Source organism: Eretmochelys imbricata, chromosome 11 (genome assembly GCF_965152235.1).
Source record: "Eretmochelys imbricata isolate rEreImb1 chromosome 11, rEreImb1.hap1, whole genome shotgun sequence".
NCBI lineage: Eukaryota > Metazoa > Chordata > Testudines > Cheloniidae > Eretmochelys > Eretmochelys imbricata.
In genome coordinates this window covers 33950497-34486921 of record NC_135582.1, presented here as the reverse complement: position 1 = coordinate 34486921, position 536425 = coordinate 33950497, and the positions used below count along the sequence as shown (strand labels likewise).

Here is a 536425-nt window from a genome sequence, read left to right as displayed (position 1 = left end):
AACAGAGATATGAGACTGTGAGGAAGGCAGGGGGAGGGGGTTGGAGCAAACAGTCATTCCGCACAATTAAAACAGTTGGAAGTTCTCTGAATGTCCAGAGAGCCAGCTTTGGCTGCTTCTCTCCTCCTGTCTGGAATATCTGATTGGTTCCTTTCTGTGGTTGTCCCCGAAGGCCACTACCACCTGGGTCCTAGTGCTCTCAGAGTGGGGAAAATTTCCCTTTCACAGTTCTGAGTCCTAGGGGGTGTCAATGGGAGGAGTGACCCCAGTCGGGCTCCATTTTATTGCTATAAAAGTTGATGAGCTGCTGGCAGGGCATTCTCTGAGTAGACCATCTACTCCAGAATGTCCTTTTCCTACTTTTCCAATATATCTGGGATCAGTTAAGCTTCAGGACTTGTCACAAAGCCCATAACTTCTCTAGGGCATTTGAGGAGGAGGTGGTGGGAGTAGTTTAGAAGGATTATGAGGAGATGCTTTATGTTGGAGGCACTGGAGGATGGGGGTGATTGTAGTATTTATTGGTTGTCAGTTATCTGGGTGATTTATTAATTTGAGTTCTGTGAGGGTACCCAGCACATACAAAGTAAGGGCACTTACTGGTGTGGTATTACAAATAAAATATTGTCTTCATTTTTAAATACATTAGTAAGCAATCAGGTAGTACTGGACTAACTGGCCCAAAAGGTCGCTAACCCCTCTAGATCGTGTAACAGCATAAGAGAAATGTTGTGTATAATCTACTATAGGTGTGACAGATGTGGGGTCACTTCCTGGGTGTTAAATGTACAGTTTCTCCAGCAGTCTTTGGCACTAGTTTAGATCTGTGAGGTAAGCTTCCTTGCCAAAAGGGGGAGACAGAGACAAAGTTGAGAATGTGGGTTGCTTGTTTGGCTGAGTATGGAGACAAAGCAGAGGAAAACGCACAGCCCCTCTCAAGTATGGCCTTCATTTGAAAAGCAGATACCAGCTAAAATAATTGATCAACTGAAGGAGGTAAGGAAGAAAGAGACTTTCTTAGCTGACTCATGTCAACACAGTATGGGGAAGAAGTGGCAGCTAATAGGTTTAGACCCTATTTAGGGTGACCACATGTCCCAGTGTTCTGGGGATCTTCTGGTTTTGGGGGGCTGTCTTGGGCTTTCAGATGGGTTTGCTAAAACTGAGTCAATTCCTAGTTCTCATGTGGTCATAGAGCTTCTGCTGTTGCTGCACTGGGCTGAGCCATAGGTTATGCTGCTCTGAAACAGCTCAGCTGTGCTTCACTAGCCCCTGCTTCTCTGCAGACCACAGATTTTGACCCCACTCTCTGCATGCTCTGGACTGGCTCCTCCATAGGCCACTGTCCAAGAGGGTTCCGGGAGTCTTGCAGACATATTTGAACAGCCTGGTCCAGTCCCATGCTAAAGTAATTAGGTGAAAATGTCATTACTGATTCTTTGCAGAGATGTCAGAAGAGGTCATCTTTTCAGTTCTGAACTTTCCTTATAAAGTATTTCTGTGCAGTGAGGGGAAATGGAAACCTGCAGCTGGAAAGACAAAGAAAGATCAATGTTACAAAAAAAAAAACCCACACACAAAAAACACCCTGTATATTTGCTAAACCCACTGGCTGGCTGGTAGAGAAATCTGTCAGTACAGGCAATGCGTCACACTACTGTAAAATGCCCTATAGGGCCCCTTGCAAGCACCAGAATATGGCACATGCTGAGGCTGGGGCAAGAGATAAGAGGGGCTGTGCTGAGGTGGGGCCATAGTGCAGCACTCTGTGGGAGACTGTGGGCAGCTCTGGGTTGTGGAGCTATCCAAAGGCAGCCCAGGGAGGACTGCCATTACTTGAAGCAGCTGCCTGGGCTGCCTAGATTAAATGGAGGATTGTTTCTATGGTGTTCAGTGATCAGTGCTTAAGGTGCTTGTAAGACATCTATATTCTGTGTCCAGTTCCAACTGACTGTTCATAACAATAGCTAGAACTTTACTGCACTCACCTAGACTCCCTTGTCTGACAAACTTAGCCCTTAAAGGCACAGCCCTCAATATCACAGTTTCAGTATGACATTATCTGGAAGGGCTGTATCTACATGTAGGACTTTCTCTAATCTCCCACCAATGTTATTGCACTGGTGCAGCTCTGAGCATAGTTAAATGACACAAAGGTAAAAATACCTACGGCCAGTCTACGCAAGTGCTGTCACCTTTTTCTATCACCAGTGGAGCTGTACCAAAGCTAAAGCAATAATCAGAAAATGTGAGAAATGGCTGTCTGACTATATTTACAGTGTGCTCTGATTACAACAGTGTGATTTTACTTCTCTTCATTAACTTCAGTGAACTTTGGATCAGCCCCTGTATGCCTATGGGGACAAAAGGACATGCACTTCCATGGTTAGAGCACTCATACAGCCAGTTGTGCGTATTGTTTGGCTCACTAAAATGAGGTGAATTAGGGGGGCGGGGGGAAGTGTTGTTTTTCCTTGACATTGAAATATCAAGCTTTTTTTAAAAAAAAATCCTTAGCAGAGCCAGACAAGGAAAATCCAAAGCCCATGGAAGTCAGTGAAAAGACTTCCATTGACTTCAGTGGACTTTGGATCAGGCCCATAGATGTTTCCCATTCAAATCTATAATGTAAAGTCTACTACACAATTATCATTTTCTCAGAAGTACATATAATAATTGTCTTCACATGCTAAAGAGATATTGATTTAAAGAAATTTTAAAAATGTATGTACAGTATTTCTATTCCGCTCTCTGCATTTCTTATACAGTCTTCATTTCTTTTTTCTTCCAAAAACTAAACATATAGGCATAATATATACAAATAAAAATAAGTGCTTTACTTTTCCTTAATTTGTAACTTCATTGAGAATAGAAATAAGGTCATCGTCAATAGGCTCTAAAACCCTGAGGTTTGCCAAAATACACTATACTTTTTAGAGGCAAACAGCATATATCAACCTTACTGTTGAGTCATAAAACCCATAAGTTTCTGTAAGCAGATGTTGGTTACAGTTTACACGAAGAGGGAGAATATAATTACCACTCCCACAGCAACCCATGGGTCACTTCCGGGCCAAGAACGCTCCCAAAAATCTGTTTCTAATTTTCCAGAAAACCTTTGAAATTTGGCACAGTTTTCAAAAGTACATGGAAAAAAAAGTTTTCCTGAGGTTTGGCCTCTGAATGTGAAAGCAGAGCCTGCTGTTTAGACTCCTCTCACAGATCCACTGACCAACACCCAGCAGAAAGAATTTTCATTCTTTTAGAATACATCTGGAAAAATGAAGGTCAGTACGTGAACCAAATTCAATCTTTAAAAACTGCTGGATCTGTTGTTGTAACCTTTCTATTGTTGCACAAGGCCAGGCTCTAATCTGTAAGTATTTGCTTCACCGGAGAGAGGAAGAAAAGCAGTTCTAAATGTAGTACAGGAAGATTTATGCTTGTTGACTTGGATGGATGTCAGCAATAAACTAGAATACTCTTTCTTTTTGTGGTGGGGGTATTTAGTTTCAAACAAAGCCATAATATATCTACTGCAGAGGATACTGTAAACATAATTATTTGTTTTTATCCTACAGACCCAGCTAAAAATCATATTTGGAGTGATCGTATGCCTTTTGCTTTCCTCACTTATTATGTGCATTATACTACTTCCAGGAAGAGGTAAGACAATTTATAGTGTAATGCATTGAAAAACACATCTTGGAGGTTGTTTTAAAATAAGTTTATACAAATTATTTAATTTTGTTTTAGCATTGTCCTGCCAGTGTTGCTATGGCTTTCTCAGCTTATAGGAATGTTTTACTGACAGTTTAAAGTTCCTAAAGAAATGAAGATGCCAGCATATGTTGATACAAGGAGCTCTTTCAAGTGAAAGGCACCTGCATTAACTTTACCATGCTTGACAAATAATGTGCTTTGACAGGGCTGCAAACATAGTTTTCATCATACTCCTATTATCTGTTAGCATTTGTTTTTGGGGCAGTGACACTCTCATGATCTATCTGCTTTGGATTTGGGGAACTTGCATTAGGTTTCAGATGGTTGAATAACAATTGTAGACGATATTTTTATAATAAATTATTAGCTCAATGCACTGCTTTTATGAGGGGGGAGGAGGCTTGATTAGTTTGTGACTATTTACAAATGACTTAACATGTTTTGAATGAAATATTAGCCAGCAATGTGTGTCATTATTTGGCTAGCTCTGTGAGGTTTGCAGATGTCTTATGGACCTGTTCCTCCCTGAGCTAATTACTGTAGCTCCATATTAAAATAATGGTTTTTGGTATGAAGATTCGGACTTAAATTCAGGACCTGAGTGGCAGTGGCCTATTAGCATAGGCAGGTTTTCCAGGTGAGGGTGTCTTATATGAGCTATCTAATGTATCTAAGTACTCGCATAGCCCCCACAGTAACTTAGGGCATGGCTACACTTGCAGATGTAGAGTGCTGTGAGTTAAACCAGTCCTCAGAGAGCGCAGTAGGGAAAGCGCTGCAGTGTGTTCACACTGGAAGCTGACAGCGCACTGGCGTGGCCATATTTACGGCACTTGTAGCGGCATTAGGAGCGGTGCATTGTGGGCAGCTATCCCACAGAGAATCTCTTCCTATTCTGGCGCTGTGGCCCCACAGGATGGGAAACACCACTGCATGGTGGTGTCAAACCCAGGAGCAAGACCTGACCTCCTCTCCCTCCCCATGTCACACTCCCCAGGGGCAGAACCCAAACCTTCCCCTACCATGTCACATCCCCCTTGCCCGCCAAAAGGTTTTAGTGGAGTTTATGGCATTCTACTACAATAAAGTTGCCCATCCATGATATAGAGGTTGAATAATGATGATGATAAAGTCTCTCAGTGAGTTTAACAGATGAGCTACAGTTAGTTATTTGGGGTCTTGAGATGACACCAAAGACCAGTTTTGGACCTGCAGCCCCATCTACAAGTGCCACGGGTGAAGACTATTGTAGATGGATGTGCACTGCTTTTAGCTTTACGCCTTGCACGTCTCTCCTTGACTGCAACAAGCTGCTGTGTCTTGAAATCTTTCAGTCCAAGGTGGCAGAGCTGTTGCCATTGGATCTTGTCGCAGGCTTTTGGGTTCTCACAACAAATGTTTTGGTGGCCTCAGAGTGCGGCACCCAACTCTTGCTGGTGGTCACTCTGACAATTTTTCCTAAAATACTTAATTAACCTTAGGAAAAACAAATAAATATGCACATATACATGTCCAAATCATTGTGATTTATTTATGTAGGAGTTTTTTTGAAGACTTAATGATAAAAATAATCTACAGTTGTCTGTTCTTTACTGGACCTAAATACAATGTAAACACAAATAAGGTGCTTTGCACGTTCTTGTTTATTTTGTTATTGTTATTTTCTTTTGCTCTTCCGGTTGTTGTTTTTTTTTTTTAGACTTGTTAGCTAGTAAGTCTACTGCTGTGAAAAGTGACACTTATATGTTAATATCACTTTTCACAGCCTCCCAGCTAGTTACTAAATCTGCTGTGAAAAGTGATATTAATAAACATACAAATATCACTTTTCACAGCAGACTTGCGCAGCCCCAGCAAGCCAGAGAACAAATTAAGCCCTGGATGGGGAGGCAGTGGGACCATGGGTGATAAGGGAATGGATGGGGGGCTGAGGGAGGCAGCAAAGGCTAAGGGCGATGGAGGGTGGTGAGCCTGGGGCTAGAGGCCTCTGCTACGTGGCCCGAGTCCAGAGCCTGCTGCTGCACAGCCTGGGGACAGAGTGCGAAGCCCTGCACCCAGGGGCCTGGGACAGGGCCCAGTGAAGCACCCCAGGGGCCGGAGATGGAGCCTGAAGCCCCATGGCTGGAGCCTGCTGCCCGCCACCCCAGGGCTAAAACCCAATCTCACCAACCCCGGGAAGGTAGGGAACTCACTGGCTGTCTGCTTCTCTAATTTTTGTGGCTCCAGAGGGGGGAAGGCCTGACCCCTGCTGGTGGCCCTGGGAGAGGGGCTGCTGCTTTGCCCCCTCTCGCAATCACTACCCAGGAGGATGTGGCTGTGAGAAAAGACCCTGGTGTCCGCATTTGAGAAATACTTGTGGATGTTGAGGTCGACATTGCGAGATTGGAGGATGGCCTTGACAGTGTCTTTGAATGTTTTCTTGGTCTGCTCCCGAAGAGTTCCAGTCTGCAATTTTCTGTAAAAGATGGCCTTGGGTATTCTACTGTCAGACGTACTGATCACATGACAGAATCATCTCAGCTGCACTCTCGCTATAAAAGCTTCAATGCCTGTGATGTTACAGCACTGAAGGACCTTGGTGTTTGGAATCAAATCTTGCTATTTAATTCCTTTTATCCGCTGTAGATGTCGTAGGTGGAATTGATCCAAGCTGTTTATGTGGTGTTGCTAAGTAGTCCACATATCGCAGCCACAGAGGAGTGTGGTGATGATGATGGCACAATAAACATTAGTTTTTGTTTGCAGTCTCACCCAGCGTTCATTCCAGAGATGATGCTGAAGTCTTCCGAAGGCATTGGTGGCTGCACCAAAGCACTTTGTAATGTCATCATCAATCTCATGAAACGACACTGCCTATGTAGCAAAATTTGTCAACGAGCTTGTGTGGAGCATCGTTGATGGACACAAATGGCATAGTTGCAGTACTTCTCAGTTGAGGCTGGACCATGACTTTTGGCTTCTTTAGGCTGATTCTTAAGCCAAAAAGTTTTGCTGCATGCACAAAGCAGTTGAATAATAATAGGATTGAACCTTGTGAGGCTCTACAGGTGAGGGCTTTGGAGATGGAGGAAAAGTTGCCATAGCAATCTACTGGGTTCAGTCAGATTGGAAGGATATGAGAAATTTCACAAAGTTCCCCTTCATCTCATCAGATTCTTGGAGGTGAGAGGAATATTTGGTAAGGAGTATGAGATATCACAAAGAGGTCCAGCTTAATGGATCTGGATGTATTTACCTTGTCCATGGACAAGTGCTGGCTTGGCATCAGGCTTTGCCCAAAGCCTCACTGAGAGGAAATGGGAAATGCTAATACCAGATCAAACAAGTGATTAGTTCCAATATCCATCAACTACAGTGTCCTGTACATCAGTCTTCAGTACCAGATGCTTCAGAGGAAGATTCAAGAAATTCTGTTTAAGAACAATTATGGGTTAACTCATCCATATGTAAGTATTTCCTTAACCCCAAGCAGTTAGCCTTTGGTATTGGCCCATCAGCATAAGGGTTTATATCCTTATGCTTTTTTACCCTAGCTAATGGGACTGTGGATGTTATCTCTATTGAAATAAAGATCCAGTTTGTCTTTGAATCCTACTGAACTGTAGCTCAGTTTCCAGAGACAGAAGTGTGAGTTTTTTGTGGCTGAAAATCTTGCAAGTCAGACAAGAACAGGAAATATATGGTGAGTCAGAATTTTATGTTTCGCAACACTGCTTAACTGTGAGAAGTTCTTGAAAGAGGATTAACTCCATTGGAGGCTTACGTAGGAAGAAAGCTAAATTCCCTCTTCCAAAATAAACAAAAAGGTGTAATCTGTAAATACTAGATATATTGTAAGAAGAATTTAATAACAACACTGTAGGGGAAAATGGCCATCAAGTTTGCTAATGTAGAACTAAGAAATTCACAATTTTTCTTTTGGAGAATTTAACATAAATATGTAGTTGCAGTTTATGTGATTTCCCTGTATTTCTAATTTTGATTACATGGCTATTCTAATACTTAAAACTTGTGAAAATATGAAATATTACATATTTATAATGAGAGCTATCTTTCCTGTTTTCTTTAGGAAACTAATATGTTGTGGCTTGAAAACTGCCAATTTTCACTCAGAAATGCTCACCCTCTTTCTAAAACTTTATGTTTTGCTTAGAAAATGGGCCTACTATGACTCCAGACCTCATCTTATCTCCTGATCTCTGGCCTTGACTCTTGCCTCCTGACTCTAGCCTGGTACTACCTCTGATCTCTAGTCTCTGACTCCAGCCTAACTCTAATCCTGATTCCTGCCTCCTGATTCCAGCCTGGTACTACCTCTGATCTCTGGTCTCTGACCCTGTCCTGACTTTGACCCCAAAACATGCTTACTGAACCCGGATCTAGTAATTCCTCCGACCCCTGCTTACTGACTACCATCCCTGATGTGTGGACTCCAGCCCAGCTGTGGCTGATAGGTCAGACCGCCTACGCCCCAGTCCCTTACATTATGTCTGCACACCCACCCCCAAAAGTACAAGTGAATATGTAAACCGGAAAGGATACTATTCAATCATTATGCAGGCCTGATTGCCAATAGAGGAAAGTTCACAAACAGCAACTTAGGATACACTAGTAGGGTGCATGATGCCCTGGAGATCTGGAGATTCTGGAGATCTGGCGTTTTCAAATTTGGATAATCTGGGACTTTATTCCCTACCAATAATATGAATATTAAAGGGGTGTCTAGTGACCACCATTATTTTGGGAGATCCAGTCTATCTATAACGTACTGCCCTGGCTCATGAAACCCTCCCTTGGTATGGGAGCACCTGGCAGAAGAAAGTTAAATTACACACACAGCAGTTGATGGATGGTGGTAGAATATACATTTGTTCAACTGAAGGCAAGATGATGCTGCCTACAAAGCCGTTTGGATCCCAGCGTGTATAATGCCATTAATGTTCTCCTGCAAAACATATGTGAGGATGGGGGGAGAGCTTTTGCCAGGAATGGGTTGATGTCTGTGCTGGTGTAAAGGCCTGTGTATGCAGCCAGAAAGTGCACCTCTGAAAACTGATGCTGGAGCCAGGAGAACAAAGGAACTAAGGGTTGGTTTGTGCCCACATCCTTGATTGGGAGTGGGAAATGTGATTATGATAATAGAACATGTGCGCACAAAACTAGTGCACTGTGTCAATTTACCTGTGAGAGAATCAAATTTATGTATTGTTAATCTGAAACTTTATTAAAAGCTTGGCTTTGAAGTTCCTGTCTCTGTAGCACTCATACATCAAGGGATTGGACAGCAAAATAGAAGTAAAACACACAACTTACAGTTTGGAATACAAAAGAAATATGCAATGTAATGGTCATATATTGTCACAGTTAGATGTGTGCACAGAGCAACGATTAAATGTGGTAATGTTCAGTTATTACGAGGATGGAAAATGTAGGGCAGGTGTCAAGATTATGTTGTAAGACAGAATGGCCAGCACAGCATACTATGTAGTACACCGTTCTGCATAACGTGACGTCACTAGGAGTGTTGTCTGTGCAAGGAATGCACGTTGACACCTTCTTTATAAAGGCGAAGGAACTACAGAGAACTAAAATCAAGACAGTGTGTTTTAGAAGAGAAAGATTGTTTGAGGGTCAAGGACCTTTGATTTCTACTGCCAGGTCTGCTACCGATTTCCTATTTGTCTTTGGACAGTTTGCCTCATCTCTTTACCCTATTTCTTTGTCTATACAATGAGAATGAAAATAGCTACTTACCTAATTTGGAGGGGCGTTATAAGGGTTAGTCAATGTTTGTACAGTACTTTGAACATATAAAGCACTCTAAATGCTAGTATATATTTTGCATGCCTATGAAACTAAAATAGTGATTAGATCAAAGTGAATTTATTTTAGGAAATTATGGGCCAGATCAGAGTTGTCCCAGCAACATAATTCAAAATGAGGATTCATAGGTGCTGGAACTAGGTGTGCAAGGGGTGTGGTTGCATCCCCTGGTTTGAAATGGTGTCCATCATATACAGGGTTCACAGTTTGGTTCAATGGCTCTCAGAACTCCCACTATACAAATTGTTCCTGCACCCCAGAAAGGATTAAAAACTCTCACAAAAGTTATGGAAGGCTTTGAAAGATGAGGAAGAAATGAAGACACGTTCTTTCTTTGTGGAACATGATTTCAAGGACTAATTATTGGAATGATCTTTAGTTATACAAAGGAGTCAGAAAACTGCAAATAATTAAAGCTACTGCCTTAATTAGAGCATTTCAATGTCTCTTCAGTTGCTTATGAACAAGCATTCAAAATGATAAGTAGTCAGCAAACTGGAAGTAAGAAACACTGGCATTCAATTTTCTTAAAGTGGGATGCTGGAAATTTAAGAAGAAATGGATACGTTTAGCAGTTGTGCTAAGTTAGCAGTTGTACCAAGCTATGGGAGAATATACTGCGTGTGAGAGTGATGTGGTTAAAAGAGTATTTAAAGAGTCTAGTCAGTTGATGTGAGAATTAAGACAAATGGAGGTCACCAGCTTGATCAGTGGTGCTGTCTGTATCCTTTGTAAGAATTCTATTCTAGATTCTGTAACGACCTTTAAATAAATACAAAGATTAAGAATTTTGCCTGATAAAGGTATCAAATAGGACTGCAGGTTTTGGCCCTAAGAGTGCACAGTTATAGAAATAAATCTTATTATTGGGTTTCTAATAGCTTTAAAACCATAATTCACGTACAGAATTTAATCTGGAAAGTACATGGTAAGTCAAGACATTTTAAGTATCCATTCATTTGGTGTTGAGAGGTGGTGGTGAAGAAGCTGATTCTTGACAATTATTTAACATCATTTTAGTAAGAGTTTGTAATTTTCCCTTCTTTTTACTGAAAGCCTTAATCTATTAAAATATTATCCTGCTACTCACAAGGAGAATTAACTTCTTCATGAACGTATATGGATATTTTCTGAGTTTACTGCTAGCTCAGTGGGGTTTTGTTTTGTTTTGTTTTAGTTTTTGTATTTATATGTTTTTGCCTGTGGATTGTCATTTACTTTTATTTAGCTTCACAGCTTCCTTCTGCATTAGTGCAGGCAAAAACAGTGTCAACAGTTAATCTGACATATGTGTTCTACAGTAAGTAAGTTACTTAGCAGAAGAACCACACATTGTCATTATAAAGTATACCATAAAAGTCAATGCAAAGCAACATTTCACAGGGAGTCAAAATGTGGCCTTAACAGAGAGAGGAAATAGAGGCAAAATTGAAACTGCAGTGCAGTAAATCATCAGGACTGAATGGCATTCACCGCAGAAAAAAGAACAGGAGTACTTGTGGCACCTTAGAGAATAACAAATTTATTAGAGCATAAGCTTTCGTGGGCTACAGCCCACTTCATCGGATGCATAGAATGGAACATATGGTAAGATATATATATATATACACATACAGATAAGTAATTAGCCTCTAACAGTTTGTATGGTAACTTCCAACTTATCTGTATGTGTGTGTGTGTATATATATATATATATATATATGTATCTCTTACCATATGTTCTAGTCTATGCATCTATGAAGTGAGCTGTAGCTCACGAAAGCTTATGCTCTAATAAATTGGTTAGTCTCTAAGGTGCCACAAGTACTCCTTTTCTTTTTGAGGATACAGACTAACATGGCTGCTACTCTGAAATCATTCACCTCAGAGTTCAGAAAGAAAGAACAGGATGAAGCAGCAGAGATACTCTCTAATAGCCCAATGCTGACCCCATTGAAGATAATGGCAAAAATCCCATCGATTTCAGTGGGAGTAGGATTAAGTCCAAGGAGCACCCAAAGAGTGGAAAGCTGCTTATACAGTGGTAACCTTCAAAATCAGAGCAGAAGGAGTACCTAGGATTTACACACAGATAAGCCCTGACCAGAAGATGACTGCCTTTATCAGACAGCATTTCTCGTGTCCTGCACATTGCAAGTGTTTTGTGTAATATTGCTGGAAGGAAACCCATAGATTTTTTTTTTTTTGCTTCTCATGAATGAACCTTAATATCTCATATTCCTTAACTTTGCACTTATGTGACCCAAGGCTTTCAGTATTGCTCTCTGCTGATTCACACTGATACGTTTTTTGTTTTACCCCAAAAGCCCCAAACGGTGGTTTAATGCGTGTTAGCTTTTTAAAAAAAAATTTTTTTTTAAAAAACCAACCACATCTTTTGTGCTTGGTTTTTAAACAAGTGTTTAAATAGTCAGTTCATACATCAATAACTAGTTTGCGAATTAAACTGTGTGGCCCTAGCAGAAGCAGCCAAGTTTGCAATTGCAACAGGCTGTAATGAAGTATTAGAGAGGCTGACTCCCTTCCAAAATCATTACAAATTGTGATTTTCAGCAGCAAATAAACAAATTGTTGTTCATTTTACTACATCTGCTCTGGCTTGGCTGGCAATTCAAACTCAAATCTCTTGCCTTTCTTTTAAAAATATCTGTCGTAGAACTACCGGATCAGATGAAAAGCCCAGCAGCAGTCTGTCCCCTCAGCACTGATGACCTCCTCTGCACTCCCCACTCAATACAGACACACGTTCCAGCTCCTCTCCTATGAAATTATGCAGAGGATGTTAACTAGGTCCATTCCCCTATTATCTGTTTGGCAGCTTGTTTCTATTGCTCTTTCAGCCTCATCTTCTCCTCTGTCTCTGAGGTGACTTGGTTTTGTTTGCTCCCCTCCCATTATGCCTCTGAAGCTATCCTCCTCTCTGACTGGGAGCTCAATGGTTCTGTGACTGACGTCACTCAGCCCATCCCTGTTCTCCCTAGTCACCCTTGTCTGGCGGACAAGAAAGTTAACAGATAACCTAGGACTTCTGTTCAGTAGGATTTTCCCAGGCACCTGTCCGGGCACTGTGAAGGGGAGGGTGGAGAACACACGTTTGAGCACTATTCAGAAGCCCATTTATGTAGTGTCGTATGCCTGGCCCACTGGGAGAATGGTGATTTCTAAAATTCAGTTTACTAGATTTATGAAATCATTCTCCAGTTTTATTTCTAGTTCTGTATATGTGTGTGTTGCTTTCTTCTGGCTACATGAAGAAATAAGCATAGGTGATGATAATCTTTCAAGTCTTATATCCATCTTCTAACACTTGGTAAGAACATTGAAAAGCTTGTAAAGAGTGGAACTGCCTGGTTCAGGGGACTGGTCATGGGATACGGAACCTTTCACCTCTCAGTTGTTGGTTGAAATCTAGCTGTGCTGAGCAACGATTTAAAGTGGCTATTTGACTCTTTGGTGGCCCAGGTACAGGGGCTTATTTGAAATCATATGGGGGTTCCTGTAACCATTGAAACAGGCATCTTCATACCCTGCACAAGTTCAGGAAACCCATGCCCTCTTTAAAAACTGTTGACTGCCCCTGGTAATGGTGTGGGGAGGGGTTCTCCTGCCTTCATAGTGTCTGCAGCTACATAGGTCCATCTCTGTTTATGTGAAATGAATTCTCCTCGGTCTAGTTCCTAGCTTCTTATCCCTTGAGGCAGTTCCTCCAGAAGAAGGTTGAAGGATGCTGTCAGGGCAATGATGGAAAGCTTTCCCTGGTGCTGCCTCTGGTTTGCCTGATCTGGGAATTACTGGAACACTACATTCTTCAGGGCTTCTCACTACACTAAGTTTCTGGAATAGAGGAAAAGCTCAGCTAGCAACAATTTCTATTTTGTTTCTCAATCTACACAGATGTTATTTAATAACTCTTTCCTCTCTCTACTTTATTTCTAAAGTTCCCAACCCAGATGACAATCCTAGGGCTCTTACATTGGAGGATTATTTGAATGGAAAATTTCAGTACAAAACATTTTTTCCATACTGGATTTCAAGTAAGTGAAGATATCTTTTGTGGCTACGTATAATTTTTAATACGTATCTTCTGGCTGGTTTACATAGACTGAGCCTGTCTACACTAGAAAATTAGATTGGTTTAACTATGTCAGTGAGGGGTGTGAAAAATCCATACCCCTGTGTGGTGTAGTTAAGATGACCTAAGTGTCCATGTAGGCAACTCTAGGTTGATGTAACAATTCTTCTGTCAGCCTAGCTACCACCTGTCAGGGAGGTGGATTACCTATGCCAAAAGGAGAAGTGCAACAGCATCGCAGCAGTGCCATTATAGCATTTTATATATAGACAAGCCTTCAGAAACATATTTTTTATTGTACTTGCTTCCATTAGATGCACTGAACATACACTGAACATTCATCTCTTAAAGAGTCTGTTTTATTTTATCTTTGGTTTCACTGAGCTTTTATACTTTCAGTAGATAATGACTGATAATCTTTACCTACGGGCCCTTAGTCACGTTGAGCACTCTTGTCTGCTCTCTTATGGTAGAAAATTGTATGCCCTTGACACCTGCAGAGTCCCTTTGAATGAGGCCTGTTTGTTCAGGTTTTGCATAGGAGTTAAGGATTTGGCTCTAAGTGAGTTCTTTAATATACAAAATAAATATATGAAGTTAAGTATTAAGCACCTGAGTTCAGTAGCACATGTATAATTAAGCCAGAATTTGGCCCAGATGATCCTTCTTCATATTGTGCAGTGCTAGTGTTATCTACAAAATCTGTATACAGCGGAGAATGGTCAGGTGAAATGCAAAGCCAGGATTTTGAATCTTCTTCCATTAGTGAGTTTAAATTAGACATCCTATGTTATGGACCCTAAAATGGATCAAATCCTGGCAAGTTTGGGCAGTCATAATTCAGAGCGGAAATTGGCTGTGAAGTAACTGCCATATCACTGGTTGTGCAGTGTAATTTCAGCACATATCTGAGTGTCCAAAGACTAGATCGTTGCATAATTGGGTGCTGTTATGGAATTAAAAAATAAGGCAAAACTTATTTTTATACTGATTTCAAAAGACATTTGTTCTTGAACTGCTCATCTGCCAAAGAGTGACTATACTCTGATAAACACTTTTATTTCACAATATCTTCTGTGTAAAGATATTGTGAAATAAATATTCCCTTCTCCTCTCTCCCCCCAACAGGTCATGAATATCTTCATCAGTCAGTGGAAGATAATGTTATTCTCTATGATGTTGAAACTGAGGACTCAACTACCATCTTGACTAATGACACGCTTGTATGTATCATTTCCATTTAAAAAATAAATAGAATGTTGTTGTTTTAAAAACTTCCATGTAAATACAAATAGATTCAAATATTCAGATATTTAGTGTATGTGTACTAGAATCTAATCAACTTTTCAATCTTTCAGAGAAAAGTTAACGCCTCAAACTATGCATTATCATCTGATAAACAATTTATAGTTCTGGAAAGCGATTACACAAAGGTAATTCCTTTTTTTGATTACTTGGCTGAAACTTCTGCCTTTTAACATCTGATATTTTATAGGTTGTGGTAACATATTACTCAACATGAGATCAAGAACCATTAATAGGTTAGAGAGATGAATTAAATTAAACTACCATATAGCATGGGGTGGTGTGTAGGCCCAAGGGGAGCTCTGAGAGGCATTATACCTCAGAGTTGATCATATTTTTTTCTGGCTTACTCATTTTTTGCAGCTTTGGAGATATTCTTATACAGCATCATACCACATTTATGATCTTCAATACAGGTAAAGCCTGATACCTGTTTCTCACATAACTATAGCCAAATACTCTAGATATGTGCTTGCTAGCATTTCCATTAGAAAGCTCTCTTCTGATATTAGTATTGCACTGCACTGTTGTTGCTTCAGTCTCTCAAGTTGCCAGCTGTTTGCTTGATTAGCTAGTGCAAAATTCAGAAATTACCCTGAAAAAAATGTACTTTGGGAAAATCCCCCTATCTTTTCACCACTAGGCATCTTGGGTCTGTCTGATCTGTGATTGCCTGAATCTCTGACTACTCAGAATTTTCTAGTCCCTCCTTCTGTCCTTTATCCATCTTCTTTATTTGATTTTTCCTTCCATTCTGACTGCTCTTTTACATCCCTGGGAAGGTGCTGGCAGGGGGTTGAAGGCAAGAGGCTGCTGCAGCTTGGGTGCTGAGGAAAGCCATTGTACATGGTACTGCAGCTGTTCTCCTGAAGTACACAGGCACTGCTGATGCTTTGCTGGCTTCTCATAGGTGATGCCACATAATAAGTCCATGGAACTTCCATGTGATCACATGATTCACAAGTCACTAGAGCTGATTCTAATAGTAATGCAGACTGTACAGTATAGCAGGTGACTTAGTTTCCTGTGCCATACTTGGACACAGGTTAAGACTGGCATTTCAGGCTGTTGGACTAAGGGCTGCCTGACCTGTGCACACACAAAATTTGCTAGCATATGCAAGCCCTCATGCATGAGTCACATTATTTTATGCCTAACTGCTTGGTTTGCACAGCAAATGCAAGTTTTCTGACACCAATTTTACATTGTTCACAAAACAAAAGCTGTTAAAATATTGTACTTTTGTGCTTTTTCTTTAATCTGCCTTTTATATGTATGTACATTATTACAATCTGTTTGCAGTGCAGGCAATAGCCATTTCAACTTCTTTCCTTTTTTTTTTTTTTTTTAGTAATTTTGTAACAGAACATCCGCTTCCACATAAAATTCAGTATATATCCTGGTCACCCGTTGGACACAAATTGGTCAGTAAAAATAATTAAGTGCTGAAATAATGTAACTTTTTCATGGAATAGAATAGATTTATTTGGTTATGTGGGTTTGCTTAAGCCCTATTTTCACAGGCCTTTAAATTGTGTTTATCAACCATACTTAGTAAAGATAACAGTTTAGCTAGTCAATATGGAAGGGGGAACACCGTTATAGAACAACCTGTTCTAGCCTAAAACTTATGTTTTAACTGCTCATAAACAGTAAATAATACCTAACTTGCTATTGTCCCGTAATTTATTTTATCAAGAACTTTGAGCACAGTTCATAGTTAAGACATTTTCTTAGTAAAACACTGAAGAGCAGTTGCACTCTCACTGACCTCCAAATCTGACAATGGAAGAAGAGAGGTCAAACAGGCTACATGCTCCACCTGAGAATTTTGAGTGCTGGTCATTTAAAATGCAGTGCAATTGACATTTTACTTTTATGTTATTAAATCAAATATTTGTAGTATCAAGAGACACAATTTTCTAAGAAATTCCTCTCATTTTGGTTTGATGCAGCCGTCCTGGCACACCCTAAACTCCCATTGAGTTTACTAAGAGTTTGAGATGAACAAGGGCTATGGGATCAGGCTCCTTTTTTTGTAACAGAAATGGACAAATGGGTTCAGCTAAAATAAGAACCTTTGTTCAAATCTCAAACTGAATATGAACTGAGCCTGTTCTGAATTTCCAGTAAAGTTTGATCCCCTTTTAAAATTTATATTATAGACTCATGTTTTGTGCTGTACTTGCTGATCCCAGCTAGGATCAGAAATAGAAATGTCTGAAATCTCACAAGAAAGCCTGTTCACCTGAGATTTCTAGCTCAGTTGAAAGATACAAGAGTTTCAGAAAGTTTGAATGAGTTTCAAAGAGGACTGCAAGCTTTTCCAAACCTAACTGTATCTTGGAATCCTTTGAAGCTCATTTATGACGAATATTTCAGGAGTTTTTTTTCATTCAATGTACTTTCCAGTACAGCTAATGGGAGTTAGATACCTGCATCAACAGTTTAAATATAGCAGTTTTTTCATATTGAGAAAAATTCAGTGGAGTTACTGTGGATTTACACTGCTGTAACTGAGAGCAGAATTTGGCCTTCAAATTGTAATTTACTTCCATTAGATCAAATCCAAACCTAGTCCCATGGGAGGTACTAGGTTCTTGGGAAAATTTGCAAAGGCTTCAATTGTAATTTTACTTGACTAAGGATATCCGGATTTGGCCTATCTATTTTACTTTATTATCATTTCTAATGTATACACAATAGCATTGACTGTACAAAATTTGGTCAGACCTTTTTCTATAATTGTACATATTCCTAACAAATAAATTCTCATCTTTAGGCATATGTGTATCAGAATAATATCTATTTGAAACAATATCCTGAAGATCCAGCTATTAAAATAACTAGTAATGGAAAAGAGAATGTAATATTTAATGGAATTCCTGACTGGGTCTATGAAGGTAAGTTAATATTGAAAACTGCATTAAACAAGGCAGGGTTTGGTCAGAACTTAGATGGGAGAACGCCAAGCAACATCTAAGTGCAGCAAGAAACGGTGTTGGTGATTTAGTATTTTGCAATCTTCTCTCTAAGTCACTAGTGAGCCTGTTTACGCATATGATGTTCCAATCACCTTAGTAATTATGCACTGTCCATGAGCCACCCAGTGAGGGTCCCAGTTTCCAATGAGATGAGAAATCAAGGGCCTGTGATCATCCAAGATACCATGTCACATTTCATAATGTGATTTCATAAGAGTAGAGATGTTAGCCGCAGTGGCCTGACAAAATTTCAGCTCAGGAAACTACAGTCTCTGCCGTTAAATTTTGCCTATAGCTTCAGTTAGATACGTAACTTCTCACTTCCCCCCCCTAAAATCTCTGGTGTTGTGCAAGTTGGTGCTGCATTTAGAGCCCAGAGTTTGCTACATTTCAGTTGGGAGTTTCTGCCAGATTAAGACATCTGTAATTTTCACTGCGGATCCACAGCAGACTTTCTTCCTTAGATGCCTTCCAGCAGGAGCTGTGCCAGCAGAAGCCACCTGAGACCATGGGCTGAATTTAGCCCTTTGTAAATATTCATTTCATCCACTGTTGTCTGACGTGATCCCGTAGTGCCCTTTTGGGGTGGCAATGTTCAGTTGGGTGCAACTATCCAGTCCTTATTAGTGCAAGGAAGCTGGGGCCTTATTTTTGTGGCTCCATGCCAAGCCTTTTATTCCTCATTTTCACAATTCCTCCTCCTCCTCACACAAAAAATTATCCCTACTAGATAGGCTCATCTTCCCTTCCTTAGAACCATCCTTCCTTAGAACCCGATGCCCTTTGGAGCACTGGTTCCTGTTTGAACCGACCAGGAGGCTAGTACAGCAGAGTATGTGCAAAAGTTTTCCATTGAAAAACAACACCACTACTTCATGTCTTGTGGTGACTTCAAACCAAGATCAAGATTCAGACTCAGTCCAGCAAGAAGTAGCTTGATTTGCTACCACAAAGCCATTGGGTTGGCCTATTAATAAATATATTTGCCTGCGCTAATCTTTTGTAAACCAGTACCTCTCTTGAGCCTGGAGCACTTACATGGACCCAAAGATCGGTGGACTTGTTTTGAGATTATCTTTCAGCTTCTTGTTTCACGACATGCCAGCAATGTTCTGATGTCTCACCATATCAGCACAACCTGCCCTGTGTTGTTCCTTATATGCAAACAAGTACAAGCGAAAGATGTGTTTCACTTCTTGTAACTAGAGAAGTGCAAAAGTAAGGTTGAACAGAAGAGCGCACTGTTATTGAAAAATCCTATCAATATATAGGAGGGAGTTTTAGAAGGCTGGGAAGGTGCATTGTTTTTTGGGTCCCAGCAGTTTGTAAGAGATCCTACATTTTGGGAAATGATAACTAATAATTGCCTACTTTTTATTCTGTTGCAATAGAGCAAGGGGGCACCTAAAATTAAAGAGTAGTACATTTAGAATCCATGAAAGGGCATGTATTTTTACACATCATATAATCAATCTATGGAGTTCACTGCTCCAGTAGGTCATGGAAATGCATACTATAGCTTTATTTTGTAAAGGAGTGGGGAAAACGTTATGGCATTTAATATCTGTAGTTGTACAAGTGGTGATAATGATACTAGTAACCAGACGTATTACTTCAGGACATAAATCATTTACCTGTCCAGATCAAGAAGGAATATCCTATCTTCCTCCCCCCTCAACCTCATGCATTGCATTGCACAAAAGTCCAGGCTCATTATTAGTTTCTGCCTTCTTCTGGCTAATCCCAGTACCTGACCAGATAAACCAGTGGTCTGGTGCAGAATGAAAATCCTTTTTTGGTGTTTAGGAACAGAATGAATCCACTTTTAAAAATCAACGATACACCAATTTGTTAAGGTATTTTTCTGACAGGAAACATGAGCTTTTAATGTACTGCGCATAATTTATTTTTCCACAGAGCAGTGTTTTGAATAAAGGGAGGATATTTTCCAATCAGTTTCCACCTGATTCCCATGCTCACTACCCCTTCCTTCTCTCCTGATCATACCCAGAATTCTTTGCTCCTTCAGAAATGGTGACTGCCTTTATGCTGCTTCCAACGGTTGGGACAGCCTCATAATTACTATTCACTAGGTCCCATCCTTCATTTTCTTCAAAGTCCACTTCTAAAAGAAGTTCATGAAGCATTCCAGCTATAATGAACATTATTGTGCACTGGATGATGTTAACCCTTCTTTATGTAGATACAGATCTGAACCATAGCACTGGATCCGAATACCCTGACTATTGGGAGTTTAAACGTTGTGGCTTGGGCACATTTTTATAATGTATAAACAAAATTCTGGATCAAAACTCACTTAAATTTGGGGGGAAATTGGATCTGGATCTGAACTTTGCAGATGAGACTCATGTCTCTTTTATACTTATTTAATGGCAATGAAACTCAGGGAGAGTTTTGACTTCAATGTGAGCAGGATTAGGCTTCAATCCAGCAAGACACTTAACCATATACATAACTTTAATCATATGAATATCTGACTTAAATGGGTCTCTTTGCATTGTAACCTTTTGTAACTTTTATGTTGAAATGTTCCCAATGAATATTAAGTTGTTAAAGATAAGGGTGCAATAAAACATAATTTAGTTTTCAGGTTCGCACCTCCAGGTTGGTTACAAAAAATGTATTTAGTAGACAACCACTAAATAACAGTTTAAATGATAAAAACGAAATGTTATTAAAAATGATTAGTTACGCAAACTGGCATGCAAATTATCACTTGAACACTACTACAATTATACTTATATGCAATAGTGTATTAATGAGTGATCATCAGTCCAGTGAAAACAGAGTGGAGTACAGCCTTGTCATCCTGGAACCTAGCGGTACCGTTTGATGTTAATTGGAGCTCTGCCAGTAGTAACAAAACTACTCTTATAATACTAATTAACATTAAACCTACCCATTACCCCCTTCACATTTCTGCCAGCTTCTTATTGGTTCTTTACATTACACATGATTTAAATTAACATCTGCACCAATGTCTTTCCCCTACTATCAATATAGATAGCATTTTAATAAAACATTCACAATTCTTAAAAACACTCAGTAAAGTCTGTGCTAAAACCAGTTATATCTGAAACATAGCCACTATATAGCCTTGGGTCATTTCCTTTCTAACTTCAATTTTCCCATTTTATTATCTCCAACTTACCTCTACCTTTTCTCACTCTAGTCATCTCAATTTTCCCTACTCCTCTATGCTTAGGCTAACTTAAACCAAAATCAAATTTCTACTTAACATAGACTACAGCATGAATAAAGTTATTAATCATAGAATATCAGGGTTCTCAGGAGGTCATCTAGTCCAACCCCCTGCTCAAAGCAGGACCAATCCCCAATTTTTGCCCCAAATCCCTAAATGGCCCCCTCAAGGATTTAATGTTCTTAAATGCTTTGCAGAGTCAAGATCTTTCTTATGTAGCACAGTTCTCTTGTTAAGGAGTGATGAGTACACTGATGACAAGATATAAGTTTAGGTTATATTGCTTTGTTAGGTCATAAATGATGAGCTGTAAGTAACATGTACATTTTTTTTAGAGGAAATGCTTGCTGTGAAATATGCTCTGTGGTGGTCTCCAAATGGAAAGTTTATAGCATATGTAGAATTTAATGATACTGACATACCAGTTATTGAATATTCATATTATGGTGAGGACCAATATCCTAGCAAAATAACTATTCCATATCCAAAGGTATGTTGCTTATTTTAAACGGGTGCTATTTCATTCCCCTTGGTTTGTAAATGAGTTGTGATGGCTTTTAAATAGAGACACCAAAAATGTGCATGAAAAATGTTTGTAGTGCTGTGGAGCAGGGTTTAATCTTGCTCTATTTTAGAATTAACTGAAGAAAGTAAACTTGAGCCCCAACCCTGCAAAGACATAAACATGTGTAGAACTTTACACACATGGGAGTAGTCCCAATGAAATAAATGGAACTACTCATGGAAGTACAGTTAAGCATGTGCATAAAGGTTAGGAGGATCTGGGCCTTACTTTGCTTTCCTACCTGATGTACCTATTGTGTTGCTTAACAATATCTTTATCATAACATATTGTATTTTTAAAAAAAGCGTACATTACACTGAGAAATAAGAGGGTGTGAGATCATAGAATATCAGGGTTGGAAGGGACCTCAGGAGGTCATCTTGTCCAAGCCCCTGCTCAAAGCAGGACCAATCCCCAATTTTTGCCCTATATCGCTAAAAGGCCCCCTCAAGGATTGAACTCACAACCCTGGGTTTAGCAGGCCAAAGCTCAAACCACTGAGCTATCCCTCCCCCCCAAGATCTCAAATTTATTTAAATCCTTTAGGGACTGATCCAAAGCCCACTGACTTCAGGTCAGTCAGGTCCTCACTGACTTAAATGGGCTTTGATTCAGGTCTTATAGCTGTAGTTCAAAAAAAAGGGCCAAGTTATTTGTTCTGTACTGGAGATCTCCTATGACCCTAATTGGAGTCTTCTCCCCAAAACTGGGGCAGTATATATTCCAGAGATCTACACTGTACACAGGAGAGAAGAACTTCCACCTAATTTCATGTTTTCTTCCCCCAAGCTATCTGGCTGGACATTGAATTAGATATTTTTTTTCTTCTTGATGCATGAACTAATGCTAAGTGGAATAACAAACTGCCACAGTGAGTTACTCCAGATTTACACTAGTGTATGTAAGATCAAAATTTTCCCCATTATGTTCAATAATATCAATATTTCAAAATACTTTAAATTCTTTAAAAAACTTATTGCTTTGTTGCAAGAAAAAATGTTAATTTTTTTAAATGGTAGCTAATCCTCCAGAGCTTGATTTGAATAACCTGGTAATACATTTCCTTTGAAGGCTGGGGCTAAAAATCCTACCGTTAGAGTGTTTATTGTAGACACTACTAACCCTGAAGGTTTAGGTCCTAAGGAAGTACCTGTTCCTGCAGTGATAGCATCAAGGTAGTGTGCTCTCAAATTCATCTTCTTTTCCTTTTCTTTCTGTTTATTGTTAAATGATGGAACCTCTTATTTTCTTTTCTGGAGGTTCTGTTATGTATGCTACAGCTTCATATTTATGGATTTGGAGCTAATCTGAAGTTTTAGATACTGCCTTTACTGGTTCATTCTTTATGCAGTTCACAATCCTTGCTCACATAAGGCTCACATAAGGCCAGCACATTGACGTCAATGGGAGTTTTTCCATTGTCTTTAATAGAGCAAGACTGGGGCCATAATGGATGCAATAGCAATAGCCCATTTATATACTGTAATAACCAGCTTTCATTCTTGTTTTTAGTGATCACTATTTCACTTGGCTCACTTGGGTAACAGATAATCGAATCGGCGTGCAATGGCTAAAGCGAATCCAGAATTTTTCTGTCTTAGCTGTATGTGACTTCCAAGAAAACTCCAATTCCTGGTACTGTCCAGAGGTACTGCACATTGAAATATATGCTTAACATTGCTGTGAAACCAAATTTACAGTTGAAGTTACCGAACTTTGAATATAGATTCATCGATTTCTGAGGCCATAAGGATCCATTAGATCATCTAGCCCAGTGCTCTCAACCTTTCCAGACTATTGTACCCCTTTCAGGAGTCTGATTTGTCTTGCATATCCCCAAATTTCACCTCACTTAAAAACTAATAGCTTACAAAATCAGACATAAAGATACAAAAGTGTGTCAGCACACTATTACTGAAAAAATTGCTTACTTTCTCATTTTTACCATAAAATTATAAAATAAATCGATTGGAATATCAATATTGTACTAACATTTCAGTGTATAGTGTATATAGAGGAGTATAAACAAGTCGCTGTCTGTATGAAATTTTAGTTTGTACTGACTTTGCTAGTGCTTTTTATGTAGCTTGTTGTAAGGCAAATATCTAGATGAGTTGATGTACCCCCTGGAAGATCTCTGCGTAACCCCAGGGGTATACGTACCCTAGTTGAGAACCACTGCGTACCTCCAGGGGTATCTGTACCCCTGGTCAAGAACCACTGATCTAACCTGACCTCCTGTATAACACGGGCCATAGAGCTTCCCCCAGTTACCCCTGTATTGAGCCCTATAATGTGTGATTGACTAAAGCAATCCGGAAAGGTATTCATCATGTTCTGAAAACATCAAGAGATGAAGAATCCTCCACTTTCCTTGCATGGTGATAGCCGTGTTGGTCTGTATCAGCAAAAAAAATAAGGAGGACTTGTGGCACCTTAGAGACTAACAAATTTATTTGAGCATAAGCTTTCATGGGCTAAAACCCGATGAAGTGGGTTTTATCCCACAAAAGCTTATGCCCAAATAAATTTGTTAGTCTCTAAGGTGCCACAAGTACTCCTCATTTTTTTTCACTTTCCTTGGTTGTTTGTTCCATTAGTTCAGTGGTTTTCAACCTGTGGTCTGCAGATCCCTGGGGGTCCACAGACTATGTCTAAGATTTCCAAAGGGGATCACACCTTCATTTGAAATTTTTTAGGGTTTCACAAATGAAAAAAGGTTGAAAACCACTACGTTAGTTAATCATCCTCACTGTTAAACTAAATACAGTAACTCCTCACTTAAAGTCGTCCCGGTTAACATTATTTCATTGTTACGTCACTGATCAAATAGAGAACATGCTCGTTTAAAGTTGCGCAATGCTCCCTTATAACGTTGTTTGGCAGCCATCTGCTTTGTCCACTGCTTGCAGGAAGAGCAGCCCGGTGGAGCTAGCTGGTGGGGGCTTGGAACCAGGGTGGACTGGCAGCCCCGCTATCAGCTCCCTTAAGTCCTAAGTTCCCTGTGCGACAGCTGCCCAGCAGGCTACCAATTGCAGGCAGTTCACTGTCCCTCCCTCCACTGCCATGTGCTGCTCCTGCCCTCTGCCTTGGAGCTGTTCCCGGGAGCCTCTGCTTGCTGTGCGGGGGGGGTGGGAAGAGGGGTGCTAATGTCCGGGTGTCCCCCTCCCTGCTCCTGCCCCTCCCCGCTCCTTTACCCCATCTCCACAGAGCGGGGGGGGGGACACAACACGGCTCAGGAGGGAGGGAACTTGCTGGCAGCAGGTGCTGTCTCAACTTGCTGATCTACTTAAAAAGGCAGTGTACTTAGAGTGGGGTCAGCGTACTTTAAAGGGGTAATGCGAGTCTCTCTCTCACACACACACACGGTGTGTGTGAGTGTCTCTCTCTCTCACATGCATGCACACACACACATACACACACAGTGTGTGTCTCTGTCTCTCTCTGCCATGCTGTCTCCCCTCCCTCCATTCGTGCTGCCTTGTAGAGTGTGAGGCTACATGTGTTAACCCTTGAGTGCTCAGCCAAGTGCTAGTTCATCATTTAGCAGTAAGACATTCCCTGGGAAATATCCCACCCTCTTCCACCCTCTGACTCCACCACCTCAACCAAGCTTCACAATCATCATTGCTGTGTACAGTATTACATTGTTTGTTTAAAACTTTTTTTTCTTTTTTTCTCTCTCTCTCTCTCAACTCTAAATAAAAAATATAGTCTTTTGTCTGGCGAAAAACATTTCCCTGGAACCTACCCCCCCCCCATGTATATTAATTCTTATGGGGAAATTGGATTCGCTTAACATTGTTTCGCTTAAAGTAGCATTTTTCAGGAATATAACTACCATGTTAAGCGAGGAGTTACTGTAAGTAATAACCTAGAACTAATGGTGAATTATTTCATGATACCGTGACTCCTCTGCAAAGTAAATACATAAATAAAATCTAGTTACAAAAGCAAAAATCCAAATTGTCAGTACTTTTTTTCAATGAGTTTAAATAAAAACACAAAACAGATGTCCACTGACTTCAAAACTATTGAGTTTAATTCTCCTCTATTTCTGAGCCAGGAGATCTCCTCACAGGGAGGAGCCTAATTGTGAAAAAATGCATCCAATTTATGTGCTTTGGAAGTTTACATTAAGGCTGTGTTGGAATAGTTCAAAACTCTGTACATTAAGAGTGAGAGGAAGATGTTGACCACAGCTGTCTCATCTCTGCACATTTCACTGATAAATTTCATACAGATGCCCCAAAAAATGGTTAATACAAGTACAGTAATTTCAGTGTGGCAGTCTCATTCATGCTCCTGTAGTCAAAAGTCTCTCATAATGGGCATAAACCTTGCTTCTAGAGGTTATGTTAAACCATCCATAAATATTCACTTCAGGCTGAAGCTTAGGGTACATAGAATCAAGCAACCAATTTTATAAAGATAGAAGTTTGTCTGTTTTGTAAAATTATTTTTGTTATTTTATATACTGCAAATATAAAGGACATGACATTTCAATTTACTCAAATGAACTTTACAAATTATATGTACAGCAGATATTGTTGAGACTTTAAAGGAAGTTAAGTTTCAATCCTGCAAAAGCTTATGCATGCAAGTAACTTTTCACACATGAACAGTTGCACTGGGGCAATTCAGACACAGTAATGTAAAGTTACTCAAATGCAATTTGCAGATCAGGGTCCTATAAGTCAGTGGTACTTGACCAGGGGTACCTGAACCCCTGGGGGTATGTAGAGGTTTTCCAGGGGGTACATCAACTCATCTAGATATTTGCCTAGTTTTACAATAGCCTACATAAAAAGAATTAGTGAAGTCAGTATAAACTAAAATTTCATACAGACAATGACTTGTTTATACTGCTCTATACACTAAAATGTAAGTACAATAGTTATATTCCAATTGATTTATTTTATAATTGTATGGTAAAAATGAGATAGTAAGCAATTTTTCAGTAATTGTGTGCTGTGACATTTTTGTATTTTTATGTCTCCTTTTATAAGATTTTAACTGAGGTGTAACTTGGGCGTATGCAAGACAAATCAGACTCTAGAAAGGGGTACAGTAGTCTGGAAAGGTTGAGAGCCACTGCTATAAGCAATTTTACATTTCGAAAAAAGGCCATTTTCATTATATAACAGATTCAATTCAGATTTTCCTTAAAATTGAATCTGTGTCCCATCAGTAAGATATATGTGTTTTGAGGATTAAAGATTATATAGACAATCAAAAGGTTTTATAAACATCAAGGGATTAAAGGGTCTAACAGCAAGATGCTGATCATTCTGGCCTTGATCCAGTAAAGCACATAAGCACATGTGCTTAACTTTAAGCATGTAAATGACTTCAATAGGACTAATTCCATGTTAAAATTAAGCATGTGCTTAAGTGCTTTGCTGGATTGGGGCCAAAGTGATCAGCATCTTGCAGGATTGTGTTCATAATCCTTGTTTAATTGCGTTGATGCTTCCCTAATACTTTGTTTATACAGTGACACAGTGCTTTTATCATATTAAAGTTTGCACAAATGGCCATTTGAAGGCGTGCGAACAGATGGGAGTGCTGCATTAGCTCTATTTGTCCTGAAGAAGTGCATCTCTGTGCATTTCCACTGGCAAAAACAGTTCCATCTTTGCTTTGTTTTCAGATTAAACCAAGAAGATAAAGTACAATAAATGTGCTGTGCTTTATGCATTCGAAAATAATATATTTTACAAGTAATTGCTAAAGCCCTGATCCAGCAAACACTCAAGCACGTGTTTATCTTTTATTTATGTGAATAGTCCCATAGAAGCCAATTTGATTTGAATGGAACTACTTGTGTAAAGAGAAAAGGAGTACTTGTGCTAGAAAACTAGTACCTTAGAGACTAACAAATTTAAAGTTGTGTGTGTAAGCGTTTGCAGGATTGAGGCCTATGAAAACATGGTGATGTGAGTGGGAGGATTGCAAATACTTAAGTATTTGAGTAACTTTACACATAAGAGTCGTCCCATAGAAATCCACGGGATTACTTGTGGGAGAAAAGTCACACACATGCTTAAGTATTTGTGGGATCAAGGTCTTAATTAAAACAGAGGCAAATAAATCAGGAATGCAGAGGTAGAGCTTTACTTGCATCCTTAAGTCTTTGGAGGTTTGTCCCTTAAAAAAGGCTGCTTATTTCATAAATGAAATTGTTTTGGACATTTTCTATTTGGCATTGAATTAAAGTTGTTCTTCAAAATGCATAGATGTAAATATGCCTGAACTTTTTAGCACAAGCACTTGAGTAACTTTACTCACATGAGTAGTCCCATGGAAATTACTCATATGCTTAAGCAGTTGCTGATCAGGCCCTAAGTTGTGAACTGACTGTAAGATGCTAGTGGGCAGAATTGCGCAAAGTTAAAATTTAATGTTATTTTACTTGTAAACTTATTAACTTGAAAAATCTTACCCTTTCTGTTTGCATTTTTCTATTAATAAGAAACAAAGCCAAGCAGCTGAGTTAATTATTCAACAGAATGCTGTTCAAGGATTCCATCTTGCAAGGTGTTGAGTGCTGAGGTGCTGAATGCGCTCAACTTCCACTAAAGTCAGTGGGAGTTAAGGGTGCATAGCATCTTGCAGGATTGACAAGAGGAGGAAAAGGCACAATTCTGAATGTTAATGAGACGCTACATTAAGAATAAGAAATGCAAAATGTTTTCTTCTGAGAGCTAATTTTGGTGTGCACATTTCACAGGGCTCCAGACTGTGAAGAAATGTTCCATTAAATGAACAGTTTAAATAAAAACCTAATTTATAAAATTTAAAAACTTATAAATCTATTGCATGCAGAATTGTTAGCATTAACCAGTAAATAATTTAGTTTCATCTAACAATCAGGATATTACAGTCTGCAATGAGAAAGTCATTTGAAACTATTGGAAATGCATTAGAAACTTTCTAAGTCAAACACAAATCAAAGCCTTAAAATGTAAAAGGATCATTAGAGCTGGTAAAAGAACTGATTTGAATACATTCTAAGTCTGTACAAGCCATTTTTTAAAGGTCAACAATAAAAATATTATAAGGGCCTAAATCCTGAAAATCCTTAGCGGTATGAGGAGTTCCAGATGCCCAGATTAAAGTGACCGGTGATTTTCAGTGTCTAAATTCTACATGTTAATCCTTAATTCTACTTCTTGTGTACCCAATTGAAACACCTTAGAGCGGTATGATTTTTAGAGAGGTTGAGCACCTGTTCTGTCAAAATCCAGTCACATTATGGTATCTCAGTCCCAAACATTGAGGTGCCCCAAATCACTACTCACTTTTGAAAAATTCAGCCGTTGATTCTATAAATATGAATTATGTTAAAAGAGGAGTATATTTTAATTGACTTTAGTGGGACTATTCACACGAGTTAGAGTCCCCAGAATCTCTCTGCAGAGTACTGAAGAGTTTTCTTTCCAGACTGCTGAGAGTTCGAATGCCATGGAGAAAGTGGATCAGATTCTGATCTCAGTTATGTTGCTGTGAAGCTAGAGTTACTCCACTGAATTAAATGGAATAACTCTGGATTTACAAAGGTGTAAATAAACGAATCCAGAATATGATCCTATGCGTTTAGCCTCTGCCAGAGGAGAAAAGGAGAAAGAATTCCCCATTGCTCATCAGTGCCCCATTGTGTTTGGGTATAAAAGGCTCTTACAACTGTGTGATCTGTGCTACAGTATATAAAGTCTATGGGACAAGTTCAGGTGTAAATTTGAAAATGAACTTAAAATACAGGCTCCATTCCTCAGCTGATGTAAATCAGCATCACTCCATTGAAGTCAGTGGAACTATGCCGAATTACCATAGTTGGGATATAACCCACATTTTTAACATTAATAGTCCTGAAAGGATTGATTTTTTAATGAAAAATTAACTGCGATAAAACAGCCATTAATTCTAGTTTTTATTGATATGTTATGGAAGATTGTTAATATAGTCCTGATACCTTTGTCAGATATCCTTCTAGGTTTCCTGGAACTTATTTCAGGAGTGATTTGAATTTAGCCCTAAAATCCTTCTACAGTGTCATTTTGCAGTTGCATATTTATTTGAAGAACTTTCCTCTCTGTGAATAAATTGTGCTCTTCTCTTTCCTACACATCCTAAAGGTTTTGCCCTTCATTTTGTTTTTCAGAATCGGCAGCATATAGAAGAGAGTCAGACAGGATGGGCTGGTGGAGTAGGGTTTTTGTTGTTTTTTACTGTGATTTAATGAAAAGCTACAGTCATTTACTTATCTTCACAATAATGTTGGAAATATGAATAAGCTGGTATCATACTGTGTCATGCAATATATATACAGTACTACACCTGATGCATTTTAAGGCTGGGATTTTCAATGTGCCTAAGGGAGGTAGGTGCCCACCTCCCATTGACTTTGCAAATCTCAGTCTTAATGACTATGGGCTATACTGAAGTTATAGAAATCACATCCACATAAGTGAGAAGGAATTAAGTGCACAGTACCAGGAGTGGCTGCGAGAGCATTCTGCTGGCAGAGGACGTAGATAAAGAAAGTTCCTCTGGCATCACTGGGCAGCTCCTATTCCTCCAGACATGTCTATAATAAATACATTTCTGAAATGTAAACAGTGTTTTCAGAGCACAGTTTTAATGCGAAGTGCTGCTCTTCTTCACCGAGGGAGAAGCCTTTGAAGCCAGAGACCAGTAACCTGTGGGTAGCTGATACTTGCTTTCAACTGCCAATATAAATATGTATGTCCAATAGCTCTCACAACATTCAGATATCTATCTATCTCCTACATATATGTCTATTACTCCTCAAGCATGACAAGATCAATTACCAAGATTCAATCAAGCAGTGTCTGGGTCTTCTTACAGTGGTCTTAATTGAAAACTTCAATTTTCAGTGTACACAGTCCTATTATTTGAAATAAATACTATGCATCTACAGGGATAAAACACTTTATTTGATCCCCTTTTCCTTATTTTCACTTTTGGATTAATGATGATGGATTGCTATAAAAACTAATAGAAACTGCACAAAATAATTTTGCTTTATTCTCTATGGGGGATTTCATGGTTTGGATGATTAATAATGGAATACAGAACAATTTAGCTCTGGGTCACAAGTTCAAATACAGCTCAGGTCTGCAGTGTTGGAAAGTCATAAGACCTAATGAGTGTCTGATGGCATATGTGAAATGGGTTGATGGCTTCAGACCATCTTCTGTGGGACCATTTTCTCTTATTTAAAAAATAAAAATCACAGTTGGCACTAACTGGCTCCCTTGTTGACTGTCTCAACAAAGACCAACGTTTGAGCAGGAATAGAGATTGAACTATCTTTATTCCCCAACAGGACTGAAGCATATTGGTGGGGCAGAGTGGAGAAGCTTGGACAGCCTCAGCCCTGTGCTGTACCTGCTTTGTGTACAAACAGAAAACTTTAGTCACCAGGATTTTTAGTCCCTGCACCTTTCACAAATACAAATTTTATTCAAAAACTTTTATTTTTAAAAATCACCAACTCTGACTATAATTAAAAAAATAAATTAAAAAATTGATCAAACCAAACACACACACACACATACACAAAATAATCCCACCTGCATGAAACAGAAAGCGTGTGTACATGTTGGCAGGCATTGTGACCAGTTACCAGTTAAGAAGTTTGACAGAATGTACACTGTGACAAAAGGGAAGACCAGTTAAAGCACTCTCTAGTTGCTTTAATGTACATATTGTAAACTGTGTATATTATAAACTGCTCAAAAAGCCTGGTTGTTTTTGTTTATGTTCCTTTGTTTCAGTTCTTCGTTTCAACACCATATTTTACTTCAGACACCACTTCATACTACAAAATTTTTAGTGACAAGGCTGGTTATAAACATATTCATTACATCAATGGCTCAGTGGTATGTCAAACAAAGAATTATCCTCAGTAAATTCCTATATTGTAGGTTCCTGAAATAACCTTGCTATATATGTTGTTTTATAGGAAAATGCAATACCAATTACAAATGGACAATGGGAGGCGATATACATTTTCAAAGTAACGGATGATGCAATGTAAGTATTCTACAGAGCAGAGCCTGTTGTTTATGTGCTATTTGCTGTCCATAAGAATGTACTACAAATTATACTGATTTTTGCAGGGTTCCATTAGTCTCATTGGACCATGATATTCAAAGGGGCAGGTGCCTGGGACCTGTGTGCAGTTTTACTAGAATTACCACAGCTGTGTACACAAATCAGGTATTTGGGCATGCGCATGGCTATAGTTAGCTATGGTGGAAATACCCAGTCTGTGGCCACTGCTGTAGTACATTTTGTGTACAAATATGCACATTTTTGCACACATGGGCTTCTGAAAGACCTTTTGAAAATCAAAATCCACCATCTTTTTCTAATAATTTTTAGGCCTCTATTTAGCAAAGAACTAAAGCATCTTCTTAACTTGAAGCATGTGAGTAAACTCATCACCATTCAGCAGGACTTCAGTTCTTAGGGCTGAGCAAATGCTCTGCTGAATCTGAGTCAGACTCAACAGTTGTGCTTAGTCCTCTGTTGTACAGATGGGTCTATACATTACTGCTAGTTGATCAGCTAACACCTGGGAAGTAGGATGAAGCATCGTTCACTTGCCATCTTCTCAGGATTTGAACAAAGGTTTCGAGGGATGAGAAGCTAGGGTACTTCACCCACTGATCCATCTTGATACCCCGCCCCAAAAAAAATCAAAATCCAAATTCAAGTTTAGTTAATATAACTTTTCAAGCAGGCTTCTGATTTAGGATGCCCAATCCTAATTCACAGCTTATGATTTCATGGACTACTTAATAACAAGCAAATTAATTTATAGATTCTATTCGAGCAATGAATTTGAAGGCTATCCAGGGAGAAGGAATATATACAAGTAAGTTCATATCAAATGTTTATTAATATTGATTAAATTAATATCAGATGGATCTAGGTTTATATCATATAAAAGAGAATTCTACACGGTCAGAAACAGTTTCAAAATTTTAAGAGTAAATATCAAGAAGTTCTTACCTAAAATTTGAATTGGGCTGTTGCACTGCATATGCAGGTATCTTGTAATGAATAGACAATATGTATTACCATATTTAAAGTGATCATGCATTTTGGAGGGGCACACAACATTGGGATACATTTTCAAAATGTGACTCCCATTTGTGTATATATCACTTCCAGGTACATTTTGATACTATCATGTGTATATGTATGCGTAAATCACCTGAACACATATGTGATACTGCTAAAAATGCATATGCAAGTGTTTTTAAATGCAATTTGTACACACAAACAAATGGAAGAGGAAGCAGGGTCTAGTGGATAGGCACTGGACTTGGACTCAGGAGACCAGCTTCAATTCCTTGCTTAGCCACAGACTTCCTGTCTGACCTTGGGAAAGTCTATCCCACCTATCCCAGTGGTGGGAAACCTGTGGCCCACAGGCCGCACATGGCCCGTCAGGGTAATCAGCTGGCAGACCGCGAGACAGTTTGTTTGCACTGAGCATCCGCAGGCGCGGCTGCCCGCAGCTCCCAGTGGCCGCGGTTCGCCGTTCCCGGCCAATGGGAGCTGCGACCACTGACCTATCCTGTGTTTCCCATCTGTAAAAGGAAGATAGTACTTCCCTACCTCTGAGATGCTGTGAAAGTTAAATCCATTAATAATAAACATGAGGCACTCAGATTCTATGGTGATGAGGGCCATATAAGTACCTGAATATCTAAATAGACAGGCCACATTGAAGACTTCGAAAATACAATCCCAGAAATACTAAGCATACATCTGAAAATTGGCACTGGGGAGGGGGGAGAGGAATATTGTCTGAATCATACAACTATTGTTTAAAAATATTGAAAAACTGTAAACCATTGATTAGAAAGTGAAATTTAAATGTGACTTGACTTTACAATATAGATGTTTTGGAGCAGGTGGGGCAGCATTATGTGGAAAATGTACTTCAAAGCAATATTATATTGTATTATTTTGTTTTCATTTCCTCCTAGAATTAGCATTGGAAGCAATCCTCTAAGGAAACAATGCATTACTTGTAATCTAAGGAAAGAAAGGTGCCAGTATTATACAGCGAGATTCAGTGAAAATGCTAAGTATTATGCCCTAGTCTGTTATGGTATGTATAGTAGGTGACCAAACAAATTCTAAATTGTATTTTCAAGGGAATATGAGATAGATAATGATATTTATTCCAGGCAATATTCATTCAGTTGACAGAAGAAGTTTTAAACTGAAAAATGTTCGTTGCCAAAAACTGCAAGAAAAATGTTCTCAGTTGCTGAAAACCAAAATATTTTTGATTTTGGCGATTTCAGTTTTTTGACAAAAACCTAAAAAAAATTGACTAAAACAAATCTGTGAAAATATTTCACAGGAAAAAAAACATTTCCTGACCAACTTCAGCCAAAATCACACTCTACCCAGTGACTAGTAAGGCAGGATCCAGGAACCCCTTTCTGTTTCATTATTTGAGTTCCAGCTAATCTGTACCTTGATTCTAACATAGAAGGCCAAATCCAGCTGTGACATAAGCAGATGCAACTCCCACTGAAGTCAGTAGGACTTGAGCCTGCTTAAACTAGAGCTGAATTTGACCCCAAAAGTGCTGACAGTTTTCTAAGCGATGTAGTTTTTTACATATAAATATACAAATATAAACTTTCTGAAAATAAATGCAGCAAGACACAGAGATAAATATGAAACCTTTGAAATTGCTCTCAAGGCAGAAGTGGGTCAAATCTTGGTCCTATTGAAATCAATAGAGATTTTGCCATGACCTCAGTGGGCCAGGTTTTCACCCATTATCAGGGCACTGTAAATAATGGACAGTATATAATATAAAAATTCAAAGGCAAAAAACTATACATTTCATCCTCCACAATCCTGTATGTAGTGTAGCATCTTTTGTTACCATCTTTCAGAATTTGAACTGAATGTTCAGCTGTACAAATAATAAAAACCCCAGCTACCAGAGCAAATGTAACAGAATGATAACACCTCTCAATCATCCTTGCCAAGAATATTTGATATTGTCATCACCACATGAAATCCACTCACCTTAGCAAATGTAATGTGACGTGTTCTCAGAAGCCCATTTCACATTGTTAATTTTGAGTTCACCTTATGTAACGGCACCTTAGCTATTAGCTGGATGGGACTTAGTCTACAGGAAAGAAATGCTCTTTGCGGGGTTTAAAAGTTACCTTCCTCCCTCGAGCTTTGTTGTTTGGTAATGGCCAAGAACCCATTTCCTAAGCAGTGCTTTTGACATAATGTGTGTGGCAGTGACTCCTGTGTTACGCAGTAGGAACCCCAGAATTATGCAACATTGCCTTCCCCCTCATGTCTGTATTCCTCACAGCTCCCAGCCCAGTACAGTACAATTAATAGAGAAACCTTTGTAGTTTTATATTTTGCTGCTAAATTGAATTTAAATTTCCCACAATTTTTCATTGTGCCACAGATTTTTCTATTAAAAATACCTCACAGCATTGTAGATGATATCAAGATATGCTGGAGATGTAGACAGATTGGTGGGGGACATTGGGGCTTATGGTACCAAGACTGGGCGGGAAGCTAGTCTGATTAACAATCAGTCATTAATTCATTATGTTGCTCATGGAGCATAGAGTGCACGCTTCAGATCACCCATTTCCACAGAACCCAGTCTTCTGTCATTGTTGCGGCCTGCTCTATATTAAGACCGAGGCAGGTGAGGTTGGAAGCCATGACATCCCTCCAGCATGTATGAGGCTGCCCATGAGGTCTTCTCCATCCAACTTTTGTTGGATCAAATGCATAAAACTGGTGGGCTGCTATGGACTGTGGCATACAGAGCTGATGCCCAAGCCACCTGAGCTGGCATTGAGTCACTTGGGAAGACACTGGAGGCTGGTTGGTACGAAGCTTGACATCCTCGTTTGTATCACGAGTATCTTGGCTCCATTGTTAGGGAAAGAAGCTTGAATCCACAAAGCTACGGGTGTTATGCTCTTTGAAAGCTTCTGTGGTATCATTGCCATGCATCAACTTGGACTACGATGCATATCTATCAAGCAGTAGTGGCTTCTGTCTTTTTGCACGGATCTGAAACCTGGGTCGCTACTGAGATGCAAATGCGCCAGCTGGACACTTTTGACATGAAACAGCAACGACATATTGGGCATATGGTGACTTCCTCACATTTGGTTAACAATTATGACAATTTAATTGACATTCTTAGGCTTCTGAGTTGACATATTATTGAGATGGCTTGGGATAGTTCACACCTTTTCTTAGAGCATTGTTTCAGACTGTCTGCAGACTCAGGCAGAGAGCACTATATGGAAGTTCAGTTCATTTTTTGAAAATATTCTGTGCAACCATAAGATGTATTTATTTTTAAATGAAAGTTCGGATTCTGAAGCATAATTATGCAGCAATTTTCAAAAAGAGGGCAACTATACAGTCATTTGATGTGACTGTATAATTACACTATGCCTGGGCCTTGGTAACAGCTATTATTACACTTGTTAGTAAGACATTTTCAAAGAGAGTGTTTACTGTTTTGTGGTGTAGGTGCAGGGGGATGGACTAGAAGACCTCTTGAGGTCCCTTCCAGCCCTACATTTCTATGATTCTATAAAAAGGAAGTTATACGCAAACATCCAGTCAAGAAAATTCAAGTGATCTGACAGATCTTATCATTGATATTTTAATAGTAACTCTACTCTTCAAACCAAGTTATGTTTCAAAGAATATGAATCTTTTTTTCTCTTTTAATTCTCATTACAGGTCCGGGCATTCCTATTTCCATTCTTTTTGACAGCAGCAATGATAGAGGTACTGCAAATATTCTGCATATTTCTGTGCGTAGATTTATCCTGAATAGTTACTAAATAAATCCCATAAGTCACTATTTAGACTTGCACTAAAGATGCTTTTAAGTGTCTTTGAGGGACAGATTCAATACCCAGATTCTTTATTACATTGTGAAATTTGGATGTACTGTATTTTTGTTGTTGAATCCAGCCCTGAATTTTACATTGCTACAAACAGTGGGTATGCTGAGCATTAGTAACTCCCCATGAGCCAAATCCTGAGATCAATACACAGTTTCTACTCAACCCTTACTGATGCACACTGCCATTGACCTTAGGGTGACCAGATGTCCCAATTTTATAGGAACAGTCCTGATTTTTGGGTCTTTTTCTTATATAGGCTCCTATTACGCCCCTGCCCCCAGCCCGTCCCAATTTTTCACATTTGCTGTCTGGTCACCCTAATTGACATTTTTCCTGAGCAAGGGTTGACTAGAAATTTTGCGAGGAATCCAAAAGAAATGTTTGGAGCTGGAAAAGGTTCCATTCCCATCATGTGTGCTTTTGTTCTCTAGCTATATTCTTCCAACTCCTCCTTCTGCAAAATCTATGCATGAATTGCCACTTTTATCTGCACATTAAGGGTCCATTCTAATTTCCCCAGCAACGAGCACAGTCTGTATGAAACGGTGCCCAAAGTGTTGAATTATCAGTATGGCACTCTGGCATCTCCTTGTGCCTAGGAAACAAATGTTTAATTTAACGGACTTTTACCTTTGCCTTCACTGTGCCTTGCTCAGCCATGCTGCTTCACTGCAGAAAGAACCCATTCAAGCTGCCTTCTTTTGTCTTTGTAAGGGTAATTATGTAGCCTCTTGTTTTAGTCATCTTTGTGCCACTGGCTAATTGCTTTCTTGTTAGGTGACCGTGACAGTGTTTGTCTTGGACTAGGCTGCAATTGCATAAGAGGGGCAGCGAGTCCATTTTCACTGTGGTTGGCAGGTATTAATTCAAATGGGAGTTGTGCAGCTAAATTCACATACACCAGACTGGAAGGTTACCTTGGACTGTCTAAAGCAACGGGAAAACTTCAAAAGATTTGGAGCTCCAGTTTGGTTTGGTTCCAACATCAGGATGGTTTTTCAGCCTTTATCCAAGCTATCCAAAATTCCTGGATCTGCAAAACTGGCCTGGACATTTCACAATAACTGACTTTCTTGAAAGAAGTCTGGTATTTCCTGTTCCTGGTCAGCCTGTATTCTTCTGGTATTACTGCAGTCACAGAACCAGGAAGTGTTTTTCAAAAATGTAAAATTAAGACAAAAAGTTTAACAGAAGTTGTTTAAAAAATCACGTAAGGTTCTGTTTCAGTTTGAGGGTGAAGATTCAGGTCACAGACCCTCATTAGGTACAACATTCTATGCCCATCCCTAGTCATAGGAAAGAATTTTGATACACAAAGTAGCTTTCAGTGGACTCCTAATGTGTCAATACTACAATCTGTGCTGGATATTAATTATATAGAAAATATAACTTTTTAAATTTACATGTCAATGTTCGGTGCTTGATCATCTTGTAAAGTTTTTCAGTAAATAAACATGGTTATACTGAGATTTGATTAGAAATTAGTCTGCAAGTTACAATTCAATGAAGTTACAGCAGAGGACAAGATTAAAGAATTAATTCAGACGCAGAGAAGCACATTGTATCTTGCTAATATGAGGCAGGTTAGATAGGAGTGTGCAGTAATCCATTATTCAGAACAATGGATGTAACTAGAGTCAACATTTGGAGAAGCATTTTGCAGACTGGAGTATATTCTCCAGTTCTCCTATTCCTAAAAGGTAGGAAGTCTGAGGTGTGAGTGGACAAGAAGAGAAGAAATAATAGTCACACAAGATCAATTACTTTGTATCCCATACAGAATATGTCAATGTTTCAGTTTATATGTAAATACAACTTCAAGTGTTTGATTTTCCAATGTATGACCTCATTACCGTATTTGTAAGAATTTTCCATAGATTTCTTTTCCAGTTGAGCCACAAACAAAACAAGGGAGTCTCAATTAACAGAGAGGAGTTGAAAAGCAAATTGATTGCTAATATGGAAACTTCTTTTACCTAGAGATTAAAGTCTTGGAAGACAATTTGGAATTAGAGTCTGCGATGGAAAACATCAAAATGCCTAAGATAGACATTAATAAACTTGAAGTGGATGGAATTAGTAAGAATTACTATTACACTATTTACTTTTTCTATAATTTTTACACTTATTCTATTGTAGGAAGCATGCTCCAGCAGTTATTAGAACAAGGGATTTGGAATTAGGCTTCCTGGATTGTATTTCTGGTTCTGCCATGGATTCACTATTTGACTTTGAGAAACTCAATATCACTATGCCTCAGTTTGCCTGTCAGTGAAACATATACTATACATCCCTACCACACAGAGATGATGCTGTTATGAGACTTCATTCATTAATATATGTAAATTAATTAATTTACAAATATTTAATTGTAAATTAATTTTTCTCTCACATGAGAAATTGGTATAGAATGTTTCCTATACTCATATAGCTCACTAGTGAGATAGTATTTGTCATTTTTTCCTAGATACCTGCAGAAATTAGGCCCTAATATTATTGTATGACGCTTAATTAAAAAAACAAAACAAACCCAAAAAGCCCCAACACTTTATTTCTTCAAGATTGTTTTTAAACAGTTAAATAGGAAAAATGACTTAAATCAATTTGTGACTCACAATTCATGAATCCTGTGTCTCATTGCTTACTCATTTCCATATGCTACTCCAATAAATAATGGTTCATACATAGAAGAATCATCTCAAACATTGATATATTTGTAATATATCTTTTTTTAGCTTTGTGGTACAAGATGCTTCTACCTCCGCAGTTTGATAGATCCAAGAAGTATCCTCTGCTTATTCAGGTGTATGTAAGATTTTCTTTTCTTTTTCCACATAATCCGCTTTATCAGAAGGGGTATTAGTTCTGACATGTCACGTTTAGTGCAGGATAAGTGCATTAGTGTATATAACAAGCAAAGCACACCAGTTCTTTGATTTTAGGCTACATTTCTGAAATAGAATCCTGATCCTATTGAAATCAATAAGAGTTTTGTTGTTGATTTCAGTGAGACTAAGATTAGTCCTTCAGAAGGAGAATAGGAATTTGCAGAATATCGTTCAGAGTCAATTCCATTGCTACTTCCATGTACCATGAGACTGCCTAAGATAGCACATTATAGGTTCCACTGTTGTTAACACTGGAAAGTATGATATGAGTCTATCGGAAGTGGCTAAGAAAAAGACTGTAAACATTGTGGGCTAAATTACCCCCAGCTTTTATTCAAGTGTATAAGGACTAAAGCCCTTTCTGTTGTCTTGCTCAGCTTAGTAAGGTGTGCTCAGACTATGATGCCAGGTATCAGGGAGAAAGAAGGGACTGCTCACTTGATATTCACCTTAGAAAGCAAGTTGGCACAAAGGGGAAAGGAGACCTTGCCTCTTCCCCACTCACTGCTGGTCAGATTATCAGTCCAGATGCAGAGGGGTGTGGGATCAACTATATCCCAACAAGGGGTGAGGTAATTCACTCTGCCAAAACAAGGCAGAGAGGGGAGGAAGTGTGACTTTGAAGCATAATATCTTCTCAGAGTTCCTCTTGGGACAGTGCAACCCTTGGCCATTCTGGGCCAAATCGAATGGACCAACCTAATCCTACAAAAACTGAAATGGATTACAGCTGGCAAAGTCCCACACCTATATCAGTAAAGGTCTGACTGTTTCTGCCTACTGAATACCATGAGCCTGTTCTGCCTTATAGGAGAAGATATGAAGGGAAAATATGAGACATATGTATAACTACAGTCACTTCCAGAAATTTCCCCTCTCCAGAATTAAGATTCTGTTAGGCTGCCCACCAGGGGCTATGCACTCAAGAAGTTTCTTTTATATTAAATAAAATCTGGGGTCTGAGCTTTAATTATTCCATTATTCATGTCCTGTATTTAATAAATGCGTTGTTTAAAATCATCCACCAAATCTAAATCTGAGATTCTGCGAATATTTTCTTTAGGTATGGAGGACCTTGCAGTCAGAATGTAAAGCACACATTTGGGATTAGCTGGATAACCTATCTTGCAAGCAGAGAGGAAATTATTGTTGCTCTCGTGGATGGCAGAGGGACAGCTTTTCAAGGTGACAAGATGCTACATGCAGTATATCGAAAACTCGGAGTATATGAAATTGAGGACCAAATCTCAGCAGCGAAGTGAGTATTACAGTAGGATTCAATAGAATCCCTTCCACGTGTTAAGCAACACTGAAGCAGTAGTCCAAGAGACAGATTAGTAGATGCATTTCAAGTCCTTTTGAGCACCACTTGGCTGGTAACTGCTAAGAATGAAAATCTATATTGGGGCCCCTCACTGCCTCCACTAGGCAAGACAAGAGATGGGACTCATGGAGAGCAAAATTTAGAGGTACATGGTACCCATGTGGTGTCCCCTGAACCCATCACTTGATATACATGATCACTGTAAAGGGTGCACTTAATCCTGCTACATCAATTCTTTAAGAGCAATAATGTGCATGTCCATAATGCCTTCAATCCTAGGATCTGAAAGAACTTGCCCATGGTCAGACGTGAAGTCTGTGGTACAGCTGTACCCACATTTCTAGACTATCAGAGAGCATATTCAGTCACAAGACCCATCTTCCTTGCCATTCCAAGGTAGCAAGAAATGACAAGAGTGTCTGGGGCCAACAGGTGCCGACAGCAATCTCTTGCAATTTCTCCCACCCATGCTGCTCTGCATCAAAGTTATCCAGACTGCAAGTGCTCCAAACAGATATATCCCTCCTGAATGGAGCCTCTGGACAGAAAGAGGGACTGAAGTTCTCATGAAAGAAGCCTCAGCTTGGGATTTCAGAGTCACAAGATGCAACAGCACCACCAAAGCAGGTGTTTAGAACGGGAGGAGGGTTAGTGTGCAGCCCCAGGGGAGCTGTGTTGTAGGGGAGAGGGATTAATTTTGTCTTGGGGAAAGTGCCCCAAAGGGGCTGATTGGCATCTAAGTAGACTTTTTTGGTGCCATGGAGGCTGGTCGGGGGAATGGGTGCCCCTCCCAAATGATGGACCTGGCCGTGAATAGCAGAGCCAGGAATAGAATCCAGGAGCCCTGACACCCATGCCCCTGCTCTATGTGCTTGAGAGCACTGCCTCTCTCTAAGTACCCTTATCTCTTCCTTCCTGTTTCTGCTTAGTGATCTCTACATTTCCTTCTTAGCTATTATTGCATTAAGTATCGTGTTGTTATTATCCTTTTCATTGAAGACTGAAGCAGACTACCTGTTTTATCATTTCAGGCTTCTAAGTGTCATCTGTTATTTGCTTTTCTTTCCTGAAACATTGCAGCAACACAATCACTCACTTTATGAGATCATCAAAGTTATAAATTACTTGTTATTGCTCTAAAGTGACACTCCGACATGAAAGGGGTCAAAATCGACCTGTCAGAGACACAGTGAGGCTAAGGTGCTTCTGCAGCTGCAGTCTGGTCTGACAGCCTGTAAAGGAATGGCTGAAATTACCACAGACTTTCCATGCAAACTTTTCCCAATTCACTGCCAGTCTCTACACCCATTTTACATTGTGTGTGTAGGATGGCTTCTGCTTCATTTTGCTAGTCTGTCCCAAGATTATGGGGCAGATTTACCAGCAAGAGCCATGCACCCAGGTGGGGGACTCCCCCTAGGGAGGGAGGTGCTTTAAGAGTAGGAGCCCAGCTGGCGAAGGCTGCAACAGAACTGTGCTGAATTAGTGCACCCTCTGGAAGCTCACATCCCATGTCCCTCCCAGTCAATACCTCCTAACCTGGGGGTGGTTCTGGCCACTTGTGTGGGCTTCCTTGCAAAGGAAAGTTTGCAGCTGCTGGTAGAGACCCTGGGGTGAATCTGGCCCTATTTGGTGCATTTGTCACTATGCTTCCTCTAAATTTGGATGTGAAGATGGCTGAGAGAAAGAAAAGTGAGATTATACTGCTGAAAGGGACAGGGGAGTTGCCCTTGGCCTACTAGTTTTAATCTTTCTTGCGTCTTTTCCCTTCTCCTGCCTCTTCTTCCCTGTTTTACCCTATTGTATGCTGTGCTCTGCACTGATAATTCACCCACATTTACACAACTTTTTTTCTAAGTGCCTTCTTTGGGAAGATGTCCCTGTGCACAAACCCTCCTTCTCTCTCTAGTATGTTTCTTTCAGCAGACTGCATCATTGCAATGGGATGCAGAGACAGGAAACCCAATGCCAGTGATCTGGTTTTCCCTTCAAGCTGCTTGATGATCAAACTCAGGAGAAAGGCATAGCCCTTTCCTCTTCTCTGAGCTTTTTCACATGCATCTGCAGGGAGCCTTGGGAAAAGTTTTCCTTGTTGTTTTTTATTACAGTGCCGTGAGCATGCATGACACTTTACAGACAAATAAAAGGGCAGGGTAGTTTAAAATCTCAGGGCTTGATCCTGTAAGGCACCTCCGGAGAGGTACAGAGCACCACTGGAAGTTGAGTATGTTGAGCACCTTGCCAGATCAGGCCCTGATGTTAGAGACAACACAGCAAAGGCTGGCGTTAAAAAAAGAGTGAATGGAATAATGGGAGAAGGGGAGTAAGAATAATGAAAGATCAGGAGATATATTTTACTGGTGTGTATGCATCTTATTAGCTCCTTTTAAATATATATAGAGAAAGATTTAAATTGGGGACACAGTCAGGAATGAAGGCCAAAGGGGGTATCAATGATTTCTGACAAGTATCAGGGGGTAGCTGTGTTAGTCTGTATCCACAAAAACAACAAGGAGTCTGGTGGCATCTTAAAGACTAACAGATTTATTTGAGCATAAGTTTTCATGGGTAAAAACCCCACTTCTTCAGATGCATGGAGTGAAAAGTACAGATGCAGACATAAATATACTGACACATGAAGAGAAGGGAGTTGCCTCACTAGTGGAGAACCAGTGTTGACAGGGTTCCTGTGGGTCACCAGCAACTACATACCACATCACAGAAACACTAACCCAGGAACCAATCCCTGCAGCAAACCTCGTTGCCTACTCTATCCCCATATCTACTCTAGCAACACCATCAGAGGACCCAGCCACATCAGCCACACCATCAGAGGCTCATTCACCTGCACGTCTACTAATGTTATTTATGCCATCATGTGCCAGCAATGCCCCTCTGCCATGTACATTGGCCAAACCAGACAGTCCCGACGTAAAAGAATAAATGGACATAAATCGGACATCAGGAATGGAAACATACAAAAGCCAGTCGGAGAACACTTCAATCTTCCTGGACATTCTATAACAGATTTGAAAGTAGCTATACTTGAACAAAAAAACTTCAGAAACAGACTTCAAAGAGAAACAGCAGAACTAAAATTCATTTGCAAATTTAACACCATTAATATGGGCCTGAATAGGGACTGGGAGTGGCTGGCTCATTACAAAAGCAGCTTTGCCTCTCCTGGAATTGACACCTCCTCATCTATTATTGGGAGTGGACTACATCCACCCTGACCGAATTGGCCCGGTCAGCACTGGCTCCCCACTTGTGAGGCAACTCCCTTCTCTTCATGTGTCAGTATATTCATGTCTGCATCTATAATTTTCACTCCATGCATCTGAAGAAGTGGGGTTTTTACCCGCTAAAGTTTATGCTCAAATACACTCAGAAATCATTAACAGGTTTATCTTCTTTAGTTACTCTTCCATGCCGTGATCAGTACTCCCAATGGGCTCCTTAAGCATTGCTTTCAGCTATGCCGTGGTCTCTCTACATAGATGAAAATAAATGTGTGTTTAAATATTAAGAGTAAAAAGTAAACTAAAGGGTGTTTAATTGATTCAGGAGGTCAGGCAGATGACCATAATGGTCCTGGTGGGCCTTAAAATCCATGAGGCTGTTACTTGGTCCTATATAGAAATCAGATATGTTATCTGTTCTGAGTGGCCTGACATGTCTGGTAAGCATGAAAGAAGCATGAAAGAAGCTTGAACTCTTTTTTTTATTAACTAAATGTAATGTAAATAATCCTATTGGGTGGTAAGAATGGCTTTATAATTGTGATTTTTCTTTTAAACAGAAAATTTATAGAAATGGGTTTTGTTGATGAAAAAAGAATAGCAATATGGGGCTGGGTAAGTAGTTGCTGCTGGTTTTGGTATTTCCTTATTTACCTTTCTTACTCTTACTGCATTCAGTGTTTTCTAAAATTCCTCCTTGTTTTCCACAAAGTCACTCTAAAGCTTCTCCTCTAGACTTTTGTCATAGTAAAAAAAAAATTAAAAATCAGATTCAGTGAAGGTTTTCAAACCCTTTGGGAAGCCTACACTGATTTTCAGGAAGGCATGGGCTGAATTTTGAGTAGATCTCAGCTGCAGATTTGGTTTTAGGTTGAAACAAGGCAACGCTCAGAAGTTTCAGTTGGCTTCACTGTTAATAATAGTGTTTGTTTGAACATGATACTCACATCAGAATTAAAGAAATGTGAACTTATGTGATCTGAAATTTTAAAAAAACAACAGAATTCCATTAATCCCTCTGATCTGAAACCACTGATTTTGGCATCCCTGTGACTTCCCATACTTCCTGATTTTTGTCTGGCCTTGAAATAGTGCATGGAGTTGAACTTCAGAGAAAACTAAGTGCACCAAACCTCTTTCCCAAACTAGAATTTCTTCTTGTACTGAAGAAGTGAAAGGCTGAGGGCTACACAGTCTGAGGCCTGGGGGACTCCAAGTAGAGATGGGCAAACCACATTGGATGAGATAAGAATCAGGCCAAACCATCAGCTAGAACTTGAATCAAATCTAAACCTTTCGAGGTTTGGAAAAGATTATTTGCCTTCATTTGACTTTTCCTATGCCTTCGCTCTTCCTGATTGGGTTTGGGACCAGTGAAATACACAAGGAAAGTCATTCTCACAGCATTTCTAGGCCAGTCAAAAGCAGGAGGTACTGGGGATCTTACATAGCTTGTTATTGTTATGTTATGCTTCATTGTTAAAGGGACGTAATTGTAAACTAACCTCCTATTGGCCAGCATTGCTTTCAACTAAGGTCATCCCTACTTACACTGAGTAGTATCTTAGAGTGCCTGAGGGTCAGATTTCTAGAGCAGAATCTGGCTTTAACAGAAGAGAAAGAAACAATTATAATTATTGTCTTTCCCTTTGTTACCATTCAATCTTCAAGATAAGATCCTGGTATTGCAAGTAGTGTTTAAGAGGAAAGGAGGAGCAGTGGCCCAACAGTAACAGACCACAGTAGCTAGAACAGCTTACAGACTAAACTGGGATGTTTCTTTCCAATGTTTTGCTATTTATAAATGTTCATTTGTCTCTGATTATCTTTCAGAAAGAGTTACAGTTTCATTCTCTTTAGACAGACTGTCTTTTCGCCAGAATTCTTTAATTTTTCTTTTGTTTTTCTTTGGCCCAGTTGCCCCATGAGCAACTTACCTAGAACTGCGTTACAGAACAGAACTTGCAGATTCAGTTGAACAGTAGCAAACAAAAGTGGCTGACATTAGATGACATGTGAACAGGGCTGCTAACAGCTTTGTATGAAGTTTATATTAACTAATATTTTAGGAACTGTGATCATACACCTAGACACATACGTAGACATATAGAAAATACCTAGACACAATTCAACGCAGTAAAATGTAATTAAATGATACATCTATTTATGAGTAGGTAATGCTGATATAACACTTAATATTTTGGGGCCAAATCCTTAAGTTCCTGAACTGAAAAAAATTGTTTTTTTTTTTAATCAAGATGCATTTTATTTAAATAAATAAAATGACAAGTTTCTCATATAAAAGATGGAGACAAAGTGTGGGAGGTAATACCTTTTATTGGACCAGCTTCTGTGGGTGAAAAGAGACAAGCTTTTGAGTTTTCACAGAGCTCTTATTCAGGTGTATAAACTCAAAAGCTTGTCTCTTTCATCAATAGAATTTGGTCCAATAAAAGGTATCACCTCCTCCACCTTTTTTCTCTAATATTCTTGGACCAACACAGCTACAACAACACTGCGACTATACAAATGATGACATTTGACAGGTCTGAACTATCATGGTCCAACATTAGATGCATTCTTAAAATAATGGCACTATTGTACAAGCTGTCAGTCTTTATATTTTAAGGAGGAAGCTGTCATTTTCCCACTGAGTCCGCCCAAAAGGCTCTAGAGGTCTAATATATTTCAGTAGAGTTGGAAATGCATTCCTCTTTTGTACCTAAATGTCCCTGTGCATAGTCTGTATGTGCTGGCAGGTATGCACTTTTTCAGACTCACCAATCTCTCCTGGACAGCAAAAGCTTGTAAAAGACTGTTAAAGCAATTCAGGCTTCAAACTCCACCTCTTAACCTGCTATAGCACAATAATCCTTCTACTGCTAGTTCCTTATTTTCTGGCCTTGCTATGCTGATTTCTGATTTGGATAAATTCCCCTCAAGTTAGCAGAAAAATAATTGCATAAATTCTTTGCTATATCCTTATTTGTTGCTTATAGTTATCCCTCACTCTCATTTCAAGTTGGATGCTATTTAGAAGGGGGTGGGGAGTTGCTTTATTTTTGACACGCAATATGATTAAATCCAATACATTCCTTAATTTCTAAACTTCCCTTTATATTTTGAACACAGAGGATGAGAATGCTCATCTGCAGGATTCTGAACAAGCCCCTTTGGCCCCTACTCCGCTCTCCTGGCTTCTGTCACTACCCCTCCTCCAGAAAGAATGGAAATCCTTTATCTTCTCTAGCCATTCATCCAAGCGTTCACGCTCCCTTAGTCACACATTCTGCCCCCCCTACCCCCATCAAGCAGACCAAATGCCTACATACCCAGTATCAACTGTTCTCAGATGCCAGCCCCACCTCTTTGCACAGAACCTTTCTGAACTCCAGGCTGATTCTTCTCCTTTCCTCCTCTCCAAATATGAACTAATTCTCCCCTGCTGGTTCACAGCCTGAGGGTCAGGCCGGGAACCAGCAGCAGGAGGGAGGTGGAGGAATTGCTTGCCCCACAGAGTTTTGATAGCTAGCAGCTGATTCTTTAAGAAGCATGGGTGGGTTTCAGGAACTGGAAATTATGCAACCATGTGGACTGGCCATCCTATGTTCAGTTATGTGTTGGAGTTTAATGAGCAAAGGTAGTCAATACTAAGGCATCAGGCTCTAAGCTTCTTTATTTGGATAGGATGCCAAGCAGAACTCAGCTTCCCCACTCTTTTTTGGTCTTTAAAATCCAGAGACTGGAGTCATTCTGTTTTCTGGAGGTCTTAGAAATGAAACTTGATGCTGAATGAAATAGAGTACGAATGACATGGGGTCAGATCGTGGCATCAATGAAGGTCCTTTCTCTCCAGTCTTGAGTGGAGTAATAAATAATACTCAAAGGTTACTTAATACTTCCCATCCCCAACATTCCTGTAACAGCATCTGAATCTGAGAGATGCTTAGTTCATGAGTCACCACCTTTTCTAAAAGATTAAATAATATTTTTGGTCTGTCTTAAAATTAACTTTCCTTTCCCACTTCTAAAATGTAACTTGTGATCAGACCGCCAGTGTGTTAGAAACAATGCAAAAAAAAAAAAAAAAGTCAGTAACATCTTGATAAATAAAAGCTTCCTATCTCTCTCTCTCTTCCTCTGACTGTAAAATTATTTTGTTTACCTCAGCAGTTAGCTTATTAAGATAGAGGGCAAACTTCAATCAGTTGTTCTTTTTAATGAGTTGCAAGAATATTTTCCTCAACCTTGCAGAAAAGAATCCAAAAATCTTGAAGAAAACATATCAGAATCATATATAGGGATAGACAAAGGTATTTTCCCTTCACTGCTGAGAAAACACAAATTTCAGTCCAGTCAGGTTTTCTAGTTAGTACTATTAGTTGAAATTTTTCTGTCTCAACTGTTTTTCGATGGAAAATTGGGTTTTTGACTGTGACATTTTTGGCGAAAAGGTTATTTTTCCCCCATGAAAAAGTTCCACTTTTTGTTGGAAACACAAACACTTAAAACCAGGGGGGAAAAATCTAGTTTCAAAAATGTTGCTGAAATGCTTCATAGGAATGACAGTTTGGATGCCTCATTACCCCAGTTCTCTTCTGTGGGTCAGGTTCCTTAGCTGGACTACATCTGCTATAATGTGCCACTATCAGGGATTTCCAGAATGCATCATAGTGACTCAGCAAGAAGGGAGACTCGGTGCATTATGGGAGATGTAGTCTGGCTAGGGAGCCTGGCCCATGTTGGATCATAGGGCCATGAGGTCCACGGTTCCCATGAGGCACTGCAGCAGCATTTCCAAATCAAAGTGTTTGGTTTTCAGCTGAAATTTTTTGCTTTTCAGATGGAAATTTTGGGTTTGGGATTTTTTGCTGAGAAGTCTAACTTTACCATGGAAAATTTTGACTAAAATGATTTTTTTCCCATTTCTATCAAAATTTTCTGTTAGGAAAAAAAAGTTCCAACCCGCTCTACTGGGCAGCTCTGCAGCACATGGACATTGTTAAGGCATATAACAAAAGCCTGACCTTTCATTGGGGTATTGTAGTCTGCTTTAAAGCCAACATCCATAGCCTTCCACAACTTGTTGTCCATGGCTGCACACATCGGGCTGATTCAATATAACAATTTTTTGGCAGAAAATTCCATTTTTGGCTAGATAATTCAGTAGGTGAGGAACTGAACCAGGGTCCCCAATGAAGCAGTAACGTAGATGGTAGGAAGAGATGAAGTGATTAGATAGAATTGTCTTTTCCTTTTGTTCCTCACAAGGAGTCAGCCAGACTCAGTTCATACTGGTGAAGGTAAAAGTCTAGTTGCTTTGCCCCCATGCTATTAAACCAAATGTTTCTTTTGAATGTAATGTTTTATTACTTGGATTCTCAGAGAACAAAGAGATAGCTAACTGCATAGTATTAACCTGCCTGTGATTTCTCTCCAGTCCTATGGTGGATATGTAACTTCTCTGGCACTTGGATCTGGCAGTGGAGTATTTAAATGTGGAATTGCAGTGGCTCCTGTCTCCAGCTGGGAATATTACGGTATAAAAACATTTAATAAACACTGACTCAGAAAGCATGACGTTATTGCAAGAGCTTGACAACTGGAAACATAAAAAAAAGAACTTGTCATCACCAAAATAAAATTCCTCAAAGCTTGTATTTAATCCTTTCTCTGCTGGCAATAGCTGCACCCAGCCTTTTGGAACAAATACTGTGATATGGCAGAGGGTTTGCTAATCTCATTTGTGCACCTGTAAAGCCCCCTTGGCAACCCATATGCATTCAGTGATGTGCTGGATGGGTCTTCCTGGAGCTACTTGTTAAGTGTGCCACCACATTGAGGGGACAATTTTGAGGTGATTTCTCTGCCTTTGAGGGAGTCACCCCTTTCTGGTTACATTATCCCTTCCAGAAATCACTTATCCTTGCAGCTCATAAAAATATTTCTGAAGGATAATTTTTGGCCTTTGAGATGGAATTGTTTGTACCAGATCTCCAGTATTTTTAAACATTTTTCCTAGCAGGACTTCCCATGAAGAATCTCAACCCCTGCCCCCATTTCCTGCCACACAAGTTGAACACCACGTTGCATTAGATATACCCTCTGTCCGTTGGGTTCTCATTTACTTGAAGCATCCTTGACATCACGCTGACCATGTACCAGGATCTTACAGTGGTGTAAATTACATGTAACGGCACTCACTGTGACTGTAATGCCTCTTGTTGGGAGGATAAGGTGTCAGCCACCATTATGCAAGCAGTGAGAACACTCTTGCTCAAAAAATTGCCCGTGACATCACAGCTTGATCCGTTATTGCCCAGTATGCTCCACCTCCCCTTTCTGGGGAAAGTTATTGAAAAAGTGCTGTTGCAGCAACTTCAGTTGTATTGTGATTCCACAGATTTCCACAAGCCCCCCAAGATGAGCTGCAAATGTGCATGTGGCACACAGATGGCACTGCCCCAGGACATTGACTATTTATTTCTCCCTGGGCACAGTTAGATGTGTGTACTGATTTTGTTAGATCTGTCAACAGTCTCTGATAACACTGACCATAAGCTATCATTGACTATCCTGTGGGTCTTTGCAGAGGCAGATGGAATGGCTGCATAATAATTTCTAGCCTTTCTTCCCAAAAGGGTAGTCATTGAGTAATTGCTCTTCCCTCCTTCCTGGATTAAGCTTCAGCAACTTTTATTTAATGATGGTTCTGCCACTGGGAAACATGGGACCCTGCCCCAGTGAGAGAAATGAGGCTGTAAAATGTATCCTTTCTCCAAATCCATGTGCCATTCACAGCTACTCAGTTAATGACTTAATCCTACCATCTTCCAGCTCACGGATCCCCATTCTTCTGAACTGTGAGGTACACATTGCAGTAGGAACTCCATAACAAAAGAATCACCCACATTTCACTAAACAGCCTGACAGCCATAGAAGATCACCTGTAAAGGTGTCCTGAGTGGGCCCTTAAGCAGTAAGGTGCCCCAGCTGAAAGTCTCAGATGCAGAGATGTTTGCTCTCACCTATGTCCCTACCTCAGTCAAAGACTAAGAAAGCAAAGAAACAGCATCTGGTGTCAGTGAAAAATGGACAAAGACCTGAATATCCTGTGCATAGGGTTTTATACCACAGCCTACGTCTCCCATTCTCTCACCGTGTATGTGCATACCCATTGAACAGGAAGGGTCACCAGCATGAAATCCTAAGGGACTCTTCCCTGCTTCTGAGTATAAAGTAATGTGTTGGTTACAATAAAGCTCTTGATAGTCTCTCTTGTGTGTCCCCTTGTGGCAGTAGATATGTGCTGGGTTATGCTAGCTATTGGTTCCTGGAATTTATCCTACTAGCTAAAGCGATCTTAGCCTCTGTTTATGGGACTTGGTGTTCCAGGTTGACTTACCTGTTTGCTCAGCCCTTTTCTTAGGTCACTCCGGGTTGGGTATTTCTGCAGGGGCAGATAAAGTGGGAGTATGTTTATCAATTCATCTTCATAAATGATCTTTGTATGTAGCTGGTTTTAGTGTAGTGTGAGGAAGCCAGGAGCTACAGTGATGGATGCCACAGAAATAGTCTAAAATAAATAATACATTTAGGGTGTATTAATGGAACTGCGTGCAGTTTAAACACATACTCATAGTATTCAACCATTAGATGTGTATATATTTTGTCTATAGCTCTTTTTTTTTTATACGATAGCATCTATCTACACAGAGCGATTTATGGGTCTTCCGACTGAGTCAGATAATCTCGAACACTACAAAGTAAGAATTCTCTTCATTGCATTTGTTTTCCTCAAACTTAGAATCACATTATCAGGGAGGAAGGGAGAAGTGGGGAAGAGAAATCATCTTCCAGCCCTAGTAGTATCAGCCCTATGGCAGTGAGAGCTACTAGCATGGAATTCACCTGCCTATAGTTTACTCTCTTTTCCTATATTTAATAGTCTTAAATATTCTATGTTTAAAGGTCCTTGTTGTCCCATTGGAACAGACAGGGTCAGTTCAAATAATGCTGCTTACCTTCAGCATCGGGGGGGGGACCCCCCAGTGATGGGTTTAAATGATGATGATTACTGGTCATTGTTGGGACCACTTGGTGTGGAATGCAAGCTGCTTTGTGCAGACTGAACTCTGTGGTGAAATGACATGAGCCCCCTAGGTAATCAGATTATCGTCCCTAAATGGGGGCACATTGCTGGTTCCTAATGGTTTAACAGGAAATTTCCATCCTCTGTTCATGCCCCTGATTCCCTCCACAAACATACATACCAGTTGTGAACACATTTAGGGCCTGATCCAAATTCCACTTAAGTCAGTGGAAAGGCTCTTACTGACTTCATTAGGCTTTGGGTTAGGCCCTTAATACTCATTTCCAAACCCCATCCAAACGGCAGAAACTCCTCATCCCAAACTCCTCTGGCAGAGCATTTTGGTGTAAGAGGAATGGCATTGCAGCCAGTGGGAGGGATAGGGTGGAGGCCTGAGATTTGTGTCAACTAGCCCTGGGAAAAGCCTAGAGAATATATCTGGCTTCCATTCCAAGCCCAGAGAGTAATAAATAATCACTGTTGTCGTTAGAGTGCCAGTTTATATGATGATTCAGTTAGTTTTATACTATGCAGTGAAAGCCTTTTACCTACGTGACTAAGTGGTCTAAATTGCAGCTGCTGAAGTGTTCATTTTTCCCCTGAACAGAATTCAACTGTGATGGCAAGAGCGGAGAATTTCCGAAACGTGAAATATCTTCTCATCCACGGAACAGCAGATGGTGAGGTTTACGAAAGGCAGTTCAAATACTAAGCCACAACCTCTTTGTTTGAGAAACGTTAAGCATCTTTCTTTGACTTCGATTAGGGTCAGTACTTAGATGTTTGGTCCATTTCCATGGGGCATATAAAGTGTTACTTACTCATTGTTAGTAATGTCAACTGTATGACTCGATAATTGATGGACTGAACTTAATGCATTATATCTTTAAACTATCTGGTATTTACCAGATTTTAATAACCCACTCTTCTCCTTTTTGTTCTGTTCCTTTTTCCAGATAATGTACATTTCCAGAACTCAGCACAGATCTCTAAAGCTTTGGTTAATGCACAGGTGGATTTCCAGGCAATGGTAGATAACAAACTATTTTTCTTTTTAAGCATTGGCTTATAATTCCTCTTACATCTGGGGACATTTTTAAGAAGCTCAGTTTAACCTAGTGAGTCCCACAGTGTAGCTGGTAGTCTGGGGAACACTTGCTGGTAGCCCCAGAAAACTGGCTAGCCAAATGAGACTGGCTGTGCTCCTTGTTTCCAGCTGCTTCAACAGAGGAGGAGGTTCTTCTTTGCAAATAATAGCTTGGAGGCCTGTAAAAGCACCTGGAAACAAGAATGAGCAGTCAGGTGTTAGGTGGCTCTTCTTGAAGCTGTTGCTACCTAATAAAAGAGGAGGAGGGATTAGGAGCTGCCTTCAGGGACCTGCCAGCCACAAACAAAGATGAATGCTCGCAGTGAAGGGAATAAGGCATCTGGATAGTAGGTCCAGAGGGAGAAGAGAACAAGTTGTCAGGGAAGCCTATGCAGGGCAGCAGGGGCAGAGAGAACAGAACAGACAGGAGGGTGGAAGTGATGAATGGCAAGCAAAAGGAGGCCAAATGGACAAAACATTTATTGCATTCATGCCAAGCTTGCTTATTCTATACCCTTCACTCCTGGGCTAATGACAGATACATGAGCCCTGTCCCTGTCCTACCTCTGTCTATGAGCTCCCACACACGAGTACATTGGCAACCCCCATGGGACTTGGATTTGCGGCACTCCATAAATGTGTGGATCATTGTGTGGACTTCAGATATCCTGCATTCCCCACCAATACAGCAAAAAATGCTGGTTCTGCTGCATTTGTAGAGAAGAGAAGGACCTGGCCTAAAAAAATAATAATTTGGATTTTGGAGTGTCTTTATGACACCTGGATGGAAATAACTGAAGGCAAATTGTCCAGTTTAAAAATAAGTGAAAATAATTGCTGCTGTTCCAAGGTATAACATAATCCATCTAGAAAAGGAGGACTTGTGGCACCTTAGAGACTAACAAATTTATCTGAGCATAAGCTTTTGTGAGCTACAGCTCACTTCATCGGATGCATGCAGTGGAAAATACAGGAGGGAGATTTTATATACACAGAGAACATGAAACAATGGGTGTTACCATACACCCTGTAACAAGAGTGATCGGGTTAGGTGAGCTATTCCCAGCAGGAGAGAAAAAAAACCTTTTGTAGTGATAATCAAGTTGGGCCATTTCCAGCAGCTGACAAAAACGTGTGAGGAACAATAGGGGGGAAAATAAATATGGGGGAATAGTTTTACTTTGTGTAATGACCCATCCATTCCCAGTCTTTGTTCAAGCCTAATTTAATGGTGTCCAGTTTGCAAATTAATTCCAATTCAGCAGTCTCTCGTTGGAGTCTGTTTTTGAAGTGTTTTTGTTGTAATATTGCGACTTTTAGGTTTGTAATTGAGTGACCAGAGAGATTGAAGTGTTCTCCAACTGGTTTTTGAATGTTATAATTCTTGACGTCTGATTTGTGTCCATTTATTCTTTTACGTAGAGACTGTCCAGTTTGGCTAATGTACATGGCAGAGGGGCATTGCTGGCATATGATGGCATATATCACATTGGTAGATGTGCAGGTGAACGAGCCTCTGATAGTGTGACTGATGTGATTAGGCCTTATGATGGTGTCCCCTGAATAGATATGTGGACACAATTGGCAACGGGCTTTGTTGCAAGGGTAGGTTCCTGGGTTAGTATTTTTGTTGTGTGGTTTGTGGTTGCTGGTGAGTATTTGCTTCAGGTTGGGGGGGCTGTCTGTAAGCAAGGACTGGCCTGTCTCCCAAGATCTGTGAGAGTGATGGGTCATCCTTCAGGATAAGTTGTAGATCCTTGATGATGCGTTGGAGAGGTTTTAGTTGGGGACTGAAGGTGATGGCTAGTGGCGTTCTGTTATTTTCTTTGTTGGGCCTGTCCTGTAGTAGGTAACTTCTGGGTACTCTTCTGGCTCTGTCAATCTGTTTCTTCACTTCAGCAGGTGGCTATTGTAGTTGTAAGAATGCTTGATAGAGATCTTGTAGGTGTTTGTCTCTGTCTGAGGGGTTGGAGCAAATGTGGTTGTATCGTAGAGCTTGGCTGTAGACAATGGATCGTGTGTTGTGGTCTGGATGAAAGCTGGAGGCATGTAGGTAAGTATAGCAATCAGTAGGTTTCCGGTGTAGGGTGGTGTTTATGTGACCATTGCTTATTAGCACTGTAGTGTCCAGGAAGTGGATCTCTTGTGTGGACTGGTCCAGGCTGAGGTTGATGGTGGGATGGAAATTGTTGAAATCATGGTGGAATTCCTCAAGGGCTTCTTTTCCATGGGTCCAGATGATGAAGATGTCATCAATGTAGCGCAAATAGAGTCGGGGCATTAGGGGACGAGAGCTGAGGAAGCGTTGTTCTAAGTCAGCCATAAAAATGTTGGCATACTGTGGGGCCATGTGGGTACCCATAGCAGTGCTACTGGTTTGAAGGTATACATTGTTCACATTTGCGGATGTTCTCTCCTGCTGGTAATAGCTCACCTTACCTGATCTCTCTCCTTACAGTGTGTATGGTAACGTCCATTGTTTCATGTTCTCTGTGTATATAAAAACTTACCACTGTATTTTCCACTGCATGCATCGGATGAAGTGAGCTGTAACTCACGAAAGCTTATGCTCAAATAAATTTGTTAGTCTCTAAGGTGCCACAAGTACTCCTTTTCTTTTTGCGGATACAGAGTAATACGGCTGCTACTCTGAAACCTGTCATAATCCATCTAAGTCACTGTTCTCAGGATGCTGTACATAATGACTAGTATAATGCTGAATGATTTGGACAGATCTCCACAATTTTTAGGCGAGGGCTGTTTGGTGAGAATAAAACATTGCTAGCTAAGTCAGTCCGTTTTAATAATCCTACTACTAAGGACATGCAGCACATGCCAGGGACTCTTGTCCCTGAGGGCATCTTGGAGTGTTTTTGCTCTGGCTTGATGCAACTAACTCACCAGGCAGCCACTCTGACTCCCAAATCACAGATTATTTAGAAACTTTGTTCAATGAGAATATGAATATAAAGAAAACTGATCAAAAATAATTAACACAAAAAACCAAAGATCTACCAAGTCACTGCCCATTTGCCTTTGTGAGGCACCTCGCAACCTTTATGGGGCTGTAATAATAATTAGTAAAGATCAAGCTTCTGGATTGTTTACTTACTGTAGGATAGAGAAATCAAGTGTGCTTTGTTGGGTTTTTTTCTTCTTTTTCAGTGGTACACTGATCAGGACCATGGAATTCCAGGCCTTTCGAGTAAACATCTTTATACCCATATGACCCACTTCCTCAAACAATGTTTTTCCCTGTCAGAGTAACAAAGGTATTCTCAGCACGATTAAGCATCTTATACATCACCGGGAGCTAGACGTGCCTTGACGTAATGCAGTTGTAACTGTGCATAGATTAAGTACATTCTGCAGGTGGATTAATAGTTAAAGATTAGGGTATTTTTAATTTGGAGTTTACATCTGTTATTGGTGTTGTATATTAGCAGACACTATACCCCTACAGGTTTTGGCACATTTAACACCGGCCTGTTAAAAAAAAAATAAAACCAGAATTTAAAATGCTATGTATGGTTATTGTTATCTTGCATAAAACTCATGGTCTTGGTTCTGGTTCATGTTCCAGAGATAGATGCTCATTTGGGAAGAAGACATAAAGCCAAATGAATATGTTTGCTTAGTTATATTAATAACAGTTGACAGCGCAATGTGATTTGCTAATTAATGTCCCAACCACAGTAACCATGGACAAAACCTAGTGCTGGGTGAACCACACAAGGTTTAAAATTGCAGTTTGTATAATCATGCTGAAGCTTAGATGCTTGTCCAAAGTTTCGTCAGTGCTGGTAGGTTTGAAATCCTGAGTTCCAAAGAACAGTCTTTTCCTGAGATTTCCACTGCTTCCTAGCATGAGCGAGGTCTGTAGCTTGGTGTTTCTGGTCTTCGTCTGGGCTGATATGAAAACATTCATAGATGCTTGAATTTTTTTTTTTTTAATTTACCAAACCTTTTGAAACTCAAACCAAGTTTCAGTTTGGGTTCATTTTAAGGGGTAGAAAAAGTACGTTCAGCACAGTTATTTTATTCCAACAGTTGTTTCCATTCTTATCCAGAACTTGCTAGCCACATTGTGTGTATCCAGTAACCAAATCTGTGGCAGAGGCATCATTTTCATGAAGTTTCAATGGGCAGTTTTATCCTGGCAATGCCCATCTCCTCGCTGGGACCCCCATTTTACAGACAGGAACTGAGGCACAGAGTTCCCAAGATCACACAGGAAGTCCATGGTGGAGTAAGGAATTGAATCTGGGTGTCCTATGCCCCAGGCCGGTGCCCCAACCACTGGGCCATTCTTCCTCTCTGCTAGCCAGTTAGCCTCCCTCAAATTGCTAAATATAATAGCAACACTGAACTGAATCTCAAATACCATTCAGTCAAAAATGAGAGGAATCATTCAGTCTTTTCTTGCTTTGTTTTCAATTAATGTTAATCCACTTAAAACAGATTTTTTAAAAAGATAGCCCAATGGTACTTGGGCCTTGATTCACCACTGTGTGACTCCAGTTTAACACTGGTGCAACTCCACTGAAATCAGTGTAACTGAAGTTGCACTGTGGTGACCCTAAAAGTTTTGGGCCCTGATTCGCTCTTAATGTTTGCGGGGGGGATGCTGCTTGGGAAGAGTCCTTTTACAGGGTGCAGACGTGGGAAGTGTCACCTCACCATTTCAAAATAGACCTAGTCAAGTTCTAGAGGATGTTCAGAAATCAATTAAATAAAAATATGAAAAATAGAATCTGTGAGGAAAAGTGAAGTGAACTTGGCAAAGAGAAGCTAGAAGGATAACATAACTATCTACAGATACACAAAATGATCTTTATCATTATAAAGATGATAGTCATTGCTAGTCCATGAGAACAGAATCTGGAATGGACAGAAGACAAAGAAGGAAAACTTTATGGTAAATATTTAGAAAATGCCCTAAATTCATGCTTCCTGACATGGGCAAGGTCAGTACAATGCTACACATTTAGCAGGTCTTTTTGTTATGAGTTTGTACACAGCCTAGCCCAGTGGTTTATTGTCTATCTTTGGGGTCCCTCAGCGCTTCCACAATGCCAATAAACAAACAACAACAAGAACAATAAAAGGGAACTGGAAAAGAGATACCAAAAGTGGCTTTGAAATCACTACCAGTGGACATTCGAGCCCTAGACTAAGCGTTCACCAATCAGGGATGATTTGAGAATTAAATCAATCCTGCCATGATGCAGGGAAATAGACCAGATGTTCTACAAACCAAATGATTCTATGATCATACTTGCATAGGAGTTACCATACTGTATCAGACCCAGGGTCCATTTTATCCAGCTTCTTGTCTTTGACAGTAGCCAGTGCACCATGCTTTAGAGGAAGGTGCAAGAAACCTTGAAGTGGGCAGTTATGGAATAACCCATAGGAAAAGCTTTTTTCTAACCCTGTCCACTGTTGCCTTAGATTTCTTTGTGTGAAAGCAAAGGCCTTAATTTGACCAAAATGACAAAAATACAGGATTTGTCCAATGAAGTTAAAAGGTGGAAGCAAACTGCTGTATAACAACTCCCTTTGTTTTGTGGATGGTGATAACAAATCTGATTTTCCTCATATAAAAACATTCTTCAGAGACAGATAAATCTTTATGTAAATGTTGTTGCCAAGCTGTTTGTAATGGTTAAATTATACTTTGATGGGAACTCTTCAGAAAATATTCAGTTCAGTTAAGGTTTTTTTGGAAACACTCCAATTAAGTGATGTTAATGAGCTTTTTGTTGATAATGTAATTAAAATTCAGCTGTTCTAATTGTAAAAAGGAAAAAATTATAGCTCTGAGAAAGTTAACAGTAAAATAAACAAATATAACATGAAGCGGGGCTAATTAAATGGTGATTATATGGGCCTCTGTGAGTGTTCTACCGACAACAGTACTTTCAATAATGGGTGATTTCACAAATGAGGAATACAAGTCAGTTGAATTTATTAGGGCCTAATTCTCAACTCTCTTACAGTGGTGTAACTCCAGAGAAGCCACTGTAAAATGGGTATGACTGAGCAGAGAAACACTATTTAGGTTCAAAGGATACAGATAGGCACCTACTGCGATTTTCAAAAGCACCTAACTGCCATTGATTGAAATGGGAATTAGGCACCTAGGCACTTTTAAGATTTTACATACCACCTATCTGTATCTTTAGGCATTTAAATACCTTTAAAAATCATCCCCTACTGTCTAATATTGGAAGTATAACCAATGAAATGATTCTGACCTAATGAGTCATTCATAAGCTGTGTAAGCTATGAAGCTAGAAGCGCCTGGAGGAATGGGCATACTTGGAGAGTTTAAAAGGTGTGTGTGTGTGTCTGTGTGCGTAGATAGAAAGATAGATGAAATAATGTTTAGAAATGGATTAAGTTGCCTGGACATCATTGTTAATCTGCTCTAGTGCCTAGTTATTATCTGGGAAAATAGAGCAGGCATTGTCAGACTTGGCTTCTGGGGTTGGGGGAGAAAGTAGGGGGATAGACAGAGGTAGGGCTGGGGGCCCAGGGGGGAAGCACACCATTCTGTTAATTCTGCTTAATGTTTTTCTATATCAGCCACTATGCACTCTCTTCACCGTTTGTAAGGAAAAGCAGGACTACGTCTCCAGAATAGTGTGACAACTACACAGCACTGCTGGAATAACTTCTACCCTGCAATCAGGAAGACAGGGCCAGTGAGTTAAGTAGTTAAGGATGGGAGGCGATATCTTCAGCTAATGCCAGTATTTAAATCTCCTTGTAATCACATATGCTCCGTCCACATAGGCAGTCTGTGCTAACAGCAGACAATAGGGCTGATGTGCAATGCAGAAACTCCTATGTGTTCATTCATTAGCAACTGACACAGTGCCCATCAGAATCCCTGCAGCACTCTCCACTCTGTATTGCCATCCACCAAGTCTGGCAGAGTCTCAGCATGTCTACTGATTGGGACAGTTAGAAAGAGCTAGCACACTCCTCCCCTCCCACAGGGGTTCAGGCAGGCTACAGCTCCTCGTAGCCCCTGCCTCCAGTCAGGCTTTCAGCTCACCCCTGGGGTGGACAGCCTGCCTGCTCTGCTTCTCAGTGGACTTTCAGGCTGCTTCCAAGAGATGGAACACTCCACCTCCTCTCCTCTGGGTCTCCTCCCAAGCTGGGCTCACCTAGCTCTATGGAAACAAATTGTGCTCTTCCTCACCTGAGCTTTATTTCTAATTAGGTCTGGCCCCATTCCCCAGGTGCAAGCAGGCAGTTTAACTGATCTCTCAGGTCTGTATTACCCCTTTACCAGCATGTGTGAGGTGAACACCCTATTCATACCTGGACTTTAGTCTCAAACTCGATATTTTAGCTCTCTCTGACCCAATTTACCACAGTGGACAGCTAAACTTTGGTTTTAAATAACTCAAAGGGTATGTCTACACTTGGAGTTGGGAGTGTGAGTCCCAATCAAGGAGACATGCCTGTGCTAGCTCCAATCAAGCTATCACGCTAAAAACACAGTGTAGCTGTGGCAGCGGGAGTGACCAGCCACCCTGAATATGGTCCCATTGAACATGCTAGGTACCTAGTCAGGGTGGCTAGCCCCTCCTGCTGGTTGCAACACCTCAGCTTCACTCTGTAGCATGGTGGTTCAGTCAGAGCTAGCCTGGGAAATCCCACCCCCCAGCTCGAAGTGTAGTTATTTAAACAAGTCTGCTAAGTCACTGGAGATGGAGCTTTAGAGAGGAAGTGTGTAGACACTACTATTTTATTTGTATTGAGCAGAGAAGTCCTTGTACAGGGAAATAATCAAACACCGATTAGATTGTTTACAGTTCCAGTTCCCCTGTGGATGCTTTGCTAGCACAAAATAACATGGTGGCAAAGCAGGGGCTGCTTCAGTTCAGTGGCTTAAATATTTCTCGTACAGCATCTACACATGCACAGCAGTAGATCCTCTGGCCCCACTCCAACCCCATGCTCTCTCCTGCTCCCTGCCCACCCCCATTCCATGCTGTACAGGGTGCACACACCCCATGAGTATCTCTCCCACATCCAGCCCCTCTTTCCCATCCAAAGTGGAACCACACCAGTTCTGCTGCACTGGACCTTCTGTGGCTGCAGAATAGGCATGGAGAAAAACAGGAGTGAAAAGGCCAGGTGCACCTCCAGCCAGGCCTTCAGGCCATGGTTCAAGCTCATAACAAATTGGATCAGAGATAAAGTCAACTTCACATCACATTTAGTATCTTCCAGTTTATCAGTCAGCTCCCAATTACAGGGCACAGCTGTTTAATACATTTTGTAGAGCCATTTAAATGCTTTGTATTTAATCTGAATAATTTATCATATTTGCTAACGGTATTGGTATTACTTTCAATTATATTCATTGTCTTCACAAAATGTAGCATAACTGGTACACAGTGGACCAACTCCTCTGCCTGCGTAAATTGCTGCAGCTCCATTGATTTCACATGGAGCCGTGCCAATATGTAGCATCAGACACTGTGGCCTATTCCATCGGCTTGATACCTCTCTACTCAATGAGGGCCAAACCCTCAGCCTTGGTGCATCCATGGTGGCATGGAGCCTCACTGGAGCTGTACAGTTTAGCCAGGTTCTGGGGCACTAGAGTCTTTCATGTAGTCTGAGAGGGAAAAATCCTCCTTCACTGAAAGCCATCACTGCTCTGTGAGGTGTAGTCAAGCCTGGGAAATGATGTCAGGCAGGTTATGAGCATGTGCTGTGCTTCTCTGAAACCCACAGTGGGAGTTCAGATCCCGTCTGACTGTCAGGCAGTGGTGGGGACCCTTAATGGGTCACATAGCCCGAACAGTATAGTCCTGGCTGACAAGTCACTGGACAGATGAACACCTCCAGGGTAATTGTCATGAAGAGAGGGGAACATGTTTACCACCCATTCCCCCAAGACACAACCACCACCAATGTGCATGTGTTGTGTATTTAATAACAAAAATGGTAGAAAAACAGTAACAAAAAAAGGTCACTGGAATGTGCTGACTTGGTTGAAAAAACAAAATTTAGAAAAAAAAAGTTTGTTTTTCATAAAAAATCAAATTGTGATGAGAAACTTCCTTAAAAGTACAAAATTCAAAAAATTTCAGCCCCTCTAATAAATACACTGGACACGTACTTGATCCATTTCTGTAATTTTGTTTGGCATACAGCTCACCCATTGCATACAGTTGCACTCACAAATATACAGCAATAACGAAAAGCACAGATGGGTTTTGCTTCTTTCCTGTAAAGTTTTTATATTGTGTATCATTCAAGACATATTTGTAATCTGATGATCACTTAGATTGTGCTGAACTAAATAATCTATATAGCAAGTTGTCTACCCAGGTGCATTCAGCTGCTCTGTTTCATACTTCATACTCATTTGAAATGACTATACTGTAAATAGAAAACTTTATTTTTACAAAAAGAAAAGAAGTACTTGTGGCACCTTAGAGACTAACAAATTTATTTGAGCATAAGCTTTCGTGAGCTACAGCTCACTTCATCGGATGCAACTCATGAAAGCTTATGCTCAGATAAATTTGTTAGTCTCTAAGGTGCCACAAGTACTCCTTTTCTTTTTGTGAATACAGACTAACACTGCTGCTACTTTGAAACTTGTCTTTATTTTTACACTAGAGAATAAATAGGACTAAACAAACAAGAAGTAAAGAACTGACAGGATTCTGGGGAAGGTGATATTGTATTATCTTTTGCAGAGCTGATTTAGGAAGGCTGTGTATCTTTCAACTAATAATAAATAAAACTCAACATGCAGTAAAGTAAGGTTAGTAGCAATCCATTGCAACAGGACTATCTGTGTACCATACTGGGCAAGAAACTGATAAAAGGCCAACTGAACGCCATCTGCTGTCCTGCCTGGGAACTGCAGAACTGCTCTCTGGTGTGTTCTCATAGATGAGTAGGAAAGTTCACCAACATGATGGAGAGACACAGCACCTTGTGATATTTAAGGATTCGACTCACTTTCCTATTTAAAGTCTGATTTTGCCCCCCATACCTAACAATCTTAAAATCTTAGTCCAGAGTAAATTTTTTAAAAATTTGGGGCAAGGTAGGCAAGGCACTTTAGTGGTATTGGGGTTCTCTAAAATGAATGGATTTGGGTTTTGCAAGTTGTGTGAATGCTTAATTTGGCTCCCAAACATCTTGGCGTAGAGGCTGCAGACCTGTTTCATTCTGTCTGTGCCGGGGAGGATTGGTGCCTTGGATTAGTTTGGGGTGAGTTTGTGTGTGTGTGCAGTGAGGTTGTGTTGGATGAGGAATTATACAGATATTAACACACCTTTCAGACAAAAGTTTGAAAAGCCAAAGTATGTGCGATATACCTGCAGTATTTGGATCCATGTGTTAATATATGTAAGCACATAATCCCAATCCATACATTGTATCGGGGATTTGAAAACATTTTGGATTGGGGGGAGTGAGAATAAAGATAAGGGAGAGAGAAAAGAGAGAGAGAAGGGAGGTATAAAAAGGAGATTGATGGGAGAAGAAATGAATGAGGAGGGAGAATGAGTTGATGTAGGAAGGGGGAAGAGTGAATGAAAAGTGGAGGAATATAGGGAATAGCAGTGGAAGAGGCTGTGCACTTAAGTTTTAAACTTCAGCACAAGCAGTCATTTGTCCTTCACATATAGAAAACTTACAGGGAACATTGGCTTCAGTACATGGACCCTGTGAGTGGAGCAATGTAATAACTTCACAATGTTAGAAATTAAAATATACCATGTGGCCAGTGTAAGGTGGCATGACGTGATGAGATTTGCTGTTCCCTAGGTATATACAATAATACGGTACAGTTACATGGGTATCTATGGGGGCGTTGGTGAGCATACATTACAATTTGTATTTGCTGTTATATTACATATAGGATCTAGGCTTATCAGGCTAGAGGCTAGATTCTGGTTTATATTCTGACTCCTTTTGTGCTGCTCAGGCAGTATGTGTGGCTGGAATCTGGCCACAGTCGGCCAGCAAAGAATTCTTCTAATGAAGGAGAACTCTGCTGGTGTGAGGGGTTAGGTGGGGAAAGAGAGGATGTATCTTTAGGGACCATACTCCAGTATCATAACTTAGCCCCTACGATGCTCTAGTTCATGCTGGGGCCACCGCTGGTGCACAGGTTCAGTGAGCTGTAAGTGGCTTCCTAGTGATCCCACACCCCTCCCTCTACCAAGCAGAACTTTAGGCTCAGGGGAGCATTTAGCCCTTAATTTCTAACATCTAATTTGGACCATCTGATCACTTACAAATATAATAAGCGCTGTCAGTTGTGGATACATTGTTACAATTTGTACTTACAGGTTTAGCAGGTAGTTCCAGATCCGGATCCCAACCCATGAAAAAAAACACAGGAGGAAGTCTCTATTGGGATCTCCTCTTGGAGACCCCAGACTGTTGTTTCATAAAAGAGGATGAAGGACCCACCCCACAACACTGGCAGATCCTCAGGAATCTGTTCAGATCCCAGGGCCATGTGCACAGAAGTTTTGTGCCTCTATGCCAGCTCCGGCCATTGGTGCCCTTCCCTCCTGCCTCCTTGGCAATGCTGCTTCATCAGAGCTGGGCTTCTGATCCTGTCACTGATGCCCCAAGGACTCACTCTGAAGGGCAACTCTACATGATATAATACAGCCTCGGCCTCTATTATCCTTTTAAACTCATTTCCAGGGCACCAGGCTATATGAGCAGATCTAAGGGGCATGATGTAGATCTCAGTTATGTAACAAGTATTTGGCATACAGATCACACATGTACCATATATTCTCATACGTAGGAATTTACAAAATTGATACATTGCACCTGGACATAATTTGAATTGAAACCAAATGTTTCTATTACATTCAATCTGTCTGGTTTAGGGTTTTGTACTGGTGCCCATCACAGTAGTATCTCAGCTTTTCTTGAGTTAATTATATCGGCACAGCAAGGTCTCTGGTGGACTTTATGGAGTCTTCCCTTTCTCTGGTTGTGGGAGACTTTGTGTGAGGTACATGTTTCTTCTTATTATTATTACTATTTTATTATGTTAAACTTATAAAATTGATGGGTGAAGTCCTTGCCCCACTGAAATCAATGGGAGTTTTGCCATTGACTTCAGTGGAGCTAGGACTTCACCCGTCAATTTTAAATTAAATGTCAGATAGGCAAACCTGAATTTGAAGGACATGTTGCATTGATTCCTAGCACCTTTACTTAATTGTGTATAGCCCTAATGTCCTCCTGATTGATATTTACTTCTTTTGACATTGACATCTCATTCCTTTTGCGTCTCCATTAAGGACCCATCTCCACAATGATGTCATACAGTAAGCAGAGTCAATATGTGAAATTGCTTGTAAAAATTGTCAAATGTAAAGTAAAGAATAGCAAATATGATTTTTTTTAAGTTGAATAAGGAAACTGTCAGCAATGATGCACTCTCATAATGCTTACTAGAGCTGAACAGTATATATAAGGCTGAGCCACAGAGGCAGCTAGGCAGATCTCCGGATCCTGAAGGTTTCCCAAAGTTCCAGAAGAGTAGCTGCTCTTTCTCCAATCGCTGTGCATCACTTCAAAGTATAAGAAGGTAAGATTCATGCTAGCTACCAATAAGATTTGTTCAATGGGTTGAGTGCAATTGTTCTGTCCAAGGTTTGTAAAGCAAATACAGGATCTCTCAAAATGGTGCTTTTTAAGCTTTTCTTTTATTATTATTATTTATTATTATGTATCATCTTTTTATATTTGGCATGAATAAGTAGTGTATATAGTTAAACTTTAATCAGTTTTAGTTTATTCAATAGAAGGCAATTAATTTAAGAGAGAATGATCCAAAGATCAAAATCAACTTCTAAGACTGACAGAAATGATAGAAAGGAGGATGATTAAACATGGACTCATGGAAGAAATGCATTATAGTAAGAATTTAAATGTTAAACACTTATGCATAAATATTGATTTTTGTTGTTTGTCTTACACTCACATTTTCAAATACCATTTACTAGACATGTGTCCTTCACAGATACTGAACCATTTTTACTTTAAACATCGTCATTCCTTGTAGAAACATCCTAAAAGTCCGATAGAAATTAATAGGGATGAAAGTAGTAGGGGACTAGATATATTAAATAGGTTTCTATAAAAATTACTTGAAAATATCTCAAGGTAGATTTGCCACTCCATTACAACAGTTTTACACTGGTCTAACTCCATTGAAAATGTGGTTTTCATTCATTTTATATATATTACACCATAAAATGCCATATGGGAAAGTTATAGATGTTATGTATATCATTTAATAGAAAATTTTAACCTTCCTGTTGGTTATTTTGAACCAGCCTACAGAATTGAACCTACAGAATTTAATACAGAATTATATCCCAGTTGTGGAATACTGTAGGATGGTGCAAAAAACTTCTAGAAAGGTATCGATTACATTCTACGTAACTTTTCCATAAATGCATTTTACAGTGTAGTGTGTATAAATTAGTAGTAAATTACATGTACATTAAAGAGATAGTAGATTCATAATTAATAACCTGTACTATCTGCAACAGTCTCATATCTCCAGAAATCTATTCTTATTCACATTTTAATTTTCAAATAAAAATATTTCTCCTTATTCAGCCATTATGTAACTCGACTGATTGTTGGAATTAATTGGGCTTTTAGCAGGATTCTTTGTGCAAACTTTGTTGCAATATATCCAAGTACAGCTTCCACACAGTACACTAAAGAAATCTGTAGTAAAATATGTTCAGAAGACTAGTGAAAGTCCAGGTTATCAAGAAAAAATATTCCTCTGTAATTCCAAATGCAAAGTAAATGCTATATGAGTCAATAACTTTTTTCAGCCTTAAACATTTTGATCAAGATTTGATAAATACATATTATTGACAGTCTCTCTGGTGGCTAGGATCCTGGTTAAGAACATCTATTCAGCTGATTTGTTAATTTTTATGTGTCTCACTGTAACAACTTCAGTTTAGCTAATACATTTTGAAACTGAAGGAAAGGAAGGATTTGAAATGTACTTTCTAATTTCTAATTGGAGAGGAATTAGAAATGAATTCATTAGCCAACTTAAAAAAACAGATAATTTTCTACTTAAAATTTATTTCAGTGTGACTGGAACTTTGACACTTGAGACCACAAGCTTTTGTAGCTGTTTCTACAAAAAATCTAAACCTCTCAAACAGATTCAAGAGCCAGGTTCCACTTGCTATGGAAATAATCTTATCTGGCTTTCAAGAAATAATTATAGGTAATAAATCTGTACAAATATTCTTTTGTTAACAATTCCTCTTTCTCTATAGGGCACACTTTTGTGTTTTCTAGAATGAAGCAGTAATAGTATAAGAACACATTTCTAGTTACTACGTTTGTCTTTGACTTATATAAAATAAATAACTATTACTGACCGTGATTACCAATGCTAAATATTGAAGAATAAATGTACAAAAATGCATCTCAAATTTTAAGATAAAACGTTTGACAAATATGTAATGAAAGTGCAGCAGTTTTCAAAATAGCTGGCTGGCTAAAAGGCAGGTTCCTCTAACTTAAAGGTTTCAGAGTAGCAGCCGTGTTAGTCTGTATTCGCAAAAAGAAAAGGAGGACTTGTGGCACCTTAGAGACTAACCAATTTATTTGAGCTCACGAAAGCTTATGCTCAAATAAATTGGTTAGTCTTTAAGGTGCCACAAGTCCTCCTTTTCTTCTAACTTAAAGATTTTCAAATCTTGCAAATACTTTGTAATCTTTGCTATTTTACTAATCTCACCAAATGCTACTTGCTGATACAATCTAAGGTCTTGATTCTAAGAAACATACTTATTTAGAAAGAACTCAAGCACATACTTAAATTTAAATATATGCCAAAATCAGATCAAAGTAAATGGGAGCACTCTCATATATAACATGAAGCACTTTGCGTAAGTCTTACAGGATTGGAGGTTAAGGATCTGTCCCCAAAACCCAATGAAATCAATGGGAGTCTTTCCACAGATTTCAGTAGACTTTGAATCACGCTCTTTATATTTCTAAATTATTTACTGAAGATCAACTTTTTCATATTGATGATATTCAACATAAACAGCATTTAATCACCAAACTATTTCATGCCAAATCCAGCCAGTTCTAGAAACTTTTGACTGAGGAATAAGTGTGAATAGACGCCAGGATTTCTCCTGTAGTCTTTAAACACGTGAAATGTGAAACTGATGTATTCTTTAGGATCAACATTGGATGTCAGTGTTGTACCACTGAAGTACAACTCCAAGTGGACAGAGAGTTAAATATTGTGGCTGGATTTTAATAGTTTTAGGACCAATATGACACTTCTAGATACAATATGCATGGTATGTTGAAATGGAGTAATTAAACCTTATGCTTTGGGGCATAAACTAATCACTAAGGAGGTCAAAAAGGAATTCCTCTCTATGTTTACCGTTGCTTGATCAGCCAGCTGCAACTGTGAAGGCACTTACTTGCCTTTGGCGTATTTGGTATTGACCACTGCTAGAGATAGGATAATGGATTTCATGGCTTAAAGATCTGATCCAATATGGGAAACCTTATATTCTTCAATTCATTTTTCTAGCTCTGACTAAAATGCCACTTAACTATATTGCCTTATATTGCAACCCAGCAGTATTGTATTGCTATTGGCCAGCAACATGCCATTGAAAATAGGGCCTTACCTAAGGGTGTACTCTATCTGAGCAGAGCTGGAATGTCTGGCAGCAGTTAATACCAGGGGACAGATCCTCAGATGGTGTAAATTGTCATAGCTCCCTGAAAGTCAATTGAGTTGTGACAATTTGCACCAGCCGCGGATCTGCGCCTAGATATTTAGAAATCCAGTTTCATGATTGTTTGGTTCCTATATCCTGCACTGAGTGTTCTGTACATACTTCTGAATGCAGATCTTCTATGTACTTCCTCTCTGGCATCATTGCTCTGCACCTAAGTTATATGTATTTAGCTCTGGGGAAGAAAACCTCAATATAATGGTCTGAATACTAATTTACAATAAACAATGAACCTTAGTCAGTGCTTTCTGGTAAGTGCTTGCTATCCATCAATCGTCTAGTACTTGGCTTATTATATTTTCCACTCAGATTTTTGCCAGATTATTGGGTATTTGGTGTCCATTGAGTCTTCTACTCTGTTATGTTTCATGTCCAGTTGTGTGTGTGATCTTATAATTCATGGAAGATACAAGTTGTCATGCTCAATTATGTCTGAAAACCTGCTCTGAAATGTGTCATAGCATAAACCTGAAACAACAAGGCTTCTGATCCGTTCTTACCTCAGCCCATGGTCCCAAAGTAATGCAGTATAGAATGGATCCATTTCTGCTCTGACTGACACTCTGTCTGGCTCACTGAATTCAAATAAACAGGGGATTTTATGGGGGGTATAAATCAGTGCAGAATTTAGCTTTAGATGCGTACAAGGATCCCTTATTCTGACACCTGAACCAATGAGGAAGACTACAAGTGAGGTGGAAGGTTAAATTTAGGTTTTTTTATTGGCCTCCAGGGATTTAGTTAGCCACTTACATTTTATTTCAACTGGCTCAATTTTCCTATCTCCCTTTGTTTTTCAGACTGTAGTATAAACTTCTCTGGAACATTTTCATGGATGGGAGAGTGGCTCTTTCAGGCATACAACAGAGTATCAGTTCAAATGCATGATGAAACATTTCCAGTGACATTCAATTTCTGTGAACTTATTACAATTTCAGTTGCTTTACAGTAAATTAACATTGTCATCCATGCTTATTTTAAAGTATGAATTGATGAAGATTAGCTACTTTTTGAGCTAAATATCTTGGCTTGTTTAATTTATTTTTAATAGCCAAAAGCATGAGTCCAAAATGTATATTAATTAATTTTATTAAACAATCATTTCATAAAGTTAAGAACTGACCCAAAGCAAGTACTTTAAAATCTACTTGCTGCTTTATAATTTTGCTTCAATTTCATAGATGCTTTCATTACAAATCACTTTAGTCTATGAGCCAGTGCAGGCAAATATCTACTGCTGCTCGCTGATGTGCTAACTTGTGTAAGTGGTCTGATTGAATTCAACAGGGCTATTTGCAGTAATAGGGGCTATGCTCAGCAGTAAGTATTTGCAGTATTGGGTAGAGTTGGTCAAAATTATTTTGGTCAAATATTTTGATCTATTAAAAATGCAGTATCAAGGCAGTCAAAACTGTGAATTTGAGTAGAATTTGGAGAATAGTTTTAGACGAATAAAAAATGAAAAAGAAATTTAGAAAAAGTCAAAATGTTTGACAGTTTCAAAATGAAATATTTTGACTTTTCATTCCAAAATGACATTTCATTCTAAATTTAGCGAGGTTTGTTTAAAATAATTAAGGTTAAAAAACACCCAAAAATGTAACAAAATAAAATGAAAAACTGAACAAAATGGCAAAAAAGAAAAGGAGGACTTGTGGCACCTTAGAGACTAACCAATTTATTTGAGCATAAGCTTTCGTGAGCTACAGCCCACTTCATCGGATGCAGCTCCTTTTCTTTTTGTGGCTACAAACTAACACGGCTGCTACTCTGAAACCTGAACAAAATGAACATTCAACCTTAATAATGTTTTTCCAGTTCTGCCAGCAAACCAAAAAAATCAATTATTTGTTCATCTCCAATATTGGGTCCATAAGCTAAATCAAACTAATAGTAGTACATTCAATAATGATAATGTTTAGCATTTACATACTAAGGAACAGATGGTAATCACCTTACTCATGCTGGTGATTGCTCACTGAAATATATAATTAAGACAATGAAGCTACGTGTATGAGAAAGTGTTCATCAGTCTGAATAAGGGATTCACAATGTAGTGCTGAACCACCAAAACATATATATATGTACTGTATGCCACACTGTGATACTCTTACTCACAGTGAATAATCTTACTCATGAGACCACACAGGGAGTAGGATAGAGATCCCAATCTAGTCCTTTATTATTAATTTTATACAGTCAATGGAACTACCCACAGCAATATGCATTACACCTAGCAGCGTATCAGGATCAGCCCTTTATGGTTGTAGCAAGGTGTAAATCTAATGATGGACTAAAATGGAAAACCTAAGACTGTACTAGGTATAGCATTGTATCAAAAGCACCATAAACACAACAGAATTTCATATACCTTCTGTATCACAAATTTCTAACCATAAATATATTTATTTTTTGTAAAAGTCACACTCTTGATTGAAATTTGCCTATTTTACCCAAGGAGCCCAATCCTACAGGTGTTCATTGCTTTAAATGATAAAAACAAAAGCATACAAAACACAAGAATTTAGAAGTGAGGGGATGAAGAAAAAATGCTCAGTTAGAGCAAGAAGAGTGGCTGGATGTGACACTGCACTCTGTGATGGGATTCTGCTTTTATTTCTTTAGTCAATAAATTCAGAAAATTAAAAACCACCTGGTGTTATAGTATGAAAATTGCAACACATTGAAACTATGTAGGATTATCATTCTCCTCTCATATACATGGAGTTTCATTCCATTCTATATTAGTGGGTTTCCCTGTCTATATATTGACTCCAAAGTATGTAAAGAGGACTATATTTATTCCCCCCCCTCATCTGTGTTCTGACAGGCAATGAAAATGAAAAACATTTATTTCGTGGCTGGATTGCTTTTAATGATCATTCAAGGCAGCTGGCAAAATCCTCTTCAAGACACAGAAGAGAAATCCAGGTAAATACTAAAAATCAAACATCTCAGAATAATCCAAATATACTCCCCTGTACTTTTCCCGCAACTCGACGCAAAATCTTTGATTTGAGGAAAAGTTTCTTATAATATTACAGTGTATTTAATTCATCTGTGGATCGGAGAAGGATATCTATATTGCAAAATGCAGCACACCAGTTTGGTGTTTCTAACAGTGCCTTTTTATTGTTGTCCTAATAGACTCTTAGTTATGCAGTTACCAGGCTGCTGTACTGATTGACTCTGTCAGCCAGCTAACAATCATATCTGTAGCAAGTAATTTTTGTTTCTTTTTTTTCTTTTTTGTTCTTATTCTGTTGGAATATAGAATTTTTTTAAAAAAAGAAGTCAGTGCAGGTATAGCACCCTTAGAAAGTGCTATCATCAATGCTGATTAATCTATTACATACTATTCATAGATCATTCAAAGCTTCCCAGACTGAACCATTAGATGAATCTAGACAGCTGAATGAAGTAAAACGTCATTCACAAGGCACATTCACCAGTGATTACAGCAAGTACTTGGACACTAGACGAGCTCAGGATTTTGTGCAATGGTTAATGAGCACTAAAAGAAGCGGGTAAGCATATTGGAAAAATCATTATAAATCTCCATGCACAAATAGAGCCATAATTTAGTGCCTGTCAGGAATCAGTTCACTGTTCAGCTTCCCCTCACAGAACATGATCTATTTTCCTTTTTAATGGATAGCATATAAATCAGAGAAGAAGACCTTAAGGATAATTGAAACATAGCATTGATATATTGTTAGCAAAAAAATGAGCCAACCGTGGAAGATCATTGTTATATACTAGTTCAATCTTTTTTGAAATAGCAGAAGTGATTGGTTGAAAATAGTCATCAGTCTTTTGGCTGGTATCAGTGTGGTATCTGATTTGTCATCTGTAAGGAAACTCTTGCAGGATGATGGACTCAGTGACCTAATAGATCTTTTCCATATTTCGCTACTCTGATCCTATGGTCTCCTTATAGAACACTTATCAAGGATTAAGCTTTGTCGGCCACTAGATACCTCAATTGTGCCACAGAAATACTGGCAATGCATGCCTTTTTGGAAGATATGTTTTGGTCAAATACAAGTTTCTGGGCTCAGCCTAGAAGTAACTGGATGAAATTCTATGGCCGATGATATACAAGGGGGATCAGATGTTCCCTTCTGGCTTTAGTTAGTGCTGCTAACATTTTAACTTCCTCTGCTAAGGTGGTCCTTAAAAACAGAAGTACAAATGCTCCCCGGGTTACGCAATCATTCCGTTCTGGAATGCCTTGCGTAACTCGAATTTTCCGTAAGTCGGAAACGTATTCCCCCCCACCCCACCACCCCGCGACCATTACGCAAAAAAACAAAACAAAACAAAAAACCTCCTATTTTTAGCTTACAGAATTTTTTCCATAAGTGTGAATTTGCGTAAATCGGGTCTTGCGTAACCCGGGAAGCGTTTGTATGGAACTAACAGTTTCAAGAGCCTGTATTCAATTACATTCACAGCCCCCCAAAGCACTCACCTGGGTAGTTTAGCATTCACAGATTTTTACAGTGACATTCAAATAATATTCAATAGCATTTTATGAGCTAATGCATATTATGCATACAATACAATGTACTAATATGATATCAGTGATATAATGACTCTGGGCCTTTGCTACAGACAACCGGCACTGGAGGAGAGAGAGAATGAAAAATTCCTGGACCAGCTGTCAAGGTACTTTAAAATGCTGGATATGTTACGCGGAAGGAATTGATACAACTGAGATTTCTGTTGGGCAGGAAACACAGCCAACAATATAGAGAATTCCTTACACCTTCATGATTATAATGCAGGAATTAGATACTCCAGCCATAGAAGAAGGCATTCTGGGTCTAATTTTTACAGTTAGGGAGGAAATGATTGAGACTTTCATTATGATAGGGAAGCTTGGAACCAGTGGCTGTGAGCTAGGTGAATTCAGGAATGGCTTCGAGAATGTAGCAGTATGAGAGTATTAGATTTCAGGAAAGGAAATTTTAGGGAATAAAGAAATCTAATGATTAAGTTACAGAGGAAAAAAGTACTAAAATCCCACAAGTGTGAGTGAAGGCAGGGGAATCCTAAGAAATATGGAGTTGGGGGATCAATACTGGACACAAGACCAATAAAAGAGGAATGATATATGATGAGGCAGCCAGAGATTTTAACGGAGTAGCACAGGGATCAGTGTTAGGTCCATTTTTATGTAACTTGTTCATTGTAGAAGGGGGAATAGATGGCATGTAATTGAAAAATGCAGATGGTACTAATTGGGAGGAATGTCAAACTGCCAAGCAGATGGAAAAATAATGCAAAGGGCCCTAGAGAAATTTGAAACATAGGCAGAAAATAACAAATGCTAAAAATAAATGCAAACTAATACATCTGGAAAAAAATGCTCCAAAACTTGTCTACTCTGCCAGAAGGCAGGGAATGGATGATCCAAGCAGTTATAGTGAGCAAGAAATTAGATGTAATTTTGCAATGCAATCTGGCTTCAGAAAAGATCAGTATGATCAATTTTGGTCTGAATATGCAAAGGCAGTGTGTCAAGGGATAGGGAGGAAACAGTCCATTTCTACACACCCTAGATATGAGCACACCTGAAAGAGTTCTGGAAACCACATGACGAAATGGATGTTGAAAAAGTGGAGGTTCTTCAGAGAAGAGTAGCCAAAAATGCTCAGTGGCTGGAGGAAATAAAGGCAAAAGGAGTTAAATCTGTACAGTTTGGCTAAGAGACAAAAGGGGGATATGATGGAATTATTTAGGGTGATACCAGGGGGTGTAACTAAGACCTAGGGTGAAAATATGAAGGCTAATTTGGGGAGAAACTTCCTGCTAATGAGAAATGTTGGTCTGGCAGGAACTAGAAGCCAACAGAAGCAAGCAAAGGACACAAATAGATAAAGTGATAACATAGTCCTGATCATAAGAGAACTGCCTTTCTTTCAGCAATGGACTCTCGAGGCGTCATGCTGAATTTGAGAGGCATGCTGAGGGCACCTATACCAGTGACATCACCTCTTATTTGGAAGGTCAAGCTGCCAAAGAGTTCATTGCTTGGTTAGTGAATGGACGAGGAAGAAGAGAGTAAGAATCCCTCCGTTCCTATCATGAAATGTTGTTTGGCTTTTCTGGTTAGAAATCAAGCCTAATGGAACCATAATGTATTTTTGTTTTATTCTTGCTGTATTTCATATTTTTCTTTGTATCTTAAGATACATTGTGGGTGTGAGATGATCATTTTAAATGATTCAGTCCTACTACAGATTAAAATTAAGATGTTGACGAGTTTAATGTGCTGTTACACTGTAAAAGGTCAAGTTAGATTCAAGGTCAACATGTCTAAATCTGAACCAGTCTTTCCTCCAGAATTCCCCCCTCCCGTGCCCCCCCCCCCCCGTTTCCCTTTCTAAGATCTCTTTCCTGCAGTAAGTTCAAGATTCATCTCCCTGTCCTCAAAGTGCCCTTCCATAGCTCTGCCCCACCTACATTTCTGACCTCTTTGCTTTGACATCTTCTCTTGTTCCATATACCTATCCCAAGCTGCACTCTTTCCTGCTTATGCACTCCTCTCATTCCTGACTTTATACCTTCTTTCATTATAATCTTACACTTAGAACAGCCTCCCATTTAATCATTTCCAAGCATCCTCTGTCTCTTCCTATTTCAAATCCCCACCTGCTCTTCATGGCTTAGCAACTACAATGTTCTCCTCTGTTATCCGTTCTGTACTTATTTGGGCCTTTAGACTGTAAGCTCTTCAGGGCAGGGATTTCATTTCACCCTCTGTTCTTTGAAAAAATACATTTTACCACTGTAAAGCACCATGTATGTCTCTGGCACTATATACAAAATAATAATAATATTAATAATAATAAAATATCTCTAAGACAAGATTGTGTGTTGGAGTCTAGGAAGAGCCAACAGATAAAGTAATTCTGAAAGGACTGACTATCCCTGAAAGGATAGAGTTAAAGAGTGAGATCAGCTATTGAAAAGAGAATGGTGGCAAGTTATGCTACTGACATTCTGATTTCCAGTAGTCTTGTTGTCATGGGTAATGAATGGCATTCATGGCAGCAGAAAGGTATCCGTGTATCTGTAGATAATGGAGGTAAAAATTAGGGGCCAAATTCCCAGATCTGGTCAAGCTGTGTTCAGCCCAGATTCCTAGGTGGGAAAGTGGGGTAAGTGTAAATCACCTTTCCAAGAACTTGATCCTTGGCCTTATTCCAGATCAAACTAGCCTCTGGGGTCCCATAGAACAACCTAATGGCCCTCCTAAATTATGCAAGTTAGAGGGCTCCCCTAGGGGACTATTCTGCCTGCCAGCAATCACCAGAGCACAGTGTGTTCCAGCTCCAACCCACTTGACCCCTGTCAATTAAAGAACCCCCTTTGCCTGGTGAAAGGGAGCAAATGGGGTAAAGGTGTTTGTCAGGGAAATCTCTGGCTGTCCTGTTAGAATAGATCTCCGGGGCACAAAGAGGAGCCAGGATCTGGCCTCATACATAAGTGCTGGAATTAGGGGTGCCGGGGGTGCTGCCTCATCCCCTAGCTTGAAGTAGTTTCCATTATGTACAGGGTTTAAACAGTTAAATCCCACTATAAAAATTGTACAGTTAAATGGCTCTCAGCATCCCACTATAAAAATTGTTCCAGCACCACTGGCCCCATATGTCTGTATACAGCACACAAACACACAGAATTTAGGAAAATACTATAATTGGCAGCTGTTAATTCACAAAGCTATCACTCCCAATTGATTTTGCTAAAAGGGTAAATATTCATGCACTAAACACCTTAGGAATTATAAATTTAGGACTTCATAAATCCAATAAAACTATTAATCAGCTGCCTGAAACAGTTGGCTACAATGTAATAAAACTTCATTCTTAAACAGTGAAGCTTATTATGTTTACAGTGAATTTGATTATGTTTTAATCTCAGCTGTGAGTAACATTGGTTTAGGAAATTGCAGTTTGATGTATTAGGTCTGGTGTTTCTGGCATTTTATTTTTTTTTTATTATAATTGAGGAATTAAGACTCACTTAAAAAATCTTTGAGAAAAGTGCCCTAAATGGGAAAGGACGACATCCAAACCATCTTCTCTCACTGAGAAGTACTCCAATTGTTCATTTAACATAGAACATTCTCATACTGAGCTAGCCTTGCGTCCCTTGAAATCAGTGGGAGCTTTGAGTGTGTAAAGACTGCAGAATGAGGCCCTTGAAGAGGTTTGTTTATTGTGGTCTGCACAGCTGTTATTTGACCGTTTCTCCCCTTTAAAGTTTCTCAGAAGAAGCTAATGCAGCTGAAGAACTGGACAGAAGACATGCAGATGGCACTTTTACCAGTGATATCAACAAAATCCTCGATGACATGGCTGCCAAAGAGTTCTTAAAATGGCTGCTTAACACAAAAGTTACCCAGAGGTGACTGAATTTTGATCATCTTAAATCTTAGTATATTTAGATTTTTAATATACTTGCAGCACACTGAGGAAAGACAGATCATTTCCCCCTTAACTGTCACTATTTATTTATACCCGTACATATATTAAAAATGTTGGACTACAACCGTGCCATATACTGTAAGCAAAACCATTCCAAGTATAGTCTATGTTTTGTATCAAGAGTCAAGTCCTGTTCCTATTTAAGTTAATGGGAGTTTTGCCACGGATCTGACTTTGACAAGCATTTGGCCCAAAATAAATTATTGATAAAAGAAACTGACATGTACAGAGCAATTATAACCACCGAAATACTATTAAAACGTATCGGAGATTTTTTTTAAAAAAATAATACAGTCTAAAAGAGTGGTCTGAGCACAGAATGTGGGAGCCAGGAACTTCTGAGCTCTAATCCCTCCTATGACACGAAAAACCTCTGTGGCTAAGGTGGGTAATTTAAGCCCCTTGCCTCAGTTTTCCTATTCGTAAAATGGAAAAATAGAATTTTCTAACCCAGTTCTTGGGGCGTTTTATGAATTATGTGTTGATGTTTGTAAAGACAGAACTGCTCAAATTGAGACATGTGTAAGGTGTTTGATTTCCAAAGATGCTGAGTGCCTTCCCTACGAAAATTAGGCCTCTTTCATGCATCTCACACAAAAATGGAAACATCCAAAATCACTAGTCACTTTTGAGAATGTAGGCTAACAAATACTAATTCTTATTATTAAAGCTTGAAAATAATTATTAAAATATAAATTTTATTGGCATTTTCTTTTTTTCCCCTTTTTTTTTTGCATTTAGCAAATTTAGCATCTAGTACAACATGAAAAAAGTTGTTTAACAACATCCACTAAAAATCTTTTTAAGAGCTTTACTTATAGAAATAATTGTGATTTCAATCTATAATTAGAGGGAGTTGTTAAAGGGTTTGTGGAACTAATATCAGTTAAATCTAAACCAGGAAAAATGTCTTCCACACACGTTTGATTTTCTGAATACTGTAACTGGTCCTAATTATGTCCTTTTGTTTTTCCAGGGACCTTTTGGGGAAATACCAGTAAAAGTACAAAATAAATATGGGACAAGTCAAGATCTTCTTCACTACATCAGCTGCTGGTCACCAGGGAATTCTGAAATTTGTGTTCTATAAATTATATTTATAAGCCATATTGCTTTGCATGCCAAGAAATGAATTTTACTATAGTGTAGTGTTGCCAAAAGATTATATAGGAAAAAGATGTTATCAAAAGGACACACAAAGTAACAGCTTTAAGAATACAAAAATGCCTCGTCTTCATATTTTCCATTTATTTAGGGCCAAAATATCTCTACTTACAGTTAGCAATGAAATTATTTTTCTATGAAGTCGACTTGTACATAGGATTGATTCCAAACACCAAATATCTGCATTATTAGAATGGGGCTGGCAGTCACAGATGTCTGAGAAGTGAACTTCCCTCTTGAAACCTTTGTTATAAAAAGGCTAAGCTTTCAGGATATTAAATGATAGCCTTAAATAAATTTTTTTCAAGCTTCTTTTTTGTTGTCTTTTTTTTTTGTGTGTGTGTGTGTGTGTGTGTGTCCCCCTTGCGTCTTTGAAGAAACACAAGCTTGTTTATATCTAAGGAATTAAAGTGTCACAGAGCTTCAAAGTGATTCATTTGTAATGCTGTGCATAAATTTAGCATTTGTTTCCTGACATTTGCATGGTACAGTATTTCCTCTTGTGAATGGCTTTCATGAAATGGTTTTGATGATTTCTAAAACTGAGGATGTGTGAATTTCGAGTAGACTTTTGCTGAAAAAAGGAATTATGAAAGCAAAAGCTGAGTTTAAAGGGTATAGGGTGGAGTTGTTTTAAAATGTTCTTTATCACAAATTGTTGTATTTTAACAAAATGTGCAAGCGCAGCCATCTTTTCAAATTTTGGAGTGCTATGTGTTGCTTATACCAGGCACTGTTGTGTAATACCATGAACGCAAAGTGCTGGGTCAGCTAGTTCGAATATGGTCAGTCAATCTTCTATGCCCACCACCATCTTGCTCAAAGACCATTTTGTGGCACTCTGACTTCTTGAAGCAAATGTGCAACTGAGAAGCAGAGCTGGGCACCCCTAGAGTGAAAATGCCTGAGTCTTGTGGCAGTATTGAGAAAAACATGAACAGGAAAATAAAAGGGGAAAAAACACAATAGTTGCATCTATGTACTCATATACATGTCATCAGTGGTTTGTGCACTGGTCCTCATACCAATAGTGGTGTAAACTGTCTTACACTCAGTCAAGATAAGTTGTTAGGCAGCCTTCCTTGATGTAACTCTGGAATAGCCTTTGTGGTGATGCTGTCCTGGAACTGCCATTGCCATCAGCTCCCAAAACCTCTCTCTCCACTTATTAGAACTGCAATAATTCAGGTGTTTGCATTTTAGCTTCTGTGGCTTACGAGAAAGTACTTGGAGGTGAGGGATGGGCTGGCGGGGTGGGAGAGGGATTGTCTAATGGTACTTACTGCCTCGTATAAAATACAGAGTTGACTGGGTCAAGAATTTGACTACACTCTGGGCCCTTTGCTACAGGCAATTGAAATTATTCTGCTCTTCTTATTTGTTGTTTTACAGACACACCCAGGGACCCCAGTCAGGAATAAGGCCCCATTGTGCTAGGTGTTGAACACACACAGAGTGGGACAGGCCTTGCCTCAAGGATCTTAAAGTTTAATTTAAAAAAAAAGAAGCAATAAGTGGTGTAACAAAATAATCTATGGGATGGGGCAGGGGAGAATGAGAGGAACAGTTATAGGAATATATCTTAAATAGCTTGTGTATGTGTACAATTAGCAAGTTTCAAGTCAATTTTTAAAGACATAAATAAACAATGAATATTAATGTTATCCATAATTTGTGCTGTCCACTTGCCTAGCCATAACCAACAAGCAATTTATTATAGGCATCATACCAGATGTGGGTCTTCAGTATGGATTTGAAAGAGGACAGTGCGGTGGCTTTGTGGGTTACCTCAGGGAGGGCATTCTATGAGTAAGGGGCAATATGGAAGAAGGAGTAAAGGCACTTGTTGGAGAGGTGGACAACTGAGCAATGGAAGCTGTCATAGTTGATGGACTGGAGGAAATATTAGAGAAACAAGGTGGGTGAGGTAATATCTTTTATAGGACCAACTGCTGTTGGTGAGAGAGAAAAACTTTTAAGCCAGACAGAGCTCTTATAAAAGATATTACCTTACCCATCTTGTCTCTTTAATGGCAAGACATGGCTACAATTACACTGCATACAACAATAAAAGAGATACTGTAAGACAAAAGAGCAGATAAGTAGGAAGTGACTAATTTGTGAAGGGCCTTAATAATACGGACAAGAAGCTTGTATTTGATGCTTTAGATAAGTGTGGTAGGGAGTGCGAGAGAGACTCAGAATGTGTGTGCGCAGGGGGAGGGATTGACTATATGGGGCTTAGGGGAGGTCTGAGGGCTCAGCTACAAGCTGCAAAAAGTACACTACAACATTCTCTTCACTTCCAAATTTGTGGGCTGGTGGGAGGTAAGTGGTAAGCACATTCCTCACATATTTGATCAAATCTTTGTCATAATCTAAACACTTTCCAAACAAAACTATTTGGGGGATTCTTGGTTGCACCATATTTTGCACAAAATCAATAGTAATCATAAAGGCAGGCAACATGGGACTTCTTTATTTGGAATTCCTGAAATTCTGAAGCATTAGCACTTCTACAGTGCTCATAACGCTTCCTTTGGGCTGACTACTTCCCCAACCCAAGTTCTGCAGAAACCAATAAATTGCAAATTCAGATAAGGATTGGCCATTTCTAACTTGACAGCTGGAACAGCTTTTGACAGAAACACGGCTTTTCTCATATTCTAACTTCTTTTTAAAAGCAGGAACACTCAGAATAGATTTTCTTCTTAAAAACACGGCCATGTCTTCTATGATGTCATTGTTAGAGAAGATGAATGCATATGTTATTTGTTTAACCTCACGTGTGCAGAATGTCTTGTTTCTAAGAGATTCTAGAACTGAAAAAGTTAATTTTCAGCCATCCAAGTCTGAAACCATGTGGTAATTATCGAATAAGTGTTGTTCCACTTATAAATAAGTGTTTATAGCACCAGGTAGTCTTGCTTTTTTATTACCTCACATTTTTATATTTAGGCTCAAAAGAAAAATATATGGTACACATACAAGTTGTTTGCCAGGTGGTCTATACAAGACCCTTTAAACCTACTCAGTTGTACAGGATGGAGTAAAGTAGATCCATTTTGGTTTTGGCCAGGATGAAGTAAGGCAAATAATCAATACTTCTTTTTGCATGGATTGGTAGGGCAATAGTGGGAGCCAGCTGGCTTCACAGGTGTCTGTACTTTGTAGTTTTCTGAATGTTAACAGTTTCACGGCCAATATTCCTTAATGTGCATCACATGTACTTTATTAAAACCCTTTTCTATGGTGCTCATCAGAGAAACATTGTCACTCCCATTTTACAGATGATGTGTACTGAGGAACAGCATGATGTATAAGTGGCTTGCTCAGAGTCACACAGCTAGTCTATGAAGGAGCTGAAAACTCAGACCAGATTTCCTGAGTCCCAGTCTGGAGCTTTAACTAACAGAGCATCCTGCTTCTTCGATGAAGGGGCAGGTGGAAGTGGGAGTCAGTGTCTAGAAGTTCTGTATTTTTTGCCCAGTATTAATAGGAAGAATATACATTTTATAATCCTAACTCTTCCCTATAGTTAGGCCAAGAATACATAATTTGGGGAAAAGTTAGAGCAAGGAGGGGGGAAATGAATATTTATTCTATCATTTCACATGCTTCTTCCCAAATTTTTGAAATCACAGGACTAGTCATTTGGGGTGAAAGCAGCTGCTGAGTGTTTCTTGTACATGGCAAGTGTAATTTTGTGAATGATATCCTATGTTTGAGGAAAAATAATGCTTCCTGTCAGGGTGGTTAAGCACGGGAATAAATTGCCTAGGGAGGTTGTGGAATCTGTATCACTGGAGATTTTTAAGAGTATTTTAGACAAACACCTGTCAGGCATGGTCTAGATAGTACTTAGTCCTGCCATGAATGCAGGGGACTGAACTAGATGACTTCTCCAGGTCCCTTTTAGTCCTATGATTCTCTGGTTGTGACCCTAAACACTACTGCAATAATATTTGTAACAAATATCCCTTGGGAGGCATCATATGAAAGCTAATAACATTCTGGTTATTATCATTGTAAAATACATATGTTAACATCATATGTGAAGTTATGAATTTCCTCTGTATGATGTTACTAGAACATGTTTAAGTCCAGACAGCCTAGCCCAGGTAAAGGTGATAAACAGGTCTGTCCTAGACAAAGGAATATGGGTTTACCTCAAATTACATGTTAGCAGTAAGCAAAGCTGCCAGTTTTGAAGGGAAGGGATATTTAAATTAATAAACTGTGATGTACTGACTCTTTAACAGAGTAGCAAACTTATCTTCTGTGAATGCACAGTGGTAATGACTGTGCATTGCAGAGAAACTTCTGGGTGTCCCCTGTAGTCTGCTATACTGGTTTATAAGGAATAGTATTTGTAACAGGTTATGGCTAATTGTATGTGTGGGCTGAGCAGTTCTGAGGGAGGATTTATAACAGCTTGGGGAGACAGTGTGAAATGATCTTTACGTTTTCTCATGGTTTGTTTGTTAATAGAGTTTGCTCTTTACATACTGTGAGGACTGTATTTGTAGAGAAGGTTGGAAGCTAAGCCGGCTTTCATACGCCTTTTAAATAATAGGTTTTCTCTGCCAACCATATGGGGAGGGGACTCTCAGCAGCTGTCAGTTATTTACTTAGATGGGGCTCTCTGCAGTCCAGGTGCTCATTTGGGGGTGAAGTGAAATGGGGGTCTGCTTGAGCTTTGCGAGCACAAAGAAGGGGGAAATGTTAGTGCCCAAAGAGAGCATAGGTTGGTAGAACAGGGCCTGGTCCTACACCTCTTGCTACCTGGCAGATGGGGTAGTGCTGGGATACGTGCATGCTGCTTTTTGTAGCAATTACCACTCCCTCACTCTCTCGGAGACATTCTACATGCCTCTGTCTTCCGCAGACAGAGGGCCTATGGGAACTCTCACTGAGTGTTGTCCCACCGCTGCAGGTTTTACAGCTACAGTAGTGTCACTCCATACGTTTGTCTTGTATGGAATAGAACGGATTCCTACCCTCTGCCTGTGCTGTTTGGGGGCACTGAAAAATAGTAATGCCATTCATAATGAAATTGGATTTATTCCTTTTTGTGTTCTGACACCATAACGTGGATTATTAATTCCTACCTGAAAACTGAGGTTTTCCTCATCTTTAAGTCTCATAAAGAAGTTCTATACTGCATCCCCTCCTAATTGTATTTGAGATACAGAGCCTCCCCTCTATGTGTGCTGAGCCTTTTGGCTTTTTGTTTATTCAGAGTAAATATGAGATTAGCCTCAGCTGCTTTTTAGTGCAAGACTTGAGGTTTCCTTCTTTTTACTGTTATTTACAAAAAAAAAAAAAACTGTTTGTAATTCATCTCTTATTTCACATCTCATTTTATTATAACATTGAACTTCCTGTAAATAGGCCTGACCCTTTTTCCTCTGCCCATAATAATAAACAAATACATCTGAGTGAAGATTCCAGACCTTCCTAGATACCACCCAGGCAGGAACACCAGCATGTTGTTCACTATTGCCCATTTGGGTACCACTATCCCATTTTATAAGGAAGGAAACCAAAGATGCTGTAACAGTTGGGCACCATGGGTGTGTTGTTAGTACTGAGATAAAATGCCTTCTGCCACATGTAATAAATGAAATTTCCAAAATGAGATGGGCACATTGAAAGAACTAACTGGCAGTGGCTACTACCCATATTACAACTGTTAACCCAGTAAGAAGAACCAGTTGTAAGTTAGAGAGGACTGGAGATCATCTTAGGAGAGATATTTTACATCTGACTTTTTAATTATGTTTGTTTTACATAATTTACATTGGCATAGTATCTATTTGGAAGGACATCCGGGATATCAGGGAGAGAATAGATATATGCAACAGGGTAGTTGGCCTCTTTAAGGGGGTCAGAGCCAAGTCTACCTGCAACCGCTTTCTTTAAGGAGAACAAGCCCATCTCAGCCCATCTGTAAGTAGTTTTAATTGCCTATGTGGATGGTTGGCAGCTTATTGGCTAAAAAACACTTGGACCTGGTAAAAGGCTAGCAGAGGTCAATGAAGGAAGTTTCTGGAGAGGCGATGAGGTTCCAGGAAAAGTTGCTTATTGAGGGACTTCTTGGATTGCTGCAGGAGGCCCAGCCTGCAAGGAGCTGTGTGTTACCAGGAGATGAATTACATTTGGGAGGAAAGCCTGAAATCCACCCTAGCTCCAGAAATCAAGGTCAAGTGTGTGTATATGCTGGGGGTAAAAAGCCTGGACATGGGACTGATAGCTCCAGGGAGTCTGCCTCTCTGTAAGAAGGCTAGGTGAAGCTCTTTCTTGTGTTTCTATTGAACTTTCCGTTAATAAATCAGACCTGTGAAGGCAGCCACTTTGCGATGTAAAGGTGTTGGTGAACTTATTGACAACACAACTGGTGAAATTAAGGCAAGCTGCACCTGCAGTGTTGTGCCTAACTGCACCAGGTTGCATGGGGGTGGCACACACCTTTTAAAATAGGACAGGAGGATGAGACTAAGGATAGTTTAAAAGATTGTCTGCCTTGTCAATATGACTTAGCTTTGGCCTAGAGGAAGTCACATCTAGGGGAAGGGGAAACTTGACCTCCACAGCCATTCTCTTCTTGGTCTGCTAAGTGCCAAGAAGGTTACTGACTGTGGGGTGAACACATGTTCATTAGGAACTGGAAATAAGACCTCCAGCGCACTTCCCATGGGTCATCACAACAGCTAACAAGTTAATTGCTTTAATTCATGGCCAGTCTGAGTAAAAGTGGAACCAGTGACCAGATGTGAAAGGTTCAGTAGCCCACTCCACGAATTCACTGGCACATAGCCCCACTTCCATCATGTTTTAATTACTCTGGCTTGGATAGGTGTTTTGGAGAGCTAACTACTCCGTTCTTAACCCCAGGTTTCCTGATCACGCTGAGCTAGGAAGGAGGAAGATATCAAATAATTGGTTTAAATGCCCCACTTAATAGAACGTAATCAAGTATGAGCCCTTTCTTCCACGAGTAAGGGATGCCAGGTCAGGGTTAGGATACAAAGCTTCACAGAAAAATAATGCCTGAAAAATGGGATATGAATTCTCTGATTTTTCTTCCTAACTTGCAGTTAAACACTTTCTTCTGCCTAAAACATTCCCAAACAGACACTAGTGTAACTAAGCATAGAACCTGGCCCTAGGCCTTTTTAGCCTCAAAATTAAAAACAAAGTATGCAGGGAAAAAATTTCAAAGTAATTATGTTTTTTCCTGACTCAGACCCTTCCTACGGAGACATTAACACTTTCATTCCCAGTAATATAAATGATCAAATTTGAAAAAGATACTATTAAAAACAATGTAAAGACCTACCTTTGTTTGTCCTTTATCTTAAACCCTACTCAAGAATAACAAAACATGAGCTATTTTCATGTAACAGGTTTTTAAAGTAACATTAAGTAAAGAAGAAGGAAATTAGCGCTCTCATAGTTATATTAAAAATACAACAACAATACATGCTGGGATATCAATGACAGATTAAACTCTGAGAATCAAATTGAGACTAACTGACCCTATGCTATAATAGTTAATGTGAGAAGATGAGCTTGCTCCCACTCCTCTGTAATAATGCAGAAAGCTGGCCAGTGAGCCATAATGAAACAGGACCAATGCCTATTTTTTCATACGTTCTTCTGTATTTCTCACATTTCTGACAACTATATTTTTTGCCCCTTGTTTGCTATTACTCAGGGTCTTTGTTCTTTTGTCTCATACATAAACATGGCATTTTGGGATATATTTTTCTGTGGTGGCATTACTCAAGTACTATAAGCACTTTGTCTTCAGTCTTGCAATACAACTGAGGCATGCCATTATACCAGTATAATGCACGCTTTGTCACAGTGTTTCTCACATAGCCATACACTCTTGAACACATTGTATTTATAATGTAGATCATATATATATATTCTCAAATAATAGTTTCTAGTTCTGCATATCAATACCTCCATAATGTGGCTTTTTCCCCATTTGATTTATCCATGTATTTCTAGTAGAACTAACCAGTTAAATATAGAGTAATGTGTTCTCTAGCTTTGCTGAGGCTAGAAAAGTATAAAGGAGACAACACATTTGGTAATTGCATTAAGTATATGTGGAAGCATTCCCCAAAGAGCAATTTGAGAATTTGGTTTTACTTTCTGCTTGCAAATAACCTCTCTTTCTGTGCATACATCTATCCAAGTGAAGCAACACATCTACACAAGATATGAAAGAAAGGGGATCAAAAAGTCCCTTATGGGTGTAACTTTTGGACACAAGATAGGAGTACAATTTAAAGAATGTAATCTTTTGTGTTCAATACAATCTACGGGCTCCTGATAGGCTGGGCCTTTCTCTGGGGCAACACTCAGATAGTTTCAGTGTCTCTCTTTCCCTTCCAAAGTCCTTTCCCCACTTGGGAACCTTACTTTAGTCTTTCTGGATTCTCAGGCATAGGGATCTTTCACTTAAGGAGAAGTTCAATCTGAGTTTCCTGTAAAGGTCCAATTTGTCTATGGCAATTTGGCACATCTGGACCCCGGGTTGGGGTTTATCTTCAACACCCTTCCTGCAGTGATCAGCTTGTCCTGTTAAGTTCATATGGGCAGCACAGACCTGTCAGCTCGGGGGAAGGGCACAAGTTGGGCACCACCACTTCCCTTCTGATTACCACCCCTGTCTGTATCAAGCTCTCCTTTCTAAGCTTGCTTTCTTCAGCTTTCACAGGCTCTGCAGGTGTGCCTATTTAGTACTGATTGAGCCCAGAGGCGATCATTAGTCATCTCCTGATTGGAATGGGGGTGTGCCCCATCACAGGGCTGTTAAAAAAAATAAAACAATTTATACTTGGGATTTATTGCAGGAAATCTGATTCTGCCTTAGTGTATAGGAGACCCAATTTGTCTTCTCAAGTCTAGATTTCTGACTAAAAGAAAATGTTATAGTTTTAAAGAAAAAATGGATATCAAAGTTTTCAGTCAACTACTGTCAAAAATCCTTACAGTCTAAGAGGGCAAGTCCATATTGTAAGAAAGAAAGATGAGTCAGCTGCTAGAAGCGATGGGTCAAGGTTCTCGAACTTTGGTATGATTTTATTTACAAGGCAATCTCTGTCAAGCATTGGGTGCCTGATAAATTCCATGTTGCCCTTTACCAAACCCAGCTATAAGGGGAAAATCTTGTGTGACGCCACTTCCAAGGGTCAGGCTTCATTTCTGCATAAACAGAATGGAGAAGTGATGGGGGTGGAGAGATGAATGGCCGAAGATGGAAATGTTCAAAGATAACAAGGATGGAGGAGATGGGGTCAAAGATGAAACTAGGCCTAGATACTGTAGCAATTGACACCCTAGAAATGCTTAGATGCATAGATTTAAGGGAAGGGTATTTGAAGGGGGAATGAGGTGTGGAAGTAGTCAAAGTAGCACCTAAAGCTGAACATGGCATGGGAAGATAGGGAAGTGGCCCTAACCACTTGGTCCTTCGCATCTGTATTTTTTTCCCTTCCAGATTTACCCTGGCTATGTACTAATGCAGGTGTTCACACAACAAAATTTTTGGTGGCCTCAGAGTGCAGCCGCCAACTCTCACTGGTGGCCGCACTGACACTTTTTCCTAAAATACTTAATTAACTTTAGGAAAAACAATTAAATATGCACAGAGACACAGCCAAAACATTGTAATTTATATTTGTAGGGTTTTTTTGGCAGACTCAATAATAAAAATAATGCTGCCTCCCCCTTTGCCCTTCCACTCCCCATCCAGGGCTTAATGGGTCCCGGGGCTTCCTTTGAAAAGTGACAGTTGTATATTTGTTAATATTACAGTACACTTAGTAGCTACCTGGGAGGCTATGAAAAGTGATATTAACAAACATACAAGTATCACTTTTCACAGATACCTAGTAAGTCTGCTGTGAAAAGTGATACTTGCATATTTGTTAATATCACTTTTCTCAGGAAGCCCCAGATACGGGGGCCAAAGTGGGAGGCAGCAGGGACCAGAGGTGATGGTGGGATGGATGCGGGGCTGGGTGAGGCAGTGGGGACCGGGGGCAATGGGGAATGGATGTGAGGCCAGGAAGGCACTGGGGTCCAGGAGTGAAGGATACAGGGCCATGGGAGGCAGCGGGGGGGCCAGGATGGATGGGAGTGGGTGATGAGCCCCATTGTCATGTGGCCAGAGCCAGGGCCTGGAGTCTGCTGCCATGCGTCAAGGGCCGGGGCTCAGTGCCATCAGCCAGAGCCTGAAGCTGGGAACAGGAACTGCGTGGCCAGAGCCAGGGATCAGAGCCCGCTGCCGCACAGACAGAGCTGTGGGTCAGCACCTGGGGCCACTGCCTGCTGCCGCATGGTCAGAGCCCAGGGATGCGTGGCTGGAGTCAGGAGTCAGCGCCCGCTGCTACGTGGCTGGAGCCAGTGCTTGCTGTTGCACGGCCCAGGTCAGGGGTCAGCACCCAGGGCCAGCTCCCAACACTGCATGGCCAGAGCCTGGGAACAGTACTGTGAGTTGGCGCCTGCTGCTGTGCAGCTGGGACAGGGGATCAGCACCAGGGGCTGGGGCCACACGGCCAGATCTGTCAGTCAGCACCTGCTGCTGTGTAGCTGGGGCAGGGGATCAACATGAGAGGCTCGGGCCGTGCGGCTGGAGCCCAGGGCCAGCGCCCGCCACTGCACAGCTGGAACTGCGGGCCACGGGCCAACTGAAGGTCCAGAGCTGGGGGTCAGTACCTGCTGCCCCATGGCCACAGCCGGAGGTTGTCACCCAAAGCCCTATGGTTGCAGCCCACGGCCAGGCGGGTGGGGCTGGGCTGGCTCCTGGCGCCAGCACCTGCCATTGCATGTCTGGAGCCCAGGACTGGAGCCAGGAGCCAGCGCCTGCTGCCACACAAGGATGGAGACTGAAGCCCTGCAGCTAGAGGTCAGGGCCACGTGGCCAGAGCCAGGGAGGTCAGGACCTGCTGCCCCATGGTTGGCACCTGGGCCCACATACCCAGGTTCCTGAAGTTCAGCTGCTGGAGCCTGACGCCCAAACCCTCTCCCCCCAACAGGGGTAAAGAACTCACCTTGCTCCTGCAGCGTTGTGTCCACCTCTCCCCAGAGGCGGTGCAGGGCAGCACATCCAGGAGTAACAAGGAGGCAGGGGGAGGGGGCCATGCTTTGACAACCCCTCTCCCCACCCATCACTGCCCAGGAGGCGGTCGCAGCCACAAGAAAAGCCCCTGGTGGCCGCATGCGGCCAGTGGCTGCATTTAAGAAAGTTGTGCTAATGTGTATCTAATGCCTATTGTACTTCAGTCTGTATCTCTTCACTATGTTCCAGTACGAACCAGTATGTGTCACAATATCTAGCGAAAGACGAATAAGCTCATTCCCTCAGTCCAAAACATGGACAAGTTACAGGTCACTGTCGTGGGTCATAATCCTGCTGAGAAGAAGTTAATTGCTGCCAAAAGAACTTCACTTAAAAGATATCATGCCATAAATATCTCTGCTATAGGGTAAGCAAAACAAAAATATGGGGTAGAGATTAAAAACAACTAGACCTGGCTGAAAGAACTTTGCAAGCTTCATATTATGATGAGCGACTAATTCAAAAGGTATAAAATTACCAGACATTACCAATGAACTCTAGATCTGGGTATTGGTCAGGCATGCAGAATTTCAAGTATTTCTGAGCTATACACAATGGTTGTTTTGTTATCATGAGGAGTAACTGTAGGTCATGTGCTGTTCTCTTGAACTCCATGGATTATTTTGGTGTAATAGATCAGAATCTGGACCCATAAACCCAACTGGACAAGCGTCTGATCCACTGTATGGTTTGAGGGAGTATGCGCCATGTTCGGTTAGACACTTACTTCCCTCATGCAAATTATTCACCATTTGGCACTGGAAAATCACTCAGTATCACCAAAATAGGAATGGGTTATAAGCTTAGTAACATTCCTGTGGGTGGTGTCACAAGACTGACAGGAGTTTGAGCTATCGGTTGCAATTGTGGTTGATTTTGACCACAAGCAGGAAAATGCTCCTCATAGGCTTCTTTTAGTGTAGCTGCCAAGATGAGTCAGACCAAAGGCCATACTAGCACAGTATGTTAGAGATGTTTTTAGCATGCAAGTAGCTGAGAATGGCAGAAGTTGATGATATGTAATAGCTCATCTGACGCTTGAGGCAGTGTTGTGTAATGATTTGAAGAGTGGCTTGGGAGTCAGCAGAGGAAAACACTTCCCTTTGCATTACTCATCTGTGAAGTGTGTATAAACACCACCTTCCTTTTCTGGGCACTGGGAGACATAATGTGTGTAAAACTCTTTGGGGTGATGTATCAAGGATACATTTCCAGCCCCAAATACAGAAGCTGGCATTTTGTGTTGGTGTAGAGGGAGAAGTAGGTTGGAACATCCACTACAAGCCGCATAACTTTAAAGTTCTGTCTAGTGTTTTGAAAACAGGACTAAATACCAGAAACTCCTGCTCTCTCCCAAGGCTCTGGCAATGACTCCTCTATTACTTTAGCAAGTCACATACTTTCTTTATTCTGTGTTCCTATCTGTATAATGGGGATACAACAGTTTGTCTCCATCCCTGGATTGTTGTGATGATTCATTAGTATTTATTAAGTGTTTTGAGCAAGGAAAACTAAGCAGAGATGGGCCTAAATAGAAACAGAAATTCACACCCTCTAATCTGGCAGATATTTGGATTTGGATCTAATCCGGATTCAAACTCTGTGGCTAGAATCTGCCGGTAATACCAAGTACTGTTATGAAAAACCCTAGATTTCTAACAAGTTGCTGATACTTATCTTTTAGACCACGATACGATATTTCATTTTGAATTACAGGTTATTCATTTTATCTTTCATTAATCCCTGGTATATTAATTTTATCAGTCACTGGTAGCAAGGAATGTTTTTCTTCAAGTTTGTCTACATGAGAAATTGAGCCAAATTAAATAAAGATGTGAATTTAAAGTGTCTTAATTAAAGTGCATGGAATCGTTGTATGAATGCTCTTTGAGAAGCAGAGTGCAGTAGAATGTAGTTCAATTTAGCTTAATGGCAGTTTTGCCATCAACTTTACTGGGAGCAGCAGGTCACCCCGTGTAGGTATAACATGCAGTCTATATCATCCGGACAAATAATATAATATATATGTAATTTATTTAAATATATATGTCTCACTATTCTGAATTTTGGACTTGACACAGACAAAATTTGATTTGCTTTCCCTGGGAATCCAGCTACTGAATGAAAACAGTAAATATGACCAAAAGGACTAAAGCAGCGGTTCTCAAACTCTAGGTTGGGACCCCAAAGTGGGTTGTGATGCTGTTTTAATGAGAAAGCCAGGATTGGCATTAGACTTGCTGAAGATGAAGCCAAAGCTTAAGACCCATGGCTCAGGGCCAAAGCTTGAGCCCCACAGCCCAAGCTTCAGCATGAGGTGATGGGGCTCAGGTTACAGGCCCCACACCTGGGACTGAAGCCCTTGGGCTTTGGTCCCCCTTCCTGGGGTCAAGTATTATTTTTTGTTGCCAGAAGGGGCTCGCAATGCAATGAAGTTTGAGAGTCCCTGGACTATAGAAAACACTTGATCCTGCAGACAGAATGCTCCGGTGCATCTGGTCTTGCCAGCAGCAGCAGCACCGGCCGGTCCCCGCCCCTGGGCAGATCGTCAGGGGCCCTGGACTCCGCGCTAGAAAGTTGCTGCAATTGTGTCTCTTCCCCAGTGTCTGGTTAGTGATGGTTCCATACCAGTGAAGGAAACTTTAGCAGCCTGCGTACCATCCCCGCTCCTCTACACCCCGACTGGGAGCAATCGCAACCCCGCCGCTCGCAGCGCACTCTCACCGCCCCACGGCACCGCCCCACTGGGCACCACCCTCCCGAGTCCCGCCCCCCACAGACACGTCTTTACCCCAAGCGCAGCCCCCACCATGCCCCCACCCGCTAGGCGCACTCAGCCTGCCCTGCTTTCCCTAGCTCTGTAGCGCCGCTGGGAACCGCGCCGGGGCACGCTCCCCGCCCGGCTGTCCCTACGCGCCGGTGCCCCACCTCTTCACTCCGCTGGAGCCCGCGCCCCACCGCAGGGCCGCTGCTCGGCTTCTCCCCGCCACACCCAGCCCTGCCCCCTGGCCCGCGCGGCCACGCCCACCCGCGGCTCCCCTTTCACCGCCCAAGTAGCGAGCTGGGGGTGCCGCGCGGGGCGGCCCCGGACTGAGCCCTCGCCGCGCTAATGTTTAACTAGGTGCTGGGGAGGCGGGAGTCCGCCGCGTGTGCCAGAGAGGAAGACGCTTCGCTGCTTCTGCCGCTCGCACCCGCTGGGGCAGGGTCCGCTTCCCGCAGCTCCCAGTCATGAAGGTCAGTAAGTAACTGTGTCGCCCCACGCGGGCGGCTGCTTCACCCCCCGCCCCAGCTAGAGCCAGAGGTAACTGGAAGGGCCCTTGCCTGGGGCTCGGGGCAGGAGCGTAGTTCCAGGGACGGGCTGTGCAGCGCTTAACGTGAATGCAGCGTTCTTTGTACGTGAGCAAATTCACCCGGGGCTTGGGCTGCGCGTTTCTGTTCCAGGCACGGGGGATGCGAAGGAGTATTTGTTATGCGAGGAAGAGATTGTGGTGCTTAACCACAAAGATACGGCGGTACTCCCCTACACAGCACACGCCCAAACTCACACTGTGCAATAAACTGCCCCTGGAACCAGTCCAAGTGCACAACCATACACGCTGGTACGCACACCGGCCCAGCTCTGAAACAGTCACTTGCCTTATACACGCTGGTACATTAACTCACGTCGTGCACGTCTAACTTTGTATTCTCTTTTCGTGTTTTCCAGACAGTAGTGAAGTATCTGTTGGGCTTGCTTGCGATTGCAGTGATTGTTATTGCCATAGCTGTTCCTGTAGTTTTACTGACAAAAAGTAAGTTTTAAAATAGTCATCTTTGAAGAGACCCTGATAATGTGAGTGAGAAAACTAGACTGATCTCTGAAGAAAACTCAAGAATTCCAATGAGTTATTTGTCCAGAGTTGCTAGACTTTATTTTCTGCAGAGTATAGTGAATCCACAGCTGGAAAGTAGAGTGTGCTATTTCCCACTGAGTTCTGGAAAGTGTTCCCAGCAAAGGTCTTGCTGAATTGCTAGGTTGGAGACAGTGAGACTAATGTGCATTCAGGCAGGAACTGGAGGCCAGCTCATTTTTGAAGTTGTCTCTGGATTCCAGTGGTGAGAAGCCCCTCTGAAAATTAAAATAATCAACCATCTCAATTCCCAGGTAAACACCAAAAAGTATAATCAAAATGTGTCACTTTGCAGCATCTTGTTTTCCAGTCACTAGAGAGTGAAAATTGTAGCTCGAACAGTAAAATTCAAGTCTGTTGATCTTGTGTGGCAGGTTGAAGGAGATAAGAAAATACATCCCCATTAAAAGAGCATTATCAAAACCAAACCAACTTTACATAAATGTATGATATCATATATATAGCACTGTCACAGAGATCAAGGAACAGAGAGATATCAAAGACAGACTTTTGGACTCTGGTCAGTTTGTGTTTTCCAGTGTGACGCTAGTCCTGGACGTTAATCTAAAACAATATTAAATCAATGTTTAGTCAGTGAAGAACTGCCAGTTGATAGGATGCAATTACATATCAACTTATTTTTTTTATTTTTACAGGTTATACTAGTTATAACAGTATAGAATTCAACATTACAGACTTGTAACAAACCAGAGAGAAATAGTGTTCCCACTGTAAAGTAGACATTGTGCAAGTCTCTTTTTTAATGTAAATATTAAGAAAGGGTTACAGATATACTGGCTTGACAGAAAATAGTTTGTGTATTCTTAAAGTAACTAGTCTGTCCAGCACTTAGATATACTAAGAAGGTTTGGGTTTTCCACAGTTTAAATTAAAGATACAGCAATGAATTGGAGCAAAAATTGAGATTAACATAGTATATAATTGAAATATAGTGTTACAATTTATATAAATTATTTTTAAAGTAATACTAGATATTAATAGAAATTAGGGGTCTTATTGTACAACTCTTGAAGGTATTCTGTTGATAGGATTTGCTCCAGTAGGATGCTTGTTTTTTGTTGGTGGTTGGTTATCTGTTTTTTTTCCTGCCTGATTGTCTATCAAAAATAAGATTTTCAAAGTGAAAATTGGGACAACTCTATCAGGCAGTTATGGGGGGAGGGGTAAGCAGCACAGGAAATGATTTTGTGGGTTGGCAGGAAAGTACATGGGAACATTTTGGCAGATGGGTTGATGTGGTACTTATGTTTAGGTAAGCAGTAGGAAGCATTGTGGGGAGATGAAAGGGAAGATGACGTTATGTGATAAACCTGGTTTGGGATAGTCCCTGAGGTGCATGTGATTTTGCCAGCATGTTGTCAGAGTACCTGGGACAGCTTGCCAGCAGTTCCTTCATGTGTCCAGTATTTGTAGAGGCTAATAAAAAAGTGGGACAAAGTATTTTCTTTTTCAGACTGAGAAGGATGCTGGAATATTGTCAATGAGAACTGGGATTAATCAATAGTAACAACATTACATCATAGCCAGTTCTTTTCATCAGTTCAAAAATGGTGTCAAGAATCAGGTTTCAGAGTAACAGCTGTGTTAGTCTGTATTCGCAAAAAGAAAAGGAGTACTTGTGGCACCTTAGAGACTAACCAATTTATTTGAGCATGAGCTTTCGTGAGCTACAGCTCACTTCATCGGATGCATTCCGTGGACAGTTTCCACGGAATGCATCCGATGAAGTGAGCTGTAGCTCACGAAAGCTCATGCTCAAATAAATTGGTTAGTCTCTAAGGTGCCACAAGTACTCCTTTTCTTGGTGTCAAGAATGTGCATTAAAATAAGCTAGTAAAATTAAATATTTAGTCTTCACTTATTCAAATTGTAATCAGATGTGTACAAATGTTTATATGCACTCAAATCCAATTTTTAATTGAAAACACTGTAGACTTCAGTAGCGGTCTGTAAAATAGCTTCCGTGTGTAATCCTTCCTATTTAGACACTGCAGATTTTTTTCTGTTTTATGTAAGGAATTAAATCTATTGTCCTGGCCATATACTAACTCTTTAATTCAATTCTATGTACCTAAAATTTCACCGTAAATTCACCGAGATACAGTATTCTCCTATTTCTAATCTAAATTGTTGTGTAGAGTTGCTATGTGGTGTTAAACTGCTGTCACTTTTTAACTGAGAAGTGACTGTCATTTATAAGCATGTGAAATAATCCCTATCTGCAGAACTTAATTTGTACCAGGGTTTGCCAGGCCTGAGCCCTGTCATGTCTAGGTTTGACAGTTCAAAGTAAGTTCAAAGCTCTGGCACCTCTGGATTTGCCATGTCAGTTATGAAAGTAAAAAAATTTCTTGAGCCCTGGCACCTCTTTCATTATGAATTGAGCACTGCTTATTTGCAATAGTAATATGGCTGTATCATGGCTTTTGAAGGCCAGACCCATGTTACAGTAGATGCAGAGCACCACAATACCGTTAGCCTTGGATGGAGCCGTTTTACCTGTGGAGGAAGAGTAGGGGAGTGTAGCATTCCCTTCACCGCTGACTCAAAATCGGTGGCTAGTATGGAAGGGGACAATGCCTCAGCCAATTTGGGGGCCGCAGGAGTGCCGGAACCTGTGTAGAAGGGGGGGATGGCCACAAGCGCTGGAACTGTGGCCCTTTGCTCTCCTCTTTCCCCTAAGGCCCCCCCCCCGCTCCTCTTCTTTGTGAGGCAGGGGCTGATGTGTGTGGGGGTGTCCCCCTCCTCCACCCTCAGGATTGGTTGGTTCCAGCTGCTGTCTGAACTTAGCATGCCGACACACTCATTCTCCCCCAACACACACATTCCCCAAACACACACTCTGTCTCACCGTCCCCAACACTCCCTGTCACATGCTCTCTCCCCTCCTCTTCCTGACACCTCAGTGGAAAAGCCGCTGGCAATCTAGTGGAATGATGGGATTGAGAAAACCACATCATGTGCTACTGTACCTGCCCCATGAGGCATTGCAGACCCTTCCCAAAGCATCCTGCGGCCAGTTGCACGCTAGGATAGCTACCAACAGTGCACTTCGCTGCTCTCTGTGTCGATGCAAGAGCTGCTAGTGTGGATGCACTTTGCCGACACAAGGAGCATAGTGTGTACATGTAACAGTGGTTTAATTAAATAGTTGCTCTATGTTGGCATAACTTTTGTTGACAAAACTCTGCAGTGTAGACAAGGCCTTAGTAAAATAATTTTCAAAGATATTATTTTGTTAATTGGGAATCATTTAATGTGAGGAAATCATGATCTGCTTGCAGACTGTCCATAAATAGAGAGAGACTAGGGCTGGGATTTTCCCAAAGAACTGAACTTCGGTGGAAGTTGAACACTTAATTCATAAATTCCAAGGGCAAAGGGGCCGTTGTGATCATCTAGTCTTCCCTCCTGTATAACACGTTTCTCTTTGGCGTCATTGAAAATCCCAGGCTAAGTTCATTGAGTAAATTATTTCTTGCAATCTATTAATTTGGCTTTGCGTATAATAATGCATATGCTTATTGTTTGAAGTAGATTAAACTTGAAATGCTTACAGAATCATTAAATATCTTACACTCATCTTCCATATTCCACTTCCACGCTTGTATTAAAAATGACCTACACAGTTTTTTTTATTAAAAGGGTTTGTGCTCTTTTTTTTGTTTCTTTATTTTGTATAACAAAGGGCCAAAGAGGTTCTTGTCCCCTTTAAAATATCTGAAATGGCAAATCTAGCCTTCTCTGCCTTTGCTGGAGGAGGAGGCGGTCTCAGAGTCAATGTTGGGGTGGAAGGGTTAACCTTTAGTTAAAAGGATTTTGAGTCTTTTATCAAAGTCTTTTTCTCCCATGTGTTTTCAGGTTTTTTATTTAAACTGATATTAACAATAAGTTTTAAACAATTGGAATGAAAAAATCACTTCCCTTTCTCAGTTGATGAGGTTTCAACCCTTCTCGGTCTCCAGTCATCCATCAAGCCTTTCAGGAAAAACAGGAGAGATAGACCTGACTTCCAAAGTTTTAGTCCTCCTTTATAAAGCATAAAGAAGCAAGGAAAGGCACAAACCAACTATTGTTTTTCCTTTGTAAGTTACCTTTAAGAGTTTGCAAAAATTAGTTACTAGTTGGTGCTGTGAAACCTATAGAAAATATTGAAAGAAAGGTACTTTACACAAAGGGTGAAATCCTTGCCCAACTGAAGTCCATGGCAAACTTGCTGTTTTCTAAGAATTTACTCTGCTATTCAGTTTTAATATTGCAGCCTGTTTCTGCAATGATTGCCACTGTTAGGGCACTTGGATACTGTGGTGTGAGCACTGTATAAGCTATGTAAATATATCCTGTATTGAAGAGGGTAAATATTAATCAAATTTTCCACTATAAATTGATCAGTAAGAGTTTTATGACTTAATTACTTTTTTTCAAAAGTAGAAATTCTGCATTGGTTGTTTTATTGCTCCTATGTGTTTCATTTGAGCCATTTATTAGAGTTGGGTTTGTTAACCATTTGACAGAAAGTAAATTATACACTCTACAAGGATATATGAACTTTAATAGCATTTGCTATTATAATGTGTGGTTTCATATTGAATACAGAAGCAACTTTACATTAAAGTAATTATCCAGGTTGGACAACTCTGCATCTACTCATGAAGGCTGAGTGGTGAGGTGGTGGTCTAGATCCCATGATCCTAGTCCCACTAAAGCTAATGGAAAAACTCCCATTTACTTCATTGTTGGGGAGACCAGAACAGAATAGTTGGGTCTTAATTCATTAACTTTATCTGTTGTGGTATATACTGTATTTCAAATGCTAAGCTATACAGGAGCTGAAGTACCTCTGGGAACAGCTCAGTGACTGTGAGTCAGAGTTGTTCACTACTAAGCAAGAGGACTGGGGCAGCTCCCCCGCCCCGCCCAGTTTGGCCTACAGGGGTGTGAATGCACTGTGTACTAGCCTGCTGCACTGTAACTCCCCTATGTGGACTCTGCAGGTGTGAATTAAAAGGTACCTTCTTCATGTTACCTTTTAATTCATGCTTGCAGCATCCACACAGGGAAGTTACAATGCAGTATGCTAGTGTATGCTGCAGTTCACACCTACATAGTCTGGACTGCAGGGCCATGTAGACATAGCCTCAGTTCTTGAGGCAGTGGGGACAGGAAGTGCCGTAAACACTAGTGAATGAAAAGGCTGACGTTCATATCATATTTGGGAATATTTTGACTTGGAAAAATTCATAGGCTGGGAAATCCTTGCATGATGTGAAGTAGGAAACACAAGGTGAGTGGATGCTGCACAAAGATACAAATAAGGTTAAGCACTAGTTGTAGTCCTCTGCACTGAGGGTATGTCTCACTGGTGCTGGAGGTATAATTTCATCCAGTTAGGATGCTAAAAATAGCAGTGTAACTAAAAATAGTGGTGTGAGAAGTGGGAGGGTCTAACATCTCCAAACATGATCCTGTCTGAAACCCTAGGTATGTACTTGATATGTATATCCTATCACTTGCACCACTGTGGCTACACTTCTATTTTTCATGTGCTAGCTGTATCAGAGCTACTGTGGGTATGTTTGTTTGAGCCAGAAGTTATACCCCTACCTCCAATGTAGACATACCCTAAGTGGTAACAGCCTCAAGCCTTGTGTGCCTGCTTCATTACCCTCAAGAATATAGGGAATAAAAATAGAGGGCTGAGTGTGGGTGTCTCTCAAGAGACATGGATTTAAGTGGGATCCTTAGCATACAAATGGGGTGCTGAGTTATGTGCTACTATTTTGGCCCTAACTCTTTCTACTCAGCAGGAATACAATGGTAGCTGTATAAACCACATGTTCATAGACTCATAGATATTAAGGTCAGAAGGGACCATTATGATCATGTAGTCTGAGCTCCTGCACAATGCAGGCCACAGAATCTCACCACCCACTTCTGCAATAAACCTCTCACCTATGTCTGAGCTATTGAAATCCTCAAATCATGGTTTAAAGACTTCAAGGTGCAGAGAATCCTCCAGCAAGTGACCTGTGCCCCATGCTACAGAGGAAGGCGAAAAACCCCCAGGGTCTCTTCCAATCTGCCCTGGAGGAAAATTCCTTCCCGACCCCAAATATGGCGATCAGCTGAACCCTGAGCATGTGATCAAGATTCACCAGTCAATACCCAGGAAAGAATTCTCTGTAGTAACTCGGATCCCACCCCATCTAACATCCCATCACAGGCCATTGGGCCTATTTACTATGAATAGTTAAAGATCAATTAATTGCCAAAATCATGTTATCCCATTATACCATCTCCTCCATAAATTTATCAAGTTTAATCTTGAAGCCAGATAGGTTTTTTGCCCCCACTGCTTCCCTTGGAAGGCTGTTCCAGAACTTCACTCCTCTGATGGTTAGAAACCTTTGTCTAATTTCAAGTCTAAACTTCCTGATGGCCAGTTTATATCCATTTGTTCTTGTGTCCACATTGGTACTGAACTTAAATTATTTCTCTCCCTCTTTGGTATTTATCCCTCTGATATATTTATAGAGAGCAATCAAATCTCCCCTCAACCTTCTTTTAGTTAGGCTAAACAAGCCAAGCTCCTTGAGTCTCCTTTCATAAGAGGCTCGTTCACCTGCACATCCACCAATGTGATATATGCCATCATGTGCCAGCAATGCCCCTCTTCCATGTACATTGGTCAAACTGGACAGTCTCTATGTAAAAGAATAAATGGACACAAATCAGATGTCAAGAATTATAACATTCATAAACCAGTCGTAGAACACTTCAATCTCTGGTCACGCAATTACAGACATGAAAGTTGCGATATTACAACAAAAAAAACTTCAAAACCAGACTCCAGCGAGAGACTATTGAATTGGAATTCATTTGCAAATTGGATACAATTAATTTAGGCTTGAATAGAGACTGGGAGTGGCTAAGTCATTATGCAAGGTAACCTATTTCCCCTTGTTTTTTCCTACCCCCCCCCAGACGTTCTTGTTAAACCGTGGATTTGTGCTGGAAATGGCCCATCTTGATTATCATACACATTGTAAGGAGAGTGATCACTTTAGATAAGCTATTACCAGCAGGAGAGTGGGGTGGATGGAGAGAAAACCTTTTGTAGTGGTAAACACCCATTTTTTCATGCTTTGTGTGTATAAAAAGATCTTCTATACTTTCCACAGTATGCATCCGATGAAGCGAGCTGTAGCTCACGAAAGCTTATGCTCAAATTAATCGGTTAGTCTCTAAGGTGCCACAAGTACTCCTTTTCTTTTTGCGAATACAGACTAACACAGCTGTTACTCTGACACCTTTCATAAGACAGGTTTTCCATTCCTCGGATCATCCTTCTCTGTACCTGTTCCAGTTTGAATTCATCCTTCTTAAACGTGGGAGACCAGAACTGCACACAGTATTCCAGATGAGGTCTCACCAATGCCTTGTATAAGGGTACTAACACCTCCTTATCTCTACTGGAAATACCTCGCTTGATGCATCCGAAGACCGCATTAGCTTTTTTCATGGCCATATCACATTGGCGGCTCATAGTCATCCTGTGATCAACCAATACTCAAAGGTCCTCCTCCTCCTCCTCCGTTACTTCTAATTGGTGCTTCCCCTGCTTAGAACTATAATTCTAGTTATTAATCCCTAAATGTATGACTGTACACTTCTCACTATTAAATTTCATCCTATTACTATTACTCCAGTTTACAAGATCATCCAGATCCTCCTGTACGATATCCCGAACCTTCTCTAAATTGGCAATACCTCCCAGCTTTGTATCATCCGCAAACTTTATTAGCACACTCCCACTTTTGGTGCCGAGGTCAGTAATAAAAAGATTAAATAAGATTGGTCCCAAAACTGATCCCTGAGGAACTCCACCGGTAACCTCCCTCCAGTCTGACAGTTCACCTTTCAGTATGACCTGCTGTAGTCTCCCTTTTAACCAATTCCTTATCCACCTTTCAATGTTCATATTGATCCCCATCTTTTTCCAATTTAACTAATAATTTCCCATATGGCACCATATCAAACGCCTTACTGAAATCTAGCTAAATTAGATCCACTGTGTTTCCTTTGTCTAAAAAATCTGTTACTTTCTCAAACAAGGAGATCAGGTTCGTTTGGCATGATCTAACTTTTGTAAAACCATGTTGTATTTTGTCCCATTTACCATTGACTTCAATGTCCTTAACTACTTTCTCCTTCAAAATTTTTTCCAAGACCTTGCATATTACAGATGTCAAACTAACAGGCCTGTGGTTACCCGGATCACTTTTTTTCCCTTTCTTCAAAATAGGAACTATGTCAGCAATTTTCCAGTCATACGGTACAACCCCTGAGTTTACAGATTCATTAAAAATTCTTGCTAATGGGCTTGCAATTTCATGTGCCAAATCCTTTAATATTCTTGGATGAAGATTATCTGGGCCCCCCCAATTTAGTCCCATTAAGCTGTTTGAGTTTCGCTTCTACCTCAGATATGGTAATGCCTCCATATCCTCATTCCCATTTGTCATGCTACCATTATCCCTAAGATCCTCTTTAGCCTTATTTAAGACTGAGGCAAAGTATTTGTTTAAATATTGGACCATGCCCAGATTATCCTTAACCTCCACTCCATCTTCAGAGTTCAGCGGTCCCACTTCTTCTTTCTTTGTTTTCTTCTTATTTATATGGCTATAGAAGCTTTTACTATTGCTTTTAATTCCCTTTGCAAGGTCCAACTCTACTTGACTTTTAGCCTTTCTCACTGTATCCCTGCATGTTCTGACCTCAATAAGGTAGCTTTCCTTGCTGATCCCTCCCATCTTCCACTCCCTGTATGCTTTCTGCTTTTTCTTAATCACCTCTCTGAGATGCTTGCTCATTCAGCTTGGCCTATGACTCCTGTCTATGAATTTTTCCCCCTTTCTTGGGATGAAGGCTTCCGATAGCTTGTGCAGCTTTGACTTGAAGTAATCCCAGGCCTCCTCTGCCTTTAGATCCATAAGTTCTTCAGTCCAATCCACTTCCCTAACTAATTTCCTTAATTTTTGAAAGTCAGCTCTTTTGAAATCAAAAACCCTAGTCGCAGATTTATTTTTGTTTATCCTTCTGTTTAGTTTGAACTGAATTAGCTCATGATCACTTGAGCCAAGGTTGTCACCTACAACCATTTCTTCTATGAGGTCCTCACTACTCACCGAAACCAAATCTAAAATGGCATCCCCTCTAGTCAGTTCAGCAACTGCTTGATGAAGGAATCCATCAGCTATTGCATCTAGCAAAATCTGAGCTCTATTATTATTACTAGCACTTGTCCTCCAGTCTATATCTGGGAAGTTAAAGTCTCCCATGATCACGCAGTTTCCATTAGTATTTACTTCATTTAAAAACATTAAAGAGGGCTCTATCCTTATCCAGAATCCCATTAATCTTGCTTCCTGATCTGTCCATCGTTTTTTACCTTGTGCTTGTGCATCTGTGCTGTGCAGGATCAAGCCCATAAGAGGTGTCTAAAGCAAACAGGTAATATTCGAAGTAAAGAAGACAGCAGTGAATCCCAAGAGTAGGCACAGAGGGGAGGGAAACTAAGGTTGGTTATTTCTCTTTTTAATAAGTATCTTCACCTTTTATAAGATAGGCAGGGCAGAGAAATTAAGGCTATGTCTTCTCTGCCACAGAGGTGGGTGCTTTTACAGGGAGATGACTGTTGTGCATTGTTATCTCACTGTAAAATCCTTGTGGAGACAAGGCACCTGGGGCTTTTACCACAAGGTGGCTTGGCAAGGGCAGCACTCTGGCCCCTGTTGTTGGTTTACTTTACAGTAAAACTACAGTGCCTTGTCTCCACTAGGATTTTACACAAGGATGGTTAATATGTTATTATACCTGTAGCAAAGACCCACCTATTTCTAGCTTTGGCTGGGTAGGTCACAGCAGTATCCACATCTTCCTTTTCTTTCTTCCAGCTGAAGATATCACGTCTGACCCACGTAGACCGTTTACCTTACAGGATTATTTAAATGGTGACATTAGATACAAAACATATAATTTACAATGGATTTCAGGTAACTGGTCTGTGTTGATTGAATGTTATCTCTGCCTACCTCTGATATTTGATGTTTATGTTAAGGGCAGGCTGTACTTACCTAACTGCTCAGAGGTAGCTGCTATGTAGGGGAAAAGTCTGAATGTTTTTTAGGTTGCTTTAGTAGAATGATGCCAATAATACTGAAAGCAGAATGAAAATAATTGAAAACATAGGGCTTGATTGCACCCTTCAGGCATGTCTCTGTGTTGCTGATGATGTGGAGGTACATCTACCCCTGGATGCCAGAAGAGCACATCATCTGCTTCACCCTTCTATGGGGAATAACACACGCCTCCCTGTGCATCCATCCTACTCCGTGGGTCAGTGTGGGGAACCGGAGGAGACAGATCAAGGTTCCTTTTCCCTTTTGGTGTCATGGTTTCCCCAGGGGAGTAAGGTGGGAGCAGACCCTGTGCTCCTCCGAACATAGGGACTGCACTTCTTACTGGCTTTTGTGGCTTGTGCCCCTTCCCACTACATAAAGGCCCAGAGTTTTGAATGAGTTCTGTTTTATATAGTCAGCTTTATAATATTAGATGGAAAATCATAAATGTTAAGAAACATTTTCATTTATTGTTGCCTAATGACATTTCTCTTGTTCCTTTAGGAAATCAATACCTGCACAAAACCGCTGACAACGACATCGTGCTTGTAAATGCTGAGGATCAAACACTCGCAGAAATTCTGAAAAATAGCACATTAGTATGTTTGCTCACCTACTGTACATCTCAGACTTTGGAGAAAGTACTGCTGCATGTTTCTCTATGTAATCAATGTGTGATGTTTTTTCTCTTCCCTTTTGTTGATAGGCCACATATGGAGCGACCACAGCTATTTTATCTCCTGACCAAAAATTTGCTCTTCTTCAATACAACTATGTGAAGGTACTAGCATGCTTTTTCTTTTTTCATGCCTATTGTATTTTATAGAAGCACTAAGAGAAAAAGAGAGAAGGGAAAGGAAAATTTGAATTCATTTTAAACTTTTGGTTGCTGCAGACAGATACGATAGGCAGGGCTGGTAGCACCACCTATTAAAGTTGTCCAACACTTGCCACTGTAAGACCCAGTTTTCAGTTGCTTATAACTTCGCCAAACTTTACAGTTTTAGCTGAAGATTTCCATGCCAAGTGTCTGCTTCAGGCTCAGTTCTGAAAAATTTCAGCCAAAATGGTTCTCCCATTTCTGAGAATAAGATCAGGGAGAAGTCTGTTTTGCCAATGTTAAAAGAAATTCTGATGACCTTTTCTTTCAGAAATGCTAGCACCCCTGTGCTTTGGAGCAAAGATTTGAAATTTGGCATGGGGGTGGCCTTTGTGTCAGGAATGTGCCTTTTTCTGTTGCTGTGAAATTGCACCCAAATTTGGCCAAGTTATAAGCCTTTGAAAAATTGCAGGTTGCACATGCTTAAGAGACCGCTTAGGTTTTAGCGGCTAAAATCTCTGAAGAGTCCATTCTTTCACTCAGAATGTGCGAGCCTCTCGGAGTTCTTCGTGTTGATTAGACTGCACATGCGCCATCCCCACAGAGTGACTGAACATGTCACCTCCAGCCCAAGACATCAGGGGTGAAGCTGGACTTTTCCTGTAATGGCTGCTCTAGGTTGGGCTGGGGCTAGACAGTAGAAATCCGATGACGGAGCCTATCTTGCCATGCTTTCAGTGAACCCCCTTGCTGATATGTCCCTCCATGCTTCAACCACCATTCCAGGGGAGATGTGTCCATGCTGATGACTGGTTCTGCTCAATAACAATCCAAAGCAGTGTGGCCTGACGCATGTTCATTTTCATTATCTGAGTCAGATGCCACCAGCAGAAGGTTGATTTTCTTTTTTGGTGGTTCGGGTTCTGTTGTTTCCTCATTGGAGTGTTGCTCTTTTAAGACTTCTGAAAACATGCTCCACACCTTGTCCCACTCAGGTTTTGGAAGGCACTTCAGATTCTTAAACCTGTGTTGAGTGCTGTTGCTATCTTTAGAAATCTCACATTGGTACCTTCTTTGTGTTTTGTCAAATCTGCAGTGAAAGTGGTCTTAAAATAAACAATATGTGCGGGGTCATCATCCAAGACTGCTATAACAGGAAATATATGGCAGCATGTGGGTAAAACAGAGCAGGGGACATACAATTCTCCCCCAAGGAGTTCAGTCACAAATTTAATTAACACATTATTTTTTTAATGAGCATCATCAGCATAGAAGCATGTCCTCTGGAAGAGTGGCTGAAGCACGAAGGGGCCTATGGATGTTTAGCATATCTGGCAAGTAAATACCTTGCAATGCTGGCTACAAAAGTGCCATGCAAATGCCTGTTCTCACTTTCTGGTGACATCGTGAATAAGAAGCAGGCACCGTTATCTCCTGTAAATGTAAACAAACTTGTTTGTCTTAGTGATTGCCTGAACAAGAAGTAGGACTGAGTGGACATATAGGTTCTGAAGTTTTACATTGTTTTGTTTTTGAGGACAGTTATGCAATAACAAAAAATCTAAATTTGTAAGTTGTGCTTTCACGACAGAGATTGCACTACAGTACTTGTATGAGGTCAATTGAAAAATACAATTTCTTTTACCATTTTTACAGTGCAAATATTTGTAATAAAAAAATAATATACACTTTGATTTTAATTACAACTCAGACTACAATATGTTCGAAAATGTAGAAAAACATCCAAAATATTTAATACATTTCTATTGGTATTCTACTCTTTAACAGTGCGATTAAACCTGTGATTAATTTTTTTAATCATGATTAATTTTTTTGAGTTAATCGCGTGAGTTAACTGTGGTTAATCGACAGCTCTATTATGAAGCACTCAGACACTATAGTGATGATCACCATAGAAAATAACATGAAGAAATTAATACTTCTGAAATGACATGAAGAAATTAATACTTCAGAAGATAACTTGAAGAAATTAATACTTCAGAATAGGGTTTGAAGAGAGTGCCAAAAATAAGGCATGTAGTCACACATTGAACAATGAAGAGAAAACAAAATATCGAATAGCTGCTCATTAAGTGAGCACTGTCCTTACTTTGCACAGAATGTGGAAAAAATAGTGTGTGAACATGCAATTCAAGACTGTATTGTAATGCACACACAAAGGGACAAAATTAAAGTTCTTCTTCGAGAGATGTCCATGTGAGTACTCCACTCCAGATGATGGTGTATCCCTGTGCCTTTGCTCAGAGAGTTTTGCAGCAGTAGGGGTCGTGGTACCTGCCTTGTGCACCGTTGGCGCTTCATTGAGTGCATGTGCAACACGGACTCTGCGGTTCCTTCTCAACCATCCCCGGCCTGAGATGGAGCTCAGCAGTCCTGTTGAAAACCTTCGTGTCTACTAGATAAGTTTAGATAAATTAGTGAGTTTGGATAGTTTAGATACATTAAGTTTCAATTATTAGAGTTACGTCCCCTACCAGGAAAAAAAAATATTTCCCCATCCCTTAGTACAGTTAGTATTAGGTTAGAAAAATGCCTGGTTCACCAGGATTTAAAAGATGCACAACTTGCAGAGAGGCGATGCCTGTGTCAGATGGACACATTGTAACAAACAGAAAGCCAGGGCATGCAGGGATAGAGATTTGAGACTGAAACTCATCTTAATGGAGAACTTAAGTCATTAAGACCAGCCTCCAACCCAGGGATGTATCTCTTTCCGGCATAGGTCACCAGTTTATTCACTGCCGACATTCCCAAAGACCAAAAAATCTGGAAAAAAAACCTAGCCATCCTCTTTGCCTCATAGAGAGCAGACCCATATTGCTCTCATCGGTGCTGGCTGTACCACGGCTCAGCACCTATCACACTCTGGGGACCTCCAGCACTGTCCGCTCGGCGGTTGCTGCTGGAATCCAGCGCTCCAGTGCAGAAACGAAGGGCTCTAAGCTGCTCGTCTCCACCACGACTCCGTCAACAGCGTTAAAGGAGATGACACCAACAACCACCCCTATTTCCAGGCCGCAGCCTCATGCTGCTAGCGCAATGGCTCTGGCATTGACTGCTCTGGCACCGGCTTAGCACACCGCACTCCAGACGCAATTGGCACCTCAGTCTTCGGCACCAAGGCTCTTGGTGCCATGCTACTTTCTTCACCAGAAGGATCTGTTGGTCTCCTCCACCCCAGAGTCCCCTCTCTTAGGCACTGATGGCTCACCGGGGTAAGTGGTACCACAGCAACAGTTATCTCCGATAGCATCACGGTTATCGAGTGATGACGATGAGGAGGTTGAAGGGATATTCTCCCCTCACCATTCCTCCCCAATCAGGACACCTATGGCTACTGGATCACTACGATCACGGTCCACATATGTGTACGACATGCCACCATGGTGCACCCATGGATGGGACTACCCATGCCCTTCCCTGGTCACTGGCCATACTTGAATCCCTTGGGGTCTTCAAGAAGGCACTACAGCTGGGTAGATACCCAGCCCACATAGGGAAGGTACCAGATTCCCCACCTCTACCCTCAGAGACCGTAGTGACCAAGACAAGAGATGAACCTATCGCAGAGTAGGAAGAGGACACGGCTCCTGACATCTCTCCAGCCAACAACAATTCATCCACCTCACTGGACAAGGCTATTGTGCCTGCACCCCCAATCACCGCAGATGACTTTACCCACTTCTGAGATTTATTCAGAAGAGTGGCCAATAAGCTCAAAATTGCTCTGGAGGAAGTGCTGGAAACTGAGCATCAGCTAACGGATATTTTGCAGACATCTTCCTCCTCAAAGATAGCATTGCCAATCAACGGGGCTATCATGGAGCCCACCAAGACGATACGGCAAACTCCAGCCACCATATCTCCAATGTGCAAAAGGGCGGACAGAAAATATTATGTTCCTTCGAAGGGATCAGAATTTTAATTCACACACCTGGCCCCCAACTTGCTGGTAGTGGAAGCGGCCAACCAGAGGAGCAAACAGCACTTTTGGTCTATGCCCTTGATAAAGAAAGTAAGAGGTTGGACCTATTCGGCTGCAAAGTACATTCTTCCTCCAAGCTTCAATTCAAAATGGCAAATTACGTGGCACTACTTGCCAAATATGACGACAGAAACTATGGAAAGTTTATGAACTTTATTAATGAGATTACAGAGGAAGAGAGACAACAATTTAAATTACTGGTCTCCAAAGGACAAAGGATTGCACACATGGCTCTACAGGCCTCACTAGACGTTGCTGACATGGTCGCCAGGTCCACCACTGTAGCTGTGGTCATGTGACGAGCCTTGTGGTTTAACTCCTCAGCATTCCCATGGGAAATACAGAATACAGTCAAAGATCTCCCCTTCTTTTCTCCCAGAGAAAAACTGTTTGCAGCCGAAACCAATGAGGTACTGCACACTATGAAGGACTCGCAGGCAACTCTCCAGTCCCTTGGCATTCATACACCTGCCACAAAAAGGAGACAATATGGTATCAACCATATCAGAGGAATACTCAGCATACACACAGCAACACCAGAGGCCGTATGAACAACTACATAAACAATGACAAATACAGAGACCACAATGATGCTTACCTCCAGAACCAGCGGCGTCTCAACCTCCTTCCTCTAAGCAACACGTTTGAAGGCTTGGTCGAGGGTCTGGAAAACCACTCCCACATTCCAGCGCTTATACAATCCATCCATCTATTTGGACACCGTTTGCTCCCATTCCACCTGGAATGGGCTGCCATTACCATGGACAAATGGGCCGTGAAAGACATACATACAGGCTACACGATTCCTTTCCTGCCTGTACCCCCACCCCAGCCACCACCACTCTCTGTCCCTCATCAGGGACCACTCTCATGAACATTTGCTATGCCAAGAGTTAGATCATCATCTCCAATTAGGGGCAGTGGAAACTGTTCCCATGCAACATAAGGGGAAGGGGCTTTATTCCCACTACTTTTTAACACAAAAGAAAAATGGGGCATGGTGACCTATCCTTGACCTCAGGCAACTGAACAAGTTCATGAGAAAGCAACTGTTCAAGATGGTCACCTTAACAACAATAATACCAGCGCTGGAGCAGGGATACTGGTTTTCAGCCCTAGACCTGCAGGATGTTTATTTTCGTGTTATGATACACCCCACCCACAGGTGTTTTCTGAGATTTACTTTGGACACAGAACACTATCAATGCAAGCTTTTACCTTTCGGCGTCTCAACAGCACCTCATGTTTTCTCAAAGAGCCTCTTGGTAGTAGCGGCGCACCTGAGAAAACAAGAAATAATAATATTCCCTTACCTGGACAACTCTCTCTTGAAGTCACATACCCGATCAGATGCCATTCGCTCTACCCAAACCCCAATAGATTGCTTCCAGAGTCTCAGTTTACAAATTAATGAAAATAACCCAACAATAGAACCAGCTCAACAGTTAGAATTCATCAGTGCTTATCTCGACTCGGTGGCAGCGAAAGTGTCACTTCTACGAGACAGATTCGACACGATAAAGACATTCATATCCACAGTGCGGAACAGCCAACTGGTCACAGCCCACATATGCCTACAACTTTTCGGTCAAATGGCAATGTGCACGTTTGTGGTCAAACATGCTCGCCTGCACATGCGTTGCCTGCAAGGATGGCTAGCAATTGTCTACAGACCAAACAAGCACAGGTTAAACATACGATTAACAATGTCCCCCAAGGTTAAGGACTCACTGACGTGATGGACCTAACCACACAACCAGTGCTTGGGAATCCCATTTACACAAGATTCTCCATCACAGATGATCACAGTGGATACCTCCCTCATAGGGTGGGGAGCACACATGCAACATCGCACAATTCAGGGATTATGGTCCACAGCTGAGACAAGGCTACACATAAACCTGCTAGAACGTCATGCCGTCTGCAATGCCTGTGTCCACTTCCTACCATTCATAAAGAACCAGAACATAAGAGTAATGACCAACAACATTACTTGCATGTTCTGTATAAACAAGCCAAGAGGGAGCCCGATCATACTCACTGTGTACTGAGGCTATGAGACTCTGGAATTCGTGAATCCAAAACAATATCCACATCACAGTTTTCTACCTACCTGGATGCCAGAACACCATGGCAGATGAACTCAACAGACATTTTCCCCAGACCACGAATGGGAGTTAAATGACATGATACTGGAATGTGTATTCTGAAAATGGGGCCACCTGCAAATAGATCTATTTGTGAATGCCTGCAACACCAAGTGTCCGAGATTCTGCTCCAGAGCAGGTCTGGGAAGGCGATCAATGGGGGACGCATTTCTGACCACGTGGAACACAGACCTCTTCTATGCATTCCCGTCAATACCTTTACTTCTACCCAGAGTAATACGGTAGAAGGACAGACAAAGCCAGAGTCATCCTAATAGACCACACATGGCCAAGACAATGTATTTGAAGCTATGATGCACACCATAGGCGTTAGACGAGCACTAGCCTTCTACTCGTACAGAACCAAGTCATTTAGAGTTTCACCAGAACTATTCATATCCATGGCAGAATGGTCTAAGGGTACCGCCATATCCACTCAGAGGCTCTCTGTTATCAATTAAAAGGCACTCAACCTCCAGTGGGGACCAGGATGCACTCTACTAGATCCATATTTGCATCAGTAGCATTTCTAAACAATGTTTCCCTTATAGACATATGCAAAGAACACACCTTGGCCAAACATTATGCAGTCACACAAGGCAGATATTTGGCTGGGCCGAGCTGTATTATCATCACTTATCCTATCAACTCCGAAGCCCCTATCGTGCTAGGAGGGCACTGCTATACAGTCACCCGGAGTGGAGCACCCACAGCGACATCTCTCAAACAAGAAGAAAAGGTTATTCACCTTGCACAGTAACTGAGGCTCTTTGAGATGTGTCCCCCTGTGGGTGCTTCACTACCCACCCTCCTCCCCTCTACTTCGAGTTTAAAACAGACTCTGCGGTAGAGAAGGAACGGAGGAGTCTGGGTCGTGCGTGTGCTAGATGAAGCACCAACGGCGCGTGAGGCAGGCACTGCACTACCCATACGGGCAGTGCTGCAAATCTCTCCGAGCAAAGGGGCATCACCTGGAGTGGAGCACCCACGGGGACACACATCTCGAAGAACCTCAGTTACTGCACCAGGTAAGTAACCTTCTCTTGCACAGGCAGCCCGAGTTCTGACATTTCCTAAATTTTGAGTGCTTAGTTTTGCAACACTAATGATATTTCTTTAATGTAAGGTAGGGTGTGTGTGTGTGTGTGTGTGTGTGTGTGTGTGTGTGTGTAAAATAATGTAAAGGGACAGAGACAGATTTTCAGCAGAAGCTGGACTCAGAAGGTGAGGGAGCCATTCTTTGCCCCCTACCCTGGCGTGGATTAGAACAGCCATTTTGCACCCTCTGATTATGGTTCCTGAAGGAATATATGTCAGTTTGTGATAGATGGAATGCATTTCTCTCCAGTCAGCCTCCTTGCCAACCCCTTCCGCATCACCTAACATGTCCCTACACTAGCTCTATGCCTCTGAGGACTCCCCCACACTGTGGGCTTCCTCTGCAGGAAGCTTATGGGAAGGTTTCACCTGAGCAGCACCAAGGGAACATATTGGGGTGGAGAATCTGTCCCATAATGTGTGTGCTGGCTGACAAAAAAAAAAAAAAAAATGTAAAGACATGCCTGTATTCTGAAGGACTCAGTGAATGGTAAATTACACAGTATGCAAATAGTAGATGATTTTCTCACAGAGCTCTTTCTACGTGGTCTGAATTTCTGAACAATGAATGTCCTTTATAGAGTACAAACTGCAAATCTCTGCAAACAATCATCTGTTCTTACACTTTTATGACTATGACTCAATACTTAATAAACTTTCATGTGGGGAAAAATACTTTAACCAGACATGAACTATCTTGCTAGGGATTTTACTTCTCTGGTATTCTTAAACACATGAAAATCCAGACAATTATTCAATGCAGTTTTCTTTTTACCAGAATCCTGTATTTCTATGCTTCCTTTCCAGTTGTACATTAAAATTTAACTTTTCACTATTTTTTTTCTGCAGTATTAATCGTCATAACATGCCTCATTGCTTAGTAATCACATTAGAAGTACCATGTATTCATGATTTATTGATGTGTGCTGTTTTTGTTTTCTGTTGTCATAAAAGTTAACTTCTGTATACCAGAAGCTAGTCTTTAAATTCTTGTACGATAGGGCCATTGAAAGGTATGCATCATATTAACCCTTACAATGCTGGCATTTCCCAGAGTGGCGATAAAATGAATGTTTAGCTCATATTAGAGTTAGGTCTGAAGCACAAAAACAGGATGCAGTTTTCAAACCACCTTTTCCGCCCAAATTTCAGTGGTCTTTGGTTACATGGTTTTTCTTCGGGACCTATCTCTACTTAGTACTGTATATGTTTTAATAATATCTGCTCAGCATTCGTTTGATTATAGCTCTGTTAGTTTAGTCTGGTAATCTCTGATTCATCCATTGATCTAATCAGCATTTTTATGGTACCTATCACTGTAGAATTTAATCACTTCAAATGAATCACAGAGATACAGTGAAATCAGTCCTGAAGAGATTAGAAAATGCCAGAATTGTAAGGGTTGACATGATGCAAAACTCTCAGTGGTCAGATTGTTAAAGGATTAAAAGATGAGCTTCTGGAATAGAGAAATTAGAGGTTTTTTGGTTATAAAAGTTAACATAAATCAATAAATCATGAGGACATGAACATCTATTATATAATAGCCATGTGGCCAGTAAGCATCAAGACACGCGAGTAGGTAAAGTTAGAAAAAAACTTTTGACTGAATGAGAACTCATAAGGAGTAAATGATTGAATAGTCTGCTGCTATAGAACAATTATTAAACATTATAGAGTGTATTGTAGCATATTGATTTTGTAAATAACTACAGTTTTCTTTTGTTTTACTGGAAAAACAACATAACCATAAAAGTAAAGGAGTACTTGTGGCACCTTAGAGACTAACCAATTTATCTGAGCATAAGCTTTCGTGAGCTACAGCTCACTTCATCGGAAGCTTATGCTCAAATAAATTGGTTAGTCTCTAAGGTGCCACAAGTACTCCTTTTCTTTTTGCGAATACAGACTAACATGGCTGTTACTCTATAACCATAAATGTATTATTTAATAGCAGTGTTGGATGGAGCATAAGAACTGTCATGCTGGATCAGATCTATTGGCCACCTACTTTGATATCCTGCCAGACAGGATCCCTGTGTAGGGTGAGGGAATAAGATGGTACATGGGGATCCCAGATAGGATCCCTTGAGCCCCATATACCATCCTGTTCCCTCACCCTATTCAGACACCCCCACGGGAACTAAATGAAGCTAGATCTCTGCAGACTGCAACTGGCAGAAGTGAGGGATGGGATGGATTTCTATGAAAATCTAGGTGGGAAATATAACAACTTGGAACTGTTACCTCTTCCTCGTTGAACTGCTACACAAGTCATTCCTGGGAGGCAGATGGACCATGAAACAGCTGAATGCTTAGTGAAGTAGCATGGCATTGAAGGACGAGTGCCAGAGAAACAGCAGAGGTACCAGTCAGATAGTGGGAGGGGACTCAGGGAAGCTGCAGGGCTGCTCCAGTCTCTGCATTGAAGACTTGCTTCAGTTTTGCTACAGACCTCTAGTGTTGGAAGCAATCATGCCTTGCCTAAACTGCAGTTCCCTAGATCTCTCTATCTCTGATCTTAATCAATGGTCATCACTTTGGTATCTGGGCAGCTCCCACCAGAGAGGATGGTTTAAGGAAAGCTCAAGATGAAGCTTGCAGAGTTTTCTTTCCACAGCCTCTCCTGCCTTTTCCGTGAGTGAGGACAGTCTGGCCCATTGGTAGTCACCAATGCCTGTTGGTTGTGTTCACCCCTCCCAAATGGGAGTCTGAGGAGGTGTCAGATATTATTGCCAGTAACTCATAACACATTTACAGGACTCCTAAAGTCAGTCATGGTGATCTAGTTACTCAATATAAAAATTATTCTCTTGCAGCTCTGGAGGCATTCTTACACGGCTTCATACCACATCTATGATTTAAATACAAGGTCAGTAGCTATTACAGAAAATTCATATAGTATGAAGCCACTTTGCAATGAAATGACATTCCACTGATTTGTCTTTCTTATACTCTTTTTGTTATGTTTTCCCCTAGTTCCTTAGTAACTGAGAATCTACTGCCTAATAATACCCAGTACATATCCTGGTCACCTGTTGGTCACAAACTGGTTAGTAAATATAAGTGTAATAAAATTTCTGCTGTGCATTTCCAATACCACTGTCACACTATCTGAAGTGGCTCATGACCATGAGAGCCTATCCCAGGGCAGACTGTCAAAAGCAGGGCAGATACTCCAAACTTGTGGTATGTTCTATAATTAGATTTCACCAAGCCAGCAACAAATGTGAACTCCTGAAGTATTACAGGAGTCTGATAATGGAGTCACAGACAGTCCCCGTAGACACGCCAGTCTGTTTTGTCACCCAGGCAAGCTGGACAATGTGATAGATTGTCACACCAAAAATGAAAACATATTCAGGTTACACCCAGTCCTCATACCCCAGTCACTCACCCATGTCAATTTGCATCCTAGATCTCGCACCAAAGACAACACTGGTAGCCAATTCTATTGTACACTAACTAACTAGGAAAAAGAAATGAGAGTGATAGAGAGGATAAGCCAGTTATATATACAGATGAGTTGCAGTCGGGGTGAAAGTAACTTAAAGGACTTACCGGTACTCTGGAGCCCTTAGAAGGGGGCGGGGCCTCAACCGGAAGAGGCGGGGCCTCTACCAGAAGAGGTGGTACCTTTACATCCCCGAGCCCTTTAAACCTTGATTTAAAGGGCCCCGGGCTGGGACTGTGGTAGCAGCAGCTGGGAGCCCTGGGCCTTTTAAATCACCCCAGAGCTACCAGCTGCAGAGGCAGCTGGGAGCCCTGGGGCTCAGGGGTGATTTAAAGGGCCTGGGGCTCCAATTGCCGCTACCGCAGCGGAACCCCAGGCCCTTTAAATAACCATCGGAGCCCCGGGGGCTTCCGGCTGCCACTGCTAACCCTGGGCTCTGGCGGAGCTTTAAAGGGCACGGGGCTCCGCTGTGGTAGCGGCAGCTGGGAGCCCCTGGCCCTTTAAATTACTGCCGGAGTCCCGCTGCCGCTACCCCAGGGCTCCAGCAGCGGGGCTCGGGTGACGACTTAAAGGGCTCCAGAGGGTAGCGGGAGCCCAGGGCCCTTTAAATCGCCACCCGAGCCCCGCTGCTGGAGCCCTGGGGTAGCAGTGGCAGCCGGGGGCTCCGGCGGCAATTTAAAGGGCCAGGGGCTCCCAGGCACTGCTACCGCAGTGGAGCCCCGGGCCCTTTAGATTGCCGCCGCGACTCCTGGGGCTCCAGGAGCAGGGCTCGGGCGGCAATTTAAAGGGTCTGGGGCTCTGGTTGCCGCCACCACCCCAGGTCCATTAAATCTTCCCCAGAGCCTGCGGAGCCCTGGGGTAGTGGCGGCGGGGCTTTGGTGGCTATTTAAAAGGCCAGGGTTGGTAGCTGCGGCAGGAGCCCTGGGCCCTTTAAATCGCCGCACGAGCCCCGCCACTGCTTCCACTGCTTTGCCTGGGGTGCTGCTGGGAGCCCCAGGCCCTTTAAATTGCCACCTGGGGAAGCCGATCCGCCCCAGTACGGCACACAGGCTCTTGCCGGTACACCGAACTGGGGCGTACCGGCTTACTTTCACCTCTGTTTGCAGTCTATAATTTGAAATGGTAGGAGAGATATAGTAATCTACCGGTTTCCCCAAAGTCTCTCAGGGCTATCTATAGTAACTATGGAGATCTCTGTCTTCTCGTTCAGTTATTCTGCCCTGTTGGAATCCAAACAGTTCAGAGGTGAAGAATTTTCCCCTGTGTCCATACTTCTAGCTTCTTCTCACAGAAAGCTAGCTGACAGGGTCACTACCTGTGTGGGTTTTTTCTTTGATGATGGAGAGTGAGGAATTCATTTAGTCTTTGATCTCCAATCATCACACACAAAGACCACTTGCTTTGAAATTAGTATTTTTCTGTTAAAGTTCTTCATTTGCATTCCACAAGGCTTCTTTCTCATTTGAGGGGTTATTTAGTTACAGGGGTATACGCAATGTAAATGTTTGCTATTACATTATAAGAAGATACAGATAAGAGAAAACAAAGCATGCAGCATCCCATTCATTTTTCTGAAGTTTAAACACTAACTACGTTCTAATACATTTAACAATCACTTTGATCTACATAAATACACAAGTGAATTGGCCTGGCTTCCAGTTCCGCTTTTGTAAGTTTTCAGGGAGGCCTGGGGCTTTGGCATGAGTTGGCATCTAGTCTTCTAGCATCACAACCACAGTATGGATATCATCATAGAGGGGTGATGCCCACATTTTAGCACGGATTTGTGATGATGGTGTTTTTCCACTGCTGGAGAAAAAGGTCAAATAGTTCCTTTAAAATTCTTGTTGCTGTTGAAAGCATTGCAATGCCCTCATGATTTTTCTGAGCAATATTTCTGTAAATAGTGGAGGCTTTGGGCCCATCTATACAGTCACATAGAAGACCTTGCTACAAAACAGCAGAAAATAATATCCCACTCCAGCAATATTGCTTGCCAATGAACTGTGTGCTTTCTCAGGGTCAAATTCTCATCCTCTGAGTAAAGCCTGAGTAAATGATCTTTAATTGGAGGTGGGGGCTATACAAGTGTTAGGGGGACAGAATCCTCCCTGACCCCAAATCAAAACACAGAATGTAAAGCCATTGTCCAAAGACTGCAGCTACTGTCCCTGGCCTCTAAGCTGTCATAGCAGCTGTGGTCTATAATGAATTCCTTCCACGGTGTGTTGGTCTGTGGATTCCCTACCCTGTACTGGAGATACTTGCTCCCATGACAAGCTAACCAGCTAAGTAGCCTTTGTGCATTCTTGTTCGCTGTGTCATGGGCCTTCCCATGCGAAGGGAATAGGAAGGAACTCTGTGACTTGTTCTAGCATTGCATTCGAACAGTAACTATTGTAATAACTAAGTTTTTGAGGTTTTATTTACAGGCATATGTTTGGAATAATAACATTTACATAAAAGAATCACCAGGTGTGTCGAGTGTGCAGATCACCACAAATGGAGAAGAAAATAAAATTTTTAATGGAATAGCTGACTGGGTATATGAAGGTAATTACCTACATATTTTACCTTACAAGAAAATGTAGAAACTTATTTGTTAGTCTGTTTAAAATATGTAACAATAAATACATGGAGGAAAGAGAGCATCTTAAATGGTATCACCACCTAGCTTATACTGTATAGAACTTGTCAGCCACAGAAATCAAAATGCTTTAAAAAGGAAAGTGGGTATCATGATATCCGTTTTGCAAATGGGGAAACAGAGGCACAAAGATGTGAAATGACTTGATTAATGTCACATGGCAGGTCAGTGGTATATCTAGGCATAGAACCCTGGTCTTGTGCTTTTGAGGCCAGTGCATTATCCTTTGGACCAGGCTAACATGGAGGCAGTGTTGCCTAGTGGATAGAGCACTGAACTGGGAATAGGGCCTTATGAGTTCTATTCCCAGATCTGCCATTGGACTGCTGGGTGACCTTGGTCAAGTCACTTCCCTACTCTGTGCTTCAGTTTCTCCATCTGCAAAATGGAAGCAAAGCACTTTGACAACTATGGATGAAAAGTTCTATAAAAAAAGCTTGGTATTCTTGTAAATGAAAAACCTACTTGTTAAAATATAGTAATTTAATTAATGCAGTGTTTTCCAAAATATTTTGCTTGCTCTGCCTCTACCCCAGGGGTGGTATAGGGATAGAGCTAGACCTGTGAATTGTTCCCATAGTCTCAGCTTTCATTTAAAAAAAAATCAGTCTCTATCCATTATCCTTATGAAGAGAATCTTCAAAACATGAATGTAATCAATGCAGAGACAACTGCCTGAATTTGTAGAAAGCCTGAAATAATAGCTGTGAAGTGTGAACTTCCCCTTCACTTCAGTGAGTAGTGACTTGTATGCATGCCAAGAATACTTAAAATGTCAACATTGTTAACTGTTTTGCTGTAAATCAAAGAGTCTTGGAAAGGAGAGGAATTCTGTTATGAAGATTTACTCCAGTGTTTTGCAAGATATAGGTGGAGTAGGTTTGAAGGATAAACTGGGAGATCATGGAAGATTTATAAATTAAGGTGTGTAGGCCTTTCACACCACATGAGGTTACAAGGGGGCACAGCTGGTTTCATTTTCCTTAAGTGGAGCTCGGCTTTCAAAAGTTTGGGAAATACTGTATTAATAGTTTAGCATTTAGTGAGGCCACATGTGCTTGGTTTTAGTTATGGCCATTCCATTCACTGGCTGTCTGGATATACTGGGCCAAATTCTACCCTGTGCAATTCCATTAAAGTCAAACCAGTGAGGTCCATGATGGTAAATCTCTGCAGAATTCATATTTGTTTTCTGTGTGCATAGGTTAAAACAGGAATGTATGCCAAATTTTTAAATGTCTGGCTTTACCTTCCACTCTTAGATTTGGCAATAGATCTGCTTTACTTCCAGATAAGTTGGTTATAAGATTCAAACCTAATTTGGGAATTTTATACATCATAAAGTGATAAAGGTTTTATGTTATTTTAAAATTCATTTATTTTGTAAGGGGAGTATGTGATAGATGTCAGGTCTAGCACCCAGTACAGATTTTTTTTTATTATTGCAGCCAGATTCAGGAAGTATAACTATAAAAGGCTATGTGTTGTAAGCATTCACTTACTATGTCATTCTAGAACCCAGGCAAAAGGCAAATAGTCTGTACTTCAGTAGCTGAACTTCAGCATAAATCTGTGCAAAGTAAATTAGAACAATAATTCAGATGCAGAAGCCAATTTAGCAGCTATTACTTCAAAAGAACGCCTTTGCATCTCTTTCAGAGGAAATGTTTGGCACCCATTCTGCTCTGTGGTGGTCTCCAAATGCCAGTTTTTTAGCATATGCAGAGTTTAATGATACAGAAGTTCCTGTTATGGAGTATTCCTTTTATGCAGAAGACACGCTGCAGTATCCAAAGACCATTAGACTTCCATATCCCAAGGTCTGTGTTATTTATTAAACATGGTTGTTCAGCAGTTTGGGACTATTCTCTTAATCATTTAATCACTTCCTGCTAATGAAAATATTGTCTGTCTCTCCTCAACAGCTTGCTGTGATTACTCTTACTGAAGTCAACAGCATCTGGCAATGTTAATGTATTTTTATTATCTTCAGGGGGAAAAAGTCTGATTTAAGGTTTTGTTATTTCTCCAGAACCACTGAAGGGATGACAAGCAGTCTTGCAGATAGTGAGGCATGCTGTTATCTGGCACTATGCATAAGGGTGTTGCATGGGCTTTAATTTCACAGAATTCTCTCCTGCAGGCCACAGAACCTTTCCAGCGCTACAGCCCCAGCCCCTAGGGTGATGTGTGCCTTCCATAGAGGAAGGAGGGGTAATATTGGCCAGCGTGTTTCATAGTCACAGATTCACTGTCCACACCTATGCCCTTCTATCCTTGATACCGTGGGTGGAGCTCTCAGAGCGCAGTGCTTCCTTCCACCAGTTCCACTGCCAGATGGCCACCGTATGCCCACAACGTAAGGAGAATTTGTCCCTTAGGTAGCAGAGTGAATGGAGGAAACTGAATGAAGGATAGCAAGGTGTAATGAATCAGAGAAGCACATACACAGAAGAAAAGCTGGTCGAACTTCATTTGGTGATGTTGACAGTGGTCCAGCTGGTAACAGCAGGATAGTTGACTAATAGCATCAGGGATCCCAACTTGAATATGGCCGTTAATAAGCTAAACTCAGCAGCTGTGGAATAAGGTTTGCATTTACATAGCACTTTCTGTCCACAAATCTCAAAGCAAATGTTTCTGACTGGGAGGCCGGGAGAGGAAGAGGGGTGTGTGAGAATCAGGAACATTTCAGTGGTACCATAAAAAGCACCATCTCCAGGGAAATCATCGTGTCATGTTTAGGGATGTTTCAGTCAATGGCTCCCAGGAGATTGACTGATTGTTTTAATTTCTCATTTGTTGTGGGCTTTGTGACCAAATAAGGAGATACTGGCAATGTTTTTGCTGGATAAAGGTCTCACCAAGGGACACCAGGTAGTGGATTTGTTTGTTTCTTCACTGAACTCCTCAGAAGTATGTGTCCCTCTTAGCATGGAAAATTGCTGGTCTTAAGAAGGATCAGCTGTGAGTTTTTAACTCCAATTACTGGCATTTCTGGGTGATTGTCATTTGTAGAGGAATCAATGACCTGAAAGGGATGGTACTGACTTCTCTTAAAGGAGAGGGCATCTGCTCAGGAAATATATTACTGTTAGATGTCAGACTTCCTGAATCCGTGGCAAAGGGTGGTAGTGGGATTGAATATAATCCATTGCTGGAGAGCAGAAGTTATGGTATATTAGCAAATATAGTAAATGAAGACAAAATATATCAAACACAATTATGGATGTTTATTTTTATAAATGACGAGGTATGTTTTTATTAGAACTATGTGGCTAATCTCTTAATGAAAAAGATAAGTGTATGTGCCCATCTGAACAGAATTGTGTTTCTTCACACAGTCTAACATACATGGTACTGTTGTTGCACTTTACAGCTTCTTTGCTGTCTTCCCTAATTTCAAGAGTTGTTTTCACTTAGAAAGTATTTATTGTCTTCAAAAGTACTGTGAAACGTTTTATTCTTTTTTAGGCAGGAGCTGCAAATCCTACTGTAAAATTATTTGTTGTGAATACTGAATTTCCTCCCCCTGTGAATTCCCGTGAAATTATTGCACCAGCTAGCATAATATCAGGGTAAGTAGTTTTGATAGTATGTGTGTTTTCTCTGTGAATGCCCTAGATTACTACTATATATCACTGGGTTACATTATCACACTGCTCAGAGAGGAACAGATTTACTGTGTAAAGCCCATGCAGATATTATTCTTTCAAAAAATTATTTAAAGGTGATGGCATATTCCAGATTTCTTGTGCTCAGAATATGACATGTTATTAGCTCATCATAGATAGTGGATCCTTCTTATAATGAAGTCATTTCACAGAACAGCTTTACTATCAGCAGAAATTGAATATACGTGGAATTGCAATTTGTACATTACACTGCACTGAGAAAAACTTTAGAATTGTCACTCTATTACACTGTAAATGAAGATTCGCTGTGTCTGGTTTCACTGGGAGAAGATTCTATTGTGTTTTCATTGGCTCATTTTAAAGCAACACTGTGTATATTGTGAGGTAACTAGCAAAGTTTCTCTGATTAAACTTAGAATGTGTAAACCAGCAATTCTGAAAGTAAATGAAAAGTCTTATTTCTCAAAATGCCACTGACATTGTACTACTTGACATAAATTTGAGTATTCTGAAAAGAGCAACCAAAAGGATTTAACACATACATGCACAATTCTGTATCCAAAGTCTCCTGTTTCCACAATACTGTAGACTTACTGAGTGTAGGTGTCTAATGTTTGCAGTAAGGATTTAGAGACAGTGAGATAGCGTGTACTGTATCACACAGAAAGATGTGATAATTTTTAGAGAAAGCAAACAGGCCTGTTAGTCAGGAAATAAAACAGCATCCTCTGCTGTGTTATCAAATAACTACAGCCAGAAAACAGAGAATGTTCCATTCCAATCCTCACCACAGTAAAATCAACATTCTTTGCATTAACTGAATCAGCGATTGAAGCATATATCCAACCTCATGTGTTTGTTTGCATTAATATATTGTTCATATATTCTTTTATAGCCCTACAATAATTCCACAAAATATTGATGATGCTAACTAGCTCTTAAAGTTTTCTAGATAGAAGTATAGAATAAATATCTGGTTTCAGTTTAGTTTTTAATTGGTTTCTTTGTTCTTTAGAAAAATCTCCTTATATTTCACTAGCACCCAGTGAAAGCAGAACAATACCATTCTTAGCTCAAAACAATAACATGCACGCACCATCCCAGCCTAATACAGGGCCTGATTTTCTGCTGGAATTACTCTAGTTTTATATCAGTGTAACACCATAGAAATCTGGGCTAACACAATGGTGAATCAGGCCCAGAATTTTGAAGAATACAGATGTCTAAGTCTGCTTAGGATCAAATATGTTACATGTAATACTTAAATTAAACCTTGATGTAGGAAACACCTGATGCTGTTACAAACATCCCTCCGCATGCACAACTCCCACCTCTCTTAATGAATTACATGATAGTGAAGTTTAATAAATAAAAGATGGTCTGCGGTTGATGTAGTGTAATGTAAAGCAATGTAAGTATTCATGGTGGGGACTGCATAGAAAACATTCTCACTGATGAGGGAAAAGTAACCCCAAAATAGTGTGGGTTGTCTCAAGTTTTCCCTGTTGTGAAAAGATAGATTTGTCCCCACTGTAAATAGACTGCCAGCTGCGGATAGAGAAGGGGATACAGGCAAGTTTTTTGGCATTTTCATTATGAGAGATGTAACCTTTCACCCTTGTATGGCTAAATTCTGGCATTAAGTACAGTCCTTCATGGCAGTGGGGGGAGTGTGCATGGCCTCACTACCCCAGGGGGAGCTCCAGGAGACATTATGCCTGCACACACTTGCCTATGCCGTGGTGCTGAGCACTCCCAAGGAGCATAGCCACTTCACCAGGCTTAAAGCTGGTGCTGCGTGCACCTCTGGCCACTGATATCTAGTTCTGTTGGCTGGGCCAGGAGCGCTGACAGGACACCTGTGTCCTTCTGCACAAGCTAGTGCATTAGCCCTGATATTATGGGGTCCTTGCCCTCTCTGAGCATGAGGATGTCTATTGTGCCTAAAGAAAACGATGTGGAGAGAGGCTCCTTTCACTGTCTGTGTTTCTTGAGTGGGTCTGGCCCTCAGGATTTAGGAATTTCTCATAAATGGTAGCGTTTAGCCAGAGGGGCACTTTGACCATTTCTCTGAGATAGCTGCCAAAATGCTTGAAATGGCAACATTTTGCTATTTAACATTCGGTGAAATTTGTGCATTTGCAGAAGGCCAGCACAAAACACACATATCATTCAGATCTCACTTAGGTCCCCGTGGTGCTGAGTGTTCATGTAGGATGGTTAAGTGAAACATAAGTAATGCCCAGACCTGTGCACAGGGATGGATTTCACCCTGTGAGACTATCCGTTTGTACCAGTGTTGGAATGAGAAGTTTGCACAGTGGGAGAACACACTGTGGTAGCGAAATGCAGGAGTACACTTTCCAGGGAGAAAAAAAGGAAGGGAAATGCAATACTTTTGCACTGCCTGACATCCCTGTAATTTGAATTAATCATATCACAATTTACTCCTCAAATATAAAAATCCCTGAAAACCAGAGGTACCTATTAGTTGTAAAATATGGTCATTTTTTAAAAAAAGCTGCAAAAAGTCTTTGAACAAAATGATAGTTGTCTGTCTTTTTTTTTTAATTGTCTTGTTTGACATTTAACTCTTCCTGCAGAATTGTCGGCTTTCTCAATTTAAAGAAACAAAACCAACTTTTTAAACACTTTTCATTACTAAATTTGGATTTCTTTTCTAACTACCCCAGGAAACAACTGTTGAAGGCATGGGTGGGAGGAGGGGATAGAAATGTGTCAAAGGCTCCTTCTTCTAGCCATTTCCTTGTTGCAATTTCCTTTTTTTCTGTGGCTAGCCCTGTATTGCTCCAAAACAGTAAAAACAGTAACATTAAAATTAAACATTAAATTTGAAACTGTTCACGAAACATAAAACCTGAAGTACAAGTGTCCTATCAGAGCATTACAATCCACAGCCAAGCGTCATGGGCTGCCTAGCACAGAAATAGAGATGTATACACTTTATATATGTATGAAAAGAACCCCTACATTGTAGTCAGAAATTCCCCCAAAATAATGAGACCAGGAAGCCAGATGGCATGTCTGACAAAGTACAGTTGTTGTGGTTGAAGTAAATAATAAGTGCAGGTTTTTTTTTGCAGAGGGGGCATGTTTATGGTCTCAAAAACAGTTAACTAATTACACCACAAAACTTCCCACCCACTCTTTGTCAGCTGATTGTTAAGGGAAGGAGAGAGAAGAAACATGAACTTTGACAAGCATCACAGGGGTAGCTGACTTTGACAAACATGTCAGCTGTAGAGCTAAGAGCAAAGTCCTGTGAAGACATTTTCATTAGATCAGTTCACAAAGCCTGTTGTAATGATGTTATGTCATAATGGGAGGGCATAACCTTATCTTCTCTTTTTACACACAAGAGTAAGGGATCATAGTTGGGAATGAGAACCACTGCATTCTGCGGGTACTGCCCTTTGTTATAATAGCGTGAGGCGCTCATGCAAATAGAGTGCAAAATTATAAAAGTGAAAGCTTGTCTCTTTGCTTCTAAGTCCTTCCTATAAAGTAAAGTTCTCAGCTGGATGATGTTCTGGAGATGGAACTAAGATACTTGAGTAGCAAAATGTGGTGTTACTATGCTTAAGTCCTTCATAGTAAGCACAGGACTCACAGCGATATCAGACTGAGTCAGTGGGATAATAGGTCCCACTTAGGAAGTGCATAGGACCAGCTACAAAAATCTCCATTTTATATGGACTCCCTGGTTAACCAAGGATTTCTGATTGTCACTTCTCTACACTCCATGACCTCTTAGAACTTCATTGAGACTGTGTGGCATAAAACTGCAAAATCTCAGACCAATACCATTTGGGATAAAGTAGAATCCCCTCTAACTGTCCATAGTACAGGGCTTTTGACATTGTGTTGTGCAGTTCAGAGTGCATCCATCAATGTCTCTGTCATCATTTAACTGTAATTCTTGTGGGATACTGACACACAAAAACTCTAGCTAGTGCAGGGGTGGGCAAACTTTTTGGCCCGTGAGCCACATCGGGGAATATAAATTGTATGGCAGACCATGAATGCTCACAAAATTGGGGTTAGGGTGTGGGAGGGGGTGCAGCCTCTGGAGTGGGGCTGGAGATGAGGAGTTTGGGGTATAAGAGGGTGCTCTGGGCTCAGACCGAGAGGTTCAGAGGGCAGCAGGGGTGCAGGTTCTGGCTGGGGGTGCGGGCTCTGGGGTGGGGATGAGAGTTTGGGGGTGCAGGAGGCTGCTCCGGGCTGGGATTGAGGGGTTTGGAGAACGGGATGGGGATCAGGGCTGGGATAGGGGGTTGGGGCGTGGGGAGAGGCCCAGGGGTGCAGGCTCCAAGTGACGCTTTCCTCAAGTGGCTCCCAGAAGCAGTGGCATGTCCCTTCTCCGGCTCCTACGTGGAGGGGCGGCCAGTCAGCTCTGCGTGCTGCCGCATCTGCAGGCACCGCCCCTGTAGCTCCCATTGGAGTGCATAGGAGCCAGAGCGGGGCCATGCCGCAGGTTTCGGGATCTACGTGGTGTGGCCCTGACCTTGCACCCTGGCCGGAGTGCTGGAGCAGGGCCAAGCCGCGTGGGGCGGCTTGCAGGCCGGCTTAAAACAGCTCATGGGCTGGATCTGGCCCACAGGCTGTAGTTTGCCCACCCTTGAGCTAGTGCCTTACTGTACGAATGAAAGTAAGCCGAGGCATTACCTGATGGCTAAACAATAGACATCAAGCATTGCAATGGGTCACTGAGATCTGTAGCATTGAATGCAACTGAAAAGTTCACTGCAACTAAAAGTGAAAGACTGGAATATGTAAAGTTCAATGAAATACTGGACACCACTATATAGAAAAAAGGGAAGGAGTACTTGTGGCGCCTTAGAGACTAGTCTCTAAGGCGCCACAAGGACTCCCTTTCTTTTTGCGGATACAGACTAACACGGCTGCTACTCTGAAGCCTGACTATATAGAAGAGTAGTGTATGGAAGATGCTAAAGCATCTAATAGCCTTTGTTATTTCCAGGGATCACTATTTGAGTGTTGTAACATGGGTAACAGATGAAAGGATCTGTCTGCAGTGGCTCAGAAGGATTCAGAATATTTCAGTCCTTGCGGTCTGTGACTTTACAAGAGAGAATGGAATGTGGCAATGCCCAGAGGTATGAAAAATGGAGCTAAATAGTCAAATGACTTAATAAGAGTCAAGAGTGGGGTTGAGGGAAGAAAAATATATTCAGACATATTTGTGTGTGACATAGACTATGTGAAATATATACCATAATGCCGGTTGGGGGGGTTGTTTTTTTTTTTTCCTTCCCTTCAGGGCAAACAACATACAGAAGAAAGTAAAACTGGCTGGATCGGCAGAGTGAGTATTCAGTTTCTAGATTACAACATGTTACATAACACATTGATAATTAAATGTAAGGAACACATTTATTATGAACTTCTTACCTTTCTAATGGTGTGTTACCCAGACCTGGTCCATAACTTACCTTGGACAACTGCTAACTGCGCACATGTGGCAAAAGGAATAGATCTCAGCTGGAGCTGTGTAAAACCCACTCATTTAAATTTCATGGGTTTTGTAACTCTAAACTTTGTGAGTTTGGCTCGTAACCCTGGCTCCACATAGGTTAGATCGATCTAGGAGCTGCCAGTTGCAACAGTCCTCTGGGACTGCACACCAGCTAAAGATAGCTGGCTTTGCCTCTGAGTCACTGCCTACCCTGGTGGTAGGGTGAGGTTATGCAGGAGACAGGTATTCTCTGTGCCAGCTGACAAGTCCTCAACACCAGTGGAATTCTCAGTTAGCGAGACTTGGCCACTCTCCAGCCCGTTGTTGCACTGTTAGTGTGGCATGAAGGAGCCAGAATGTACTAAAAGAATCTGGCCCATAGCCTCTCCACTGATTTGGAAAGTGGGTCTTCAGCATAGCAAAATACAATATCACTTCATTCAAATGTCTCCCTTTTTTCTCTTGAAACAAAATAAAATTCCCCAAACAACAACAACAAAATCTTGCTCGCTTTTTTGCATACATTTTAACCAACCAGATGAAATTTTTCACACAGCTCTGCTGAGTAGAACCCCATCTAAATGCCATTTTCCACATTGCATAGGGACAGAATGCCATGTGGTAGAAAGTAGGCACCTGTTGAAGTACTTAGACGATCTGGAGGAAGTGAAGAATAGACCCAAAAGATCAGACTAGAGGGAGAAATGTGTTTCAGAATTTCTGATGAGAACACAGAATATGCTCTCTACGCCCGCACTCTCCACACATTGACTCTGTTTTAGTCACAAATTCACTTTTAAGTCAAAAAGCAAAAATTTAAAGAAATGCAGTGAGGGAGGAAACAGCAGGGATGAAATCATCCCCAGCACAACGATGAGAGATCATCCCACCTGCTGTCAAATTTGATTTGGAAAGGAAGGCTTTAATGCTGACACATTTTACTTCTGTACAGCAAAGGCTCCACAATTAGGCAATTGGTGTAAGCTGTTGGGCAAGATGGGGAGTCTTTGTGCCATTCAACTAGCAGGATTAAAAAAAAAAATCTTCACTGTATGAAAAGGATCAAAGCCAAGGTGAGGTTTATTAACACAGAGATAGCAAACGTGTGTGAGACAGCAGGGTGGGTGACAGTCTACAGCACACTAGCCTGCGGTGTACTAACTGGCCAAGTGCGTCCTGCTACTGTGCACTAAAATTTCCATTTCAATCAGCAGTCAGTCAAAGCACATTATGGAACTTTCAGTGTGCGGTAGCTGAGTCCACACAGCCACTTAGTAAGTGACACGCTAGTGCACAGTAGACTCACGTCCTGGCTTGCCATGCACAAAATGTCCATATAGGCAAGCCCTTACATATTCTGTCCCTTTAATCTCATCTAACCCAGGATAACATGACACTGGTTGATCGGTGACCTCTTTTTATAAAGTGCTTTGAGATCTACTGATGAAAAGCACTGTGTAAGAGCTGGGCAGTATTATTATTTTTACCAACCAGAGAAAATGTAGTGAATTCAAGATCACTCAGGACTTCATGGTCCCTATATTGCTCATGGCCTAGGAACCAACAGTGTGTTACCTCAGAAATTTAAGCCCTTGCCAATTAAGTTAAAGGAGAATCACATTTAGCTGAAGTGAGATTGCAGTTTTAAATAGGGCTTTGAGAAACTAGTGAAATGCATTCCATGAAATTTTGTACAAAAATATTACCAAGGAGGCAGTGTTGTCCAGAGAAATGAACACAGGTATTGGAAAGGCTTGATTTCTAATCCCAGTTTATGCTACTCACTCATTGAATGGCCTTAGGCAAGTCACTTTATCTATCTCAGTTTCCCCATATGTAAAACAGGAATAAACAATAACATGTCCTGGGGGACTCTGAGGATTGGTTAATTTTTTTGAGTGTGTAACACACTATAGAAATACTATGTTATTTCACTTGAAGCAATTTCATGCCTTTCCATTTTTTTTCTACATAAGCAGTCAGATCCAAAGCCCTCTGGAGTCAATAGAAAGACTCCCATTAATTTAAATGTGCTTTGGATCAGGTCTGTTTTGCTGAATGGCTATTTCTGCAATGAAAACATAGAAATATAAGTGCCAGCTTTAAGCTGTTTTGAATTGTGAAGCCACCGTCCACTCAAAATTGGGCCCTTTGCCTTTGAAAAGTAGCTTGTTTTATTGGAAAAAGAAGCCATTTTTCAATTGAAAAGTTTGCAGAACATAGAAGACATGTCAATGAACTGTGCTCAAATTCATAAACATCATGCAGGCCCCCTCAAATTTCACATATAGTGTTTGTAGTAACGCGTACACCATGATATTATAAAGTGACAGGAAAATAGTAAACTTGAAAGTCTTTAATTCGAAAGGGAGGTGGGAGCTCGTGGGTGGCAGGTTGCTAATGTACCGGAAATTGTGCAAACAAAGACAGCATGTTGGCTGTGTTTACTTCTAAAGATGGTTGCTATAGGTTCCATGCACCTAATCAAAATAAATTTCCAGCCCTGAACTGAAACAGTATTCTGTGGTATGTTTACCGAGATGCATGACATGAATGTTAAGAGCCTATGAATTCAGGTGCTGAGGGATTCCCAAAAACTAAAGGTCAGCATTTTGTTCTTGGGTTTCTGTTATCTGCTCTAATAGTTTTGTGTTGTTTTTCCAGTTTCAGCCTTCTGACCCTTACTTCGCATCTGATAATGTTAGCTACTACAAAATTTTAAGCAATACAGAGGGCTACAAACATATCCACTATATCAACAGCACAGGGGTGAGTAATAACTCTTAGGATAGTCACCGCTGAGTTACATTTCTTCAGGCCAGCATGGAATTTACCTTTCTGCTTTTTGCCTCCCCATGTTTTTAGAGCAGAATACCTATTACACATGGAAAATGGGAAGTAATCAGCATAGAAGCTGTAACCAATGACTTTATGTGAGTATTGTAAGAAAAGCAATTTAACTGCAAGTCTTTACAACATAATACAGATTAGTCACTGTTGGAGATCCCGCTAGGCGTGTATCTGTATCTTTATTTGCTTAAGTACCTTTGAAATAAGCTGGAAGAAAGACCCACCCCACTTGTCTTTGTTGGGGGGGAGGGTCCATAAAAGTTTAGTGGAACATAAAGGATTCACTCAGATGTGCACACGTACACACACTCATGCGGTTCGCAACTCAAAACTCTACAAGCAAATGGCTCTACATTTTGGGAGATATTTTCTAGATACAGTTCTGAACTTTGCAATATGGTCCTATCTTTAAGATACATGTACACACATGCACACTGCTGTATGTATTTGACTGTATAATTTTCCTACAACATATTATTAAAAGATACGACAGTCTCTGTGAAACGCTCTGGCCTTTCTTCACATACAGACCAGAAATTGTAGGGGAAGAATGCAGAGGTTGCGCTATTTTTTCCGCTTGATTTGACTGTCGAGGGAATATTTAAGGCTTAAGCCTACTGGTTCTAAGAGAAGCTGTGCCAGGTGCACTTTCCTTATTTTGTTTTAGAAAAAAATATTATTTTGTTTCAATCTGTTGCCCACATAAACCAGAAATGCCTCTTTTTAGAGGGCCCAGCTCATTTTGGATATGTCCTTCTGTTAAAAAAAAAATGTTTAGCTTTTAGTTCAGAGGGCAAAAGTCACCTTAAGTAATTATTAAAATTCTAGTGAAAAATGATGCATTCTTCACCACTTAGTGCATAACCAGTCTCTGTCAAAGCAGCCCATGTGAACAAAAAAAAAACTGAGCTCAAATTATTCTGTTCCAGTTCATGACTAGCAAGAACTCTGAATGTCCACAGGAATAGTAGGTGCATTGTGTACCATGTATAAAATGTGATGAGCCTGGTCCTCCTCTCACACTGGTGTAAATCAGGCGCAATTCCATCTTAGTCAATGGAGATAAACGGGTGTGGTGAGAGGAGAATTGGACATATACTGTATAAAGTGTGTCCATGTGTTTGTCAATCACAATAAATAAGGCATCTGTTGCAACAAATATATTTAGTTAGCAATCTATAAGAGAGTAACATTACATCATCTAAAGTCCTGTTCAATCATTTACTCTGTGTAATGTTCACGGAAAGACAAAGAACTTTAAAGCTTCTCCAGTAGATCTTACTTGTAATGAGCCCAACTAACAAACCTCCAGATGATGTACAGGGCCATCTAACCCACAGGTTCCTGGATATGTTTTGACACTAGTCTATTTACTTTTTTTAAAAATCAGTGTAGGACTGGTGACGGCCTTGAGCTTGCAACACAAGGTGAAGTCCAGCTCATGCTATGGCTGGCAGCATATGAGCTAGCTTGACTGTGGGTGATTGTTTACCATAGCCTCTAGCTCACTGTTGTGCATCATGGCTGGTGCCATCTGGCTTCTCTCAGAGAATTTGACACTTCTTGAACTTTGATTTCTTGCAGCTAATGCCTGTTTTTAAGTTCAGGTGCAATAACAACTCCTCTAATATGCATATCTGGGTGGGCTGGCTTACTGGTGATCATCATCATAGAATCATAAAATATCACGGTTGGAAGGGACCTCAGAAGGTCATCTAGTCCAACCCCCTGCTCAAAGCAGGACCAATCCCCAACTAAATCATCCCAGCCAGGGCTTTGTCAAGCCTGACCTTAAAAACCTCAAAGGAAGGAGATTCCACCACCTCCCTAGGTAATGCATTCCAGTGCTTCACCACCCTCCTAGTGAAAAAGTTTTTCCTAATATCCAACCTAAACCTCCCCCACTGCAACTTGAGACCATTACTCCTTGTTCTGTCATCTGGTACCACTGAGAACAGTTTAGATCCATCCTCTTTGGAACCCCCTTTCAGGTAATTGAAACCAGCTATCAAATCCCCCTCATTCTTCTCTTATGCAGACTAAACAATTCCAGTTCCCTCAGTCTCTCCTCATAAGTCATGTGTTCCAGTTCCCTAATCATTTTTGTTGCCCTCTGGTGGACGCTTTCCAATTTTTTCCACACCCTTCTTGTAGTGTGGGGCCCAGAACTGGACACAGTACTCAAGATGAGGCCTCACCTATGTTGAATAGAGGGGAACGATCACGTCTCTCGATCTGCTGGCAATGCCCTTACTTATACAGCCCAAAATGCCGTTAATCTTCTTGGCAACAAGGGCACACTGTTGACTCTCATCCAGGTTCTCGTCCACTGTAACCCCTCGGTCCTTTTCTGCAGAACTGCTGCCTAGCCATTCGGTCTCTAGTCTGTAGCAGTGCATGGGATTCTTCCATCCTAAGTGCAGGACTCCGCACTTGTCTTTGTTGAACCTCATTGGATTTCTTTTGGCTCAGTCCTCTAATTTGTCTAGGTCCCTCTCAGTCCTAACCCTACTCTCCAGCGTATTTACCATTCCTCCCAGTTAAGTGTCATCTGCAAACTTGCTGAGAGTGTAGTCCACACCATCCTCCAGATCATTAATGAAGATATTGAACAAAACCGGCCCCAGGACCAACCCTTGGGATGCTCTGCTTGATACCAGCTGCCAACTAGACATGGAGCCATTGATCACTACCCGTTGAGCCTGACGATCTAGCCAGCTTTCTATCCACCTTATAGTCCATTCAACTAGCCCATACTACTTTAACTTGCTGGCAAGAATACTGTGGGAGACTGTATCAAAAGCTTTGCTAAAGTCAAGGTATATCACATCCACTGCTTTCCCCATATCCACAGAGCCAGTTATCTCATCGTAGAAGGCAATCAGGTTGGTCAGATATGACTTGCCCTTGGTGAATCCATGTTGACTGTTCCTGATCACCATCATCACCTCCAAGTGCTTCAAAATGGTTTCCTTGAGGACCTGCTCCATGATTTTTCCAGGGATTTTTCCAGGGACTGAGGTAAGGCTGTAGTTCCCCAGATTCTCCTTCTTCCCTTTTTTAAAAATAGGGACTATATTTGCCTTTTTCCAATCGTCCGACACCTCCCTCAGTTGCCATGAGTTTTCAAAGATAATGGCCAATGGCTCTGCAATCACATCAGCCAACTCCCTCGGCATCCTTGGATGCACTGCATCCGGCCCCATTGACTTATGCATGTCCAGCTTTCCTAAATGGTCCTTAATCTGTTCTTTCACAACTGAGGGCTGCTTACCTCCTCCCCATACAGTGCTTCCCAGTGCAGCAGTCTGGGAGCTGACTTTGTCCGTGAAGACCAAGGCAAAAAAAGCATTGAGTACTTCATCTTTTTCCACATCATCTGTCACTAGGATGCATCCCCTATTCAGTAGGAGTCCCACACTTTCCCTGACCTTCTTCTTGTTGCTAACATACCTGTAGAAACCCTTCTTTTTACCCTTCACATCCCTTGCTAGCTGCTATTCCAGTTGTTCTTTGGTCTTCCTGATTGCACCCCTGCATGCTCAGGCAATATCTTTATACTCCTCCGTAGTCATCTGTCCAAGTTTCCACTTCTTGTAAGCTTCCCTTTTGTGTTTAAGTTCACCAAAGATTTCTCTGTTAAGCAAAGCTGGTCGCCTGCCATATTTTTGCTATTCATTCTGCGCATCGGGATGGTTTGTTCCTGCACCCTTAATAAGGCTTTTTTAGAATACAGCCAGTTCTCCTGGACCCCTTTCCCCCTCATATTAGCCTCCCAGGAGATCCTACGCATCAATTCCATGCAGGAGTCAAAGTCAGCATGAGCAAAGCCCTCCCCGAACCCACCGTGGGAAAGGCAAAAAAAATCCCAACTCCACCTTTGCCAATCTGGTGGTAAGGGAAAAATTCCTTTCCAGCATGATGGCCTTTCCAGTGTGATGGGTTGGATCATAGAAACCCCCTTGGGGCTGCCAACTCATGTGCCAAGACTACTTCTGCCCCTGCTTTCCTGCCCTGGCAGCTTGGGACTCCAGAGCCCTGCCTGGTTTGAGCCAGACCTGCTAGCCTGCTGCAAACCCAAACCCAGGTCTGAACCACGTCCCCTAACAGCTGTAGGCTTAATTGAAAGCAGCTTAAGAAGTGTTCCTGTCTTTAACACTCAGATGCCCAACTCCCAATGGGGTCCAAACCCCAAATAAATCCGTTTTATCCTGTATAAAGCTTCTACAGGGTAAACTCATAAATTGTTCGCCCTCTATAACACTGATAGAGAGGTATGCACAGCTGTCCCCTCCGCCCCCCCCGGTATTAATACACACTCTGGGTTAATTAGTAAGTAAAAAGTAATTTTATTAAATACAGAAAGTAGGATTTAAGTGGTTCCAAGTAATAGCAGACAGAACAAAGTGAATCACCAAGCAAAATAAAACAAAATATGCAAGTCTATGCCTAATACAGTAAGAAAACGGAATACAGATAAAATCTCACCCTCAGAGGTTCCAGTAAGCTTCCTTGTACAGACTAGTCTCCTTCTAGTCTGGGTCCAGCAATCACTCACACTCCCTGTAGTTACTGTCCTTTGTTCCAGTTTCTTTCAGATATCCTTGGGGGTGGAGAGCCTATCTCGTGAGCCAGCTGAAGACCAAATGGGGGTCTCCCACGGGCTTAAATACATCCCCCTCTTGTGGGTGGAGACCCCCTCCTCTCTCCTATGCAAAGTCCAGCTCCAAGATGGAGTTTTGGAGTCACATGGGCAAGTCACATGTCCATGCATGACTCAGTTTTTACAGGCAGCGGCCATTGCCCACATGCTATCTTGACTGTCTCCAGGAATTCTTTTGAAATGGATTGGAGCCTTCCAAGATCCATTGTTCATTAAGTGTTTCTTGATTGGGCACTTAATTTGCACATTTCTTTCACAAGAAGCTGACAAATCAAGCAAGTACACAGCCAATATTCATAACTTCGAATACAAAAATGATACATGCATACAAATAGGATGAATAGATTTAGTCGATCATAACCTTTACAGGTATGCAAAAAAGAAAAGGAGTACTTGTGGCACATTAGAGACTAACAAATTTATTTGAGCATAAGCTTTCGTGAGCTACAGCTCACTTCATCAGATGCATTCAGTGGAAAATACAGTGGGGAGATTTATATACACAGAGAACATGAAATAATGAGTGTTACCATACACACTATAACGAGAGTGATCAGGTAAGGTGAGCTATTACCAGCAGGAGAGCCGAGGGGGGGGAAACATTTTGTAGTGATAATCAAGGTGGGCCATTTCCAGCAGTTTGACAAGAACGTCTGAGGAACAGCGGGGTGGGTGGGTGGCGCAGGAATAAACATGGGGAAATAGTTTTACTTTGTGTAATGACTCATCCACTCCCAGTCTTTCTTCAGGCCTAAGTTAATTGTATCCAGTTTGCAAATGAATTCCAATTCAGGAGTCTCTCATTGGAGTCTGTTTTTGAAGTGTTTTTGTTGAAGAATTGCCACTTTTAGGTCTGTAAGCGAGTGACCAAAGAGATTGAAGTGTTCTCTGACTGGTTTTTGAATGTTATAATTCTTGACGTCTGATTTGTGTCCATTTATTCTTTTACATAGAGACTGTCCAGTTTGGCCAATGTATATGGCAGAGGGGCATTGCTGGCACATGATGGCATATATCACATTGGTAGATGTGCAGGTGAACGAGCCTCTGATAGTGTGGCTGACGTGATTAGAACCTATGATGGTGTCCCCTGAATAGATGTGTGGACACAGTTGGCAACAGGCTTTGTTGCAAGGATAGGTTCCTGGGTTAGTGGTTCTGTTGGGTGGTGTGTGGTTGGGTGGTGTGTGGTTTGCTTCAGGTTGGGGGGTTTTCTGTAAGCAAGGACTGGCCTGTCCCCCAAGATCTGTAAGAGTGATGGGTCATCCTTCAGGATAGGTTGTAGATCCTTGATGGTGCGTTGGAGAGGTTTTAGTTGGGGGCTGAAGGTGATGGCTAGTGGCGTTCTGTTATTTTCTTTGTTGGGCCTGTCCTGTAGTAGGTAACTTCTGGGTACTCTTCTGGCTCTGTCAGTCTGTTTCTTCACTTCAGCAGGTGGGTATTGTAGTTGTAAGAACACTTGGATAGAGATCTTGTAGGTGTTTGTCTCTGTCTGAGGAGCTCACCTTACCTGATCGCTCTCGTTACAGTGTGTATGGTAACACCCATTGTTTCATGTTCTCTGTGTATATAAATCTCCCCACTGTATTTTCCACTGAATGCATCCGATGAAGTGAGCTGTAGCTCACAAAAGCTTATGCTCAAATAAATTTTAGACTCTAAGGTGCCACAAGTACTCCTTTTCTTTTTGCGGATACAGACTAACATGGCTGCTACTCTGAAACCTGTCGTTTTACAGATATGTTACATGGCATATGTAGCGTAAAACATATTTCAGTTATGTCATATATATACACACACACACACACACACACATTCATAAGCATATTTCCATAAAGCCTTACGGGGTGCACCGTCACACCCAGCCCCTCTAATAAAGGGTCTTACCCAAACCCGGTATTTCACCATCTAAAGGGGAGGGAGGGTGGGTGCTGTCTCAGGCTGCTCCAGGTAAAAGGGAGCTTCACGCATAGGGCTGTCCCTTTTCGATCCTTTTGTCTATCCGGTTCCCAGTGGATGATACACTGTCACCACACAGGCCCCTTGTCCCCTTTTTTCAGCAGTTCGCCCCACTCCCCCGCCACAGCGATAAAGCACTGTTCCCTTTGTGGCCAGACAGACAAATTCCCACCCGCCTAAAGATATGGTGCTGTCATTCAGGGTGTATAGCACTCCTTGCAACTACTGTGTCCAAACACAAGGTGTTCTCTCTAGTTGAGGGTCTGCCTTCTCTCTCTGCTTCCCCTGAATTTGCATTAATCTCTGCGAATGCTATGGCAGGCAGAAATACCACAATATGTGAAGCAAGTTACTTGAGTTTGGCAACTTTGAATATGTAAAAATAATACAGTGACAGTTTGTTTGGATAGATATACATATGAGCAGCACAGGATATTTCATATACTTACCTACATTAGGCAGAGTTACATTAACTTCTCTAAATAAAAATTTGATGCATAAAGATGTAATTAAGCAATATCTAAATGATCATTTTATGTCTTGTGTAAATACACCATAAATAACTTACTTCAACGTTGTTTTATAGATACTACCTCAGTAATGAATTTGGTGGAATGCCAGGAGGAAGAAACCTTTATAAGTATGATGCTTATTATATTTCCAAATTTAGAAATGAAAAGAATGTAATGAAAGTTATAGACAAGTTTAGTGATTAAGATATTCAATATCCATTGATCCCAAATAAAGTGTACAGTGCTGTGTGGGATATTTAATTAAAATATTTTAGGAAAACAAGCTGTTGTGTTCCAGAGAATAAAACAATTTTTTTAGAAGATGAAAAATGCTCATTATAATATTAGTATTTTAGAGTTTTGATTATGATGTAAATTGCAGTATTGCCTGAACTCTGGAGTGCTAGTTTCTGGTTTTGCTGCCATTACAATCAACTGGAGTTTTGCTGTTGACTTTAGTGGGAACAGGACTGGACCTTAATACCCTATATAATGGCATGTTTGTAAGAAAAGCACATCATAATGCGAAATGCATTGTTACTAGGGAGCTCTGTTCTACATACATGCTTATGCATGGTTTGTACAGAGATATATCTCTGATGCAAAATAGACAAATTCCATCTGGCATTGTTTAGTCACCTGACAACTGTGGTGACTGAATGGACATTTTCAGAAATGTCATTTACCTTTTAAATGAAACTTTCCATCACTTTGCAGAGTGTCAGCTGGAAATGGTCCAACCACACCTAAGTGCGTGAGCTGTGATTTGGACAAAGAGAGATGTCAGTATTATTCTGCATCCTTCAGCAGTGATGCACAATATTATCTGCTGAATTGTTATGGTGAGTATAACCCAAACTAGTAGATGCAGATGTGACTCAGTATTTAATTAGGAGGGGTTCAACCACGATGTCTGTGGTACGTGCTAAAGAACAATGCTATGTGTTCATTGTTGTTTCTTTGGATTTATGCAGTAATTAACAACTGCTTGTCCTAAGCTTGAAGCACCTGTCACTCAAATTATAAGAATAAAAATAAAATGGAATGATAGCTTACCTCAACAGTCAGCAGAACTCAACCCCCCAAGAAAACATACAATTCCCCTCTCCCATGCAGATCTAACCCCCAGCAAGACCTATCTCTGAAGCTGCCTGTGCAAACAGATGCATCTTGCAGCATGCTCAGAAGGACAACAGATTAGGGTCAGTGGCATGTGCCAGTGCTGACGGCTTATCCCGAAGAATGAGCTACTACAGCCCCCTCTCTTCAATTCTGAACACTTTAATGCCCTAAAGTATCATAGAAGTGACACTCTCACTCCAGAAGTGGAGTGAGGAAAATAGATTCTTGCCTTCTTTGATGACTGGTGGTTCAAGGAGAATCAGTGGCAGAATTCCATAGGGAGACTTGTAAGGGAAGATGCTGCTGTAGAGAGCTGTATATTGTGGAAGGACTTGGATGTTCCTTTGGGAGCAAGGCCAGCGATTTACATTTTAGGGAAGAGAAATCCTCAGTGAGTGCGATTAATATAAGGGGAGAGATAGTGAGCCTGTTTAAAAAAAAAGTCCAAGAAATATTTAGTGTCCAATATTTAGGGTCCAAGAAATACCTGAGCTCTCCTCCTGAGTCACTGACCTACTGGCACACATACTGGAAAGTGATAGGGACGAATTAGCTAGTTCAGGGAAAAAAGCATTTGAATCACCCCTGAGTTCTGAACTGCACATTGTTTTAAGGTGCTGAAATCTTAAGCCAATGCTTTCGCACTTTGGGTCTCTCTCAAACATGGAAGGGAGGGGGGAACCTGGGGCTTCTGTGGAAAGTAGGTGGAGGGCCTTTGGGGAGACTTTTGGGGTCTCAGTGATGGTTCTTAAAAAATTCAGATACTTTCCCAAGCTGAACATTCTGGGAATCACACTCTCCTAGTTAGTGTTACAGGATCACGTTTAAAAAGGCATTCAACTAAAACACAGATGTTCTTTTCTTGTGTCAACAGGTCCCGGCCTGCCCACTTCTGTGCTGTCCAGAAGTAGTGATGATCATGGTATTTGATCTTCTCTATTTTCAATTGCAATGTGCGTCTGCGTGTGTAGTAGATATGGGGTATCCTTAGTCTTAGGGTATTTTAATTTTTGACAAAAAGAAAAGGAGTACTTGTGTCACCTAGTCTCTAAGGTGCCACAAGTCCTCCTTTTCTTTTTGCGGATACAGACTAACACGGCTGCTACTCTGAAACCTAATTTTGACAGTCAATTGTGTCCTGGCTAACTCTAAGCTTTTCCCAGTAGAACGAGATAAAATGCACTGGAATTCAGTAATCAGACTTGCCATTTATTTCTGTTGTTGTTTTAACAAGGTGTATTGATTTTTCAGCATTGATTTAAATCAGCAAGCAAGAAAACTTGATTTAAATAATAAATTTTACTCTTGCTTTTTACTTTTTAGTTATTTTCCTAAAGCAAGGTTCATTCTCATTGGTTGGTATAACCATTAAATGATTTTGATTTGCAACTAACTGTAGCCATCACAATAAATTTGATACTACTTTTTGCTAACAAGGAGGATATACTATATATAAGTAATTATATAGCTCAACATTTTGTTCATATTCTTAATTTTCACATTTTTATTATGTTAGAAAATAGTGAGTGATGCATTTCTTGTTCACTAGGTAAAATTTTACTCATGATTTCTGCCTAGGTGCATTTGGATGGAAACTGGAATTCAGTTAAAAGTGTACAAAACCAACCCTAATAAGTTGTTTTTCTACAAATAAAGTTACCTTACATGTGTTGGATACATAAGGAACAAAAGCAGGTTTATACCATGTTTTGCATTTCAAACTGATTTATTAAACAAAGGACATATTAACTGCAGTTAGGGAATTTATGGGTTGTTTCTGGTCACCATAAGCCAGATTTTCAAAAGTAGTTGGGTGCCTAAAGGTGCAGATAGGTACCTAAAGGGGCTGGGTGTGAATCTGTTCAGGTGCTTTTGAAAATCCCAGTATGCTTTATTACTTTTGGTGTCAGTTTAACTAGCAGGTGCACAGACAATATAATCTTCATTTGGACTAGTTCATTCAAAGTTGAGAAACTGATCGGGTGTTGGGAAAAAAAAGCAGGAAAGTTTGTTTTCCTTTTCCAATCCATTAATAAAAAGCAGGTGAGAGAAGATGAGATCTACTAATGCTATAAAACCTTGAAGCACAAGGGGCCAGATTTTCAAAGGTAATTAGGCACCTAAAGATGCAGATGGATGTATAGGGCTAGATTCACAAGTAGGACTTAGGTGCGTGTCACTTTAGACATCTAAATCCACAATTTAGATCCACAAAGCCCCTGCTTAATTGCCACCTAACTGTGGAGGCAGCTACATTTCCACTGGTTAAGTCCCCTATGCACCTAAATTTCTGCCACTGGGCATGTCCATAGCTGCATCAGTCCTGAAACCACTGAACTGTTTGGTGCCTAACTCACACCTAAGCCTTGGTTGAAGTCACAAGCTAGGCACTCCCCCACCTATCTCACCTGAAGGTGCGGATCTGATGGATGTGCTCAGAATCCACCTTAAAGCATATCTACCGAATTGGGCCGTGTACATAATACAGCCAGACACTAAACACTAGCCCAATGGTCAGAGCACTCATGCAGGATATGGGAGACCTGAGTTTGAATCTCCATTCTGCCTGATGCAGCTATGGCAGAACTACTGGCTTATGCAGTATTCTGGGGCAGATCTCAAACTCTGCTGTTGAAGGCACAGGTGCCAGCTTCCTGAGCACCCCAGAAGTGCTCAAACCCCAGGCCTGACTTAGACACCTAACTCCATGAGAGGGCTCTCAGCTTTGAATCCCAAACAAAAAGAAGGACATCCATCTGGCTGAGATTTAGCCATCTAGTTCCCTCTGAGGGCAGGGATTGGGCCTCACCCCTCTCTTCGGCATTTCCTATTGGTTAGCTCGGGCAGTTCTCCACTCAGCTTGCTGGCTTCTGTGAATCTCATTCTTAGGCACCTAACTCTCCCCATGCATTGTACAGCGAGCTTGGCCACCTAACTCAGAGCTGTGAATTCCACCTGGTGGCAGGGCGCCTACATGTTAGGCACTGCGATGTTCAGCCTAAATCTCCTTTATGAATCTAACCCCTAGTGAGATTTTCAAAAGCACCTAAGCACAACACACAACTCCCATTGAAATCAATGGAAGCTGGGTGTGAATCTGTACAGGTGCTTTTGAAAATCCCAGTATGCAAAAGTTCTTCTGAACAACAGAAACTGAAAGTGCTTAAATGTAGAAAAATATAAATACCAGCATTTGCTCTATTAAAAAGGCTGAAAATAATATGAATATTTAATTTACAGGAAATTGAGTTGACCTCAAAAGTTGAAGCATCTTCCCCCAATTGTGTATATAACTTTTTTAAAAAATAGCAACCTGTAACTCATTAGAATTTGAAGAGGGCTCAATGATTCAGCATATTTTTATTTATTTAAATTATTTGAATAGATTATAGTAAATTTCGGTCCTAATGTAGCTTGTCAATTTCAAATTGAATTTTAAACAGGTTTATTTTTAAAAAGGAAAAATGAATGATTTTTTAAATTTAAATTAAATACATTTTTATCCACCTTGTTATTTAGTCATCAGAATTTTGGAAAACAACACAGATTTGGACAGTATGTTGAAGGATATTCAAATGCCTTCCAAAAGAGTTGACAACATTAGTCTGAATGGATACTGTAAGTTAAAAATATGTCTTAATTCTTTACCATTTTTAGGAAAGATGCAGTACATTTTAAAAATCCCGGGCTAGAAACTTTCTTAAATATATTCTAATTGAAGACTAAAGCTGTATTTATTTTGGTTCTTAAAACTTTTAGTTTTGAGAGAGAGAAAGAGAGAGAGTGTGTGTGTGTGTAAATAGTGAAATGACAGCACCATTGAAATTACACAGAATAAAACCAGCTGCTACCCTTGACAAATTTCTTTTGTAGAGTGTGTATCATTGTGCTTTCTTCTTGATGATGTTGTGGATGACTGCTCTTTAGTTGCTAATATATGTGGTGGGGTGAAGAGTCAAAATTAAAGGATAAAAGTGCTGCTACGCCAGAAAGCTCATAGTAGAATTCTAATTGGTTTAAAGAGATTACTCATTTATGTTAATTTAAAGGCACATTTAATGTGGGTGGCTTGTGTTTGAAGACAGAGATCATGCTGGAGTGGTACTATGATTATTCAAAAATAGATGCAGGATCTAAATTTCTAGAAAACTTTTTTGGGTTATTAAGGCCCCCAATTCAGCAAAGCACGTAAGCATGTGTGTAACTTCAATATGTGATTAGTCCAATTGAAGTCAGTGGAATGACTCACATGCTTAAAAGTATGTGTATGCCTGAATATTCTACTGACTCCGGGTTTTCTGAATAACAATATAACAATGTGTTAGTGCTTAAAGAATTTGTTTTAAGTGGTTATTATAGATGTTAGATATGGGGCTAAATTGCCCAGTAGGTGAATTCGCCACTAATGCTTTATGAATCTTGCTGGTTTGGATTTGCATGGTGTCAAGGAACCCGAACCAGTTGGTTTGGCTCATGGCCTCTTAAGTTTCCTTGGAGTCTTGCCTTGAATTGATACTTGGTTGAGGAACATTGATAGGCTATGAGAAGTATGCACAGTGCCTTCCCGGACTATTCTTGATTCCAACTTCTAGTGTCAGCCTGTTTTTTGTGACAAACATTCACTCTGTTCAACAAAATGATCATTCTTACAGGAATCAAGTTTTACAAACTTTGTTGCACTTTTTAGATACCTCCCTCCTCCCACTGTTATCTCATTAATATTATAGCTCTCCTTTATCTTTGTGTTTCTGTCTTTTATTTCTAGTGACACTTTTAGTAGGGTTAAAGATGGAAACTACCAGGGAAGATGGAGGTTTAAAGATGATCTTCATGCTATCAGTTGTGTGTTCATCTTTTTATTCCTTCTTCCTCTTACTACTTCATCTCTTCTGGGTAGAAGCTGTTGGGTAAGGGGAATTTCCTCTTCTTTCTTTGTTTAGTACTGGACAGAAAAAAAAATCCCACTAATTTAAACTTCAGATCCAAATATCCTCTTCAATCCATGTGTCTTGTACATCTCAATGAAGATGCGTATACCTATATCTACAGAGCACAGAGGAAAAACACTTTCAACAGCATATGACCCAGAGTCTTAATTTTTGAATGTCTCACTTAGCACCTTTATATTTTAACATCATGTGTAGTCTGAACTCTACAAACTCCTGAAACACTTGGACTCTAACCATTAGAACACAACACATTCCTATAACACTCATTACACTCTATGTGCAACATCCATTCCAGTAAAATCCGTCAGTGAACAAGCAAACCACTAAGTCTGCAGAACTCCCTATATCCTTCACAGTCTGCACTTAATATGTTTGGTTAACTCATATCAGCCCAGCTCTTCCATCACAGTTGTGAGAGGAAAAGCATGGAATTATATTCCTATTCCCCATGATGTAAATATAATAAAACACATTTCTTAGATTTTGTTCATAGACCATTGAACGGAGTTCGTTGTTCCACACTTACCTGGGAAGTTCATAATTTCCACTCAATTTTCTCTCTCATTTGGGACATGGGAGCTAGAAAGTTGACTAGAAAAGCATTTTCTGAGCTGATATCAGACTGGCAGCATGCCACTTTGTGAAGATTTCCACATTAAATGTAGACTCTTAACTACAGAAAACATACTGATAATTTTTTTAAAAAAATTGTAACTACCAGCTTCAGAATTTCCAGTGACTTACTTTTAAACCATGAAGACATTATGAGTCAAGATTTCTAATTAACCTAGTAAATCTAAATCTAGACTAATTTGTTTTAGGGCATTTTTCAATAAAATAAAGTTTTTTGTACAATTTTTAAAAAATTAATGGATGACTCAAACATACTTTACTGATTATGTGAACAGTGCTGCTGTATGTTAGTTATTCCATAGCACGACTAATACAAATCAAACTTATTTTTTTTACTTTTAGCATTGTGGTATCAGATGATCTTACCTCCCCATTTTGCTTCATCGAAGAAGTACCCTCTGCTCCTTGATGTGTAAGTCTTCAAGTACATTAGCAACGTAATCACTTTCATTTCCTTCAAAGACTTCTAATAACTTCAGAAAACACATAACTGGCCTCTAATTACCTTTAAAAGTGGGTTTAAGAGACAGAGAAGCCATTGTGAATACCAGTTTTCTGTAGATTGTCATGTGGTTTGTTCTACAGTGGACCTCCTAAGCATGTGGACTGTCAGATGCTGCAAGGTTTAACAAGGGTATCTATTGCTTATGGCCCTGGATACTCTTCAGGCATAATCCTCTAAGATTCTGTGCCCTTTCCATGAGGTGCTGAGCATCCTCAGCTCCCACTGAAGTCAATAGGAGTTCAGGGCACACAAGAGTTCCCCTTTATCTTTGAGGACCAGGCCCTGTTTCCAGATTGTTCTGAAAACAGCTGACCATAGTCCTTTTGCAGCCTGACCCAAAACCCATTGAAGTCAATGGATAGAATCCAATTGACTTCAGCAGGCTTTCAGTTGGACCAATAATACATATTAGAGGCAACTGACTAGAAAACCGTGGCTAAGTGACAAATTTGTCTAACTTTTCCTGGTTCCAAAACCCAGAAAAGAAATTTGCTCTTCAGGTAGGTTAGGTTTATGTAAGAGAACTGTACTGTATTGTACAGGTATGTGATAATCTTCATATTAACAGAGAAATCAGGCCAAGGAATTCATAAGCACAAAAAAGAAGACACATTCACTGGATCTTGAATATATTTTCTTTGTTCCTTTTCTTCCTCACTCTCTTCTGCTCATACTAATGTATTTTCATTAATTATTTTTTCTTTAATGAGAATGACTGAAATTGGCTATGCATAGAAATGGCTAACTAATTTCCATATTTACTGAAAACTGGCTCCACAAGGAGAATAGCATAATTCAGGAGTTGCATTGTTTTCCTCTCAACACAGAACTCAGTGACCTCTTTTTCTTTATTTAATAGCATTGGATAGAATTATTCATTATTTGCCTACTTATAGTTGTAATGAACAGTAAACCCCCTTCACTTGTTAAAAGGGCCTCTTGATGTTCTGACATATGTATGGATCAGTTTTGAAAGTGACGTGCATAGACATAGGAGGTAGATAACGAGTCCTTTTATTGTTCAGATTTTTTTCTGTTAATGCCTATTTTCCCTTTTAAAAAGGCTCCTCCTTTTTCCCCAAAAGGGAAATAGAGTTGGTTATTTTGGGGCCCAGTCTTGCAGGTCCTACTCATGTAAGGTCTCCCATTAAGAATAAACAAGACAGCACACAATGAATTCTTCGGAAACAGAATGCTAGATTAGTAAAGATGATACTTGCTGATCTAGCTAATCTAACCGTATCTGTTTGAGTACTTATGCAGCCCCATGTCCATAATATCTGAGTGCCTCCAAAGTAGTTAAAAAACAAAGTACAATAACAATCACTTCTCATTTCTTCCTTCCAAGCTTCCATGAGAAATAGTTTGATTAGTCTGTAGGGTGGTTTTTTTGTTTTTAAATTTCACTGATGAGTCACTGAAAGTGTGATGAAATAACATGGGGTTTTTGTTTTGTATTTTCACAAGTGAAGGCTGTTTACTGTTGATTTAACATTTTAATGAGACAAATAATGAATAATAATTAAACAGAGCACCAGAAATAGATTCATTCGGTTAAACAATAGCATCAATTTGAAACAAAGAGACAAAACAAAGAGAGAGGGACTTTGCTTAGGATTCTTGATCCCCTATTGAAATCATCTCATGGTTGTTACTACAGTGCAAAGCAATTGAATTCCTCCTAAAGAAGGGCCAGGTTCTGCAGTGCTTATTCATGTGAATAATTCCACTAAGATTGCTGCTCTTACCCAGTAAAAGCAGGGGTTTGGGGTAAGCAGTGGATGGGTTTCACACATTTCTGATGCTCAGTTTAGTTTTTAAGTTTGCCTGTTTGATTTTCAGCAATAACTGTATCACATATTCTTTATGAGAGAATAAATGAACAGCAGATGTTTTACTCCTTTGGGATTCTTTCACAGCTATGCAGGGCCCTGCAGTCAGAAAGTAGATTATGCTTTCCGTATCAATTGGGCTACATACCTTGCAAGCACAGAACAGATCATTGTGGCTAGCTTTGATGGCAGAGGAAGTGGCTACCAAGGAGATGAAATTATGCATGCAGTAAATCGAAGATTGGGAACATATGAAGTAGAGGATCAAATCTCAGCAGCTAGGTAAGCACACAGAACTGTTTCATTAACTATTATAACGCTTGATGTCTCAACTGTTGAAGTTTTAAGAGTGATAAACCAAGGCACTCTTCTTTCTATTCAATAAACAACTCATAAAAATCAGGGGGGAGGGAGGCAGAAATAGATTTATCAAATAGTTACACTGAAATTTGTACCAAAAAACTGGCTAAATACTGTTTAATTCTATATGCTGAGCCGTAGTCATGTTTAAGTAGTACATGTTTAATTAGTATATAAATAAAACAAGGAACATCATGACGTACAGTGAGGGGAGGCTCTGCTTCATCAGCAAAAACTTTATTCTAGTGGTAATATTATAAAAGAGAGAGAGGATAATCTTGTCACTGTAGCATATGACTTGGAGTCAAGAGACCCAAGTTCTACTTTGGACTTGTCCACAAACTTTCTTTTGTGACTCTGTGCTAGTAGTCACTTAACGGTGCAATTTTCAAAATGTGTATGTTTATTATATACCATCTCCTAATCATTACCTTACTAATATTTAACTGTTGACTGATGACCAAGGACTTTTTGATAGGGAGCACAAAAAGCAGACTATATTTTAAAACAAATTATTGTGTTCAGTTCATCAAGACTGACTTCTGTTTGTATCTGCTGAGCTAATCAGCATTTTCACCTGTAGTCCTATTCACCATTCAGCTTATACTGGTGGACCTAGTTGAAGTAAATGAAGTCAGTGAGATTGCACCAGTATCACTGAGAGGTAAACTTCAGTGTTGAAAAGGAATTTACCTGACTTGAGTTTCAGGGATTGTTTTTCAGCCCTCATCTCTCCTGTAAGGATCAGATGTAATCCCTGGCTCTTACCATTTCATATCTTTGGGGCTGCCAATATCATACCAAAAAATCATCTAGGCTAAATCTGAGATGAGCATTTTTTTTTTTTACAAAGCTGCCAGGTTTTGTTTTCTGTCAGTTACACACACAAAAACCTTCAAAATCCCCAGATTTTATGAAGTTCAGAAAAAGGTGAAACATTACATTTTGTCTCAAGCAATCACTGGCCCAAATAGTCCAGCCCTAGCTGTGTGAGTTAAAATGTCAGCATGTCAGAAAACAGGGAATTCCATGTGATTACTACTACTCTAAAATCTCTGCAATCTAGTGAGTGTTTGATTTTTGTTTGCATTTAGAAAATTTTCTGAAATGAGCTTTGTCGATAAGAACAGAATAGCTATTTGGGGCTGGGTGAGTATTCAGATTACTTTGGCTGATGAATCTCTATTAGGTAATTATAAAGACTTAGCTGTTATCTTTTACTCTACACAATAGCTACATAATGTGACGAAGTCTGCACTGATGCTGCTTCTGAACATGTCCTATGGACGAAAGGGATACCTCAATTTACAGAGCTATCAAATTGGCAGCTCTTCACTAAGGCCTTGCCTCAGGAAATTTTTAAAGCACATGCCTAAATTGTAATTCTTTGAGTGATGGTCCCTCTGGCGCGCAAAAGACCTGCACAGTCAAGTGGGTGCTGAACGTAATCCAATCTGGCTATATGATAGAGTTTGCATACCTACCTCCTCCAAAATTCTCCTCCCCACACATCCTTGGAGGCCACTCATGAGGGTATTCTTGAGCAACCCCTTATTGCAGTGAGGAGCAGTAGAACACATCCATCCTCAATACCAGGTTTTACCAGGTTTGAGATTTTACTCAACTTATCTCCTGGTATTGCAAAAGAAGGACAGTTGACGATCACTCCTCTACTTCCGCCATCTCAAGTACTTCATTCGCAAATCAAATTTCGCATGGTCACCTTGGCATCTATAATCCCATCCTTAGAAAAGGACATTTGGTTTATGACTCTCAGCGTGAAGGATGCCTGTTTTTTCATTTAGACATTCATCCCATTGACAGACGGTTCCTTATATTCATGATGGAATCTGACCATTTTCAGTACAGAATGCTCCCTTTTGGAATAGTGACTGCCCCCAGAGTCCTTACCAAGATATTCTTGGTTGTAGCAGCTCATGTCAGACATGGTGATCTCGTTATCTTCCTGTAACGAGGTCGCACTCACCTCTTGCGAGTGCTACCTGGTTGAGTGCGTGTGCCTGCACTCTCTCGCTGTTTGTGGTGGGTCTTCAGTGACTCAGCCCTCTGGCCAAGTCATGCACAGTCTGTGAGATAAAAGCAACGCAAGCCCCTTTCGGGGTACAAGTCCAACAGGGGCCTCTCTCAGAGCCCTCTGTAATGTCTCTCTGTTTGTCCCTGCTCCGGAATAGAGCATTGCCCCATGGCTCCTTCCCTGGAGGCAGTATCTTTGTCCTCTCAGGGCCTTTCTGGCCCCCCAGCTCTTCAGCTGGGCCACTACAGTTCAGTTCCCCTTCTGGGGTGCCTCAAAGTCCAGGCTACTTTCCCAGTGGCTGGCGGGGGCAAGGACCCAGGTCCGCCCTCTACTGTGGGTCCCAGCCCAGGGACCCTATAGATAGCAGCCGTTCACAATGTCCCTTTAAATAAACTGTGTTACTGCTATAATTCCCTGGGCCACTTCCTTATGGCTCTTGCACATTCTTCACCCTTATCTCATGGCCTTTTCCTCATGGAGTCCCAGCAGCCAGTCTGGAGCACCATCCACTCCCCTCCAACTCTAGCAAAGAACTGAACTTGCTCTGGCCCTGCAGGTCTTCTTGTAATGACCGGCTGGGCCCTGATTGGCTGCTCCTCACACAGCCACTCTAGGCAGGTTGGCCACTCTACTGCCCTGTTCTGGGGTGGGGTGTGGCAGGGCCACAAGGCCTCCAGCCGGGGGTTTCAGGGCCTAGTCCACCCCTTAGCACTTCCTCTGTCTCGACGCCTGGCTACTTGTCACCAAGTCCCTCCAGGAAACATATGAGTCAGCTTCTGTAATGCTGCATCTCCTCTCCTCACTGGGAGTCAGTGTAAATCCTGAAAAATCTAGTCCCACCCCCATGCAATCTCTGGACTTCTTCGGGGTCACCTTGAATTCTATCACCGTAAAAGCATATTTGCCCAGGGACAGTGACTGTGAACAATATTGTAGTGCAGATCGAAGGCAACCCTAGAGTATCGGTCAAGACCTTTCTGTCTCTCTTGGCCTCATGGACCTACATCACCCTATTCACAAGACTCCACTTTCGTTGCTTTCAAATGTGGCTGCAGTTGATGTATTCTCCAAACTGCTATCCCATAAACCTTATGGTAACATTTCCTGCCAGGGTAGTGTCTTCCCTATTATGATGGACAAATCCTCATTGGGTATGCGTGGGCGTCTTCTTTCTTCCTTCCTCTCTGATAGGATCATTATTACAGATGTATCGCTGTTCGGTTGGGGAGTCCACTTGAACAGCTGCACAGAACAAGATACCCGGATATCTCAAGATTCCAAGATGCACCTCAGTGTCCTGGAGTTGCAAGTAGTCCAGAAGCTATGCAAGTCCTTACTTCCATTCATCCACACTCACCATGTCCTTATAATGCCAGACAAGGTTACGACTGTCTTCTACATCAACACGCAGGGAAGAGTGAGATTCATCTCCCTGTGTGCAGAAGAAGTCAGCATGTGGAATCAACTGTGTCAGCAGTTGAATCACCCTATCAGCAGCTTACCTGTGGGGAAGCAGAATGTGCTTGTAGACTCTCTCAGCAAACATTTTACAGTTGACATGAGTAGGAGCACAATGATTTGATATTATGCAGGGTTCTGTTCACCTCTCAAAGGAACAGGAGATGTATCACTTATTGCTACACAGGAGCCCTAGGTCACCACTCCCAGGCCAATGTTCTGCTTCTTCCTTGGACAGACCAGTTCAGCCATACCTTCCCTCCACTACCCCTCCTGTCAGGAGTTCTATGCAAAATCCAGCTGGACGGGGCATGAGTCATCCGGATCACCCCTTATTGACGCAGACAGTTTTGGCTTCCCAACTCCTATGCATGTCATTCTGGCTACTGATCATACTCCCAGTGAGCTCCTGACTCAGGGGAACGGCAAGATCAAGCACCCCGGTCTGCATCTGCTCCTCCTCCAGGCTTGGTATTTAGATGAGCATCATCCTTAGAATGCTCATGCTCCACGACCATGCGAGACATCCTCTGCTGGAAGATGTTATCTCGCTAAATGTAGACGCTTTTCTTTTTGAGTACATCAAAGGATCATTCTTTTAGAAACTGCAGATAGTCTTCTCATCTTGGACTACATCCTCTCTCTGAAGACATCAGGCCTGTCCATCAGCTCCTTGTGAGTCCATTTGGGGACAGTCAGTGCATACCATCCACCTTCTATTCCATCTTCCCACATCCCCTGACCACTAGATTCTGGGAAGGCCTAATCAGAATCTTCCGACCTATTCAGAAGCCTCCTCCCCAGAGGGACCTGAACCTTGTTCTCAGTAATCACAAGGCCCCCCTCTGAACCTTTAGCTTCTTGCTCCATGTCTCTCCTTTCCTCAAAGCCATCACCTCAGCTAGAAGGGTTGGTAAGCTTGCAGCGATGATGGCAGATCCTCCTTACAGTATATTCCATAAGGATAAGGTTACTTTGCATATACACCCCAAATTCACCCCCATTGTAGTTTCAGAATTTCACCTTAACCAATCAATTCACTTACCTTTGTTCCTCCCAAAACCACATGATTCCTTAGGAGAATGAAGACTCCGCTCCTTCTGTGTTTGCAGGCCTTGGCCTTTTACCTGTAAAGAACAAAATCAATCAGGAAATCCTTGAGACTTTTCATCGCTATCGCAGAAAGAGTCAGGGGGCATGCCATTTCTACCCAGGTAATCTCCAAATGGCTCTCTGGCTGCATTCTACTCTATCACCCCTCCCCCCATGGAGTGAGAGTTTATTCTACTGGAGCACAAGCAACAACTATGGCATCACTTCAGGAGATGCCCTTCGGTGGACATGTGGGGCTCCATTCACACATTCGCAAGACATTCTGTCCTGGTGCAGGACTTCTCTGCTGATGCCTCCTTTGGGATGGTGGTCCTCCACTCATCCTACTTAGGTACTGCTTCTCAGTCACCCTCAGTGGACTACAGTAGGGACCATCATTTGAAGAAGAAGGGGACGTTACTGACCTGTAACTGTGGTCCCTGTCTGTATTCCACTACTTGTCCTCCTTCTCCTCTGCTTTGGATCTTCTCTGATTTACAGTAGAGAAGGAACTGCCCTGCTGTTTATCCCCTCGGACAGAGGTATGAGATGAACCAGGGTGCATGCATGGACTAATGGACACTACTTTCAACTCTCCAGCTGTGGGCACATGGTGGAATGCAGATAGGGACCACGCTTCTCGCAGAACTTCCAGTTACTGGTCAGTCACTATCCCACGCATTGATAGCCCCATTGATTTCAGTGGGACTGCTTGTGTGCTTGAACTTAAACATGTATAAGTGCTTTGCCATACTGGGACTGATGGGCCCAATCCTGCAGTGGCTTCCATGAGTGCTGATCCCTAAGCGTATGAATGTCATTGAAGTCACTAGACTCTGCAGCTGCTTGAGGGTTAGTCCATCGTTATCCCATTGCAAGGTAAGGATAAGTTCCTAAAATTACTTCTCTTTAAATGTTAAGAGGAAATTTTCAAAACTGGCCTCTAAACTGTTGAGTGCAATTGCTTATGGCAGCAAGTAACACCTTTTTGATATTATGCTGCCTGCTTGCTTCTGCATATCAGGTACTTAAACATCTGTGTAGTGGGCTAGTTTGTGAATTTCACATCTGCCCATAGTAAAGGGTAATGTGTTGTTGCCTTGCTCTGGAGCAGACTGAAATGGAGATTGTCACTCCCCAAGTCATAAACTTGATTCTTGATCTTCCTGCTCCAGAGGGAGTACCAAAATCGTGATGGAGGTCTTAATATAAAAAACAGGTGTCAAAAGTAGTGGAGCAGATGGACCCCTTAAAATAACTGTATTGTTTTCTTCTCAGTCTTATGGGGGGTACGTGACCTCCATGGTGCTTGGATCTGGAAGTAAAGTGTTCAAGTGTGGAATAGCTGTAGCCCCTGTGTCACGCTGGCAATATTATGGTATGTGATGTCTTCTCAGTTACAAATATTCTCATATGATTTGCAGCATAGAGGCTGCGGAGAATTGATTCTTTGATTGTATAATACTTTGATTGTATATTAACTGGATGATCTCTCATAAATGCCATTTGGTCTGTTTTGGTGAGCTGTTGTTCAGTATTACACAATCTCTCCAAATTCTGTTTTTCATTTAAAAAGTCAGATCCTAAATTTAAGATAATCTGTTTAACCTTTATAAAGCACAGAATTACTGTAATATTTGCAATATTACTATAATGTAAATGTCTGCATTTGAATTCATAAACTGCCATGTGTTCTAAAGTGTTGAGAGATCATTACTGAGTGTTATAAAATTAATTATTATTGGTACTTGTTTCTTTAAATTACTACTTTGGTTACAAGATTGAACTATAGGAAGAATAATAACATTTGTGTTTGTAAATTTATCTCTTAAAGGGACATTGATTATTTTTAAGCCACAGATGTGAATTGCATCAAAATTATTTCATTAAGTTTAAAATTCAGATTTTATAATTCTAGTTAATTCTCTGAAGAAAATCCATCAAGAGACTGGATGTCTGGAAAATAAAATCTCTGTACACATATAACTCATTGTAGGGCCAAACAAAAAACAGTTTCTGTGTTTACATGGTAGTAAAAGGTTTCAGAGTAGCAACCGTGTTAGTCTGTATCCGCAAAAAGAACAGGAGTACTTGTGGCACCTCAGAGACTAACAGATTTATTAGAGCATAAGCTTTCATGTGGTGCCACAAGTACTCCTGTTCTTTTTATGGTAGTAAAGGGAACACTCCCATCTTAGTCTCACTTAGTACATTGATTTGTTCGTGATTGGTCCTTTAATGCTGTCACATGAAAAATGTGGCAGGATTGAAAACAGATTATTGCAGGGTTCTATTTATTCTTACAAAAGACTTATTTATAAATTTTTTATATGTATAATGTAAAACAAAAGATTATAATTGCCTGTAGGAGCTTGTTTGTTAGAAGGAGCAATGTCAAGATTGTAGCCTTGAGCTAAGATGGGGAGTCTTACACTGAGTTGGATCTGGTCCTATAAGTTTCCTAGCTAATACGCAAGGGAGCTATTTAAATATCTTTCTCTATGTTTAACTTGGGATAGGATAGGGTGGGTTATTCATTTTTTATGAAACAAGACTAGACCAGCACAGTAGTCACTTAAAATGCTTTACTTTAATAATTAGAATGTTCAGCTTGTGGTTACTACGGTATGCACGCTTCATTACTGAGAACCTTTGACACTAAACTTTTAAAGCTACTGCATGTTTGTCAAACAACGTAAGCGGAAAGTTGCATAAACTAAGGTCAAATAGCCAAGAAATATTAGGCTCTGTGCTGTTGAATTCTTTGGGATTAAATACCCCTTTTGGTGACATTGGTTTAGAAAAATGTTGGCTTTCAGTACCTTCAGAAAAGATGTTTAATGTTAGTGATTTGCAAAAGCCCATATCGGAGTCCACTATATGTAAATGATGAACTTGTGTGGTGAGTAATTGCAGAGTAATTGTAGCCATTAGAATGTGCAGCATAATGAGACACACATCAGATTATTCCCCTCATTTGTTATGTAATGGTCATTTAAAAATACATCCTCTAGTTCAGAAAGTTTTATTTATTATTATTATTTATTTTATTTTGCAGCTTTCAGTTACCTGTAGTTGCTGTACTCAAATTGTCATGACCTTTTAGGGCAGATAATCCAATGTAGCAGGAATCTTATGCAAAGATTTTATTTTCGGTGACAATCAGCAAAACACTAAAATTCCAGACTGTAATTTACTAGATCAGTGAAAAAGACACAGTGGAATTAAAAAGGCAAATCAAATGTAGGTGGTTCTCTATGACACTTGTAGTAACCAATAGTTAAACAGAGATTGAAATGTGTTTATTGTACCTCAGTTTGTGGATTTTAGTATAGAAAAAGGCAGCAAATCTGACAATTAAAAAAAATCAAACAACATACTTAAAAATCTCTGAGAAGACCTGAGATACTGAATATAAATGTAAAGATAAAGCAAATAAGGTCCAGTACAGTCATCAGGGAATAATCCAGTTTTGGCAGTTTCCTTTCTTAATATCATTAAATTCTAAATACCTGAGACCATTTATCTGGATGATTTTCAGAAACCAGTCAGTAGATGCTAGAGTCTCCGCAGTTTCTTTAAGATGACTGAAAGAGTAACAATAATGTAACATTGACACAAGGTGATATATTAATATTCAGCATTCAGGTGTCCATGGCAACAGCAGCATTAAATATTCCTAATGATTATGGATACCCTGTGAAGCTCATTAGGGAAAATGGTGACTCTTTCCAAAATGGTAATGCATACCTTATGTCTGTGAGTAACACAACATGTGGACTCTCAGGTAGACAAAAGCACTTATGAAAGTAGAAGGCTTCTACTATATTGTATTCACACTTTTAATATTACAGATTCAATATATACAGAGCGTTACATGGGTCTTCCTGTAGCAAGTGATAATCTGAAAAACTATGAGGTAAGATAGTATTTAATTCCTTTTTTACATAGTTTAAATATACTTTCTCACTGGAGCACATGATATAAGAAATTATTAATACATTCCAATTTTTTCCAGAATAACTTCTTAAGTTACGTGTTAAATATTCAAGTTGTGTTACATTGTGCTTCTAGAAGTCCTAGTGTTACTACTTTCTGGATTTAGAATTAAGTTGTTACACTATTTTCCTGGGGTTGGAGGTATGTTGAATAGATCAGTTTGATCTGGATATTTTACAAACAGTAATCACAAGCTGTAAATCATGGTTTTATTTCAGATACCAAGAAACTGATTCAATTAAAAATGTGAGGTTTCAGAGTAACAGCCGTGTTAGTCTGTATTCGCAAAAAGAAAAGGAGTACTTGTGGCACCTTAGAGACTAACGAATTTATTTGAGCATGAGCTTTCGTGAGCTACAGCTCACTTCATCAGATGCATACCGTGGAAACTGCAGCAGACTCTATATATACACAGAGAATATGGAACAATACCTCCTCCCACCCCACTGTCCTGCTGGTAATAGCTTATCTAAAAGCCATTTCCAGCACAAATCCAGGTTTTCTCACCCTCCACCCCCCCACACAAATTCACTCTCCTGCTGGTGATAGCCCATCCAAAGTGACAACTCTTTACACAATGTGCATGATAATGAAGTTAGGCCATTTCCTGCACAAATCCAGGTTCTCTCACTCCCTCACCCCCCCTCCAAAAACCCACCCCCATACACACACAAACTCACTCTCCTGCTGGTAATAGCTCATCCAAACTGGCCACTCTCCAAGTTTAAATCCAAGTTAAACCAGAACATCGGGGGGGGGGGGTAGGAAAAAACAAGAGGAAATAGGCTACCTTGCATAATGACTTAGCCACTCCCAGTCTCTATTTAAGCCTAAATTAATAGTATCCAATTTGCAAATGAATTCCAATTCAGCAGTTTCTCGCTGGAGTCTGGATTTGAAGTTTTTTTGTTTTAAGATAGCGACCTTCATGTCTGTGATTGCGTGACCAGAGAGATTGAAGTGTTCTCCGACTGGTTTATGAATGTTATAATTCTTGACATCTGATTTGTGTCCATTTATTCTTTTACGTAGAGACTGTCCAGTTTGACCAATGTACATGGCAGAGGGGCATTGCTGGCACATGATGGCATAAATCACATTGGTGGATGTGCAGGTGAACGAGCCTCTGATAGTGTGGCTGATGTTATTAGGCCCTGTGATGGTGTCCCCTGAATAGATATGTGGGCACAATTGGCAACGGGCTTTGTTGCAAGGATAAGTTCCTGGGTTAGTGGTTCTGTTGTGTGGTATGTGGTTGTTGGTGAGTATTTGCTTCAGGTTGCGGGGCTGTCTGTAGGCAAGGACTGGCCTGTCTCCCAAGATTTGTGAGAGTGTTGGGTCATCCTTTAGGATAGGTTGTAGATCCTTAATAATGCGTTGGAGGGGTTTTAGTTGGGGGCTGAAGGTGACGGCTAGTGGCGTTCTGTTATTTTCTTTGTTAGGCCTGTCCTGTAGTAGGTAACTTCTGGGAACTCTTCTGGCTCTATCAATCTGTTTCTTTACTTCCGCAGGTGGGTATTGTAGTTGTAAGAAAGCTTGACAGAGATCTTGTAGGTGTTTGTCTCTGTCTGAGGGGTTGGAGCAAATGCGGTTGTATCGCAGAGCTTGGCTGTAGACGATGGATCGTGTGGTGTGGTCAGGGTGAAAGCTGGAGGCATGCAGGTAGGAATAGCGGTCAGTAGGTTTCCGGTATAGGGTGGTGTTTATGTGACCATTGTTTATTAGCACTGTAGTGTCCAGGAAGTGTATCTCTTGTGTGGACTGGACCAGGCTGAGGTTGGTGGTGGGAAATGTGATATGCTATTGGGCAAACTATGCTGTGTCTTTAAACAAACTCACTCAACCAAAATGAAGTCACTGTGGTTCCTCTAAGGTTTTGAAATGTGCATTTTTTAGATTATTTGGATACCATGTTGTTAAATTTAGAGAGATCTATCTTTGTTTCATGCCACAAAAAATGTCATGGGCCTGCAGGAAATTAAAAATCCGGAGCCTCCTTTACCCAATTCAGTCAGATTAACTCAAATACTGTGTGTTTCTTTGTAAAATGACAAATAAAACACAGTGCATAAAAAATGAAGAGGAACGCTCTTGCAGTATTGCAGACCTGTAGCTTTCAAAAATCATGACTCAGGTCCCCAAAAAGCATGAGATTATTTTAAAAATAATTAGATTAAAATATATATATATATATATTCTTAATATGCTTTCTGGTTTTGGAGCCTGTAGATTGCACTTCATATTTTCACATTTTCCTCCATACTTATGAGAGTTAGAAACAGTTCTGTGTTGTTTTTTGTTTGTTTTTGGTTTTGATTTTTTTCCAAGACTTGCAGTAAATTTGCAAGAGAGCAACACTGCTCCTGTTCAGAATCTGAGGATTCAATCCAAACTGAAGTGGGGAAATCAAATTAAGGGAACTTGGACCCTACTCCGTCAATAAAGTTGTTATACTTCTGGTCTAACCAGATAACTGGAGATTCCCATAGCACAATGGAATACTCACTGAGCCAGCCTAGAAGCTGTAGCTCACCTCCCCCAGCCCATGGTGTAGTGGATTTCTTGAAGGAAAAGAAGCAGGACCATGTTGACCTGTAGACCAGCTGCCTGAATAACCCCTTGGAGCTGTAAGCAGCTGTGGGTAAAGCAGAGCAGCTCTGAGACGTCACTAAATTACACTAGGGATGGGACCAGCTACTAACAAGAATTAGGGGAGCATAAAACAGCCATTTTAAATGCTTCCAGGGACTTACACCAGTGTAGTGGGATTCTCTGGTAGGAGTAGAGTCAGCATGACTTGTAGGAATGGAGGCGTGGCTGGGATGTTTCTGTGCCCTGGCTGCCAAAATGGTTTATATGAGCATTTGGCAGCCAGGCACAAATTAGGGCTTCCTGTAGGCACCAGGGACCAAACCAGCACCTAACAAGCCCCAGATTATGAGAGATGCACCTGTTCAGCCCTCATAATCTCATCTGAAGTTCAGCTGTTAATTTGGTTCCAAGAGTCTGTTTGCTGGGGGGAGCTGAGAAAGGAGTGTCAAAGAGTCCATTGTGAGAGGGGGAAATACACGGGGAAGAGTGTGTGTCTGGAGGAGACAGGGAATGGAGGGTTGGTAATTTTGGTGAGTTCAGCACACAATTAGTCTTAAACCACCCGTGGGTTACAAGCAAAGAACGGTAAATTGTGTTCATTGGGAGATGCAGTGAATGTTCTAGGAAATATTTAGATAGACTGAAATATCTGCTTTAAGAACCCGTCACATTTACATAGACAATACAAGCTATCCTGTGGCAATGACCTGGCTCACTTGAAAGCTGCTGAAAGTGGTGATGATTGCTGGAAGAGTCCTTGAACAATATCTGACTTTTCATGGCTTCATTGTTACAGGGGACAGATCATGATCCATCATAGCCTCCTTGCCTGACCAGATCTGCTTTTTCCCAGCTGTTAGCTCTATCAACCTTCCTTTTGGCCTTCCCCCACGCCCCAAGTATCCTCCTTTTAAGGCAGTGAGAACAGTAGCAGATCAGCTAGGTAATAATGTAAATATAAGTCACATTCTTGCTACAGAATGGAACATTAACATACTGGGTGCACAAAGTCATTCTCCAGCTTCACGGCACAGATGGCATCAGAGGACTGTTTGATCCTTTCATGCCAGGAGTTGAATTTTCTTGGCACAGCATCCATTGCTGGCAATGTCCACCTTGAAACTGCCAGTACCAAGAGCTAAAGGTTTTATATGTGTTACTCAGAAGACTAATTGGGGAGGATGGTGGCTAGATGGAGAAGGGGGTGATGATATAGATCATGTTGTCACACTAAACACCTTCCTCTAGAGGTAGAAAAGTTTGACTACAGGCTTTGCTCGTTGTGTGCTGCAAGAGTCAAAAGAAGCTCTATTCCTTTGCCTGTTCAGTACCCCCAGTGATTCATTTTGGGGAATTTGTTTGCTCCTGAGAACCTTGTTTCTTGGAACCTTGCTGACCCCAATCAGAAATTAGCCCCTTTCTTCAAGGCTCTGTAACAATGACCTTCCGTCTCATCAAGGAGAGCTGGTACAGCCTCTGTCTATCAAAACTGCCCTTACCTCAACCAGAAAGGTATCAGCAAGGCAATGTTCCTTTCCCCTCTAAATACTGAAGGCTCTACCACTTTAGTGCTGACAGCCACTGCTCACATGTGAATCAGCGACTAGACCCAGAAGCCGAGTCCTGGTCTTCTGTGTGACACTGTGATGCACTAATCAGAGTGCTAGGGCCCTCACGTTGTTGCCTTTCATGCACGTTGTCACAATATCAGTTCCATCCATACATTTGGAATTAAATTTTTTGAGGTTCAGGTTCCTTTTTGATGTTGGGAAGAAAGTTTGAGAGATGATTTAAACTCACATCCTGCTAGCAAGCTAATTAGGTGGGATGGCTATTTTTAGGCTAGCCTTGAAGTATGAAAATAAGAGAGTTGGCAAAGGAAGGGGTGCAAGCATGGCTAGAACTGGTAGTAGTGTGTGGCAACGGTAGCAGGGCAGAGATACAGCGCAGAGAAAGAAGGGAGACCAGTTTTGTTCCATTCCCCTCAGTGGAGGTTGTAGAATGGGGTTGCACCAATGTAAATGAGAATAAAATTTGGCCCAATTTGTCCTGTAGGCTAACTAGGGAGTCTTGTGTAATGGAGGAGGTTTGTAAAGGTGGCAGATCCCTGAAGTTAATGGAAGTTATAACACACCAGAGGTAGGGGCTAACACAAAGAGTGCAAGCCCTAGGCTGATGTGTAGGGGAGTGGGTCACCAGCCTATGGAGAGTCCTGGGGCTTAGTTGGAGAGATCATGACAGGGGCCTAGAGCTTACAAAAGGGACTGTTCAACTTGTGAAAGAGATTATTTTGCAGTTCACTCTGAATTTGATATGCTTTTGGCAAGTGTTCGAAACAGTCATAGATTTGGCAATCCTTCGCTAGCAGATTTGAAATGTTCAGTCCTTAAGAACTGCTGCATCATTAGGTTATGCAAAACAGGGTACAATTTTGTAAATATGCCATCTTGTACTGATTTGACATTTGTTCTATTAGCTGAGACTATGCCAAAGGGAGAGAGAGACCTTCAGATTTCAGCCAAACCTTAACTTGTTTGTTGAGCGCTGATAAAATGGTGACTGCTGTGTGATCTTTAGCGACGCCAGTTATGCTCAGTGTGGCCCAGAGCTGAACACTTGCACTGACATGAGCTTTGAGAGCAGTGGTTTGTACAATGTAAGTCATGAAAGCAAGTAATCATGCTGATGTATTGGATTTATTTACCCTTAAATGTGTCCTGGGGTCTGATTAAAGTATCAGTTCTCTCTCTGAGGTGTAACTGTGGCCATCTGACCTGAGATTGCTCCTGACTCAGAAACCTCCAGTGTTAGAAGTAAGCAGGTCATATTCTCCTCCCTGGGTTTGGTTGGATGCATGTAAAAGCAGAATAGGACCACGACTGACCATAAATACCCAGGTTTAAGCGATAATCTGTTGGGAAAACAGTTGCCTTTGCGTATTTTGTGTTCTCCGAATTCTTGGGAAGTATTTACAAATGAACTTGTCTAATGTTAACACTCGGAGGAAAGAGGCAAAGAAAAGCTGGTCTCAGACTGACGAAGTTGGTCAAGTATAAGGCCTGAAAGTCATAGAGTAGAGGCAAAAGGAAATGACTGACTGACCATGTCATGCATCTCTTCTCCTTCACCACAATGTTCTCTCTTCTCACCCCTTCATAAATAATAAAGGTTGATTTGCTGGCATGACTAAACAATCAGTTGTAGGTGCTGCTTCTCTGTGCATGTGGACAATGTTCCACCCACTGAATGCTGCTTAATTGGTTTTGCCACTGGACCATTACTTCCTATTTCTCATTCTCTCTGAATGCTGCTGTACTCATGTTTCTCCAGGCAGTTGCCTTGCCATAGCTTTAGACTTTCCAACTTTGATATTTTCTAGGTTGTTGTTTTTTTTTCATCACACCTCCACCGTACCAACTCTTGTTTCAGTAACCACTGTATTCAGCTTTTAGTATGTCACTGGTTTCCAGTCAGTTAATCTGTCCTTACTGAGCCATCCTCTTCGGTTACTCTGATTCTGATAGTGAAAGTTGAAGTGGCTTGTGGTTTTTTTCATTTAGTTTGCAATTTACAGCAGACCTAATCTTATTGAACTGTATAACATTAAGTTCAGTTTTTGCCGTTAGAGTAAAGTGTGAATAAGTAATATTTACAACCACTTTAAGGGTACTTTATTAGAACAGTGTAAACAGGCATAAGTATAAATGCACTATGTATTATTGTTTCTTGGTAGCATGCTACATTAGATTTTTAGATCTAAAACCATGAGGATTCTATATCTAGACCTAATTTTTAGTAATATTACATTTGATCTATTATCTATGAAAGAGACAAACACAGATTCCCATTTACACTTGTCTTCCTTATACGAGATCTTTTATATATGTAATACAAAAAAGTTTATATAAGGGTTCAAGCAAGACTAGCAAAAGAGCAGTGTAACATCGTTAATGGATGAAAATTTGCATTTCACACACTTTAAAAAAACATTATACCAATATATATGTTGTATTTCTCACCAGGCCTACTTTATTGTGGTCTCAATGTGCATATCAGAACATTGTCCTGTACCCTTCCTTGTTCAAATAAATGATCTCTTCAGCCTGCATTTCCTCTTTTTCTTTCTGCAATTCTCAGGTTATAATTGCAAGTCCAGCAGTTATCATATTGCTGGTTAGCGTACTGTTGTCAGTGTTTTAAATTTGTCATGATTAATCTTTAGTCACTGCTTTTCTCACGTCAAGATTTTTCTACTTCCCAAGGTGTGACCTAGCTTCAGGTTATGCCTTTGGTTCAGTGTTATTTTCAACTTGTATTTCATATTCTCTCAATTTTTTAAACATCTATTACTCCCTCAGTAAGTTTAAATATCTAATCTTTTTGCTTAGAAATAAAAGGGTCTGGTTATATTGATATCATACATATATTGTAGTGTATGTTTTGTTGAGGAAAGTGCTTGTTCAGTCTCTCAGAAATAGCCAGTATATGCTACAGTAGGATGCAATGTTGTCATGGTAATACATTTTTAAATTGTTTGCTGAATCGCACTGGAAACCCACGGCAAGTACAGGGCTGCAGGCCAATAACAGCATGTCAGCAATGCATTGCGTGGGGGCCTCTCTGATAACTCTGTCCCTCTGGAGTTGTAATGCAAGTTACTTTGCAGACACACTGCACACATACATCCCAAACAGAGAAGCACATTGTGAATGTTCCCATATAAAGTACAACACTCTTGTGCACACTTGAACGTGATTTTGTTTATTTTTATCCAGAGGCCTCCTGGTTACGTTAACTGAAAGGAAAGTCGTTTGGTGGCAAACTATTTCTTGAATAATAGCACCTTTTTTTTTTTTTTTTTTTTTTTTTTTAAATTTTCAGAGTTCAACAGTCATGGCTAAAGCTGAAAATTTCAAAGAAGTTGAGTATCTCCTGATTCACGGAACAGCAGATGGTGAGTTGCAACTAATTAGACATTTTAGTGTTACAGACAGGTTTGCAGTTTTACTACTGACAAAACAAAATCAGGAAGGGGCAAGGCTGTTACATTTACGTCAATAAAATAATCTAGCTTTCCACAACTAATTTGTCTTCTGGTAAGCAGTGCAGGAGAGGCTTGTGTCTTACTCCTGTTTGGGTGTTCTGTTCATTGTTCTGTTTTTCCCCACAATGGCGCAGAAGCCATTTCTGCTTTACCTTTTCCTTCTCTTTCTTATTCCCAGATAACGTTCACTTTCAGCAAGCAGCACAGATCTCCAAAGCTCTCGTTGATGCCCAGGTGGATTTCCAAGCAATGGTATGACTCGATGCTGATAAGGAATGTTGTCAGGGCTACAGTCTCCCTTCATATCTACCTGGCAGATCTGAGAAGAGAATGTAGCTCTTACTTTTATTATCTCAAAAAATATGCACGTATTATGGGGAGGCATACATAGCAATTGCCTTTTTGAGGTTGTGTTGAGATTTGTACCTAAACCAGGATGACAATCTCTGTTTCAGCTTCAGTGTCTGAATTAGGCACCAGATTTGGCAAAATAACTCCAGAGGACAAAGTGATTTCCTGTATAATTTTTTAGTAAATTATTTGTTAACTTTCACACAGGGAACAGGGGAAAATTTGCCTTTTTAAAATTTTATCCTATTTATCCTCATATTTCGTAGGGTTCCTTTAGCCACCTAAGCACAGTCCATCAAACTCCACAGTCACACACTGGTATTTAATTCTGCTCATTTCAGGTGTGGCCTACACCCAAGATGTTATCAAAGTCCTTTTCCTTGGTGTATTTCAGCTAGGTTAACCAACAAACCTGTTCACAGACATCGGCTACTTGCCTTTTCTGATGCTACGTGTGGCAGCTGCCTCCGATGGAGCTGTAAACTGTCAGCCTGAAAACTTGTGCTGCACCTTATCCTTTCTCCCTCTGACCTCATCCCTGGCAGGGGACCAGAAGGAGGGAGAACTGAAGCCTAAGCTGTCACAGACTTGCAGCTGTGCTACAGAAGCAGTTGCTCCTTCAGACAAACAAGAGTGGTAGCATAGCAGGGTGAACAGAGCTTTGATGAAAGAGTACAGCTCCGAAGGTTACCAGGAAAGGAAAAGGGATATTCTACGGGGCTGGGCTCTGTAGGGGGTTACACAAAGGATAATGTATATCAGCATTGATGGCAAGCCCTGTGCTTAACTGTCAACAATGACACATATTTACTAAAAAGTCCACATAAATTCCCACATAAAATCCTGTTAGAGCAAAGTTAAGGCCGATAGACAGCATGTCCCACCACCACAAGCAAATAAAGCAAGGAAATAAGCAGCTAGGTCACTCAGCACCTCATCTACATTCCCTTCTCAGTGGCCTTCAACTACCTCCGCGCTCATTCCAAACAACCGCCTGGAACTCTGATTGAGTACATGTGTCCTGTTTAATATTAAGAATTCTACAGCATGTATTATGTTGTGCATAGTTCTGTATGTAGCCAGATATAATATTGTTCGTTTCTTTTCCCTAGTGGTATACGGACAAAGACCATAGCATTGGAGGAGAGGCACACAGCCATATTTACACCCATATGAGCCATTTCATAAAGCAATGTTTCTTGTTGCCCTAGTACCAACGCGGCATTTCATACCATACTGGGATTTTTTTTATCAAGTTGTTAATAATGGCACTTTTCCAGTAGAGTCTCTCATCTAAACTTGCACTGAGCCAATATAACTATTTTTGAGAACATCTGAAAAAAAATTTAAAATCCTTAATGACCGTGTAGACATCATGTCAATTTTTATAACAACCTCTGTTGCCAAGCAACTATCGCATTTTTATTTAAATTTGTTTTAAATCAGGTTTTATCAGAACAAGAATGTTTACATGTCATTTGCCAAATTTCCTTTTTTAAAGTGTGGTGTTTCAATCAATACCTTTCTGTACTTACTACTTTCACTCTAAAATGGAAATGTACGTATATGGTCTACTTCTTGGTGATATTGATTGATAAATTACTCATATGTTCACAAACAGAGTTGCTAGCTGAATAGAGGCAGAAGATTGGGGGCTGGAATAGAAAGGACGTGTGCCCTAGAACATTATATTTGGCAGAATTTGATTTTTATCATTTATCTATTTAACCATTTTTCTATTTTTATCCATTTAAATTTTAATTTGTGCAAAATTATGGATTTTAAGCATACTTTTTGATGTTATCTATGTCATTCACAGTTGCAGGAAATTATTAGGGAGCATCAGACAATTATTTAATGACAAATGTTGAGATAAAGCTTTATAACCATTAAAAAACAAATTGACATCACAACTCAAAATATAAAAAGTAAATATCCTTAAATCAAACCAAATTCTCAACCGGCATTTTTTGTACTTTATTTCAATAGAAAAATATTTTTGTCAGTTTGTATGCATACAGGGAAATTGATGTTTAACAGGTTATAATTAGGCTTGGAAGTATTTGATTTGTCTTGGTAAAGAAAGTTCAGATGATTAAGAGAGATCTTTTTGAAATTTACTGAAATCTGAATATTTTTAGTGACAATCAGGATGAAATTTTCAACAAAAACTTCTACAAAATTATGGCTTATGTTTTTACCTGCTATACTAAAAAGAGACTTATGTTAGTATTCCATTTCTTGCAGAAAATTCTATTTTTTCAATACAATCCATTTCATGCGATGACATGACAAGTCTGCCTTGTAGCACACTCTAAAAAAAACCAAACTGTGATTATAGAAAAGCTTTCTGCAAAGCCCTTGAGTAATACCTATGAAAACAGTGGAGTTGAATTCCACAAGTGCCTAAAGGGCAACAGCGTTGTGGCGCTTACTCACTCCTTAATCAGACAGACGGGTATGGACTTTGATGGGAATTTGCTTGAGTACAACCTGAGCAAGGATCTTTGGCCCATTGTTACTTATGTAATCTTTGTGAGGCAGGGATTGTATTACCTTCAGTGCCATATACAACACTGGGCATGTTGCCAGTGCTTAAGATATAAATAATCAGTGAAAAATTAAAATGCAACCTGAGTATCTAACGATCATTAGGAGCAAGGACTGGATGATGTCTTTGTATAGAAATGTGCTACAGTGTTTGAGTTTTCCACAACCTACTTGTAAATTTCTCTCAGATTTATCATCAGGCTCCACTTAAGTCTCCCCACTGGGAAAATCAGGAATAATATGAGCCTTTTAGAATTAAAAATAAAGTGACCATGTAGCCCTATGGCTTTTAGCAGAGTGCTCTGTACTCATGTATGGTAAGAGCTAAACCGTTTATCTTAAAAGCAGAACAGCAAAATTTGTAATAGAATAAAGGCATAGTTGTGGTACCAAAGACTTTTCTGAACAATATCTGTAGTCCTTTTATCTAGTAGAAAACTTGACTAAGAACTCCAACAACAAATACGTTTTTGTAATGAAGGAAACTTAGGCCTTGGCTTCACTACTGGGGTAAGTCAACCAAAGTTACGCTATTCCCATCTTAGGTCGACTTACCCTGTGCTGCGTCAATGGGAGACACTCTCCTGTCAACTTCCCTTATTCTTCTTGGAGAGCTGGAGTACCCGGGTCGCCTGGAGAGCGCTCTGCCGTCAATTTAGCAGGTCTTCACTAGACCCACTGAATAGACCCCTGCTGCATCAATTGCAGCAGCATCGATCTCCCTGTAGTGAAGACCAGCCCTAAGTCCAGTGCAGTATTTCCACCTTTTTTATAATTGTGTTTAGTCCTTGGTAGTATCATGTAACAAAGCATGATATGACTATATTACATTTAGCACATTGGTTTCTAACATATACCTGTCACATAGTTATTACATGTGCATAACGGGTTAGTAGGGTTAGGTGTGAATCTAGAAGTAGACAGATAAAATCCGGGGAAGGAGAGGGAACAAAGTCAAAGTAGCTTTAGCATTCCATCTCCATGAGGAGACAGGCATGATTCTAGTGGAAATAAGGCTGCAGTTTTCATAAACATGTACCTTGAAAATTGTTCAAACACCTCAGCCTTGCCTCATTTACTCAAACAAAACCCAACACCTGCTGTGAATGAGTGATCACCTGCATTACAGTGGTGTTTTAGGTGCAATTTATTAATATTTCTAACATACTTTATCCCTATAGCACCTTTTACTTAAAAAGTTCTCAAAGTATTCTATTTCCTCTAAGCGGGAATAACAGCCAGCTCACTGATGCCAGAATGAACGAATGAACAAAAGATCCTATTCACTCAAGGGAGAAGAAACATTACCTAGAATAGGATCACAACAAGCTATAGAAGTGACAAGTAAATCAAGGAACTTTTCTTCCCTGATGGATGCCATAGGTTCACATAATAGCTACATTCTTAGACGTGAGAAGAACCGTGAAAAAATGTCAACCAGGATAAAATAATCTCTCATGTAGAAACCAGGTTTTTTTATGGGCCACAGGACTACACACAACAAATATGAGCGCTTCATAAAGGATAGCACAGAATTTCTTCATTAGTGCTCACAGGGAAATCTGCTACAGGAAACTTGTCCATGGTGGTTTACACATAAGCAATACATGCTGTCCTCCAGCTAACAATGATGCTAGAGTCTGACAGGCAAAGTCCTCTGGATTCTAGACATGTCATTCTGTTTTATTTTATCTATGAGGCGGAACAATGTATCTCAAAGTATTATGCTGAGTAATTTAAGACACTTAGGTGATAAGTAACTAAGAGGACATAGTTGAAAACTGATTTTAAGCATGAAGCTGTAATATTACTGGGGTATGAATGATACCACATTTATAGCAGTGCTGCATGGTTGGATGCCAGGCTAACATTCAGGAAGAATACAATGGCCTGTTTCTGATCCCTCATACACCCACATTGCCCCCCAACTCCATCTAATTACACCAGAGTAAGACAGAGCAGAATGGGAGACCCCCCAGGCTAGAATCACAAGGTGGATTTAGGCACCAGTGTCCACCAGTTAGGCATAAGTGATATGTCCCACCTGAGGTGCTGGAGAAACCACCTTGATTCAAGTAGCAATGAAGTTGTCACCACATAATTTAGGCAGCATGAAATGCCATGTGGTACAAACAATAAATCGCCCAGCATTTCACCTCTCCCTGCTGCAATGGATTCCAACACGTCACAGATTCACTGCAGTTGTAGGCCAGGCACTACTGCCTAAGCCAGCTCTGGTGATGTTATATAAGGGATCAATTTAATCCAGTGAGCAGAGGAAAACACACAGATCTGCAATCCAGTTATAAGTCAGATTTTATCTGCACTCTCTGTACAATGGGCCAGTGCCAGCTGAGACTGGAGCACTGCAAAAGCAGTGTTGATTATAACTATGGCTAGTGACTACACTACAAATACACGGGGGGTAGGGAGTGTACATAACTGCAATCTGTACAGACTGAGTTCTACATCCTCAAGCGCCAGTTTATTACAAACTTCATGAAAGGCTGAGAGAGCAGCCTCGCTGGGCCTGCAACTCGCCCTCCTGTGCCTGTAGGCAGGACAGGGGGTGGGGGAAAGGCTGAGCCTCGACTCAGTACCCTCTTGGACCTGCCAGAACAGGTGAGTCAGTGCACCGGGGGAAATAACTTGTGTAAGGTATATGGCTGGTGTGCATAAGCTCCGCCACAGCAAGGAGAGGAATCAGAAGCTGTCTTGGGACTAAATCATGGTCTGCACCTGGGGCAATGCAACTATGTGCCACCTCTGTTCAGTGGTTGTGGCAAAGCCACAATTTAACATTTAGTTAAACTCATCCAATCGCAGAACAGAAACCATGTGACTTGTGATCAATCACAATTAGCTAATACAGATTGTATATTGAATACCTACATAGGGCACTGCCTAGACACAGAGATCCACCTGCACAGAGCAGCTTGCAGGATTGGGACATACAGTTGTCAATTAAATTACTTACTCCAAATTGTTCACCGAGCTGTGAGCTCCACCCACATAACTTCCTTAGTGTACAAGTGAAACATTTCAAAATGTCTACCTGATGTAGCATTTCAGATGTTTAAAACAAGAAACACACGTCACGCTGCATAAATGCCCCACAGACTAGATCATTGTGTCTTGCAATATAAAAATGAAAATCTGTTAGGATAAATATTTATTTCCACATAACATTTCTTAGTCGTGAAAAACACAATATTCTATTCACATGTACACATTACTTAAACTTTTGTAATAAATTACATCAAAGAAATTCAGTAATTTTGACCAGGAATATGAAATTAGAAGTAAATACATAACACTACATTTGCATTATATTTGATGTGATTTCAAAATGTTAAGATTAACATTGGAATAGCATTAAAATTCACAAGAATAGAGTGACTGTAAAAAAAATACTCAAATACTGAACGGAAATACAGAATGCCACTGAATACACTGATTTTTTAGTATTCTAAGAGTTGGTTATGTGAAACTTCCTATTCACTTTGATCATCGGTAACAGAAAGTCAGCAACATATCAAAACACCAGCAGGCTGCTTCCAGGGATGAACCAGTATTGTATTTCTATACTAAGCTTAAAACAATTGGAATGTTACAATGTATCATCAGGTACACAAAAACAAAGCATTCTAACCTTGATGTGTCTGCATTTTCCCTAAATTTATAAATACAAACCATTCTTTCTTAAATGTAAATCCTTCTTTGCACCCATTAAATATAATTTCCTTAAAAATGACCTTAAAGGGCTTTGATAATACTAAGTAGAGTTTAGAACAGTGATCCTACTTATTTGCAACAGAATGCACTGGCTAGATTAGTCAAAACAGCTTTAGAAGCAGTGCTTTTCATGTGTTGGACACTAGGTGTGAAAAGTCACTCCTTTTAGATCTGTGGAGCGATTATTAGCGTATTGGAAGAGCTAGGAAGCCTTAAAGCCCTATAAATTGATCATTGTAATGATTACAAGACTGAAGCCACTAACACAATGATAAGAGTTAGCCTTCTTTAGTTTTTTAATTTGTTAAAAAATAACAAATCGTGACATTTCCACATAATGCTCTAAAACTTTTGTTATTGTTCAAATGCTTTAGTGCCTGATCTTACAGTCCTTATTTCTGTAAAATTTAGCTTGGTTAAAGACTGAAGGATCATGCCGTAGTAAAATCAGTTTGTATGTAGTAGAACAACTTCTTTGTAATGGTTTTAAGTACGGCTGTCAAACAATTTTAAAAAATCACAATCACAAGATAAAATAAAAGTCATGATTAATCATAGTTTTAATCACACTGTTAAATAATAATAGAATGCCAATTTAAATTTTTTATGAATATTTTTTGGATTTTTCCTACATTTTCAAATATATTTAGTTCAGTTACAACACAGAATATAAAGTGCAGAGTGCTTACTTTATATTATTATTTTATTACAAATATTTGCCCTTTAAAAAAGAAACAAAAGAAATAGTATTTTTCAGTTCAACTCATATAAGTACCCTAGTGCAATCTCTTTATCATGAAAATGCAACTTACAAATGTGAAATTTTTTTTTTGGCTTGGAAATCGATGCATGAAAGAGCATTATGAATGTTTTGTATATCTGGCATGTAAATACCTTGCAACAACGGCTACAACAGTGCCATGTGAACACCTGTTCTCACTTTCAGATGACATTTTATTGTACAAATGTAAATTTGTGTGTCTTAGTGACTGGCTGAACAAGAAGTAGGACTGACTGGACTTGTATGAGGTGAACTGAAAAATACTATTTCTTTTCTTTTTATCTTTTTAACAGTGCAAATATTTGTAATAAAAATAATATAAAGTGAGCACTGTGCACTTTGTATTCTGTGTTATAACTGAAATCAATATATTTGAAATTGTAGAAAAACATCCAAACATATTTATAATAAATTTAAATTGGTATTATTGAATAGTGCGATTAAAACTGCAATGAATCATGCCTATTTTTTAAACTAGTTAATTTGTTTTGTGTTAATAGCATACATTAACTGTGATTAATTGATAGTCCTAGTTTTAAGCCATGTCTTAATTTGCAATTTTGAGTTTTGTTTTTAATCAATGTGCATTTAATGGAATAATGAAAAGAGCGTGTAACAAAAACAACAGTTGACCAGCTCTAAGTCTCTTGTGTATGATTCATATCTGGATGACAGCAGGGCATGACTGTAAGCAGAGGGGTAACAATATAGGTGTGCAACATAATGTATGATTTTATTTTTGGCGTTTAAAGGTTTTAGGCAATTAAACAGAAAACCGATCATCACTAGGAGGGCAACATAACTGCATATGTCTGGTAAAGATTTGTATCTACAAAATTCCCACTAATATTATAAAATACTGGGTTCATTAACAACATAATGCAGCTGTTTGACCGACCACTGCAACATTCAGTACAGTAAAAGACACTGTAATCACAGCTTGCATTTTTAGCAAATACCATAAGAAATATCCAATGATGTGAAATATTCATTTTTAACAAGGTAAGAGAATGTTTTATATATTAGATATGTGATTTTATGTTCCAGTTACATACAAATGTGAATATTAAATATTCTCTATTAATTCAAGGAAAACTGCATAAATATTAGGTCTGATAACAGTGCTCTTAGTGCAAGAGTAACCCTCGAGTTCAATGGGAAAGTTCACATGGGTAAGGATTATTCTAGCGAGATAGGATCAGGTCAGTCATTATTTAAAAAAAAACCCACAAAAATCTTTAAAACTAACTTTTACTCATTAATTTGGGTCTCTTGAAATAATTGACTAGAGCTAAAAAAGAAATGGGGCTATGTTTCAAGTTTGTCTTGAATGAAGTTATTAGGGATTTTCACACAGGCGAAGTAGAAAAATCCAGTACAAAGCTACTAAGTTAAATTTGAAAGAAACTATGCTTACTAAATTGATTAGATGAATTCAGTATTAACAAATGGCTAACACATAGCAAGGAAAGTGAAGATTCTTGCATTGGGTACAGTAGATTTTTGCACAGATATCTGACAGTGTAGACATTTAGAAGAAAATGAAATAAATATTGCACTACTTACATTACCTGTGCTAGTTTGGGATGAAAGACAAAGTTTACAATATATGATCAAATCAGTTATGTTAATGATTGTGGCACTCCTTTCATTTGTTTGTAAAAATAAGTTGAAGAACAAGTCATAGACAAGTCTCCCGGTCAACACCTTTCCCTGAGTCAGCTTTCTTCTCTCTTCTGCTTTCAGCACTGTGGGGGGAGGAGGGGAAATAAAAAAGAATATATATTACAGCAGAGCTTATCATAGTTGCTAGAGCATTGAACCTGGGGGAAAAAACCACATGACTGCATTAACTTTTCATGCTGCATGGCACAAACTGCGAAGCAAGTGTGAAAAACTGCAGTGTTCCATAGTACAGACGACACTGGCCAGCATTTTAGTAAGGAGGTAAGTCAACAATAAACTGAAAGTTTACATATGTGCAAATCTGCGAGCATGCAAGAAAAAATAGTTGCTTTTTTTTAAAAAAAGATACTGTACTACTGTTAATGATTTTTTAAAACAATGATAATGGTACAATTTTGAAACAATACCAGCATTTTTTGAAATGGCACAAACAAGAGCTTCCAGTATTTCTTTGCTGTAAATGTGTGTATTCTCATCACTCATGTATGAGAAATATTTTGGACCAATTTATCTAAAGAGACAGTGAGCAGTGCTAGCAAATTTACATGGAAGCCTCAGGGTCCTTCCTTTCTTCAGAAAAAAAAATCGAACTATTTTAATTTTAAATCCTTGATTTAGTTCACATTTATGCTGTGTGATGCCAGGCACAATTTTTTAAAAAGGGGTATCCCAGCCATGCACAAGGCAGTTGTCAGCAGCATATTAACAAGAATATTTTCTAGTCTTGATTCAAATTCTAACACAATTTTAATGGAAAAATGCTGATGATTTGCCTACAGAAAGCAATATACAATATGTGCAAGGGTGATTATTTTCTCTGTCCTGAATCCTATTTTATGACAACCTGCACAACAAACAGGTTGCATTGATATGTGAAAGGAGCGTCACTGCGAGCTCCTTAGAGCAAGATTCATCCAGTCACATTAATAAAATTTAAAGACACTTCCAAAGTGCAGGTAAATCAACCCTTTGACAAAGAATGGCAATATGTATTTCTGAAATACAAACCTGGAGCATACATATAACCTCCTGATAGGAATGATTCCCTAGCAGGAGTGAATGAGAACCAGTCCAAATCCAAACATGATTTAAATAAGGAGTCTCCAAAATTGCTCCTGTAAAATTTCCTCACACAAGTAGTTTTTAAGGGTACAGATATTATTTTCATTTTGTTAAATCAAGCCCAAAATTTATCTCCCTGGCTGTGGGGGCTTCCGCCTATTTCTAGGGGTGCTTCTGGAAACAACAGAGGAATACTGATTTCAGCTGGATGCAACTGCCCAGTCCTGTCACCTCTGGAAAAAAGTCTCTACCCTGCCAGGTTGTCTCCTGGGGATGACATAGGAGATGCATATCCCCTGATAGTCTGACATCAGGAGTGGATTTTTCCTTCTCACTGAATCAGCCAGAGAAATCTAAATGGGCTGTGCTGGCTAAAGAGGATGTCTCCCTTGCTGAGCTTCTCTGCAGAGCCTTTGGGCTAAGGGGCTATGGAGCACCAGTAAGCCAGGAGTAGGGACAGAAGAGTCCACGATAGGGTAACTGCATTGGAGTGGCTGAGAAGTCATTTACCTAACCTCTCCTCCGCTAAAGCAGCTCTGCAGCTCCTAAAGCGCTGATCTGTTTCTTTGTTTATTATATTAGCACCAAAGGTCAAAGCGTTCCAAGATTCAAGCACTCAGAAGGCTTGGTATATTTTTGACTGGACAAAGACTCTACTGGTGATAAATGCTTATATGAAATCTTATTACAGGATCTTCATTTGTTTCTATTCGCCTCATTTAGTCATATTATTTTGGTGTTTGGCAGATAACACATGAACAAGGACAGGACTATAGACAAATGCTATATTAAATGCTTGTTTAGTGGTTTAGTCCCAAAAAGCACAAGTGCAATTGCCTTCAGCACAAGACCATGCATGTTTTTCTCTCTATGGCAGAACACACGTTCCTGCAGGAAACAGAATATGGTCATCCCATTCCCTTGGTTACCTGAAAAGCCCCTTGAACTTTTCAGTGTGGTCACTCTTATAACTATTACCATTGCATCCATTTATTTTCAATACTTTTCTATCCATTTGAGATCAAACTGTATCCTCAAATGTCAGCATAAAATTTTCACTGAACTCAATGGAAGCCACACACATGCACCTGAGAACAGAATTTGGCCCTTATTTAGTTTTGTTTCTGCTGTGTCATAACTAAGCATGATATGAACCTGCTTTTGTTTAAAAAGAACAAAAATGAAAAGACTGTGTCCCTTGTTTGTTGGATTCCACCTCTCTCCCCGTGTTCCACGCAGGCAACTGAGACACACTAGGCCACTAGACACAGCAGACTTTAGATTTCTATAGCTACGGGTTGGGCATTTACAGGAAGGAGGATTTTATGGTTAAAAGCCTGAAAATGAAAAACGAACAGCCTGATCCTCCAGTTCTTACTCACATGAGTATGAACTTCGTCCCCAGACCCTAAATCTTAGGTTGAGTAAAAGAAGTGCCAATACTCATCCGGAAACAATGAATAGTCATAAAGGTCAAATTATCTCCTGAGACCCACCCCATACAACCTCACCAATATCTTCTGAGCCAAATTCTTTGCCAACGTAAATTTTGTGCTGTTCTGTTAAAGTCACTGGAGGTGCACCAGCATATTCCAACAGAAAATTTGGCTCATATAACTAATCTCTCTCTCACGTGTGTATACATACAAACACACACAATTATTATTGTATGTTTTTGGTTTTTTTTTAAAGACAGTACCATAGATATGCATGGCACTTGGTAGATAAATGAGATACTGCCCCTGCTCTGAGAAGCTTACAATCTCCATTTAAATGCAGAAGAATACAAATCTGTAATGCTTGTCACTCATAGATGAGGCCCTATATGTTTTAGGTTCAAGATCAGCTTCTAGTGGAAACTCCTGTAGGGCCCCTCAGCCATTGAGGGGTTGCACTGGTGCTTCTCCCATTGAAAATAGGATTCTTTACCTTAGTTTCCACAGAGATACTCTGAGCAATACTAGTTTCCACAGAGATACTCAGAGATAATCTGAGCTCATGCACTCAAGTTACATACAGGGATTCAAAATTGGGTTCATAATGAAATAATCTAGGTCAGAGGCTTATTCAAATGAGTAGCAGTGTGCTTAGAACTTTATTACTGAGGAAACTATTTCTGTGTTTGTGTTTTAGCTATCACTGAAATTGCAGTTATTGCATTTCCAATATAGGATTTTTGACCAGTAGATCCACATAGTTGTTAAGAGACAGTGCTTAAATGCAGAGGGTTAAAGAGTTCCCCAGCACAGCCTCACTATACACTTCCCCCATGCACAAATCTACTGTGATTATGTCCTTTGGAACTATATAGAGGGTGGGAGACAAAAATCAGAGCCATATTTTTATTTTGATTGATAGTAAATTGGTGCTAAAATGGAGCGCATGAGCAAGCTGGTCTACAGAGATTTGAAATGAAGATTCTCGGTCACCAACTGTTAATCTTGTTTATGCTGTTTATGGAAAGAGACACATTGAAAAAGCAGCATGCCATTTTGGGGTAACAAAATTCAGGACCACAGCTTTTCTATTTCATTTCACTCCGTTTAGTGACGCTCACTGAAATTTTTTCTACTACGTCATCTCTTCCCAAAGCAATTAAAAAGTCAACTTTCCAGGGATATCTCTTGGATTTAGAAATCTAGGGTACAAATTCTGGATTAAAATAATAAAAATTACTACTGGACAAATAAAAATGTACATATTGTGAGTAAATTCAATTTGTCATTTAAATAGACAATGTATATATTGAGTCTTCAAAAACATGAAAAACATTTCTAGACCTTATAGAACAGTACCTATTTCAAGTATCACAAAATGACACTCAGGATTCTGACAGAATTATTTAAACATGGATCATGAGTTTTCCATTCATTTTGTCTCCCCAAAAATTACATATAGTAAGTCATCTGGGTTTCCAGAAGACACTATTTAAAATTGGAAAATGCAATCAAGGAGGAGGTTGAGGAACAGGGTCTTACCTTTGGGGAATCAGCTTCTAGAGTGATTAGGAAGGGGAGCTTATGACAGAAATGTGATATGAAACAATTAAGTAGAAAATCATGTTAATTTAAAAGTTATGGAAATAGCGGAAGATACTTCTTACAATAAATACTATACATTTAACATATCTACTCATTCATATTCATACTCTATGGCATGGACAAAAATGCTCTCTTCATTTTACAATATACCTGGATTATACTTTAAACTTTATGCCAACAGGAAATTACATTTCTTTGGCTGTTCTAAATAGGAGTTGCAAATATTCTGAAATATATATAATGAAAGAGACTTTTTTTTGCAATTTCAAGCATTCTACTCTGCCCTAAATGTATATGTATAACACTCATTAACACTAATGGGTGCTGTATGTGAGCATTTCAGTTACAGTGATGACCATGTTGTCTTTATTTTTAAAAATAAATAACTCTTCAAGAAATAAACTTAGTGGTAGCTAAAGACCTTTTATAGTCCCTCCTTTTTCAATTTAAAAAATCAGCTGTTTTGCTTGGCCCCAATACATGAGGTTTAATATATTAATAACTTAAAAGTTAAAACCTTTTAGAAGGAAAGCTTGACTCCTTATCCTTTGCATTCTCTGAGGATATCAGCAGTGTCTTCCATACGGCAGTTTTTGCCATTTCATCAGAAATATTTATCACAGATGGATCATCTCTAGATGAAAATGAACACACAATATCACAAGCGATCAGTCTTTGTTCTCTATATTACTATACAGCAGGACTTGGTCATTGATTATTAGGATAATAAATATTTAAATATGTTAAACAATTATATTAGAACTTAGTAAATATTATTAGCAACTTCACACATACTCCATTAATGTCACTTATTTAGTGCTTGACTCTTGCAGAATGTTGTACAAACATGAATTAATTGATCCTAACATCATCTGTAAGGTAAGTAGGTATCACCACCAATTTATAGATGGGGAAAATGAGATACAGAGAGGTTATGTGAGTTTCCGAAGGCCACTGAACATATCAATGAACTAAAATGGAAGAACTTCTGGTTCCTAGCACTCTGATCAATTCACTAAACCAGTGTTTCTCAATGCCTGGTCTGTGGACCGGTGACGGTCCCGGAGATCTCCCTGACACAGTTGAGGAAGGCAGCCAGCCAGTCCCTAGTATCAAAAAGATTGAGAAACACTGTTTTAGACTATACTAACCAACTCCAAATGCAAGCTACAGTGTTTTAAAACCATTGCAAAGCTGGAGTAGTTTAAAGATTTTTTTAATGATTTCAAAACGAATGTCCTTTCTATTAAAATAAAAGAGGTATTAAAAATTCAGTAACAGTAGACTCCTGAACCCTTGACTTATGTCCCTAACTTTATTAGGACTGCTTCTGAGTAAGAACTGTAGGACTGTGGACTTAACCTTTCATATATTTATTTTTAAAGCTTTAAAGACCTCCATCTGTGATAGCACAACACTAAATATTGTACATCATTTATGACTTTATTTGTATACAGATCAAGGCTTGGTATGCAAAAAAAAGTGGCTCCAAAATTTTTGATGAACTGCACCAGTTTACAAGACTAGGGTCTTGATTGTGTCTGTGGCCTCTTAGGGTATGTCTACAGTGCAATTAGACACCTGCAGCTGGCCCATGCCAGCTGACACTGGCTAATGGAGTTTGGCTGCAGGGCTGCAGCCTGAGCTCTGGAGCCCTCCCACCCTGCTCCCCACTCTAGTCTTGCAGTGGGTGCACCAAGAGCCAGCCCAGCTATTCACCATTGGTGGCCTGATCCTGCAGTCTTTTTGCAGGCAAAACTTCCACTGATGTACTTTTTTCACGCTGAATAAAGACTTCAGGATCAGGTCCCAAGGCAAGGGAGGTGGAACCTAGGACACAAAGCCTTAAACACGAGTTTGGGATGCATATTTGTGCTTTGCTAACACACATGCATATTTCCTGTTGATAGGACAGATTTCACTCTGTGCCAAGATTAACTAATTATACTGTGTCAGAGTATAGTGGCATGACAGGGTTTTATACAATTGTTTAGTCCTTGTCTCATGTTTGCTTACATCAGCCCCAAGTTAATCAAAATTATATTTTACCTGTAATGACCTTCAAGTGGTAACTGAACAGTGCCCTCCTCTTCCATAGCTAACATACTTTGTTCTTCCTAGGAGGAAGAAATTTAGATGCAAGAGACAAAATGATATTCTGAACATAGATCTTTTTATATCTGTTATAACCTTTCTTTTCTGTAGTATTAAATATTTACTAAAGTTCTTTAAAACAGAGGATACAGTTCCAATTGCTTTTTATGTTTGAAACATCTGATGCTAAGAATAATGTATTTGAAGGACAATTTTCCACTTAATGGTATTTTTCAATGCTAAACATAAAAGTTTCCTTTGTAACAAAAAGAGAGCGAAGTTACTAATAACTGTTCAGCAAAGAACGTATATACCAGATTTCAAATACTATGTAAGAGCAGACATTTAGGCAGCACTGTTGAGCAAGCAAGAATCAGGTAATCCCAGATTTCTGACTGCATGCACAATTTTACTATACAGTGAATGAGCCAGGGCTTCAAAATTAATTTTCAGTGGAACACAAAAAGGTACCTGGGAATACCAGGGGCTAAGGAGAATGGGGCTGTGCGTTCAAATCCGTTGGTCAAATATTGCAAGTTCGTGAAACCTTTAACTCCAGAAAAACATAACTCCTAAAAACCACATGTCCTGTCAACAATGAGAGGGCAAGAGCTACAGGCCTTATTTCTTTTCTGAGTTCAAATCCAGAGCATCCCTCAAATATACCCCAGGCTTAATATATACCCTCAAGTATACCCCACTTAAACTTAATGTTCTACAGAGCCCACATTATTCCAAGGCCTCAGGCAGTCCAGGACACATCCAAGGGTCCACTTAAGGGCCACAGCCCCATGCAACCTGTTACATGAGGAAACTTCAACGTCTTCTGCAAGAGTGCCAGGTTCTCTGCAAATCTAAAACTCTCTGCACTACAGGTGGGTAGATACCTAATTTATAGGAAAATGTGGGTGCAGGAGAGTCTATATGCGCCCCATTAATTCTATCCCCAGTGCGGGGACCCTAACCCATGCTCCCATGGCCAACCCTTTAACATTGCAATCCAACAAACCAAACAACTCAGGTGAACCATGGAAATAATAGTGTCTGCACAACATGAACCCAGGCAAATGCTTCAAAGTTAGGTGTGCCTACACTGACCAATCGATGTGATTATAGCAGCCTGCGCTAACCCAGCACAGCACACACAACCCCATAAAGACTGAATCACAAGAAATGAATGCCAAATGTAACCAATAACCCAAAGGAAAGGGGTGGGAATGTTATTTCAATACTGGGGAGTAGGAGGCGGCAGAGTAGAAAGAGGCTGGCAGGCACTGTGACCAGGAGCAGCAGGTTTGTACAAATGTTGGTGGTGCCCAAAACACCCAGAGCCTGCCCCACCCCCAACACCTGCCTAAGGCTCTGGGAGGGAGTTTGGGTGGGGAGAGGAGGTCTGGGGTACAGGCCCTGGGCTGGGGCAGGGGATTGGGGTGCAGGCTCTGGGAGGGAGTGTGGGTGCAGAAGGGGTGAGAGGTTGGGTTCTGGGAGGGAGTTTGGGTGTGGGGGGGTCTGGGTGTAGGCTCTGGGTTGGAGTTTGGGTGCTGGGTGCAGGCTCTGGGAGGGAGTGCGGAGGGCAGGAGAGGGTGTGTGGGAAGGGGGGTGCGGGCTCTGGGAGGGAGTGCGAAGGGCAGGAGAGGGTGTGTGGGAAGGGGGGGTGCAGGCTCTGGGAGGGAGCTTGGGGTTGGGATGCAGGCTCTGGAATGGAGTTTGGGTGTAGGCTCTGGGCTGTGGCAAGGGTTGGGACTATAGGAGGGGGTGAGCGGTGCAGGTTCTGGGACGGAGTTTGGGGGCAGGAGGGAGGGTGTGGGAAGGGGTTGGGGGTGCAGGCTCTGGGAGGTGGTTGGGGATGCGGCACTTTCCTGGGGCTCCTAGGCAGGGAGGACTGGGGGGGGCTCCATGTGCTGCTACCCCCAGGCACTGCCCCCGCAGCTTCCTATTGGCTGTAGGGGCGGTTGGGGCAGGACACAGACCCACCCCGCACAGGGGCTGCAGGATGGGGTCAGCAGCCATGTGGAGCGAGAAGCAGGAAGCTGCTCAGCTCCACTGCACTGCCAGTGGTGGGTGGAGGCCCAGGGCTGTTTTAAATCACCCGGGGGATGTGCAGCGGGGAGTGCCCAGGGGGTGGAAGGTGGGGCTGAGGGAGAGATCCGGCCTCAAACATTGCTGGAGCTGGAGCCCAGGCCAGGAATATTCCTGGTCCCCAGGCACCACGGTCCCACAGAATTTGACTGTGACAGCACCCTGGTTATATGGCCCATATTCCGAGCCCACACTCTTAATTTGGCACTAGCTATAAATGCTGGTATCCTTTCCCACAGTGAGGGAATTTAAGCCTTGCCAAAACCGAGTTTTTCTCCCTACCCATTTTACTACTAGACCTGTTAAGAAAAGTCACCATGTTAATTTTTATAATGAGAAAAGTGTATTTTGTCCGTTCGGGTCTTACTCAAAATGGCTTGCGTGGTTAACTCTGAAATGGCCTCCGAAGTGTGTATTGGAAGAGATGAATATTATACAAAAGAAAACTGCAAAGCAGGGGGAAAAGGCCCTAGAAATGTAAAGCAATGTAAATTATGAAATTTTGATCCAGTCAAACAAGTTTTTAGATCTTGTCAACTTTATTTATACTCTTGTGGATAGAATATTTCTATTTTTAAAATCTGTGTGATAGCAACTCTCCAATTAATTCTTTAGACTACATGTCAGAAGTTTTATTACTAGTTAATTTTGTCATTTCCAGGCTTCACAGCTTCGTAAGTTTTTGACAGTTAAACAGTTTTAATGATAGCTCCAAATATTTAGAAATGCCAAAACATGTAAAAATAACCTCTCGAAATAGACAGTGACTGAAATAAAGCAGCAGCAGCAGCAAAAAAAAAAAAAAAAAAAAAAAAAGATTTTCCCAGTTTTGTTGTCTGATGCCGTGCTATCTGGAATGTGAAAGAAAGCGACACATAAGCAAAACATAGGCATGATATGGAAAGGGTTCCTTTCCAACAACTCAAAATGTGAAAAAGGTACCTTGATTACTTATAATTAGTTTGAATAAAAAAGACAACAGATGTGGACTCAAATCTCTTGTTTGCATTGGTATATCAGTTACAGTGTGAAGTAGAAAGAGCAGTGTATTTTAAATTTCATTCTGATAGCTTTGGACATATATTACAAATAGTAAATATTAATAATTAATATATTTATCACTTATATAGCATCTTTGGTTTTCAAATTATTTCATAAACATTAATTTTCACTATGTACCAGTGAGGCAGGACAGTAAATTTTATCCCCATGCTACAGATGGTTAACCTGAGGTAGAGAGGCTAAGGCCCAGATTTGTCAAATATTTAGAAGTTGCTGTGTTCAGCATTGCAATGCCTTACTGAGTTAGGAGTCTACATACCACTGTAAAAGGGATTTAGGTACTTAACCCAAACTCCAATTTGGGGCCAAAGGGATTTAGGCTCCTGAGTCCCTAAACCACTTTTAAAAATTAGATTTAGCTTTCTAAATCAGTCAGTGTTACAATGCTTAGCACAGCAATGTCTAAATAACCTTTACAAATCCAGACCTAAGTGAATTGTCCAAGGCCACTGAAGAAAACTCATTTCCAGGATTAGAATTCTGGGGTTTCTGACTTCTAGGCCTGTGTTCAAATCACTAGACCATAGCCCTCTCTAAGGGACCCACTTCATAATTAGATGTACCACTAGGATTCCTTCTTCCCACACAGAATCTCTTTGACCTCAGTATGACATTATGTTAGCATACAGGTCTGCAGCAGTGCATCTATTTGCAGGACTGGGCTTAGATTTGTAACTTTAAAATGTGATATAATCAAGGTCAAAGGACTGACACAGTTAAGTCTACATGTCACATGGAAGATGACTCAGCTCTAAGATTTATTCAATGGAAATACTGATAAAGAAAAATTAGGAAGTGAAAAATGAAACCACGACCTACCTCTTTTTCTGCATCTTCCAGTTTCTTTTTCTTGCTTTCGGGCATCAAATCATCCAACCAGCTTAGCTCCCGTTTGGTAAAAAATAAATCCATGAGTTTTCTGACAAACACCAAAGCTAAAACCTGGTCGAGACATTTATTTCAATGGTCAGGGTATTGTAGGCAAATACAAATGGTAAATATGCTTTTAAAGGGACACTTTCAAAAATGATTGTGTTTAAATTTGTAGTCAAGAGGCATGGCACAAGCATACATATGAATGTTATACGGTCTACTTTGCTTTGCTTGCATACATTTGGTTGGTGGACCATTCAAGAGGGAAGCTGGAATTTAATTCTTTATTTTGGAAGGGCTAATGCATTTTTCAGGGCTTGGAAAAAAATTTTTAGGGTGCAGTATGTTCTGGGCCAGTTAATCTTTACTGTCAACCTCTAAAGCAGCATGAAATACTAATCTTTTTTTAAGTCAATGATATAACTAAGGAGAATTGATTTCAGTAACAGAATCAATTGAGTTATTTATTTCAACAAGACATAAAACTCTTAACAAAAAAGTCTCTCCAGGCATTAAACACCCTTATTGAATGGATGTTCTTTATGTAAAACAATCAAGTAGAAATTTTTTTTAAAGTGTCAAAGAGTATCATAAAGGACCAAATCCTACTCACCTTTCTCATGAGAATAGACAGTAGGGCTACTCACATGTATAAAGTGAACGAGATTTGATCCAAACTGCAAGGTTTATATAGAATTTCACTTAGATCATGCAATGTGAAACTATCCTTACCTATATTTTGAATATACCTGTACCCAATTCATGTTTTCTAGCAATTATTATAATTTAGGAGAAATAACTTATCTTTTTGAGAAAATAAAAGAACATTTTCATACCATCATTGGAAAGACAATGGCAGCTCTTGAAACCTTTATAATCCACAGGAGTACAAGACAGCTCAGCTGAATTATGGTGAAGAGATGGACTTTTCGAAGAGGAACATGCCTCAGATAAATAAAATCTGGTTGATGCTTTGCGGGCATCCAAAATAACTTTATTCTATCAAAAAGCTAAAAGAAATATAAAGCATAGATTTTAGCTGCTGAATTCTAAGAAATTTATAAGCAACTGAAAAACAGGAACTTATAATGTGAAGTATCAGGCAACCTTAATAAAAGATGACCAGCCCCACCGATAATAAACAAAATTTAAAATAAATGGGACACTGTCAACTTGCAATCATATTTCCACATTTTGTGACAAGTAAATATCTAAAATATCTCGAATTGAAGGAGATTAGAGAAAAATGTTTGCTTCTCTCTCTTTTAGTTTGTTTTCTTTGTGCACTTGACAGCACTTTTGGGCACAGCCTACTTCACTGTTTTGTTGATGGTGTGTGCCCCTCCCCCAGGCCCTGCAAGGGTGCATCCATCTCAGCACTTTTCACACACTGGTGCCGCTCTGCCGGCACTAGCCAATATGGGGGAGTTCATGTAGGCTGGGCATACGTGTTTTTACTACGTCATTTCACTTTGCAACAGTACATGAGAAACAGTCCTAGTGCCAGATCCTGAGCTGCAGCTGTGGAGTGGTTGGCACAGCTCAAAAGAGTGGGATGTTAAGGAGCTGTTGGTACTCCCACAATCCTTGGCCAGCTCTGTGCTGGCCTAGACCCAATGTGTAGATTGTTGCCAATGGTGTTGCAGCTGCCAACTACCTCCAGGGCCATTCCAGCAGTGAGAAATCACTAGAGCATTCCCTTTCCCCTAAGTCATGTCCACTGTAGGAATTGCTACAGTTGCTCTTCCCTATCTGAGGTATCTCTTACATGTGGGAGGGGAATCCTCAAGAGTCTGGTTAAACCAGCTTTAGAGCAGCTAAACAAAGGATTGGTCTACTTGTGTAGACGAAACTCAAGCGGATGTTTACCATTAATAGTAGTAGCAATGCTGAAATGGAAGAGACAGTAGGCAGGCATGGGTACAGAGGGAAGAGGAAGGAGCATATGCAACAGTGTGTTGCTCTTAGGCCCACGCAAAAGTCCCTTTAAATAATCAACAGAGGAGCAGAAGAATCATTAAAGGTTTTTACTTTTTTTCTTTTAATTTCCATGTGTACTATTTAAAGAGAAAAATCCATTTTATTTTTCAAATTAGTCACTTCCAGGAAATGAAACTTGACAGTGTCCCTTTAAGTTTCTATATGAAAGTAAATAGAGAGTAAAAGAAAAAATGACTATCCATTTTAAAAGTAAACACAATCACTAACAGAGAAACGTGTGCTTTTCTTATACTCCATTTTACCTGAATTCCCTTTAGAGATGAAGCACCCATGTAAAGAAATACCCCATAGAGTACTGGCATAGGAATAAACTGCACAGGTGAGGAGGGCGAAAAAAGGAAGAAGAACATAATGAATATCAGTTCATGTATAAAGATATTTTAATTCAAAGACCCATATTCCTGAATTAATCAAACCAGAATAAATTCAGAATAACTCCCTTAAAATTAGTAGAGTTACTCTGGGTTTACAACTATGTAAATAAAGAGCAGAATTTGGCTCCGAAGATGCATTTTACTTTAACAGTTAGTTACCATAATGTACTTTACTCACTGTTCTCAAAAATTAATACAAATGCCCAGGAAATAAAAGTGTAAGAGTACATACATAAAATAATCAGATAACTTTCATGTAAAATATTGTTCAGAGTGTGACCTGAACATTACAACCAACATTCTCAGAAAAAGCATCTAAGATCACACTTTTTTCATACTGTAAATAAAACAAAATAAATAATACTGCTAAGGGAAATTTTCTATGTTGTTTGCACAGTGTTGTAAGTACAGTGCACAACTGTTTCGCAATGATTTTGTGAGTCTGAATATCTAGCTAAAATGTGCAGACTCTTTCTGGTATAAAGTATGTGGGCAGGGAAATCTTTCCATATTTAAGAACCTATTTTAAATGCAATGCACACAACACACTTTTTTTGTGAAACATGCTTAACGTTATATTTAAATCAGAATTATCCAAAAATATGAGCATTAAACAATCTATTCCCTTCATGTTGACCACACATAAGGCCAAATCCTGATCTCTATGAAACCTATGGGAAAATTCTCATCAATTTCATTAGGACAAGGATTTTGCCTACAAGCCTTACTGATATTATTAAGAATCATGTACACATATGGTGAGAATAGACCCCTAGTTATTTGCCTTGACTTGGAACCTGCTGAGAATGTGAGAAAGCTTAGCTGGTTATTTCAAAGACATCAACTGCAGAATGCTTAATGGAAACCCCCTTTTTTAACCCACAGATCTATCACACAATGTTCTTAAGTTATCCAAATACTGAACAAATTCGGTTGCTGATGTAATTTAACCAGACTTTGGTTTTTAGATGAAAATTTGTCATTAATCCAAGGCTAGTCTAACTGTGAAACCCTGGGCCCACTGAAGTCAGTAACAGAACTCCAGCTGACTTCAGTGAAGCCAGGATTTCACCCTAAGCCCTTTTGGTTAAAAATATGAAATGTCCCTACCTATTTTATTATGTGAGTGTTAGACTACATTGATCATTGTCAGACACAGAGCTATTATTGCAATATATGGCAGTGTATCTAATCGATAAAAAGCATAATTAGAATTGAAATTCTATGTACAGTACTATTCACTTTTTCTTTATTTTTCAAAATGTATTACCTTAAGAACACTTGTCAAAAAGACAGATGAGCCCATTAAGACAAAGATCATGAGCCCTGTAACTCTTTGTTCCCGTATTCCAAGAAATTTGGGCTGCTCTCCTGGAGCAGAGCACTCCGATTCCAGTTTTAAGCTATTCACATGGGAAATAGAAAGGACAGTGGCAGCAACAAACCATGGTAATCCCATAATAGAGCACACTCCCAGCATGAGTGCCACCATCAACAAGTCGAGATGGTATCCACACCCTTTCTGTTAAAAGAAACAGCAACAATAACAAGATGTAAAATGACATCTGAATTAAGGAAAGCTCTAGCAGCAGGCATACCTAATTAACTATTAGAAACAATTTCAAAAACTCAAATGCCTAACAGAAAATAGCAGTCTTCCATGTTTTATCTAGCTGAGGTCAGCATGAGCGAGAGGTGGTTATTATGGTGATAGTTTGGTAAATTATGTGAAATGAATTGGTGGTCTTAGTCTAGTTCCTAGCAGACAAGTGTCCATATCACAAATCTTCTACCAAAACTGGTATCATTTGGCTTCTTTGCTGGTGGTGTCATGAGAGATACCAAGAGAAGCCATCTCTAGAGGTGGTCCTTCTGTAGCCAGTTTCAGATATGTTGGTGAGCAAATATGGGAAAAGTTGTGTCGCTCCTGATTTACCTGGACCTGATCTGTTGAGAACGGTGGATGCCAGTTACCAGTGCTGTCAATATGGTATCATTCACATGCAATGAATTCACTTTAAAAAAAAAAACTTAATAGAGGACACCAAACAGACATGGTCATACAGGTTGAAACACAAAACTTGATTCTTCCCTCCACAACATATCACTGATATTGTTAAAGTAGCAGCTACAAAAACTAATTTAAATCATCAGTGTCTATAAATGTACATGCACCTTTTTGTATGTTTTAAAATCCTTTATATTAATGCCACATCAAATGAGTAAGTTCTCAGTAGTATCATTATCATGCTGAACTGAGGTTTGCGTGTGATTTTTTTCTGGAGATTTCAATCTGTTTCTGCTTTTGTCCATTGTAAAAATAGTCTTCTATAAATTAAGAAGGTTGGTTAAAAAAATTAATCAGGTATTGTGCTTTTTCAGTTTTCCCCCATTACTTTCTTAAGAAATACCATCCCATTGGTAGGAACAGTCAGTATGAAAGAAATGCCATCTTTAAAGGTTGACTGTGTTAGACAATCAGATAAGTCAAGTTATAACATTTCTGTGCTACTGAGCAGAGGTATGTAAAACACTTGATTCAAACCTCAAATGCATTCAAAATCAACCTTGGTTTGTTTTCAACTTGTATGTGAAAATGAACATTGCTTTGCATAAAGTTATTGCGTATAAACGAACTTTTTGTCAAAGCTGGACTTTTTTCCTCCCTCTTTTTGGAAACCCAGGAGCACTGTGGGTATATTCAGACTACAGCTGGAGGCATAAATCCCAACTGGCGCAGATGTATACATACTAGATATGACTGACATAGTGTTATAAGAATACCAGTGTAGCCAAAGTGGCATGGGTTAGCTCCCTGAATATATATCTAGGGTCTAAGACAGGACTGTACTTGGCTGGCTACCCCAGGCTGCTGCCCACACCACCACAGCAACACTGCTATGTTTAGTGTGCTATCTCAATCAAAAGAAAATATCTACCATGGTGGAAATTACACCTCTAGCTGCTGTGTAGACATACTCTCTGAGGCTGTGGTTCACCAGTGCACTTAAAGTTCAAACTGTTACTGAGCAAAGTCACATGGGGTAAATCACATATTTTCCAATGTGGCAATAAGTCCAACTTCCTGTTCTGATGAAGCAGTAAAACCCACGTAAATAACATGAATGTGTTGAACCAGAATCTTACCTGTAAACTCATGCAGATGGCTTATGACATAAAAAAAGGAACTAAATCATTTTCAAACAAACTTGGAAGGATTTGCTACAGAGACTAAAAAAAGAAAATCTAAGGCATACTCTATTCAGAATTTGCTATGGGAAATATAAAAAAAAGAGAAAAAAATGATTTGGAAGCAGACAGTTTCTTTCTGAAGATGAATTTTAGTTCTAAAATAACAAGTGTTTGGGTTTCTGAAATGTAAGTCACATACCAAACATGAAAATGCCATTTTAATTAATTTATTTTGTTTACCATGGGAGACATCTTCATATAAGGTAAATCAAAGAAAAAACTCCCTTCACTATCTCACTAGTCTTACATCTAAGACATGTCTAGCTAAACACAGAGACGTGTTAACAAAGATTAGTTATATGCACACATGCACTCAAAGGAGTTTAAATCTAAATCCTAACTGAGACACCTTTTTTACCTTCTGACACATTTTGGAGGAATGTATGCACTGATACACACAGAATCAGGGAGTTTTTCCCCGAATCCAAGGAAACTGACATATGGGAGGACAAGAAAGCATAGCAACAGGTGATGCTATACCAGACCCCAGCAAAACTAATATGCAGCAAGACAAGAGGGCAGCCAGGAGAGCCATCTGACTCCCAGATGCCAGTGCTGAAAAAACACATTCCAAAGCTTGGCAGCAATTTCCTGCATCTGTCAAGTTAACCACATGCAATGCTATGGATTGACATGAAGAGTCAGGCTGACAAAAAGGGCAAAAAAAGAACATATCAAATGTCACAATCATCGAAGAAGAGGCAGTACAAAGTGAAGGACGCCAATACATTTGCTAAAGTGATCTGGGATTGGATTGCTGTTTATTATAAGTATGTCAAAAGAGGCCTAAATTTGCTGAATATACGAGTACAGAAGCCTGCTGTTGGATTTTGCCCAGCAGCTTTTCAGAGAGGTGATGCCCCTTTCTCCCATCTCCATCTGTAGACATCCAGAAGGAAGTTGTTCTATGTTGTTTTAAGATCCCATTTTGCCTCTAAAGTTCAGTTTTTACACTTCTCCCTCCTCCAAGAAGGAAGGGAAGGGAAGAGAAGAAAACTCTTATGGGGAAATTCAAAAGATCTAGAGAGGCAGAGAGGGAACAGAGTGATAAGAAAATCCCATGTCCTCTTTATAGAGTATCAAAATTAAGCCCACCAGCAGATGATATCTGGATTTCAAGAGATATTAGACATGACTGTTTAGATTAAGTAAAGCACTTTGGCAAGTGCTTAACTTAAAGCATGTGTTTAAGTTCTTTGAAGTCAATGGGTCTTAAGCAGATGCTTAAAGTTAAATGACACCTGCTTAAGTGCTTCACTGATTTGTGGCGTATGCTCTCAGAACACTTTTAAAGACGTGTGTCAAAAGAGAATTGCTGACAAATAATACAAATTACATACACAAAATTAACATACTTGCTCAATTTTTTTAAATTTATTGAAAAATACTGCTAAATAATGCACAGTTAATTTAACTTATTGAGCAGTGTTGAAAGTACATTACATAAAGCAAAGCAGGAAGGTAAAGTAAAACATATGACCTTTTGACTGAATACCTTTAGTTTGTGTTCTTTTCTGTTGATAATAACAGCTGTAATCTGCTGATCCATAAAGATAAGGATAGTACAAAGCAGAGCTGGAATTATGGCAGCTAAAATGGTCCACCAAGGATTAGGCCCCAGAGGAGAGACAAACCAGCCACGATCATCTCTGGTGGGCTACAAAAACATAAGGTCATGTATGGCCAGTTGAGAATTCTAGTGATTATTAAATGCTCTGACTTTGCAGCTACACAGACGAGCACTACTTAGGAAATTATATGTTTCATTTAGAGATGCTTCTATGAAAAATTAATATCTCTCTGTATAATATCACAGAATATATTAAACATCATACTGTAAAATAGGACCAGAAAGAGAAGGTAAACACAGCATTTCTTTAAGTCTTTAACAGTTATATGTTAACTGGGATATCACAGACTTTATTGCATTCAGTACAATGATAATGATCCAAGGTCTCAGGGGGATGCCCCAAACCATATAATAATCTAGGATTTGGATGATCTGAGGAACATGTGACTGCAAACTTCACAGTCTGCTGGCTGGGTCCCCCAATCTAAAGGAGCACAGGGAGCCTGACAAGAGACATGGGCAGGAGTGAGAAGGAAAATAGGGTGGAGTGAATTGGCTAAAGCTCTTTAATTAGACCAACCTCCCTTCAGCACTTTAGCAAAATAATTCACCTTTGCTCCTAAGGATCAAATAGCCAAACTTCACTTTTGTGAAACAGGACATTCCCCAGACAACAGGGAATTTCAGATCAATGAGGTTTGGAAAATAAAAGTTGCACTAAAAAGAGTTTATTATTATTTATATGTATTATGGTAGAGCCAAGGGTCACAAGCTGGATCAAGGCCCTATTGTTTTAGGAACTGTAGACACATACAACCACACCCACCCACATGCACAGTACAGCTTATTAATGAATTACCTTGAATGCGTTTGGAACCTGAAGCTTTGGAGACGGAATCCCAAGGGCATAGTCAATTAAAACCATGGACATAATAGTGAGAAAGACAGCGAAGTCACTGACTATAGATCGCACCTAGAAATATTGAGCCAAATGTCATTTCCAGCAGGGAAATACCAAAAATATTCATGTGGGATTTGAGAAAGCAAATACAAGAGCTGCAACTTAATTCCTCTTATAGTTTAAGACAGTGGCTCTCAACCTTTCCAGGCTACTGTACCCCTTCCAGGAGTCTGATTTGTCTTGCATACCCCCAAGTTTCACCTCACTTAAAAACCACTTGCTAACAAAAATCAGACATAAAAATACAGAAGTGTCACAGCACACTCTTACTGAAAAATTGCTTACTTTCTCATTTTCACCATATAATTATAAAATAAATCAATTGGAATATAACTATTGTACTTACATTTCAGTGTATAGTATATAGAGCAGTATAAACAAGTCATTGTCTGTATGAAATTTTAGTTTATACTGAGTTCGCTAATGCTTTTTTTGTAGCCTGTTGTAAAACTAGGCAAATATCTAGATGAGTTGATGTACCACCTGGAAGACATCTGCGTATCCCCAGGGGTACACATACCCCTGGTTGAGAACCACTGGCTTAAGGGAACATTCGCCTTATGGGAAAGATTGTTCTCACCCTGTGCTATTTCAATTTCACAACATGGAGAAAGGGCACAAAGAGCACAAGGACCCATTCTTGTTCATCCACGTTGTGGTCAGGCACACTGGCAGTCCTTACACTCCCATGAGTTTGCATGAGGACAGTGCCACCGCTGGAGTGGGGGATGGTAACAGCTCCATCCTTCCTCCTCACCAACCAGAGGAGCTGGTTTAAAGGGGAGCATGCACTGAACTTTTGCAAGGAGTATTGCAGCAGCATCAGGAGACAATGCAACTCTCCCTAGGAATCTAGATTGGTGGGAGATGACTTGCTTTGGAAGAGTATAACATGCACAGGGTGGGAAATATATAAGGAATATGAACAGGATTGCAGAAGGACACATCACTTGTAAACAGAGCACCATGCTAAAGGAAGAACAATATGCAGTGGGAGTAATATTGTCTTTAGAACATCAAGCTTTTTTTTATCATTATTCCTTTTTCTGAAGAGAGCTGAGCTTTTAACCTTTAGCACCAAACCCCTTCTGAGTGACTCTTCAGTGTTAAAGGCTGATTTAAGCTGTTTCTCTTTGTTACATTTTGCTGTGAAGTACTTTCTGTTTTAAACATCAAGATGGAAACAGAGAAAAAATAACAAAAAACAGATAATTAAACAATTTATCTACAAAACTCCAACAACTTACAGCACTTCACCAGCAAGAAATCATAGAGTGCAGCAAGAAACTGGGTCTGCAACAGTGGAGATTTATACTTCCACAAGATTCACACAAACTTTTGCGTTAAAAAGGTATATTCCAGGTACCTTTGTTGGAAAATATCGGCTAGTCTTGAACTGCTTCAGTGTGGATGATAGTGTTACTGTAGAAAAGAACAGGATGACTGACCAGAAGAGAACATCTGGGACATAAGGGCCATGATGTCCACAGGCTCGTCCAACGTACTCCCCATGAAACGTCCCACATTCCTAACAGGAAGAACAAAGCAGGATTGTTTTGAAAAATGCCCTTGTAAATGCTGTTATATATATATTTTTTCTGTGATTAGTTACTCCCTTAAATGAATGACAGATTAGATCATATAATATATTGTCAATAGTAAACTAATTTTTAAGATCTTTAACCTTCTTTCATTTAAAACCCCAAATCTTATATCTAGATTGTATGGACAAACTGTACTTTTCAGCTGTAATGCTATGAAGAAAAATGGAAAGCTAGAAAATGAGAATTGTGCATCTCAGAATGAATAACATCTCATATACTCAGACATTGTGCCATATAGCACTAAAGAAACTTAGCAATGATTGACAGTTTTTCCTAGAAATATTTAATGACATAATCACTATGTGATATCAATTAAGGATGGGCAAATTGGTTTGGATAAATAAATCTTCACCCATGCTTTGAAACAAGCCTGTATTTGTTTTTAAACAGCTTAGTTATGTTTTTTTCAATGTTTATTTTTCACATGGCTGCTGAGAGAGGAAACAAAATACTATGATAAATGCTACTCTTGTTGCATTTCCAAGCTTTAGTTGTTTGTTTTAACTTTATAATTTGAAGGAAAACTATTCAGACCTACATATTATCCCAGAATGGAACAAATAAATGTATTTACCAGAAGGGGCAGCACAATCCACAAAATTTTCTTTGCTTAGGAAAAGCTGAGATTGTTTCTAAAAAAGATCTGATAAAATTCAGGGAATACACCAAACAAAACATTAATATTTATTTCAGGCAACAGCTTCACTTCAAAGTCTTATGTGTCACAATTTGTCAAAATTTTATTCAATTTATTTTAAAAAGATAGCATACAAGTCTGCTGCAACCTAAATCTCACATGTAAACCTTAAAAGTTTCAGATACACCTCTAGCAGAAATCTAAACAAATGATTGACAGATAGCCATAAAGACAGATGTGTTCAGCTTCCTAAACAATGAGCACAGAAATGTGGAACATCTATGAAGATGTGAACTATAGAACATGGAATCCCACTGTTCACTCACTAAGTAAAGGAATATAAGAAACAGAATAACCAGAATTGAGCGGTCCACTCTCCAATACCCTGACTATGGGAGAAGACTTATACGGTGAATAAGTAACTGACCATATTGTCAAAATAACAAACTGGGGCACTTTTGTGACAACATTTATTAGAGTCATAGAATACTCAGGTACTCTACATTTTGGCACTCTTCTTTGACCTGCTCGATTTATGTCAGAAAAGCTCCCCCTGGAGCAGATCAAAGAAGGGCAAAGCTCTGCCCCATCCCCATGGACTCTGTCCCACACTTTCCTCCTCTTTATGGTTCTGCTCACCACAGAAAGAAGGAGAAGTGAGGCTATAACAACTACCAAATACCTTATTCCTTCCCATTATATGCTGCCAGAGCAGAATTTTTTCATTAATTACACTGAGTCACTGACTCATCAAATTCATATTGCAGTACCATGGCTGGACAATTGATGACAAGCTTTGGTTTTGAAGAATGATTGGCATGAAATACACCCTAGTATGGGATGAGAGTGAGACAAGGGAGTGCAAAACATATATATCAGTATAGCAATACATCTGGGACAAATAGTCAGTAGGTATCAAAAACCAGAAAACTTTGATGAAATGAAAAAACAGGACATTTCAGGCATCCCAAAAGAAGTTCTCAGGACTTAGGGACACCAGATGAAAAAGTACAACAGCCCTGGTTAAACCAAGGCACATGGTCTCTTTATGATGGCCTATGCACAAAGGGTGAATTTTATCCTGTAAGAATAGAAATCAATTTACTAACTGACTATACTAATGCCTGTATGAAGACTCTAAGCAGGCCCAGAGCAAACTAGCGATTTGCAGAAATCTGAGCAGACTCAGCCAAGTGTTTGTGCAGTTAATAAAATGTAATTTCTTTGCTCTTCTGATAAACTTGACCCCTGTGTCCTTGCTAAGCATTACACCTATGAGGCCGACCACCAGGAACACTAACAAGAGTTAATATGTGGAAATACAGTGCTGTCTGTGTGTGACCAGAACAAATCACTGTAGTCTATTACTGGCATATTTTGGCACCAGGGAGGGGTTGCGAATGACATCAAGGAATTTCAAATCATGAATAAATATATAATTGTCAGGAAATCAGGATATTTATTTGACAAGCATGGGGGATATTGGAAAATCTGTTCAATCTGTTCAATCATACGGGTCTCAATTTAAACTAGATTATTGTATCTTTGAGGGGAAGCTGAGTTATATATTCCTGAATCCTTCATTGTGTTCAGTTTTTCAGCTGCTTAATATAACACATTAGGGCTTAGTAACATTTATTGTTAAAACAGAATTAGTTATTTCATATCTAAACTACAAATATACTCTGAGAAACACTGTGATAGCGATACCTTCTCTTGTTATTCTGAGAGCTCAGGCTGTTAGGTCTTTGCTGAAAACTTTAGAATATTCCCCCTAAAACACTGGGATCCCTGAGAATGTGGTTCTTAACATTTTCCATACTGTGACCCCATGTTACAACACAAAAAAGTTTCAGGGACAACCCCTACACACTCTCCCATCAATCCATAAAGAAAGAGAAGTGGTTATGACCCTCTTTAGATCTTTGTGTCACTCCCTTGGATTGGGGGGCAACTCCCGGGTTGAAAATCTATACTGTAGAAAGAATACAATATCAACTGAATTAACATTTATAGACTTTAGTGGACTAAACCAAGACAAATCTGAGTTCTGCTTTTGAAAGGTTTCTAATTTTCTGAAAAGAAATTCATGAAAATGAAAGACTACATGTCTATGATGACGACTCTGCCTATTGAAGAAATCAAACAAGCCTGGTCTTGAGAGTCTCATGAGCCTGCCCCAGTTTTCTCTCTTTCTAGACTGAATTGTCATTGGCTTTGTAATGAAATGACCATTTACAAAGAAGAAAATATTGCAAGAAAAGAAAAAGAGCCTTCAAAAAGAGTGTTCAAATATGCCATTTACAATCAAGCTTCAAAAGCAGCTGAGGGAAAGGAAAATAGTAAGTGTAAGGTTCCCTGGCTCCAATCCTATCCAGAAAAATATATAGTTCAGGAACAAATATTTTGTGTGTGAAACAAGCCTTTCAAGAATTATACATTTTGCACTAGGTGCTGTAGAATGGTGGCTTGATTTCTTTTATTTCAAGGAAATGTTTATACAACTCCAATAGTAACACAGTACATAGCTGACATTAAAGGAATGGGTAAAATAGACAGTTAGCAACTAACTAGGATGTTAACAAATGCTCTCTTTCCCCCGTCAGTGTAGCCTGAACAGCTGGAAGTTTTTTTTAGTGGAAATAGAAGCTTATAGATTCTTTTTAGACAAGGCAGCTTTGGTTTTGCCATCTGGTAGAATTTAGGTCAAATCCATTGTTGTCATTTGATGTGTTTAGACTTAATCTCAGTCATACTTCTCTGTTAGTATGTAAACACACTTTTTAAAGCAGTGCACAATGATGCACATTGTTGCTTTAATATGTACTGTGGCAAATGGCCGACACTATTGTGCTGGGTCCCACTTTTTCCCTTGGTGTGATGTGTCAGGGCGCTGTCCCTTGCCCCTATTCTTGAGTGTTGACAGCTCCGTTATTGCCCTGGTGTGGGAGAGAAAGGGAGCAGGGAAGGGATCCTGGTCCGCCCCCTACTCTGGGTCCCAGCTCCTTCAGCTTCATGGGCTTCTTATCCTCTTTCCCCTTGGGCAGAGTTTCTCTCGGTCCTCTGTGCCTGGGGAGTCCCCCTGCTCTGCTTGGGCAGCGTTTTGCTTACCCTGGTACTCTGATCCTCTGGTCAATAACAGTATCCTTGCAAACTACGGTCATCTCTCCTTCCCTCCTCCTTGGGGAGGAGAGGCCGGCCCAGCCCTGCCGGTAGCCCCTGCTACGCGAGAGCAGCCCCTCTCCCTGCCAGAGGGGGAAAGGCAGCGGGGTCGTGGTGGGGCTCAGGTGAGACCCCACCTCCAAGGCACAGCAGCGCCTTGCCAGGTGACCTCTCCAGCCAGCTCCCTCCCAGGGCCTTAATTGGCTCCAGGTGCTCTAATTATCCTGTAGTAACCTCTCCTCAGTCCACCGAGAATAAGGCCTTAATCATCCTGGAGCTTATATACCTATTTATCATTCTCCTGCTGCCCTCTGGCCCTGCTGTATCACAATAGTAATAAAGATTATATAATTATCGAGCAAAAAGTTTCTAAAAATATTAATGATACAAAATCTACATTAACCTTTGTTCAGCAAAGTACTGTATGAGCCTTATTTAAACAATACAATCATAACTGGAGCAATGTAATTTATTAATATGACTATAGCAGAAAAGATAACATTCATGTTCATGGATTTATTAGGTTTCAGTACTTCACTTACTGACACTGTTAGGTTTCCCCAAGTTATGTCCGATGCAGAGATATTGTGGTCATTCCAATATTGCAAGGTCTTATTGCTAGGATTATCTGGCTCCACACAACTACATCTGAAAAGATAAAGAAATATTTTTTGTATTTACTTACAAAATCTAAACTCTTTATTATGCTTATGGCATTAGTATATTAAAATGGTGCTCTACTTTTTAATATGATTTTAGTTCAGTTTAATTCAGTGAATTCTGAATATAGATCAGTAGTTATCAGTACTGCAGGAGCGTACTTCACAGTGAAGTACATGTGCATATATAGTACATAACATTGTGGTGACACATGAAACTGATTATACATAATAACACAATTTTCTTTTTATTCTATTAATGTACTCCAGATTTCATTAAGAGCACTGACTTGGTATTGAGTATGTGCCAGTGCTATTAAGCCCATATCTCTGAAGTTTCCTGCATGGAGATGATCTATTATTCATGGCTCTGGGCTCTAGAGCAGGGGTGGGCAAACTACAGCACGGGGGCCACATCTGGCCCTTCAGACGTTGCAATCTGGCCCTCGAGCTCCCGCTGGGGAGTGGGGTCCAGGGCTTGCCCCGCTCTGGCGCTCCAGCTGGGGAGCAGTGTCAAGGGCTTGCCCCACTCTGTGCAGCTCCCCGAAGCAGCCACATGTCCCCTCTCCGGCTCCTACGTGTAGAGGCAGCCAGGGGGCTCTGCACACTGCCGCTGCCCTAAGTGCCGCCCCTGCAGCTCCCATTGGCCAGGAACCATGGTCAATGGGAGCTGCAAGGGCTGTGCCTGCAGATGGGGCAGCGCACAGAGCCGCCTGGCCATGCCTCCGTGTAGGAGCTGGAGAGGGGTCATGCCGCTGCTTCCAGGAGCTGCTTGAGGTAAGCACCGCCCGAAGCCTGCACCCTGACCACCCGTGTGCCCCAACCCCCTGCTCCAGCCCTGATCCCTCTCCAGCCCTCCAAACCCCTTGGTCCCAGCCGGGAGCACCCTCGTGCATCCCCAATTCCTCAGTCCCAGCCCCAACCCAGAGCCCTCAGCCCCTCCCGCACCCCAACCCCAATTTCATGAGCATTCATGACCAGCCATACAATTTCCATACCCAGATGTGGCCCTCGGGCCCAAAAGTTTGCCCACCCCGGCTCTAGAGTCATGCATTCCTCATAATCTAACCGTGCTGTGTTTCCCCTGTCAGGATTTTGCATTAGCCCTAGGACATGCAGCACTGCATCTGCCATTTTCCCCCCTCCTCCACAGCTGCTCTTAAAGTTTCATTTTCATTTTAAAGTTTGTATTTGAACACAGGAAATGTGGCAGAGGCAGCGTGGGAGGACAATGCTCCAAACAGGCAATTTAAAATCAAAATTAAGTCTTAAGCATCTGAAGCAGCTGTGGGAGGCTTGCTCCTCAGCAGAGTTTAAAGAGTATGTATGGTGTTTTGCAGATTCTGAAAGGAAAAACATCTTGCCTTGCAGCATTCTTCAGTCAAGCACACTTAAAACCTACAGTACAAAACTAGCAATAACAGCTGCAAAAAATGCTATACCGCGCTTAGTGTTAAACATTTCCTGGACAGCTGTGGCCTGGTAGACTAAGCGAAGGGTGGGAGTCTCTAGATCTGTATTCAAATCCTGACTCCATCACTGAACCACAGTATGCACTTAGACAAGTCATTAACCTTCTCTTTGCCTGTTTCCCTATCCATAAAATAGGGACAGGAATTCTTACCCAGGTTTATAAAGTACTTTATGTTTTGCAGATGAAAACTGCAGCTCTCTATCCTGCAAAACACAAAGTAGTACTATTACATGTCCACTGAAGTACTATACATGTGAACACACACCTGTTATTTAACATTTATAGACATATTTTCTTTGTAGACCTTCTTGGTTTTACTTTAAATGAAATCATATTATTAAAAATGAAAGAAATAATGAAAAAAATAACAACCCATGAACATAAAATAAAGCAACACCATACAAAGAAACTTAGAAATGGATGCCCCAATTCAGTCACCTGAATTTTTCAACAGGCTTCAATGAGCTTTGGATCACGCCCTGCGTGCAGAGTGAATGTGTTCAAAACTTAGTTCAAAATATTACTGAATGAAATAAATAGATTAATACTGGATAAAAGTAGCATAATAAAGTTGATGTGTGACAATGTATCAGCTACATTATTGCAAGTGTTTGTGTAATAATGCACATGTGGCTATTTCCAGTTACTATTTCCTGTGAACACAATGGGCCAGAGGCTTCCTGCCTCCTGAAGTCCAGTGCTGATCACAGACTGGATAGACAGTACGATATGACCCATTGGCTTTGTGATTACAGTAGCCAGGGTGACACAGGGTGCCTCTTTCTCAATAGAAAGGAAGACTGTGCATGTCACCATACTAAACTGTATATCTGAATGAGTTATAAATTATAAAGTTACATTTAAAAGTTAGATACACTATGCAAAACGTTTCTAATGCCTTACAGTCAGAAGTGTGATAACTGGTGAGAGGATTTAATAAATATTCTGAATAATTTACCTTTTGGAATTTCATAATTCTAACAATAAAAATCAAACACCTGAAAATATTGGGTGTATTTTGTGGTTTGGTCAGTCACATTGTATACCACTATATAAATAGATCACTTCTCACGAGCATTATCACTGAGTTCTTCCCAGGGAGACATGAACTATCATTTACTAAATTCCATAGACATTTGTTAGTGGTTGACCATTTCTCTTCGGGATATTTGTGTAAGCACAGTTCACACGGACCAAGTCTTGAGCCTGCACCATTAAAATCAATGTGAGTCTTGCCATTGATTTAAGTGGGAGCAGAATTAGATCCTTGGTGAGTGGATCAAACTCTTTTGTTTCCTACCAGATACACGGAATTAAAGCCAAAGTAGATGTTCACTCTGTTAAAAACAGTTTGTTGTGATTATCACTGAACAAGTGCTGCTACAGGGAATACAGAAATTATAGTTTAAGGGAATGCCTCAGAAAATTCTGGCTTAATATTGAAGTGGCCCTAGGTGGTAAAAGATGAGATTTCCACTATGTCTCTTCAAATAATCTTATGTCTCTGGAGAAAATATACGCTCTTGGGAGCAATGCAGCCAGCAGATGGATGTTTGTAGTGACACAGGAGAGCCTTTTCCAAACTATAATTCAGCAGGAATTTATTAGTCAAATTTATTAGTCAGCAGGAATATTGTGTTCAGGGACATTTTACTAACAGTGTGAGGTTTTATATTTTAAAATCTTAAGTTAAAATAAGTAAAGGGGAATACAGCAGCAATAACATGAAATGAAAGTCCCTTTCATTACTACTTTGTTTCCTGTAATAGTGAGCTAAGCCCTCAGGACTAAAGTAAAATACATTGCAGTGTGCACCAACCGTGTTTTTTTATCTTCCTCAGAATATTGTCTGTGGTGTGATAAAATGGTGCACACAAAGCTGGAATAAGTAATAACTCACTGTCTCTATTGCAGGTTCAAAGATTCCTAGTAGAATGCTATAAAGTTAAAGGTTTATGGTTGGCACCTACTCAGCATCTAAGACACACTGTCTGACCTGTTGAAGAGTTCATGCCTTGTTCAAATCAAACAGCAATGTGCTATGGACACTTCTACAAATATGTTTTTAAAGTAAGGTAGTATAGTTTTAAACACCACATTTGCCAAATAATATTCTTTACTACCCTTTGTGGAAAGAGTAATAAGTCAGCACCTTAGCAATCATTTTGGTTATGCTAATAGATACATAATGATTTGCTAGGAAGAAATTGCTGTTTTCACAGATAAAAATACAAAAGGGAAGGACTGCCAGTATTAAAGGTAGTGAACCCTTAGGTGTCATTATGGACAAAAATAAGATGGCGAAACTATAGCACCTCTGTTGGCAGAACCAATCTAGTGACAAAATGCTACTTTTTGCATCCGTGGCCTTTGGTTAATGTTTTACCTAAATGCAAAGGGTTCTCACATTTCTCTTTTATTGAACAAACTTCAGATATTACCTTGCATCACCCACCTTGTCTCTCTAATGACATGGCTACGGCTACACTACATATATGACAAGACACGTTTAAAATATCAGAGTAAGGAAATGGCAAGGGATCTGGTTTCTTGGAATTGTGGAAGGAAGGATAAATGCTGAGCTACCAAGAAGTCAGTCAGGAAAGCAGAAATCTACAAATACAAAAACAATTCCTCATTTTGTTATCATTTCCTAACATTCAAAAAAAATAAACCTTTGTTAACTGAGACTCTGGCTTTTCTAGAATGGAGTCCATGTACTGTCAGCCGCTCCATGGTCTGCAGCCATGGCCGATAAGGGTTAATGTTCATAAAAGAAGTTCTACTATGTGGGAGGCATTTTCACATTGACACTTCATCTAAAAGCTTTCACGAAGAAATGGTTCTGAGATGAGAGCTCAACCCCCTTCCAAGACGAGAAACATCTCTCTGTGAAAACAGATTTGATCTAATGGGAGTTTAGAAGTATGGTACTACATGTTCTGTATGGAGGATGTCACTGTTTGTTAAATTCTGATTATTAGAATGTACTGTATCCATGGTTTAAGAGAAAAGTCAATATACATAGCAAAACTAGCCAAAGTCTTTGTAAAATCTTCATAATCCTTAGAAATTACGTGGCTTAGCCTGCATAACACCTGAAAACTGGGTGATTGAGGGGTAAGAGTGAGCCATGTGGGAGCCTCTCTAGGGTTTCCAGAGTAGAGGAGGTGATAGTGAGGAGGGTGTCAACAATTGGAAAGTGAGAAGGGCAGATGCCATACAGGCAAAAGAGAGACAGAAGAAGCAGCATGGGGGGAAGGGGAGGGTAACACCTGGGAAATTAGTTGGACGGTAGGTAGGATAGAGTTCTGGCTGATGGGAGGCATAGGTGGAGGGAAAGGGGAAACAGTTGTTGTGTCGAAGCTGGAGGAACTGGATGATGAGGTTAGTATAATTTTTGGAAAAAGAGGGAAATCACTGGAGGATTAGGCAACTAGGAGGGGTTTAGTCACTCTGTAGTAGGAAGGATCAGAAGGCGTTACAAGGGACAGCAAATGAACATTTAAATTAAAAATAAATTTAAAATAATTAATTAATTTAATTCAAACTCAGTTTTATATCCGTGGTGCTAATGAGGAACACTCTAAGCCAGGGGCCAAATTCTGTTCTGACTTACATTCGCTGCAGTTCTACTGATTTCAATTGCCACGGGACTTTGCAAGATAAAAATTAGGAGAATTTGCCTCTAAGAAAACTGTGCCTTTAATGTACAGACCGTGAAACGTTTAACGCTGGCACGTGTGCAGCACTGTATGTGGCAAAACTCGTCTTCATGATACGCTGCACAGGCACTGATTGCTATACTCCTTATAAGACATGCCAGATTGACATGAACTTGGCTTCTTAAGTAAATCAAAGAGTGGGATTTTCTACTCCTAATTCTTAAGTACATGTCAATACCAAGACAGATTGTAATATGCATACTACTATGCCAAGAAATCACTCTGAAATTATTCAATGTAATCTGTTAATAATTGAGTAACTTCTGGTGAAGAATTATTTGGTTAAGAAACAACATGAACTCATCATTTTGGAAAAAAAACCCCAACCAATAAAGAAAGACAAAGTGTCTACAGTTATGTCTACAAAGCACAAAAGCCTGGGCTCTGACTCAGGCCCTCCTTCCATTCACACACAAATCAGTCTGACTCAGGCCCATGGATCCTACTGGGGGGTGGGTCAGAGCCTGAGTCCTGTTGTGATGTGGGTCAAAGCCTTGGCACTTTACAGTGTGGATGCAACTCAAATCCAGGTCACCAGCCTTTGGTCTGGAGAGTCCGCTAACATTATCCCTGTGCTTCTCTGCCTGTCCATCCCATAATTTCTCACACTCGCTTCCCAGGAAACAGAAGCAACCTTGTGGTTCAAATACAGCTGCTCAGCATTTTACCCTTCATTTCCATGCTCAACTGGAAACAGTCAACCCTCACACATATTAATACGGCCAGCACAAAGAAGACCTGCACCAGGCGTGCTGCTAGGTGGCCTGAGGAACAAAGCTGGATTCTGGTTAACCTTGGGCATGAGTTGAGCAAGACATTTAACTTTAGCAAGAACACAAAAAACAGTTATGTCTACAAAGCTATATCCGAGTGGCTGTTACCAGTGGGGATTGACTGGAGAGCAGAACAATACACAGAGCAGATTGAGCTTCTCAAGACAGAGTACCGCTAAGTCAAAGATTCTAACAACACCTCTGGGAATTCACCATTTTCCTCCCTTTTTACGAGGAATTTGACTGGGAACTATAGGGAGCACTGAGCCCACAGTGTTGCAGCACAATCGGCTGAGCAGGGTTGGCACCCTTATAACTCCCCAGTCACAAGCACAGCTGGAGGAGAGCCTGCTGTTGGATGAGGGGCAAGAGGTGACCCTGGTGCTGAGGCGGGTAACTGAAGAGGTTATACTGCCACTCTGCAGCACGTCCTATAGCCATACTCAGAGGAGCTGTATGGGGATGGCCCTGGGGAGCAGCCGACTGCACAAGTGGTATCAGAGCAAGTGCCGGAGGCGGAGCCTAGTAAGTTTCTGCTGTTTGTTTGTTTGTTGTTATTAATATATGAATGGAAGGGATTTTTGGTTAGTGGCCCTATTAAGTTCTTCAAACAAGCAGGGGTTTTGGTGTGCTTCTGTTCGGGAAAGAACCCACGCCATTCCCCTAGCACCCCCACCCCCCTTCCTCCAGACATCCCATGGAATTCAAAAAAAAAAAAAAGAAAAAACAGTAAACAAGCAGTTATGAGATTTTTACTGGTCACTCATGGATTGTTATAAGTATGGGTTGGGGCTCCACAATTAACAGCCTCATGTACCCCTCCCATGTAATATAGAGCATCTTATAAATCAGCCATGCCCACACTGTCCTGGACCACCTGTAAACTGAGTCCCAGAAAAACAGGCTGTTAGAATCCAAACAAAACCAAGTGTGTATTTAGTCCACTGCTGGATTTAATATATGAATTCAAATTATAGCAGAGGGTGGCTGTCTATCTGGCTTAGGGGTCCCCACGGCAGACAGGTCTGTGCGTGGATTCAGGGTGCTCATTAGGAGGATGTACTACATGTCCATGCTAACTCAGCAACTTGCTCTTTTTACTAAGAACTGTCCCCCATCATTGGCTGGTGATGAAAGTGAAGACTCACAAAGTAGGACTCTGGATGATCTGCTATGTTCCAGAGCAGGGCATACTTATTAGTGCCACCTCTGTAATTCAATAGCCCCCTCCACAGCAACACACACTGGTCATTCTTTCGATGCCTAAATATCTTCTTAGAACAGATGGATGGCTGTCCTCCACTGGCCTGGAAGAGAAGTGCACGCTTCCACATGGGGACCTACAGAATATCAATGTTCTCCAGTTCTTGCCCTGCCTGAAAGGTTTGAAAAACCATAGCCAGTGTTTAGACAACTCATAAGCTCCCTTACTCTTCCCCACTCTGGAAAATAATCAAGGAGATATAGAAATCATTTCAATTGAATTTTTACATGCATCTTGCCAGGATATGTGATGCCTTTCAGTGCTGCTCCAAAGAATGTTGGAAGTGGTGGGTATTTTTTGTATGAATAAAATAAAGCCCACTGATAAAAAGTGTCATCTTTTGGCCTTTAATTAAAGCAACATCTTTGATTGAGGCACCAGAAGCCTGGGGAAGCAGACCCACCCTACTGCAGGCAAGGAGAAAGTCCAAGATGAGCGGATGGAAGAGATTCTACTAGATAAAACAAATCAGCAGACAGAGTCCCAGAAGGACCAAATGGAGTATCAGAAGGCAAAGGATGCAAGGTGGGTGGAAAAAGAGACAGAGGCTGCACGGTGCAAGAAGAGAGTGGTGGACAGACTGCAGGTTGAGGGATGAAGACAGAGCACAGCAGGAGGAGCTGTTTGAGCAGTTACTTGTACTCATGGCTACCAGCCTGCAGGCTCCACTGCCACCTTCACCTCCTGCAGACCTTGAGTCCTCTCCATGCTATTGTATCCTGCAGGTGAGGCAGTCTTTGGACAATTCAGAGGCTGGCTGGACCATGTCACAGGCAATGAACAAGAGCACCCAGAACAGACAAATGTACCCTCTGCATTCATCCACTCCAGTCCACGTGCAGCCTGCACATGCAAAATGCACCAGAAAGGCCAAAAACAGGAGGACAGAGGATACCCAGGAATAGCTGAACATGTCATTTGGGAACATGCACCATTCACTGTTTTGGCACTGAGTTTGTTTACTGTGTTGTAAGTTTTGATGGCAGCTGGTCTGCTTTTCTAGTTCTAACTTTGGTATATAAATACCTGCATAAAATTAAGTATTGAATTTGCACAAAAGGTTACAATAGCAAGTTTTACTGTATGTAACGTTAAAAGTGGCATTAAATTTAAAAAAATGTCACCACATGCCCATTTGCAATAAATTTCATAATAAAAATTTACAATAAATGTCATCACAGTAATCCACAAACTGAGAGTTGAAGCACATGGCCGGTATTGATAAAATGCATAACACATTTCCATACATTTTATGAAAGTGTTTCCAAAATTCATAATACAGAATACCAATACATTTAAAACAAATACCCACACCTATAGACACCCTCAAATTCCATTTAATTCCCTTTCATACATGGGACCATGCAAACCCATTATATGGGTGGTCAAAGCGTTCTTGATGGCACATGTGGATCCAGCACCAGTCAGGACAGGTATGCTGTCTGGACATGTGTGCCTGTTCAGAAACCCAGTGATGTCTTGAGTCCACTACTGGCAAAAAGGTTATTCCTTGTCCTTGCAGACATTGAGCAGAACATAGCAGAACACAATAATGCAGACTGCATTGATGACACTGGAATCCAATGGTTCTGAAGGCAGAGCCAATGGGATTTCAAATTCATATTCCACCACCATCTTACAGCTACTGAGTGTGTAGTTGAACCTTGTTTTGCCGGGTCTTCTGAAATCAGGGTATGGTTTCATAAGCCATGGCAACATGGTTTAAGCGGGATACCCTAGAATAACAGTAGGGACAGTAACTTCATTTATAACAGTGTCCTAGCATCTCCATGAAGGCGAACTCCCACTCTCTGGAACACCCTAGCATCATGTATTCCACGTTAGTATCCATGTATCGGCCCTTGTGGTTGACCAGGGCCTGCATCATGGTGGAGTAATACCCTTTGCGGTTTATGTACTGATGTGCTCCTTGCAGAGGGCAAACTATACACACATGAGTCTCATAGACAGCTCCAGTGCAGTCTGGGAAATGCATTCTCTCAAAGCCAGCAATTATTTGAGGAATATTTGGAATCACACCCACCTTTGGGTACATCACAGTCCTGATTGCTTCACAAACCTCTGCCAAAACACCACCCACAGTTGATTTGCCAACTCCAAACTGGTTAGCCACAGACCTGTAGCAGTGTGGGGTAGTCAGCTTCCAGGTAGCTACAGCGACCCACTTCTAGACCCTTATGTGGTTGTTGTGGCACTGGAGGGCCGAGGCAAGCTAATCACAAACCTCCAGGAACGTTTGCTTCTTCATGCAAAAATTCTGGGCCCAATTGTCAACCCATGTCCGCTTTATGAAGGGATCCCACCAATCTATGCTTGCAGCCCTACTCTGGAAATGATGGTCTACACAGGGGGGAGCTGCAGCTAAGGCCACAGGCACAAGCAGCATCAGCTGGACTGCAGCTGGCAAGGCATTATCTGCCTCTGAGAGGTAATTTCAGCAGCTCAAAAACTGCCACCAAAATGTCCACCAGTGTCCCACAGATGTGCCACCTGATTCCCAAAATAATCTGACAGCAGGAGGTGGAGAAGTTCTTCCACTGCATTGGGATCCATGTTGATGGTTCCGGCTGCTGGGAGCATTCAGCACAGAATAGCTTGGCTGGATGTGCTGGTGAACAATAACCAGTCACTTCTAGTGGGACGGATGCACAAGTTCCCTGACAAACCACTATGAATGAAGTCATAAGGCAGCTATACTGTCGAGGGCACTAGGATCTCTGGGATATGATGGTATAAACCATAGTAGTTGAAATTGTGACTCTAGTCTGTGTGGTACGGTATGGACACACCAGGATGGTTGTTAGGCCTGGGTTTCCAATGCAGTGTGGACACTCAAGCGCAGGCTTGGAGACATCAAGTCTGCAGGTGAGGATCACACAGGCTTACTATGCTGTGTAGATATATCATAAGGTCCCAAGAACCCAGAAATATCAACCAAAGAAGTGATTTATGTCCCATATTTGAAGAAAAGATAAGCAGCATCTTAAGATACTTACAAATACTGGATCATTGTTTTTAAAGCAGTACTCCTTTCACCTAAGATGCCTATTTTGTTCTGCTCTTCACCTCCCGTTAGCATTTTTAACTCACACGATTGGGGGAGAAGTAGGACAAGCATGACATTTTTGTCAAAGAAACCTATCCTGACATTCAGTGTCCACATTTAAAACCTTGTTTTCCCATCACGAGAAGAAACATTTGATAAATGCAAGGAAAACAGGAGAAAGCAGCAGGAGGAGGAGTGGGGAGAAATGAGAAGGGATTGCCATGCCAATTTACAAACACCAAGGACAATAAAAGTACGAAAAGGTCACAGTAATAAGAAACAGGCCAAAAAGTATGTGCACACCACATAAACAGATTACATGTTTATGTGACCTACAGAGTTGCCATTTTAATTTCTTCAAGGCAATACTCCTGAAAAAAAATATTCACACTGCAGCACAGTAGCACACTGAAAAACACTTTAAAGATAGAATTTACATTTGTCCTTCGAGTGAACTGTTGTGACTATTAATATTTTTCATTATTTCTGAATCCCTGCTCTAAAGATGTTACAACCTAAGGCCCCAATCCTGCATCCACATATGTCCCCACTGAAGTCACTGGGCTGGCTTTGAGTGCATTGATCCTCCTGCATGTAGCTCATTGCGGATCAGGACCAAGATCCAGGCATGATGCAAAAAAGTGAGGATAGTAAAAAAAAAAAAGCATGGGAAGAGAAACAGGACAAGAGGTACATTAATTAGACCACGTGGTTACTCAGTAAAAGATTATTCAGTTATTTGAGGCCGTTGTCTTTTGTTAAATTTTAATTCACTTCTTGCAGGTAAACTGGCAGAAGTGAAATTTTAGGAATAATTTTAGAATGACTTACAATTTTGTTACATCCAAATACTTATGTCTACCTGTTAGAAACTGATTGTCCTAATTACTCCTATTACTGACCTCTGCAGTTTATTACAGGAGAGGCTGGTAGCAACTCCTATATTTAGGTTGTCTAACACTTTCCATTAGAAAGGATTCTTGCAAAGTTTTTTTTGAGATTCTGCCAAATCTCCATTGTCTGCAGCAGAACTTTGATACTTGGAATCCCTTCTGGCTACAGGAATGCATTTTCTTTGTCCTGGGAAATTCCACCAGATTTGGCTGAGATAAAGTATTCAAATCATCATTTCCTTTCTCTCACTTGTGTTCCTCAGAAAAATGTTGGCAGCTTGCCAAAAATCAGTGACCATTCTGAGGTCAAGTTCATGCCACCATCAAAGAAACAGCAAAAGAAACATGCACCCAGTCCACTAGAAACATGTGGCAGGGCCCTGAAGCAGTTGTGAGAGGGAGGGAAGGAGAAAAAAAAACTGAGCCAGGCTCCCCCACCCCCAAACCAGAAGCTTCCAGACTGAGCACATGGACACAGTGCCCACCCTTCTCATAGACACAGACTTTAAAGCCAGAAGGGACCATCATGATCATCTAGTCTGACCTCCTGCATGTTCCAGGATACAGAACCTCACCCACCCACTCCTGTAATAGACCCATAACCTCTGGCTGAGTTACTGAAGTCCCCAAATCATGATTTAAAGGCTTCAAGTTACAGAGAATCTATCATTTACACTAATTTAAACTTGCAAGTGACCCTTGTTCCATGCTGCAGAAGGCAGCAAAAAAACCCTAGGATCTCTGCCAATCTGACCCAATGGAAAACTTCTTCCCGACTCCAAATATGGTGATGAGTTGGACCCTGAGCTTTTAGGCAAGACCCAACAGCCAGACACCTGGAAAAGAATCTCTGTAGTAACTCAGAGCCCTTCCCATCTAGTGTCCCATCACTGGCCACTGGGGATATTTGCTACTAGCAGTCGCAGATCAGTTACATGCCATTGTAGGCAGCTTCAACATACCATCCCCTGCATAACTTATCAAACTCCGTCTTGAAGCCAGCTAGGTTTTTTTGCCCCAACTGTTCTCCTTGGAAGGCTGTCCAGAACTTCTCCATCCCAGAGGCAGGGAATGCTGGAAATTTAACAATAAAACTTGAGTTTTCCAGCTTAGCTTTAAAGATTCAGTTAGAGTCTTCACTGGAGCTGGAGGTATAATTTCCACCTTGGGTAGACATACCTGCACTAGCTATGATGGAGCTAGCATACTAAAAATAGCAGTGTAGCTGCAGCCACAGAGATGCCAGGATGGATCAGCTGCCCTGAGTATATATTTATGATTTCAGACAGGATTGTACTTGGGGAAACTAGCCCATCCCACCGCCCATGCAGTTGAAGCTACACTGATGTTTTTAGTTTACTAGCTCAATCAGAGCTAGCATGGGGATATCTACCCAAGACAGAAATTACACTTCCAGCTCCCGAGTTGACATGCCCCAGATAAGCTTTGGATAAGCTTCCAAATAGAAATTAATCTCTCAACCTTTTGAAGTTCGGCCACTGCTAATTACAGAAGCCAAAGCTTTGCTAACAGTTAAAAACTTATTTGGAAAATCCCCCAAAAGGAAAAAGTAAACAGAATATAGAGCTAATTAAAGCAGCTAACAAAATTGGAGACAATAATTCCTTTCTGTAAGAGGGTCCGTATAGGACAGGCCCAGGTCCTGGTATGGATTTTAGCCAAGAATGGAGGAACATGGTCAGATGCTGGTGAAAAGCTCCCTTTTCCTTCTAAAAGCTTTTTTTTTTTTTTGGTGGGGTACTACTGGCGATTTATTCCCATTTCGCCACCAGAGCAAGTCCCTTGACAGACCTGACAAAAGCCCAGGGTCCAGACAAGGTGAAGTGGACAGATGCCACAAAGAAAGCATTCATGGATCTACGGACAGTCCTCTGCAGTATCTCCATGCTTACAGCCCTGGACTTCAACAAAGAATTAATTTTACAGACAGATGCATCTGAAGTAGGATTGGGAGCTGTCCTATCACAGATGGTCAGAGATGAAGAACACCCGATCTTCTACCTTGACTGAGGAGGAGTTTTTGCAGGACCCTGGAAAAATCATGGAGCAGGTCCTCAAAGAATCAATCCTGAAGCGCTTGCATGAGAGGAAAGTGATCAGGAACAGCCAGCATGGATTCACCAAGGGAAGGTCATGCCTGACTAATCTAATCGCCTTTTATGATGAGATTACTGGTTCTGTGGATGAAGGGAAAGCAGTGGATGTATTGTTTCTTGACTTTAGCAAAGCTTTTGACACGGTCTCCCACAGTATTCTTGTCAGCAAGTTAAGGAAGTATGGGCTGGATGAATGCACTATAAGGTGGGTAGAAAGCTGGCTAGATTGTCGGGCTCAACGGGTAGTGATCAAAGGCTCCATGTCTAGTTGGCAGCCGGTGTCAAGTGGAGTGCCCCAGGGGTCGGTCCTGGGGCCGGTTTTGTTCAATATCTTCATAAATGATCTGGAGGATGGTGTAGATTGCACTCTCAGCAAATTTGCAGATGATACTAAACTGGGAGGAGTGGTAGATACGCTGGAGGGGAGGGATAGGATACAGAAGGACCTAGACAAATTGGCGGATTGGGCCAAAAGAAATCTGATGAGGTTCAATAAGGATAAGTGCAGGGTCCTGCACTTAGGACAGAAGAATCCAATGCACCGCTACAGACTAGGGGCTGAATGGCTAGGCAGCAGTTCTGTGGAAAAGGACCTAGGGGTGACAGTGGATGAGAAGCTGGATATGAGTCAGCAGTGTGCCCTTGTTGCCAAGAAGGCCAATGGCATTTTGGGATGTATAAGTAGGGGCATAGCGAGCAAATCAAGGGACGTGATCGTTCCCCTCTATTCGACATTGGTGAGGCCTCATCTGGAGTACTGTGTCCAGTTTTGGGCCCCACACTACAAGAAGGATGTGGATTAATTGGAGAGAGTCTAGCAAAGGGCAACAAAAATGATTAGGGGTTTAGAACACATGACTTATGAGGAGAGGCTGAGGGAGCTGGGATTGTTTAGTCTGCAGAAGAGAAGAATGAGGGGGGATTTGATAGCTGCTTTCAACTACCTGAAAGGGGGTTCCAAAGAGGATGGCTCTAGACTGTTCTCAATGGTAGCAGATGACAGAACGAGGAGTAATGGTCTCAAGTTGCAGTGGGGGAGGTTTAGATTGGATATTAGGAAAAACTTTTTCACTATGAGGGTGGTGAAACACTGGAATGCGTTACCTAGGGAGGTGGTAGAATCTCCTTCCTTAGAGGTTTTTAAGGTCAGACTTGACAAAGCCCTGGCTGGGATGATTTAACTGGGAATTGGTCCTGCTTCGAGCAGGGGGTTGGACTAGATGACCTTCTGGGGTCCCTTCCAACCCTGATATTCTATGATTCTATGACCCTACCCTGGTGGGGAGGGAGCGCCAAGGGGCACGGTTCAGAGAGGCTGTGGCCTCAGACCCAGCCAATGAGAGGGAACCGGTCCCCATCCCTTCCCCAGCCGCTGAGTTCCAGGCCGAGTTGCAGAAAGATCCCAGCTGGGAGGCTTCCCCAGGAAAAGGGAAATAGGCAGTGCTGCACCTGACTCAAGAGAAGCAAGTCTCAAACACACCTCTCCTCAAATACTGTGATGTTTCTGTGGCTCATTTCCTCATTTCTCTGCCAGAGTGAGTGACAAAGTGCATTTATCAAAAAATTCCTTCTCAGCTAATATTTCTTTTGCTTATAATTTCAGTCCAAATAAGCTGAATGTTTAAAAAAACCATTTAACCCACTCTGAAGTTATACAAGCATAAAAAGTTGTACATGCAATTTTGCTTAAAAAGACACCTTTTCTTGTGCACTTAAGTAACTTAATTACAAGTTCTTAAACCATATCTGCTATAGATGTACCAGTAAACCTCACCATGTGTCTTTGAGATGTCTGAAGAAAATTGAAAATTTCTTTGATTGAAAATGACATACCTGACATGCAGAGCTGTCATTTTCAGGTAATTACAACTTTTTTCACTTGCAAACCAAATTTTTGCGTAATGTTAAACGCAGAGAAACAAATTCCTCATGGTGTTTGGTGGAGAAAGAGTAGAGCAGTCGGAGTTATGCAGAGTCAATAGTCAGAAGAAAGTGTTGTGTGTCACAGAGATGGTTAAAATTACTGGGTCTTTGCACACCCAACGAAAGGAATGGTAGGTGAGATGAAGTATGATCATAAGTAGGGCTCCATGTCTGTCACGGAGGTTGCGGAAGTCACGGATTCTGTGACTTTCTGCAACCCCTGTGTCTTCTGCAGCAACCAGTGTGGCTGACCCCAAGGCCACCCAAGCAGCTAGGCCCAAGGACAGCCACACTGGCCACTGCTGGAGCAGCTCCACAGCCAGCCGCTTGGGCAGCCCTGCAGCCGGCCGCACTGGGGACTCCCCCAAGCAGCGGCCCCGGGGGCAGCAAGAGCTGCCACAGCTTGGCAGCACTTGGCAGCGGTCCTGGGGGCGGCTGGAGCAGTGGCGGGTGGTCCAGCAGAGGAGCCCCTGCTCGGCGGCTCCCAGCAGCTGGTGCCGCTGGCCCCATGGCTCCCCCAGAGCAGTGGGCCCCCTGGACACCCCCAGAACAGCAGCTTCCCCCAGGGGAACCCCCCCAAGCAGCTCCCCCAGGGCCCCCTAGAGCAGCATACTCCCCAGCTGAGATTTAGTCAGGGGTATTTATAGTACAAGTCATGGACAGGTCACGGGCCATGAATTTTTGTTTATTGTCCATGACTTTTATTAAAAATACACATGACTAAATCATAGCCTTAATCATACGTATCTGTATTAATTGCATATCTGATCTATATCCCAAAATGTGATTTATGTGCTTGACTTCTAAAATGGGTGTTAAACTAAGGGTACGTCTTCACTGCAGAGTTAATCTGGGTGATTGGCACCTGGGCCTGAGGTTAGCCAAGCCTGGGTGAGTGCAAAGCCCTACCAAAGTTACTGTGTTCTTACTGGTACTGCAGTCACCTGTGTGTGTCACTAGGACTTCTGGGGGTACATTCCATGGTTCTTTGTGTTGCAGTAAACTAATTCACTTTACAATTCTTTGTAAACTTGTCTGACCTTCTGGGCACACAGGGGGAATAGTGATCAGGCACTGGAGAACTATCAGCGTCAAGTGATTTAGCCTGTGTCCCCACTACAAAGTGGGGGGGGTTACCAGTAAAAGCAGCACTCAATACCCAGGTTGAAAGCATCACTAAACTTGGGTGTGAGGTTTTTGTATGTGGACAGGAGGGGGATTAGGGGCAACACTTGGGTAAGATCCCAGGCTAACTGTGCAGTAAAGACATACCCTTAGAAGGGAAATCAGACAATTCCAACAACCCTCATCTAAAAAGGAGGCAGAGACATTGGAACCAGTGATTACAACTCATTGACACTAAATGGATCTCCTCCAAAATGGAGCAGCCACCAAGGGGCATTCTCCTAGATAGGTCAAGGTGCATGTTCTGGCTGACTGGGGAAAAAATTCAGGCTTGGTTTACACTGCAATGTTATACTGGCATAGCTATGAGGGACAGTAGATAAACCGGATTTTCCTAGTGCTGTGGTAAATAGTGTGCTTTAAAGCGTACTCTTGCCCCGCCAGACCTGTGAGAATGTCAGTTTACGGAAATGATTTGTATATGAGAATAAGTGAACTGTGTATGAGATCTGTGGAATGAAACTGCATCAAAAGTCAGAAGGAGGATTTAGCTACAGGTCTTGGTATGTGGATCAGGAAGTAGTAGAAACATCTGATGAAGACTAGAGACAGAAAAGTAATGAATGTAGCTGTTTTAGAGAACAATAAATAAATGAGGGATTACTAAAAGCAAAGTCGTAGTCGATGAAGTAATGATAGAGTTATAGACAGAAAAAGAAGAGTGAAATTATTTGTTCAAGGGTATAATCCTTGGCACAGGCAAGCACACTCCTCAATCTCAGAGCATGTCCTGAAGCAGTGGCAGTATGATGCACATTCTCAATATGGATATTGACATCTCCAGTAACAGTGAGGATAAAGGAAAAAGGACAGATGTGGAGCCAAAGCCTGAAAATAGAATAGTTCAACCTAAGTAAGCTATAAACTTCCAACTATGCCAGGCTGGAAGGTAGGAGGTCGAGGAGAGGTCTGTTTTCAAGAGAAGATCTGAAGATCTGAAGGTCAGATAATTTGAATGAGATTTTCAGAGTACAGCAGTTAAACTGTCTGTGAAGTGCCACTGAGAGCTCTCCCATTGCCTGGCAGAGAGCAGTATCCAGTGGTTCTACTAATATGGTATCGGCATTAAGTCAGTCAGTAGGTTTGGCATTAATGGGGCTAGCTGGCATAAATAATCCTAGGGCATGCATACAGGTGGAAGATATGGGTATAAATACCAGTTAGGCCTACACAAAGTGAGACACAATGTAAAAGTGCAAATAAATGTACATTTTCATAACTGAAGGAAATTTGATAGATAGTTATGTAATGTCAGTACAGTATCATCTGAAAGAATGAAGTAATGTTCAGATATTTGGAAAACATCTGAAAGGCACATGCTTTTTGGGGCATTGTGCTTAGAAATTCTGACACTGTTTGGCTGATGTTATAGGACAGGAAGTCCCAAAGCTAGAGTTTGAGGGGATGATGACAATTTGGCTGGCACTCTTCTTCCCTGCTGTTAGTGCCCTGCAAGTTCTATATGCATTGAAAAGCAGCAAAAAGAAAAGATAGGGTAGATATTTGTCAAGCGTGCATAGGGAGTAAACATTTCCCCCTCAGAAATACATCAGGTGTTCTAATGACTGTATGTAATTATAATTTAACACGAATTTTTATTTTTAAATGCCACCATTATCAATTGAGTATAATGATGTTATCCCTTAAAATATGGAGATATATACTACTGCAGCTCTATTGTACATAGGAAGGCTGTTAATTCTATTTCCACAATAACTTGAATAATATTGTGTGATTAAGGTAAACCCAGAGCCGGCTCCAGTGTTTTTGCCGCCCTAGCAGCAAAAAAAACAAAACGAAAAACCTTGCCGCCGAACGTGGAGGCGGAGTGATGGTGCGGCCACCGAATTGCTGCCAGCGACCGAAGAAGAGTCACATCCCCACCGAATTGCTGCCAAGCCTGATGTCTTGCCGCCCCTTTACATTTGCCACCCCAGGCACCTGCTTGGTTCGCTGGTGCCTGGAACTGGCCTGGGTAAACCCATGAGATATTTTTAATGTCTGCTTGCTCTCTGAGGCCTTCATGTAATATTTCAACTTTTCATGAACAGAAATATTATGAGAACAACCTTTTGACCCCCTAAATGCCCAGAGGTATTGAGGCTTGTGAAAACACTCCCTGCCCTGCCCACACATATACTAAAAAAAAACCCCCACAAATTACATCCTATAAAGATCCTTAAGGTGAAATCCTTACTCCATTGAAGTCAGTGGCAAAACTTCTATGGACTTCAGTGGAGTCAGGATTTCATACCTGATGCATATACATAGTCTGCTTTGCCTGAATGTGAATTAGGAGAAAAGCCAATAAACACATGTCTATTCTTTAGGTTAAAATATCACAGAGGAAGAGTACTTGCATAATATGATGAGAAAGTATATATACATCAAACCATAACTTATTAGTAAGCCTATGAGTCGGTCACGGAGATCACGGATTCTGTGATTTTACGTGACCTCTGCAACTTCAGCCCGGGGCAGTGGGGCTCCAGCTGTCAGCCCCAGGTAGCGGGGATCACACTTAGTCCCAGGCCACAGGGTTGTGTGCACGTATATGTGTGCTCAGCTCCAGACTCTCTATCTATATTTTCAGAGAAAACAACATATAACAATGTGTTCCAATGCTTCTTGGTCTTGTGGTTTTATTTTTTTCTTTCTTTCCAGCTCAAAATGCAAATGACAGGTTTGGCTGAGTCACTGTTATTCTCTCTTGGAACAGAAGGTGGTGGCCTTGGCCTAGTGTTGCTGTTTCTTTCCCTACGCAGAGAGTTCATCTGAGTTCAACAAAATCATTAAAAACACATACTTCTGGAGCGGGTCTCCTGCCTGAGAATGCTTTTTGACATGTTTCACTGGCTGAGGAGACTGGCCATCCTCAGCCCCAGGGTGCAACTAGATTCTGTCCTTTTTCATTAGACTATTTTTGTTCTCATATAACATAAGTGAATCCATAAGCTCTTACTTCTTAATAACTGTCCTTGTTATCTTACTTCACTTCTTTATTCTCTGAATCTCTTCTTCCACATGCACCTTTCAGAATGCAACAATAAAGTAAAGATTCTTAAGCTGAAAGAGCCATCTCAAAAAGCTCATTAAACATCACAAGGAAGAATCAGTAACCAAGACCTGATACTGAGAGGTCCTGAACACCTGCACTCACTGATTTCGCTTCTCAGGTTCAGGCCCTTAATGCCATAGTCTGAGATCTTATTCTGCCCTCCCTTACATGGAAACTATACCCCTGTACGGAAAGAAAAAATTAGATATGTAAAAATGACAACAGAGAAATACTATATACCTGTTGTTTTAAATTTTATTTTAATAAACAATAAAGTAAAGTGCTTGCAAAGAAAATTATAGAGCACTAATACTACACTACTGTAATGAACCATTCAGCAATATATTAAGTAAAAATCTGAAAAGTAAAGCTGTGCAAAACCAGGGCATAGTGCCTTTCATCTCAAAGCACTTGGTATAATTGCACATAGGAATCATTTTACTCACTACTGAAATACAACCGTTTTTTGCTGTGGAATGCATCAGCACAACAGTTCAGGACTGGGATGTGAAGAAGATGACTGTGTCCATTTACAATGACAAGGAGAATGTAGGATGTAGAGCAGGGAGACCTGTCTATGTTAGGAGCAGAACTGTACTACATTCATGTTAAAACTAATATTTTGCAAGTTCTATAGCATTTCACATCCACATATCTTAAATTACTTTACCAAAATAGTAATTAATTTATTAACACTAATTAAGCCTCACAATATCTGTTTTACAGCTTTTATCGATAGATAAGCTGAGGCACACAAGAGATTAAATGATTTGCTTAAGGAAACAAAAGTCTGTGATGGAACTAGGAATAGAACCCAGGAGTCCCAGCTCCCATTCCTTTACTTTAACCACACTGCACTAGACAACTCCAATCCTTTCAATCCATACTGTTATTAAGTCCATGAGAAGGTACATGGAGCTACTCTGGCAAGAAACTTAAATATATTTAAAATGAAAACAAACTTCACTGAATGAGAGTCAGGAGGACCATTGGGGAACAACTTCTGTTGGTGAAAGAGACAAGCAATAAAAGTTGGTCCAGTAAAATATATTACCTCACCCACCTTGTCTCTCTAGTATTCTGGAACCAACACAGCTACAACATTGCAAACAGCTTCACTGACTGTAATTTCCCAGAAAAATCACATAGTTTAAATTGCAATAACATTTTATTTGAAATATTTGTACAAACTAAATTATGTCCTATAAAATGTTGCACTTCATAGTTGACTGTAACTAATAACAGTCTCATTATTAATGCTAGAGCTGATTGGAAATTTTCTGATGGAACATTTTTCTGTTGGAAAACATTGATTTGCCAAAGTCCAATCATTCTGCTGAACCGTGTCAATTTCAATGAAATTCTGACAGAAACCAGGCAGGTTTCTGATGGAACCTTGACTGCCAGTTTAGGATTTCCCTATTCCCACACCGTCCCATCATCAGCCTGGCGGTTTTCCTCTCCTATTACAACTGGGCCTACAAATGTGCCCTAATTGTGAGCTCAGCTATGAGAAGTGAGTGAAAGTTCATGGAATATTGCAATAGCCTACAACAATAAATGTTGATAAAAAAAGGAGCAAAAGTGAGACAAAGACTGAACTGGTCCAAAAAAAGGGGTGGGGCCTCTACTGATATAACGCAAGGACTGTGTGAAGGTCATACTTGATAAGAAAGAAAAGTGTGGAACCAGAAATCAGTGAACCAAAATTGGTCTCTCAGAAATTAGGCTCATTTGGTGGACGAAATAATGAGGGGATGGGCTATTTTGCCCGTCACTCCCTTTTGGGGTTCTTGAAAAAGAGACTTTGGGGGAAAAACGACACTGGCTGGCTGAAAGACGGGGAAGGAGCGAGCTTCACTATCATGGCTGCCACACCCACCATTTCCTGGGACCCCGGACCTTCTTCATCTTAATCCTGAGAGATGTGCTGACCAGACTGGGCTAGAGAGGGACCAAGATGACTTTGCCACTTCCAATTTTACCATCTCCAGCTGACTCCGAAATACCATCTGGGATGTGAGGCTTTGTCATTCACCCCCAGTGCATCCTTTTCCTTCCACCTTATTTCTTCTCTCTCCTATTCCTCTCTTTTCTCTTTCTGTCAAATAAGAGTCTGTCTTAGCCAGCCAAGACGCTATATTTTACAACACTGCTGTAAGCCTGTGACCAGAAAGGCAGCTAAATGCAATGACCTAAACAGCTCAGTGTTGGTACAGGTTTGCCAGGTCTTGGGGTGGCTGATAAGACCACATGCTGTGCCTGTGTTTCTCCAGCAGCAAGGTTGAGAATGAGAGTCAACACCAGAGACAGAAGCTACATTTTCTATCTTAGCTGTTCTTTCTCTCCCAATCTGTGTGTGTTTGTCTTGTTTTGTCTTCTTAGGAAACGGGACGAGAATACCTCAGTGTACTAAGGGCAGAATCCTACCCCAGGTAAATCAATATCCCTTTTAAAAAAAAGATCCTTACAATGATGAGAGCAGGAAGAAAATAGAATTCAAGAAAACAATCATTATAAGCCAAAATGTCTGATAAAAGAAGGGTCCCACCCCATCCAGTTCTGATGAAGGCAAAAATTTCACTGAAATGAACCGTAGTTCTGCCTGTATCATAGTAATAGTGCAGTCAAGGGTAAACTGAGTTTACCCACTTCTCATTTAGGGAATGGGAGTTTAGTTTAGGTAAGTTTATCACACTGTTTTGTTTTGTTTTTTTTACCACTACAGCCTCCACACAGCAGAATCAGGCACTAACAGGTGTTATTTTCCCCCCAAGTACATGCACACAGCTCCCATTATGATCACATGAACCAAAAGGAGGAATGACCCCTACAGGACATGCAGCAATTATAGTTTTGAAAAACATTGGATTGACTTTATCACATCTATAGGTTGCTGTATGTCAAGCAATGTGTCTCAAGCATGAAAGTGCTTTTCCTGCTGTGAACCATTCATATTCTTCACAGGGAAAATATAATTTATGAAAAAGAAGACGCCATGGTTAATAAAAGAAATCTTACTTACGAGTATTGAGTCAGCAGTTCCAAATCATTATGCATGTTGATTGGATACGTCTCACCGAGATGAAATAGCTTCTCTAAGGCCTCATAAATGAAAATGATGCAGATAAGAGAAGCAAATGCTTCTTCAGTAAACCGGGTAATGTAGCAGACTAGGGAACTTGCATCGGTTGCAACAAGGATGATGCATAGAGTTGCAGTCCATAGTCCAATGCTAGCTCTCAAAGAAAGGTATGATAACCCATAATCTCTAATAAAAAAAAGAAAAATTAACACAGTCAAAACATTAATTCGTAGACACAGAAGAGGAAATACCACAAAAATCCACTCTGTGCAGCTATGTGCATTTTTTATATCCTCTCTTGACCTGCCAAACACAAAAGTCATCTCTAGAAAGACTGAATCCAAGGAGGCTGTCCATCTGCAAGAAGCAAACAACACAGCTAGCCCTAATGCCCAACTGAAGACTAAAGTACACTGTAGCACTCTATCTGGGAACAGAGATGTGAGCAGAACCTGCTACTTTATGACTACTATGGTGTATTAATGTCCATCTTGAAGCCACCATTGGCCCTGGACATAATACTGTCCTGACAGTCAAGTACTATGTTGGTTAGCTCACCAAGGAGGAAACCTGCATAGTTGCTCATGTAATGCAGTTTCCACCTCTATAAAAAAAAAACCTAGAGATAATCCACACAGATATAGTCATATTATTCATTTACTCCCTTTTTAATAGTATTGAACACCACAAGTTATAAAATAGGCCATGGATTTCAATTGTACTTTGCAGTGGCCAGATCCCTTTTTAATGAAAAGCTCGATCAAAATGTAATTAATGCTCCCAGTTAATTCAGGAATTTTTTATTATTATTATTATTTTTTTTTGCTGTCTCACTGTTTAATTGTAAAACAAACTAGAAGAATTACAGATTTCCCAATTACATTTTTTCAATAAAAAAAAAGAAAGTAGTGAAGAAATGTGAAGGCCCTTTTAATTCAGAATTGCTTTCCTTTCATGAAATGAAGTCAGATGTCTTCAAGCCAGATTCTCATTTGGCCTACTAAAGGGGACAATGAGAAGCAGTTGTGTATGAGAGTATACCCTCAAAGGCGATCTTTGGATGACTCTAATCCTGAGTGGGCAGCAAAAGTGGTAGATCCCTACATCGGCCTGTTTTCTTCAACTTCAAAAGTGCAAGACAATAAGTGGTTATGATCAGCAAGATATAATAGTCTCAAAGTCTTGCCTCATTCACACAGACCCTCACCCTCCACTCTCTGTCCACAACCTAGAGCAAAACCCTCTGTGCTGGCTATACATAATCATACACGGGGCATTCTAGGACCACATATATTTTGGTCCCAGCTAACCTGCACGAAGAGCTGGGAAGTCTTTTCCTATCATGGAGATGAGAGGGAATGACCTTCGGGAACTGACAGGGCCCCCCACTCTGCACTGTTCATCAGGAGGTTTTACCCTGCTATCAAGCCTTTCTGCCTCAGAAGTCCCAGTTGTAAAAATGAGGCAGACCAAGTAGATGGGACCCATGGGAAGAAGTGTGTAGGATGGGTAGCCATCTGCCCACATCAGGCCCTGGATCTCAGGAACCCACCATGACTGGCTGACAGTGTAAGCACAATTTTCATTCATATTGTCTCAGAAGGAACTTACTTACAGTGTATTAGCATATAAGTGCAGGTTTTGCTTACATTTTATTTAGTTCTTTTTCAAGAGACAGGAGACAGGAAGAAAGGTTATAATCACATTTATTCCATGGATTAGGAGATGCTGCTCAACGCCAGCGGTCAACACTGCTGACTATGTTGTTAATGAATGATAAAATGCTGAAAAGCCATGAAGTATGTCTTATTTTATAGGGTGGTTTCCATTCATGAGATTTAAATTTAATCATTTTGGAATGGAAAGCAACCTCATACCAATCTGGGTTTGTATTCCTTTCAGAACAGTTTTAAAGTAAAAAATTAAAAAACACAGTTTATCATTAACAGTCCCCTTTGTTTTGGTCACCACGTATCTTCCAGCGTTCCTCTAAAAGTCTGAGCAATGTTTCCCAAAATCCTGAATTCTCATTTTATGCCGAGAGGTATCAACGCCTCCTATGGACTAACGTGGGACTGTGCCTTTGTTATATTTCTAATTTTGTCATCAGTTAAAATGTAGTTCATGAAGTCACACATGAAAAGGATAACCAAATCTAAATTACAGATAGGCAAATTTTCAGCATGCTGCCAGGGGATTTATAATGATGTTTTAGTCACAAACACACCCATACATCAAAAATACCCTCTGAAAGTTTATTTAAATAATATTACTTCACTTACTTGCAAAATTTGAATAATATCTTTTCAAACACCAGCACTGGCCCCGTGCTGCCTAGTATAGTAAGAGGCTGCCCACCAAAGAGAGAGTAGGCTATTCCAGTCATGGATGCTCCAAACAAAGATTCTATTGCACTCTGCATGTGAAAAAAAAAAAAGATTGAACTTTCAGAAATTTTGTATCAAGTGTCCAAATACTGTGGGTGACAATGCAGTTTCAGACTACAACATTTTAAAGGCGACACATGCAATATTAAGAAAATTCTAACCACAAACCTAAACAAGTAATTGTGTTTTAAAAGTTCAGATTAAAGTAAAACACATACTATACGACCTTCAGTTGCTTCTCCCAGCAGACCGCCAAACGTGATGACAGGAGACATACAAGCACAGTAGAGAAATAAAAATGATGCTAGACACTGCAGACTGAAAGCATCCCTGAAGTCACTCCAGAAGAAGGGAGCTTTTCTTTTGATATCTAAAATCAATCCCCCAAAAAACCTAAGAAAAGGGGAAAAAATAAAGACAGAAAGAAAGAGTTCTGTTTTCTTTCACCACTGGGATGAATTATGAGACCTGTACATGTGAAATCTAAGGTAATTGTGTTTCCTGCCCCCAATCTCAGTGCCTCACAATCTTGACAGTATTTATCCTCCTAAAACTGATGTGAAGTGGGGCACTGCTATTATCTTCACTTCACAGAGAGGGACAAGAGACACCAAGTGACTTGCCCAGGGTCACAAAGGAAGCAGGAACTTGAGCCCAGGTCTCCCAAGTCCCAGAGCTAGTGCCTTAAACCAATGAACTATCCTTCCTCTTTTTCATCTGACACCTGCTACTGCCCTAGAATACTTCTCTCGCATCTTTACTCATGTTGAGTACTACTTTGATCCATGAGTAGTCCACTGAGATGGACTGATGGAACTACTCACAGAGATATGTAATACTTAGCCTTCGCTGGCTATTCACAATTTAAAATCTGTTCTCAAAAGAAGCTTTCTAGTGAGGTCTTTCCCTCTGTAAGGAGTCCTGACAGTACTAGGAAGCAGCAGGCTACATTTCCATAAATGGTGCAAGAGTCACACAGTCTCTGGGCCAAACAGTGTCATTCAGTACCCTGCCTGAGTTTCTGTGGTGGTGAAGAGGCATCTGCACACACATTCTTCAAGACAATCCAAAAAGTAGCCCCGAGGAAGACGGGACACAGAGCAAACAACAAAAGAAAGTTCTCAAATAGCATTGACTCATATGTAAACCCAGTTCCTGATCTCATGTCATTGTGTTCTTTAAATCAAATGATAGTTCCTCACATGGGGGAAACCTGCATAATTCCATTAACTTTAATACAGCTATACTGATTTACACCAGCTGATGCTCTGGTCTAAAGTCTTTTCCTTTCCAGAAAGGGACTTTTTATATAAATAATGCCAGTAAAAATGTTATATGGCAGGTCCTATTTCACACAGAACAGACTGAGCTAACTGTACCACTTCAAGTATCACCCATTCTGCAAGAGTTGTCTATTCCGTCATAACACTTCCACATATCTCTCTCCTTGATTACACCTATCAAGCTATCAAACTTTCAGAATTTCTTTGGATGAGTGCCGCTTGCAGTCTTCTCTTTTCCCACTCTTTACTGTTGGTCCCAAAGGATTTTGTTCTCAGTCCCCTCTATTTCTTCCTCTACTCTCTCTCCCCCTGGGCTAATTCAAATGGTCCCCTGGCTTTAATTATTATCTCTTGGTCAATGTCTTCTAAATCAGCTTCCAATCCTTCCACTCCTATTCAAGTCTTGCATCTTCAAATGCCTCTCAGATATTTGTGTCTGTCTGTGCTACTGCCACCTCAGACTCAACATGGCTGTAGCTCACAAAAGCTTATGCTCAGATAAATTGGTTAGTCTCTAAGGTGCCACAAGTACTCCTTTTCTTTTTGCGAATACAGACTAACACGGCTGCTACTCTGAAACATGGCAAACACTGCCATTTTTCCTTCCTAACCTTCATATCCCCTCCCTTCTCCAGCACAGATAAGAACAGCACTGTCATTCCACATGATCCAGTTTCTTACTAGAGACTGTTATTTCTTCCTCTAAGTTTCCAAAATATAGTCTCCTACATTCCTACTGTAAACACACTTTCCCATGCCTTGATCATCTCTCACTTTGGTCACTGCAACCTCATCCTTTTTGCGCCTGATTCTTTGTCTGAGGTGTATGCACAGCAACCCACTAAGGGACAGATGTGTACATTTAAAACAAACTCATCTCCACACTTTTTTGACAGCGATCAAAGTCACAAAGGCCCAGATTTTTTAAAAAGTTACTAGAGTGTTATGCACAAAATACTTTATTATCTGCGTAAGAACATAAGAACGGCCCTACTGGGTCAGACCAAAGGTCCATCTAGCCCAGTATCCTGTCTTCTGACAGTAGCCAATGCCAGGTGCCCCAGAGGAAATGAGCAGAACAGGTAAATCATCAAATGATCCACCCCCCGTTGCCCATTCCCAGCTTCTGGCAAACAGAGGCTAGGGACACAATCGCTACCACGCATGCATTGCACTTGTGCATAGAATTACCATAAGAGCATACACAAATGGATATCATAATGTACAGTTGCTTGCACAAATGCCCTGTTTCCCGGCACAAAATATACATGATCTTGATCTTTGTCATTTAAAAATTTGGCCTCAAGTGTATTATTTATTGGAATTGAATGTAGGATATAATCTTCTCAGGATAAGGACTGTGTTTTCCTTTGTGGTTTGTACTGCACCAAGTACATCAATAAATAAATATATTAAACTTCTGAGCTAGATCCTTCTGTACAATCCATCTGCTTTGCTCCATTCTGGCAGTACAAAAATGCTAAAGCTGGTTTAACAACAAACCTGTGGATCTTCCTTGCACAGAAGGAATTTCTGAGTGGTATCATTGGCATGGTGGTGCCTCTATGATGCCCTTTTCCCTTGGCTCCTGATGAACTGGGTGGAGCTGTGTTAAAGGGACATGGCAGATGTGTCACTACACTCTGACAATCCCTACCTATCATAATGGACCCCTGAGGCTGTAAGCAGTCAGGTATAATTTAAAGCAGTCCTGAGACTGTTCTAAGTTTGATTGAAGGGGATGGACTATCTTCTGGCCAATCCTAAGATTGGGGTGGTGGCACAAGTATGTCTTAAAAGAATGCAGAGAAAAGAATATATGGTGCATGACATATAGGACAAAACAATATACAGTAGAACTTCAGAGTTATGAACACCTTGGGAATGGAGGTTGTTCGTAGCTCTGAAATGTTCAGAACTCTGAACAAATATTATGGTTCTTTCAAAAGTTTACAACTGAACAGTGACTTAATACAGCTTTGAAACTTTATTATGCAGAAGAAAAATGCTGCTTTCCGGTTTTTTTTTTTTAGTACTTTACGTTTAACACAGGACAATACTGTATTTGCGTGTGTGTGTGTGTGTGTGTGTGTGTGTGTGTGATCTCTGTTGCTGCCTGAATGCATTTCCAAATGAGATGTATGATTGACTGGTCAGTTCATAACTCTGGTGTTCATAACTCTGAGGTTCTACTGTATGACAATATGGCACCCGGTGAGCCCAATAAAAGTCCATGTGTTTAAAAATATTATATTAGAAAAGAACTCCCCTAAAGTGTATACTTTAGGTCCTCAGACACGTGCACACACAACAATAATTTATGTCAATGGGAGCTGAATATTTTGGCCTAGTGTGTTTAAAGAAAAGCCAGGGCTGCACGACTCTGCCTCTAAACATGCTCAACTAGAAAATAGTCTAAGTTTTCATCACAAATGAGAGCAGACTTCTTCCACCATTCCTTTCACTCTAGACAGAACAAGCAGCATTAATCATGATTACCAGTGGCTTGACCATCATATATTATTGAAAAAGGAGCTTACATTAAATAAAGAGAGTAGAAACATATTCCATAGATAACTAATGGTGCAAATTAGCAACTAAGCCTGTTTCTCCACTCATTTAGAGATACTTACATTAGGAATAACTCCATTACAGTGAACTCAGTGACATGCTATATCAGTATAGTTGAGAGAGAATCAGGCCATTAGACTTCCTTTTGGAAGTATATTGCTTAAAAAAATAATAATATCACATTTAATCAAGTTTTCCACTAACTTTCCAGTCCGTTGCAATTCTGGTCCACTGTGTCCTCCTAGGGGTACCGGGTCCCCGTGAGCTGCTGTTCCATTTGGCACTCCTGGGATCTTGCGCTTCTCCTAGAAGAAAGAAAAGCCATTTTCTATTGAGTTTCACCCCAAAATGCAGTTTTAGCAAAGGACACAAGTAGGCACGTGGCACAGTCAGGTATTTTTTCTGTAGAGTATCCTTTTCAGTTTCTATGCAGAAGTGAAAGGGATGTGCATTTACAGAATTGTGTGCGTGTCCATTCTGTGGGGTGTTGTCATCTGAATGAAGCTGTGCTGCCTCCAAATAGGTCAGGGTGCTCTGACCCAGGAGAAGCAACTTGCAAACGGTAGGGTGTAGCAGCACTGCCGCTCAGTTAGTAGCACCGCTTCTAAGCTTCCAAAGCAACCCTCTCTCCGCAGGAGTAGAGATGGCAGTAGAGCCAGAAGTGAGATGGTTTCAGTCAATAGGAGCTCTCTGTGGTGGCCATGGTACCAGCACTCTCCAATGGTAAGCTGCTTCTCTTCAGGAGGAAAGCACAGCAAAGTCCAGGTGTGGGCATGGGCTAGAAGCTGGACCCATGTCCCAGCAAGGGTGTTACTGACACCAGGAAGACACGCAGGCTACTGAATAGGCTAGTTTACCCTGGCTCCATCTTGACCACCATCTGCGGCAATTAACAAGTCACTTGGGATATCACCTCCGTCCCACAGCAGGGAGGGATCAAAGGGATTGCTGCTATTAACAAGAGAGTGACAAAAGGATCAGTCAGGGCTGGAGGACAATCCCTTGCTCCACAGCTATGCAGGCTCCCTGTGACTATTCCACCATTTTTAATGTAAACAAATAGGGACCCCCTTGTATATATTCCTGACTCCCTCTCTTCCCTGTTGGCTAAGGTCTGCAGTAACTCCCAGCACAGGTACAGAAGAGATTGGCTTACTTGGGTGTAGAATGGGATGAGGACTTCTCTTATGTACTTTATGTCTCTATCTCCCAGCTAGCAGAGAAGCACCCACCTCCTTTGCAGCAAGTATGACTCATCTCAGCCCCTTTCCTGTTTCAGAATTGCTTAATTCAGTGCGCAGTGGATCTACCTATCCTTAAGGCTCTGTCCCGTAGACTTAGCCCATTGTGGCTAGAAGTTGAACCCTTAAGTGCTGCAATAATTGTAAATCAATCTCAAAGGTTTCCCAAACATGGTGTTGCACCCATAAGGTGTGGAAGAATCTTATATATGAAAATATCATAAGGGGTTCCTTTGTTGTAAAAAAAATAAATACAAAATTGGGTCCAAGGAAATTGTGCCAAAAAAACCCCCAAAACCCATTTTAAATCAACAACAGACCAGGATGTTTTATATCTATTCTCTTTTTCTAGGTCATTATATTTCCACTTAAAACTAGCAACTCAGCAAAAACAGACCCATCTTTTGAATATAACAATAAACAAAATAATATTTATGTGACAAGCATTCCCTTGCCAAGAGGCTTGAGGTGCCAAACAATTTAAAATGCAGTACAATTATAATCGAACAGTAGAAAAATAGATTGTATTTTAAAAGCCATTTAACCATTTGTTGAACATGTACTAACAATTAATTAACAGTTTAGGAATGCAATCTAGTTTGAACAAAAATATTTCTTTATTCCTGGACTTGCTTACACCTATCCTGATGAGAATGGTGTGTACCTAGGGAGGCCAAGGTCACAGTTTAAAAATAAAACAAAATACATTTCAAATATCTATGTTTCTGCAGAGTAACAATGGCTTCACAACATTCTCATTTATTAATCATTTCTATGGATGATAGAGATCTTGTACCAATTTCTCTCCTTTGCTTCAATCTTAAAGTGAGTTTACTTAACTTACTGATTTCTTATTTGAAGTGCAACAAGGACCATAGAAAGAGTAAAACTGTATCATTGCTTTTACAGTCCTGCCCTTTGAAAACTAGGCAACCAATGTCCTTTGAAGTAAAGTAATAAAGTGATTGTTTTATCCAAAACCATGATTTACACCGACTATTCTAGTCTATACTACTGTATATAGGTTCTTGTATAGCGCTCTTCACCATAGTATCTGTGTGCCTTCCAGTAGTGCATTAAGCAACGTGACTAACATCTGTCACATGTTTTTTTTCATCCTCTCCCCAGGGGGAAGAGCGTGTACAGCATTTTGTTTTGTGTTACTGATATCCTATTATTGATATTAGGGCTCTTATGGCTGCTCTTCTATAGAATAAGCAGCACACAGATAAGAGCATAATTTGCCCAGAGAGGATTACATGAACAAAAGGCCTTTAGATTATTTTAAAAAATCACTAGATCAGCTTAGAAATGAACAAAAGACATTTTACACCCACAAAATAATTAAATGAGTATGTGGTCTATTGGAGAGCAGTTTCTCTCTCAGATACTTCTAACGCACCTGTCATTCTAGTATCTAAGTAACACAAAGTCAAAATCAATGCACTTGTTTTGTTCTATTTCATACAACTATTTGTCTCTGCTCAGAAGAGGCCGAGAACTGAACTAAGTATGAACATCAGTCTCAGCACCACAGGGGATTGTTCTTGCCAATCAAGGGTCAGTGTGAGTAAGTTAAACAGCAAAGTAATGCATGGAAGTTCATACTTCAGCTTCCTACATGTATTGTCATAGTAGATTAATAAAAGACTTTATCTTACAACATTTCTAGTCCACTAAACTATTAGAAACTCTAATTTGCACTGTGCATACCTGAGAGGGAACATTTTTGGGTGGCTCTATTCGAATTGTTGGGTCCCATTCTCCAGGAGGGAGAACTGTAACCTGATCAAGAAACTCATCTATTCCAGAAACCAAGTCATTACGATCTTTAGCTTTATAAGCAACATCATGGAATACCTGTTAAAGAAAACAAAAGAAGTGAAATACAAGAGATTCTCATTTTACATGTAAACAAGAGTGTAAAATCCTTCATGATATCCACTTCTCCAACATGGTATGTAACTTATTTATTTCCTCAGTTTTAAACTGAATCACAGTTTTGAACTAGCTGTAGTTTCTAGTAAGATAGCCAGTGTGGAAAGCACCCTTCAAGATTGCTGAATTTTCCAAGGATCTTACAGTTTAAAAAGTGTGGTTGGTTCCACTGAAAAGTGACTCTGTAAAAATGGCATTTTCCTATTCAACAGATCTGATCCGTGAGTGTGAATTTTGTATCTGCTTACTTCAATGACAAAAGTTTCTTCCTCTAACCATCACAGCTATGGGATCATAAACTGGATTCTAGTTCTGTTTGCACATCGTAAGAACGGTTAAACTATGTTCCAATTGGAGGCTCAAATCCTATCTTTGCTTACATCCATGCAACTTTATTGAAAAAAGCCAGATAGATTAGAAAAGCATGTCTGTGTATTTGGCTGCAGCAGCAGGAATATAATCATGGTGTTGAACCTTATACTACAAAATAAAAATGCTGAAATACAAGGGTTCAGAGCCAAAAGTAAGTGCCTGAGATAAGTGATCCTCAGCTATCTAGTCACCTAGAAGTGTTAGTAAGCTTGCAGGTAGGTCAGTTATAGACAATATTTTCATTAAAATGTTACAGCAACTCTGCAAATGACTTCACAGACCTATACATTTATTAGCTATGGGCTAACATCAGGATGTAGTTGCCAACTGTTCAAAGAGAGTTTCTCAAAGACGGACTTAAAATGATGGGGATTCCCACTAATTAGGCAGGTTGGCAAAGTATTTCAGGAGTACAGATGGGCACTGAGCCTGGTGAACTTTTTGGTTTGGGGTCATCCTCAGTTTGAAATAACTGTACAAACAAACAACAAGGAGTACTTGTGGCACCTTAGAGACGAACAAATTTATTTGAGCATAAGCTTTCGTGAGCTACAGCTCACTTCATCGGATGCATGCAGTGGAAAATATAGTGGAGAGATTTTATATACACAGAGAACATGAAACAATGGGTGTTACCATACACACTGTAACGAGAGTGATCAGGTAAGGTGAGCTATTACCAGCAGGAGAGAAAAAAACAAAACCCAAAACCCTTGTGTAGTGATAGTCAAGGTGGGCCATTTCCAGCAGTTGACAAGAACGTGTGAGGAACCTGACAGTTGACAAGAACGTGTGAGGGGAGAGAGGGGGGAAATAAACATAGGGAAATAGTTTTACTTTGTGTAATGACACATCTACTCCCCATCTTTATTCAAGCCTAAGTTAATGGTGTCCAGTTTGCAAATTAATTCAGCAGTCTCTCGTTGGAGTCCGTTTTTGAAGTGTTTTTGTTAAGAATTGCCACTTTTAAGTCTGTAATTGAGTGACAGAGAGATTGAAGTGTTCTCCGACTGGTTTTTGAATGTTGTAGTTCTTGACATCTGATTTGTATCCATTTATTCTTTTACATAGAGACTGTCCAGTTTGGCCAATGTACATGGCAGAGGGGCATTGCTGGCACATGCTGGCATATATCACATTGGTAGATGTGCAGGTGAATGAGACTCTGATAGTGTGGCTGATGTGATTAGGCCCTATGATGGTGTCCCCTGAATAGATATGTGGACACAGCTGGAAACGGGCTTTGGATGCAGAAGCCCTCTACACCAACATTCCACACAAAGATGGACTACAAGCCATCAGGAATAGTATCCTCCATAATGTCACAGCAAACCTGGTGGCTGAATTTTGTGACTTTGTCCTCACCCATAACTATTTCACCATGTATACCTTCAAATCAGCGGCACTTCCATGGGTACCCGCATGGCCCCACAGTATACCAACATTTTTATGGCTGATTTAGAACAACGCTTCCTCAGCTCTCGTCCCCTAATGCCTCTACTCTACTTGCGCTACACTGATGACATCTTCATCATCTGGACCCACAGAAAAGAATTCCACCATGAGTTCAACAATTTCCATCCCACCATCAACCTCAGCCTGGACCAGTCCACACAAGAGATCCACTTCCTGGACACTACGGTGCTAATAAGCAATGGTCACATAAACACCACCCTATACCGGAAACCTACTGACTGCTATACTTACCTACATGCCTCCAGCTTTCATCCAGACCACACCACACGATCCATTGTCTACAGCCAAGCTCTATGGTACAACTGCATTTGCTCCAACCCCTCAGACAGAGACAGACACCTACAAGATCTCTAACAAGCATTCTCACAACTACAGTGCCCACCTGCTGAAGTGAAGAAACAGATTGACAGAGCCAGAAGAGTACCCAGAAGTTACCTACCACGGGACAGGCCCAACAAAGAAAATAACAGAACACCACTAGCCATCACCTTCAGCTCCCAACTAAAACCTCTGCAACGCATCATCAAGGATCTACAATCTATCCTGAAGGACGACCCATCACTCTCACAGATCTTGGGAGACAGGCCAGTCCTTGCTTACAGACAGCCCTCCAACCTGAAGCAAATACTCACCAGCAACCACACACCACCCAACAGAACCACTAACCCAGGAACCTATCCTTGCAACAAAGCCCGTTGCCAACTGTGTCCACATATCTATTCAAGGGACACCATCATAGGGCCTAATCATATCAGCCACACTATCAGAGGCTTGTTCACCTGCGCATCTACCAATGTGATATATGCCATCATGTGCCAGCAATGCCCCTCTGCCATGTACATTGGCCAAACTGGACAGTCTCTATGTAAAAGAATAAATGGACACAAATCTGACATCAAGAATTACAGCAATCAAAAATGAGTAGGAGAACACTTCAATCTCTCTGGTCACTCGATTTTAGATCTAAAAGTTGCAATTCTTCAACAAAAACACTTCAAAACCAGACTCCAACGAGAGACTGCTGAATTGGAATTAATTTGCAAACTGGACACCATTAACTTAGGCTTGAATAAAGACTGGGAGTGGATGTGTCATTACACAAAGTAAAACTATTTCCCTATGTTTATTTCCCCCCTCTCTCCCCTACTGTTCCTCACACGCTCTTGTCAACTGCTGGAAATGGCCCACCTTGATTATCACTACAAAAGGGGTTTCTTTTTGTTTTTGGTTTTTTTTTCATTTTTTTTCTCTCCTGCTGGTAATATCTCACCTTACCTGATCACTCTCGTTACAGTGTGTATGGTAACACCCATTGTTTCATGTTCTCTGTGTATATAAAATTTCCCCACTGTATTTTCCACCGCATGCATCCGATGAAGTGAGCTGCAGCTCACGAAAGCTTATGCTCAAATAAATTTGTTCGTCTCTAAGGTGCCACAAGTACTCCTTTTCTTTTTGCGGATACAGACTAACACGGCTGCTACTCTGAAACCTGTACAAACAAACTACAGTTAATCGATAAATACCTCATCTGTCATTAGTGTTGCAATTGATCTTCCAATCTCATGGTACTGTTGGCCCTTCCCTAGTGGTCCCAGAAGAATAAACAAAAATCTGCAAATAAAAAGCCAAAAACCAGATATTTCAAGAATGGAAAACTTAAATTAACATCATGTAACACAGAAAAGTTCATAAAATTGATTAGAGGAAGTAAAGGGGGGGAAATAACCTCTCTCTAAATATCCTTACATGGTAATTTAAAATTGGAGACACAATTACAAAATATTACATAAATGTGTATTATGCAAGGAGCATTCAGAGATGGTCTGAATAGCTGTAAATACCCAAACTCACTTAGGTTCCACAAACATGCAATTAAATTGTGGGTATCCTAAAGATTAGGCAAAAGTACTTTTGACAGAAGCATATATTATCAGTATGTAGCATTTTTGCAAAATTATGGTAGATATCCTATCCCCAGACAGACAGACACACAAAGTGTGGGAAATAAGTATTGTTGTCTTCTCACTATGTCTTTTATTTAAGAGGATTCTAGTCCTCCTCTATGCCATTCCCTATACATCTATTTTCAAGTATCGGAACTATGGAATGTTCTGCCAAGAGCTCATGGGGTTGCCAAATAGAGCAACTGTCAAAAAATTTTCATTGTAAACTTTTTTCTCAAAAAAATGATGATTTTAAAAAAATAAAATTGTTCATAGAAAGTTTTTCTTTAATTTACCCAACCAATTAAAAAAAATACCCCAACTTTTTTTTTACTAGCGGCAAAATGAAAGCAGGGGAAAACTGGAAAACTCAAAACCCAAAACATTTTCAGTTTCAGAAACAAAAATGTTTCTGAATTTTCATCAAAAATGTTGAGAAGCTTTTTCCCCTGTTTTTTGCAGATCATACTCGCCATATTTTGACCAGCTCTTGAGCCAGGTTGTATAAAGAAGATGCAGGACGTAGAGTTTTCATCCCCGTATAGTTGTATAGGTGCACGCGCACACACAGACACATATATATTTGCCAGTTAGCCAACCATCAGCCAGATTTGTTTTCCAAGTTCATGTTTACTAAAGTGACAAACCCAGTTAGAGCTGATCTAACTATCCATTAAGAATTTAGCCTTTTTTTTCTCCATGCAAATCACTCAGAAACTGAATTCAGTGAATATACTTGTTATTCATAAGTATTCACCAACTATTTATATGAACACTTTTTACTGTGGGGTGGTCAAGCTACTCACACCATGAATAATGAATAGTCAGAGTATGTCAGTCACCACCCAAGTCACATGGTTTTGTTTCTACTCTGTTTAAAATCAGCAAATGGCAAAGAATGAATGATGAACAGAGCACTTCTAGCATGAGTTAGTTCTTGGACAAATAATTATCCAGAACACACTCATGATTTTGCCATCAGCTCAGAGTAATGGGCACTGCACTGCTGCATCACCAAGAGTTATGATCTCCTTGCTGGTTCCCTCACTGCTTGGATAAGGGAGTAGACTGCTTCTGTTCTGTTCCCAGTCCATTGGTCCAGTTATGCTATCTGGCACATTAGTGGGGTGAGGTTAAGGCTCTGTCCACTCCACACCCCATTTTGTGCCTACCTGTGCAAGAAGGGGATGTGGCGGCTGTGAAAAACCTTCTTCCCCGGCCATTCTGCTACCCACGATGACTCTGCACCACCACATTAGCTGGGCCACAATTAGTCCCTTATATTAAAATTAACTAAATATTAATATTTAATTAAATATTAATTATTAATATTTCCACCGACATTTGTACTAATCCCCAATTAGTTTTAACTTTTCACAGACAACTACATTTTGTATCAGCATATCATTGTTTATATTGTGGTAGCATCCTCAATGTTTAGCTTTCCTGGGAAATTTCTCCCCTCTTTTACTTCATTTTAAAATTATTTAGACAATAAAATAAAAAGTTAGAATTCATTTCTTCCCCTCTCCAGGTTCTCCTGAAAGGGAGAATACAAGCCAAATCCAAGGATGCAAAGGGAAGGGGTCTAATCATGGAGAACAAACTATGGGAGGAGCAGTGGTGAAATTTGTGGGTACTGGAATCCAATCACCCCTTTCAGTTCTCTCTTTTTCAGCTGTTTACCCCAGATGCCTACTGCTCTTGAACAATACTATGTTAATAAAGAATTGGAATGGGCTCTATTCTTTATACCAATGTATTTATTTCCTTTGTCATTTCTCCCTTCAGGAAAAGTTATGCAGGATTATGCAAACAATTATAACTCCCAGGTAACCTGATCAACCTCTTTGCTGTTTACTCCTTCAGTTTCTTAGCAATTCGTCTGTAATGTTTGTAATTCAAATATGCTAATCCGTTCATCATAGTTTCAGAAACAGTGCACTTCTGCTTCTACTTCTGAGAAGGGCACACAGGCCTCAGGTCCAATAATTAACTTAAGTATGCACTATTTAAAGGAAGGAAAGGAAAGGTAAGGTGTGTGCCCCTCTTATGAGGTAACAATTCATTTAGTAACTGGATAAAAAACAGGGCTGAAGGATGATTCCCATCCACATCCACAAATGCAATTTAGAAAAATGTGAAATGGAATGAACTACCATCTATATTTTTAGCACAATCTACACTTACCTTGTTGGAATTGGAACTTCAGCTAGTCCTGAAAGCAATACTGCAGGGGACAATCTGACAAAAGCAACTACGGCACGATCCAAAAACTCTAGTTCACCAACTAAAATGTTTGACGCTTCAGCTCCAGGAGGTATCTTTTTCATAAAGTGTAGGTCAACCTAATAATTAAAAGAATAACAGCAGCAAAGTTCAAAAGAAAAGGTTTGGTATATTATCTGAAAAACTAAGGTACACAACAATCTCTCTCTATTTCAATGACACAGAGTATCTTCACTTGGTCACCACCTAATGTACGACCAGCTGCCTGAGTTTTTTTAACCAGTCTACTTGCAGTGTTTTCTTTTCTTGAATAATTTTAAAAAGAGAAATAAATGAATGGTTCTCTGTAATATGAATAACTATCAGTCTTTAGCATTTGCCCAAGTGTGCAAACGGAATATAGATAATCCCACTGCACAACTTTTAATGTATCCTAAATACTTTACCTACAGGGCCAAAGCAAATATTAATGGGAAATACACCATTTTTTGTTTTCTTCTATCTTCTTTATTATGCTAATTAAAGTAGTTATGAGAGGGCAAAGCCTTGGCTTTGTCAGCAGGTGCTGCGTAAAGGAAACTTGAATTCAGTGGATGAGGTTGCCATGCTAGAGTCCCAACAAGACGGGAGATTGACACCTTCCTTCCATGACTGTTTCTTATCAACCAAAAATCACAAAGCACTATTGGTGTCAGGCTTGGAGGAAAATGTTTTCCAACCTCCTGACCATGAGAAAATAAGCTATGAACATAAGTGACGTGGGGTAATAAGTTTGAAGCTACAGAACAGTGGTACTCAATGTTGAAGAGATGGAGAAGCCATGTCACTACTGAATGGCATCACAGGTTGATTATCCCTTATATAAAGTTCCTTAAGGCCTGACTGGAACAAGCTTTTGGCAAGAGTCAGACCCGTCTTAAAGACATACAAACATTCAACTTTTTAATTTTGTTTTATTTTAGATTTGAAATGTGCTGGGTGTATATCAAACATTAAAACTCATTTAGATTGTTAAAGCTGGATCTTGATTGCACCATTATTTCTATATAGTCTATAGTTATTTGCCTGATATTCAGACTCATTCATATATTTATGTATTACTTCCACAGTACCATTCTAAATGTCATTATGTAATAACGATAGTAATACAACATGTATAATTGACTTCATAATGCACTAGTCTTGCCTAAGAACTTCAGACTATATGGTTTTGTCATTTGCTTTCTTTTTACTAATTTAAACACAACAACAGTGACCAAATCCAATATAAACTGTTAAAGTGGACCATTTTAATGTCTATCTTACAGCCATCTGTCAGTACTAGTGTAAATAGTCTTCGGTAATATTTAGAAAACTGTTTTGTTTGCAAATGGCTCTGGCACTTACTCAGAATTTAGACATAACAGAGTTGCCTGTGTTATGAAATATATTTTTAAAATTTTATTATTTCCGTAAACCCAAAAAGCCATGTTTCTAACGTTACCACAATCTAGCATAAGCCTTCTTTATGATAACATGAATGGTACTTCAGAGTGTTAGACAACTGACAAACCAACATGAAGGACTGAGGACTAGTAGACTGAAAGGTCTGAGTATATTTTCAGAGGACTAAGCTATCAGAGTCTCAGCAGATGCTTGAGAAAAGATCTCTTTCTCTTTTTGATTATTTTTTTAAAAATACATTGCCTATCATGGTCTCCAGGGGCTTCTGCCATGAATTAAAATTACAATCACAAAAAATTGAAACAGCAGCTGCTCCTCACCCCCAAAACCAGAAAATACCTAACTAGAGATGAAATCAAAATCCCAAACAATAACCTGTTATTGTACCCCAAAATCTGAGTAGGTAGACAAGCCCTGCAGTGTGCCATATTTAGGCTATTTCAGACCAAAAGATCTAAGACTGGGGCCCTTCATGGTAAACAGTTTATACTGAGGCGATTCCAGCTGGAGCTTTTCTACTGCCTGCAGTTTGGTAATATTATATGAAGAGAGAGGCACTCGCTCACGTAGGCAGATCCCAAGTCACTCAAGGGCTTTATAGGTTAAAATCAACACCTTAAGCTTAATCAAGAGACAACTAGGCAGCTGGGATAGATCATGGAGCATTGTGTCATGTGCTCAGGGTAAGAAACTCCACAGAGCAGGTGGACTGCTGCTTTCCGCATTAACTTTGGTTTGTGACTGGATCTTAGGTGTTGTCCCACATTAGCACGCATCTGAGGTGAGAAAGGCATCGTTGATAGTGGCAAGTTTCACATGGGAAAGAAAACAATCATACTCTCCTGGCCAAATGAAAATGAAAAAAGGACTTCCAGTAAACTGCTGCTATATTATCATTTAAGAGCTGGGGTTCCAAGAATACCTCTAGACTGTGAAGTCTCACAGCCAGCACACACCCCCCACTTCGGGGAGAGAGGATCTTCGCTATACCTTCCAGTTGCTTCCTCCAACCTACCAGTTTCACCTCACTTTTGTTGAGAAAGAGCTTCAGCCAGCTAGCCTTCATTCATGCCCCAATCTCAATGAGACACTGGCAAATTTATTTGATAGGACTGGCTGGATTAGGTTAGAAATAAAACTGGGATTCATCAGTATATGAAGGTACCACAACCCATTCCTCCTCACTAACTCTCTTAACAGCTCCATACGCACTGGACAGGATGGGAGAGAAGGTGAACTCAATAGGACACCACATGAGACTGCCCTTGGAGATGAAGAGCAACTATTCAACATCACCTTCTGGGAAGGCTCAGCAATGAAGGAATACCGGAACTGAATCCCACCCAATCCTGTTATAGTTCAAAGCTGAATCAATCATATCTCATGATCAATGGCATCACATGTATTTTGAAAGATCTTACAGTATCAGCATGGAATTCGGCTTTGATTAAAAAATGCTCTGTTTCTGTGCTGACCACATATATGTTGTAAGTGAGGGGGGCAAAGGTGCAGTCTCTTTAACACTTCCCTGCGGAATAGCCCAGCCTGCAGTGTAAATCAGAAGCAGAGAACAATGATAGCGCAGTAAGCTTCAGTCATTCCCAGCCCACTCTGACACCAGGGGCTAGGATGGGGGCCAGGATAGACCCCTTAACCCGGGGGTGGCCAACCTGTGGTTCCGGAGCCACGTGCGGCTCTTCAGAAGTGAATATGCGGCTCCCTCTATAGGCACCAACTCCGGGGATGGAGCTACAGGCGCCAACTTTCCCATGTGCCGGGGGGCGCTCACTGCTCAACCCCTGGCTCTGCCACAGGCCCTGCCCCCCTCCACCCCTTCCCGCCCCCTCCCCTGAGCCTGCTATGCCCACGCTCCTCCCTCTCCTCTCCCCCATCCCCCGAGTCTCCTGCACACCACGAAACAGCAGATCAGGAGGTGAGGCAAGAGAGGGGAGGCGCTGATCGGTGGGGCTGCCAGTGGGTGGGAGGCGCTGGTAATGGGGAGGGGAAGCTGATGCGGGGCTGCTGACGGATTACTGTACATTGGCAATGTACATTGGTTATTTCTGGTTCCTTCTCAGGTTCAGATTGGCCACCCCTGCCTTAAACTGTCTCTAAGCCATCCACAGAGGTCTGATGCGTTCAAGTAGCAATCAAAGGGCAGATTGCAGTGTTGAATCTGGCTCCTATCCATCAACAGGAAGATGTACTCTACCAATACCACCAATGCAGCCTTTGTGCTGTATCTGGATTGATATCCAGATTGAGGAGGCAAGTTGCTCAGAAGTTTGGAATGTTAGAAGGAGCCCTTGGGGAGCTGGATTAGTGGGCAGAGTGTAAGCGAGGCATCAAAGGCGCTTTTTGTAGAAGATAAAATGAAATTAACATGTTGAACAAAATTAGAGTAAGAAATTACAATACTCAGGAGAAGTACTTTAAAAGTATTGTCCACATGGCACCAGCAAAGTGCTCTAGAAGGGTGTGATTTGCTGAGCATTCTAATGCATCACGCACTCTTTCCCATATAGACCTTGTTGGCGCACTCTAAAAGTACCTTCATTTGCATTAACATAGTCCTCTTTGAAATGAGACTATATTATTGTGAAGTAGGAACCTTTTAGAGGGCAGTTTGCATGCAGCATGCTAGTGCACTTTAGAAATCACACCCCTCTAGTGCACTTTGCCACACCATGCAGACAAGCCCATTGTGTGCTCTGCATAACATTACTTTCCCCTCAATCTAAGCACGTTATCCAATTACTGCTGTCAGAAGTTACTATACTGGCACTTATCAAGGGAGATTGTATCCCTAAATATACAGGCTTAAGAGGATAAACTAAACTATATAAAATACAGCTAGGAAAAAGTCTTCTAGTTAAAATTCCATGAGGCAATTTTATCCACGTAAACAAAAGCTGTCTCTTTCCTACTTCATGAAACCACTACTGGTGTTTAACTTACTGAGGGTTCTTAAGATTAGCTAGAAAGGTGGGACCTTATTACCCTATCACACCCAGGAGTACATGAACAATTTTTATAGTAGGGCTGCTGATGGTGGAAACCACGGTGTTTGTTATTACTATTTCAAGCCAGCGGGCATTGCAGCACCCCCAGCACCTCTTTGTCCAGCACCACTGCTCACACCAGTGAGAATCCGGAATAGTTCTGGTGAAGTCAATGATATCATATCAGTGTAAAACTGGTGAATGAAAGTTCAAAATCTGCTGTCTCCATTTTCCTTCAGCATGAAAAGCATACCTTGAAAACAGAGTCTGGTTTTGAAAGCTGTGGAGTCAAAGACCCACAACTATGAGTTCAGTGGGTTCTGACATTCAACTTTCAAAGTGATTGTGGAGAACTGAGAAAAGCATTAAATGAAGTGGTGTAGTGTTCTCCAGGTTGCTGTTGATCTCATCGCTGCACTTTTAAAATTTAAATTAGACAAATCTATTTTTATTGTTACCCTTTACAATAGATGTTACATTTCAATACACAGAACATTCACCAAAAAATATTAATATTACTGTGCACCAATTAACACTTTTAAAAACAACATTGAATAAAAATGTTATACTCTAAAAAGGAATACGTTTGTTTACTGATACCTATATTTATGTATTTACAGAATTAGTACTGGCCTCCAATTTGAATTACATGTCTCTGTTATAGTGAAATTTCCTTATAACCAGTGTAGAAAGACAGCCAGAGCGCTGCCTCATCTCTCTCTCTCTCTCTCACTCTCTTAGTGATGCAAAGATCCTTTTCATGTCTTTGTTTCATCCCATGTAGACAACTGTACTGCCCTTTTTAGGGCTGATTCCTAGCCCCTGCACAAAAAACTGACAGACTTCAGCTGGTACAAACTGCTGCTGCTAGAATTCTATCTGGCACCAGATGGAGTGAGCACATAACTCTATTGCTGGCTCAATTATACTGGCTGGCAATCAGATTCCACAACAGATTCAGATTTCTATTCTTCACTAACTGTATACATCCCTTTAGAATGTTAGTTCTAATAACCTTTCCTGACTTGCTCAAATCTTACCCACCCAAGCACCAGTTGAAGTCATCTGTTGCTGGCATGCCTATCTCATGCCTGTACCTAATGTGAAAGTTTGTTTTAGGCACGCAGCACCTTCACCAAAGATGAGGGACATTTTTTATACCAAAACTGAAGACTAGCTTGTGTTTCCTTGCTTTCTATTATTAGTTTGTCATTAAAAACCATACTACTGAACTACTATACAACTTTGTAAAGTGCATTGAAATATCTTGGCGTGACACAATGCTATGAAGTTATAGACATTTAACAAAAGCAAATTATTCTTCAGACACACAGAATCCACAAAAGCAGGTTACAAAAAGGGCATTTTACATTTATGCATTATTCCCACAAGATAACATATGCTAAGTCCAAATGATAAGCAATCTGAATTACTTTCCTACTTAGTCAGCCCTTTACTCATTTCTGAGACCTCTCCCTACAATCTGTTGCCTCCTTACAGTGTTATGCAATGAAAAGTGTGTCTAATCTCCTGGAATGTGATTTCCTGTTAGCAATATTTTAACAATGTTTTATTCGAAACATTTAAAAACCTTCTTTATTGTAGGTGCAACATATGTATTTTGTAGCATTGACATGTGACAATTTATAATATTGAAGTGAAACATTTTTAGAGCTTTCTCTGATTAACACAAACCACTCTTTTTATTTAAAATTTCTTCTTGCCAGTCAGAAGGCTCTTTTCACAGTCAATAAACGCTTACCTTGCTAAAGTCAACAGTGCTGTTTTCTCTGCTCACGTCATTTTTATTTTCAATGCAGGCAGGAGCAGACTGTGGAGAAACAATCTGACCTGCTAAAAAAATATATTGTTATTACAGAATACTAACAATTATTTACATTTCTACAGAAGCATTCTATGAAACAAGTGTTAGAATTAAATTAGAGTATCACATATGTTTCATACTGCATGTGTATGAGAATGTAAGCATGGAAGTGAAATTAAAGACTTATTTAGAACAACAGACAAATTCTCAACAGACATAACATTCATTAGCTGAAGCTAGAGATGGGAGAATCCATTTTAGAAAAATTTAAACCTACTGTTGAATATTGTGAGGACAGATTTTTGTGCCATGCACAGCGTATAAGTTCTGTTAAGAGTTGTTACTCCATTAAAAAATCCTTATTTAAAAAACAGTCCCACATCTACCAAGGAAATTTCCTAAGCAATGTGAGGAGCTGCCAACTTTAGGCCTCAGTCCTAAAAACTTACCCATGTGAGTAGTGAATCAAAGGGGACTCCCCATGTGCATAAGTTTCCTCATGTGCATAAATGGGCATTGACTAGCATGACAACCAAAGCTAGAATAAAGTATCTTGTCATGAAAAATAAATGTATTGAAATTTAGGCTGTTCAAAAAATTATAAATTGTTAAATAAATATTGAAATGGAAAAAAAACTTTTAAGTGAAGAAATTCCCAGTAAAATCCAGGCAGGAAGAAACACAAAATATTTATAAAAATTAGAAGTGCTCAGGACAGGAGGAAGTGTTCAAACATAAGCCATAATGATGCAAACAAACACATGCATGAGTTTATTCACTTTAGTGGTGCTAGTGAAGCTAATGGGATTACTCATGAATGAAGTTATACATGGGGGTAGTATGTGTTTGCAGGATTAAGGCCTTAGACTAGTGTCCTTATAGCACAATGGTCATGTGGAAATATGGCTCTTCCAGTCTTACGTAGACCAGCACAATGAGTAATGATGTGTGGTTCTCAGCCTGGTGTGACTCGCAACATTTTCCATCTTCTCATTTGAATATCATCCTTTGTTTTTCTAGTTACAGTCAGTTATCTATTAATCTCAACTGAGTCGAGTATTTTTAGCCATTTAAGAAGAGGGACAAACATTATTACTTAAAAGTTGTTTTACAGGTCTCCGAAACAAACAAGCAATAAGGCTATAGGAAACTAATATTCTTGTAGGGGAAGCCTGACTAACTGTGAATAATAACATTGCGGTAAAATAGTCAGGTTTTGCCACTGAAGGTGCAAAAAGAGGATTAGTAGCAGAAGAAGGGCATGTATGGGAGAAAAATATCCATTCATATATTTAAAATATATTAATTAATGTGGCCACTCATCTCCCTCTGGAAGACAAGGGAGGGAATGGCAAGGGAAAGAACAGTTCATTTAATTCCTTTGGTTTGATTGTGAGAATTAGAGTAAATCCTATCTCAAAAAAAACCTGTAAAATTTAAAGGACTTGGAGGGGAGGGAGACACACACATAAATACCTTGGGTGAAAAAAATGTTGAACTGATTGGGTGGGAAGTGGCAGGTCAGAAGGGGAGAAAGTTGGGGAACCTAGCCACAGACAGAAAACTCCAGGCATCTAAGGGGGGTGTAAAAGAAGGCCTGACAACTGAAAGCCTAGCAGCAAGTAAGATGTCTAGTAAGGGTGAGTGACACTGTAATAAAAATCAGGAGCAACTCAAGAAATAAAGGGCCCAAGCCTGCAAGGTACTAAGGAGCAGATTTCCAAAGGTATTTAGGTGCCTAAAGATGCAGATAGTTAGGTACTCCAGAGCTAAGCAGCTAACCTTTTTTAGGCACTTTTGAAAATCCCCACTGCACCTTTAGGTACCTAAATCTGCCCCTAAATACACTCAGCTGCCATCAGGAAAAGCTAAGCAACTTGCAGGATCACGTCCTGCGAGGAGCTATAGAAGTACCTTAACCCTGGACAAAGAATAGATGTCCAGCTTTCTGCCACACAATCAATGAGCATTCCAGTGAAGAACTGACAGGGATTTTCTGATTTCCACAAATCAGAAAATGTGATTTCCACAAAATCAAAGTTTTTCATAGGAAAATGTCTATGTTGTCAAAACAAAGGTTGAAAATATTGAAATTTATGATGAGATGAAAATTCTGATATTTGATCAATTCTGTTCCAGACAGAGAAGGAGAAAAAGAGCGAGTACTCTAGCAAATGCATCTAAACAAGCAGGTTACAATTCTGAGATATTTAATTTTACTTTCATATGATAAAGATTAATAGATTATTGTAATCTGAAAAATTTCCCATAAAACAAGGATTTTAAGAGAATGTTAATCTATACAAATGTTTCAGGGGAACAGCTACAATTTTTCCAAACGGTTCTCCCACTACTAGTTGTACATATTCGGTTATGAATGGGCAAACTGTTAATTAGCAGCCATTCAATTTGCCAGTCTCAAAATTATAACTTTAACTTTTAAAAAAATCAACTTCATACCCTTCATACCATATATTACTGCATATTACTATGTTTTCATGCTTTAAAAATTGGATTTTGATATGTAGCAATATACTAGAATCATATTGGACCATAACCCTCCCAGACAATAGTGTTCAACTTCTTTTGATTATAGAACCACAGTATGTGAATACAACTTCTGCACCATTCTGGTGATTTCAATAATGTAATGTAAAACTCTCTGGTGACTCTGTACTGCATTTTTATTATTATTATTATTATTATTTTTTGCATTCTATTAAAGTGAAATGCACCCCTGTGGAGAGGCCCAGGAGAAAGCTTTTGCACCACTTACGTCACACTTAAGCTCTTTGCTAAGTGCTAAAGGTACCCTTAAATAGAGTTGGGCTTTGTATGCACATGAGTTAATTTCACCCTAATAGACTGCATGAAGAATAAATGCAATACAAAAATCTCCAGTGGTTTACATTACTCAGGGAAGAATTTCACAACTAGTAAGCATATGTAAACCAGAAGAGAGAGGTGTTCCAAAATGTCTGGGCCAGATTCAGCACTCAGTTACACCCACAGAACCCTAATGATTTGGTTGGGATCATAAGGGTGTAAGAGAATGTAAAATTTAGATTTGTAACTTAAGATCTATTTATTTATTTTTCTAGGCAAACAGGAAACATGTATAATTACAGATATTAGCATATACATTTTGTATGCTAGAGAGAGAGAGAGAGAGAGAGAAAGAGAAGTTAAACTTTTTTTCATAACTTAGTATTTACATCTGTATTATTATTCCATAAAGTGAAAGCTGAAATGCAATTCTTTAATTAAATTCTGGCCCTTGTACAAAGATGGAGTAAATGGGAGCAGAGATGTTTGGCAGGAGAAATAAAATCATCTCCTACGACTCCGAGCAAGACCATGGACATACTGCGCAGACTGTTATAACTGCTACAGTGCAGACTCAAACTTCACATAAGCATATACCTACCCATTGAGCTGGGGGTGTGATTCCCAGCTCAAGGAGAAATACTGGCTATAGCTTTTGCAGAGCTACCATGCTAAAAATAAAATGTTGCTGCAGCAGCGCAAGCTGATGGTGTGACTACCTGCCCCAAGTTTGTACCCATCCAAGACCCTAGGCATGTACTCAGGACAGCTAGTCCATCCTACCACTTGTGCTGCCACAGCTACCCCTTGTGTTTAGCTCTTTCTCCATGAGAAGGGCAATCATCATATCTAATTTTAAAAAGGGGAACAAAGAGGGCTAAGGGAATTATAGACTAGTCTACCTAACTTTGATAGCTGGAAAGATACTGGAACAAATTATTAAACAATCAATTTGTAAGCACTTGGAGGATAATAGGGTGATAAGGAATAGCCCTGTCAAACAAGGAAATTTGGTTGGTTACTGGCCTGGTAGATAGGGCGAAGCAGTAGATGCGTTATATCTTGATTTTAGTGAGGCATTTGACACTGTCCCACATGACATTCTCATAAGCAAACTAGAGAAATGTCTAGATTAAATTACTAAAAGGTGGGTCCACAACTGGTGAAAGACTGTATTCAAAGACTAGTTATTCAATGGTTCCCTGTCAAACTGGGAGGGCGCATCTAGTGGTATTCCACAGGGACCAGTCCTGGGTCCAGTACTATTTGATATTTTCATTAATGATTTGGCTAACAAAGTGGAGAGTATGCTTATAAAATTTGCAGATGACACCAAACTGGGTGGGGTTGAAAGCATTTAGGAAGACAGCATTAGAATTCAAAATGACCTTGACAAATTGGAGAATTGGTGTGAATTCAACAAGATGAAATTCAATAAAAACAAGCGTAAAATACTTCACTTAGGAAGGAAAAATCCAGTGCACACGTACAAAATAGGGAATAACTGGCTAGGTAGAAGTACTGCTGAAAAGGATCTGGGCGGTTTTGTGGATGACAAATTGAATGAGGGTCAACAATGTGATGCAGCTGCAGAAAAGGCGAATTTCATTCTGCTGTGTATTAATAGGAGTATCACATGTAAAACATGGGAGGTATTGTCTCGCTGTACTTGGCACTGGTAAGGCCTCAGCTGAAGTACTGTGTCCAATTCTGGGCACGACACTTTAGGAAGGATGTGGGCAAACTGGAGTGTCCAGAGGGAAGCAACAAAAATTATAAAAGATTTAGAAAACCTTACCTATAAGGAAAGATTAGAAAAACTGGGCATATTTAGTATTGAGAAAAAACACTGATGGGGGACCTAATAGTCTCAAATAAGTTAAGAGCTGTTATAAAGAGGGGGGTGGTCAGTTGTTCTCCATATCTACTGAAAGTAGGACAAGAAGTAATAGGCTTAATCTGCAGCCATGGAGATTTACGTTAGATATTAGGAAAAACTTTACCTATAAGTGTAGTTATGCTACGGAATAGGCTTCCAAGGGACATTGTGAAATCCCCAATATTGGAGGTTTTTAAAAACAGTCTGGACAAACACCTGTCTAGGACAGTCTATGTTTACTTGGCCCTGCCACAGCACAGGGAGTTGGATTTGATGACTTCTTGAGGTCCCTTCCAGCCCTCCATTTCTAAGATTGTATGAGACCTACAGTGAGTATGAATTCTCGAGATGGGAATCACACCCTCAACTCAAAGTGTAGACAGCCTGGGAACCTCTAACCACCTAACATGACGTCAATTTTTAATGGTCTAAACACTTGCTTTCACAGTTGTGTCTAGTAACTCCCTATGGTAACAGAAATGTACACAACAGGAAACACAACAGGCCCCAGTCAGTATGTGGAGTTTATGAATGGCTTTTGTTCTTTTTGCATGCACAAGACTTTATTTTTTATTTTCCATGTATGGTACAGCCATCTGGAACCAAATGATTTCATGAGACTCTTGGCCTTCATTAAAGTAAAATAGTAAGTTGCTAGCCCTCGTAGCTGAGGAGAAAATCTGAAAATGCAAACCAAGTGGATCCTACAGGCTGAAAATCCAGACAGCAAATAAAGAGAATGCAATGTGCTTAATTTTGGGAGATCTGACTCATTATTTTTGAATGCCCAAGGTTGGCAATATTGTGACTAGATCAATGGGAATAGTGGGGACCTAGTCAGTAGGATCAAGGACAAGCCACAACTACAGCCCATTAGCCACAGCAATAGCCACATTCATGCAGCTCTTCTATGTCCTGTCTTCAGGTTGAAGAAGATGATTCTACTGCTCCCCTCCAGGAACACCTGTGTATCTCTGTCAAGCCAAACACTTTTATTTGTACTTTGGGTTTCTGTGTGGATGACCAGAATTTCATTCTTTAAGTATAGACAGAACACTTAAAAATCTAATGATATCAACGCTTGGATTTATTCTACTGTCAGTATGTATCAAGCATTCCAATAGCTTTATTCTTCTATTTGAGAAGTCAAAGAGAATTGCAGATTTTCTAAAGCATATACCTGCCAATCAACTGTAACATGCTATCTACTGAAATACTCAGCATGCACACGTGCACACACACACACACAGAGGAACTTAAACGTTTCAACAGACACACTCATGTTTAAATAGGTTTTAGGGGTTATCTATTTAACTAAAATGCCAACACCAAAACAATGAAATATACTTCATGATTTTATGTAGAAAATGATTTGTTTTTAAGATAAAAGAAAATTCCCAAGACTTTAAAACTATGGACAGTAGATAGGCATGCTCAGTTTTTGGAAAAAACAATCATTCAGAAGAAATAGACTCTTTCATGCAAAACCAAACCATTTATATATAAAAGGAATTAAAATGGGGTCCATTTTTATATTGCATCAATAGATGCCTATATTAAAAGATGCCTGAAAATTCAGTGTTTTGAGAAAACCTATTAATTACATCAAGTAAAAATCAGAGTTCCAGAAAGAGAATTTAAGCTACAATATACTATGGCCTTCCAAAATTTCAACCCAAAAGTTATTGCATTCAGAATACCTTCAGTACTCAATATTTATCAAGAAACCTTGTTTTTATCCAAAGAAAGACAAAAACAACCACAGTAAGCACAGTAATCACAATAAACACAAAAGAACAAGGTACTACTAACAGAAATCAAGGCAAATCAAACATGGAGCTTCATAAACCCTAAATATTTACAAAATATTTATAAAAAAGCTACAGTACTCCTTTCCATTCAGTAATGGTTCAGTGTTTTGGGAGCGCAGTATTGGGCCTTGTGGACTTTTAACTGTGACTTTTTAGTAGTCACCAACTTTCAAATATTAAATGAGCTCACATCTAAGGAGACTAGGAAGCAAAGGTATACATAGTAACAATGTATTAAGTAGATTAGGGTCAGATTTTGGTCAGAGTATTGTAAAATTCAAATATAATACAAAAGTCAGCTTTTAGCTGCAGTATTTGTAAGGAACAAATATTCTTAACTACCATGAATAAACTGCCATTCTCATTGTACCTACACAACTGAGAGTAGAATTTGGTGCTGTTTGAAAATACTTCTTATGAGAAGAAGCAGAGAAAGCCAGATTATGATTTTTTGTATACTAGACCTGAACCTCAAACAATTCCATGCATACCCATGCAACTCTAACCAAAATGTTGTGGTTTGCCACTTTCTCAACTGATATAAGAAAATGTATTTATAAAGAAATGATTTCTAGTCTCAAATATTCCATCTTTGTTCCAAATAATGACCATCATCATGTAGGATTCTCGTATAAAATTATCACAGCTTCTGCCAAAGGCCTTAAATATTGATTATTAGCCTATAGCAAAAAGCTGCATGCTGGAAGGAAACTGAGTTGAAGACATGGATGTACATGTTAATTGACCTGAAACCCAAGCAGGATACATTTTTATACTACCTCTCAAACCTTCAAGGAGCTTACAGAACCCAAAGGGTAGGAGATGAGGGAGGTACAGAGATGAGATGAGCCTGTTAGAGACAGACACAACAAAGACAGAGCAAAATAAAGAAATATAAAGATGAATGACAATTCCATACATGTAGATTATACATTTAATCATGGGTACAAGGAAAATATGAAGAAAGAAAGAACAAATATCAGGTGACAATGTTTAAGAATTACGTGAGCCTTAGTTCAATAATATCATGAGAAAGCTGTGGATAATAAGTCTTGACTAAAATTAGTTAGCTTGAAAAGAATGCGTGTCAAATACGAAATACAATATTAGATCATTTAATTTAGAATTACTATGGTTGGGTCCAGCTGTATTGCTTATACAGAGAAAAGGAAACCTACGAAGAATTTGATCCCATATTACATATGCACCCAAAACCTCTCATTTAAGTCACTGGGTGTCTTCAACAGGCAAGGAATATAGGATCAGGCCCTTAGAGCCAAATTCACCACTGGTGTAAACAGAGGACTCTCTATTGACCTCAGAGTAGTTTCATCTGCTTTATATTAGCACTGAATTTCGACATTAATGCTTAACTGCAGATACAAGATTATGAAACTGGGATGAAAATAATGTAAACACACAACCCAATGGAACAGTAATTTATAATCTATGGGCCAAACTCAAAGGTGATGCACAAATCAGACGCCCTGACATGAATGTAGCTCCATTATATTCACTTAAATCCATTATAGCAAGTGTAAGGAAGTCTGAATTGGGGCAATTTGCAAGCCAAGGAGCTAGAAGAAGGTGTGAGAAGGCATATGACAAAGTAAGAGGGGGGCTACTTTGACTCACACTTTTCTTATGTAACCCACTGGTGCGTGTGTTACAGGTCCTCCACTATGCTGATCTGCAAGGGATATGAATAGTCACAGCCCCAAGCTCTACAGTATCATATCTGTGTCAAATTTAGAGGTGATTTAAACTGTATGTTGATAAGTGGGCATGACGGACTCTAAAGCAATCTCAGTTGGTGTAAACAACACACAGAGGGAAAGAAGAAGGTGCAAGATGCATATTAATATGGATGGAAAGGGCAATTGTAACTTACACCTTCTTGCACCTAACTATTAATCACTTGTCCTGCTACCTTCCTTTCCTCAGCCTGTTGGTGTTTAAGTTACATCAGGAATGGGTTTGTCTATACTTGGAGATGGGGGGTGTGATTCTCATCTCAAGGAGACAGAAATCACACACACTTATTAGCTCTGATCAACAGAACACTAAAACTAGAACGTAGCTGCATCAGTGCAAGCGGCGGGAGAGGCTAGCTGTCCCGAGTACGATCCCATCCTGCGACTTGTGCCGCCACCGCTACCTTCTATTTTTAGCACACTACTGCAAATCTTTGCTCAATCCGAGCTAGAACAGGTATATCTCCAAGTGTAGTAGTTAAAGGTGTACAGCTAGTCAGAAACGGGGAGAGGGAGATTGCTGTTTACTGTCAGAATTTTGTTACCATCTGATTTTTCTGACCAACTATACTATCATGAAACTCACACGACTTGTTCTCTCTGCATGAGCCTGATTCAACAAAAATGTATGGGTAAATTCTGCATTGCAGAAACCTGTTCAAACGTGCTGAAAAATATTTGTTACCATTGCTATAATAATACAGAAGTGGTTTATCTAGTTTTTAGGGATTTTCCATCATGTTGATACATACATTTACATATATAATTCTTCATCATCAGGATGAGGATTCTATTAATCTCACTAAAAATGTGTTACATAGCATTCCAAACTTGATCTGCAAAGATGACTTGGTAATGGCAAAAGATTATATATTTTAAAATTCCACTGGCTTTAATAGCATTTACTCTGAAATTCTTTTCCACCCTCCATTCTGGGCGTTCAGTGTCAAACTAAGCTTTTTTTAAAAACCATTTTTGCTGTTGTTATGCCAAATTTGAGTGTCATTTTTTACTGGAACATCAAAAGCAGGCTTTTAATTCTCACAGTTTTGATGCTTAATGAAAAGTGAAAGTTAAACACAGCATGGCAGCATTAAAAATGCATGGTAAATCCATAGCAGCCTGACACTTTAGCCCCGAAGAGGATGTGAAGAAAAGCCATTGTAAACAAAAGATAATACTATTAAATACAAAGAAAATTAATTAGAAGGTCTGAGAGATTCACACACAAAGAAAAGCAGAGGAAGAACATAAGCACAAATATTTTCCAGTAATGTCATCAGGGCACAACAGACACTGGAGAGAGAAGGGGCTGAATGCCTAACTGCAGCAAGTACTAGGGTGGAGGGAAATGGTGGATCTAAACCATCTTTCCATGCCTCAACCCTGGGGACACCAAAGGCATAGTGGTTTTACAAGTTACAGTAGTTGCAGCAGTCACACAGCACTATGCCATCTTCAAACCGCTTGAGGATTCTCAGTGTAACCAACTTGGGGTTTAGAAAGCATGGCCCCTTTAAAACCTTATCCTGAGGCATAGGAAGTGCTTGTTTTTCTAGGAGGAGGGGAGTCAAGATAGGGAGAGCGTTGGGGTGTAGGTGTCGGTAGCGCCAGACAAAGGGCTTACAATGAGCAGGCTCTCCCACAGCAAAGCAGCTGAGAACCAGCCCAAAGCCTGGAAGGACAGAGCAGCTGACCAGGGATGTCCCAGGATGGGAGCCAGGATGCGCACCACACCAAGAATCACCTGAGAAGCACAAACCAGACCCAGACCCAGTATCACTGTCACCCAGAGCGGTATGGGGCTTTGAGGAGTGGGACATGTGACTTTGCATTGGGAATAAGGAGAGAGGTTGTAGTTAGTTAAGTGGAGGGGGTTGTTGCTCTGTGTGGGTTTGTAGAGAGCGGAAGAAGAGTGCACCAGAGGGTTTTTGGGGGGGAAGTTTACTGGTGCCAAAGACAACCAGGAGCACCCAATGACTCACTGTCAGACTGGAACTCTGACCAGGATTCCTGAGCTCCGAGTCTAGATGCTCGGCATCTGTCCTTTTATATTGTGGTATCACAGAGCCTGTGGGGCCTCCATTCATCCCTCTGTTAATAAATACTTCCTTTTCCCATATTTCTTGTACTATTCGGGGAGCAGGGTGCATGTTTACTCTGCGGGGGGAGGAGGGGTTGGAACAGATGCCCCTGGGATGGAAGGAAGTTTCCCTACTGCATTCCTGTCCATGCCTTTTTTTGGCTGGAGCAGCCTGCAGAGCAGACTCCATCTTGGCCAAAAATGCGCTATAATTACACCAAGAAAAATCTTCAGTTGCTCTCTTAGGGCAGATTCTGGTAGCTATCCACTGCGTCAGTAGAACAGGGGACAAGGTTCTGGGACAAGATGTCTGGCATTGCTCTATTTATTACTCTCTGATCATCTCTGGATCAGCATTGATGGGCTCTGAAAAGGGCTGTGTCCATTTCTTCTTGGCTTGGAGACATTCAGCCTTTGAGGACTGGAAGAGTAAAAGGAGAAAAATGGAGGGGATCAGCAAGACTTTAGGGATACCTCAGAAGATCTGCTTGTTCTCCTCAAAAGATTTGACAAGCCTTTTGTATAATTAAGCCTTTGCTCCAAAAGGTAGAAATAATTGTAAAATAAATTGAACAGCTATGTTAATACAATTTTGAGATTGTGGGAGAGGAGGACACTTTCATACCTTGCAATTGGTTGGAACCTTTTTTACATCCATATATAGTATACGCTTCACATACAGCACAGAGGCATGGGAATAAGCAGAATAAAGTGGAACCACATGCAGGTTTTGCAAGGCTGTCCTCAGAAGCAAAGACATTTCTCACCGCACATGCCTGACATTGCTTTGAGGTGTTTTTGTCTTAGTGTTAGCTTTTTTTACAAATTTAGTTTACTAAACTTTAGTTTTCATAGTTCAGAAGTTATATCTGAGCCATCATTCTAATGATAAGAGCAGCTTACACAATTGCTCTAAGTTTTAAAACCGACATCTAAAGAGAAATTTTCAGCTATAGCCAGCAGGAAGAGGCATACATCATTCACAGACTGCAACAGTTAGATTGAGCCCTCATCTTACATACATATGCAGGAGAGTAGGAGAACATAAGGTTCTAGGGGAAAAGGCAAGTCTCCCAAGCAGGTGCTATAGTTTCAAAGAAAGGGATGTGTGTGGGCGAATAGCTAGAGAAAGGCAAGTAATGAATGCTCGCACTTTACAAAGAAGGACCTCCTGTCCATGGGCAAGGCCCAAAAGGCAGCGGAACTACCAAAGGTGGGTGAAAGGCATACATGTGATGCGGTGTACATTATTAACAGTGCTTTATGGAAGATCTACCCATGACGGTGTGAAGAATGGTGGGGAACATTCTACAAGACGAATGTACAGGAGCCTATGGGCCTGAGACCATGCCGATCCACTAAACAATCTCTCTCCTCTCCACTCCCCCTTTCTTTTAAATGGAGCACAGCAGATACCACTACAGCATGCAGACTGTTATACTGGATATGGCACAGCTGCCCTGGGGCTCCACAGCCTTGAGGAGAAAATAATAAACAAACAAACAAATAGATTTGAGACCACTCTGTAAGCAGATCTAAAGTAATTTTGTCCTTTTCTTTCTGAGATGTGCTAAAGCTAACCAATCACATTAGTCCAAGACACAAAGCAAATATCCAGTAATCTGAACATAAGAATGTCAATTTTAATGACATTTAGAATAAGAAATAAACATTTCAATAAAGCTCAACTTTAACACAGGACCTTTTTTCTACTTTGAAAAGGCCAATATAGGAGAGTGACAAGTTAATGGACAATGTTTCAAGATAAATAAGAGACATCTCTAACTGCATTGGACTGTTACAAAGCATGCTTGACAGTATCACTATTAGTTGGACACACAGTTGATTTACCTTCATTTAAATATTTTTACTAATTTAAAATGAATTAAATACAATATAAATAATATAATGAAAATGGTCTGTGTTTCTCACACAAGATCAGGAAGTTCCAATTGCCAGATTGCAGGATGCCCGGTGCACTCTACGGGCCTAATTTACAAAGCACTTTAGCATGTGCATTTCTATTCAAAGAAGCACTTAAGCACACTGATTTCAATCACATTTAAGCACAGGTTTAATGGCAATCATATGTTTAAAAGCTGTCCTGAACAGAGATGTTTTCTGGAACTGGGAACTAAGTAAACCTCATATGGAATCTGGACATCGCACAGAAATGATCTTCCTATTTAATGTCCTCTTCAGATTAAATTACATTCAGCCTTCTAAGCCTGAGATTCCCACCCTAGGGAAGGAGCTAGGCTTGGAAGTGTGTGTAAAATCAACATTACAGGGCTACCACCAAAGGGTAGTCCTGCTTTGGAACAAAGAGTAGCCTCTACTGCATTGTGGATCAAAAGACTCATGGAGTTTGTGGAGGTCAGAAGCCAGGGTAAAAATTTTAGGCTCACTAACATCCTTGGAATATCTTCTGCATAAATTACCACCATGCTGCTTTCATTGGTCTCTTACCCAAATATATGAACATACACTGGTTAGTACCCAGCCGTTGAGTATCTAGGGGTATGTTTACACTTTAAGCTGGAAGGTGTAAATGACACCACAGCCATACTAGCTGTCATTGAGTTAGCATGCTAGAAATACAGTGTAGCCTATTCTTACCTCTTTCAAAAGTTTATCTTAACCAAACTTTTTCCATAAAAGTATTGCACAGCCTTTCCCCCTTTTCTTACTTGTAATGCAATTTCCTGAAAAGTGACTCTATAAAAACAACAATACTGGGTTCCATGTTTATTTTGTCTCAATGGCTTTCCATTTATAAATGAAAAAATGGGGACTTTTTCCAACTGCCAGCACTGTAAACTCAGTCTAGAATCTAAAAGACAAGTTGAGTTCCTTTTACTTCATGAACCATCATCTAGCTCATTCTATCAGAGTGACATTGGTTCTCTATAGTTAATAGATGTAAAAAGTAGTAAACACATAGATCTGTAAGTAAATGAAAACAGCTACATCTCTGAATATTTACAAGGGGCAGCTCTGTGAAATAAAAGCAGCCATTTTTACTCAGTCCCCTTTCAAATCAGAACCACACCTGGACGGCTGTGAATACAGCAGCAGACAGGCTCAGGGGGAGAAAATACATGCTATAAAAAGCTTCTGAAACATAAAATAATGCAACACGTTACCATTTTTGTCCATGGAATGAGGCTCAGACTGTTTTTTGCCAATATCAGCAAAGGATCTGACAATTGGAATCCTGTTGCTTAACTTCTTCTGATTCTGATGGTGGTGCTGCTTCAGTAAAGCTTCATGTACTCTGTGACGAACATCTTCGCTGAGCTGCCCTGAGCCCACTTGTTGATCAAGAATCATATCTGAAAAATAAATACATAAATATAATATAATGAACAGAGAGAGGGAATTATGTTATTAATAATTATAATGCCAAATAATAAAATATGAATTACAAGTGAAGGGCCCAGTCTTATATTCCTTACTCAAGAAAAAAACATTAAATCAGGCACCTTCACGCTCCCTGGACTGAGCAGCAGTGACACAGAGCAGAAAAGAGACAGGTTTCATTTGCAGGACCTGGACCTTGCAGCAGCTAAGAACTGAAATTGCAAGGAAGTCCTGCTTAGCCCCAGACCAGAAAATGCCCAGTGTTAATGGAATCTTCAAGAAATTTAGCTAGAAAGCTCTAGCATGTCCCTAGTGAGCATGGATGGGCTATAGGGTTTTTGACTGAAAAGTCTGGTCGAAAAGGGGACCTGACAGTGTCCAGTCAGTACTAATGACTGGACATCCAAAGTTCAGGTACTGCAGGCAGTGGAGGAACTGGGTCACCAACCGCACCAGCCCCTACTCAGCTGGGGCCACCTCTTACTTTCATCGGGTGGCTGCAGCTCTCAGCCAGGGTGATGGGGTCTTGGGGGGAAGAGGCGGGGTGGGAGGTTCCAGCACTCCTGTTGGAGCATCCGGTTTTTAAATATTACAAAGTTGGCAACCCTAGTGCTTATAACTTGGACAAATCTGGGCACATATTCATGGGAGTGGCAAAAGACAAGTTTCTGACACAGTGGCCACCTCTATATCAAATTTCAAATCCCTGGTTCAAAGCATGGAGACACTAGAGGTTTACAAAGCAAACATCACCAGAATGTTTTAATATTGGCAAAACAATGTATTTTTCCCAGCCTTGTTTTTGGAAACAACTGATACACTGTGTCTTAATATTTTTCTAAAACAAAACAAAACTCTGAAGAATATACCTGGCATGGAAAATGCCAGCCCAAACCATTAAAGTTTGGCAAAGTCATAAATAAATATAATTTTGATGCTTCCACAACAAAAACATTTCAGATATCTGTTTTGGAGAATTTTGAAATTTTGGGTTTTCTATTCCAAATCAGAACACACAACCTTACTCTGCCTAGCTCCATTCTCTAGAACTAGCTGCTTTAGAAGAAGGTGCAAGTAAACACTGCAGTAGTCAGCTGAGAGAGATCCTGTCCCCAGAGAAAATTCCTCCCAATCCCAAGTTACCGGTTGGCTTATACCCAGAAATACATATATATATATGTGTGTGTGTGTTTGTATATATACCACTATGAGTCTGGATGGATGAGTCTGGATGGCCAGTTGTCCATATAAATGTCGAATGTTTTTTTAATCCTGCTAAGTTGTGGCATCACTTATATCTTGTGTAATTAGTTCCACACGTTAATTATACATTTGTGTGAAAATGTACTTTTAGCAGTTTCAAATTTGCAATTTTCCATTTCATTGAATGTCTTTTTGTTCTTTAATTTTGAGAAACAGTAAATACAAGTTCCTGACCTACCTACTCTGTATCATTCATTATATTGTAGAAGTTTGTCATGTTTCTCTTATTTGTCTCCTGTCTAAGATAAATGGTACACCTGCAATCGAGAGGCCTACCAGGAGCCAGCTGAACACTGTAAACAACTTAGGGTAGAGTGCAGACCGCAGTAGCTTGTAATGATCCCCCAAGGAACCATGTTTCCCCCAGTGAGAAAAAAAGCACACCATGTTCCACCAACTTCTGTTTCCATCACAACACTTGTAAAGGACTTTATGGCCCCCTTACACTGCTGGTGCACTGCCTTGCAAAAGGGCTAGGGTATGAGCCAAGAATCTGACTCTAAATGTCTATTTTACAAATTAATCTATGATTAAGTAGATGAAAATACACATTTATATGTCATTTGTCATGGTCCAAATCTTGTGGGAAGGTTTTTGTTCCCTCCCCTTTTCCCATGCGCCCACACAAGATCACAATCTGGCTCTATATTACTAAGCGATTCACTGATAATGCTTTCAATTAAACAGCAGAAAGAAATTTCAAATAAGAATATACAGCAAAACAAACACCACTTTATTCAGAAACATTGAATAAATAAGGACCCAATCCTGCAAGTGCAATGCTGACAGACCCCGGTTATTGGGATTGAACCGGGGACCTCTGGAGCTTAGTGCATGAGCCTCTACAGCAGGGGTGGCCAACCTGTGGCTCCAGAACCACATACGGGTCTTCAGAAGTTAATATGTGACTCCTTGTATAGGCACCGACTCCGGGGATGGAGCTACAAGCACCAACTTTCCAATGTGCCGGGGGGTGCTCATTGCTCAACCCCTGGCTCTGCCGCAGGCCCTGCCTCCTCTCCACCCCTTACTTACCCCTCCCCTGAGACTGCCACGCCCTCGCTCCTCCCCTCCCTTCCCCCAGAACGTCCTGCATGCCATGAAACAGCTGATTGGGAGGTGCTGGGAGGGAGGGTGAGGCACTGATCAGCGGGGCTGATGGCCGGTGAGAGGTGCTGGTGGTGGGGGAAGCTGATGGGGGGCTACTGACGTATTACTGTGGCTCTTTGGCAATGTACACTGGTAAATTCTGGCTCCTTCTCAGGCTCAGGTTGGCCACCCCTGCTCTACAGCGTGAGCTATAAGCCAACTGGCTGTTAGCTAAGGCTGTAGAGCAGACTCATTTAACTCTCTCTCTCTCTCTCTCTCTCTCCCTGTAAGTGGTGTCGTTGGCACTAGATGGGACAGAACACCACACCCAGAAGATGTGTGGTTACACAAGCAGATCTATGTGCTCATGCTGAGCCCCATTGTATGGAGGCATGGATGGGATTTGGCCTAAATAATGTAAATGAAAAGATTCAGCACAAAATCCACTAACAGAAAATATCAAGAAGCATTGTTCACTTTTAATGGAAAAGAAGCTGTTGAGTTAATATATTTAATTTGGGGAAAAATCTTGTTGGCAACAGTAGTAATGCTTAAAAGAAAAGAAAAGAAAAGAAAAAGAGAGAGAGAGAAAGAGAGAGAGATACTAGAGCAAGTAAATCAGCAACATGTTAGCACAAAATATCCTTGCGTATCCATTAGGAGAAATCGTACTACACAGAAATGGTGATATAATGAGCTGAGTCAGAAACTTGCTGTACTGAAAATTCCGACAACTCTTGAGTCTGTTCCCAAGACAGGCTCATATCAACCAGTAAATTCAGTGGTGAAGCAAGCAAAGCAGAAAAATAAATAAATAAAAGACAGATATGTTATAAGCAAAGACAGATTTTGTCAAGTCTTTGATAGCGACCAAAAGCTAAAGAACAAAAAAAGATTAAATAAGTACTCAGGTAAAATGCACAGTGAAATTGCAAAATTCAGCAATGCACTGAATGTACATAAATTGTTGTGATTGTAAAGTTCAGAGTGAGCATATAATAAACTAATGTGTCACATAAAGATGCAGATGCAGTAAGAGTTGTGAAGCTGGAGTACATAGAAAGTATCATCTACAGAGAATTGGTTTGCTTGTAAAAACAAAAACAAAAAACAATTTAGGACAAAATGAAAGGTGCAAGGGGTAGACAGCCTGCATACATATTACATGGGCTAAGGGCAGACATATCTCTGTCCCTCCCCTCCATCCATGTAAAACAAAACATGCAGAGGCAGTGGCTTAAGAATTGGATGGAAGAAGAGGCACAGTATAACAAGTATGTTGGTCTTCGTGTTCAGCATCAAATCTTTTGAAAATCAATGATTTTCTCAGTCTTCTCAATGCAGTTCATTTTATTGCGCTATATATCAAGCTTAAACTCCTATAAGAAAATGCACAGCTGCATAGATCTGAGGAGTTTGACCTAATTTCTGCATCTTGTTTTGTTGTTTGGTGTAGTCTGGAGTAAAACAATTTGGTTTTACATGGGTGGATCGGGTTTATTGGCGAGGAAGTTGGTCACTGAAACAGTAGCATAAGCCATAGCCTGGAATGGTTAGTGAGCTATCCTTTGAGAATAAAGTTATTCTGAGTTGCATTTTTAAATTTTGTTTCCTCCTTTATTGTTAGCAAAAATGACCAGATTGATTAATGTCGCTATTGGCAGAAGAAGAATGGGATAGCATCAAACAAAGATATCTTGACTCATCTGCTGACACCTTATATTACTTTAAAAGTTCACAACCTACAAGGTTGTTACACTAAAATAATTATCTCAGAACACAATGAGCTTTTGATGCTATTACAACAAAACACCATGATATGCTGCAATTTTTTAACCTATTGATGAACTGAAATTTAAATGTTTTAATTTTCAGAAACTGTATGATTTAATGCACTGTTATTCTATATTGGCAAAGCTTCTGTTACCTTTGGCAAACTTACCCCACGTGTTTGGAACAAGTTGCTAACCCTGAACACAAAGGTGTCTATTTATCAGGCTTGTGTCCTTAGTACTGTCCTTTACGATTATGAAAGTTGGGTTATATAATCCAAGCAGAACAGTTTTCACCTCTGCCCTCTTAGAAAAATCCTTGGAGTTACTTGGGTACCAATGGGCCACCAATAATGAGATCCTTGAGAGAACCGGCCTACAGTCTGTGCAGACTATGCTGGACATTCACAAACTTCGCTGGTTGGGACTTGTGGAGTGCATGTCTTAAGATCATCTGCCGAAGGCTGTGCTCTTAGGCCAATTTAAGAACTGCCTGAGATGCAGAGGAAGGCCAAAGCTCCAATATAGCAATAAGGATCCTGTTCAGGATCCTGACACAAGGAAGAAAGGAGAGCAGCAGAATATGGACCCTGGACTTCAGAAAAGCAGACTTTGACTCCCTCAGGGAATTGATGGGCAGGATCCCCTGGGAGAATAACATGAGGGGGAAAGGAATCCAGGAGAGCTGGCTGTATTTTAAATAATCCTTATTGAGGTTACAGGAACAAACCATCCCGATGTGTAGAAAGAATAGTAAATATGGCAGGCAACCAGCTCGGCTTAACAGTGAAATCCTTGCTGATCTTAAACACAAAAAAGAAGCTCACCAGAAGTGGAAGATTGGACAAATGACCAGGGAAGAGTATAAAAACATTGCTCAGGCATGCAGGAGTGAAATCATGAAGGCCAAATCACACTTGGAGTTGCAGCTAGCAAGAGATGTTAAGAGTAACAAGAAGGGTTTCTTCAGGTATGTTAACAACAAGAAGAAAGTCAAGGAAAGTGTGGGCCCCTTACTGAATGAGGGAGGCAACTTAGTGACTGAGAATGTGGAAAAAGCTAATGTACTCAATGCTTTTTTTGCCTCTGTCTTCACAAACAAGGTCAGCTCCCAGACTACTGCACGGGGCAGCACAGCATGGGGAGGAGGTGACCAGCCCCCTGTAGAGAAAGAAGTGGTTGGGGACTATTTAGAAAAGCTGGACAAGCACAAGTCCATGGGGCCGGATGCAGTGCATCCGAAAGTGCTAAAGGAGTTTGCGGATGTGATTGCAGAGCCATTGGCCATTATCTTTGAAAACTCATGGTGATTGGGGGAAGTCCCGGACGACTGGAAAAAGGCTAATGTAGTGCCCATCTTTAAAAAAGGGAAGGAGGAGGATCCTGGGAACTACAGGCCAGTCAGCCTCACTTCAGTCCCTGGAAAAATTATGGAGGAGAGGAAAAGTGATCAGGAACAGTCAGCATGGATTCACCAAGGGCAAGTCATGCCTGACTAATCTAATTGCCTTCTATGATGAGATAACTGGCTTTGTGGATTAGGGGAAAGCAGTGGACGTGTTATTCTTTGACTTTAGCAAATCTTTTGATATGGTCTCCCACAGTATTCTTGCCAGCAAGTTAAAGAAGTATGGGCTGCAAGGTGAATAGAAAGCTGGCTAGATCATCGGGCTCAACAGGTAGTGATCAATGGCTCCATGTCTAGTGGTAGATACGCTGGAAGGTAGGGATAGGATACAGAGGGAGCTAGACAAATTAGAGGATTGGGCCAAAAGAAATCTGATGAGGTTCAACAACGACAAGTGCAGAGTCCTACACTTAAAAGCCCATGCACTGCTACAGACTAGGGACCGAATGGCTAGGCAGCAGTTCTGCAGAAAAGGACCTAGGGGTTACAGTGGACGAGAACCTGGATATGAATCAACAGTGTGCCCCTGTTGTCAAGAAGGCTAATGGCATTTTGAGCTGTATAAGTAGGGGTATTGCCAGCAGATCGAAGGACGTGATCGTTCCCCTTTATTCGACATTGGTGAGGCCTCATCTCGAGTACTGTGTCTAGTTTTGGGCCCTACACTACAATGGCTAGGCAGCAGTTCTGCAGAAAAGGACCTGGGGTTACAGTGGACGAGAACCTGGATATGAATCAACAGTGTGCCCCTGTTGTCAAGAAGGCTAATGGCATTTTGAGCTGTATAAGTAGGGGTATTGCCAGCAGATCGAGGGACGTGATCGTTCCCCTCTATTCGACATTGGTGAGGCTTCATCTCGAGTACTGTGTCTAGTTTTGGGCCCCACACTACAAGAAGGATGTGGAAAAATTGGAAAACATCCAGCGGAGAGCAACAAAAATAAACAGGGGACTGGAACACATGACTTATGAGGAGAGGCTGAGGGAACTGGGATTGTTTAATCTGCAGAAAAGAAGAATGAAGGGGGATTTGATAGCTGCTTTCAACTCCCTGAAAGGGGGTTCCAGAGAGGATGGCTCTAGACTGTTCTCAGTGCTAGCAGATGACAGAACAAGGAGTAATGGTCTCAAGTTGCAGAGGGGGCGGTTTAGGTTGGATATTAGGAAAAACTTTTTCACTAGGAGGGTGGTGAAGCACTGGAATGGGTTATCTAGGGAGGAGATGAAATCTCCTTTTTGATGTTTTTAAGGTCAGGCTTGACAAAGCCCTGGCTGGGATGATTTAGTTGGGGATTGGTCCTGCTTTGAGCAGGGGGTTGGACTAGATGACCTCCTGAGGTTCCTTCCAACCCTGATATTCTATGATTCTATGGGTCATCTAAGGATCCACAGTTCTATACACCTATATATAGACTGAAAGCCTAGGATAGATACAGAGATAATATAGATGCAGAGATACACACACCTACTTCTATCTCTGAATAGCTGCAGAAACAGAGTGAGAGGGAAAATATTCTTGAAGTTATAATTATTATTATTTTTATTATTATTATTTTCATAGTCGTCTCCCATCAACGTCGCATAGTGTGGTCCCCATGGTAAGTAGACCTAAGCTATGTCGACTTGCAAATTGCATAACTTAGATCGGCTTTCTGCTGTAGTGTAGACATGGCCTCAGAAACCAAAAGGCAAATAGAGGGAACTGTTTAAACAAGCAAATCTGATTATTTCTGAAGTCTGATTCATGATTTTGGAATGTGTGGGTTGGCAATCTTGCATTACTACCACCCTTTGAGCTGTACCAGTGGAAGTACAAGGGTGAAGATTTCCCGAAATGTCTACTGTAGAGAAAGCCTGTGCAACTACTTCCCTTGCACGTGATCAATACAGTTTCCCTGACTTCCATCCCACAAAACAGAGAAAATGATTTAGGCCTATATCTTTATGGCATCATCTCTCTACCTCTAGCAATGGCAAATCTCTGGGGCACACGCGTACCTATTGCTATGCCTACACTATGAACTAGGGGTACTATTCGCAGTTCACATAAACATACTTGTGCTAGATCCTATTCACCTACTGCAAGTTTATAACCCAATTCTGTGATTAAGAAACACTTAACAAAATAGAGTAAAACATGCAACATTAGACCACTTTATGTTACTCCATGATCTAATATTGATCTAACAATCATATAATTTGGAAGCTGAAAGAACAAACAGGCCCAATCCTTCCCCCACTGAAGTCAAATACAGTATTCAAATCAATTTCAGTCGGAACAGGATCAAGTAAAAAGCATGAATATGAACCATTAATGTGAGGGAAGTCAATGGGAGTCTTCACTGGGAACCAAATTGGGCCTTTAATTATTATTAATTACTATTACTGGGACCTTAATTATTGAGATTTTCAGAGTCATCTAAGGGACTTGGGCACCCACTTTTCATTAAGAGAAATAATACATCCAAATTCCTTAGCCAGCTTTGAAAATTTAAGCCTACTGAGTCCAAACCTGCCCGAGTTCCCCACCAGTATTTTGAGGTTCTGAGCCCCTGCCAGTTTCAGGCTCTACATTTGCTATTGAAGACTGCACAAGACATTTGTATAATTCATATCTTTCTGTAAACAGCAATACAAACCAACAGTTCTTTGTACTGAAAAAGCTATAAGTTTCTACACACCTTAAATTCTCACTTTCCCTATATACGAAATTAGCAGCTCCCATGTCAGGGAGAAAAACAGGGATAATAAAAGTCTTCATTTTGTTCTCAGAGAATATCACAAAAGAGACAAATTTTGCTCTGGAGCAACTCTACTGTTTACACTGGAGATACACGAGATTTACATTGGAGTAACTGTGACCAGTACTTTACCAATAATCTAATTTTTAACCACTCCAAAATAGCAGCTAAAATCTAAAAGACACCTAGAGCCTGTCCCCTGTACCAGTGAGCAAGGAAAGGTGAAGACCTGAAGAGCCTTTCCCCACTCCTTTTTTCTCCGCTGAGCAGCAGCTGGCCACAGTGAAAGGCCTCAAGATCAGAGGACCAAATTCTTTTGGTGTAAATTGGCCCAGCCCCATTTACTTCAAAGGTGCTGTGTCAGTTTACATTGGCAGAGAATTTGGTCCAAGGAATACAAGGATGCCACAGGGCTAGTGAAGCTGGCTCAACCTTTAAACCTGCCATTGTGTGATACATTCAATAAAAATGTGTGACAGATGACCAGAATGTGGAATCCTTAGGTTTTCTTGTCTGTCATGCCATAATCAACAGATTGTAAGGGTTTGTTAACCTCGTAACTTATTTTTATGCATATTTTCTCTGTGTGAATTCAGTAAACCAGTTTTGTTTTTTTTTTAATTGAAAAACAAATTCTATCATGGACAACCATAAAGGTTTCCTGCATGGATTGTCAGCAGGATTTGAACCTATGACCTAAATCCCCATCCCAGACCTCTACCACTTGAGCTGTTACTCTCTAGTTTGATCAGCCACTGGAGGGGGTTGAGACATACACTTTCCCAGTGAGTTACACAACTATTTACTAGACAGCAGCAGAATGTTGGAGATGAGGATTACTGAGTTCTGTCTCTGGCTCAAGGAGGGGAGTGTGTCTAGTAGTTACAATAATGGTTATAAGCAGGTTAGCTAAAAACATATATTTGATATAAAAAAAAGGAGTACTTGTGGCACCTTAGAGACTAACCAATTTATTTGAGCATAAGCTTTCGTGAGCTACAGCTCACTTCATTGGATGTGTGAGCTGTAGCTCACGAAAGCTTATGCTCAAATAAATTGGTTAGTCTCTAAGGTGCCACAAGTACTCCTGTTCTTTTTGCGAATACAGACTAACACGGCTGTTACTCTGAAACCTGTCATATATTTGGTATGTTCATTCTGAGAAGCAGTGTGGCTAAGTAGATTAAAAAGCTGGGTTCTACTCCCAAATTTCCCTCAAATGGACTTTGTTCAACATCTCTGCTACTGATGTGTAAAATGGGGGAATGACACTTGCTGCCTTCTAGGGTAGGAGAGAGACAAGGTGGATGAAGTAATATCTTTTATTGGACCAACTTCTGTTTGTAAGAAAGTGCAGGAGTAGGAATACTGTAGAACTAGGGTAGGAGTCTGTTGCTTTGCTCAATGATAAGTGCAGTGAAGTCCACAGAAAGTAAAAGTGAGACAAACTCCTGGCTCACAGCTTGGTGACAACATCAGAGCTGTTCCTATGGTGCCAGGAAATTCAGGGCTGTGTCAATGCGACACCATGCATCCCATATTGTATGGAGACGATACTTTGTTTCCATTAGAGCATTAAAAAAGTATTTGCAACCCCCCAAAAATTAAAGCTTGTGAATACTGTTTGTTTTGGTTGCATGCACAAGGTGGAAAATTAGACCACTGAATGGAACTAAACTGAAGTTTCAACATCAATCAGGTAATTTTGGAAATATGTTACTGAAAGGTTGCTAAGAAACACTGAGTTAACCCCCTAGACAAAGCAGCATAACTTTGCCAACCTGATGAAGGCTTGCATCTGGAGGTGATCAAATGTGAGCAAAAATCAAAAGCAGGTTGGCAAAAAGGGTGCATGCTGAATAAAAGAATTAAAGACAAAGGCAGTGCCAAACCTGTGCAAAGTAGCTTGTTCACAGACAATGTCATGCTTGTGGTAATGTGTATCATAAACGCTGTATTAAAAAACCTCTTTACAAACATGTGATGTTAGGGGGAAAAACCTAGATTTGTAAAATGAATCCACCACAGACGGAGAAACAGTTTTTCAGTAAGAAAGTTGCATGTGAAAGGGGAGTCCAAAATGCACCAAAAAGTAAATGAAAATTGGTGCATAGAATCAAGCAAACGTACTTGCAGAACAAGATTTGCACAGATTGAAAGCCTAACAGGATATTACCAAAAACAGTGAAACTGCACACTCAGCCATGAGAGGTTGAGGGCCTGCAAAGCCCAATGACCTCACTAACAGGATTGAGCCATTACACAGAGAGAAAATTTCAGCGTGAGAAACATGTGAACTCCCTAAAGAATATAACGGTATAGTGCATAAGCTGACTTTTGTAAGAGTAGAAAAGGGCTAACAATCAATACTGGATTTGAAATTATGGAAAAGTTGAAACATAACGTGTGCAGGTCACTGAAAAGCTAATAGACAACACAGAAGTCATGCTGAATAAATTTATTTATTTGAAGGGGTCTGTTGTTTCCCTAAACCACACTGACTACAACCAAAATAAATGGCAAGACCAGAGATTTATGCAACAAAGAAAGTACTATCACTAATGGTTGACCAAAAAGTCTTTGAGCCAAACAACAGAAAATGGAATCATATGCTGAGTGCTAGAACCTTCTGGGTTCATTCAGTGGTTTGTCAACAAACCAGATGGTAATCTGAGAATTTGCATGGATCCAAAGGAACTAAATAAAAATATCAAAAGAGAACAGTTTTATCTGCCAATTTGAACTGAAATAATGGGAAGAACAACATAGTAAAGTGGTTCTCTAAATCAGATGTTGCAACTATCTTCTGGCAAATACCTCTTGAAAAGACAAGTTCCAAAATTCACTATTTGGATGACAGATTCTTGAGACTTCATTTGACCATATGGTCTGCATTAGAAGTGACCGATAGACTACTACAGTTCAAAGGAATTCTTGTATAGAGTGTGTAATGACTATATATTAATCTGGGAGCTACACCAGCAATACATGACAAAAGACTATGTATTATACTCAAATATAGGAAAAGGTGGTTTAAAATTGAAGTAAAAGAAATGTGTCTGCAAGTCTGGGTGAAGTACTTTTCAATGAGGGAATAATAATAGATGATCATAATGGTCCCTTCTGACCTAAATATCTATGAATCTATGAATAAAATCTGACAAAGAAAAATGAATAGCAAATTGAGTAATGGCAAGAACATGCAATCTAAAAGACCTACAATGCCTGATGTGAAAATTCATCTCAGGAAACCCAGCTAGAACAACAATATATTATTTCCGTATACAGCATTGCAGATATGTATAGCACTTAATCATCAGATACAAATAGACAGGTCCCTGCCCCAACAAGCTCACAGTCTTACAGATATTTTTTTAAATAGGGACACATTTTGAATACAAAACAAAGCATAATGAAGAATGGGATCATTTGAAAACTCCCATCACGAGTGGTACATTATTTTAATGCAGAATTAACAATTTCTAGGGATGTACCACAAAATGTTTTGAAAGCCATCTTCGTGCAATAACATTAAAGTAATTGTTCACCTGTCGATTTTATCTCAAGCATGTTAAGAAGATCTTTTAAAAATGTATACTCAAATAGAGAAAGAGTCTAGGGCAGGGGTGGCCAACCTGTGGCTCTGCAGCCACATGCGGCTCTTCTGAAGTGAATATGCGGCTCCTTGTAAAGGCACCAACTCCAGGGATGGAGCTACAGGCGCCAACTTTCCAATGTGCCGGGGGGCGCTCACTGCTCAACCCCTGGCTCTGCCACAGGCCCTGCCCCCCTCCACCCCTTCCTGCCCCCTCCCCTGAGCCTGCCGTGCCCTCGCTGCTCCCCCTCCAAGCCTCCTGCAAGCCATGAAACAGCTGATTGGGAAGTCCAGGGAGGGAGGGGGCGGTGCTGATCGGCGGGGCTGCCGGTGGGCTGGGAGCAGGGCGGGGGGAAGCTTATGTGGGGTTGCTGACGTACTACTGTGGCTCTTTGGCAATGTACACTGGTAAATTCTGGCTCCTTTTCAGGCTCAGGTTGGCCACCCCTGGTCTAGGGCTATGTTCTGGATGTTTAACGCTTCAATGAATAAATAAGGTGTTTATATGGATTAAAAGTCTTGGTTGAAGCAGACAAACCCCTTCATCACAATCTAGCAATGCAGGTTAAGCGAAACTCCTTCAAGGACAGAAAGACTGTTGTTGCATTTATAAAAGTGTAATTTGAAGCAGGAATTTTCAGCAAGTTTCTGATGGCAGATATACTGTCACATATACTGTCACGAGCATTTTTGCATAATACAGTCTCCAGGCAAATAAACTGAAAATATATGCATATAACAATTTTACTTGTTAAATCAGAGTGACATGTCTTACATAGAATAATGTGGAAAATTATCCATAGTGAGACTATTAAAATCCTATGCAAAGTTATTAAAAAGGTAGAAATAGCAGGAAAAAAAACACAGAAACCAATTATGCACGACAAAGATAAGGACTTAAGTTAACTGAGGAGTGTTACTAAAAGTCAAAGTGCATAGTACCCTCTACCTTAAGAAAACAAGTTTTGCAACACAGGAAGTATCTGGTAGCATTGAGAAAACTAAATGATGAGTGTGAAGGTCATTGTCTGGCCAAGCATAATCATGTGTAGAAGGCAATAATGCAACTATTGAACAATTTTCTGAAGAAAATGATGCCAACAGACAACAGAACCTGTGACAGCAGGGAAAGGTTGGGACTGACCTCTGTATTTAGGGATGCTCTGTGATACCCAGGAACTGTTTCTTTACTTTAATAAGTGTTAATATTATCCAATACAAGCAGAACTCCTGTCATTTCTAGGATCAAACCAATGTTTCTAAGATGTGGTGTACCATAAGTGGAACTATAACAACTAATAATGGGCAATTATTTAGTAAAATAGACTTTAAAGACTTTGCTGATAAGTACAAATTTCATCATTATACTTCAAGTCTGGGACTTATTTTATTTATATAGGAAAAAAACCCTTTCCTATTAATTGGAAATATCAGAGTTGTGTGCATACACAGCAAGCCTATGTAACTATCTGACCTTATTACTGCTGAACCTCCTTCTTCCTCCTCAAGCCTTTCTGTTTGCCACATTCATTTGTTGCATCTTTTTGCAACCTCTTAAGAGCCAGGACCCTATCTTCCTGTGTGTTTGTAACATGCCTAGCACAATGAAGCTTGATCCTGATTGGGGCTTTCCAGTACTACTGCAATTCAAACAACAATAATAGAAGGACATCCCTAATCAAATGGGCTACGAGCTTTATTTATAATAGCGAAAAATCTCTTCAGAAAACCCCAAGACAGCACGGAAGACACAAATCTATCTGAGTTACAGAACAATACCCTCAGAGTGAGGTAAAACATGTTCAAAGCAGTTAAGAAAGACAGTCAGGAGGATGCCTGTTAAAATTTCAGATTCTAAAAGCAGCAATCAATCAAACCTTGTAATATAACAATCTACTATTTGTATCAGAAAAGATACCAAATGAGGGAGAACTACATCAATAATGATAGCTGCCACTCCTAGGTTATATATAGGTTTTGGGAAAGTTCTGAGAACAAACAAAAAACTTTTTCTAAGCAAAAAGAAAAGTGGAACTTGTGGCACCTTAGAGACTAACAAATTTATCTGAGCTTAAGCTTTCGTGAGCTACAGCTCACTTCATCGGATGCATGCAGTGGAAAATACAGTGGGGAGATTTATATACACAGAGAACATGAAACAGTGGGTGTTACCATACACACTGTAACGAGAGTGATCAGGTAAGGTGAGCTATTACCAGCAGGAGAGCGGGGCGGGGGGGACGGGGAACTTTTGTAGTGATAATCAAGGTGGGCCATTTCCAGCAGTTGAAAAGAATGTCTGAGGAACAGCGGGGGGTGGGGGTTGCGGGGGAGGAAATAAACATGGGGAAATAGTTTTACTTTGTGTAATGACCCATCCACTCCCAGTCTTTAGGGGATGAGAGCTGAAGAAGCATTGTTCTAAGTCAGCCATAAAAATGTTGGCATACTGTGGGGCCAAGCGGGTACCCATGGCAGTGCCGCTGATTTCGAGACACCACTGAGTTCCTGAGGAAACTACAATCCATTGGTGATCTTCCTGAAAACACCATCCTGGCCACTATGGATGTAGAAGCCCTCTACACCAACATTCCACACAAAGATGGACTACAAGCCGTCAGGAATAGTATCCCCGATAATGTCACGGCAAACCTGGTGGCTGAACTTTGTGACTTTGTCCTCACCCATAGCTATTTCACATTTGGGGAGAATGTATACCTGCAAATCAGCGGCACTCCCATGGGTACCCGCATGGCCCCACAGTATGCCAACATTTTTATGGCTGATTTAGAACAACGCTTCCTCAGCTCTCGTCCTCTAGCGCCCCTACTCTACTTGCGCTACATTGTTGACATCTTCATCATCTGGACCCATGGAAAAGAAGCCCTTGAGGAATTCCACCATGAGTTCAACAATTTCCTTCCCACCATCAACCTCAGCCTGGACCAGTCCACACAAGAGATCCACTTCCTGGACACTACGGTGCTAATAAGCGATGGTCACATAAACACCACCCTATACCAGAAACCTACTGACCGTTATGCCTACCTACATGCTTCCAGCTTTCATCCAGACCACACCACATGATCCATTGTCTACAGCCAAGCTCTGTGGTACAACTGCATTTGCTCCAACCCCTCAGACAGAGACAAACACCTACAAGATCTCTATCAAGCGTTCTTACAACTACAATACCCACCTGCTGAAGTGAAGAAACAGATTGACAGAGCCAGAAGACAGGTTTCAGAGTAGCAGCCGTGTTAGTCTGTATTCGCAAAAAGAAAAGGAGTACTTGTGGCACCTTAGAGACTAACAAATTTATTTGAGCATAAGCTTTCGTGAGCTACAGCTCACTTCATCGGATGCATTCAGTGGAAAATACAGTGGTGAGATTTATATACACAGAGAACATGAAATAATGGGTATTACCAAACACACTGTAAGGAGAGTGATCACTTAAGATGAGCTAATACCAGAAGAGTACCCAGAAGTTACCTACTACAGGACAGGCCCAACAAAGAAAATAATAGAACGCCACTAGCCATCACCTTCAGTCCCCAACTAAAACCTCTCCAATGCATCATCAAGGATCTACAACCTATCCTGAAGGACGACCCATCACTCTCACAGATCTTGTGACCACACAACAGAACCACTAACCCAGGAACCTATCCTTGCAACAAAGCCCGTTGCCAACTGTGTTCACATATCTATTCAGGGGACACCATCATAGGGTTTAATCACATCAGCCACACTATCAGAGGTTCGTTCACCTGCACATCTACCAATGTGATATATGCCATCATGTGCCAGCAATGCCCCTCTGCCATGTACATTGGTCAAACTGGATAGTCTCTACATAAAAGAATAAACGGACACAAATCAGACGTCAAGAATTATAACATTCAAAAACCAGTCAGAGAACACTTCAATCTCTTTGGTCACTCGATTACAGACCAAAAGGGGTTGTTGTTGTTTTTTTTCTCTCCTGCTGGCAATAGCTCACCTTTCCTGATCACTCTCATTATAGTGTGTATGGTTACACCCATTGTTTCATGTTCTCTGTGTATATAAATCTCCCCACTGTATTTTCCACTGAATGTATCTGATGAAGTGAGCTGTAGCTCACAAAAGCTTATGCTCAAATAAATGTGTTAGTCTCTAAGGTGCCACAAGTCCTCCTTTTCTTTTTGCGGATACAGACTAACATGGCTGCTACTCTGAAACTTTTTCTAAGCAGTGAGTCAAAAGATTTTGGAAATGCAAAAAATTACATTACAACCCTTAATCAAAATCCTGTACCAAAAGACAAGTTAATGGACCAATTACCTGAGAAAATGGTCTCAGAACAAACTAATGTTGTGACTTCTAAAGTTTCAAGAATACAACAAAGAAAAGGAGAACTGACAGCAACTAGTGCTCCAGAGACTACAAACACAAATGCATTGTGGTCTTGCTATCAGACATCGTCAGAAAGCTGGCAAAAAAATTCCGTAATGCTCAATGTTACTTCATCAAAGTTCATGAAGAAATTTATTTTGGAGTGGAACACTTACTTCATTAGAGAGATGGATTGACTGACTGACTGACTGACACTTCTAGTTCATCAATAAGAAACCATTCCTAAGACTGGGCATTGCCGTAATTGAGGCTGACCACCGGGTTTTTCCAGCCTGAGTGAGATAGTGCTAGCAATCAGAACAGTAAAACTGGGTGGTAGGCAAGTGATCCTCTTGATAAAAAATTAATAAGTTTTGTTATACATAGTAATAAAACACCACATTGGCTTACCCCTTTGTCCAAGCAAACTGCCAGTCTCACTTCAATCCCTCACATCCATCTTTTATCATTATTAAGCCAAATCCTGACATTCTTATTCAGCCCCTGGAAGAATGGGATCCTTACCACAGAAGGGGTAAGATACTGTAGACTGGGTTTACAATATCTCGCACCACTTTGACACACAAGTTTGAGAAGGGTGCCTGCTGTGGGGAGCAGCCACACCTATCCCAACCAACTTTAATGTCTCTGTAAGAGCTGACCCTATGTGCAACATCTCCCCTGTTGCCTCATTCAGATTACTATGATGAAGCTTATCTGACCTTAAATACGTTACTCGCTGTATGTAAATCCAATTCCTTTAAACTCTCTTCTGGTGTGTGAGGCAAAGTTTCCTCACTATTACTTTTCTACCTTTATATCAAACAAAAGGTATGTAACCCTTCCCCCAGGTGGAGTCAGCAGCAACCAGGGCCGGGTTCAATATCTAGAGGTTCCTTTCCATCGATCAACACAGAACCAGCTTGAGCCCCCACCCAGTAACCTGGAAAAATTACACACCACCCCTGTGAGCCTCAGAGGCAATACTTCCCCACTTGCAAGCACAGAGTCCAAGCATAGAAAAGAAACTTTTAATAAAAGGAGGGAAGTAACTCTGAGCTAATTTGGGAAAACAGTATAAACAGGGTTCATAAACATAAACCATGAGTAAAAGATCCACGTCCAGGTAGGTTGGGCAGTGCCCTTTTCCCCTCAGGTGCTTAAGTCCAGCAACCCAAAAATCCCTTTCATATGCCCGACCCTTCTCTGCACCCCACTCACTGTTGCTGTCCTTGGTCAGTGCAGACCTACAGTTCAGAGGTGCATCTGCAGAGATCACCTCCTATCCTGGGTTGGGGGTAAAGAGGCATCTTACTCGCTCAGCTGACTGCTCACTGGCCACCTGCTCACTGCTCTCGCCACGCACGCCTCTCCGCCGCCAGCCTGCTGGCCGTTCATTGCGCCTCTCTGCTGCTTCCCTGCTGGTCACTCATTCGCCAGCTGACTGTCAGTCACATTCTGCTGTGACCACTGCACATCAGTCTCTCAGTCATTTTCAGCTCTTTTGCAGGCTGGGCAGAAACACTGCCCCATCTCAAGTGATTTTGGCTCTTTGCAGGCAGGGTTGAAACACAGTCCTACCACAACTGGTTTCAACTCTGACTGAGCAATTAAAATAACAAAAGAGGCTCCTAATGAAGCCTATTTAGCTCTATTCTTTGAATAGGGAGGAAGAACAGGTTAAGCCAGTCTAAAGAGGACACCTGGGGGGTGGGAGAGGGGAGTTGTGCAGCCTCCTGGCCAGAACACCAGGACTTCTGTCTTTCCCTCCACCCCTTTACTTTCACAGAACTCTGACATTCAAGCCCCTGCTTAATGAGGTTCTTTCAACTGAGGGTGCCTCCCCTCATATGGGACAGGTTAAGCACTGTCCTACTTTCCTGTATTCCTACAATAATTACAATATTGGTAACCATATTTCACTACCCCTGCATTCAGTACTAAGGTCATTTGTACCCAACACCAGCCAAAGTTGATCCTTTGACACAGCTGTAAATGATGAATATGTAAACAGCAGGAGTAAACTGTATTTAAATAAACACACTCATAGTCTCTTCCCTCCCAGCTAGCTGTCAGGGAAGCATTCATTCAGACCCTGCTTACAGGTACCATCTCCCATTTTGAACTCTCAAGTAAATTAATGTAAGTTTTAAGCTCTCATAATTTTTTACACTATTCTTTTGCTGTAAATGTTCTCATAATGGGTGTTTTGTGTCTCTAATTTTTCTCTTTTGAGGGCCTGAAACCCTCCATTCCTTCTCCCTGTGCCTGACTCTCACCTCTGAAGTAGGATGAAATGCATAGTCTTTGAGGGAAATGGAGGTGGGAGATGGTTGTGTAATACAGAGACTCCTTGGCAATGGGCCCCCTGTTCTTTGCAAGCAGCTCTCACCTCAGATATGACAAACTCACTACACCAAACACATGTCTAACTGGATATTTATACATAAAGAGTAACATGTAAAGTATCTACAGAAATCTCTTCACTTGTCAAGACTCTCAATGCCACGTGAGGGGATGCTTTCATGAACATTTGGGTCCTGATTCTTGAGAAACCAGCCAGCTCTGCAACAAACTGAGCTTTGGAGGTTTGGGGGGGGAATCTACTTTACTGGATAGGAAATATTGATAAGTGTAGACCCAGGTTTGATTTTATGATTTTGTTCTTTATTGCAACTAATTGTTTCCATCACTCTCTTGTTTCTAATTAAATCTTTATTCTTTCTTAAATAAACCTTCTTTTGCTTTACTATAAGTGCTCACAAATGCTGTGTGGGTTACAGGAGCAGTGGTTTAAGGTACAACAGGTGAACTGGAGCATACTGCACCTTTGGCTCTGGAAATTCTGTGAGGAGCCAATGTCAGGGGCTGGATATCACAGGGAAATGATTCAAAAAAATTTGGGGTTTGGGGTTTGTTAACTTGCCTGGTGAAGGAAGGTCTGGCATTAGCCCAAAGAAGAATGCTGGCAGTGCCAGAAGGCAACAAGGAGACCCACAGTCCTGACTCCTGGGTAACCCAAGAACTGTCACAGGTACACATTTCTGGCTGATAACTGCTGAATATTTTAGCAGTTATTTAATTTTTCAGTGGCAGGATGATGGACTTCTGGATCTGTATAATTTCAATGATTCTATCTTGCAGATTCCTCTGCTCCAAGCATCAGCCAGATGGAATCACACAAACATGACAAGAAGTGCTCCAAAAGGTGATCGTGCTTTCTCCATGATGTTCCAACCTCTGCCAGCCCAAGCATCAAAGGATTGAGTTAGGGGGGAAACTCCGAATCTCAACATATTTCATGGCCATTCTTGGGTCCTTCTGTTCTAAACCTATTGTCCCTAGCCTTTTATTGTCTACTCACAAACATCTGACATTTTTTGAATATTTTAGTTTTCCACTGTGATCCCCTGCTATTACATAATTACCCCCCGAGTAAATTCAATCTAGGATTGCCCTGACTTGTAGAAAATGTGGTCTTTCAAACTCAAAAAACTTCAATTTTCTCCTCTTTCCTCCCAAGTGAAACTTATGTGAATTGTACAATTTCTGCGTTTCTTCCCAGTCCATTCCCTCCTTACCCAGTTCAGCATGCTCATGTACTAGGTATGTAGTTATGAAGTTACAGAGGGCTGAATTTTCCTAGCAGTATAGAAGGGAATCGTAAATGAAACTCCCTAAAGCTGTTATGAGAGTTGTGACTGTATCTCCCCATGAAGAGCATCAACACAGCGAGAATTGGGTTAAAGGCCTATAATCTGAAATGTTTCCTGTGAGGCTGCACATAAACATTATACCATTGAGCAGGTGCCAGGACACTTTGCATCCTACAGATGTTTCCTATACAATGATGGGAGCAACATTCATATAATTAAAAAAGCCACTTTCATTCTAAGGTATCTACAACTTCCTAGAAAATATACACTACCAGCTGAAATGTCTCTATCTTGTTCTCAAACCAAAGATGCATATTTGTAAATTTGGGAAAGAGCCCATTCAGCTGGTTGTGTGTTATTTCAGCATGGTGGAAAACTGTTGATGCTTTAAGGAATGTTTAAGATGATTTGTCTGTTTGTGATCAGCCATCTCAAAAATGGCTTTAATTTGTGGAACTTAGTACATATATCATTTTGAATGTGTGGTGGCAGAAGTGGAGTAGAGAACACATCCACTCTGATAAAACACCTACAACTTATGCAAAGTTAGCTATAAAATATCTTACTACAATACTGCTCAACTCCAATTTTAGATATTTTTATACATGTAAAATATTTATAGAAAATGTTTCTACATACAGCTGATTTTTATGCAAAAGCTCTCTGATAAGTGATACATACTTTAGTTTCCAACATTAATATTTATCATGATAGGTTATTGGTATAAAACATCAGTATACCTGCAATTTCTTCTAAAGAATTAGCTCTCATGTCCAGTAGAACTGTACCATTCAGGATACAACTTCTCAACTCAAACAAGCTATGAAGTGACAGAGTGGCAACGTATGGTTTGCTCCATCGCTCTCCACCATCCTCTACATCTTCTTCAAACTTCAACCATCTATGCAAACAAACAGCTTAGTAAGCCTTTATATATAGGAAATGAAAAGTGAATTATTTTCATGCATATTCAATGGACACTACCAAATATTTTGTTTGGTTTTATTTTACTCTCTGTTGTTTGCAGGAAACATGAGAACATTCCCTCCCCCCCCAGCAATTTTGTCCCATACCATTTGTTGAACATTTATTTCATCCTGAGAGTTGAAGGGGAAAGCAGATAAAAAATAACATAACATGTTTTGTTTTGTGCAACTTTGGATAATGACCTATCATGGCTAAAACTGCTTTGTGTGTCAGAATCATTGATAAACTCTGGGAATGTGTAGTGGTAAAGAATTGCTACAGAATCAATATAAATCCTTGAAAAAAGTAAACTGAAAAAAAACCCCAGAAATTCCATCATGCAGAGCGATACTAACACTCAACAGAACAGATCTCCGCTACTTGAGCTAATGAAGTAACTGGTAGCAATAGTAGGCTGTTATACTCTACATAGCCCAGGCACAAGAGAGGGATGAGACATATGCTTTGTCAGTGGATTCACGACTATTTGCTGGCAGCAGAAGAATGTAGGGACTCAGGACTTCTGGGTTCATTTTCAAGTTTTGGAACAGTTCATGCTCTAGTGGTTATATACTCTTCTGCCCATGTCCCCCTGCCAAACCTGCCTCTGCCCCCCATTCCTGTCTGTCCTGCCCCAGCCCCACTTTGTTCCTATACATCATCCCATCCCCCTACACACACACAGACAGCTCCTGCTCCCTCTCCCCCTGTTCCTATCTACTACCCACTTTGCTCCTATCCAACCCCATCCCAGGCTCCTACCTTCCACCCTCTTCTCCTATCCAACTCTCCCAGGTCCTGCCCTCCACCACCTCTGGTTCTATCCATCACCCAATGCCTTGGCTCCTGCCCCCTCTCTTTCTTCTGCTGTCCAACTCCCCCAACTCATGCCTCAGTCCCTCTCTGGTCCTTCACATCTCCATTCCCTGGCTCCTGCTCTAGTCTCCCTCTGCACCTATATGCCCCTCCAACCTCCTCCTCTCCCTCTGCTCCTATCCAACTCCTGTCCCACTCCCCACCTCCACTGACCACCGCATCCCAGATCTTGTAATCCATTCGTCTCCTCCCTCCATGCCCTCCCCACACCTCACTCCTCATGCTTCCCCAGCTACATTCCAGTCAAGTCACTCCCTCTTTCTCCTCTATGCTGCCTGGTCACCAGCAAAGCACAGGAAACAGTCTCCCTGCATACAGTTACAGTATATTTTGTCACAGTGGCTCACATCAGCCAATAGCAGCATTTGCAGAGAAAGTCCTGCTCAGCCCGCTGCACCTTCAGGCTGGACCATGCCAAGTATAGAGGAAATAGTCACAGAACTTAACTTCTAAACTTTAACGAGTCTCTACTGAGCATATGCAAAGTGGGATTTTCCAAAGGCTTAAAACTTGGCCAAATTTGAGTGGATTTCCACATGGACAGCAAAACTTACATCTCTGACACAAAAAGTGTCCCCCAGCCAAATTTAAACTACTTTGCTCAAAAGAACAGAGGTACCAGACCTTCTCAATGAAATGACTAAGAATTTTTTAACATGGGCAAAAATGTTCCCTCTAATTTCATTCTTGAGAGCACCTGAACTATTATAGCTGAAACTTTTCAAACAAAATTCAGCCTGAGGCAGACACCTAGTATGGGAAATTTCAGCCAGAATGGTTAGAGTTTGGGAAAGTTATAAGAAACTGAAAATATGGAAAGTATTAGCCAACACTATCAGCTCTGCCTATAAGAAGAAAGTCTGGACAAGAGACAAGAAACTAGTAAACACTTTAGGGGAAAAAAAGTCCTAGACTGCTACACTATCTCTCCCCAAAACACTCTGTTAGCCATCTAATGAAAATTTGAATTGCACATCCGCATTTTTTTAATATATATAAACAGCCAAATTCTCTGCTGGTTTCACTGTAATTACTTCAGTGGAGTGACACCAGAAGAAAATATGACCCAAACTCTCTCCGTACTATATGACATTCTATTTTGTCATTAGTCTTATAAATAAGAGTCCTATTTCCCCACTACCTTACACCTTGTATATAGACATAACAGAGTTCAAACTGAGGAGTGGGGAAGGAGGAGAGTGCGAGAGGCAGATCCTTGCTGCACCTCTTCCAAAAGAAGACCGCTCTTTGCAATATAAATTCTTTGTGAGGACCAACCACCCTAAAATGTTTTAAGAGTTTCCTGTGCCATGAAAAAGTTATTATGCAAAGCCTTCCTTTAACCAAACAAAACTAGTTTTTGGTGTCAGGATTCCCTGTGCTATCACTTGACTCCTGACTGAGGTGAGATTAACAAAGCATGCAGTTCTCAAGTGTTTGCATTAGTATATTCCACCGCAACACTATGAAGGGAGATTGGTTCTGAAGTTTAATGGAATAAAACCTGAAAAAGGAAACAGGCTATTTAATTTCATTTTCAAAATACCTTCTGTGCGTGAAATTCATCCTTATGTCGATGGGGCTAATCCAGGGCCTATGTCTTATTTAATTCCCACTTAAACCTGTAATCACTTGAATGTTTCATGAGTCTTGGGCTGATGCTCTGTAGATGGCTGAATTTCACACACAGAAGTTATTCAGAAAATGAAACTGCCTGTTTTGTGTTTCAGGTCTCATCAGTTAAGCTTCTGACACAATCTTGGGGGAACCTGAAGTTAATTAGCTACTCCTGCTAGCTAGTGCTTCATTTGTAGAAACACTATTTGAAGCCAAGATACTATGTTTTGGAGTAAGTGTACCTGAGTGTTTCCTTCAACACTCAGTTAAATTGGGGGGATACTTTTAAAATTAAATGTCTAATGAGGATAGAGGAAAGGGGCTGAAAAGATCTATTTCTGTTCAAGAGGCCATAAAAATGATAACATTTGCAATTATAGTTGCAGAGGTAGTGGTTTAATCATAACGTGGAAATTAAATGCAAACTATTCTGCTTCATTGCCTATCTTTGATCACCCAACACTTTCTCGTGAGTGCCCTAGGCAATGTTAATCTTCATATGATACCAGCCATGAGGTGGTGGTTTTCTACTGATTTTTTCTGAACCTAAGGATCAATATACTATTTTCTGAGACACAACCCACAGGCATCTATAGTATTCCAGGCTTTTGGTCTTCTGAGACACCTTTTCAAAATTAAATGCCAAACTCCCTTAAGGCCTGCATAGGACATGAAACAAAAACAGCATACACACAGAACATGATGTAAATTGAGTACACTCTTTGGCACATTTCTCCTAAGTATGCCCTGGGCTGTTCAGCTTTCTATGTTTTCTGATTAAGGAATGGGTAGATGGGTAGTATTTGGTGTTCTCTATAATGAACATTGACTTGATAAAACAGGCTTGGTGACTTAGAACCAAACAACCCAAACACTAAAATGCCAATATTAACTATTGTTTGTCATTATAAATTTGATGGATTCTATGATTTTACAGTTAGCGATTGGTCGCACATGATTATATCAAGGTACAGTTGACATTCTGTTTCACAACAGAATATTGTGTTAAGATTTCATTTTCAACTTGCAATTATTGCTTTTCTAGATGAGTCCAAAGCAATGGTTTTCAAACAAGTGTACTTTTCCCACACAAAATTACACCAATTGAATCAAACACTGTCAGAAAAAATCATATGATGTGGTAAAACTTTATGTGAAAACTGTAATATTCCATATTCCCTGGGATTGGCGAAACTCTTCATAACATATTTGAGATCTGATTTAGCATTCTATACCGCATGTTCAATCACATTCTGCCTGGTGTCTTTTGCTTTCAGAGTATCTCATGAGAACTAGTTTGCCCTTTGTCTCTTTTATAACTAGTCTGCAGTTTAGGAAGATCTGCATTTTGCATTGGTCCTTCTCATTATATAATGGCATCAAAAATATTTCTTATATCTCCTATCTCTTAGAATCTTCTTTTGTAAATCAGTATCTCTCTGTAATGATGTATCCAGAAATAAACTCAATAGCCTAGGCACAGTCACACCAGAACTATATCAGAAGAGACTTTTACCTCTACTCAATGAAGTGGTGCCTCTGCATTTGCTGCCCTGTTACATCAGATACTCATTCTAATCTGTTGTCCAAGACACTTTTAACATTACTGCTTTCCAGGATTCTTCTTCCTGGATATTTGCATTTTGGGTGGTTTATTTAAGAACATAAGAACAGCCCTACTGGGTCAGACCAAAGGTCCATCTTGCCCAGTATCCTGTCTTCCGACAGTGGCCAGTGCCAGGTGCCCAGAGGGAATGAACAGAACAGGTAATCATCAAGTGACCCATCCCCTGTCGCTCATTCCCAGCTTCTGGCAAACAGAGGCTAGGGACACCATCCCTGCCCATCCTGGCTAATAGCCATTGATGGACTCATCCTCCATTAATTTATCTAGTTCTTTTTTTAACCCTGTTATGGTCTTGGCCTTCACAACATCCTCTGGCAAGAAGTTCCACAGGTTGACTGTGTGTTGTGTGAAGAAATACTTCCTTTTATTTGTTTCAAACCTGCTGCCTATTAATTTCATTTGGTGAACCCCTAGTCCTTGTGTTATGAGAATTAGTAAATAACACTTCTTTATCTACTTTCTCTACACCAGTCATGATTTTATAGGCCTCAATCATATCTCCCCTTAGCTATCTCTTTTCCAAGCTGAAAAGCCCCAGTCTTATTAATCTCTCCTCAGACGGAAGCTATTCCATACCCCTAATAATTTTTGTTGCCCTTTTCTGAACCTTTTCCCATTCCAATATATCATTTTTGAGATGGGCTGGCCACATCTGCACACACTACTCAAGATGTGGGCGTACCATGGATTTATATAGAGGCAACATGGTATTTTCTGTCCTATTATCTACTCCTTTCTTAATTATTCCCAGCATTCTGTTTGGTTTTTTGACTGCCACTGCACATTGAGTGGATGTTTTCAGAGAACTCTCCACAATGACTCCAAGAGCTCTTTCTTGGGTGGGAACAGCTAATTTAGATCCCATCATTTTATATGTATAGTTGGGATTATGCTTTCCAATGTGCATTACTTTGCATTTATCAACATTAAATTTCATCCGCCATTTTGTTGCCCAGTCACCCACTTTTGAGAGATCCTTTTGTAGCTCTTCTCAGTCTGCATGTGTCTTAACTATCTTTAATAATGTTGTATCATCTCCAAATTTTGCCATCTCACTGTTCACCCCTGTGAGATTTACCTTTGTGTCATTATCCTATGTGTCTGGTCTTTCAGCAGTTTTCCATATATGTCAGTGATCGTATCCAAGTCAATCTGTTTTTAGTACTAAAAATATTTGTATGAAAACATGATCTTTATTTCTTACGATTTCATCTTGCTCTACTAGTTAATGGTTTTGATGCATGCTACAGTAGCACAACACTGCTGATGCCATTCTCTGAGTGGAGTGTCCCATCTCTTCTAAGAAATGCTTCCTGAGTTGATTTTCTTCTCTATATTTTGAGTTGGATACACTACCTCATGTGATACTTGTTAACCATGTCGGGAGATTATTACTTAAAACAAGGAATAAGCATCAGTAACAGAAACTCTAAAAGGAAGAAAGACCTAATCTTTATGCAAATGTATCTGGTGGGTTTTTTTTTTTTAAAAAAAAAGGAAAAGGGTGGATAATAATCCAGAGTTGGGTCTTTATCAAGCCCCTGACTTTATCGCCAAACTTCAGGAACATAAAAGGTTTAGAAATCCTAACCCAGGCCTGGATCCAAGTTTTCCCATTCTTTTATAGCGGGCTAAATAAAAACAGAAATACAGATTTTGGCGTGTTCAAAATCCACGCTCAGTGTTTGCAGCTTGACACTTTCTTTAGCTGTGGGAGGTGGGTGGGGGAAGAAATGTATGACCTCTCTTACAGGTCATTGACTGATAAAATAAAATACTTCAAGAGTTTCTCCAATGGTGACATTCTGTTATAGAACCAAAGGGTTAAACAGGACTGTCCAATTTTTTTAAAAAAAACTATCACTGTTTTTTAAATGTATCGGGTATTTTGTACATAGTATACATGAAATAGAGCATATGAACACTTTGTAGTATTCTTTGCCATAACTTTTTAGTGCAAAATATCAGGCTTATGGGGTCCAGTAATATCTGTTTCAGAGCTTGCTGTGTCTCCCCAAGCATTCATTCACTTGCAACCTGCCTGACTAGCACAGGCATCATAATCCTACATATTATACCTGTTTCAGCATGAACTTTTGCCAATGTTAATTTGAAAATGAACCAAAGTAAATAAACTGCTTAGAGACAAACCAGAAGTGACAAAGGGAGACAAGTTGTGTGACCTCATGTCTTTGAAAGGAAGTGTAGACCATTTGCAGAAAGTGGGTTTTTATTTTGCCCTACCAGCGATTATCGCTTGGCATTCGTGTCATAACCAATGCACCTGTTAGCTACCCATCTCTCAAAACTATGGATGGGAAAATGGATTTGAATATAACAGAGATCATAATTTTCATCAAAAATTAAGCTAAATCTCTTCTGAAGATCTAAAAAGTTTGGTTAACTTCTTACCACACTGGTTTACCATATTCTGGTCAGTTCCAGAAGCAGAAGTGCTTTCATGGGAAAGGACATTCTCCTGAGATTTCAACTACAAATAGGCAGACTAAAGAGATCTGAATAAGGCTCAGATAATCACCCAAATTTGGGGTGACCTTCTGAGGTTCAACCATGGGAAATCTAAACCACTGTCCCACTCAGCAATGCAAAAGACTGGTTCAATAGACTTGAACTTCGATAGCATTTATCAACATGCTGTTGCACTACTGTGTATATATTATAAGTCTAACTACCATCTCCAGGTTTGTTTCTTTACAAAGTGTGTGTAACACTGGCAGACCCCGGTCGTCAGCAAGCAAGATTGAACCTGGGACCTCTGAAACTTAGTGCATGAGCCAAAAGCCACATGGCCCTTAGCTAAGGCTGTAGCAGACTCATTAATGTCTAAGTGGTCATTGGTGCCATTAAAAGGGATAAAATACCACATCCGGGAGGTGTGTGGGTTACATACTTCCCCTAGCTGAAGAAGCGCATCCCGACCTTCAGAGACTTCCCAGTTGATATCCTGGACGAACCCCCACTTGTAACACCGACAGACCCCAGTGGGTGGGATCAAACCTGGGACCTCTGGAGCTAAATGCATGAGCCGCTACTGCATGAGCTAAAAGCCATATGACTATTAGCTAAAGCTATAGCAGACTCATTAATCTTTAAGTGGTTTCGATGCTACTAGATAGGACACCACATCCAGGAGGTCTGTGGGTCACAGGTGCACTAAGTACTTTTATAGGACAGCAACTATAAATCAAGCATTCTGTACACAATAGTACAGCCAGGTCATCTGTGCAAATTATTCTATTAGTAACATTGAATGTCATTTACCAAAAGGATACATTTCTGCTTCTTTATCATCATCAAAGGGGCAACATGGATCACTTTAGGGCTGACACAAGAGATTCCTGCTTTCACCAAATGTTCACAAATGTTCTGATTACTTTATGATGTTTTAATCCCTGTATATGTTTGATTTCTAAATAATAGCACATAATTATTGTTGCAATGTGGCCTGTTACAAAAAAGAAATAATCCAATTATTTATGTTTAATAATATAGTTAAATGGTTAGTATACCAAACCATTATTAACCATAAAAAACGTTGTGTATGAATAATATTGTATTGATGGGCTCATTAGGATTGGAATCTGCCTTTGAGACAACACAACTGAGCCTTTGCCACTTTAAATCCTCCACAGCAGCTTGCTAACTCCTTTCCCTCTGTTTAGATAAATCTGTTCTGTTCTTCCCAGAGATATTGAGCTTCAGCCAAATCTTATCCACACTCCTCTTCAATAGCTGCTACCATTTTGGCTAACTGAGCAGCAAATGTCTCAATGAATCTTACACCACTTGCACACAACATTTATAAAAGGTTCCAGAATAATGACTGTGCATGCAGGCTCCATCAAATGGAATTGCAGAAGAGTCCAGACATATTGCACCAGAGATTCACCACACCTCCTCCTGGTAAAATGCATATGTAACTATTTGATGCCTTGTTCTGTGCTCATTAAGGTCAACAGCGAAACTGCCGTGGAATTTGATGGGAGCTGGACTGGGCTCTTGGTATTCCTTTTCTGGCTATTGATTACACAATAACTCTGTTAGCTGCTCTGTAAAGTACCTAGCACACTGATGGTAACATGCAAACAATAAATACACAGTAACTCATGTTTATAAAAGAAGATATTCTAAAACAATTACATTAACACCAGAGTCACAAAATCCATCAGAAACACTGGCATTCTTATGCCATTCCTTTGTGGCAATATTACGAAGGGAAATCTTGACCACCACCTAACGCCCCATCTCTACAGCCACAGAAGTCCCTAATCACAGTGAAACTAATGGAATTTTGCTTTTGCAAGGGTGAGGAACCAGCACCTCCCTGGGGCTTCTCACATCATTCGTACCATATGCCCTTTGCATGCCATGGAGCTGTGTTCTTTGGAGCTTAGCTATGCCCAGTATTCAGGGGGTTGAGGGTGAGCTGAGGAGACAATAGAGGGACTGGAGAATTTGCCACTATGCAAATCCACTAGTCCTTACCTTTGAGCAGGGAGAGAGCAGGAGCTTCAACAGCTACCACAAGCACTGCAGATACAGCAACCGCTGAGAGGCATTCCCTGATTTGAAGGGAAGGATTCCTCCCCTTCCTGACTCCTACAAGGCAATAAGTCCTAGTGGACAGAGGACTGGACTGGGACTTGGCAGACCTGGATTCTATTCCTGGCTCTGCCACTGACCTGTTGGGTGACTGTAGGCAAGTCACTTCCTCTCTCTGTGACTGATTCCCCATCTGTAAAATGGGGGTGACAATACTGACTTCCTTTGCAAAGCACTTTGAGATCAGCTGGTGAAAAGTGCTCTATATATTAATTTTACTACTACAACTACAGTTGTCTCCAGAACAGAGCTTACTTACTGGAACTGAATGCTGGATCAAGGATTTACTCTAAAAGCCTATTGTTCCAGGATTAGTGATGTATTCAGTAATATGTAATACCTACTCCACTTCATTACACTTATTAGTTTACTAGTGTGTATTGTGACAAAGCCCTGTCCTTGCCTCCATGGGTCCCATGTTTCCTGGCGGATTTCTCTAGCCTCAGAGGCTCACTGTGACCCTCCATGTAACCCTTCTTTCTCTAGAGATAAGGGTCACAGTCTACTGAGCCATTTTCATCATAAGCCAGCAAGGGAGGGGAGGAGAAGTTATCCTTCCTTGCACAGTCTCTGTTGTCTCCCAGTCTTAGTGATTAATCAGGGGGCAAAGGTAGGGGGGGAGCCCGGGCCCACCCTCTACTCTGGGCTCCAGCCTAGGGACCCTGATAGTATCAGCTATGGTAGCTGACCTTCTAGGAACATGACGTGTACAATTCCCTGGGCTACTTCCCCCACAGCAGCCCTCACTTTCTCAAGCTCCACTTCACCCTTATCTCAGGGCCTCCTTCCTTCTGCCTGATATGGTGCGTACTACTCAGCCTCTCCAACAGCATAACTTCCTTCCACAGCTCCTGACATGCACACCCACCTGACTGGCTGGGAGGCTTTTAACTAGTTTCAGCCAGCCCCTGATTGGCTTCAGGTGTCCTAATCAACCTAGCATTCTCCCTGCCTTCTGGAAAGTTTTTAATTGGCCCCAGGTGTCTTAATTGACCTGGAGCAGCTTCCATTTCACTTAACCTGGTACCAGGGATTTGTTTAGCCTGGAGCTAATATATCTATCTCCCACTACTTTTCTATAGCCATCCGGCCTTGCCCCGTCACAGTATGTACAATACAAAACGTGCTTTCTTATCTACTGTGAAGAGGAAGGAGGACAATTAAAATAGACATATGATAGATCAAATTAAATGGATGTTTCTTTTATTTCAGCTATTTATTTGGAACTCTGTCTTGATTATAAGATGTTAAATTAAAATCAGAATAATTTCTAAGAAACATACTTCTGTAATGCTTCCCAGAAGACATTCCTATTCCACTTCCCTGCTGAAAAATTCTGTAACTATAAACAGAATTGATTTTTTTTTCTTCAAGATATAAACCATCTTTAATTAGCATGAGTAAAATGAAGACCTTTTGAAAAAAAAGATAAATTATATTTTCTTTCTTTGACTGTGAATATGAATATTTTAGGACCCACAGAACATCAATTTTGTGGTGTAATCTACTGTAGTCCATGGAAAAAAGCATATGAACTGATTGAGGATGCTCCCTGCATGTGGACACAAAAATGGAGGAGAAGGGAACAAGGAACCTGCCCTTCTGTGCCCCTCCAAGCTTACACAATTGCAGCGAGGTCACAGGGATGAGTGACTGCTCTTGGCCCTTCAGAACCCCACCACCTGGGTATTCCTCCAATAGATAGATTCCTCAGTTGATCAATTCAGCCAAATCTACAGCCTATTTCATCCACCAAGGCCATATTGAAGTCACAGATCTGGCCCGATATCTCTGGGCACTCTGGCACCTTCCATGAACACTAAACAAATTAGTGGCAGTTATCTAAAGAAAGAGAGTGTAGAGATTCCAAGGAGAAAAATGGTAAGCCCCAAAATCCAGATTTGTTGGAAATGTAATGCCCCATTGAAACCAGGTATATAGTAAGTGACTCCCACACTTAGGAGCCCGAGGAAGAAAAACAAGCAGCTATGTAATTGATATTCAGTTAATGTCTTTCAGCAGAGAAAAAATCTGGGCAGACATTCTTTCCACATTTTAATTCTGCAGAAGTGAAATGATCTAACACTGAACATTCAAAGTCTCCAGAGCATCTGCTCATTAAAGGTTGGACTCTGTGAATATTTGAGTTTATCTTAAGTTTAATTTGGCTATGGTAATGTTATTCCCTCTCTCCTGTGATCTTTTAATAAAGAGGCCAACTCATGGATTTCTCAAGGATATGTTCCTGGTTGTGTATGTTTAAAAATACTTTAAATATAAAAATGATGGGCTAAAATATGAATAAAAGGGTCTACTTAATTACTATAAGTAATAGATTTTTTTTGTTTATGTCAGTTCTTTCATTCAATTTTCATTCTGACCTATATATGTTAAATCCAGATGAAAACATCTGGGTCTTAAGGAATGACAGATACTGTGGCAATACTAGTTATACAAGGATTTAAATGATTTTTTTGTTTGTTTAAGCTTTGTATCCAAAATCCATTCCTGGGCCTCCTACAGCTTTGAAACGTCTCACCACACTTTCAGTGACCATCAGTTACTGACAAAAACACCTCCTGAAAATACTTACCTTGCTGTCTCTCTCCATTCAGCATCCTCTCCTTCACGCCAGCAAATCTCATCAAGTTCAGTAAAGAGGTCATGAGGAATGTGTTCCTCATCATCATCCTCTGTTCCAAGAATAAACTGTACTCTTTGTGATGGGGTGTCTGGGGGGGAAACACAAATATCATCAAAAAAACATAGACAGCAGGGACTGTGATTGGACCGAATTACTAACGTGCATTTTTTCAGCAAGGATTAAATGCAAAATGATTTTACATTAGTGAGAACAGTCATTTGTATGCCTTCAGTAAGCAAATGACTGGAATTTCATGAGATTATTCAGCTGTCTCTTATCCAGATAATTAACCTTCACAAACAAGTATTGTAATACATAAAATAATCACACATCTTGTCAGTTCAGTCATGCTTTAACTCATGCTCTATGAACTGTAGAGCACACAGCACTTTACTATTAAGATCTGTTTATTCCATCTAAATTACCTGTATTCTAATTAAATAAATATATCCAAAACAGACAAACACATTTTTTTCACAATGTGAAGTATACAGATACTTACAAATGTGATTTAATGATGTCTCACCCAGCCTAACAGGGTAAAATAAACCACAGGTACTGCTAAGTGTCAGACAAGCTAACTACTGTGGACTGATTTTTAATGTACAAATTTAACTCAGTTCACAAAGTCGGGGTACTACATCTGCATTCATTTTTTCCATTAAACTTCTATTGATAGGTCCCAAAAGAAAATACCCTCCATGAATTTCAAATCTCTCACTATTCACTGATATAAATTGTCCTGTTGGACCTGCCTAAATAGTTAGAAACAACATATAGAGAGAGACAGACAGACAGAAGGCGGGCTAGAATAGTAAGAATAATTGCTGCCATTCCAACAGTTCTTTTTCCTATCTATTCTTGACTTCCCCATTTCTTATCCTCTCTTCCTGCTCTCCTCCCTTCACACCACCTTTTCCCTTCTTTCTTTTCCCCTATGATCTTCTCCTCACTGCCCAATCAGCTGCTACATTGTCTCAGAGACAGACTGCTCTTCCCTTATGACTGGTGCTTTGAAATATGAGAGAAAACTCAGGCAGTCATAGTGCACTTGACTTAAGTCATGGTGCACATGTTTGCATACTACAGTTTTATTGGTTCAAATGCTGTAACAGTCTTAAAATCTATTTTTAATAAAATCCAAATCTCAAATCATACAACTGTGGATGGCATCCAATATCTCCAGAAATGTATAGTTACGGTTTCTGCCAATGTACTTCACAGCTGAAAGAACAACCAAGAATCCTTTGTGAGTGACTGCAGGAGCCATGCTGCTAGTCAACTGAGAAATGGAGTAGCAGACACGCTGCTGCATTGGTGCTGGAACTAGGGGTACTGGGAGTGCTGCACACCCCCTGGCTTGAAGTGGTTTCCATTATATGCAGGGTTTGCAGAAGGGTTCAATGGCTCTCAGCACCCCCACTATATAAATTGTTCCAGCCCCCCTGCCTTGCTGTACCTGGGGTGCAGTCTGACTGAAACATTACTTTACCACTTCATTCTGGGGTTAAGCAACACTAGCTCTCCCATCCTGTGAAAGTTTAGTCTTTCTGATAAGGTGGCACTCAACCAAAAAGCACAGAGAACAAAGTGCTGATCAGAGGTGCCGAAGGAGTCCAGTGGTGTGGTAGGCTGAATTCAGCTATAGAGATACCCACTTTTGCGGCACCAATGCCATAGCTACCAAACAGAGCAGCAACACTTGTGACATATTTCACAAGTGAGAACGTGTTGTCATTTCCTAAGGGTATAAATTCCCCAAACGTAGTGTGAGCAGGTGTGAGGGGGAGGCAGGAGCTTAGTTTTCAGAAGCTGGTGGAAGTTGTTGAGGGAGCAAGGGGCAGTTCAGGAAAGTCAGGGTGAAAGATAGGGAGAGTCTGCGAGAGCCAGGGCCAGGGAGACCGAGGGGGGATGGGAAAACTGAAAGGTGCAGAATTGGTTTTTGTGGGGTCTTTGAAGATCTGGAGCTACCTCCTCCATTCTGCCCCTGCTCCTCATTATCTTTTTCTCTTTCTTCTTTCAGCCCCTGCCTTCCTATTCTGCATCTCAGCCCATCCTCTGACCCTACCCTGCATGTCCCCAATTGTGTGCCCATCCTTCCAGTCCCAGTCTCTGCCCCCATCTTACACTCCCATTCTCCATCACACCTTTTGAGCCTCCTCATCTCCCTTGCTGGTAGGCCACTGGAGCAGCCTCCTCTGCCTCCTCTTAGTTGTTCCATGTGGGCTGTCCTCAGGAGGGAGGGAGAGAGTGGAAGAAGAGAGGCAGATTAGCTGCCTCCAATTCTTCTGCCTAACAATCCGCAGGAGCCAGGAAGGTAAACTGTGGGGGATCCTTGCAACCCTGCTGAATGCGAGTCATAGGACAGCTGACAACCCTAAGTCTCTCCCTTCCTCTCTTTGAGAAAGGCTCTCTACAGAATTAGGAACTCCGTGGGTCCTATTGGGAGGAGAGGGCATGACCACTGTTATGCTCTGATGCATCCCAGAACAGCAATCCCAAATCATAAGGAAATCAAAGCAAGACATGCTAGTTGGTGGTCAATCAAAACATGTAATTACCACAAATCTATTAAGTCTGAACAAAAATCATAACAGTCCAAATGGCAGATATGTAATAGCAGGCCCTGGGTAACTGCACACACCCAGTGCTACGTGTGTGCACACAAGGCATGCAAACTAGAACACTGAGTTTAGGAAGCAGGAAACCAACAGGAAGAGGGAACAGGAAGCAGTAAGCAGGAAGGCAACACGCAAGTCATCACAACCCCACTGAGGGTGGGTGGATGGGAAACTGGGCCAGGGGAAGGCGGCAATCCACTAATACATCATTTTCCTACCAGCCCCAAAGAGACTCCCAAGAGAAGAGAATATAGTCCAGTGGTTCTCAAACTTATTTGATCGTGCCCACCTTCTTTGCGTCTGCAGTAGCTTACGCCTCCTCCCCTCCCCGCTTTGGGCACCCAGTCAGCAGCTGCTGCTTTTCTGCCAGCCAGCTCTGAAGGCAGAGTGGAGAACGGCGGCTGCTGGTCGGGCACCCAGCTCTGAAGGCAGAGTGGAGAACGGCGGCTGCTGGTCGGGCGCCCAGCTCTGAAGGCAGAGTGGAGAACGGCGGCTGCTGGTCAGGCGCCCAGCTCTGAAGGCAGAGTGGAGAACGGCGGCTGCTGGTCGGGCGCCCAGCTCTGAAGGCAGAGTGGAGAACGGCGGCTGCTGGTCGGGCGCCCAGCTCTGAAGGCAGAGTGGAGAACGGCGGCTGCTGGTCGGGCGCCCAGCTCTGAAGGCAGAGTGGAGAACGGCGGCTGCTGGTTGGGCGCCCAGCTCTGAAGGTAGCACCACCAGCAGCAGCAGTGCAGAAGTAAGGGTGGCAATACTTTGCCACCCTTAGTTTCTCCACTGCTGCTGCTGTCTTCAGAGCTGGGCGCCCGACCAGCAGCCGCTAATCTACGGCCACCCAGCTCTGAATGTGCACAGCACCTTTTTTCCCCCTAAAGCTTCTCACCCCTCCCCCCCGCCACACACAGAATACATTTCACACCCCCTGCACCCCAGTTTGAGAAGCTCTGATACAGTCCCAACCTTTAAGCCAATAGAGCTGCACTGACAGGGAGCATAGGAGTGGGGGGAAATGTGCATGATGAGCCTGACCTATTTCCAATCCCTGGGAATCCAAGGGCTTTGTGGGCTGGGTCTGAATGCTGTCTGGGGAAGGGGAGATGATGTGTGGGGAACTCTGTGAAGTACTCCTTGGAGTTTTCCTCGCTTCTAACCGCTACCACTTGGCTAGGTCTTTTCCTTTGCATGTGGAAAACTGTTGTTGCATGTGGTAAGCTCCCTTCACTACTGTAACCATGAATATAAAGTGGGCAGAATTTATTTTCTGTAAATTGTCATATATTGCACTGCACAATTGTGTTGTATAGTGTACTGTCCCAAACAGCAAATGAAATGAAGCACTAAAAATAGCTCATTTCTGTGAAATCCATATAGACAAAGTGTGATTAAAATCCTCCAGAGGACGTATGTTTAGCACATGGCAGAATCCAAAAATTGCTGCTAAATGTACTTCTGAGTTATTTGCAGCTCTGTGTTTTGGTTAGCAGAAATTGTCAGCTGCATTATTCAGCAAATGCATTGTGTTATACCTGTATTTATTTGTGACCATTTTCTCTTTCACTAAACAGAGCTTTAGAGAGTCAGGAAAGTCCAGCAGGGGCACTCAAAGTTTGTGCCAGTGGGTTTGCTACTGACATCTTGCCAGGACCCAGTGGGCAATGCCTACTTTGCAGGTAAATATTATATTCTTAAATTAATTCACAGAACTGTAACGGTACTTGCCTCTTCCTTGACACAGGAACACAAAATTTGGTTTTGGTTTGTTTATGTTTGAGTTCACTAGTTATAAAAATTTACAATTCACCAGCTTTGCCCTTCCCTGGCATTTACAAGTATTGGGATGCCATGGACCATAGTTTAGAAAGTGACAAGTCCACTTTTATCCCATCAGCTCAAGCAAAAAAGTGAGTTCAATAACTAACACATACTACTGGAGAATAAAAGTAAATATAACAGGGAGGCTTAATCTTCCAGTGCAAGTATTTGTTTGAGACAAAAGATAAATGTGTGTTTTTATGTAACTAGAGTGAAAGAACATGGAAAGCAAGCTGCTTTTCAAGAGAGATTGTCTGTGGGAGAATCCCAGAACATCCAGTGCCAAGAACATCCAGTTCTCTTGATGAAACCAGCAGTAGAACTGACTTACACAACGGTTATGTTAAGTGATAATGAACAGTATTGTACCATAGAGCTCCGGATTTCTGATAGTATTATATACATAGAAATACATGTATTCAACATGGGAAGGAAATCAGAGATCAGAACAATACCTTACAGCAGGGGTGGGCAAACTTTTTGGCCCAAGGGACACATCTGAGTATGGAAATTGTATGGCGGGCCATGAATGCTCACAAAATTGGGAGTCGGGGTGCGGGAGGGGGTGAGGACTCCGGCTAAGGGTGCGGGCTCTGGGGTGGGGTCAGAAAAGAGGAGTTCAGGGTGCAGGAGGGTGCTCCAGGCTGGGACCGAGGGGTTCGGAGGGCGGGAGGGGGATCCAGGCTGGGGCAGAGGGTTGGGGCGCAGGAGGAGGTCAGGAGTGCAGGCTCCAAGGCGGCGCTTACCTCAAGCAGCGGAGGCACCGCCAGGCAGCCCTGTGCACTGCCCTGTCCACAGGCATCACCCCTGCAGCTCCCATTGGCCGCGGTTCCTGGCCAATGGGAGCTGCGGGGACAGCACTTGGGGCGGAGGCAGCATGCGGAGACCCCTGGCTGCCCCTATGCGTAGGAGCTGGAAGGGGGATGTGCCGCTGCTGCCGGGAGCCGCATGGAGTGGGGAAAGCCCTGGACCCCGCTGCCTGGCTGGAGTGCCGGAGGGAGGCAAGCCCCGGACCCCGCTCCCCAACGGGAGCTTAAGGGCCGGATAAAAACATCTGGAGGGCTGGATGCGGACCCCGGGCCGTAGTTTGCCCACCCTTGTCTTACAGTGTGGTTATTAGAAAAGTGGCTGTGAAAATGGTACCTTACTGCTGTATTTGATTTGCTGCTACTGTGTCTTCTGAGTCACGCATGACTATTTTACGGACAGCAGCGAAGAACCTATAGAGATGAGGCAGAACAAACTGTGTTTTGTCTTTCTCACTAATACATCAGCAAAACTACTTGCTATGTTCTGACTCTTCATACTTTATTGTTGGTGATGATTTATGATAACGTCCCAAGCATGAAGAGCATAATTTGATTTTCAGACACAAAGCTGAGCTGGAAGTTGGAAAATTCATGTGGTTTGACCTGATGTGATTTTATGTAGAAGACAAAAATGAAACAGATATTTTTACCCAAACATCTTCAAACAGGAAAAGAATTAAGGGAGAGAAAATGAGAGATAACTAGAGACCATAACAGTATAAAAGAGCAAAACAACAAATGAAACCTGTCAGCCTTACTCACACAATTGACTTAACGTTACTAACATGAGTAAGAATTTGACTCTCATTAAAAGCAGCAACAATCTACAAATGCCAATGTATTTATGACATTTAAGGGGAAAAACAAATAATACATGATTCAAAAACTGCATGAAAAGAAATTTCATTTCCATGTGGTCAAATTTGTGGTAACACAATCCTTAGTGCAAAATGTGACTCCTGTGAGACAGGAAACTGTAAATTTCTTCTAGGCTGGGATAACAGAGATTTAATTTTAAATTTGATCAGTTTCACCTCCCATTTAAGTAAGCCACAGTCAGCATTTTACTGTGAAAAGTAAATTAAATTGAAAAGTACATTAAAAAAACACGAGTTAGAGAAATGAGCAAGAATAATGGGGCCAATTTTTAAAATTATTATTTCTATCACTGCCATAAATGTGCATTACGCTTAATACCCAAACATGAAAAGACATGGAGTGTCCAGCTAGAACCAGGGAGGGGGACTCCGGGGTGGGAAGGCCATATAATATGAACCAGAGTGCAATGAACAGTATTAGTCCCTGCTAATGGACCACTCCAGTCAGCATAAGTTAAAGCAGCCATGTAGCTACTCTAATGCATGCTGGCCCCCAGCTGCTCCCAGGATCTATGAGAGGAACAAAGGCTTAGAACCAACTTTGCCTCCCACCTCTTCAGCTGTGCTGAGCATGAGCCCAAGAATGCTTTATCCAGAAGAGTCTAACTGCACAGTGAAGGTGCAAAAAAGGGTGTAAATTAAGTCCACATGTGTAAGTAACTTTCAAAGATGTAAATCCAAGCTGGGACTCAGTGGTGCAGAATTGAAAACTGCAGAATGGAAATGCAGACACTTCTACGGACCTAGCATTCACTACTATGAATGGCCCCATTATGAAATTGCAACTGGGCCCTAAAACAGAAACCAGTTGCAGACACCAGGACTGGATAAGTCAAAAGGATATGACTGATAGTCCTGGAGCGCTGCATAACCCAGCTTGCAGAGGCCAACAGGGCCTTGAAATGGCACATAGGGAAATGGAGTCACATAAGGGGCTTCCTCCTGCATACACCACAGGAGAGCCACTCACAGTAACAGTTCCTTTGAATAAAAACGGCTCCATCCTCACTCCAGTGAGCAAATTGCTTGAACGGATGTGGGAGGAGGCAGGATCATGACCCTCCATCCTTCACATTAGCTCATAGAGCAGGGTTGATGCACTAGTGGAAGCAATCTGAAAGCCCACAGTTTCTCCCAGGGTCCCTCGTGAGGCAGCGTGACTGCCCTGCCTGCTATCATAGAATCACAGAATCATAGAATTTCAGGGTTGGAAGGGATCTCAGGAGGTCATCTAGTCCAACCCCCTGCTCAAAGCAAGACCAATCCCCAACTAAATCATCCCAGCCAGGGCTTTGTCAAGCCTGACCGTAAAAACCTCTAAGGAAGGAGATTCCACCACCTCCCTAGGTAACCCATTCCAGTGCTTCACCACCCTCCAAGTGATAAGGTTTTTCCTAATATCCAACCTAAACCGCCCCCTCTGCAACTTGAGACCATTACTCCTTGTTCTGTCATCTGATACCACTGAGAACAGTCTAGATCTGTCCTCTTTGGAACCCCCTTTCAGGAAGTTGAAAGCAGCTATCAAATCCCCCCTCATTCTCCTCTTCTGCAGACTAAACAATCCCAGTTCCCTCAGTCTCGCCTCATAAGTCATGTGTTCCAGTCCCCTATTCATTTTTGTTGCCCTCCACTGGACGCTTTCCAATTTTTTCCACACCCTTCTTGTAGTGTGGGGCCCAAAACTGGACACAGTACTCCAGATGAGGCCTCACCAATGTCAAATAGAGGGGAACGATCACGTCCCTTGATCTGCTGGCAATGCCCTTACTTATACAGCCCAAAATGCCATTAGCCTTCTTCGCAACAAGGGCACACTGTTGACTCCTATCCAACTTCTTGTCCACTGTAACCCCTAAGTCCTTTTCTGCAGAACTGCTGCCTAGCCATTCGGTCCCTAGTCTGTAGCAGTGCATGGGATTCTTCCATCTGAAGTGCAGGACTCTGCACTTGTCTTTGTTGAACCTCATCGGATTTCTTTTGGCCCAATCCTCTAATTTGTCTAGGGCCCTCTGAATCTTATCCCTACCTTCCAGCGTATCTACCACTCTTCCCAGTTTAGTGTCATCTCCAAACTTGCTGAGGGTGCAATCCACACCATCTTCCAGATCATTAATGAAGATATTGAACAAAACCGGCCCCAAGACAGACCCTTGGGGCACTTCGCTTGATACCAGTTGCCAACTAGACATGGAGCCATTGATCACTACCCATTGAGCCTGACGATCTAGCCAGCTTTCTATCCACCTTATAGTCCATTCATGCAGCCCATACTTCTTTAACTTGCTGGCAAGAATATGTGGGACACCGTGTCAAAAGCTTTGCTAAAGTCAAGGAATAACAGGTCCACTGCTTTCCCCTCATCCACAGAGCCAGTTATCTCGTCATAGAAGGCAATCAGATTGGTCAGGCATGACTTGCCCTTGGTGAATCCATGCTGACTGTTCCTGATTACTTTCCTCTCCTCTAAGTGCTTCAGAATTGATTCCTTGAGGACCTGCTCCGTGATTTTTCCAGGGACTGAAGTGAGGCTGACTGGCCTGTAGCTCCCCGGATCCTCCTTTTTCCCTTTTTTAAAGATGGGCACTACGTTAGCCTTTTACCAGTCATCCGGGATCTCCCCCGATCGCCATGAGTTTTCAAAGAAAATGGCCAATGGCTCTGCAATCACATCCGCCAACTCCTTTAGCACTCTCGGATGCACTGCATCCGGCCCCATGGACTTGTGCTTGTCCAGCTTTTCTAAATAGTCCCCAACCACTTCTTTCTCTACAGGGGGCTGGTCACCTCCTCCCTATGCTGTGCTGACCAGTGCAGTAGTCTGGGAGCTGACCTTGTTTTGTGAAGACAGAGGCAAAAAAAGCATTGAGTACATTAGCTTTTTCCACATTCTCTGTCACTAGGTTGCCTCCCTCATTCAGTAAGGGGCCCACACTTTCCTTGACTTTCTTCTTGTTGCTAACATACCTGAAGAAACCCTTCTTGTTACTCTTAACATCTCTTGCTAGCTGCAACTCCAGGTGTGATTTGGCCTTCCTGATTTCACTCCTGCATGCCTGAGCAATATTTTTATATTCTTCCCTGGTCATTTGTCCAATCTTCCACTTCTTGTGAGCTTCTTTTTTGTGTTTGAAATCCTTGCTGATCTTACTGTTAAGCCAAGCTGGTTGCCTGCCATATTTACTACCCTTTCTACATATCGGGATAGTTTGTTCCTGTAACCTCAATAAGGATTCTTTAAAATACAGCCATCTCTCCTGGACTCCTTTCCCCCTTATGTTATTCTCCCAGGGGATCCTGCCCATCAGTTCCCTGAGGGAGTCAAAGACTGCTTTTCTGAAGTCCAGGGTCTGTATTCTGCTGCTCTCCTTTTTCCTTGTGTCAGGATCCTGAACTTGACCACCTCATTGTCACTGCCTCCCAGGTTCCCATCCACTTTTGCTTCCCCTACTAATTCTTCCCAGTTTGTGAGCAGCAGGTCAAGAAGAGCTCTGCCTCTAGTTGGTTCCCCCAGCACTTGCACCAGGAAATTGTCCCCTACACTTTCCAAAAACTTCTTGAATTGTCTGTGCACTGCTATATTGCTCTCCCAGCAGATATCAGGGTGATTGAAATCTCCTATGAGAACCAGGCCCTGCGATCTAGTAAGTTCGTTAGTTGCCTAAAGAAAGTCTTGTCTGCCTCATCCCCCTGGTCTGGTGGTCTATAGCAGACTCCCACCATGATATCACCCTTGTTGCTCACACTTCTAAACTTTTGTTAACTGCAATGTTGACTGCACAACCCAGCCCAGAAATCAAGGCAGAAAGCAGGGGAATGTACAGTGGACCCTCCTAGCCTTGGAATCTATATCTTTCCTGCTAATATTTCTCATTGGGGATCAGCTACTGAAGATATTCAGCTGTGCCCCTTGGTCACTCTCACTTCTATCCCTTGTTGTCTTTCCCCTATATTAACAGAGGGAAATTTCTTTTTGCAAAATCACTTTTCTGTTTGCATTACCTTCTGGAAGCTTTCCTGAAAGAGTCTGCAGAAGCTCATATGATAGGTTCATCTTGGAGAGGTTAGATCATTGCAATTCAGCCTCTCCTGCCTGGCTCACCAAACATTACACACCCAGACTGGGGTCTCTTAAAACTGGAGAGGTTTATTAAACTTAGACTAAGCCAAACCAAACCAAACCAAGCTTGCACAAGGCCCACTGCTTTAACGCCTTTCGGGGCACATCACACTCTACCGGGACCTCCTCCTGCTCATGTCAGATGTGTCCCCTATGATCTCTTCAGCAGAGCACCAATCCTTAAAGGGAGAGGGCACAGAAAAATAACGCTGGTGTTCCACCCAGTTCTGAAATAAAAAATTCATATTCAAATCCTTTCACAAATATATTTTAACTTGTGAACACTACATGTAAGAGATCCACTGTATTGGCTGCAGATGAAGAGGGACATTGAACATTATGGGTTAGTCTTCACGGCAGTGTTAGCTGAAGGTACAACCTGAGAGTTGCTCCTAACCCAACTCCCATTCTCACACACAGAAATCTCTAGCTCAAGGTAAATGGTGCTTTAAACTTGATCTAGTTGGCCTGTTGGGTGGTCTGGATTGAAGCTCAAGTGCTGCTGATGCTCGAGCTAGTAATGCAGTGGGGACTAGTCCAGGCTGGTCATACAATCACTCTGTTCAGCTTGAGTGTTGTTTTGCAGTGTGATCACTCTCAATCAATCAAAACTAATTAAAGAGCAGGGTTGACAGTAGAGGGGTAAGGGGGAAAAATGGTATCAGGGTCCCCCAAAATGTCTGTGCAAATAAAGTACTGATATCTCCATTAAAAAAAATGACTACAAGCAAAGAGATGATGATTTGTGTAGTGTGAAATCTTGCACCTAGTCACAAACTTTTCCTAACCGGGTGGAACTGACAAATACACCCCACACATTATTCCCTTTTTACCACAGATTATTTCACAGATATGTTTTTGTGAAGCTTCTCTCTTAGAAGCCTGTTATTGAACCCTGCTGCAGTGAAGATCTGCATATACTGTGGATGAAATAGGAGGGGGTGGGGTCCTAGCAAACGATGTACTGGGGCCCCAAATTTCTCTCCACAGGCCTACTCAAGAGAAGTTAAATCTAGTGGAGACAACTCAAGCTAACACTGCAGTGAAGACAAGCCCTAAGAGACTAGAGTCAGTACATGTAACAAGCAAAAGAAACATCACCAACCTACCAGAACTCCATTTAGTTAGAGCAAAACCGTTTGAGCTATATCAATAGATTTCTTGCACCTAAAAAGGATGCAAAGAAGGATATGAATACATTTTATTCATAGTGGATCACTTCACTAGATTTGTCCAAGCCTACTCTACCAGTAACAAGTCAGGCAAGACTTTAGCAAACAAGGTCTTCAATTATTTTGGTTTTAAATTTGGTTTCCCAAAGAAACCAAAATGAGGGGTTAGAAAATAATTTATTCCAGTTACAACACTAGTGCAAAACTGAAACATCTCACACAATCCCATACCACTCACAAGGAAATGGGCGAGTAGAAAAGCTGAACTGAATTCTGCTGGCTATGTTGAGATCCTTGCCAGAAGACCAAAAGTCAAACTGGAAAGACTTTCTTAATAATCTATGCCTATATCGGTACACAAAGTGAGGCTACTGGATTCTCACCCTTCTACTTCTTATATGGAACTATCACCATGTTTGCCCATTGACATTGTATTTACTTTAGGTACAAACTCTGAGTCTGCACCCAGAAACCATAAAGATTATGTTGAAAAAAGCAAATATCATATGTAAGAAGCTTATGAAGTGGCATCAAAATCATCTCAAAAATCTGCTCATCATAGAAAGAATCACTGTAATTGGAAAGTGAATGGTGCTGTCCTCTGACCAGGAGATAAAGTACTTGTTAGGAATCTTTCTAAGAGAGCGTGACCTGGCAAATTAAGATAAAATCCTTGTAGTACTTGAAAGGATAGTGCAGTCTATGAAGTAAAAGCAGAAGAGAGAAAAAGGATGTCTTAAGAATTCTTCACTGCAGACTTTTACTCCCCAGTGACTTTTTACCTTTGGATAGAACACTATTCTTTAAAGCACCACAGAGGAAAACAGAGAAACTGAGAAACTGCTAATTAAACTGCTATAATATTTGTACCAGCTGTTAAAATACACAAATGCCAAAATGGAATAATTGAACTGGAAAACAGTAGAGTACAAGTGGACCAAATCACCAAACAATCCAGACATTTGAAGTCATCTTACTAGAGAGAAAAGAGCCCAAAAGACAGTAACATATGAATGTTTAGACACACTTATTATCAGTGTCTAAATCCCACTGCTGAGCTAAGTGAATGCACCACCTAGGGGGATGTCACCATGTTTGTTACAAGCTATACCAAGTACCTATTTCTTATCCTGTATTGTATCCAGGATTGAGGTAACATTGGCAAATGAAGTGATACTGATTTATTATAAAAAGAAAAGGAGTACTTGTGGCACCTTAGAGACTAACCAATTTATTTGAGCATGAGCTTTCGTGAGCTACAGCTCACGAAAGCTCATGCTCAAATAAATTGGTTAGTCTCTAAGGTGCCACAAGTACTCCTTTTCTTTTTGCGAATACAGACCAACACGGCTGTTACTCTGAAACCTGATTTATTATATGGCTATTGTTCTCAATCAAGTGTTTTATAGTTTGGGATAAGTTAATATGTTTTATTTAGTAGATTTTTGTTTTCTAAATAGCTTGCCATAGGCTCAGTGACTCTGAATTACATGGTATAGCATTGATCTCATACAGGAACTGTTATTTCATATCATAGTCACGGGAACTAGGGGTATGGGATGTGCTGCAGCACCCCCGGGTTCCCAGCTGCCAGCCCTGCAAGCCCAGGGTCCCGGCCTCAGCCCTGGGGGTGGGAGTGGGGTGGACAGGGATAAGGGGGCTGGCTTTCAGCACCCCCACTATTAAAAATGTTCCAGCGCCACTGCATAACATATAAACTTTTTTTGGAACGTTAACTGTTCAGGACTGGCTAGTCTGTCAGATAGTGGAACAATAATTGCCATAGAAAATTACTGCTTGATTGATGAAATAAACTGAAGAAAGATTTCGGAGTTCCCACCATTGGTACCAGTACTTATAGAAAAAGAAAAGAGACAAAGACACACTTGAGAATGACTGCTGTGAGTTTGTGGAACTCATGAACTACTAACAATAAGTCAGATGGATGAACTGAATTATATATTTTGTTAACAGAAATATCAGGATGACATTACATTTGTGAAGCACTCATAAGTTAAAATATGTTTGTAAGACTATTTTAACGTGAAATTTGTGTTTAAGAACTGGGTGAAATGCCAGGCTATATTTGCCTGCATCAGGTCCCTTTAAGGATTGGAGCTGTGCTGAAGAGGTCAAAGAGAACACAGCTGCGGTGAACAAGTGTGGTCTCAGTACAGTGTGATGTTTCTCCTGAAAGTCTCTCCAACAGTGGGGCTCGCGCAAGTTGTGTTTATGGGTTGTTGGGATTTTTTTGGATCCTAAGTTTAATACAACTCTCCAGTTTTAAAAGAGTCCATGGTCTGGGAGTATAATACATGCCAACTCCAAACTTTCATAAATTATGAGATTCATTTAGAAATAATGAGATTTAAAAACTAATAAATCATATTTTTGGTGCATCTTCCTCTTTTTCAGGAAATCTCTGCCCTTGATTAATCCCACCTTAGTCCGCTCATATCATTCAAAATACTGCTGCATAGATCTTTTCCCTAGCTCATCACTTTGACTGTTTTCTGCCTCTCAGCATCCCTCCACTGGTTCCCTTTTCTCCACTGCATCAAAAAAGCTATTTATTTTCACATTTATGGCCTTTTGTGGCCTATCGCCTCCCTACTTACCATCTCTTAATCACTATCACATTGTCAGTTCCTACCTCTTACCAGCCACGGATGCCAGCCTTCATCGCTCTCTTGATAGTTTCTCCCATGTTGTCCCACACATGGGAGGTGCTCTCTGGATACACAGAATCATAAAAAGTAGGTCTGGAAGGGACTTTGAAAGTTCAAGTCCATTCCCCTGCACTTAGAACCAAGTAAAACTAGACCTTCCCTGACAGGTGTTTGTCCAACCTGTTCTTAAAACCTCCAGTGATAGGGATTCCACAACCTCTCTCGGAAAACTGTTCCAGAGCTTAACTATCCTTACAGTCACAAAGTTTTTCCTAATATATAACCTAAATTTCTTTTACTGCAGATTAAATCCATTATTTCTTGTCCTACTTACAGTGGACATTGAGAACAACTGATCACCTTCTTTTTAATGGCTGTTCACATATTTGAAGACTGTTACAAGGTTCCCGCTCAGTCTTCTTTTCTTAAGACTAAACATGCCCACTGGACTCTCTCCAGTTTGTTCACATCTTCTCTTAAGTGTGGTGCCCATATTTGGACACAGTACTCCAGCTAGGGCCTCACCAATGCTGAGGAGAGCAGGACAATTACATCTTGCATCTTGAATATGACATTCCTACTAATACACCCCAGAATAATATTAACATTTTTTGCAACTGCATCACATTGTTGACTCACATTCAATTTATGATACAGTGTAATGCCCAGATCCTTTTTAGCAGTACTACCATGTAATCAGCTTTTCCTTATTTTGTAAGTGTGCATTGGATTTTTCCTTCCTACGTGAAGTACTTTGCACTTGCTTTATTGAATTTCATCTTGTTGAATTCAAACCAATTATATAATTTGTCGAGGTCATTTTGAATTCTAATCCTGTCCCCCAAAGTGCTTGCAACCTCAACCAGTTTGGTGTCATCTGCTAATTTTATAAGCATGCTCTCTATTCCGTTAGCTAAATCATAAATGAAAATATTGGCTAGTACCAGACCCAGGACAGACTCCCTGCGGAATCCCACTACATACATCCACCCAGGTTGAACTGACAGGAAACTATGGATAATTACTCTTTGAGTACAGTCTTTCAACCAGTTTTTGCACCACCTACCTTATAGTAATTTCATCTAGACCACATTGTCCTGGTTTGTTTTTGAAAATGTCATGTAGGACCATGTCAAAAACATCACTATACATCAAGATATCACATCTGCCCCCACCCACCTACTAGGCCAGTAATCCTAACAAAGAATTCATTTGTGCAAAATTCAACAGTTTATTTAGACAGTGGTTACAAGAAAGGAAGTTTGGTGGTTGTTCACAGTTTACATGAGGCATAAATGGACTTTGTATGACTGGTAATGTACAAACAACGCCGCTCCCTGCTGAGGTACAAATGCCCTCTAACACCCATTCTAGCTGACAATCATTGCAGCCCCCTATCTATTTTTCTCTGCACTTTCTCCATGTTTTCAGGGGAGATAAAACAGAACTTAAGACTAAAACATTGATCAGTTTTGTTTTGCACCTTATAGGGAATAGGTGAGCGCCCATTCTCCCCTCCAGTATTGCTTGCAAGCCCCTCCCACTCCTGCAACACTTGGGGGAGGGGGGAATAACTTCACAGCGTATGTCACTGGTCTGCCCTTTGCCTTTTTGAATAAAACTATTTTCTGCCTTCTAGTCACCCTCCTAAGTGCAACATCATCAAGAGTCAGCACAGCCTAAATGGATGTAGAGGGGCTCTCTATCCAGCTCATCCTTGAAGCCCCCTTGCTTAACCCCTCTGACAACACAGTAGCACCTGCAATGCACAAACAAAACTGCAAATGCAAACCAGGAATATAATTCTAACCCCACCCCACCTCCAAACAGCGTAATAGCATATAGCACAAACAGGAATCCCATTTCCAGCATCCTCTTCGCACAAGACCACTTACTATCTTTGAGATTCCCCCAAGCCTGCAAAGAGCCTCAGGGAGAGGCCTATCTGGAATATAAACAATAAATGACTGGGGGTTTTACCCCATATTCCTACCACCACAGCATCTGCAACAGCCAGATCATCATGGGCTGGGCCTCTCTATCTACTGCTGTGAGGCTAGCCAATCTGAGGGGATGAAAAAGGAAGACTTGAAACAAGTTGTTTTCAGAGTGCATGTTAGAGTCCCAGAGAAAAATAAGATTGGTGTAAAGGTGGAGGTTGTACGTGAGGAGCCAGAAGGAGAAAGAAATGCAGTTCTTCCATTCATCAAAATGTTTTGTATTAAAACCTGGATGGAGACACACTGGTCTGACCCAGTATGGTCATTCTTATGTTCTTAATAAAGTGAAGAATTTCTGGGTAGGTGGTCACGATAGTTCTCAGTTTAAAGACATTGAGTCTGTTGTCCTTCTGCTCATGCAGCAGTGCTCTGTACAGGAGCACTTTTAACTTTTCCCCCAATACAGGGAGTAGAGAGCTTGTTCACTTCTGGCCATAGAGCTTACACAAAAGACAAATATTTTGTATGTATGCTAAGATGAATATATGTGTTAATAAAATTTCTTTAGGGTGAGTAATCAGCTTCACAGCTGAAAAAAAACCCACATAAATTATACTTGCATATTCAGATTAGAATAATGCCACCTGTCTTGTGTTTGGTTAGTTGTTGAACAGATTGAAGTGTTCTGCTTGTCTCTGAGTAGTTCAGACCTTCATTTATTCCAATGTCTCTATTGTTCACCTTTTGCATCTTAGACTTTAATAATTCCTTCTTTCATACCAGATTGCTTCAAAACATTTGCTAATTTGTTCTCATCACAAAAGTCCTCATTTATTTTTCTGACATACTTCAGAGCACTGTGCTTTATCATTCAGTCTCATAAAACCTATTTTTCTATATCTTTCTTCTTGCACCTGCTAGTTGAACACTCCCTATCCTTCCTGTTGTGTATTTGGTTGTCATAGTAATAGAATCTTGTTGTTGCTATGGCAACTGAGTTAGATTATTAGGGGATAGCCCATCCAGTTTTGGCTGGTTGTTGGTTAGTTCAGTGTGTGGCAATAAATGGCTGCTTTTCAAGGTCTACAGCTCTCTGCGTCTCAAGTGATTTCTTCCTAAAACTGCTCCCACAAAGATACAACTCTTTCATTCCAGAGAATACAGCCCCACCTTCTGTTAAGAAGGAATGCTTTTAAAGAAAATGGGTGCGGTTGAGGGTGCTGATCATCTCTCGATGCTTATTCAATTCAGAATGAGTCAGAAGTTAGGAGAGCATATGTGAAATTGCCCCCTAAGTGGCCGGTTTGCTCTTATGAGCCAGAATGTGCCCAGTGACTGAACAGACATGCAGAGGAGGGACAGGGCATTGGAGTGTCCTCCTCCCCGTGCACCCCAATTGGGCACCATTGTGACATTGTGATCATGGAGCCCAAGGGCTCTGCAGCACTAATCATATTCATTAGAGTGGCTCAACCATAGTCCCATTTCTCTCCACACCAACAAGCAGAGCATCCCTAGTTGCTCTGGGAGACTCTGTGCCTCCTGAACTTCTTGCTGTGGCAGCATGACTGCACCATCCCCAGTACAGGGGGATTACCTGCCACAGTGAAGTTCCAATGTGATCTTTGCCGACTCTAACTTTATGAAATCCTTCTTAATATTCTTGGTGCTGCCAGATGGTATTGTTGTGCCAGCACTCACTCATTCTTATGCATGAAGAGTTGCTGATGACTTTTGGATCTGGGGAACACTTTATGCAACTCAGCTGTGTTTTTATTTTAATTTTTGGAAATATTAGCACATACATGTACCTAGGGAACATACAATGGTGTGAGGTAGCTTTATCAGCATGAGTTTATAATGGTCACATTACTCATGAGTGAGTTATGCGGATCATCCCAAATTAACACCAAAAAGACTCTTATGGTACATTTCGAAAATCTCTGGTACGTTTCACCAGAATTTTCTATATGACAGATGTGTTACAGAGAAAATGTATTAGTAATGTTTTCAAGATACAAAAATATGCACTGGGACTATTTCTTATATCTCTCCCTGTATAGTCCCAGGTGCTTTAAAGTACCCAAGGCCAGATTTTCAAAGCTGCCTAAAGAGATGGATAGGAGCCAAGTGGGGGGCAGGGGATTGAAAGTGCATTAGTAGGTTAGGCACTGAGAGGCTTTTGAAAATCCACTAGGTGCCTGCCTGCATCATTAGGCACCTAAAAACCATTGACAATCCAACCCAAAGGTCCAGTTCTAACAGGTTCAGATGAAAGGCAAAAATTAAAAATAAACACTTAAAAACTACTTAAAATGCTTTTCTAGAGTTAAAAAACAGGACCACTTTAAAGTCAGATATCTCAGCATCTTCCAGGGCTAGAAGAGAGTGTTAGGACCCATTGTTAGCCTAGGAAACTAATCCGAATGGTACAAAAGGTCCTGGCTTTTTAGCCCTTCAGGGAAATGAAATATTGGACTTTAAAGTTATGGCATTTTTACATATGGGAAAGCTATCTCTGACCCAGGCATGAATCTTGTGTGGCCTTGGCTTTGGGAAGGGTAATTTGTGGGGAAGATTCCACATTTAGTTGCAGAAGGAAGAAATGTTTTTGTGTCAGATTGAGTTTTTTAAAATCCAGCTGCTAAAGAAAACTGCTCAAAAGACTTAAAAGTGCATAGGTTCCCAAACTGTGGGTTGCGACCCCATTTCAACAGATGGGGTCATGGGTCCAACAGACAATATTCACCAGGGGGGATGATGCCATCTGCCCCTGAACGTGTTTGGGCTGCTCCACAAACTCCACACCAGGAGACCACCATTTTGATCTACAAAATGGCAGCCTCCTCACAGCACGACCTTGCACCATGGACTCATTTTTACACAAAGTATCATCTTTAACCTCCAGCAGTGAGTCTAGTGATGTAGTTATGAATGAAAAACAAGACTCTAAGAAACATGCTACAAATATGACAAGGCTCTCTTTGGTTATGGCTTTACCAGTGTTTTGGTCAAGAATGAAGAAAGGCCACAACGCCTGCTATGTCACACAGCAGCAGATCTGGAAAACACTAGTGGAGCATCTGAAAAACACAGATGCTTTTGCTCTTCAAGTTGATGTGAGCACTGAGGTTTGTGATGCACCTTTCTTGACTTTTGTTAAATTCACATGGGAAGGTGCAATTCTCGAAGACATTCTGTTCTGTCTCCCTCTTCCTGGACACAATATGGCACAAGAAATGTTCAATGCACTACATGCAAGACAAAAATCTACCAGGTGACTGCATGCTGGGCTTTTGCACGATGGCACTCCATCTGTGGCAGGCCACAAAGAAGGCCTGGATACCTTGATAAAGAAAGTTGCTCCATCTGCTGTGTGGACTCACTGCATGAATCATAGAGAACAACCGGCATCTAAAGCACTGGGTCTAAAGCCAGAAGAATTTTTGCAACAGGTCTCTTCTATTGTGAACTACATTGAGATTCAGCCTCTTTGCCCAAGTCTGTTTGCAAAACTGTGTGAAGAAAAGGGATGAGATCATGAAGTACTGTTCTTCAACACTGAAGCTCATTGGCTCTCAAGAGGGAAAATACTGGGACTATTATTTTAACTGAGAGCTGAGCTGCATGCCTATGCAATGGACTGCAAAAAGAGTGAATCTGCGGGTTTTCTATGTGATCAAAAGGAGGATGTGCCTTCTTGCCTCAGGCATAGATGTATTTGGGAAACGGAATGAATTGAATTCAGGTCTGCAAGGAAAGTACATCCATATCCTTAACCTGAGTGATCAAAACATAGAATTCATGAAGAAAATTTGTTCTCTGGAAGAATAATCTATTGAGGACAAACTATGAACGTGTAGTATGCAGGAGTTCAGACTAGATGATCACGACGGTCCCTTTGACCTTAAAGTCTATGAATCCTTCCCATAGCTTTGCAAGTTCCTAGCTGAAAATGAAATTATCCAGCCTCCCACACAGGTGATGGCTGAGCATCTCAGCTGGCTGGAGGAACGGTTTACATCCTTTTTCCCCAACTTGGAGGTGACAAAGTAGGGTGGGGTGCAAAACTCCTTTCAGTGCAAGCCTGATGCTATGGATTTGCCAACAGCTGACATCGAACAGCTCACCAAAATTTCCTGAAATTGATTCTTGAGAGGAACATATGCCCAACTTTCTCTCCCAGGTTCTGGTTCATTGTCAAGAATGAATATCCTGCACTCTCAACACATGCCTTGAAACTCAGGGTTCCATTTGTATTTGTGTGAAGCTGGATTCAGCGCACTTACATCCATCAAGTCTTGGTATCCATCTACTGTTGATGTCACATCAGAGATTAGGTGTGCAATTTCTACCACACCGCTAGATTTTGAGAAGCTGTGTCACAATGCGGAAGCACAAGTCACAATAGAGAGTATTTAGTAACATACTTAATGTGTACATTCCTTGGATTCCTTGGTCACTGTGTTGCTTTGTTGGGGTCACAGTAGGTCTCAAAATGCGGACACACAGGGTAAAAATTTTGGAACTCCTGGATGAGTAGGATAGATTTTTGGCAGGTGATATGGATGTAGGTACATGATCAATTGCATAGGCACATGATGAATGTATTTAGCGTATGTCTATTAATTTCTCACATAGAAATCTTCACTACATGTATGGTATTACTTTTTGTCAAAACTTAATAAAAGTTAGGAAATTAATGAAAAAATATATAAATATAGACAAAGTTTCAAACTTTGGAATCTGAAGCTTCCCCTTCTTCCCCACTCATGCTATGTATATGATGTACACTGTAACCAATAGTACATCATTTTCTTGCAATTTCATATATAGGTTTTAATTGTCTGTGAAGCACCATGATAATTTTTTAAGAAAGAGGCTGTATGAAAATATTTTCTTTTGTGTTGTACTTCATTGCAGACTGAAAATTATCCTCTTCCATGCTTTGATTCATTTGTCCTATCATCACTTTTTGCTCTGGTTTTATCTCCATCCTCCATAATTGCACAGTACTAAGTAGGCCTCCCTACTTTTTCTCACCAGGAAGAAATATGAAAAGTTCTTCTTTACTAATAAAAAAAGAGCTTGTGGAAGGTAGAAAATTAGAACAGCTATTACTGGAATAGGTGATAAAACGGTCACAAAATTGCTTAGAATGAAGGAGAGCTGGCGCAGCTAGCATTCCTGCTGGGGCCTCCCAGGGAGCGCATGTTGCAGTTATATACCACAGTATACAGCACATTGTGACAGAAATGAGCCCCTCTTTTACTGAGCCCTGGTCTACACTACGAGTTTAGGTTGAATTTAGCAGCATTAGATCGATTTAACCCTGCACCCGTCCACACGACGAAGCCATTTTTTTCAACTTAAAGGGCTTTTAAAATCGATTTCTGTACTCCTCCCCCAAAGAGGTACTTAACACTGAAATCAACCTTGCCAGGTCGAATTTGGGGTAGTGTGGTCACAACTTGGCAGTATTGGCCCCCCGGGAGCTATCCCAGAGTGCTCCATTGTGACCACTCTGGACAGCACTCTCGACTCAGATGCACTGGCCAGGTAGACAGGAAAAGGCCTGCAAACTTTTGAATCCCATTTCCTGTTTGGCCAGCATGGCAAGCTGCAGGTGAGTGCAGATCTCAACAGCAGAGGTGACCATGATTGAGTCCCAGAATTGCAAAAGAGCTCCAGCATGCACCGAACGGGAGTTACAGGATCTGATCGCTGTATGGGGAGACAAATCCTTACTATCAGAACTCCGTTCCAAAAGACGAAATGCCCAAACATTTGAAAAAATCTCCAAGGGCATGAAGGACAGAAGCTATAACAGGGACCTGCAGCAGTGCCATATGAAACTTAAGGAGCTTAGGCAAGCCTACCAAAAAAACAGAGAGGCAAACGGCCGCTCGGGGTCAGAGCCCCAGACATGCCACTTCTATGGTGAGCTGCATGCCATTCTAGGGGGTGCAGCCACCACTACCCCACCTCTGTGCTTTGACTCCATCAATGGATTATCACGCAACAGGGATGCGCATTTTGGGGAAGAAGAAGATGAGGAGGAGGAGGAGGAGGAGGTGGTTGAAGATAGTGCACAGCAAGCAAGCGGAGAAACCATTTTCCCCGAGAGCCAGGAACTGTTTCTCACCCTGGACCTGGAGCCAGTACCCCCCGAACCCACCCAAGGCGGGCTCCCAGACCCGCCAGGCGGAGAAGGAACCTCTGGTGAGTATACCTTTGTAAATATAATACATGGTTTAAAAGCAAGCGTGTTTAATGATTAATTTGCTCTGAAGACTTGGCGTGCATTCGCAGCCAGTACAGCTACTGGAAAAGTTGTTAACGTGTCTGGAGATATAGAGCAGAAATCCTCCAGGGACATCTCCATAAAGCTCTCCTGGATGGTCACTCCTCATGGTCACCTGGCTGAAGTAGGGTAATTTTATTAAGGGGACATTCAAAGGTGGCCGTTCCTTCTGGGCTGTGTGCCTGTGGCTGAAAAGAAATATTCCCTGCTGTTATCCATGCTGTGGGGGAGGGGTGAAGCGATCACCCAATTCTCTGGGATGTGGGGGCGAGGGCGGCCATTCCTGCTGGGCTGCGTGCCTGTGGCTGAACAGAAATCTTCCCCGCTGTTAGTCACGTGGTGGCGGGAGGGGTGAAGTGATCATCCCAGAGAATTGGTGTGTGTGTGTGTGTGGGGGGGGGAGGTTAGTTGGGTTTGTGCTGCATGTTAACCCAAAAACCTCAGCCCCTCCTTTTAAATTGCCAACACATTTTAAATGGCCAACCCAATGGCTGCTTGGTAAGGGAAATGAGGGTGCTGCTGTTTGAAACCATTCCCACATGTTATGAAGCCAAAAGACCGTGACTTACCATGGCTGTCTGCAAGCCGAATTCTGTTACCCGGCCCTGCATGTGTGATCTTTCACACCAAACCGGCAGACCCTCAATATAAGAGGCAAAATGTGACCTTGTACCGAAAGCACATGTGCTATGTAATGTTAACAGCAAGGTTCACCGTGAAAGAGTCTACACATTGTTCTCCAAAATGTGTCTTTTTAACTACTACTTTCCCTTTTTTTCCCTTCCACAGCTGCAAATGTTTCAACACTCACACTATCATCTCCGGCCCAGAGGCTAGCAAAGATTAGAAAGCAAAAAAAAGCACTCACGATGAAATGTTCTCTGAGCTCATGCAGTCCTTCCACACCGAAAGATCCCAGCAGAATGTGTGGAGGCAAGCAATGTCAGAGTCCAGGAAAGCACAATATGAGCGTGAGGACAGGTGGCGGGTTGAAGATGACAGGTGGCATCAGCTTGCTGACAGAAGGCAGGAGGCAATGCTGAGGCTACTGGAGGATCAAGCTGATATGCTCCGGCGTATGGTTGAGCTGCAGGAAAGGCAGGCACACAGACCACCACTACAGCCCCTGTGTAACCAACCGTCCTCCTCCCCAAGTTCCATAGCCTCCTCACCCAGTCGCCCAAGAACAAGGTGGGGGGGCCTTTGGGCACCCAAGCACTCCACCCCCAGAGGACTGCCCAAGCAACAGAAAGCTCGCATTCAGTACGTTTTAAAGTGCAGTGTGGTCTTGTCCTTCCCTCCTCTCCCACCCCTCCCAGGATACCTTGGCAGTTATCCCCCTATTTGTGTGATGAATTAACAAAGAATGCATGAATTTGAAACAACAATGACTTTATTGCCTCTGCAAGCGGTGATTAAAGTGGGGGGGGAGGGTGGTTGGCTTACATGGAAGTAGAGTGAACCAAGGGGGCGGGTTTTCATCAAGGAGAAACAAACAGAACTTTCACACCGTAGCCTGGCCAGTCATGAAACTGGTTTTCAAAGCTTCTCTGATGCACACTGCGCCCTCCTGTACTCTTCTAACCGCCCTGGTGTCTGGCTGCACGTAATCAGCGGCCAGGCGATTTGCCTCAACCTCCCACCCCACCATAAATGTCTCCCCCTTACTCTCACAGATATTGTGGAGTGCACAGCAAGCAGTAATAACAATGGGAATATTGTTTTCACTGAGGTCTAACTGAGTCAGTAAACTGCGCTAGCGCACTTTTAAACGTCCAAATGCACATTCTACCACCATTCTGCACTTGCTCAGCCTGTAGTTGAACAGCTCCTGACTACTGTCCAGGCTGCCTGTGTGTGGCTTCATAAGCCATGGGAACAAGGGGTAGGTTGGGTCCCCAAGGATAACTATAGGCATTTCAACATCCCCAACAGTTATTTTCTGGTCTGGGAAGAAAGTCCCTTGCTGCAGCTGTTGAAACAGACCAGAGTTCCTGAAGATGCGAGCGTCATGTACCTTTCCCGGCCATCCCACGTTGATGTCGCTGAAACGTCCCTTGTGATCCACCAGTGTTTGCAGCACTATTGAAAAGTACCCCTTGCGGTTTATGTACTCACTGCCTTGGTGGTCCGGTGCCAAGATAGGGATATGGGTTCCGTCTATCACCCCACCACAGTTAGGGAATCCCATTGCAGCTAATCCATCCACTATGTCCTGCACCTTTCCCAGAGTCACTATCCTTAATAGCAGCAGCTCAGTGATTGTGTCGGCTACTTGGATCACAGCAGCCCCCACAGTGGATTTGCCCACTCCAAATTGATTCCCGACTGACCGGTAGCTGTCTGGCATTGCAAGCTTCCAGACAGCTGTTGCCACTCGCTTGTGAACTGTGAGGGCTGCTCTCATCTTGATATTCTTGCGCTTCAGGGCAGGGGAAAGTAAGTCACAAAGTTCCATGAAAGTGCCCTTACACATGCGAAAGTTTCGCAGCCACTGGGAATCGTCCCAGACCTGCAACACTATGTAGTCCCACCAGTCTGTGCTTGTTTCCCAGGCCCAGAATCAGCGTTCCACATCATGAACCTGCCCCATTACCACCATGATGTCCAAATTGCCAGAGCCTGTACTTTGAGAGAAGTCTGTGTCCATGTCCTCATCACTCTCGTCACCGCGCTGCCATCACTTCCTCACCTGCTTTTGTAGGTTCTGGTTCTGCATATACTGCTGGATAACGCGCGTGGTATTTACAATGCTCAAAACTGCCGAAGTGATCTGAGCGGGCTCCATTCTTGCCGTGGTATGGCGTCTGCAGGAGAGCAGGAGAGCAGCGGAGTGGCAGCGGAAGCGGCGGGTGGATGACAATGCTGACAGCAATATGGTGCCCGCATGGAAAAAGAAGGGAAACTATTGTCGGCTGTTGCTTTCACAGAGGGAGAGAGGGGAGAGCAAGGGGTAGCCTGGCAACAGATGGGGCAGTATGACTGCTAGCCGTCATCATCTCCTGGGTGCTCGCCACCAGACAGTGCAGTACAACTGTAGCCTTCATTGTTTCCAGGCAGACTGAATCTCCATGAGACGAAACTTAAGAAGAGAATGACCTGGAGTCACTCCCGTTTATGTCCAGGCACCCCTGACAGACCTCACTGAGGTCTGCCAGGAGCACCCATGTCTTCCCAGGCGCCCCGACCGACCTCACTGAGGTCAGCCAAGAGCACCCAGGAGATGACGATGACTACCAGTTGTACTGCACTGTCTGCTGCCACAAGGCAATGAGCTGTTGCTCTGTAGCAGTGCAGTACCATGTCTGCCAGCACCCAGGACACGTACGATGACGGTGAGCTGAGTGGGTTCCATGCTTGCTGTGGTATGGCATCTGCACGGTAACCCAGGAAAAAAGGCCAAAACGATTGTCTGCTGTTGCTTTCATGGGGGTGGGGCCTGACGACATGTACCCAGAACCACGCGCGACAATGTTTTTGCCCCTTCAGGCATTGGGATCTCAACCCAGAATTCCAGTAGGCAGCGGAGACTGCGGGAACTGTGGGATAGCTACCCACAGTGCAACACTCCGGAAGTCGATGCTAGCCTCAGTACTGTGGATGCACTCCACCGACTTAATGGACTTAATGGTCTTAAGTGGGGACACACACAATCGACTGTATAAAATCAATTTCTAAAAAATTGACTTCCATAAATTCGACCTAATTTCGTAGTGTAGACATACCCTGAGTAATCTAGGCAACACCACTTATAATTAGGAGAATGACTTTAGCATAAGAGGATTTCCCCTAAAATCAGAGGTTTGACACAGATTCCTTAGGCATCAGGAGAAAGGTAGCCACATGTAATATGCCTAATCTGGATTGCTATTCCACTCTTTTGCCTCTGCAGAACAGAGACTCACTGTCACTTATGCTGAATTGTGCCAAAGAGTGGCATTTTGTGATGTGCACATCAAAGGGTGTAAGGATAAAACTAAAACTCTATTTTTTTACTTGTGATATAGGAAAGGACACAAAGCTAGATGTCTTGGGGTGGAAGGGGCTGGGCAAACTTTTCAGCAAATCTAGCTCCCATTTATGCACCTAAATGAAATTAGGAAACTGAGTGGGAGCTGTTGGGTCCTGACCACTTTTGAAAATGTGGCCTCTTAGTTAACATAAGCTTTCAGTGTTTATCTATTAAAAATATACAACATTATGTATGCAGAAGTTCTTTCTTTAAAACATTTTAAACAACTTTGAACTCTATTTTTTAAAGAAAGGTTGTTTGAAAAAATATTTCTCTTACTATGCCTTAAAATATTAATCATGGTAAAAAACAAATACATTTGTATTAATAATGCATGTTTTTCATAGATTTGAAATATACAAATCCATACAAATCCATTTTAAGTGTATCTACATATACACTATATGCTCTTGTGGTAACAAATACATTCCAAACCAAGTCAGCTCATCCATTTTTCTTCATCAATATTAATTCTTCAATTCTTAATCCTCTATTTTCCTACTGAATTTAAGAAACACACTCTTATCTTTCTGCTTTTTCATCCCTGGTATATATGACTGTGAAAGATTTGAGTAAATCAACTTCTTTTATACAGACTTATAGCTTCACCACTTGTAATACACTGCTTCAAAGCTTTCCGCACAGATAATTTAAAATTCAGTCTAAAATAAAGGATCTCGTAATGATTAGTTTGCAACCTAAAATTACACTGGCACTTACATTTCCCCAATGAACTAAAAATATTCTTTTGTGCTACACTATGATATGGTTTCCATTTAGTATGAGCGGTTTGTTTCGCTAGCTTTTTCCTCTCTCCCAAGTCCCCAGTTAGTTGTCATCCAGATGTATGCATGAGGGCATATGTCAAAACAAACATATGGGAGTACCCACTTTTCTTCCCCTTTTCAATACATTTGGTGTGGGAGGGTGGCTGAGATCCTTTCATACTAGAAATATTTGATAAATATCACATTTCCCCACATAAATGCCTGTATTCCCCCTTGCATTCATTCTTGTTCCAGCCCCTCTCACAACAAAAAAACAGGGCATGATCCTTAGCTAGACACCGAGGCTGATCTCACAATATGACCTATGTCACAATACATTTACACTTTACAATGTCATGTAAGGACAGAGGCAAGATATAGACTCTGGATCAGATCTTAGGCTGGCGTAAATTCGCAATAGTTCAGGAGCAGGCCCTCTATTTCAATATTAGCACTACATTATGCGGTCTTGCTACATTTTACAGTAGCCAATTCCCCAGCACCAATAGTTTCCATCCATCTATATAAAGTGCCTATCTCCAAATAAATGCTCTAGAATGCTACAACACTACTAAAAGTAAGTATTTTCATATATTCATCCCCTAAACTTAAACACAATCGGAGGAAACTTCAAAAGATTTTTAGAACAGACCTGAAAGGCTTTGGCTTGCAATCCCAAAGCCCTATTGTTAATACTGACTAAAATATAAGAGGAGGAGAAGTATACATTGTCGTATTGATGTTTATTGTTCAAAGTTCCAGCAAGAAGAAATAAACCTTACCAAAAGGAGGAGACTCTCTCCCATCCTCTAATCCTGAATCTCGTTCCCTGTCTCTCTTTCTGTGTTTGTGTCCACGGTGTCTATGACGTCGGTGACTTTTTCTTCCACCTAGTGGCACATGAACTCCAATGAACAATGTTCGGTGACCTACAAAGAAAGTTACTGTTAAAAAAGTGCAGATGGCAAGATACAATGTCCTATTATAATACTGAAGTGTCACCGATACACAATTTATTGATACAGGAGAAAATCCCAGTACTGAATCTCTGATGCTACAATGACGAATCCCCTAGAGATTTATATAGAGAGAAAGATAAATTTGGGGTGTATTGTAAATTAACAGTAGAAAGATAGATGTATCTTCTTGAATTACATGCTTAATGAAATTACTCTGATTTGTTTGTGCTGGAGTTTTATGCAAGTTGAAACCATGTATGCACCAAATCCTGCCAACCATCCATATGCAGAACTCTCTGTGAAGTCAATGGAAATTTTGCCAAAAGGTTCATGATGACAGGACACAGAATGTATACAACAAAATCCCTGCACTTCCATAACATACTTTGTGTGCCCTATTTACAAATAATTAATGGGTAGCTTAGACTGGTTTTATTTCTACTGATATTTCATTAAAAAAAAATTAACAACGTCTATCTGACCACTACACCTATAGTCCTTGGCTGCTGAGCCTAAGAAATCCAGTTTTGCTGATCAAGCCCCACAGATTCACATATCTCAATTATATGACACAATAGAATAATAGCACGGTAAATCATTTCAAAGATAGATAATGTAGCATTCTGACGGGTTTCAGAGTAGCAGCCGTGTTAGTCTGTATTCGCAAAAAGAAAAGGAATACTTGTGGCCCCTAACCAATTTATTTGAGCATAAGCTTTCGTGAGCTACAGCTCACTTCATCGGATGCATTGTATCACCTGTCAGGGATGGTCTAGATCAGTGTTTTCCAAACTTGGGAGGCCGCTTGTTCAGGGAAAGCCCCTGGAGGGCCCAGCCGGTTTGTTTACCTGCCACGTGCGCAGGTTCGGCCGATCGCGGCTCCCACTGACCGCGGTTCGCTGTGCCTGGCCAATGGAGGCTGCGGGAAGGGCGGCCAGTACGTTCCTCGGCCAGTGGGAGCCGCGATCGGCCGAACCTGTGGACACGGCAGGTAAACAAACCGGCTGGGCCTGCCAGTTTGGGAAACACTGGTCTAGATAATACTAGACAAGCGCCATCCTAAGTTTGGGAAACACTGGTCTAGAGAAGACTTAGTCCTGCCTTAAGCGAAGGGGACCGGACTAGATGACCTCTCAAGGTCCCTTCCAGTTCTATGATTCTATGAATCACGAAAGGGAACAAACATGGGAAAAAAATCTGTCAACTCTTATTACACACTCTAGCCTCCTGAATTCACTTAATAGGAAATATTCTGGTAAGTGAATTTAGGAGGCTAAAGCATGTAGTAAGTCATGACAGATTCTTTTCTGATGTTTGTCCCATTTCATGATACAAGTGATACACTGCCATCTTTGAAATGATTTATTGTGCTATTATTCGGTTATGTCACATGACTGGGATATTTAGGAAGCTGTGTTTTCTTCTGAGATATATAAATATATACTTCTCAGATTGTTAACACCAAATGTGTTTTCTTTTCCCCTGGAAATGAACATAACATAGCTACTGGATAATTCTGCTCTGCTGCAATCATTTAGCTGTGTCAATCATATGAAAAGGTCAAGTACATTAAGCTGCTGTAGGCACGTGATCTGTAATCCCATGGAGACTAGCGGCAGAAAACACAGCAAGGCATCATTTGTCACAGTAAATGAAAGAAATTCAAGGCTGACAGGAATTCTCTGCAGAAGCAGAAACAAGCTGGAGAAAAACCTCCAGACACAATATTAAAATGTGGGTTTACTTCCTCAATTTAGTCTTTTATATAAAAACATTTAGTGGACAATTTGGAAGGCATTGTCACTGATTTAGGAAAAATGTCCTTGCATATTCATGAGATTTTCTGAAGAACAGCCATGACCTGAAGATGAGTATTTATTTTAGATTTTTCTTTGCCTCTTGTTTAATATTATGTTTTACTCCCAGAAAATGATTTACAGAGAACTGGTGCTTTTACATTATCTCAAACCCAATGCAATCAATAATGCATGAAATAAATAAAAATGTTATCATGAAGAGAATTTACTATAAAGAGCAACAGCAATAATGTATTTCTGAATATCTCCTTGGTAGGTATGATACAGAACGACATGTGAAAGAAAAGGCTGCCTTCTCAAAGATTTTAATCACTTCCAAAGGCTCAAAAAAATTACTTATTTTGATTTAGTAATTTAATCAGTTCCTGCTGCTTTGTAAAAGCGGGGGGGGGGGAGTTTATTCTAGTTTTGTGACAGTTAACTATTAAGAGAGGAGCTTGATCTGTGAAGTTCAAGGATCCAAATGCAGCTTCACACTTCACTTTATTCTGAAGATTTGGTTTCTGAGGTTTGAATCCAGGGTCATCTCTACTAAATAGGTTGGCAAATCAACAGCAAAACTCCAAATGGCTGAACTGCCCAGGTATCCTCTTTATACAGAGAATAATCCATTTGCATGTAAAAAGGAATTAGGAAACTGAAAAACTGACGGGAATAACAAGAACACACAACAATGGATCAAATTCACATTTGATTTAAGGTTGCGATGTTCCACAGTGGTACTCAGGGCTGTGAGGCACTATACCACCACCACCACCTGCCCTTATCATGAAGCAGTCTTGTCTGATGCTTGCTGTAGCTCAACCAACAGCTTCTAGCCACAGACAATACTGACTTCCAGGTCTCCACAGACCTCGCTATCTCCTGTGCAGGCTAGTGACAGATATACCAATCCCCAAGTCCTTCTGCCAGCATCCCCTTCTGTAGTATCCAGTGCCTGTCACTAGCCAGTCACAGAAAATGGCCAGGTAGGCTGCCTCCAAAGAAACTTCTTAGAGACTAAACTTAACTAACAAGCTAAAATCCTTTTCTAAAGTAATTTCTCACCTAAAGAAACCTCCCAGCATCACTAACCCACATGGCCAATACCCAACTTTCATAAATGCAAAAAGCACTGTCCTTTTTCTTATCCTTCATTGGGGAAGCAAAGAGGTCCTTTTGCCCTTTCTCTTATAGTCCAGTAAACTTTTGAAATGCCCTTTTTGAAGTCTCCCTCACTGTTCGTTCTCTGGTATGCTCCCCTCTGTTGGTTTCACATCCTCCTCCTCCCCTCCCCGCCCCCCATCAATCTGTTTTTCTTCAAAGTCCCCTCTGTTGACTTCACGTGTAAATGGGGCTCCATTGTGCTGGCTTTATAATGCTTAATTTACATGAGAGAAACAGGGATTGGTAAATAGACATGCTTTTGTCTGGCAGAAAACCTTTCTGTGCTCTCTGCCTTGTTGCAGACTTTAAAACATAATTTCAACATAAAATCATAGAATTGTAGGACTGGAGGGAACCTTGAGATGTCATCTAGTCCAGTCCCCGGCACTCATGGCAGGACTAAGTATTATCTCCACCATCCTTGACAGGTGTTTGTCTAACTTGCTCTTAAAAATCTCCAGTGATGGAGATTCCACAACCTCCATAGGCAATATATTCCAGTGCTTAACCACCCTGACAGTTAGGAAGTTTTTCCTAATTTCCAACCTAAACTGCCTTTGCTGTAATTTAAGACCATTGCTTCTTGTCCTATCCTCAGAGGTTAAAGAGAACAATCTTACTTCCTCCTCCTCGTAACAACCTTTTATGTACTTGAAAACCGTTATGTCCCTTCTCAGTCTTCTCTTCTCCAGACTAAACAAACCCAATTTTTTCAATCTTCTCTCATAGGTCATGTTTCTAGACCTTTAATCATTTTTGTTGCTCCTTTCTGGACTTTCTCCAATTTGTCCACATCTTTTCTGAAATGTGGCACCCAGAACTGCACACAATACTCTAATTGAGGCCTAATCAGTGCAGAGTAGAGCGGAAGAATTAGTTCTTGTGTCTTGCTTACAACACTCCTGCTAATGCATCCCAGAATGATGTTTGCTTCTTTTTTTTTTTTTTTTTTTTGCAACAGTGTTACACTGTTGACTCATATTTATCTTGTGATCCACTATGACCCCAGAGCCCTTTCTGTAGTTCTCCTTCCTAGACAGTCATTTCCCATTTTGTATGTGTGCAACTGATTGTTCCTTCCCAAGTGGAGTACATAGGAAATTCAATAAGGACAAATGCAATTTACTTCAGACCATTTCTCCAGTTTGTCCAGATCATTCTGAATTTTAACCCTATCCTCCAAAGCACTTGCAACCCCTCCCAGCTTGGTAGCACCTGCAAATTTTATAAGTGTACTCCACTGTATGCCATTATCTAAGTCATTGATGAAGATATTGAACAGAACCGGACCCAGAACTGGTCCCTGTGGGACCCCACTCACTATGTTCTTCCAGCTTGACTGTGAACCACTGATAACTACTCTCTGGGAATGTTTTTCCATCCAGTTATGCACCCACCTTATAGTAGCTCCATCTAGGTTGTATTTCCCTAGTTTGTTTATGAGACAGTCATGCGAGACTGTATCAAAGCCTTACTAAAGTCAAGATATTCCACAATTCCTTATACAGTGTCAGTACATATTATTCACAACAATGTTGATGATCAGTGTGTCACGGGCTTTCATTTCATACCTAACAGAAGATTTTTTGGGATAAGTACTGTGAAAGCAGCATGTTGGGTATGGTGAGTTTGTCAAGCCTGATAGGAGGGGCTGACACAGAGTATTGAAATGTTTGCCAGCTGGCACCAATGACTTTGTGTCACAAAGGGCAATGGAGTTACACCATGGATGAATTTCAGTAAGTGTAGAAGGGAATCAATGGGAGATTCCAGTAGTGGAATCCTAAACACATATGGGGAATCAGGAAGTCCACAGGGGAAGTTTTACAGGTGAAGTTTGCAGAGACAAGAAGAAATAACACTTTGCTACAGAAGACTGAAGGAATGGAAAAAAATAAGTGAAACATTCGTGAAGGAAAAATTAAGGAGGCCTGAAGGAGTATAATTACAGGCCAGAAAGAGATAATTTGGGAGGAAAATGAAAATGAGAGTATTCTAAAAGGTGATGAGCAGACACTGAAAGACAGATGGAGTAACAGAAAGACAGAAGGGAGAATGAACAGGACAAGTGAAGCAACCATTACTGCAAATCATCTCTCAATGAAAGAGATCTTGCAAGCTACTGTCAAGGGTCTAAGCTCCTTCTCTGTAAGCTAATAGAGAAGCTAGTAAAAAAACCATGTCTCTAATGACACCTGTCAACTGCCGGTATCCTGGATCCCTCTCAGTCAGGCTCCAATCCAGAGCATGGGAAAAAAATTGGCACATGTTGCTCTGGTAGATAATCTCTTGCTGTCCATAGGCAAGGGAACTACACCCATCCTGCTGGGCCACTCTGGAAGATTTTTTTCCATATGACAGAATTTTTACAGGAGCTGAACTCTAGACCCTAGAATTTATATCCACAAAAGTCAAAAATGACCATCAACCTCACCACTATCAGAATTAAAGGTAAATTAATTTCTTCAGCCTGGTTTTCTCTTGAGTTCTCTGAACTCACCCAGTCACAGAACACAAACACATAAATAAACAAACCAAAAAATTCAAATCCCCTATTGATCAATAGTTCTACTTGCAAAGTGGAGTACTCATTATGCAGTGTAAGATAGTGGTAGAATCAAGCCCTTTGAGGTTAATGGAGCTAAGAGCAGTAAGCAGCCTGGGCTCATAAAGAGAGAATCTTGACCAACAAACTTGATTGTTTTTCAATATAGAATTAGAGTGGATATGGTAAAATTCCAGTGGATGTAACATATGTGGATTTTAATAAAGAATTTGATAAACTGACTCATGAAATCTTAATTGAAAGTTCATTTAAATCTGTTAGGATAAAACCACTGTCATGTGAATTGAAAACTATATAAAAAGCACTGTAAACAAATTTAAATGATAAATGCCAGTGTTCTGAGTTTTGGGGAGGTGTCTAGTGGGGTACCGCAGGGACTTGTGTTAGAGCCAGTCTTATTTAACATCTTCATTAATGATGAGGAAGAGGGAACAAACAACACATTCATGTCATTTGCAAATTGAGAACACAAACACAAATGAAAACAAAAGGACCTATAGAGACTTCAGATCAGGACAGAAAATAATAAATGGCATTTAGCTTAGAAAAAAGTACAAGTTAGCACATCATGAGAAAAATAATCTGAATCACATACTCAAAGGAAGGAAGAATCCCAGAAACCAGTAATGATGAAAGAGGAAGTTGGATCCACTCATACAATTTGATGAAGGTTTCAAAAACTTAAATTATCCCTGTCGATAATAAACATGTACAATTCCTGGTCATGCAACTGCATGACCTCCTATTGATGTTATAACTGTATCTTGTTGCACCACTAAATTGCTGCCAGTGTTTCTTTTATTATTATTTCAAAGACCTACTTCCAGAGAGGCTCAATGAAGGAATAAGGCCTAAGGCCCAATCTTCCATACATGTAGTGTGGACTCCCACATTGTTGTCAAGTCCCAAGGGTCAACAAGCCCCCAAGCCAGTTTAAGGGTCCACACAAAAGCAACTATTTGAAGAATCACAGCCTAATATGATACAAAGTATAGACTACGGGTGAAATCCTGGCCCCACTGAAGTCAATGACAAAACTCTCATTGATGTCAACAAGTGCAGGATTTCACCAGGCAAGTTCAAGACTGTAAAATTTCATATTTTTTAGCCAAAGGTGACAATAACTACATTTATTAGAAGCAACATAAAACATATGGCTGAAACTGGCAAAAATTTAAAGAAAAAGGATCATATGGTCTAATCCTAGGTTTATTGAAGTCAATGACAAATTGAAGACAATTGAACAAAACCTTATAGTCCATTCACCCAGTGGGGCCAGGATTTGACACTTAAGGAATAATCATAGAACCATAGAATATCAGGGTTGGAAGGGACTTCAGGAGGTCATCTAGTCCAACCTTCTGCTCAAAGCAGGACCAATCCCCAACTAAATCATCCCAGACAGGGCTTTGTCAAGCCTGACCTTAAAAACTTCTAAGGAAGGCGATTCCACCACCTCCCTAGGTAATGCATTCCACTGTTTCACTACCCTCCTAGTGAAAAAGTTTTTCCTAATATCCAACCTAAACCTCCTCCACTGCAACTTGAGACCATTACTCCTTGTTCTGTCATCTGCTACCACTGAGAACAGTCTAGATCCATCCTATTTGGAACCCCCTTTCAGGGAGTTGAAAGCAGCTATCAAATCCCCCCTCATTCTTCTCTTCTGCAGACTAAACAATCCCAGTTCCCTCAGCCTCTCCTCATAAGTCTTGTGTTCCAGTCCCCTATTCATTTTTGTTGCCCTCCACTGGACGCTTTCCAAATGTTTCCACACCCTTCTTGTAGTGTGGGGCCCAAAACTGGACACAGTACTCCAGATGAGGCCTCACCAATGTCGAATAGAGGGGAACGATCACATCCCTCGATCTGCTGGCAATACCCCTACTTATACAGTCCAAAATGCCGTTAGCCTTCTTGGCAACAACGGCACACTGTTGACTCCTACCCAGCTTCTCGTCCACTGTAACCCCTAGTCCTTTTCTGCAGAACTGCTGCCTAGCCATTCGGTCCCTAGTCTGTAGTGGTGCATGGGAGTCTTCCGTCCAAAGTGCAGGACTCTGCACTTGTCCTTGTTGAACCTCATCAGATTACTTTTGGCCCAATCCTCTAATTTGTCTAGGGCCCTCTGTATCCTATCCCTACCCTCCAGTGTATCTACCTCTCCTCCCGGTTTAGTGTCATCTGCAAACTTGCTGAGGGTGCAATCCACATCATCCTCCAGATCATTAATGAAGATATTGAACAAAACCGGCCCGAGGACCGACCCTTGGGGCATTAAACTTGATACCAGCTGCCAACTAGACATGGAGCCATTGATCACTACCCGTTGAGCCCGACAATCTAGCCAGCTTTCTATCCACCTTATAGTCCATTCATCCAACCCATACTTCTTTAACTTGCTGGCAAGAATACTGTGGGAAACCGTATCAAAAGCTTTGCTAAAGTCAAGGAACAACACGTCCACTGCTTTCCCCTAATCCACAGAGCCAGTTATCTCGTCATAGAAGGCAATTAGATTAGTCAGGCATGACTTGCCCATGCTGACTGTTCCTGATCACTTTCCTCTCCTCTAAGTGCTTCAGAATTGATTCCTTGAGGACCTGCTCCATGATTTTTCCAGGGACTGAGGTGGGACTGACTGGCCTGTAGTTCCCAGGATCCTCCTTCTTCCGTTTTTTAAAGATGGGCACTACATTAGCTTTTTTCCAGTCATCTAGGACCTCCCCCGATCACCATGAGTTTTCAAAGATAATGGCCAATGGCTCTGCAATCACATCCGCCAACTCCTTTAGCACTCTCGGATACAGCGCATCTGGCCCCATGGACTTGCGCTCGTCCAGCTTTTCTAAATAGTCCCCAACCACTTCTTTCTCTACAGGGGGCTGGTCACCTCCTCCCCATGCTGTGCTGACCAGTGCAGCAGTTCGGGAACTGACCTTGTTTGTGAAGACAGAGGCAAAAAAAGCATTGAGTACATTAGCTTATTCCACATCCTCTGTCACTAGGTTGCCTCCCTCATTCAGTAAGGGGCCCACATTTTCCTTGACTTTCTTCTTGTTGCTAACATACCTGAAGAAACCCTTCTTGTTACTCTTAACATCCCTTGCTAGCTGCAACTCCAGGTGTGATTTGGCCTTCCTGATTTCACTCCTGCATGCCTGAGCAATATTTTTATACTCTTCCCTGGTCATTTGTTCAATCTTCCACTTCTTGTAAGCTTCCTTTTTGTGTTTAAGATCAGCAAGGATTTCACTGTTAAGCCAAGCTGGTCGCCTGCCATATTTACTGTTCTTTCTACACATCGGGATGGTTTGTCCCTGAAACCTCAATAAGGATTCTTTAAAATACAGCCATCTCTCCTGGACTCCTTTCCCCCTCATGTTATTCTCCCAGGGGATCCTCTCCATCAGTTCCCTGAGGGAGTCAAAGTCTGATTTTCTGAAGTCCAGGGTCCGTATTCTGCTGCTCTCCTTTCTTATCTGTGTCAGGATCCTGAACTCAACCATCTCTTGATCACTGCCTCCCAGGTTCCCATCCACTTTTGCTTTCCCTACTAATTCTTCCTGGTTTGTGAGCAGCAGGTCAAGAAGAGCTCTGCCCCTACTTGGTTCCTCCAGCACTTGCACCAGGAAATTGTCCCCTACACTTTCCAAAAACTTCCTGGATTGTCTGTGCTCCGCTGTATTGCTCTCCCAGCAGATATCAGGGTGAGTGAAATCTCCCATAAGAACCGGGGCCTGCGATCTAGTTACCTCTGTTAGTTGCCAGAAGAAAGCCTAATAATCAATTGTTCAGGACCTATTTCAATTTTCTTTAAGAGCTAAATCCAGCCCTCATTGTGTGTTTTGCCATTGACTTCATTAGCATTACGATGCCACGAAAACATTCCCCAACTGTACCCCATTGTGTTGGGACATGGGGTCCCAGGGCTAAATTCTGCTCTCAATTGTGTGTGTATAGCACCTTGCACAATGTGCCCACAATTGCTAATCAGGGCCTGTGTGTACTATGGTAATATACAAGATTACTACAAATAACCAGTTTACACTGTTGTAATCCCAAATTTGGCCCATTATCTTTAATTGTGAATTTCTTGTGTTATGTAGGTTTAAGCTACAACATAAATGCCACTCAGGTTTATTTACCTTGATTTCTTTGCTTGGACTTTGCAGTCAATTTTTCAAAGTCATATCAAGTTAAGGATGCTGTTATGAACAGTTCACAGAGTTTATACATTATTCTTACATTCTTGTATAAACTGCAAATCTAACAGCAGACAAGTGATTACAACACATTAGTTATACAAAGCACACAAATATGTATACTTACAACATTTTTCTCACCAAAAATATAGAATTAAAAGTCTGAAGTAACCTAAGTAATTACAGCACCAGCCAATCCAATTAATTCAGTGACAATGTATGAAACTACAAGTGACACCAGTCCATGTGCAAGTAGATAATATTGCCCCTATATCCTGACATCCATTTTTATTTGGAAACTCTATTAAATTAAATGAGAGTTCTACATGTCAAATGATTGCAGGCCACAGTCCCATATGACCTACGACTTTTTGGAGCAAAGTCTTCACTAGTATGCTGGGCAATGCTATCTAGATTATTAGGGTTTGCACTATGTAGTACCATCTGCCATGGACTGAACAAAGATTGCCTACATCATTGGTTAAGTCCCATGAAGGGTTTTCCCTTTTAAGTCACCACCATAAAAAATATACATTGCTCAAGGTATACACTACATATTAAAAGGAGGCTCTTCTTTTTTTAAAATGACCCACACATTTAAAAATGATATTGTAAATGACCAATCATGGCTTGTTACATTTTTTATTAATTATTATATTATATTACTTGGTTTGGCCCCCAAGGAACCCTCCTGCCTTTCCGAAGGAGAAACTCTACTTCATGCTAGAACTTATTATTTTTCTTATGTCACCAGCCTATCTTGAGGCCAGGTACATGTCGGGACAGTAAGGGAAGAAACACAGACTGCTCTCACTGAAGAAGGTGTTCAGGAAGACGACAAGAGCACCTATGCTTCTCCCTCCACCTGGGAGTGGTGGTGAAGATTACTGGTGCCCATCCACTCTACTAAGTGGGGCACTGGGAAGGGCCACATGTTCTCTTTTAAAAAAAAAAATCTTCTAACCCAAAGAACAAAGAGCATCAGTTTCCTCCTGAACCCCCAGATAAAAATTTGCCAATTGAGGATTGGGTTTGGGGATCAAAGGTAAATTCTAAGACACTCTTGTGCATGCATGCCCACATACATACTGACTCGCATTGTGCATAGTTTGGCCAGATCCCCAGCTATGACCAAAAGGGCACAGCTGGCACCATGGTTTTACAGGCTCAACAGCACATATATTAGCTGAAAAGGGATTTCCCTCACTAATGGTTTACTTTTTTAAAGTTACAGTGACTATTAGTGACTATATTACAGCTTGAAAATTAGAATGAATTTAGCAGAGCAAATTACACAATTTGCCTAATCCTGCATGTTTTACCCAGACAAAACTCCCATTGAAATCAATAGGAGTTTTTCCTAAAACTGCAATCCTGCAAAGACTCACACACATGCTAAAACTTAAGCATGCAAGTAGATCCATAGACTTCAGTAGATCTACTCATGCTAAATTTAAGCACATGCGTAAGTCTTTACAATATTGGAACCTAAGATCAGGCCAAATACATTTTAAGATAGGATCTCTCTGGGAAACTAAATTAGTATACACGGGATGTAGACAGGATAACAATTTAATCAAGAAATACTGTAGGATACGTTGATCCGCTCTGAAATGTCACTTTCACACAATGCTACAAATACACTGTTAGACTATATAATTAAAAATGAACATTCTTAATCAAGTTCTAGATGGCTGGGAAACAAAAAACATGAAGTATACTGTTAAACCTATGCACTGAAAACATAAGAGGCTTTGGCCACTTGTGGTTTATCTTCAAAATATTAAGCAGTTTCTTATACAAAATAATTTTAGGAATTAAAGAAATAATTTTCATTGTTATAAAATACTATTTTTTAATTTTTACAGGATTATATAAAATAAAATGAATGGGAGCCCATTCTATATTATAACTCAGATTTAATAACTTTCAGGAAGGAGGGAAAATGTATAGTCAAGGCTTTCCCAAACTTTTTAGGAAAGGGCGAGAAGGGAAATGGGAGCAAACTGTCAGAAGGTTTTGAAATGTGGCTCGAAACAGAATACATGATTTTTTCATATAAATTTTAAGGCCAAGAAGGGAACCATTATAATCATCTAATCTGACATCCTGTGTAACACAGGCCAAAGAATTTCCCTACATTAATTCCTGCTTCAAATCCAGTAGCTGTGGTTGAGGTAGAGCACATCTTTTAGAAAAACATCCAATCTTGATTATAAAATTTCCAGTGATGGAGAATCTACCATAACCGTTGGTAAAAAAAACAAGGAGTACTCATGGCACCTTAGAGACTAACAAATTTATTTGGGCAAATAAATTTGCTAGTCTCTAAGGTGCCATGAGTACTCCTTGGTTTTTTTGCTGATACAGACTAACATGGATACCACTCTGAAATCCTCACTGTTAAAAAGTTGTGCCTTATTTCTAGTCTGAATTTGTCTACGTTCAACTTCCAGGTATATTGTTATACCTTTTCTGCTAGATTGAAGAACACTTTATTTATCACATTTATGTTCCTCTTATAGGTACTCAGACTGTGATCAAGTCACTCCTTAAACTTCTTTTTGATAAGCTCAATATTGAGCTCCTTGAGTCACTCTCTCGAAGGCATATTTTCCAATACTTTAATCATTCTCCTATCTCTTCTCTGGACCCTCTTTAAATTTTCAGCATCCTTCATGGCATTTAGAAAATAGGTTGCAAATATCTAAGACTGCAGTAGGGGAAAAATAATGAAGTCTTCACTTAAAGAAATTTATGGAAGCCCTTTAATAACAAACACAGAAGGACTAGGATATTTTTGCTTCACAACACACACTTAGTAATATAGAAAGTATAGACAAGGTTTGGCAAAAAGAACGTGCATGTATAACACATTCCTCTCTGAGGAAATGGCTCAGCACATGACAGCCTGGCTCTTTCGCTCAAGCTATAGAGATGGACTTTTCTAGCTCTAGAGATCCCTAGTTGAATCCCTGGCAGGCAAGGTATGGGTCTCAGACAGGGAGCGCTTACTCTGACGAGACAAAGCATATAGCCCAGTGGTCAGTATATATGATGTGTCCCCCTCTGCATAAGCCACAGACAATGTGAGTCTCTTACAGTCCCCAACTAATGGGCATAGCTGTTTAGCTTGATTTGTAGAGACCCATGCTTTCAGGACTGGAGGTCACTGGTGTAGGTCAGGATAGTGACCGTTACATAGAGGACCTGTAGAAAACAGAGGGCTTTTGCAGCATCTCCAAAATATTAACAGATGTAGGCTCTGGTGGTCTGTGTATGGAAGAAACACACTCCAGAATCAAGATGCCAGTTTATAGCAAAGAGGCGCAGTTCAAGTGACCCTGGTGACCTCAGATGAAATAGCACTGCATGATTAGATAACAGGGCTCAGATTTTCCTGATGTGATACCTGATGGATTCCTTCACCAAGTAGTTGCTGAACCAACAAGAGGGGATGCCATTTTAGATTTGGTTTTGGTGAGTAGTGAGAACCTTACAGAAGAAATGGTTGTAGGGGACAACCTTGGTTCAAGCGATCATGAGCTAATTCAGTTCAAACTAAATTAAAAGATAAACAAAAATAGATCTGTGACTAGGGTTTTTGATTTCAAAAGGGCTAACTTTAAAAAATTAAGGAAATTAGTTAGGGAAGTGGATTGGACTGAAGAACTTGTGGATCTAAAGGCGGAGGAGGCCTGAAATTACTTCAAGTCAAGGTTGCAGAAACTATCAGAAGCCTGTATCCCAAGAAAGGGGAAAAATCTCATAGGCAGGAGTTGTAGACCAAGCTGGATGAGCAAGCATCTCAGAGAGGTGATTAAGAAAAAGCAGAAAGCCTACAAGGAATGGAAGATGGGAGGGATCAGCAATGAATGCTACCTTATTGAGGTCAGAACATGTAGGGATAAAGTGAGAAAGGCCAAAAGCCATGTAGAGTTGGACCTTGCAAAGGGAATTAAAACCAATAATAAAAGGTTCTATAGCCATATAAATAAGAAGAAAACAAAGAAAGAAGAAGTGGGACCCCTAAACACTGAGGATGGAGTGGAGGTTAAGGATAATTTAGGCATAGCCCCATATCTAAACAAATACTTTGCCTCAGTCTTTAATGAGGAACTTAGGGATAATGGTAGGACGACAAATGGGAATGACGATATGGAGGTAGATATTACCACATCCGAGGTAGAAGCCAAACTCGAACAGCTTAATGGACTAAATCAGGGGGCCCAGATAATCTTCATCCAAGAATGTTAAAGGAATTGGCACATGAAATTGCAAGCTCATTAGCAAGAATTTTTAATGAATCTGTAAACTCAGGGATTGTACCGTATGACTGGAGAATTGCTAACATAGTTCCTATTTTGAAGAAAGGGAAAAAAAGTGATCCGGGTAATACAGGCTTGTTAGTTTGACATCTGTAGTATGCAAGGTCTTGGAAAAAATTTTGAAGGAGAAAGTAGTTAAGGACATTGAGGTCAATGGTAATTGGGACAAAATAGAAAATGGTTTTACAGAAGGTAGAACGTACCAAACCAACCTGATCTCCTTCTTTGAGAAGGTAACAGATTTTTTAAACAAAGGAAACACAGTGGATCTAATTTACCTCGATTTCAGTAAGGCATTTGACACGGTTCTACATGGTGAATTATTAGCTAAATTGGAAAAGGTGAGGATCAATATGAAAACTGAAAGGTGGATAAGGAACTGGTTAAAGGGGAGACTACAATGGGTCACACTGAAAGGTGAACGGTCAGGCTGAAAGGAGGTTACTAGTGGAGTTGCTCAGGGATTGGTTTTGGGACCAATCTTATTTAATCTTTTCATTACTGACATTGGCACAAAAAGCGGGAATGTGCTAATAAGGTTTGCGGATGACACGAAGCTGGGAGGTATTGCCAATACAGAGAGGAACCGGGATATCATACAGGAGGATCTGGATGATCTTGTAAACTGGCGTAATAGTAATAGGATGAAATTTAATAGTGAAAAGTGCAAGGTCATGCATTAAGGGATTAACAACAAGAATTTTTGTTATAAACTGGGGACGCTTCACTTGGAAGTAACAGAGGAGGAGAAGGACCTTGGAGTATTGGTTGATCACAGGATGACTATGAGCCGCCAATGTGATATGGCTGTGAAAAAAGCTAATGCGGTCTTGGGATGCAACAGGCAAGGTATTTCCAGTAGAGATAAGGAGGTTTTAGTACCATTATACAAGGCACTGGTAAGACTTCATCTGGAATATTGTGTGCAGTTCTGGTCTCCCATGTTTAAGAAGGATGAATTCAAACTGGAACAGATACAGAGAAGCGTTACTAGGATGATCCGAGGAATGGAAAACCTGTCTTATGAAAGGAGACTCAAAGAGCTTGGCTTGTTTAGCCTAACCAAAAGAAGGCTGAGGGGAGATATGATTGCTCTCTATAAGCATATCAGAGGGATAAATACCAGGGAGGGAGAGAAATTATTTTAGTTCAGTACCAGTGTGGACACAAGAACAAATGGATATAAACTGGCCATCAGGAAGTTTAGACTTGAAATTAGAGGAAGGTTTCTAACCATCAGAGGAGTGAAGTTCTGGAATAGCTTCCAAGGGAAGCAATGGAGGCAAAAGACATATCTGGCTTCAAGACTAAGCTTGATAAATTTATGGAGGGGATGGTATGATGGGATAGCCTAATTTTGGCAATTAATTGATCTTTGACTATTAGCTGTAAATATACCCAATGGCCTGTGATGGGACGCTAGATAGGGTGGGATCTGAGTTACTACAGAGAATTATTTCCTGGTTGTCTGGCTGTTGAGTCTTGCCCACATGCTCAGGGTTTAGCTGATCGCAATATTTGCGGATGGAAAGGAATTTTCCTCCAGGGCAGATTGGCAAAGCCCCTGGGGGGTTTTCACCTTCCTCTGCAGTGTCGGGCATTGGTCACTTGCTGGGTCCTCTGAACCTTGAAGTCTTTAAACCACGATTTGAGGACTTCAATAGCTCAGACATAGGTCGGGGTTTGTTACAGGAATGGGTCGGTGAGATTCTGTGGCCTACATTGTGCAGGAGGTCAGACTAGACGATCATAATCGTCCCTTCTGACCTTAAAGTCTATGATTAGAGAGAGAGAGTCTCTCAGGTAACTCGTTCTTAAACCATTTAGGGAATTATAGATAGGAACTCCCCCCAAAGGCAATAGGCTTTAGCAGTTAGAACTGGTTCAATGTGATTTTGTAGTCTTCCTGAAAATTAACAGTAGATACAAAATTCTTTGAAAATTAACTGAAAATGAATAGTTAAGAATAACATTTTTGTTTTTCTTATGGGAGAAAGAGCAATTATGTTGGAATTTGTAGGAATTCAGAGTGCATGATTCATTTTCACTATTGTAGTGCAGCTGGGAAGTGAAGTTAAAGAGAGGAGTAAGGACAAAGGCACAACTTGCTAAAGCAACAATTTATGAAGCTGCTCCCAGAACAAACTAAATTTACACAAACATTTGCAACAGTGTTGCCATGCTGTAATTTGTGAAGAACTGACAAACAAACTCACAAAATTCTCAGTGCAGACGAATATTCAACACGCTACCCTCTTAAAAGTAAGGATGGGAGAAATGGCTTAGAAAAATTAAGAATCATGGCCCTGATCCATAAATGCATTTAAGCACATGCTGAACATTAAGCACAGGAATAGTCCCACTGAAGCCATTAAAGTTAAGTACATACTTAAGTGCATTGCTGGAGCATGGTCCATCCCACCAAACGTATTCCTTGAATTATTCATACATTTTCTCAGGTTCTGGCTGGGTGAGAAATCCTCTCTCCTATTCCAAATACACTTCTTTCCTGCTTCCTTATATCCCTCCAAATTAATCACTGTGCATGCTGCCATGCTAACAGATCAGCTCTAATAACCTGCTAGATTAGAAACAGAAAATGATAAACAAAACAAAGTCATTCTAATAACTAATTAATAACAGAATACGAAAATGTTACCAAGCTAATGAAAATTCTACAAAGAGCCACCAAGTCTGCCAGCATGCCCCAGGATAACATATAAATCAGGCTTAAAATTAGAACTGGGAAAATTATTCTTAGCAAATAATGTATTCACCAAATTTAGCCCCATTTTCTGTTCACATATTATCCAGGAACAGACTTAGATTTTTGTTCATGTTTTGACTGCTTTATGTAAATTTAGTTCAGGAGAAATCTATAGTCTGACATATTTGCAATTATTGCTTTTGTTATTTCTATTCATAAATTGGAATTCACTTTGTGTACCTAAAAGTGTCTCTGCTCCATGATTTTTCATCAAGGCAAATTGCAAAAGAATGTAGCCTCCTTGCGGATCAAGCACCACCCAGATCAATCTCTAGCTAGGTCTTAAAGATGATCTGGTTGGTATATCTGTCACCGGCAATCTTATTGCATCACCAAAGCTTTTGGCACCTGCGTGATTGCCAACTGTGCAGCAGTCCATGACTGGAGGACTTCTAATCCCATGAACACCTTTCAAGATGACAGTGAAAAAGCTTCCACTGTGAATAGATATTCATGCAATTCTTCAAAACAATTTATCTTCCCACAAACATGCTAGCCAACAAAATTATTTTGTGTAAAATTTCATGGCAAGTGAAAAGTAATCATAAATACTATCAAAATGAATCTGCAGCTTTCATACTGAAGGCATATTTGCAATTTTTTTGCTGTATTTTCCCAACTCTAGAGGCAATTTAAAAAGAACAGTAATACATTATTTTTCTACTACTTCTACTACTAACACTCCCAATAGCAATTCTATCTGAGCTGGCCCCAAGCCAAAAGTGGAAATCCACATATTCCTATACTTTAAGAGGTTGGAAGAAATTTTAACCCAGATCTGAAATTTGCAGGTGGCAAATACCACTAAGCTTTGGGAAAATCGATGTCCAGATCTGAATTGTGTGGCTCTATTATGACTGCTTCACTTTTGACACAATATAGAGAAACATTCATGCTAGCAATACCTATTACTAATAAGAAAGGGCACCCAATTTTTTGCTCATATTCTGAAACTTCATCATTGCATTTCGATTTTTATCATCTGACCCTATTGCCTCCCCTCTTACTGATTAGTGACATTTACACATCTAACAAAGCACTTTAAATTTGCAAATGTAAACTAGAAAAACTTAGGTAACATGTTGGTTTTGAACTTGACTTTCATTTTAAAACAGGGATTCAGAGTCAAACCGGTGTTAGATCCCAAGAAAAACAAGTGAGATCTAATCCACAGGGAACATTATTTGCATCAAAAAGCTGTGCTATGACATGCGCTGATTGGTAATATGTATTTAGAAGTGAGCCAGGACTAGAATAATGTAGTTGCTGCAAGTCCTAAGTGAGGGAACTGGATAGAAGATTTTGCTGACAGAATGAGCATATGGCTACTATGTACCTTGCTTCATCCGGTGTTTAACAATCCCTCATCAGACCGCCAAAAATCAACTTAAAATGGTAAAAGAAACCACCGATTAATCTAATTTATGAAAAAAACCTTGAGTTACAATGGCACAATAGGATAAAAAGAGAGAGAGAGATTAGATATAGATATTTAAATGATAATTGGTATCATTCACTGTATAGGTATCATTCAATTCTGCAGTAAAGTAAAAGGAATCCCAATAACATGAATTATTGGAGTCATAATTCAAGTCTCATTAGTTAGTTCTTATTTCTCATTTCTTAGCTAAATGTAAACTAACACATTTATCCCATCTTTCAAATGCCTCTTTATTCTGCTATCCTCTGTTCTTCTATCAGCTTTCAATAATTCAGATATTATAACTCACATTAATTATAATTTCTTATTTTCCATAGTCTAAAACAAGACAGCCGTAATTATATCGAATAAGAGGACAGATATCATTTGACAGCATGTGAATAATTTAGAATTCAAGAGTATCTACAGCGTTCTATCCATTTTATTTTAAATCTTTGTCTAGTTTAACAATTGTTTGACATTCAGATAAGAACTTTTAGAAACATAACATTAAATTATACTTTAATCTTTTAAAATTAATGTTTTTTTCTTTTTCCCTCTTTTTAAAAAGTAAAATTTTTTGGTGTTCCGGAAAGATATCAGTTTGACAGAATTGGAAAATTAATTCTGTTTATCCACAGAATGCAAACAGCCTTGGCCATCAACAAGGCAAGCCTCCACCGTCTGCATTGTCAACACTGACCTGACTGGTCACCTCTAGGAATGACAGGCTAGTTCATTTTCTATGTGCCCACTGTTGCATTTCTTAGTGAAGTCAATGAGAGTTTTGCCTGCATACAGAATACACGACTGTATTCTACATCTGTTCAGTCTTCTACAAAGGCTGCCAAAAAGGAGTGTCAGCTATTGACTACAATGGGGTATTGTTTTATAGAGACTAGACACTGGACTGAGATTACCAATATGAAGGTTATGGAACAGGTATCAGATGGTGGTAGCTTTCAGAGAATCTGAAAGAGACAAAGAAACTTGAGGCTTCTACTGACCGGAACCACCTTCAAACTGTTGACTTAACTGTAAAAAGCTTGTATATGGCACTTTTTCATCTGTAGATCTCAAAACACTTTAGGAAACGGAGCCACAGTCAGGTGAAGTGACTTCCCTAAGGTCACCCGGTAGGATGGCAGCAGAGCCAGGAATTGAACTCAGGTCTTGCAAGGCTCAAGCCTGGGTTCTGTCCACTAGACATACTGCCTCCTGGTGAAAGACCAGAACAAAATTCAGTGGAAGTTAATTTAGTTAGCATCTTCTTCACACAATCTCATCAAAGAAGAATGAAAAAAAAAATATTGTCAGTACTGAAATTGGTAGCAAACGATCAGGAATATTCTAGAACACCACATTCTACAGCCCTTGCTAATAGGATAAGAACTCTATCTGTCTTCCTTTATGTCTTATGCATAGATATGTACCTTATCTGCATCCTTTGATTTTTGTTTATCCAGGTGCCAAATTCTTCTCGTGTGGGATTCAGGTCCCTCAAGTGTCACATGCTTTAGTGAGAGTTGAGAGTACTCAACAACTTTTAGCCGTAGCTGAGCTCCTTACACTGTCAGTTATCATAACTACCATAAATGATGAATAAATTATCTTAAGATTAAATTAAACAAGCCTGCTGTAAGAAGAGCACAGACAATTCCATTAGCTATATCAATTTCCAACCCGGCTATTATTATTATTCTTTGTATTATGGTGTTATCCTGAATTTTGACCTGGTTCTGTTATTTAATGGTCTAATTATTCCTGTAAACGGACCTTTTTTTACCATCTCAAGAACAGCATCAGAACTTCTTTAGACATAGATCTATGTTGTCTTTCACAATATGCAGAAAGGACCTTGTATGCATTAGTAACAATTATATTGAATGGCAGCAACTCTTGGCTTTCTGAGACTACTAAGGGGGCTTCTTGGCATAGGCAAGCCAGCAAATGTCTGCCCAATACCAGCTGTAAGCATCCAGTTACTGAACATTTTGCTGTCTTTAATATGTTGTTACTCTGAGCAATCATCTGTTCTGCCTGGATGGTAGATCTGGACTTGCTACTGGTTGTATCTGCCAAGTGGCAATCACATAACAGCACCAAATAAAATACCTTACAGGCTTTGGTCTATGTAAAATGTTATTATTCTTATATGCACTGAACTTTTTGCAACCTAATTATTTGCTATGAAGTCTTTAGACAGGTTGGGCCTCGTTTGCAGAAGTGACCTCAACTCTAACTGTAACCAGTGGAGGCTGAGAGTGCTTAGCTCCTCCAAATTATAGGCACAAGGTATCTCAAAAGTTGGTCATCCAAAAACGATGGCAACTAAACCAGAGGCCATTTTGGAAAGCACTAGGCTTAGCTCCACCAGGAGTGGATGAAACAAGAAGGCAGAATAATATACTTATTTACAGAGAATTCAGTGAGCAATCTTGAGCTCCTGAAATAGAACATACGTTTGTTTTGCACAAAATTATAGTTTAAATTGTATTGCAGATTCATATCAGACAATACGAGCTGAAGGCTGTTTAAGCTAGAGTGAAAGTCTCCTGAAGCTCCGTAAGAGTTGGTTGGGAACACAGACATTTTTTCCTGCTGTATATTTCAACAAAAATGAAATAAACTTATTTGGGTCTAAATTTTGCACATATGAATTTGGCTTTTGGAAAAAAATTGAAAACCAAAATATTTTGGATTCGAAAATCTTGCTGCATTGTCTCATGGGAGTTGTAGTTCAGCTGCTTCATGCTCCCATTCTCCTCTGCAAGCCGGGCTCTCTGATTGGACTACATCTCTCATGATGCACCACTGTCTCCCTTCATGGGGATCGGAGATGGCTACATCATGGAAGTCCCTGGCGATGGTGTACAAGGGAGATTTGACCAGCTGGGAAACCTGGTCCATAGAGCAGAATGGGGTCATGAGGAAACCAAACTACCTTCCCTTGAGGCACAGTGGCAGGATATCAGAACTGAAATATTTTCGTTTTCAGCCACTTGGTTTTCAATGAAAAAAATCAAAAGCTATCCTCAGAAAGCAGACATTTTGTGGAAAATAGTTTAGTTGAAAACCCAATTTTCTGTCAAAAACAGTTTAACAAAAAAATTTTCAACCAGCTCTATTCCACAGGCATATTACCAATCCTAGAAACTTGAGGTTTTCAGGCTGTGGCCTACCCACAACTTGGTGATTCAGAGAAAGCTAGTAAGTTATAGGTGGGCAAATGAAAGCTATCCGTAAGAAACCTGCGAAACATTATTTGGAATTTATAGTACGTACAGGAGTACCACCCACTGCTAGACTGCAGAGCAAGAAAAGCCATGACTTTGTTGCAGCACAACACCCGAATATCCTCAACATGAGAGGAGAGAGAACAGTCACCGGAAGCCCTGTCCAGCATTCTAGCAGAATATCAGGACATATTTCAAGGCAAGCTGAAGTTAAAAACAGACCCCTACATGCAGCCCATGAGACTACAGAAATACAGAGTTCTATTAGCTCTGGTAGAGTCACTGAAAGACAGAACTAGCAAGCCAGCATCATCATAGCCATTGAAACTAGCACAGAGTGGATCAGCAACTTATTTAGTGGTGAGAAAATCTGCAGGTTAATTGAGCATCTGCACTGATCCAAAATCAAAACCACTTAACGGCACTGAAAAGAAGTAACTACACACGAACAATGATTGACGACGTACAACCCAGTTTATCCAGGTTAGTTTGTGATGTCAGGAATCCTATTGAGCTAGATGAGACATCCAGTCACCTAACAACTCTGCCACGTGTTTTGGCAAATATTGTTGAGTACGAATGCCAATTGATATTAGAGGTGTTCCAATGCAAATGAGGATTCCAAGACATTGAGATTGTACCTGATGACATTCTTATTGTAGGGGAAGGAGATGTCAAGGGAAAGGCAATATAGGATCATGATACCACTTCTGAAACGGTGCCAGGAGTACAATATTAGGCTGAATGAAGAAAAGCTGAAGCTGAGGAGAACAGAGGTTCCCACAGCAGATATCTGTTGACTTCTGAGGCACTCTAACTAGACCCTGAGAAATTTAGAGCCATTAAGGAAATGCAAAGGATGTGAAGGGAATCCAGTGATTGATAGAGATGGCCAATTCTCTTTTCAGCCTACACCTATCAGAAATCTGTGAGCCCTTGAGACAGTTAACACTCACAGATGCAGTGAGGGAATGGTCAGAGACCCAAGAAGAGGTATTTGAATAAAATGGGGTATTACAGGCAGTAAAATAATTTATACTTCTGGGTTAGCCAGATTGCAAGAAGCAAATGCCACAGGTGATTACCTCCTACTACCAGGTGAGGGATGAGTTGTGTGTGCAAGATGGGATATTGTTAAAGGGGACTGAGCAGTAATCCCAACAGTTTTAAGAGCTGACGTGATGAGACAGGTGCATGCTTCATACCTAGGGATAGAGGCCAGAGAGTAAATCGTCTGGCCTGGCCCAATTGAGACTGGAACAGTGCAAGGTGTGTAAAGAGTATAGTGATTGACAAAAGAAGATTCTACAGCCCCATGAAATCCCAACCTAACCCTGCAGAAAAGTCAGAACAGAGCTTTTAACTTTTAATGATAGGAACTACGTGGTCACAGTAGATTACTACTCCAATTTCTGGGAGGTGGACTATCTGGAGGAAACTCAAGCAAGAACCATGATCCAGAAACTGAAGGGGCATTTTGCAAGGTCTAGCTTGTCTGACACTCTGTGCTCAAACAATGGCCACAGTACTCTTCAGCTAAATGAAAATGACTCAGTGGCAAATGGGAATATGAACACCAATAGCTTCCCCAGGATACCTACAAAGTGACAGGAAGTAGAGCCACAGTAAAGACAGCCAAGAGACTGATGGCAAAGGCAAAACAGACAGGAAGGGATCCCTACCTGGAAATGTCGGAACATCACAATGCACACTTCGAAAAACTAGATAGTAGCCCAGCACAGGGACTGATGAGTTGGAGAACCAAGACATTGCTTCCTGTGAAGAGTAATCGGTTTCAGCCCAGTGGAGGAATGACATACAGTACCCAGAAGCAATTAAGAGAACACCAAGCTAGGCAGAAGTCTGTTACAACAAAGAAGCCAATAACCTGAGGCCATTATGCAGAGGTGAGCAGTTTGGGGTTCAGCCATCAAATAACCTCACATAATAATGGCAAAAGGCAATAATCCAAGCTGCAGTGGGACACAGGTTATAGTAGCTACAGACACAGTAGCTACAGACATAAGACAGTAGTAGAGATGAAACTGAAGACAATTGTGGAGTAGCAGCAGACAGCTAACAAACACGGATGGACAGGGCCAAGGTTAGGACCAGGTGGACATAGAAAGAACCTCAGCTGCCAACTGGTCTGACACTGTTGGTCCTCTATATTGCTTATATAGAGGCAGCAACAGACTAGAAGGCAGTCCCCTTCCAACAGCGATAACACAGAGAAGAAGTCAGGACTGGTTTGAAGACCAACATGCTTGAAGGAATATGAGGCCTAACAGGCTGCAATGGGCTGATAACATAGCTCATCCATCTTCCTAGGATGAGCTATGTACTAGTAATCTCTGGCCCCAGCAAGTCAGCAAACACTTGCCCAAAAGGTACAACACAAATAATTGTAAAAGGAAAGATGTAGCAACCTGCATAGAACTTGGAGGGAGGAGCACAGATTGAGCATAGGTTGCAGGAGAGAAAAATTTGGAGGAGGCGCCAAGGAGTCAGTCTTTGTACACATGGCTAGAATGCTAGTTGCAGTTGCAACGTTGCTATAAATAGTTCGCTTTATTAAGAGCCAGTTTAGGTTACAAGTGTTTCCTTTCATGTTATTACCCAGCACATGGTACACGAAACACTTTTGTTCCTCTCCCAGTTCTCAGATGTTTCTTTCTTTATCACCTTTTCCCCTCCTCAGTCTCTTCTGCTTTCCACTTGCTCTCATGCCTCTCCCCAATGCTCCTTGCAACTCCCACTCACTCTTCTCTCATGAGTTCCACTTGTGTCAATTACTCACCCCACTCTGGTCCCTCATTCTGGCTCCCTTGCCTCTTTCCACCTGCTCTTTCACATAACTTTTCCCTCAGTCCTTCCCCCTGCTACAGGAATCCTTCTCTCCCAGCAGCCACTCTTCTTCCCAGCTGCTACTGATTTTCTCAACCTCTTCATAGTAAAAGTACATATTAATGTTGCTGTGTGTCATGGGCTGTACTTTTAGAGCGCTATTGCAAGGGGAGAGCAGGCACAGATGTCCTTCTATGGTGATAGGCATCACCATAAAGCCAGTTGCAGAGTGTGGTCCTCCAACTATAAGTCTTTGCATAGAATCATATAAGATGAGGGTTGGAAGAGACCTCAGGAGGTCATCTAGTCCAACCCCCTGCTCAAAGCAGGACCAACCCCAGCTAAATCATCCCAGCCAGGGCTCTGTCAAGCCTGACCTTAAAAACCTCTAAGGATGGAGATTTCACCACCTCCCTATGTAACCCATTCCAGTGTTTCATCACCCTCCTAGTGAAATAGAATCCTAAGAATCCAAAGAACCTGGACTGAGTGCTCTGGGTTCTAAACCAAAAGGAACACAAAGTAAAGAAGATCCCTCTATGTCTCCAGTGGATCCAGTTGGCAGTCTCTTTAGCCATTCTGCTACTAAGCAGCCCCTGCTTTGTGGGGCAAGGGAGCTCTGTTTACCTCTCTGTGTTGGCCTGCACTGGGCTTGGATCCTCCCTTTAAGGAGTTGCACCCCTCTCTTTGACCAGACTCACAAATGCACCAAGCGGGGGTTGATTGTGTCCAGGGGAGCTCTCTAACTTCTTCCTGACTGGAGTGGGAATGGACCACAAAATGGAATAGTAATATTTGGAGGAAAATTATTAACACTTCATTGGTGTCCACAGTGAACTTTATCCTAGTGATGAGAGATCTTAATACCCCTTTTTAAAAAAAATGAATCACTTTTCTTTAATTTTCCATTGTATGGATCTTTTCCCTCCCTCTACTGTCACATAATGTCCCCGGGGCATCTGCAGCAATTGCTTTTATGAAAAAGTAAAATTAAGAAGTTATTTAAAGTATTTAAAGTATTTGTAGTTATTTTGTAATGTGATTTAAGAATAAGGAGGTGGAGCAAATGCGGTTGTATCGTAGCGCTTGGCTGTAGACAATGGATCTTGTGGTGTGATCTGGGTGAAAGCTGGAGGCATGTAGGTAGACATAGCGGTCAGTAGGTTTCTGGTATAGAGTGGTGTTTATGTGACCATCGCTTATTAGCACCGTAGTGTCCAGGAAATGGATCTCTTGTGTGGACTGGTCCAGGCTGAGGTTGATGGTGGGATGGAAATTGTTGAAATCATGGTGGAATTCCTCAAGGGCTTCTTTTCCATGGGTCCAGATGATGATGTCGTCAATGTAGCGCAAGTAGAGTAGGGGCATTAGGGGATGAGAGCTGAGGAAGCGTTGTTCTAAGTCAGCCATAAAAATGTTGGCATACTGTGGGGCCATGCGGGTACTCATAGCAGTGCCGCTGATTTGAAGGTATACATTGTCCCCAAATGTGAAATAGTTATGGGTGAGGACAAAGTCACAAAGTTCAGCCACCGGGTTTGCCATGACTTTATCAGGGATACCATTCCTGACGGCTTGTAGTCCATCTTTGTGTGGAATGTTGGTGTAGAGGGCTTCTATATCCATAGTGGCCAGGATGGTGTTTTCAGGAAGATCACCGATAGATTGTAGTTTCCTCAGGAAGTCAGTGGTGTCTCGAAGATAGCTGGGAGTGCTGGTAGAGTAGGGCCTGAGGAGGGAGTCTACATAGCCAGACAATCCTGCTGTCAGGGTGCCAATGCCTGAGATGATGGGGCGTCCATTTGCATTTGCTCCAACCCCTCAGACAGAGACAAACACCTACAAGATCTCTATCAAGCATTCTTACAACTACAATACCCACCTGCTGAAATGAAGAAACAGATTGACAGAGCCAGAAGAGTACCCAGAAGTTACCTACTACAGGACAGGCCCAGCAAAGAAAATAACAGAACGTCACTAGCCATCACCTTCAGCCCACAACTAAAACCTCTCCAACGCATCCTCAAGGATCTATCCTGAAGGATGACCCATCACTCTCACAGATCTTGGGAGACAGGCCAGTCCTTGCTTACAGACAGCCCCCCAACCTGAAGCAAATACTCACCAGCAACCACATACCACCCAACAGAACCACTAACCCAGGAACAAAGCCCGTTGCCAACTGTGTCCACATATCTATTCAGGGGACACCATCATAGGGCCTAATCACATCAGCCACACTATCAGAGGCTCGTTCACCTGCACATCTACCAATGTGATATATGCCATCGTGTGCCAGCAATACCCCTCTGCCATGTACATTGGTCAAACTGGACAGTCTCTACATAAAAGAATAAATGGACACAAATCAGATGTCAAGAATTATAACATTCATAAACCAGTCAGAGAATACGTCAATCTCTCTGGTCACTCGATTACAGCCCTAAAAGTCGCAATATTACAACGAAAAGACTTCAAAAACACACTCCAATGAGAGACTGCTGAATTGGAATTAATTTGCAAACTGGATACAATTAACTTAGGCTTGAATAGAGACTGGGAGTGGATGGGTCATTACACAAAGTAAAACTATTTCCCCATGTTTATTTCCTCCTCCCCCACACTGTTCCTCAGACGTTCTTGTCAACTGCTGGAAATGTCCCACCTTGATTATCACTATAAAAGGTTTCTTCCCCCTTCCCCCCCCCCGGGTCTCCTGCTGGTATTAGCTCACCTTTCCTGATCACTCTCCTTACTGTGTGTATGATAACACCCATTGTTTCATGTTCTCTGTGTATATAAATCTCCCCACTGTATTTTCCACTGAATGCATCCAATGAAGTGAGCTGTCACTCACGAAAACTTATGCTCAAATAAATTTGTTAGTCTCTAAGGTGCCACAAGTACTCCTTTTCTTTTTAGGTAAGAGAACAGTATCTCTCTATAGTCTCATTTTGTCAAGGGTCACAATACTCAGACTCTTATCAACTGTTCCAATATTTCGGTCATTATTCCTGGCAACAGTATTCACTTATTGCCCCTTTTCTGCAATGAGACAGTAAAAAAAAAGTTTTATCTTCATTTTCTCATCTTTATCCCTCATGGTCAGCTCTCTAAACAGACTCAGTTGTTGCTTCCACTGCTTCCATGATTGTGCAAAGCTTTTTGTCAGGAAATCCAGCATTACTGGGTGTCTGAGTCTCTTTATGCTGGCTGTTTGTTTGGTTTCTAGGTGCTGCTTTTTTTGCCCTGTAATCACTCTCTCTTCCTTGGTGTGGGTGACACTAGACTTTCCACTGGCACCATGTTTCATGTAATGTGTGTGGACAGTACCAGGAAAGGACTCCAGGTTTCTAAAACTAAACTGTCTCACAAAGAAAACTATTTACAGTGAGGCTGCAACTGCAGCTAGCGTTCAAGCCTTGTGTAAACACATTGACTTCCAATTTGTGCTTCTCCCTACAAATTCCTTACAGGCTGCAACACTGAGTAGTATAAGGTGTTGGATCTATGCAGAGGCTCTGCCCTTAAGAGCAGTCATGGGCATATCTAGATACTATTAATCATTGAGCCAAACTAGCAGTGCATGGAGCAGTTATTTAGTCAGAACGAACACCGCTGGAGCACTGGTAGACAGAGAGCAAAGGCAGCCAGCAGCAAACTGTCTGTATCCAGAATAGCATAGCTGTTTGTTGATGTGCATGTCTGTTCCATGCACATCTGCTCCCAATTTAGGTTAGTGCAGGAACTGGTCCTTTACATAATGAAAACATTTCAGTACCCAGTCCTGTAATTCTTACCTCAGGTCTCTCTCAGTGTATGCGCAGTGTGCCCAGCAATTTGATAGCATCAGCAGCAGCCAGGTGAAGAGCTGGTAGCCCACCATTGAAGTGAGTCAAAGGGCATTCATCAAGGATATGCAACATAGTCTGATGTTGACTGTATCTACATCATGGGTAGAGAAACCCCATTTGAAGAGACTGGCCACACGATTGCCCTGTCCTGTTTGAAACCGATTCAGAGATAACCACAGGTACCTTGGCAGGTCAAAACCTGGTGGGCAGACGGTTGGGTCAGTGATGAGAAAGTGATTAATGACTGTCGCTGTTGATCATTCACTACACCAAGCAGATTTCAACATCATGTCCTGTGGTGGCATAAGTAACTATAAAGGGTGTTTAGAAGACAGGAGAACTGATGGGTGGTTGAAGAGTTCTGAGTACAGAGGCAAGTGCTGTTCTCACGGATCTTAGTCAGAAGCATGATGGAGGGCCCCTCATGGCAATTATGGGGAGGTGCTATGTTACTAAGTATTGGCAGCCATGGCAACAGAGTTGCATGTAAAGTCCCGGTAACAATGCACATAGTTTGTTAAGCTCTACATCAACCTCAGGTGAACTCCCATTGATCTAAATGTGAATGCAAAAATATTTCAACAGGAATTTTGCCTGCATGAGGACTGTAGGATTACATATACAATGTGTGACTATATCGAAGTGCTAGACTTGTTGCTTAGTTTTTAAAGATTAATTTCTCTCTTCATTCAAGTAAGTCAGCCAAAGGATATATTAGTTTCAGAGTAGCAGCCGTGTTAGTCTGTATTCGCAAAAAGAAAAAGACGCATCCGATGAAGTGAGCTGTAGCTCACAAAAGCTTATGCTCAAATAAATTTGTTAGTCTCTAAGGTGCCACAAGTACGCCTTTTCTTTTTGCTCTATATTAGTGACTGACCATAATCTTGTGAACTCTATGAAAATTAACTGGAAGAAAGAGAGTCACTTGTGCTGAGAACATGAATGCCAAAGCTTTGCACAGAATCTATTTCTGAATTGCTGTAGTGTTTGAGGGGAAAAAAAGGACCAACTGCAAGCTCCTGAACTTACACTGTGTAGACAGATACCTGAAGTGAATAAGCCCATTTACATGCACACCAGGCTAGTGGGCTTTTAACTAGACATGTGCACTCTCAAAAGCACAGTTGGAGTGTGTACTCTATGTTCTTACACACATAATTTAGGCATGCACAAATGTCTACCTATAAAATATTTGCTGATGAAAATCTGGCCCAGGATGTTTTAAATGGAAATATCAGAAATATAAACTAACCTTTTTGACAAAACAACACCAACAGCTGAAAACTCCAAAATGTCCAGTTATTTAAAATGTTGGGAAAGAAATCTTTCGTGGCCTAAGAAAATTCATTTCAAGTTTCAGTCTAAAGTAACATTCAGTTCTTGAACCCAGGTTATAAATCCCTGAAATACAGAATAAGGCACAGACAGACCCTTAACAGTGCCAACACTAGTGCCCTGCTATAATACTGAGCAATTATTTATTTACATTTTTAAAACACAGTAAATGTAATTAAATAAATGTGTTGAAGAATTAATGTACCTAATTGTCTAATTATACAAAGTGAACTAAGCTACATAATTAAGTACTTAATTATGTAATTACATATAATATAACTGAAGCATGTTATATAATTAGGGAAAATGTAAACTTTTACCAGAGAATCCATCATAAGTTACATTGGATGGGAATAAGACAGGCACACTTCTGAGTAATGTCCACTCTCTATTACAAGAGCCACTGATTTATCTAATTAGGTGGTAGAGTGCCTGGACTTGTCTGTGGGACAAGCAAGGATTCTATTAACAGCAATGGGATCATTCAAATTTACAGCATATTCAACCTTTTTTATGCCACTTGGCATTTCTGGAAGTGGCAGTTATGTATTTAAAAAGATATCAAGTTGATTCTAAGCAATCTCTCTCAAAAGCTGCTACATCAGAGTATCCTATATCAAGTAATCAATTTTTATAACATAGTTAATAACATTGTGCCATTATTTTAAAAAAGTAGTAGATTCCCAAGGCAAACCGCAGGATTTTTTAGTTTTCCAAATTACTAAAATTGAGTGAAAGTTTCTTCAATCAAAATTTGTCCAGTTTCTGAAATGTTCTTGGAAGCAAAATAATTCTTCAAATTTTCAGTGAGATTTCACATTAGTGTCTTTTTGCTATTAGAGCAGGAGGAAATGCATTTCTGGAGCACCAAAACTATTTGTGAATTGTGTTGAATTCGGCAAATTGTTTGAGCAAAAGAAAAAAAGAAAGTCTGGAAATTTTGAACCATTTTGATTTGATGTGTGATTTTGAATCAACATTAGAAATATTTCATTCAATCCAAATGAATTTTTTTTGTTTCATCGAGAAAAATAAAATAAATCTGTATTGGTTAGAAACAAACCAAATTTGAGGCTATTTTTCAGTTTGGTCACCTTTTCCTTTCCTTTTCAAGATGGACTCAACTGTCAACTCAAAAGAATATTCACTCCAAGTGATGGCAGGTGGCATTTTGATTATAGTGGCCAGCTTTGGGTCACCCAAAGGGATTGTTGGTATCTTACACTGGCACAAGCTTTTTCCATCATGGAGCCTTGGGTGAAACAAGCCCCATATCTATATTCCTATATTCTTCAGAATTGGATTTGACTCTTCTATCATGATTAGCTGTTGAATTTTGTATATCTATTATTTACATAGCCCCCAAAAACATGCTGGGCATTTTGCCAATAAATAAAAAGGCAGATCCCTGCCAGAAAGAGTTTGCAATATATACATTATAAACTGAAGCATAGGCCACTTCTAGAGGAAGAATACCAGATAAAGTGGATTATTAGTCCAATGTGATATGGTGAACTCCATATCTCTAAATTACCTGCTAATCCTTGACATTAAAGGGTAGTGTAAAGTGCCCTTTCAAGTGAGTGACAGTGCACAACTCTAAAATGCAACCTCTATTTTGTTTAATGGGAGACCTGAATGTGCAATGATAGCAGGACTGGGCTCTTTATGAAATAACCATGTATTTTAGGACATGCATTGAAGTCGATCAGTTTACTGGAGCCCAAATGCTGCAAACGTTTATGCATGGGCAGGGCCGGATTAACTCTCCTATGGGCCTGGGGCTATTAGATTTTGGGGGACCCCTGAATACAAGTCTTTTTCCTAATTTAAAACAAAATGATCTCAATTATGGCATTGAAGCTATTAACGTTATACTAAACTTGCCTTTTAATTAACGTAAAGCCATCCTGTGGTTACACTTCAGTCTTAAAACATGTAGAATATAGTTAAGTTATTTCAAAATAGCCTACTCCTTACCTTAGAACAGCTGTTTTATTAGTTTCTTTCTGAGAGGGAGTTTGGGTCGGGTGGGGACTCCAGGGGGGCTGGGGCAGAGTGTTCGGATACAGGAGAGGTTGTGGGGTGCGGACTCTGGGAGGGAGTTTGGTGCAGGAGGGGATTCTGACCTGGGGCAGGGGGTTGGGGTGCAGGCGGGGGTGTGAGATGTAGGCTCTGGCTGGGAGGTGCTTACCACAGGCTGCTCCTGGCCAGTGGCACAGTAGGGCTCAGGCAGGCTGACTGCCTGCATGCCGTGGCCCCATGCCACTCCCGGAAGCAGCCAGCTGCTGGCACATCTCTGCATGCTCCTTGGGGTGGGGGACAGTGTGTCTCTGTGCGTTGTCTGCGCCCACAAGCGCCACCCTCACAGCTCCCACTGGCTGGTTCCTGGCCAATGGGAGCTGCGGGGACAGAGCTGGGGCGGGGGCAGCATGCAGAGCTGCCTCCCCTCCCCCACCCCAGGGGCTGCAGAGATGCAGAGACAGCAGCCGGCCACTTCTGGGAGCGGCATGGGGCCACGGCATACAGGCAGCCTGCGTGAGCCCTGCTGAGCCGCTGGGCTTTTAGCAACCCGGAGATTGCGATAGACTGTTAGAGGCTCCAGGATCAATCAGTCGATCGCAATCAACGGGTTGGTGATCACTGAATTGTATATAATTATGGATTTATTTTTGCGGGGCCCCCCTTATTCCAAGGCCCTGGGCTGCAGCCTCTAAAGCCCTTGCGTTAATCCGGCCCTGTGCATGGGCATAGCTTTCCACACAGGTACTCTCACTGGAAAGAATTACTCATTTGTATAAAGTTACATAGGTGTATATTTGCAGGATCTGGGCTTAAAACATTCTCAGGAAATCTTATCCCCTATCACCCAAGTTTTAATGTTGCTAGAGGAATACGCAATATTCCTCCTTTAAAAATAGAGGTCTAGATTTTGCCTTCATGTACACCCTGGTATACACATTGAAATCAATGAGCATGTGTAATGCCAATAGATGCCAGTTGTCAGGATCAAACTGTGGAAGCTCAGTGCATGAGCCTCTACCGCATGAGCTAAAAGCCAACTGGCTGTTAGCTAAGGATGTAGAGCAGACTCATTTTATCTCTCTCTTTAAGTGGGCTCGGTGCCACTAGGTGGGACAGAACACCACACCCAGAGGGGTGTGTGGGTTACACATACACAGGTTTATATGAGAGTGGAACTGTGTCCAACACTTTGAAAAGAAATAGACAATGAAATGCACAGGAAAATAATCTCTCACCTTCCAAGTCTTCCTTTTCAAAATGCGTTTTGAGAATGGAACGAGTGCCACCTCTGTCCACGACAGCTTCTTCATCATTTCTCTGCAAAACAGAAATATATGTATGTAGGAGTCTTTTCTTTTTGTAACCTGGTGGCAAGATTGGAGTGTAAGTATAAATAATTTTAATTTTCACTTATATGATTTTTCCCTCAGACATAAAGTTTAAAGAATCTCTTTTCTCATATTAAAATCTATTCTTCATATGGCAGCTTTTATTCTGCAGTGTTTAAAACTGGCTTTGATGTGAAGAAATTAGATCTGTTGTGGCACCATGTGAGATGATGTGTAAACGCTGGTTTCTGGGAAGCAAGAAAATCATGAGCCAGTAAAATTATGCACATGATGAAGGAAGAGGTGACCAATTGAGGCAGTTACACTATTGTACTTTTAGAGAAACAGCTGTATGCATGCATTTTTGGCTCTGGAAAAAGAACTTCTGTAAACCGGGTGACATTATGAACTATGCGCAAAACAGAAAAATCATAAACATTAGCAGTGTTGATACAATGGTTAAATTGGAGAACATTAATCTCAGTAAAAATGTTGATGTGAAAAAAATTCTAATCCCATGAAAGCAATTAGTCTCAATTATGAGATGAACAGTAATGCTTTCACTTGTCTAGTTTCAGCTTTACAAATGGTTTATAGTTACACTGTACACAGTGTACTCTAATTCTATATACTGCATGCAAACTCCCTTCTATTTTTTTTTTTTTTTTTGGTATACTGAATGCTCTGATTTTATGTTGTATTTATATCATACATTTTAATAATGTAAGCAGTCAACTCTACATTTTGACTATACTTATACTATGATAGTAAATGCTTTATGCTCTGATATTATACTGTAAGTGTATTGTATGCTGGAACGGACTACTTTGGTATTGTGTCCTTCTGTGAAAGCTAATGTTAAAGCTAAAAAGCATGACATGCTGCTAGTTTCAGTTATTTGGGATACAATCTGTAATGAATTAAATATACCCAGTATTCCCTAAAGATATTAGCCCTTTGGAAAGTCAGCCATGATGCACAGGTAGTAAACTGAATGCTGGTTTCCCAAGGAGCTGCATATTTGTGCTTACAAAAACAGTTATCTTCATTTTACAAAGGAAGAGACTGATAGTAATTATCAGTGAATGGCTACTGGATGAGATGAAGAGAAAAAATTAAACAAACAAAAGCATTAATTAACATATAATGAATATGTATTACATGACATCAGTAGCAAGTGGAAGAGGCTTAGAAAGTGATATTAGAATTTAGAACTTCCTGATTTTTATATTTGAAAAGCACGCCCTAGTAAAAGCCTGGTGAGACGAGTTGCTTAAAATACCAGTGTTTAAAGCTAAAAATGGAGAAAAGAGTAAAAGGAACATGAAGAGAAATTGCACCACATGGGCCCTTCTCCTTTAAGGAGAAACAGCAAGGGATGGATCTAGAGCCGAACATTATGCGTTTTGGGATCCAAGATTTTGCTTCAGGTTCATCTAGGGTTGCCAGCCCTCCAAGATTGTCCTGCAGTCTCCAGGAATCATAAGATTATGTTAAGTAATGAAATCTCCAGGAATTCATCCAACCAAAGTTGGCAACTCTAGATTCATCTCTCCTTTACAAATGGCTGTTATTATGCTGTAGCTATTTTATATAAGAGAGTCTTGGAACTGCATCAGCACAAAGCTGTTAAAAAGAGAGGGTAACAGTGCCTTTATTAGATCCCTCTATCAGAAAAGGGTAGATAACAAAAATTTGACAAAGAGAGAGGAGCCTTCTATTGAAATCATTTTGCCTCCAAATAAATTAGAGTTAGTTAATAATCTATTGAATGCACTAGGACAATGGTTTTTTTTGTTTTTTTTTTTACAAGTCATTCGATCATATTAACATTATAGATAAAATGAATTCATTATTGTGAGCAGTAAGACACATCAGGGTGTGTGTCACATTGAAATACTGTCATGCTCCGGGGTGAATTGTTAGGCATGAAGCCAAAAAGGCCAAGTCTTACAGCCATGTAAGAAGTAATGCTCTTCTTGTGCAAGTCATACCCAATAGCTTCTCACTGTGGTTAGGAAAAGACCCCATGGAAGCAGCATTATGGAAAAATCCTAATACATATTACATTGTTTTTATAATTAATTTATTTATAGACAAGTTAAAATAAAGTAAAAAGTAACAAGATCATTAATTAATATTGATTAAAAATTATAAATTTATTATTTATAAACTTGTTGCAGATATTATTCTACCTTTGTCTTTTTTATTCCCACCTCCACCTCCTGCACATGTTTGCCTTTCATCTTCAGGCAGTCTTTGTCCAACTTATCTCCTTCTCTTTTAAGAGGCCATATTCCTTTAACATTAGATGGAAAAATAGCTAAATTGAGAGTTGTATGTTGCTCCTGTTTCAGTGGTCAAACCTGAGCAAGCCCAGTTAAACAGGCATTGTGGCTTTTTGACTTCCCATGCAGCACCGTGTAAAACCGTTCTGTACTCAGTACCATGGTAATATCCACGGGTCCTGTATTCCCTCTCCTCCCAAGAGTCGGCTACTAAATCTGCACAATGGGGTCCTGATCGCTATTGGGATCCCTGGCACAACTACAGTGAATAATGATAATGGCAGAAATGCTGACCACACCCTCACCCTGCCATCGTGACTAAAGATTAGGAAATTAATTTCAATTTTTAATATCTTTATTAGTGTTTCAGAAAAACTCTATATAGTGTCATTATTTTTAAATATTCTCATAAATGAGAGGCTCGAAAAGGAAGTATAGGCCAAAACCACCATATGAAAGTCATGGAAGGTGGAATGCATATTTTAGATTACTTAGTGATATTTAATACATGCAAAATAATTGTATTTATTAAGCACCCCTCTCGCCCTCAAGTGAAGTATTCAAGGAGCGAGACAAACAATTAAAATACAGTAATAATTAAGAACTCAGCCATGACTCTATGGAAGTCAATAGAACTCTTTCCAATGACTTCAGTGGGAGCAGAACCAGGCTCTAAGGCTACTGATATATCAAAGCCTTGAGTTTTAGAACATATCATTGTAGCTTTTCTTACTTTTAGCCCGTTTTGAAGAGGCTGCACACTCAGCAATTTATATGACACAGAAATTTGCCAGGACTATGCTGCTCAAATTATCTTGTTATACTGGAGTAGTTTGCAAGTAAATTTATGGACACACTGACCATGTAAGAGTCCTTGGAATTGTCCATTATTGCATTGAGATGCTTGTTGACTTCAGTGAACAATGTGGTCTACTGCTTAAAGCCTGGGACTGGGCTCCAGAAAGTTCTGAGTTCTAATCCTGGCTCTGTCACTGCCTTGCTGTGTGGCTTTGGGAAAGTCACTTAGTCTCTGTGTCTCAGCTTCCCCATCTGTAAAATAGGGATAATAATACTTCCTCATAGTGGTATTCTGAGGCATAATTAATCAATACTTTTACAGCACTTTGAAGCTGGAGAATGCCTAGTATTTTAATTCTACAGTGTGCTCATTTTCCATGTGTAAAAATGTCTTGATAGATAGCAGTAGAACAATAAAACCGTAACATTAAGGGATATATAAAATGCATTCTCAAAAAAAGACAGATTCTCATATGCCCTGGAATGGATCGCTGCTGCACAACTACAGACAATATTTTTGTCAAGGTTTTACATTTGGGCCTGATTCTCATCTCATTTACATAGGTGAAAATTAGGAGTAATTCTATTGAAGTCAATGGAGTTACACTACTGTGAAACTGATATTAGACCAGAATCAGGCCTTTTTTGTATAAAAAAATTGTAATTATTTCTATCTTTTTTACCATTTATGCCCTTTATACAATGATCAGACTGTGATTTTTCCTTAAAAAAAATTATGACAAAATTATTTCCTTAGAAATCAAATAATTTAAACACACAGTACAATAATCAAACAAAACATCCAGGGTAAAACAATAAGAGCAGGATGAATCCTTTAGGGCTTTGGGTGAAAAACCTGAGCTACTTAGGGTGAAACCCTGATCCTTGACTCCACTGGGTACAGGATTTCACCCCTTTACATCATCACAAATGAATACCAGTAAGTCCTTTATTCCACACCACTTCACATTTTCTACATGCCAGATATTTTATCAAAAAGCTATTTTTATGTATCAGAGGTGTAGCCGCCTTAGTCTGTATCCACAAAAACAACGGGGAGTCTGGTGGCACCTTAAAGACTAACAGATTTATTTGGGTATAACCTTTCTTGGGTAAAAAACTCACTTCTTCAGATGCATGGAGTGAAAATTACAGATACAGGCATAAATATACATTGGCACATGAAGAGAAGGGAGTTACCTTACAAGTAGAGAACGAATGTTGAAGGCCAATTTAGTCAAGGCTAGTGGATGTGGTCCACTCCCAATAATTGATGAGGAGGTATCAATACCAAGAGAGGGAAAATTGCTTTTGTAGTGAGCCAGACACTCCCAGTCCCTATTCAAGCCCAAATTGATGGTGTTAAGTTTGCAAATGAATTGTAACTCTGCAGTTTCTGTTTTTGAAGTATTTTTATTGAAGAATGGTTACTTTTAAATCTGTTATTGAGAGTCCAGGGAGATTGAAGTGTTCTCCTACTAGCTTTTGTATGTTACCAGGTGCCACCAGATTCCTTGTTATTTTTAAATGTTTTTAAGTGTTTTAAAAATTGCATTGGTACTAATTTTTGTCTCCTGCTATCTGCAAGTACTCAATTGCATGATGATGAGCACAGTACAGGAACCTAAGTGTATGTCTACACTTCAAGCTGGAAGGGTAATTTCCAGCTCAATGAAACATACCCACATGAGATCTGATTGAACTAGCGTGCTGGAAGTATCTAACATAGCTCTTCCATACACAATTATGTCATAATTGTAAGGCCTAACATCCCAGGACATTCTAATGCTAGAACTCTGGAAAGCTGGGAATCAACTCTTTTCAATTGTGTAAAGCCCTAATTTCTAATCATATATATGTTGCAGAGATCAATATCCTTAAACCTGTCATTCTTTCAGAACAGAATATTGCCCATTCCACACTGCAGACATAATAAAACCACCTCAACGAGTGGTGGTAGCTCTGTCACCAACATAGCACTGAGCACACTACCTCTTATGACAGCAAAATTTATGTCTGTCGGGGAGTTTTTTTCATACCCCTGAGCAACTTAAGTTTTTCCAACATAAGCGGTAGTGTACACTATGACAAAGGTTTGTGTTTTAATAATAGCTGTTGTAATCTGCTCAGAAGTTTGCAATCTTAGTAGTAGTCCCAGTTAAAGATGGACTAGCAGGCAGAGTCCAGATGAGATGTTCAAAGTTGCATAATGAATGCAACTTATCACATTGCTTCCACCAAAGTATCATATGCACGCATGCACACACACACTCTTCAGATTTTTTCTGGGTGATGGAACTATAGATGTATATATATATATATCTCATCATCTTCACAACAGACTAATGACAACATTTCAGAATTTAAAACCTATGTGATAAATATGTATGTTATTTATAAATTCACAAAAAGCAAAATAAAGACATGATTTTTTTAAAAATAAATGTATAAACATATGTCAGAAAAACTACCTAAATACTGCATTCAAGTGCCCAGACTTACTCAGATTGCTGCAGTATCCAAAACATAGAATCATAGAAATATAGGGCTAAACAGGACCTCAAGACTCATCCTGCACTGAGGCAGTACCAAGTAAACCTAGATCATCCCTGACAGGTGTTTGTCCAATGTGTTCGTAAAAACTTCCAATATTGGGGATTCCACACCTTCCCTTGGAAGACTATTCCAGTGCTAACTACCCTTACACAGGGTAAAGTTTTTCCTAATATCTACCTTAAATCTCCCTTGCTGCCAATTAAGCTGATTACTTCTTGCCCTACCTTCATTGGTCATGGAGAACAATCAATCACTACCCTCTTTATTACAGCCTTAACATATTCAAAGACTTATTGGTTACCCCTTCAGTCTTCTTTTCTCAAGACTAAACAGGACAAGTTTCTTGAATCTTTCCTCATAGGTCAGGTTTGCTAAACCTTTTATAATTTTTGCTGCTCTCCTCTGGACTCTCTCCAATTTGTCCTTATCTTTCTGAAAGTGTGGAACCCAGAACTGGACACAGTACTCCAGCTGAGGCCTCACCAGTGCTGAGTACAGGGGGACAATTACCTCCCATGTCTCACATATTACACTCTGGTTAATACACCCTGAAATGGTATTTCACAACTGCATCACATTGTTGACTCATGTTCAATTTGTGATCCACTGTAACACCCAGATCCTGTCTAGGAATACCACCACCCCGCCAGTTATTCCCCTTTTGTACTGTGCATTCAATTTTTTCATTCTAAGTGTAGTACTGCACACTTGTCCATACTAAAGGGCATACTGAATTTCATTTTGTTGATTTCAGATCAATTATCCACTTTGTCAAGGCCATTTTGAATTCTAATCCTGTCTTCCAAAGTGCTTGCATCCTGTCCCCAGTACGATATCATCTGCAAATTTTATAAACATGCTCTCCTCTTCATTATCCAAGTCATTAACGAAAATATCGACTAGTACCAGAATCAGGACATACCTCTACAGGACCCCACTTGATACATCATCTTACTTTGAGTGAGAACTGTTGATAAGTACTCTTTGAGTAGAGGCTTTCAACCAATTGTGCACCCACCTTATAGTATTTTCATCTAGATCTCATTTCCCCAGTTTGCTTATGAGAATGTCAGATAATGCTAAGTCAAAAGCCTTCTTAAAAATCAAGATCTATCATGTCTACAGCTGCCCTCCTATGCACTAGGCCAGTAACCCTGTCAAAGAAGGAAACCATGTTTTAACAATTGGTATAAATACACAATATTTGTAAGAAGGTTTAAAGGTTGCATTGAAAGGCATTTTCCACTCCATTGAAAGGTTCAGTTACACTGGTACGTTGTATTTTGGTGTGAATATTTTATGAACAAAAATAAAATATAAACTGAATACACAGCTAAAATATGCATTTTATTTGAGAAACTGGAAATGATCCCTTTCCCTGCACTACCTCTACCTCTTACCCACCCAATTTTAGCCTCCTCTCTATTTCACATATCCTTTATGCATATTTCTTTCCCTTCTCCATTCCTTGGATACTTTGCTTTCTCTAAAGCTGGAATTTTTTGTGTGAAAAGACTAACCCAGAATTGTTTGGGAAAATAGCAAATGTTATAGAAATCTACTGAGGTCTGCAGATGTTCAGGTCATATGTATTCCTGTTAATTACACCCTTACACATTCTGGATACAGACCATGTTAAGGTTAAAAGTGTACTATTTCAACATCCTTTCTTAATGTAAAATATATTTTAATGCAGAAACCTTCATTCCCTTAAACCTGGTTCTCGTCTGTATAGAATTTCATTAGAAATTATGCACACAACACAACTGCTGACACAAAACTAAAATAATTACAGAATTAATAAGACTTCACTGAATAAGCCATTTATTGATTATTAGATGTCCTACTTAAGTCGTAAATGCCATCTGGCGCTCAGGAAAACCTGTCATTGCAGAACATTAAATGCTGTTTTTCTACAAAACACAACCATAGAAATGGTAAGATTAAATCTTTTTAGGTATGATTATAAGTACTTAACATATGTCTGTGAATAACGACACATTTTAGTGTACATGTTATTTCATGAAACCATGAAATTAGATACATAGACCATAAATCCTATGCTGTACCTTCTCATATTTTTATAAGATTCTAAACTTTGTATCCAAAAAGCCATGCTTAAAATTATCATATTAATTGTTTACCCTAAACTTGACTGCTTTCACAGTTTGAAGGTATCCTACTATTATATTATCTAGATATGCTCTGGTTGTGTGCTATTTATCTGGCTGTATTTGGTTTCATGGCATTTCTGTTTCAAAATCACTTCTGTTAACTTCAGCTTGACATTTACAAAAAGGAGCACAATTAAAGAAACAGAAAAGTGTGCTATTTGAACTCAAGATCTGCTAGGAGCATATGTGAAACATATCCTTTACAAAATTGTATTAAGTAGCTAAAAAAAAGTTCATTGTAGCTGCACGTTACAGTGTTGCGGTAAAGAAATCACTGGTGGCTGCCATGCTCAGCTCTGTCCTTTGAAGTGTCCTTGAGCTGACACAGTCACACCAAATTAATTTGATGCACCCAGTGTGTGTCTACACTTTAGATGCTACAATTCTTTTCTCTTTCCTGAGACAAGAAAAGAACGTAATCCTGTGTATTATCATTGTTTTGACTTGCTTATAGTATATATCATTATAGATCTGCAGCTGTGGAAAGTGCTGTGAATTTTATCTTTCAGATGCAAAAGAACTGCTTTTCCATTCCATTAGCTGCATCAAATATTCTATATTCTTTTCTTATTCACCTATCAACAAAGAGCAATCAAAACACATTTAAAATACAATTAAATCCATATTTCTCCAAAGTATTATTTTAACCATCCTTTTCATTTTATTGTTTCTGCGGTAGTTTTCTGCAGTAATCACTAATGGCTAACGTATAGCATGTATTCCTGTTGGCCAGCCCTATACTGCATACTACAGGATGTGCAGCACAGTAGAAAGCAATTAGTTTTCATTCCAGATTTATATCTTCCCCAGGGCTGCATGTCCTATGCATGAGGACAGCTTTGCCCTCTCTCTCTCTCTTTGCAGCAAAAGCTAAGATAATTCTCAGTATGTATCAGTAAAGATATACCATCTTCTACAATGATGTTAAAATCTGCACTAATCAACATTAGCTCTGGAGGACTGATGTGCCAGTGAACTTAGATTGAGCACATGCTTAATATAGTAAGCATACAATCTCATTTCACATGTTAAAAATGGATAATCACTGTGGTAATTAAATCTAAGCACAAACTGTTTTTATAAATTTGATGAGACTAAATGGAATCAAACCAAGAAAATGCAGACTAGATTGGTGCAAAGCAGTCTTGGAGGCAAATAAATACTGATTTATAAAGTATTATTCCTGTGCTTAGTTATACTGTAAAGTTCAGAGCTGCTTGCATCCAAATATGTATGATAGATACTGTCTGAGTTGAGGCATAATAAATGTATGATCATTGAACTAGCCATCTAAGAGATCAATTTTATCTCATGATAGTATATAAATGCATTAAATCTAACAGTGCTGTTCTTGCCTAAAGTATTCATTTTAGGAAATTAATTTTGTAAACAATCATTCATTTAATTATGCAAAGCAAATGTGTTATTTTAACATACAAGTTCTTCATATCCCTTTGTGCAACAGAAAATAGGATAATTTAAAGAAAATGAAACAGAAAAGATAAGAACATGAGATGTAATAATTAAATAAATAACAACAACAATTTCATTTATAATGTGACAGTCCTTAGGAGCTCCAGTCATGGACTAGAAGCCCATTGTGCTTGAGGCTGTACAAGCACAAAACAAGAGAACATTTCCTGCCCAAAAGAGTTTACAATGTTGTTGCGCTAATGGATTAGGGTATGATATAAAGAACATACAGCTTAAGGTTGTTTCCAATATTTGTTTTTAGTATTAGTGTTTAATTTTAATTGTGCTTCCACTTTTATCAGGTTTTAAATGCCTCAGACCACTTTTAGGCTGAAATTAAAAAAAAGACTTGGGTTATAATATTCAAAAGCACTTAGGAGCCTAAGTTTCATTTAAAAAGTGACTTGGGCACTTTTCAATGTCCCATTGAAAGTTTTGTTACAGAGCCGTTAAGTTCCTCACAATGATTCCCTTTCCCCACCAGAGTATCACATCAGCCTTTTCTGGATTCATGTTTTGCAAACTGCTCTTCATTCAATTTCTGGTTCCAGTTAGGCCCTTGAACAGCTGGTAGATGGTGCTGCTTGTCTCTATTGTGAAGATAATGTGAAACTGGGTCATCAGCGTAATACTGACATTTTACCCCACACTGTTTTACATTTTTCTCTCCTGGATTCTCACAGTTGTTGACAATGGTGGAAATGAGAACACATCCGTATGGGACACCACAGGTCAGCATTCCCCAGATGGACATACCTATTATAACTCTCTGGTTGCAGTCAGAGAGGAACAACTGAAATCATCTCAATGTGATCTCATTAGCACTAGCCACATCTCTGAGGTGGGACCACAGGATTCCATGATCAGCCATGTCAACTGCTGCAGAAAAGGCCAACAGTATGAATGTGGATGTAATAATTTTATCCAGGGCCAACAGGAGATTCCATATCAGTAGCAGCACTAGTGTCCTGTCTGTCTCATGTCTTGGCCCGCAGTCTCACTGGGAGAGGTCCAAAATATTGTCAGTATCTAGGCTGAGTTGGAGACTACCCTTGGTGAGTCTCTCAATTAGTTTGCTCAGGAATGGAAAGATAGTTACTGGACAGCGGGTGGAAAAGTAAATTGTGTTGATTGATAGTTTCTTAATTACTGGCCAGATTACGTGGTGCTTTAGGTAGGGTAGATTTCCTGCCCTCTAAGGAGGTGTTCACAATCTCAGTTGGTAAAAGTTGCAGATGGTCTCAACTCTCTTTCAATAGTCAAAAGGGGTGGGAGGCAAAATGACAGAAGATAGCTCAGTCTTCATGTAGTACTTGCTATCATGAGAAGGGCAACTGTAAAAAGGCAAGATGTGATGTTATCAGACCTGTGTCTGACAGGAGGTCCCTGCTGTCCTGAGAAGCAGTAAAAGATATAGGCAATTTTCTCTGTAGGCTTATAGCTCTGCACAGCAGAAAGTTCCGGGCTCTTCATTTGTGTTGAGGCTTGCTGAGTTAGCAAGGTGAGTCATGGTCCATAATAATTCAATAGGCCCTAATTTAATAGCTACAATGATGATGAAGACGTAGAATGTCTTTGTTCTTCTTTGTCCAGGTCATAGGCTCACAAATATTCTTTATGTTGGAACTTGCCTGAATCTACTCATATTTCTACCACCAAAGCTCAAATTTTCTCTCTTACTTCTTTTGTCCTATATTGCTAGAGAACCAAGAGGAAGAAGCAAGTGCTTCATTGTTAGTGGCAATGCTATAGCTATTGACTGGCAAGAAGTCCCACCACCTTTTATGGTAGCAGGCTGTTCACACCTCCAATGGTTGCAACTTCAGGGCTATCACCCAGGAGAAAGGCAGTTATTCAGATAGCCAGCTTCCAGTTTAACAGTTTATACAGCAGAACCAATACCTTGAACTCCACTCAAAGTGATCAGATTATAGACCATCAGCACAACCTGCTGCCTATGTAAAACACCACTCGATAAACAGGCAATGTATAGTGTATTAACAAGCTTTTAGTGTGCTCTGAAAGTGATATGATCTTGAGGCGAAAAGACATTGATAACCATAGCAAGCCCTACATGCAGAATAAAAGGTTACACACTTTTCACCAGACACACATGGAAAAGTGTTCTTGGCCAGAGTTACTGTCTGAGCATTCAGGAACTATGTAGAATTTAGTTGCAAACATGCAAAACAAATGATGGATTCCCTCAGTTGAGGTGCTGATATAATCTTCACTGATTCTTGTGTATTTTTCCCCAGTCTACCAATACTTCAATTCTGTCAGGTTTTGATGTCAGCAAACAAGCCTTCATCAAAGCCCCAGTCTCATTCAGGCAGTGAGTGAGTTATTCCAAGATAGAGACAAAGTTGAGTTTCATCATCATGCCTAAGAAATCTTAGCCAGTTTTTCCTCGTTATCCTACTAGGGGTTGAACCCTCCTATTAAGAATTGTAGATGTGTCAACAATACTTCCTGATCTTTGATCTAAAAAATATGTCAGCATGGACATTTTATGTTCCTCCATTGCCAGGAGAAATCATTGACTAGTGACACCAGTGCATTTCTGTACCATGCCCAAGGATAAAACCAGATTGCCGATGGTCAATGAAATCAGAAATTCAGATGTGCCAGAGTTGCCTATGACAACAGCCTCTAGCATCATTCCCAAGGAATAAAGGTTGAACAGCACGCAATAATTAACAAAGACCAGAACAGAAGCCTCACATTAACTTTCTTGAGGAGGAGTTGGCACCATGTCCTTCCAAGGAAGGCACTGACAAAGTTGACCAAAAAGTAGCCCAGAGTTTTCTTGCTGGACTTGTTCGCTGGCAGGAAAGAGATGGGTTTAACTGCAGGTATGTAGCTTCGAATGCCCCAGCACCACTACCATTTCAGTGAATGCTAAGTCATCTGTTAGAGTTTCAACTGATATATGTGTCTCTAAAAGACATTTGGACATGTTGGTCCATATATCACTCACAAAGTAACAGCAAGAAACTCTCAAATCTAACTGAGCAAAAGCAGCAGGAAAAACCAGGCTATCCACTGCCCAGAATGGTTCTTTGCAGTTGCTTCAATGGAGATGAAGACGCCTTTTTTTGCCTCTTACAGAGTCACAGCATAAAAACTCTGTGTCACAATCAGGCGGACTTATCATGAGACTTTTGCCACTGGCATGCTAACCATCTCTCCTCTGACTTCTTCTGTCTCAAATCATCTATAAACTATGGTGTGACCTAAGAGGGCAAAGGCAGAGAAGAAGACATTTAGGAGGCACTCCACTGACAGAAGAGGACAATATAAAGTTCTTGTAAGCGGTTGCTATTGTGATCTATTTTCTGAACACTGTCTGCAAGCTCAGCAATTCTATTAACTTATAAGGGGTCACCATTAAAACAGGACCCCAAGAAGAAAGGTACACCCTGAAACCAAATATTTTTTTCTGCCAGATAAAATGGTTACTTACCTCTTTGTTTCCAATAGCTCAAAATACTGAATTAAATCTTAGAGCTGTCATACTAAATATTTTTATCTACATGCTGAAGATGGCATTGCTGATACTAGTAGAGAAAGGTTAAATAAACTTTAATGTAATTTAGCATTTGCACCAGTGAACAAGAAGAACAGCAGGATTTTGTAGAGAGGATTTACAATAACCAGCACAAAGGTATGAAGAGGTATCAAAATTAACAAAAGAAAGAGCAGAAAAGAAATAAATGAAATAGTGAACTAGATAACACAGTGCTTTGTGAAATAACAAGGCAAATACCAATGAATTCCAGTTACCAATCTCAAAATTAATTTGAAGTTGCTTCTATATCTTCTCTTAAATGCACAATTTCCACCAAAGAAAGCAAGGAAACCTGACATACTGAAAAAGAATTTTTACATCAAAGGCTTAACCAAAACATATTGGCAAAGTGATCAAAATAGAGACTAAATAGTGAGGGATTTAAACAGTTTAGAGAGATTAGAGAGCACAAGTCTATGATACACTGTTTCAGGATTTTGAATAGGATTACCACGGAATAAAGGGTAAACATGAATCCACTGAGAACAGGATGTGTGCTACAAATGTTAGGCTGGTCAGGCTTCCCAGCTCTAAGAGAACTGTTATTTTGGAAGGATTGTTTATCTAATGGAACCCAGAGAGTTTAAAAGCCATCACTTTCCTGAGCCTACCAGTCTAAGCATGATCTTTGCCAACGAGAACAAACTGAGGGTCAGAAAACATAGTGATGAGAAGTTAATAACGTTCTAATTTGAAATTACAGAACAGAATCTTTCAAAGAGCAAGAGCAGCAAATAAAACCATGTGAAATAAGGGAAAAAATTCTGCTCTCTTATTTTCAGGTTATATACATGATTTCTGAGTGCTTTTGAATAAAAGTAATTCTATTTGGGGAAAAGAGGTTATTTCCATTGAGATTCTCTGATAATGTCATTAAATTGATGCACAAGTAGCTAGCAGACATCCAGGGAAAGATGGAAGAATCTCCATCCAAACCTTGGAAGACATGATCCAACCTTTTATAGTTTCTTGTTCCTATTATGTCTCTCTATTTACCTAGGGGTTTGATACTACTGCCCATCATCTGGCATCTTCTACATAAAATCAATAGCAATAGCATTTTGGAGGGTTAATTTTGTTAATTTAGTTTTATTATTGTTGTTGGGAGGGGCTGCTAGATTGACTTGTTTCAGAAGTTTTGGGGATGTTTGTTTTGGTTGGTTAAGGTTTTGGGTCTAAGGGTTTGTCAATGTTTATGAGTGTTGTTCTTATGGTGTAAAGGCCTTTCGGAAGAGGAAAGTTATGCAGCATTTTTTATATCCTGGTTGTTATTTTACTGATTGTTTATTAGAAGTGGACTAAACTGCAAAGTTCAAATCCAGATCTCAGATGTTAGTGGCCCATTGTGAAGACAGTGGGCTAGTCCCACTGCACTACATTATTACTTTCAATAGCGAAACATTTACGTATACAAATGTTAAAGTTTAGAAAGAACACACTGTCAGTATGAGATAGTTACCCTTCCCCTACAATTCACTTTCCTTAAAAAAGCATTTTTCCATTAAACTAACCCTTATGATTTAAAAAACAGAAAAAAAAGAATTAGATTTTTAGCAATTTATTCATTCATTTATTTTAGCTTTATACAGTGCCTAGTACAATGGGTCCCTGACCTCCTCCTCAGTACTATCACAAAGTAAATAAAATAATAATAATAATAATAATCACCTCTAGTATGTCTGGTCTTCCATGTGCCTGTCTTTAAGACTATAAATTCTGCTGGCCAGGGACTGGTTTTTCGTGTTTTGGTTTTTTTTGCAGAGGGTGGGGGTATTATTACTATTAAAATTTACACTGCAGTATCACCAGCAGGTCACTGTGCTCGGTACCATACAAACATCTAATAAATGATAGTCACTACCCTGATGAGCGTACAGTCTAAAAGACAAGCTATAACAGGTGGATGATACAAATAGGAGGGCTGGGCTGGTACAGAGTGGAGAAGACACAGTGGAAAAAGAATCTGTAAATAATAATAGGATGTGCAGTTTCTTAGCCAGCCAGCATGAATAATCACAGCTCTCCATCTGCCTAGCCATTATCAGGTTGTAAGTTACTTTATGTATTACAGAAGAGTTGAGTTTTGAGGATGAAATTGAAAGAAGAGAAGGGGGTAGCTTCAAAGATTTTGTCTAGGACCTTTTCCCACTTGTCTGGGGCAGCATGGGAGAAAGCATACAAGAGCTTGTTGGATAAACAGAGAATCAGGCAGTCAAGGCTGGCATTATTGGTGGATTGTGGTAAGATAGTTTGAATAGGGCTAAATTGTGGAGGACTTTGAAAGTAAGAACAAGAAGTTTGCATCGGATGCTATGGAAGTAGAGCCAGTGGAAGGACTAAAGGAAGTGGGTAATGTAGTCAGTGTGACAAGCTACGAAGATGAACTTAACCAGCAGCATTTTTAATGGATTTCAGGCATTAAGGCCAGACAGTAGGAGAAGATCAAGACTTGGATGAGCATTTTGGTAGAGTGGGGAGAGAGGAAAGGTCAGATCTTGAAGATGTTGTGCAGGAAGCAGCTGCAAACTTTTGACCCACGGATCCAGGCCATGTTTAAAGTGGCTTCATCTTTGATTCAGCCCAAGATTAAGGACATGAGTGACAGACAGGACTGTTTGGGTTTCAACCTATTAGAGAAAGGGGATGGGTAGTCAGAGACAGAAATAATCAGGAGCTCAGCTTTGGCCATGTTAAGTTTCAGCTCATGGCTACACATCCAGGATGTCAGAGGGACGGGCTGACATTTTAGTTTGGATGAAGGAAGACTGTTCCAGAGTAAAGAGGTAGATTTGTGATTCATCAGCATAAAGATGATAGTCAAATCCATATTTGTGGATGAGTTACCTGGACGGAGTATAGAGGAAAGAGAGAAGGGGAGTGAGGATGTAGCCCTATGAGACATCCCACTGAAAAAGAGAGTGAGAGGGATGTGCACTACCCACCCAATGAGACCCTGAATAAGTAATCTGGAAGGTAGGAAGAGAACCTGCAGAGAACAATGTCAAAAAAAGACCAGGGATGACAGGATTATGAGAAGAAGAATATGGCTGATAGCATCAAATGCAGCCAATAGGTCAAGGAGCATGAGGATGGAGAATTGGCCTAGACATTTGGCTAGGAAGAGGTCATTTGGAATCTTGATGAGAGCAGTTTCAAGGGAGAATGCAGAAGCCAGAGATGGGGAGGGGCAGATGCCTGTGTACCTGGGTTCAGGGCAGCAGAATTCGAACTGCTGACCAGAGCAGTCAGGATGGACATTGTGGAACACCTCCTGGAGGACATTTACAGTGACATAACCAAGCACAGTGTCTACAGTGACACTTTGTCAATATAACTTTGCCACAAAAAGCTCTATGCCTCTCTTCGAGGTGGTTTTATTTTGTCGGCAAAGCAGGAGACTTTTGTTGGCAGAAGGAGCATTGCAGTGTGCAGGGGTGCTAGAACAATTTGTATGGTAGGGGGTGCTGAGAGCCATTGAAGCATACTGTAAACATTGCATATAATGGAAACTACTTCAAGCCAGGTGTTGTTTCTTTCCATGGCACACAGCGGGTCAGGCAACTCTGATTCCTGTTCAGATTGGGAGTTCATGATATACTGCATGACCATCCATGATGTGTTCATAACAGTGACCACAACAGTAGAGAGCGGTGCAGAATCACACAGTAAACAGGGGGCCATTGAAAAATGCCACAAAATGCAGTTGGAAGCCCATGGATTGATGGGACGGAAAAAATTGCATCATGGGATGTTGAACCCACACCCACGATGTACTGCGATCCACTCCGCCTTCCCACAACTCCCAGCTGCAGGTGGTGGCAAGTAGCACGGTGGGATAACTACCCACAGTGCACTGCTCTGACTGTCAATGCTAGAGCTCTCACTGTGGACACGCTCTGCTGACAGAAGGAGTGTTGTGTGAATATGCACAAGCAATGCAATTTATACCAGTTTTTGATTGTCAGCGTAACTTACATCAACAAAACTGTGCAGTGTAGACAAGGCCTAAGTGAGGAATCTAGGATCTAAAGTTGGGCCAGGTCTACGCGAGAAACTTTTGTGATATAGTAGGTTAGGGGTGTGGTTTTTGTGACTTTTCTATATCAGAAAAAATCCTAGTCTAGATGCAGTTATATCCGCATAAAAGCATTTTTTTCCCTGTGTAGTTTATTCCATTCTGATATAAGCTATACCAGCAAAAGCACTTTCTGCTGGCATAAGTTGCAAGCCCTTCCAGTGTAGATGCTGGTATTGCTATACTGGCATAGCTGTGCTGGCAAACCTTTCCTGTATAGACCTGGCCTTAGAATAGAAAAATTGTGTTCCATTCTGCAAGGTACTCATCACAAGTCTGCACTGTGTTTACAGTTATTCTGGCCTTCAAAGAGCATTATGTACCAATTGCTTCATTTTTCTGCTACTGTGTGGTATGCAAGCGAGACTGGCATATTCCTCTTTAAGTGTTTTGCAGTGTCTTCGGGTTTGGGGAAGAGTGTGTTTAACTAGCTTGTTTTGTTATTTTAAGCCCACTAATTCTCTTGGCCTTGCAAACCTTACTTGCTATGCTGCTTCTGTATAACAGTTTAAACTCTCTTTTTTGGCTTGTTTTAAAGCACAAAATTGAAAACAATAGCTCTAACTATAGTTTTGGGATAGGTCAGCTGATGGATTTTGAACCACAGCTCTATGGGGCAGCATGACAGAGCTTTTGGTTCCCAACTGAGGCTATATTATAGTGTTCCACATGGGGGTCAAAGATTTTCTCTACCAAAATGAAAGCTTTAGGATTTAACTTCACTTCCGAGAAAAGATGCCAGCTGAGTACATCCATTCTCTGTCACATTGATAATCAGAGATGTTATTAGAGTCACTGACGTGCACACATAGGAGTCAGAGGCACAGACATTTAGCAGTGCCATAGTGCAGCAGATAAATTTAAGAGGCCAGACATGACTCTTATGGAGAACAAATCAGTCCACAATGTGCACGTACCTGGGGGAGGGGGTGTTGGGTTTTTTTAATTTTGGTGCACACTTGTTTCTAGGGTTGAACAGGGTAGCATTCCAATACAGATTAGATAGGTCTTGGGTTCATGGCTAAATCAAGGTAGCTATTCGCATCTGGATTCAAGGGTGCTGAGTTCTCACAGGTATTCTTGCAAGAGTTTGGCTCTGAATGGTGGTAGTCTCAAGAAATCAGATAATATCATGAGACGTTTGCCATCTTAAGTGGCAAATCAGAAAATAGGCCAGTCTGGTTTGGATCCAAACCAGGATCAGAATGCTAGGGGCAGGTTGAGATGCAGCCCTATGGTTCTCAGGTTATGTCTACTCTACCACTTATGTCGGTATGACTTATGCCGCTCAGGGGTGTGAATAAGCAACATAAGTTACACCAACCTAATACTGGTGTGAACAGCACAATGTCAGTGGGAGAGCTTCTCCCACCAACACAGCTACCACTGCTCACGGGAGGTGGGTTGATTAAAATCAACAGGAGAGCTCTCTCCCATCAGCTTACAGCGGCTACACTAGAGAGCTTACAGCAGCCCCGCTGTAAGCTCTCCAGTGTAGCCTAGCCATAGCCTCAGTGTCACCTGAAAAGATTGAGTTGAGGTTCTTGTTTAACCTCCTCCCTTTTAGCTTCACATAACCCAAAACTAGCCCTGCAACTACAGCATGTGTGCATATTGCCTATGCCTCAGGTTTCCCCTGAGTTGAATTCCTAATGTAACTTTAGCACCCATGTGGTGAAGATAGAGTCTGCTCTGCAAGCAACTCTACCCAAAAAAAGGTGTGCACAGGAATGCAGCAGGGAAACTCCCTTCCACCCCAGAGGTACCTGTTCCAACCCCCATGGCATAAACACACACACCTGAACAGTACAATCAATATAGGAAAGGGATATATTTATTTCCAGAGGAATGGATGGAGAAAAACAACAGCAGAGAAGAGGGGGGAGTAGTAAAACAGGGAGACATCTAACACATGGACCCACAGGCCCAGTGGTACCACAATATGAAAAGGTAAACACCGAGAATGCCTCTAGATTCAGAGCTCAGGAATCCTGAGCAGAGTTCAAGTCCAGCAGGGAGTCTTGGGTTCTCCGGGTCATCTTCAGCACCAGGAACCAGTAAACTCACTGCAACAAACCCATCTGGTGCCCTCTTCTGCCACTCCCTGCAAACCCACACAGAGCAACAACCTCCCCATTTAGCTGGCTACAACCACCCTCTTGATTCCCAATGCTAGGTCACTCTGGGCAACAGTGATACTGGGTCTGGCTCTGGTTTGTCCTTCTAAGGTGATTCCTCCTTGGCACACTGCTCCTCCTGGGTCCTGTCCTGGGGCATCCCCAGCAGACAGCTCTGTCCCTCCCAGGCTTTGGGCAGGTTCTCAGCTGCTTCACTATGTCAAGGCCGGCTTGCTGCAGCCCTTCTGTCTGAAGCTACAGACACGCACACCCTGTTGCTCCCCCTCTCGTCACACCCCGGACTACTACTTTATGGAAACATCAGCATTTCCTCTGCCTCAGGATAAGGCTTTAAAGGAGCCATGCTCTCTACACCTTGTGGGAGTTACACTAATAAAGCAGAATGACAAATGGAGGCCTTCCACGTTAAGAATTCTAAAAACAACCCTACTATTCAGGTGAAATACACACAAGTAAGACAAGGCACAACGAAAATCACTTGGCAAGATCAGTAGGGAAATAAGCAAGAACTGCTGGTCTTGGGGAAAATAAACATATATATATTTTCACACACACACACACACCCCACTAAGAGTTCCCAAAAAGAAGAGATCAAATTTGCCCTGTCTTACACCCCGTGCAACATCACTGAAGCCAATGAAGTTCCAAAGGGTGGAAGCAGCCAAGGATTTGGCACTACATATGCTTTAAAGTTGCTGCTGACCAAAAGGTGGGGGGAAAACCCAAAGTTAAAAGTTGCATATAATAAGTCTCTACAGGGAACACAAGAATGGGCACAACTCAAACCTGAGCAAACTCAGAAAATAAGTAGAAGCAGGAACAGGAAACCAGTTCAATGAAAATAAAAAAAACAGTTTGAACCTTTGCCCATCCTTCAAACAGAAGTCACCCCAACCCTTTCTTAAGGTTTGAAAAAGTGTGTCTAGAGACTCTCTCAGAACCGTCTCTTCCAACATGACCCCTAAAACCCTGCCCTCTCCAATACTCCAGCACAATCACACTTCCTAATTGAAGTGGCACAGTTTTCTTAGGGGACGGAAGAGGAGAGAAATAAAATGAAGGTGCATCCCCTCTCCTCCTTTCAGCAATTGGTCTCACTTTCATAAGGCAAGCAGGTGGCTTGCCCCTTCACCTTCACCCAGGATTCACCCTAAATAGGCAGCGAAACAGCCAACTACCCCACCAGAATCCATTCAGCTTTCACCCACTAGGCTAGAAGCAAGTAGCAAGTGCTATACTTCTATGAAAACTAAGAACTCTTCTTTTTTTCAATAGTATAAGATCCCATTTCTAGCCCTGTCCACAGTTACCCCACCAGATACTGTTATTCATTTGGCAGCTTTACAGTTCATGATTACTCTCAACTTTATTCATTTCTCATCCATTATTTTTAATTGAGCTGGGACAGCAAATTCACTACAGAAGAATTCAAAAGCTGTAGAGCTTTGAATGAAGTGATCTGACCTCCTCTCCAAATCTGTGCTAGATGTTGTTACATTTTCAGCTTGATTACAGAAGAGACCCATAAACGTGTATAATATAGTAAGTCAAAAACAGAAAAATGAAAGGAAGATTAAACTAGTGATTAGTGACTGGAGATTTTTGTGAACATAAAAAAGATCAGTGAGCGAAACAATAAAGCCTCTAAGAGATTACAGGGTTAATTATTTTCAGTAGATGATGTAAACATGGCTAAAAAGGCAAATTAATTCTCTGTTAAAGCTTTTGCAGAGGAGCTTAATGGGTCAACTGCCACAGAGATGCATTTCTGGTGAGGTGGAAGACAGACTGGAAGAAATCAGAGCCACAAAAGAAAAGATTAATAAAAAGTCTCAATAACCATAGTCTAGATTCTTCTCAGAGTCCTTATTAAGGCTAAAGATGTGGGGAATAGTTAGGCAACCTCGATGAACAATTCAGTTTTCCCTACTGTGTATTTTTTGCAGATTTTCTATACCTTTCAAAACTGTATGCAATATTCCAGAGGCAACCATATGAAAGTTTATAATCTCCCCAACACACTTTTTTTTACCTCTCAGGGTAACATTTTCTAATGATTGCATTGCATTGCGAGTGAACTGCCAATTTCATTTGCTGTCTACAATCATTCCTATTCTTTTCTGACTTGTTCCTCCCAGATAGGAAACCCTTTTTAAACAGAAGTTTACTTTAGAAGATCTCAATTACGCAAAGCACTTGGCCAGAAAACAGTTCCAAGGTTTCAGAATTTGTTTTCATTCCACTGGGGAATGAAACTAAGATCTTTAGAATTATTTTTGCAAAAAAAAAAATGAGAACAGCAATCACCCACCCATGAATAGCTAATAGTCTGGTGATTAGGTCACTCACATGAGAATCCCACATCCCAGGTAAGTGTTCTACCATTGGGCTATTGAGTCGGTCTCTCCTGTTGGAGCTGTTCCACTTTGTATAAATGTTTAAATATTCATGGGACCAGAGAGAGAGACAGGCTGACTCGATAGCCCAGTGTTCCCTGCTTCAAATCAGGCAGTGCGGGGACTTGAATATGTCAATCTTGGGTACTTATATGGCTCCATTACCACTCAAATTTGGTATTTGAGCACCTCACAATCTTCAATGTATTAACAACACCTTGAAGAGGGAAGTGCTATTATCCCCATTTTAAGATGAGGAACTGAGACACAAAGAAGCTAAATGATTTACCAAAAGTCACACAGGAAGTCTGTGACAGAGCAAGAAATTTAGCCTAAGTTTCGGAATAGTGCCCTAACCACTGGAAATATCCTTCCTCTGAATATCAAGGCCTAGAAAAGTACAGCTCCTATTATAAGACACAAAAGGTAGGTGAGATAATATTTTTATTACACCAACTTCTGCTGGTGGAAGGTACAACGTTTTGAGATACAGAGTTCTTCTTCAGCTCTGGGGCAGGAAGAAGAGTGTTCTGAAGAAGAGATCTGTGAAGCTCAAAAACTTGTACCTTCCACCAATAGGACGTGGCCCAGTAAAAATAAATATCTCACCTACCTTGTCTCTCTCATCTCCTGGGATCAACATTGTAACAACAACACTTCAAACAGTTCATATTATTGGCTAACTCATATGTGGAGCTTAGAGTCTGGCCAACTAAGTATATTAAATCTGAAAAAGGTAATGATTCTTGCATTTTTGTTAATGAAAATAAATGTAAGGTTTAAAACATTTCTCTGTGAAGAAAATTCAGATCAGAAAATTAAGTATGGAAAGCATGTTATAGTAACCACTGAAAATGAGGGTTCCTAAATGCACAGAAAAATTATAAACAGTAGTATTGCCTAGTAAATTTCTGTAGTAGAAAAGTTATGAAAAAAGCTTGTGTGAGGTTTAGTAGCTGTTTTTGAAATTAAATCATCCATTATTTCAAAGCATTTTTTACAGAATATAAATTCCAAGGACCCCAGTCTACATAAAGGACGAATGACTCAAACTTTCATTTTTAAAGCTAAGCCAATTTAGTAGGAAGGATTGAACAAAACGTGTAGAAAATTCGTGAAAATTATGAAAATTCACACCTTATGATTCCAATATACACAGCATAAATTATCTATTTACTGCTAGAGAAATGTCAGCAAATCCCATGGAGTATCATGAAAGGTCCCAAATGACACAGCAAATGCAGCAGATCCAACAACATTCAGCCGACTGCACTGACTGAAAATGTAAAGTAGGCTTGGGTACAGCTAGTGAGATTTGGAGGCTTGTAAAACTTTAGACATTTTTTGAAAAACTCTTCCCCATTGATCTCCTCACCGTATAGATTAATGTGTACATAAAAAAAGACTTCTCTGCTACAAAACTGAGCCACAGTTTCTCACATTCTTTCTCTTCATCCCTCTCTCTCCTGACAGCCCAATGCTAATGAGTTTATTAATTTATATTCAGTTTATTGAAGATTTTTATGCAGACATACAAAAACCCATTAACAACACACACAAGCTAAAGGAATGGATTGGAATCAATACTTTTCAGAATATATGTTAATGCAATTAAGCCATTCCTACCAATGAAACTCCAGCCTTAGGACCCAGTCTTGCAAGTGGAACCCTCACAAGAGGAACCCTACCCTTGTATGGAGCCCTAGTGATGGTATTCGTGCTGCCCAGGCCGGTGCAGGGGTTTGCTTGTTATGTTGTAACTTGCCTTACACTTTACCTGGTGTCAGTTGATTAGGTGAAGAGTTTAACTGTAGCTTAGAGGCTCATATACAAAAGATAGGCTTACAGGATAAGTATTTTCAGTCTTCATCCATATATAATTCAAAATGGGTCTCATTTCACATCGTCCTGGAGGGAAAATTAGACAGGGAACTCCCTACAACTGGCTGAAATGTGTGGGGGGGAGGGGAATTTTCACTGTTTTTCTTCCATTTTTCAATCAGCTCTAGTTCCTCTCTTGGAAAGAATTTGAATGCTACTAGTCATGAGTGAATCTCTCATGGCTGCTAGGCTCTTGTGATGACTCACTGGACTATCCTACTGCCTATGCTGTCTCCCCTCCTCCTCTTCTCCCACATGATAGCCCATATTTTAGAACACAGTAATAGTGCTGACGGTCCTCAGCACAGTAGTTTAGCACAAAGATGCAGCCCGCACATTCAAAGTGAGGTTCCAGTGCCAGGGAAAGAGATAATCTGTTCTGTCAGAGGCAGATACAGACTGAATGTGCTGACTTATACCCAGATCATGCACAATAGCAGCAGCCTCAGCAGGGATCTAGGACATATTCAGTATCCTGTTTTGCCTGCTACAACAGTTAAGACATGCAGGGCTGAAGAATATGCACTGCAGAAATTATTCAGATCAGTGATGCTGCAGTGTCACTGAGATTGTGTGTGCTGCAGTCAAAAGAGGCCTACCACTCTCAGTAGTGCTTCCATCAAGAGCCAAACACAGTGGCATAATAACACAATCAAGTGTCTATGTCCTGCAATATGAACCTTGCTAATTTCAGCATGTGTATACCACATATGGGTACTCATAGTACAGTGATATATCAATACAGTATTTTCCTTTAGCATCTTCCATCCCTCTCAGCAACTCAAAGTGCTTTAACAAATTTAAGGTTAGCCTCCGAACAGGTCATACAGGAAATCTGTGGCACAACTGAAACGTGAAGAACCCAAGTCCTCCTGCTCTTCTGCCTTAACTACAAGGGTATCTTTCTTCCATTCATATGACGTAGAGCCTGCTTTTGTTCAAGTAACTGATGAGGCATACCTGTCCGTGGAATTTAGAGGTATTCAACAGATGCTCCATACTACACTGGATTTGGGCCTGCAGTGAGGACTTCACAGCCTGCTATAGTGTTTGTTGTGGTATGCCTGTTACGCTGAGCTAAACATAACCAGCTGCTTGCACAGGAAACATTCACAGGTGCTGTATTCTGTTGCAATAGTGTCTGATGACCTTTCTGAGTGGTGCTGGTGACCATAAGATGAAAGGGTGGATACTGCCATGGTACTAATTCTCCCCGGGGCACCATCCATGGAACTGACAAAACTCAGAGGAGTGGAACATCCCACCCACAGCAGGAGAGCTGAGTGAATTCTGCATTGATGACTCCCCACACAGGACTACCTCTCACATGGATGGTGTGAAGATACTGATACCTACATTTGCTAGAGTTGAGAGGATTCAGGAGTTAGTAGGAGAGTGTTTCACCTCCTGAAGGACAGAACAGGAATCTGTGCAGTAGGTAAAGGTGCTGATAGAGTCCATTATGAAGACAGGTAAAATTGCTGGTCCAGCTCAGTACAGTTTATGGTAGGCTCATTTGGACAAGGGGACGGGACAAGCATCTCCTGGGGGGAGTGGTGAAGACAGGTGTCCTTCAGGAGAGAGGAAGCTGATCAAGCGAGAGACTGAGACTCCCTAGTCAGCAAGTTTGCAAGGGGAAGAATACAGAGCTGAACAGTGGAAGTCAGGGGCCAAGCAGTTGCTCTGATGATTGAGGAGAAGGTGAACACCCCATTCAACAGGATGAGAGCCCAGTGGGGTGGGTCAGGCCCAGGAGGGGCTTGAGTGCCTCCAATTCAGTCCTAAAGGAGCTTATGCCTTCTAGTTTCAAGTTTTGCGGTTTGCAGAACTCAGCCAGGAGTTCCCTTTCACCCTAGTGATGTCCCACCATTACCAAAAATCTGTACTAAGGAGCATGGCTCTCAGAGGGTAAGAAACTGCTGCAATGAAGTGAAAAATGGCAGCCGAGAGAGAGAGAGAGAGAGTGTAAGTAAATGGTGAGCTGTAATAATACTGTGCTATTCTCATACAATCTGCCCATTCCACATGATAGCTATTCCTATGAGCATTTGCCCCATGTGTCAATTAAGTGTTTGACCATATTGGCTCCTTTGTCAGTGACAAAGAAGCCAACCTTAAAATGCCCATCTTCAAGTTATGTAAACAGATATGGGTGAAAACTATGCAGTACGTGTTTAAGGATGTGTGCTCTTTCTTGCTGAGAAAGGGAGGAGGAAGGCAATCCTCAGCAAACCTCCAGTTAGGGAACCCCTTCCAGTAGCCACAGCAGACTGGAATAGATAGTACAACACACTGCCTTTACTTCCAGGTAAGAGTTGGGAACTGGTTGTCTCTGCACCAGAATGCCCACTCTTATAGATCTTGCAGGGGCTGAAAGGGGAAGCAAGCAGATTCAACATAGCAAGTTGTGGAGGGATGAGAAGTTAGTAGATAAAGGAAGAGACCGCTCTCTCCCTCAAACCGTTCTGCAAACATTCTACCCTTCTATGGCCATCGAGCATTTCCAAGCATTCATTTATCTTCTGGGACTTGTTCAGTCCAAAAAGCCAAGATAATTTCTACAAGATGATTCCCTTAAAAAAAAAGGCGGGGGGAGGGGAACCGGGGGATCTATAGAACTCAGAATTGTAAACCCTCTGGAGCAGGGACTGTCTTTTTGCTCTGTGTTTGTACAGAGCACAATGGGGTCTTGGTCCATGACTAGCACTCCTATGAGTTTTAGTGTTATAAACAAAATATTAATAGACAGAAAAATCATAATGATTAATAAAATGCATGCATGGCTTGCAGTTGCAGCAGTGTGCCTAATGGAAGTCATATTGACAAGTGCTCTTTTCTCCTTAGGATAGCATTCTTTAGTTATTGATGTTTGGAACAAGTTCATTGTTTAAAAAAAGTATGGCCATTATAAACGATGGCCCAAATTCTGCTCTTGGTTACATCAATGTAACTCCATTAACTTCAACTAAGCCAAAGTTACACTGGTATATCTGACAGCAGATTTTCACCCTTTATCTTTTCAAGCAAATGTGGCTCCTCTGTGTTTAACTATTCAAATCACATTGTAGAGATCCCAAATCTCAAGCCTACATATACACATCTTACTGCTGTATGTTGTCCCAAAAATGAACTGCTCTTCCTAAATGTACTTCTATGGCTTGTTGCCTTCTGATCCTCCAAGAAAGCACCTTCTTAGCACCTAAACTGCCGGATTGTCTTTGAATGAGAGCTAAAACCACAATCTTGAGCACCTATGATCATTAATAATTCCATGGCACTTTTTAAAAGAGGTAGCATGTCAATCCTAGTGTCCTACACAAATTCTAGCTCAAGTAATTACAATCTGCCACTTTATTACCCCTTGCAGATTCAGTTGGATGCAGTATACCCCTTAAATTCATGTCTTACATTTTTTAATATTTTATTATTACTTTTACAACCACAGTACCTAGAGCTCCAGCCAAGAGTAGGCCCCATTGTGCTAGGTGCTGTACAAACACATAGTAAGGAGACAGTCTCTGCCCCGAAGAACTAATAGAAATGTTTTCTTTTTCTGATGAAATAGGATCCAGTTCTATGAAAGGGCATGACCCTGCAGTTCTTACTCAGGCAAAACTCCCATCAAAGTGAAAGAGTTTTACCTGAGCAAGGAGGATCATAGGAGCAGGTCCAAAATTATAGGCATATCAACATTTTAAGTTACAGTTGTATAAAAGAACAAAGAAGCTTGGGTGATTTGGTCCCTTTGAGAAGGTCTTGAAAACACTGAAAAGCACCAAAATACCATGAAACCAATACTTTCAGGAATTTCACAGCAATGCCAAGAAACAGAATGTACTCATTGTGACTAATACATTAAAATACTGAAAATAAATTCTAACAGATTAAACAAGTCTTGTAGCAACTGAAGGTATAGTTAAATCATTCCAAAACTACTCAAGCTTAAGAGGATGGCAATCTTCCCTATTATTAATAAGAACATAAGCTGGATAAGTAGACTGGGAAACCTATAAATTATAGTCAGTATCAGTAAGTAGAATATTGTTTAAAAATATGTTTTTAATTAAAAATGATGTGACAGCCACTTTAACTGAATCAATTCCCTGCACGTGCTGGAGTTTTAGACCTCTTCTGTGTTCTGCAGCACACATTTCCAATTGACTGTCATTAAACTATGGGAAATTGGAATATGCTTTTAATTGCAAAATCCAGACCAAAAGAATAATGAAAATGCCTTGTGCATTTTACATATTTACATTTTTGAAACATAAAACAACATTTTAAATCCTTGATCATTTAATCCTGTGCTTTGAGGTCAGGAAATACCTACTATTTCTGCCAAATTGGGCTCCAATTATATGTGAAAACTGTCATGGGCCGAGGGTAAAGCAGGTAACAGGAAGCATTTCACATTACCTTCAACTTTGAGTGTAGCTTTTAAAACATATAACCAAATATGTTTCCATGGAAATCTTCTGGGGGGAAAAAGCTAGAATCTGCTAAAATGGGGCTAAATATAATTTGTAAAAATAAACATCTCATAATTTCAAATATAATCTCCTTAAACTGTATACAGGATGCCCAAAATTGAACTCCGTTCCACAACTCTTATCCACCATTTGTAAGGAACACAGCTAAGCTGATTACAGTATTTTCAATTTCATTTTGTGTCCAGCACATAAAAATAGGCTATTATTGCTGCATTAAAAACCTTACATAACGTACCATCCCAGTTGCTTTCATTTACATAGTTAGGCTTTATTATCTGGCTCCACAGTATATTAATAAGCCCAATATTAACACCCTTTCAATAAGGTTGATAATGATTAAAAAATAAAATGCTATAGCATATTAAAGTACATTTTAATTACATTTTGGGAAAATTCTAAATATTTAAATTATTGATCACCTCTGTTTTTCAGGCCATTAGTATAATTATTACTCACCAACGCTAATAATTAGAAGTGAGAGGTAGTTTGCCAACTTTTGCTTTCATTTTCAATGAGCTTCTATTCTTAAAACTGACCAGAAATAGAGCAAAAACCTGTTAGTGCAACATAAAGCGAAGATCTCTTCTTGCAGAATAACTCAGACCCATTACACAATGTGATAAACTATTTTAAATAACCTGCCATGGTGAGTAAAACAACTGATTTACAATGTGCTTTCGTAAGAGTGATGTACAGTATTAGTTAACAATTCGGTGTAAAGGTGCCATGGAAAGATAATGCAACATAAAATGCAGTACCATCCTCTTGTTCTATATTTTATGTTATATCAAAAGCTATAACCTCTTTTACCAAGTTTGAACTGGAAAAAATTATATACGTACTAAAATTCATATTTAAAATATAATCAGTACTCTTATGCTAGTCCACTGGCAATTAACTGCATGTTAAATTCCAAAAAATATTTGGTTTGCTTATGTATTAGGTAAATAGTCTATCCTCTAAATCCTGTAGCAAATCCAACAATAAACAGTAACACAAACTAATATAGCCTACCACTGAAAAACAAACACTATGCTAGAAATTAGTACTGTATAAATCATGAGGTCATACCTGATGACTTAGAGACTGGAATGGCTCACCGGTTCCAAGCTGCATGACCTTTCTATTTCCAGAAACCCCCAAAGATTGCATTTCCTATCTTATAAAAGAACATCACATAGCCATCTCTCTCTCAGCATCTTGTAGGCTAGTGAAGAAAGCATCAACAGCTGATCTGTCCATCAATAGCTGCTGAAGTCATTGCCATCAAGAAATCAGATCTTAAATATAGTTTCCCCTGTGAGATCAAAGGCATCCAGTATTCAAGGAGACTGATACAGCTATATCACTGATGCTGCTAATGCTATCTGAAAACAGTAAGCTTACTGCTTAAAGCAATCCTGCATCATCCAAACAGAGCAAGCCACATCCTTCACCTCTTCACTTGCGTTACTACAAAAACCAGAGTGCCATTATGGATTTTATTTTTATATCTGGTCAGCTAAAGGAGACAGATATTACGCAACCCAGTTCACATTAGCGAACAGCAAATGTGACATATCCAGGTTATGAAATTTTATTTGCATGACCACTTCTCAACAAGCAATATTGCTATCCAGAAGAAGCATCAAAATGTGATCCAAGGGAAAATTACCAGAAAGATCATAAACAGCAAAGCATTAAATACCTCTGTGGCACTTAAATAGCTTTTTTATATAAAATTTACAAATTGCAGGCTGCATTAAATTAAAAATATTTCTTGCTTAAATAGTTTTTGTGTTTCTTTTCAAGAATTTGCATGCTCACTGCATTGTTCCATGTTAACAGCCCAGAAAACAGCATGCCTTGAAAACATGCCAGTATTATGACAGTAAAAATGTGTTTTGATACCAAACAAAACAATCATTTATCTGGATTTGTTTAGTTCCTATAGACCTTTCAAGACAGCAAGACTTACAATGCCCTTTCAGTAATTTTAAAAAATTCATTGACAATACACCGTAGTATTCTAACTATATATTATAATACACATATTTTAGTTATTTTATAGCAGTGCACAGCAGGACAGTTATGAAACAATTACTGATAGATTAACATTAAGACGGATACTGAGTTAGGAACAACGACAAGGACAAAATGTCATTTCTCAGAATTAGGGCTGTCAATTAATCACAGTTAACTCATGCCATTAACTCAAAAAAATTAACTGCAATTAAAAAAATTAATCGTGATTAATAGCACTGTTAAACAATAGAATACCAATTGAAATTTTTAAAATATTTTGGATGTTTTTCTACATTTTCAAATATATTGATTTCTATTACAACACAGAATACAAAGTGTACACTGCTCTCTTTATATTATTTTTATTTCAAATATTTGCACTGTAAAAATAATAAACAAAAGAAATAGTATTTTTAAATTCACCTCATACAAGTACTGTAGTGCAATCTCTTTATCATGAAAGAATAACTTACAAATGTAGATTTTTTTTTTGTTACATAACTACACTCAAAAACAAAACAATGTAAAACTTTACAGCCTACAAGTCCACTCAGTCCTACTTCTCATTCAGCCAATTGGTAAGACAAACAAGTTTGTCTACATTTATGGGTGATATTGCTGACTGCTTCTTATTTACAATGTCACCTGAAAGTGAGAACAGGCATTTGCAGGACACTTTTATAGCTGGCATTGCAAGGCATTTACGTGCCAGATGCACTAAAGATTCATATGTCCCTTCATGCTTCAGTCACCATTCCAGAGGACATGCTGCCATGCTGATGATGCTCGTTAAAAAAAATGCGTTAATTAAATTTGTGACTGAACTCCTTGGGGGAGAATTGTATGTCTCCTGTTCTGTATTACACACATCCTGCCATGTATTTCATGTTATAGCAGTCTCGGATGATGACCCAGCACATGTTCGTTTTAAGAACACTTTCACAGCAGATTTTTCAACACTCAAAGAAGGTACCAATATGAGATTTCTAAGGATAGATATAGCACTCAACCCAAGGTTTAAGAATCTGAAGTGCCTTCCAAAATACGAGATGGACAAGGTGTAGAAAATGTTTTCAGATGTCTTAAAAGAGCAACACTCCGATGCAGAAACTACTGAACCTGAACCACCATAAAAGAAAATCAATCTTCTGTTGGTGGCATCTGATTCAGATGATGAAAATGAATATGCATTGGTCCGCTCTGCTTTGGATCATTATCAAGCAGAACCCGTCATCAGCATGGACACATGACTTCTGGAATGGTGGTTGAAGCGTGAAGGGACATATGAATCATTAGGGCATCTGGCACATAAATATCTTGCAATGCCGGCTACAACAGTGCCATGCAAAAGCCTGTTCTCACTTTCAGGTGACATTGTAAACAAGACATGGGCAACGTTATCTCCTGCAAATTGTAACCAAACTTGTTTGTCTGAGTGATTGGCTGAAGTAGGACTGAGTGGACTTCTAGGTTATAAAGTTTTACATTGTTTTATTTTTGAATGCAGTTTTTTTTGTACATAATTCTACGTTTGTAACTTCAACTTTTATTATAAAGAGATTGCACTACACTACTTGTATTAGGTTGTAATAAAAAATAAATATAAAATGAGCACTGTACACTTTGTATTATGTGTTCTAATTGAAATCAATATATTTGAAAATGTAGAAAACATCCAACAATATTTAAATACATGGTATTCTATTATTAACAGTGCAATTAATCACGACTAATTTTTTTAATCATGCAATTAATAGCAATTAATTTTTAATTGCTTGACAGCCCTACTCAGAATTAAAGAGAACATATAACACAGCTGACAAACTGTGAAGTTATCATTTCCTAGCTAAATCCTGAATTCTAAAGCCACAGAATAATTTAAGTTATTCATGGCATTTGGAAACTACTATTAGTTCATGCAGTTCTTCTGCCTGAAAATACAGGAATATTCCCTCAGAATGTTTTCTAAACATACTGCAATTGGCTACATATTACCAAGTTTTAAATAAATACAACTTGGCTAAATTCATCCCTGATGTAATTCCATTGACTCAAATGGCTTGCATGCCATTGGGCGGAATTTAGCTTCCCATCTTTACCACTAAATAGTAAGAAACTTCAGCCAGAAGTAAATGGTTTCTAAATTAAGTCACCCAAATCCATTCTACTCCATTACTTTAACTGTTTTACTTTTCAGTTACAGTAATTGCTCTTAGCAACTTCCAGTTAATCAGCTTTGGCATGAAGTATTCATATTATGATGGACAACAGCAAAATGGTATCTTCCATGAATACTGCAAGTTTACCTTTAAGGAAGGAATTTTTTTTGTTCTAAACGTTAACTGTTTTATAGCACGCAATGGGCCAGACCCTGGTCCGCATTAAGGCAGCTCCGTACCACTCCCCCAGAATAAAGTAGTACTAAAGGTAGCATCACTGGCCACAAAAGGACCATTTGGGATCCTTATGAGACTTACTATTGCAGGTCCTATGCTTTGTGAAGATGGGGCAGGGGGCATGGCTATCGAAGGGGCTTATCTGATATGGCCCTATGTCTTGAGATCCCTGGCTGCTATAACAGCCACTGACAACTGGTGCAACTTAGGGGAGCCTCGAGGCTGCTCTAAACTGCACTAGTAAACCAGATCAGGCCAAGACTGGTGAAGCGCAAAGTGGCTTAAAACAATACCACCTCTTCCTCAACCACCACTGGGTATGTCTGCACTGCAATTAAAAACCCATGGCTGGCCCATGCCAGCTGACTTAGGTTTCTAGGGCTCAGGCTAAAAGGCCACTTAATTGAGATGTAGACATTTGGACTTCGGGTGGAGTTTGGGCTCTAGGAACCTGCGAGGAAGGAGAGTCCCAGAGCCCAGCCTGGAGCCCAAGCCGAAATGTCTACACTGCAGTTAAACAGACCCTTAGCCCAAGTCCCAGGTGCCCAAGTCAGCTCACACAGGCCAGCCGTGGGTGTCTACTTGCAGTGTAGACATATCCATTGAGCCTTGCCAAGCGTTCCTTGGCTACAGCTCAGTTTCTGATCCTATGTATGTATATTATGAATATAGTGTTAAAAACACTATTTGGATTCTCAGTAATGTTATGTTTGAGCTTTGAAGGACCCAATGTTATTTAATTATATTAAAAAAATATAAAAGCCTTTAAGCATATACATATAAGACATCCTCTGGGATGCGCCAAAGGATTTTCTCCATTAAGAAAGGCAATTGTTTTTTCACACTTTTTTCACACTTCTTTTATTCTTCAGGAAAATTTAGAGACCTAAAAAAAATGACATTATAACATGATAATCATGGAAATCAGGATTTCATTTTAAGTATAACTAAGATTACGGAAACAGGACATTTGTAAAGTTCTTACAAAATAATATAGAATTCACTTTCAACCAAACCAGTCCACTAGAACTGTGGCAAATGGGATATATTCAAGTATTCAAAGAGATGAAGAGGATCATTTTGGCAGGATGACTTGCAACACAATGTGAACAGAACAACAACTCTTCTTTACTTGATATAAAATGTGAACACATTCTCAGCACAGAATCGTTTGAGTCAAGGGAAAACATCTCACCCTTTTTATAACACAATGCAGCATTACGAGATCATACAATCAGCTGCTGCCATTTACAAATTTACTGCTGCACAAATATCATATTGAGACCGATGGCTGCATAGGCACATGTAAGAGAATATAACTGATCTTTTCATGTACATAATCCACTGACATGACCCTCTAAAATTCAGCAAGCTTCTTTCCGATAATATAGTTGTGAAAAAGATGAAAGACAAAAGAAATGGAAAATGACTGGATGAACAATATATGTTGCTAAGATGTCGTGATCAATGCTCATCCCATTTTATGTGATGAGATTTAGCCTACCAACAGAGTGTGACAGGGCAAGGCCAGATGGCTATAGAAAAGTAATGGGAGATAGATATATTAGCTCCAGGCTAAACAAATCCCTGGTACCAGGATAAGTGAAATGGCAGCTGCTCCAGGTTAATTAGGACACCTGGGGCCAGTTCAGAACTTTCCAGAAGGCAGGGAGAATGCTAGGTTGATTGGGACACCTGAAGCCAATCAGGGACTGGCTGAAACTAGTTAAAAGCCTCCCAGTTAGTCAGGTGGGTGTGCATGTCAGGAGCTGTGGAAGGAAGTTATGCTGTTGGAGAGGCTGAATAGTACACACCATATCAGGCATAAGGAAGGAGGCCCTGAGGTAAGGGTGAAGTGGAGCTTGAGGAAGTGAGGGCTGCTGTGGGGGAAGTAGCCCAGGGAATTTTACATGTCATGTTTCTGAAAGGTCAGTTACCATAGTTGATACTATTAGGGTCCCTGGGCTGGAGCCCGGAATAGAGGGTGGGCCGGGCTCCCCGCCCTTTGCCCCCTGATTAATCACTGAGACTGGGAGACAACAGAGACTGTGCAAGGAAGGATAACTTCTCCTCACCTCCCTCGCTGGCTTATGATGAAAATGGCTCAGTAGACTGTGACCCTTGTCTCTAGAGAGAGAAGGGTTATGTGGAGGGTCACAGTGAGCCTCTGAGGCTAGCAAAATCTGCCAGGAAACATGGGACACACGGAGGCAAGGACAGAGCTTTGTCACAACTGGTGTGAGAAGTGGGATTTCATTCACAGCGTGACAGAAGAAAGAGGTTTAAAAAAAAAGTGCACTGGGGTTTTGGGTTTTGTTTTTTTGTTTATTTGTTTGCTTTGTACCACAATGGAGGAGGTGGTAAGAGCTCTGGTACAAGCCACGGCAGCCCATCAGGAGGCCACCCGGGTTCAGGCAATGGCACAACAGGAGTCTATGTGGCTACACCAGGAAACCAATCAATTATTGGTGAGCCAGGCAACCCAAGATCGTGCCCTCTTGAGAGAGGTGATGGACCAGCTGAAGATCCTCACCACCCAGGCCCGGGGGTCCGACAGGACGCGAACCCTGAGGGCCACTGGTTGTCTGCCAAAGATGATGTTGGGAGATGACATAGAGGCTTATCTCCTCTCATTCGAAAGGACTGCTCAGCGTAAGGTGTGGCCCCAGGAGCAGTGGGCCAGCATTCTCGCCCCTTTTTTGTGTGGAGAGGCCCAGAAGGCCTACTTTGACTTGCCTGCCATGGATGCCACTGACTATACCCGTCTGAAGGCAGAGATCCTAGCACGATCAGGGGTAACGGCAGCGGTAAGGGCCCAGAGGTTCCATGAGTGGAAATACCAGGAGAACAAACCCCTGAGGTCCCAGCTATTCAACCTCATACACCTCGCGTGGAAGTGGTTACAGCCCGAGGTGTGCAGCCCGGAGGAGATTTTGGAGACCCTGGTCATAGACCATTACGTGCGGGGACTGCCACCAGATCTCCGCAAATGGGTAGGCCAGAACAATCCGTCCACGTACGATGAGATGATCACACTGGTAGAAAGACGGATGACAGCCAGGGAACTGACCCGACTACCCAAGGAAGGCCCCTTTCAAAGCAAGCACCCGACCCCAACCCTGGAAGGTTGGGCAGCCAAACCCCCGGGGAGTCCTAGGTGCAAGAACGCGGGGGGCCAAAAACCAGCGGGGACCCCCAGAAGAAAGGGATTGGCCTGAGTGGGGGAAACCCCGGGACTAAACCCCCTAACCCCCTGGATAGGGGAGTGATTAAAAGCAATTATAGATGTTATACATGTGGAGAGTGGGGACACATAGCAGCACAGTGTTCCAGCACCGAGGAGCCTATGCAATTTAACCTGGGGGATTGGGAGGTCCCATGCTCCCTTATCCACCTTGTGGGGGTCGCATTAGCCCCGCATAATTACACCAGGCCAGTAAGGATAAATAGAGCAGAGACTACAGTGCTTGTGGACTCTGGGCGTGCTATCACCCTCATATCAGGTAAGCTGGTAAAAAGTAGTCATCTGCTACAAGCCAAACGCGTAGAAGTGACGTGCATGCATGGGGCCGTGAGCCATTACCCCACCATCCCAGTGGAGATAGAGGTTCAGGGAAACCCCACTGAGGTGACCGTGGGCGTAGTTCCTAAACTCCCATATCCTGTAGTCATTGGGAGGGACTATCCAGGGTTCGATAATTTACTCTCCCCCGGAGAGGCTGGAGGGAGGTGGGGATCCTGAGGATGTCAACCCCCGATGTTTGCTAAGATTTCTCAGGATCTGTTCTCAGCCTCCCAAAAGACCCAGAAGACAAAAGAAAGGGAGGAAGGCCGCAAAGGCCTTGGGAACCCGGATCCTGACCCAGGGCCAGAAGACCTCCCTAGGAGGCAGATGGACACGAGCAGCCAACAGAGAATTTCCACCACAGAATGTGAGCCAGAGGCTGCCCCCAGCCATGATGGCAGCAAGCCGTTGGAAAATGCAGAAGCCAGCCCCTGGGAGCTTGGGCAGGTTAGTTCTGGGAGAGAGATTTTTGGGTGGGACCAGGTAGAGGGCCCCAGATATGATAATGCCAGGAAAGAGGTGGCCGAGATCGATGGGATACCCGTGGATGGGAAGGTCCGGGGTCCCAGACCTTATTTTATAGTGAAGAAAGATCTCCTGTACCGTGTGGTGCAAATGCAGGAGCAAGAGATACAACTCCTGGTGCCACGAAAACATCAAAAAGCCATATTGAGTCTCGCCCACAGTCCCCTGTTTGGAGGACACCTAGGGGTAGAGAAAACCCAGGCACGGATCCTGCGGAGGATCTTCTGCGAAGGAGTACATGAAGATGTCCGGCGATACTGCACCTCTTGTCCGGAGTGTCAGTTACATAGCCCTCGCCCGCACTTGCGGGCTCCTTTGATACCTCTTCCAATAATAGAGGTTCCTTTCGAATGAATAGCCATGTATCTGGTAGGGCCCCTAGGGAAGACAGCTCGGGGCCACCAGCCTGTGCTTGTTGTACTGGGACTATGCAACCCGGTACCCGGCAGCTGTTCCCCTGCGCAACACAGCTTCCAAGGAAATAGCTAAGGAGCTAGTACAGATCTTTGCCTGGATTGGGCTACCCAAGGAGATATTGACTGATCAAGGGACACCTTTCATGTCCAAGTTGTTGAAAGACCTCTGTTCACTGTTCCATGTACAAGCCCTACGGACCTCTGTATACCACCCGCAAACAGATGGCCTTGTGGAAAGGTTCAATAGGACCCTCAAGGCCATGATCAGGAAAGTGGTGAGCTGGGATGGGAAAGATTGGGATACCCTATTGCCTTACCTCATGTTCGCCATCCGGGAGGTTCCGCAAGCCTCCACGGGTTTCCCTCCATTCAAACTACTATATGGGCGCCACCCTCGGGGCATATTGGAATTAGCCAGAGAAGCCTAGGAAGAGGAGCCAAATCCCAGAAGGAACATAGTCGAGCATGTACTGCAGATGAGAGATCGGATAGCCCGAGTTACGCCCATTGTACGGAAACACTTGGAAAGAGTACAGGAGACCCAACGAACCCATTATAACCACCAAGCGAAGTTTCAACGGTTCCAACCAGGGGATCGAGTGATGGTACTGGTGCCCACAGCAGAAAGTAAACTGTTGGCCCAGTGGCAGGGACCCTACGAAATAATCGAAGCCATGGGAGAGGTGAACTATAAGTTGCGGCAGCCAGGCCGCCGGAAATCGGAGGAAATTTACCACATCAATCTTCTAAAACCTTGGCACGATCGAGAGGCATGCTTAGTCATGCAGGAGACCCTTCCCCAGGAGGATAACTTACACGAGCAAGTGAGGATATCATCCGACTTGACGCCGATCCAAAAGATCAAGGCAGCTGACATGATTAATCGCACCCGAGATGTGTTCTCTACAAAACCAGGGCGGACGACTGAAACCTATCACCATATCCTCACGATCCCTGGAGCCAAGGTAACATTGAGACCCTACCGAATCCCAGCAGCCAAAAGAGAAGAAATCAAGGCTGAAGTAAAGAAAATGTTAGAATTAGGGGTTATTGAAGAATCTTACAGTCAGTGGTCCAGTCCAATTGTTCTAGTGCCTAAACCTGACGGTACCATGAGATTCTGTAATGACTTTCGCCGACTGAATGAAATATCCCAGTTTGATGCATACCCCATACCACGCATCGACGAACTGATTGACCAACTGGGTAGTGCCCGATTCTTGACTACACTGGATCTGACAAAAGGGTACTGGCAGATTCCTCTGACCAAAGAAGCTAAAGAAAAGACCGCATTCTCCACCCCGGATAGGCTATTCCAGTACACCGTCCTCCCTTTTGGGCTACATGGGGCCCCAGCCACATTCCAGCGCCTCATGGATAAGCTGCTGCACCCCCCATACTAGTTATGCAGCTGCATACCTAGATGATGTCATCATCCATACGCCAGACTGGGGAACCCACTTGGAGAAAGTTGAGGCAGTACTGCGCACCTTAAGGCGGGCTGGCCTCACTGCTGATCCCGCTAAATGCGCCACAGGGCTAGCAGAGGCTAGGTACCTGGGATATATTGTGGGAAGGGGCATAGTGAAGCCCCAAACAAATAAGCTAGAGGCAATTCAAAACTGGCCCCGGCTGACCCGAAAGAAGCAGGTCCGTGCATTCCTAGGCGTGGTAGGCTACTACCGACGTTTTATTCCCCACTTCGCCACTAGGGCAAGTCCCCTAACAGACCTGGTGAAGGCCCGAGGTCCAGAAATGGTAAAGTGGACCGACGCAGCAGAGGGGGCATTTACAGACGTTTGGATGGCCCTCTGTAATGACCTCATACTTTAACAGGGAATTTATTTTACAAACAGACGCTTCCGAGGTGGGCTTGGGGGCAGTTCTGTCGCAAATGGTGGGAGAAGAGGAACACCCGATCCTTTACCTAAGCAGAAAGCTTCTCCCAAGAGAACAGAAATACGCAGTAGTCGAGAGAGAATGCCTTGCTGTCAAATGGGCTATGGAGACATTGCGTTATTACCTCTTAGGCCTGCGATTTACTCTTGTGATGGACCATGCACCCCTCCAGTGGATGTAGCGGAATAAGGAAAAGAATGCAAGGGTCACCAGGTGGTTCTTATCCCTCCAACCATTCCAGTTCCACATACGGCACAGGGCTGGATGCCACCATGGCAATGCTGATGGTCTGTCACGAGCATATTGCCTGGTGTCCCAAGTTGCCCAACTCTATGGTGTTGAGCAGAGGAAGGGGATATGTGACGGGGCAAGGCCAGATGGCTATAGAAAAGTAGTGCGAGATAGATATATTAGCTCCAGGCTAAACAAATCCCTGGTACCAGGATAAGTGAAATGGCAGCTGCTCCAGGTCAATTAAGACACCTGGGGCCATTCAGAACTTTCCAGAAGGCAGGGAGAATGCTAGGTTGATTGGGACACCTGAAGCCAATCAGGGGCTGGCTGAAACTAGTTAAAAGCCTTCCAGTCAGTCAGGTGGGTGTGCATGTCAGGAGCTGTGGAAGGAAGTTATGCTGTTGGAGAGGCTGAGTAGTACACACCATATCAGGCATAAGGAAGGAAGCCCTGAGGTAAGGGTGAAGTGGAGCTTGAGGAAGTGAGGGCTGCTGTGGGGGAATTAGCCCAGGGAATTGTACATGTCATGTTCCTAAAAGGTCAGCTACCATAGCTGATACTATTAGGGTCCCTGGGCTGGAGCCTGGAGTAGAAGGTTGGTCTGGACTCCCTGCCCTTTGCCCCCTGATTAATCACTGAGACTGGGAGACGACAGAGACTGTGCAAGGAAGGATAACTTCTCCTCACCTCCCTCGCTGGCTTATGATGAAAATGGCTCAGTAGGCTGTGACCCTTGTCTCAAGAGAAAGAAAGGTTACGTGGAGGGTAACAGTGAGCCTCTGAGGCTAGTGAAATCTGCCAGGAAACGCGGGACACATGGAGACAAGGACAGAGCTTTGTCACAAGAGCTATATCATTATTTTGAAGGATGAAAATACAAAGTTTAGCATGATAAGCACTAATGCAAGAACTGTTGTTTACAGTGTCTGTCCACAAGGAGTAAATAACCTCTCCCCTTTCCTTGCCAACTGGCCACTAGAAGGAGCAAAAACCTAACTGGGGACAAGCAGAGAGATTCTTTCCTGAATTGTTTGCCAACATCAGTCTCTGCACAAATTGTAAAAACAGTCAAAAGTATATATTTCATTTTGAATAATATCCAGTTACTGACACCTTTACCCATAAGATGCTCAGTTTTCTTCTCTATGACAATATAATTACTATTTTGTAAATCTAGTAGCAAATAATTTTAGCTGTTTCATTTTATAATGTTACAATGTACTGCATAGTATATGCAGTGTGTATAATATCATCTTATACAGTGGAGATCATTTTGCATTAAAAGACCTTGAAGTCAATGGAGCTACATCATCTTACACCAGCTAAGGATGGTCCACAGGATAGTTTGTGTGTCTACCATTTTCCTTCTACACACAAAAATTGCAAATCCAGATTTTCCTGTGGCTTTTATCATTTGTCAGTATTCAGTGAGGCCTAGAGGCCTTGGCATGAGCTGGTACCTGATCTGTCAGAGTCACAATGGGTTTCACAGAAACTTGCTAGAACAATTATAATCAATGGGACATGGTAATACCAGGGTACAAAATATACAGGAATGACAAAGTAGGTCACACTGGTGCTGGGGACAGTAAATGTGAAAGAAAGAATAGAGTCAAATATAGTAAAAACTTTAAATGAATCAAACAGTACCATAGAATATTTCTGGATAGAAATTCCACGCTTGAATAATAAATGTATTGTAGTAGGATCCTACTGACCACCTGAGTAGGATGGTGACAGTGATTGTGAAATGCTCCAGTAGGCTAGAGAGGCTACAAAAACAGAAAACCCAATAACTATGAAGAAGAAAAAGGTGAAGATGGGCTCCCAGAGTTTTTATTGGGCTTGTTCCTGCATAGTGCTGTGCATTTAAATGAGAAGCACCAGAATGGTCTAAGAGACTCTCTTGTTAGGAATGAGGAGTTGTAATCCTGATCCAATAAAGATATAAGCTGCACTGCACTGGTCCAGCACAAGACTGATACTGGGGAAAACCAACTCATTAAACAGCCACCTCACCATTGCCCAACAACAAAGAGGGAACAAGGCCTTACAGAGCATTGAGGAAATGCATAGGGAGGCATAATTGGGCCTTCAACCAGTCCTGGGGCCTCAGCCAAAGAAAGAAAGGTGGCAGCACCATATTCTGTGTGGACTATAGAAAATTAAATGAAGTCACTTGCAATTCTTATCCATTACCACAAATAAATGATACTCTGGATGATGCAGTAGGTTCACTCTAGTTTTCCCGCACAGAATCTGTTGGGACAATTGGGCCTACAAATTTACCCTAACTGCAAATGCAACTGAAAAAAGTGAAAGTTAATAACCTACAATAACAAATGGTGATGGGAAAAGGGGCAACAGTGAGACAGAAAAAGATTGAACTGGTCCAAACAAAAAGGCCTACTGAGATAACACAAGGACTCTGTTAAAATCATGCCTGTTAAACAACAAAAAAGGGTGGGACTGGAAGTTAATTAATCAAAATTGGTGTGTTGGAAATTAGGCCTAATTAGGACAAAATAACAAGGGGGTGGGCTATTCCACCCACCGCTTCCCTTTTGGGGTTGTCAAACATAGACTTTGGGCGGGGGAAAGGCCGACTGAAAGATGAGAGAAGGGAAAAGAGTGAGCTTCACCATCATGGCTGCCAACCACTCTGTCTCCTGGGACCCCGGACCTTCGTCACCCTAATCCTGAGGGATGCCCACACCAGACTGGGCCAGAGAGAGAGGGAGCCAGATGACATCACCACCTCCACCAGCTTTAGTTAAATCCCAAATACCACCTGAGATGTGAGACTGTCACACATCCCAGGGTGTCCTGTTCCTTCCCCACCTGATTTCTTCTCTTTCCTATGCCTCTCCTGTTGCCTTGTATGTAATAAGTGTCTGCCTTAGCTGGCCAAAACGGTATATTCTGCAACACGGCGGTAAGCCTGTGACCAGGAAAAGGCAGTAAAAAGCAATTCTCTAAGCAGCCCAACACTGATATGAGTTTGCCAGTCTCAGAGTGACTGATAAGACCATGTTTTGTGCCTGGTTCTGCCCCCCCAGCAGATGAGTCTCATTTTTAACTTAACACCAGAAACAGAAGCTGCATTTTCCATGTTGCCTGTTCTTTTCTCTCTCCTTTTGTGGGTTTTTTTCATTCTGTCTTTCAGAAAACAGAACTTCAACAACAGCAGCAATACCAACAAGCTCCAGCCCACCTCAGCTAACAACTCTTTTTCCTCCCACGAGAGGGCAGTTAATACCATCTAAGGAACTGTCAGATTCCCCTTCTAAAGATTCTCTTCAGCTAAAAGGAAAGGGAACAAGGGATGTTAAAATGAAAAACCTTAAGAACATAAGAACCGCCATACTGGGTCAGACCAAAGGTCCGTCAAGCCCAGTATTCTGTCCTCTGACAGTGGCCAATGGCAGTGTCCCAAAGGGAATGAACCAACAGGTTAATCAAGTGATCCATGCCCTGTCACCCAATCCCAGTTTCTGGCAAACAGAGGCTAGGGACACCATCCCTGCCCATCCTGGCTAATAGCCATTGATGGACCTATCCTCCATGAATCTATCTAGCTCCCTTTTGAACCCTGTTATAGTATTTGCCTTCACAACATCCTTTGGCAAGGAGTTCCAGTGCATTGTGTGAAAAAATACTTTGTGTTCGTTTTAAACCTGCTACCTATTAATTTCATTTGGTGGCCACTGGCTCTTGCATTATGAGGAGTAAATAACACTCCCTTATTTACTTTTTCTCTGCTACTCATGATTTTATAGACCTCTATCATATTCCCCTTAGTCGCCTCTTTTTCAAGCTGAAAAGTCCGTGTCTTATTAATCTCTCCTCATATGGAAGCCGTTCCATACCCCTAATCATTTTTGTTGCTTTTTTCTGAACCTTTTCCAATTCCAATATATCGTTTTTGAGATGGGACGACCACATCTGCACACAGTATTCAAGGTGTGGGTGTACCATGGATTTATGTAGAGGCAATATGATATTTTCAGTCTTCTTATCTGTCCCTTTCTTGATGATTCCCAACATTCTGTTCCCTTTGCTGACTGCCACTGCACATTGAGTGGATGATTTCAGAGAACTATTCACAATGACTCTAAGATCTCTTTCTTGAGTGGTAACAGCTAATTTAGACCCCATCATTGTATATGTATAGTTAGGATTATGTTTTCCAATGTGCATTACTTTTCATTTATCAACATTAAATTTCATCTGCCATTTTGTTGCCCACTCACCCAGTTTTGTGAGATCCTTCTGTAGCTCTTCACAGTCTGCCTGGGACTTAACTATCTTGAGTAGTTTTGTATCATCTGCAAATTTTGCCACCTCACTGTTTACGCCTTTTTCCAGATTGTTTATAAATATGTTAAATAGGACTGGGCCCAGTACAGATCCCTGGGGGACACCACTATTTACCTCTCTCCATTCTGAAAACTGACCATTTATTCCTACCCCTCATTTCCTATATTTTAACCAGTTACCAATCCATGAGAGAACCTTCCCTCTTATCCCATGACTGCTTATTTTGCTTAAGAGCCTTTGGTGAGGGACCTTTTCAAAGGCTTTCTGAAAATCTAAGTACACTATATCCACTGGATCTCCTTTGTCCGCACGCTTGTTGACCCCCTCAAAGAATTCTAGTAGATTGGTGAGGCATGATTTCCCTTTACAAAACCCATGTTGACTATTTCCCAACAAATTATGTTCATCTATGTGTCTGACAATTTTGTTCTTTATGATAGTTTCAACCAATTTGCCCAGTACTGAAGTGAGGCTTACTGGCCTGTAGTTGCCAGGGTCACATCTGGAGCCCTTTTTAAAATTGGCATCACATTAGCTATCCTCCAGTCATTTGGTACAGAAGCTGATTTAAATGATAGGTTACAGATGACAATTAGTAGTCCTGCAATTTCACATTTGAGTTCCTTCAGAACTCTTGGGTGAATACCATCAGGTCCTGGAGACTTATTACTGTTTAGTTTATCAATTTGTCCCAAAACCTCCTCTAATGACACCTCAATTTGTGACAGTTCCTCAGATTGGTCACCCAAAAAGAATGGCTCAAGTTTGGGAATCTCTCTCACAACCTCAACAGTGAAGACCGATGCAAAGAATTCATTTAGTTTCTCTGCAATGGCCTTATAGTCTTTGAGTGCTCCTTTAGCATCTCGATGGTCCAGTGGCTTCTGATGTATTAAAAAAAAATTGCTATTACTTTTGGAGTCTTTGGCTAGCTGTTCTTCACATTCTTTTTTGGTCTTTCTCATTATATTTTACATTTAATTTGCCAGAGTTTATGCTCTTTTCTATTTTCCTCATTAGGATTTATGTTCCACTTTTTAAGGGATGCCCTTTTGCCTCTCACTGCTTCTTTTACTTTGTTGTTTAACCACGGTGGCTCTTTTTTGGTTCTCTTACTATGTTTTTTAAATTGGGGTATACATTTAAGTTGAGCCTCTATTATGGTGTCTTTAAAAATTTTCCATACAGCTCGCAGGGATTTTACTTTTGGTACTGTACCTTTTAATTTCTGTTTCACTAACCTCATCATTTTTGTGTAGTTCCCCTTTCTGAAATTAAATGCTACAGTGTTGGGCCGCTGTGGAGTTTTCCCCACTACAGGGATGTTAAATTTAATTATATTATGGTCACTATTACCAAGCGGTCCAGCTATATTCACCTCTTGGACCTTACCCTGTGCTCCACTTAGATCTTTAAATCAAGAATTGCCTCTCCTCTTGTGGGTTCCAGGACTAGCTGCTCCAAGAAGCAGTCATTTAAAGTGTCAAGAAACTTTCTCTCAGCATCCCTTCCTGAAGTGATATGTACGCAGTCAATATGGCGATAGTTGAAATTCCCCATTATTATTATTGAGTTTTTTATTTTAATAGCCTCTCTAATCTCCCTGAGCATTTTGGAGTCCCTAAGTGAGCTGTAGCTCACGAAAGCTTATGCTCAAATAAATTTGTTAGTCTCTAAGGCGCCACAAGTACTCCTGTTCTTTTTGCTGATACAGACTAACACAGCTGCGACTCTAACACCTTACTGTACATTTTAAATGCTTCAATGGTTTTTCCCTTCTCTTCTGTATCTGTAATAAGGGTTAAAAAATTAATAGTGTATTTGTCACAGTACTATACAGACTAAGGTCTCTGTAGATCAAAGCCTGAACCTTGTTTAAATCTAATGTTGAACAGTTACAAGGTCATGTTAAAACTTCTGACTCTTTTTGCCCATTTATTCCATCTAAATTGCTACAATAAATCTTAAAAGTGGGTATTGGCAAGTGGAAGTGGATCCAAAGGACAGGTAAAGGGCAAGGCCAGTGGCAATTTAAAGAGACAGATTTCAGCTTGCGCAATCACTAGCCACATTTGAGAGGCTAATGGAGAGGGGGAAGACAATGAGATCTCTGGCATGTCTATCAGCCTGTTTGTCATACAGTAGAACTCCAGAGTTATGAACTGACCCATCAACTACACACCTCATTTGGAATTGGGCAGCAGCAGAGGCCAAAAAACATAAAAACAAAAAAAAGCAAATACAGTACAGTTAAGCGTAAATCTCTAAAATATAAAGGGAAAGCAGCATTAAGTCAATGTTCAGTTGTAAACTTTTGAAAGAAGAACCATAATGTTTTGTTCAGACTTACAAACATTTCAGAGTTATGAATAACCTCCGAAGTGTTTATAACTCTGAGGTTCTACTGTACCTAGACAAAATTCCAGTGCATGCTAACATCTCTGAACAATAACTGAAGTGTTTACAAATTGTCTGTGATAAACTCCAGGCTGCCAATCTGAAGTTAAACCCCAAAAATGTGAGTTGCTTAAAAAAAAAAAGGAGGTGAAATTTACTTTGTGCAATTCCCATTGACCAAAAGAAAACTGAAGCTGCACAGAACTGGCCAACTCCCCAGACACTCAGCAGTGAAGAATTTTGTATGATGTTGCTCCTGTTACAGAAGGGTTATTTATGGATTTGCCAAAACATTGCATAGGTTGAATGAGGAATGGAATCCATTTCAGTCATTAGCAGAGTGTGATTCAGCATTTTTAGAGCAGATAGAGCCTCTTGTGGATACCCCTGTCTTGGCCCACCCATGTTTCAAAACCTCTTTCATATTGGTTATAGATGCTAGTGCTTATAGATTGGGGGGGGTCATACTGCCACAAGAACACAAGGAACTTGAGAGGGAGGCGTCTTATTACAGCAGAGTCTAAATTCTCCTGAGATAAATTATTACATAGCCCAAGAGGAACTCCTGCCAGTGCTTAGATCTATACACCATTTTCACCACTATTTGTATTGAAGGAAGTTTATGGCCAGAACAGGAACATACTTCACTGTAATGGCTCTTCAGATTCAGGAATCCTGAAGGACAACTTGCAGGTGGATGGAAAAACTGCAGCATTAGGATTTCACAGTCACATACATGCCTGGACACAAACGTGGCAATGCCAGTGCCTTGTCCAGATGGCCTGTTGGGAAGCTAATTGTAAACACTGCCCTAAGCAGCGGATCAAGGAATTGGTTGCAGCTACTCAAAAGGGAGGGTCCTGATATCAGAATAATCACAGAATCATAGAAATGTAGGGCTGGAAGAGACCTAGAGAAATGCAACTGGAAAGTCATTTGACAAACACAGCTATTTTGCAAGGTAGAAACTCTCCCAGAATACTACAATAAAAGCTTTCTGGTCACAGAGAGAAAGCTTGGAGTTTAAAGAGGAAACATTGTACAGGAGATGATAAACGAGCAGGTGATGAATACATGTATCATCTCATTGTAACAGACACATTGAAACAGGATGTTCTTACATTATGATATGACTTTAAAATGGAGTGCACCACTGTTGATGTGCTTGAGCTTCTGCGTGAAAAGAAACAACAAACATTCCTCACGTGCTCATTGAAAAAAGCCTTTTCCAGATGGTTGAAAGGAAATTGGGCAGGGAAGGAAAACTCCAAGGAGATTTGGATGGGAATAAAATCGTTTTGGATTGGTGATGTGAAACTATTCGGTCAGAAAGACACTATGTAAATGGTTAAGATTGTATGATTTGTAATATATTAAATCATTTATTTTCTTTTCTGTCTGGGATGGGTTTAGAGTATCATGATTTTAGACTCCATCAGAAGATGGGCCAATCTAGAACAGGGATGTCTTATGGGTTGGGTTAAACCTCACTGAAACTAGTTAGTAACCGCCCCCTTTCATTCAGGATAAGAAGAGCAATTGAGCATCTTTATGGAATATATATTCCATAAAGATGCTCAAAATAGATATGAAATAGGGACTTCCACCCTAAACAAGCCACATTAAGGCTGAAGTAAGATCTTGCCATGCAGCCCAAAGGGTGTTCCTCTGTGATATGATAAACCCGGGGTGGGAAGGATTGATTGGATATTTCTATCTGGATTTCTCTGCGCAAAAGTGGAAGTGTTTAGGTGAATATTTAAATTTAATACATCTTGGTAAGAGGTTATAATATTTCTGAACTTACATGTTTATGTTCTATCAAAAAGATAGATCTTCAAAGATTCTCATTCAGTCATTAATTCAATGGCTTTAAGCCAGGAGGTCTATTCACCAGGGCTCCAGATAGAAATAATTGTTAGAGAAGGAAACTTGAAGTCAGTTTTTTTTAAAGAAACAGAAATAGTTATACATAGAAATGGACCAGAACTAAAACTATGGATCCAAACCCTACAAGCTTGTAGGCTCCTTCAAAGCCTGAATCCAGATTTGGATTCAAATTTTGCAAATCACATACGTTAGCTTTACAATGGGTTGTTCCAAAACCACCAGTTCCAAACACCCACAACCTTGAATTCCATCTCTGGATCTGAATTTTGTGTCATATGCCATGCTCTAATAATCATGAACATCATCCAGAACATTTCTTTACATGTTATTCACATTTTTACAAAGCAGTGAAAAGATTAGTACAGAAGGGACTAAAATCATGTTCTTTCTAGTACTTTATCTTCAAAAACAGCTTCAAGATCATCCCTAAATGGTTTGGCATATGAGGGATGACCTCCGTCTCTGTGACATGTTGCCATTGTTGGGAGATGTTCAGACTGGACCTCCACCTCAATATAAATGAGAAGGAACTGATGGCCAGGCATTCTTTTTTGAGGTGCTTCCTTGATCTGACAGAATCTAGCTTTATTAACCTTCAGAGCATATTGCAAAGCCTGTCTTTTCCCCCTGCTTTTCTCAGACTGTTGTTGAGGAGGGCATGGGCTGAGGTGGAGATAGTTGTTGGCAGTCCTTTGTTTATGCTGTGATTTTTAATTTATGGATGGCCTTCTACAGCTGTATTTTAAGAACATGAATAGATAATAAAAATAATTATGAAATCCCTTCCTCACAATAAGTAGTTTCCCCAAGTATCTACTCAATTATAATCTTTAGAAAGGGTCTTGTATTGAAATTATATGTTCTCCATAATCACTTATAACATACACATTCAAAAATAATTATATTATGTTTAAATATTCTATCCTTATATGTTCAGGCTTTGAAGATAGCAAAGTTTGGCTTTCTGGTTGGCTTAGCAATCACTTTTTTTAAGCATCTCAACAGTTTTCTGCCTGTGCCCCTTGCCAGTAAAAGAATTTGCTTCAAATAATTAACAACTTTCCAAGGACATAGCCAAAATTGTTGGCTAGTGACTATATTTGAAGCCATTGTCCCAGAAGAGTCAGTATAAGACACATCAGTGGTAAGAGACATGGCAAAGTTGAGTTTTGACAATATGAATTTGAAAGCATTTGTCTTTAAATGGCACTGTTTTATTAAGTGCATTGCACCACTTTCTGAAAGTCGCAACATGAGATGAGATCTGCAGCATCACACAAAAATGTCTGCAATGATGCCATGAAGTTTCTCCTACAAACCCCATCAATTTTCAGTCTCTTGAGCTTTGAGGAAAAAAATAATTTCTTTCTGCATGAATAAACATAACCATGCCAAACAATATAACAACAGCATCAGACTCGGAAATAAAAGCAATTCATGCCATGTCTCTTCATTGCAGGTCCCCCAATTCTGAGTAGATTATTTCTTTGAAGAAATAATAGAGGTGTCATAAATATAAAGGGAAGGGTAATCACCTTTAAATTGGCCAGAGGAAAAATCCTTTCACCTGTAAAGGGTTAAGAAGCTAAAGGTAAGTTCACTGGCACCTGACCAAAATGACCAATGAGGAGACAAGATACTTTCAAAAGCTGGGAGGAGGGAGAAAAACAAAGGGTCTGTGTCTGTCTGTGTGATGCTTTTGCCGGGGACAGAACAGGAATGGAGTCCTAGAACTTAGTAAGTAACCTAGCTAGGTATGTGTTAGATCATGATTTCTTTAAATGGCTGAGAAAATAGCTGTGCTGAATAGAATGAATATTCCTGTCTGTGTGTCTTTTTTGTAACTTAAGGTTTTGCCTAGAGGGATTCTCTACGTTTTGAATCTAATTACCCTGTAAGGTATTTACCATCCTGATTTTACAGAGGTGATTCTTTTTTACTTCTATTAAAAGTCTTCTTGTAAGAAAACTGAATGCTTTTTCATTGTTCTAAGATCCAAGGGTTTGGGTCTGTGGTCACCTATGCAAATTGGTGAGGAATTTTTACCAAACCTTCCCCAGGAAGTGGGGTGCAAGGTTTGGGAGGATTTGGGGGGGAAAGACGTTTCCAAACAATGTTTTCTCAGGAACCCAGATAAAGTTTGGTGGTGGCAGTGGAAGCCCAAGGGCAAAGGGTAAAATAGTTTGTACCTTGGGGAAGTTTTAATCTAAGCTGGTAAAAGTAAGCCTAGGGTCCCCACATCTGCACCCTAGAGTTCAGAGTGGGGAAGGAACCTTGACAAGAGGAATAGCAATTTCAGTTTTCCTGTGGAGTGGAAGGTATTTCTTAGCTATTTTAGCTGCCTCTTGACCTTCTTGAACCCCTAAGGTGTTGTCTACTCTCTTGGACCACTGTGGCAAAACATTCTGCAGGGAATAAGCTATATTGAATTTACAAACTGAAATCAGAAAACTCCTTTTCTTCTGTGGAAGGGACATCCGCAAAACAAGTAGATCTAGATAACTGGTAGGTTTTCCCCTCTTTTTTTGGTAAATATTTTTTTCTCAAAAAGATAAGAAATCCACAATAACTGTTGTTCCCTCACTCCCCAGAGGTGGTGGTGGGGGTTGTCTGAGCCCGGGGGAGGGGGGGGAACTTGTCCCCTTTAAGGATTGCAATCACTAGCCTCCTTGTGCCACTCAGCCTCCTTGTGAGATTGAGGTGGACAGCTCTGTGGCTAATTGGTTGGACAAAAAGGTGTCTCTTGGCTCCTGCACACCCCAAGGGGAAAGTTTATAAACCCTACCCCTGCCTGAGGGTGCCATTCTACACTGGGGAGAAAAGTCAACCACCCCGCTTGAGATTCAAGTAGGATTAACCAGGTTTTTGGACCTTATGATAGAAAGAATTTTTTCCTTACAGCCAGACTGGCCTGGGCAGTTGTGACATACAGGAGTACAATTCAGACCAGTGCGGGGGCTGTGTCACTCTTCTCCTGCAATTGGGTACCTTACAATGCCTCCCTGAGTGTTTGTGTGTAACTGTGGCCGGTCAGTTACACTCTGGCTCTCACCAGCCACGGTGATACTGCAGGGTGACTCCAACACATCCCCAGTCCCAGATTACTTCCCCCCTAGAAATGTATGTCCTGTACTGCCCAGCCCTCCCCTGGACAGTACAAACATATTAAGTCTGTTATTTCTTAAAAGAAATAATATGCCAGCTTATTACCTTAAATGGAGTTACCCAGACACTTAACTGAAACACACTGGATTAGATGAAACAACAAAACAAGTTTATTAACTACAAAGAGATAGATCTTATGTGATTACAAATAAAAAGGCATAGAAGTCAGAAATGGTTATAAGAAAAATAAAGATAAAATGCTTACTAGTGCCTATATTCGATTCCAGCCAAATTTCTCACCACATGCTTCCAGCAAGGTTACTGACCAAACTCTTGAGGTCAGGATCCCTACCCCCAAAAGCCAACAGCTGTTTTCCTTTGTCTTCTTCTGTGTGATACTAGAAACAGATAGTGAAAGAGAGAGGGTGCCTAAGGGTGTTTGCCCCTTCTTTTTATAATTTCAATCCCTCCTTGAAAAAATATTTCTAGCTGGGAAGTAGGAGACAAAAAGTCTATGTAGAAGGATGTTCTCTGCTGGCTTTTTTCACCAGTTTTGTTTGTTTTCCCTTTCTTCCTGATGACTCTGTTTACAGCTTAAATGCAAATTAAGGCAAGCACACTTTCCTTTGTTTAGGACAGCCATGTCTGCCAACTTCTGCTTGGACAGAGCTGAGTGATTTGGAACGTGTTAATAAATTTACATACAATGTTGCTACACATTTTATCAGGAGAATATTTACCAGCAAATTATGAGTTTTGAAATGATACCTTACATAACATGCCTTATACAAAGATTATTACAATAGTATGTAGGGTGTGAATTCAGGGGTGTATTCTGTCACAGTAGGATGTGGTTTTTTGCCTTCCACTCAGCAGCCCAGCAACCCAGTTGGCAAAGTAGGTTGTAAAATTCTTGTTGATGCACTGGGTATCTGCCATATTGTAAGTAATCATTCAACAGGGATCTGGTTCCCTGAAAAACCAGAACTGGAAGCAGCTGAGGAGACGGTTTCTCCTAAAGAAGGTGGGAATGCAATTGAGGTGCCTAATATCTGGTACAGCAAGGAAACAACCCTCACTTCCCCACCCCTTCATCCCTAATAAGAGGGGAGGGAAATAGGATCCCAGCAGTGGTGCTGGGACCAGGTTAGTAGAGGGGGGAAGGGTGGCTGGCAGCAGCTCTTCACCAAGTGGAATAGATTATAAAGGAAGAAAGATGACCTTCATTGAATGAGTTATTGCCAGATAGTTCCCAGATGTGTTATTAAATAAAGTTGTGGCCTAGTTAAATTCCTGATGTCTTGTCTTTCTTCCTGAGAAGTCAGTGACAATGGAGAGAGACAGAAATGGGTAGGAAGAAAACCTTTTCCCCCCTCTAAGCAGATTTCTCATTTAATTTATCCTGGCTTCTTGCCCTGCTCGGAATAGATCTGCGTTTCCTAAATATTAGAGAGAGTTTCTGTCTTAAAGATCCACAGGAATGTTACCTTTTAATTATATATAATTATTATCCTCTCTACTAGTGGAAACTAATGGCAAAATGCCAGCTTCCTTTCCTAGTAGATAAAACCCATTTTAAAACTTCTGTGCATCCCCTTAAAGGAAACAGAAGACGAAGACCAGGTAAAATAAAAATCTACCCTGCCAGCTGATTTTATGTGAGAAGTAAGATTAGTATTCTCATACTGAAAATCATTTCCTTCTGAGCCCAAGGGAAAGTAGAGGTCATGTGTTACGATGGCTACTTTGAAGCGTCACAGACTTGGTAAGGAAAATAGCCTCTCCTAGATGCTTATCTCACTCAAACTCTCAAGGCACGTGGACAGATTCTCAGGTGATCTAATCCCATATAGCTCCAAGCTGTTACACCAGTTTACACTATGGCGCAGAGAGTTTTAGACTTAGAACAGACAAGGTGTCCATACATAGTTCAAACATCTCTTCAACTTGTCCTTACATTTACTCTACCATGTTGCTGAGCTTCCACACAGATACACTCATTATGAGAAGGAAACATGGTCTGTGTTCTCAGAGGAATGTTTAATGAAATACAAATAGAATATATCTAAATTGCCACAGATTCACACCTAGCTCCAAAGAAGGAAAATACATAGCTAGAAACTAAGAGCCAAAACAATCATACCAGTTTCTTCATTGTATGTGAACTATGTATATGCTCACCTGCCTGTGCATGTAACCCCTGCAGTACACATGCAACTAGCTACACATTTGACCAATCTGCATTTAAAAGTGCCCTTTTGTGTGCCCGAATAAGAGTTTAGTTGCACATCATTTGTGTGCTCAAACTAAGTTTGAAAGTTTGGACTTATGAAATATAGATAGGCAGGAGACATCTGTACTGCTGTCCTAGCTGTCAAAAAGCAGGTAGACAAGACATTGGGTGAAATCCTGGCCTCTCTGAAGTCAATGGCAAAACTTTGACAATTGATGTCAAAGAGGCCATGATTTTAACTGTACTATCTATGTTCATAGATCTGCATCTGTATCACCTTTTGCTTTGATGAGTCATTTCTCACAATTTGCTTCTCTACAAAAGAAAAAGGACACTAAACTTTCTAAACTACTATATGCCACAAGGGGCCACAGCAATGGTTCCCTCGACCCACCCAGCAATATTGTTAACCTATCCAACTATACTCTTAGCCCAGCAGAAGCAGCTGTCCTATCTCGGGGTCTCTCCTTCTGCCCCTCCACCCCCACGAACATGATACAGTTCTGTGGTGACCTAGAATCCTATTTTCGACGTCTCCGACTCAAGGAATATTTCCAACATACCTCTGAACAACATACTAATCCACAGAAACCTCCCTACCAACACTACAAAAAGAAGGATTCTAGATGGACTCCTCCTGAAGGTCGAAACAACAGACTGGACTTCTACATAGAGTGCTTCCGCCGACGTGCACGGGCTGAAATTGTGGAAAAGCAGCATCTCTTACCCCACAACCTCAGCCGTGCGGAACACAACGCTATCCACAGCCTCAGAAACAACTCTGACTTCATAATCAAAAAGGCTGACAAAGGAGGTGCTGTTGTCATCATGAATAGGTCAGAATATGAACAAGAGGCTGCTCGGCAGCTCTCCAACACCACTTTGTACAAGCCATTACCCTCTGATCCCACTGAGAGTTACCAAAAGAAACTACAGCATTTGCTCAAGAAACTCCCTGAAAAAGCACAAGATCAAATCCGCACAGACACACCCCTGGAACCCCGACCTGGGATATTCTATCTACTACCCAAGATCCATAAACCTGGAAATCCTGGGCGCCCCATCATCTCAGGCATTGGCACCCTGAGAGCAGGATTGTCTGGCTATGTAGACTCCCTCCTCAGGCCCTACGCTACCAGCACTCCCAGCTACCTTCAAGACACCACTGACTTCCTGAGGAAACTACAGTCCATCCGTGATCTTCCTGATAACACCATCCTGGCCACTATGGATGCAGAAGCCCTCTACACCAACATTCCACACAAAGATGGACTACAAGCCGTCAGGAACAGTATCCCCGATAATGTCACGGCAAACCTGGTAGCTGAACTTTGTGACTTTGTCCTTACCCATAACTATTTTACATTTGGGGACAATGTATACCTTCAAATCAGCGGCACTGCTATGGGTACCCGCATGGCCCCACAGTATGCCAAAATTTTTATGGCTGACTTAGAACAGCGCTTCCTCAGCTCTCATCCCCTAACGCCCCTACTCTACTTGCGCTATATTGATGACATCTTCATCATCTGGACCCATGGAAAAGAAGCCCTTGAGGAATTTCACCATGATTTCAACAATTTCCATCCACCATCAACCTCAGCCTGGTCCAGTCCACACAAGAGATCCACTTCCTGGACTCTACAGTGCTAATAAACGATGGTCACATAAACACCACCCTATACCGGAAACCTACTGACCGCTATTCCTACCTACATGCCTCCAGCTTTCACCCTGACCACACCTCACGATTCATTGTCTACAGCCAAGCTCTGCGATACAACCGCATTTGCTCCAACCCCTCAGACGGAGACAAACACCTACAAGATCTCTATCAAGCGTTCTTACAACTACAATACCCACCTGTGGAAGTGAAGAAACACATTGATAGAGCCAGAAGAGTTCCCAGAAGTCACCTACTACAGGACAGGCCTAACAAAGAAAATAACAGAATGCCACTAACCGTCACCTTCAGCCCCCAACTAAAACCCCTCCAACGCATTATTAAGGATTTACAACCTATCCTGAAGGATGACCCAACACTCTCACAAATCTTGGGAGACAGGCCAGTCCTTGCTTACAGACAGCCCCCCAACCTGAAGCAAATACTCACCAGCAACCACATACCACACAACAGAACCACTAACCCAGGAACCTATCCTTGCAACAAAGCCCGTTGCCAACTGTGTCCACATATCTATTCAGGGGACACCATCACAGGGCCCAATAACATCAGCCACACTATCAGAGGCTCGTTCACCTGCACATCCATCAATGTGATATATGCCAGCAATGCCCCTCTGCCATGTACATTGGTCAAACTGGACAGTCTCTACGTAAATGGACACAAATCAGATGTCAAGAATTATAACATTCATAAACCAGTCAGAGAACACTTCAATCTCTCTGGTCACGCAATTACAGACATGAAAGTTGCGATATTACAACAGAAAAACTTCAAATCCAGACTCCAGCGAGAAACTGCTGAATTGGAATTCATTTGCAAATTGGATACAATTAACTTAGGCTTGAATAGAGACTGGGAGTGGCTAAGTCATTATGCAAGGTGTCATAAATATAAAGGGAAGGGTAAACCCCTTTGAAATCCCTCCTGGTCAGGGGAAAGCTCATCTCACCTGTAAAGGGTTAAGAAGCTAAAGGTAACCTTGCTGGCACCTGACCAAAATGACCAATGAGGAGACAAGATACTTTCAAAAGCTGGGAGGAGGGAGAGAAACAAAGGGTCTGTGGCTGTCTGTATGCTGGTCTTTGCCAGGGATAGACCAGGAATGGAGTCTTAGAACTTTTAGTAAGTAATCTAGCTAGGTATGTGTTAGATTATGATTTCTTTAAATGGCTGGGAAAAGAATTGTGCTGAATAGAATAACTATTTCTGTCTGTGTATCTTTTTTGTAACTTAAGGTTTTGCCTAGAGGGGTTCTCTATGTTTTTGAATCTAATTACCCTGTAAGATATCTACCATCCTGATTTTACAGGGGGGATTTCTTTATTTCTATTTACTTCTATTTTTTATTAAAAGTCTTCTTGTAAAAACTGAATGCTTTTTCATTGTTCTCAGATCCAAGGGTTTGGGTTTGTGGTCACCTATGCAAATTGGTGAGGCTTTTTATCCAACATTTCCCAGGAAAGGGGGGGTGCAAGTGTTGGGAGGATTGTGCATTGTTCTTAAGATCCAAGGGTCTGGGTCTGTAGTCACCTAGGCAAATTGGTGAGGCTTTTTACCAAACCTTGTCCAGGAAGTGGGGTGCAGGGTTTTGGGAAGTATTTTGGGGGGAAAGACGCGTCCAAACAGCTCTTCCCCAGTAACCAGTATTAGTTTGGTGGTGGTAGCGGCCAGTCCAAGGACAACGGGTGGAATATTTTGTACCTTGGGGAAGTTTTGACCTAAGCTGGTAAAGATAAGCTGAGGAGGTTTTTCATGCAGGTCCCCACATCTGTACCCTAGAGTTCAGAGTGGGGGAGGAACCTTGACATGGTGGCATAGTGGTGGGATTAACCTGAAATCATTTTGAGATCCAGTTGAGATTTTTTGAACTAGAAATACAGATTTTAAAAAGGAATTTTTTTTTCTTTTGGAAAGGAAGTCCAGAAAGCAGTTTGTTTTTTCTCTGCTTTGTGGCCAAGCAGAGACAAAAGGGGATTATCTTTGTGAATTGCAGGTTTTCTTTGCCTGGAGGCAGGGTACTTAACTCCTGCAGGGAAATTCACAGTCTTCCAACCCAGAGTTTTTTTTTCTTTCTTCCTAAAAGTAAATAGGGGGTGTGTGTTCTACCCATTTGCTTTTTCTTTGGGCTGGGTAAGCAGGTTTCCAAGTAGTTGGAGGCTTTTTGCTTTAATTTGGGCCCAGAGCAGAGACAAGGGAATTGTCTTTTTCTGTAGGCTGACAATCACTATCAGAGAATAGGTATTCTATTCCAGCACAGCAAAATTTTACAGCCAAGTTTTGTTTGTTTATTTCTAAACCTCGGGTGTAAAGTTAGTTAAAAACAGAGAGGTTAGAATGACCAAATCCTCAGCTCGACTACAGCTGGAATTAGCCAAATTTCAGGCTGAGGAAAGACAAAGGGAACATGAAAGACAGATAGAACTCATGCGGCTGAAGAAGGAACAAGAAAGGGAGGCAGCGAGAGAAGCAGAACAACACCAAGCGGCTGCTCACAGGAGAGCTATGGAAGCAAGGGACAAAGAACTGGAGGAGAAGGAAAAAGAGAGGAAGTATGTGGAGGAGATGGAGAAGATAAAGGCTCAGCAGAATATCCCAACAAACTCTAGTAATCCTTCTCCAAGTACCACTTCCCATCCCAGAAAATTCCCCACCTACAAGGCAGGCGATGATACTGAGGCCTTCCTAGAAAACTTCGAAAGGGCCTGCCTTGGGTACAACATCTCTACTGACCAATACATGGTAGAGCTGAGGCCACAGCTCAGTGGACCCTTAGCTGAGGTGGCAGCTGAAATGCCTAAAGAACACATGAACAAGTATGAACTGTTTAAATCCAAGGCGAGAGTCAGAATGGGGATAACACCCGAGCAGTCTCGTCGGAGGTTCAGAGCCCTAAGGTGGAAACCAGACATGTCATTTACCCGACATGCCTACCACATTGTGAAACATTGGGATGCCTGGATATCAGGAGCAAGTGTTGAATCTCCAGTAAATTTGCCCTTCCTAATGCAAATGGAACAATTCTTAGAGGGTGTTCCTGAGGAAATAGAAAGATACATCCTAGATGGGAAACCCAAAACTGTAATCGAGGCAGGAGAGATTGGAGCCAGATGGGTGGAGGTGGCAGAGAAGAAGAAAACTGGTCGCAGTTGGAGCGGAGACCAGAAGGGACCACCCCAGACCACACCCTATTACCGGGGGCCGCCCAAGGCCCCACCTACCTCCCAAAGAACCCTCCAGACCCCTTATCGTCCTGCCACCCCGTTCTCCAGCAACCCTCCTCACCCCAGTGACCCGTCAGCTGGACGATGTTTTAAATGTAATGAGCTGGGGCATGTAAAGGCCAACTGCCCCAAGAACCCCAACAGATTACAGTTCATTGCACCGGAATCACACCAGAGGTCCACAGGCCCAGATACCTCCCAGATACCCTTGGAGCGGAGGGAAACTGTGAGTGTGGGCGGGAAGAAGGTCACCGCGTGGAGGGACACCGGAGCACAAGTGTCAGCTATCCATGCTTCCTTAGTGGACCCCAATTTAATCAACCCAGAGATCCAAGTGACAATTCAACCCTTCAAGTCCAACTCTTTCAATTTGCCTACAGCCAAGTTGCCTGTCCAGTACAAGGGCTGGTCAGGAACATGGACTTTTGCAGTCTATGATGATTATCCCATCCCCATGCTGTTGGGGGAAGACTTGGCCAATCATGTGAAGCAGGCCAAGAGGGTGGGAACGGTCACCCGCAGCCAGGCTAAACAAGCCGTGAGGCCTAGATCTGTTCCGGAAACTTCTATCAGGACCCAGTCAGAGGTGATGGACCCGGACCCCAGGCCAATGTCTGCAACAGCAGTAGTGGATCCAGTCCCAGAGACCCAGATGGAACCAGTCCCAGAACCAGCCGAACAACCAACACCAGACCCCGTGTCAGCACTGAATCCAGTACTTGCAACCTCAACACCAGAGGGCCCCACCGACCCTGAACTGGCAGCAGCCGATAACCCAACACAAGAGGGTCAGCCGGAGCCTGAATCCCAACATAGTGCACCAGCGGAGAGCGGTTCACAGTCAACAGAAACAGCTCCATCCCCTATATCGCTTCCAGAGGGACCAAGCCTAGGTCCACAATCCAATGAGGGACTGATGTCCCCAGCATCAAGGGAACAGTTCCAGACCGAACAGGAAGCAGATGAAAGCCTCCAGAGAGCTTGGACGGCGGCACGGAGCAACCCACCGCCTCTCAGCTCTTCTAATCGATCCAGGTTTGTTGTAGAAAGAGGACTTTTATACAAGGAAACTCTTTCTGGTGGACACCAGGAAAACTGGCATCCTCAGAGACAGTTGGTAGTTCCAACTAAATACCGGGCCAAGCTCTTGAGCTTAGCCCACGATCACCCTAGTGGCCATGCTGGGGTGAACAGGACCAAAGACCGTTTGGGGGGGTCATTCCACTGGGAGGGAATGGGCAAGGATGTTTCTACCTATGTCCAGTCTTGTGAGGTGTGCCAAAGAGTGGGAAAACCCCAAGACCAGGTCAAAGCCCCTCTCCAGCCACTCCCCATCATTGAAGTTCCATTTCAGTGAGTAGCTGTGGATATTCTGGGTCCTTTTCCGAAAAAGACACCCAGAGGAAAGCAGTACATACTGACTTTCATGGATTTTGCCACCCGATGGCCGGAAGCAGTAGCTCTAAGCAACACCAGGGCTAAAAGTGTGTGCCAGGCACTAGCAGACATTTTTGCCAGGGTAGGTTGGCCCTCCGACATCCTCACAGATGCAGGGACTAATTTCCTGGCAGGAACTATGAAAAACCTTTGGGAAGCTCATGGGGTAAATCACTTGGTTGCCACTCCTTACCACCATCAAACAAATGGCATGGTGGAGAAGTTTAATGGAACTTTGGGGGCCATGATACGTAAATTCGTAAATGAGCACTCCAATGATTGGGACCTAGTGTTGCAGCAGTTGCTCTTTGCCTACAGAGCTGTACCACATCCCAGTTTAGGGTTTTCCCCATTTGAACTTGTATATGGCCGTGAGGTTAAGGGGCCATTGCAGTTGGTGAAGCAGCAATGGGAGGGATTTACACCTTCTCCAGGAACTAACATTCTGGACTTTGTAACCAACCTACAAAACACCCTCCGAACCTCTTTAGCCCTTGCTAGAGAAAACTTACAGGATGCTCAAAAAGAGCAAAAAGCCTGGTATGATAAACATGCCAGAGAGCGTTCCTTCAAAGTAGGAGACCAGGTCATGGTCTTAAAGGTGCTCCAGGCCCATAAAATGGAAGCATCGTGGGAAGGGCCATTCACGGTCCAGGAGCGCCTGGGAGCTGTTAATTATCTCATAGCATTCCCCACCTCCAACCGAAAGCCTAAGGTGTACCATATTAATTCTCTAAAGCCCTTTTATTCCAGAGAATTAAAGGTTTGTCAGTTTACAGCCCAGGGAGGAGACAACGCTGAGTGGCCCGAAGGTGTCTACTACGAAGGGAAATGTGGTGGTGGTGTGGAAGAGGTGAACCTCTCCATGACCCTTGGGCGTATGCAGCGACAGCAGATCCAGGAGCTGTGCACTAGCTACGCGCCAACGTTCTCAGCCACCCCAGGACTGACTGAACGGGCATACCACTCCACTGACACAGGTAATGCTCACCCAATTAGGGTCCACCCTTACCGGGTGTCTCCTCAAGCTAAAACTGCTATAGAACGGGAGATCCAGGATATGTTACAGATGGGTGTAATCCGCCCCTCTGAAAGTGCATGGGCATCTCCAGTGGTTCTAGTTCCCAAACCAGATGGGGAACGTTTTTGCGTGGACTACCATAAGCTAAATGCTGTAACTCGCCCAGACAACTATCCAATGCCCCGCACAGATGAACTATTAGAGAAACTGGGACGGGCCCAGTTCATCTCTACCTTGGACTTAACCAAGGGGTACTGGCAGGTACCGCTAGATGAATCTGCCAAGGAAAGGTCAGCCTTCATCACACATCTCGGGCTGTATGAATTTAATGTACTCCCTTTCGGGCTGCGAAATGCACCCGCCACTTTCCAAAGACTTGTAGATGGTCTCCTAGCGGGATTAGGAGAATATGCAGTCGCCTACCTTGACGACGTGGCCATATTTTCGGATTCCTGGGCAGACCACCTGGAACATCTACACAAAGTCCTTGAGCACATAAGGGAGGCAGGACTAACTGTTAAGGCTAAGAAGTGTCAAATAGGCCTAAACAGAGTGACTTACCTTGGACACCAGGTGGGTCAAGGAACTATCAGCCCCCTACAGGCCAAAGTGGATGCTATCCAAAAGTGGCCTGTCCCAAAGTCAAAGAAACAGGTTCAATCCTTCTTAGGCTTGGCCGGTTATTACAGACTATTTGTACCGCACTACAGCCAAATCGCTGCCCCACTGACAGACCTAACCAAAAAGAAACAGCCAAATGCTGTTCAGTGGTCCGAAAAGTGTCAGAAGGCCTTTAACAAGCTTAAAGCAACACTCATGTCTGACCCTGTACTAAGGGCCCCAGACTTTGACAAACCGTTCCTAGTAACCACAGATGCGTCCGAGCGTGGTGTGGGAGCAGTTTTAATGCAGAAAGGACCTGATCAAGAATTCCACCCTGTAGTGTTTCTCAGCAAAAAACTGTCTGAGAGGGAAAGCAACTGGTCAGTCACTGAAAAAGAATGTTACGCCATTGTCTATGCTCTGGAAAAGTTACGCCCATATGTTTGGGGACGGCGTTTCCACCTGCAAACCGACCATGCTGAACTGAAGTGGCTTCACACCGTCAAGGAAACTAACAAAAAACTTCTTCGGTGGAGTTTAGCTCTCCAAGATTTTGATTTCGACATCCAACACATCTCAGGAGCTTCTAACAAAGTGGCTGATGCACTCTCCCGTGAAAGTTTCCCAGAATCAACTGGTTAAAATCGTCCTTGAGATGTGGAAAATATTGTTAGTCTTTATGTACTTGGTAGTATATTTAGAGATGCATGTGTCTTATTAACTCTGTTTTTCCTAGAGCTCCAGGAAGAAATCCCAGCCAGTGTTTCACCCTAGCTGAGATTTGGGGGGCGTGTCATAAATATAAAGGGAAGGGTAAACCCCTTTGAAATCCCTCCTGGTCAGGGGAAAGCTCATCTCACCTGTAAAGGGTTAAGAAGCTAAAGGTAACCTTGCTGGCACCTGACCAAAATGACCAATGAGGAGACAAGATACTTTCAAAAGCTGGGAGGAGGGAGAGAAACAAAGGGTCTGTGGCTGTCTGTATGCTGGTCTTTGCCAGGGATAGACCAGGAATGGAGTCTTAGAACTTTTAGTAAGTAATCTAGCTAGGTATGTGTTAGATTATGATTTCTTTAAATGGCTGGGAAAAGAATTGTGCTGAATAGAATAACTATTTCTGTCTGTGTATCTTTTTTGTAACTTAAGATTTTGCCTAGAGGGGTTCTCTATGTTTTTGAATCTAATTACCCTGTAAGATATCTACCATCCTGATTTTACAGGGGGGATTTCTTTATTTCTATTTACTTCTATTTTTTATTAAAAGTCTTCTTGTAAAAACTGAATGCTATTTCATTGTTCTCAGATCCAAGGGTTTGGTTTGTGGTCACCTATGCAAATTTTATCCAACATTTCCCAGGAAAGGGGGGGTGCAAGTGTTGGGAGGATTGTGCATTGTTCTTAAGATCCAAGGGTCTGGGTCTGTAGTCACCTAGGCAAATTGGTGAGGCTTTTTACCAAACCTTGTCCAGGAAGTGGGGTGCAGGGTTTTGGGAAGTATTTTGGGGGGAAAGATGCGTCCAAACAGCTCTTCCCCAGTAACCAGTATTAGTTTGGTGGTGGTAGCGGCCAGTCCAAGGACAACGGGTGGAATATTTTGTACCTTGGGGAAGTTTTGACCTAAGCTGATAAAGATAAGCTTAGGAGGTTTTTCATGCAGGTCCCCACATCTGTACCCTAGAGTTCAGAGTGGGGGAGGAACCTTGACACAAGGTAACCTATTTCCCCTGGTTTTCCACCCCACCCCCCCCAGACGTTCTTGTTAAACCCTGGATTTGTGCTGGAAATGGCGCAACTTGATTATCATACACATTGTAAGGAGAGTGATCACTTTAGATAAGCTGTTACCAGCAGGAGAGTGGGGTGGGGGGAGGTATTTTTTCATGCTTTGTGTGTATAAAAAGATCTTCTACACTTCTACACTGTATCACAGTGTGCATCCAATGAAGTGAGCTGTAGCTCAAGAAGCTTATGCTCAAATAAATTGGTTAGTCTCTAAGGTGCCACAAGTACTCCTTTTCTTTTTGCGAATACAGACTAACACGGCTGTTACTCTGAAACCTAGATAAATAGGGCAGCCCTGGTCTTTGCTTGAATAAGAGACCTCAAAGGAAAAAAAGGGGAAGCTATAGGAGGTGGTGCTGGTTATCCAGTAAGTAAAGACTAATTTTAGTCAATTCTGTATATCCTGTGAGTCAGCATAGCGTTAAAGAAATCATTGTGCTGGAGGTGCAATCTGACTCTACAGGCCTCAGAAGGAGAGAAAAAATTAGAAAGTCTTTTAAAAAGAAAAACGGCAAATTTAAAGGCCTGATATCACATGATGTATTAGGACCAGGAACAAGTGACTTCTTAGGCTATTGGAAGAGGTGAATTCTGATTCCCCATTCACTGATTATGTGCAACAAACATTTCTAGCATTTATTGTTCACAGGACATCACAGTTCAAATCTGCCATTGGTCCAAGACATTGGACCATTCACCCTCAGAAGATTATAATTTTGAGTTAGAATTTCCATGTCTAGAAGCCAAGAAGCAACTATGCTGGGAGGCAGATGCAGAAATGATAGATGTCTAAAAAGTTTGAAATATATGAAATAATTCTGGCAAAGACTAATTAATGGGAAGAGAGCAGGTTAGGCAATGAAAGCTGCTTGATAAATGAAATTTATCACAGTGTTATACAATTTATCAGATGGATATCACCACGATACAACAGACATTAGTAATGACAAAATTTATCAGATGAACAAATAATTAGAAATGTATGGTATCTTTTCCTTATTTACAAACATTAGTTATTGAACATGATTTCAAATTTCTTCAGTGAGTCACTCTTTGTCTACAGACCATTTGTGAAAAGTTGTGAATATTCATAATTCAAAATTCATTTTGGGTTGGTTAGTTATATACACCACCTGGTATTGTTTCTATTATCTGATTGGATGATTTCTTTAACCAAAGCATATTACAATAAAATATTTAAATAAAAATTTGCTTTTGGTATATATTTGAACTTAGGGTTAAAAATTCATTTTTTGTGAATCTTTGTGCTAACGCCAGAACCCTAGACTGTTCACAGAAAGCAAAATATGAAAAGTTGGGAATACTGTCAAACAAAACTTACTTTCAAATTAAAATACAGATTTATAAATAGTTTTATCCACTATTCACTCAATTATTAGATTAGATAGATACAGTTTGCAAAATGTTTTGGGATCCTAAAGAATTAATGCATTTCATGCATGTGAATATTATTAGGAGACAACAGAGAATTGTAGATATGCTGTTATACAGGACAAAAGGGTGGAAAGTCAGTCTGAAAGTATTCAAAATTCCTTACAAATATTGTAGTTCAGACTTTCAAACTGTGATTCAAGTTTCCAAATTCTGAAATATATACATAGAATTTACAAACAAAGCTAGAACATACAATGCAAGGACATTGATTAAAATGATGAGGTGTAAAGGAAGTCAGCTAACTAGTGATTGCTTTAAAGATAGAGAACTGGGACAAAGAGCCTGCTAGAACATACACTGTCTCCCTGAGGAAAAGCACTTCAGCTAACCTACTTAAGTACAAGAGTGACAATACAAAGAACAAGGGAGTGCTACTGTGATATAAAAATCAAGAAAATTAAAGATTTGGAGATTTTGGGGGCACATTCCAGTTGCAATGTTTTTTGAGGGAGGGAGATGGACTGGGAGTTAATTGCTGTTATGATGATACAGCAACACTAAACACCATTAAAAACTGGTCATTTACTACCCCCACTAGTTATTGAACACAGTATTTCCCATTAAGTAAAACCAATACTGCAAACACCATGCTAAATTTAAATGCTGTACAGTCACTAAATAGGCAATTTTAAATGGTGCCACTGTAAGAAAGCTGTATCCCTATGTGAAAAATATTCATTATTTCACTGCTTATTCTTAATGTTTTTTTTTTCTGTTGAAACTATTATACAAACTTATTTCTATGGCTCTTCTTAGCCTCTATTTGTCAACATGCTGACTGGGGATTCTTGTACTGAAAAGGCACTTATCAGATAATAATAATCTTAGCGCTACATATAGAATGCTTCATCACAAGTGATCACAAAGCATTTTATAAACTTAAACTGGTTGTAGGAAGTTTTAGCGTGAATGAGCCCATCATATACACAGATCACTTTGCCCATCAATAAAGCTTACAGCCACTTACATGATGAAATGTGGCTGCTGTCTAACAACAGGTGACTAAAGTAAATTCAGATAGGAGGACGAGCTCCCCAGTTTTTGACGTTGTATGTTGTCGTGGCTCTTGACATCATTTGAGGAAATGACAATGCATCATCTTGTGTGATGGGACATATAGCCAGTCAAAACATAACAGAGCAGGGGTATGCATGCATATGCATAGAATGTGCAATTATGTCAGAGTACAATGCTCCCAACCACACATATCCATCTCTATACAGAGCACTGGGTGGGTAAAAGGAACTGACAGGATTGTTCTTTGTCATGGGAATCTGCCTCAGCAAGGAGAGGGAGAACTGGAAGCAGCAAGCTCTCCCCAGCTCTCTGCCCTGAAGAGGAAGAGGAATGGGGGTTGAGGGGAGAGACATACTCTTGAGGAAGAAAGGAGACAAATAAGAGACTCCCAACTTGGACAATTATTTTTCTATCATCATATGCCAGTACTGCACTGCTTATTGGTGGGAAGGCTTTGAGCCTCACAAATTTCCCAGCCAGGCAGAAGCTTCTCCTGCTGCTCCCTTGTTTCTCAAGTCAGCAAAGACAGCAGGAGGGGGGTCTCTGGGGCAGATGAGTTACTCGAAAGCCAAAAGGGGAAAAAAGAGTCTCCATTCTGCTTTTCCAGGGACAGAAGAGCTATGCCTCCTGCAATCTCCCTTCCTTTACCCAATTAGTACTTCTCAGTTGTTTAGGGCTGTGCACCATATTCTATCAAAACTGCAGGGGGAAATAACCAAGTTGGAATGTGACAAGAACACATCTTCGGTGCCCACAAATATGCTATAAAGGCACTCTTACTTTTGAAATTATCATGTCCAGTGATCTTCTGATGGCCTTCCAGGGAAGACAGCTCAGAAGGCCAAACTGCAAATAGATATAGTTTTTCCCCAAAAAGAAAAGGAGTACTTGTGGCACCTTAGAGACTAACCAATTTATTTGAACATAAGCTTTCGTGAGCTACAGCTCACTTCATTGGATGCATAAAGTGGAAAGTACAGTGAGCAGATTTTATATATACACATAGACCCCCATGAAAAAATATACATTGTAAGGAGAGTGATCACTTAAGATGAGCTATTACCAGCAGGAGAGTGGGGTGGGGGGAGAGAAAACCTTTTGAAGTGATAATCAAGGTGGACCATTTCCAGCACATTTCCAGGAGTTAACAAGAACGTCTGAGGAAAGTCTGGGGAAGAGGGAATAAACAAGGGGAAATAGTTTCACTTAGTATAATCACTCAACCACTCCCAGTCTCTATTCAAGCCTAAGTTAATTTGCAAATTGCAAGCCTAAATTAATTTGTTAAATTGCAAATTTGCAAAAGTCTGAGCACCTATCTGCCAGAAGACTTTTCTGGAAGCTGAAAATTCTCACAAGTCACTAAGCACAATAGGCTGAACTGATTAGTAGAAACACAAAATATATGCAAAAAGAAAAGGAGTACTTGTGGCACCTTAGAGACTAACCAATTTATTTGAGCATGAGCTTTCGTGAGCTCATGAAAGCTCATGCTCAAATAAATTGGTTAGTCTCTAAGGTGCCACAAGTACTCCTTTTCTTTTTGCGAATACAGACTAACACGGCTGTTACTCTGAAACAAAATATATGAACATGACAACAAGAGGTAAACCTCTCTCTCCTTTTCATGCAATTCCCCTATTCTTCAGGTAAGAAAATCTCATTTCTCATAATTTAAAAGATTTTACAGCACAACCCGCTATAAAAAGGGTAATTAAAATAGTAGATCTATTTTAAAAATAAATTTTTCTATGCACTGACATTTTTGTATTCAATAGTTTTCTACTGCGTTTTTAAAATAATTAGCATGCATATTTCCTTCTTAGGACTATATAGTAACAATTTATATAAGTTGCTTGGTAATATTTTTAAGCACTACAGTTTACTATAGATTTCAGGAAAGAGTTCCACTATGTTAAAGTACCACATACATGCAGGCAAGTTTTAGGCACAACCTTCTCTCTTAATTTTTCAAGCTTTTCTGTATATTAAAGTATAATAATAAATACATAATTTATTAATTGTTCATATGACCCAGTTAGAGATGTTAGATTGAGTGTCACAGTTATCTTGGAGGTAGAAAGTGATGACTTTTATATGAGATATTCATTAAATTTAGTGAACTCTTTAAAGTATGTTAATTAGGCAACAGAGAAAAGGAACTTGGTATTTGGTGGAGACTGGCCACTGCTAATACCTTGCATTGTGCTAATACCTTGGCGGTATTTTTTATGCTTAATAAGCAAAGGGAAAAGCTGATTATTCAGAATGCAGAAAAAACATCACGTGTTACATGTTGGAAAAATAGCCTCAGGTGACATAAGAAAACACATACCAAAGGAACTAGCACTCTAACAAAGAAAGTATCATTTCAAAGCCCATGAATTCCTCTCAAATACAATGTTCTATCATAGGAAAAGTTACATGCTCACAGATTCTAACCAACAATACTTAACTGTTAATATTTACAACAAGACTATAAAAAAATCTGGTTGTATTTGCACAAGCATTCAGTTCTGCCCACACTATGAAAAAAAATTAGCCACAATTTTTCAAATATCTATTTCATAAAGAAAACAGGTTAATATATGCATTTTGTAAACATTGAATAGCAACACTTAAAAAAACAGGAAGCCGCTAATTAACCTAAGTCCAGTGTAAAAAATCAGGACACTTTCTGAGTTCCACATCCTATCCCCCTTCTTTCAGTTGATTTGACCATGGTAGGATCAAGGACATAAAGAGAGATGTCTATGTCAAGAGCATATCTGTTGTGCAAATAGCACATGTTGAAATGTCCTGCATTCAGAGACATACATAGTTTCAGTACCCAACTGGAATAACCTCTATGACTAAATTACACATACTGGCAGTCCCTGGAAACCCAACCCAAAAGGAACTGACCACCATCACCTTATCCTGCTGTCAGGAACCAGATAAATAGACAAAGAAAAGCCATTTCTACTTGCAGAGGTAATGACATCTTCAGACTCATGAGGTGTTCCGATACTAAGGTGCTGAGTATTATAGAAACACTTACAAACAATAAATTTTAAAACATAAAAAATATTGTATCAAGGAAGAACGTGGTAACTCTTACTGACATTTCAATACATGTTGTAAAGATAATTGTGTCATGGCAGACAAGAGGACAAGATGCACTTCAATTTCCTAAATGAATTTTACTGAAATGTAGGGCTCTATTCTCCTAAAAAATCATCTTCTGAATTTGGTCAGAAGAACCAACTCAGGTAATTGTGGGTTTTATGCAAACGTTGCATGGAATTTTAACAAAATCAGGACAATAAAGTACTAAAAGATGTCCATGTGCAACAGGAAGAGAAAAAACAAATATATAGCTAAAATAATTTTGGGGGGAAATGGCAAGTTAATATTTAAAAAGGCATAAATACCAAAGGAAAGAGAGGAATTGTTAAGGGTGATATAAGCAGGTATTAACTAAAAGTAACCTTTTAAAGTTTTAAAGGTAAAACTTTAGGCTAAATATCAGAAAGAACTTCCTGCCAGTGAGATCTCTAGGACTGCTGAAGCTCTCCCATGGGAAATTATGGAAACACCATCTCCTGAAACATCTAAACCCAGACTGAGTAAAACACTAGGAAATGCACAATAGAGAAGTATCCTGCATTGTCAGGGATGATGGGCTAAACAACATCATTGGTCTTTTCTGCTTCCAGTATTTCAGACAATAGTTCACTGCTAAATTGATCTTTTAAAATTAAAAGAACAAACATTTTTGGTCTCAAGAGATCAGGTGAAGAGGTTCAATCAAGTAATAACGAAGCCTCCATTTAGTCTTTCATTCCTCAACAGGAGCTACTCACACAAGGAAATGCGGGGAGAAAAAGATGTCCATGACTGGAGACAAGCAACTACCTTAAAACACTAGCTTAATCTGGTGAGTAGGGTCATGGGAAAAATTGGTGTGAAGAGAGAGTCTCGTGAGGTGTTAAAATTCAAGAGAAAAATGACATTGGATAGAAAATTATCTGAATGGTAATAAATAAGATGCAGGAATAAAGGTACGCACTTCACTAGGAGATTTTCAAATTTCATTAAAATTAATGAGGACTGAGAATCCAAATTAGGTAACATTAAAAAAAAAATCACAGCCTTCATATTTCAGCATCTTCTAACCCCTACACTGATCACTAGGGAATGTGCCAAAATCTCTGTTACTAGTATCTAAGGACAATTCTTATTTTGACTTTTCTACTGAAAACTAAAAACTGAGATATTTATAGCACTGATCTTGAAAATAAAGGAAGACCCCAATCAAAAGATACATTAAAGGAAATGAAATGAAAAATGTCTTTCACTAAATTTTTTTGTTCTTATATTGTAATAACAGTTTCCCTATTTTCAGAAACTTTGCATGAGTCAATCTGAATAAATCTTTTCCAAAGGGAGAAAGACTATTAAATCTATTATCCAATTTCAAACAGTTGGAGAAAGTTCTGGCTCCTAAATGAGCATAATCCTTCTCTACATAATCATTAATACTTTATTTAAAAGCCTCGTAATTTTACTAATGAAGTTTCCATATTCTCCTTATTCAAAAAACAATTAATCCAACATGTCACCCTAATTTTGAAAATGTGGTATATTTTGCATATCATGCACTCAGAGGAGCTTTTATACCATGGGTTGTCCATGCCATAACCCAAAATGCCATATTTGTATTTTATGCATAGTACAGTTAGAAAAATATCTGTACATATTCGGCCAAATTTTCACAGGTGTGCATGCAAGAATGCACATAACTTTTTGACATGTCTAATTTGTTTTCAGGGAACTTTGTAGTCATGCACAAATATACAGGTGAGTGCATTCAAATCACAGGTTGTATGCATAGGCATTTACCCCAAAAGTCCCTTTTCCCAAGTTACACACTTCAAAGGAGGTTTTGGAACTAAATGATAAATTAAAAACAGTAATAAGTCACCAGGACCAAATGGTATTCACTCAAGAGTTCTGAAGGAACTCAAATATGATGAATTACTAACTGTGGCACGTAACTTAACTTCAATCAGCCTCTGTGCTAGTTGACTGGAGGATAACTAATGTAATGCTGATTTTTAAAAGAGGCTCCAGAAATGATCCTGGCAATTACAGGCCAGTAAACTTAACTTCAGTACCAGGCAAATTGGTTCAAACTACAGTAAAGATCAAATTATCTGACATGGATTAACACAATTTCTTGGGGAACAGTAAACGTGGCTTTTTTAAAGTGAAATCATGCCTCACCAATCTGTTAGAATCCTCTGAGGATGTCAGTAAGCATGTGGGCAAGAGTGATCCAGTGGATATAGTTTACTTGGACTATACTTTGACAAGGTCCCTCACCAAAGGCTCTTACGACAAGTAAGTAGTCATGGGTTAAAAAGGAAGGTCTGTAGTGGGGCAACTGCCCCACTCCAATAGGCAGGGGTTAAAACCAGCCCAACTAGGCTGATGGAGGAAGCAGCCACAGCTGTGGCCCGCTCAGTCAGGGCCCAGCTGGCCCTTATAAGTGGGCTGTGGCACCAGGAGCAGGAGGAGTCTCACTCTAGCTCTGGAGTGTGAAGGGCTAGCTGCCTGAGAGCAAGGTACCTGGAGCAGAGCAGAGCAGAGGAAGGGCAAAGGGAGCTGGGGAGCTCCTGCCTGGTAAATCCCCCAGTCTGCAGGCCTTGATGAAGGCCTATGAAAAGGTACTGGGGCTGCAGAGGGGCAGCCTGAGGATAAGCAAAGGCAACAGGTCCTAACCCCTTGCCAACGAGGAGTGGCCTTTATAGACTGCAGTCCGTCCCAGTGAGCAGGGGCTAGCTGATGACTGGCAGTAGCTACTCAGGCAAGGTGGGTTTAGAGGGTTGGGGGTTCCCTTGGGAGGTGAGACCCAAAGTAAGGGGGTACTGCTGGGGGCAGAACCCTGAGGTAAAGGGCACTGGGGTCCAGAAGGGACATGGCCACAGCAGCAGGTGAGCCACCAGCCTGCAGAAGGCGCTCCAGGCTGGAATTGAGCTAATTCCCAGGATCACCAGCAGGAGGCATCACACTGGTGAGTCTCACATCGCTACAAGGTCCTCTTCTGGATCTGTGGAACTATAGTTGTGAAGGCCAAAACTATAACTGGGTTCAAAAAAGAAATAGATAAGTTTGTGAAGGATAGGTCCATCCATGGCTATTAGCCAAGACGTTCAGGGATGTAACCCCATGTTCTGGGTGTCCTTATCTCTCTGACTGCCAGAAGCTAGAACTGAACATCAGGGGATTGATCACTCAAAATTGCCCTATTCTGTTCATTCCCTTGGAAGCATCTGGCCACTGTCAGACAGGATACTGGGCTAGATGGACCTTTGGTCTGATCCAGTATGGACATTCTGATGTTCAAAATTCACTAGACAGTACATAATGAATGAGGCAGACATCTGAACATGTCTTTTTTTCCACATTCAGTTTTCTTAGAAAACATTGTCCCTTCCCTCCAGTTGAGGACTTGGCCACAGTGATCCATGTATTTGTCACTTCCAGGATGGGTTACTGTAATTCACTCTGAGGCCAGCTGTGAAGACAGTGCACAGGTCCCAGCTGGTACAGAATGAGGTTGCCCACTTTCTCCATAGCTTAGACTACCATGAACATATCACACCTATGCTCCAGGCCCTCCACTAGCTCCCCGTTTGCTTCCAATGCCAGTATATGGCTTTGGTCCTAATTTTCAAAGCAATTAACAGATAAATCCACATTTATGTCAAAGACCAAATATCAGTCTATGAACCACTGCAACATTCAAGTGGTACAATGAAACTACAGCTTGGGAGAATGCATGTGAGAATGAGGGATAAAGCACTGTTGGTGGAGGGAATCCAGCTATGGAAAAATCTTCCAGAGGAGATCAGTCCAACTGTCTGTAGGAAATACCTGCAAAATCTTACTCTTTATAAAAGCCTTTCCATCATAAGACTGATAACTCCCTTGATCCAATAACCCCTATCAACCATCCACAAGAACCCTACTGCCCAGCAGAATTTGTACTCCGTAAAAAAGGAGAAACACCAGAGACTTCAAAAAATCCACTATGGACTTTACTATTGCCATTGATTTTATTTGGAAGGTGCTTCGATACGATAGTAAAGTGTAGCAGTATAAGACCCTAAGATCAACAGACAGACAAATAAATAAAAGACCACTCCCTCATTTAGCACAGGAGATGTTTGAAGTACAGCAAATAAGGCAGGGAAGCAAGCATTAATAATTTATTTTTTCTCCTCATTAACATCTGCTTCATTAGTTATCTAATCTTTGCTCTACGTGTGGCAGGGGTCCTGCGAGGCGGGGGAAGGTACATAATTATCATGTAATTAAAAAGTACGTCCTAATTCTGGTGCACAGAGTGCAGAGTTACAGTATACAAGTAATTTTTAGTGCTTTCTTGCTTTTCAGTGCTTCATTTTCAACCTCCGCATTCTTAAAGTAGTTGTATAGAGGAGTTTGTTTAAAATCTGTGATCCTGACTTGCAGCACAATCCTGTGGAACTCTGCCTCACTAAGGGCTCGATCTAAAGCTCACTGAAAGTCAACAGGAGTCTTTCCATTGATTTCAGTGGACACTACATCAACCCCAATGAGCAATTTTCAGCACCTAACTGAGACAGGGCCCTATGAAAACATGCCTCAGGTGTGTACACACATTCCTTCTCAATACCTTGCCTTCTTCCACACACAGCCTGCCAATTAATATTCCACATGCACCTGCACATTAAAGTCCACATTCCATTTAACTTTCACAAATACACAAACACAGAGCAATAAAACTATTAGTAATAGAGAGATGTAGTAAAAACAAAACCAGGAAATCCCAGTATAAATCAGCAGACAGGCATAAAGTACATTTTTACCCTGATAACTTAGCTAAATGAAAATGGATTTCAAAGATCACATCTGCAAAACTTGCCAGATTTCAAATGTCTGTTCCAAACCACTGATGCACCAGGGCTTTTCATAAAAAGGTGGCCAATATTTGTTTATAATAGCATACATTTATTTGATTTACTTTGTCTGTACCCCAAAATGGTGAATGGGTTTTGTTCAAACTTTTCAAAAAATTCACACGAGTTAAGATCACACTTGGAAATTTTATCTTCATGAAACTTTGAGAAAGTTATAAAGACTTTTAAATGCTTACACGGTCTTAACTATAGCTACTGCTATATGCTCCAGGTGTAATCCATGCATTTGCATCTGGATTAGCAACACAACAAAATAACTACTGTTAAGGGATTTGGGCACCCAACTTCCATTGAAATTCAGTGGTATGTGGGCATCTAATTCCTTTAGGCCTCTTTGAAAATCCCAGCCTAAGTGGAATGACAAAGAAAAGAAATTATAAACAACAAATGCTAAATGTCCAGACTAAAGACAATTCATCTAATCAGACCTGCAAGTCTGTGCAGGGTAAAGCTATTCAGCAGATGTTCTCAAGTGATGGAAATGGATAATTAAATGTGTATTCCCTTCTTAGTCTTTGCATGTAATTTTCACTGCTCTTTCAGTCCTAATACACCCCTCACATATAGTCCAGAAACAAATTATAAACTACAGCCCCCCACCACCTTTAGAAACAATGCAGAAAATATATCAGAGGGGTCACAAAGTACAGCCATAGTCTGGGAGCAGCGCTAGCATTGCGGGGCGGGGGGGTTGGGGTGGGCAGCAGGCTAAGAGACACATGGAGGGACAAGTCCCTCTTATCATATGATTAAAGAAATGTGGGTCAAGATTTCGCAAAGGTCTCCAGCCTATGCGGCCCAGCCCAGCTCCACCTCCTGACTCGTCTACATAGCCACTGGGCCTGAGCAAAAGACAATATTGTTGCATCAGAAATGTCATTCCCCAAATTGGACAACAAGTTTCAAGTATGTGGTCCTCTTACACATTTTGAAGCAGAACACAAAATATAGTCCAGTGATTAACTTGGAGGTATGTACAAAATTCATAATTATGTATTGCTCTGTGTCAAGCGTGGTGTCAAGGCAATATGATGTGTTCCTTTACATTCTTCAGTATTTTCTTATTTCCACATGAGAAATACTCCCTCAGAACAATCATTCTGCTGTCACACCCAGGTACCTGTGCAATAGCACTTTCTTAGTGTAGCTGGTAGAAGTAGCACAAAGCTGGCTGAGTAGGATTCTAGTTGATTTCAAACTGCTGTTGCTGGGGCTGTCAGGATTAGAAAAGCAATATTGTACAGAAGCATAGGCATGATCATGCTGAGTGGTAATCCTCTTCTGCTGCTGGGAGCACTGCGCAGAGAGAGAGAGAGAGAGCCCAAAAACAGAAAACAGGAAAGGGAAAAAAAGGGGAAGGGAAAGAGAAACATATGGAAACAAGGAGAGAGGCTGCATGGCGTGGGTGTGGGTAGAACTAATGTAGACACACACATACATGTATGTATAAATTGTCACACACAAGTATAATTCCATTTCAGTGGTACTGCTATACATTTTGAGCAACTCTACTGACTGCAGTCAAGTTACTCTGGATTTATGCCAGTGTAAATCAGAGTAGAATTTGGCCATATATAATTAGAAAAAAACAGCCAAAACTGGAATCTTGAATCCAGGCCCTTTGGATTTTGAGATTTATGGAATCACATCCCCATATCCTATAATGAAAATTGTAGAGCCATGTTTGGTCAGATCCTAGTTCACAGGCAGCTTCTCATAATATTTTGACTCAAGACAGCAGAAATGTAGTGAGAGCAGCAGATCAAGATTTCTACCATTTGGAACTGAAATCTTTCTAGAACAGTTCAGTCTATTTTGCTGCCCGCAAATCCAAATCTGAAGCGGAACCTTCAAACTATGCCTGGTTTCCCAGGCAATCTGGAGCTAAACACTGCCTCCTCAATCTAAATTTACAGTTCGATTAGAAGATTATGTTGTCAATATACCCTCAGCTATCACTTTTTCTGAACATTTCAGCACCTTATCTTGTCTTTTGCAGCTACTTTGATGAATTTTCAATCTGAGAATCCAGTACCGATCTCAAGTATATGGAGAACATCAGAAAGACATGCACAGCAAAAACTGCAGGAAGAATTATATTTCAGCAGCATTATTTGCTCCATGCAGATTTCCTTTTGTAATTTAAATAATAGGGGAAATTGGGGAGATATTTTACTCCAGTTCTACAAAAACGGATAAGAGGAAGAGGACACCCCTGAAGGAGGTCCCTTTCCATTGTATGGATATGTTACTGTGAAGAAAGGAACGACTTCTTTGAGAGTCATAAAAGCCAACATTTAAGGGTAACCACCATTACAACTGGCCCAGTACCTTGCTTATGGTCACCAGTCTGTTGTGAGTGAATCCAATTGCCAAGTCCTACATGCTTCCAAGCCAACTGAGTCTAGATGCTGTTTTAAGTTCTGAGACTGTACTCCTAGGCTTAGACTTCTTATTTAACTCCCTTCCTTGGGATGTGGGGTGTCCGATCATCCCCCTTAATCCCTGAAAGCAGTGCTTCAGGCTTCAAGCCTCCTACTCACATATACACACTCCCTCAGAGTCCCACCTAGGCTGCGGGCACTCTGGACTTCCATTTTAACACATTGAGGGGCAATGTGGCTAGAAAGCAAGGAACACCAGTCTAAGAAAGGAATTTCTCATTCACAGTGACTTCAGTGCTTTAGGAATAAAGAGCTACAGATCTCTGAAGACAGCAAAAAAGTCTTGAGACATACCCTACCCTAGTCAGAGCTCACTCCTGCTGAGAGTCCGTGATTCATCAGAGTTTCAGGCTGGGCAGAATCTGTCCTGCTCATCCTCTTTACATGTGGTGATAGTTGGCCCCCAGCACAGAACTCTGGCTCTTAAACAGGGCCTGTGTCTCAGAGATGTGCTCCATCTGAGGACTGAGAAGCTACCAACTCGGTCACATTTGCCAGTGGCTAAATGGTAAAATACAACAACACAGTTTTCAGGCAGCTATGGCAAACACAAAAGCATCACAGAGTGGCCAATAAGAAATGAGAAAGCAAGTATTGGGACATATTATTCTGAGACTGGCTAAGCAGCAAGAGCAGCGTTAAGGCACAGTCCGGTCACAATAGATATTATGTGTAACCACCAAAGAGTGCAACAGAGAAAGTCCCTGGAAAGATCAGAAAAAAATGGAGTCATCCCTTCCCCTGGCCCTGCAAGGAAAGCAGTTCTCCACAGGCTATATTCAGACCTACCCCCACACCTGGCCATGGCAGGCCCACAGTCATGTTTGAATTGCTGATGGGGAACTAGAAAATTGCAAGTCAGTACAGCACAGTGGCCATCCAATGGTATTTGACCAGTCAAGTGGCTCCCTAAAGTATTGCATACTATGGCTGCAGCAGGTTACTCTCCTAATGCAACATACCTACTCCTTACTGTGACTCCACATGCTCCCTTCATTCCTGGAACTGTGCTGCACTCCTTCAAAGCTGCCTGGGTAGCTTTATTTTATGCTCCATGTTGGCACTGTGACACTCATGTTGATCAGTGCCATGGCTGGGTCATGGGCAGCCAGACCTAATAGAGCCAAAGTCCCCATTCATAAGAACGGCCATACTGCGTCAGACCAAAGGTCCATCTAGCCAGTATCCTGTCTTCCAGCAGTGGCCAATGCCAGGTGTCCCAGAGGGAATGAACAGAACAGGTAATCATCAAGCAATCATCCCCTGTCACCCATTCCCAGCTTCTGGCAAACAGAGGCTAGGGCCACAATCCCTGCCCATCCTGGCTAATAGCCATTGATGGACCTATCCTAAGTGAATTTATCTAGTTCTTTATTGAACCCTGTTATAGTCTTGGCCTTCACAACATCCTCTGGCAAGGAGATCCACAGGTTGACTGTGCGTTGTGTGAATAAATACTTCCTTTTGTTTGTTTTAAACCTGCTGCCTATTAATTTCATTTGGTGACCCCTAGTTATTATGTTAAAAGAAGGAGTAAATAACACTTCCTTATTTACTTTCTCCACACCCGTCATGATTTTATAGACCTCTAGCATATCCCCCTTAGTCGTCTTTTTTCCGAGCTGAAAATTCCCAGTCTTATTAATCTCTCCTCATATGGCAGACGCTCCATGTCCCTAATCATTTTTGTTGCCCTTTTTTGAACTTTTCCAATTCCAATATATCTTTTTTGAGATGGGGCGATCACTTCTGCAAGCAGTATTCAAGATGTGGACATACCATAGATTTATATAGAGGCAATATGATATTTTCTGTCTTCTTATCTATCCCTTTTCCTAATGATTCCCAACATTCTGTTTGCTTTTTTGACTGCTGTTGCACATGAATTGGATGTTTTCAGAGAACAATCCACAATGACTCCAACATCTCTTTCTTGGGTGGTAACAGCTAATTTAGACCCCATCATTATATATGTATAGTTGGGATTATGCTTTCCAATGTGCATTACTTTGCATTTATCAACACTGAATCAGTCACAAGATAGGAACCAAGTCTCGGCTGTGTCTGGATACCAGGAGGCGAGAGGCAGGAGCCAAACTGGAGATCAGGAACCATGAGTCAGATGTCAGGAGTCAAGCCAGGAAAGGATGCCAGGAAATCAAACCAGGAGGCAGGGGCAGGAAGCCTGAGGCTCAGCATCTAGAGCAGGGCGGAGCCCAGTTGTTCAGACAGCTTTCTGTTCCTATCACTGGTCTGAGATTCTGCCAATCAGACCGCAGAGGCAAAGCCTCACACTGGTGCTGGTCTTCATTGGTCCCAGATAATTGTCAGTAAGCTGCCAGGTAGAGGGTTGCAATGCATCCACTACCATGAACCCTGCAGACCCAAGTTTGAGACCCAGTGGTCATGACACTCAGGGGTTCATTCTGTGCTCAGCTGGATGTTGTACCCACACCCCCTTTCTCTGGGGCACAGGGCACAACAGTGAGGCATTGCTGCCACAGGCTGACCTTGCTTTAGGTCACTTTCACTGCTAAAAAGAGGGTGTAACATGTAAATTAATTTTTGCTCCACTCCATATCATGCAACAGATGGGAACAACTGAGCCCACGATCTACCATAAGAGGTAGCATAAGCACTGCTGCCAGCCTAAACATAAAGCAAAACCAAAACAAGCAGCAAATTCTAACTCAAAAGTAAACACCATACATCTACCTACAGACTAGGGACCGAATGGCTAGGCAGCAGTTCTGCGGAAAAGGACCTAGGGGTGACAGTCGACGAGAAGCTGGATATGAGTCAGCAGTGTGCCCTTGTTGCCAAGAAGGCCAATGGCATTTTGGGATGTATAAGTAGGGGCATAGCGAGCAGATCGAGGGACGTGATCGTTCCCCTCTATTCGACATTGGTGAGGCCTCATCTGGAGTACTGTGTCCAGTTTTGGGCCCCACACTACAAGAAGGATGTGGATTAATTGGAGAGAGTCCAGCGAAAGGCAACAAAAATGATTAGGGGTCTAGAACACATGACTTATGAGGCTGAGGGAGCTGGGATTGTTTAGTCTGCAGAAGAGAAGAATGAGGGGGGATTTGATAGCTGCTTTCAACTATCTGAAAGGGGGTTCCAAAGAGGATGGCTCTAGACTGTTCTCAATGGTAGCAGATGACAGAACAAGGAGTAATGGTCTCAAGTTGCAGTGGGGGAGGTTTAGATTGGATATTAGGAAAAACTTTTTCACTAAGAGGGTGGTGAAACACTGGAATGCGTTACCTAGGGAGGTGGTAGAATCTCCTTCCTTAGAGGTTTTTAAGGTCAGGCTTGACAAAGCCCTGGCTGGGATGATTTAACTGGGAATTGGTCCTGCTTCGAGCAGGGGGTTGGACTAGATGACCTTCAGGGGTCCCTTCCAACCCTGATATTCTATGATTCTATGATCAGGCCTTGAAGGTGCCCCAAGGCTGGGCTGTGGTGGGCTGCCAAAGAGAACAAAGCCCAAAGATAATGCCTTATTTCTGCGGTGAGTTCTAGGGAGTTTAACTCCAGGGACTGACAAAAGAAACATCCGTGTTGATCTAAGTTGCTATTGATACCAGATGAGAGCTGTTCTCTCTGGTAGGCAAGTCCCAAATTATTCTAAGATTTAAAGATTTTCCATAATGTCTTGATTTGCAACTCAAAGAAAAGAGAGGAGCCAGCGCAGAGCTTTGAGTACAGGAGTTACTAATATGTGTTCACTGCAGCCCAGCTGCATTCTGCGCTAGCTGAAGACTTCAAATTGTCTTCAAGAGTAGTCTTAAATAAAATGCAGCACAGCAGTCAAGTTTGGAGGTGAAGGCGGCATTGATCCCCAGTGCCAGGAATGGTCAAATGTACTAGAGAAAATGGACTACGAGCTATAGCTCCTCCCTGGAAATCCAGGAACCATGATGAATCGAATGGAAACCTGGGAATGCAAGCTATTTTGGTGAAAGGGGAGCGCACACGCTCAGTAGACAGTGGAGATACTGCATCTGTCTTTTCCTCTAACTGCTTCTGCCTGCCAACCAATGAGCATTTGTCTTTGCAGCCAGTTCACTTTCATCCAGATCTTTCTCTCAGTCACATATTGGGAAAACAGTGAGACTGTAGAGTCTGAGATTGATGGAAAGGGACCCATGAACCAATTGTCAGTATATAAAGACTGTTGTCAAAATTATTGCTCAACTTTTACTACTGGTCTTACATATGCAGTACTACAGTAGAAGTAGATGGAAAAATACAACAAGCACTCCCTTGGTAATCCATATTCTAACTTTGCAAAGGACTGGTTGTTTTATCAAACATGAAAGATTTGTATGTCACTGCAGCAAAACAAGGAGTAAAATAATTTTCTATCTTATTGCTGAAATGCCAGGATGTGGTTTGAATAGCAAGATGTTTGCTCCTGTGGTACCTGTCCTTGCTTCATCACTGACATTGGGTCCAGATTGATTTCAGTCCTCTGTGGCAGTTCAAAAACTGAGCCAAGCAAAACTGTTCTTCAAGCCCACCCTGGCAGCTTCCACAGAACATGGCATCTGCTCTCATTTGTACTCAACACTCAGCCAAAGCCTCAGGAACTCCTTTCTATGCTTCTTGGCAGTAGTTTCAGCAAGTCTGCATTAACCGCTGCTGGCCTAATGAAGTAACGAAGCATAGCCTAATAGAATGTTTTATAATTAATAAAACAACAATTAAAACAATGACCAGCCTTTGTCAGTTTCTTCAGTGAGTATCTCCGGCTGACTGGTAACACTGTCCCCCCCTTTGAAGCTCCTAATAAAGCTTCAAAAGAGGGTGTGGGCATATTCTCACCACAAGGAGTGAATCCAGGATGGCAGACAAGAGTTGTTGAACTGGCACTTCGCAGCTTTTGCAAAGTTGAATCCTATTAGCAGCTGACCCAAACAACTCTTCAAATGTGACTCTTGAACCTACTTGAACATAACTTTAGTTCAAGGTTCAGATGATCTGTAAACATGGGCACAGCAACAAAATTCACAAACTTCCTGAAGACTAAGCACAGGGACCACCTAGACTCAGGGAGGAGTTGTGGTTAGGGAGGTCACCAAGCCCTTGAAGTTACCCAGGTTTACCAAAAGATTCCTGTACCTATTGAAGGCAATGGGAGAGGCCCTATAGAGCTGAGAACGATATTCCACTCCTTCTGCCACCACATTCAACAAAAGCAGCTTGCTGAAGATTATGGTTATGCTTCAACATCTGATTCAACAGCAAATTTCAGAGACATGGAAGTATCAAAGAGAATGAACCTTGTGGCACATGAAAGTAAAATTAGTGCACTGGCAACTCCCAACACACCTTCTGGTCACACTACGAGTTTAAGAAAGTCTAGCTCACCGAGGAACTTGAAAACCGCTGTTGTTGAGGTCAGTGAGAATGAGTTTCCTTCCCACAGGCCCAGGCCTCACTTGGTCCATGCCTAATACCACAGCTCCAGCTGCAATGTTGCTAGTGACAGATCTTATGAACCTGATGAAGGGCAAGAAGAATGTGATCCATCTGGCCAAGAAATTCTGAATTATATGACTTTAAAGTTTATCTCCAGATCTTACAGAGCTAGAAGCGAGTGCTGGGCTCCATGGGAAGCTATGAAAGTTGCCAGCAATCATGGTATTAAAAATGTAGTGGTCCGGGAACACTTTGTCATAGCCACAGGAAAAATGCAGGCAAGCTCAGGAATTTCAGATGAACTGCCTACAGTTCTGAATAGTAGCCACCAGAGGCCACCAATTAGCTTGTTAAGTCAGCAAGCGTTAGAAGTTGCTGCTGCCTGCAGATCCTGTGTGCACCTGAAGCCAGACCACAGAGCCTGCCAGCAGCCCTGTGCTTAATTTGTGCCAGGGCTTACCAGGGCTGAGCCCCAGAACCTCTAGGCTTGGCAGTTCATCGCCCCATTGCCCCTGGGCTTCCCGCATCAGTTATAAAAGTAAAAACATTGCTTGAGCTCTGGCCCCTAGTTGCTTGAGCCCCAGCACCTCTTTCATTACAAATTAAGCACTGCAGCAGCCCCCCACATTCCCTTTGAAGTGGGAGATGTAAAGAACAGGATGGGGGAGCCAGAGGAGTGTGTCAGCCAAAAGAGGTAGCACGACTGGAGAGGTGGAATCTGGCATGCAGAAGCTAGGACAATAAGGAGAGGTGGAACACACTAAGGATAATCAGGGGTGCAAACTGTCACAGTGAAATGACCTCCATGCAGAGTAGGCAACCTATGGTCAGGAGGAAGATGCCCTCATTTTTGTGCGAGCTCATTTCCCAGTACTGCCAATCCTGAGTGCTCAAAAATCATGAATCGGGACTCCTAAATCATGAGATTATTTTTTAAAAATCTCATTTTTAAGCCAACTACATGTTGGGATCTCTTGATTTGCCTTCTGTTTTTGAGCTTTTTAGAGCTCGCGTTTTCCCTACCTCCATGAGGGCTAAAGCTTACTTATTTTGTAAATAAAAGCTAAGATTTTCATGTCATCACCTGACTCTATGAGCTGTGGCTTTAAGAAAAACCCCAAATATTGCACAGATTTGTGATAAAAATCACAAGAGGTGGCAACGCTGCTGAAACACAAACATCTATGGGAGGATCGGGGGCTCTTTCTTTCTAAAACACAAGATTTTTCCCCTAATCGTTTGATTTTCCAGCTGATCTCATGATTTTTGTAGGTACTGGATATCTCATAACTTTGTAATATAGTAGCAAAACTGGCACCTCCAAATGGTATCCGCTCCCACTTCTATCCCTGCGCAGCCATAACATATGTGACTTTAAAATTGTGAGACTTCACATACAGAAATCCTGCCACTGACCCAGTACTCAATCTTCCTCATCCTGGTCCTTTGGCTCAAGTAATTTGGGAGAAAATTCCGCAACTAGGGGAAGGAGGAGGAAACATTTTTCTGGTATGGTAATTGTTTTAAAGGAAGCTATTTGAAGCTGATCAGGGGATTAGAATACATTTTAAGAGTGGGCAGACGAGGGGTGATGTATTTGTTTATTACTCATTGTTATCTACATGATTGCATGATAGTACAATTTATCAAAAGAACATAGGTATACAGCGTGTACATACATACGCAATATATATACGCATACAAAGCACACACAGTTATGCCCTCAATTACACAAGTACAAGCCCATTAAGTCACTGGGGTTGAGTGAGTGAGAGCACAGAACTTGGCTGCACACAGAGTGGCTAGTGATTTTGGGTGCTCAACTGGAGTTGTAAGGCACCTGTTCTGCAGAAAGTGCTGAGCACCCACCCTTTGAAAAAGTAAGGTCCAGTTAGATCTCTCAAGTTGGGTACCCCAAAACTGAAGAACCCCAAATTCAGACACTTGGGAAAATCCTGGCCACAACAGTTATTACATAGTACCTATTTATAGCTATATTGACCAATATATCCCCAAAGAGATATTATACACAAAAATTGGATTCAGGCTTGAAGGAAGTTCCCTGAGACTCAGGCCCTTATGATATAGGCTCCTATTTGCATATGCACTCAATGTTAGAAAGAGTCTGTGATAGCAAAAAAACATTTAAAAAAATTATTTAACACAATCTTTCTTGGATATTGACAAAATAAAAATATCTGTATTTCATTAGTACCAAATATACTTTCATGTTTTGTTTTCTAACTTACATTATGAGATAGTAGATTAATAAAAGACTAAACAGCAGCAGCAGGAGTCAGAAACCAAGCAAACTGAAGTAACAAAATGGCTCTAAATTACTAATCAATTATAAATCAGCGGTATTTTAGTCTACCAAAAAACTTGTTTGTAGCAAAAATCATGATTTCACCACTTTACTGTTAGAAAGATACAAGGCTTCTTATCAAAGCCCTGAGTTATAATTGGTTTGTACAAAACACTTACCAACTCTCCTGTTGTTGTTTGGAGCCTGTTTTTGAGCCACTGATGCCAGACTAAAAAGATTTGTTTTTTACTTCTTTTAAATGGATATTAAATGATAAAATTTCTACATGCACAATTACGGCTGTAATCACAAAAGGGCAAATTTGAGGCCTACTGATTCCAATACAGCTTCCCCTGGATTACAGCATAACAGTCTGTGGATTACAGTATTTAAACTAGATCAATCATAATCCTCTCTTTAGATTAGAAATGTTTTTAATTGCATACACATAAAACAGAACTACTAGTGAATCATCAACTTGCTATTTGCTATGCCAATAAATTATACTTTTTACTCTATTAAAAGCAAGAATTTAGAAATCAAAACAAAACATCTCTTATAGCACATATCACTCCTTTTCCCACTCAAGAAACAGCTTATATGTTTTGCCTCACAAGAGGTATTTTTAATTTATTACTTTTACAATTTTTTTCCTTTTACTGGTGAGCACATTGTATCATTACGGTCACCGGGGTTCTAGGAGATAGCACAGCAACTTCCATGACCAATCAGTGAAAAAACAGGCTGGGGAGAATGAGCATAAGCACCTGGACATATTCCACCAATACAGGAAAGAAAAAGATCATCTTGTTCACAAACAAAATTGCTCCACATACAAACCCACAACAAAAGGAGATTCCTACAACAACTGTACCCAAACATTACTTAAAATTGTACCAAGTGATGAAACGTGGCCTGTTAAACAAGGGAAACCAAATTAAGGGAACATTTGTAGATTGACATCAATTTCTTGAAGCCAACCCTCTAAATTTGAATCCTAGAACTGAAACACCAATGGCCTATGAATTTTTTCTTTTATCTTCTTTTTGGGGAGGGAAGGGGAGATAGAAAAGAGGGGAGCCCATTTACGAAGGAACTTGTCATACTTCATCAAGAGATGCATTACTTTTTATGCAGCACTGCAAAAGAGACACAGGAGACCACTGCAATCATGAGGGTGCACTCTGATCTTCGTGCTGAGAATGAACAGAAGCCAAACCAGAAACAGTTTGGGGCAACCTCCAGGTAACACCTTGTTACATGATTATACTGCTGCCTGCTTTGTACTTGCCTTGCACCTTTCACCTCAGAACACGTTTCAGAGTGTTACAATAATCTCTTGCTTGCTCCTAAACTGTCAGATTATATAACCTGTACAGCACTTGCATCACTAAAATGGCTCATATAACAATATTGACAACCCTAAGCTTTCAAAACTCATGAGTCAGGCCCCCCAAAATCAGATGATTGTAAAAAATAATAATGGGCTTCTTTTAACTGGTCTTTTGATTTTTGAGCCCTTAGGGTGTGCTCTGGTCACGTTTTCCTACATAACCACAAGGGCTAGCAACTTTTTAAAATGAAAGCTGAGATTTCCATGTAATCACTTGACTCCAGGAACTTACGATTTACAAACACTGAATATCATAAAATTCACAGTAAAATCATGAGCTGGCAATTCTGAGGGCTGAGCAGGCTAATAAAGGAGAAAGCTTGTTAACTCACCTGTGTCTGGTTCATCAGCAGTGACACAAATCAGAATACCAAAACTGACGCTTTAAAATGACATTAGCCAAAAAACTTACAGGTTACTCACTATGCTCCCCATGACGCTAGTACTCAAACTATTGTCACAGGACCATTCATGACATGGGCACTCAGGCAAGGGCTCTCAGACTAGTACTATTGATTGTGTCTGTCTGCCCCACTCCCAAGAACTAGCTCTGAACAACAGTTTCACAGGCCAAGCTTGAAAAATGAAACATAAAAAGATTATTATGGTTATTCAGTCTCTGGAGGATCACGTTTGGGCTTTGATCCTGCAAAGACTTGCACGCATGCTTAACTTTATGCACAGCAAGTGGTCCCATAGACTGCAGTGGAACTACAGGCATAAGGCAAAGTCTTTACAGGATTGACATCACTTGGGAATTGGGGTTATTGCTCTGACAATAACTGGACTTTAGTCATAGAACTGTTCTTCAAACAGAAAAAAGTGACAAAATATTCACCAAGTTTGTGTCATTTTCATTCTACAAGTTTTAAAAAAAGCTGAAAATTTTGAACAAAATAATTTCCAGGACAATTTTTGGTTTAACTAATTTTTGTTTTGAAATTGTTTGGTTTTCCTTTTTTCTCCCACCTCTCCTTCTATTTTCCACTGGAAAGGGAAGGGAGCAAGAGAAATTAAAAAAAAAAAAAAAAAAAAAAGAGCATAATGAAAAATGATGATAAAAAACTTTTTACTTTTCAGTTTAATTGAAAACAAACTGATTTTTATTTAAAAAGAAATATCACGTTTTCACTAGTTTTCTGATTCTGAAAATCCTTTTTTTTATTTAAAAATTCATTCACAAATTCCAACCAGCTCTATTTAGTCTATGTTTTTGCACAGATCTAATGACTCTAGCATTGCATACAGAAAATGATATTAATAGGCTCTCTATTTATGAAGAAACCTATAGATAAAAAAATATATATAGAAAAATTCCCTCTACTGAAATCCTGATCCTGCATCAGGAATTAGTGAGCACCAGGGCAGTCCCACGAAAGCCAGAAGGACTCTGCAGAGGTGAAGGGCTCAGCCTCAGCAGATCTAGATGCAGGGACAGGACCCATCCATACCAGCTTTGCCCCTGCAGCAGCCCAACATGCAAAAGCTTTTTGGATCTTCTTGGGCTTTGCAGATAGGGAGGTTGTCCTTTGTGCTGATGGAGGCAACTGCCTTTCTCCTTATGTGGCCTATCAGGCTGAAAATTTTTCTTCCCATCCCAAACCCAGGTTCTGGAGGTCGGAAAGGGAAATCCTCCCATCTACCATAGGAGAGCTGTCACATGCAATAATAATAATAATAATATGAGTCCCCTGTTACACTTCTGTAGCCCTTTCTCCCCATGGCAAGCACGTGTGATTGTTTTTATTTTTTGGTTAAAATATAGGATGGGGATGGCCTACCATCCTCCTCTCCCTCCGCCTGAAAAGATGCAGCAGGGGTTACTCTGATCCTAAAAGATTACATACCTGTTCTGTGAGGATCTTATTCTCACTGAAGATGCAAAATAAAATATAGAAGCTTTGTCTTAGTATATATCACCAACTTGTGAGTGGGCAGCTAAGCCAAGGAAGGTTACACAACTAAGAAGCTTTCAGGAATCACAGTACTCTCTCACAGTACAGAGGCACGTGAAGCAAATTCTGCTCAGCAAGGAAGTATTACCAGTGTCTCCCCCTCTTGGTAAAGAACCATCTTCACTAAAACAAGAGAACGACTGATAACAAGTGATTACATTATCTTATTCGCTATTACTCTAAATGAGGGTTTGGGAAGACACCTGGCTTCTAGTCATAGTACCATCTCTTCAGTCTTCTATAGGCTTTTGTTTCATTTTCATCTTGATCTCCTAACAAGCTCTCTAGGTAACTATATAATCAAGTAATCCTAGTTACTAGTCAGAGGTCTGTTTTCTTGGTCCCTCCTCTGAATTGAAGCTGACAAAAGCAGTATCTCTACTGGGCGATCTCTCCTTCAAGCCCATATAGTGTATTTGTGACTATTTTTTTAAGTTATATTTTGGCTTTGATTGTTTGTGATGAAAAGCAAACATGTTTAGCCTCGCTTATTTGCCAAATGCTTTGGCACAATAGGAATCAGGAGCACATACTGTATTGTGATTGTGTTATATCGCCAGAAAAAAAATATTTGAAAATGTTTCTTGTCAGAGCTTAGTTTTACAGCCCTCCACTTGTTTACAAAGACACTTTTTAGGTCAACACTGCTCAGCTGCTGCCAGACTTGTTTGCAAAACAGAGGAAGGTGTATTTAGAACTGCCTATTATTAAGGTTGCCTGACACTTCCCGTTGTAAGTTTTAGCAATATGGACTGAAATTTTCCATGCTGGGTACCTGCTTCAGACTGAATTTTATTTTATTTTTTGAAAATTTCAGCCAGAACAGTCCAGCCATTTCCGAGAACAAGACAGGGGAAAAAAATCTATTGTTTTACCCAATTTAAAAAAAAAATTGTGACCTTTTATTTGAGAAGTTCTAATGCCTCCACACTTTTTGAGAAAGGACCTGAGATTTAGCAAGAGGTGGCCTTTGTGACAGGGGAGGTGTCTTTTGCTGCCCCTGTCAAAATCCACCCAAATTTGACAAGTTATAAGACTTTGAAATAAAAATCACAGTTCACAAATGCTCAACCCTCCATACAGTTTTGCAACCCCGATGTGGCCCTCGGGCCAAAAAGTTTGCCTGCCCCGCCCTAGGGTCTGATTTGCAGAAGTGCTGAGCACCCACAACTACAACTGAAGTCAAGGGGAGCTGTGCTTTGATCATATTAATTGCCATATAATGCTACGTGCTCTGAAAGAGTCAGGTCCTTGGTGTCTCACACAGGGCACCCAAAATTAGTGAATTTCTTTTACCTTAATCTCTGTGCCTCAGTTCCCCATCACAGGTGTATTGTGAAAACAAATTAATATTTGTGAAGCACTTAGATGGCATAGTGATGAGCACCACAGAAAAGCCCATAAGGAAATTAATAATTCTATCGTCAGAGCAGGATTTCAATAGTGTATATTAAATAATGCCTGTGGCCACACATTGAACAATGGAGGAGAAAACAAAACACTGAATGGCTGCTCATTAAATGAGCATTGACCATCCTGTACATGGAATGGGTTAGGGGGTCTGGTGAGAAAAAGAAATAGATGTGATTCTGTAATTAAAGATTGGCTCATCAGGCTCATGCACAAGGTGGGGATGAATTAAGGTTAGACAGGCACCCTTAGTGCTGGCATTTCCTAACTTTTGATGCTTGACTCTGCAACGTTAATAATTTCTTAACATAATTTGTGTGTACTAGACCAATGTACCAGCATTTTCTGTGGTTTCAAGCACACTTGTACACATGGTAGTCAGCTGCTTTGGCCATTAAAGAACGAATTCAAGTCTCCCTGTGGTACGGGGGGGAGGGGTCGGGTATTCCAAGACCATGAACACACTTAATCTACAGGGGGAAGCAATGGCCACATGCTTACAGAAAACCTCTTTGTGTAGTATTGGCAAGGGTCTGTGAGAAGGCCTTGCCACTTTCTAATGCATCTAGAGTGTAAATTAATCCATGCTGGATTTATCCAGATATTTTTCTCTGAAAAGTTTAAATAGCGTCCAATTGTATGGAATACAGCTACTGTTAATGATGTCGTGAATGTATTTTTAGACAAATATAAATGACTCATAGGTTTACAAGTCCTTTTACGGCGCCTTTTCACATCTAATTCTAGAAGTGTGGTAATGGTGCAATAAAACAAATGGACACAGTCAAGTCTTTTGTTATAATGGTGAACACTAGGAGAAAAGAGGAAGTACCCTAATTATATAGTTAGTCAAATTTTCTGCTTAAAGCATTTGACAATCTCTTCAAATATATGAGAAAATATACTTTAAAAAAAATTGTGCACTATGTTTACTGGATGCTAGTGTTTCAAAAAGTGCCTACAGCAGTAGTAATATGGGTTGTATTCTGTGTTATCACGAAATCTGTTAGGCAGACTGTGAGGATGTGGGATACTTTAGGAATATGATAAATCAGTTTGACAACACAGGTAACCTACAATGAATACATAATCACTTGTGCTGACACTGCTGGTACTTTGGAACTTATTTGAGAGTAAGTATAAAACACCAGTTATAGATCAGCAACAATTGTAAATTGATGTTTTTTACAAGCAACACTGGCTGAAGATGACTGCCACTATCCTATAACTTATTTTTAACATGCACTGTTCATATTACATAAACTCATTTAAAGTACTAATATAACATTCTCCTTCCCCCACAATAGGAAGGTTCTACTAACATGGCTATTAAGTAGGACACATGGAGAGTAACTAAAATTCTCTCAAACCTGTGGATTATTCTGCAGAAGAATGTAACTCACCTACATTTGCAGGAAGTGGGGTATCCACCATGGCCCTCTTTTATAGATGCTTTGTGAAGACTATTGGCATTTGCCACCAGGCCTGTACCACAAAGTTATGTTGGGAAAATATGCATTTCTCCTTATAAACTCTCCAGCCATAAACCTCCAATCTTTGCAGGTTTGCATCTAGTTTCTTGAGATGCTCACTATCATTCTTGCCAGCCAATGGAATGCCATCTAGTCAGTACTGTACTCCTGGGAGCTCTCTCAAAATCTGATCCATACCTCCACTTGAACAAGGCTGGTGTCAATGTTATCCCAAAAAGCAAATACTGGTATTGGTATGACCTTTATGTACCACTATGTTACCAACTCATGGGAATTTTCCTCCACTTGCATTTGTAAGTTTAACATAGATCCGTTTTGTAAAACTTTGAACTCCAGGCTAGAGAAAGGAACTCTTCAGTACACTAGTTGCATAGTAGTTTTGAGATCTCCACAAATTCTTTAATGCTGGTTCAATGGGATATACCCATTTTCTGTGCGCACATTTTCTGTGTGGACAGAGAGTATAATTTCTCCATTGAATTCCAGATACCCAGGCCTACTGGTCTCATGGCATACAGCAGTACCCTTGTCTTGCAACACACAGGCTGACTGACTGGTCTACAAGTAAGCTTTACTTGTCTTCAATTCTCCAGTTCTCTCTTGAAAAGAGGTGCACATTTCTATAGTACTGCAGTTATACCTTTTTCAACTTTTGCCACAGAAGAATTTGTGGGAGTTTCCACCAGTACATTTCAAACAGCATGATGTGATTTAAATCCAGATGAAAAGCATTTATATTATAAATTTTCAAGTTAGAATGTTGCATTGTGAAGTGACTTAAGTCAATGATTATTTAAAAAACATCTGGATTTAAATAGCCTTTTTTTTTAAATAATTGATTTAAATCACTTTTATGGAGATTTAATTTAATTAGAAAAAAATTTGCTATTGCCATTTTAGATTAAAATTCATTAAAAAAACACTCTTATTGTAATGTCACTACAAGCTGAGTACTTATTTAAATATGAAGAAACTGCTGTAAACAGAACAAAATATTGAAAATTTAAGGCCTCTGTCCTGCAAACACTTGCCAGCTTTAGCCACATTAGCTATGTCATTGGCTTTAATTGTGCTTAAAGTTATGCACGTGCGTATGTGTTTGCAAGATGAGAGGTTACAGTTTATTTTTATTCAAAACTTTTATAAATCCAAAGCAGAATAAAATTTAACACTGCAAAAGTAACTTCAATGTTAACATTAAGTTGTTTAAAGTTTCAGTATTTAAACAGTTTAAAATTATAAAAACTTTCTCTATGGTCTCACTTATTAACATATCAGCATTAATACCATAATGCAACACTTTACACAGTTATAATCAGTGATCAAAAAATCCTAAGTTAATAACCTATGAGTCCCATTACTCAAACTCAAAGGCATTTTCCTGCCCCTCAAAATTAAAATGCTCAAGAAGGAAAAACAACTTTGAAGCTCTGTTCCATGCAGATTCTATTCTTGGATTCCACTGAACACCAGCAGAAGAATCCATAGCAGTTGAGACACCACTCTTGTGATCATATCTTTATTTTCTCAAAAAATGTTTACCTGATGTTACCACCACTGAGGAGCTATTATAGCTTCATCTGAGAGATAATTTTCTGAAAAGAGGGAAACTTGGCATGAAATTATTTACTATTGACAGAAGACCACTTCCAACCTTCTTCTAAATATTAAAAAGGAAGGTTACATCTATACGAGAAAAAAAAAAAAGGTGTGTTCTTAACCTCTTGGTTAAAATATCAGGGAAGACACAGTAATTTAGCATTTAACTAAGGTTAGCAGAGCAAGTTCAACCCTTGGCTCACCCTATAAACTTTAGTTTGAGGCTTGAGCAACTAATCTGAGTTAAAAGCAGCGTTGATATGTCTTCACTGCTATTATAACCCCAGATTAGCTATCTTGAGCTAAAAACACACATTTTGTTTGCAGCATAGACATACCTTGAGTGGTGATTCCTCTATTGTGAGTGGAACCTGGCATCTGTGAAGGATTGATCTTACATCCAAACAAATGACATGGTATTAAGCCTGATCATAATGATACACATTTTGCCATATTCTAATTGCAATTTAGTAATGATTTTTTCAATCTTCTTCCACACTTCAACAGCTTGAGCCATTGAACATGACTTCCTGTGTAGAGGATCCAGTACCACTGTAACTGGTTTCAGTGTTGTTCTCCTTAACCTCTGAGGAAAGGACAAGAAGCAATGGCCTTAAATTGCAGCAAGGGAGGTTTAGGTTGGACATGAGGAAAAACTTCTTGTCTGGATGGTTAAGCACTGGAATAAATTGCCCAGAAAAGTTGTGAAATCTCCATCATTGGAGATTTTTAAGACATCCTACCTGTCAAGAATGGTCTAGATCAGTGCTACTCGAAGTGGTGGTTCGCGGACCAGTGCCGGTCTGCGAGCCATCGGCTGCCAGTCTGCGCGCACATTGGAAAAAAAAATTGCTGGTCCCTCACATCAGATAGCTTGATAATATGTCTAGATAATACTTAGTCCTGCCCTGAGTGCAGGGGACAGGACTAGATGACCTCTCGAGGTCCCTTCCAGTCCTACAATTCTATGATTCTATGATTTGGAGCAATTCTTCAGCAAACCTCTTAAGATTAATATTTGTTACCCTCTGACAAACAGTCAGCTTCCTGTCTGTACTCTTCACAGAGATTCACTAATTTAGGCCACTCCAAAAGAAACTTCCAAGCAATCTGCACCAATATTACACCCTACTTCCTGAGGCGTGACAAATGCACCGCCACATTCCTGTTTGTTTTTCCAAATAATCACCACTTTGCAGCTGTCAGATACAGAGTCCCCAATACTGCAATTGCAGCCATACTGGCAGATGGACCCTGAGTCAGTGGGGCTCCATGAAGGTGCAGGGATCTACATCTGTGTAGCACATTGCAGGACTGGCTCCATAAGTAATAGGATTGTATATTTTTTCCTTCCAGCATATTATTAATAATGGCTTTCATCACAAAACCTGTCACTTGGCTCTTAGATCTTTCACGCCTTTTGATTGTAGCATTAGGTAAATGCAGTTAAATATTCAGATGAATATAAATGACTGAAGGCACCAGTGCTCACCACAAAAGCAAACAGCTCCTCCTTCAGCAGTTCCTGTAGCACACACATTCACTGTACACAATACACTACCCATGTATATCCCAATACATAGTTTCTGAAAACTGAGCCACTGAAAGCCCTAACTGAGATGTAATCTAGTCAAACCATTGTGACAGTCTTCAACTTGTGGATGTTCGATATATCAAGAAGGTGGTGTGGGTCACAAATACAGCATGTGGGTTTCTTGCTTATCAGTTCTGTGTGTAAGTTTGTACTGTTATCAAAACACAGTATGTTAATAAGACCCCGGGACTTGTCTTATTTGGTGTATATGAACATTTTAAGTGGGCTTCTGAGAAAAAAAAGACTATAAAAGCTGAAATTCTACTAACAATTAGGTACTAAAGAAACAGGTACAAAACATTTTAGCAAATTAAGACTATATAAATGGAAAGAAAGTAAACAGCTATCAACAAGTAAATCAAAATATCTATTTAAATTAGAAATAACTTAATTCAAATACAAAAATACTGGATGGAATTAAGTGAGGGTGTAGTAATTTTGCTGCTGTCCCTCAACTAAAATACAGCAGCACTCCCTATTTGCCTTGGGAATATTATGAGCTAACTAGAAGATGTAGTTTCTCAGCTTGTCCACGTAGACTTTAAACTTTCTTCATGATGCAAGTACTCATTATCTCCCTGCCCCTCTGGTCTAACCCCAACACTTCCTCCTCAAATAGCTTCAATGGCCCCTTCTTTCGTTCTGCATCACTCAAATGCAATGTCCTGAAATTCCAGATGTGCATAGCTCTTTCCACACTTAAATTCTGTCCCCATTTCCTCCTGCATCCCCCCACTTCTTCCTCACACACCTCAAGTGCCTTCTCTCCTCCTCCCACTTTCACCTTGCTTCAAACCCCATCTTATCCTGGGAATAGCTTCCCAGAAGAAAGGGTGGTTTTAAGCACCTACCTGCTCTTTGTACTCATGACCACTTTGTTTTCAACTGTATTACACTGTATACACCTTAGGGAGTGACAAACCTTTTGGAACATATGAGTTTCTGTTAACTTGTATTTGACATTACAACAATCATGCCATATTTATAAAGAGGGAGTTCTACAATGGGCAAGACTGAAAATAGAGAACATTGAAACAAAAGCAATGTACTGAAAACTGCAAGCACAGTACATAGCTTTTGTTTCATTCTCTCATACCCATTATACTGCTAATCATTGAAGATGTTTAAATAAGTTTTTCCTCCACCAGCTTAAATCTTCTGTTTGATACTACACTGAAGTCATAACAATCCTTTATGATATTACAGAGTGGTTCTATGGAAGTGATTTATCGTACATACGGTTCCATAATTTTCCCAAGGGAGAAGTAGGAAGAAAAGATGGAGTTATTGTAAGAGGAAATTAAAACACAAATGTGTCTGATCAGTAGAAGGTGTAGGATGTACTCAAATCAGACACATTTTAAAAAATAATCTGTTTTAATGTTTTCCATAATGTGAATGTATCTCATTCAGATCATTTCTAAAGTTTGTGTATGAGCAGATGCTGTGCCGCAAGTTATTGTTTACAGATATAAGTTTGGTGTGCCACAAGTTAACTATGTCTTAGGGTTTTAATTACCTCTCTTCTTAATCATGACATTGGCAGGTGTGTGTTTATAAAGTACCGTCTGTGCGACTTTACTTATTTTATTGTATAAAGAGATGCACTGAGATCCAGTACTTTCTGGAAAAAACTACTTGTCTTTTCACTCAGACTTTATGGCCATGTGGCAACAAGAGAAAACAGATGAAGCGGTAATAAAATTCTAACGTTATCCTTATGATTGCATTTTTTAACCTTGTAACCTTTTCTCTGTGCCATGACAGAAAAATGTAACATTGTCTCTATAGTTTTCCATTAACATTGTCTCCATAAATTTGCCCTGACTGTTGTAAAACTGTTGCGATAATCCTAAATCCTGGTCAAGTGAACAGGGATTTAGTATTGTTATAAAACACATTGAGCCACATTCTGCCGCTTATGCTCCTGTTAAGTAATACATTTAACTCTGCATGCTGTCCCACTCAGGACCAGCTCTAGGCACCAACAAAGCGTCACAATTCCAGGGGCGGCATTCCGGCCACCCTTTTTTTTGGCTTGGACAGTTGCACTCCCGGAGCTTGGGGTGGCAAATTTTTTACTTGGGGTGCCAAAAAACCTCGAACCGGCCCTGGTCCCACTGGAAGTCCTACTCATCATGAGTAAGAGTGACAGAATTTGGCCTGTTATGAACAGTAGTTTCCCGCTCACTAGCTACACTATTTTTCAAAAACAGTCACAACTTGAGTTCTCTCTCTTTTCTCTTCCTCTAGGACAACAAAGTAATGTGATTTTGTAAAAGCTTCCTAGAATTCCCTACTGTTTGTATAGCACTAGCAAGAGTTTTGAATGCACACACAAGCATACATACAAATGAAATACCAGTGCTGTAAGATTATGTATTGTTTTAGTTATTTTTCAATTGTTTGATATCCACCTGCATGAATTCCTGATCCTAAAAGAGCATCCATGCAGGCAGTCCCCAACTCCCCAGTGTCGAGCCCCACTGTGCTGATCTACTTCCAGGACTGGAGCCATTGACCTTTCTTGATTTCACAATAACCAGTTTTCAACCTTATAAAATCATAACCAAAAGCATAATTATGTGAATATCCATTGCTAAGTTCTGTTATGGACTAACTTCCTGCAATTTTGTCTATGTACATATACTAGACCTTTTTTTCCAGAACCTGTGGAAAAACACTTCTAAAAGCAAGGCTAAGCGTACTCTGCTATACAGTAAATCTAAATAAAATAAAATAGCCTAACCTTTAAAACTATGGGAAAATTCTTCCTTGATTTGCCCATTTTGGTCAAAGAGGGAAAATTTTTGCCCCACTCATCCCAGGGGAAGAGGGGAGTATAAACTGAAACCTTCCTTGCCAAAGCATCAACCCAAAGAGGCAAGATGATAAAAGTCTGATCTTAGAACAGAAAAGCCAATTCATCATTAACTATAGTGGCATTACTGCCACCACTGTCATTAGAGAACATAAGAAAAACAACATGCCATGCAATCATTCATGAAAAAAAAAAAAATCTATCCGTAAGTATGTACAAATTCGCTCGTAGATACGAAGAGAGGATGAAGTTCCTGCTATACACAGACATTCTGCTTACATCAGTTAGTCACTAATATTGATTTTAAAACATAACAATGACAGTCTTAAAACACAACTGAAATAGACATGTATTCCTAAATAATCTTAAAACAAGTCTTTATATAAACAAAGTGTTTTTGGGAGCCATTTGCAACATCATGGATATGCAAGGATCCCACTGAGACAGGCAAAGTAACTGCGTTTGACTCTAATTGAGAACCTGCCCAAGAAGGGTGACCAGATGTCCCACTTTTATAGGGACAGTCCCAATTTTTGGGTCTTTTTCTTATATGGGCTCCTATTACCCCCCACCCCATCCCGATTTTTCACACTTGCTGTCTGGTCACCCTATGCCCAAGACATTCACAGACAGAATCTGCAAACTCTCTTTCACAATTTTTTACACACACACACACACACACACACACACACACACAGACTTCACAGCAATCTTTTATTAACCACAATTGTTTCTTATAATTTTAAAACATTCATACTAAAAAAGGGTTTTTAAAATATTGATGATTGGTAAGTAAAAGAGGTTAACATACAGAAATCAATATGTAATATGGTAAGAATATCAACCTAACAATATAAGAATAGCCACACTGGGTCAGACCAAAAGGTCCATCTAGCCCAGTATCCTGCCTTCCGACAGTGGCAAATGCCAGACCCTTCAGTGAGAATGAACAGATCAGGGCAATTATCAAGTGACCAATCCCCTGTCATCCAGTCCCAACATCTGGCAGTTGGAGGCTTAGGGACACCCAAAAACAAGTGGTTACATCCCAGACAATCTTGGCTAATTGATGTACCTATCCTCCAAGAACTTATCTAATTCTTTTTTGAACCCAGTTACACTTTTGGTCTTTGCAAGATCCACTGGCAATGAGTTCCATAGTTCCTCAGATGGACTGCATATTGTGTGAAAAAGTACTTCCTTTTGTTTGTTTTAAACCTGCTGCCTCTTAATTTCATTGAGTGACCGCTGGTTCTTGTGTTATGTGAAGGGTAGATAACACTTCCTTATTCACTGTCTCCACACCATTCATGATTTTATAGACCTCTATCATATCATCCCTTAGTTCTCTCTTTTCCAAACTGAAAAGTCCCAGTCTTTTTACTCTCACCCCATATGGAAACTGTTCCAGACCCTCAGTCATTTGTGTTGCCCTTCTTTGTACCCTTTCCATTTCTAATATATCTTTTTTCAGATGGGATGACTAGAACTGCATACAATATTCAAGGTGTGGGAGAACCATGGATTTATATAATGGCATTAGGATATTTATGGTCTTATTATCTATCCCTTTCCTAATGATTCCTAACGTTGTTAGCTTTTTTGACTGCTGCTGCACATTGAGCAGATGTTTTCAGAGAACTCTTCACAATGACTCCAAGATCTCTTTCTTGAGTGGTAACAGCTAATTTAGACCCATCATTTTGTATGTATAATTGGGATTATATTTTCCCAACGTGCATTTAATTTCATCTGCCATTTTGTTGCCCAGTCATGCAGTTTTGTGAGATCATTTTGTAATTCTTTGCAGTCTGCTTTGGACTTAATTGTCTTGAGTAATTTTGTATCATTTGCAAACTTTGCCACCTCATGGTTTACCCCTTTTTCCATATCATTTATTAATATGTTGAATAGCACTGGTCCCAGTTCAGATGCCGTGGGGACCCTATTATTTACCTCTCTCCATTCTGAAAACTGACCATTTATTTCTATCCTTTGTTTCCTGTCCTTTAACCAGTTACTGATCCAGAAGAGGACCTTTCCTCTTTCCCATGACTACTTACTTTACTTAAGATCCTTGGTGAGGGACCTTGTTGGATAGTCGAATTACCCTATATCCACTGGATCAACCTTGTCCACATGTTTGTGGGCACCCTCAAAGAATTCTAATGGGAATTCATGGTGAGGCATTATTTACTTTCACAAAAGCCAGGTTGACTCGTCCCCAACATACTGTGTTCATCTACGTGTCTGTTAATTCTGTTATTTACTCTAGTTTTAACCAATTTTCTGGGCACTGAAGTAAGGCTTAGTGGCCTATAACTGACAGGATCACCTCTGGAGCCTTTTTTAAAAATAGACATTACATTAGCTATCCTCAAAAAAGAACTAGATAAATTCATGGAGGATAGGTCCATCAGTGGCTATTAGCCAGGATGGGCACGGATGGTGTCCCTAGCCTCTGTTTGCCAGAAGCTGGGAATGGGCGACAGGGGCTGGATCACTTGATAATTACCTGTTCTGTTCATTCCCTCTGGGGCACCTGGCATTGGCCACTGTCAGAAGACAGGATACTTTGGGCTGACCCAGTATGGCTGTTCTTAAGTTCTCCAGTCATCTGGTGTAGAGGCTGATATAAGCGATAAGTTACATTGCACAAACAACGAGGAGTCCTTGTGGCACCTCAGAGACGAACAAATTTATTTGGGCATAAGCTTTCATGGGCTAAAACTCACTTAATCAGATGCATGGAGTGGAAAATACAGTAGAGAGGTATAAATACACAGCATAGGAAAGGATGGGAGTTGCCTTACCAAGTTGTGGGTCAGTGCTAACAAGCCAATTCAATTAAGGTGGAAGTGGGCTATTCTCAACAGTTGACAAGAAGGGAGGGGAAAAAATCACCTTTGTAGTGCTAATGAGTTCAATGTAATCAAGGTGGCCCATTTCAAACAGTTGACAAGAAGGTGTGAGTATCAGCAGGAGGAAAATTAGTTTTTGCAGTGACCCATCTACTCCCAGTCTTTATTCAGGCCTAATTTGATGGTGTCCAGTTTGCAAATTAATTCCAGTTCTGCAGTTTCTCACTAGAGTCTGTTTTTGAAGTTTTTTTGTTGAAGAATTGCCACTTTTAAGTCTGTTATTGAGTGTCCAGGCAGATTGAAGTGTTCTCCTACTCGTTTTTGGATGTTATAATTCTTGATGTCAGATTTGTGTCCATTTATTCTTTTCCATAGAGACTGTCTGGTTTGGCCAATGTACACGGTAGAGGGGCATTGCTGGCACATGTTGAGAATAGGCCACTTCCACCTTAATTGAATTGGCTGGTTAGCACTGACCCCCCCACTTGTTTTCAATTTCATATTTGAGTTCCTTCAGAACTCTTGGGTGAATACCATTTGGTCCTTGTCACTTATTACTGTTTAATTTATAAATTTGACACATCAATCAGGAACAGTTCCTCAGATTTGTCACCTAAACAAAATGGCTGAAAAGTGGGAATCTCTCTCGCATCCTCTGCAGTGAAGACAGATGCACAGAATTCATTTAGCTTCTCCACAATGGCCTTGTCTTCCTTAAATACTCCCTTAGCACCTCAGTCATCCAGTGGCCCCACTATTTGTTTGGCATCTTCCCGCTTCTGAGTAATTAATTTTTTTTGCTTTTAGTTTTTGTGTCTTTTGCTAGTAGTTCTTGAAATTCTTTTTTGGCCTGTCTACTGGTTCCCATAATATAAGAACTAGGGGCCACCAAATGAAATTAATGGGTAGCAGGTTTAAAACAAATAAAAAGAAGTTCTTCTTCATTCAGCGCACAGTCAACTTGTGGAACACCTTGCCTGAGGAGGTTGTGAAGGCTAGGAATATAATAGGGTTTAAAAGAGAACTGGAGAAATTCATGGAGGTTAAGCCCATTAATGGCTATTAGCCAGAATGGGTAAGGAATGGTGTCCCTAGCCTCTGTTTGTCAGAGGGTGGAGATGGATGGCAGGAGAGAGATCACTTATAATACTACTGTGGTAGGTTTCTTTGGTATTTTCCCTCCCAGAACAATATTAAAATTTCTAGACACCATTAATGACTGCTTCTAGTCATGGAACCCACAAGGGGAGAGGCAATTCTTGATTTAGTCCTAAGTGGTGCATGATCTGGTCCAAGAGGTGAGTATAGCTGAACCACTTGGTAATAGTGACCATAATATAATTAAATTTATCTCTGTATCCCATCCTAAGGTAACATGTATCCAGTCAATATGGGAATAGTAGAAATCCCCCATTATTATGGAGTTTTCTATTTTTACATCCTCTCAAATCTCCCTGAGCTTTTCACAATCACCATCATCATCCGGTCAGGTGGTCAGTAATATATTCCTACTGCTATATTCTTATTATTCAAGTGTGGAATTTCTATCAATAGAGATTTCATGATACATTTTGATTCATTTCAAATTTTTAAATGTATTTGACCCTATGCTTTCTTTCACATATAGTGCCACTCCCCCACCAGCTTGACCTCCTCTGTCATTCCTATAAATTTTGTACCCTGGTTTTACCATGTCCCACTGATTATTGTCATTCCTCCAAGTTTCTGTGATGTCTATTGTATCAATATCCTCATTTAATACCTGGGACCTTAGTTTACCCATCTTAGTATTTAAACTTCAAGTATTTGTATACAAGCACTTGTAAAATTTGTCAATATTTAGTTGTCTGCCTTTATGTGATGTAATTGAATAGGGACTCTTTTTCATTTGACAGTTTCTCTTGAGTTCTTACCCGTACTTTATCAATGTCTATCCTTTTCTCTTTACTAGGATATAGAGAATCCCTGTTAACAGATCCTCCCCTAAGAGATGCCTCTGTCTCAAACGCATGATCCTCCGAACCTGTCAGCTTTCCCCCAGCCCTTGGTTTAAAAACTCCTCTATGACCTTTTTAATTTTACATTCCATTCCATTAGTCTCTGTTGAATACTAAAATGTGGCAATGCCATATCTGCACTTTCTAAAACAGCAATTTGAAAAGATTGTTTCTAGTTCGGATTTTCCATTTTTAATTTAATTCTACTTCTCCCAGAACAGCTTTTAAAGACTAAAATATCTTAGGAATCCATGAAGAAATGTACACACAACCACCTCATTTTGCAAAACACACGGAAAAGTGGCTCCCCTGGTGCAGGGAGAAGTGCTGTTACTGGTGAGGAACTTTTCCAAAAGGAGTTAGTAAAAAAGAGACTCTAATAAGGAAAAGGTGAAGAGGAAGTCTACTTCCATATAATTCCTCAGAAGAGCAGGTAGCAAAACATTTCATCACCTTCTACAAACTGCAAGAGATCTTGTTTAAACATCAACTCACATCCTAAAATAATAACCGGATAGGTCTCAGGGTAACAAGGAAAACAGATTCGCTTTTGATAGTTAAGCTGAATGTGGAATTTCTGTAGCAAATTAGGTTATGACCTTTGCAATAGCTAAATGCACTAGAACATATAAATTAAATAGGACTGTCATTTGCCATCTTCTCACCATGACTAACAACTTTTTTCCCAGCATGAGACACTGAGCTGAAGTTTCACTGAGAGATGCCACCTCAGACGCTGGTGAACTTTGGCTCTTGATCTGTACTGATGGTAACTTGAAGCCAGCAAACTTTGGGGGCTGGGAGCTTTTTCTTCACACCCAATTGAATCCAAACCAAATTTAAATTATATTTTGAAATAAAAATGTATTTGCTCCAGGACTGGGGTCCTTGCACAGTTTAAACTGGAGCTGAATTTATTTACAGCTGTGTGAGGTGGGGATTAGCCCAGGAAAGAAAAAAAAAAACCAGGGGAGATTCATTCTTAAAAATACCACCACCTACCTCACACTATAGTCTAGGTAACACTGACTCCAGATACCTAAGCCCTGCCAGAGTCCTCTGCTACAAGGACCCCACACACTCAGAGCCGAGAGCACATAAAGGCCCTTTAGGGCCAGGCAGGCACTGAGGCCAGTCACCAGCTGGGATGAGTACTGCAGAAGAACTGCCATGGTTCATGTTGCCCTGTGCAGAGGAGCATTGCAGGGCAACTAGCTTCAAGACTGGGGAAGCTGTGCCTTCGCATCACTGCTACAGCAGGAAAACAATGCTACCTCTCTTACCTCCCAGAAATAGAGCGTGTGTGAGTCCATCCATCATACAGATAGAGCCTTGCAGAGTACACAATCAGCCTTCCAGACACAATCAGAGACCCCACCTAATAAAACTGCTGCTAGAACTATTTGACAGCATAATCCAACTCATTCTTCTATGTGGAAGGAAAAGCCAGGGCCCATCTTTAATATCTAATCGGAATAAAACCATAAAAGAAACCCTATGTTTGTACAACTGTGAATAAGTACTCCGTGTGCACAGAAACTCCAGTAACTAGGGCTGCAGAACAGAACTGGGCCAATTCCCCCTGCTAATCAACATACAGGAAAGAATATTCAGCTTCTCAGCCAACACAGCAGTTTCATCCACTGAAAATTACTTGAGGATCAAAAATTAAACCTGAATGCAACACAATCCATCCCTATGCACTGTCACTCCCCAGAGACAGCAATTCTGATCAGTGGAACCAACAACCCCCACCTCAAGCCCAAAATATATTCAAGATGCTAGATCAGCACCTAAACCAGTATAAGAGCCACTAGCAAGAAGAAATCAAAAACATAAACAAGTTAGACTGCTACAGACCCTTGCACAGAACCATCAAACCATCTCACTCTTGTGACATGTACAAAACTATGGCAGTCTCTCACCAAATACTGAATCAGTGACCACAAACGAGGTGAAAATTGGGGGACACAAAGTATAGCCCAAAGCAACCAATGTGGCAGAGAAGAGACTTACAGATCATGTCTCCAATGTCTCTGTGCCAAGGTCTAAAACAGAAGGAACTGCAACAAGAGGTATTTCCTCAAAATTATCATGAATCGCAAGAGCCTTCTCATCCAAACATCAGTGTGGAAACCCTGTGCCTGATCCTAGGAGAAAGGAGAGAGATGCCAGAGATGCCATTGTCCTGTGTAGCAACCCACCAAATGATCAGGAATAGGTACTGGCAACAACTGGCCACAGGTGATTGAATGTTAAACACTATGATGGGTGGATGTTATCCACCTCTGACAGAGAGCTGAAGGGTCCAGCTCCCTTTTACACTTTGGCAAAATTTGTACAACTTGTCATGCTAAAAAAGTCTCACTGGACTGATATTAATTGTGCATGGAGAGAGAGAGAGAGAGTGCACGCACGCCTAGAAACAGACCCTGTGAGTGAGCATGAGAGGGACCCCTGCAGACTGACCCTCAGTGTGTGACATGCAGTCTCACAGACTGACCCTCCGTGCATGGGACAGAGACACCCAGACAACCTCTGTGTGCTTGCCTGTACCACAGCCACCACAAACAGACAGACCCTCTGGGTGTGAAACAGACCCTCTGGGTGTGAAAGCCTGCTCCATAGACAGAGGGATGGAATGTGTATGTCTCTGTGTGACAGAGACCCTCCCTCAGACAGACAAACTGACCATATACCACATACATGTATGTGCATATATACACATACATGGGGGACAGGGACCCCCCACAGACCAACTGACCACTCCTGTACAGGAGCACAAGTGACAGGGGCCCCACAGATAAACAGTGTCCCTCTGTACAAGTTGGGGGGCTAGGGACCTCCAGGGAACAGAGGGGGGAGTGTGAATGTGACAGAGGGACCCAGACAGACCCTGTGTGAGAGAGGCAGGGACGCTTCCAAAGAGAACCCTTCGGTATTTGAATGACGGGGATCCTCACACTCAGGTGACCCCTTTCCACAGCAGAACCAACTTGTGCCCGCCCCCAGCACCCGGGAGTATGGCGAGAAGGACTAGTGGGGACCCCCTTCCCTCGTTACAGAAATGCAGGCAGGCGCCTCCGCACGTACTGGAGCCGAGAGACGCACACAGCAAGCCCGGCTGCTGCTCCCAGCCCCGGAGCAAACCATCGCGTTTTTTCACTCAGTGAAAACCACACGCATTGTGACCCAAACCACATCCATATTGGGGGAAAATGCCTTGAAAAGCCCCTTCTGCCTGCGGGCTTTGCAGCCCCCTCGGTTCCCCGGCCCCGGGGAAGGAAGAAGAGACCTTGGCACGGAGAGAAGCAGGCAGGGCAGCATCTCTCGCTGCGCCTCGCGATGCGCTCGCATCCCCAGCAGCGGCTCCGCTTGCTTGGCGGGGTTTGCGGCAGACTGCAGCAAGCAGCATCTTACCGTGGGTAGCAGCGGCTCCATTTGCGCTCCTTGGTCTTTAATCTCCATGTTGCGAGCTGCCTCTGGAACGGACACTTTCCTTTGCAGTCTCCTCAGCGTGTTACATGCACAGCTCCGGCGGCAGCTCTGCTTAGTATTCGGATCAGGTAGCTCTGAAGCAGGAGGCAACTACACACCCCAGCTCGCCACAGTCACATGGCTCCTGCTCACTCATGAGGCTGTTGGCCAGATTGCAGGAAAAAGGTAAAAGCTGGATCTACCTGCAGGATCCTGCCAGATCCTGCCGGTTTTTGTACCCAGTCCCCCAAATTGGTACTTCACAAGACAGAACAAGTTTACCTGCTGCTACTGCACCAAGAAACCCACACCATGGTGCAATAGCAACACAAAAACCCGCATCTGGCACTGCAATCCTGCTGGATCCAGCCAAATTTTGGCCCCAATCTCCTAATTCTGAGGCATAATTGGGCAGCAGGTGCAGATAGTGGACATCAGTGCATCCTGGCACAACAGTGGTTCAAATACTTGGATCTGGCATCTGGATCCTGCTTCATCCACACAATTTTTGGCCCCCGGCCCACAAATTCCACTACTTAAGTAAAGAACCAGTTCAGTTGTTCCTACTCCAAGAAAAAGAAAAAAAGCCAGAACCTAAAGCATCCTTGTACAACAGCACTGCAAAAAAACACCACTCATGATTCACAAGAGGATCCTGCCAGATTTTGGCTGCAATCCTCTAAATTCTACTGTTTTAAAGAGAACATCTGTAGCCATTACTATTATCTCAAAAAATATCTAGACCCTGATGAGCTCCACTATAACAACACTGCAAAAACCCAGATCTAGCACCTCGATCCCACCAAACTTTGGCCATAAACCCAGAAATTGGGCCATCAAAAGAGAACTACCTTCTGCTAGTACATCAAAATAATCTGGACCCCAACACATCCTGGTACCAGAAAACTGCAAAAACTCTAAATGGGCACCTGTATCTTGCTGGACCCAACTAATTTTTGCAGGTTTAATTCCCAGTTTTACCATCTAAATTTAGTACTTATACAGCTTCCCCTAGTCCACCAGAATAATCCAGATCTCAGTGGAGATTCAGAGCCATATCACAATCCAGTCTTTACCAAGCCCTCAAACCGCATGCTGATTGCTCCAAGTTCCTGAGCCAACAGTGAGATGGCCCCATTAGTTATCAATGCCAACATCTCGCTACTCAAGCCAAGGACAGCATCCAACATTGAAAGCGTCCACAAGACATTCAATCACCTCACTCGGACTTCTAACTATGCAACTGCAGCACTGCCTAGCAAGCTACATGTACTGTAAACAGTTGAGCCTGGAAAGTTATCAGATCCTTCATTGCCCAAGCAGACTCCCAAAAGAACGTGCACATTCACATACATATATGTGGATTAAGCATGCATGCTCAAACTAAGGAAGACTGCAACAGCAATAACAATCTCAACCAATCCTTCATCTCCTGTTGCCACTCTATCCTCCTGCCCCAAAAAAGGCAGTGATTTCGCCATATCCTGTATTTTATATGTCATTAACAGTCTAAAAGTAGAACAGCAAATAGTTTGTTAAGCCTCATCTCATTCCATCTCGAAATTCTGCATGAAGGAACCTCTGTGAAGGAATACACCAACCAACACAGATACAACTAGAGAGGTAATTCTGGGGGGAAGAAGGATTCAAAACAGCTTCTTATAAGGGAGCCATTTTTGAAGTTGTCAACTGATATTTATTATTTGTGCAGCATCATGTGTACTATGGCACTTCACAGATAAATATAAACCTGTGCTCCTGGCCTGAGAAAAGAAACAGAGGGTAAAAGCATATTTTATTACATGGTTCTGGTCTTCAATCATTAACATAGCAGAACCATTCATGTCACTAAAGTTAAGGCTGTGTCAGCATTTACACTGTAAAACCCTATTAGCAGGAGCTTATAATTAAGCTGTAAAACGTCACTCTGTAGTGAAGCTTGAGAAGGAATGTTGCAGTCTAAAAATGATTTTCCTTCTTTAAATAAGAAGATTCATAAATGAGTTTATCGTTTGCAAAAGGTACTGGATTGACAGCCTCCCGTCTACAGAGCAGGTATGACAACAAGCAGCATTACTGCAAGTGTCCCTGCTCTTCTCTGCCTACATGTCTTCCAGGAATAAGAGGGTAGTTAGGTGCCTATTCAGTCACTGTCTTCTTGCTGCAACTGCCAGATAAGGTACAACTTACAGCCATTTGTGGTGCTGCTTTGATGATGCAAACACTTGACCACTAGAAAGTAGACTGACACAACCAAATCGTTTCACAAAGGCCACCTAATAGCTATCAAATGGCATCCAGGCCCTGATCCAAGAAGTTCCTCTGTGCATGTGCAGGGTCTGTTGGCATAGGGCAGCTTGCAGGATCAAGTTTTAGTCATTACTGACGGAGAACATATGTGAAATACTGAAAAAGCGCTGCATCCCACTATCAACCTCATCCCAACTTTAAAGATGGACCTAGTTTTGTGAAAATCTGTTTGGATTTTTTGAATGATAAGAACAGCTATAAAAATTAAGTTACATGTTTTGGATTCACATATCGCCTCAGGACTCACAGTGGACCTGCAAACTAGTATCCAAGGCCAAAATATTGTCCTAGAACCTTATTTCTTTCAAATGTGTAAAGATGCCTATAACATAGTATTCTTAAAACTACATTGTAAGAAACACATCACTATAAAAAGCCCAATGCTATAGCATCTCCATGCATGGAATGCCTGTTAAAGCCAGTGTGGGGACGAGGGGAGAATCACACTATAAGGCCTTAACGGACTGGGCCCACACTTTTGTACTTAATTAGAAATAGGTAAGATATTGAATATTTAAAATCATGTACATGGCAGAGAGATCAGCCTAACATTCCATAATATTTTAAAACCATTGTAACTATTACAAAAATATTCATATGCAGAATGTTTCCTGTTTGTTTCACATCTAAATTAAACTAAATTAAGGATGACACTGTACAAACATAGTAACACAGAAATAAATACCAAGCTATATGTCAGGAATACGTTTGTTATTTATTTTGAAATAATTGACAGCTTCCCCCACCACTATTTCCTTTCCAACTGAAAGGTCTGAGTTCTCTGTTGCCCCTGCAGAGGCTTGCTCTATTATTAGGGTGACATGGACCAGAAATGCTGTTTTAGCCAGCCCCAAACATTGAAAAATCATGAGTGAGGCCCCTAAACATCATGAGTTAAAAATCATGACATTTTAAAAAATAATAAATTTGGAGTTCTTATTCTTTACCTTCTAGTTTTTGAGCCTGTAGCATATAATTGAATCCAGGCTTAGCTCTACAAGGACTAGAATTTATTTTTTTTTAAATGAGAGCTGAGATTTTTGCAGGAGGGGGAGAAATCACATAATGAAACTGATGTTGAAGAACAAATCAACATCCCCTCACATTCAATGCCTTTAGTGCACTGGAAATTGCTTTGCAGTAGACTGAAGAAAGCAAGAAGAAAGCAATGTAGTGCACCATATTGCAACTTACTCACTGCACCTACTGTAATTTTGAAGTGTTCAATTTTACAAATTTCTCAACCCCCAAAGTTCATAAAATAGGGGTTCTATGGTAATCATTTAACTCCATGATCTGGGACTTCAAGCAAGAATACACTATATAGTGTGACATATGCAATGAAACCCAGACACTGAGCAACACTGAGCACTACATCCATCTTTTAGAGTTCTAACATTTCAGTAGTGCCAAGGATAATTAAAATACTTTTATTTCATATTTATGCCAGACTTTAACATAGTCCTTATACATATTTATGATGGTGTTACATAAACATGATAATGAGGGTTTCCACTTTTAGATTTATGCTGATAAAACTCCAAATTAAACAGCTGAAAAGAGAGATGTTGTGTATTTGTTTACACCAGTAACTAACCCAGTCCCCAGCTAGCCTCAATCTTGGTGAAATTTAAAAAGTGGTGCAAGTCCACTTTTGTTCTCCCCCCAAACTTAACCCTTTTCCCTCCTCCATCTGTACTGAGCACAATTCCGACACAGCCCTGGATCAAGCTGAAGTTTTTAAGACCAGCTGAAAACCATTTTTACTCCTTAAAAGGGACACATTTTTAAAGGGTTCAGCCCATTCTCCCATTTGGGGCACAGTTAATTGCAAGCATAAATGCTAGCATTGAGCTATCTACCTACCTGATGTTTGGACACAAAATGGTTAGATAACTCACTACTACTATAATATGTCTTTTTAATAAAAAATTTTCACCCTATTCATGATATCTTATTGTATCCCTTAGTGCTTAGATACTGAAGGTGAAGGTGAAGTGCTTAGATATTGAAGGTGATATCCTCCAACTAGAACTCAAGCAAGAGATAATATGTAAGTAAATGGTGCTACTCATGCAATTAAAGAGGACTTCCATGAGACTTGCAATATCAGGCCTTATATCCTTTACTGTGATTTGTATTGTCATTGTATGTTTGTCTTAGTTTTCATTTTATGAATATTTCAAGTCATGCTTCAGTACAGATTTACTTTATGTATTATTGTTTATTTTTATTTCTTATTTAAATGTTTTAGAATCCTAGAAATGTAGGACCAGAGGGGAGCTCAACAGATCATCTAGTCCAATCCTCTGCATTGAGACAGGACTAAGTATTATCTAGACCAGTGGTCAGCAACCGGTAGATTGCGATCGACTGGTCGATCCTGGAGCCTCTGACAGCTGATCGCGATCTCTGGCCGCTAAAAGTCCAGTGGCGCAGCAGGTCTAAGGCAGGCTCCCTGCTTGCTCTGGCCCTGCGCCGCACCTGGAAGCGGCCAGCCAGCCCCGGGGGGCGGGGGGCGGGAGGAGCAGGGATCTCCATGCACTGCTCCTGCCTGCAAGCACCACCCCTGCAGCTCCCATTGGCCGGTAATAGAGAACTCTGGTCAATGGGAGCTGCAGAGGCGGTGCCTGCAGGGAAAGGCAGTGCGCAAAGCCACATCCTCTCCGCCCAGGGGCCACGGGGTGTGCTGGCCTCTTCCATGAGTGGTGTGGGGCCAAGGCAGGCAAGGAGCTTGCCTTAACCTCACTGCACTGCCAACCAGGAGCTGCCAAAGGTAAGTGCCGCCCAGCAGGAGCCTGCACCCCAACCCCCCTCCCAGAGCCTGCACCCCCTCCTGCATCCCAACACTCTGCCCCAGCTTGGATACCCCATCTGCACCCAACCCCCTACCCCAGGCTCAGCCAGGAGCCCCCTCCCACCTCTGAACCCCCCGGTCCCAGCCCAGAGCCCACATCCCAACCCCCTGCCCCAGCCCCGTGAAAGTGAGTGAGGACAGGGGAGAGCAAGGGAGGAGGGATGGAGTCAGCAGGGTGGGGCCTCATGGAAGGGGCGGGGTAGATCATAGGTTATACTTAAATTCAAAAAGCGATCTTGTGCATAAAAACGTTGGAGACCACTGAACTAGACCACCCTGACAGGTGTTTTTCTAACCTGTTCTTTAAAACCTCCACAACCGGCCTAGGTAATTTGTTCCATTGCTTAACTACCCTAAGCTAACCTAAACTGCCCTTGCTGCAATTTAAGCCCATTACTTCTTGTCCCATCCTCAGTAGAGAAGGAGAATGCTACTTCCCCAGTTATAATTCTAGCTCTAGTGAGAGGCCCTGAGATTATCAGTTCTTATCCATCCATTAGAGCAATATAAATTATTGCTAAACTGGGAAAAAATTGCTATCTAGTAGCCAAAATTTCTTTCAGCCCATTTCTTGCTACAATGGTACATCATACAACTATGAAAAGAGCACTCATGTAGCGTTCTCAATTCATATTGTAATTCATGCTAAAGTTAATTAGTTTGAGACATCCAGTAGAATATCCCATCTATATACTTTAGTACTAGGAACTTGTTTTGTTTTTGTTTTTTCAAACTCAGACACCAACTCCATGATAGGATGCGGACAGAGAAAAATGCACATTCTGGCATCATTTTCTGCCTCCCGATCTGCAAATAAATAACAATGTGATCCATTGTGCTGCCTTTGTGACAGGTAGTGCCGAGTGGTGTTTCCCATGTTATTGGAAAGCAGAGGAGTTTGCTCTGTTGCTAAAGTCCATTGCCACTATGGCTGAGGTAATTTGACTCTGCTCTGTTTCAGCTGAAACAAAGGCGGCAAGAAGGTCCAGTGTTGGTCCAGCTTTGTGTACTGTTCGATGGTGATTTATGCCCCTTTTTCTGTGCACTAATATAATTTGCCCTGTGTGTGAAATCCTATTTACATTTGTGACACATGACCAGAAAGGGTTAAGCATCCTGCAGGATAAATTACTCAAATTCAACCCTTAAAAACATATGGGTAGATAATATTTGCGTTTTTGTGTATTTACATATATATTGGTAGAGGTCAACAATGTAATCAAACAGTCCCTGTCTATGCTGTATTCTATTAATTCAGAGATCAAAAGGACATCTTAACATTTAGATGAACTGTAAACATAGGATATTGCTGTATTCATCTCTCTTTGATATGTATAGCAAATCTTCTGCAAATGGTGAAAAACAGGCAACTGCCTTATGTTAATCTGTGCGAATAATTACCAGCAATGCTTAGGAAATGAGTGTCTATTGTTCGCCAAGGGACTCTGAGCTGTTGAAGGCCTGAAACCTGTATAAAAAATGGCTTGGGTCCTGATCCTGTTATCTCAGATCTGCTTGAGGCCTAATGCAGGGGAAGCTTAAGCGACAAGGACTGAGATCCCATTTCTAACTGGCCCGCCCTGAACACAAACATTGAACTATAATCTATGGATTATTTCTGAAAACTCATTACAACTACAAAGCTCACCATCTCTGCTATGAATTTGAATCTCAAGAATTTTATTGAGGTCTGTATGTATATTGATCTTTTAACCAATTCGCTCTTTTTTAATAATTTTTACTTTAGTTAATGAGAATTGACTGTAAGCATGAATCTGGTAAAATCTGGAACATTCATTAACCTGGGAGGTAATGGGTCTGATTCTTTGGGATTGGTAGAACTTTTTTATATGATGTATAAGATTTTCAGTAATCTTCATCATAAATGACTTGGGTTTCTGGGTAGAGGCCTAAGGCTGGGTTGCTTAAAGAGAACTGTGTTGTTGGTTTCTGAGTAACCAGTGAGGTATTATAGAAGCTGTTTTGTGCTAGCTTGGTAAATCTTGGTAAAAACATAAGTATTGGAAAATCCAACAGTTTGGGGGATTGCCTGCCCCATTCTTTGCAGTTCATCCTAATTGAGTGACCCCTGAGACTCCGGGTCACAACATTCTTTAGCCATGTTATGTAATTTCGAGAAACGTATTACGATTTGCACCTGACTAAAATCTTAGCAATGGGGAATCACAGGGACCCTTTCCTCCAATGTCTACTCACACAAGTCATCCCATTGTTGTCGATGGCGATCTTCATGAGAGCAGCATTTCCCAAAAGATGGGGCATCCCTCTGCACAGAAGTCGCTGAACATGGATGGGGGAAGAGTGTGGAAAGTGTATAAATGACAATATGTAGCACTTTAACGCTACAAGGCAGGGGTTAAATGTGGTGTGGTCAGTTTCATTTTCCCAAGGAAGGTTCAATCAATCAAGAATTTGGAAAACAATGTCTGTATTCTGGTTTTAGACTTTGTGCCAGATTTTAGCTGTTCACTCTACTGGGCCCTATGTCAAGTTAATGTGCTACTGTAAGAAACGATTTAAAAATATTTACAAATTGAAAATTCACCTTATTAAAAAATGTTCACAAAAATTATCCAATTGTGCGGCTAAAAGAAAGTCAGATACTGCACATGCAAGACGTCACTAATTTAGGTCACTAAGCAGTCATCTTTCCTCACCTGAGTAGTCTCATTGTAGTCAATGGGATTTCTCAAAGACATACTGATTCTAAAGCCAGAAAAGGCCATTGTGATTATCTAAACTGACCTAAACAGAGGCCATAGAATTTCACTGCGTAATTCCTGAATCAGGCCCATAACTTCTGGTTAAACTAGAGCATATCTTTCAGAAAGAGAGCCAATTTTTATTTTAAAAGTGAAACTCTACCATATCCCGAGTTAAATTGCACCAGTGGTTAATTACCCTCATTGTTACAAATTTGCATCTTATTTCTAGTCTGAATTTGTCTAGTTTCAGCTTCCATTCAGTCATTGTTATCCCTTTATCTGCTAGATTCAAGAGCCCTCTGCCATCAGAAATTTGTCTCCATGGAGGTACTTACAGACTGCGATCAAATCACCTCTTACCCTTTGTCAGGGTTCGTTCCCCACTTTGCACTCTAGGGTACAGATGTTGGGACCCGCATGAAAGCCCCCTAAGCTTATTTCTACCAGCTTAGGTTAAAACCTGGTACGCTGCCACCACCAAGCGATTTAACAAAGAATCAGGGAAGAGACCACTTGGAGACGTCTTCCCCCAAAATATACCCACAAGCCCATACACCCCCTTTCCTGGGGAGGCTTGAGAATAAACAAGATGAGCACAAGCCAGCCTTGGATTTTTAAGATCTAAAAAACCCTGTCAGATTCTTAAAAAACAGAACTTTATTACAAGAACAAAAAAAGATAAGAGAACAACTCTAAGATCAGAATGGAAGATAATCTTACAGGCAGTCAGATTCAAAACATAGAGAATCCCTCTAGGCAAAACCTTAAGTTACAAAAAGACACAAAAACAGGAATACACATTTCCTCCAGCACAGCGAATTTCACAAGCCAAAACAAAGAAAACTTAACACATTTTCTAGCTAGATTACTTACTAACTTTACAGGAGCTGGAGGGCTTGCATCCTTGATCTGTTCCCAGCAAGGGTATCACACAGACAGACAAAAGCCTTCCGCCCCCGCCTCCAGATATGAAAGTATCTTGTCCCTTCATTGGTCATTTTGGGTCATGTGCCAGCCAGGTTACCTGAGCTTCTTAACCCTTTACAGGTAAAAGGACTTTGCCTCTGGCCAGGAGGGATTTTATAGCACTGTATACAGAAAGGTGGTTACCCTTCCCTTTATATTTATGACACCCTTCTCTTGGATAAACTAGATTGAGCCTCTTTAATTCCTCACTGCAAGGCAGGTTTTTCAGACTTTTCATCATTCTTGGCACTCTTTTCTGAACACTTTCCAGTTTGTCAACATTCATTTAAGAGAGTGTGGACACCAGAATTGAAGGCAGCATTCTAGTAATGGGCTCACCAGTACTGTAGCATGTACAGAGATAATACCAAAACCCCTCTTAAACTGAGTCGTCCCCTGCTGCTTCATCCAAGGATGATTTTAGCTCTCTCAGCCACTGCACCACTCTGAGTTTGCAGCAGTGAAGGTTGCAAGATCGGAGCTTTCAGTTACATTTATGATGGCAGGATTGAAAGGCAGATAAGGTTGGCTGTGCCTTTATCTATTTGTAAATTTTTAAAGTTACACATATACATGTGCTTATAAAATTGTATTTTGATGGTATTCCCTTCTTCCCATCTTTCATGTCACTTGTCTTACACTGAAAGCTCCTTAGGGCAAGGACTATCATAGATTCGCAGATTTTCATGCCAGAAGGGATCATTATGATCAAGTCTGCCTACTGTAGAACACCATAGAATTTCCATAGAATTTCACCCAGTTAGTATGTTGACATGTGTGTTCATATAGTGCTAAGCACAAAGAAGTCCTGATCAAGCTTCTAGAAGCTACAATAATGAAATTAATTACATTCCTCACACAGTTCTCCTTTACTGTCAATCAAAAAGAGCTGAAATATGTATATTCTACAAATTGTTTTATTCATAGATTTTATCCGTACTGTATTGTTATATTTCCTCATTAATAGACCTCAGAACCTATATGGCCTACATCACCATAGGGGGAGTGCTCCCAAAGATTATAAACAGTAACAATATGTACTGTAGCTTTTAATCACAAAGTTAAAGACTCAGGCCCAGTTCTAGTCCCATTATAATACAGCTTTGCACTGCTCAGGTAGTTCAAGCTGCCCTAAGTCTGCCTAAGCAGTTCCCTGGGCACTCTGCATTTCTATACCACCCTCTTTCTCGCACAAGAGGTGCAGGTGGGGAAAAAGGGATGTGACCAGAAATCCTTTATACTGCAGTTGCCAGAAGAGTCCCTGCTGGTGAAAGTTAGAGGCAATCCTTCGGCTGCTCTAATTTAACTTCAGGCACTGACTCAGTTTCCAAGCAGACCCATCATGGGGAAGTATGAAGGTGGCTTAAAGCCACCTTAGCATGCCTCAGGATGGGGGATGCCGAATGCTCCTCAACAGCAGTTCAGGATCTGGGGCTCACCTTGCAGACTGGTAATGTAGAAAGTTTATGATATTAAGGAGAACTTATCATGACATTAAGCCGTATTTTAACTAAATAGAAAGTTGGATCTCACAGTGATTTTTCATTTACTCTGAACACTTATTGGATGTTAAGCCCTCAGTTTTTTTACTCACTAAGGAAGATTGAAAAACCCAAGTGTGCTATCCTTTCACAATTTAATTAGTGCAGGCCCTCCTTAATTCCAGGCAAACATAAGAGGAAAGAACAAAAACAAAGAAAGCAAGAAGAAACAGGTATGCGTCAGATCATGCAAACCTTTACTCACATGGCACTTGAATGGGACAGGGTGCATGAGTAAGAACTATTCATGTGAGTAAGGGTTTGTAAACTCTGGTTCTAGCTGAGCTCTGGCTCTGACAGTTGGCCAGGCTCCTTTGGTTTCCATCCCTCTCCTCCTGGGCACACATCTAAGCAGCAAGTCTCACAGTTATTGACAAGCTCGTACAGTCCTGTTAGCCCTTCAGGTTCAGTGGCATTCATTCTTTCCTCATCATTGCTGCCAGGCAGCTTTAAATGATGGTAAAATTCTATTGTTCAGGAACAGTCCAGGAATATTGGTTTAAGAGTCATCTAATTTTAAATGCCATACAAATGTCCAGCTGCTTCTTCTTTCATATGGCTGATGTAGAGCAGCAACTACAATATCACCTGAAGTTGATTGAGCCAAATGGCTACATAAGAGTAGCAGAATTTATTGCAGTAATGCCTCCTTCATATTTATAAATTGGGCAGTAGGTAGTGATATGTTTGATGGTTTGTCATGGGGACCCACACTCACAGATTGGGGAGTCCTTGATTTTCCATTTGTGCATTAGATATCCACATCTACCATGGTTGGTTCAAATTCACTTCAGAGTTGACCAAGATGACCATAGAAGGTCAAACTGAGGAGCCTTCTGCGTGGGATCTGGCAAAAGGTGCTTATTTTTTAAGTCTTGTTTAGCCCAATCTGCTTTCCAAGCCTCCTCCTGATCATAGCCTGATTGCATGAGGCTACACAAAAGTCCCACAAGCCTTTCTGGGAACATAAGATGTTGCAGGAGGAAGGGGGGGAAATGTCAAGGTCTTGGTGCATAGGTCCTTCTCAACAACTCAGCAACTCAACAAATCCTAAAGGTCCTACTCAGGGCCCTACAACATGCCAAATAGGCCGTGGAATAAGAATCCTACAACTTAATGTTGAAGGACTCTCATTGGCAAAATGCAAGTACTTTGTAAACTTGCTGAAGACTTACAACATCGATATCCTCATGTTGCAAGAGACCCATATTGGCAACGGCCAACAGGCTAGGTGCTACTGTCTCTATGGATACAACCTAACAGCTAGCCGTTATCATCCTAAATAATGGCCTGGCAATATACATAAAGGACACCATCACAGATTTTAATGTTATTCCATCAACCGAAGGGGAGACTACATTTACCACAACTATCAAAGTAGGGGAGCTCCACATTACCAATGGATATAAAGCCCCTAGCACAAGATGGCCAAAACCAGTGCTACCCAGCACTCCTAGTCCATGAATCTATGCAGGTGATTTTAATGAAGGGTGATGGCCAGAGCTAGCTGGGAATTTTTCAGTTAAACGTTTTTCAATTGGAAAATGCTTATTTATCAAAACCGAACTTTGTGTGGAAACGTAGTGTTTGGTGAAGCTTTCCTCAGGTCCAGGATGGAGTTTTAAGGGGAGACCCACCCCATAATAGCCAATAGCTCAATGCTCTGCCTGAATCAGAGCAGGAACTTGACTCCAGGTCTCCCCGATTCCAGGCGAGTTCCCTGATCACTGGGCTTTTGGTTTTTCTAAAAAGGTACAGGTCACTTATTTTGGGGGGAAATTTTCAAAAGTTCTATTTGTTTTCCAGTCAGCTGTAGCTCTGGTTCTATTACAGAGAACTCCCATTACACAACAGAGAGAGAGAGAGAGAGAGACCATTTTTTTCTTACTACTGTCTTTTAATTGCTTCTGTTACACCCTGAAGATGTAGTTTGATTTGGACATTAATTTGTCTTGTAAATTTAGTGAGCTTTTTAAGCATATCCAGTATAGTATTCACCTATGTGTTTTGCCATCAGGATTCTGTAAAGTCGAAGATTTAAATCAGATCTTTTGTTAGCGATAGCAGTTATGTGGTCAGATGCCAAATTTACATTCTGCAAGAGAGTGCACAAAAGCCAATGTGATGCATTAGCTTTGTTGCAGGATCAAAACTCTCTGGTCTCACACAAAGCAGGAGAGCCTGTAAGATAAACTTCAGCCACCAAGGAGTGGGAAGTAAAGGAGAGCAGCTCAGTAAGGCAGCAAGGAGAAGCACAGGGAAGCCTTATAGAAGCCTTTGAAGCAGGACAAAATACTGGTGAACACTGAAGAAGATGGAGGAACAACCAGGAAGGACAAAAACATAAGAAATGGGATTGAGTGCATTAATGTGATGAGGTCCATGGAAAAATTTGCCAAGAAAGAAAGATAAGCTCTACAGTGCTTAAGTCTCCCACATTTAGAAGTCTTGAAACTATATTCAATGACTGGGGTCTATGCATATCTGTTAGGCTGATCTTTTTCAGAAAAATTGAGACAACTTGGGCCCTGTCAGATCACACAAGGTTTCCAGATTTAATAGCAAAATGACCAAACAATGATTTGTCCAGTACTTGAAATGGGACAGTGAAAGCACTATACATTTAGCTTGGTCTGCTCATCCTATACATGCCTGAGACACACTCTCAAGCATAAGCAACAGTAAATAAAAATATCATCAGTTTTGAGTGTTCAAGTTCTGCATAGGAATCAAAAAGTTGTTGTTTTTTTTTAAATGGAGCTTCTCAAAAGATAGTTTAATTTGCAGCCTTATACGGTTTTTGTACTCCAAATAAAAACCATAAGTGAATCCCTCAAGATTAATCCAGGAGACATAATTCAGTAATACATTTCTGTAAAATATACCCAGTATGGAAACCAATCATATATGCTTCATGACTGCTTAAGAGAAAATAAAATCTCTATAAACTGAGAATCATGGTAGTGACTGGATTCAACTTAGAAAGTGAGCACAACCATTACTATCTTGGTAAAAGACCAAACTTGTTGACTAATCTTGCTGCCATTAGCATCAATTAAAGTTTTTCCATGGATTCCAATGGTAACAAGATTGGAACTTTGATTAGGAATCTTATGTTTAGCCCTGACAATATCATCAAGTACTAGGAGTGAAGCCCTGGCCCCATGGAGTCAGTGGAAGTTTTGCCTAAATCTTTATTCTTCTTGGGGGTTTGCACAGACCTACATGTTTTCTGTCTTGTCCAAAAATCATTTTAATAGGCACTTTATTTATGGAGAAAAGCTAGCTGAAAATAAAGAAAATTCTTCTTTGTTTTCTAACAAAGATGAAGCAGAACAGTTAATTTAGGTGTGATTTACATAAAATTGTAGATGCCTGTAGATTTGATTATATACTAGAAAACAGACTTTGTGGCCGAGTACAGTGGTTCTCAAACTAGGGCCACCGCTTGTTCAGTGAAAGCCCCTGGCAGGCCGGGCCGATTTGTTTACCTGCCGTGACCGCAGGTTCAGACAATCGCGGCTCCCACTAGCCACGGTTCACCACTCCAGGCCAATGGGGGCTGCGGGAAGCGGCGCGTGCCAAGGGATGTGCTGGCCACCCTTCCTGCTGCCCCCATTGGCCCGGAGAAGTGAACCGTGGCCAGTGGGAGCCACGATTGGTCGAACCTGCGGATGCGGCAGGTAAACAAACCGGCCCGGCCCGCCGAGGGCTTTCCCTGAACAAGCAGCGGCCCTAGTTTGAGAACCACTGTTCTAAATCATACTTCTGCTATACAGAGATGGAGGAGGAGTTTTCCTAAAGATGATGAGAGCTTTAAATCAGGAGTTCTGGATGAGAAAGATCAGAGAACCAACTGGAGTTGGGAGGGGATCCCCACCAAGCACCTCCTCATAGTGACATGCCTGACATAGCCTCCTGTTCTCTGGCCTCCTCTCTGCTCCCCTCATAAAATGCAGCCACTAAGATCCTTTGCCCATCATTCTAACCAAATCACACCCTACTAGAGTCCCTTCTCCACATCAAGTTCAACCTTCTTGTTCTCACCTTCATAACTGCCCCTCACCACTTGTTTATCTTCTATAAAAGCACAAGAACAATCTGACAATTCCTTCCCATTTGACCTTATCATGTGAATTCCACGTTAAAAGGCAAAGATTTTTCCAGTTCTCTTTTCAGAACATGAGGCTGCATGAAACAGGGCCTTCTGTCGGTAATAGTGACACTAGCAGAACTGAAATACAAATGGAGTGTATTCATCCTGAAAAGTGGCCAACTCTGGTAGATAGCAGCAGGGTTTGAGAGAACTTTCCACAGCATGCAACATTATCTACAAGTGCAAAACATTTTATAACTTGTATGAGAAATATCTGTCTGGCTTTAAAAGTCTACACCAGTGACCAAATTCACCTGCATTTTCTACAAGGCTAGCAACCACACAGATAAGTATTATGTACAAAAATAAAAAAAATGAGGAGTCCTTGTGGCACCTTAGAGACTAACAAATTTATTTTTTTTCCTCTTTTTTTTTTTGCTGATACAGACTAACATGGCTACCACTCTGAAACCTGTATTATGTACAAAGGCGCTCAGAAGACCAAGGCTGAAATCCTGGCCCCCTGGAAATCAGTGGTAAAACTTCAATTTGATTTCAATGGGGCCAGGACTTCATCCACATGATGAATGCATTATAAAAGTCTAGGCAGATCAGAAAGCACATTGTGGAGCCCAGAATTATTTTTATAACAATAAATAAGCTGAAGATTCACACACGACTACTAAGGCTCACTGTTCTGTATACTGTCACTGCACCAGCCCTTTAAAATACCTGTCTACGACATAGTGAACCAAAATAGGCCTTAAAAGTTTACGGATGCAAGATAACTATACAATGAGAGTTATCATTTGTGAATGTAATTCTTTGCTAGAAATACAGTTCCTTATGAGAAAGGATGATCATTTAATTCTGTCACGTGATTCAATCCTAGGAGCAAGATTGTCCTTTAATTCTATGGTAGGTTCTAGGATTCACAGCTGCTATGGATAGGAAGAAGACTTTCCCCAATCCTGTCAGGGTGGCTAATCAGGAGATTCTGGCAGAGTTTACTTTTTCATCTTTCAGCAAACTTTGGGAGTTGATACTGCAGTTCCTATGTAGTCATCCATTGACAGCCTATGTAACCCAGGCCTGAAATCCTAAAACATACAGCACTAATGTTTCCTGAAGGTAATTTGTGGGAAATGGTTGGCACATAGTCTAGAAGACTGAACAATATGCAGTTACAAATATGAAATTATCCATTTGACCTTTAGCGTCCAGATCGGTAGTGATGAGAGCATGACACCCATTCTCAGTCTTCTCATGATCTTCCATAACTTTTGCAGAGCATGATAAAGCTATGCAATAATCTTTTCCAGAAGAATTTCTTACAAGAAACACAATAATGCAGATATGAATTTGCTTGAAAGTCTAGCAAAGAGTTAAGCAAAGAGCAAATCATAATACATTTTGTCTCCCATCATGTTCTCAGAGAAGCCATTGTCACTCAATGATGGTGTGCATTTATTTTCTTGTGGATTTCACGCACGGTCATTTCTAAAATACTACCTAATTCTGCAACTTTAGATGGTTATATTGTTGCTATGTCCAAACCTTTTTCACACTGGGGAATGAGAGGAACATTTGCATCCAACCTGTGAGATCTTCAAAAGTTGATCTATAGCTTTAGACTGCTCTACAAAAATCTCTCTCATTATAAGACAATTGTGATAGTCTAGGAGTTAAACTCTTGACTCCTTGCTACACAATAGGGCATTATGCCCTTCAGAATGGGAGGTAGAGGCCACTTTCTTCTGACAGAAATTGTTTTTATTGGAGGGCCTACCTCCTAGTCTCCTCTTTCTGTGGTACATATAGTCTAATCTCCTGTGGGCTGTAATACTTTAGTCTAATTTTGGTTGTTGGGTTTAGTGTACAGGTGCTGTGTGGCATTGGTGGCCTATTGTATGCAGGAGGTCAGACTAGATGATCTCATAGTCTCTTCTGGCCTTAAACGCTATTACTCTGTTTCCTCCACCAGGTGGGGCCGTTTAAATTAAACTTTCCTCGCATCCCACTGCAGTCACTATAAATCTACTTCACTCTGTTGTATAATAGCTAGTTTCTAAACTGTCTTGTAGCTTCCACAGTGTTATATTCCTCCAATTGTTTTCTTGTCACTCTGGCATATTGTTCTTCCTCTGCAATATAGCAGGCAGTCCATCTAAATTCTTTTGACCAGCCATTTAAAGGGGAGGGAAAGTTGTTTAGCATGTCTTCTGTGCCATTCAAAGGACCTGAATCTAAGTCTTCTTGAACACATTTTGCCAAATCAGTGTGTATGCTGTAAGAAAGAGTTTCCATAAGAACCTTCCTGTGCAACAAGGCTTAAAAAAACACAAATACTTTGAATCTAGATCAGGATCTTGTTTGTGGCTGTTTGTGTTAATGAGGCATATTTTTTAAAAGGGAGCAGCAACAACAGTAGTGTAGGTATTAACACCAGGATTGGTTCTGTTAATTTATGGAGACCACAGAGGAAGAGTACATCCCAGAGGAGCAAAAGCTGTGGAAATTAACATTTATATCTCTTGTTATTTTCTACATTTGCTTTAGACTTTATTTTAGGGTATCACTACTGTGGATCAGTGTCCATGTGACCTCACATTATATGTCAGATGGTTGGGATACATTTTATGATGCTTGCATTGGACAAATACATACAGTACTGGATATCTGCAAGATTGTTGTCTGCAGCACTTTTGCTCCAGTAAAGTGAAGCAATCTGTCCAAGTGTCCATTCCCAGTATAATCTCTGTAGCTTTGTGCCAATCAGTGTGATTGTAGTAAGAGGAAACCCAACAACCTATGTAATCTAGCTGAAATACAAAAAGAATTCAATGTATCAGAGGTCCTTGCTTCTGATTGCCAATCTTATAACATGAAGTCTAATCATACTCGGCGTTTCAGAGCTTCTTTTAAAATAGAAGCTAAAACAGTTGAAAACATCTCTTCAGCATTCAAAAAACAACAATGACAACAACCACCGCACCACCTATACTCAAATAGGGAATAGCTAGGTATGTAGGAAAATAAACAAGTATTTGTGCCACAGACGCCAATTATGCAGCAAACTGATGGGAGGTGGGTTGGATTATCTGTGTATCTTTAGTCTTCTCATGACATCGGTATTACTGGGCTCAAAACAGAGGTAACAGGGTGAAATTCTATGTCTTAAAAAAAGAACCAGACATAATTCACCCTTGTTAAAATTAGGTTAGCTAATGTTTTGTCACAACACATCATAAGTGTACTTAGTGGACTGATTTACATCATATGATAAAGCCATTCTTTATATATTCAAAATATAAATCTCCAGGAAGATAGAATCATAGTATGATACCTTTCAATGCGAATTTCTATTCACAGCTATATCATTAGTAACTCCCTGATAGAGTGACAAAAGAAGAGTGTAAAATAAAGAGATCCTGATAAGTTATTTATAGAAGAAAACTAGCAATTACCCAGTATATGACTAACACATTTTACCTAGAGGTCTATCTACTGTGAAAAGACTGAGGGAGCTGTGATGAATAAAAAGCATGTGGGGTTCTCATGGAAATAAATAACCAGTATATTCAATAAGTAAAGGTCCATCCCATGACAATGCAAGACATTTGTGGAGGACACTCATACCTTCCCCATCAATTCAACCACCTCCTATAACAAAACTACATTTACAAAAGGACTAAAAAGAGTTATCAGTCAGGGTGTCTTTACCACCAAGCCATTAAGAGGGAACATAATGTTCACATTTGATCTAGAACAAAAACTGAATATGAATATAAAGTTTGAATTCCACACCCTCCAGTGACAGCGAGAAATCTAAAATAAATACTATCGCTCATCTGAATCAAATAGAAAAATGCATAATGGAAGAGTGTTCCCAACTACAAACAGAAACCCACAGAAATACTAATTCAGCAATATTAAAGGCCTACTTTTAACCACATAGATAAGTAAAACACAACTTTTCTAATATATGCTTGCAGTATTGCAAGTCCAGAGTAGGACAAAGGAAAAATGCAGACACATAATCCAATATCTACATATAATCTAATATCTACAATTTTTACAAGTGCCATGTTGTTGGCAGAATCACAGGAGTTAGAGAGGGGAGAGACTGGACCAACAGATCCATTGCCCTCCTGGTGCGTTATTCTCTGCAATACATATTCTAAGCTCAATAAACCTGTTCTGCCCTCTGCTGCTAAAACACCAGAATGACCAATTGCATTCACAGGTGACCTATTGCCTGCCTCCTGCCAAGCTGTCAAAACCTCCAGCGTTCCTCAGATATCTTCTATGCATTTTCAAAACACAAAAACTTGCAGTACATTTTAAAAAGTGAAAATGTGAGGGTAACACAATAAATTGATAAAGAAGATATACTGTGCTGATTGAATTGTACTGGAGCAGAAGGGGAGGAGGAGACAACCCAGGAGGGATAGAAGGTTTGTGGGAGAAAAAGCTAACTTTCTCTGCCACATAATTTGGACATGATGCACCACATATGACATGGGATCTTGAATACACAGTCTATGGATCAGTTAAAATCTTGACCTAACAGATGTCATACACTGTGCTCTGAAAGCTCACAGAACTCAGGCTCTGGACTGCTAAGGGACCAGTGAGTGGAAGCTAGCAGGTGTAAGATCCATTAACACGGGCCTTCTGCTGACAGCTTGGTGCATCTACAGCAGGAACTGACAGCAGATCAGAACCCCAGTTAAGTTTCAGACCACTGATCCCTGCATATCCAGGGCTTTACAGCTCAATTAGCACCTTGAATTGCACTCGAGGTGGTAAGTAGCCAGTCCAGCGCATGGAGTACTATGCTATATGCTCATAACATCTAGAGGTAACAAGCCTAAACTACTGCAAAATGCTGCTTGTAGGTATTTTTCCAGAGTACCTCCAAGTTATGTGTATTGTGTTAATTATCCTTGAGGTTACAAAGGCGTGGATTACTGAGGCCAGATTCAGAGGAATTCCGGGTCAGCTACAAACACACACGCAAAAAATGCAGCACCTGTTAATCCAGGAGCAGCAATGAATACAATACAGGCTTGAGGCTGTAAATTGTATAGATGCAAGTCAGACATAAATTTCTAATAAGAGAAACAGTTACTATCTCTACCTAATCTGTCCGTTGGCATCATTTACATCACATCCAGACTGAGTCAGTTTGTCATCATCCATGGCCCTGCTTCTAGCGGACACTGGGAAAGGAGACTGCTGTATTTACATGTGATGATACAGGGGTGGCTGATCTGAGTCCTATCTACATAACAGTGGCACTGTATCTTCTCACTATATCTTCTAGCAGCCACATTCTAGAGACGCATTGAACAAGTGCGGTGGCAGGATGGAGACCTACATGGTAGGACTTAGAGAGAAAAATGTCTCCATGTCCTTTGGGGTCCCTTAGAAAGGAACACCACAAACCCAGTGAAGGTCCAGGAGATATGCTTCCACACAGAGGGAATTAAACCCACTCTCCTCGATGATTTTAAAAAGGAAATTTTTTTTTAATTTAAATTGGACTTAATTATTTTTTAAAATCCTATTCAAAATTAAATGAAATTGACAATCTAGGTCAAGGCCTAAACTCATAATTAAAATCATTTAAACTAAATACAAAAAAAATATTAAGTAGCACATGTTTGCTGCCAATTAAAGAAATTCCAAACACTGAAGTGGTTGAAGTCACTACCTAAGCACCTGGACTAGAGTTTGTTGAATTGCTGAGCCAGCTTTTATGCAGTGTTGTAGCCATGTCAGTCCCAGGATATATTAGACAGACACGCTGGATGAGGTAATAACTTCTTTTGGGCCAACTTCTGACAGTAGTAGCCTGGTCTGCAGGTGCACAAAGAATATTTCTTCATTTCAATGTATTCAACTAGATTGTCTCAATGACTATTTCATTTAAAATTAAGAAGTCAATTGGGACTTGAAAAATCAGGAAAGCTTGTTTTCCTCTTCTAATCTATTAATAAAATAGAGATGCTCAGTTCTAAAATCTTGAAGGCCATGTAAACTGGAAACAATCCGTTTAATTCACTAATAACTATAGAGAAACGCTTTTAGCTTAATAAGTTGTCTAAATGCAAGTGTATTGTAGCTAGCATATTTAAGGTAGTTTTATTTAGTTAAAAATTCTATTTCATGCATTTAATTTGAATGTCTATCCAAACAGAGCTTGACACAAATTGTAAGCAAAAAAAATTATTCTAGTAAAAAAACATTGTTATATAATTGCTCAAATAAGGGTGTAACCTCCTAGTTAGCAAAAAGAAGCAACAAATTTAGTGTGAATACTACTTAGATGCAAATCAAATGTTTTAATTGTTACCAATGACAGTCAACCTACCTTTAGGAAAAGAACTAAAAAGTACAAAAGCAAAACAATTAAAATCAATGATTTAAGTCAAGTTTTCCTGCTTGCTGATTTAAATCAGGATTACAATTGGTGATGTAAATTGCTTTGATTGAATTCAATGCATCTGCTTCCACAGGATTCTGTAGACTAGTTAATAAAACCTCTGTCAATTTTTAAGACTAAAGCTCATCACTATAATACACCCATGCCTTAATCCAGAGTGATAGAAATCAAGACAGTCATGAAGTTTGGATGTATCTGGACACGGTAACTGGCAAAGTTATCACCATTTGCCCTGCCCTTCTGGTAACAAAGTTCAATCAAAATTTCAGCGTAAGAAAAAAAGGGGGAATTGGTTTTCCTTTAAGAAAGCCGACAAAAGCAACCACTATGGGTACTACTCTCACAGGTGCTGTGCTTTCTTCTAGTTCGTTAGCCACCCCTGAGGTGAGAGGAGCATGTTATTACCATGGTTGCTGATACTTTGTCCAGTCATTAAGATATCATAGATAAAGAAAAAACCTCCTGAATAAAGAGCTAGTTGAAAATTTTCCACCCAAAAAGAAAGTCTCACATTTCATTTTTGTTTTTGTTTTTTAAAAGAAAACTGAAAAACCAAAATGAGGGGTTTTTTTTAAAATTGGGGGGGAAAAAATCAGTTTTCAGTAAAATTTCAGTTTTTGGCACAAGGTACATTTTCAGTAAAATATTGTTTTTTAATTTCTGCCAAAATCTTTAAAAGAAAATGCCTACCATTTTCCAGAGAGATCTACTTCAAATAAAAGCACAGTATCAGCTCTGACCACAACGCTAACAAAGCCATTCATGCTGTTAAACAACATCAAGTACCAGTTCTCTATTTACCTCTCTCATCTACCACTTAATATTCTAGAAGTGGGTCTGTGGTAGATGTAACAACTACTAATGAACTTGCAGACTTCACTATCACAAAAGAAATGAACAAGAATTCAGTCAAGATATGGAAGAGGAGGATATTAAATACTGTTGCCATTTGTTGTAGTTTACAGCAATTGTGATTAAATCACGTCAGTTCAGCCTACCAAAATTTGCAAAATCCTTCTTGCACTCTTTCTGAAACATCAGCTCCATAGCTTTTTGAAGCCCTATGCTGAATGATAAATATCTGATGCATAACATGCAACGACAGGAAAGGGATAGGTATCTTAGTCATATCACCATAGACATACAGGCTGGTAGTCAGAAAGTGACTAGAACTGTCAGACCACCTGATGCAGTGGTCCTGTCTCATGACTCTAACCTGTCCCAGCTGCAGAACAACCAACATCAGACAATATGCAACACTCTGCATTAGGAATTGTGACAAAGATGACACTGCAGTCAACTAACTTGCGGCAGCAATATGTACGTGTGAATGATCCTCCCCCTGGCATATCTGACCCCGGATTTTCATCCAGAAAGTAGTACCAGAACAGGAGCCTAAACTCTTGTTCAGTACCTGAGATATGAAGTTTATTCTTTCATCCCCATACATTGTGGAGATAGTATGACAATAAAAAAATATGTCCAATTTCTGCAGAGTCTAAATCCAAGACCACAGCTTATTAATCATCCTTCCTCCATTCACTGTTCACATGTCCCCTCCATAGGCCTTCACCTCCCATCTTTCCTTTTTTAAAATCACACATATTACGAAGCCTTGTATTTCACAGAACATACACATACTGCATGAAAATATTAAAGTGGTCATCAGCTGTGTTTGCCGAGTCTGTACACTAGCAACCAGACAGTCTTAGAAAATGTAGACAGATAGTGGCAACTTCATTTCAAAAGGCTGCAAGCGTGTGGGAGCTGAGCAACACTATAGCTAGGGCCCTACCAAATTCACTGGCATGAAAAACTGTCACGGACCATGAAATCTGGTCTCTCACTGTGAAATCTGGTCTCTTGTGTGTTTTTACCCCATGCGATACAGATTTCATGGGGGAGACTAACATTTCTCAAATTGGGGGTCTTGACCCAAAAGGGAGTTGCTGGGAGGGTGGGGGGAGGGGAAGGTCACAAGGTTATTTTAGGGGTGTTGCAGTATTGCCACTCTTATTTCTGTGCTGCCTTCAAAGCTGGGTGGCCAGAGAGCGGCAGCTGCAGGCCGGAAGCCCCGCTTTGCTTTCTTCAGAGCTGGATGGCCACACAGTGGTGGCTGCTGACTGAGGGCCCAGCTCTGTGGGCAGTAGCACAAAAGTAAGGGTGGCAATATTATGCCATGCCATTCTTGCTGCTGATGGTGGTGGCTCTGCCTTCAGAGCTGAACTCCTGGTCTGCAACTGTCGCTCTCTAGCTGCCCAGCTCTGAAGGCAGAGCCACCGCCAGCACTGCAGAAGTAAGAGTAGCAGTAATGCAACCCCCCCACACACACACACCCCACACACCACCCCCCCCACACACACACACACCTCTTTTTTGGGTCAGGATGCCCTACAATTGCAACACTGTGAAAATGTCAGCTTTAAATAGCTGAAATCATGACATTTATGACTTTTTAAAATCCTATGACTGTGAAATAGACCAAAATGGACCATGTATTTGGTAGGGACCTAACTATAGACAAAGACTCATATCAGAGTCTTAGGCCTTGTCTACACAAAGGAACTTTACCCCAAAATACTGAGCTAATGTTAGTCAATGGTAACCCTAGAGTTGACAGGACTCCTTCAGCCAGAACCATTGTCAAGGCTTTTAAAATCTATTCAGGTTTCAGAGTGGTAGCCATGTTAGTCTGTATCAGCAAAAACAAGGAGGAGTCCTTGTGGCACCTTAGAAACTAACAAATGTATTTGGGCATAAGCTTTCATGAGATAGAACCCACTTCATCAGATGCATGGAGTGGAAAATACAGTAGCAGGTGTGTGTATATATATATAGTACATGAAAAGATGGGAGATTTGTGTCCATTTATTCTTTTGCATAGAGACTGTCCGGTTTGGCCAATGTACATGGCAGAGGAGCATTGCTGGTACATGATGGCATATATGCCATATATTCAGGACACCATAGCCATGTCCATAGGCACTGACTTCGTGGGTGCTCCGGGGCTGGAGCACCCATGGGGAAAAATTGGTGGGTGCTCTGCACCCACCAGCAGCTCCCCGCCCCGCTTCCCCACCCCAGCTCACCTCCGCCTCCGCTCTGCTTCCCCCTCCTCCCCTGAGTGCGCCATGTGCCCACTTTTTCCCCCTCACTCCCAGCACTTGTGCTGCAAAACAGCTGTTTCATGCGGCAAGCGCTGGGACGGAGGAGGGGGAACGCAGCACGCTAGGGGAAGAGGCGGAGCCGGGGCAGGGATTTGGGGAGGGGGTACAATAGGGGCAGGGAAGGGCAGAGTTGCGGCGGGGACTTTGGGGAAGGGGTTGGAATGGGGCGGGGCAGGAAGGGCATGAGCATCCACCAGCGCCTGGGAAAGTTGGTGCCTATGGCCATGTCTCAGCTATGATTCCCACTGGCTTTAAACTAAGGCTAGCCAGAAAACAAATTCGGTTTCCAAAAAAGCGTTGAGGTTTTCACTCTGATGCAGAACAAAAATGAGACCTTTCAGAATATTTCATGAAAGACACCCTACCCAAAATAGCCAATAGCCTAGGGGTGAGAGCACTCGCTTGGTATTTGGGAAACCCAACTTCAAATCCGTGATTCTGAGCAAAGACTTGAAGCTAGATCTCCCCCATCCCAGGCACGTGCCTTAATCACCAGGCTAACAACTCTTTAGGGATAGACTGCTTTCTCACATTCTGGACTAAAAATTCCATCCTGAGACACTGTCCAGTGAATTTTTTTGTCCACACCAATATATTTCCATTAAAGTTTCAGTTTTGACTATTTGGCATTTTCTGATAAAGAAACGTTTGGTCAACAATTCCCTCTCTAATTTTAGCACTGGTTCAGTTGAAGCATTGTTAGGACAGGGAAATTTTTTACCCAGTGTAGGCCTGGCTTTAACTTCTGTAAAGAGAGGCTCTTCCAGGTGTTGCAGGGAACCTTCCAGCTGGCTCAGTTTCTCTTAGCTGGAAGTTGTTCTTATCTGACTCACCAAATGGTGTGAACAAGTGGGCTAAAGCTGCAATGCAAGGTGGCAAAAAGCAATGAGTACCATTATACTCCCCCTCCTTAAAAGCCTTCTGCACCTAATAGAATCATCTGCTCTACACCATCTGCCAGCTGTGAAGAGAAATAAAATAGCACGATAGCAAAGTATTGCTCTGATTAATAATGCACACTCTGATTAGTGCATGAAACCTAGAAGAATTTTATATAGTTGTGACATGCCATATTTAAGTGTTCAAGTGCAAAAGTGATAAAGAATATACATTCACAGAAAGAGGTCTGCTTTCCAATTCCACCTCTCCCCAGGAAGGACAAAAGCCCAAGGCAGGCCTCAGAAGGCATTAAGGAGTTGGGTTAAAGTGCTTCAAAGTTAAATAAATTTGGTGTATATTGAGGAGGAGTGGGAAATGAGTGGCCACATAGGGAGATAAACAGCTAGGGAGTGAGTAAAGAGAGGGGTGGGTGTGATTCTGGTAAATATCCTCATTTGCCAAACCACAGCCCTTCTCCAATAGGTTGTGAAAAAACAGTATTATGGATACTTATGCAAGAGTGTATTACTACTGTTATATGATTAATAGGGCCATAACTTTATGCATATGAGGTTGGCAGTTTGTCCCTAGAATTGCACACTTTTTAGCCCACATTCCAGCTGTATTTCACATAATATTGCAAGCATGTTCCAGCAGTACCATTTTAACCCTGACTACATTGCCCAAATTATGCCTTGACTTGAACCCTACAGAGGCTTTAAGACATATTAAGTGCAATTTTCTCCGTATCTGGGGAGTTTTGCCTCAGTTGGGAATGAGTAAAAACTTTAGGATTCAGTTTCGATATTCAGTGCTGGCAAAGCCTTTAACTCTTAGAATACCGTAGGAAATATATTCCCATAAATCCCATGAACAAGTCACAGTAACTCTGTGCTTACAGTAGAGATAAGCCAAAATAGACTATTCAGGGGGGAAAACCTAGCCCCAAACTTGTGTGTTTTGGATACGTGGGATTTTGTACAAGGGTAACTCACTGCTGGTGCCCGCCCCCCATGGCTTGATGTGGCACTGCAGAGTCTTTGGAAGTCTACTTCTCATGACTTGGCCCTCCAGATGGGTTACATATAGTTCCACCCCTTCCAGGATAAACCAATCCCAGCACAGCAATAGCCCAGTGGCTTCACACTCGCTCTTCAGCCCTACTTCAGGCTTTATTAGCTTTCCAGCTCTTGTCTCCTGGATGGGGATGCAGTCTTTGTGCCACTGACCTCTGTGGGCTGATAGGGGAACAGGCAAGGGGCACTGTAGTGAGCAGCTAAGGTCTATCAATTCAGACCTGCTGCTTTCTCCCTTGGTCTTTCTCTAGCTTTTTCTTACAGCCCCTTCCTGGGGTCATTTCTTTTGCAGATCCCAAAAGGAGAAGAGTACTGGTAACAGAGCAAGTATAAGTGTCCTGCAACAGGCTACCTACCCCAGAGAGGCTCAACCAATCTCTGGATAGTTCCTGGCCCCAACCAGGTCTTCCTTCCCAAAGCTAGCACAAGAGGTTGTCCACTTGTTCCCCCAGTCAGCCACAGCTGAGCTGGGCTTTTCCTCTTAACTCCTCCCTCCAGGCTTGACCTTTAACAAGGGTAATGGTGCTATGCAGATTAAGCCCACAGGCTCTCAATAACCCCTTCTCAGCCAAAGTGGGGTCTGAATGCACCATCACAACCTGAATCCAAAACTACCTCTGGTTTTGGTTGTATAAAATAAACCTGAATAATGAATGAGGACTTGCAAAATCCAGACCATGTCCATCACTTTAAGTAAGTTGGCACATATCACTTGCAGAAAGGAGCAAACTGAAAGTGACTCAGAAGATTAGCCTGGTTCAAATAAGCACCCGAAGGTTTGAACGCTTCTTCAAACCTTCTCTTGAGCAGCCAAACTTTGAGAAACAAGCTCATCCTCAAAGTTTCAGACTAATCTAGACTACTAGGGTTGCCAGGCATCTGATGTTGGACCGGAATGCCCAGTTGAAAAGGGAGCCTGGATGCTCCAGTCAGCACTGCTGACTGGGCCATTAAAAGTCTGATCAGTGGTGCAGCAGGGCTAAGGCAGGCTCCCTGCCTGCCCTGGCTCAGCACAGCTCCTAGAAGCAGCTGGCATGAGCTTGCAGTCCCCAGGCACAGGGGCAATCAGGGAAGCTCCGCGCGCTGCCCCTTCCGCAAGTGCCAGCTCCGCAGCTTCCCTTGGCGAGAAACCATAGCCAATGGGAGCTGCGTGGTCAGCACCTGCGGGCACAAGCAGTGCACACTATGCGGAGCCACCTGGCTGTGCCTGCACCTAGGAGCTGGTCACTTCCAGGAGCCGGTCACTTCCAAGAGCCACAGGGAGCCTGCCTTAGCCCCGATGCACCACGACTGGGAGCCGCCTGAGGTAAGCGCCGTCCTGATGGAGCTCACACCCCAAACCCCCTCCCACCCCCTACCCCAGCTCAGAACCCCCTCCTGCACCAAAACTCCTTCCTGGAGCCCGCACCCCCTCCTGTACTTCAACTGCCTCCCCCACCCCAAGCACCCTCCTGCACCACAAACCACTCATCCCCGGCCCCACCCCAGAACCCACACCCCCAACTGGAGCCCACACTCCCTCCCATACCCAAACCTTCTGGCTCAGCCCAGTGAAAGTAAGTGAGGGTGGGGGAGAGCAAGCGATGGAGCAGGACGGAGAGAAGGGAAGGAGTGAGGGCGGGGCCTCAGAGAAAGAGCAGGGAAGAGAGCAGGGAAGTTTTATATGATTAGGAAATTGGCAACCCCAAGGACTACCACAAAAACAACTATTTCTTTGACATTCTGGTACTTCCTTTTCAGGTTAGAATGAGGAAGTGGAGAGACATGCAAATATTAACAAAAATATGAATAAATCATTTTTAATTAAAAAAAAAGAGAGAGAAATGCCTCAGATTGAGCTGAGTGCCAGAACAGTTCTTATTTTATCCTTGTAGGTAGACTGAACAATTTAAGAACTCCTGCATATCTATAAGCTAGGTATTTACACCACATGTGCCACCCTAGTACCTCAGCTACCAGCAGCAGAAGTTTTGAATTCCCCAAACAACTTAAACTGGAGAAGAGAAATGAGTCACATGTATAATGTTGCCTAGTGCAGGTTTTCCTACATAAAACCTGTCTGATCAGTTATTTCCACCTCCACTTATCACTCCATCTAACAACATGCAGCCTTCTGAGTGAGCAGCCTGAATTTTGAATACTCTCCATGTTGTCAGTGATCTGGGCTTTAGTGCCACTCAGTGTTCACAAAATATAATTGCAGTTAATCACATCCTGTTAGGATCCATTATATATTGTACTATTTAGTGTAATTGTCACCACTAATCTCTTTATTTTATAGGGGCTGACTGAATTTTAGACCAAGACATAAGATTTTAGCCCGTTGGCTTGATCTCTCCGTTTTCAAGCTGCATTTACACAAAAGCTGCATGAGTAGCAGTCACACTTGTGGTGTTGGAAGAAACTGAGGGACAGCATCAGGTGACGCACAAAATGATATGCAGGATAAAGGCTGCTGGAATTTTAAAAGGCCCAAGGAAAAAGAATTACAGAAGAGGATGGAAAAAGGAAATGATATGCAGAAGAGGAAGGAGCATTAAAAGAATAATGAGAGAAGACTGGGGAAGGATACAGCATGGAGAAAGACAGGATATGAAAGAACAAGACGAATGAGAAGGTGGGAAGAGTGAGTAGAAGAGGGGGCAGGTAGGAGGAGAAATGGACTCAGAAAAGGAGAGAAAGGGGGAAGAAAGAGGACAGGCAACCAGGAAAGGCCAGACAGGACAGTAACTGTACTACTGAGATCACTAGTTTTTGGTCCACTATGAAGAATGTGTCTTGCATTAAGAGGCAAGAGCCTAGACTGAGAGATCTTGATTCAATTTCAGCCTAAATGAAAGGAGGAAATGCCAATTACCCCCCCAATCTAATAGTTTGGTTTTTTAAATCTAAATGTCCCCCCTGGAATGATGTTCTGTTCCCAATGCTCTTTGTAAATGAAAGGCAAAGAATTCACATGGAAACGTCCATAATACACTTCATGCATTCCCAGTTCTATGACCAATAACTTCCACAACCACAGTTATGTCTCAATAGGGTATAGGAAACCAGGGATAGAATCAGTCAAAACAAGACATTCTGCCAGGCCAATTAATAATTCACGAAGGGAGAAACTTAATGGGTAGGTGGGATAGGGAGACCCCTAGCAGGAGATAATGCTTATTCCAAAAGAGAGGGTCATGCCACCCACCCAGGATAAAACTAAACACAAGGAATTACAATGAAGATCAAGCAAACCAACATAACCATGGAAATTCAGAATTGGAGCCCCACATGGTGTATATACAGGCACTAAGAATGACCATAGCTTGACAAGGGTATTCTCAATCCTGCAGACCTATTCCACAGGACATTAAAGAATCCCAAAATAACTTGGGGAAGGGGCCCTACAAAATGTTACAGTCTCACAGCACTGGTATGATATAGTATATCAATATACCACTTGTTTGTAGCATAATAATGTAGCAAAGCACAGAACATGGTGATTCAAAAGTTTGTCTCAGACAAACCCTCAAATAATACTAACCTGAGAAAAGCAGAAAGCCCTCCGTCGGTGGCCCTTGTAGCAGTGATGGTCCGACATAAGAAATAGGATGCTGCAATGTTTAATCACAAGAGAGTTCTTAAGGAATGCCTGCTGTCTTGGGCTTTTCTTTCCTTTCCTTCCTGGATTTATGTAAAATCCCTAATGAACATAAGGGAGTTATATTTAAGGCTGGTATACCATTGCAGCCAAAGGGAATAACAAGCTGCTATAGTCTTCCTACTATGTAGTAGATTGCTGCATGGTATTAACACATACATGCTCTTCTTGCTTACAAAAAAGCCCTACTGAAATCAATAAAACACATTTCCTATTTATTTCAGTGAGGCTTTGCAAAATTAAAATATGTAGTAAAAACAATGTGTGAGAGCCACCTGCTTACTGTATGATGGCTTAGATTGGCATGGAATGACAGCTGCAGCACAGCCAACAACATTTCAGATCCTTTATTACCTTGCCAACTGGACTTAAATTCACACATGATTTCCTTTACTAGCACTGAATGAATTTTGCTGCTATTAATATGCATTGGCAATCGTAATGAATCATCCTGGGCTATAAGGATCGCTATTAATTCAAAGAAAGAACAATTTGTGTGCAGTGGAAAGGGCAGCTAGAAGACAATGAAGATGTGTCAGCACTGACCCATTGTGTTGCTAGAGTTAAAATACTCACTGAGGTCCTTGTTAGATATCTGCTGCACAACATGTTAAATGTGTCAGAAACTAAAGAACCCCTTAACTTACTACGTAAGCCCATGGAGTAGCCTGGAGTCTGTAAGAGTTGCTGAGTTCTTATTGACGAGCGATGCCTAGGAACTGTAAAAGTTGCACCTAAGACTTGTCCTTGTTTTGCATCTGGAGTCAGGACTGGGAAGAGCTCCGACAGGAACATGCTGGCTTAGCTCTCCCCTCAGGAAAATCTATTTTATGGTGTTTTACAAAAAAGTAAGGGCCAGATTCTCAGCTAAATTAAGAGGGTATATCAGTGGGTGCCTTACAATTCTGCAATACCCAACAATACTATAATATTAGTAATGTCTGAGTTGTGGTAGGCCCGGTAGTCTATTTTTGCCAATATAAATGCCAAAACTAGATTGCCACTATCCAGTCTGCCAAGTTTTTTTATTGTATATCAGTCTGCTGTTTTCCCTTGGTAGTGCCATCAATAAACAAGTCTGATAATCAACTGCAAGGTTTTCACAGTTTCATTGTATCAGGGCTGTCTAAAGCTGTCTGAAGGAAGCATGCTACGTATGTGGCTCTGATTCAGTCCCATAACTTCAGCAGGAGGGAGTGGCTTTGTGGGGGGGGGGGGGATTTGAAGAGTCACACAGTGATATCATTATCAACACGGATCACAAATTGCTTTTATCACATACAAGGTCTGAAACCCAAAACAAATATATTTGACTTAGTCCATGGTAATTGTCATCATTATATTTTTCTGGTGTTGTCAAGTCCAACTGAACTTTTTCAGAAATAATATCCATTTGGGGCTTTTCAAAATATTACCTGAAGTTGACACTGTGTAACAGGATTTAGTTTGGATCAATCCATTTAAAATTTAAATGAAATTTTCTTCTGTCGGGTAATGCTCACATCCTTGAGGCTCAATAACACATCCTAGATCCAGGCTTGTACTAGCTAAGCTTTATCATGAAACACTAGCATCCACCTCAGCCTCATTCCGTAGCCAGAGACTAGACAAATTGCTGAATACCGTATTGCTAAAGCGTGTATTGGTTTTGTGATGTGGTAAAATTCCAATCACATTCACAGAATTAGTTATGGTAAATATGTCAGTTATAATGGTTCAATGTAACACTGATATTCAGTGAGGAGGAGGGAATTACAGTAAGTAGCTACTCTGCGGGAAAATAGGTTTGACTTTTTGGTGAATTTCCCCAGGCGGCCTGTTTGCTAAGTCATTTACTAACAAGTAGAGCCTGATTCATAAAAACTAATGTTTTCTCTCCTCCCAAGGATGAAAGCAATGAACTGGCTCCACACAACTGATTCAGCAAAATATCAACCTAACTAAGCACATTTTTTTTTGTCTGTTCAGTAGTTTTCACATAGCACCAAATCAAGACCTGTGCAGCCCCTCTTGAAAGCTGAAGATCCTATTTGGCATTTGATTATTTGGTCATAACTGGAATGCCCTGCAAGGCAAACTCACCAGCAAGTGCATGAAAAAAAACCCTCCCCGCAGCGCATGATTTAAGTCCCAGCTCTTCAGGTTTGAGTTTTATTTCTCCAAATCAAAATAGTACAACATAAGTGTCATAAATATAAAGGGAAGGGTAAACACCTTTAAATCGCTCCTGGCCAGAGGAGAAAACCCTTTCACCTGTAAAGGGTTAAGAAGCTAAGATAACCTAGCTGGCACCTGACCAAAATGACCAATGAGGAGACAAGATGGGGGAGAGGGATAGCTCAGTGGTTTGAGCATTGGCCTGCTAAACCCAAGGTTGTGAGTTCAATCCTTGAGGGGGCCATTTAGGGATCTGGGGCAAAAATTGGGGATTGGTCCTGCTTTGAGCAGGGGGTTGGACTAGATGACCTCCTGAGGTCCCTTCCAACCCCAATATTCTATGATTCTAAGATACTTTCAACGCTCGAGGGGGGAAAAAAACAAAGGGTTCTCTGTGTGTGTGTGATGCTTTTGCTGGGACCAGAGCAGGAATGTAGGTCAGAACTCTTGTAAAGAGTTCATAAGCAATCTAGTTAGATATGCGTTAGATTATGTTTTGTTTAAATTGCTGATAAAATAAGTTGTGCTGAATGGAATGTATATTCCTGTTTGTGTGTCTTTTTGTAACTTAAGGTTTAGCCTAGAGGGATTCTCTATGTTTTGAATCTGATTACCCTGTACGGTATTTACCATCCTGATTTTACAGAGGTGATTCTTTTACTTTTTCTTCAATTAAAATTCTCTTTTAAGAACCTGATTGCTTTTTCATTGTTCTTAAGATCCAAGGGTTTGGGTCTGTGTTCACCTATGCAAATTGGTGAGGATTTTTATCAAGCCTTCCCCAGGAAAGGGGGTTTAGTGCTTAGGGGGATATTTTGTGGGGGGGACGTTTCCAAGTGGGCACTTCCCCTGGTTTTTGTGTAACACTTTGGTGGCGGCAGTGTTTAACATAAGCAGGTAAGAATAAGCTTAGGGGGTCTTTCATGCAGGTCCCCACATCTGTACCCTAGAGTTCAGAATGGGGAAGGAACCTTGACATGGTGGCAGAGCGGTGAGATTAATTTGGTACTGTGACCCCTTGTGCCAAGTCACAACAGGAAGCCCATGGAAAAGGAGCTGACACTACAGGGTGAGTGCAGGACAGGCTCACTCTCCAAGCCCAGCTCCAGGCCTCCCCTCATTGTTTTAGCACCCTTGGATTGTTTGTTTGTTTGTTTTTGAAGGGTTGAGGGCCTCAGTTACAGATTTTTCCCCAGACCCCCAAAAGTTTGTGTGACCCTGCCTGGGAGAAAGCTAATTAGTCACAATGGGTGTGGGGAGGTAGAAGGAAAAGGGAAGGAGTTCAACTCCCTCACAGGATGTGAGGGCCCTTTTACAGGCCTATTTTATAACTTTCTAAAAAACACAATGGATTTCTGGTATGGGGCTGGTGGGGGGCGGGATTCTTTTCTTTTCGCTTTTGAATTTGTGATTAGGAGCTTTGCTTTTGTGGGCGCTGGAGAGCATTGGGCCCATCCTGGACTTTAAATGACTTACTAGCTTACAAACAAGATTGGAAACAGCCAGGAGAGCCTTAATATTTGGAACATAACATTACAATCCTAGAGTAGGATACACATTAATAATAATGTGTAATCCAGCATATTGTCATAGAACGAGAATGGCCTTTAGAGAGATTTTTGTTTTAAAACTTCTCTATTGCTATCTGATTTGTAGAAAGGGTTAGCAGGGATAAGGCCTCCCAGGCTTTCAGCTCCCCATCAGGTGGGCTAACTGGCAGGAAATCTGTCTGGATTCCATTGCAATGTCATCAAAATAGAACAGTCTCCATGAAATGTTTCAATTTTGATGAATCAGCATTCTCCGATGGAAAAACATTCCACTGGAGAATTTATGACCAGCTCTACTTCCCACAATCTCCCTTTCCCTCACGTGTGCCCAGAAAAAATAGACAAATACGCCTACAGTTTACTGGAAAAGAATCAGCTCAGCTCAACCTGCTGCATCACAAAGAACTATGGGATTTTCCCCAAAAAATCTCAGTAACACAAACAGGGGAATACAGCAACAATGAGGACCCAGAAAGTCAGGTATAGCTTTGCAGTGCGGCTGCTCACGTTTGGGTGCTCAAGCCTATGTTCTGATCACCCAGGATAATTATGCAATGAAGACAATACCCTATGTAAGATACGTACATAGCCCTCAGACCTCTGAGTTTGTACTGAACCAATACCCCAGCACGGGAATGGGAAGCACTGTGTTGCTGGGGAGGCCATCTTTCAGATGAGACATAAAACCAAGGTCCTGTCCCACTCTTGCTCTTTCACTCATCTGGTTGGGAAGGGAATAATGACCTCTGATATTGATCTTATCAGGAAAAATGCATATAACAATCTCCTCAGAAAGTGAATCAGCTTCCATGGGATACTATGAGTATGGCCCTACCAAATTCATGGCCATGAAAAACACCTCATGGGCAGTGAAATCTGGTCTGCCGCCATGAAATCTGGTTGTTAGCGTGCTTTTACCCTATACTATACATATTTCATATGGGAGACGAGCATTTCTCAAATTGGGGGTCCTGACCCAAAAGGGAGTTGTAGGGGGTCACAAATTTATTTTAGGGGGGTTGTGATATTGCCACCCTTATTTCTGTGCTGCCTTCAGAGCTGGGTGGCCAGAGAGCTTCGGCTGTTGGCTGGGCACCCAGCTCTGAAGGCAGTGCCCCGCCAGCAGCAGCGCAGAAGTAAGAGTGACGATACCATACCATGCCACCCTTACTTCTCCACTGCTGCCTTCAGAGCTGGGTAGCCAGAGAGTGTCAGCTGCTGACTGAGGGCCCAGCTTTGCAGGTAGCAGTGCAAAAGTAAGGGTAGCATTACCACAACTCCCCCTACAATATCCTTGCAACCCCACCCCACACACAAACACTTCTTTTTGGGTCAGGCCTCCTACAATTACAACCACATGAAATTTCAGGTTTAAATAGCTGAAATCATGAAATTTACAATTTTTAAAATCCTATGACTGTGAAATTGATCAAAATGGACTGTGAATTTGGTAGACCCCTAAGTATATGGCTGCCATCACTGTTTTCCTGTGTGACTCAAGCGCTATTCAGATGAGAGATCTCAAAAGTCTATGTTCCTGAAATACACGAACCTTATTCCCTAACACGATTGCTCTGCATTTGATGTTTAAGAAGTTATGGTCTCAGCCGAGGGTCATATCTAAAATACCAAACTAAGTTACACAATATTAATTTCTGTAATGAAAGCAATAAATACAAGTACAAACTGTTTTTAATTTAGTTAATATCAAAAAGGAAAACCAAGTCTAGACCACTAGGAACTTAAAATTTCTAAAACAAAAATATTAAATGAAATGTGAAGTTAGGTGAATAAATAGCATCTCTAGATTTAGCAAATTATTTCAAAGAAGCTTGATATTTACAGTGGAAATACTGACAGGTCCTATATGGCTACAAGTCTCCTGACTGCAGCTCCTTGTTCTTATATGTTTTCATCTATTAAAGAATAAAACCACAGATAGTTCTTTTAAAAATTGATATGATTCTCAGACCTATTGGTCATCATTGTAGCCTGCTCCTCTGACTTTCACAAACACCAAAGTATCCTTGAAAAATTACATAGCAACACATGCCGTTATTTTGTCAGAAAGCCTTTTGGTCAAGAGACAATATTACAGGTAGTCTCAGTCCACCAGAGGGCAGACTGCTCTACTACAGTAGAGATTTACAGTAGTAAAATGAGGGAAATTGTAGTTAAAGGTGGAAGAAACAACAGTAACAGTTTTCCTTCCAGTATAATTCTTCCAATTAATTTACTATAATTAAAAACTAAAAAGAAATCTATATTAAAATACTATTAATATTCTAGAAAACTGACATAAGCAGGTTATTTAAGGCTGTTAGTTCATTGTTAATGAACTTTCTCCCTACTCTACGTATTTATAGGAGCCTCTGAATTTTTTGTGCTATACCCTATTCAGTTTATGCTGCTATTTCTAAACAATGGGATGAATAAAGGATAGAGTGGCATCTTTCACACTGACTTTCCAAGTTAGATCTTTAGGACTTCAAAATCTTACTCTCAGGCCCTGTCTACACTGGCAAGTTTCTGTGCAGCAAAGCAGCTTTCTCCGGTGTAACTTCCGAGATGTACACACTGCCAAGGCACTTAGAGCTCAGAAACTGCTCAGTTGCAGTGCTGTAAAAAATACCCACACCCTGATGAGAGGCGTACAGCTTTCTGCGCCCGGGGTACAATGCCGCGGTTCCAGTGTAGACACCCTAGTCTATTACAGCGCTGTGATTGGCCTCCAGGTGGTGTCCCACGATGCCTGTTCTTGCCTCTCTTGGCATCGGTTTGAACTCTACTGCCCTGCCCTCAGGTGACCAACCATCATCCCCACCCCGTAAATTCCTTTGGAATTTTGAAAGTCCCCTTCCTGTTTGCTCGGTGATGTGTGCAGTGGTCTCAGTGCATCTTTCCAGGTGGCCATGCCTGCTCCACGCACCAGGTGATTCCCCACTTGGAGCAATGCCGAGCTGTTAGACCTCATCAGCATTTGGGGAAAGGAGGCTGTCCAGTCCCAGCTGAGCTCCAGCCATAGGAATTATGATACCTACGGACAGATTTCACAATGCATGACAGAAAGGGGCCATGACCAGGACACATTGCAGTGCAGGGTCAAAGTGAAGGAGCCGCAGAACACCTACCACAAGGTGCGGGAGGCAAACTGCTGCTCCAGTGCTGCGCCCATGAGCTGCTGGTTCAACAAAGAGCTGGACGCAATACTTGATGGCAACCCCACCTCCACTGCAAAGGCCACTGTGGATACTTCAGTGGCTCGCATGCCAGTCAAGAGTGGACCAAGCCAGGAAGGGGAAATCTTGGACGAGGATGTGGAGGTGGAGTAGGCAGAGGATGACTTGGAGGTCAGAGATGCATGCAGCCAGGAGCTCTTTTCTACCTCGGAAGAGGCTAGCCAGTCACAACTGTCGGATCTTGGCAAAGTGCAAACAGGAGAGGAGGCCCCTGGTAAGTGGATCTGATTTTGGGAATCACTGAAGCAAGTTGTTGGGGGCATGAGGGTTGCAGAAAGCAAGCTTGTGTCTATGATTCACATCACCACATGCCTATTCTGAGCAGCGGAACGGGCTGTTGATTGACTACATCACTTCACAGGAATCTGCCTAAGAGATCTCCAGGAAACTCTCGTGGAGACACTGGGCAATCCGCTGCCGCAGGTTCTTCGGCTGAGCTGCTGTATTTCTTACCCCATTAATGGTAACTTTCCCATGCCACTATGCCATCACAGGGGGGAAAGGGGAGGACCATTGCTGCACACAGGTGAGCCACAATGGGGCCAGGGTGGAAGCTGCAGTCTTGGAGAAGACCCTCCCTTGATTCCCCGCTCACCCTTAGCAGCAAGATGTCTTCCATAATGATCGTATCCTGTGGAAAATATGGGGACAGGAAGGATTATCAGGCCCTCCCTACAGTGCTGGCTTTCCCCGAGAGCCATGTGCCCAGTGTACAGTAGGGTCCGAAAACACTGATTTACCCTGCCCCTGTGGCTGCTCACCATTTTGGGGGTCTTGTGGCTCATGTGTGTTTGCCTGGGGTCAGCCAGTTAGTGACAGGTATGTGAATACTGGCTCTGTTTTAAATCACTGAATCAGTGTTGCAAACAATACTGCTTCTGTAAAATGTTGCATTTTGGCTTTACAGATATGACCTTGGGAGCCCAGCCTTCCTCTTTGTTATCAGCGGCAGAACAGCTGCGCAGCATTAGAAAGCAGCCATGAAGAACTAAGGAGGACTTTCTGTGTGATGTTATGATCTGAAAAAACAGGAATTAAAGGAGTGGTGGGACAGCAAGAAGAGGGACCGAAAGGAGAATGCGGCACGCAGAATTAAGCCACGGAGCAGATCTTAAACGTTATGGAGTACCAAGCAGACACACTCCAGGAGATACTAGTACTGCAAACTGAGCAGATCTGCGCCCGCCCTCCCCTGCAGCTGCTGTCGCAAAACTCTTTCCCATGTGCCCCCCAGACACCGCCAACACACTCTTATCAACCTCCTGGCTCCAGTCTGTACCTGCGGTATTCCACTCCTCCCCCCTCACAGTCCAGCACTATGGACTTCCAATACCGACTGCACTCAACACGCATCCCTCTTCAGTTTGGCCCTTCTGAAGTACAGTACCCACTGCACTGTACTCCAGAGGAGAAGGTTGGATATGATACATGAACATACACAAATCTTTAGCCATCCCAGGACCCCACCTCCTCTTGGGACCTTCCCTTCCCCCATCTCCCTCAGTGCTGAGGTGTCTTTTTGTTTGACTTTCTCCTCTGGTTGCTGTTTAATAAAAGAACTGTGTTGGTTTGAAAGCAATCTTTATTCTATTAATTGAAAGCAAACAGAGCCCTGAAAAGCAACAGACTATTATCTTAAACCTTCATATTGCATCGTCTGAACCAATCACAATCACCTCCTAGCATCACAAGCACTGCACTCCCGAGCATAGCAACAAATATTTGTGGCTTTCAGCTTCAAATTTCTGCCTCAAGGCATCCCTGATCCTTATGGCCCAACGCTGCGCCCCTCTAATAACCCTGGTCTCTGGCTGTTCAAATTCAGCCTCCAGGCACTGAACCTTAGTGGTCCAGCTCTCAGTGAAGCTTTCACCCTTCTCTTCACAAATATTATGAAGCATACAGCATGCAGTTATAAGCGTAGGAATATTGTCATCAGCCATGTCCAGCTTCCCATATAGGCAGCACCAGCGGACCTTTACATGACCAAAAGCACACTCAACAGTCATTCTGCACTTGCTCAGCCTGTTGTTGAACCGCTCCTGGCTGCTGTCAAGATGCCCTGTGTATGGCTTCATAAACCATGGCATTAAGGGATAGGCGGTGTCTCCCAGAATCACAATGGGCATTTCAACTTCCCCTGCAGTGATCTTCTGGTCCAGGAAGAAAGTCCTTGCTTGCAGCTTCCTGAAAGACCAATGTTCCGAAAGATATGTGCGTCATGCACCTCTCGGGGCCAGCCTGCGTTAATGTCTGTGAAATGCCCCCAGTGATCCACAAACACCTGGAGAACCACAGAGAAATACCCCTTCCAATTAATGTACTTGGTGGCTAGGTGGTCTGGTGCCAGAATTGGAATATGCGTGCCATCTATCGCCCCTCCGCAGTTAGGGAAGCCCATTTGTGCAAAGTCATCCACAATGTCATGCACATTACCCAGAGTCATGGTCTTTAGGAGCAGGATGCAATTAATGGCCCTACACACTTTCGTCAACACGAGTCCAAACAGTCAACTCTCTCACTCCAAATTGGTTAGCGACCGATCAGTAGCAGTCTGGAGTAGCCAGCTTCCACAGTGCAATCGCCATGTGCTTTTCCAACACCAGGGCTGCTCTCAGTGTCGTGTCCTTGCTCCGGAGGGCTTGGGTGCATAGGCGCCAACTTCCCCTCTGCCCGTGGGTGCTTGACCCGCCCCCACCCCTGGCCCCACTCCTGCACCACCCTTACCCCGCCCCAATTCCACCCCCTTCCTCCAAGTCCCCACCCTGCCCCGCCTCTTCACCGCCTCCTCTCCAGAGTGCACTGCATCCCCACTCTTGCCCCTCCCTCCCAGAAAGTCCTAGTGCTTCCAAACACCTGTTATGTGGCAGCTGGGAAGTGCTGGGAGGGGGAGGAGGAGGTAAGGAGGGGATGTGGGTGGGGGGAGCTTGGCTGCCGGTGGGTGCAGAGCATCCACTAATTATTCCCTTGTGGGTGCTGCAGCCCCGGAGTCGGTGCCTATACTGGGGCGAGCTCATCACACAGTCCCATGAATGTGGCTTTCCTCGTCCGAAAGTTCTGCAGCCACTGCTCGTCATCCCAGATGTGCATAACGATGTGATCCCACCACTCAGTGCTTGTTTCCCGAGCCCAAAAGCGGCGTTCCACAGTGGTCAGCATCTCCATGAATGCCACAGGCAATCTCGTGTTGTAGCTAATACACGTGGTGAGATCAATATCGCACTCCTCTTGCCTTTGTAGTTTAAGGAATAACTCCACTGCCACTCACAACATGTTAGTCAGAGCGAGCAGCACACTGGTCAACAGTTCGGGATCCATTCCTGCAGACCAAAGAGGCAGAGAGTGCAGTACACAAATCACTGAAAGATGGCACCAAATGTGGATGGAAGCACAGGGATTGCTGGGATGCGAAGCAATGCGTCACAGGGCATTGGGACAGGACCCAGGATGCCTTGCGACCCCCTCCGCCTTCCCACAACTTTTAGCAGCAGAAGAGAAAGAGGTGCTCTGTGGGATAGCTGCCCCAGAGTGCAGTGCTCCGAATACTGCAGCAAGTGCCGCAAGTTTGAACATGCTATTGCGCAGGCAGCTGACAGTGTGAACACACAACAGTTCCCTTCAGCACTCTCTGAGCGGTGCTGTAACTGCCAGTGCTGTAACTCTGCCAGTGTAGACATATCCTTGGAGTCATCTGGCATATATACCACTTGTATTGTAAAATGATCAACTCTACGTGCATGCTGAAGCCTGGTGACTAATTTTACAAGAATCAATTATGCATCTGCATATTACAGTGAAGGAACAAGCCCTTAATGATGTCAATCTGTTAAAGTGGAAGTTTGTTAATAAACAAAATAGGAAAACTGATTAAAGTAATTATGAAATGCCACTGACATTAGACTGCTGTCTGACTTTGGAGTAGCTCTGATGCCAGGGTACAAGTAAAAGATATATTTCTAAAAGAAAAAGCAAGGTCTTCTATAACAGTAGCCAAACTGGCATAGAAATAGGTCAGTGGCTGCTTAAGACAAAGCAGTTTTCACTTAATCTGCTATATTCAGCATTTATATGGAAGTGCTACAAATCCCATAAAACTGTCAACAAAAAACTACATAAACTAGTACCTGCCAAAGCATACAAGACATTTGTTGTCTACTATCAGGACACACCAACTCAAAGCAGCACAGATGCTGACAATACAACAGATGCAAAACCTGCAGAACATATTTCAACAGCCCCCATAAATCTTACACCTGCATATCACAGCATGTGGTGTACCTCATCCGGTGCACTAAATGCCCCAACAACAACTGTGTGGGTGAAATCAGACAATCACTTCACACTTGAATGATCTCTCACAGGAAAGTGATAAAAGACAAAAGCCACCACATCACCTGTGGGTGAACACTTTTCACAAAGCGATCACTCTATATCTAACCTATCAGTCCTCATCCTAAAAGGAAGCCCATGAACTTAAATTCATAACTTTGCTAGACACTAAAAATAGTGGTCTTAAGACACTGGATTTATGACTTATTACAATACTCTAACCCACTAACCCCCATTTTTGTCCTATGACTACAGGGGTGTTAATGGGCCACTTCACCTGGAACGGTCCCTTAGAATACGTGCTAACTACTTATGCTAAACTATGTGTTCCATCTTGTATTTAGCTATGACACTCAGAATACTTTCCCAGATCTGAACAAGAGCTCGGTGTAGCTTGAAAGCGTCTATCTTTCACCACAGAAATTGTTCCAATAAAAGATATTACCTCACCCACCTTGTCTCTCTAGTGTGTTGTCTATGGTATTCTGATTGCATTAGAAGTCACTCAATGTAGCACTGAACCAAAAAAATTACACTAGCCATCATGAGGACACAAACTCATGTATAGACACATAGTCACACAATACTCTCAGCCCAGAAATACTCGCTAGGCAAACATGGGACTATTAAAAAACCTAGGGTTTGTGATGGTTATTTTCTTTTTTTCAAATAAAACCCTATTACTGTTAGAAAAATTGCACAGTTAAATATTCAGCCCTTTTTTCCTCAGGAAATAACTAGATTCATCTTATTTTAAGATTATTTCCAGAAAGTCATATTACTTTGCATTACCATCTGCCCTAAATGCAAGCCTCCCACTCCACCTTGTCTTCTTATACCTCCTACAAAACTAGCCTAATGCCATTACTGAAAACTGTGAAGTGAGTTTCACTGCACTTTCCATCATTTTTGATCTCCCTTTCTTTATTCAACTGACTGTTGGGACCACTCAGATATTGTGCTGGTGGGATGACACAGACTTTCTCCATATCCTGTAACAAACTGTCTGGCCTTGGAAACAAGAAAGAAAAATCATACAATACTTTGATTACATTATATTAATTAATACAATATATAGCTGTCCTGTGAAAGACAGATCTAAAGGTCTGAGTATATTACTGGGAGCCAGTAACTCTTGAGATCTAACCCAAGTTCTGAGAATAGTTTCCACTGTGACCTTAAACAAGTCACATAGACCTACATTTTCAAAATGTTGACAGCTTTTGAGTGCTTCAGCTTTTGGGAGCCCAGACTGAGATACCCAAGGACTGACCTCCAGAAGTGCTTTGTGCCTGCATCTCCTACAGAAAATTTAGACTTCTGCCTCTTTGCTTCAGTTCCTCAGTAGATTGGAAATTTTACTTGCAAAATAATAATCCCCAGAGATGTTGTATTAGTTAATGCTAGTGCAAAGCCCCTATGAAGACTGTTGTGTCAAGTTTATTATAAATCGCAATATGGATAGAACAAAGAAGTAAACACATGTAACAACCTCAAGCCTATTACTATGTCAGTGTTCTTTCCTTCCTTATATGCACATTATGACTTTTCCACCTGCCCCACCTTCTTTGGTATTTTCTAACCTCATATCAGACATGGGTGGAAATTAACAGGCACTATCTAGTATCCTCCAAAGACCAGATCCAGCCTTCCTGAGCACAGGCAACTCTCCCCCAGAAGAACAATTAAGGTTCTACTGTAGGAAGTGAGGAGGATGGATTTCAGGACCATAAGTGTTCGCTACCCTGGCCTGCTAGAGAGACTCTTTATACACACATTGCACTAGTGCAAGTGGCCTTCTGACTGCACATATCCACCAGATAGTCGCCGCTGCAGAGTGATAACCCAATGTAATGTAACACAATATGGATGGGTCATCATCTGCAAAGATTGAACCCAGAACCTCTGGATCTGAGAGCCTCTACTGCCTTAGTTAAAGAACCAGGCTCATTTGCTCAAAAACTGTAATAGACTTATAAACCTCTGTATGTGGTCTAGCCACTACAGGGGGACAGAACCACATATTAGCATGAGTCATATTAGCATGCCATCTTCTGTAGAGAGACTGAGGAGCTATTGCTATCCTCCACTGCTACAGTGTGACCTAGGAGACTGGGAAGGTTTCAGATTTGGTCATAACTTTAAATAACCTAGCAACATACCAAGATCATCTATTTGTAATTAAAATGAAATGCAAGTAATGTTTCTGGTAAGCAGTTAATAGCCTTAATAGACTCCTGACATCATTTGGCTAGTACTGTACATTCAGGGCATATACTCATCACTGGTTCATCTAAATAAGTGATTCTCAAAGTTTAGGTCACCTGCCACTCATTATGGGAAAGTTCCATTGAGTCTCCGTGTTATGTATAGTTAAGCAATCTAATTACTTTCTTGGATCTCCTTTTCAATCATTGTTTTAGTGGTGCAATCTCCAGCACAATGCACCTGTAGAATAATGACATTTTTAGGAAGTTTGGGGGGTGAGCTATTGTCATTACTGAAAGTAAGATTCTGAGGGTAAAAACAGTCGTGGAATCTCTTCTACAAAAAGTAAAAACCCATTTATTCTAAATATTTTAATATATTTTTGACCTACTAATGCATGTGTTTCAATGAAACTATTACGCCAATGTAAAATCTGTGTCAATGAAATGAGTTTCCGGCCCCTGATTTCTATTCCTGGTTCTACCAGTCTGTGTTATGTTTGACAAACAATTTGAATGTCTTTGACTACATTTTCCAATCTGTAAAATAAAATGCTTACCCATCAGAGAGAGGTGTCATTTATAAGGTGCTTTGAGATCCTCAAATAGTAGGTGCTATAGAAGGGCAAAAGTATTCTTCTGATTACTGTCATAATCATAGAATTGCCAAATTCTGGCTCAGGCAGGGTCTTAATTTGACCTGAAGACAGCCCTACAAGTTTAAAATTAAAGTACTATTTAAAAAAAAAAAAAAAAAGGAAAGGAAAGATTACATCAAAAAGGAAACAAAAAACAAACAGTATGGAGCTCTATCAATACATAACAAATAATCCATTAAAGGGCTATGAAGGGACCTGAGTGGGAAGTGGATCAGTAATAAGACTAATATTTCTGGGAGCCTGAATCAAAAGTTAAAGGGCTTCCTGATTAGACCAGTATAGGTAGGCAATTAGAATTGTCAAATGCTGCCAAGGCATCATGCCAAAAAATTACAACCCAATGAACTGAATGAAGGAGAATGGGGGAAAGAGAGGGAAGGCTTTAATTAAAATATCTGAGAGCTCACAAGGGATGGGGAAAGTGCCAGGCAACTGGAAGATGGTTAACTAAACTGAGGGGGATCTGTTCTCCCATTAATGTATGGGGGATTTGCAAGTGTAACTTCTATTCGCATTAACTGGAGTGACAGTAAATTGTGATTCAAATGTGTAGTGATGTGAAAATAGATCTGAATGTCTAAACTGGTCTTTCTAGTAAAGATTTAATTCCAAATTATGTGGTGATTTTTGGATGTAGCTGCAAATGGCCAACAGTATGAAACCACCAAATCCAGTTACATTTGTGAGGCAAAGATCACATTTCATCTAAACCTCTGAAATATATTTCATAAAATTAAAAGCACTCAAAATATGTACACTGTAAGATGGGAATAAATACCCCCACATAAATAAATTGTGAGCACAACTAGTAACAAACAGTTAGTGGATCATGCACTGAAATTTGTACTTGTGTTTTGAAGATGTACAGCACCAAGTATTGTCACATAACCACTTAGAAAAGAAATTCACAAGGAGGTGCTAGAGGTCACTTGGTTTTAAGTTAATTAATTGTATTTAGATCTTGTTTAGCCTTTCACAAGATAAGGTGCTTTAAAGGAAGGTATAGATGCACCTTTGCAAGTGCTTTGAAAGAGAGACTACTCCAAAAGTAAGATTTCTTTAGGACTACAAAAAGGACAAACATTAACCAGCAAGCAATTCAACAGCTGAACATTGAAACAAACAAAAATCAAAGTCAGCATTATTAACAAAATCTGACAAATTGCTCAGAAGTTAGCTGAAGAATTTGGAAGAATGAAAAACCAGAAGTTACAGCCATGTGCTAGGTTTTTCAGGTTAAAATGCTGGGCTATACTGTAACTTAATTTATAGTATCTAGTCTTATAATGCAAGCAAAGACAGGCCATATGTCTTTTCTTGGCCCTTAAATGCTCCTATTTTCCAGTAGACTTGCCTTTTCTCCATCTATTGGCAGTCATACCATTTGCTATTCAGGTGATTGGCTGTTATGAGCCAACTCCTGTTTCTCTATGAATAACCACTTCTTCTCCCTCCCGCCCTATTATTTTAGCTACCAGGAGGTTACTGGTGTTGTGTTCCTCAATGCAAAACTGACTGTCAATAGGGAGCAAGACTACATTGGGAAAGACTTGTGTATGGCTATAGTCTCAGCTCAAATTTTTTAGCAATCTCATTGGTTTAGCCTTCTGGGGGCTAGAGAGAGGAGGGCAGTGGTCCCCCTTTAGAAATGATAACTATAATTTTCTTTGTGCTCCACCTGACCTCATAATGAGCCTCTCCATATGGCAGTCCTAGATGAATTTATCAATGGACAGTATATACATTTATTCTTTTTTATAGCGTTCTCATCTTATAGATTTATTTTTAAAAAATAGAAGTCACACTGAAAAGTTGAACAGAAGACTGACTTCAGAGTTTGAAATAAAGATTTAAATTCCCTCACCCCCCTCCCCCAAAAAAAAAACAAGAGGAAAAAAATGAAGGCAAAAGAACAACACACAAGACACTTACCACTGAATTGGTGTTCTGTCTTGGACTCACATCAAAATGCTGAGGGTTTGTTGTTTTAACTTTTTTTTTTTAAGCATTTTCAGAAAACAGTCTTGGAATGGCCTGGGTCATGTGTCTTCAAACAATGAGGGCACAATTTATAGACTATGGCTCTAATCCTGTAAAGGGATCAGTCTGCATGGAATTCTACTAAAATAACAGTGACTCCATGTGGCCATGGGTGGACCCCTTCACAGAACTGGACCTTGAAGTCAATGGGAGCACTTGTGCCAGTAAGTGCTATGCTTACTGACCAGTATTTTCAGGATCAAGACCTAAGATTCACGTAAAAAATAAACTGTCATGTTGTGATTGTAATATGAACGAACAGAAGCTAAGCAGCTCAGAGTCAAAGGCTGAAACTTTAACTAAGTAAGCTAGGCCTACCTTCAAAGGTTTGTATTTGGGAAGGAGCATCCTCTGGACTCTGACAACCAGCTTTTCCAAGTGCTTTGTAGGATTTGCCATCTGATCCCAGTTAAAGCCAGTTACAAGTCTAAGTAACTCTTTGAACATGTAGATATTAGCAGCTGACAAACAGCTGCACAGAGAACGCTATTTGCAGTGCACAGCAAGGACTTTCGTTGTCCTACAAAATGTAGGGTACTGTGCTACATGTTCTTGAGTTCCCTCTGCTAGTACCTTATCTATTAACTAGCTATTTACATATATGGTGTCAAGTATCAGGGGGTAGCCGTGTTAGTCTGTATCCACAAAAACAACAAGGAGCCCGGGGGCACCTAACAGACTAACAGATTTATTTGGGCATAAGCTTTTGTGGGTAAAAAACCACTTCTTCAGGTGCATGGAGTGAAAATTACAGATGTAGGCATTATTATACTGACACATGAAGAGAAGGGAGTTACCTCACAAGTGGAGAACCAGTGCTGACAGAGCCAATTCAATCAGGGTGGATTTAGTCCACTCCCAATAATAGACGAGGTGTCATCAATTCCAGGAGAAGCAAAGCTGCTTTTGTAATGAGCCAGCCACTCCCAGTCCCTATTCAGGCCCATATTAATGGTGTTAAATTTGCAAATGAATTTTAGTTCTGCTGTTTCTCTTTGAAGTCTGTTTCTGAAGTTTTTTTTTTTTTTTTTTCCCAAGTATGGCTACTTTTAAATCTGTTAGAGAATGTCCAGGAAGATTGAAGTGTTCTCCTACCGGCTTTTGTATGTTACCATTTCTGATGTCCAATTTGTGTCCATTTATTCTTTTACTTAGGGACTGTCCAGTTTGGCCAATATACACGGCAAAGGGGCATTGCTAGCACATGATGGCATATATAACATTAGTAGACGTGCAGGTGAATGAGCCTCTGATGGTGTGGCTGATGTGGTTGGGTCCTCTGATGGTGTCACTAGAGTAGATATGGGGACAGACTAGGCAACAAGGTTTGCTACAGGGATTGGTTCCTGGGTTAGTGTTTCTGTGGTGTGGTGTGTAGTTGCTGGTGAGTATTTGCTTCATGTTGGGGGGCTGTCTGTAAGCGAGGACTGGCCTGCCTCCCAAGGTCTGTGAGAGTGAGGGATCATTTTCCAGGACAGGTTGTACATAGTTGATAATGTGCTGGAGAGGTTTTAGCTAGGGGCTGTATGTGATGGCCAGTGGTGTTCTGTTATTTTCCTTGTTGGGCCTGTCCTGTAGCAGGTGATTTCTGGGTACCCATCTCACTCTGTCAATCTGTTTCCTCACTTCCCCAGGTGGGTATTGTAGTTTTAAGAATGCTTGTTAAAGATCTTGTAGGTGTTTGTCTCTGTCTGAGGGATTGAAGCAAATGCGGTTGTATCCTAGGGTTTAGCTGTAGACAATGGATCATGTGATGTGTCCTGGATGTAAGCTGGAGGCATGTAGGTAAGTATAGCAGTCAGTAGGTTTCCGATATAGGGTGGTGTTTATATGACCATCACTTATTTGCACTGTAGTGTCCAGGAAGTGGATCTCTTATGTGGACTGGTCCAGGCTGAGGTTGATGGTGGGGTGGAAGTTGTTGAAATCCAGGTGAAATTCTTCAAGGGCCTCCTTCCCGTGGGTCCATATGATGAAGATGTCAACAATGTAGCCCAAATAGAGGAGGGGCACTAGGGGACGAGAGCTGAGAAAGTCAGCCATAAAAATGTTGGCATACTGTGGGGCTATGTAGGTACCCATAGCAGTGCCACTGACTTGAAGGTATAAGTCGTCCCCAAATATGAAATGGTTGTGGGTGAGGACAAAGTCACAATGCTCAGCCATCAGGTGTGCCATGGCCTCATCAGGGATACTGTTCCTGACAGCTTGTAGTCCAACCTCATGTGGAATATTGGTATAAAGAGCTTCTACATCCATGGTGGCCGGGATGGTGTTTTCAGAAAGATCACCGATGCATTGTAGTTACCTCAGGAAATCGGTGGTGTCTCAAAGATAGCTAGGAGTGCTGGTAGTGTAGGGTCTGAGGAGAGAATCCAAAAAACCAGATAATCCTGCTGTAGGAGTGCCGATGCCTAAGATGATGGGGCGTCCAGGGTTTCCAGGTTTATGGATCTTGGGTAGCAGATAGAATACCCCTGGTCGGGGCTCTGGGGGTGTGTCCTGGTAGATTTGTTCCCATGCTTTAGGAGGGAGTTTCTTGAGCAGCTGGTGTTGTTTCTTTTGGTACTCCTCAGTGGGATCAGAGGATAGTGGCCTATAGAATGTGGTGTTCGAGAGTTGCCTGGCAGCCTCCTGTTCATTACGACTACAGCACCTCCTTTGTCAGCCCCTTTGAATACAATGTCAGAGTTGTTTCTGAGGCTGTGGATGGCGTTGCGTTCTGTACGGCTGAGGTTATGGGGCAAGTGATGCTGTTTGTTCACAATTTCAGCCTGTGCACGTCTGCGGAAACACTCTATGTAGAAGTCCTGTCTGTCATGTCAACCGTCAGGAGGCGTCCATGCAGAATTCTTCTTCTTGTAGTGTTGGTAGGAGAGTTCCTGTGGGTCAGTGCACTGTTCAGTGGTGTGTTGAAAATATTCCTTTCATCGGAGACAACAAAAATAGGCTTCCAGATCACTGCAGAACTGTATCATGTTCGTGAGGCAGAGTCCCCAAGGTAGGACAGACTCTTCCACCAGGCTAAGTGTGTGGTTGGATGATTAACAATATTGTTAGGTGAGTTGAGGGTACCACTGTTGTAGCCCCCTGTGGCATGTAGGAGGTTAGATAGTTTACTGTCCTTTTTCCTCTGTAGAGAAGTGAAGTGTGCTTTGTAAATGGCTTATCTTGTTTTTGTGAAGTCCAGCCATGTGGAAGTTTGTGTGGAAGTTTGGTTTTGTGTGAGAGAGTCTACAGTTTTGAGAGGTCATTCTTGATCTTCTCCTGTCTGCTGTACAGGATGCTGATCAGATTTAAAAGTAGCCATACTTGAACAAAAAACTTCAGAAACAGACTTCAAAGAGAAACAGCAGAACTAAAATTCATTTGCAAATTTAATACCATTAATTTGGGCCTGAATAGGGACTGGGAGTGGTTAGCTCATTACAAAAGCAGCTTTGCCTCTCCTGGAATTGACGACATCTCATCTATTATTGGGAGTGGACTACATCCACCCTGATCGAATTGGCCCTGTCAGCACTGGTTCTCCACTTGTGAGGTAACTCCCTTCTCTTCATGTATCAGTATAATAATGCCTGTATCTGTAATTTTCACTCCATGCATCTGGAAGAAGTCGTTTTTTACCCACAAAAGCCTATGCCCAAATAAATCTGTTAGTAAGGTGCCACCGGATTCCTTGTTATTACGTATATGAAGCTCTCTTGTAGCAGAAATGAACTTCTATTATTCTGTGGCTGAGAGGGCTTTTTGTTTTTTAAAGCAGTATATTATTGTTTACATAAGGTTGACAGCATTTTGCAATGAGCTGCTGCAGAGTAAGCCAATCAGCAAAGGGAATACAGGTGAACAAACAAAACCTACAATTTTTAACGATGTCATTTTTGATTATACTGATACACAGATAGGAAGTCTCATGATGGTCTGTGCTCCAACGAGAAGGAGGAAGAAAAATAGCTGGCTATCCAATGGAAAAAGAACAAATTGATTCGAAAAATAATTTCAATCTTCTAAAAAGAAGACAATAAAACAAAATTCCCAAGCTTAGCGATGATCAATGAACATTTGTAAAGCACTTTAAAATATTTAAAGATGGTGCTATGCAAGGATGAAGTATTATTATAATTATGGGGCCAAATTCTTCCCTCGGATGCACATGTATAAATCCAGAGCACGTCAGCAGTTTTATATAGCTACTCAAAATTCATATTGGTATCTCAGAGAGTAGAATTTGATCTGTGGTATTCAGTCTTCTTCAATATGCAAATATAGTACAGTACTAAAATTAATTCTGTAGCTAATAAAATAGATGCAAGAATTAAAAATTTCTTACTGAGAAACCTATACAAATGTAATATTTATGTTACCACTGAGAAAATCCATTTTAATATGTGATTTAACATTCTAAAATATCACACTTGTTAAAAATTGCTGAATCTATTAAGGAGTTTTAATTTTTTTCCTTTAGGAACAAATCATGAAGTTTTTCTTCCAAGGCTTATTCAGGCAAAACTCTTGTTGTCTCCCATTGACTCCAATAGGAGTTTTGACTGAATATGAATTTTAAAGTCTGGACATTAGGTGCAGATATTCAGATTATTTAGGTGCTTATCTGCTTCTTTAGTTGCCTAAATGCATTTCAAAGTCTTGCCCTTAGTAAATAGTAAAGGACTAATACAAGGCAAAATTTAGCTTAAACCTACATTTGAAATCTGCTCTCAAGCCTCACTTGCAGATTGGTCAGGTGGCAATTAGTGTGGAGGTGTACTCCATACAGGTTTTTTGTTGCTGTTTGGAGTGGGGAGGGGGATTTTTACTGGTTAGGAAAGAATGAATAAGAGTTAATCTTAAAAAAAATGTTATTCTCAAGTTTATGATGCTTAAGAAAGTGCCTATTATTTATTCATTCCAGTGAGACCAGTAAGCAGAAGACTAAAATAAAAAGGCAGAAGGCCAAAGTGTCAAAGTGCTGTTAAAGTACATGAAAAAAGCAATCTGCTTGGGGTTCATTGTAACACATTTAATAATGAGCTTCCCATATTTAGACACAAGAGATAGCAAATTCAAACCTCCTGGAAAGGTGGTGATACAGTTATACAACAACTTACAAAAAATGTATTTCTTTCTTTATTGCTACCTAAGCACCCTATGGTTTCTGTAGGAAACCTGATGATCCTCTATATTCTAATGCACAGAATAATCTGAAATGCTTCTATAACTTCACTAATTAGCAAAATACAACAATAGCAAAATCCCTTCATTTCATGCTAAACTTGGTATTAAATACTAACAACATTTAACAAAAAAATCCCTACAACACTTGTGTGTTTTATTGCTGGATTCATCTCTTTTAGAGGTTTTCAAAAACCTTTCAGTCAGTACATAAGATAGGATACATATTGTCAGGGATAAGTTGTTAAAGTGAATTTGAAATGTGCTTCTCAAAATATCATTTACACATTTACCAGATGGTAAAATAAACATGTAAATTGTTAGAATATACACCAACTTTATACTACAATTTTACGCACTGTAGAAATGGTGTAAAAATCATTACATATTGTGTTACTTGCTCATTTAATAGTTTGTTAGCTTTTCAAAAAATAAATTTGGAGAATGGGTTTGCTTTTAAAAAAAATCAATAGACTATGCAGCATTTTTTTAAAACACACACTTTGTAGATCTGCTTATACTTGACCTTATCAAAAATGTAACTAGAGTAACAAGAACTTGGTTTCTAAGGGTTTCTCTACACCCAAGTTGCAGTACCTTAACTTAAATTGATTTTTAAAAGAGATTTAGTTAAACTAGTACAAATCTGTGTGAACGCTCATTGGTTTAAACTAGCTGTCTATCAGTTTCAATTGCACCTGTAAATTACAATTATTGCAATTTTTTTTAAAAAATTTCACTTTTAATTAAACCAGGGCAACTTTTTATATAGACCGGCCTAAGGAGTAACAAGCCACAGTGCTGTTGGAATTCTCACTCTACAGCCACCACTCACAGTCAAAAACAAGTGTAAATTAATACTTTAGATATGACCAAAGTGAAGGCACATGTTAACATAATTTTGCATTGAGAGTGGGGCCTAATCCACAAAGGATTAGCAACACAAGGAGAGTGGAAAAAAAGCTTATAAATCACATAGTGATCATCGCCCTTCATTCAAACTAGTGGTTCTGACATACATTCAATTGCTAGTAATCCTGATTGAAGAGACTGAATAAAAGGTGTATGTATAGTGTCTGTTAACTACTTTTACCTTTTCAGCATCTTGCCTATTAAATGCTCAGCCTTTCCAACAGGCCATGCCCAGACAATTGTTGTGAGCACCAACCCACATGCGAGTTCCACTTCACTATTACATTTTATCTCTTCTGTCCCCAATGCTAAAAGCTTTGGGCTTATCACAGCTCTCTCTCGCTGTCATAAATATAAAGGGAAGGGTAAACCCCTTTGAAATCCCTCCTGGCCAGGGGAAAGCTCCTCTCACCTGTAAAGGGTTAAGAAGCTAAAGGTAACCTCGCTGGCACCTGACCAAAATGACCAATGAGGGGACAAGATACTTTCAAAAGCTGGGAGGAGGGAGAGAAACAAAGGGTCTGTGTCTGTCTGTATGCTGTGCTTGGCCAGGGATAGACCAGGAATGGAGTCTTAGAACTTTTAGTAAGTAATCTAGCTAGGTATGTGTTAGATTATGATTTCTTTAAATAGCTGAGAAAAGAATTGTGCTGAATAGAATAACTATTTCTGTCTGTGTATCTTTTTTGTAACTTAAGGTTTTGCCTAGAGGGGTTCTCTATGTTTTTTAATCTAATTACCCTGTAAGATATCTACCATCCGGATTTTACAGGGGGGATTTCTTCATTTCTATTTACTTCTATTTTCTATTAAAAGTCTTCTTGTAAAAAACTGAATGTTTTTTCATTGTTCTCAGATCCAAGGGTTTGGGTCTGTGGTCACCTATGCAAATTGGTGAGGCTTTTTATCCAACATTTCCCAGGAAAGGGGGGGGTGCAAGTGTTGGGAGGATTGTTCATTGTTCTTAAGATCCAAGGGTCTGGGTCTGTAGTCACCTAGGCAAATTGGTGAGGCTTTTTACCAAACCTTGTCCAGGAAGTGGGGTGCAGGGTTTTGGGAAGTATTTTGGGGGGAAAGACGCGTCCAAACAGCTCTTCCCCAGTAACCAGTATTAGTTTGGTGGTGGTAGCGGCCATTCCAAGGACCACGGGTGGAATACTTTGTACCTTGGGGAAGTTTTGACCTAAGCTGGTAAAGATAAGCTTAGGAGGTTTTTCATGCAGGTCCCCACATCTGTACCCTAGAGTTCAGAGTGGGGGAGGAACCTTGACACTCGCTTTGATTACTGTAACCATCTGGTAACACAAGCAACCGCCTCTCAAGCACCCCCCTCATGGCCAGAGGTCACTCTACAGCACCCTGCCTCTGTTCTCTCCCCACCCCCTTCTTCAGGGCCCTTTAAGAAGGCACTCAGGTCAAAGGTAGCTCAAATAATCCCTTCCTGCAATCCAATTTATTGAGTCCTCAGGTGCATATTGGCACTCTAGACTCCAGCCCCAGTTCAGTGTCTCTCTCCTGATAATCTAAAATAACATTAAGTCTTTCAAAAATAAAATACAACTCACGCAGTCCTTGTTCCCGTGTCAGTTTAGCACGGGCTGATCTCCCTAAGGGACTAGCTTTCTGCTTCCAAGCACCTCCTTCCCGGAATTTGTCCTTTTCTTCAGGCCTTTCCAGGGCACTGGGAGGGGGCGCCCTTTGTAGTCTCTCCCTGCCTGGAGAGCTTTCCTCACTCTCTCCTGAATCTTGAGCTTTTCTCCTGCTGATTTAAGGAACTACAAGAACATTCTAGCTCCCTACAGTGTCTACAACCATAACTTCAGTTTTCTGTACTTCCCCCCCCTTCACTGCAATTTTCTTCTCCCTTTGTTCTGGAATCACCAAATTAATCTCAGGGGGAGATAATCCTGTTATCACGGTTGGTTTAGGCCCAGGTGCAGCAGCCCATGGAGCAAGCTACTCTGTTGCATATCTCCTTTCAGATCTCTCCTGCTTCTCACCTCTCCAGTTTATCCAACATGCTGCTGTTATTTTAGTATAATCGTTCAGTGGGTACAGGAACAATTTGTATAGTGGGGGTGCTGAGAGCCATTGAACCAAACTGTAAACCCTGTATATGATGAAAACCATTTCAAGCCAAGGAGTACAGCAGTACCCCCCGCACTCATAGTTCCAGCGCCTATGACAGGGTGATTATTGCAGCCCTCAAGAGCCAGAGTCTTTGCAGTGGAGTTAAGCCCGTTTTAGGAGGTAAATAATCAAGGATAATTTTTGGCTGAGGGTTGGCTGCTCAAGTTGAGCACTATTTTAAATTCTTGTGTGCACCTTTTTCCACAGCTGCCTGGCTGTTGGAGAGTCTCAGAGCATATGCATCAGGGTTCCTTTCTTTTGTCACAGCACCAACAAGCATCAGCGGACAAGGCCTTTATCTCTGTAGCATCCAGTACATTTTTAATAAAATCTTATGTCCACGATAGAGCAGTGGTATTCAGACATATCTGAGTTACCAGCCAAAAAAAGAATAGCTTGTCACCATAGAGAGCAACTCTATGAATTTGAAGAAATGTGGACCCCGTTTCTAGATCTATTTGGATAAAAATGCTGAGATAGCTCAAGAATTCCAGGCCTCCATTCCATCTACCCCACCTCTTCCCCCACCCCCTTTCCTCCTCTCCCTATCAGGGATGCTGGAACAATTTTTATAGTGTGGGTGCTGAGAGCCATTGAACCAAACTGTAAACCCTGTATATAATGGAAACCACTTCAAGTCAGGGGTGCAACAGCACCCCGAGTACCCCTAGTTCCAGCACCTATGCTCCCTGTTCAAGTACGTCATCTGTTATTTTATTACTCAAAAAGAAAAAGGAGTACTTGCAGCACCTTAGAGACTAACAAATTTATTTGAGCATAAGCTTTCGTGAGCTACAGCTCACCTCATCGGATGCATTCAGTAGAAAAATTTATTACTGTTACCCTGCCCTAACATGTTGTATCTATGTAATACTGTCTGGTTTTGCAACTTTGACAAGTTGTAAAATTGCATATTTCCATAATTCTATTGGAGATCTGTATCTGTGCAGTATCTGGGAACATACACAGGCTGTAAGTCATTTACCTTTTCATACATCTCATTGTTTTTTTCTTTATGAAAATCAATTTAAAAAATTAATCACAAAATGCTGCTGAATCATTTTCCTGTCCCATCACCCAGACCATAGATGGCTGCTCCCTCCTTGAAGCTTTTCATTATCTTTTGCCACATCAGTTTCAGTCTCTTTGACCTCACCTTTGTGAATTATAAACTGACTTGTATGTTTTATTTTTGACTGTGCACTCAGCAGAATTTGTGAATTGATTGCTCTTTAGGAATGAATACAGCAAGAGACACCAGCATGGGGCCAAACTAAAATGGTTGTGTGAAATCTGAGCTTTGAGGGAATAGCAAAGTAATTACTTCCATCAACCCCCTAAACCTCCTAAATCCTCTGAAAAAAGAGAGCAGAAGGTTGCAGAAGACAAGTTCTCCCCCTCTCCCACCCTGCCCCCTCAAAATAATCTGAAATTTTAAAAAGGTACTTCACTAAGAAGAGTGTTTCTGGCTCACTGAATGGAGAGACCTCTCAAATTCCAAATAAGATGGCACCATTACACGGTCAGAACATACACCATTGGAAGTAATATTTGATTGCTGGGATGGGCCCCAAAGATTTTTTTTAAATGTCTCCAGGACAAATATTGGGTTGCAGCAGTTTTGGAGGGGGGTGAGGGAGTGAGAGAACCTGGATTTGTGCAGCAAATGGCCTAACTTGATTATCATGCACATTGTGTAAAGAGTTGTCACTTTGGATGGGCTATCACCAGCAGGAGAGTGAATTTGTGTGGGGGGGTGGAGGGTGAGAAAACCTGGATTTGTGCTGGAAATGGCCTAACCTGTTGCTCACTTTAGATAAGCTATTACCAGCAGGACAGTGGGGTGGGAGGAGGTATTGTTTCATATTCTCTGTGTATATATAAAGTCTGCTGCAGTTTCCACGGTATGCATCTGATGAAGTGAGCTGTAGCTCACGAAAGCTCATGCTCAAATAAATTGGTTAGTCTCTAAGGTGCCACAAGTACTCCTTTTCTTTTAGCAGTTAAAGAGAACACTGTTCAATACTTTGGACAATATAAGAAGAGGTTTTCTCTAGGAGGCAAGTAAAGCAGTATTTAGGGGCCAGTTGGTAAGCAGAGCCTCTCAACTTGAAAAAAGAAAGAGCTCAAGACAATATAGAACTAGAACAGGAGGTAAAAATGTTTTAAGACATTCATAAAAACACAGATTCTAAAATATTTATCAACAGCTAACTAATAGCATGGAAAAATTGAATATGTTGATGACAGATGCCACTGAAAAAGCCTTTAGTTATTCAAAGCAGATGTGTTCTGAAAAAGGAAATAAAAGTGATAAGCTATTGTCTCAAAAGTTTAAGAACATAAGAAGAGCCATACCAGGTCAGACCAATGGTCTGTCTAGCCCAGTATCCTGTCTTCTGAAAGAGATCAGGGTCAGACAGCCTAGAGGGAATGAACAAAACAGGACAATTTTGAGTGATTCATTCTCTGTTGTCCAGCCCCAGCTTCTGGCAGTCGAATGTTTACAGACAGCCAGAGCATGGGGTTGTGTCCCTGACTATCTTGGCTAATAACCATTGATGGACTTATCCTCCATAAGCTTATCTAATTCTTTTTTGAACCAAGTTATACTTTAGGTCTTCACAACATCCCATGGTGATGAGTTCCACAGATTGACTGTGCATTGTGTGAAGTAGCACTGCCTTATGTTTGTTTTAAATCTGCTTCCTAATTATTTCATTGAGTAACCACTGGTTCTTGTGTTATGTGAAGGGGTAAATAACACCTCCCTATTCACTTTCTCCACACCATTCATAATTTTACAGACCTCTATCATATCCCACCTTAATCATCTTTTTTCTAAGATGAACAGCCCCACTCTTTTCAATCTCTCCTTGTATGGAAATTCTTCCATACCCCTGATCATTTTTGTTGCCCTTCCAATTCCAATATATCTTTTTTGAGATGGGTTGACCAGAGCTGCACACAGTATTCAATGTGTGGACATACCATGGATTTGTATAGTAGCATTATGATATTTTCTGCTTTACTCTCTGTCCCTTTCCTAACATTTTTAGCTTTTTTTGACTGCTGCTGCACATCGAGCAGATGTTTTCAGAAAAATATCTGTGACGACTCCAAGATCTCTTGTAGAATGGTAACAGCTAATTTAGACCAATTTATTTTCTATGTATAATTGGGATTATGTTTTCCAATGTGCATTACTTTACACTTATCAAGATTGAATTTCATCTGTCATTTTGTTGCCCAGTCACCCAGTTTTGTGAGATCCCTTTGTAACTCTTTGCAGTCAGCTTTAGACTTAACTATCCTGAGTAATTTTATATAATCTGCAAATTTTGCCACCACACTATTCACCTTCTTTTCCTGATCATTTATGAATATGTTGAACACCACAGGTCCCACTACAGATCCTTGGGGGAACCCTACTATTTACTTCTGTTCTTTTTGAAAACTGACCATTTATTCCAATTCTTTCTTTCCTATCTTTTAACCAGTTACTGATTCAAGACCATCCCTCTTATCCCATAACTGCTTAGTTTCCTTAAGAGCCTTTGGTGAGGGACCTTGTCAAAGGCTTTCTGATTCAAGAGCAACTCATTATTCCACCAATTAAAAACAAGCAGCAAAAGATAATTACACATCCTAATGAAATGTGTTACTTTTGTTGTGCATTATAAAAACCTGTATTCCTCAGATACTCCAAGCTCTGAAGTTATTACAAAATATCCAGAAGTAACAGATTTGCCAAAGATAAACACAATTGATAAAGAAACTTTAGGTAAAGAAACAACAGCAGAAGAAATCTTAGAGGCAATAGCAAGTATGAAAACTGGTAAACTCCAGGAAAGCTGATGGCTTTCCAGCTGAATTTTACAAGATATTTAATAGGTCCCTTGAGAAGTACCTTCAACACTATTCTGTTAGGGGAGACAACCCATGAAAGAAGCTACTGTGTTTTTTCTTCCTGAAGTTGGCAAAGACTGTATCTTATACAGATCTTAAAGGTCCATATCACTGTTGAATCACGTCAAAGATTTTAACAAAAATACTAGCTAGTCAATTGCAGTCCATGTTCTCAGCTTATATAAATGCAGATCAAACTGGATTAATTAAGGATAGGTAAATGTTGGACAACATTTGTAGAGGTGGAATCATCCATAATGCCAGTCCAAAAAAAGATTGATTTCTCTCGTTGTCACTTGACACAGGGAAAGTCTTTGGCAGAATAGTCTGCTTCAAGTTCTGCCCCATAGGGACATTAGCCTCCAGTTCCTTAAATGGATAACTGCTCTTTACACCAGCCCAAAAGCCTCTGTGTGAGTGAATTGGGTTAAATCTCCCATTTGAATTACACAGAGGGACTAGGCAGAGATGTCCATTGTCTCCTCTATTTTGTTGCACTAGCCATGGAACCTTTTTCATAGAGGATAAGAAACAATGAATCAAATCAGAGGAATAAAACTTCCAGGAACACATCAGAAAATAGCATTATATGTAGATGAGGGAATATTATTTTATCTAAATTAAATATTTGCCTAAAATTGGTTTCTAAAGAAATCCATGACTTTGTGAAAGCATCTGGATTTAAAGTAAATTATGTCAAATCTAGAATGCTAACTATACATTTTCCAGACTCTGAAAATGTATTCCTACAGAAAACATTTGAGCACAACTGGGCAACAAATTCTATAAGATAACTGGGAATTCAAATCTCAAACAAGCTAGAAGAGCGCTATGATTTAAATGTCAAACCACTACTTCAGCAAATAAAAAAGAAAAGATCTGGCGTGCTGGTGGAAATATTAAATTTCTTGGTTGAAAAGAACATTTTGCTAAGGATATCTTACTTGTTTCAAAATCTTTCTGTGGTCATCACAGATAAAACCCTAACAAGAATATAGAGAATGTTATTAAATTTACATGGAATAAGAAAAGACCAAGAGTGAGTGCAGATACTTTGTACAGACCCATTAAACAGGGTGGCCTAGCTAGTATAAATATTCTATGGTACTATCAAGCAAGCCAGCTTAAAGCAGTAGTGGACTGGAGGCACTCTAGCTCTAACCAAACACTGGGTCTCTACTGAACAAGAAAACTACAGGAATGTAATCATCACTAGGCAGCCATGCATTAATTAAAACAAAAAAATCACACCCTCCAGAAAGGTAAACACTTCCTTTAGCAAAGGCTATGCTTTGGTTTGGGATAGAACTAAAGACAAGAAATTATTTTCCCTTGCAATTACACCTATTGCAAATAATCCACATCTTAACCTCTTAATGCACCAAACAGGTTTAAAGGTTGGGAGAGCCATGGAATACATATGGTTGGCCAGGTATTCAGTAAAGAAACTTTTCTAACTCAAATAGCTTTACCTGGCCCATTTTCCCATGATACCGGTACTTTCAAGTTAGGCATTATGTTTCTCAACTTTCTAGAAAGACTGTTTTATACAGAAAGTTAATTTTAATAGAAGTAATGGCATCTGGTCAAATTAGGAAACAAAAAAAAAATACATATAACTAATGTATATCAATCTTTGCAGGCAACTTTCCTAACAAAAAAATGTCCATATGTGATATGCTAGGAAAAGGACCTGGATAGAAAAATTACCCAAGAGGAATGGGGTTTGATCTGGAAAACAGTACCAGCAATCTCATTCTGCAGCACAATAAAATAAAATTACTTTAAAATACTGTTTCAATGGTTCCTTACACCGGTGAAGTTACAAAATAGAGAAAGATTGAATGGGGATAAATGTTGGAGAAATTATGGTGAAAGAGGAAATTTTACGCATATAGGGTGGGCATGTGCCATCAATAGACAGTATTGGGATGCAATCCATAACCAAATCTCACAAACTGTCAGATATTTATTACCAAATGATCCTTTGGTAATCCTCCTGGGGCTTCCTGGTGGATATAGCCACACAAAAGGAAATGAAGAATTAATCTCTCATCCGTTAGTAACTGCTTGGCTACTGATCACTGGGGGAAAAAATAGGCTAACTGTAGATGAATGGTTCAAAAAAATGGAGGAGGTTGTAGAGGTAAAGCTAGCACACCAATGACATCAGCCAATAACAAAAATAGAAGACAAATAGATGCTTAGATATTTGGTTACCTTTTTATGCCATAGCTATTTCAAAAGCAGTAGCCATGAGACAAGATTTTGCCATCAAATGTTGAGGTGTGGTACCCAGTGAAGTCAATAAAATTTGTATACTCAAGCAGAATTTGACCCAAAGCGTTCCTAACCTAAAGTCATCTTAAAGACTTTGGGCAAAATTCCCCCTGTGCACTAGCACAAAGGCCAGCATATAACCCACTCATTGTGGTACTCTGATCCTCTCTAGTGGTAGGTGGGGTTAATGAGCTTGCTACAGCTTTGGCTACCAGAGCCTAGGTCTTTTACCACAGGTAGTAAGGGCTCATGGTTTAAGAACCAGAGTAGATCTGAGCAAACTTTTTTAGCCAAAAAAAATGCAGATTTGGGACAATCAAAACATTTTGCAAATTTGTGTCGATTTCAGAAAATTGTTTCATCATCAAAAAAAATTCTGAAATGTTGAAACAGTTCATCTCAATATAGTCAAAATGAAACATTACAATGTTTCAGGCTAGTTTCACAAAACCATGGAGGAGGGCCCCTTGTCAATGTAGCCCTTCATTTCCAAATTTCCTTTTAAAAATGGTTAAAAATGCCTGGAAACTAAATGAATCATTTTGTTCAATCCAAAATGAGTTTTTTCTGACTTTTCAATTCACTGAAAATTTCAGTTTCAGGTTAACCTGAACTGATTTTTTCCTTTCAGTTTTTCAAAACTGCCAGCTCTAATTTAGAGGTCCCCTATTTAATCCCCACTGCCGATGACCACTGCAGGGCACAGCAGAACATATGCACCACTTCAGTCCCGCTTAATATTTATTTTGCGGCCTTGGTATCAAAATAAGCACTAATTGTATCTCACGTAAGACTTAGTCATAGAGTTTAGGTTTCAGAGTAACAGCCGTGTTAGTCTGTATTCGCAAAAAGAAAAGGAGTCCTTGTGGCACCTTAGAGACTAACCAATTTATTTGAGCATGAGCTTTCGTGAGCTACAGCTCACTTCATCAGATGCATACCGTGGAAACTGCAGCAGACTTTATATATACACAGCGAATATGAAACAATACCTCCTCCCACCCCACTGTCCTGCTGGTAATAGCTTATCTAAAGTGAGCAACAGGTTAGGCCATTTCCAGCACAAATCCAGGTTTTCTCACCCTCCACCCCCCCACACAAATTCACTCTCCTGCTGGTGATAGCCCATCCAAAGTGACAACTCCTTACACAATGTGCATGATAATGAAGTTAGGCCATTTCCTGCACAAATCATTCTGCTGGCCCTCTGTGAAGGGGGAATGTGATCCTTAATGTAGACTACATTTTAATTATAGCAGAGGACAGGTTACTGAGCAAATCACATATCCACATGCATAACTTTATGTGTTGTATACATTCCTACTGGAACTATTCACAATGCGTAAAGTTAAGCATGTGTGTGTAAATCTTTGCAGGATTGGAGCATTACACTCCAAAGATCTATTTAAATGGTCAGAATAAAACCTAGTAGGACAATTATTTTTAAACAGCCTAAGTGTAAAATCAGTGCATATTTGTTGCTAATGGAAGTCTACATTGGACCACCTGGCATTGATCAATTATATTTAGACTGTAAATAATTGTTTATGTCTTACAAAACAAGTGAAAATTCACACAGCTTCATGGAGAAAACTAATAAACAGGATTTCTTTTGTTTGGTGATTGTTCATATTAATGTTTATCTACTGTAAGTTATTTAATTTCTCACTCTTTGGTCCTTTCTATGCTTCACACACTTCTTGTTCAGATTTACCTCTACATACAAAATGTAATTGATTTGTAATTAAAAGAAAAATATCAAATGAGAATCCTATTCATTGAACAGAGTGATTGAGATAAAATTAAAATTTTAAAAGGGAATTGTATGGAAGTAAATTGAATTAAACTTATATGAGACATGTAAAGGTAAAAAAGCTAACATTACAGCTTTCGCTCTTCAAAATTAACCTTCTGAGCCTATGTAACACAAAGTCCAAAAATAGAAAGACTATCTATAAAACTCCACTATTAAGTATGATAATTGAAGATTTAAAAATTAGGAATACATCTAAATTTAAGTGCAAATATTGTATGTCTCAGTTGTAGGATTGTATACTGTATGTTTATGTCATATGAAACACTGAAAATTATTTTAATCAGAAAAGTGAATAAAAGATTTACAGAAGCAAAAAATAGGTCATAAGATTATGCAAAATTTCTTTACATTCTGCCTTTGTAAGTTTTAGAAATATTAAAAGGAACGTTGAGATAGAAGTGGGAGGCAGACCTGTTGAAAATCTCTGGGTGAGGATAAAAGGGGCAAAAACCAAGGGTGATGTCATGGTCGGGTTCTACTATAGACCATCTAACCAGGAAGGAGATGAGACCTTTTTTTAAACAACTAACAAAATCATCCAAACTCAAACCACAGGACTTGGTGGTGATGGGGGACTTCAACTACCCAGACATCTGTTGGGAAAATAATACAACAGGGCATGGATCATCCAATAAATTCTTGGAAAGCTTTGGAGACAACTTTTTACTATAGAAGGTGGAGAAAGTGACTAGGGGAGAGGCGCTGTTCTAGATTTGATTTTGAAAAATAGGGAGGAACTAGTTGAGAATTTCAAGGTAGAAGGCAGCTTGGGTGAAAGTTCATGATTCTAAGGAATAGTAGGAGGGAAAACAGCAGAATAAAGACAATGGATTTCCAGAAGGCAGACTTTAACAAACTCAAAGTATTGGTAGGTAAAATCCCATGGGAAGCAAGTCTAAGACTATGTGTACACTACAGATTTTACAGCGGCACAGCTATACCGCTGCACTGCTGTAAAGTCTCTCCTGTAACCTGTCTATGCCGATCAGGGCTGGCCTTACCATGAGGCGAACTGAGGCAGCCGCCTCAGGTGCCAGACTGTGGGGGGGAGGGGCTGTGCCACTTGGACCCAGAGTGTAGAAAATTGTGTCTGCTGCTGGTGCATATGTATTCTCTCTGCTCTAGATGCACAGATATGGAGTATGGTGGAGTGCTGTGCTGGAGGAAGGAGGGCACAAGACACATAACAGGCAGGCAGGAGAAAAGGTGAGAGAGAAGGGGGGAGGGATAGCTCAGTGGTTTGAACATTGGCCTGCTAAACTCAGGGTTGTGAGTTCAATCCTTGAGGGGGCCATTTAGGGATTTAAGGAAAAACTTGGGGATTGGTCCTGCTTTGAGCAGGGGGTTGGACTAGATGACCTCCTGAGGTCCCTTCCAACCCTGATATCCTATGAATAACAGAAAGCAGCAGGAGCTGCAGGGACAGAGAGGAGGAGGAGCCTCTTATGTACCTCTCTCACGCCCCCAGGAGCCTGGACTGATTAACACCAGCTTCTCAGGGAGCTTCTATTTCCTGCTGCTTCCCTAAACCCACTTGAGGAGAACAGGCAGTCAACTGAAGTAGTAGGAGCCAGTTAGGACCTTAAGATGCTGATATCTTCCCTCACTCAGGACCTGCTACCAGCCTGCTTATTTGTCTCCTTCAACTGAGTGTTGAGAGCAACGATAGCTGGAACAGAACAGCAGTCATGAGTGAAAGAAAACACCCCTCTGGGGTAGCATTCAGAAAAAGAAAGAAAGCAAAGGAAGCTTTTTTATCTAAGCAGGAAGGAGCTCTTCGGAGATACACAGACACAACTGTTCACAGTGAGCCTTCCGGCCCCAGTGAGGATGTGAGTGGTGAACAAAATGACCTAGGGAAGTTGTGGAATCTCTGTCACTGGAGGTTTTTAAGAACAGGTTCGACAAAAACCTGTCAGGGATGGTCTGATAATACTTAGTCCGACCTCAGTGCAAGGGACTGGACTAGATGACCTAGGGAGGTCCTTTCCTGCCCTATACTTCTGTGATGTCTAAGTAAATTTGGCCTAAAAATTCAACTTTGTAAATGCAAGCTCTTGGAAAACCTAATACCAACAGCCTCTTTGTTTAAATGTTTAAAAAAAGAATTAAAACTTTTTTAAAAGTCCTTTAGTGTTTGTAAGCCAAACATTGCAACCATGAGAACCAGAAAGTAAAACTGACCATAAACAAAATTAAAACTACATTAATTTTGATTGTCTTAAAATTAGATAAATGCAAAAGTAAAAAAGTAAGAAATACATTGACTAAGCTGTTATTAGTAAACATAATAAAACTAATAGTTTACATCATAGGATTTTTTTTAAGTTGAGTTTGTCCCTTCAAACCAACTATACCTACTGCAGACAGTGTCCAAAGCAAAAGGCAGGATCCTCAGCTGATATAAATCGATGCTGCTCCATTGAAGTCAGTGGAATGACAGCAATTTACACCATCTAAAGATTTGGCCCTAGTATTTTCAAAACTCTGGAACAAATACTGATTTTTTATTATCTAAAATCGGTGTTCAGTAACAAGTTCATGGGAAAAAATTTCAAAAGCACTGAAGTGATTTCGGAGCATAAGTCCCATTGACTTTCAATGAGATTTAGGTGTCTAAGTGCCTAAGTCACTTTTGAAAATGGAAAAATAGGTCACTTAATTACTTCAGCACTTTTAAAATTTTAACCTCATGACTAATGCATAAAGGCTTTCGACAGCTGGAGAGTTCAGGGGATTGATAATAGGAAACAGATCCATATACCTCCAGGTCAGTGGTGTGAAAGTGCTCCAAATTGGTAGTGACAGTGGATCAAATGCTCTCCTGCCCATATGAAACAGAGAAGAAAGCAAATGTGTTAGAAAGTGAGCCACAGTACTAGAAGGGAAGTCCTGCAAAGGTGAAGGCAATGCCTGTGTGTGAAACTGCATGCTTTAATTATTTTGTTACAATGGTCAGGGCATGGAAATGGGAGACAGCCACTTTATTCCCTGCTGGAAGAGGAACTGCGCCTATAAGGCAAATTGTCATTTGAATTACTGACGGTGAGTCTTCACCATCACAGATCAAACCCAATGTGGTGGGAGGTTGTAGTCTGCAGCTGCACTGGGGAAACCAATGCCAGTAGGGAGGGGAGCTTTGGTAGCCCGATGGAAGGTCCGTAAGCAGTATGCAGAGACTAGACCTGAATTTCTCACTGATCCGCAGTTCACATAACAAAATTCCTTTCCCCAGCATCCCAGAAGGGGGTACATAGAAGATGGGGCCCTGAAAAGTCCTATATTTTACCCATTCTCCACCAAGTAACTTTTCCCCTTCAGCAGACATTTCCACAGAAAGAAATGTTTTGTTTTAAAGTGCTTACAACCTGACAGCAGCCCTTATAATAAGTTGATGGGTTCAGTTCAGTTCCAAGTAGGCAGATGTCACCACCCAAACAGGGATACATACTGGCAGCCTTGTATTGAACAGACATGGGCTCAGATCCTCATCTCAATGGGAATTAGGTACCTAAATACTTCTGAAGAGCTGAGCCATGAAGCCAAAGTACCCTTTCATCTCAAAACATAGTTGAGGCACATTGGTGGGGGTGACTTTTAATATTGTATTGCTCTGCTATCTTTCCAGTCCCATGGCTGGTTCTCCTGTTCCATGGATAGCCAAAAAGAAAAGGAGTACTTGTGGCACCTTAGAGACTAACCAATTTATTTGAGCATAAGCTTTCGTGAGCTGTAGCTCACTTCCTCGGATGCATACTGTGGAAAGTGTAGAAGATCTTTTTATATACACACAAAGCATGAAAAAATACCTCCTCCCACCCCACTCTCCTGCTGGTAATAGCTTATCTAAAGTGATCACCCTCCTTACAATGTGTATGATAATCAAGCTGGGCCATTTCCAGCACAAATCCAGGTTTTGAGAAAACCTGGATTTGTGCTGGAAATGGCCCAGCTTGATTATCATACACATTGTAAGGAGGGTGATCACTTTAGATAAGCTATTACCAGCAGGAGAGTGGGGTGGGAGGAGGTATTTTTTCATGCTTTGTGTGTATATAAAAAGATCTTCTACACTTTCCACAGTATGCATCCGAGGAAGTGAGCTACAGCTCACGAAAGCTTATGCTCAAATAAATTGGTTAGTCTCTAAGGTGCCACAAGTACTCCTTTTCTTTTTGCCAATACAGACTAACACGGCTGTTACTCTGAAACATGGATAGCCAAAAGGCAGAGCAGTGACCTGGGAGTAAATTTATTTCAGTGGAGAATCCTGCTTAACAATGAATGCTGTAGCATGGCCCATAAAAATTAAATTATGACTATTTATATGAGGGCTGTTACATCATGTCATGTTTTGATACGTAATTATAGAAAAAAATCCCAAGTATTCCAATATTATTTATTATACAATGGGAGCTCATATGACACTGCAGTAGCTCAACAATGCTGTGTTTCCACTAAACCAAAACAATAAAAGCCAATAAAAATGCATTCCTAATTGGTCAGTTAGTTAAATATACGTGAATCTTAGTATTATTTAAAGAGGCCCTGATCCTGACAACACTTAGGCATGTGACTGCCCAGTAATGGAGCCAAGTTTTGCAACCGGGGGGAAATGGATCATTGGATACGGCTTTCAGAGCAAGTCCACCCAGCACTCATGTGCCCTAGGGCTGGACCTGGCTCCCCTCTCTAGGTGTTGTGACGTGGTGCCCAGGGTTGCAGGACCATTCAGGTTTGACCCTGCCACCCCCTCTGTCATATGGAGAGTTGACCAGGCCAAATTTGAATGAATGGCATGTGACATAGCACACAGGGTCACAGCACCATGCAATCTCATGTCCCGAGTCCTGCGGATCAGGAACCACTGCTGCCAGGTGAGTGTAGGTCAGGCGCACTTTCCAGCCCTGGGTGAAAATATGTATCATAAACCTCCTTTTGTCAGTGAAATATGTTGAAAAGCGTCCACATGTACACCCAAAGGCCACCCCTGTATTAGCTCTGCCACTGAGATTGTCATTATGCTTAAAAATAACCACTGATTATTTCTTATTTCAATATTAAGAAATAATTGCATGTTAATGTGATATTATAGTTAAGATTTTACATGGAGGTGAAAAAAAAACAGACTGCTATTCCAATGATAGTACATTGCTTTATTATAAATATAATCCATATTATATATGTGGATGTTTTAACTGTGTGCAATGGGAAATATTACCTATACAAAATAAAGCTCTAGACAAGCTATTTCAGCTGATTGTACACTGATATAACCAGTGAATTTTGTTAATGTATTATCATATGTCATCATACATTCAAATAAATACACATTGTGATCATTGAAATCAATGCAAGTACATTTATTTTAATGTGTGGCTGTCTAGATATATGTATATATTTAGATAGCTTAACAGAATGGGGTACTGAATACATGCAGTCTCCTATTTTCCATCTGTTTACAGCAGCTTTATTCCTTAACCATTTTTTTATACCCTTAGAAAGTCACACATTCCACTTTGGAGACCACGTTTATAACGAGTTTCATCTTTTAAAATGAAAGTTTGTGTCAACAGAACACACACAAAAATCTTCATGCAAAATCTCTTCTCCTTTTCTCCATACATTCTCTGATTTTTCCCCATACCCTGATCATTCAAAAAGTCAAACATAATTTGAGAAAACTTGCCCAAAATAACCACTTTTGGGCCAATAACAAACAAAAGAAATTCCAGCTTGTAATTTGGGGGGGTGGGGGGGAAATGTAAAAGCATCTGACAGTTCGAAGGGAGAACGAAAGGCTTTTCTTAACCATAATTTTAGCCTCGCTATTGCGCGACGCTATAATGAAGGTTCTCCCAGTGAGGTCTCATCCTCAGACTTATTCAAACTCAGGTTGCCAATTTGGGGGATGGGAATCATTGGTCCCCGGGGTCCCCGTGGAGGGAATGAAGTCCAGTCAGAGAAAATTAAGAGGAACAAGTTCCACGTTACACCTATTATCCCAATCTGTTCTTCTAGCTCCATGAGTTTACACTGTTCTTTTTGGACAGGTAATACAAGATTTGTATCCTCTAAGGACCTTTCAGTCTACGATCAAGTGGTGACTAAAGAAGGTAACAATGGATTTATGACAAGGATCAGGACAACTTCAGCAAACAACGAAGAGGCATGAATTTGGTTATGAACATACCCTTGCATGATTCACTAGACTGAAATGGCCAGAGAAACTTAAAAAGTTGCCAAAGACATCTTTTACCTCTGACCAACCTCGTCATCCATCTGTTTCCTCATACCATAAGTCAAAGTCCTACCATCCATATCACTATTCTGTTACTCACATTATCCACAAGCCTCTCTCCTCTAGCATTCAAAAATAACTTAAGCAAACATTTCAACCAGTAATTAAAAGCCCTGTTTAAAATATGCAATATGTCATCAAATATGCATAGCATAATTTTCCAGAATCTGCTACAGTGTAAATCATTGTCTTGTATTTGATGCGGTATTAACGTGAAATATTAGTGAATACAGGAAATATTACCAGTAAAAGAATTTTACATAGTCTTCTATATTTCATTCTACTTCTTCTGTATTATCTATTTCTCATGAAGTTTTGGTCCGTCATTTTGATAAAGCGAAAGGAGAGCAACTTCATTTATTATTATTGTTATTATTCAGGAGAATTAAAATAAAACCCCTCTTGCCATGCCTGGAATATTAACACAAATCAAACTTCGTGTAAAATTCGTGCAATTAGTTGCTGGTCTAATAAATTCAAGCAAGGGGTTTTGTTTCAGATAAACCGAAAAACACAGCAAGTACATCATCTACATACACTAGGTCAAAAACTGTATACTTGATATTTCAAGGTGAATACAAATATTTAATGTCAGTTAGCCTATGCTTGATTATATATATTATACACACATCTATAATATTACTTAAAATATTGTTTTACCTACCTAGGGAACGTAGTAAGCCTTTTCTACTTCAGTGGACCTTTTGATCTCAAGTCTCCTGTAGAAATAATTGTGGAATTACAATATTAACCAGTTATGTACAGTAAAGCCTGTTTATGCAAACTCTCTAATCCAAAATGTAGATCAATCCCCAGACGTTATTCACTTACTCAGTAACCCACTAGATAATCCGAACATGTTAATGTCCCTCAAATCATTCCGAGAAGCGAGCTGGTGCTGTGTACAAAATTACTGTCTATATTTTTTTAGACAGAAGATCCATTTTATATTTCTGGTTAAGCAAAAAGGAAATCAGGGGTTTTACCTCCGAGTGTGAACTTCAACATTCTTATTGCGTAATAAAATCCGGTTATGTTTTTAATTCGTTTTTGTTTAGTGCGGCAGTGGGACAATTAAGTGAAAAATTAAACAAATGTAATAACTGGTTTGGCTGATGGGCAATACCTGGAATTATTTCCGACAGTACCGTTAAAAATATAGCCGTGTTGTTGCTGTGTCTCTACGTGGGGTGGGGAGGGAGAGGGGAGGACATGAAATGCCACCATTCCCTATAGTAACATAGCCACTTGGGGTGAGGCGGGGCAGAAACCACATTCCTGCGAAATGTTTTGGTGGTTACCCCATTGTAAATTCTGGGCAGATTTTCAAAGGAAGGTCTGGGTCATGACCGGAAATCTGGCATTAGTGCATGCAAGTGCCCCGGTAGGCACCCTGCTGACGACGAGCATAAGAAACACCTGATTTCGTGAGCAAACGTGTGTGCACGCGACTCAGGCGCTTCCAAGCATGCCCGGCTGCGCGCACCTGCTTTAGCAACCCTGCCCGTTCGGACGCAGACGGCACGGGGGAGACTCGTGCCCCTCGGCATTTAGCATTAGAGGGAGAGCGCCTTGGGGTCGGGTGGGGGACTTGTGTATGAGGGCTGTCTGCTCCTCCGGAAAGTTCTCCAGATTGCTGCTTTTAGGCACAATTTTTTTTAAAATTTTTAAACGCATCCTCACGCTTTGAAATAAGGCTGAGATTGGAGGTTTAAGGCAGAATCTATCAAAACAATCCTATTGAACACCTATGCTAGAGTTCAGCCACTGGGTTACAATTCTGCTTCTCACAAGTTTGTGCCGCACTTGCCTTGAATCCAAGAGGCTGGGTTAATCTTTAGAAAAGCATAGGCTGTTCTCCCCCAGCTCTGGCTTTAATAGATCTGCTTTTTATAAAGCTCTCCAGACTCTGAACTCTTCCCACGTGAAGATCAATGGCTGGATTTCAGGTTTCAGTTAGCAGAGCCGCTGGACTGGATATTCAAGTGGAGACTGAAAACGGGGTATAGGGAACTAATGCATGCCTGAACATTCACCTCACAGCCAAAGTCAGTGAGAGATTAAAAGAAATTAAACCACTCCGTTGCCTCAGGTCTGTCTGTGGGATGGCAACACTTCAACAGCAAAAGCCAGCCAGTAGCGCGAGTCATCCCAGTTTCCCGCTTCTATTCTCTTCCCAGCTACGCCACCAGCGCTAGGAAAAGGAGGTCCCATTAAAACCACACATCAGAGCCGGCTGACCTTGAGAATTGAGAGCCCTTTGCTGGCAGTAATTAAAGTCCAAGTTTTTCTACCTGCTCTACTCACGTTGCCTAGATTGCCTCCCCGGTGCAGCGGGGCTGGGACGTGTAGATACGCAGCCGCTGCCTACCCCTCTCCAGCCCTCCCGCGCTTCCACACTCATTGGCCATGCGGCGCCACACGTCTGACCCGCAGCTTTTGAAAACCTTCCTGGGGAAGGGCGGTGGAAGTTCGCTGGCTGACTAGAGGCAAATGGGCGCGGAGTTCCCTCGCGCTGACTCCGTCCGTGCGGCAGAGAAAGCGACCTCCCTCGTGGAACGGCCCCTGCTAACACCGCCCCCGGCAGGGCTTCCAAGACACGCCTGGAGTCTAACAAGCAGCACCTGGCCCTGGGGTCGGACTCTGCCGTGCACGTTTTATCTCCTCCGGACAGTGACCGCTGTACTCGGGGCTCGTTCCCCGCTGCCACTGACCAGAGAGGCCAGCAGACCCCGTGCATGGACAGCCATCCCCAAGAAGTTGTGTGGCAACCAGGTCGTGTTTCTGTGCAATCGGACAGCTGCCTCCGACTGGCACCGGTCTGCAGCTGGAGTTTATGACACCGAGAACCCCATGCAGTACACAGGGAGCTCACCGAGAGATGGCATTTGGAGCACAGAGTACACGCCAGGGGTACAATAACCTGCCATTTGGAACCATTAGTGTTGTTTAAAGTCCCTTTTTCTTAATATAAAAACAGGAAAAAATACTGTCATTTGTGGTAGACAAAATAAGGCTCAGCACAGAGCCGCCTAGTGGTGACTAGTGGTACAGTCAACAGCCTCCGGGTGATGCTGTGTCTGGGTCTCTATATATTATTTTCGATTTCTCTCTGCATTTCCTCAAACTTTTATTTTCACCCTTCCACAACATTTAAGCCACTGGGACAGAGACGTAGCGCTTATAAAGGTGGCTAAAGAAAGCACCTTTTCATCCGACGTGCATTGGTTTTGCACACCAGCATCACTGAGCAATGAGATGCAGCTACCTGGAGCAAGCAGGAAAAGCTTTTCGGCACCGTCCCTGGGCTACAAAGATGCTCGTTCTCGCTGTGATGAAAGGGGGGACATGTTTACGTTTGCTCTTCAGGGTGCAGCCCCTCCGATCTCCACGGAGGGAACCACCCCGGCGTGGAGCTCACACAGCCCACACGCCGCACAAAAAACACCAGAGGATACGAAGCTACTTAGTCCCCAACTCCCATCGCCACCAGAAAATGGGCAAAGAGAGGGGATGGAAGCCTAACCCAGCACACAATGCAGGCTCAGAAATGCGTCTGGCGTCCTGTTCCAAAGCTCAAGCCAATGCTAACGAACTCAGCCTTTAAAGCGAGTGGCACAGCCTGGGCTCGCATTTCAAATAACCTCACCTCAGGGGACACTATTTCAAACCATTGCTATAGCCACAGCTTCTGTCCTGTAAGCGCTCAGCCCCTACTCCGCACACAAACGTAAGACAAGGCTGCGTTTCGCAAAATGCTTTTTACGTGTAGAGAATTGTTTAGGTATAAACCTCCCAACTCTGAGGAGACTTCAACCCTCTCTCCCTTTTCCTAGTGCAAACCTCAATACATTGGTCAGGCGACAGGTAAGAAGAAAGCATTCCTCTCCCACTTCCTCTCTGTCCCCCTGGGAAAGCAGAAATGCAAACCTGGAACTACACAACACTATAGGACAGGAAAACAATGGAATGACCGCATGTTTTTAATCTATCACTCGAAACCCATGAAAAGTGAGCTGCCATTAGTATCCATTGGATTTCTTCCCCCTAGGCCAGTTAGATAATTTCAACTGCATCTTTGTAAAACGTAAACTGCTTTCAAACACCACGTTAACGTTTTGCCAGGTTTATTTTACTTGTTATACACAGACAATACAAACGGGCAAAAAACAAAACATCTCAATGGAGCTTGCACTTGTATAAATCATTCAGTTCCACACACATAACAGAACAAATATAAAAATCACAACATTAGATTTACAGAGGAGCCAAAAATATACACACGTTTATGACCCTGAATTTCTATTAGGAAAAATTTCCCCGTCGGCTGGAATCTTGGCTGACTATTTTGCCTGATGCATATTTCACTTGATTTTTTTTATATAAAAATGCTTTAATTGTATAGATTTGCTACTCAGAATTCAAAGACTTACTATTCTACTTCCACGGGGGAGAGCTTGGGGGGTTATGAATGCTCCTTTTTCAAAGTAGTAAGAGACGTAGAGGAGAGATCACTCTTACTCGCAATACTTATTGTATCCCCCAGAAAGTTAGATTCAGTTATCTACTTTATGAAAGTCAATTCCAAAACTAAATGCAGTAAAATATACAACTCACAACTCATCTTCACTGGACTACACTATGATTACCAACAATTCAGTCGTCTATATCGTTTGTAGGTTATTCATTACAACGATTTACAGAAATATAAATAAAGGGGGAGAAACTGCAGTGAAATTTGGAAACTGTTTGTCAGCATATTTGGCACCTGCACAGGCCAGTAATGGATTTGGCACTTGGAAGGGTGGGAGGAACAAATAGGGCAAAAATAACGTTGCTGTCGAGCTACTCCTCTTCAAGAAAAAAAAATTACAGATGCGGTTACTTCGCTGTTTGAAGACGTCCCGCTACTTAATCGACTTTCCAACCGGATCGATCGCTATTCTTTTGAGGGGCAAGCACAGATACTCCTCAGCTGTGTCAGTTTAGGGCACAGAGTAATTTATGCCATGCGAGGGATCGCAAGGAAGTGTGAAACCCATTATTCAGTGCTATTTCTATTGGACATTTTGTGTTTCCAGAGGCATTTAGAACAGAGAGTGAACTTTGGGGGTTGGGAGAGGAGAAATCGAGAAAGTTAAACATGATCTAGTTTTGGGACTCCACAATGGGAACAAAAAGGTATAGTCATTCGTTACAATAAATTAAACACTATGTACAGGCGTTTCACAGGCTTTGTTCTACTAAACTTACTAACATCCCCAAACTATCCATCCATGGGAAAGGAAGGAAGCGCTGTAAGGTTTTAAGAGTCAAACATCCTGCTCATCGATGGGGTTAGGAGAATTAGAGGGAGATTCAACGGCAGGAATTGCTGCTTTCCCATATCAGCGCCAGCACCGGGTGCCAAAGAATGTCAAGATCTCCTAAAGGGGTTGGAGGGTTTCTTTACACTTCAGAAAGGGAATCAGGGAGCGAGGATTACAGCTAAAACTCTTTCACGGGGGGAATAAAAAGATACAGCTAAAGTTGGGATCAGTGCGCTAACTGCGGAGAAGTTGTTGTGCAAAAGGATTGTTGTATTCACTGGAGATCGTGGCGGCGTGAGCCCGACTACAAAGCGAAGCAAAGGGACGGGGCAGAGTCTAGCTGTGGGAGTAGAAGCCATAGTAGCCGATGTCCTTGGCGCAGTTCTTTTCACAGTCCCTTTGGGTCAGCACTTCGCTCTTGAGGGGAGAGGAGCTCTCTGACACCGGGGTGTCAGAGGGCGAGATCCGCCTCCTCTTGGCCTGCTCGTAAATCCCAGAATCGGTGGAATCGATGGATTTAATGGACGAGGGGGTCTCGATCCAGCTGGAGTCAGACAAGTCTTTGGGCTTGGAGTCCTCAGCGCCCGGCAAGGGGGATCTTTCGGTGACCAGGCTGTCCGCCTCCTCCCCTAGGTAAGGGTTGCTGGTGGCCATCCGGGCAGCGGCTGCGCTGTTGGGCCAGCAGGAGAGCATGGAGCTGGATTTGCCGCAGTACTGCGGGGGGCTGCGCGCCCCCCATCCCGAAGGGTCAGTGTAGTAGCCCAGCGGCCGCCCCGTGCAACCAGCAGCCTGCAGGGGCAGCGCCTTGACCCCGGCCGCTGCATAGGACAGCAGGGTGGCGGCATTGCCCGCAAAGTCAGTGGCCGTGTCGTAAGCGGAGGCCGCGAAATCTAAGCGGTTGTTGGCCGGGGTGACAAACCAGCGCTGCGGAGACGGGGCCCCGGGGTCCTCGGCTTGCTGTGGAGAGAGCAGCCCGTTGGTGTGGGGCACGCTGCGGTCACTGCCTGGTCCCGGGCCAGCGCCGGCGCCGGGGTGGAAGCGGGACTTGGCGTAGTTACTCACGAACTGGTCCTGCAGGAAGGAGCCCGCCATGGCGTAGCGTGCCCCAGGCACGATCTGCGAGCGGGGAGAGTCATTGGGGGAAGGCGTGAGCCGGTCCATGTCGCAGCCCGTGTAGATCCTGCCAAAGAGAAGGGCAGAGTTCTGGGTGTCCTGAGCCAGAGCAGGGTGCAGGCAGGCAGGCACCCTGCATGGATCCCTGGGTCCGCTGGAGCCAACGGGAGTTTTGTCATTGACTTCAGTGGGGCCAGGATTTCACCCAGTGCATACTCCCTGGCAAGAGAGCCCCGTTTCAGAACTGCTCAGTAAGGAGCTGCTGTGCCCGGAGCGGAGAGACCAGAAATACCCCGAAAATGCATTACGCAGAACCACAAGAGTTTAGCACAGGTGCAGAAGCGGGGCCATTCAGTGATTTAAAGAAACCAGTTGACCAGATTGACATGACAACCTGAAACAAACCAGGCAGATATCCCTACAGTTCTGGTTCATCTTTACATTGAATACTGGGGAGGCTATCGGAGGCCAGAAACGTTTTTAAAAAATCAGATTATTTTACACACACCACCCGCAAAGTGGATCTAACGTTTTAAATGTTTTTTAAAAAAAAAAAAAAATAGGCGAGCACAAACTGAAAAAGAGTTTGCTCTGTATATATTTAGTAGGGTCGTAATTTAAAGGCTGAAGTTTCTTGGTTTTATTTATTTAAAATCCACAAGTCAGCTAACATCCTACTATCCTTCATGGTACCTTGGGAAATTCTGCATTGTGGAAAATTGACCAAGCCCACAATACGCGCAACAGGTAACCTGGTCCATTTGTAGCAAACAGCGTGAATGGCAGACTGAAAAATTATCTCTGCGGTTTGACACTTACTGTTCAGAGTCACAAACCAACTATCAAGATGTTATTGAATTTAATTTCAGCTAATCTTCAGACACCTACTGAAGGAATTTTAAAAGCAGATGAGCCCAATTTTTTCCAAGATAACCTATATATAAGCTTTCAATCTTGGGCTGCAATTTGTGTTTATAAAACCCTTAATGGATGAATAGTTAGTGTGTGCGTTTCATTCAGGCTAAAACTGTGCTTTAATTAACCCTCCACGCCTCCTGAAATTACTTATCCAGAACACAGTTGGCCCTTAAACAAATGCGATGTGCTAGACAGCATTTAAGCTCTTTTTAAAGAGACATACGTGTGAAGTTTATAATTTAAAAGAAAAGAAAGCAGAGACATGTTGTGGTTGGAGAAGTCCAGAAGGTTTTTCATCGTTAGTCTACCCTATATATAGAAAAGTCCTATTTAAGTTACACAGACCATGTCGTCTCTGCACTGCACCAATGACCTATTTTGTATGCTCAAATACTCCTTAACTTCTCCTTTGCGGCTTTTACCAAAATCACAAGAACCCCCGTATTTTCCCTCTGATCACTTGCTGCACATTCCATTGCATTTTTGGGAAGGGGAGTGAACCAGCTACAATTATATTTTTCAAATAAGAATAAATGTGTGTAATATTTAACAGCCAGCTACTTTAAATTTAAGCAGAGTGATCACTCTAGGAGCTTGATCCCAGTTTTAGGCCCTGATTTAGAAAAGCATTTAAGCACGTGCCTAGCTTTAAGTGTGTGCTTAATCCCATTATTTCAATGGGGTTTAACTGATTTGCTGAATAGGGATATATTTACGCAACTGCTTAAAATTAAGCACATACTTAAGTGTTTTAGTCAATGTGGGGCTTACTTCGTGGCAAATCTCCTACGCTTCAATGGGATCCGGAAAAGGCTTTATCTGGGGGGCTGTTCCCATTTCCTTAAAACAAATATATGTTTCTCTTACTCAGAAGGAAAAAATAAAAATATTCCCCTTAAACACAGAGCCCAATCCTGGCAGGTGGTCAGCAGCCCACTCTGTTCCAACTGAATAGGAGCTCAGGCAAAATTAGGTGAGCAAAAACCCGTGCGCTTTCCCATTATGTTTGAGTTCCCCACCTCCCACCAGGTCTCCGAGTAGCACTGGGTTAGGGACACTTCTCACTCATTTTCTAGATGATTCCCCCTTCTAGACTCCAATGCTAGAGCAGTTTGTTGATTTTATTGCTTTACAGGCACAGCAATAGGAGATGGGCGTGAGATGTCATTAGTCTCATTTTTGTTTGTGCTCTATCTCCACTGTGTTGGGGATAAAAGGAATCAGAAGTACTCAGAAATAGCACCTTAGCTTGGGTGCTCTTTCTACCTATTCCAAACCTTCCTTACAGGGGCCATTGACCAGTGTACATTGTCTCATTAAGATGTTGGGCTGTTCCATTGAATGCGGGAAAAGGAGCATGGGGCAAACCTCTAAAGTCAAGTTTGAATCCGTATCACAAACATACCATCGGTCAAAGATTAGACCAGTATGTATGGCCAATGATCTTGGATAAAAGCATAATGAACCCTACGTATATTTGCCTTCCACGAAGACATTTCCTATTATATAGAGATTAGATATATAGGAACGGCAAAAACGCCAAAATGAAAACCAGAGTGAGAAACAGAAGAAATTTTCTTTAAAACTCTCTGTATAGTGTCCAGGATGATTTAAAGAGTCATTTATATTCAGTAGTTTAAACTCCCATTCAAGAGGTCCTTATTTCATAGCCTACATACACAGCTTGAATAAACTGGAACTTGAAAATGGGTACAAAGTCATATGCCAGAAAGAACATCACAACTGCCAAAGTCACACGCAGCCTCAGATGCAGGCAGAGGGGGTGAGAAGAGCATCTGTCCCCAAACTGCACAAGGTTGTATTGAATGTGCTAGCCAGCCTCTTCCAGCTATCTCTTCGGCACAGAAGATTTGCCTCTTACTAACCCAGGCGTACAAATTAATGCGGAAACCAAGAGTTTTCCATGAAAAATAAAGGAGACAATTGAATTTCATTTCTATTCAGTCACTCGAAACCCAGTCCCGAGTTTAGGAGCCTGCATTTGCTTTCTCTTCTCTGGGAGAACTTTTTTTTCTTTTCTTTTTTTAAAGTTCAATACTGAATATTTCAATGTTTAATTAATTAAAGAGATTTTTAATACAACCCCAAATACTAAACCAAATAGAGTCTCTACCGGCCTATGTGGGAGCATCCGATAAAATGGATAATAAAAATACCATTTACTTACGTGTCATAATTGTCTCGAAAGCCTTTTGCAAAAGGGTTGTGATCTATTTTCAACTGTGTAATCTGGGAAGGAAAATAGAGGATCAATGAGTATTTTCTCGTACCTATACATAATGAAAGCATGACAACAGACAGGAGACGCATTGTTAAAGCACAGCTGTTCGATCTTTTTTTCATTAGTTGCTCAAATTGCCGCTATTCAAAATATAAAAACTAAGCTTAGCGTATTTATAAAGGTTTTAATTAGAGGAAAATTGTTGCGTCTTGCAATTACTGATAAAAATGTGAAATAATTTTGACAGTCTATTCTGAAAAGTAATTATTCACAATTAAAGTTAAAATTTAGGATAAGAAATGAATATTTCAAGTGTTTTTATATAACATTTTAAGAGATTATTGCATCTATGCTTGGTTTAGCAATCGAAAACGGAATACACCGACTTTTATTTTAATGCATGCCATTTAAAAGTGAGAGCAAAAAATATCTGTCTCTACATTAACAGGATTTTATTCTGATTAAAATGTACCATCACCCCCAACACAGTCAGCAGCATCAGTGGCTCTTTGCAGACTTGCTTAAAAATCACCTCAGATTAAATGTGTGTTTTTCAATGGGAACATAACAGCTATTGACCAATATTATACTCTAGTTTTAATATAATAAATGCCAATCGGGTTTCCGCTTGGCCTCCTAAGAAGATGTTCACTGTTGAAACTGATGGTTATTGCTCCCCTATGAAATATTCACTCTGTAGACCCCACGCCAGACTTGTGTGTGCTCGTGAGACTAACCAGGGCAAATGCAAAGAAACAGAAATCTGATCCACACATTTGCTCGTGTTGCGGATTTGGGGCTCACAATTCGTGACGGTTTTAGCAAAAGGTACAGAATTGGAACGTCAAATATATACATCGAGGTCCAGCCCGCCCGGATCCTGCCGGGCGGGGGAATACAACGGTGCCGGCTGGATTCAATCACCCCTTGGCCGCAGACACACGCGCGCGCCAGCACTCTGCACGGCGTGTATCCGCTTCTCTCTCCCCGGGCACCTACACGGAGCCCCACGAGCCGGCCTCGGAAGCTCTAAAGCGCTGCTGGCCGGTTGAGGGTGAGGATGGCCGCGCGGGAAATACAGCGCCAAGCTCTTTACATCGGTGTTCTGATAGGCGGTGACGGCTATGAACTGAGTCTCCGGGAAAGTGAACGTCTGCACTCTGCCCGGCTGGTTAGTATCCTCCGTCCCGTCTTCGTTCACTTCCACCACATGCAGACGGGGCTGGTACTTGTGTAAGGACTGCAAGACCACCATCTGTCAGGCAGAGAAAAGGGAGGGGGACAAAGGGGCAGAAATGCTAAATTGGAGCGAGGAGAGGGAGAAAAAGACGGATATTTGCTGGTATTAAAGCGCTTGAATAAAAAGCCGTGGCCGAGCTGTCAAGAGAGGATTATACTCAACAGAGAAGGAGAAATGCACCCCTAAGACACCACCTAGTCATCGCTCCCTTTTAGCAGGATAGCTACAGATTCACTCCACTTCAGAATGCTCTCCCCCCCCCCCCAATACATAACCCAACTCTGATCAGGGTCTGGGTTTTGTTGCTGGGTTGTGCAGGATTATTTTTTCCCCCTTTCTCAGAAGTCCTGTACAATTCCAACTTGTTAGGAATAGAAATTAACACGTTTTACCCTAGCAGTATGATTTATTTAAGAAAACAGGGATCTGATCTGAATTTTCAGGATTTTATTGGAAGCAACAAATAAGAGCGTGTGTGAGGTTCACTGACCTGCCCGTTGTTGTTCGATGCTCCTTTATTGTTTGTAAGTTTTAATTTCCCAAAAGAAATTTCCTGACGCATCCAGTGGGCTCCTGTGTTGGGGGAATCGGGGTGCATGTACACTCGGTTTCCTAAAGAAACAAATAAACACACCACGATTCTTACACACACACCCTTTCTTGCAACTGTAGCAGCACACACAGGGGTCCTGTGAATCGCATTAAACTTAGCAGCGCGTTACCGGCGATGCTTCCTTCGTTTTAACCGGGGAGGATTAAAATAGCATTTTCTGAACACCCTTCACTCCCCCTCCCTCTTTTTATTTTTTTTTAAAAGCATCATTGGCCCATTCTCGTTTAAGAAGCCGCCTGAGCCAGTCCACAAAGGCTTTAATTAACTACTCTCACCTAAATATGTGTCGGGAAAAGTGTTAATTGGAAGAACTTGCCTTGTACATTGGTGTCCGCCTTGCCGCAAGGAACCCATTTGCCTCCTTGAAATCTCCAATGGTTGGGATCGGCCAGAATTACATCCACAAAAATATTGTAATGAGCCGTGGGATCGAGACCAGAAATATTAAAACTTAGAAAAGGAAACATGCGCCTGTTAAAAGAAAACACACACACACAAAACCAACCAGTTTTGTGATAAATAACAACGGGGGGACCTTAAAGGGCTGTATGAAGAGGGGATGAGTTCAAAAGGAGGAGGGAGCCGCACTGGGGGCCCTCTCCGGAGGGACTGCTGGCCAGGTAGGGACCTGCACCCTATCTCTAGGCACCTTGTACTAGCATATCACGAGCCACCCTAGCAGCTGCCACCCAGGCGCCCCCTGTGACCTACCCGTCCAGCTCCCCATTTTCACGCCCGACTTTGCGGGTTGCATTGTCAGTCACCCCGAACACTAAGCGCAGATCGCCCCCCTCAAAAGCCTCCGTAAGGAAGAGTTTGGAGTCCCAACCCCACCACCTAATGTCCAGTCGCTCCGTGCAGCAGCTGCAAGTGCCGCTTACCTCCCTTGTTTGGTGATGATCATCTCTGTCTGGTGCCGGTGAAATTTCAGCCAGAGTGGCCTGTTGCACAGGTAGACCTGAGCTTTGCCGGGCACCAGCCCCGGCTGGGTGGAGGAGAACTGGTAGAAAGGCGCCCCTTGGTAGGAATGGCCGTACTGCTGGGGATAAGGGTAGCCCGCCGTTGGGTAACCTTGGGGAGAAGAGTTGGACAGGAGGCTGTTGTAAGCTCCATTGGTGATCACAGGATGGTGAGCCATGTAGCGGCTTGGACTGGCGATGGAAAAGGCTGGGTGCGCGGGTCCATGCTGGCTGGGGTAAGGGAACATGGCACTAGGAGCAGCGGCAGCGGACTGGGGTTGGCTTGACTGAGAGAGCAGATAGCGATCTGCAGCAGATCCATCGAAACTGTGACGAAGCTCCGAGACCCCGTCCAAGACGGGAGAGAGTTTATTTCTCTGGACGTCCCCTGGTGTGTCCTTGGAGTCAGGAAAATTGTCTGTATCTGACTGATTCGTCATCCCCCTGGTAATTTTTTTCAGAGGTGAACTTCTCTCCAGGTTGTCAGCGGTCGAGATAATGGGATGATCATGCAAGGCAAGCTCAGATCCGCCTGCATGTGGGTAACTGCTGCTCACATTGAGAAATTTCTTGGAGAGCATGACAGAGGGAGAAAGACAATGCTCCAGCTGCATAGCTCAAGCACCGATATACTCACCCTTCAGTCTCGGGTTCTAAAGGGCTCCTCTTAACATCAACTAGACATCCTGGGACCCTCCCGAGGCAGAAAGCACTTCTCCCACCAAATGCTTCCCCAACGTTTGATTTACTTTTTTTTTTTTTTCCCTGGGAGAAGAGATTGGCCAATTGACACTATGCAGCAATAAGGAAAGACTCACTTTTGATCTTGCTTGCTTGTGGAGCGGATGAAACGGCTCCTGCCATTGGTTAACCGCTGACAGTAATTTAATTAGATAGACATTAATTAGGATAATCACCTGGCTCCTGGTCGCGACGATCATGGCAAATTGAAGGAGATGATTTTATTGTGGGATACAAGGGGGGAGGGGGAATACTGTGTTTGCTATGAGTGCTCATTACCGTGTGACCTTTCGAGCTTTGTGACTACGCATAGAAAGAAAAAAAAATCAAAGATCTGCGATTTCCTAATTTTTCCCCTTTTTGTGAAGAAGGAAAGAGATAAGATGCTGGAGACTTTTGGGTTCAGAATGAGCCCAGGTGTCAGCATTCACTCTGAATGTAACGATTTCAATGTGCAGAGCATACAAACCACTTGCTGGAGGCCTTATCTCCCCTTAGAAGTTCCAGAATTTGGCTTTCCCGTCTATTATGAAGTGCACAATAACGGGACGCCATCCTTTATAAGATATACTCCCCCATCCTCTCAGTCTAACTCCCTCCCCCCAAAGGTAACTGCCGCGTTGGAAAAATAAAACACCCATAAAACTCCGTTCAGGCAGCATATGTACACAGGAATAATGTATCATCTCTTTTACCTTTTGAAATAATTATAAGCTGTACAGCTGAAGTGCCCTAATGTATTTGCAGTCATGTTTACTGAGTCTTCAGTAAATAAATATTTGATCTGTGTGCTGTAATGCGGGAGATTATCAGAAAAGCATGGCACAAGGCATCCATCTCTCCATCTCGCTCCAGCTTCCCTTCCACTTGACGTGTGTTTTCTTTCAGTGACTGAATCACACAGGCAGGGCTAGGAGGGAGATATCTTTTGTAATAGATTTGCCAGAAGCAGTTAGCTCGATTCATAGAAATAAATTTAAGTGTTGCTAGAGCTCCTGTCAGAGAAAAGATTTAGGGCGTGGAGGAGGGGAGATCCCAAATAACGATTTCATTAAACTAGGGAAGAGCTAGACACCCACGTTGACAGGCGCGATTTTCACAGTGTAACAGGCCCAAGTCACCCCACCTGTTAGGCGGGGAGTGCTGAAGGTTCCGTGGATAATCCAGGTGGAACAGCGTGCGCGGGGCATCCTCTCCTGTCTTCCTGGGCATCAGGGAGGCGGGGGCTTTCCCCATTGCCCCGAGCTCGCGACCTGCGTGGGGCAGGAGAGCTTAAAGCCACTTCCATCCTCTGGCTGCAGAGCGGGTCTCTCCTACCGGCCGGCGCTGTGGGGGACTCACAAGCAGAGGCAAGGGGCAGGGAGGGAATGAGGGGGGTTGTTGGACGGGATCAGCTCAGCAAGCCCAAGTGTTTGCAGCTCAGGGGGGTGCCTGCCGCAGGCCTAGCAGCAATGCATGGGTGAGGGGCCTGGTCCATCACGCCCCCCCCCCACTGAAGGAAACAGGCTCTGCTCTGTCTGGAACCACAGAGCATTCCCAGGCCCAGCCCCTCACAGCTGGGCAGGGACAAGACCAGGCCATTTCTAAGACTGAGGAACAAGCTTCTTCCCCCAGGGAGAGAGGGCAGGATGACCAGATAGCAAGTGTGAAAGATCAGGATACTGTTTTTGGAGGTAGGGGGTATAGTTGCATATATAAGACAAAGCCTCTAATATCAGTGTGATCCCAATAACGTTGGGACAACTGGTCACCCTAGGAGCAGGACAAGCAGGAGCAAAGATTCCTTTTTTCCTCAGGCGCCAATGCAACAAGCTCTGGTCTTCTGGGTAGGTAGGCTGAGCCAGTACCACTGTATGCTCCCTCTCTGCCTTCTGGCTGTTGTTGCTCCTTCAGGTTCAGAGGCCTCAGTTCCACCTGCTGGGGAGAGTTTGTGAGGTGACAAGCTGTGGCCGTGCCTGTAAGATGCTCATAGCAGAATCCTCCCCCATTAACACATGCTTTCGTGTCTCCTTTGGGCTGGTGGTCTGTGCCTTATTACTTCAGGTCCAGGAACAACCTTACACATAATTATGTGTTACACATAATCTGACTCCTGTCCACCTGCACAACTTCTAGCTCAAGGTAACCTGGCCACTAAGCTTGACATATCTATTGGGAGCTCAAGCTGGTGATGTAGTGAGCACTTGGTTTCTCATTTGACACCAGGATTCTGAGTGTGGTTTTCCATGGAGTGGTATTTCAGACTAGATTGCTCCATGGTGCAAACGTGCATTGCTTTCATCCATCTGAAACTGGGCTGAATTTTCATACAAAGGAATTAAATTTAGATGGAGACTGGAACCAAGAGGGCCTTCTTGAATTCTTTTTGTTTTAACATGTCTGCTTCAGATACCATAGCGACATGGCATCCTCTTCACCTTTGTTCCATTAGACAAAGCATTGGGAAATAGTTTTTGCACCACAAGAAAGTGGTACATTTAACCAGAAAAACAACTTGGTCTCAATTCCTTTCTCAGTACCTTTCTGAATACCAATTTATAAAATTTTTGAAGTAGCAAATCTGGTTTTACTTTATAAAGTGCCAAGTGAATCTTTAAATCAAGACTGGATGTTTTTCTGAAATATACTATAGGAATTATTTGATGGAAGTTCTATACCTGTGGAGGAAGTCAGATTAGATGATCCCAGTGGTCCCTTCTGGCTTTGGACTCTATTAATCTAACTATTATTCCCTTTAAAAGGAGATTTGAAAATCATATTTTCATCTGAAAGTACACAAAATATTGTTACAATTAACCCTTAATATATTAGAATGGAGAAGTGACAGTTTGTTTTCTCTGTGCATTGAATAGTTTTGTTTATAATCACCATCAACATCTTGCATTTTGTCTCATATACTAGCATGATAACACAGGCCATGTGATTCCTGTTTTCCAGGCCTTGCTCTGTTGGAGAAGCCCATTGCCAGCTCTTTCCCCAGGCTCCACAATAGTGTATTTAGCAGTAACATCAGAAACAAAGCTGGAATTAGGGGCACCAGGCAAGCTTAGACAGAGAAAGACCGGAAAAGAATGAGAATGAAAATTTAGGTCTGTTGCCATCAGGCCCACCAAAAGAACTCTTCTAAACAGATGGGATCCAGAAAATAACTATTTAAAATAATTTTTAAAAAATTCAATACCCACTATTTTAAAAAGTGCTTTATTAAATTGATATTTTATCAATTTGAAAAAAAGAGTTGATATTTCTCCAAACTTTCCAAAATCTGAACTAAAACCTATATTAATACACAAACCATAAAATTTTAGGAAACTTGGGGGAGGGGCAAGGGGAGAGTAGTTAGCTACAATGGGTGTTTTTTTTTCCT

General features: G+C 41.1%; 5 protein-coding genes across 14 annotated transcripts; 3 read left to right on the top strand and 2 right to left on the bottom strand.

Moving 5' to 3' along the window:
- The first annotated feature begins 900 nt into the window (after positions 1 to 900).
- Positions 901 to 57372, top strand: FAP (fibroblast activation protein alpha). 5 transcript variants are annotated; one of them, XM_077830438.1, is made up of 26 exons: positions 901 to 996; positions 3582 to 3666; positions 13485 to 13580; positions 14747 to 14841; positions 14977 to 15051; positions 15287 to 15339; positions 16275 to 16347; positions 17706 to 17826; positions 21466 to 21620; positions 22767 to 22870; positions 23208 to 23343; positions 29860 to 29904; positions 31499 to 31603; positions 31687 to 31757; positions 32551 to 32604; positions 33728 to 33852; positions 36510 to 36557; positions 38660 to 38758; positions 39415 to 39484; positions 40631 to 40825; positions 44694 to 44748; positions 49574 to 49673; positions 51835 to 51899; positions 52833 to 52905; positions 53182 to 53255; positions 56478 to 57372. In XM_077830438.1, the coding sequence occupies exons 1-26, from the start codon at positions 901 to 903 to the stop codon at positions 56577 to 56579; spliced, it is 2370 nt and encodes a 789-aa protein (XP_077686564.1). In that variant the 3' UTR covers positions 56580 to 57372. The 5 variants fall into 5 exon arrangements, 2 of the variants coding, with proteins under 2 accessions (XP_077686564.1, XP_077686565.1); XR_013347547.1 differs by lacking the exon at positions 901 to 996 and adding an exon at positions 3074 to 3287 and having other exon boundaries at positions 52833 to 52992; positions 56478 to 56544; XM_077830439.1 differs by lacking the exon at positions 901 to 996 and adding an exon at positions 3074 to 3287.
- On the top strand, positions 56498 to 79125 carry GCG (glucagon). Of its 5 annotated transcripts, none has more exons than XM_077830440.1 (7): positions 56498 to 56584; positions 71982 to 72082; positions 72517 to 72678; positions 73769 to 73822; positions 75083 to 75220; positions 77426 to 77569; positions 78626 to 79125. In XM_077830440.1, the coding sequence occupies exons 1-7, from the start codon at positions 56558 to 56560 to the stop codon at positions 78648 to 78650; spliced, it is 651 nt and encodes a 216-aa protein (XP_077686566.1). In that variant the 5' UTR covers positions 56498 to 56557; the 3' UTR covers positions 78651 to 79125. The 5 variants fall into 5 exon arrangements, with proteins under 5 accessions (XP_077686566.1, XP_077686571.1, XP_077686569.1 ...); XM_077830445.1 differs by lacking the exon at positions 56498 to 56584 and adding an exon at positions 59914 to 60022; XM_077830443.1 differs by lacking the exon at positions 56498 to 56584 and adding an exon at positions 65791 to 65925.
- Positions 79126 to 99326: 20201 nt separating this feature from the next.
- DPP4 (dipeptidyl peptidase 4) lies at positions 99327 to 166204 on the top strand. The gene is made up of 24 exons (XM_077830381.1): positions 99327 to 99348; positions 104556 to 104650; positions 104758 to 104832; positions 114942 to 114994; positions 115102 to 115174; positions 118009 to 118129; positions 119883 to 120043; positions 121698 to 121801; positions 126861 to 126996; positions 127161 to 127205; positions 130020 to 130124; positions 130221 to 130288; positions 137414 to 137467; positions 138057 to 138181; positions 139336 to 139383; positions 141981 to 142079; positions 144386 to 144455; positions 146468 to 146662; positions 147835 to 147889; positions 152604 to 152703; positions 155180 to 155244; positions 162798 to 162870; positions 163139 to 163212; positions 164424 to 166204. Exons 1-24 carry the CDS (start codon positions 99327 to 99329, stop codon positions 164520 to 164522), a joined length of 2115 nt encoding a protein of 704 aa, XP_077686507.1. The 3' UTR covers positions 164523 to 166204.
- A 5854-nt stretch (positions 166205 to 172058) lies between these two features.
- On the bottom strand, positions 172059 to 376667 carry SLC4A10 (solute carrier family 4 member 10). Of its 2 annotated transcripts, none has more exons than XM_077829536.1 (25): positions 376587 to 376667; positions 347583 to 347664; positions 314625 to 314771; positions 286694 to 286832; positions 275132 to 275292; positions 254271 to 254459; positions 240709 to 240800; positions 234463 to 234620; positions 231853 to 231940; positions 228254 to 228400; positions 225504 to 225604; positions 221664 to 221838; positions 221341 to 221474; positions 218999 to 219244; positions 196378 to 196483; positions 191799 to 191960; positions 190331 to 190444; positions 189397 to 189558; positions 185920 to 186171; positions 184518 to 184586; positions 183111 to 183284; positions 182221 to 182343; positions 178216 to 178283; positions 176684 to 176800; positions 172059 to 172125 (listed from the first exon to the last, which is right to left on the bottom strand). In XM_077829536.1, exons 1-25 carry the CDS (start codon positions 376665 to 376667, stop codon positions 172059 to 172061), a joined length of 3354 nt encoding a protein of 1117 aa, XP_077685662.1. The 2 variants fall into 2 exon arrangements, with proteins under 2 accessions (XP_077685662.1, XP_077685663.1); XM_077829537.1 differs by having other exon boundaries at positions 240709 to 240797.
- Positions 376668 to 525568: 148901 nt separating this feature from the next.
- On the bottom strand, positions 525569 to 532931 carry TBR1 (T-box brain transcription factor 1). The gene is made up of 6 exons (XM_077830112.1): positions 532240 to 532931; positions 531675 to 531829; positions 531236 to 531357; positions 530602 to 530760; positions 529452 to 529513; positions 525569 to 526412 (listed from the first exon to the last, which is right to left on the bottom strand). Exons 1-6 carry the CDS (start codon positions 532929 to 532931, stop codon positions 525569 to 525571), a joined length of 2034 nt encoding a protein of 677 aa, XP_077686238.1.
- Between the last annotated feature and the right edge of the window lie 3494 nt (positions 532932 to 536425).

Coding starts and splice junctions, on each gene's coding strand:
- GCG (XM_077830440.1), top strand. CDS start 56,558: ATGTTTTTCCCTGTCAGAGTAACAAAG. Junction 72,679..73,768: donor ATGAGCACTAAAAGAAGCGG/GTAAGCATATTG, acceptor CCTTTGCTACAG/ACAACCGGCACTGGAGGAGA. Junction 73,823..75,082: donor TTCCTGGACCAGCTGTCAAG/GTACTTTAAAAT, acceptor CCTTTCTTTCAG/CAATGGACTCTCGAGGCGTC.
- SLC4A10 (XM_077829536.1), bottom strand. CDS start 376,667: ATGCAATCTTTGGGGGTTTCTGGAAATAGAAAGGTCATGCAGCTTGGA. Junction 221,475..221,663: donor AAGCAACTGAAGGTCGTATA/GTATGTGTTTTA, acceptor TTTCACATGCAG/AGTGCAATAGAATCTTTGTT. Junction 190,445..191,798: donor GCCGATATTTTCCAACAAAG/GTACCTGGAATA, acceptor CAATATTTCTAG/GTGCGATCTATAGTCAGTGA.
- TBR1 (XM_077830112.1), bottom strand. CDS start 532,931: ATGCAGCTGGAGCATTGTCTTTCTCCCTCTGTCATGCTCTCCAAGAAA. Junction 531,358..531,674: donor GGCGGACACCAATGTACAAG/GCAAGTTCTTCC, acceptor TTGTTTCTTTAG/GAAACCGAGTGTACATGCAC. Junction 530,761..531,235: donor CATCGAACAACAACGGGCAG/GTCAGTGAACCT, acceptor TCTGCCTGACAG/ATGGTGGTCTTGCAGTCCTT.
- DPP4 (XM_077830381.1), top strand. CDS start 99,327: ATGATCCTGTCTGAAACCCTAG. Junction 138,182..139,335: donor TTATCTGCTGAATTGTTATG/GTGAGTATAACC, acceptor TTGTGTCAACAG/GTCCCGGCCTGCCCACTTCT. Junction 142,080..144,385: donor CATTAGTCTGAATGGATACT/GTAAGTTAAAAA, acceptor TTTTACTTTTAG/CATTGTGGTATCAGATGATC.
- FAP (XM_077830438.1), top strand. CDS start 901: ATGGAGACAAAGCAGAGGAAAACGCACAGCCCCTCTCAAGTATGGCCT. Junction 997..3,581: donor TAATTGATCAACTGAAGGAG/GTAAGGAAGAAA, acceptor TTTATCCTACAG/ACCCAGCTAAAAATCATATT. Junction 53,256..56,477: donor AGGTGGATTTCCAGGCAATG/GTAGATAACAAA, acceptor CTTCTTTTTCAG/TGGTACACTGATCAGGACCA.